The sequence below is a fragment of the Numenius arquata genome, chromosome W, assembly GCF_964106895.1.
Source record: "Numenius arquata chromosome W, bNumArq3.hap1.1, whole genome shotgun sequence".
NCBI lineage: Eukaryota > Metazoa > Chordata > Aves > Charadriiformes > Scolopacidae > Numenius > Numenius arquata.
In genome coordinates, this window is record NC_133615.1 from 2,401,888 (window position 1) to 2,941,554 (window position 539,667).

Sequence of the window (539,667 nt, forward strand, 5' to 3'; positions counted from 1 at the left end):
GTATTCAATGTAACACCGGTCCCCCGTTCCGTACGGCTGTTATGAAACGGGATAGCAGCACGCATCATCTCAAAAAGAGTCCCAAAATAACAGTGGTTTTTTTAAACTCGGGAATAGCGCTGAGAGCTGAGACAGAACAGGAGTCCATAACTCTTCCTGCAGTCCGATCCCAGAGTCTCGTACATACCATTATCCGAATTATGGGGGTGCTCAAACTGCACCTTTCAAGTCAGGAAGACCCGGAGCAAATGAAAGACGACAACTTGGATTTACTTAGGCCCAGAGTCAGCTGAATTAAAATTTGCAGTTGTAGTTGTACATCAGGGATCCCCACTCTCGTCTTACAGGAGTAATCACCAAACAGGGCTGCTAATGAGTAAACTAAAAGGCGTTATCGTTTATCTTTACAGTTACTACCAGAGGAGTGTGACAAAGGGTTACGTTACCCCCTTCCCGCCAAACAGCGTGCTGGAAACAACAGTACAGAGAAGACACACACCTACCGCAGGAAACCCGTTAAACACCGACCTGCACGTGAAGAGTCGCTTCGTTTTTAGGCTCGGAAAACAAACACAACATCTTGAAACATCACTGTTCACAAACATAACCGAGAACTTAGGCGAGGAGTCACGTTTGGGTTTTCAAAATCCATGGGGGACAACATTTTAATTGTCTTCCTCTACATGTCAATTATTGGCACAGGGGCATACGCTTCAGGAACATAAAAACCTTTGTAATATCTTTGACCGAGAACACGCATATTTAATAAAAAAAAGGCTGCGCTCCCTTAGCTACCCCTTCTCCTCCTCTCCTTGCTGCTGAGAGGCTCTATCCTGCTCCTGTCGATTTTAAAGAAGCAAGTCTTGGACCAGTCCCGGAAAAAAAGGAGCTACTGTCCTCAGTGGGAATTTCTGACCCTCTCGGAAGTGTTTTGTATCTCCAGAAGAGTATCCTCACAGAAGAGACATTAAAGACCGGCTTCTATACCATTCGGAGGGCAAAAATCACCAGGGCTGTGTTAAGAGCTACAACACTAGTCATCTTTCAGGTGAGATATATATATGTATATATATTTTTTTTCAATAACAGTATAAGCTTAACTTACACGATGCAGCGTTACAAAACGCATCCTGATGACAACTTTTTTCCCTTTGCGTACCACGTAAGAGAATTTTCTGTAGAAATAAAGATCCGTAAATGCTTTGGAATAAGGCAGCAAATAGAAAAACAAATAAATCAGGTTAAGTAGAATACTAAAAAAGTACACTGTGGTTCCTTACTAAGCGGCAAGATTAGAAGCTGTAATGAATTCAAAGATTAATTAGATCTGAAGAATACATAAAACTGAAGATGAATTTATGTATTTTATTTTAAAAAGATGAAAGGGAGAGGGAAATGCACTTAAAACTGTGTGAGCTGACACGTTACCTGTTACTAATGGAAAATAATGTCCATACATTAAAGGTAAAATTCCATATCATTGCAAGCTATAGATGATCCACAGAACTTGATTAAACAATGTCCACAGGTGCGTAGGCATAGATGAAGTCTAACTGGTACCATTTAGCTGCCGGAACTGGGAGAGGTTAGAGAGACACAGTCAGGCCCTTCTCCACCCGAGAGCTCCGACACATCTGCAGCCCCACCAGGGCAGGGCTGGATTTTAACTGGAGCCTCCAAATTGGTTAAAGACTGGTTTATTCCTCACCCGTGCAGTGGGATTTCCAGAAAAAATTACGCAGGAATATTTTCTCCTTGGGGAAAATCCCAACTCTGGCCAGTTCTGAACTTAATCCCTGCTTAAAGACAGCAGGGAGGGAAACGGGCTCCATCCCTTAGTTTGGCAGCAGCCAATTTTCCTGCGCGGGAGCTCCCTTTGGGAACCCAAATCACGGCTCCTACTGCACGCAGGTAACACTATTTCCCCCAAGCTCCGCCTTTTCCTAAGTACTATCAATTCCCACTGATTACGGACCATAAACTGCACTTCTGGCCTGAAAAAAAAATAAAATTAAAATAAAATAATCAGACTGAAGAGATGGATGCAGATCTTTATTTTTTTTTTGTAAGACAAGAGTTATTTTTCCGGACCGATTGCCCTGCCTCTATGATCATTCTCAGCCGGGACAAAAAATCAGTGCATGGGATATTTGACTTACTCGTCTCCCTAATTAGTACATTAGTACTAATTGGCAGAAGTGAAGAAAGTGTGCGTTCCCGAGATACTCGAATCCAGTGATGCAGAACTCCACTGAGACACAGCGACGGGCTTCAGCTAGAGTTGAATTTCCGCCCTTCCCCTCCTCTCCCCCCCGAAGGTAAAAATAATTTGTATACACTAAATAAATAATTTCTCAGTAAGATCACAAATTTAAATACAATAAAAACCAGGCATAGCAAAAATAGATGAAAAAAAAACATTCTTTGTAAAAACACCGTACGTGCGGGTTGGTCTTTTTTTTGTACATATACTTACACGTTGCAAACCACGTACGTCGCCCGACTTGGCGACGTAGCATTTCGAGCCCCGCCAGACAGCACTTTACCACAGTCTGAATATGGATTTTTATTTTTTTTTTTTCCCCCAAATCCCTATTTTCTGGGTTTATATAATCAGTCTTCTTTCCTCACTTAGGTAAAGCCTTCCCAAAGTTTATTGTTCTTTTTTATCTAAGACGTGAACTTCGTTTGAAAATCAGGGCCCGGGCGGTAAGCGACAGAGATCGTGTCGAAGGGGGTTCAGAAATTATTTTCCCTGCTCTATTTTGGGTCCATCTGTGGAGACTGCATTTTCCAGTATAAATGAGGATATGAGAGAGGTGTTTGCCGCAGGTAAATCCTGAGCAAGCTTTACTTCCTCACCTCTTTGGATTCCGGCTTCAAGTTTGCCGGTATAGCCCTTTTACATCTATCTATCTATTTATTTTTGTCCTTTTTTGCCTCGATGCAGCACACAGTATTTCTTTCTGGTCCTGTCACACCGTTGTTCTTGTTACAGAAACCAGATTTAGAGGAATCACCGACTGTAACAGTCGCTGCGTGTCCTTGCCCGCTATTAAAAATAAATACCGGAGGGCACTCGAACCAGATACGAACAAGACGAAAAGGAATGCGCGTTGTGGTATCAAATGTGCAGTAATATTCACTGCAAGGAAAAAAGAAAAATCAACTCTGCGATATGTTTAGGACTCACAAACTGGCTAAAAGACAAACATCAAAGTCTTTTTCCGATCCCTGAACGCCTTTCCCAGGGATCTGAAAACTTGATTTGGGTTTTTTAACACAAAAAGGCCTGACAAATTAAAGCTGTAAACGGAGCCGAGGAAGGTGAAGCGATCGACTTAAGAGCATCTGAGATCTTTCGAGTCCTGTATTTAAACTGAACTGAACCTACCGGGCCGAGACCACGAGAAACCTTTGGTCGAACTGGAAATGTGGGTGTCAGTAGCTGCCTGTGCCGCTTTCTGGTTCAGCTCCATCAGCTGCGTGCGTGTGGGGGGAGTTTGTTCGAAGTGGCAACCGAGACCGCTTAGGAGTTTTGGAGTCAGCGATGTCATGAAAACACCCCAGACGAGTCTTTTTTTGGGGGAGAAAACAATTTAGCTCAGGAGAAACAGAACCTTGAAAAAAAAAATTAACGGCCGAAACATAAAGCCTTTGGTACCTCACCTTGGAGTCCACTGCAGAAAGTCTTGTAAAAAAAATCTCTAAAAGATTTCCATTGATTATTTCAGATCCTGCCTTTACACGATACAATTTATTAGGCAACGGCGTAGCTTCGTTTTGCAAAGCTCTTAAGTGATTAATTATTAGTTGTCGGGCTTTCCGAGGATAATTTGAACTAGTTCGCGTTTTTCCTGATAACGGATTTCACGCGACGACGCAGAACACGGAATACAGACATCGCTGCCTGCCACGCTGCTCCTCAAAAAACCAGAGCAGCCGATGCCACAAGGAAGCCTGGACACGGGCATCTTTACACATCAGACAAAAGAGAAAGCCCATTAGACTGTTAAATTTGTCTTAAGATGTTGGTTTTCTACCTTTGACAAATGCTCTCCGGTGATGTCACAGATAACGCAGCGTGACAACACTAGGACGAGTAGAAGACTGATTATTAAAAGCAGAAATAAATCGTTCTGGAAGCCAGCAGTGATGAGAGAGCTATAGATCATCATAGCGAAAACATCATTAATGGAATTCTTTAGCGTGGTGCAGGTTCTGAGCAAGAAATGCAATATCGTTATTTAAATTAGTTTTGGAGAGCTCTCTCATTCCTGTGACAGATGCCATTATCCCTACAGTTTATCAGGTATTCGGGAGAGATCTACGCCAAGTGAAAACCAGGATTAACAAGGGAAAAAAAGACAACAAAATGAGCGAAAAATAAATTACAGGACTCAAAGATCATGATTTAAATTGGTCTGGAAAAGGGGATCCCTGCAGAGTAGAAGATACTGCCTGAGGAGCGTGATCTTCTGATGCGTCAGTGAACCTTAGATTCAGGCCAGTCATACACGTCTGGCATGAAGGACTCGTATTCGTAGGTCCAAACCTTTGATCGAATGTAACGGTTCTTGTCTGCAGGCTCGGGGTAATGGAAAGCCATGTTGTTTGCGTACAAAAATTCCATAACCTGGAAAGTTAAATCAGTTCATGCCTTTTACTACGTTCACGTAACATCCACGCCTCCCCTGCGATACGTTTAGGACTCGCAAACTGGATAAAGACAACCACCAAAGTCCTGAATCATAGAACTGTCTAAGTTGGAAGGGACCTTTAAGATCATCTAGTCCAACCATCAACCTAACTCTGATTAAAACCATCACTAAACCATGTCACTAAGCACTATGTCAACCCGTCTTTTAAATATCTCCAGGGATGGTGACTCCACCACTTCCCTGGGCAGCCCATTCCAAGGCTTAATAACCCTTTCCGTGGAAAAATTGTTCCCAATATCCATCCTAAACCTCCCCTGGTGCAACTTGAGGCTGTTTCCTCTTGTCCCATCGCCTGTTCCTTGGGAGAAGAGACCGACCCCCCCGGCACCCTCTTTTCAGGGAGTTGGAGAGAGCGAGAAGGTCTCCCCTCAGCCTCCTTTTCTCCAGGCTGAACACCCCCAGCTCCCTCAGCCTCTCCTCACAAGACTTGCGCTCCAGACCCCTCACCAGCTCTGTTGCCCTTCTCTGGACATGCTCCAGCACCTCAATGGCTTTTTTGTGGTGAGGGGCCCAAAACTGGACACAGCACTCGAGGTGAGGCCTCACCAGTGTCCAGTACAGGGGGACGATCACCCCCTGAGTCCTACTCACCACGCTGTTTCTGATACAGGCCAGGATGCTGGTGGCCTTCTTGTCCACCTGGGCACGCTGCTGGCTCATGTTCAGCTGACATTTGACCAACATCCCCAGGTCCTTTTCTGCCAGGCAGCTCCAGTCACTCTGCCCCAGGCCTGGAGCACTGCATTGGGTTGGTGTGACCCAAGTGCAGGACCCGACACTTGGCCTTGCTGAACCTCATCCCATTGGCCTCGGCCCATCCATCCAGCCTGTCCAGATCCCTCTGCAAAACCTTTCTACCCTCCAGCAGGTCAACACTCCCACCCAACTTGGTATCATCTGTTAACTTACTGAGGGTGCCCTCAATCCCCTCGTCCAGATCATTGATGAAGATGTTGAAGAGAACCGGCCCCAGTACCGAATGCCTTACCAGAGGTGTGAAAACTGGATTTCAGAAACCAAAGGACCGTAATTTTTGGCCCATCATCACTGTGAAACCAAAGCATTCAACAAATCCAAGATTTTTATAAGTGCCTCTTATTAAAGGCACAAAGAACTGGGTATTTTGTGCCCGAGCACCTTGTGTTCAAGGGTCACGCTGTGCAATTCACAGCAACTTAATGTACACTTAAAACACTCTTAGTACAGTCCACGTTTATGCTTCGTACTCACCTTGACAGCGATATAAATAGAAACTTCCCTGATATTAGACAGTGGAGGATAAAGTCTTCCTTGTGCAAGCTCTTCATCGGTCAACTGTTCTGTCAATGCCTGAGTTAGAGAAACAAACAAGTTCTATTTAAGGCATCCCAAATCGGATCAATAACATCCTAAGACACCTCAGAAAAACAACTTGCGGTGTTCTTACTATCCGAGTGCTCCCAAAGCACTAGGATTTTGACAACGCAGTCAAAATCTCCAGATTCTCAAAGACCAAGTCCGCAATGTGTGCCCGTATTGGCAAATTCAGCTCGTAAGCATTTAGCAAAATGAGATCCTGGTTTTTTTTTTTTGGAGGCTGAACTACCCATAACCACGGAATTTAGAAGAGCGCGACGTGCCTGCAGGACTGCCCGTGTTTTTGGCCAGTTAAATTAGTGGTTACTCCGATGCGGTGGGTGCTCCTGCTCCAGAGTGGAAAGGCAGGAGAGGACGGGAGCCTGAGGACCACGTGCATCCCCCCACCACATCACCGGAGCGGGGCGGGAGGAGGAGGAGGAGGCAGATTTGCCACCAGACCTACGAGGCTGGGAGCCAATTTACACACGCACAGATTTCCTATTTGGGATGAAAAATTAAATTTGCAGCGGAGAAGCTGCAATTTTCACAATTTCATTCGATCAAAACCAACAGAAAACGAGAGAGTCTCAGCGAGATTGGAGACATTGCCCATCCACCGTCGTGTCAGAAGCCACAGCCTACTCTGCTTCCACGCTTACCTTAGCAGCTTCTAGGAAAACCTTATCACTAATATGTCGAACACTGCTGAGGATCACAGCGAGAGCCACGCCTACAATAAAATTATTGCCAATTAGGGCCACATCATCTTAAAATCTGCAGCCTGCTGCCGAGAAGCTGCCAGTCATCTCCAATGTTATTTTTAAAAATATTCCCATCCCTTTCTACACACATTTCACGAAACTATTACCGTGTGTGCCAGTCATTTACCTTGGCTTTTGACAAGGGGTTGGAGCTTAGCAGCTCAGGGAGGAAAGGGAGAGAAAGGGGAAAGCAGAGGAAATATCCCAAAGTGCTTCTTTTGCACCCCCACTTGTGCAGATAGAACTTCAAGAGGAACATATTGACACTTATTTTCTCCTCCCCCCCCAAAACAAGCGTAAAACCCGTAACAGCAGCTTTCAAAGTTTTTAATCACACTCTTTTATTCTCTTAGAAATACCCAGTTGTGTGAGCCCACTGTGTGCGTGTCGCGTGTGTAGCTGCACACGCCTAAAATCCATCCTTAACTGGTTTTCTTTCATTCTTCTGATTTGAGTTCTCAGCTTCAAATGCTGGTCACGCATCTTTTGTGCTGCTTCACTAACTGCCTAGCGTAACAAGGGAACTCAAGAAGAGGTGCTAATAGCCTAGTCTTAAAGATTAAAAGATGATAATTGTGTTTATTACCTGGAAAAATATAAGCGTTGTTTCCTTGGCCTGGTTTGAAGGTTCTTCCATCCTTCAGAGTCACCAGGTCAAAGGGACTGCCGCTGGCAAACAAGCAACGGCCCTGTTAAAGAGAGGAAAAATCCCAGTCAGGCAGCTCCTAAAGAGCCAACAGTATGGAACAACCCAGTCGTTAGGGAATTCAGGGACACCAGAATCCTACAGCTCCATCAAGCACATCCTTACATCCCTCGCTGCCTCCCATTTCTACAATCTCAGGATGACAACAACCAAACCCACCCTTTCCAGTAGGGCCTGGAAGAGATACAGGAACCAGTAAGCATCTGCATGTTTCTGTAGCAAACAGCTGGAAAGCAAAAGAGGGAAGCGCACACATTGAACTGCGCAGCTTTCTAAGGAATGAAAGCATCTATTTGTTTTACCCTTCATCGTTCTTTAAGACAGCAAAGACTTAGAGGAACCACTCACACACGAAATAAAGTACTTGTGTGTTAAACGTTATTGCGGTTATGAGAATGTTCAAGGCCAGGTTGGACGGGGCTTTGAGCAACCTGGTCTGGTGGGAGGTGTCCCTCCCCAGGGCAGGGGGGTGGAACTGGATGGTCTTTAAGGTCCCTTCCAACCCAAACCATTCCGTGATGCTATGATTCTAACCATAACCGTGTATCAGGAACCATGGCCACAAGCCAGGACCCACCACCCGTAGGAACCGTACAATCTTGCCTTTGAAAAGGATTTTAATCAGCACCAAATATTAAAACAAATCCAGTTTTTGGAGTGGGAAATATACCCTCCAGACAAATGACCCTTTCCTCAAGCAGTGAAACCCCTGTAAGCAAAAAAACCTTGACTTGCTTTTGAGTAACAGGTTTAATAACATTACTTCAAAATATTTAAGGCTCCTCAGGACCACTACATTTGAGAACGAATTACCAAAAAAAAGCTAAAACTCCTGAATTATATTTCAGCGTTAGGGCATATCCGTGACAACAGCCTTTTTGTGTAGGGAACAAAAACCTATGGATGCATTCGAGGGTGGGACCAAAAGACACTGAAAATGAAAACACAACAAAAGCCCAACGACAGTGACAGGGGGCACTAAAGCATCGTCAGCCTTTTCCAGGTGCCATCTAGTGGAAAAAAAATAATAAGGAATAAAAGGTTAGTGACGATACCTCCGTTCCCTTCCTGACTTCTTAGTTTAGCCCAAGATTTCACACCAGCCAGGATTAGGCCATTCCCCAGCTAATTGCCTGATAAACTTCGTTAGTTAAATGGCAAGGTAAGCAAAGTTGATTTTCTACGTAATTGCTGTATGTTGAAGGGAAAAATATTACACATTTTGAAGGGCAAACTATGGGTAAACTGAGTACGTTTCAGAGAACTAAAAAGCTTCAGGAAAACAAATATTAGGTATGGAGAAAAGTCTAAAGAGCCAGAAACATTACCAAATTTATTAATAAGGACCGGAACAAAATTACACCCATTGATTTACTGAGCAGTAATATTTAATTGTCCAAATAACCCATGTCTATAAATAATAACCTATGGAAAATCAGGAACGAAAGGACATATGGATCCAATACAGGAAAAAAACCCAAATATCCTCTCTCGTCTTGCTTCTGCATCTGATAGCGACAAATACCAACTTCTTGGGACTCGACACACGGCCATGGGGAAAAGTGAGCTTCTTCCCTTAAAACACCTATTGCTCTGTCGATATTCTATTAAAAATGCAAGCAAAAATTAGGCTGATTCTCCCTCTAATAGCGGTGCTGGCCTCCTTCAGCCATCAGAGATGCCAGTAGTTTTGACATATATTTATTCCAGCTAGAAGCCTGGCTGTATAACTAACTTTTCTTTCCTTTCTATCCAAGATATTGGAATTTAATTTTATATACTGAAACACTGCCCTACTTACTATTTTGGCTAATACAAGATATCCCAGAGATATTAAACCATCTTCATTTGAAAGTCTTCTCATTTACTACTAAAAGCTGAAGTCTAGATTTTGTCCAGAGGGTGTTATTCCTGCTCAGGGCTCATTCTGGACCTGCAAATTATGAGTATTAAGGGTTCCCTCTGAACTGATAGGCCCAGTAACACCCAGTAACCAGGAAGAGAACCTGGGTGCTAACCATCTCCATGGGATGGACTTCTCCATCTCGATGGGAAGTCAGAGTTGTGACACTGGAAACTGAGCCACACTACCAGTGGAAGGAATGAGTTCATACTCTGCATCATGAAAGAGGGAAAGATCTCCACCCGCTCATTTTCACTTATGACTCATTTGATTCGGGACTGTATATTTAAAAAAAAAAAAGAAAGAAAAGAAGAAAAATGAAGTCTATTCACAAACCCCACCCCTGAAGTCTGCAGAAGGCCCTGTGGACGGGAGATATCACAGCGAGCTGGAGTCTGGTCTGGATGCGGTGGTGATAGTGTTATTTAACAAACCCAGCCCAAAACCTCAACCTCCAAACCCAAAGCATAATGGCTTTGAGGTAACGGTGCAGAACAAGGTCTGTTCATTCTCTGGTTCACTCATTTTGACGTTTAGTGGTGCCAGTGCACGAGACATGGGTGTCACAAGAGTGGAACATGAGGACAGGTCATTCTCCCCCTCTACCCTGGTGAGGCCCCATCTGGAGTACTGTGTCCAGCTCTGGGCTCCCCAGTTCAAATCACCTCCATTTACTTTTGCCAGAAGACAAGAAAGAACTGTATTACAAGAAAGAAGACAAGGAGGAACTCTCCAACTGGAGAGCTGGGCAGGGAGGAACCTGATGAACTTCAACAAGGGCAAGTGTAGGGTGCTGCACCTGGGGAGGAATAACCCCCTGCACCAGGACAGGTTGGGGGTGACCTGCTGGAGAGCAGCTCTGAGGAAAAAGACCTGGGAGTCCTGGTGGACAATAGGATGACCACAAGCCGGCAAGGTGCCCTTGTGGCCAAGAAGGCCAGTGGCATCCTGAGGGCATCAGGAAGAGTGTGACCAGCAGGTGGAGGGAGGTCATCCTCCCCCTCTGCTCTGCCCTGGGGAGGCCCCAGCTGGAGCACTGGGTCCAGTTCTGGGCTCCCCAGTTCCAGAAGAACAGGCAGCTGCTGGAGAGGGGACAGCAGAGGGCTACAAAGATGCTGAGGGGCCTGGAGCATCTCTCTGATGAGGAAAGGCTGAGGGACTTGGGTCTTTTGAGTCTGGAGAAGAGAAGCCTGAGGGGGGATCTGATCAAGGCCTCTAAATACTTCAAGGGTGGGTGTCAGGAGGATGGGGCCAGTCTTTTTTCAGTGGTGCCCAGGGACAGGACAAGAGGAAATGGGCACAAACTTGAACATGGGTAGTTCCATCTCAACATGAGGAGGAACTTCTTTCCTGTGAGGGTGGCAGAGCCCTGGCAGAGGCTGCCCAGAGAGGTGGTGGAGTCTCCATCTCTGGAGACATTCAAACCCCGCCTGGACTGGTTCCTGTGCAACCTGCTGTGGGTGGACCTGCTTTGGCAGGGGGTTGGACTAGATGATCTCCAGAAGTCACTTCTAACCCCATATCATTCTGTGATTCTCTGACTATTATGTCAATATGTCCAAGTAATAATAAAATAATTTGAGTTCCTGCGATCTCACACTCGGTAAAGAATTCCATCGCTAAGTGCGAATACGTCACCATTTCTCAACGTCACAAACCTCTGTGAGCGTATAGGCTTCCTCCGCTGTGCATTCAGCTTTCACCGTAGGGTTACTTAGTGCAAATATTATGGGTCGCTCGTTGATGGAGGCCATTGCTTTGATCACGTCCTGAGAGAAGAGCCGCCCGGCTCCCGCAACTCCTGAAGGAATGGAAATGCATCGAAATAGAATCAATATTTGACTGCCTCAGGGCAGACGACAGCGACTGTAGATTAAGTTCATGTCGCTCCTGAAGTCTCCTGCTCAGAGCAAAGCATCCAAGGCTTTTCTAGCAGCGGGAGATGGAAACCAGGCTCTGGTGGCTGCTTAAAATTCTCATTTTCACAGGAACGCCTAATTAATCTGCTCCAAAAGCCTATTTTACATGATTTTTTTTGGTATTTATCTGTGTAAAGACCACTTTTCACTGCCCTGGATAAGCCAGTGGGAACTCCAGGCTCTCCACAATGATTCATTCTCGCTGGTTGTTAACTGGGCAATACAAATTCCCGTGACATTGGTATTTCTGGCCGCACCCAAACACATATGTACACCATTTTACGTATTTGTACCTTCGTACACCACCTACAAACTTGGGCCAAAAACCTTTTCTTTTCCAAATAAATCACGTGCAAAGGAAATTGCAGGGTTGTAGCAGGAAATGCCTGTAATCCCATCCGACCTCTGCAGACAGCAGAGAGTTATAAATCAATACCTACATATGGCAGTGACTTAAGGGGTATTGGTGATGTGCAGTATGAAAAAGCTCCTTCAAGTTATACTTCTGGCAGGTCCTGGCCAGAGAAGCTGACTTGGGGAAGGAAGCTTAGAAAAAAATACATTACTCAAGTTAGGGAACTCCTGTAAAGCAGAAAATGGGATGTTTGTGACTGCCCTTTCCCTTGCTGCTGGTGTAGACAATGTGTCTGGGAAAAAAAAAAAAAAAAAAAGTTAAGTTTTTGTCTTCCTGACTCTTATTGCCCTTTCTTACAGTTTCAGTTCATTGTGGCCATGCAGTCCCTGAGAACATGCTCAGGGTTTTCTAAGAAAGGTCCAACACCAGCTGGACAAGGACTACAGGAAGCAGTTAACAAGGACCCAAGAAGAGTACAGCGTCCAGCTCTGGAGTCCTCAGCACAGGAAGGACATGGACCTGTTGGAGCAGGTCCAGAGGAGGCCAAGGAGATGCTCCGAGGGCTGGAGTCCCTCTGCTGTAATGAGAGAGTTGGGGGGGTTCAGCCTGGAGAAGAGGAGGCTCTGGGGAGACCTTAGAGCCCCTTCCAGTCCCTCAAGGGCCTCCAGGAAAGCTGGGGAGGGACTCTTGATCAGGGAGGGGAGCCACAGGATGAGGGGGAAGGGTTTGACGCTGAAAGAGGGGAGATGGAGATGAGATCTGGGGAAGAACTTCTTTGCTGTGAGGGTGGTGAGACCCTGGCCCAGGTTGCCCAGAGAAGCTGTGGCTGCCCCATCCCTGGAGGGGTTCAAGGCCAGGTTGGAGGGGGCTTTGAGCAACGTGGTCTGGTGGGAGGTGTCCCTTCCCAGGGCAAGGGGTTGGAACGAGGTGATCTTTAAGGTCGCTTCCAATCCAAACCATTCTATGATAAGATGCAGAAGGAGCACTGCAGCTACAATGAAGGACGCACTGAGAGCTGACCTGCAGCTCAGTATATTTTCAAGCCGAAAATTTACCTCACATTTTCATCTTATTTAAACCAGCAGAAACACAGATCACTGTCACCAACCTCCTTGGAGCCACGTTAGCAAATTAAATACAGCAAATAACCAAATGATGGAAAAACAGGAACAGAAATAACCTTACTTACCAATGATAGCTGAAGGCCGAAGTACATTCACTGCCTCTACAAATGTCTTTGGTATCTGCTCTGGAGCCTGATGCGTAAATGGTTCTTGATTGGAATCTACCTTTTGTTCTCGACCCTATAGATTAAAAAGTCGATTTTTTTTTTGTGAGAAGGACGCAGAGAGCACTGGCCATCTCTACTGTGGTATTTCAAGGCATGGTGCACCCCTACCTCTACCAGTAAACCGTATTTGTCAAACATCCATATTCTCCTGTAGGCTTCCTCAGCAGAAACACCGCTTTCCATCATGGCCATAACAATGAGGTTTGCGATTCCCAGGGCAGCCTTGTGGGTAAAAAAAAACAACTTTAATTTTTAACAAGTCACAAAAGAAGTATGTCATCACAAACACCCCCCTGTTCAAGATCCCCATGAAAATCATTTAGTAAGTCAGCTCTGCAACACAAGCAATGTTGGCCTAGATGGGGACACACTCCTGGTATCAACAGTGTCACATCTTCAAGGAAAAATGGTGTGGTGAGTAGGACTCGGGGGGTGATCGTCCCCCTGTACTGGGCACTGGTGAGGCCCCACCTCAAGTGCTGTGTCCAGTTTTGGGCCCCTTAGCACAAAAAAGACATTGAGGGGCTGGAGCGGGCCCAGAGAAGGGCAACGGAGCTGGTGAGGGGTCTGGAGCACAAGTCTTGTGAGGGAGCTGGGGGTGTTCAGCCTGAAGAAAAGGAGGCTGAGGGGAGACCTTCTCGCTCTCTCCAACTCCCTGAAATGAGGGTGTAGCCAGGGGAGGTCGGTCTCTTCTCCCAAGGAACAGGCCATAGGACAAGAGGAAACAGCCTCAAGTTGCAGCAGGAGAGGTTTAAGACGGATATTAGAAAAAATTTCTTCATGGAAAGGGTTATCAAACATTGGGGAACAGGCTGCCCAGGGCAGTGGTGGAGTCACTATCCCTGGAGGTATTTAAAAGCCGGGCAAACGTGGTACTGAGGGACACGGGTTAGTGGTGGACTTGGCAGTGCTGGGTTGATGGTTGGACTCGATGATCTGAAGGGTCCTTTCCAACCTGGACAACTCTGTGATTCTATGAAAACAAGAGTGATGGCTCTTTTGGGTACTGTGCCCCCCTGCCTGTACCAGTTCAGCACCCACAATAAACCAGTCCAACCAGACAATAAGAACAAGGAAGTGCTGCAGCTTCCTGTCAAGAAACCACGGCCTGGTGTTTTGTGTCCAATTGCTTTCTGAACCTCTCTCTGCTCCCACTGCCGGAGATACAGGCCTTGCAGACAGAGGGCAGAGAGTGGATGTTGGCAGGTCTTCCCTCCATCTCCCTTTTCCTGGATCGCTGCGCAGGCTGCTAAGCCAGGCAGGAGAAATAAGATAGAGGGAAGCGCGGAGCAGATCTCACCGCTCAGGCAACAACACACCATCGGCCAATTACTGCAATCTGGACTTTCCCCAGCTGGACAAATTTGCAGCTAATTAAGTTATTTTGTCAGCACCTCAGAAGCAATTTTGCTGATAGACTAAGAAGCACGGTACTGGTCCTGATGCTGCGGCCCCAATAACTAAGTAGTGTCTGCTGCAAACAGCCACTTGCAGAGAAAACCTCTGTGTATTCCTCCCCAGTGCTATGAAGATTAACATACTTTTTCCCCCCCTTTCTTACTAAATCGCAGAATCACAGAATGATATGGGGTTGGAAGGGACCTCTGGAGATCATCTAGTCTAACCCCCTGCCAAAGCAGGGCCACCCACAGCAGGTTACACAGGAACCAGGCAGGGTTTGAACATCTCCAGAGATGGAGGCTCCACCACCTCTCTGGGCAGCCTCTTCCAGGGCTCTGACACCCTCACAGGAAAGAAGGTCCTCCTCATGTTGAGATGGAACTTCTTATGTTCAAGTTTGTGCCCATTTCCTCTTGTCCTGTCCCTGGGCACCACTGAAAAAAGACTGGCCCCATCCTCCTGACACCCACCCTTGAAGTATTTATAGGCCTTGATCAGATCCCCCCTCAGCCTTCTCTTCTCCAGACTCAAAAGACCCAAGCCCCTCAGCCTTTCCTCATCAGAGAGATGCTCCAGGCCCCTCAGCATCTTTGTAGCCCTCTGCTGTCCCCTCTCCAGCAGTTCCCTGTCCTTCTAGAACTGGGGAGCCCAGCACTGGACCCAGTGCTCCAGATGGGACCTCCCCAGGGCAGAGCAGAGGGGGAGGATGACCTCCCTCCACCTGCTGGCCACACTCTTCCTGATGCCCCCCAAGATGCCACTGGCCTTCTTGGCCACAAGGGCCCATTGCTGGCTCATGGGCATCCCGTTGTCATCCATAGTTTTACAGTAAATTCCCCTTCAACTACACACAACACCCTGATGCTTTTTTTAAGTCCACGTAAGACAGTGAAAAACTTGAGTCCTTGCAAACGTTAAACAACTTTCAAATAATCCTATTTAAGTAGGTAGTCCCTTCTGTTAATAGGCAGGCTTTATATAAAAAGTTCTGCAATGGAATTCAGAGAATGCGAATCTCCACAAGTCTTAAAAGAACCAGAAAATGCACAGTTAAATCTCTTGTTCTAGAGCCCTTAAGGGAACTCACCTCTCCTGCTCCAAGGAACAGCACCTTCTGCTCTGCAAGTGGTTTCCCGGTGGCTCTCTGCGCTGCCAGCAGTCCTGCCAACGCCACCGAAGCTGTCCCTGTAAAAGCAGTAAAAATCTAAGGACAGCTGGACAGATGTACACAGCAGATAATGGTTTTAGGTAAGGTTTTTGCATATACATTAAGGAACACGAACAAAGGCTATACCTTGAATATCGTCATTGAAGGTACAATATTTCTCTCTGTATTTTCTTAAAAAGCGAAAAGCGTTGTGGTTTCCAAAGTCTTCAAATTGGATAAGCGTGTTCTGGCCATACCTACAGAACATGGCAAATATTCCTATCACTAGATACATAAAGAAATAAAAGAATTTTCAAACTAACCTTGCACATAATCAATTAACTTTGGAAAGATGACGTCCTCAAGCCTTTCACCGCTTAAAACAGTTCCGTCTCTGTTCTGTGTATATTTAACAGGTAACTGCAAGCAGCACGTTCCAGGTCACAGAGGAAAATCACTACAGAGTCATAAAACCAGCCACATCTCTTGACTTCTAGTCCTGTCCTTATTCCTTAAATGACTGTTTCAAGGACAGTGTGTTATGGATTATTTTTAATTTTTTTTTGCCAACAGCTTTGGCCATACTTCCGTGCAGAATATTCAGTGTCGTATACCTGTCTGTAATGGCTTCCATAAATTCATCAATTAGGTCATCGTAGACCTGCGAGCGATCCCTTTTTTGGTACAGGCCCATATAAAACGGATCTTTTAAGAGTGTCTGAAAAAAAGAAAGAAATCCAAGACAGCAGGAGGATGAATCACTTCCTCAATATACACTTCCCAGAGTTCACGGTAAAGCATTTCCCACCAAACATACTGCATTTATAGAGCCGCCGTAACTGCCTCCAGCCTAGATCACTGTTCAGTAATTTCAGCTGGCGCTCAAGGGTGGTGATGGCTGCTTTTAAACTGGAACAAATCGATACCGTGAAGAATAAACTGCTTTAATAAATCTGATTCACATTTCCAGCTTCTTAAAGTCAGGTCAACCTGACTGTCTATTTTACAGTGTTCCAGCATTCAAATCACTTCCAAATGCACCATTTCACTGACAAATTAACTGTTGGTTTTTTTTTTTCAGTCACTGATATGTAACGGTATAGTGAATTCCAAACCATTTACCTTTCCATAAAATATGTGGTTTTATCTTAAATAAAAGCACTCAAATAAAAATCTGCTCTTAGACTACTAAATACTGTTAAATAAAGACTTTTCATAGGGATAACTTATGGCTAAGGTCAGTCATACTCACTGTATTATCAGTTCCAACATCGATGCAGACAGGCAAGCATTTATCTGGATGTATTCCTGCACAGGCTGTATATAAACACAGTTTTCCTACTGGGATTCCCATCCCATACACACCCAGGTCTCCGAGACCCAATATTCTTTCTCCATCAGTGACGACAACAGCCTGAAAACAAAAAGCAGGTGAAATTATATGCGATTCCTGAAATTTATAAATTTTGGCGTGACACCAGTTGTGGTTTTTTCCTGGCAAAAATTCAGGTATGTTTGCACAGAACAGATCACAAGGAATATTTTACTGTTATACTCCTTTTTCTTTGCTGAAATCCACTGCTCAAATCCCGGAAAGCTAAGTATCCTAGAATCATAGAATGGTTTGGGTTGGAAGGGACCTTAAAGATCATCCAGTTCCAACCCCCCTGCCATGGGCAGGGACACCTCCCACCAGACCAGGTTGCTCAAAGCCCCCTCCAGCCTGGCCTTGAACCCCTCCAGGGATGGGGCAGCCACAGCTTCTCTGGGCAACCTGGGCCAGGGTCTCACCACCCTCACAGCAAAGAAGTTCTTCCCCACATCTCATCTCAATCTCCCCTCTTGCAGTGTCAAACCATTCCTCCTCATCCTGTCGCTACACTCCCTGACAAAAAGTCCCTCTCCAGCTCTCCTGGAGCCCCCTTCAGGTACTGGAAGGGGCTCTAAGGTCTCCCCAGATCCTTTTCTTCTCCAGGCTGAACCCCCCCAACTCTCTCAGCCTGTCCTCACAGCAGAGGTGCTCCAGCCCTCTGAGCACCCTTGTGGCCCTCCACTGGACCCGTTCCAACAGGTCCATGTCCTTCCTGTGTTGGGGACTCCAAAGCTGGACACAGTACTCCAGGTGGGGTCTCACAAGCGCAGAGTAGAGGGGTAGAACCACCTCCCGCGACCTGCTCGCCATGCTTCTTTTGATGCAGCCCAGGATGCCGGGGGCCTTCTGGGCTGCCAGCGCACACTGCCGGCTCATGTTGAGCTTCTCATCCACGAGCATTCCGAAGTCCTTCTCCTCAGGGCTGCTCTCCAGCTATTCTCCGCCCAACCTGTATTTGTGCTTGGGATTGCCATGTCCCAGGTGCAGGACCTTGCACTTGGCTTGCTTGAACTTCATGAGGTTTGCACAGGCCCACCTCTCCAACCTGTCCAGGTCCCTCTGGATGGCATCCCTTCCCTCCAGCGTGTCGACCACGCCACACAGCTTGGTGTCATCAGCAAACTTGCTGAGGGTGCAAGTAGGAAGGATCCAAGCTGCCTCGCGGAACTGCAGCTTGTAACATGGGTTTGTCATTTCTTGTAAATCCAGACATCAAAAAAGCTTGGGGAAGTGTCATTCACCTCATCTCCCCTTGTGATTCTCGACCCAACTGGTTCATACAGGTTTTAATGGCAAAAATCTGTGCTCCCAACTACTTCTGTGTCCTCATCTGAGGTACAAGATGTCCTCTCACACTGCTACGTAACACAATAAGTAAGACCCAGAGGGGCATCCCCCAGCACCTCCCCAAAAGGAGGAATAACAAAGTAAAGCAAGAAGTTTGGCAAGTCCAGTTCTCATCGTTACTGTCTACTCAAACCATAAACCTCCTGTTTAGGATAAAGCACTGCTCTTCAAGATACGTATTACCTTCTTTAGCTCTATTTTGCCATCATCGTCAAATTAACTGCCAAGGATGCATTATTTAGCATTTACATTTCCATCAAATACTAACAAATCTTAAGAAGCTCAACTCAGATTAAATAACAACTGGAAAAAAAATGTATAGGGTGGTAGTACCTTAACATCGTTCTCTGGCCAGTTGTTCACGATTGACCTTATGTGGCCTCTGTCTGAGATAGAAATAAATAATCCTCTGAAAGAAAAAAAACCAAACGAACGACATTTTACATGTGGCAATCGGCATTTTCACCTTGCTTTGTAAAACTGAATGTCAAACAGTAAAATTTTCTTAAAATTGACAGCGTTGCAATCACTGACATCAATCTCTACTCCACAAGTCTATTCGGCTACTTTGGCACTCTAAAACAAGAACACAGAGAAAATACTTATCATGAGGCCACCTGGGTTTTACGCTACTACAGATATTCACCTTTAATACTCCTCTAGGGCAAAACACCTCTGGTGTTAGCGTCAGATGGGACAGGATCTACGTTCTCCTGTAAGGACATGAGAAGGGAACGTGATCCTAAGCCTGGCTTTACCTTCGTGAATCCAATGTTCACACCATTACGCAAGATGAGGGGAAGGAAAAGAAAGGAAAGACGGGGATCGAGCATCTTTTCTTCTCCAAGACCAGGAGGAGAAAAGTGCTTCCTGCTGCTGGGTGTTCCTCCACGGGAACGTGGGAGGAGAGGCAAAGGAGCAGGAAGGAGCAGAGGTGAAGAGAAGTGTGTGCATTTCTTCTGAGCTCCTGCCCATGCTGCTGTGTCTTCTACAGACAACTTCTTGAGGGGGACAGTTTTCAAACTCGTCTATAATACATACAGAAAAGTGGAAAAGGAAAAGTAGTATGTGAGAACTAAGAGGACATCTCTCACGTCCCCTTGTCCCAGACAAGGAGCAAAACCATGAGTTTCCTTCTGTCTTTATCACAGCAGCATCACTGCACGTTGGAGTCCTCATGGCAGCGAAGGATCAGCCCTTCCTCCACACAGCACTAAAGCCCTCAAGCGAGAGGGCTCTAGAAATACTCTTGGAATTGCAGTCAAGAGTTTCATGGAAATGAGCTGAAATGACTACCAGTTTGAACTGGTTTCCTCAACACAGAGCTAGTAACCTGAACGGTTGAAATCACGGCTGAACCCAAACCAGATCCCAGCCAAGCGTATTTACTGTGTCAGAGTGACTGAAAGGTGACTCCTGCACTCCCAGCTTTAATACAGGGACCATCAGCACTCAACGGAGTCTGCTGAGCTACCATGACTTCAAGCTTCCCACTTTCTGCTTTGCCAACGTCTCTCCTCACACACTGCTCGCTGGCTTCTGCTCCGGCACCCAAGATGTGACATCGTGCTGCTCTGCAGAGCACAGAATCCTAAAATGGTTTGGGCTAGAAGGGACCTTAGAGGTCATCTCATTCCAACACCCCTGCCATGGGCAGGGACACCTCCCACCAGACCAGGTTGCTCAAAGCCCCCTCCAACCTGGCCTTGAACCCCTCCAGGGATGGGGCAGCCACAGCTTCTCGGGGCAACCTGGGCCAGGGTCTCACCACCCTCACAGCAAAGAAGTTCTTCCCCAGATCTCATCTCAATCTCCCCTCTTTCAGTGTCAAACCCTTCCCCCTCGTCCTAGGGCTCCCCTCCCTCATCAAGAGTCCCTCCCCAGCTTTCCTGGAGGCCCTTGAGGGACTGGAAGGGGCTCTAAGGTCTCCCCGGAGCCTTCTCTTCTCCAGGCTGAACCCCCCCACCTCTCTTAATCCTGTCCTCACAGCAGAGGGGCTCCATCCATGGATCATCTCCGTGTCCTGCTTTGGCCCTGCTCTAACAGGTCCATGTCCTTCTGATATTCTTCTCATGAGAATCTCTCCAGCACTGGGATCCTTTGCCACCAACAGGAAATGATAATAAAAGTAGCAGCAATATATCTATCTATTATTCTTACTTTGGTCTCCTGAAGATGTGTCCATACTGGGAGCAGGCAAGGCCTACTGTTGGTGTGTATACAATTGGCATTAACCGCTCAATATCATCTTGTAATACCCTATAGAATAATTTTTCATTTCTCTCTTGGATTCCCATTATGTAGATATACCTGAAATGGAATAAAAGACAAAAAAATAGTCGCTTATTGTTTCACATTTATGCTTATTTAAAACAATGTGAAAAATGCCAAAGCAAAACCCAAACTTGCTTCATATTATTTCTTCATCAAATTCCTGCTTCCACCCAAGTCGGGCTTTGAGCATTAAACAAAACATGGAAAAGACAGTAGCAGTACTAAAAAGCTGAAGTGAAAATACTGGATATGACACAACACGCACGCTAACAATTTAATGCACAAACATGCAGTGTGATAAAAAGATAAGCCATTTATTTATTACAGGATGCAGCCGGGAGTCTCATTACTGTTAAAAAAACCCAAAAACCAGTGAAAGAATTTTTCATCCGAAAAACGAAGGTCCTGACAGTAAGGTCTCGTTAATCTGAACGTTAACACAGCTGTAAAACAAACTAACTCCTAACAAAAAGTTCCTTTTGAAGGACTTACCATGGTGTGGAAATTAAACCTGCATTTTTGCATGTTTACCTACCGATCTACTGTGTTACCAACTCATGCTCGGTCTCGTTGACCCCACAACATAAAGATAACGAATTAGGGACTTGTCTTAGGCTACAGCACCCGGGCGCTTTGCCAATACAGATGACATGATTCTTTCAGATCAGCCAGTGACACGACGCGGATTTAAAAGTCATCTTTCGGTTTTTGATGAGAACAAAAGAGTTTTGATGTGGTCCAGTAAAGCCTCAAACCCTTCCAATGCTCCTCTTGCCTTTAGGAGACTGTATATTTTTACATGCAGATATACGTAGGCTTATATGAAAACAGTACCAGGATGCTAAAAACATGCTATTTAAAAAAAAATAAATAAATCAAAATATTTCACAATTTTTTCACCAAACCAGTGGGATAAACAAAAAAAAAAAAATATAAAAAAATGACCCATCACGAGACTCAAAATTCTAACCCTCTAATTCCTTTCTAGCAGTAATGTATATGACAAATATGATAAACACTGCTTTTCCTCCCTAATTATCAAACCCTCGATTTACCTTCACTCTCACATATTTTTCTAGCATTTGCTCGCTGCCCTCTTCCCCCTATCTCATATTTCTGTGCCCTAACAACCTGCCACCCAAATCTTACATATTACAGAAATATATATTTCGTATTACAGAAATATATATTACATGTTACAGCAAGGGTTGCAGCTTTTTTACTGATTCGCGCATGTTCTTTTTTGTTACCTTATGACTATAAAAATATAATATAAACGAAAATAAATATAAAAGAAAAGAAAAAAGCTCCCTGACATCATTTAGCCGCACGATGAATGCATGATTGATGAAAGCAGTTTTTTGTGTAAAAGTGAAAATAGCCCCCAACAACTAAATAAACCCACTGGGGGCAGAGAAACCTTGTTTGGTTATCCCCAGGAAATATTTTACAGCAATTTTCAGTTACTTGCATGACAAACCAAGGCCAGGAGAGCGCTTACTTTTCCAAGGGGTCGGTCATTTTTGCCAAATTCTTATGGAAGCGTAAGGCTTGAATGTCTTGTGTCTCTATTTTAGGAGGTAGAAGTCCTTGCAGCCCAAGCATCTGTCGTTCGTGTAAGGTAAAGGCCATACCCTGAAAGCAAGAGAGGTGAGAAATAATTAGCGGTTCTTCCTCTAGTATTTCTATTTATAATGTCTTTCTATTTGCTATTTCAGACTATCCACTGCCTGGTTTTCTCATGGCAGGTGCCAGAGCAGGCAGGGGTTGGATAGATTTCCCTCTGCCAGGGTTCTCCTCATCCTTTGAGGGTAGCCCTTTTGACCACAGTTTTTCCACAGCTCTCACGTCCTCACACCCTTTGCCAGATTTTCATTTCATTGAAACTGGAGAACAACTAAGAGATCCCACTGCAGACAGGATAAGGTTTAAAAGTAAAATAACAGCTGCTTCTTGAATTGTTTTACAGGAACATAAGGCTGACCAAGAACATGTGGGTCACCCAGTTTGGTCCCTACATAACGTTTAGTCCAGAGCCCTCTTTGAATTGTTGTTTACAGAATCACAGAATGATATGGGGTTGGAAGGGACCTCTGGAGATCATCTAGTCCAACCCCCTGCCAAAGCAGGTCCCCCCACAGCAGGTCCCACAGGAACGTGTCCAGGCGGGGTTGGAATGTCTCCAGAGAAGGAGACTCCACCACCTCTCTGGGCAGCCTCTTCCAGGGCTCTGCCACCCTCACAGCAAAGAAGTTTCTCCTCATGTTTAGATGGAACTTCTTATGTTCAAGTTTGTGCCTGTTTCCTCTTGTCCTGTCCCTGGGCACCACTGAAAAAAGACTGGCCCCATCCTCCTGACACCCACCCTTGAAGTATTTAAAGGCCTTGATCAGATCCCCCCTCAGGCTTCTCTTCTCCAGACTCAAAAGACTCAAGCCCCTCAGCCTTTCCTCATCAGAGAGATGCTCCAGGCCCCTCAGCATCTTTGTAGCCCTCTGCTGTCCCCTCTCCAGCAGTTGCCTGTCCTTCTTGAACTGGGGAGCCCAGAACTGGACCCAGTGCTCCAGATGGGGCCTCCCCCCAGGGCAGAGCAGAGGGGGAGGATGACCTCCCTCCACCTGCTGGTCACACTCTTCCTGATGCCCCCCAGGATGCCATTGGCCTTCTTGGCCACAAGGGCACATTGCTGGCTCATGGGCATCCTGTTGGCCACCAGGACTCCCAGGTCTTTCTCCTCAGAGCTGCTCTCCAGCAGGTCACTCCCAACCTGTCCTGGTGCAGGGGGTGATTCCTCCCCAGGTGCAGCACCCTACACTTGCCCTTGTTGAAGTTCATCAGGTTATTTCACAATAACATCTAATAAAACTGGGTTTTCACTTGGGACACATAAGAGCCTGCTGTGAGCTACCTGCGGTGAAGAAATCTTCACGGGGCAGTTAAATCAAGGCATAAATTGAGTTAATTTAACTTAAAGTTAAATGATCCGAGTCCGGATTCACGGCCAACCTGGCCCAAAGCGCTGACCCCATTTCCGACAACTGACCCCGCTTCAAGTTTGCCGCTTCCGAAAGCGCAATGAGAAACTTTCCTTCATCCCGTTTATCCAAGTGGGTCAGTTCAATGAATGATTAAATGAATATTTGCGAACGCAGGAGCCGAAAACCCAGGAAAACCCAGCAATCAGAAAAAATGAGCAGAAAAAAAAGTAGTATTTTCCCCCTTTAGAATAAAAGACATAAATTCAGGTTACAATATATATATATTTCACCTTATGTTTGAATAGATTTCACAGGTATTTGTAGAAAGCATGTCCATTAACCAAACCTCTCTGATTTAGAGTCCATACTCACCACACTTGAATGGTTTGTAACCAATATAACCACTCCTTAAGAAAACACATTATTAAAATAATTCATATTTTTACACATTTTTTTCTCTTTGCTTATTTAAATCACGCTTAGTATCAGTTGTTTTGACTACACGGATTTAAGCAGTCCACCTGCTTTTCTGTACCAATTCTATACCGTATTCTAAAGTAATAAAATATTTGAAGAGTTAAAAAAAGCTACTCCAAGAAAAAAAAAAATTAAAACCTCAGTGTTTGCAAGAAATTGTAAGTTTTTAACTCTAAAATAGACAGATGCACCCTGACAACCTTCCATGTAATAGATTTGATGTAAAACACTGAACTTAATTTCTCCTTTTTCTGTTATGAGTCATTTGCAAACCGCTTTTTCGCAAACCATTGTTATTCTCAAGTATTTTTTCCAGTGTTGCCTCTAAATTAATTTCAGATGACGGCTTATTCCTGAACTTTTTACCCTTGCTGCTGGTCTTTTCGCTGGGTGTAAGAGTCACTTGAGCCACGTGGTAATTTTTCAGAAAACTCATTTGAATAATCATAGAATCACAGAGTGATTAGAGTTGGAAGGGACCTTAGAGATCATCCAGTTCCAACCCCCCTGCCCTGGGCAGGGACACCTCCCACCAGACCACGTTGCTCAAAGCCCCGTCCAACCTGACCTTGAACCCCTCCAGGGATGGGGCAGCCACAGCTTCTCGGGGCAACCTGGGCCAGGGTCTCACCACCCTCACAGCAAAGAAGTTCTTCCCCAGATCTCATCTCAATCTCCCCTCTTTCAGTGTCAAACCCTTCCCCCTCATCCTGTGGCTCCCCTCCTTGATCAGGAGTCCCTCCCCAGCTTTCCTGGAGCCCCTTCAGGGACTGGAAGGGGCTCAAAGGTCTCCCCGGAGCCTCCTCTTCTCCAGGCTGAACCCCCCCAACTGTCTCAGCCTGTCCTCACAGCAGAGGGGCTCCAGCCCTAGGATCATGATCCAAAATTTCCACTGAGAACACAACTAGCAGCACAAGAAAAAAAAAAAAAAACAAACAAAACCCACAAGGAACACATGCAAAATGCCTGGTTTTGGGCTTTTTTTTTTTTAATTATGTTGCAAAGAATCTGCTTCATTTTCACTTCTTCTTACTTCATAAGAAATATTGAAAGACTCTCTGGGAACGTAAACGCATCTTCCAAAGTTGCATGGAAGCTAATCATGCAACCACACATCTCGGCTGCTCTTCCCCTTGTCCTTAATTACCCCCTAAATTCGTTACCGCCAGCAGTTTATGCCTTTCTAAACCAACCCTTTTTAAAGTAACCCTTTTTAAAGCAACTGTCCTTGCAGCGCAAGTGATTTAGGATAGGAAGGCGAGCACAGCTGGTAAACATCTGTAATATTTTGACTGTTACTTTAGGCACTACAAAAACAAGTGACGCCAAAAGATTTACGATATTAAGAAGAATTTTTTAAAAAAAAGAAAAGCATAGTCTCTTTTCAGAAAACACATAAACACTGGCCAGTAAAGTCGCTAATGTCACTAGTTTAAGGCATGTCAAAGGTTAGAATCCCTTCGGTGGCACCGTACCGGTCACGCTGACGTTTTGCTCTAAACCAGCTGAAATATCTCACCAGCAGAACCCACGTCCTCCCCATCAGAAACTCTCAAGTCCCTTAAAAAATAAAGTCTACTTAATTTCTAATTTCCACTATTAGCACGACGCTGGGACATGGCTTTTCTTTCATTTCCCAGTACAGTGAAACCAGTGACCTTAAACCATCTGGGTCCTTGATAACATCAAACGAGCCCTCGGGTTAGTACTAAGCAGAAGAGCTACCCCATCTTTATTCAGTTTATTCATATTTTTTTCCAGTCTATAGGCAACCTGTTTTTTCAGTGTATCTGAAAATGGAGCTACAATAACATTAAACACAGCGAATTCTTTAAGTGCTACTAAGCACTTCCAGCTGTTTATTTACGTGACAATTAGATCTTACCTCATTAAAAGATGCTTTAATTTTTTTGCCCAGGCCTAACTCAGGCATCTGAATACAGAAATTCAATCCTGGTTCCAACTGTAACAGAATGAGTTTAGTCCAGAGCAGCACTATAAAAACCCCAAAGCCCTTCCAACACTTGCTCTATTCCCATTCCTTATCTTCATCCGTGACCATCAGCTGCCTCCTTGGTTTGGATTTGGGATTGCGGCTCGTTCTCAGCACAGCACCTCGCAGGACGGAGATTTTCCTTAAACTGGTGCATTATTACAAATTTCATAGAATCAAAGAATGGTTAGAGTTTGAAGGGAGCTTAAAGATCATCTCATTCCAACCCCCTGCCCTGGGCAGGGACACCTCCCACCAGACCAGGTTGCTCCAAGCCCCCTCCAACCTGGCCTTGAACCCCTCCAGGGATGGGGCAGCCACAGCTTCTCCGGGCAACCTGGGCCAGGGTCTCACCACCCTCACAGCAAAGAAGTTCCTCCTGAGATCTCATCTCAATCTCCCCTCTTCCAGTTTAAAACCATTATCCCTTGTCCTATCGCTACACTCCCTCATAAAGAGTACCCTCCCCTTTCCCAGCCTTTTCCCTCATTTTATAAACCCTGGTGGGGTTCGAAAGAACCAGTGATCCGTTCCCAGTGAATCAGGAGGCACTCAGCAATTTGCAGCACCGGGACCGTCGATCTCAACGGCACTTCAGATCCCAGCACCTACTTACGGGGCCAAATTCCCACTGGTTTCCATTGGGATTAAATACCTGAATACCATAATGATTTGGATACAAGTCAAAGGGATCCCTTTCTGGTTTCCTCTGACCCACAACACTAGGTGTCCTTTCTCCAAGTGTTATCCACCGACTCTTACTTGGATTAGTTTCCTTAATCCTCTTTACAGCTCAGAAAAAACCAGGTGTCCTTTCTCAGATAGTACAGATGAAAACAGGGAGCTCATCTAGGAGAAAAACCAGCACACTTCAAAAGACCACAAACCAATTAATTAATACGCACGGAGACAAATTTGTTGCAATAAACCCAACGTGCTGCCGTGGAGAAAAAAAAAAATAAAAAAATCAAGTGTTGACAGTTGTTTTTTTTTTTAGTTAAGACAAGCTCACATCGAGTCTTTGCGCCTTTAATCCACAAACTCTCTGGGGCTGGGACTCAACAACTGGGCTCTACTACACAAAGCCAGTGGAGCAATAAATATCAGCGTATAAAAATTCTAGTTGCCTACTTTGCAGGAAGGCGACCAGGAGACTTGATTCCTGCAAGTGTGATTTTTATAGCACCACTGAGTAAGAAAAATGGAGAGGTTTCTGAGCAGAGAAGTCAGAGGCCATCCAGAGGCATCTGGACAGGCTGGAGAGGTGGGCCCGTGCAAACCTCATGAAGTTCAACCAAGCCAAGTGCAGGGTCCTGCACCTGGGACGTGGCAATCCCAGGCACAAATACAGGTTGGGCAGAGAATGGCTGGAGAGCAGCCCTGAGGAGAAGGACTTGGGGGTGTTGGTGGATGAGAAGCTCAACATGAGCCGGCAACGTGCAATGGCAGACCAGAAAGCCAACTGCATCCTGGGCTGCATCAAAAGAATTGTGGCCAGCAGGTTGCGGGAGGTGATTCTACCCCTCTACTCTGCGCTCGTGAGACCCCACCTGGAGTTCTGTGTCCAGCTTTGGAGTCCTCAACACAGGAAGGACATGGACCTGCTGGAACGGGTCCAGCGGAGGGCCACGAGGGTGCTCAGAGGGCTGGAGCACCTCTCCTGTGAGGACAGGCTGAGAGAGTTGGGGGGGTTCAGCCCGGAGAAGAAAAGGCTCCAGGGAGACCTCAGAGCAGCCTTCCAGTACCTGAAGGGGGCCTCCAGGAAAGCTGCGGAGGGACACTTGATCAGGGAGGGGAGCCATAGGACGAGGGGGAAGGGGTTTAAATTGAAAGAGGGGAGATTGAGATGAGATCTGGGGAAGAACTTCTTTGCTGTGAGGGTGGTGAGACCCTGGCCCAGGTTGCTCAGAGAAGCTGTGGCTGCCCCATCCCTGGAGGGGTTCAAGGCCAGGTTGGAGGGGGCTTTGAGCAACGTGGTCTGGTGGGAGGTGTCCCTGCCCAGGGCAGGGGTTGGAACTGGATGGTCTTTAAGGTCCCTTCCAACTCTGACCATTCTATGATTCTATAAGTATTAGTGATGATATTTTTTGCCCACCTGCAAAGTCTTGCAGGCTTATATACAGGAGAAGATATTTTTACCTGATACGATAAATACTCTCAAACATTCTAAAAAACCTGTACAGTTTATAAAAAATAAGCCATTCAGTGCCCCTGATAAAGATGTAAATGCAGAATATATCCAAACATGCCACTGTTTGGAAAATGAGGGTTTGCTGACTTCACAGGGAAGATTTAATCAAATGGTTTTCATGTAACTTCTAATGGTTGTTACAACATATTCAGCAGTGTATTGTAGGCTTTGAAGTAGCATCTTAAGCATTTTGAAAATAAAACACTTTTACATCAGATTCTGGGCTGCTTCTCTTAACTCTGCTTCCTTTTGCTAAATCACAAAGTTCACTATTGCACAACACGTCTCCGCTGCAAAATTAATGAAGATTACGCATAGGAATCAAAGGTGTATTTGCTATCTCGGCCACAGATTCAAAGTTTCTCTGTGTTTCTGAGAATCATGTAGAATATGGAAATCTCCTTTGATTTCTTTCCTCCTTCTCTTTTTAAATTCCATTTCCTATCTTTATTCTTGTAGAAACAGCATCGTACATATGCTGGAGGGTACAGCTGACACAGCACAGCCATCTGCTCCCTGCTGACCTGTGAGACAACCCAGACGTTCCCCAGATTATTAAGCCTTTAAAGACCTTCGTCTCTTGCAGGCAAAGATCACAGGGTTGGAAGGGACCTCTGGAGATCACCTAGTCCAACCCCCTGCCAAAGCAGGTCCACCCAGAGCAGGTCCCACAGGAACGTGTCCAGGTGGGGTTGGAATGTCTCCAGAGATGGAGACTCCACCACCTCTCTGGGCAGCCTCTTCCAGGGCTCTGACACCCTCACAGGAAAGAAGTTTCTTCTCATGTTTAGGTGAAACTTCTTATGGTCAAGTTTGTGGCCATTACCTCTTGTCCTGTCCCTGGGCACCACTGAAAAAAGCCTGGCCCCATCCTCCTGACACCCACCCTTGAAGTATTTATAGGCCTTGATCAGATCCCCCCTCAGGCTTCTCTTCTCCAGACTCAAGAGACCCAAGAAGTCCCTCAGCCTTTCCTCATCAGAGAGATGCTCCAGGCCCTTCAGCATCTTTGTAGCCCTCTGCTGTCCCCTCTCCAGCAGTTCCCTGTCCTTCTTCAACTGGGGAGCCCAGCACTGGACCCAGTGCTCCAGATGGGGCCTCCCCAGGGCAGAGCAGAGGGGGAGGATGACCTCCCTCCACCTGCTGGTCACGCTCTTCTTTATGCCCCCCAGGATGCCATTGGCCTTCTTGGCCACAAGGGCACATTGCTGCTCATGCAATGCACCCTTGTTGAGTGGCAAAAGATGCCACCAGTTCTTGTACGTCCTCTGTGAGTGTGGAACCAGATGTAAATCCCTTTGGCTGCTGAACCAGGCTTGGCAAACCCACAGTAGCTCTCCTTTCCTTATGATCTGGCTTCAACTAAAAGCATTCCCCTGTAGAAAACGGGAAAAAATCAGGAAGAGGTTTTTTTTTCCAAGCACCAACCGTTATGGCAAAGCTGTATATTGCAAATCATGTGACTGAAACGGTTCATCTATACCACGTAGCATCACTGAACACAGAGACATTTCATTAAACTGCTATTTTTCATGTCAGCAGATGCCATTGCTTTCGGTCTCATTTAGGGGAATTAATCCTATTAAAAAAAAATAAATAAATTAAGAACTAAGACAGCTTCCTTCCTTCCTCCACCCACCATCCCAGCAGCTCATGAGTCCTGAGCAGAACAGCTGATCTCAGTTAAATGAGGTGCAATATTATCTACCACCTTTGGCACCTCAAACTGGGACAAGCACCTTTTCAGAGAGACAATAAAAGCTGGTTACAGATTAAACGGTTCCATCTTTCCACATTTTATTCCCTTTAAAAGCACACAGATCTCAAGGAAGTTGATAAAACCTGCAGAAACACGGTCATGCAACCTCCATCCAACGATCCCTCCGTCTCCAAACCAGTTGGGCAGGACACAAAGCTTGCGGTGGGACTTCTGGGGGTGTGTGTGCGCACAAGGAAGTATCAGTTTCCTGCCTTCTAGGATCTTTCATCGCGACTGATCAGAAACCGCTGGTTTTATTTCAAACCCTGCACTTCTTGGCAACACGATAATTACCATTTGCAGAACATCCCCACATCCTGTTTATCCTGGTTTCCCCTGGAAGGCAGACAGGCATTGCGTATCCTACACCCCAGCTGCTCAACCCAACTGACACAGTCTAAAAAAAAAAGTATTAAAATAAAAGAAACCAAATGTGTCAAAAAACCAGCATGGTGAGAAAGGGCAATGGAAGGGCAAGGGAGGATCTGCTTTTAGATTTTCCAAGTTCATATAATCTTTCTTCACATTCTCTTGACCTATCCCATTTATTTTGTCCAACTAGCTTTGAGTTTTGGGTGGGTTTTTTTTGGTTGGTTGGTTGGTTTTTATTCTGAATTAGAAACACACTGTTTGGATATTTGCCAGAAGTCAGGAAGATGACGTACATCTTTGTTAAGAGAACTGGTTCTCCACCAAGTTGGGTGGGAGTGTTGATCTGCTGGAGGGTAGAAAGGCTTTGCAGAGGGATCTGGACAGGCTGGATGGATGGGCTGAGGCCAATGGGATGAGGTTCAACAAGGCCCAGTGCCAAGTCCTGCTCTTGGGTCACACCAGCCCCATGGACGCTCCAGGCCTGGGGCAGAGTGGCTGGAGCTGCCCGGTGGAAAAGGACCTGGGGATGTTGGTCAACAGTGGTTGAATATGAGCCAGCAGCATGCCAAGATGGCCAAGAAGTCCACCAGCATCCTGGCCTGTGTCAGGAACAGCGTGGCGAGTAGGACTCGGGGGGTGATCGTCCCCCTGTACTGGGCACTGGTGAGGCCCCACCTCGAGGGCTGGGTCCAGTTTTGGGCCCTCAGGACAAAAAAGACATTGAGGGGCTGGAGCGGGTCCAGAGAAGGGCAACGGAGCTGGTGAGGAGTCTGGAGCACAAGTCTTGTGAGGAGCGGCTGAGGGAGCTGGAGGTGTTCAGCCTGGAGAAAAGGAGGCTGAGGGGAGACCTTCTCGCTCTCTCCAACTCCCTGAAAAGAGGGTGCCAGGGGGGGTCGGTCTCTTCTCCCAAGGACCAGGCGATGGGACAAGAGGAAACGGCCTCAAGTTGCACCAGGGGAGGTTCAGATTGGATATTAGGAACAATTTTTCCACGGAAAGGGTTATTAAGCCTTGGAATGGGCTGCCCAGGTGGAGGCACCATCCCTGAAGATATTTAAAAGACGGGTTGACATAGTGCTTAGTGACATGGTTTAGTGATGTGTTTTTTTTCAGAGTTAGGTTGATGGTTGGACTAGATGATCTTAAAGGTGCCTTCCAACCTAGACAATTCCATGATTCACAGAATCAGATTCTATGATTCTTTAAACAAAGATAATCTATCAGAGTTTCTGAAAGCATTCATTAAGGCACAGATGAAAATAAATTGGGCTGAAAAAGCTGGGAATGAATACAGATGAAACTGTAATTAATGGTCTCGCTAAATACAACATACGAGAAGATGATCACCCGTATGGAAGACAGACACTGGGGCAGTTTTTCAGGAATCTGGGATTAAACTGCCACTTGTGACACTGTCAGTGAATTATTATTTTAATTTTATCATACATTCCCAGGCAGATGTGCCCAGGCATATACATACATCCAAATACGTGTGCGCGTTTAATGCAGCGTCCTAAAGATATTTGCTGAAGGTAAAAATGTGAGAGTCATTGTCAGTAGAGGAGAATGATATTAAAGAATGAAATAATCAAACAATATTGAGGGAGTAATAAAAAAAGGGGTAATGGAACCAACTGGACCAAACACAGTCACGCACGTGGAGAGTAACAAGAAAATCTGATGCCACAAGGTAGGAAAATCACAGAAAGCGTCACAAATTATTCAGAGTCATGAATTTGCCGCAAGTACACAGAAAGCAAGTGTACAAATAATGTTACAGGTCACGTTACTTCTCGTGAAGATAAAGACACGCTGATGCCCTCTACGTGGCAGAATGGACATCGCCACGGTCAGGGATCATCTGTCTACTCATACATCATCTGCTCTGGGCTGGGAGAAGAAATCCGGGCCCTGGAGTGAGAATCCAAAGCATTTCCACAATATAAATAATAATTTAATTGCCAATACTAAACAAATGAGATTGTCCTAACAGAGTTTGAAGCGCCCAACCACCTTAAAACGCTGCTTTGGCACAGCAGGGGATCTCCAGCAGAATAAAAGGCCCTTAAGACAATTAACTGTAATTTGAATCCCGGTCACAGAGGAGAAATCAAACATCATGGAAGATCGTAAATACACAGGGATGCCAACGATGCAGTTACAATATGTTCTGCAATTGTTTGGCTGCAACAGCAAGGGCATTACTGATATAGCTCATGACCTTTTCTGAGCCACCCTGGCCAAAAGACACTTGAAGGCCAGCCTTCGAATGTAAAAAACCCAACCACCTGATGTAGGTGTAGTTCCCACCTGCAGGGGACAGGTAAGGGTGGGAAAGAAAGGTGAAAAAAAAACCCCAAATAGTAAGAGAAAAAACTCCTCCAAGAACAGGAGAAGGCAAATTTGCACAAGGGGAAGGGGTGGTTTTCTGTTAGCGGTGCTGCAGATCTTGCAGCTCTTATTTTAGGGGCTGGGTACATTAGAGGAGACCAAATATTCTGATTTATAGAGTTGATAGGGACTGTAAAAACTAAACATAAGCATCTAAAACACAAGACATAAAAAGACGATCTCAATGACCTGCCAGCAAGAGATAAAGCCCTTTATCTGTGCTTGTATATAATATATATATATGCATAGGAGACACTGTGGGCAAGAAAAGCACAAAGGGTAAAGTACTTGGCATATTTAGTCAATCATTTCTTTCTCTGCTGAACTTCCAAAATGCATTTCTTGACAGATACTGCATCCAATATCAAACAGTGTCACTTAACTTGTTTACAGATCCACCCAAACAGGTGTCAGCCTTAATAACAGACTGATACAAACAGCCGAACAAACGTGGAAAGTTTTTTTCCCCTCTCACAAGTATAATTTCTTGAAGACATTAAAGAATTTAAAAAAAAAAAATCAATTGCTGTTAAGAAGCAACTCTCCGCTCTTCCCTCCTCCTCACAAAAAACCCCATAAAAAATACTGCATTGTGCTCAGTCCACCAGAGATTTCCAGGCTCAAAAAAAAAAAATTAGAAAGATATTACCACTAGAAAAACAATAAGAAACGACCTATTGTTTTTGGTTCTGAACAGGGTTGCATAATCAGCGCTTGGAAAAGCTTACAGGGCTTGAAATAATTTCCACTGGCATGTCAAAGTGTTTAGAGCTCAAAAAAGGCTGGAGATAATCTGATCTGGACAAATCATACAGATCTATTCTTTTCTCCTACCCCAACATGGCAATCCCGATTTTATTTTTGCAGTCAGGCAGTCTCTGACTTCTACACATGTATCACAGAACGGTATGGGGTTGGAAGGGACCTCTGGAGATCATCTAGTCCAACCCCCTGCCAGAGCAGGGCCACCCAGAGCAGGTCCCACAGGAACGTGGCCAGGCGGGGTTGGAATGTCTCCAGAGAAGGAGACTCCACCACCTCTCTGGGCAGCCTCTTCCAGGGCTCTGCCACCCTCACAGGAAACAAGTTCCTCCTCATGTTGAGATGGAACTTCTTATGTTCAAGTTTGTGCCCGTTTCCTCTTGTCCTGTCCCTGGGCACCACTGAAAAAAGACTGGCCCCATCCTCCTGACACCCACCCTTGAAGTATTTATAGGCCTTGATCAGATCCCCCCTCAGTCTTCTCTTCTCCAGACTCAAAAGACCCAAGAAGTCCCTCAGCCTTTCCTCATCAGAGAGATGCTCCAGGCCCCTCAGCATCTTTGTAGCCCTCTGCTGTCTCCTCTCCAGCAGTTCCCCGTGCTTCTTGAACTGGGGAGCCCAGCACTGGACCCAGTGCCCCAGATGGGGCCTCCCCAGGGCAGAGCAGAGGGGGAGGATGACCTCCCTCCACCTGCTGGCCACACTCTTCCTGATGCCCCCCAGGATGCCATTGGCCTTCTTGGCCATAAGGGCACATTGCTGGCTCATGGGCATCCTGTTGTCCACCAGATCTCCCAGGTGTTTTTCCTCAGAGCTGCTCTCCAGCAGGTCACCCCCAATCTGTCCTGGTGCAGGGGGTTATTCCTCCCCAGGTGCAGCACCCTACACACACACACACATATATATATATATGCAATCTGCAGTATCAAGGCATCTGACACTACACTATACTGTACAAGAAATGGTAATAAACATGACTGCAGTTCTGTATTTTGGTTTTTTCCTTTCCTTTGAGGACACCCAGGAGCCATTTTTGCCATTAGACACGTCCCTGGAGTTATTAGTTTGATATCTTCCCCCAGATAATTTGAGCCCACTGGTCAACTTCCAACTCTGACCAACAAAAAAAAAAAAAGAAAAAAAAAAAAGAGAGGGATAAAGAAAAGGAAGGGAAGGAAATACAAAGTGAAGGGGAAATATAAGAATTTGCAGAAAGGAAAAAAAAAAAAAGTCAAATCAGAGAATGGGGAAGAGGAGAAAAGCCAGACATTAAAAACATAGGGTAAAACTATGGAAGTCCAGCTTCCATAGCTCCAGTGCTCAGGGAATACCCTGGGAGAGGCAGATAGGCTTGTCACCTTTTTTGGCCACTTTAGACATCTTGGATCAGCTACCAAAAGCCCTCATCTCATTTCTCACTAGTTTTACTTTACACGTTGTTTCAATATTCCTGAAGGCTGCTGCTACTCCAGGAAAAAAAAACAGAGGCTGGGGATGGAGGTGTGGAAATAGCAAAATTTTTGTGAAGAGAAAAAAAGCAAAGCTAATTTTTTTAGGAGAAGTTCTTCCCGATGCAGAGAATTAACATAATGTCTCTACCTCCCAGTTAGCTCCATTCAAGGCTTATTTTTAGATGCTCTCTGTTCGACTCTCTGCACAAGGATGTTTCTTACTGATATGGCTCGGTTCCAACTCAGAGCCTGGCAGGAAAAAGCCAGGACTGGGACAGAGAGGCTGACACTTTCTATCGCTGGCAAGACTGAAATCAGAATTCACTTTTGTCAGCTATGAAATAAAACTCTTTTATCTGCTAAAGCTTTCCTTCAATACAACCAGCCCAAGGGGAAGAGCTGACAGAAGCAGAGGGTGTTTATTGAAAGTCCTTGTACTGTAGGTGTCCAGGTAATAAACTTGAAACGATCACTTGACTCTTCCATCTCCTGTACCCTTTTTTTGGCTGTGGCCCAGTGCTACACCTCTTGGAGGTGGTTTAACCCTGGAACAAGGTCCGTCGGCCAATTACCGGATGAAGATAAGATATTTGATAACCGCAACAGCACCAACCTTGTTTGTTCGCGGGTTCAACATCAGTGGCTTGCCTTTTTCTTTCGTATGCGCCCCGCGCCGTGCCATCGCGCAGGGAGCGGCAGCTATTCGTAGTCGGGAGAACATGGTGGGGTTCTTTTATCCTGCACCTGGGAAAAGGAAAAGAAAAAACTCCTTCAGACACAGAGGCAGCAGAACTGACATTCATATTTGTCGGCCTTCTGTTGCGGAAGAAATAGGTACATGCTAGATAAGACTCTTTGCTCTAACACCGCGATAGTAACTCAAAATTGCCTTGTGGCAGCCAGGAGGAAAAAAAAGGAAGGTTTTCAAATGGGAACATAAAGGGACACCAGTATAAGCCAGCATTCAGTAGGTATTGTCTCAGAGCTGCACCATAAACCCAGAGCAGAATCGCCATTAGCAAATATTAACCTTCTGTGGTGACCCATGGAACTGGCACCAGCGCAAATACCGGGGAGGACAGAATGACTTGGGCCACTGCAGCAAGAAAAATTTAAGCTGAGTTTCTCCAATAGCTTTCTGACAATGAAATCTTGCGGCCTGGGGAACAGAAAGGAAAGAAATGATGTCTCTTAGCGTATTAAAACTAGATTAGAACAAAACCTAGAATTAAAAGGGTCAAAAAATTCACTAAACTCTGGATTCCATGCTTAGATTTTAAAAATTCCTGTAAAAAAGGTTAAAACCTTAAGGTTTTAAACCTTAAAAAAAGGGTTATTTTCAGGGACAATATATCCTTTTCAATAAAGGGTATGTTTCCTTAATAAAAATTTGTTAGTACCACTCGAAAGCTTAGTTCTTAATCTCAACCAGGTGATAACTGCTCTCAAACCCCTTTTATTCAACTATTAATTGCAAGCTCTCTGGAGCAGAAATTATCATTTATTACATGCTTGTAGAATGCGGTTACCACCCAGGGAATGTGTATTGGACTCATCTCTAAACGTGATTTCACCAACACAGAGACACAACAGCAACGACAGCAAGACCTTACACGGGACCACGGCCTCTGTGAAGACACATGAAGGTGGCAGGACAGACAGACACAGCTTGGATGCAGAATCCCAACATAGGGAGAGGAAAAAAATAGATCCCTTTAGCAACAGGGATCTAAACAGTCAGTGGAAGAAGGCAAAGATCCAGGGTCAACATGGTAGGGAACCCTTGTGGACGGAGCTCCATCATCCCTGGTCGGTACTGGGACCAGTGCTGTTTAATGTGTGTTGGAGACGTGGACAGTGGGATAGAGTGCACTGTCAGCAATTTTACCGATGACACCAAGCTGTGTGGCGCGGTCGACACGCTGGAGGGAAGGGATGCCATCCAGAGGGACCTAGACAGGCTGGAGAGGTGGGCCTGTGCAAACCTCATGAAGTTCAACCAAGCCAAGTGCAAGGTCCTGCACCTGGGACATGGCAATCCCAAGCACAAACACAGGTTGGGCAGAGAATAGCTGGAGAGCAGCCCTGAGGAGAAGGACTTGGGAGAGCTCATGGATGAGAAGCTCAACATGAGCTGGCAACATGCACTGGCAGCCCAGAAGGCCCCCGGCATCCTGGGCTGCATCAAAAGAAGTGTGGCCAGCAGGTCGCGGGAGGTGGTTCTACCCCTCTACTCTGCGCTTGTGAGACCCCACCCTGTGTCCAGCTTTGGAGTCCTCAACACAGGAGGGACATGGACCTGTTGGAACGGGTCCAGCGGAGGGCCACGAAAATGATCAGAGGGCTGGAGCCCCTCTCCCATGAAGACAGGCTGAGAGAGTTGGGGGTGTTCAGCCTGGAGAAGAGAAGGCTCCAGGGAGACCTTATAGCAGCCTTCCAGTACCTGAAGGGGGCTACAGGAGAGCTGGAGATGGACTTTTTGTCAGGAAGTGTAGCGATAGGATGAGGAGGAATGGTTTTACACTGGAAGAGGGGAGATTGAGATGAGATCGGGGGAAGAACTTCTTTGCTGTGAGGGTGGTGAGACCCTGGCCCAGGTTGCCCAGAGAAGCTGTGGCTGCCCCATCCCTGGAGGGGTTCAAGGCCAGGTTGGAGGGGGCTTTGAGCAACCTGGTCTGGTGGGAGGTGTCCCTGCCCAGGGCAGGGGTTGGAACTGGATGGTCTTTAAGGTCCCTTCCAACTCTAACCATTCTATGATTCTATGATCCCCTGGCCCAGCTCTATGTTCTCATCCAAGGACAGCAAAGCAGGTCAGAGACGTTTATAAGGAATGAAATGATGCATGGTTTGGATTTTTAATTTCTTCCAGATGGAAGCCAAAAATCAGATTAAGGAACTAAATTTCATTATCTTAAATATAGCCTGAATACTTTAGAAGACCTTTCTATAATCACATTTACACATAATCAACTTTCACGAAGGCAGACTGATTTTACAAGTTACAATCTGATGATTTTCTTCAAAATCTTTCCAAGCATTAAAAGAACATGCAAACATTTAATGTTTTTCAGCATCATATATATCGGAGTTCCTCTTCTAGCCATTTTAAGGCGTGGAGGAAAGCAGCACTGACATTCAGCAGGATGCCTTTCTCTCCTCCTTTATTTGTTTGTTTAGGCCTTGCGATTAAACAAAGTTCCACTCAAAACCCCATGGGTTTAGTTGTTTCGTGGTCAAAGAACATAAATTTACTGCGTGGAGACAGGGCCAATGGAAGCCTTGCCAGGACTACAAACAAATGTTGCTTTTAACATGATAATTCCTCCCTAAACCAGCTAGCTGCGGGCTCAACGCAGCTGGTCTGCCAGAACCCAGGGCAGCTGAAAAAAAAAAATCAGGAGCAGATAAGCAAAATTCAATTTGTGCTGCAAAACAACCAGCCTTCAGGAACGGCAAATTCAGCCTTAACCTTTTTTAATGCCCACCGCTCGTTTGCCAGCTTTACCCAATTGCGAGCCCATCTCCTCGTGGCACGTGAGGCTAGAAATGATCCGCGGTTACGGAGTCGCAGCAAAACCTCGGCCCGTGTCCCATCAGCAGGGTGTTAGGGTGGATTCAATACGCCATGAGCACATACCTTAAACAAGGAATTAAAAACCAGGCCAAACACCACACCATATCTTCCTCTAATTAAATTTAAATTGCTTCGTTGCTATTAATGAGCATTTAAGAACCAAACAAGATTGTGGCCCAGATTTCTCCTGAATTTGTCAAGTAACTCTCTAATCAACGAGAGACACAGACAGACACAGACTCTTCAGGGCCATGATTCAAATCTCCTTAGTGGCACCTAAAATGATTCTCTTGGTGGAGGCATCTCAGATGCGTAGAGCACGTGGGAGGAATCAATCTTTGTCTTCTAGTCAGTCCCTCTCTTTAGAGCCAAGAGATACGATCCCAGTTAATTTATATCCAGCAGAAAACCTGACTGGTTCCTCAGCCCTGAGCTCTCCTTCCCCTGCTCTTCTAATTGTTGCCTATTTCTGTTTCATCTTGCACATCTCCAATTCCTTTCATCGCAGACTTTTAAACCCTTTTTAGCAAGAATCTGCTTCCAGAATTCAACATAGCTTACCCTGAAAACACAAAGCGAGCGTCCTTCCCATCCCCTATCTGCAGGAGTGCCAAGAGCTCTATGCTTTGCCCGTATGGCCCTCCATGACTCTACCACCCTCTCTCCTCCCGGCTTTGCTGGCCACCAGCCTGGCAAGAACAAGCCATCCACCTACCCAGGTCCTTCTGCTTGAAAAGTCCTAATTCCTCCTCAGGAATACACGCAACAGGATCCTTAACGATTAACAAGCAAAGCTACATCTATACACGCCACTAGTCATTTAATGCTTTTTAAAGCTCCCCAGGTTGCTTCTGAGGCTCAGGAGCCAGATGCAGCACTGAGGTAGCCATAAAAACCAGCCCCCGCCAGGACTTTGGGATTCCAGCCAACAGCTTCCCAGCTGCAAGATCCCACCAGACAATAGAAATACTTTAGATGCAGCACGGTCCAACCGAGAGCAAATAAGCAGCTCTGCTTCTCCTCTGGCCTCGTGGGAAGGGATGAAGGGACGCAAAGGCTCGTATTTGCTCAGCGCTATGGTTTAATGATGTTTTTTATGGGTGTTGGGTCAACGGTTAGACTCAATGATCTGAAAGGTCCCTTCCAAACCTGAGAATTCTATGATGTACCATGAGACGGTGGTACTTTAAGCGTAAGGAAAAGGAGAGCTGATTTTGATAGAGAAGGGGGAAGGATTTCAACTGAAGGAAAGATGAGGGGTTACACTGATGTGAAAACAGACACAGGGAGGACTGAGGTTGTGCAACATCCCGTGAGGAGGAATTAGGAAAAAAGCAGAGGAATTGAAAGAGGAACAGTTCTGGGCTCCCCAGTTCAAGAAGGACAGGGAACTGCTGGAGAGGGGACAGCAGAGGGCTACAAAGATGATGAGGGGCCTGGAGCATCCCTCTGATGAGGAAAGGCTGAGGGACTTCTTGGGTCTTTTGAGTCTGGAGAAGAGAAGCCTGAGGGGGGATCTGATCAAGGCCTATAAACACTTCAAGGGTGGGTGTCAGGAGGATGGGGCCAGTCTTTTTTCAGTGGTGCCCAGGGACAGGACAAGAGGAAATGGGCACAAACTTGAACATAAGAAGTTCCATCTCAACACGAGGAGGAACTTCTTTCCTGTGAGGGTGACAGAGCCCTGGAAGAGGCTGCCCAGAGAGGTGGTAGAGTCTCCTTCTCTGGAGACATTCCAACCCCACCTGGCCACATTCATGTGGGACCTGCTCTGGGTGGACCTGCTCTGGCAGGGGGTTGGACTAGATGATCTCCAGAGGTCCCTTCCAACCCCATACCATTCTGTGATTCTGTGAATAAAATCCCTGCGAAAACATACATCAGCACAAACAGAACAAGGGTTTCTTTCCTTCTTTTGATACTTGACAAAGGTAAGGACCAAACAAGACTGTGGCGCACCACTAGACTTAATCCAATACAACTGGTAATTTTTGATTAATCACCACATACATGTCGTGTCCCAATTTAAAGAGAATTAAATTCTTCAGTGTACCAGATGACAGCTCTCTGCTGGGCCTTATCAGGAGGCATCTGGCCAGGTCAAACTAATTACCAATACTCCACAAGTGGCCTTATCTAGGAGCAAATGTTTTGCTGCCGCGATTATGGATTTGTTAAATTGCAAAAGCTACTTTTAAGGGAAAGTTTCATCATACTTCTTTTAAAAGGTACAATTATATTGCTCAGAGAGTCAGAAAGCTCAGAGTCAATTAAAGCTTCAATTAGTGCACAGGCTGTGGCTGACGCGTGGATTATACCTTAATACTAAGGAGGAGTACCTTTTAGTAGCCAGCAATTTATGCTTGATGACTCTGCAGTCTTTGAAGGATGGCTAAACATATTTCAAGTATTCCTGAAACAGTGTAAAAATGAACAGTTCCAGTCGTTCAGGTACAGAAATTACCTGCCAGAAACTGGCATTATTAATTCATGACCATACAAGCCTCACAGATATTTCCAATCATTCTGGCTTCGGTTGGTTCTGGGTTTGTTTGGTTGGGTTTTTTTTAAGCACTATTGCTCCAGTGCCAACAAACATTTTACTTTACACAGGCACAGCAATCTATCTGGTGAGTCTGCCCTATCCCAAGTCCGGTGTGGATGCACCATTGCACTCTTAATTCTTTTTTTTTTTTTTCTTAGTGTTTTTTTTTTTTTTTTTTTTAAATAGCCAGACAAGCCTTGCCTACCAAAGCGTGACACAAACCAGGCACGCACTAGCTGGCTTCATCACTTCAGTAATGATAAAGCAGTCTAAAATTATTACATTAGGCAAGTACCAGCTAATAAATGCGTCTCCCTGTGAGACTTTCGCTTAAAGAAAGCGAGCTTTCCCTGCACCCGCCACCCTGCAAGGGAGAAGGGGGGCATTTCCACTTCACATCGGGAGCACCCCAGTAAGTGTGCAGAGGAAGGAGCGGAGAGACTCCCCAAACCGACCGGACGCTCTCGAGGGAAGTTAATAGAAATGTTGGTAATAATAGTTCAGGTTCCTTTCAGCAAAATCCTGAGCTGGCGTTTTAAAGGACATTTCTAAGGTACCTTGAGATCTGCAGGTTAAAAGGAACAATCATACGGGGGGGTGTTACTAATAAAACGTTTGTACAGTGGTAAAGCAGGTCATTTTGGAAGTAGATCTTTAACACACCCAAACTACTTTTCTTCCCTCTTATTTTGAGGCAATTAATTCAACAAGGAGAAAAGTTACATGTTTTATATTTAAGTCAGTAAGTTCCCAACTTGAGGCTTGAAAAACGCAGCCCATAAAGCGTGCTTAGGTGAGCTCAAATGAGAACAATTTCAGAACACCTTTGTCAAAAGAGCATATGTTCTCAGATTTAATTTAACTTACAATATAGAAAGTAGGACTAAACTGTTTGGTGTTGGACTCCTGGTTCATAAAAAGTCTGAAGGTCCTTTCCAACCCCGACAATTCTGTGATCGGGTGAAAAGCTCTTACCACACAACATCAGAGAGCTTTTTTTTTTTTATATATATATACACATTAATGGATCTGACCTAAATATTTCACTTAAGCATCAGAAAATCCACAATCTTGTACTATGGAAACCACAGCAGCAGTATTTTTTTGCCTACTCTGAGAAGTTGTATTCACGTTCTTGATTTTATTCTGTTTCTCTTACGAGGAAGGCTCCTGGTAGTAAAGGTAAGCGCATCTGTGTATGTGGGGAAAAAGGCCTTCTCCTGCAGAATCAAGATTGCAGAAGTAAACAGAAAGCCGCTGTTGCTTTATTATGGAGAACTGGTATATTTCTGTATAAGAGCTGTTTTCTTCAGTTCAAAAATACGGATTTTTTTCGGCTGTAAGTTGAGAGAGAAACAAGGACGTTCTCAACCACTGCTGAAACTGAGCTGCTTGCTAATTTAGCGCCGATCGGGTGAAGTATAAGCCTGTCAACCACTTAAAAACCTTGGACTGCACTAGTTAGGACTTTAAAAAAAAAAAACAAACAAATGCTTAAATTACAGAAGAATCGGAAAAGCTATCTGCACGCACTTGGTTACCAGCCCAAGTAACACCCGAGCGTTCCTTCTGTTGCAATAAAGGTGCTGTCACCAGTAGTAAAGAGGAACATTCAGTTAGCACGCGCTCAAGCACAGCACTCTACCACGCATTTTGACAGCTTCTTCCTTCGGTTTGCCCAAGAAACAGCTTCAAATCTTATCTGCGCTCACGCCGCCGACTCAGAGGATTATCAGAGGCGTTGTCCTGGGACTGTAACACACACTTTTTTTTTCTTTTTTTTTTAAAAAAATACACGCTCAGGCTAAATTTCTACAGAGCTGACCACTTCTAATAGAGCCAAGACCACGTTAGACACTGCTGGCTGCACACACACGCGGATTACCTGCAGAGTTTCATATCCTGCCAAGCACTTTGCATAACCCATGTGTTTATAGATATATATATAGATCGTTTCCCTTTGCTGTTCACTACGAACTCTTTGGAATTAAGACCGCAAAGACAGCAAATAATTAATAGCTTGCTTAGCTGCAAGGTTGCCCTTTTTATCAGCCCTTTACCACCATTGCTGGATGTTTTGGGGTTTATTCGAGGAGTTGGGAGATTGGTGCCATGCCACAACACACCGAGATGCTCGCAGACCAGCCCTTCTCTTGGACCATTTAACGTTAAAGCACGGGACCTGCGACGGCGTTTCAAAACAGCCCCTTCTTTTAACAAATAGCCGAGAGGTGAAACCCAAGGACCACAGAGAGTAGCTCTAAAAATACCGGGCGGCCTGACGGCGCTTTCCTCTTCCAGCCGCAGCTCCTGCCACTTCCCAACTTTTACTCTCTGGTTTTTAGGGCCATGCCGTAAAAGTTGACCGCGGGTTGGAAGTCGGCAAGGTGAGGGGGGGACACACCGTCGGCTGAGAAGCTGCTACGCCCTGAATTTGGGGAGGGTTTTTTTTTTTGAAGGGGGGAGCCATCCCCTCAGGAGCCGCTGGCAAGGAGAGACTCGGGGGGGTGTGTGTGTGAGGCTGGTTCTGGGAGGGTGGCGGCTGAATTTATCACCCGTTTTGACAGCTGGTAAACAGGCAGCCCTGGGCCCGGCTTCTTGGTGAAACACGTCCTGTTTCCTCCCCAAGAGAAAGAGCCGCCCCGGGTGTTTTCCACCTACCGCCGGGGCTGAGGGCCGCGGCGGGCGGGCGGGCGGCCTCCGCCACCCCCGGGGCGGGGATGTTGGGGAGGGGGGGGCTGGGGATACCCGGCAACAGGCCGAGCCCCGAGGGCCTCTCCGGAGCCGAACTGCCGCTTTGGTGCGACTTGAGGGACAGGGAACGATGGAGACATGGGGGGTGCCGCCATCCCCTTCCCCGCGGCCGGGCGGGCCTCGTACCCCCTCAGGGCGGGAGGGGCCCGGCCGGCCCCGCCGCTGCCCGCCGCGCAGCTCGGTGGCTCGCCCGGCCGGGGCACGGAGCGAAGGCCCCCTCCTCACCCCGGCAAGACGCCGGGGGAGAGGTTTCAAAGCCGGGGAGGCACTCAAAGGAGGAAAGGCGGCAAGGGTCGAGGCTCTGGAGAAAACGCCCCCAAAGGTAGGGGTTGGTAAAGAGACAGAGGCCTTTCGCACGCCATTGCAATTGTAAAATGGTTACCAGAGCGGTATCTACCTCCTCCTGCGGCTGCTGCCCTCTGAGTGATGCTGGCCGAGGACCTGTTTCTATTGTGCAACAGCAGCGCCCATCCGCCGGAGCTCCGTCCGCCTCGAAACCCGCCACTGAATAGAGCAAACAAGGAGGCACCAGGGAGGGACACCCCGGAGGGCGGGGCGTTCCCATGACTGACAACACGGCGCAGCCAATGACAACTCAACCTCCTCGCCGGCCGACGGCGGCGCTCGGCCAATGAGCTTCCTTCCCCTCGGCTCCCCGCTCTGACAGAGAGGAGACCAGGCCAGGCCAGGCGCGGCCGGGCGCGGCCTGTTATATGTTAATGAGGCCAGGGGCGACGGCGAATCAGCGTGGAGGGGCGGGGCGCAGAGCACCGGCGCCGGGGGGCGGGGCTGCGGGGAAGGGGGCGGGGCTAAGGGTTGTGTGAGGGGACGGGGGAGTGTGAGGGGATGGGACCGTGAGGGGATCGGGGCTGTGAGGGGACAGGGGACCGTGAAGGGACCGGGAGTGTGAGGGGACAGGGGAGTGTAAGGGGATGGGGCCATGAAGGGAGAAGGAGTGTGAGGGAACCGGGGAGCGTGAGGGGACGGAGCTGTGAGGGCGGCCAGGCTGAGAGGGGACAGGGACCATGACATGACTGGGACCATAAGGGTGGCCAGGGCCATGAAGGAACAGGGACCATGAAGATGGCCAGTACTGTCAGGGGACAAGGACCATGAGGGGATGGGGAGTGTGAGGGCAGCTGGGGCCATGAAGAGACAAGGACCGTGAGAGGACGGGGACCGTGAGGGGATGGGGACCGTGAGGGTGGCTGGTTGTCACCTGTGATGGCAGGTGGCCACCTCTCCTGAGGGGTGGCACGCTGGGGAGGAGGGCAAGGCAGGAAGGGCAAAGCAGGAGGAAGGGGGCAGAGAGAGGGTCTCTTGGTGGCCGGGGGACGGGGTCCCCCCTGCGTAGAGTTACTGGAAGCAAGATGGATGTGGCTTCCCAGCGGCCGGGGCCACAGTGCTGGATCCCCTACACGGATTAGCGCTCCTCAAACCCACCAAGTGACACCACTGAGGAGTTCACCTCTGTCTCGTGGATTGCCATACAGAGCCCGAAGGGCTGGAATACCCTTGGATTAAAACAGAAGACTTGGCAGAAGACGGCGAGGCAGCTCACGCTGCAGGTCAGCGCTAAAATTACCAGGCCTGGAGAAGAAACGCAGCCTGAAAAAGCATCACTTTTCATAATAAGGTAGAGCTGTTTGTCCTAACGCTGGTCTCACCTTCTTAATAGAGGTGATGCTCTTCCCCAGCTTCGCTTTCAGAGTGTTTGGAGAGGGAAGGTGCGACGGGATGGAACGGGACCGCTCAGCTCACCCGAGCCTTCATCCACCTCCTCTCCGGCCCAAACGCTGAGGTATTTTCCAGCGTCGCAAATTGTGGGGCTGTTAATTCTCTGCCGGCACTTAATGTGATTTAAATTGTTAGATGTAGGAACGAGCACTGACTGTGTGGTTAAAAGCAGCAGAGTTACTATAGTAACCATAACAATAAATATATAAACCCACTTAATCAAAACCTCCCCTTCTAATCATGGCTTTGAGGCCTGTCATGAAGTGCATATTCTGCTGCATGACTGCCGTGGCTTTGAGATGTTTCTGAAGAACGTGGTGCTGCAACTTTAAACAAAGGAGATCGCTAAAATAACACGCAAGGTCGTGACTTTGTGCCTGGCTAAAAATAGCCCAAATTAAAAGCATTTTAAAATGCCAGACTTCCTACCTGAATAGCACAAATCAGTATCGCTGTAAACCTGTGTCATTTTAGGCTCGTTGAGGATCTTGCCCAACATATCTAATGAGCAGTTAACACCTCGCTGAAATAATACCGCACAACCCTCCCTTGTGAAAGAGTGGCTTAAAAGCTGTGTTGTAATTAGTCCCAGAAGAGAAAAACCTCCACCTCAGGGGATGGGATTTGGCAGGGCTGCCAGGCCTGAAGCTCCCAGCAACGATTTTTGATGTGAGGGAGAGCTTTCCTTTCCAGACAGCTTTCCTTTCCTCCCAGCAGCTCTTTGGTACCAGTTCTGTTCACCTCCCCAAGCCACCAAACCTTTTTTGAGCAACAGGTTGCTGTGGAGAAGAGGTCTGGCTTCATGCCTTGACACAACCCTAGTCTTGTATGGGTGGGCAGCAGCATCTGGGAGTAGCAGCCTGCTGCCTCATAGTCCCAACGTGGCTTCTCCTGAGGCAACAGTGGGACTTTATGTCTCATCGATATGGACAGCAATCCCATATCCCATAGAATCATCCAGGTTGGAAAAGACCTTTCAGATCATCGAGTCCAACCATCAATCTAACGCCGCCAAGTCCACCACTAAACCATGTCCCTCAGCACCATATCTGCCCAGCTTTTAGATACCTCCAGGGATGGTGACTCTACCACTTCCCTGGGCAGCCTGTTCCGACACTTGACAATCCTTTCCATGAAGAAATTTGTCCTAATAATCATCCTAAACCTCCCCTGGTGCAACTCGAGGCTGTTTCTTCTTGTCCTATTGCCTGTTCCTTGGGAGAAGAGACTGACCCCCCCTGGCTACACCCTCCTTTCAGGGAGCTGGAGAGAGCGAGAAGGTCTCCCCCCAGCCTCCTTTTCTCCAGCTGAACACCCCCAGCTCCCGCAGCCTCTCCTCACAAGACTTGTGCTCCAGACCCCTCACCAGCTCCATTGCCCTTCTCTGCACCCGCTCCAGCCCCTCAATGTCTTTCTTGTCGTGAAGGGCCCAAAACTGGACACAGCACTCGAGGTGGGGCCTCACCAGTGCCCGGTACGGGGGGATGGTCACCACCCCAGTCCTGCTGGTCACACTGTTCTTGACACAGGCCAGATGCTGGTGGCCGCCTTGGCCATCTGGGCACGCTGCTGGCTCATATTCAACCACTGTTGACCAACACCCCCAGGTCCTTTTTCACCGGGCAGTTCCAGCCACTCTGCCCCAGGCCTGGAGCATCCATGGGGCTGGTGTGACCCAAGAGCAGGACTTGGCACTGGGCCTTGTTGAACCTCGCACCATTTGCTTCAGCCCATCCATCCAGCCTGGCCAGACCCGTCTGTAGAGGAATCCTACCCTCAAGGAGATCAACACTCCTGCCCAATTTGGTGCCATCTGCGATGAGGGTGCACTTGATTCCCTCATCCAGGTCCCACATAGGGTGGGACCCTGCCTTCTCAAGCCTGTTCTCTCTCCTGCTGCTACACAGCCATTGAGTGACTGTTGCATTTACAGGTGATTCATGCAACCGCCTGTGCTGCAGAACAAGAGAAGCAGCCGCTTCTTCTTCCTCCCGAGGACTTTTATCACCATATTTGGTGCTCCGCACACAAGAGTTTCTTTTGGCGCACACGATGTTGTTGCTTTGCTGTTGCCAAGAGAACAACTGGGAGCCCTTGGCATTCCTCGGCTCTGTAAAGCCAACTGCCCTGGCTCTGCCCTCTCCCTCTTGGCTGTTCGGGACCAGCCTCAGGTGGTGTCACAGCTCGCTTGCTACAGGGCGTGAATTCATTCAGAAATGTTTAATACAACAGGATTTTATTCGATTACCGTAGCAGGCCATGGCGCTTTACTGGGGTTCCCCTTCAGAGGAAGGCAGCGGTTTGTGCTGAAGTAATACACATCTCCCCAAAGCCACCAGGCTGCAGTTTGAAGGTAGACAACAAGGTGGTTTTCTTAAATCACTTCCACGCTCCTAAAACCGTGCTGTATTTCCCATGTGACTTTTCCTCGACATTTGATCGTTTCCTGCTTGTTCTGCTCCCTTTGCTAAATCACTGAGTCAGATACTTCCTCTTGCGTTTTTCTCCTGATAAACCTTACAGATTGTACCGAGTTTGTCTGATAAATCAAACAGAAGACTTCCCCCCCCCCCCCTCCATCCTTGAGATAATTTTATCTCTCCTTTCTGTAACATTTCCAGTTTTTCAAATATCCTATTTAAAGCAACACCACCGGAGCTGTGCTGGGTGTTCTTGATTTTTTTATATCCCTGATTCTTAATGGAAATTTAAAAAATAAAATAAGTTCCTTTCTCTGTTCTACTCCCCTAGATCCAGGGCTCTCGTCCTTCCCTCTGCAGCTGCCTCAACACCTATACTATCACCCACATAAATACACCCGTAACGTAGCTATAGATACACAGCTACTGAATGAATAATTACTTAAGCAGTTGTGTTAGTTTTTCTCTATCACCAATCTCCGAAGTTTTTACCCTACAGACAAGCCATCTCTCAGGAAGGAATTTTCTGCGGCTTGATAAAAACTGGCATCGTCACCTTCTGCTCTTTATGTCTGTTAAAAAGCGCTGAGGGTTAACTATATGGTCAAACTAATTCTCATATAGAGGGATGACCCTACAGACTCTTCTCATTTACATTACGAGACCATAGTGGGAACCAGGCGGTAAAGAGGATGGTTACCTCAAGGCAAGGTTTGGGAAGAAAAATAATATCTTTTATTAGACCAATTCCACTAAGAGACGCTACTTCTCTCCACAAGCCTTACTGCTTTTTACACCTTCAGAGCAGCAACATTGCTAATTACCTTGCCACTGTTTCCATTGTTTTGATTCTTTTTCTGCCTTGTAACTTTGCTCTGTCTTTTAAAGTTACTCTGCTTAAAATTTCTCACGTGTCCGGACTATTCCCTGCCTCTGAGACCAGCTCGCGTGGGAACAGCCCACATCCATGCTATTAAATAAAGTGTTTTACACCCAAACCAACATTCCTACAAGGACTGTATTTTTGGGAATAGCATGCTAATTCCCACACTGTCTCCAGCAATTGTTTGGGAAAATGCTACTTGGCCCAATTCAGAATTATGCCTGGGATTGTGCTAATGATTTAACAGCTGCAACTCCTGGGGACATTTGGTGGCATTGTTAAATTGGTCTTAGGAATTAGGAATGACGTTGTTTAAACATATATCCATATGTAAGTTGTCCCAGTTTGGGAGCTTGGCGTGTATGGATACAAGTCCCTCCCCTCTCTGGTTCTGATGAATTCCTTTACAGGTGGCTCATACAACCGTCGTTGTACGTTAACGGGTCTGGCACTTGCTGCTTTTTAATTTATGTTTTACTTTCTCTGCTTTTGATCTCTTTTTAGGCTGGTGACCCATTTGACCTCAGAGCATCAGTTGCTTCTACCCTGTTGTGCTCCTGAACAACCAGAGACGTGGTGACAAAACCTGAGAAGGTCTAACCAGGTAATATATCATCTTGCTACTCTGGTTCTTTCTCCACTTCCTTCAATTTTCAGTTTCTTCAGTCCACCTTCTGTTAGTGGTATTAGTTTAATTAAAACCAGGTAGATTTATATGTACTGTGCTCACAGCTCTCAGCTCCGGTGCAGACACACAGTGACCTTTTTCTACACCACCCTCATAGCTGGGAGCTTTCTTCCAGAGATCATCTACAGCATCCTACCTTTGCCCTCCTGAATCATCCTCCTTGACACCACGTTTCTTCTGTTTCTTCCCAACTTGCCGAGCTCCTTAATTGTCTTGATGGAAGGACAGAAGGGCACGGGGCACCAAATGAAGCTGGCAATTTAGGCTCAGGAGAGCAACCTTGTGTCTTTAACGTGCCTCCTTTAACCCCCGAAGTAACCGATTAATTTTTCATCATGAGGCTGGAATGGTTTATCGCTCTGTCTCCCTTTTGTGTGATTAGCCAGGAGGGGGCTGAGGACTAACCTAACCCTCGCAGATATTCCATACCTGCAGCTCCGCAGTGAAAACAGCGAGTAAGGTGAAAGAGCAGCTTTGTTGATAGAATCGTGTTGGCGATGGGCCCTACTGCAGCCCCGCGATGTCGTTCAGGGGCTGGATCTATCTCCACATCCCCGACGGGTGTAACCAGATCAGCAGAGGCTGCAGCACCAGCTTGTGGCTTTGAGACTCTTCATTCAAGTGTAAAGTAGAGCAAGTGCAGAGTGGAAGGGCTGCCCTCTTCTGAGCACTCAGTGTATAACAAGTTGGGATTGTCCTGCCTTTATTTGACCAAAGTGGGTACAAAAAGCATCAAAAACTTATCACTAAACTTACTATGAGTTTAAAAGTCCTAAAGACCCACTGACCTCTGTTAAACTGGAAAGAGGTGTCGCTCAGACACCTCGGGGGAGGGTCTAACCCCACCAGTAAGGGTTTGGTGATGTTGCATCTGGGTTTAAGATCTTGAAATCAGCACACAGTGCTTTTCTGTCTCTCGCTTATCTAATACGGTGTGTATGTGTGCTGCGGAGTGGGAACGGACCCCACGGGGGCTGATCAGCGCCAGCGGTGAGACCTGAAAGGAATGAGCTAAAGGATGAGTCCCATCAGCCCTCTTCATACACACACTCGATGGCTCTTCTGCTTCAAACTGATAGATGCCACGCTCTCAACCTGGGACCCCGGGTAATTATGCTGGTGTCTCAGCCCTGAAACATCTCTGGTGAGAACAGTGTGCTTTTGTCTCCATGTGGCAGCGACAGACAAAAATAACAGAGAGACCTGCCAAAAAATATCCATTAACCTTCATAGATCTCCACATTGTACTGGCTTGAGAGGCCAGAGAGTGAACTTTCTGTACTTGTTAGCACAATATCATCATCTCCAGCCTGACTTTTCTGTAAGGCCAGAAAAGAGCGGCATCCTAACCGGTGCAAACCAACTTAGATTCCTCCAAAAGAAGTGAGAAAAGAGCCTATGAGCTGATAAGCAGAGCATCATCTTGGCTCTACAGAGAAATGGCTTTTTGCTTTTGGAGCTACCCCACCTTGAGTCCTGTGTCCAGTTTTGGGCCCTCATGACAAGAAAGACCTTGAGGTGTTGGAGCACATCCAGAGAAGGGCAATGGAGCTGGTGAGGGGTCTGGAGCACAAGTCTTGTGAGGAGCGGCTGAGGAGGGGGTGTTCATCCTGGAGAAAAGGAGGCTGAGGGGAGACCTTCTCGCTCTCTCCAACTCCCTGGAAGGAGGGTGTAGCTGGGGGGGTCAGTGTCTTATCCCAAGGAACAGGCAATGGGACAAGAGGAAATGGCCTCAAGTTGTGCCAGAGGAGGTCTAGGATGGATATTAGGAAAAATTTCTTCACTGAAAGGGTTATTAAGCCTTGGAATGGGCTGCCCAGGGAAGTGGTGGAGTCACCATCCCTGGAGGCATCTAAAAGCTGGGCAGACGTGGTGCTGAGGGACATGGGTTAGTGGTGGCTTTGTCAGTTAGGTTGATGGTTGGACTCGATAATCTGAAAGGTCCCTTCCAATGTAGACGATTCTGTGATTCTGTTTGCCTGCTGAACGTTGCTGAGGGCAAAGCCACCCATGGGACTCGCTAAAGCCCTGTTGTAGCTGCTGACCCACAATGTTACATCTACATCCCTCTACATTTCAAGTCACTCCACATGTGCTCTCACTGGTCACATATTGTCAGCTGAATCATAAAATCTAACTCCTCCTGCAGGAGAAGGTTGCTGTTCAAAACACGATCAAGGAGAAACAATTACTTGATGGGTTTTTTTACAACAAAAGCCGTAAATCCTTTACACCGATTGCGCCTCGTAGCGCTTTGCAGAATGCGCAGACATCCGGATTTGGAAGAGCATCAGACGTCTCAGTTACGAGATATCTGGGCAGAGAGTTACGAGCCGGCTACAAAACCCCCCGCTATAAAGCGAGCTTTGGCACTTATTCAGAAGATCTTCTGTAGTTTAAATTACAGAGAACCTGACTCCATCAAGATTCCATCAGCGCCGCTGTGAAAGGAAGTCTCCCATTCTTGACAACTTTCACAAACAAGGTTTTTCTCTTTCCTGAGAGCAAGGGAACTTGAGTCTCCTGAAAATTCTGCCCTACTGAGCTTAGCAAGGTTTTTTTTTTTTCCCAGTTTCAGCTTTATTTCCAGTTTTATTTTCCTCAACCTGAGGATCGGTGGGCTGAGGCTGAATCAAGTCGCTACCGAAAGGTACTTGAGGATAAAAAGGTGGCATGAGACAGAGCTGCAGAAGCCACAGATCTCACCTCTGCTCTGCTGGCAGCGTGCTGAGAGAAGAAAGCCATCATGCGGCCATCGCAGAAAGCTGTTAGGAACCATTCACCCTTGGTAAATCTCTGTTGCTTGCTCCCGACCACCTTTATCCACTTCAGGTGCTTGGAAACGGCTTCTGGGAAGATTTCCTCCCTTTTCTTGGCAGGACCTGAGCTTTAGGCTGCCTGTTCTGTAGGATTGAGCCCCCTTCTGACCTGAGGGGGGGGTTTGGGGTCCCTTTGCACCCCTGCCATTATTTAATGCCCTCATTTCATGTGCTCCCGGGGCTGTTCCTCCACCGCTCCTGGAGTCAGCTGAAGACAAAAGGCGCTGGCAGCCCCTGATGGGGAAACTGCCAGCAGAAGCTGTTAGACGCTGTCAGAAGCAAAAGCCTCCAGATGCCAACCCTCACCGCAGCCATCCCCTGAGTCCCCAGGGAAAGCCTGTGGCCAGGCCTGGAAGCGGATGCGCGGGGACTGCAGCCAGTGTGTATTTTCCGCATGATTGAGCCCAGGAGAGTCAGTTCATCACTCGCCCTCGCCCGCAGTCGCTCCCCGCAGCTCCCGCAGGCTGCAAATCACAGCCACTGGAGAATGCTCACAGGGATAGCAGCGGAAGGTGTTGCTTTTTGGGTACTTTACTTCCCAGTGGCGCACCCAAAGGCCTGAACAACAAGATATTGTGCTTTTTCAACCACTGACAAAAAGTCGTGTGAATGTGAGCTGGATGTTTTCCCTGTCCCAAACATCTGGGGGGGATGTGCAAAGTTAACGAGCAAACTGGTGGCAGCACCAGGTTACTGTTCAGAAAGATTTGGACTTCTTATTTTATATATATCACCTGTTTCCTCTCCATGAGAGAAAAAGTAGTCTCCGATACAATTTTTTAAATATTGCTACAAAGCGCGAGCCTCTTGTGGTTTTAAAAGCCACCTAATTTAGCAGGTCCACCTATCAGTTCAGTCCCACATGGGAAGAAGTTCCTCCCCGCTTTCTTTGTCAGAGGATGCCGTGAACATACTGTCGAAGCTGAAGATGGGAATTTAGATTTTTTTAGGCACATTCATCCAATCCAGGTGGCCTCAGCACCTGCACAGCGTGGACTCAGGTCATCAGAAACTGCATAGTTTCCTTTTCTGTTCTAACCTCTGCTACTTAAATACCAACCCAGGCGAACAAAGTGCTTAACCACACGCATGCAGGTGACAACACACAAGAGTAATAATCCCCATCGACTTAAACGACTCTGCTGACCTGACGTGCTTAAATACTTCGCTGGAGAAAACCTACCAGATGCAATTCAGCGTCTCCTGGCTTCGCTCACGGGAACAGGGGACACCCACAGCCCTCCAACCCCAGACCTACAATCACTGCTCACACATGTGCTGAATTGGTGTGATCTCACTATTTCTCCCTGCAGAGGGAAAAGCTTGATGGCAAATCACCGACTGCTGGGCTCGCCCTCACCCTGCAGCTCTTCCACACATCACCGTTACTAAAAATAGAAGTCTGCTGGAGGCCGTAAGGTCACAGGAGGGTGACCACCACCATCACCACCCTGGGTTTGATTTCCCTGTGGGGTTGAGCTGTAGGGTTTCATCCAGGCAGTGAAGGAGAAAGGCCAGGAACCCCACTTTTACCAGTTCCCCTGCAGAGGGCGGTCCATCCTCACTTGAGACAGCTCCAAGAGCTGCACAACTCTTGAAGTCAGACAGACTTTTAGCCAGGAAACACAATTCTTCTCACTCGCCCAGTGACTGGGAAAGAGCTGCCCTCCGAAGCGACAGCCCTGTCTTGGGGACATCCATCTCCTGAAGGAGACCTTTGTCCGGCTGCGGTCCTGCACCCCATCCCCACAGCACCCCAGACACTTCAGATGCAAAGAGGCCCCCAGCACCTGGTAAAAGCCCCTAAAGCCACCAGTCAGCTGCACTTCTTCCATCTGCTTGCTCAGCTCCCTACCCCTTGGCTTCCTCTGTCCCACCGTTTCTCCCTCCATCCCTTCTTTCCTCAACTCATCTCCTCAAAGAGCAGATCCTGGCTCTTTTCTGGCTGCTGCTGAGCAGCTGAGCAGGTCCAGCAGGAGCCTTGGCCGGTATCTCAGGCACGTGGGCTTGGTGTCTCCTCATCCCCTGGATGAACTGGTGCAGGAGGTGGGTTCCCTGCAGGCTGCCGCTCAGTCCATTCATGATAAAGTCACTGCCCTGAACTAGATGGGTCCCTCCCAATCCAAGCCATTCTATGATTCTAGAAAACCTTAAGGATTGGAGAAGAAAACCAAAGGATACCCCACTCTTTTCACCAGCTGGTCTCAAAGCATCTTTTTTCATCCTACCATTTTACAGATGAGGTTAAGGACACACAGAGCGGGGCTGATTTTACCCCTGGCCACTCAACAGTGTGCTCCAGCAAGGAGCAGGCTGCAGAGCAAGTCCCAGAGCAACGCTCTGCCTTGCTTCCGACCACCGTGTCGGGAAATAAGGGCTGGATAATGGAAACGGAGTCTTTCAACAGTGACACTCATCTGAAGACGCAGCAGCACAGAGAGACCACACAGCTCCTGGGGGAGCAACTCAAAGTGGCAGGCGAGAGGATGGAAGATCTTAGCATTTACTGGCACCTACTGTGTTTTCAGGTCTGAGGAACATCATTTAGAGCAAAAAAGTACCTGCTGCCGGAAGGGACCCTCGTCTGGTGGAGACACGACAAACGGGTCTTGCCCCTCTCTGGTTTTTAATGAGCCAGTTCAGTCAGTTTGAAATGTCAGTCGGTGTCTCTGGAGACAGAGAAGTCACAGCCAAAAGAAGAAACTAAGGCTTCTGCTGTTCAGCCCCTCTGCAAGTGGCTCTGTGATTAAATATTTCAGTTTGCTGCTCAGCAGCCCAAGAGCTGACATTTTTGCCACCGCTGCTTTCAGTTTCCCAGTTGTTTTTCCATCAGAGACTGAGCAAAGGCACAGCCTGGCTGAGGATTAAGGGGGTGACACAAATAAAATGCCACTGCCAGCTCTCTACAGAGGCACAACTTCCCGTGCCAGGACCATCACTGTTCCCAGCCAAGCCTGTCCCTCTGCTGTGGGGGGGTGTAGAAATTCACCCAGACCAGGCAAAGCCTGTCCAGCTCTGGTGGCACTCGGAAAGTGGTGGGGTGCAGCTCGAGGAGCAGACAGTGGGATGAAATGTACAGCAACTGAGACAGTACGGATCATGCAGAGGTAACATGAGCTGCTAATTTTGGCCAGAAAAGCTAATTTCTCTGCATCCTTTTGTAGGGAGAGAATAATGAAGTCTCTGGGTTGGTGGGACCACAGAGGGGTCCAGCTGCTCAGCACGGTAAATCACCCGCAGAAGCACTCAGATACAAGGCCTTGCTTTGCTACAGTGATGGCCTTTTCAGCCTGCGATGAAGAACCATCGTATACCATCTTCTCTGGAGGGAGAGGCTTCTCTTCCTCCTTCCTTTCACAGCTGACAGTTGCATGGGATTGCGCGAGGAAAATCCGGAGGCCCCTCCAAATCGTTTTTAACCGTTTCCAGGAGGATTTTCTCTTGTTTCTTGACCTCCCTGGAGAATGTTTATCTACACTGGACAGCAGGAGTCTGTGCATCCCTCTTGCCTTGCCTAAGCTTCCTCACACCCAGCTGTGCTAAACAATTGACTCTTTGAGCCTGAGGAGACCTTCTCAATTGAAGGTCTCCTCCTCCCCAGCAGTCACTGCTTTGGGGACTGATGAGTCTTCCTTGGTAGGATGTAAATGCTGTCCATCCACAAACATGGTTAGGCTCATCAAACTTCTAAAAATATGGGAATTGTTGTTGGAATGAGTCCATTGGAGGGCCACAAAGATGCTGCGAGGGCTGGAGCCCCTCTGCTGTGAGGACAGGATGAGACAGTTGGGGGGGTTCAGCCTGGAGAAGAGAAGGACCGGGGAGACCTTAGAGCCCCTTCCAGTCCCCAAAGGGGCTCCAGGAAAGCTGGGGAGGGACTCTTGATCAGGGAGGGGAGCCGTAGGATGAGGGGGAACGGTTTTAATCTGAAAGAGGGGAGATTGAGATGAAATGTGGGGAAGAACTTCTTTGCTGTGAGGGTGGTGAGAGCCTGGCCCAGGTTGCCCAGAGAAGCTGTGGCTGCCCTATCCCTGGAGGGGTTCAAGACCAGGTTGGATGGAGCTTTGAGCAACCTGGTCTGGTGGGAGGTGTCCCTGCCCAGGGCAGGGGGTGGGAACTGGATGGTCTTTAAGGTCCCTTCCAACCCAAACCATTCTGTGATTCTATGATTCTATGAACTCAACTATCGACCACCTCCAGCAGGCTGAAAAAGCAGATGATTTGTATGTGGGCAGCTTGGATCTTCTGTGCATTTGCTTTGTGGTATCCCAGGCTCCCGGTGGTTTTATTCCTACAATGGTGCCAAGAAGCTCTCATCACAGAGAAGGAATTCACATCTCCAGAGGCGAAGGAGGCTGAAGAGATGTGGCTGAGCTTCGTGATGAGAGGGAAAGATGGAACTATAAGGATGGAAACAAACCTTTCCAATCCACAGGCCTGACGCAGAGGCTCTCCCAGGCATTCAGCGTGTGACATACGTGCATTTCAATACGTGTACCTGTGCACAGAAGATCTGCTGTGCCTGGCTGAGCCCAGTTCATGCACAAGGCATGTTTCCTTCCATGTCCCACCTCCTGCAATGTTGTCAAGTGTTTTAGAGGACTTACCTGGATGACTGGTGGCTTCCCAGCACCCAGCCGCTCATGAGCACGGGTCCCTCACAGGACAGAGCAAAAATGCTTCTGGCTGAAACCATTTTCTTCCCTTACTGCATGTTATGGCTCAGGAGGAACATTTCACCGCCATCCCATCTTCCATCGATAGTGTGTTTTCACTGTCCTCTTTCTCACATGGGGAGATGACAAGATGAAACAGCCTCAAGTTGTGCCAGGGGGTGGGTTTAGGATGGGTATGAGGAAAAATTTCTTCACTGAAAGGGTTATTAAGAGTTGGAACAGGCTGCCTAGGGCAGTGGTGGAGTCACCATCCCTGGAGGTATTTATTTAAAAGGCTGGCAGACGTGGTGCTGAGGGACGTGGTTTAGTGGTGGGTTTTATTAGTGTTGGGTTGATGGTTGGACTTGGTGATCTGAAAGGTCCCTTCCAACCCAGACAATTCTATGATTCTATGCAGCACTGAACTTGAGTTGAGCAAGAGGTTTTTTTACTGTGGCTCTGTCCTGGGCACTCCTGCTGGCACCGAAGCAGTTAACAGTGGCCAGCAGGATTTGGGGGCAGACAGCATATATTTTTAAAGGGAATTTTTCTTTATTAAACTGTCATTCCACCACTTCACCCCATCCATCCGACACCGACCCACCCTATTCTTGCTCCAAGAACAGTGGGGTGACTGCACGGAAATGCCTGTCCCATCACCCATCCCCATTCGCAGCCAGACGGTTCCTCATCCTGGAGCTCAACCTCCCTTTAATAACTGGACCTGGCTGGGTTCAAGCCATTCCATCAATCTCCACTTCCCTCCTGAAGTACCAGTGGGACTAACACAAACGCCCCAGGGTTTTAAAATAGTTACCATGATAACCACGGAGAAGAAGCCAGCCCGGCACCGCCTGCTCTGTCCCGGAGGCACGGCATTCCCAAGTTTTTAGCCAAGCTGTGAGGTTCAGGCTGCTCCACTGTGGACTGTTTTTATTAGACTTGGCACTAAAGTTAGGCTGTTCAAACTGGTTTTACAAAGTGGCCTTCTAAGTGCAGAGCTTTATAAAAATAGGATATCATGAGAAATTCCTTATTCTTAAAAAAAACCAAAGCCAAATAAATCACAGTTCTTCCTTCTGCTATCCCTGATCGGAGCCAATCCCCCACACTGGTTATTCTTACTTCCTCCATTCTGCAGCCTGGACTATCCGAGCTTTTGTTTAATTACCCCAGATGTTTATACCCTCCCCCCCCCCCCCAGTATGCCCGAGGTAGGAATTCCCACGGATAGAAGCTGGCACAGCAAGTTATTCCCACGGAGAGAGCTGGCACCCCAGCGCTAACCGGTCGTCACACGTGCCCCGAGTGGTTCTCACCCACAGACACCGAAGCACAGAGAGTAAATAGGAAGTTCAAATCCTACCTCGAAACATCTTTACTTACATCTGTTGCCATTTTCTGGGAGGAATATGATATATTGCTTAAAGTTAAAACAATATACTATCTGTGTGTACACACAAATGCTTCATCCAACATAGCACAGGAATTAATTACATTTTTAGGTATAGTTCGTCCTGCCAAAGATGTACTTGGGTATACTCTCTCCAAAGCTTAATAAAAACTTATACAAAACTTCCTAAAACACCTTATTTTCACTGCAAGACTAATCAAAGCAACTCTTTCGAGATTCTTTTGTTACAATCTATTCTGCTGCAACCCAAGAGCTGATGGAATAAGACCTCGTGAGAAAAGGTCGTCTTTTTAAGGTAGATTCTCTTTTTTTTTTTTTTTTTTTTTGATAAATAAAATCCTACTCTTTGAATTTAGCAACGTGATTGTTATAAACCAGCTCCGACAGCGGCCAGATGGCTGTTCAAAATAGCGTGGTGAGCGCGGTCTGGGAAAGCCAGGATGCACTTTGAGAGGACTATGTTCACCCGACCATTGTGTACCCGACTACTTCAAAAATCAAACTCTGCCTTTGAAAATGTCAAAGGCAACTATTCACGAGCAAACACCATATGGTGTATTTGTCCTCTTCAATTCCTCTTACCATCAATAGGAAAAAAGAAGAACATTTCAGACCTGAAATGACTACGTGCCACGCTGTACAGTGTTCTCACCGCAAGCTCTCCAAAATATTAGATAGCGGCATGAAATGGTTGAAATACGTGGGGTTTTTTTAGATTAAAAAGGAGAGAAATGATCATTAGCAGTCCGGTCTCCAAGAGCTCCATTCGTAACACTCGGTGACACTGGGTTGTGCTTTCACCTGGGGGTCTGGCTGTGGCTTGCATCGGACACACTTCCCGGGATATCCCCTAAAACCGTATTTAAAAGTCAGCTGATTTTTTTCATGATTCTAACGGTAAAACTCTGAAGATCTGGGTACCGCAGCTCTGTGATGGTGTAACACCTGCTGAATCCCAGCACGATTAAAAATAAACTGCAGTAAAAACAGTCACGTATTTGTGACCGGGGAAGAACAATCCCTGGGTCAGCAACTGAGGCATCATTTTGACATTTAAAGGTGTTTTTAAGAGCAGCTGAGCAGGTAGCTGCACCCTCGTCTTCCCGGTGGACTCCCAGTCCCCAGCTCGTGTCTGGTTTAAGTGGAAGGACAGACCCCCTGGAGGGGGGGCTGGAGGCCACCACCAGCAGCTCCCACAAGTTCAGGGACGGGAGATGCATCTTCCTCTGTTCTTCTTCAAATAAAACCATGTAAAAGGCCAACCACAACGGCTGGGACCCACGAGGGCACTTACATACCTGATCACTGGCTTAAACACCAGCCTCTAAACTTGAGGTCCTCCTCAGCTTGGAGACATCTGCATTCCCTCTGCTCTTCTGTCAGTGAAGTCCCCTGCACTGTCATCGCGCTGCCTCTCCATGTCGCCAACAAGGACCACAACGCTCACTCCCGAGCCTCGGAGATCACAATGAGCATCCTCTATCCCTCCTTGCCTCTGCTCAGCACACCCACCCCAGCACATCTCTAAATCATAGAACGGTTTGAGTTGGAAGGGACCTTAAAGATCATCCAGCTCCAACCCCCTGCCATGGGCAGGGACACCTCCCACTAGATCAGGTTGCTCAAAGCCCATGTCCAGCCTGGCCTTGAACACCATAAACCCATGATGTCCACCCATCCCAGCACCACGTGGCCTCGGTGCCCCAACACACCATCTGTATTATTAACAACGGCTCCCTTTTTTCTCTTTTGCAAATAACATCTGCAAATTATTATGGAAACACCTTGCACTGAAATGATTCTTCAAAGAACTGCAAGAAGAAGCAATTTGAGAAGTCACCGTGCTGGTGATGAAGTCTAAATCCCTTCCCCGTGATGTGAAAAGCCACCCAACACCAAATAACCCCGGAAGGCAAATATTCATGCGACGCGTGTGCCAAATGCAGGTCTTGGTGATCATGCTGAAAGGTCTTTTCCAACCTGAATGATTCTGTGATTTGCAGAAGAAACCTAGAGGCGAGCACAGGAATAAACATTTCAACTCTCACAATAAGCAAAATAATTACACGCCACCAAGGAAGGAAGGCTCAAGGCCTTAAATTTTATTGTTGTAGATGAGAAATAAATCTGGCTTGTGAGCGGCTGAGCACACTCAGGTAACAAATTAAAGCCACCCCTCTCGTTCCCCCCACCCCCTTTCCCAGCACGTGTTTTGGAACAACGTTAAATAACAGCTCACGAGCTGAGATGGAAAATCCGGAGCAGCGGCAACGTTTGCTTCTCGTGAAGTTAAATGTTACCCTTTAACTGTGGGCCCTCAAGCTCCCACTCCTCCTTAGAAGACAATATTCAAAAGCAAAACTGTTACTTTCATGGCCGTGATAAATAGTCCTTTACGCTTCTGGTGTGAAGACGTTCAGCCCGATTTTAACAACCCACGGAAAATGGCTTCTGGTTTCAGAGGACGTGGCGACCGATGTCCGCCGAGGAAAACGCTGGCGAGGTTTGATCGCTGCTGATTTCACCTCCGTGTTTAACCCCACGGTAGCAAATAGTCATTGAATCTGTCCAAAGAGAGTTTTAAATGTCAGCTCTCACATTGCTGATCTTATCCTTCAGGTTTAAACTTCGTCAGCTCCCAGATATCTAATTTCCAGTTGATGCCTCCGGCCGCATTCGTTTGTGCATCTCCCATCAGAGGCTGGACTTTATCTGCTCCTCTTCTGGGTGGCACCACGGAGCGATGGGACACAACTGCGGCTGTTGCCACCTCCTCCTCTCTGGGCACACACTTACCCGAGCGCTGGCGATCCCGTTCCCGGCCTTTTTGGCCACTGCCGGGTGCACGGCGAAGCTGAGTGGGACCATGGGTGGTGAGTCGTGGGCTACTGGGGCCGGATTTGGATCCGCTCCGCTGCAGGGGCCGCTTCTTCGGAGCCTGAATTTCTCCCACCGCGAGTAAAAGTGCTGAGCTTTAGTTGAGGTATATCAAATAATCTACAACACACTGGAAACCAACCCTCTGTTTCTCCCTTGTCTCCCCTTTCTAAACTGCCGTGGGGGACATCCAAACACTCGAAGCAAAGACCAGAGCCCAATGGCTTTACCTTCCAGATGCCTTCTCCAATGGCTTTGCCTTCCAGATGCCTTCTCCGCCCCTGCCCCAGGGCTTCCACCCCATCCCATCCATGCAAATCTATGCTGCTAATCAGCTGCGGTAACGGCATTTCAATCAGCCTAAGGAGAGATCTTCACAGTAAGAAGAAGTTTTTGGGTTTGTCAGTGCCTAGCACAAGCTCTCCTACAGCTAAACCTGTACCTGATCCCACCAAGAGCAGAAACCAGGGTTAATACAGTAAATGCTGCTGTTAGTTATCATCCGAGTCTCGCATTGGTTTTCTTCGCACCTCAGAACACTTAGTAGATTGCTTGTTAAAAGGGTAGAAATAATTTGTATAGGAACAATAGTTAAATATGGACTTTAGAGTTACTAATTACAGTAGTTTCTCTTGTACAGATGCAAGTAGCGCCGCTGTGCTGGAGAGCACAGCGACACGATGGCAAGGAAAGCAGAGATTTGGCTTTTATGACACTATTTACAGGTTTTCCATTTCAAAAAAACCGGCGAGTTTGATTAAATATAAGTATAGAACATTTCTTCCATATACAAACTCAGGTTAGCTGATTGATTACTAAGGTGCTCAGAAGTGTGGCTGAAAATGGAAGTTACAGTAGATCAGCTGTGTTTGTCTCTATTTACACCAGCATGTTCCAAAGAAGCCGGAAGCAAAGAGGTGGCCAGTTACGAATCTAACGCCACAGGAACTGTTGTTTTCTTCACAGCATCTTTGTCAGAAGGTAAAATAGTAGTTACTTTCACTCCTTTTTTTATTCGCAAAGGTGGGTGCCCTCGCTGGGTCTGTGCTGCCGGTGGTGCCAGGCAGCATCACACCGTGAGACACCCTGTTTCTACCTCTCGACTCCTGTCCAGCCCTTACCACCAGAACTTGCTGGTCTGCTGGGCAGCTGCCCGAGATAGGACTCGCAGCACCAGGTTGTTAGACTGAAATGCGTCGTACGGGGCCTCCTACGTACTCGGAGATCTACCCCGTGCAACAGAAGGGAGAACTTATGTGTGAGAAATCAAACAAGGAGAACGCACTCAGCAAAAATTTTGTCTTCCAATCAGAGAAAATAAAATCCCAAGTGGCCCATGTTTTTTAGGTCAAATTCCTTCCTCGTTAACGCTCTCAAAGAGTTCTTTTCTGTCTGATGGCCAAACTCTACCTCTAGTTCTGTTCTCTGCTGACTGACGGCTGACCATGTACACCACCTCCATCGCTTCTCTCCGAACCGCCTGTACTCACACGGCTGCCTCAGAGGAGCTCAAAGTTTGGCGTGTTGGGAACCCATCAAACCAGGAGGGGTTATCTGACCATAATGAAAATGCTGATTTTGTCCTCGTCATTTTAAGATGCTATAGAAAAAGAAAGGAAAAGAAGTTGATTTGACTTCTGTTTGCAAACTTACCATGTACTATCATCTTTCCCTCGTACATTTAAGTTTCAAACAGGTCCCAGAGATTGCAAGGCAAGAGTGTTAAGGCAGTATAAGAAACTCAGTATTTCATTCACACCTCTTGATTCCCTTAAAGGTATTTCTAAGGCATCAAAAGGGGCATGTGGTTTGTGCTCGCCTTTTCAGAAAAAGGCATTCGGTATAGTGTAAAAAATGGATGCTCAATGACAGACGGAAGCCACCTCGGCCCCGGGCAATGGCCACACCATCAGAGAGGAACAGGGAGATACAGCGGGGGTTTCCCGGGTGTGGGTTCCTCACCATCGCTCTTTCTGGTACACCTCTGTTTGTACAATCTCACCAGGGTGCTCAGATATGCAGGCCCCATTGATGTCATTGAGCTTGTTGTCTGGAAGATCCTCAGGTTTTGTGCAAAGTTTCAGTGCCCTGGAGATGAAGACGTCCAAGTCAAACTCAGGGTCTGTCTCACTGTTCACCTCCGTGGGTTCTTTGTGGAGATGGTGAGGAGAAGATGGCAGGCTCCGTTCCTGAATCTCTGGAAGAGGACTGGGACACTCCAGACCCACCTGCGTGCTCTTCACCCACTGAGCAATCTCCAGAAAGAGGTTGGATGGTTCTTCTTCCAGCGATAGCTCAGCTGTGGGTGCTATGGTTGCTCTTTTCCAGTGGGATAAATCTAAAATCAGCTTGGGCTCCGAGTAATGATGGGGCTTATTGTCTCTCCACAGCAATTTGTCCAAGTAGGAAGGAGACCCCACTTTGTAATCGCATGATTTCCCACAATCGGCATCAAAAACTCGGTCCATGGATGAGTGGGATAGCTCCAAGAACCTCTCTGAGCTGCTCTGTGAGTATTTCCGCGGATCAACTTGTGCTTCCTCCGCAATGGATTCAGACCCTGCCCGGGGGTCCCGCTGAACCTCATCCATGTCGTGGTATTTATCGTGTCTCCATTCCAAATCGGAGGAGAGGCTGACGTGATACCTGCGGAAGACACGCTCCTATTAGACACGTGGACGAGGGCTTCGTTAGAAGCAGCAGTGCTCAGACTGATAAGCACGGTGCTGCTGCTGCTATTTTTACCTTTTTCTTGCTAATACACCACTTACCTACAGATCTTTACCTTGCTATTAATATTAGAGACCTTTTTCTTGTGTTTTAAAAAAAGCAAGAGGGATGAGTAATTTATCAAGAGTCTGAGATGGGACCAGTAGTAGGAATAGAAGCCCAACAACCAAACCAGCTGGCCCCTTCATTTAGCCCTTCATCACCTTCCCTCCACTTGGGATGAAAACCTCATTAACAATATTAATAATCAAAATGTCCCTCAGCCCACAGAGAAGTACCCGCAGTGTGAGCGCTCCTTGCTTGTTGCCATAAAAGTAAAAAAGGTGAGCTTAAATCCCCCCTGAGACTGGGCATCACCAGTTTACTCCGACGTCGTGGACCAAGAGCATCCCTGAAGGCTGCTTAGCGATAACTCCTCAACCAAGTCGAACTCCCCGGATCGCAATTACCTGACAACACTCATTCTTTTCAAAGTGACATCTAATTTACTGGCTCCTCACTGAGCTGCCTTTAAAAGATGTGTTCTCCCAGGTATTTGGGCTCTATGTCCCAGCAACGAAACGCTCTTCAGGTGTCCCACAACAAACAGGCAAAATAATTTCCCCGTTTCTAAAACACTCGGCTCGTGCGGCAAAATTTACAGCCCTCCAGCAAATGTCCCCAGCTGGGTTGCAGGACCAACAGCCTAGGTCTCAGCTTCTTGTGACACACCAAGAAATATAAAAGCCAAGAGGTAACAGGGTGACAAGGTGACCTCCAGCAGCTGATTTGCTGCTTTGGGGACTATAACTGGCAGGAGCTGTGGCACTGAAGATATCCTGAGAAAAGCTTCCAGCTTTCCTCTTTACCTAATTTACCCGGTTGTCCCCTCCCAGCCTCCATCCTGATACTTGTTCACTCAGGCAAAGAGATTAATAATAGGGATTTAGATTATTTTCTCAATGCTGGTGAAATATAGTGGATTAAGAAGGTGAGGAGATGTAATTGCTGTGCAGAGACGAACAATGCTGCAGACATCCTCAGCCAGCTCACCCCGCTCAGCTGGAAAGAGCTCTATAGGAAAATGAACTTAGTTAATTCTTAGCTGCTTATTTCGTCCCACCTCCTCCAGTACTGGGACTGGCCTGGTAACTGGGATAATCATCTAGGACATGAGAGACCTCAGCTCAAGGCTTTGAGCTGCTCTGAACTTCCTGTGCAACTTTCAGCAAACCATTTAAAACTCAACACTATTAAGGGTGGGTTTTTTTTTTTTAAAGACCCCAGCTCTGTGGCCTCTGGGGCTTATGTGCCTTGAAAAGTGATAAAAATAGTGCTCCAAATCAGGCCTGGTGCCCAAAAGGTGCAAAAACCACCTTATTTTATAACTGGTATTAAGGGACAGAAGACAGAAGGAAGAACAGTAGCATCACTTAAAGAGACATAACTCAAATGAAGACAATTTGGGCTGTTAATAAAACCAAGAGGGGAAAGATACTCGGGAACTAGAAGGTGCAGACTCAACATCTGCTCCCTGTGGAAATCAGCGATGAACATCTCGTTGGCTTCAGCAAGGTGCCAGCTTGGGCTAGAATTACAATATGGCAGAAAGAAGGAAAAAGAGGGTGTTTTTGGTGGGTCTGGAGCACGTGTGACTAAACCCAATCAAAAGCAGGTCAGAGACTCACCAGCCTGAAGAATTTAAGCCAGGATCTGGTCTGTGACCCAGCCCTGGGTACCGTACCTGTCCCAGTTAGACATCTGGCTCTGGTTGGCTTCCATCAGTAAGATATCATCAATCTCATCCTCAATCCGGAACGGATGCTGAGACACCGGTTCATCCTCGGGGCAGGAATACGGACTCATGTAGGGATGCTGCAGACCCATCTCAGCCGTTAATCGATCCATAGGGTTAAACGTCAATATTTTCTCCAGAAAATCAATAGCTGTGGAGCAGAAAGAAACAAGCTCACTAATTCCTCAAAAGCAAAACCAGCTTCCTCTCCAGGACGGGCCGCACCAATCCCCCCATAATGAATCCCCTCGAAATAAGAAAGGAATCAAAGGTCACATCCCTTGTGCGTCTAAACCGGGTGCTTCTGTCCTTGCTGCACCCATCTCTCCCCCCGTGGGAGCTGTGCGCTCGCAGGGGAGCAATCCCGCAGGTGTCACTTCATCTAGCAAGGCAGGAGAAAGGACCGTCATGAGCATCACACCTCCACGGGACAGCACATACACGTGACACCCGCTGCTGCGAGCCCGGGTCAGAATGCTACGCTTGTAACCCCCAAAAAAGACCTCGGGATGATGTCGGGGTTTGATTCCACACTCTCAGATCCATTTGACGAGCACGGTCCATTTCAGACAAGTATTTCACATCCTTATGCACAGCCGAAGCGGGATTAGATTTAAAATGTGATTTTTAAAAGTCCTCAAGACCACGAAATTATTTTGCCCATTAATATTTAAAGGATTCTGAGTGCCTACAATCATTTTAGAAAGACTGCGGAGCATGAACTCCTTCGACGATGATGAAGGAAGAAATTAAGTGCAATTAAAGCGACGAGAATTAAATCCAAACGTGGAGGGTTTGTTGTGATTCCTTTGATGATTCCTTTCACGGAGGTTATGTGAAAAAATCAAATCCTGCCATTAAAGGTGTTGCTTATTCAGTTGCTTCTTGGTGCAGCGAAGAATCTCTTAGAGTTCAGATAAAGCAAACAGGAATATGCCTTTCTTCATTGACAACCTTTTCGCTGTACCTCCAGAAATATCCCCGTTAAAGATGTTAATTGTGTGAACGGGACCCGTTTCTTTAGGGGCAAAATCACTCAGCAGAAAGGAAGGGCCGTACCTATTGCCTCAGTGCTTAAACATTAACCAATATCCGATTGTCTCCCATGGGATTATTTCATTGCTGGGACTAATTAAGTAGGAAGGAATCAATAGCTTCATAAGGTCACCGACTGCGGGCGAGAAGCGTGGCGGAACGATATATTACGAGTTACATATTACGATATATTATGGGTCAGAGAGGCAGGAAAACGTTGATGAATTATTCAAGGGGTGCAGGTGACCTTTCTTCCCGCAGTGACGACGGGGAATAAATCCGTTCCTCCTCGCTGGAGGCTGACGCGGTCCCCGGGTAACCCGGGCATGGCCAAGCCCAAAGAACGGACGTCTTACACCTAAGAGTTATGCCAGCCAACATGGCCTTGACCTCTTCCCAAAAGCAGGTGGCCGGGTCCACCAGCCCGGTTTAAGCCTTGGAAGGAGGTGAGAAGAGCTGACGTGCCCTGGTCCACGTTGCTCAGCTCTGGCTGAGAAAGATCTCGCTGCCTACAAAGCTGCTGAGGCTGAACCCTCACTTTACAGCTCCAGAAGAGGAATGGAAAGGGAGGGGAGGAAGACTGGCATGAAGGGAATGCACCTTGGAAGCGTCTTGGAATCGTCTTGGAAGACCATTTCACCCGTATTTCTGTATGAGCTACCTGTGAGAAAGCTACTGCATCATGAGTGCTGTCCTGCAGCCCATGCCTTCCCTGGTGGGACAGCGAGCAGGACCTGAGGGGACAGTCGTGGGGATGTGTGAGCTCTGGGTGGGACCACACACTGCAAACCCCCAGATATCTGAATCCCGTTCACCAGCGTTCACGCACTTGGCCTTAGGTGACTCCCTGGGGAAATGAGTCTGAAAACATGGCAGCCAGAGGGACATTCCCAAAGCGAGTGGACACTACGGTACCTTCACTGTCCACTTCGGGGAGCAGCTTGCGCAGCGGCTTCCTCACTTCCCAGGTGCTGTTGATGAACGTGGGCATGACTTTGAGCAGCTCCTCCTTGTCTTCCTCGTGGATCACAGGGATCGTCTCCAGAATAAGCTGCATCTGTTCCAGCTCGTGACCCCCTAAACAGGCAGAAAACAGGCAGTGAGATGAGACCCAGGAGTTAAATTGGGGGTGGAGGGGGTGGTATTACTGGCCACCCTCCTGCATGGCCACCCCTTGGAAATCCACGATGATGCATCCCTGAATTAGCCACCTCTCTTTGCTCCAAGGAAAATGTGGTGGGACCCGCAGCCGGGTCACCTCTTTTTCAGGGTGAAAGAGTTAACACAGACAATTTGCCCTCCTGGTGTAATCACCCTGAGGCTGTCTGCGCAGCTTTTCGACTAACTTGGACATCTATTTAAAATGGCCATGAAGCAGAAGCCGTACCTGACTGAAATTGTTGGGCATGGGAGCCCCATTGGTGGGGTCCATCCCATCCTCCCGATGGGAAAGGGGCTTTTCTGACCTGGTCCCACCTGGCTGCTGGGTATCAAGTCAAGGCTCTGATGGTGACTGTCCCCACAACTGCTAGGAGCAATCGTATCTTTTTTAATCCTTTTCCTTCAGGAGATATTTATCCACACATCCCTAAGCCCCACTTCAGGACTGGCTACCAGTCAGTGAGAGGAGAGAAGCGGCAGCGGAGCGGAGCCGACTGCCTCATTAGTGAACGTTAATCCCATTCTTTAGCTTGCTATTGGATGTGACCAAGAGCTCCACGGCTGATTTCCAGCTTCCTACGTGCAGAGAGAAGCAGCCTGGCAGAAGTACCGAGTTGCACTATTGATTTTCTGTCTGCTGGAAATGCCGGTTATAAATACCCTGTCATTAGAGGCAGGACTATCCATTAAGACAGTGAACTGGCCGGGGTGAACAAACCAAGGGGGATTTTTTGGAGACCAAGGCCCTTGCTGTCCCACTGATGGATTTCAGGCTGCTCCACCGGCAACCAGCGCCCGGCTGATCCGCAGCAAGAGGAGTGAACCTCATTTATGGCACAGCACTTGTAATCAGTCTGCAGGGAGAGTGGAGACCTCCATCCAACTTGTAGGGGATGCTGGAGACCGTTGCTGGTGTCAAGCCCTCAAGCAACCCCATCCCTTCGGAGGTCCCTGGCACCTCACAGGGGCTGCCCTTCCCAGCCCAGGGCTCCCCATGGAGCAGGGAGGTTTCCAGACTCAAATCCATGGAGCAATCCCAAACACACACCCCCTGGGCAAGGGAAGGTCCAAACATTGAGGTTGGGAAAGGGTCTCCATGCATCATGGCCTCATCACTCAACAAGGTTCGGTTCAACAGAAGTCTACGAGCCAGGACATGGCAATGAACTTAGAGAACCCCAAAGCAACACTGACATTAGCACAGCCGGTCACCATCACACCACGTGTCTGCTCAGAACAAAGCCTCAGAAGAAGAAAGAGCAAGAGGAAAAGAAAAAAAGACTGAGGGACATCCTCTTAATATCAATCCTGGGCAAATGAATTGACTTTCCAATAGAAAACCTAATTTTAGGTCATCTAGAGGTTAGCAGCACGGCTCCAGGAGAAACTAAAGATGACCACCAGGAAACAAACACCTTGTTAGTCAGGCTAATTCCCAAATTGCCATCAAAAAGACAAGGTATTAAAAGTCACAAAGGCTTCGTGGCTGTTCTCCTCTCAGTGCAGCTCCGACCACTGCTCACTGAAGGCACCTGGCAGCCCAAAGGCACCGTGTTTAGTCACACAAAGAAGCTGCTAATGCAAGACAAGGAAGCATTAAATTATAGCTCTCAAGAACCCAATTCCCCACCATTATCCTCTATTTATGTAATTCCTCAGGACCTTCTGGAGGCATTCATCCCTGAAAAGAAAAAAAATGAACTACAGACGGAATAAACGCAAGGTGCTGTCGTTACCGAGGAGAGCAGGAGGAACTCTGCAGCCAAGCCCTGCTGGTGAATTCCCCAGGAGCCAGCACTGATCCCACGGGAAAAGCCACCGCGCCACCTCCCAGCGCTCAGTCATGAGCACGGCCCCGCTGGTGAACCCCACGGAGATCAGCGAGGACAGGTGGCTTTTCTTTGTCTCCTATTTTTTCTGGCAATGCTTTGGGATACGCTTCGGCAGCAGAGGGTGGAGAAGGCACTGGAGGGAGCTGTAGCCACTCAGTTACGGATGCTCGTCCCCATTTTCCACACTCTCTAAAGGTCTGCAAACCAGGTTTTAGCTGTTGGAGACGTTCTACTCTGCCGCGAGCTTTGGGTTACCCAAATTTCTTGTGCCCTCCTGGGGTTCTGCCAAATCTAAAGCTGCTCCCACCACGGCATCATCCAGGGGAAGGGCAACGGGGCTGGGGGTCCCGCTCTGCCGGGCGCTCGTTAATTTGAGTAGCAGAATGAAAGCGGGGAGTGACATCTATTCCTAATAACCGATCACCTTAATTTAACGGCGTCGCTTAAGCACCCCAGACAGAGTACTGAGTTAATTATATTGACTTATGCTAAGCACCCGATTTAAATTGTGCCGCTGACGCATACTCAAAAAACAATTTATCCAGCGTAAGGCAATTACTGGAGGTTTGAAACTTTCTGGGAACTACGTCGCTGTTATTTCCCACGGGGTGTTTGCCGGTGACCCAGGACTCTCCAAAAGCCTTGTCCCTCAGCCACAGAGCACGGCTGCATCTGGCCAGGAACAAAGTCCTTCTCCCAAGGAAAGAGGAGAAGAGCGAAGCCAGTTTTCGCTGTTCTGAGGTTTGGGATTTTATTCTCCTCCTCTTTGGACACCAGCAGATGAAAGAGGGAGGTGACATGCCCCACTGCCAGGCTCCCACCCCAGCTCTTCTTTACTTACTGGTATAGGAGGAGGCCAGGACAATGAGGCACGGGGCCAGGACCTTCCTGTAATGGCTCCACAGCCTATTTTTAAAGCAACCCAAAAGGAATATGTATTTTGAGCTTTGGTTTTGATCCCCACCCATTATCTCAGTATCCCGCCATCATCTGGGGGCTTATTAAGTGATCGCAGAGGGCTGGAAAGCATAGAAGCAGGGATGCTTGCAGCACTTATCTGGCTGAGTCCAGTCTCTGATCTTCCAAATCCCATCTCCTGAATCCCTAACCTGCTGTGGGCTCTCAGGAACCGACCTGCAAAGTAGATTCCTGTATGGATGCTCTGGGGCATTAGCCAGGACAAGGCTGATCTCACCCATCGCCACGTGCAACACCAGCATGGGCACTTCGGCTTGTTCTCCAGCTGCCCTTTATGAGCAGTAGTGGAAAAATACATATTTCTAAGGCACAATCTCAGCTGAAGGCAGAGAGCTAACAGAGGCCAGAGCAATCACATCCTGGAGCTGCCTTTTCCTGTGTCTTTGACCATGACAGGAGCTTTAAGGACCAGCTTGGACACCTAGATGGTAGATTGCTGGTGTCAGCCAACGCAGCTTCTAACCTAGGGGTCCTCAAACAGCACGAAAACCAAGCTGGGGCTGAAAGAGGGGTCAAGCACGGTTTGGAAAGCCAGGATAAAGATGAGTGCTTGGGTGCTCTGATGGGGTGAGCCAGAGAAGGACCTGGACAAGCCCATCGTATTTTGCTGTTTGACATGAGGAGCAAGTACATGAAAAGAGAGATTGACTTAAGAGTCCAAAAGGGTTTCCCTGGGGCTGCAGCTACGACCAGTTTAACACAAATCAGCGCATTGCTCTGGTCTGGTGCAACTCCCGTAGGACTGGGACCCTGTCATCTGCACTGGGGTTTGCTTCTGCTGCTCTGGTTCACCTGGGGCTAGTTCTGGTCTGCTGCCCTGGACTGCCAGAGCTTTAGCTCTGCCCTGGGAAGACATCCTCCAGTTTGCTTCCAGCCAAAAAGGTCGGAGACCCTTCCATGGTGCAAACCACAGCTCGGCAAGGGCTGGCAGAGCTGTCTCGGGAGCTCACTCACGTGCGGCATCTCCCAGCAAGACCAAAAAATGAGGAACAAGTGGCACATGGAGATGTTCCCGCTCCTGGAATATATGCCAGGGAGGCAGCAGGAGCAGCTAGGTCCCTGGACTCAAAAATTTTTGAGGAGGGAAGACCAAGGACAAGAAAAGGAAGGAAGGAGAGGGAGGCGATTTTACTGTTCTCTTCTGCTTAATTTTCAGCTTTCACAAAAGAAACATGGAATCAGGGAATCACGGAATTGTCAGAGTTGGAAGGGACCTCTAGAGATCATCTGCAATCAAACACTGGCTGCGGAGATCTGCGGTGCACTAAAATATTTGTGAAGAAAGTGTCCTCCTCCATTATTAATGAGTCTAATTATTTATTTACACAACGCTGCAAACAGCTGCTCGTGAAACGCGTTAAACCCTGTCATTCAAAATACCAAGGGGCGACGGCGGAGACAACCGAGGAGCAGCATCGCTGCAGACCCCGGGCAGGGAGGCAGCTTCTTCCATGGGCAGATTCCTGAGCGAACGGCTCCGCGTCCCAGCTCGGGAAGCACAGCTTTGCTCCCAACAGCAGCATTTTCAGAATTGTATTAGATAAAGATTTGCATCTCAAGAACAGCAGCGTTGAGCTTCAAATGCTGCACTGATAATTACGCACTCCTTGATGGAGCTTTTTTTATCTCCTTTTCCTTGCACCGCACCTTTACAATTCCAATACCCGCTTATAGGAAAATCCTGAAAATGGCTGAAAATGTTTTCCCTCAAAGAAAAGAAATACCTTGAAGACACCAACCACAGAGTACAAACCTCTTGGGACAGGGCTACGTTATCTCATGTCCTTATACTCCACCCTATGATATTTTTTTAGCATCCTCCCTCCCAACAAAAAGCTCTTATTTTCTGTTGGAAACTCAGAAACAGAAGAAGGTATTGTTGTTTCACCAGAATTGTTCTTTGTTTGGGGTTTTGCTTTTGGCAGGAGATGGTTCCTGCTGAGCAAGGCTCAGCACGGAGACACCGATGACCCCGGCCAGCCTCGGGAAACCCACCAGTTGGTGGTTTCCCACTGGGTGCCATCACACCGTGTGTCCATCCCAGACAACCGCAATAGGGCAGAGTGAAGATCAAGATGGTAACTCTCCTCCGGCCCCAAGGGCCTGCCTGCACCAGGGAAGTTTGCACCAAACAAGGGACCCTCTAATAGCAGACAGAGGTTGTGCAAGTGGAGTTTGGAGACTGCTCTCATGTCTAATAACCAGCTGTGGGATCCTCGTAGTGATGCTGGCTACAAAGAGAGGGGAATCAGAGAATCACAGAATGGTTTGGGTTGGAAGGGACCTTAAAGATCATCCAGTTCCCACCCCCTGCCCTGGGCAGGGACACCTCCCACCAGACCAGGTTGCTCAAAGCCCCCTCCAGCCTGGCCTTGAACACCTCCAGGGATGGGGCAGCCACAGCTTCTCTGGGCAACCTGGGCCAGGGTCTCACCACCCTCACAGCAAAGAAGTTCTTCCCCAGATCTCATCTCCATCTCCCCTCTTTCAGGGTCAAACCCTTCCCCCTCATCCTATGGCTCCCCTCCCTGATCCAGAGTCCCTCCCCAGCTTTCCTGGAGCCCCTTGAGGGACTGGAAGGGGCTCTAAGGTCTCCCCGGAGCCTTCTCTTCTCCAGGCTGAACCCCCTCAACTCTCTCAGCCTGTCCTCACAGCAGAGGGGCTCCAGCCCTCGCAGCATCTTTGTGGCCTCCTCTGGACTCTCTCCAACAGGTCCATGTCCTTCCCGTGGTGAGGACTCCAAAGCTGGACATAGCCTTTTTTTTTTTGCATTCCCTCTGCCATGCTAGAAGGCCTTTGAATTGGGTAGCAAGGAAGGAGGGAGAGAGGAAAAAAAAATTAAACAACGGGAGCCAGACACCTACCAGCGAAGAGCATCCTTCCTGTCAGCATCTCGGCCAGGATGCAGCCGGCCGCCCACATGTCGATGGCTTTGGTGTAGTTGTTTGGCGAGAGGAGGAGGCGAGGGGAGCGATACCATTTTGTCACTAAGCCTTCGGAAAGGTAACCCTGAAAAAGGAGAGATAGAGACATCAGCATCTTGCAAGAGAGCTCCTCCGCTTTTCCCTGGTCAGCCCTCGCTGCCCGCGGTGGTCCCACCATCGGATCCAGCAGGAAGCAAAGAGGTAAGACATAGACCACTGGAAATAGAGATTCTTTGGTGCTCCAGGAGGCAAAACACTTGCTGCTCCTCAAAAACCTTGTTTGCTCTTTGTCACCGTGCCATTTAAGCACTTTCTGCAAAGGACAGATGGCTTTGATGGCACAGATTTGCAGATCATACCTGCAAAAGTTATTTCAGGTCACTGCTAGAGGACTTCGATGTATTATATAAATCCCAGGGCCACCACCTGAGACGTTTTGGATGTTAAGCACATTATTTAAGCGCCGTGCTGGGTCCCGGCTCTAACCCAGCAGTGCGTGAAGGAAGCCTTTCCCAGCTCAGTACCCCAAGCACAGCGCTTAGATATCCAAACTGGTTACCAGTTTGCAATCTTTTGCTGATTCTGTCTCTAGTTAATCCTATATCTACAGTCCCTCCATAGCCACCTAAACCTCTACTAACAGCAACCTACATCCCGCTGAATTCCCACAGATTCCAACCCCCTACTGAATTCCCATGGATCCAAGTCCCAGCACTGATGCTGAAAATGAGTTTTTAGAGGGCACAAGGGGACACAAGACCGGAGCAGAGGTGGCACTGGGAGCACAAAGGGATCCCAGAAGATGCTCTCAGCAGGATCTGGCCTCGCACAGAAGCCAGGTGAGTTCACTCTGCCTCCATCATCAGGATGCTGCTGTAGTGAACCCCGCTTCGGTTTGGGGCATGTGCTGGGAAGCGCGGATGAAGTCATGCGGCATCTCACCCCTTGGGAAGTGCGGATGAAGTCATGCGGCATCTGACAGGGGTGAGATGTAGGATCTCGTAATAAAGAGGAAAACTAGGGAACGGGCAGAAGAAACAGATTCGTGGAGAAACATCACTACCACGTGGAAGGAAAGCCTCCTGGACCAGCAGATGTCTTAAAGCATCACTGAGTGGGCAACAGCCCCACAAGGGCTTCTAGCCAAGACTCTTGAGTGGGTGACGTGGGGCAGGTCCCCATATCCTCCGTCCTACTTTGCTTACAGTGAGGACGGTCGGTTGGGATGCTTGCCCTGGTTTTAAAGGAGATGTCCCCAGCAGCGCCCCACGGGACAAAGACCGAGCGCTGTCGTCTCCTTGGACCGCAGCCCTCCCGCTTCCGGACTCACCCGGGAGATTCGACACAAGTGCCAAGCGCTCAGCAGCTCTGGCAGAAATCAAGGGGACGCGTTTTCAAGCCTGTCAATAACGCTGGCATCGTAAGGGACATCCCAGCGCCACCGGCTTCGCTCGCCGGCCACGCTCCGGATGCGCGGGCGCCACGCCGGGGTGGGACGTGAATGGATATTTCATCAGGATAATGCTGGAATATTCATAAGCGGCATTTTCTATATTAAATATAACGCACCGACAGAACGAGGCAGATTGAACCGCAGCAGAAAAGAAAATAAAATTAAATGATAAAGTCGAATTGCATTTAAATGCCATGAAGCATTTGGAGAGCATCAAAATGCAATGATGTGGATACGGTTCATGTAAAAACTCTGTTAAAAACCCCACACTAACTGATATAAGTTTCATAAACTGTTTTCAGTCGCGATATAACATCTTGTAGGATGCTCCAGGACACATCTCTCAGCTTCATGCGAGAGCGGTTTCACCGTCACAAAGACCACCAGGTTTGTGACGCTCCTCTTCCCCCAATGCAGGTTTTTCTTCCAATTCACAGAATCGCAGAATCCCAGAATGCTATGGGGTTGGAAGGGACCTCTGGAGATCATCTCCTCCAACCCCCTGCCAAAGCAGGGCCACCCACAGCAGGTCCCACAGGAACGGGTCCAGGCGGGGTTGGAATGTCTCCAGAGAAGGAGACCCCACCACCTCCCTGGGCAGCCTCTTCCAGGGCTCTGACACCCTCACAGGAAACAAGTTGCTCTTCATATTTAGGTGGAACTTCCCATGTTCAAGTTTGTGCCCGTTCCCTCTTGTCCTGTCCCTGGGCACCACTGAAAAAAGACTGGCCCCATCCTCCTGACACCCACCCTTGAAGTATTTATAGGCCTTGATCAGATCCCCCCTCAGGCTTCTCTTCTCCAGACTCAAAAGACCCAAGTCCCTCAGCCTTTCCTCATCAGAGAGATGCTCCAGGCCCCTCATCATCTTTGCAGTCCTCTGCTGTCCCCTCTCCAGCAGTTCCCTGTCCTTCTGGAACTGGGGAGCCCAGAACTGGAGCCAGTGCTCCAGATGGGGCCTCCCCAGGGCAGAGCAGAGGGGGAGGATGACCTCCCTCCTCGACCTGCGGGTCACACTCTTCCTGATGCCCCCCAGGATGCCCTTGGCCTTCTTGGCCACAAGGGCACATTGCTGGCTCATGGTCACCCTGTTGTCCACCAGGACTCCCAGGTCTTTTCCTCAGAGCTGCTCTCCAGCAGGTCACCCCCACCCTGTCCTGGTGCAGGGGGTTATTCCTCCCCAGGTGCAGCACCCTACACTTGCCCTTGTTGAAGTTCATCAGGTTCCTCTCTGCCCAACTCTCCAGCCTGTCCAGGTCTCGCTGTATGGTGGCACATTTTGGAATTCCCAAACGGGCAAGTCGTCAAGCTTTTAATCAGAAAGGGCTCGCTTTTAAAAGCACGTTTTAATTATGGTCTTCTTAAGATAAGTTGTAATGGAGGCTGATTAGCCGAGAACTTTCATTTATTGCTGTTATATTTTTGGCTAATGCTGCTGAATCAGAACCGGCACAAAAGCGTCGCCCAGTTTCAGCTACTGGAATTATTCCCAATGTTGGTATTTATTGGAAGAATCCTAAGAAAAGAAACTTTGGGGATAGTGATCCAGGGCAATTCCTGGCGGGAGCAATTTCTTCCCTTTCCCAGCAAAGGGATGCCACTCTCTTACAGATGTAATGCTCGGTTCACGCGTTTCTCCTCCCTGACGGCAAGACGGATTTGAGTTCTCAGAGTTTACGCAAAACGTATGAGCGATATACTGCAAATTTCTATACGTTGCAACAAGCCAAACCTTTTCTTCCCCGGGTATCTCTCCTGTATGGGAGAAAATTCCCTCACCGACTATTTTTGGATACATCTTCAACCCCTCCCCTGCCGTGTGAGGTTACTGATAATTAATTAGCAGCGCCTCTCATTGCCCTGCCCTCTTCTGTTACCCACCACCGCGTATTCGACTGGAGCCTCCCTCTTTTCATCACCCACCACCAAGCCCAGGAAGGACGTGTGGAGAGGAGCAACCTACAGCTTCTCTCCATCCCACCCACTCCTGGACCATACAGCTGGACCTCCTCTTGCTTCCCGTGGCATTCCGCTGCTGGGCTCCGGGTTATCCCTCCTCTTCCTCAGCGGGAAAATACCGGGAAGGGAGGTTTGAAAATCAAGACTTTTCCAACCCGGCTCCCGGTGGGAGTGGTTGGGGGTGCTCCCCAGCCAGGCAGCACAACACTCCAGTCCTGAGTGGCTTATCCAGCCCCAACATCTACGTCTGCTCTGCCTCCACAGTGGATAAAAACATAGTCTAGATTATTATTTTTATAAAATATATAAGATAAGTTCCTGTCCCAGCACCTGGAGGAAGTAACTACAGTCCTGTGGACTATCAAATCCTATGGAGAAATATCACCACGGCTTTGGGGCAGGCACAGCTGCAGGATGTCTGGGTAAGGACCCACCTAAACCTGGGTTAGATACAGGCTCAACTCTTTCCAAGGCTGAGGGCAGCAGCTGGGCCAGGATGGAGAGCCCAAGCACTTCCAGCCATCGCCTGTGCAAAGCAGGGTCTTCAGCACGAGAATTTCACCATTTATATAGATTCAACCAGACAGAAAGACCGAGAGCAGAAGCACATTAATTACTTCTAATTAAGACGGAGCATACATCTTCACGGCAATATTCTGCGGATTCAGCACAGCCCTTTTTGAACTGAAGAACCACTGGAATCTCTTTAAAAACCAATATAAAGGAGTTAATTTAAAACCAGAAATAGTTTCAAGTCCAGACCTTGCTCTCAAGCCCTCCCACGCTATTTTTTTTTTCTTTTGCAGTTTGCAAAGAAAAATGGATGTTTTTTTCTCTAATCTTTACACAACACGGATTTTTTGCGTTGCTTATAACGCCACAAGGAGAAATTCCGGGCGGATGCAGGTGCTGCTGCATCCTGGTGTCACCGTGGTCACGGCACGCTGGACCCGCCTGCATCCCGAGGGCACCGAGGCAGTACGTGGGGAGCACAGCGAGACCCACCGACGCTCCAGTACAACCGGTGCCCAAACTGGGAGCTCCACCTTGGAGCTGGAGGGACCAAGGGCACGTCTCCTTGGAGGCGGATGCCAAAATTCAGGATCCCACCTACTGCAAACCTAACGCTGCAGCCCAAAGCCTCTCCTAAGTGTATTTCACACCAAAATCCATCTTTCTGTGCTCAAAAAGCTGCACGCAAACTGGAAATCCAGCAGGATCCAGCCACAGCCTGTGTATCCACAGCTCCGTCCACAGCCAGGAATGGGATTTCTGCTGCTCCGCCCATGGGAGCCGGGTCGGCTCCTGCCACCAGTGGCTGCAGTGACAAGGGTGGGGGGACTCAAAATAGCACCAACCCCAAGCTTTTGGAATAATCCTGGTGCAGCAGCGGGTTACTGCCTCTCCACAGTGTGGTTTTTAACTTAATTTTTCAAAAAGCAGGTAGGGCAGTTCTAGGAGAGGCAGGGAAAGAAGCCGGGTTTTCAGGAACGTCACTCCATCCTAAAATAATCAAACGGCCGCTGTGTGTGACTCCAGCAGCGCGACGCGTGTCCTCATCCGTTTGGGATGACAGAGAGCGTTTATTTCAGGTCCGTAGACTATTCCGTGCTCCATCAGAGGAGAGGGAAGGAGGGCGCAGCTGCCCCTGGGGTTGAACGCGGAGGGTGGTCACCTCCGGGATGAGCAACATCCCACATCCTCATCTCCTTTGAAGACCTCCTCATGGCTTTTGAAGACCTCCTCATGATGACCCACCTGGGAACTGTATTGTTTTACTGGACGAGCTGGAAGCTATTATGTTTGCACTGATCAGCAAGTACAAAAACGAAAGGAAGGACTTCAAAGGTTTGAAGATGTTCTGGAAACTATTTAGCACGAGCTCTTCCCCTAAAAGGGCTGTCACACCCTCTTTAGCATGGAATTTCTGCCAATTAATGCTGTAATTAATGTTGCCAAGAGGTAAAGGGAGAGAGGGTCCCCTGGCAGCCCCATGCAGATGCCCCCAAGCGCTTTGGGGCACCCAGCAGAGCCCCCAGAAGAGGTAATCTGACTATCTCGTACAACATGGGCAGGCCAAAGAGTGTCCCACTTTGCTGCCTTATCACCCCAGTAAAGAGTTTCAGCAAGTCTCCATATCCCCATACAGCAGGTATTTCTGTTGTCTTCTCCAGGTAGGACCACCCAACCCAGCGGTCCCTATCTGACCAGCGCAGGGTGACACCCCACATGGGATGCACGGCCATGAGACTGTCCTCTGAAGTATTTATTATTCTTAAGTCTAGACATTCGTTGGTATTTATCCCAATTTTTAATGCTTGACTTTGCCGTCTCCCTGCTCTCCCATCCCTCCTGCCCATCATGAGCTGAGGGTGCTCAAGGGAGGACAGCATCTCATTTTTACACCCCCTGACCCCTCCAAACTTGGGGCAGATCACTTCTGGGCTCTCCTTTGGAGCCAAAGCTATTTATTAGGAATAAATACACACCCAGGCAGCCTCTGAAGAAATGCAGGCAGGGGCTGGACCATGGGGAGAAGGCAGCGAGGTGTGGGGCAAGCAGGACCACGAGGCTGTAGATGGAGAGGACACTGCAGAGCGCTCCGAGGGCGAAGGCGAGACGCTCGCGCTCAATAAGGACGTGGTTTATGGAAAGGGAAATGCTCGGCTTTGACTATTTTGGCATAAGGACCTCATGGAGGCCGAAGCCGGCCCTTATCTTCATCTCCAACGCTCCTCCGGTCACCATTTGGGCACCAAGTCCCACAGCAAAGCGTTCAGACCACAAACAGCAACGACCGAGGAAAAAGGGATTAACGTGGAGATGTTCTAGAGGGATAAACAGCGGGATTAGCTACTCCCGCGGATAAAAAGTAGTAAGAAGGGAGAGAAAGGAGTCTTCACAGCTGGATGGCGAGAGCATTGGGGAAGGCACAGGGCGTCAGAGAGAGGGGGACCCACAGGATCATCTCCTGAGGGTCCTCTTCTGCTAGACCTGATATTCTGAGCCCTAAAGAGATGTTTGCAAGCACCCAGAGAGCTTAGAAGTGGGTTTATCTGAGACAGGGCTAAAATTTAAGCCGTCAGGTCTGAGCAGCCTGTGAAGGTGCAGACCCAGATCTGGACATGACCTTGGCGGTTTGCAATCCATCTTGTTTGCTACTGGGGAGTTTCAAACGAGCAGATGCCCCCGTGCTGCTCTTACCCCACGGAGAGAGGGATTTGAGCGGCAAACACCGGCCAAACAGTGGGAGAAACGCAGGCAGAGCTGCTCCGCTTCAAAGCTGGTGAAGGCCAGGACCCTACTGTGGTCCAGGGCACCTCCCAGAGTAGGGGACCTCTCCCTTTCCCACCAAAATATCCTAATGACACGGTTGCCTGCTGCAAGCCACGTAAACAAGACCCATCGCCAAGTAAGGACTATTATTTAGGTGCTTTATCTGTTTCTAACCCGGGTTTAAAATTCTGCTCACAACCTGCCGCAGTTATTATTTGCCGTTTGAACACCCAGCAGGATGGTTGGGGATTTGAGAAACGGCGGGTCAGAAGAGCTGTGACCTTTCAGACGGGTGACAACACGCAACCCGTGACTTTTTCATGTTAGCAGGCCCCAGCCACCAGATGAAGCTTCTTCCAGACACAAAACATCCTGAGGGGAAAGAAGACGACCCTTCCTCACCGCAAAGGCTGGCAAGAAAACATCACGCTAGAGGTTTGGAGGTTTGGTTAGTTCTCCACCGCCTTCAGAGGTTTGGATCTAGTGGGTCTTTACGGCAATTAATTACGCAGGGAGCAGGATTTTAACTGGGTTTGGGCATCTCTGTGTCAGCACTTGCTGGTAACACCAAAATTCAGGGTGCGAGGATCCCTGTCCTGCTCAACGCTGGTTGGCAGAGGGATGGAGGCTCAGGAGTGGTGATGCTCCGGTCCTCTCCCTCTTGCTGGTGCTTCTGCAAGAGCCCACACCCAGGAGCTTATAAATCTGTACGAGCCCTTGAGGAAGGAGGAGGTTGAAAGAGAAATACGGAAAGGAATTGATTTTTCTGAGTCACCTGAGAAATCAAAGGTCGGGACTGACCCAAGCCCCATCCAAGCCCTCCTGTTGTACCTCTGCCTTTGCAGCGCCCGTCACCTCGGCAAACACAGTCCTCCCCAGAGGACTGAATTTGGGAATAACTGACGTTATTTGCGGTGCCGGATGCTCAGCGCAGCGCTGCTATTTTCGGCTCTGGAGCGGTATCCAGGTCTCTCTGCACAGCGGGGCTCTGCCAGTTTTTCACACTGACGCTCCAACCTCCCACCCCTGGGAGGAATCGGAGGACGCAATGGCATCTTGAAAAGTTACGTCCCAGCACGAAACCGCAGCCCTTGAGAGCTCTTTCCCACTGCGCCGGCGGTTATTAAGGAGACGGAGAATTGCTTAGAAAAACCAATAATTCCGCAGCGGACACGGACAGACGACTCCTACCCTGATCTTGCCGTCTCTGAAAAGATGATGCTCCTTAAATCGGTGACCTTCTGCATTCACGTAGCGCTGCCTTGTTTGCAGGGGTTTTTTCCAGGAGTTACCCTCCCTTGGGAAAAGCCTCATGCTTTTGACTTTTAAAATGCACCTGACTTTAAAAAAAAAAAAAACACCACCAACACGCTCACTTGAAAATCCAGGAGCCTTTTCCTGAGCTGGGTAATAAATAATTGGTGAGGAAGGGAACACAGCGGGGGGGGAGGCAGCAGTGACAAGGACCCCGCGCTCTCTCCCCAGTGTCCCTTACAACCTTCTTCCCTTTCCCCAGGCTCTGTTTTTCCCCAAACCCCAGACTCGAAACCAGAAGGGATCAGGGCTCAGCTTCAGGATCAGGAGATCGTCTTTTCACCACCCTTTTCCCTCTTTCCCTTCCCTGCCTCCCTGCACGAAGCAACAGTGCCCAAATCAGAGCCGCGCTGGGCAGGAACTCAATGGCAAATGCAAAATGTATTTAAATCTCGTCCCAGGCGCAACGGCGGGTCCATGGGGGACACTGAGCTCGTCCACGCAAACATCCAGCTCAGCAAAATAGATTTTTATCTTATCTTAAAATACCAAAGAGCAACTTTAACCAGAAACCCACTGGTGCGGACCACGCGATACTTTGCTTTCTCCTGGGACGCTGTGGACCTGGGAGCTGATGAAGCCTCCGCCGCACTCCTCCACGGCTCCAAACCTCCAGCCTGGATGGCAACCTGCATTAAACATCTGCAACTCCCTCCAAAATCCATTAACGTCAGGATTGTGTGTTTCAGAGATTTCTCACGTGCTTTCCTTGCCTCCCTCCCACACCGCCTGCCCACTGGCACCACCTTGAGCTGCTCCACCAGAGAAGCCACCGTGACCTGCTCCCAGTTCCAACCTCTCTTTCTTGAGGGCGAGAGAAAGCCTGGGGGCAGCCGTGGGATGTCGTCCCTCCGTCCCAAGAGAGAGCAACACATCCAGGGCTATCCCACCGGGAGGCCTTCGCTGCTAGAGGCTGCCGTGCTGAATTAAATTCGTTAGAGGAAAAAATGCAGCTCTTTTAATAGCTGCATTTTTGCCTGAGTATAAACTGGTTTAGTACCTCGAATTCTTTTGCGGGGTTTGGCAGCTGCCTGGGAGTTCGACCCTTTGTGGAGAAGACCACAGCACCCAGCTCGCTAATTGCTTGTTAGAAATCACCGCTTCGGGGGAGTTTCAGGCCTCCTTGGGCAGACGGAGAAAAGCCGGTGATGGATTTCCCCTCCTCGAGGGCAGGTATCTGTTTTCTTGCATTTTGCTTTATTCCTCCTTTCCCTCCTTCTCCATCCCAGCCAGACCGCCGTGAGAAGGTGTGTGTGGACCAGGATGCAGGGGATGCCCAGGCTGGGGGACCCGGAGGGATTCTGGGCATCCCCTGCCCCGAGCAGGGCAGCAGTGGGGTACACGGGGCTGGACACAGCCACTCGCAGTTATTATTGCGTTATAATACGGTATATAACGAGCAAAACATTTCTACGTTATTCCCACCTTGACCTCGGATAAAAGAACATGACCGTATCTCAAAGACCTATCCCTCTTTCCCTATGATTAAATAAGTGGGATTCAGTGTTTTATAACAGCAGCAAAGCAAGAAGTTTAGTCATTTAAGTAAAGTGAGCAAACGCACACCTCCCCACAGCCCGTTGCTGGGATGGAATAAAATATATATTTGATATATATGATATAAAGCATTAAAAGATGGCTGAATGGCACTTGAACCCTTCCTGTGCTTTGCGGCGCTGGAGAGCCCTGGGCACGCTCAGCAGAGCTTAACCCATGGGCTTTGCCTGGGAAACACATCCTGGCTTGGGGAAGGAAGGGCAATTACTACCAGTGACCACCCCAGCAGGGCTTACAGCTGCCCAACCAGGCTCAAGGACCAGTTTCTCCTGAGAAGATCCACCACAGTCGGATTGCTTCACCCTACACGTGTTCAACGCCTCCCCGTGCCGGCCGGCAGCTCACCAAGAGACCACCGGCCTCGGCGATTCGGCATCACCTACCTTGTGCGAGTAATGTTGATCCACGATCCTGGCCAGCCCGAAATCGCCGATCTTCAGCACCAGGTCCTCTGTGCTGATGAAAATATTGGCCGGCTTGAGGTCGCGGTGGAGGACGTTGGCCGAGTGGATGTACTTCAGCCCCCGCAGCAGCTGGTACATGAAGAGCTTTGCGTGCTCCTCGGTGAGCTTCCCCTGCTCCAGCAGCCGCGCCAGGTCCGTCTCCATGTACTCCTGGACGATGTACACCATGTTAAACTTGAAGAAATCCCCGCGCAGGTTGGTCCCCTTCGGCCCCAACACCTCGTACACCTTCACGATGTTATCGTGGTCCAGGCGGCGGATGATTTTGATCTCCCGGAAAGCGTGCTTCATGCTCCGCGCGTCGCCAATGGTGATCTTCTTCACCGCCACTTTGCGGCAGCTCTTGCTGTCGAGGGCCGACAGCACCAGCCCATTAGCCCCAAAGCCCAAGGGGCGAAAATTAACGAAGCGACAGCCCAGGTCGTACCCGTACATGCTGGCGATGCAGTCGCACTTCTCGGCCATCGCGGGCTCCGTCCTCTTTGGGCTTGTTCCTCTTCGTCACTCGAAAAGCTGGGAGAGTCGAAGGGCTTCCCGATCACCAACGGGGTTTGAAAACAAGTGCCTCATTATTACTTAGAGACGCCCATCGTTTCAAGATGACACGCAGATGCGGGGAAAAGAGATGTGAACACACACACGCACCAATAAAGTGTTTTAAACTGGGTGAGAAATCAAGGGGCAGAAGAGATTTCCCGAGCAGCGAAGATAAACGCAGCCCAGAGATCTCTAGGTTATTTTTCTTGGGACTAAAAGCTCAGATCTGCTACATTTTCCAGCCGCTTTCTTGTTTTCCTTCTCCGATATCCCCCAGACGATGCCGAAGTATGGGGTGCAGCTGGATGCCCAGCCCCGCGTCCCCGATGTCTCAGTACCGGGGCAGCCGGCTGGCCCCGCCGTGGGGCAGAGCCCAGAGCAGCCCCATGGCCCCTCCGCTGCCCCAAACCCTCCCCGCCCACGAGTTCTGACAGTGTTTTCCCCACCAGCGAAGCGCATCCAGGCACCGGCCGGACTCCCCGATGGTCAGCAAAGCTTCGCCCGTCTCGTCGCTCCCTTTTGGGTATGGGCAGACCCCATCTTCCACGTCAGCAGATAGAAAACTCGGCGGCAGGAAATATTTTGCGGAGCAAAACTCACTTTATCGGCTGCGTTCAGCGCAGTAAGTTTCCACGCTTGCAGTTCCAGCACCTTCCCCTCGTACGGCTTACGCTGGCGAAGCCAAGGGCCGTCTGATCTTTACAGCTTGCCAGAGGAGCTTCCCGCTATCCCAGAGTTCCTGGTTATCCCTCAGCAGGTCTCAGTCCCGCTCCTGGAAGAAAAGAAGAGATGGATTCATTAGATACTGGCCCTGCCTATGTAATGACTTGCTGAAGATTAACCATGAGCAAAACTGTGACCTTTTGGAGACTCATTAGTTATCCCCTCCAAAGACATGCATCATTAGCAGCATTTTTTCAGATGGTTAATTTTTCCTTTTCCATTTGTAACACACAGAAAACTGTAACTCTTCCTTTCCCCTCTGTTGGGTTTTCTTTTTTAATTTTAATCTGTCTGAAAACATTGTGGAGCCATTTGCAGAAGGCAAAGATAGCACACTGTGTCCCCAACTGCCCATTTAAACCGCATCGCGAGGAAAGGATAGGTTTAGGCTGGACATTAGGAAGAATTTCTTCACAGTAAGAGTGATCAGACACTGGAACAGGCTGCCCAGGGAGGTGGTTGAGTCACCATCCTTGGATGAGTTTAAGAGTCGCTTAGATGTGGTGTTGGGGGATATGGTGTAGGGAAGAACTTTGTAGAGTAGGGTTGATGGTTGGACTCGATGATCCCAAGAGTCTTTTCCAACCTGGATGATTCTATGATTCTATGAAAGGGCGGTAGCAGCCTGCGAGGGTATGACCCCTCCCAGCCCAGCAGCTCGGAGCAGAGAGGGGCACCGAGTTTTTCATCTTATAACGACCAAAATTCCCGGTGTTGCTCATCCTGGAGTGCGCAAGCAGCTAACGACCGGACTTGTTCCTCTTCCGGGGGAAGGAGGAGAGCATCCTCATTAAGATGGACGAGCCGCATCATCGTTAGCTGTGAGGATTCGCCATCCATCAGCAGCGCCCACGACAGCAGCTCAAGAGCCGCTTGGAACAGGCCAACCGTCCTCCTGTTTCTCTGGCAGCTTTGCCGGTGATGGACGCAGGGGTGGGGTGACCCGGTGGGAAAAGAGGAGCTGACTTCATCTCTCACCATGTTCTTTGTCACGACATGTCACAAAACCTCTTCCCCCGTCTGTCCAAGTTTAGCAGCTAGTGCCTTCACGGGAAGGAGCCAGCCTGCAGCCTCTCAGCTCTGCTCTTCTCCTCCAGGAGGTCGTGGTTGCACGGACCCAAGAACTCCTCCACGCAAGCAAGACACATATAGTGTCCTACCATGCTCTTTGAAAGCACAGCTGAATATATAAATATATATAGAGAGATGAATGATATAACATTTAAATTGTGTTTTTTTCACCACCTATTAATATGGAAAGACTTCATGACCCCCTTGGCATCAAGGAGCTGGAATAAATGAACGTGGACCCAACAGCAGCGAGTTGTGGTGTCTCAGGAGCATAAGTCCATATTTCAACGCCTCTCTGTGCCAACTCACGCTCCCCTGAGCGATGGAGGAGTCTCTTATCAAGATGCACCGGCTTTGAAAGAAAAGAAAAGCAGCAGAAGAACCTGCTGACACCACGGCAGATCCCTCACCCAACTGGCTGGCAACAGCGTTAACGGCCAAATACCAGCCTCTGCTGGGGACGAGGATGCAGATTTAACCAGAGGAAGATCCTCCAGCATGGAGGATCTCAATATTTTGGGTATTTTCCTGACAAAACATCATTTTCCAGTGGCGGGTCACCACACAGCGGTGGCCATGGGCAAGCAGATGCTCCAGTTGGGAAAAGATGGTTCAAAGTCCTCAAAGCCTTTCTAGATAAACCGCTGTGACTTTTCACCTGCAATTACTTCATTTAGAAATAGAATTGAACAAAAGGCACGAAGTGTTAGGAAATGGCTGGGCTTTTCTTTTTTCCAGATGATCAGCTCATCAAAGCTCTCAACCTGCAACGTCTTCCTGCAGACATTTATGAATCTCAGAGGAATGAGGACACCCTCTCCTGCCCGGCCTCTGTCCTGCCCCCAAACACGCTCTGACACCTCCTTTTGCTGCACCCTCTCTTTGCCACAAGACCCACGTGCAGACACATGTCCCATGCCACCCGCCGAGGTGACCACCAGGTCCTTCTGAAGCCAGGGAGACCTGCAGGGACCAGCCAGCTGCACGACAAGGGCTGTCACCTTGCACAGGGATGTCCCAGATGACCAACCGGCCCCAGTGCTGCCCAGAGGGGGAAAATAAAATAAAATTACCGTGGATCTGCTCCCGTTGTGTTCTTTGGGCCAGAATAAAGCTTCTTAATCACCAGAGCTGCTCCATGAACCTGGCAGTGGGTTCACAGCCTGGTCCTTCACTCTGCAGCCCCCAAGCATCGGGCATCGCCGGCAGCGCCCTCTTGCTCTCTGGGAGAAGTCACCCAGAGTAACAAGAGGGAAAACATCAAATATTGAGCTTTTTTTTGTTGTCATTTGCAACCATCAATCATTAAAGGTGGAGAGAACCGTAATTACTTCAGGCCAGCGCAAAACAGCGGTTAGAAGTGGGACTCAGTTAATGGTTCAAATAAAGACGTATGGCCCGTACGAGGGCAGGGAGGGAGGCAGGCAGGGCAGCGATACCCTCCGAAGAGCATCTGCCAGCACTTCCCGAGCAGTTTGGCAAACGCCGCTTGCTCCTGGAGTTGGAAGCAAAAATAATTACAGCCTCTCTTCGATTCAGCAATTATCTAATGCTGGCTTTTGCGCGCAAGGGTTGAGCAGAGAAAGCTGTTCTTGCTACTAGGAAGCCGGGGAAAGCCTGGAAGCCACAGGAGGGGGGAAACAAAAGGATGAGAAACAAGGAGTGAAGGAGAAAAGGAAGGTAAATAAATCCCGAGGTTCTGCAAGGACAGGAGGAAAGAGTATCCTGCACGGGGAGGTTGTCCCTGCGTTGTAACCCAGCTGCACGGAAAAGGAACACACGTTGCTGGAACCCCAAGAAGGCAGTTGGGGGTCTGAGAACCACGGGGAAGTTTAAGGACAGGCTGGACCTGAGGAGCAACCAGGGGGCTCCCAGAGATACGTCTGGCTGCAGGAAAACTGGAGGTTTTCCACCTGGGGTGACTACGCTGAGTTTCTTAAGGCTGCGCTGAAGACCTCAGCCTCCGCACGGGTCTCCTGAATGTCTGAGGATAAAAAAACCCCAAGATTTTTTACACCGAAAAGGTTGTCAATCACTGGACCAGGCTGCCCAGGGAAGTGGTGGAGTCACCATCCCCGGAGGTATTTAAAAGCTGGGCAGACGTGGTGCTGAGGGACATGGGTTAGTGGTGGTTTGGGCAGTGTTGGGTCGATGGTTGGACTCCGTGATCTGAAAGGTCCCTTCCAACCTCGATAATTCTATCATTCTATAAAAATTTCCTCCCAGCAAAAGGAACTCTGTGAAATAGCGCTTGGGTCAATACGCTTCAAGAAGGTGCCATGTTGGGTTTGAGATCCACCTCTGAACCTCATCTCTCAGCCCCACCACCTAGAAGCCACCACGTTTCTCGGCTTTTTTTGGCACCAAACTCCACAGGGTTTTTGCTGAGACCAGGTAGGGCTGGATGGGACGCGGTGCTCGCTCCCACGCCGAGCTTCTTGGCTTACTCTAGATGCAATGGAAGGAAACCAAGTTTTGCTTCGTCAGCTTAATTATTAATAATTAGTACAGTTCTAGAAGCACTGAAAGGGAAAATGCGCTGCGTAAGACTAAAAGGGAAGAAAGAGCCCTGTTTCAGCTCACGAGCAAAGCCATGGCCTTCACGGTGCTCCTGGCTCCATCTCAGGCCCCAGCTGAGCGATGACCCTGCAGCACCTTCTGCAATTAGAGGGGCTGGGAAGAATCACCCCTAAAATGATTCACAGAAAGAGTGGTCGGGCATTGGAACAGGCTGCCCAGGGAGGGGGTTGAGTCACCATCCCTGGATGTGTTTAAGAGCCGTTTAGATGTGGTGTTGGGGGATATGATATAGGGGAGAACTTTGTAGTGTAGGGTAGATGGTTGGACTCGATGATCCCAAGGGTCTCTTCCAACCTGGATGATTCTATGATTCTATGATGGCCCTGGAGGATGGGAAGCCGTGCTCCTGTCCTCGTTCTCGTGGCTGGGTCCCTCTCACTGAACCACCCAGGGAAAAGCTGCCGCTGAACCCGGGGAGATGCACCACACGGCCAAGGGACCAGCAGGGAACACGCTCCAACGGGACTGACCGCTGTCTCTGTTTGTCCTTCTTATCTCCGCCTCCTCCAACCGGGAAAACAGCAAACCCCAAAGGATCAGCCATCAGACATCGATTCTGACCCGTTATTTCATTGGAAGCGCTAAAGAAACGAGAGCAGAGAGTGATAAAAGTTGCGGTTACACCAAGACGATGAGCAGGGAGAATAAATCTGACCGGTGGAGTCACCCCGATCTTTTCCTCGTGTGCTCGACGGAGGGTTTTGCCGGGATGTTGGAAGATGGTAAAGCACAAAGGGACAATAGTTTTTAGGGATTTGAGTGCTATTTTCATTCCCATCCCCTTTCTCCCCCGCCCCATCTATCCTACTTTTAAAGCCAGGAAAGCTTTGGGGGACTTTCACAAAGCGTATACCAAAAAAGTTCTCTGTTGGAAAATTCTCCTGGTCTGCAGACCATAAATCCCATCGATTTAATATATATAGATATGAGGTCAAAGTCACCATTCGAACCTGAAGCTCGGCCGGAGGGAAGAGTCAGGAGCTCCCTCGATGCCTGGGCACGGAGGGACAACTAAGGAAGGGATGAGGTTACTTATAAAGAGAATTATACCATCAAATTCCCAAGAAACCTTGTGCACGGAAGAATAACGCGGGATACGTAGCGACACGATCCCTCTTTAGGAACGTATTTGACAGTTTCAATTTGCCTCTCACTCACTTTTTTTCACCGAGGGCAGCGTGGGTTTCTCTGTTTGCCCACCACATCGCGCCTGAGATTTTTTATAATCGGGACCCCTTGTGCCACCCAATCCAAAAACGAGGGGAATTGAGATATTTTCTTTCCTTCTTCCGTTCTTTTTCTCTCTCTCTTCCGTGTAAGGGAAAGCATTTGCCCTCGTGTTGCTGCTGGGATTTGAGCTGACCTTTCTGCTCCCTTCACTCCTTGAAGGCTTGGGGGGCTCTGGGTGCCCTCAGAGGGGGGCTCCAGATGTCCTCGGGGGGGCTCTGGGTGCCCTCGGGGGGGCTCTCCGCTGCCGTCTCCCAGCGAGCTCCCGGCATTTCCCGGCGCAAGACCTGACCACGAAGTCGCGATGAGCTTTTCCTTTTCACCGCACCTGCTCCGAGCGGCGGCGGCGGCGACGATCCCTCTGGCTGGATGAACTCATTAAAGCTCAAGCGTCGTAACAAGATGTCTGTCATTAACAGGGCACCACAGGTGCTAATTAAAGGAGGATAACAGCGATCTCTCGCTTGAACACCTTGTAAAGGGGCCGGATCCCGCAAACCATTACGTTTCAACAGCCTTTTCAACTGGGCTGAAGAAGCTTAGCTTATTGATTCCTCTGTCGTGTAGATCTGGCACCACGAGATTCCTTTTTTCATTCCCTCTCTTCGCCCCAGCATCCTCCCCCCCCCCCCCCCCCCACCGCCAGCAAAAGCCTTTAAACCTCCTTCATCTCTGCCTCGCCGCTCCCCGCGCCGAAGCATCCCCACCGTGCCCCACGGAGGCCATCTCCGACCCGCAGGAGGGACCCCACAGCAAACCGAGACGGGGGAGTTCGGTGCCCGTCGCTCCCCGTGATGGACTTTAGGGAATCTCTCCAAGCTTTAGTCACAGTGACGGAGCTACTGAAGCAGAGGGAAATACTGGCAAGCCTCCTGCAGCTCTTAGCTCCCAGGCCAGCGACTGCTTCAAGGCTGAAACTTAATTAGTCCTTCCCATCAATAAACACGGGCTCCTGGTGCTCGGTTCTGCAGGAACATCCCATGGAGAGCCCCGGGGAGGGTTGTTCTTCAGGGCTGAATGCAGGTAAAGGCAACGCTTCCGCTCTTCCCTTGGCAAACGGCCTCTTCTCTTCTCTCCTGCAGCTCAAGATATAAACTAGAGGATCTGGTTCCCCGCCCTGTAACCTCCTGCACCTCCCAGGAGTATGAGGTTTCCATCACGGAGCTGGAGGGACCCATGTCCTGCCCATCCTGAGACCCTCCACACGCCCCGAGACCGTTTCCCCCAGGAGAAAAAACACATTGGGAGATCAGAACTGGCAGATGGGATCCCAAGGAAATATGAAAACGGGGGGCAAGAACCCACCCCAGCAAAACCAGTCTGATCTCAGCTGTTCCCCAAACCTCATGATGAACACAGCCAAGGACAGGAACGGCTCAGCCTTTGAAGGACGCTGAAGAACAAGCGATGCTCTTGTGCCATGTGTCCCCAGCTGCCTCGGTGGTGGTGGTGGGGTGTCTCCACCAGAGCCACCCCACCCTGGTACCCCAAAAAGCATCACAAGCCTGCGCACAGACACCGCAAGCGCTTTGGCCTGTCTAAAAGCCAGCTGCAAAGTCAGAGGGCGGCTGTCGTGAGCTCCTCTGAGCGAAGCTCTTGGTGATCGCCACCGGCAGAGTCCTCCCCCTCGGGGGCAGAATCAGCCCCTCTTACACCGGAGCTGGTTGGTGATTTACTACAAAAATCTGTCTTTGCTGCCACCACCAAAAGGCACCAAGTAGCATCGACCCAAGGAGAAGGACTTGGGGGTGTTGCTGGATGAGAAGCTCAACATGAGCCGGCAACGTGCGCTGGCAGCCCAGAAAGCCAACCCCATCCTGGGCTGCATCAGGAGAAGTGTGGCCAGCAGGTCACGGGAGGTGACTCTACCCCTCTACTCTGCGCTCATGAGACCCCACCTGGAATACTGTGTCCAGCTTTGGAGTCCTCAACACAGGAAGGACATGGACCTGTTGGAACGGGTCCAGCGGAGGGCCACAAAGATGATCCGAGGGATGGAGCACCTCCCCTATGAAGACAGGCTGAGAGAGCTGGGGTTGTTGAGCCTGGAGAAGAGAAGGCTCCGGGGAGACCTCATAGCAGCCTTCCGATATCTGAAGGGAGCCTACAGGAGAGCCGGAGAGGGACTCTTTGTCAGGAAGTGTAGTGACAGGACAAGGGGTGATGGTTTTAAATTGGAAGAGGGGAGATTTAGATGAGATATTAGGAGGAAATTCTTTGCTGTGAGGGTGGTGAGACCCTGGCCCAGGTTGCCCAGAGAAGCTGTGGCTGCCCCATCCCTGGAGGGGTTCAAGGCCAGGCTGGATGGGACTTTGAGCAACCTGGTGTGGTGGGAGGTGTCCCTGCCCATGGCAGGTGGGTTGGAACTCGATGATCTTTAAGGTCCCTTCCAACTCTAACCATTCTATGATTCTGTGATTCTATGACTCTTCCTTCCCAGGTGAAATCTCCCTGAGCCTGTGGGGGAAAAGCCGGAAGGAGAAGGTAAAACCAAAGGGAAGCAGCAGAAAAACAACCCTAGAGTCCGGGCTCGAACGGTAGTAACACACACACACACACACACACACACACATGATTTTCAGCATCACTTCAGCATCCCCCAAAACCACCTCTGCTGCCTGAAACCTCTCGCAGGAAAATGGGAATTTTCCTCCTTAACGCTTGGGGCACTTGTGGCCAGGACGAACTAAACTGAGGCAAAAAAGAAAAGAAAAGAAAAGAAAAGAAAACAAAAAAATCAGACAACGCTCATTAGTTCACAAAAAGGACAGAAAACAATGAAGAACTTGCTGACACTCGCAGGGATTTTAAGCCATGCGGGAAAGCCACCCGGCTGCTCCCGGCTGGATTTTGGGTAAATCAGCCGTGGCAGGGGGGGCTGAGAGGGGGTGAAAAGGGGGAAAAGTCTCGTTTCCCAGCAGGATGAGCACGTGGAACCGCTCCGGGCTCGGAGTTGGGCGGCCAGACACCAACCAGACAGTGCCTTGAACAAACACGGCTCGGTACACGCTCCCCGCAGCCAACCCACCCTCTCCCTAAATACACTCCTTTGATGCGGTATTAAGCTGGAAAAGCCTCCACGGAGTTATCTGCCCGGATCAAGCCGTCCGCGACGGAAGGACAGACGTCGTAGCCGGCGTGTTTTGCCGCACCTGCAGCCTCCATCCTTCTCCCTCTCCAACCTCGGCGCTGCCAAAAGCCGCGGGGTTTTGTGCCGCACGGGCTGTTAAATGGCTGACAAGGCATCGATTTAAAACCAGCAGAATTATTTCCGTTACCTTAAATAAAGCAATTCCTGGCACGGCTGACTGAGAAGCCTCTCCCCGAGCCATAAATCAGGGGCGGGGAGAGGCGCTACCTCATCGGGGCGAATCGTTTTGCCCTTTCGGTTTGGCACCCGCGGTCTTTTCTTCTAAAAAAAAAATAAAAAATAAAAAAACCATGAAAAAGAGAGGAGAAGATCCGCTCTCGGCCGGCGCTTCGTTGGAGAGCCGAGCCTTCGCTTCCCGGGACGCCGCGGGGTCAGGACTTTGCCTGTGTTATCACTGGAGGGGTTGGATCAAGATAAGCAAAAGCAGGACGGTTATTAAAAAAAAAAAAAATAATTGAAAAAAAAAAAAGAAAAAAATACAGAAACAGCCCTAAAGGGTTGGTTTTTCGGTTTTGGTTTTTGTTTTTGTTTTTTTTTTTAACTGCGACTGAGGAGCCCGCAGCAGGAATTTGCCCCAAAGGAGGTACGTGCAGCACGTGCCGGGAGGGAGAGGGATGGCAGAAAATGTCCTTCCACTCATCCCGAACCCTCCGTGGGCCCCAGGAGGTACCTCTGCGAGCCGAGAGCCCCGCGTCCTCTCGAAACACCCCGCCGGGAACTCGCAAAATTGCTTGCGCTCGCGTCTCTGGGAGCCGGTCCGGGTTAAACCTCTCCCTTAATCCTTCTGCTCACTGACAAATCTCATCCCGTTTGTTTCGGGGGACGGGGCGCTCGCAGATCCGCAGGCTCGGCTTGGGAAAACAAGGAAGACGGGCTTTATAGAAAGAAAAAAAAAAACCAAAAAAACCACTGGACTCGTCTGCAGAAACCACTTCGTCAAAGGTTTCTAACCCCGCTCCTCCCGCTGCAGTCCCGCGGCCACGGCCCCACGCATCCTGGCCCCCTCCTACCCCCCCCAAAACATCCCATCCGCTCCAGGAGCAAGGCAGGTCCTTCCCAAAGGCAGGCACTCGGCATTCCAAACTTCAGCCCTTTCCTCGCTCTCTGACTCCCTAAAAAGCAGGGCCACAAGGTCCCCCACACCCGCAGAGAGACGCCGGAGAGCAGGAATCCCCCAGGAACCGCTTCAGAGGAGCAAAGCTCCCCCTCTCCTACCCTGGGAAAAAAACAAAAAAAACCCTGTTGTTTCAGTCCTTCCCAGCCTCATGATTTTGGGAGACGGTGGGACGCGGTGACGGGATGCCAGTAAAACCAGTGGCAGTGAAAGAAATGTGCCGGCATCGTCAAAAAAAAACAAAAAAACCAACCCAAACAATAACGCGGGAGATTTTCTAGAGATTTCAAGCGGAAAAAAAAAAAATGATGTAAGTCCTGATCCTAAAAGAACCTGAGCCAAAAAAAAAAAAACCCCAACCGCCCTCCCGGTGACTTTTAGCCGTCCGGATAATAGACGGGGAATAAAAAGCTTTGCCGGGCCACCGCTAAAGCTCGTTCTCAGAATAATCACCTACTCCTCTAACGAGATTATGTGGATTAGCTGTATTTGAAGGGAACGTCAATGAACCGGGCGGCCTTTCTAGGCAGGTTTTTAGCGCTACGCGGAATTAATACCGGAAAGACATCAAACCGGGCGGCTATTTTTAGAAAGCCTTCCTCTAAATAACCCAGGTGGGGAGAGAAGGCAAAGCAACGGAGGTGCGTTAAGGCAGGCAGAAGCTGAAGGAATGAGCATCGGTTCTCAATGGATTTAAATCCAGCTGGTGGCCGGTCACGAGTGGTGTGCCTCAGGGCTCAGTGTTAGGACCATTTCTGATTAATGTCTTTATTGACGATCTCAACAAGGACATAGGGTGTATCATCAGCAAGTTCGCAGATGACACCAAGTTAAGCAGGAGTGTTGATTCCCAGGAGGATAGGGAAGCTCTACAGAGAGACCTAGATAGATCGGAGCATTGGGCCAACATCAATGGCATGAGTTTCAACAAGGGCAAGTGCCAGGTTCTGCACTTGGGCCACAACAACCCCATGCATTGCTACAGGCTTGGGGAAGTGTGGCTGGAAAGCTGCCTGGAAGAAAGAGACCTGGGGGTTCTAATGGACAAGCGGCTGAATATGAGCCGGCAGTGTGCCCAGGTGGCCAAGAAAGCCAACGGCATCCTGGCTTGTATTAGACATAGCGTGACCAGCAGAAGTAGGGAGGTGATTGTGCCCCTGTACTCAGCACTGGTGAGGCCACACCTGGAGTATCGTGTCCAGTTTTGGGCACCTGGATCCAAGAGAGATATCGAGGTGCTGGAGCGAGTGCAGAGGAGGGCAACGAAGCTGGTGAAGGGCCTGGAAAACAAATCCTATGAAGAGCAGTTGAAGGAGCTGGGACTGTTTAGTCTGAGGAAGAGGAGGCTGAGGGGAGACCTCATCGCTCTCTACAACTACTTGAAAGGACACTGTAGAGAGGTTGGTGCTGGTCTCTTCTCACAGGTAATTAATGACAGAACGAGAGGGAATGGCTTCAAGCTCCAGCAGGGTAGGTTTAGACTGAACATTAGGAAAGAATTTTTCACAGAAAGAGTGGTCGGGCATTGGAACAGGCTGCCCAGGGAGGGGGTTGAGTCACCATCCCTGGATGTGTTTAAGAGCCGTTTAGATGTGGTGTTGGGGGATATGATATAGGGGAGAACTTTGTAGTGTAGGGTAGATGGTTGGACTCGATGATCCCAAGGGTCTCTTCCAACCTGGATGATTCTATGATTCTAACGTTGCAGAGAAAACCAGATCCATCCCTGGTTTCTCTTGGACGAGCTGGAGGAGAAATTAATTCGGCCGGACGCGAGCTCGCATTCCTCCAATGCCGTGTTGTGAAACGGGCTCAAACGTTGAAGGGAATGAGCAACATGGGACGCATTCTGCAGGAAAGAGAAGGAAACGCGAGGCTTGTCACCAGGGTGAACATGGAGGGGTTGGTTCCTGGTGCCCTAGGGGCACCTGCAACTCCCCCACCTGCAGCCCAACAGAGAGAGAATCATTGAATGGTCAAGGCTGGAAAGGACCCTTCAGATCATCGAGTCCAACCATCAACTCAACACTGACAAAACCATCACTAACCCATGTCCCTCAGCACCACGTCTGCCCGGCTTTTAAATACCTCCAGGGATGGTGACTCCACCACCTCCCTGGGTGACCTCTTCCAAGGCTTGACGACCCTTTCAGGGAAGAAATTTTTCCCAATATCCATCCTAAACCTCCACTGGCACAACTTGAGGCCATTTCCTCTTGTCCCATCGCCTGGTCCTTGGGAGAAGAGACCGACCCCCTCTGGCTACACCCTCCTTTCAGGGAGCTGTAGAGAGCGAGAAGGTCTCCCCTCAGCCTCCTTTTCTCCGGGCTGAACATCCTCAGCTCCCTCAGCCACTCCTCATAAGACTTGTGCTCCAGACCCCTCACCAGCTCCGTTGTCCTTCTCTGGACAGGCTCCGGCACCTCGGTGTCTTTCCTAAAGCCCCAACTCCTCTCCCTGGTTGCAGATAGGGCATGTCCCTGGGAAGGTGTCCCCCAAATGAGCCTGAAATTAGACTTCAACATCTTCACGGCATCCATCGCCATGCGGGATGCAGCAGCCATGTCCCATGCAGAGAGCGGAGGCTGCTGCCCCCCAAGGCGCGGACAGACAGACGTTTGCCCAGGGCTCATAGAATCACAGAATGATTCGGGGTGGAAGGGACCTTAAAGATCATCCAGTTCCAGCCCCCTGCCATGGGCAGGGACACCTCCCACCAAACCAGGTTGCTCAAAGCCCCATCCAGCCTGGCTCAGAGGGATGGGTCTGTTCTATAGTCAGGAAACCCAGCGCTCATGTACTCACTCTTATTTTCTCCTAATTATCCTCAGGATTTAAGAGGAACTCTCAGAGAATTCACTTTTTTCATCCTTTTTTATCCTTGGAGCTTAACTCCTGCAAAATACCCAGCGATTTCAAAATAAGCTGGACCCCGCATTCTCCAAAGTCCTTGGACTCTTCTTTTCCAGGATGGATCCAAGCTGGAGCCTCGGGGAATGAAGCCCCGACGTTTCGCTCTCCGTGTTCCATCCAGCCGCGTCTCTGCACCTTTCCTCTCCTCGTGACTCAGCCGGGGCTCGTGAGTAAAACCCAATTAGGGATTAAACATCTGAGCGACGCAGCAAAAGGATGGCCCCTACCCCAGGCAGCTTCCACCCCGGGTGAAGCGACAAAAATAACCCGTTAAAAAGTCACTTTAATTGCCTTGCCGGTGGTTTGCACAAACTCCAGCTAACGCTTGAGGTTAAAAATGAATTGAGCTTTAAATTCTCTTCTGTTCTTCCCACTTTTCCATTTTCAGGGGGGTCGTGGTGAGGAGGGAAAGGGATCCAGCTGCTCCTCCGGCTCCCGTATCCAGCTCCTCTGCAGCAAGGACCGGTCTCAGCGCTGCGTTTGCTCCACCACAGGCTCCCGTTGCAGGCACCCAATTTATTTTGGAAATCACCACCCAGGCTGCTGCCTAGATATAATCAAGACAGTTATGAAGTCAAGATTCTTCATTCCAGAAGTGGTCTTGACAAGGATGAGAGTATTGAAAAGGTGCGACCGCGCATCACAGAATCACAGAGTGATATGGGGTTGAAAGGAACCTCTGGAGATCATCTAGTCCAACCCCCTGCCAAAGCAGGGCCACCCAGAGCAGGTCCCACAGGAACGTGTCCGGGCGGGGTTGGAATGTCTCCAGAGAAGGAGACTCCACCACCTCTCTGGGCAGCCTCTCCCAGGGCTCTGACACCCTCACAGGAAAGAAGGTCCTCCTCATGGTTAGGTGGAACTTCCCGTGTTCAAGTTTGTGCCCGTTTCCTCTTGTCCTGTCCCTGGGCACCACTGAAAAAAGACTGGCCCCATCCTCCTGACACCCACCCTTGAAGTATTTACAGGCATCAATCAGATCCCCCCTCAGGCTTCTCTTCTCCAGACTCAAAAGACCCAAGTCCCTCAGCCTTTCCTCATCAGAGAGATGCTCCAGGCCCCTCATCATCTTTGTAGCCCTCTGCTGTCCCCTCTCCAGCAGTTCCCTGTCCTTCTTGAACTGGGGAGCCCAAAACTGGACCCAGTGCTCCAGATGGAGCCTCCCCAGGGCAGAGCAGAGGGGGAGGATGACCTCCCTCCACCTGCTGGTCACACTCTTCCTGATACCCCCAAGATGCCATTGGCCTTCTTGGCCACAAGGGCACGTTGCCGGCTTGTGGTCATCCTGTTGTCCACCAGGACTCCCAGGTGGTCCTCCAGAGCCCTGGGAAGATCTGGTCCATATCATGTGGGGCTCGTGCGTCACATTGCTCAGCACTTCATGGCGGAGTATATTGCTACTCTGGAGGAGAAATGTTCCACCACTAAATCATGTCAGCCTCCCCTGTGCTTCATTAAGAGCAAGGCAATTAAAGTTCTCTGCACCAGCTTGAGCTCTAGACCACCAGCGCCCAGCACTGAGCCAAAACACTCCCCCGAAACCTCCCTCCTGCTCTGCGCAGGGGCCGTGAAAGAGCGAGATGGAGCAATTTCACAGCCTTAATCCACCCTCTTGACTTCTGGCTCCAGCGGGCGGCGAGATATCCATTCTGCCAAGGGAATCGTGCCAAGAAAACCTGGCCGAGCACTTCGCCCTGCGAGACTCGAGTCTCACAGACTCTTTTCTTTATGGTTTTTTTTTTTTTCTTTTCCCTCTCCTTCCAATATCTCTCGCTCAAAAACCGCTTATGTTTCTAAAGCATCTTGCAGATCTTTGCCGGGATAAAGGAAAGCTGACAAACATATTACGGCAATAAAGATGATTTTTTTCCGTCGGAGGAGTAGCAGGCGCATGAGATTTATTCAGATAAAAAGAGGGCGCCAACAGGAGATAAGCTTCTATTTCAGGATGTAAATGTAAATCATGGGGAGATTTGGAGACTATACATAAAATCACAGAACGGTTTGGGTTGGAAGGGACCTTAAAGATCATCCAGTTCCAACCCCCCTGCCATGGGATGGACACCTCCCACCAGACCAGGTTGCTCAAAGCCCCATCCAACCTGGCCTTGAACACCTCCAGGGATGGGGCAGCCACAGCTTCTGGGCAAGGGTCTCACCACCCTCACAGCAAAGAAGTTCTTCCCCAGATCTCATCTCAATCTCCCCTCTTTCAGTTTCAGAGATATTTTTGTTTCCTCATCCCTAGACCCATCTTTCTAAGAGACGAGATCGTGGCATTTCTCATGACTTAAGGAGACAAAGCCTGCGAAAGCCCTTCCTGAATGCAGAATCACCTCCACGCTCTCCAAACACACGAGATAATGAGGCCCTTCAAGTTTCATCTGGAGTGTCCAAAGCCAAGAAGGTATTTCAGAAGAGGTCATCTCATTGCTCCCAGAATTTTCGTTTTCTTTTTAAATAAGCAGAATGAGCCCCTGTGCAATAATACGAGCGGGTAAGACTCGGGTGAAGCTGGAATGTGAGACAAGCTGAAAAGTGGCCTCCTGGAGAGCAACTCTGAGGAAAAACACCTGGGAGTCCTGGTGGACAACAGGATGACCATGAGCCAGCAACGTGCCCTTGTGGCCAAGAAGGCCAATGGCATCCTGGGGGGCATCAGGAAGAGGGTGACCAGCAGGTGGAGGGAGGTCATCCTCCCCCTCTGCTCTGCTCTGGGGAGGCCCCAGCTGGAGCACTGGGTCCAGTTCTGGGCTCCCCAGTTCAAGAAGGACAGGCAACTGCTGGAGAGGGGACAGCAGAGGGCTACAAAGATGCTGAGGGGCCTGGAGCATCTCTCTGATGAGGAAAGGCTGAGGGACTTCTTGGGTCTTTTGAGTCTGGGGAAGAGAAGACTGAGGGGGGATCTGATCAAGGCCTGTAAATACTTCAAGGGTGGGTGTCAGGAGGATGGGGCCAGTCTTTTTTCAGTGGTGCCCAGGGACAGGACAAGGGGCAACGGGCACAAACTTGAACATGGGAAGTTCCATCTCAACATGAGGAGGAACTTCTTCACTTTGAGGGTGGCAGAGCCCTGGAAGAGGCTGCCCAGAGAGGTGGTGGAGTCTCCTTCTCTGGAGACATTCAAACCCCACCTGGACACGTTCCTGTGGGACCTGCTCTGGGTGGACCTACTTTGGCAGGGGGTTGGACTAGATGATCTCCAGAGGTCCCTTCCAACCCCATAGCATTCTGGGATTCTATAATATCAACCAGTGATATCATTTGGCAAAGGTAAAGCCCATCAAGATGCCCTTTGAGGTTTCCCTGCCCCTTATTCAAGCGAGAAAGGAGACGACCCAGTGATGACACCGTGCCCACCGCGATCCCTTCACAGCCACCGGTTACGACTTGAGCTTAATTTTCCTAATCCCATTAAATTTTGTATTTCCTTGTTCGCCTCTGCTATCAAAAAACCCAAAACTGACCTCGGGAGTAAAGCAAGCACAGGACATTCCTGACCGTACTCAACCTTGGAGATACGTGGAAGGAAACTAAGGCTGGCCTCCTCATTTCAGGCTCTGAGGAAAGGGTTTTTCTTCAGCTGATACAACTTCCAATTAAACAAAAGCAGGGAGGAAGCAGAATTCCCACAGAGCAAAAGAACAGCAATTCTTAAAAGAAATGATCTGAAATACTCTCTGGGTCAGATCCGTTGCTCGTAGAAGAGCTGGAAACCAGTCCCAGCGTTTCAAGCTGCAAGACTGACAGAAATGCAAAGAAACAACTTTTTTTCTCTCTCTTTTTTTTTTTTTTTTTCCCCCTTTTCTCTTCCCATTCTCCTTGATCTCATTTTAATTGGAACCGGTCCCAGCTGAACGCGATCCCGAGAAGCACAGCACCTACCCTCTGTCCTTGAAGTCATTTTAAGTCGGGGACCTTATTTCCACGTTCAGGTTTCCAGCCCAGGGTTTAATTCACCTTTACCCAAAGGCATTTTCTAATGGTTCCAAACATTCCGTGTTTCGCAGGACGGGGCAGCGGGAATTAATGGAGCACACAGCGAGGGGGCCGGGTACAGCCGGTGCTGGGATGAGATTCCAACCTTGCTCTCAAACGTGATCCTGCGTTTTCTTTTGCCTCCTCTTCTCCCTAAACCCCCAGACTTGGGGCTGGAGATACCACCGGCTCCTTCCGGAGGAACCGGCAGCATCACAGCCGTGAAAATGAGATGGGGAATATCCATCCTGTTGGTGGACACCAGGATGCCCATGAGCCAGCAATGTGCCCTTGTGGCCAAGAAGGCCAAGGGCATCCTGGGGGGCATCAGGAAGAGGGTGACCAGCAGGTGGAGGGAGGTCATCCTCCCACTCTGCTCTGCCCTGGGGAGGCCACAGCTGGAGCACTGGGTCCAGTTCTGGGCTCCCCAGTTCAAGAAGGACAGGGAACTGCTGGAGAGGGGACAGCAGAGGGCTACAAAGATGCTGAGGGGCCTGGAGCATCTCTCTGATGAGGAAAGGCTGAGGGACTTCTTGGGTCTGTTTAGTCTGGAGAAGAGAAGACTGAGGGGGGATCTGATCAAGGCCTATAAATACTTCAAGGGTGGGTGTCAGGAGGATGGGGCCAGGCTTTTTTCAGTGGTGCCCAGGGACAGGACAAGAGGAAATGGCCACAAACTTGACCATAAGAAGTTTCACCTAAACATGAGAAGGAACTTCTTTCCTGTGAGGGTGTCAAAGCCCTGGAAGAGCCTGCCCAGAGAGGTGGTGGAGTCTCCTTCTCTGGAGACATTCCAAACCCCACCTGGACACGTTCCTGTGCAACCTGCTCTGGGTGGCCCTGCTTTGGCAGGGGGTTGGACTAGATGATCTCCAGAGGTTCCTTCCAAATTCCATATCATTCATTCTGTGATTCTGTGGGAAAGGGGAACAACTCTTTCCAGAAAGGCTGATGCCTCCAAAGCCGATACCCTGCCTTCCCCGCTTCACTTACACCTAGGGATAAGTCCGGAGATGGTCTGGAGAGTTTTCTTTAAGAAGGGATCTCAGAAGCAGGGCTTTGGGAGCCTCCAGAGGGAAGCAGCTTGAACTCTGAAACATGAAATTTTATGAGGCTTTTTATCTTAGTTTACACAGCTAATTGTTGCAGGTGTATCAGTAACCGTGTAATTAACACTGTTGTAAAATCAGGTGTAGCCTAGAACTGACTTGTGCAAACACTCCGAGCAGCTGGGACAGATGGACACCGACAGATATTGGTCCCGGGGAGGGTTTGCTCTTCCCTGAATCTGGAGGGATCCTAAAGCTGAGATACAGCCGAGCTGCTCCCCTGGGAAATCACACGGATTTGGGAAGCCTCCCGTCGGCTCAGCCCGGGATCAAGACGACACCTCGGGCAGCGGAGGGTCATTTTTTCATCTAAAACCGAGCATCACTCGACGGACACGCAGGGACCTGGGCACCGCTTCTCACACCATCCAGGGGGATACCCACATCAGCTTTTTCCTCGAGTTCCCAGGCTCCTTCCTTTCCTCCTGGGAAGACCCAGAGGATGAGCCGTGTAGCCCTGGGCTGCTGCAGCGGCGTGGGCTGCCCAGCTTCCTACGGAGATGACTGTTGTGTATAATATAGAAACCGAGCTGCTTGTTCCAAGCACAACCACGCCGGCTGCTTTTTAAAGACAGGCTTAGCTCGGATGCAAGGAAAAAGCGGCGCTAATTCCCCCTTGCAGCCTCCAAGCCAAGGGACGCTGTGGGGAAGGAGATCTGGGAGCTTGTCCCGCTCTTGACCCGGCCCCGGGGACACGGCAGCTCCCGCAAGGTCAACCCGGCTGGGCTGAAATCGGCTCCTGTAAATCCTCGCACGGGATTCTGCCTGGAAAGCCCTTGAAGTAGATCATGGGAAAGGCACACAGCGATTTTCCCGGTGCCGAGGCTGGGACGCACCGGCCGGCATCGCGCCTGCCCGAGGTTCGCAAGGGGCTGCGGTGGGTACAGAAGCGGCAGCACGAAAAGAAGAGATTCGGTGCTTAACCCCGTGAAAACAACCCAAACCATATGAAGTATGTGATTTTCTTCCTCAAAGACCATTTTTGCAGGCCGTAAGCAGGGTATTTCCCCCTCTTTTACCCGTTCAGCAGCAGTAGGACAAGGAGGACAACATCTTCACGGAATCACGGAATGCTATGGGGTTGGAAGGGACCTCTGGAGATCATCTAGTCCAACCCCCTGCCAAAGCAGGGCCACCCAGAGCAGGTCCCACAGGAACGTGTCCAGGTGGGGTTGGAATGTCTCCAGAGAAGGAGACTCCACCACCTCTCTGGGCAGCCTCTTCCAGGGCTCTGTCACCCTCACAGGAAAGAAGTTCCTCCTCATGTTGAGATGGAACTTCCTATGTTCAAGTTTGTGCCCATTTCCTCTTGTCCTGTCCCTGGGCACCACTGAAAAAAGACTGGCCCCATCCTCCTGACACCCACCCTTGAAGTATTTATAGGCCTTGATCAGATCCCCCCTCAGGCTTCTCTTCTCCAGACTCAAAAGACCCAAGGCCCTCAGCCTTTCCTCATCAGAGAGATGCTCCAGGCCCCTCAGCATCTTTGTAGCCCTCTGCTGTCCCCTCTCCAGCAGTTCCCTGTCCTTCTTGAACTGGGGAGCCCAGCACTGGACCCAGTGCTCCAGCTGTGGCCTCCCCAGGGCAGAGCAGAGGGGGAGGATGACCTCCCTCATCTTGTCACTCTTCATCACATACGTACACCCAAAGAGGTAAATAAAAATACCACGAGGCGAACAACAACTGATGAATAATCAATACCAAACCCAAGGAACGCGCCGCTAAGTCCTTTCGGTTGAAAAGCCGCTGCTCTGGCACGCGGAGTAGCTCACGTTTCGGCGTTAATCTCCCCCGGAGCAGCAGATCTACGTGACGAGGAGGAAGCCGAAACGAGCTGCCATGTCTAATGTGAGTCCCCTTCCCCTACAGCTTCCCTCTGTTTCCGCGCCAGGCACAGGAACTACCGAAGCCCAGTTTTACAAAGCCAAAAGCAATCGTTACCGTCACCGAGAGTTCGGGAGCATCTACCAAAGAGCCCAAGAGTTACAAACCCAGAAATGGAGCCAGGAGTTAAATCAAGCTAAAAAAACCGTTCTGGCAAAAACCGAGGTGTGGAAAACGCACGGAAACACGATCTTCCTAAAAGGGCAAAGAAAAGGAAGAAGGAAAAGAAACGGCAGCGAAAAAGAAACGTCCAGGGTCGGTGACTGATGAGGACCCCCTTAACGACAGAGATTTTGGTCTTGCCGAACGGCTGCTGAAATCAAACATTTTAAAATCATGGGATCACACAGAATGATACAGGGTTGGAGGGGACCTCTGGAGATCATCTAGTCCAAGCCCCAACGGACCAGGGACACTCGGTGCAGTCACAATATTCGAAGAAAGGATGAAAGGTGAAAGGCAGGAACGTCAGGGGATCCGGGCTGGGCTCCGGCTAGAACAGCGGGACACAAATTTCGGGTAAATAGAATCATAGAATCGTCCAGGTTGGAAGAGACCCTTGGGATCATCGAGTCCAACCATCTACCCTACACTACAAAGTTCTCCCCTATATCATATCCCCCAACACCACATCTAAACGGCTCTTAAACACATCCAGGGATGGTGACTCAACCCCCTCCCTGGGCAGCCTGTTCCAATGCCCGACCACTCTTTCTCTGAAAAATTCTTTCCTAATGTTCAGTCTAAACCTACCCTGCTGGAGCTTGAAGCCATTCCCTCTCGTTCTGTCATTAGTTACCTGTGCGAAGAGACCAGCACCAACCTCTCTACAGTGTCCTTTCAAGTAGTTGTAGAGAGTGATGAGGTCTCCCCTCAGCCTCCTCTTCCTCAGACTAAACAGTCCCAGCTCCTTCAACCGCTCTTCATATGGTTTGTCTTCCAGGCCCTTCACCAGCTTCGTTGCCCTCCTCTGCACTCGCTCCAGCACCTCCATATCTCTCTTGGATTGAGGTGCCCAAAACTGGACACAATACTCGAGGTGTGGCCTCACCAGTGCTGAGTACAGGGGCACAATCACCTCCCTGCTTCTGCTGGTCACGCTATGTCTAATACAAGCCAGGATGCCGTTGGCTTTCTTGGCCACCTGGGCACACTGCCGGCTCATATTCAGCCGCTTGTCCATTAGAACCCCCAGGTCTCTTTCTTCCAGGCAGCTTTCCAGCCACACTTCCCCAAGCCTGTAGCAATGCATGGGGTTGTTGTGGCCCAAGTGCAGAACCTGGCACTTGCCCTTGTTGAAACTCATGCCATTGATGTTGGCCCAATGCTCCGATCTATCTAGGTCTCTCTGTAGAGCTTCCCTATCCTCCTGGGAATCAACACTCCTGCTTAACTTGGTGTCATCTGCGAACTTGCTGATGATACACCCTATGTCCTTGTCGAGAACTTTAAATTTAAAAGACTTTATTATTTTTTTTTTTATCTGTGACAGCCAAAAGGGCTGCGTGATGCCATCAACTGCCTCGACGCAGCCTTTGCCCGCATTTCTCCAAAGGATGTAATATTTTGAGGGTAAGTCTCGCACTGGGTGTAACGAGCGCCCACTCAGGGATTTTTCTCGCTGCTCAGTCTCATCTGTGATTCCTTCCAAGGGGTTTTTATTAAATTTCAACCTGTAATGCAATAAAAAGCAGTAACTAAGGGGTGGTTGGTTGATGAAAGGTGCATGGAGACCTCAGATGAAGCCACGGTCCAACAGACCGTGTTTTCACGTGGCAAAGTGATACACGAGGCCACAAAAGTGTGGCCTTCAAGAGGCTGAGGGAGTTGGGGGGGAGACCTTAGAGCCGCTTCCAGTCCCTAAAGGGGCTCCAGGAAAGGTGGGGAGGGACTCTGGATCAGGGAGGGGAGCCATAGGACGAGGGGGAAGGGTTTGACCCTGAAAGAGGGGAGATTGAGATGAGATGTGGGGAAGAACTTCTTTGCTGTGAGGGTGGTGAGACCCTGGCCCAGGTTGCCCAGAGAAGCTGTGGCTGCCCCATCCCTGGAGGTGTTCAAGGCCAGGTTGGACGGGGCTTTGAGCAACCTGGTCTGGTGGGAGGTGTCCCTGCCCAGGGCAGAGGGGTTGGAATGAGATGGTTTTTAAGGTTCCTTCCAACCCAAACCATTCTGTGATTCTATGATTCTATGAAAAGGCATCTCTGCCAGAGCCAGAAAAGGATTTGGGACAAGCATGGGGCATCTCTTCTGCGTTTGCCATCAGAGCAAAGCCTGGGCCAAAGCAGATGGTCCTTGAAGGTGCCACCACACGAGAAACATGTCCATAAGAAGCTAGAAAGCCAGCTCACACCAACATGCAGCACTGCCAAGGTCACGGCTGCATCCAGACTGGCACCTGGACGACGCGGTCACACCAGCAAAGTCCCAAGAGCGGCCACAAAAACAGAGGGGGAGCCTTTCAGCGTGAGGCTGGAGCACCTTGAACACCTCAGCCTCCCGAGGAGCAGGGCAAAGAGGTGACCCCACCACTGCAGGCAAGGAGCCGGGAGTAACAAGTCACCTTTGTGACAAGGACATGCCGACATCCCCCCCCCCAACACCACCACCACCTCTCCGCAGGTCAAGGCTAGATAAGTTCAACCTTGAAATGAGATAGCATCTCCCCAGAGCGAGAGCAATTAAATGTTGGCACAAGGTATGGAAGAAGAAGGTGGTGATGATGGGGGAGGAGAAGAAAAAGGAGGAGGGGGGGGGGAGAAGAAGAAAGAGGTGTGTGGGGGGGTCCCCACTGCTCAGAGCCATTAAAATAAAATTAACGGGTTGGTTTTTAACCCAACCTTGGGTGTCTGCGGGAGGATGAGCTGCAAACGCTTCCCTGCCCTTGCGTTTCCGCAACACCTCCCACCTGGGGACGCGGAAAGTTTCGGAAGCGTTATTTATGCCTGGAAAAAAAAAAAAAAAAAAAAGGCTTAGGAGGGGTAGGAGAACAGACAGGGTCGTGCTAAAAAAAAAGGGAAAGATCAAGGCGAAGGGACTGCAAAATAAGGTTTGCAAGCGTCGGGGCGAGATTCATCTCACTTAAATCTAAACCACTTGGATATCCAAGCGGGAACCAGCCCCAGGGGGAAACGAATCCCGTTCGGGAGGTGCCCGTCGCCCCAAGACACTTTTAGATGCCCAAGCGAGGGCAAACGAATGGCATCCCCGAAACCAGCTTCAACTGCAAGCGAGCTGCCTCACGCCTGGAAAATCCAGAGGGAATTTCATCCCGTAATGCCAATTCTGGCCATTTTGCCTTGCTGAGTGGCCCAGCACCCAGGAGGCAGATGCTGGAGGAGAAGCTACTCCAGCTCCTGGAGGCAGATCTTCACGTCTCTCTTCTAGGGGATAAAAAGAGACCATCTGCAGGAAGCCCTCAACCTGCAGAGCTCGAGGTTGGGCGAGATGCTCGCCGTTCGGCATCCTTTCTGAACATTTGACTGGGATTTCAGCCCTTACTGGTCCTCACTGGGCTCAGCTGGAGGAGGGAAAGGGCTGTGGTGAGCCTGACTCTTCCCTGCTTTAGCTCCGAGGCCGGGCAGAAGGTGCCAGTGTGGTTCTCCCAAGCCCAGGAGAATGTGGGTTATCCCATCCCTTTACCTTCTCCTCCTTTACAGGGAGGGGGGACCTGCTGGGTGGGAGATTTGTCCTCAAAATACCACGTGGAACTCCATCCCTGTCCCCTGCGATATCCTCCCTAGGGTCCTGGTCTCCCTTTCCCCGCAATCCCTCGCACACGCGCCTCCACAAAGCTCCTTTGCTACCTTCAACCTTCGGATGGGCGTCTCTCCATCCAAAAGGAGGAAAGCGCTCTGCAAACCCGAGTCTTGATCACGTCCAAGGTGGTGCAAAAGATGTCACCGTTCCCCAGCCCTCGTTCTGCAGGAGGCTGGGCTCCTGCTGCAGACCAGGAGAGGGAAAAGCACTCTATTTCCCAGCAACTTCCCAGCGCCGGGTAGGATTAGACACGGCTAATTAACAGCGAGAAGGAAGCAACACGGACCCAAACCCCTCCCAGCAGCACCCAAGCCTCGTGTCCTCAAAACCAAGCTGCTTTATCGAGAGAAACCCTCCTGAGATCCTTCATAGCCCACCTTCTCCGGCCACGACACCCCGCAAGCGCACAGACACGAGACTGGAAGGAACAGGTAGAGTCACCCAAACACCTCCGACACCACCCAGGGTGAGCTCTGGGTGTCCAACCAGACCCGAGGGGACCTCTGTCCCATAACCCACCCCACACCTTGGCACTGGAGGATGTCACTGAGCAAAGCACTGTGAGGTGACAGCCTGTCAAACATCAAGGCTGGGTTTTTTTCCCCCTCCTCTTTTCTGCTCCTCACGCTACACCAGCCCGGGGATGAACCTTCCCGAGGAATCACAGGCGTCCACCACACACGGAGCACGTCGGATGCCCGCTAAAGCCTGGACCATCCATCGCCACCTGCCATCTCCAAGGATCTCCGAGGGTCTAGTTCAAGCGAGGAGCAAATAAATACAAGGGGGAGCAAACGCAGCCCCCTTGGAGGGAGGGGGGGAAGAGGGAGAGAAGAAGCTTTCCACGCTCCGAGCACGGAAAAGGTGGCCGGGAACCTGCTGGGCACGGTGACACCCGCTGGGTTGTGCGCGGATATAGCTGTGCGAGCCCGTAAGTCAGTATGTGTATATATATATATATATGTATGTATATATAAAGCAGGTATGCACGTATAAAGCACGTATAGAGACATAAAGCATCCACACGAAGCGCCCATACACACATGAAGCCTGTGTAAAACCGGAGGGAAGCGGATACATACGCCTTCTCCCGTCCTCCCGGGCGCCAAACCGGGGCTGCAGGCGCCTGAGGGATTCGAACCCACCCCCCCCCACCACCACCTCCCCGTTCCCAGGCGGGGGTCTCCGGCAGGCCCGGGGGTGGCGGGGCTGAGCCCCGGGGAAGGGCGAGGCGGCACCGGGCAACCACCCCGGGACGGGGGCTCCATCCCCGCGGTGGGCTCCCCGCTTCCCGCCCGCCCCCCCCTGCCCAGGTCCGCTCCGGTTCGGGGACAGGACCGGGCTCCCACCGACCGCTTCCTCCCCCCCCCCCCCGCCCCGAATCCCACCGGCACCGGGGCGGGGGAGGTGGGAGCAGCGCCCGGGGGCGGCGGGGACAAGGTGGAAGAGGGGAGAGGTGGGGGGGGGGGGGGGGAAGGCGGCGGGTCGCCGCGCTTACCGGGACCGCTCCGCACCGCTCGGCTCCGCCATGGCCCGGCCCGGCTCGCGCACCGGCACCGCGCGCCCGCCCCCGCCGCTGACGTCACCCACCGGCCGCCGCCGCCGCGCGGGGGCCACCTGCCGGGGGAGGGGCAGGGGAGGGGGCGATCCGCGGCGAGGAGCCGCCTGAGGGGACCCGCTGTCGCGTTCCCCCCCCCCCCCCCACCGCGGCCAACCCCCTCTGAGGAGCCGCCTGAGGGGATCCGGTCCCCCCGGCCACCCCCGCCGGCCCCGGGAGGAGCCGCCTCGGGGGGTCCGGTGTCGTGTCCCCCCCGCCCCCCCGCCAGCCCCTCTGAGGAGCCGCCTGAGGGGATCCGGTCCCCCCGGCCACCCCCGCCGGCCCCGGGAGGAGCCGCCTCGGGGGGTCCGGTGTCGTGTCCCCCCCGCCCCCGCCAGCCCCTCTGAGGAGCCGCCTGAGGGGGTCCGGTCCCCCCGGCTCCCCCTCACCGTCCCCCGGCCACCCCCGGGAGGAGCCGCCTCAGGGGATCCGGCTCCTCCTCACCGTCCCCGGGAGATGCCCCCTGAGGGAATCGAGCCCCTTCGGCCACCCCCGCCGTCCCCCGGGGGAGTCGCCTGAGGGGGATCGAGCTCCCCCCGGCCACGGGAGGAGCCGCCTCGGGGGGTCCAGCATCCTCGGCTCCCCCTCACCGTCCCCCGGCCACCCCCGGGAGGAGCCGCCTCAGGGGATCCGGCTCCCCCTCACCGTCCCCAGGAGCTGCCCCCTGAGGGGATCGAGCCCCTTCGGCCGCCCCCGCCATCCCCGGTAGCAGCCACCGGAGAGGATCTGCTGTCGTCCCCCCCGGCCACCCTCACGGTCCCCCGGCTACCCGTGCTGTCCCCGGGCAGCCACCTGAGGGGACCCGGTGTCGTACCCCCTTCCCGGTTACCCCTCACCGTCCCTGGGAGGAGCCTCCTGAGGGGACCCGGTGTCGTACCCCCTTCCCGGTTACCCCTCACCGTCCCTGGGAGGAGCCTCCTGAGCGGACCCGGCTCCCCCTCACGGTCCCTGGGAGCAGTCGCCTGAGGGGATGGAGCCCCCCGGCCACCCCTGCCGTGCCCCGGCTCCCCCCCCCCTCCCCCAGCCATGCCCAGTGAAGAGCCCCCTGAAGGGATCCAGCCCCCCCACCATAGTCCCTCCTGGAGCCCACCTCAAGGTGTCCCTCCCAGTAAGGGCGGTGGCAGGTGAACCCCCTCACTCTGAACACCGAGGCAACCCCGGGTGGCCTTTCTACCCCTTTTTTTCACCCCCCTGGAGCCAACGTGTGGGTCTCCAGCTCTGATCCCTGGAGAACGGCGGCGTCCTCGCGTCTGTCCCCTCCTGAGGTCTGTCCCAGCTGAACCTTGGCTTTTCCCGAGGAGAAAGGTGGGATGGATTTGGGGTAGCGCCCCCAACTACAGGTGAGGTCTTTCCACCCTCATGGAATGACACGCCGAACAGCTTTGATGGAAAATAAATACAATAATCCACCGTAGGCTGTATTTACAGCGTGAAAGGACAATTAAAGGAAGCTGCTTCAACTGTCTAAGTGGAGGGAGCGGGATAGTTCAATAGTTATTGATCCCTCCAGAGGAGCGTGGGGCTTTGTCAGAGCTGGAGGAACCGAGCCTCCCTCCTCTTCTGCAGGGGAAACGGTAAGAAAACAAAACAAACCAAAACAAAAAAAAACCCAAAAAAATAAAAGAGAAAAGGGTCCGGTGAATTAAACTCCCAGGGAATGACAACAGGAGGAAAGGAAGGTGTATTTTCGGTGGTACAAGAATCTGCCAAGTTGCCCTGGAATACTCGGGGGAGCCGGGGAGAACGAAGAGCATCTCAGGGAGCTCTTCGGAAGCGCTCGATGGGGGAAAACGGGGCAGTTTGGGCAAAAAAAAAAATCTTCTCAAACGTGACCATTCTCTTCCTTCACGGATTTATTACAGCCGACCCTGCGGCGACAACCCCGGCCCCGACTCGAGGGTCCCGTCCCGGCGTTCAGCGGTGAGGTTTCCACCGCTTCGTCACCGTGAAGCTGCCCAGGGGTGAGGAACGGAAACACCGTATTTCCGGCAGGCGGTGTTGGCGCCGCTCAAGCCGTACCGTCCTAAAGGGCAGGTTTTGGCACCCGCGGTTGTGCGACGGTGCCGTTAACAGGCAACGCAAACACCGTCGGCACGAGGCGGGTGCCAGGGCGCGTGTTTCCAAGACGGGATGATAACACGCTAAAGCGATTTAATTAAAGGCTACGGAGCCTGAATAGATAATCGCGGGCGTTGGCCGCAGCTTCCTGCGCGAGGAATCGCGTCTCTCTTTTTTAAGAGGGGAGAAGCAAAGGTCTCAAAAACCCACCTGAGCGTTTACATCAGTTTCCCGGTGATTGGTGAGGAGGGACCAGGGGCACTTGATGAAAGGAAGCGGCGCTGGTGCCTGAAGCGTGTGCCGATAACGGGAGCTGGAGGAAATCTCTTGGTTTTCACCCTGCCAGAAACGTGGGGTTGAATCCAGGCTCTCTCCCTTCCCTCTCCGAGAGAGGAGAAAGCACAGGTGAGGTATGTGCGGAAAGGCAGAGCATCAATCCTGCTCTCTCCTTGAGAAGTCAGTCCCTCTCTCCTGAAACGTCAGCCCGCCGCCGTCGTTTGCACCTGGGGAGGAATCACCCCCTGCACCAGGACAGGTTGGGGGTGACCTGCTGGAGAGCAGCTCTGAGGAGAAAGACCTGGGAGTCCTGGTGGACAACAGGATGACCATGAGCCAGCAATGTGCCCTTGTGGCCAAGAAGGCCAAGGGCATCCTGGGGGGCATCAGGAAGAGTGTGACCAGCAGGTGGAGGGAGGTCATCCTCCCCCTCTGCTCTGCCCTGGGGAGGCCACAGCTGGAGCACTGGGACCAGTTCTGGGCTCCCCAGTTCAAGAAGGACAGGCAACTGCTGGAGAGGAGACAGCAGAGGGCTACAAAGATGCTGAGGGGCCTGGAGCATCTCTCTGACGAGGAAAGGCTGAGGGACTTGGGGCTGTTTAGCCTGGAGAAGAGAAGCCTGAGGGGGGATCTGATCAAGGCCTATAAATACTTCAAGGGTGGGTGTCAGGAGGATGGGGCCAGTCTTTTTTCAGTGGTGCCCAGGGACAGGACAAGAGGAAATGGGCACAAACTTGAACATGGGAAGTTCCATCTCAACATGAGGAGGAACTTGTTTCCTGTGAGGGTGGCAGAGCCCTGGAAGAAGCTGCCCAGAGAGGTGGTGGAGTCTCCTTCTCTGGAGACATTCAAACCCCACCTGGAGACATTCATGTGGGACCTGCTGTGGGTGGCCCTGCTTTGGCAGGGGGTTGGAGGAGATGATCTCCAGAGGTCCCTTCCAACCCCATAGCATTCTGTGATTCTGTGTGATTCTGTTTCCCGCTGGATCCAGGGAACTGCAGGATAATTTATGTGGGAAGGGACCTCCTAGCCCAGCCCCAAGCCGCTTGGAGAAAGCTTCCTCGCATCAGGTTCCTCCCCGAGTTTTCCAGTTGAGCCTTGGCCATCTCCGAGGACGAATGCCATTGAACAGGATGGGGTTTTGTGCGTGAGGCAGCGAAAATAAAGAGTATTTTCTTGCCTCGGCAGCCTCCTCTCTCCTCTCCAGGCTGCCCACCCCACATGTACACGCCGCTCACCAAATTTTAGCTTTCCTCAGCACTTTGAGCTCGCAGCCCCATTTTCTTCCGTCAGCTGTATTATTAATCAGCAGGCTGCAAATTATGTTGCTATAACCCACGTACTTTTTGTATTTGAAACTGAAAATAAACTAAATTGGCCCAGAGTAAACAAATCCCAACTTCCCGGGAAAAACCGGCAACGGGCGCAGCAGAGCCAGGGGAGCTGCGGATGCTAGGGGGCCAGGATGGCCAACGGAGAAGGACCTCGTCAAGGATGGACACCCTTGTCAGTAGATGGGGATAATTAGTGGAGCGCTCGTCAAGAGGGGCTCTGTATGGATCCTGGGGTGACAAACACACCTGCGAGACCATCTCCCTCCGGATGAACCCAAAACCCTGAGGTTTCAGCCCGGCCAAGAAGCCACTTGTCATGTCCTCAACCCCAAACTGTACAAAGCAAATAGCTCCCTAAACAGAGACCGAAAAAAAGAACAGGAAAATAAAAAAATATTTTAAAAACTCCTTGACTTCCTAACCTTTTGTGCAGAAAAAGGGACGTACAAAAATACCAAAGGAGGAGGGACACAGTCCCTCCCCATCTGGAGCACTGGGTCCAGTTCTGGGCTCCCCAGTTCAAGAAGGACAGGCAACTGCTGGAGAGGGGACAGCAGAGGGCTACAAAGATGATGAGGGGCCTGGAGCATCTCTCTGATGAGGAAAGGCTGAGGGACTTGGGTCTTTTCAGTCTGGAGAAGAGAAGCCTGAGGGGGGATCTGATCAAGGCCTATAAATACTTCAAGGGTGGGTGTCAGGAGGATGGGGCCAGTCTTTTTTCAGTGGTGCCCAGGGACAGGACAAGAGGAAACGGACACAAACTGGAACACAAGAAGTTCCACCTAACCATGAGGAGGAACTTTTTCCCTGTGAGGGTGGCAGAGCCCTGGAAGAGGCTGCCCAGAGAGGTGGTGGAGTCTCCTTCTCTGGAGACATTCAAACCCCACCTGGACACGTTCCTGTGCAACCTGCTCTGGGTGGACCTGCTTTGGGAGGGGGGTTGGAGGAGATGATCTCCAGAGGTGCCTTCCAACCCCATATCATTCTGGGATTCTGTGAGATGCTGACTAATGGTTGGGCCAGAGCTATTCTCCCGTGTCCGTGTTTTCCCATTCCAAAGAAGTTTGCTGTCCTAAAGGTCAGTTTATATTTCTAGCGCCCATTAGTTGGGTTGGGGTGAGGAAAAAAAATAAATACCACATTTAATAATGTATATGCTTTTTTTTCCTGCTGTTGCCAGGAGGGGCATTGCTCAGTCGAGCTCTGGTGGTATAAACACTGGTGTAAGGCTCGGCTCGAGCGCGATCCGGCCACATTAGCCACAGCAGCTCCACTGAAATTACTCTGCCCCGGAGTAGTATTAATGTACAAAAATAAAGTGGAAATTAAAAACAGCAGGACGGGGAAAGTGCTGCGAGTGTCAAACTGGGGAAATTAAACCTCTTTAACTCACCCGCGTGCGCTGTTCGCTCCTCCACGCGCGCTCCGATTTCTCCCCAACGTGTCATAAATCAAGGAGCTCCTTAAACGTCGATGTCTCCGAAGAGTCCTGGCTGGTGGAGGGAAGTGGCCATTGCTGGACACCAGAACATGAGATGAGACACACCGACGACTTGTCCTCTACAGAAACAGCTCCTAACAGTCTGCCTCTTCGAACCGGGAATGCTTGGAGGGAGGAAATGAGAGTACAAGATCCATCAGGCATAAGTGAAGTATCACCCCCAGCCTCTCCAGCGCTCTGTGAGGAATGGAGAATAAAATGAAGGAGGAAGGGTCTGAGATACTTCAGAGCCGCAGTGAATCCAGGGCTGGATAACGCAGCAGAGGACGGCGTGGAGCGGCCGGTTTAAATAATCCGGCGGCTGAGCGGATGCGATGCCCGGACACCGAGCTCCTGGGGGTGAGTCCCTGCAGTGAAAGTGGTGTCAGCATCACGACCCCTTTACTCTCTATTTATTGCAAATAAAGAGGCCGATGCTTTGTTTGCCACCATATGCCCACGGATCCCGTCCCTGCCGCTCCCCTCCCCTGTCCCTACCTCAGGGCCCTCCTCGCACCCTGAAATAACACTGTTTATTCACTTTTTTCCTCCACTTAACGCTGGTGTCAGAGCACCCACCCACCCACCAAATTGGGGCGAGGGATCCCGACCCGCTCCTTCAACCTCACCGGCAACAAAACTAGTCGAGAGCAAAGCTTTTGATTTCCCCAACTGTCACCAATTTGGCATCAACTTCCTTGAAGGCTTCCTTTTTTTCCCCCCCTTCTGTCTTATTAAACTGACCTAAAACTGCCAAAGCAAAGAACAAAAAAGATGAAGTCTCTCACGTCGCAGGCAGCCACCTTTGTAAATCCTCAGGGATGAGCTTGTCACAAGTCCCCAGTACGGGGGGGGATGCCGGTAGAGCCATCATTCTCCCCACACCCACGTTTTCTACCTCCTGCTATTATTTTTCACGTATGCTATAATCAGCTTTTACAGATCCCGAACGTCACACCCGGGAATGGAGGTGCCGACTGGAGCAATGGCAGGAGATCCCTTGAGGAGATGACACGACCCCCAGCCGTGTGTCCTGGGGAACTCCAGGGGTGGCCTCGGGGAGCCCAAATTTTGCCATTCCCGGCTCCTCTCCCACCCCAGAGAGAGTTTGTCGTTAGCAATTAGCGCTGGCACCAGCGCGCCCGGGCAGAAGGAGCTCCCGCATCCCTCGGCGTCACCCCCCTTTCCCTGCCCAGTGTCCTTCCCTGCTTACCATTTATCCTGGCATCTCGCTCATTAATAAAGAAACCAATTAAAAGCACAGTCTCTGCCTGCCCATAACCCCCGATGTCGAGGGTTCAGCTGCGGCTACTGAAGCCACGATGGGATGAGGAGAGCCCAGGCACCGCAGGAAGGGACCACGCAGGGTCCCGTACCAGAAATCCAGCCACAAGACAGAAAACCAACAAAGAGATTTTAAAACTTGTGTTTTTCTTTCTAAAAGCAGATGCTTTTCATTTGCCGTGGCTGTTCCCAGCACGTTGAGGCCGGACAATGCCCAGATTAAACAGCATCACCTCAAAACTGCCGTTTTCCCCACCCTTTGGGGCGAACCCCTCGCAGAACTCGGATCCAAAGGATCCGAGGATCCAAAGGAGTTACCCCAGGAACAACTCACCTACTCGCATGGATTTTATTTACAAGCTCCCAACATTTGCATTCCGGCTCGTTTGCAGGACTGAGCCTGCGGAAAACAAGCCGCCGGGTTATCTTCTGCACGGACCTTCAGAAAACACGGCTCCAAATTACCTAGGAGAAGCACGGAAAGCAGAAGGGAAATGAAAACGGGAGTTAGTCAAGGTCTTCCTATTCACAGATTATTTTATCCACTAATTAAAGCAGAGCAGGCTTGAGAATGGGAACAGCTTCCCCGAGGTCCCAATTAAGCGGGATGGCTTTGCACCAAGCCGCAGCGGTGGGTATCCGAGAGAGCGGGCGAGGACGGAGGGACTAATGGATGATAACGAAGGAGCTGTTTGAACACGTCCAAGTGAAGTTCTCAAATGACCTTAAGCCTCCCGGTTTGGGAAAGCTGCGCTGCCTGCGCCGGGAGATGCCGTCTCCTCTGAGAACAACCCAGCTGAGGCATCATCCAGCCCTTTGTATTTGAGCTCCAGCGTCTGGGGAATAGTTCAACGTCAGAAACAACCAAAGCCAAGTGTGAAGCAAGATAATAACTTTTGGGGGGTTTTTTTGTGTTTTTTTTTTTTTTTTCTCCCCAAGACCAGCCGTTTCCCCGCATCGCCGTTCTAATTGTAAATAGCGGGTTTGTTTTTTTTTTTTTTTAAGCTTAAAAAGGTGGTTTGGAAGCGACGGAAAGCGTCCAACCTGCCAGCCCGCGGGACTGCTAACTGAAGAGGAATGGCTCCCGCTTCGTAACGGCGGTTTCTGGCTCTCAGCCCGGTGCTGGCCGTCGCCGGAGACAGGTCCCTGCGGTGACAGCCATCGACCTGGCTGAAACCTGTAATTCCCATGTCCCTGCTTAAAACCCTCTCAGATGCCACGAGATACCGAAGCCGAGCAGTATTTAGGGGGGCCAATTTGAATTTACAAACTCAATCCCAAACCCTCCAAAGCTGGGAATGCGAAGAGGTGGAGGAGCTGATGCTGAAAACAACCTCCCTGCGGAGAAGTCTCCTGGCTGGGATGTCACACGGGGAGCACATTTGAGATAAACTACCTTGGGCGTTAGGAAACGAGCTTTTAATTAATACCGCTGTACCTTTTCTAGAGGCTCTCAGCTAGAAGTTCAGCAGAGCGAGGTTGGCAGTGATGCTGAGCTGCTCTCTTCCATCCCAAGATGAGAAGATGCAAAGTCCCCTGCATCTGATGAGCTTATGACTTCTCGCTCCCCCTGCTGCCTTTTCCTGGTGGGCTCCAGCCGCTGTTTATTAGCCAGCAAGCCTTGCGTGTCCTCGTTGACCAGGGAATCATCCCGGGAATGCCACTCCTTTGTAGGACATCAGCACTTGCCAGTGGGGACACATGGATTATCTCTCCCATCCTCTCCTTTCTTAGGTGGCCACAGGCAAAGGTTTCACTGCGCCGACGTGGAAAGCAGAGTTTAAGGTTCTACCTCTCATCCTGCAGCTCTCAAGCCCACGTTTTTCCTCTCAGTGTCCTTCAACAAAAGGCAAGGACTATGTGATTTCATTGGGACATCTGTTTCGTGATGCGCACCGTGGTTCATCACCAGAAAATCATAGAATGGTTTGGGTTAGAAGGGACCTTGAAGATCATCCAGTTCCAACCCCCTGCCATGGGCAGGGACACCTCCCACCAGACCAGGTTGCTCAAAGCTCCATCCAACCTGGCCTTGAACGCTGCCACAGATGGAGCATCCACAAGGGTCTGGATCAGCCAAGGCTGCTTTTACGTGAGTCAAAGGAAGCATCAGTCTCTTCTCACGCGGCCATGCAGAGCCCTGAAGGCTTTTCCAGTGCCGGTTTGACTCCCCTGGTCCTCCCAAGCTCGCAAGACAAGAAAGATGTTTCCAGCTGAAAAACAAAACCAGAATAACCAGCTGGGCCACTGGTGCCAAATGGTGCCTTCGGACTGGAGAAGACTCCAGCTGCCAGACAGTTTCTACAGAAGCAAGTCCTTTGATGGCAAGTGGTGCCCAAGCAGGGCGATGGCAGAAGACGATGCTTGACCTCTGCCAGGCTGGAGGAAAAAACCTGCTCGTGGCAGGGTGGTGGCAGCCCCCAGAAGGATTCGTTTGGCTCCCTCGTAGAGTAATTCCCCAACACACGAATGGATGGAGAAAAAAAATCAACATTCTCCTCTATCGGCACTGGGTGAAAAAACAGCAGCATTACTTATTGTAGAAAAGGAGACAATTTTCTAGGGCGACTTCTCTTCCCCGAGGCTTCGTACCTCTGCTCAAGGTCTCATCTCAGGAAGATCAAGATGGCCCCAGTTCCATCCACACATCCAGAGGTGCACCTCAACTCCATCTTCTGCAGCTGCCACCAGCCCCCAAGCAAGGCACGGCCTTTTTTTTTTTTTGCATGGTATAGACTGAAAACTCACATCTGAATGACATTCACCACTGACGTGTCAAGTCAAGCCAGCTCATCTGAACTCCTTCACTCCACCCGAGAGCCAGTTGGTATCATCAAGAAGTTTTCATAGAATCATAGACTGGTTTAGGTTGGAAGGGACCTTAAAGATCATCAAGTTCCAACCCCCTGCCATGGGCAGGGACACCTCCCACCAGACCACGTTGCTCAAAGCCCCGTCCAACCTGGCCTTGAACCCCTCCAGGGATGGGGCAGCCACAGCTTCTCCAGGTATTCTGGAAACCTGCCCTGTTGTGGCACAGACCGGGGCTGGGGAGGGAGGGCAGGACAGTGCAGGGAAAGTGATGCTGAAGGTCATGCTGCAACAGAGGAAAAGAAAAACAAAGGTGGAAACCCCAGCTGAAAAGGCAGGACAACCTGTAAAAGGTGGAGGAGACCTTAAACCTCAGCATCGCTGTTGCTAAAGCCCACCAGTGTCAACGATGAGGCACATGGAGGAGGAGGAAGGTGCTGCAGGATTTCAGAGGAGACCTCCAAGATACGTGCAACAGATAAATCTATAATTTGATGTTTATCTCATCAGCCGAGGAACTCCATGACCTATTTGTACGTTGTCTACATGTCTGGGGGTTGTTTGCTCCCACCCAACAGCTGAGACAAAAGCTTGGCCGCAGCAAAAGAAAATAAAAGCCGTGGAAAAGACGACCTGAACAAGCTGAGGAGCTTTGTGTCCGGGCTCTGTCATTAATCAAGCTAATTCAAATAAGTGAGCCATTCAAGTGATATCAGGCCCAGCAAGAACAGCCGGAGCAAAATAATCAAGGTTTCAGAAGGATGAAGAAATCTCTTGAAAACACAGACCACGTTTCTGATGGCTGCTGTGGGACACGTATGGAGCCAGAAAACCAGAGGGGCTGGAAGCCCAGGACATGCTTTCGAGTCAGAGCACGGAAGATTTGGTGGCCACACCGAGCAAAAAAGACCCTTCAGTGCCTGGGCCTGTGTGAAATTTGGTGCAACGTTGCATCCCATCAGCCCAGTTAAGGAAATGAAATGGTTGGGCTGGAGACTTCTAAGCACCGTCGTTCTGGTCATTGGGGATTCCCTTGGCTGCACCTGAGTTCAGAAAATTATGCAGTAAATTACGATTCACCATCTCTGAAGCACCTTTGCAAGAAACACCCCCTGCAGCCAGTGCCACCACCCCCACCGGTGTCTCCTTCCAGACATTGTCCCCCAGATGTGGGTACAGAGAGGAGCCACCATTTCAGCCCATTCCCTTGCTGGCTTTTGGGGTGAAAAGACGTTTGGTAGCGCTTTTGTATCACCCCACACCGGATATGGATGATAAGAGGTAAAACCAGGAGAAAGCAAAGGATAAGAGGTGCTGCTCAAGCCAAGTTACGGTCCCTCTGTCACCTCCCTCCGTGTTCTTTGTGCCTTGAAGTGATATTTTAAAGAGCTGGAAAAAAATAGGAAATATCTCCCCCAGCCACCAAGGGAAGATCTCCCTGCCCGGGCTCCCCCATCCTTCACGCAAGGCAGCCCGGCTTCTCCCCACGCTGCCAAAAAGCTGGGATCTCAGCTTTGACTGGATGAAAATATCCCAACCAAAAGGCAGATGAAGGGAAATATCAAAACCGGCATCAAAAAAAGCTGTTCCACCATCCCAGCAGTGGCGAGCTGAGCAAAGCCTTCAGAAACCTGCAGCTTTGCATTCCCCACAACCTCCACAAGCTTCCAGCCTTAGACAAAAGGGTATTTTGTTGTGTTTTCTGATGTTTTGTTGAGCGTCTCTCCTACACTCTCCGTTTCCAGGTGAGCTTCCCAACATTCATAAATAATATGGTCACGGGGCTGGAAAAAAAAAAAAACAAGCAAGGGGAGCAAATCTGAAGTGCAGGTGGGAGAATCATAGAATTGTAAAATGGTTAGAGTTGGAAGGGACCTTAAAGACCATCCAGTTCCAAACCCCTGCCATGGGCAGGGACACCTCCCACCAGACCACGTTGATCAAAGCCCCCTCCAACCTGGCCTTGAACACCTCCAGGGATGGGGCAGCCACAGCTTCTCTGGGCAACCTGGGCCAGGCTCTCACCACCCTCACAGCAAAGAAGTTCTTCCCCAGATCTCATCTCAATCTCCCCTCTTTCAGTGTCAAACCCTTCCCCCTCATCCTATGGCTCCCCTCCCTGATCAAGAGTCCCTCCCCAGGGTTTTTATGGAGCCCCTTGAGGGACTGGAAGGGGCTCTAAGGTCTCCCCAGAACCTTCTCTTCTCCAGGCTGAACACCCCCAACTCTCTCAGCCTGTTGAAGAAAGAAACACGGATGCAACATGACTTCACACGGGGAAGGGCTCCTGCAGCATCAGCTGCACGGGATTCGGAGGCGGGGAGCCGCAGAGATGGTGCACTGGAAAAGTGCGATTTCCCATTTCTTCCCTACTTCCGGGCACAGACACCTCAAAGCCCAAGGCAAGCATAACCAGGAGATGCGTCCCGACATGGAGAAAAACCTGGAATCACAGAAAACGCACATCCCACGTGCTCAGATAAGGACCCAAATTAAAAGATGCAAACCATTGCTAACCGAGCGGTGCCACTGGAAGATGCCACTACTTTAACTCTGATGTCCTGAAGGACCACAACAACGTTTGGCCCTACTGATGCTGTCACCAAACCCATGGAGCAAAGGGGGAGGCAGATTCATGGCAGTTTTTGGACACAGTATCCCCAGCAACGGAGATGCCATGACAGGGAAGGAGAGCAGGACCGGCTTAGAGAAGAGGGCAAAGCACGAGGCCAGATCTTGCACCAAGCAGCCCCCAAGGCTGGGCACAAGGACAAGAGGATTTTCTCAGCTGGATTTAAGCTGGATATTGGGAGAGGTTTCTTTGTGTTAAGGCAGACAGATCCGGACTTCCCAAGTTGAAGGGGCAAAGGTGAAGGCGAGTGGGTCTAACATGGAGCTTGGCAAGACAATGAGCAAGAAGCGTCACTCGGAAAGGGATTTGCAAGGCCAGAGCTCGGGGGAGCGTGGGGAGGTGGTGGCCAAGAAGGAAGCCAAATGTTTTGCAGTGCGATCTCCACCTACAGCTCCTGGTGTGGCCTCGGGAAGTACTTTAAGGCCCTGAGGATTCATTTTCCACTCGCACAATAAGGATAATAACACTAATCCATGCTTAGGAACCACTCCAGACATTAAGACGTAATCACAAGAGATCCCCTCCTGGTTTGCATCACAGCACAAAATATTAATAACTTCAAGTCATTTGTGACAATTCGGGGGTGGGAAACACTAAGAATCTCATCCAGGTGCTTGACAGAGAGCTCAGCCCGTCCCAAAGCAGGAGGAAGTCCCACGAGCACGTCGCTGCAGGCGATGGAGCGGCCAAAGTATCTCAAAACCTCTAAACCCCCCTCCAGGAGGGAGGGACAAGTGGCCGCAGTGCCCAGCAGCGATGGAGGAGCCCTGGAGCCAGCCCATCCCCGGGTACCCACCAGCACAGAGACATCCCTTCGATGCTCTTATACTTTATTAATAAACCCCGGGTCCCGCCGCACGGGTTCATCTCACTCTCCGCATCGGAGGCTGTTTAAATTTTAATTAGCGCGTGCATATACATTCATACCCAGCCAGCTCCTGTCGGAGATGTTGCCATGGCATCTCCCAGCCCCAGGCCCAAAGCTCCGGCGTTCGGCTGCCGGATTATTCACACTCAGTGCTGCCGAGCGAGAGAGTGTGGGGGGGGTGTTTATAGCTGGGGTGCACCAGCATGGGGAAAAACGGGCCGGTGTTTACATTCGCAGGGCTTTAAAGAATCAGTGAAATTGCCGCCGTCCTGCCTATTTATCCACTTCATTAGCAACCGGGGAAAAAAACGCCAAAACTCCAGCGATTTCCAAATTTCCCGGTTGCTGGGAGGGGAGAAGCAAAGAGCCTGGAGAGTTCCAGCACCGAGTTCAGGGTGAACCCCCCGATGAGACCCTATACTGTAAGGTCAGCACTTCCCCAGGTGCTCACACATATAAAAAAAAAAAAAAATATATATATATATATATGTAGTCCTATATATTGCATCCTCCCGGGTGCAGCTCACGTGTGTGGTCCTGGGGCTGTTTCCCAGCGGGGAGCAATCCTCAGCCTCTCTCTCCTTAAGCAACCCAGCGACAACCAGAAGAAAAAGCTGCTGCAAAGAATAAACACAGACACACACACACACAAAAAATCAACATATTTCCAGCTTGTAACAGTCAGCACATTATTTAATTAAAAAAAAAAAAAAACAAAACCTATTAAGATCAGTGTGATTTCCCAGAGGGAAAAACATTTTAAAAATTATTCGGTGGCTCATGCTGGCTGAAGTCATCGTAAGGAAGGGAGGGGGCTCTTCCCCAGACACCCACCGCACCCAAAAGCCATGAGAGGAGGAATATTTTTCACGATAATTCCCCGTGCAACCACGTTACGGGGCCACCTTCGCTTTGTCGAGTCTCTCCCGGGAGGCAGCACAGGCTGATAATTTCCAACCAATTTATTCAGACAGGCTTAAACGAGGACTCTTTGCACCCTGTGTAAGGTTTTTTTTTTGGGTGGGTTCTAATAGACTTCTGACTTCTAGGATATTGCAGGAACACATTACTGAGCATTACTAAAGAGCCAGAAAATGTAATTTTCATTTCAGCTCACCTGGAGGCAAATAACTGCATCATCCAGAAAAGCAGTTTTCCTTACAAGGCACCTGGAGCTCCGATCGGGCAGAGGACACCATCCCAAATTACGGATTCATTTGAAGGGAAAGCTAGTTTCTCCACAGCAGGTGGCATCAGAAGATGCGGATCTGGGGGCAAAGCATTATTTAGAAATTAGAAGCTCACGTGGCAACAGCAGGGAATGAAGAGTCCCATTAGTATTTTAATTTATTTTCTTACTTTTTTTTTTTTTTTTTTTTTTTTGGCAAAAGGTGCAGAATCAGGCCCTCAGACCTTCGACCCAGGCTGCCAAGACGACCGACACAACCCTGCTCTTTCCAGATGGAAGCAGACAAGAGACTAGCAATAAACCCGCTCCTAATTAAACATTTGTCTTGCAATTACATACTTCTGAGTAATTACAGCCATCAAGACAAACACCAACTGGATTATGCAGAGAAGAGACAGACGGTAAAGGTTAACGGGTCTTTTTCTCCCTTTACAGTTATTCCTGAGATCTTGCAGAGGGAAGGGCAGGATGTCCCGAGAGCAGTTGCCACTGCAAGGGAGGAACAAGCCCATCTGAGGAAGAATTAGCCTGAACTGGCAGATTTTGAAATTGCAGGACTGAGAGGACGGATCTTTGAGGCTTGATGCAACCCAGACCGTGACCAACAGCCTCCAGTGGTTGTGCATCATCTCTCCGTAGCAACTTCCTGTGTTTTATCATCCTCAAGCTCCATGACGGTAAACTCAAAGCCATGGTTAAGGGCCCATAGCTTCATTTCAAGGTTCTGGGCTCTGCAAATACCAAGGTTGGAAACCCCCAGGGGTGGCTTCAGTTCATTGTACTTGTCCCTCCTTCCACCCCAGACCATCTAGGACAAGAGGAAAGAGTCTCGAGTTGCACCAGGGGAGGTTTAGGATGGATATTGAGAAAAATTTTTACACTGAAAGGGTCGTCAAGCCTTGGAATGGGCTGCCCAGGGAAGTGGTGGAGTCACCATCCCTGGAGGTATTTAAAAGCCGGGCAGATGTGGTGCTGAGGGACATGGGTTAGTGGTGGTTTTTGTCAGTGTTGGGTTGATGGTTGGACTCGATGATCTGAAAGGTCCCTTCCAACCTGGACAATTCTTTGATTCTATGATCTATTCCCACAACAGCCGCTCCAAACACAATTTTGTCTCCCCTTGAACCAGCTCTTTCTACGTTAAGTAACCCAAATTCCTTCGTTTTCCCTTACATCAAACCTTTTTAGACGTCCTCACTTCCATCTTCTCTTCAATTTGTCCTAAGATCCAACCAGGACCTCACAGAGAAAGGGTCCAAGCCAGGTCTCCACCTGTAAATTAGTAGAAATGGAAAGCAGTCAGTCCACCTAACAAAGAGTTCCCATTTGATAAACCCAGTTTAATATATATATTTATTGGCTTACTTTGCAATAGCCACACAAATTGATTCCTGCTTTAATCCGTGCTCCGCTGTGACCATCAGGTCTCCTCCGACATTCCGCTGCTGGCCAGCTCATTCCCAGCCTGCTCCCAGTGGATCACAGAATGCTATGGGGTTGGAAGGGACCTCTGGAGATCATCTAGTCCAACCCCCTGCCAAAGCAGATTCTCCTAGAGCAGGTTGCACAGGAACATGTCCAGTGGATGGATATCTCCGTCTGTCATCACCCCAGGCTGAGGAGAAGGCGAGGCCACCCCAGGCCGAGGAGGTGAGGCACCATTAGACACACGTGCTAGAGAAGCGGAATTACCTGCAAATCAAGATTTTAACAAAATCCATCAACCCAGGGCCTTGAAGTTCTGGTTAATTCATTGCATCCAGCTTTAACTGAGGAGAGAAATGGGTGGCCAGAGACAAAGTCTCCTCAGAGAGAGGTAGGAAAGGAGATACAGGACAGAGATTTAACACCCGTAACGACTATCACACAATCACAGCAACTCTGCAAGTCCCGACATCCCCGTGCTGCTCTGGCACGGCTGAAAGCATCGCATAAAACCTCAGCCTATTAAAAGAAATAGGAAAATCTGGATTCTTAAATATTTGAATAGCTTGAATAAATCTCAGACTCGCACGACAACTGACTTGAAAAGTCCCGCTTACTCCCGGCTGTCTCCCTCCGATGAACCACCCCGCAGCAAGTTACAGGTCTCTTCCCTGCTCTGAACGCGTCATTTTTCTGCTTCGAGAATGAAGGCTGCAGAGAAAAGCAACCTCGGTGCGTTCCCAAAGGTTAATCTGATTTGCTGAGCCGCAGCTGAATGACTAACGATTAGCGCTGCCCCTTTTATTAAGGAACGAGCGTACAGGTAGCAACCCTTACGCCAGCAAATCTCTTCAGCCAGCGCAGCTCACGTCTACGAAGAAGCTCGTCCAACTCCTGGCTCGTTTGGGCCACAGGGAAATTTAATTATTTAGGTTTCTCAGCCGCTGCATAAACATCCAAGATGAAACATTAGATCATAATCGAAACGCTGCTGCTCAGCACACGGCAAGAGAAGCTGCGTCAGCAGGGAGGAGCGAGATGAGTCTGGGGAGCGCAAAGAGATACGTGGGAACAGGGCTGAGCTGCTCCCGTGAGCAAATTCCCCTTGAAATTAAAAATTATTAAAAAAAGGCAAACTTCAGAACAGATCAATCCACGAGGCTTCTACTGAGCACGAAACAGCCTTAAAATATTGCCAGGAGAGTCCAAGCAGCTCCAGCTCACAAAGCGACTTAAAGGCCTGGACTTATCATCCCTTATTAATCTCACAGCAGTTAAATAAGAAGCTCCGCTAAACTGGAATGAAAATAAAAATAAAAAGAAATTAAAGCCATCACATTGCTATTCACCGCTCTGATATCCCATTAGTTTATTTGAGAATCGAGGAAATGGGAAAACCAATTCTCAATACGAGGAAGCGGAGCCTACGACCCGGGACATCAAAGTACAAACACGCTTAATTGGTTTCGATCGCAGCTTTCCAAAATACTCGGTTTTATTCCGCTTTGAGAGCAACATCTATAGGAATAAACTCTTTCCACGTTTTAGTCTATACATATAGAAGGCGTAAGCGGCTCCTGCCTATACATAAATGCCCGCATGTTTAAAGTGGTTTCATTTAAACAAGTTTTTCCGCATTTTAATTGCATCCCAGTTCCCAGGAAATTCCGCGTGACCCAAGTTAGATTAAAAAAAAAAAAAATTAAAACAGTGGAAAACAGTATGACTAATTACAAGGATATTAAGCTTTGTAGGTGCTTAAATACTTATTCTCCTGGTTATCACCCACACGGGTTCCAAGGGGTCAACGTGTCTCAAGGGGTCTCGTCCAGGAAAGATCAAGCACTCAAGGGGAAAAAACCAACCCTATAAACACAAAACCAGATTAAAATCGATGATTTAAATCAAGCTTTCCTGCTTTTCCATGTTGACCCTCAGCGCAGGATTTCCCATGAGCATCATCCTAGAGAAACGTTTTTAAAATTCTTTTAAAATAAGAGAACAATTCAGAGGGTCACTGGATTAAACCGCGCGTGGGAGAGACACCTTTCTCAACTCACGTCCAAGTCCTTGGTATCAATTATATTCTTTATCCAGCAGTTATTTACCGGCTTCGCTGAGAATTAACTCTCTGTAAGCGAAGATCCAGCATGAATGACACCAAACGCTCCTTTTTCTCTTCCTCCTCGTGGGCACGGTGAAAGGGAACATGTGCTCTCGCAGATGGAAATCGCCGCCTCCTGAAATAACAGGCAGCTAAACACCCGAACTAAATACTCGCGGGTAAGAGCGCTTTGAGATAATTATTTCCATCAGTGCCTCTTCAAAAGAGGAGTTAAGGAGAATAAAAAAAAAAAAAAAAGGCATTTTTTTAAACCAACAAACCAGCAAAACAAGAGGAACAAAGAGCATTTTTAAAAGCAGCTTTGCTCTGTCTCAACTTTTTAGGTGCGCGAGTGGGTCCCCGAAAGGCCACAAACCCAGCTCTCCTGGGACCCTTGCACGTCCCTGGCGTTCTTCATAGAATGGTTCGGGTTGGAAGGAACCTTAAAGATCTAGTTCCAGTCCTGTTCCTGCCAGGCTCGTGCAACGTCGCTTTTTTTTTTTTTCCGCTGTCAAACAGCATCTTTCTCCTCCTCCAACCCCCGCCAGCGGGCAATAGGATTCTAGTTTGATTTCTGACCATCACGGCCAAATTCAGCAGATATTTCTTTCCGCCTCTGCCCAAGACATTTCCCGCATCGTATCAGATTGTCGCAAACATGAAGTTTCATATTTTATCCAGATCAGCCCAAGGAGGCAACTTTTCTCATCAAATCCATATTCATCAACTGCTTCTCCTGTTCCTTACGGCTCCCGCTACATCCCGGGGGGAGAGAGAAACGGGTGCGAAGGCAAGTCCTGTCCTGAAAAGAACAGATCAAGGCTGCGGGAAGAAGGCTCCTCTTTCTCGTACATCAGGTAATTAAATTTGTGTTACCCTCAATTTTATTTCCTTGTTTTCAGAAGCTGAAATCTCAGAGAAGAGAAGCTGACGTTGGGAAGAGCGCAAGTTAGCACTGGAAAGCCGCAAGTTAGCTGTATTTTGGAGGAATATTACATTAAATCATCTGGCAGGACTGTTGGAAACACCGATATTTAGGGCTGTTGCCAATTGTAGGGCGATGAAAGATACGGGGAGCACTACCCAGAGAGAGAAATAAGTAAACATCCAGCAGAAGATAGTTATCTTTCGAGGCAACTCCTGGAGACGAACATTTTATCCCCAGAACCCTTTGGAAACACCAAAAAACCATTCGAAAGAGGACACAGGAACTCGCTGAGCACCTGGGACACCAGGGAGTTAAGATTTTCCATTTCAGCATGAACTTTTATTGAGGAGGAAAAGGTGGAAAGGTACAATAAACGACCGCAATCCATGGGGAGATTTCCTTGTGAGAAGGAAAAAGAAAGAAAACATAACGTTAGGACAAGGGATTAAAATAATGAGCGTATTTGTGAGAATTTGCCCGAGGGAAAATAGTTTAGAAAATTAAAAACTCCACAGTAACAGACCGAAAGCTGTTAACCGGCATCTAATTAATCGCAAACTGCAAATCCCCACAACAAAACATTACAAGGAATTACAGGCAGGAAAAAAAAAAAATTTAAATATTCATGCAGCAACCGAGCCTTAACCAGGCCAAAATAAGAAAAAAAAAGTAATAAAAACGCACCACAGTGATGATACCTGAAGAGAAAATGAAACAACTTTTGACAAAACTATCAGATCTTCACTAATAGCCAAAAAACCAAGGTTATGGTATATAATACCAGGTTTTGTTTTTCAATATCCAGCAAGAAGGCAATCTCCAGGATCCCAACCTCGACCTAAGTATAAAAACCCCTGTTGGCAACAAGTAGCCATTGGGCTGTGAACAGTCACCTCGCGTGCTGGCACAAGCGACGCTCGGCTGTTTTGGAAGCCCAGGTTAGTCTCTGGCTACAGTTTGCCGCTACAGCAGCTGTCAAAGGGCAGAATCGCTGCAAATCGTCCGATTTCTGCTGCTCTCGCTCTGTTCCAGCCTCTAAATCTGCTACTGAGGGTTCTGCGCCCGGCCAGAAGGTCCCACAGAGCGGCCGCAGCGGCGCGTTTCTTGCCCCTGGTGCGACACAGGACTTTCACGATCCAAAGTCCTGCCAATTTGAACAGTGAGGAATCGGACATTTTGAGAACAACACCTTTTAAACAATCATTAAGAGTCTCTCATCTTTCTTTGCTTATAATAATAATATTAGATACCTGTCTTAAATCTCATTTGCCCATCAACAGGTTCGTTTTTTATACTTAAACCTCTCCTTACAGCAAAGCGTTCACTTGGACGTGGCTTTTTGGGGTCCGTTTGAGGCTCTTTTTTTGTTTCTTCCCCACACTTATAAACTTAAAACCATATAATGACAGAGTAAACTGCAGAGGGAGAGAAGTCAACGTGCTGGAAATACTGAAATAGCCCCAACATCCAACAGACCAACCTCCCTCGAGGTTCACCGATGCAACGGGATCTACCGGTGCAAGCTGGAGAGCTGAGGAGTCAGATGGTCGGAGGAGAGCAGAAGAAAACAGAATTTAAGGCTGCTGGACTGTCTGGAACAAGTCACCTGGAAATGTTAAAAGCAAACATGAAATAAAAGGCAAAGCAGTTCAAATGAGGAGATTTCTTTTTATTAAATAGAAGGTTTGCGAGGCCTGAATCTTGAAAGTCTCTTCAGAGTACAGCAAGTTGGGCAAAACAAAACCAACCAAAAAAAAAAAGCACCAGCCAAAAAAAAAAAAGCACCAACCAAAAAAAAAACCACCAACCAAAAAAGGACTCGATGCTCCCAAACCTCTACACTTGATTTAATATAAAATAAGCTTTGCAAAAAATCCCAGATGGACTCAACTGACACCTATGGAAATTGATTTTGCACATCCTCCTATGTTGTGTGTTGAAATATATTCTAAAGTGATGCAGAGTAGAGATTTCAGCTCGGATTTCAACATCCCAGAGCAAAACCCCAAGGAAAAAAAACCAAATAAAAACCCAACCACCCCCCAAACGTAAAAAAAAAAAAAAAAGGGAATCTAGGATTATATAGCACTCACCAGGATCTCTTTATTGAGAAAGTTCAAAGTTCATTCAGGGCCTTTTGCTCATTAAATTGTCATTTTAACACCCACAGGGTACAAGAGGAGGTATTTTAGATTAGTTGTTAGGATACAATCAGATACAGGCTCACGGAAGAAAAAGACCACAGCTTTTCTTATCGAAACAGTTTTGATTACTTACAGAGTTGATATTTATCACGATAATTCTACTCTGGAACTTACTACACAAACAACCTTCTATATTCAACCTTCTAGGTCGAAAGCAACCTTCTATAGTAAAACCTGTGACGATTACGACCTGTATTTTCAACGCAAAAGTCAACGTTTTCACTTAAAAACCCCCACCGCTCCCCAGTTTCATTCTAACAGGTTGGTCCGAGGAAAAAAACGGACCGCATGATGAAGTATGAAAACCAGATGGCTAACAGAACCACCCATCATCATCAGTCTGGAAATGTTTAAACCACCTCAGATCTTCCTGTTCAAACGATGCATGAAACTCCAAAACACACAATTAGGATAAGAAGAAAAAAAAAAAAAAAGAAGAAGAAAAGAAAATCTGGAAATTGGTTTGAGGGATTAAAAAAAAAAAAAAGACTCAAATGTTTCCTTTGAGTAGCTCCAGAGTCTTAAACACAGTCTCCAACTCATAAACACAAAAGGAACATTATTAAACATGCTGAGAATTTAACTTTCAAGTGCTGACCCCAAAATGTGATTAAAACCGCCTGTGACCACAGGTGCGCCAATCCCGTTGCCGGTTTGCATTTGGAATTTACCAAAAGACAGTAGCTCCTCTCAAGTTTTCAAAACCAAACTCAAAATACTTCAAGGCCATTTGATATTCCCACTCCTAATTTCGGAGAGACGCCTGAAAAAACACTTCTTGGTCCTCACTACTGCCTTCTAGAAATTAAGAGAGCGGGGTAGGAACGTCCACACGTAGAATCTCTCTGCATCTCAAAATACTTCCAACCTTCCGTATCTTGGGTAAGAAGAACATGGAAAGCTCGTTAGCAGATGACGTAGCGGACAAGTCTTGAGCCACGAATTTCTCTCACTCTCTGGCAGTGGCGCAGGATATTGAGGATACTATGGAAACGCTTATCCACTTTCAGTTGAGTGAACTCTTTGATATCGGCCTCCACAATAAAAAATTGACCTGGAAAACAAACAATGATGTGGCTGTTACGTTGTAGGATACACTTAATATTCCAAAAGTAAAACTACAACCTCTTCGGAACAATCCCACACACTGATGAAAAAAAAATACAAATCACACTGTCTCAGAAATTTGGTTCTATTTCCTAAATTTGTCACCAGAAAGAAGAATTACTGACCTTCCCATGAAGTTCAACCACACTTCATCGTCCACAAGCCCCATTCAGTGAGCTCCAGCTGTTGCCAGCTGTGTCTACTAACATCTCTCACACCGTCCACGCTCCTCTATCAGGGTGTAAGGCCTGTAGGAGTCCAAAACACCACGCAGGAGCCAGATAGGATACAGATAGGATATGGTCCTGCATACATCAATCCACCATGCCCTTGATTGCCATCAGATTTGGAAAAGAATAATTCTTTGTTAATGAAGAAAATGCCAGGAAGATTATCCGCTTGGAACAGCATCCTCCCTGCGTCTCCTTAAGAAAATGGCATAGGAAGATCCTGCATCAGAGCTGGGAGGCCATCACTTCTTGTAGTTGATTAACTACTTCTAAAAGGAAATTCTCATTATCAAGAGCTTGTAAGAAATCAAGGCCTTGACTGGAGTTAACGCATTTAAAACGCCTGCAACAGAAGCCCAAGAGAAAGTCATAGAATCACAGAACTGTCAAGGTTGGAAGGAACCTTTCAGGTCATCTAGTCCAACCATCAACCCAACAATGACAAAACTATCACTAAACCATGTCTCTAAGCACTACGTCAACCTGGCTTTTAAATACCTCCAGGGATGGTGCCTCAACCACTTCCCTGGGCAGCCCATTCCAAGGCTTAATAACCCTTTCAGTGGAAAAATTGTTCCTAATATCCAATCTGAACCTCCCCTGGCGCAACTCGAGGCCATTTTCTCTTGTCCCATTGCCTGTTCCTTGGGAGAAGAGATCGACCCCCCCTGGCTACACCCTCCTTTCAGGGAGCTGTAGAGAGTGAGAAGGTCCCCTCAGCCTCATTTTCTCCAGGCTGAACACCCCCAGCTCCCTCAGCCGCTCCTCACAAGACTTCTGCTCCAGACACCTCACCAGTCACCACAAACAGGTAGACATGAGGAAGGAAGGAGCTATTCTAAGCACTCCGTAGCTATTTTCACTAGCTGTTATTTTATATTCAGCCTTTACACCCTGCTCAGATAGGAGATAATTACAGATCTAGTAAAATGACTGTACATTTAATACTTCCCATGACACGGCAGAAGGTTTTAACCACGTGTTTTCACAAAACCCTATGAATGAAAAGCAACCTGAAACCACGAACATGCTAATTAAGGTGTAAGAAATAACCAATTACCTTTAAGGAGAGTAAGTACAAGGAAATAACATTATTCTTCTGTAGTATCATGCTCCCAAGTCTTATGAGACAGAAATCACGAGGCTGGGAGATAATTCTAGCTTGGAAAAAAGAGGACAGGATTCTCCCTTTGAAGATACTCCCTCTTGAAGTAAGGCAGAGGCAGCATCATCTAAGATGGAGCATCTCTTCTTTCTATTAAATTATTGGAGAGTCCTTCCGGTTTAACCAAGGAGAAAGAGCCGAAGAACAACAGACCATGTTTTCCAACAGACTGGGCCATTTTAAGAGTTGGTGACACAGGTGTCTAATAGGAAGTAGAATCTTCCAGAGACAATAACTGTCAAAAACTGGAGGTTTTCCCCCAGCTGGGAACTATAGCGGAATTTCAGACTTTGCAACAATGCCAAATTCGCATACGGATGAGAAGCAGAAAGTCTGTCTACTAGGAAAAGAAAAAAAACCTGCGTTAACTGCTTAAAAATATACCTACAGTTGGATAGAGCCCATTTGCAATTTCCAGTAATAGGGCAACACCCCTAAATGGTGTTGGGAACCCAGGGATAATCCGTGTACTGGTTTTGCAGCCTGTTATATCTGGGGGAGCATCAGAACGTCCTGAATCCGTGCAGAACACGATTTCTTCTTACATTTGCCCAAAATTCAGGGCAGCAACATTCAGCGTAGCAGGATATCTATCGTTGACGGAAGAAACCAGAGCCGTCTGAAGGGCGGTGGTTTGGTTGGAAAGAGTAATTCCGTGAACTAAATAAGGAGCTGAACTAAGAGAATCACCTTTCTGGCTGGGAAGTTAACCCGATAAACCAGGCAGTGTCTTTTTCTCATCTCGAAATCGGAGGAAGACGTCAGCTGGCAATCAGCCCAGCCTGAGAAACTGTGGGAATCCTGAGAGGAGAGACTCTCGCAGCAGAAATTCGAGCAAACAAATCAATGCACGCACAACCTCATCCCGAAAAACGCAATGGATAAAGACATTTAATCATTTCGAGCCAGCCAGATAAGAACCCTCTGTCAACCTGCCAGACCTTTTTCTCTCGACTTTTTAGATGATTAATCACAACAAACAAAAACAAACCCAACCAAAAAAAAAAATAAAAATCTATCACACACACGCACTCAGATACTGAATGTCCTACTTTCCTAACTGAACTTCCCAGTGTAAGCAAGAAAATAAAGACTGTCTCTCAGGTACTCGAAAAGAAATTAAAAGACTTGATTTTTCAGACTTCAAAAAATAAAAATAAAAATACTACTTTCTGGCAGAAAATTATCTCTGATGACTTGTAGCTTTCTCAAGTTGTTACAGTGACATTCCAGGCCTGAAAGGGCCCTTCTGGTGTTTAGTCTCTCCCTCCTCTATAGCTATGGGCTCCAACTCCTCACTATCATCTTGAGGACAGTAACAGTTAAAGCAAAATGATACTGTAAATTAAAACAGATGAAGCAAGTATTTTAAGAAATCCCAGATTAATATGAGCCATTGTGAGACTGAAGAAAAACTTGTCTGGTAAAAAATGTCCAAGCTCAAATCAGCAGCCAGTCACATGAAGCAGACTAGCTTCATTTTATTGAAGTTCTTTATTATAAAGTCACAGAATCCCAGAATGATATGGGGTTGGAAGGGACCTCTGGAGATCATTGAGTCCAACCCCCTGCCAGAGCAGGTCCACCCACAGCAGGTCCCACAGGAACGTGTCCAGGCTGGGTTTGGAATGTCTCCAGAGAAGGAGACTCCACCACCTCCCTGGGCAGCCTCTTCCAGGGCTCTGCCACCCTCACAGGAAAGAAGTTCCTCCTCATGTTGAGGTGGAACTTCTTGTGTTCAAGTTTGTGCCCATTTCCTCTTGTCCTGTCCCTGGGCACCACTGAAAAAAGACTGGCCCCATCCTCCTGACACCCACCCTTGAAGTATTTATAGGCCTTGATCAGATCCCCCCTCAGGCTTCTCTTCTCCAGACTCAAAAGACCCAAGAAGTCCCTCAGCCTTTCCTCATCAGAGAGATGCTCCAGGCCCCTCAGCATCTTTGTAGCCCTCTGCTGTCCCCTCTCCAGCAGTTCCCTGTCCTTCTTGAACTGGGGAGCCCAGCACTGGACCCAGTGCTCCAGATGGGGCCTCCCCAGGGCAGAGCAGAGGGGGAGGATGACCTCCCTCCTCGACCTGCAGGTCACACTCTTCCTGATGCCCCCCAGGATGCCATTGGTCTTCTTGGCCACAAGGGCACATTGCTGGCTCGTGGTCCACCAGGACTCCCAGGTCTTTTTCCTCAGAGCTGCTCTCCAGCAGGTCACCCCCACCCTGTCCTGGTGCAGGGGGTTACTCCTCTCCAGGTGCAGCACCCTACACTTGCCTTGGTTGAAGTTCATCAGGTTCCTCTCTGCCCAACTCTCCAGCCTGTCCAGGTCTCGCAGTGTGGTGGCACAGCCTTCTGGTGTGTCAACCACCCCTCCCAGTTTTGTGTCATCATCAAAGTCCTTTACAACACTGACTTTCATGACACGTTTATCCTACAGGTCTCAAAATAAAAAGAATGAAAGAATGCCAGGTATGTCCATCACATCAGAATTCCTTCCCTACAGAAGAGATGCATGTAGAATCTAGAAGTTAGCGATGTTATCGCCATACCGTAAATATTGAGCGTCTTGACTGGCAACAAACCTAAAGGAAGGAAGAAAAAGTCCTATATTGTTATAAAGTGACCCTCTCCTTAGGGCAGAACGTCCTTGCATTCTGTCCAGGGGAAATATTCAGAGGCAGGTGCCAAGCTGTTGTCAGAAAAAGAGCTCTCTCTCTGCCAGACAGAAGAGAGTTTGCTCCCCGCTTTATGTCTGCGCTTGGAAACACAAGGGCATTCTAAGGACATCACCAAGCTGGACTACGTGCAGAACACCCCTCCAGGAATAATTACATGCTTGTTCTCAAAAGGAAAGGAATGTCAAAAAGGAGATTTTTTTAATATTAGAGATTTGCTGTGCCACGTATCTTTGAAAAAAAATAACCCGTAAGTACAATTTGCTTTTAAATTGAGAAAATGACATTTTGGTACATTTTCGTTCCCTCTATGCTTTTAAGAGGAGAAACCTTCTTAAGATTATCAGACAGCCCTGTCTCTTCCACAAAACCACTGCAGCATGACCGATTACCCAGATCTCCCAACTCCAGAACAAATTTTTAATGGTTCATGTCCGTTCTAGCTTAAAGAACTGAAAACCGAAATGCATAAATTGCTTTATCAAACTTGGGAGTTTCCAAAACTTGTAGCTATTCCAAATTAAACCTTTGGGCGCCCTATAAGTTTTTGCTACAACATACCATGAAAGCAACACGTTTTCAGTGAAAACATATAAAAAGTAACCAAATGAGTTATGGGAAAACTCTTCAGTCAAAACAATAAGGCTTGTTGTTAAACTATGGGAGTTTATCCAGAGGAGGCGACTGGGTTTTGTACTGACTCCACAGTTTTGTAGAGTAATAAGATCTTTATATTCCTCATGGCCTAGAAGCTGATCTGGAAATTAATCTCTTTTCTCTTCTCCTCCCCTTATGTCAAGAGAGAATCATAGAATTGTCCAGGTTGGAAGGGACCCTTAAAGGTCATCATCGAGTCCAACCATCAAACTAACTCTGATAAAAAACCACCACTAACCCATGTCCCTCAGCACCACGTCTGCCCGGCTTTTAAATACCTCCAGGGATGGTGACTCCACCACTTTCCTGGGCAGCCCGTTCCAAGGCTTGACAACCCTTTCCGTGAATATATTTTTCCTAATATCCATCCTAAACCTCCCCTGGTGCAACTTGAGGCCACTTCTTCTTGTCTCATCACCTGTTCCTTGGGAGAAGAGACCGACCCCCCCTGGCTACACCCTCCTTTCAGGGAGTTGGAGAGAGCGAGAAGGTCTCCCCTCAGCCTCCTTTTCTCCAGGATGAACACCCCCAGCTTCCTCAGCTGCTCCCCACAAGACTTGTGCTCCAGACCCCTCACCAGCTCCGTTGCCCTTCTCTGGACACGCTCCAGCCCCTCAAGGTCTTTTTTGTGGTAAGGCGCCCAAAACTGGACACGGCACTCGAGGTAGGGCCTCACCAGTGCCCAGGACAGGGGGATGATCACCTCCTGAGTCCTACTCAACACACTGTTCCTGACACAGGCCAGCATGCCGGTGGCCTTCTTGGCCACCTGGGCACACTGCTGGCTCATGTTCAGACAACATTTGACCAACACCCCCAGGTCCTTTTCCGCCAGGCACCTCCAGCCACTCTGCCCCAAGCCCGGAGTGTCCATGGGGTTGGTGTGACCCAAGTGCAGGACTCAGCACTTGGCCTTGATGAACCTCATCCCATTGGTCTCGGCCCATCCATCCAGCCTGTCCAGATCCCTCTGCAAAGCCTTTCTACCCTCCAGCAGGTCAACACTCCCACCCAACTTGGTGTTGTCTGCAACCAGAACCAAAGCTTTCATTGCTCCAGGCTGTCGAAGTGTTGTTCACCCTTATTCTGGACAGGAATTCTTTAGGGCCAAATCTGATTTAGGCTGTGGCACCACGTGCTGAGGAGGAAGGGAAAGCCCTGCTAAGTCTACAGATTTAATTTCCCCTGCCTGTTCTCTGTCTGAGAACAAACAACAACAAGTTTTCTAAAATGTTTTCAAGACCGATGGTTTTAAACTCTTCCGCGGGTTAAACCATTCCACCAGAGTGTCTGGACAGACTATTTTCTGACAGTAAGATGCTACAAGTTACACTACAACACGAAAAGCACATGGTAGCATTAATCATTCAGTATTTTGCCCGGTATTTTTATACTTGTGCTGCAATATCCAAATGCTATGAGTTTGGTACTAACAAATATAACAAAATAATACCTTTCGTATCCTTAGTTTCTTCTTCCAGGTACCTGTGGTAGAGATTTCTGACGGCTGCATTCATAGATTTCAAAGGTTGATGCAGGATCTTGTATTTGCCCACCACAGCCTTGTTCATTTCTTGAACAACCGCATTAATCTGATCATACGTTAAACGACCTTTCATATACCTACGGATAAAAATAAAAACCAGTAAGCAGAAAGTCACAAACGAAGTTCCGTGTTTATTTTTCTCTTTCATCGGCCTTAATTGAACACGTTATTCCCAGTTAGAAGCAGTTGCTTCTGCTTTGTGTTAATGAATAAACGCAGGAGTTAATTCTCTTCATTTCCTTGTCTGTTTAATAATGTTGAAGAGGCAGAAAGATGAAACATTAAAAAGCTAAATTAAGAAGTAAAAAATTATCCAGTGCTTAAGCTGTAAGGAGCTTTTCAAAATTGAATAAAGGTTGCTTTTATAGCATACCACTTAAACTACAAACGCAAAAAACCAAGCAACTTTACAGAAAACATAAGCCAAAACTGAAATTAAATATTTCTGTCTAAGAGTGCAATTTATTTTTATATTATAATCCTAAATAACCTGTATTTGATCTTCCAGCCGTTCCTTGGGTTCTTTTTTTTTTTGAAGAAATACCAGTTTTGTGTTGTTTTCTGTATTTTATTGAGCTGTACAGACACAGTTCTGCACTCCCAACATCCCTTTCTGAACTTTCCGAGCGTTTCATAAAACTGGTACTAAAATAATAAGATCTGTTGAGAACAGCCCGGAGGTACAGGAAGCTCAGAAGATAAAAACAAAGCGATGTGGAAATATTAGAACACTGGAATATTTGCAAATAAGGCTATTCAGCATTTACAGACGTAAAGGCACGCGTTCAAGGAAAAAGGAAACGTGCTACAAACTGAGAAACCATTATGTAAAAATGAAATTTGAAACTCATAGGACAAGCATGAAGCTAAATACAAAACAAAACCCCAGAAAACACTGCAGTAAAAGCCAGGGCAACCTTGCAATTTGAAATATCCCGTGATGACTATTCAGTCTCTCCACCAAACCCAAACTTGGCCATTTGCGTTTGGTTCAGTATCAGTTTGGAGATGCGTGGAACTGAGAAAAGCCGTATAATTCATTTTAAGAATGAATGGGGTTCAGGATGGTGAACCATCAGGTGGCTAAAACCTGTAGGACAAGAAGACTGAAAAGATCAAGGAACAGGAAATTCTTCCCTCCTTTTAATCTGAATGAAAAACCTCAATCTTAGGAAAACATACAAAGGATTTAAAGCACAAGCAGCTAATCAATTACAAATTCAATATTCCAAGCCAGAACACTGGCAACTAAAAATAAGGGCTGGCTGTAGAATTTAATCATGGCCAGTCCCTGCCAGGGAGACAGGTCTGCATGGGATGTGTCACAACTCCTGAAATCAAAGCAATTGCTCTCATTTCAGAATGAATTCCTACCAAGTTATTTGTAGCCGGTTTTCAACTTCCTTGATACTTCGATTAATCCAGATTCAAAGCAGGAGGGTGCAGCCATTTTTATAAAAACACTCTACATGGCACAAATCACATCTTTTCAAATAAAAGCAGGTCTATCACCCCTGAAATGCAGTCACGCTCGGCTTATATAGCCCTTACAAGGCACTTACATAGGGCTTAGCCTATATAAATTAACTATTTATTGCTCTATCTGCATCCCTTTGCCTGTTTATAGTCATGGGGGAATGTGCAGAGCTACGAAGGTTAAAGCCAGAGGTATAAAATACCTATATTTAAGTTCCAGTGCTCCCAGTATCAATAGAGATATAGTGGATACACTCAATAAAGCCAAGAGATACCTCAGCAGTGGGGGTACTCAGGGAGCGTTGGGACACCTGTGTCACAGACACATAAATGCAGGAGCCTTAAACTGAAACCACGTTAGCTCAAAAGCAACTGGAATTTTTCTTCTGTGCCCAACTTTAAGGATCATAAAAACTCCAGCTGTTCCACAGTCTTCTCGTGTTTCTATCCAGCCGTGGCCAGCAAACCCATAAATACTGACATTTATTTCAGTCCATACATACACTAATATAAAAATACAAAGTCGAGGCGTTCCACATTCATCTGTTTAATTTAGATTTAAAATAACTTTAAAATCTGCTTCACTATACCAAAAGGAAAAACATTCAAAACTCTTTTTAAAATTAAAAAAAAAAAAAAAAGAGTGACCCAATTTTTTTTTTTTTAATCCACAGAAGACCTTTTCAAAACCTTTTCTTTTCCATAGGTATGAAAACCAAAGCACAGCGCTGTGGCCTTCAAAGAAAATAACAACATCAATATATCGCATATATACCACTGGAAAAAGAGATAAATCTCCTAATGGGCCAACTCTGCTCTCTCAAAAAAGCTTAGGCTAAAAGAAACATACATTCCCCCAGGTTACCATTTTCTGAGACTTTCGAGTTATAACGAATGCGCAGATTCTAAAAATATCTCAAGCGGTAAGAATTTGAGAGACAGAATAAAGCAAGCGTTTCCCTTTGCCTTGAATTCAAAGTTAACCGAGACATCTCCTGCGCCATTTCCTTTTTCTTCCTCCCAAAAGTGTCTTTCTACAAAGCATCTGAAGGCTCAGATAATTTGCAAGCTTCTCACTGCGTGAGAATATTCTATTTGATCGAGGTGCTCCGTATCCACGCCTTAACGAGGCATGTACCTTGGTTAAATACCTGCTGCAAAGCTCTAAAAATCCAAAGTCACCGAGGAATGCGTATCCCTTTTAGTGCCCTAACGATGCACAAAGTGGGTGAAAACCTCCTAGATTTTTTCCAGTTAAAATCTACCACTTCTGTGGTAGGAAGGGAGAGAGGAACGAGACTCTTGGCAGATGGGAACCCCAGGGTAACCCAGCTGGTTTGGGAATTGCACACATATGGGATGCATACGCACGATTGTGCTTTATTAAAGCATAGGCACAGCCCTGGGCGAGCGCAGCCACGCGGCTGCAGGCCCGGAGCTGCATAAAAAACACACCAGCATCCCTTGTTACTGTCACCAGAAGGTATAAAGAGATCCCGCATCAGAACCTGAGAACTGGGATATGATCCTAATTCTCATTCTTCTCAGACAAAATCTTATTCGTGAGAAAATTTGGGTCCCAAACATTTGCTGTTTAGATTTGATTAAATAATATGTGGAACTGCAATCTTAGCTGACTCCCCCCAATCTTGTATTACAACACTGCCAGGCAACAGGAAAAAACACTTATCTAATAGATCTATTTAAATTCATGTAAACCTTCCTCCAAAGAACAAACACGCTTTTTTCCATCTGAATAATTTTTCCATCTGTCTCCATTCTCCCCACCTGCAAACAACAGTGGAAAACCTTCCACTTTCAAGGATAACACTTCCAGAGGTTATCAGGGTAGATCATTTTAACTGGAGGTTAAAATAACATTTGGCTGGAATGGTGTCTACTTCTCTTGTCTTAGCAGAGATAAAGAGCAAAAATTCCCATTTTTGCTCCAGCAAAAAAAAAAAAAAGCGCTCCAGCTTTTACCTTTCTAAAATTTTATCTGGAGAGAAGAACCTAAGGGAGAAAATCCACAAAATAGAGATGATCTACAGAATGAAGATACCAGGTAAAGGCACTTTTAAGAAGTAAGCAAAAAGAGTTCTTTATTATTAGCTCAACATTCAGGCTCCTTCATTTTTTGGATTGAGCAATTTCATGGAAAAAATATGGACATTTGAAAGCCTCAAGTAAAACTCAAAAAAAAAATAATAATATTCTTATTGAAACAAGTGTTGTCAGGAAACACACTGAATCTAGAGTCTAGGTAACAATTTAGCCTCAGGCACCAACATAATTTTCTTGTTTTAGCAGAAATATTTGCCATTTAAGAAAAGTTATTCCTACGTGACAGACTTCAGAGAAGGATATCCATTAATCAGGTCCTGATGGTAGGGGGGAAAAAAACCCACAGCTTTCTATTCTAGAAATTTGGGAGATTTCAGTGGGAGGTGTTTTTGCATTTAACAAGTCTGATTTCTTTTCCCATCTCAAAAACCAGATTGATTATTCAAGACCTAAAGTTTTCAGAAACCAATAGCTAGGTGAAACAAAACCAGCATTTTAAATTATTTTTCTTTTTAAGTGCAACCATACCTTTCGTCTGAGATTATGGCTCTTTTTTCTTTTTTTAAATGTCAGTTCTCGAAACAAGAAGAGAACCCATCTATTAGCTAATATATTTCTGTTCATAAATTAAAGCGACTTTCGAGATAAGAGGTTTGGGGTTTAACTGATTAGTTCTGATCTTCCCGACACATACATAAAAAAGAACCTAATTAGCTCTATTAATTTCATTTTCAGGTTTGCTGGTATTGCATATAAACTATTTGGAGCGATCACCATCATGTCTCTGTCAGTCTCAGTTCTGCAAGAGCTCGCTTTCCCAAACCTCCGTTTGCCACCCAGATTGGCAGGGCAGGGGCTAAGAAAAGCCGTGTTTACTTACGCAGGAACACTTTCAAATTCTTCGGCAGTGATTAAGGGTGCTTCTTTAATAAGTCGTGGCTCTTTTGTAGGTTTCTTCGCACATTCGGGTTCGACAACTTTTGTTTGGTCTTCACGTTTCACAGTTAGCCCAGCGACGCTGTAAAATGAATGAATATTAAGTGTATAAATAGCAGATAAGCAGAGTAAGGAGAATACCATCATATTCTCAAGTCTGCTTGCTCACAGACCTAAGATCCAACCCATCTGTTCAGAAGGCTGGATGAACACAATCCACCCTCTCGCCTGAAAGAAAGAAAAATAAATAAAGCAAGCCCGCTCCGTTTCAAATCGCATACTTTTCGCCGACTTCATTATAGCTCTTCATTTCTCAGGTGAATTGGAAAGGGTCCAAAGGCAGCCCAGAGCAGTTAAGAATTCAACGTACCGTTACCTTTCACAGAACACGAGGGCCTCGCTTTTTAATCAGATGAACCAGAGCACAGAGCTGCAGCCTAACGGGCAGATTTGAAATACTTCACAGCTCTTTGAAACAAGTTCAAATCTTGGGAAGCCTGACTCATCAATTAATCTTTTTCAAGCAAAGAAATTCAACACCATCCTGCAAGCTGGGATTTTTTAATTTTTAATATTTTTTTTTTAGGCAAGATCCCCAAAGCTGAGGAATTTCCTGCTTTGAGTTAGTATCGGAGCGTTATTTTTATATATTAATGCTTCCTTCAAACCCTCAGCTTAGAGCCTCAAACGCCGAGTTACTTGCCGACCACCCACCTAACTGTAGGAGGACAGCAAAGAGGATGGCCAAATTCATTGTCATCTGAATACAAGGACATTATTGGGATGCGCAAGGTAAATAACTAAAGCCGTACGGAGCTGACCCGTCACAAAGAACTGATCCTCTGCTTTGATCAAACCGTTCCACAAGAAGAGATCTTTGCTTGAGGTGGGGCCTTACAGTCAGCGAAGGGCACAGCAGTTGACCCCAAGGCTGGGATTTGATGTGACACCCCTGAACCCAGTGTCTCGCTTCCCAAGGAAGACGACTGCAGTGCGGAGGACAACTAGTGCCACCTGCTGGGCTCCCAAGCTGTCTTAGAAACCTTCTGAATAACAGCTATTGTTTCACAGACTTGTGTCTCGTTCTCTTTTGTGAGCTACTTTATTCTGAACAGCTTCTCGGTGTAGCCCTCTCAAAGGCAGGTGGATGTCATTGCTAGTTAAAATAAACGCCAGGCTGCTGCAGGAAAAAGAAGAATAAAAATACCACCACCATAATTCAAATCCCCACAGAAAGACGATTGGGTTAAAGGATTTTTATTTTTTTTTAAATTATATTTGGAAGGGCAGCGTTGAACTTCAGTTCTAGCGTCCCAGCATTTGGATCACTAACCCACCCTTCAATCCTTAGGAGCTGCAACTCTCAGATCAGTGTGTTTGCGACTCTAAAGCAAGGAATGCTCAGATTTATCCAAAAACTAGCTTTTTACTATAACGTCACACCTGCCACCAGAAGCTGCCATCTGAACAACTCGGTATTTTTATAGGTTTTACCCGAGGGATTTGTTAGGGTGCTAGCACAAGCCTGGTGGCGAATAGTCAAGAGCAAACTCCAAGAATCAATACATTTAACAACCCTGGCACCCAAAATTTCTGTAAAATACAGGAAAAAGAGTGGAACTGTAGAGTGCCAGGAGCAGACCCACACCTCCGTACTCATGTGCCACCTACCAGCTCCGAGTCGGTTTAGGCAGATGAGGAGGAATGTTTTCACGGAGGTGCTGTACTTCGGTTTGGTCTCTCTCCACAGACTTCTGGAGCTCCTGAAAATAACGTTAGACTTCATCAGAAATCTGAAACTTAATGCCAAGCAAGTAAAATCAGTTTGCTGTTAGGTCAATGCTAAAATATTCTTTTAACTTAAGAGGTGTTGTTTGCTCTCTCCCCATCATCTTACCTTTTTACCCTCTAATTTCCCCAAGAGCAACTACCAAGGCTTTGAAAAACAAAGCTAAGAGTGAGAAAACATAACCATGTCTGTCTTTGTCCTCAAAGCATCAGAGAAATTTGAGTGGGCAAGAAATAAATCTGTAACAATATACCCAAGCAGGTTCCGGGTGGTGGTGATGAAGAGATACTACAGGAAACTCATCTACATTCCCCAAACAACACTTTCACAACAGACTTGGCACATAAAAGCACTGCTAACACACACACTAAACCAACAGATAAATATTCCAATTAAATAGGTTTCATAGCTATTGCAAGGACGTAAAAATAGAACTGCTCTTTAGATTGCAGTATCTATTATGATAAAGACATGCTTTGAATGTATAAACGTTGAAAAACAGATATTTTAGTGTTCACTAGGCTGGAGAGCTGCTTAATAAACCGCCAGAAAGCCTGTTGCCAGTCCCAGTTTCACTTGTAAGCACGTGCATCCAAACATATCACTTAGGATCTAGAAAAGAACTACCACGCAGTCATCAAAGATTCCTTTGAATCTTTCAGTATTTTATGAACGGGGTGGGGGGGGAAGATTACCTTCAGCATATTCTTCAGTTTTTCATGCTGTTGAACTTCCACTTCCATTTTATTCAGGAGATCATGCAAGAGAACCATCTCCTGTCCTATTTTAGAGAGCATAGATTTGAGGGATGGTTCTTGACCTGTCAAAGAGAGAACGTTAAGCAAAAAAGCCAAAACACCTCCCACACAAACCCAAAATCCCATTTCTTTCCCCCTCCACAAGCAGTGATTATCTGTCACTCTATGGTCCCCAGCCACCATATCTTCCCAGGAGAAGCAGCAAGTTTTGCTGGTCAAACAGCCAATCTCCTACTCCATAGAGCTAACAGAGTTCAAAGCTGCTGTAGGAATAAAGGTCCCTCTCCAGCACAAGGCTGGAAAGTGCTGAGCTGTACCCACTACCGTTGCAGGAGGAGGACACAGCTTTTAAACGCAGCCTGGCTTCCACAACTCAGCACCATTTTCTAATTCACGATCTCCCTCTGAGTAGGGTTACAGCTCCTCTTCAAACAGGAGGTAAAACCTAGATGACCCCTTCTATCATCCTCTGTAACCTCTATTTGTGCCTAGTAGAAGATAAGACACGAATCTAAAACATTCAGATCAATTTCAGTACCTCATTTTAAATAAATTTGTTACCCACTGCGTGTTTACATCACAGCCAGGAACTCCTGAAATGCTAGGACAAAACACCTGTATAAACCTCCCATCAGTGCCTTTGCACATTTTTGTAATTAGGCTTAACATACTCGTCAAAATATTTTTTCTTCTCCCATATGGAGCTTTCCCCACCAAATATTTAGAATATAGGGTGCATTTAGCCCCCTGTCTCCAAGGCCCTCAGAGGAGCATTCCCTCACTTAGCTCACATTCTCTGCTTGGTACATGGTTCCCTGATAATGGTCTAATTTTGCCATCCCTGCTCCCTTTTGTTTGTTGTTATTCTCTTTGTTTTACTTGATTTCCACTTACGTTCCTTGTCTAATTAAAACACTTCCATTTTCCACAAGGAGGTGCAACCTGAAATTTCTTTTACCTATGTTTCTTAACTGAAGAGTCTTCTTAATAGTTGAAATCTTCAAGTTGATGTGAAAGCTTAAATCTTCCAGGGCTGAGGACGCCATATTCCTCTGTTATCCCACTGAGGGGAAATAAAGAAGAATGCAGTAATTTAAAAAAGACCTAAGTTGTGAACATTAAGCACACAAGCAGAATTTTAAAAAAGACCCTGATCTGTCAAAGGAGCAAAGAGAACATAAATGAATCCCAAAATGCTACGGGGTTGGAAGGGACCTCTGGAGATCATCTCCTCCAACCCCCCTCCCAAAGCAGGTTCACCCAGAGCAGGTCCCACAGGAACATGTCCAGGTGGGGTTTGAATGTCTCCAGAGAAGGAGACTCCACCACCTCCCTGGGCAGCCTCTTCCAGGGCTCTGCCACCCTCACCACAAAGAAGTTCCTCCTCATGGTTAGGTGGAAATTCTTATGTTCAAGTTTGTGCCCATTCCCTCTTGTCCTGTCCCTGGGCACCACTGGAAAAAGACTGGCCCCATCCTCCTGACACCCACCCTTGAAGTATTTATAGACATCAATCAGATCCCCCCCTCAGGCTTCTATTCTCCAGACTAAAAAGACCCAAGTCCCTCAGCCCCTCCTCATCAGAGAGATGTTCTAGTCCCCTCATCATCTTTGTAGCCCTCTGCTGTCCCCTCTCCAGCAGTTGCCTGTCCTTCTTGAACTGGGGAGCCCAGAACTGGACACAGTGCTCCAGATGAAGCAGTAAACGTAGTAAGCACTTTTTATTTCACTAATTGGAAACAGGAGGGGAAGCACAAAGTGACTGACACTAGACAAGACCAAGCAATTTTCCTGAGCTCTGGAGATAAGTGCAGTGTAATATCAGTGTAACGATTTCTTATGAAACCAGATATGTATTATATTAAGGTATTTGCTCCTAAAGGAGTTGGAAATTTACTGCAATAAAACAAGAAATAGCTGATTTATATAAAGCAGCGCTATAAGGTGCTCTCAGGGAGACTGCATCGGATGATCAATAATTAAGAAGGTGGGTTTGGTGCTTTTTTAAAAAGTATTTAAACAAAAGAAAGCACGCACTTGCTTGCTAGCAGAGTATGGAGGCACAAAAAATAGCATTATATACCGGCTACTCTTAATCAAGCGTACTTATTAACTGTATTATAGAAAATAACTGATAAAACGTTGCTAAAGTGCATCTCCCCCAGCCGCTGCGTAACAAACCTCCATTCAACGCTATTGCCCGCCCACCCTTGGGCCTGCAGCGCCCACACGGCTACCTCCCCCCTGAAAACGAAGCTTTTATTTCGCTTTTCGTTTAAAAACACCACGAACCAGCACGCTGGCTGAATCAGTCATTAGAGACGTGCCGGCTTCCACACCTGAGGAGAAACCGTTACAAAACCCCACCCGCCCTCCATTTTACCTCACGTCCTGCTCCAACACCCGCCTTCCTTCCTTCCCTCGACCGTCCCGCTCTCACCGCTGCTACGGAGGCCGCAGACCGGCTCCCCTCGGGGCGCTGAGGAGGAGCAGGGGGTTCCCCGGAGAAGGAGCAGTGGGTCCCCGGCGAGGATCCCGACCGTCCCCGACCGTTCAAACCCGCCGCCCTTTCGCCGAGCGGCGGCGCCGCGCATGCGCGGGAGGCGGCGCTGAGGCGGCGGGCGGGGGAAGGCGGGAAGCGCTGAGGGGACGGGCCCGGCCCCTTCAGGAACCGGGCTTCCACCGAGGGGGAAAAAAAAACGAAACAAACTCAAAAACAAAAGAACAACCCCAGAGCCTTGGTTAATTGGTTACATAAATTAAGTTTATTGCGACGTTCGACAGAAGACAAAGCCCTCGTTAAAAAGTAAGTCGGTTTTCAACATCTACATAGACACGCTGGTATGTCTCCTATAGAACATCATCACCCATTGCTTTCTTTTCTCTGGGGGCAAAAGGGAAAAAGAAAAAAACAAAACAAACCAAAAATAACACCAAACATTTACGCCAAACTCCTTTTCTTCTAATTAGCTACAGATATAAAAGTTTATTGCTAAGGCTAGGACTGCTTATCTCTCTCCAAAGAAAAAATAAGCAAAAACTCTGTTGCTTTATCCCAATTCCCTAACTAAGAATAGCTCATGGTTCCCTCCCCAACTCGAAAAACAACCAAAAAAAAAAAAAAAAACCAACCAAAACCCTAAAGAACTGAAAACCAGATTAACATACAAATGTGTTAAGGAAGGAGCATTTTTAAAGCAATTTCAGTGCAACCCAAGAAGCCACTGCATTCAGCAGACCTTTAAGGGGAAAGGAAAATTAGCAAAGGAGGAGTTGTGTGACACCACCAGACAACAGGTTATGGATGGTTTTATCATTTTTAGGGGTGACAAGAGCCTCAGTGGGGCAGGGAGAGCGGCAGGAACCCCTCCATCGTCCCCCGCCTGCAGAAGCCCACCGAGCCAAGGCCTCCTGCCCCGCCATCTTCCCGCCTGCCTTTGTCCCAGTAACTCCTGAGAACTCGACACTGAACGGACAGACATAGTCTTGCCTTTTAGACAAACCATAGAAACATCAGTAAAAGGAGAGGAAAAAAAAAAAAAATGTCAAAAGCGCTGCTTCATAAGCAATTTTTAATGTTAAATAATAATAACTAAAAAAAAAAGGGGGACAAAAAACCCAAGCCAAAGAGAGCCATCCTGAGCACAAAAGCTCAAAACACACGTCCCCTCCTAACCTGGGATTGTTCACATTTGCTAGCTGCTTCAAAATAACAACCCAAATGTCTGTTCTAGACTTTAAACACGGGGTTGTCTTGCACTAACAACCTCTGCAGTAAACTGAATTACAACATAAGACCATAGGGAGGAGGAAGAAACCCATAGAAACACCATCAGATATAAAGAAAACGTACTCTAACTCCCCATGCTTACGAAGACTATTTGAACCTGGCATTCAAAAGTTCCTTTTGCTGTTTAACCACACTGTGGGAATCATCTGATGTTTGTGCAGACAGCTGAAACCCCTCCTGCGGTCTCAATCGGTTTAGTGATTAAAAATAAGGTTTCTTCTGCATGCTTTAAGGGTAGAGGAAAGAACTCCAGAAGAAAGATTCTTTCTGGAGCACCACCTGGTGGTATCTGAAGTCACAAACCCAAATCTACAATAACCTCACAGAAAGCTGTGGTAGGCAAGATGAGGGTACGTTACTGTAGGGCACTTAATATTGAAATTTCCATTTCAGGTCACCCGCAAGAAACTTTTCCCAAGTCAATACACAAGGTTCTTTTTGTTTCATGTACATAAAACATTTCGCTAGAAGGCCGTAAACTGTCCATTAGCGTTCAACTTATCAAGTCTATTTTATCATCAGGAAGCCAAAGAAAAGCGATCTTTGCATTTTATTAAGCAAACACCCCTGAGTAAAGAGGTTGATATCCGGTGTCTTCTCTCTTGCAAGTAAGCACGCAGACACTCAGCATGCCGAAGAACTGAAAAAGAGCGCAAGAGAATTAGTTTTGCTGTATTTTTTTCAGTCATCAGACTCAACACACCTATATGTTAATTAGACTTCTTCATCACCGCAAGGACATTCCTTTCATATTAAAAAGCACTTAGAAAATACATCTACAGAAAGTAATTTTTTTGCATATCAATTTCCAGTAATAGTTCCAGCTCAGCTTTTTTCCTTCCCGGTTTCTCCCATTAATTTACACATCCACAGTAATTCCTAGTTATCTTACTGTGGGGAAAAATTTCAGTGGAAGCATGGGATTACTCTGGACTTAAAATGGGCTCTGTAAGATACTTAAGTATGTAAAACATGCAAATAAAGATAGTGCAGAGTATGCTGAGACACTCTTTAGGGATGATCAGAGGAGAGATTGCGGTGGGAGGGTTCATCATAAATAGTAACGGGATATGTCATGGGAGTGTAGAACATAGAACTTATCGCTTTTTTTGATGAGCTATTTTTTTAAATTCCAGTTAAATATAGAAAAGCTGGTTAATAAAGAATTCTAGATCTAGGCCTTTTAATCACACCCAGCTTCTTGTATTTCCTACCAAATGACCAAGATGGATTCTCCGTTGACCTACCATCCCAAATCCCCTACTGGAATTTTGGATCCCTCCCCCTTATCATCATGCAGACGAAATGCAGAAATTTGAAAGAAAACAAGTGAGGAACAGAGGACTGGGTCCACTTCAGAGCCAGCAAAAGGCTGTAGGACATGGTAGAAGAAAAAGCCCTGGGATGAAACGGCAAACAGCATTATTTTCCGTGAGGGAAGAGATAAAAATATTTACCTTTACAATGGCAAAGCCCAGGATTACAAGCATGGCATAGCTGATAACGCTCTGCAGCCCAGCCTCCAGTTCCTCTGCACAGCCCTGCCATGAAAGAGATGGGTGAAAACAAGTTAAAAGATGTTAAATTCAGCTGGATTTTTTTTTTTCTGTACTTGTTTTTTTCTCCCCAGCCCTTCAAAGGAAGCAGGACCTCCTAAGGCCTTTCTAACTAGCCACTGCAGACCTGAGGCCTTCCATTCCTGTCTTCCGGACCTGACGGCGTGTCGTTCTCCTCTCGCTCGAGGAGAGGCACTGCCAAAGCACAACTCACTGCCATTTGCTGCTTCTCAATCTCCTCTAGCTCAGGCCACTTGTGCCAAAACTCGGAGCCAGGGAGACCACCAATGGTATCTCTAGAAGTCAACTTATGGGCTTGTGCCCTAGACTGAAGAACCTGGTATTGCAGTTCTCCGGACTCATGGTCAACCCTACAAGAGTCTCTTTCCTTACCCCTGTTTGAACAACTATGTGCCCATAGCTAGTGCTTTGGCCTTGTCACCTTGCTTCTGTAGCATCTTCAGATGGAAGAATTACCAGCAGACAGACAAGACCAAACATCCAGACTGGTGTCCCTCCATCATCTAAGAGCTTTTATAGAATTATATGAGGAAGAAGTTAGCTAGAGGAAAACCACGGGGAGAAAAAGGCTTGGGGGACAAACTGCTGAAAAGAATTGGATGAAGTTATCCCTAAGCCCTGCCTGAAGTGCTTTCCTCATTGGTTTTCCTCATTCTGGCTGGCTGGGAATGCTCACAGCCCAGATGTGGAACCGTGTCCTTTATCCTCACCCGCATATTGAGTTCCTGCGGCTGATCCAGGCGCCCCGTGCAGTTCTTCATATCTTGCCTGCAGCAACTCAGAGGGACGCTGCTGTTACCGGTGGAATTAAACCACACTGTGGTCGTCCAGTCGCTGTAGTTCTTTACCCCGCAACAATGAAGCTGCCAAAGACAGGACAGTTACGGAGTCTTCTCTCATCCTTTTATTACATGGTACAGGATTCTCAGCAGCAGTTAGTCATGTGTACTCATTTGGTCTGATCCAAAAGCTGCTCACGTCAACAAGATTATTCATTTACATGAACTTCATACCAGAAGCCTGAAAAGGCCAACTCTGCAAAGTGGGGAGCACCCTCAATTGCCTGGGAGAATCATCGAATGGTTTGGGTTGAAAGGGACATTTAAAGGTTGTCTAGTCCAACCTCCTGCCATGGGCAGGGACATCTTCAACTAGATCAGGTTGCTCAGAGCCCATCCAACATGACCTTGAATGTTTCCAGGGATGGGGCATCTCCCACTTCTCTGGGCAACCTGTAGAATCGGATGTTAACACTGCTGCCGAGCTGAGATCCTGGATACAACCACACTGTCCCTCTTCCCCTCCCTTCCCAGCCCCAATTCCTTGTTTAGCACCCAACTGTTCTTTTCTAAATAATTCTCAGGACAATTTAAATGTTTTCTTACCTGTTCTTGCAGGTAATCCACAACAGTAGACTCCGGATTTTTCCCATCGTACTTCTCAAAGACTGAGCGCATTGTGCCTTGTACGTCAGTTTTTACCTATTTAGAGAGGGAAAAAAAACCCAATACTCTTTTAAGATGAGAGCTAAGAATTTTATCTAGTGGAAACTGCAAAAGATCTGTATCTAAGGGGAAAAAACTAAAGGGAAAACGGGAAACCAAGGGGAAAAAAAATAAATAAAAATCAAGCGATGTTTTAGATAAAATGCAAGTAGCACTTAACCAGAATTACATTCCTGGATAGAAGCTTGCTTCTCCCGATGGAAAAGCCCTCCTTTGCGAGCATCAGCAACTGTTAATTCCAAATTAGAGTCTGTTGCGATGCCTGCCAGGTACTTTATGTATTCACCACGTTCCCAACAAAGACCAATCCACATTCCGGATGGTGACATCCCCATTCCCGCTTGCCCTGCAGGCTGCGGGATAAGGGATGAAGTGCTAGAAAACTGGATATATTGGAATGCTCTAACAATGCAAGATCTATTCTTTATTTTCAGGTTAGCACAGAGATGCTAATTCTTTGCTTACCTTTTCCCTGTAAACAAATCCCAGGACAAAAGCGGATACTTCTGCAATAAAGATAACCAGGATAATGGCCAAGAACTGAAATGATCAGAGAGAGAGAGACTGTAAGGATGAATTCCACAGCATTTGGATTCAATTGCACATTACCCATCACGTTGATTTATCGTGGTAAGTTATCGTTATCTGTTTTTGCCTCTCCAATCAAACTAGTTTCCAGAATAGAAATAGAATAGGAGATTACTGTGCGAGCCTGGGACTACGTGGCCCCACAGGACGCATGCCCAACGTAGGCAGCCTCCTGAACGCTGCCATGATGTCATCAGTATGAAAAGAACCTATGAAACACTTCACAAGGCGGCTGTCAAACAGGAGACTGCACGGATATTGTGTTAGGTACGTTGGGCACTGCTTATTGAGTTCACATCACCTTCAAAACATCAGCTGGGGGCCCAAGTTACTCAGCTTGAATCTTTTTAGCCTTTTAGAAATTATTCTAGAAGTTGAGGCATACTTTTAGGATTCAGAGAACTAAAGTCAGCAGAACAATACTGTTTGGGTTTTGGTTTGGTTTTTTTTTTGCTTGTTTTGGAAATTCACATCTCCTCCTGTTCCCTCACCATCACACTTCTTCTCAAAACTTGCTACTCTCCATGCTTACCTCCAGCAAGGTAGCTGAGGCAGAGCCGTCAAACTCTCCATGGCTGTGGGTATTTGTCTACACAAAGCCATGCAACGAATAATTTAGCCTCACAGAATCATAGAATGCTATGGGGTTGGAAGGGACCTCTGGAGATCATCTACTCCAACCCCCTGCCAAAGCAGATCCACCCAGAGCAGGTCCCACAGGAACGTGTCCAGGTGGGGTTTGAATGTCTCCAGAGAAGGAGACTCCACCACCTCTCTGGGCAGCCTCTTCCAGGGCTCTGCCACCCTCACAGGAAAGAAGTTCCTCCTCATGTTTAGGTGGAACTTCCCATGTTCAAATTTGTGCCCATTCCCTCTTGTCCTGTCCCTGGGCACCACTGAAAAAAGACTGGCCCCATCCTCCTGACACCCACCCTTGAAGTATTTATAGGCCTTGATCAGATCCCCCCTCAGGCTTCTCTTCTCCAGACTCAAAAGACCTAAGTCCCTCAGAGAGATGCTCCAGGTCCCTCATCATCTTTGTAGCCCTCTGCTGTCCCCTCTCCAGCAGTTCCTTGTCCTTCTTGAACTGGGGAGCCCAGAACTGGACCCAGTGCTCCAGATGGGGCCTCCCCTGGGCAGGGCAGAGCAGAGGGGGAGGATGACCTCCCTCCACCTGCTGGCCACACTCACCATCAATCCATGCCTTACAGCGGTACCTAACTCCCACAAAGGAGGAGTGCTTCAGCAGTATATGTCAGAATAACCTTTTACTTTCCTCTCTGCGTGTCCTGAGAAGGTCTGGTGGAGCACCTCCCACACCACGCAACTGGATGAAGAAGAGGACACCCAAATAACGTGCTCCACTCACCAGCCCTAGGCCAACTCGAGACTCCCGGAAGGTGACACAGCAGCCGATCAACCCGATGATGAACATGACCGTAGCAACGCAAAGAATGATCACGGCTGGCAGCAGAGCATACTTGTCCTGCAGAAAGTTGTCGTAGCTCTTGTAGGTGTTGATGACGTATCCCCCAACATAGCTGAGACCTGCTGCTGCCGCCTGAAAGGCAATAAAGAAAATTATTTTTATTAGCCGTTATTTATGAAGCATCTGCCCAGGAAAGTAAACATGGATCTTTTTGTAATGGCCTAATTAAAATTTAAACTTTGGAAGTAATGAGTACAGTAGGCAAAGATCTAGAAAAAAAATAAAAGCATGGAGCTGAAATTAGCTACTCATCCAAACTTTAACGCAGAGAAGAGAGAATTCACTTCCCGTGAATCACTCCTTGACTAACGAAGGACCACTTTAGCTGAGCTGAGATACGGGAGTCTATCACAGAATGGTTAGAGTTGGAAGCGACCTTAAAGGTCATCGGTTGCCCACGGGAAGTTGTGGCTGCCCTGTCCCTGGAGTGATTCAAGGCCAGGCTGGACGGGGCTTTGAGCAACCTGGTCTGGTGGGAGGTGTCCCTGCCCAGGCCAGGGGGTTGGAACTCGATGATCTTTAAGGTCCCTTCCAACTCTAACCATTCTATGATTCTGTGATCGAGTTCCAACCCCCCTGCCCTGCATCAGCCAGTGTCTCTGCAGAGGGCGAGATTCACACTTCCTACCCAAGATCACCTACCTCCTACCCCACCCTGCATTTGGCGGGATCAGCTTTTAAGATGATCACCACAAGGGTGGGCTGTTGGTTTGGGGCTTTTTTTTGACAAAAACTTATCCTTTCCACACTCACAAAATCATTAACCACCGAGGCGCAAACGTTCTTGATCTCAGCAAAACACAGGCCCTCCTTTTCCTAGAGGAAACAGAATTCCGTGACCTCTAAAATAAATTCTCCTCCAAAAGGGTGTTTTGCTGATTGAGGCCAACATACGGCGCACCAGTGACAGCTGCCCAACTGGTAGCCCTGGAGACAGAAGACTTTTATCCTCAGAACCGGGTACAGCCCTGGAAATAGCACCGACAGGCTCAGCAATGCCCTGCCAATGCCTCACCAGTGGCATAAACAAATTCTCTCCAGAGTTACAACAGCTCATCCACCTTCTAGAATCCTCCAGCACAAGACTACGCCTGTAAAAATGAAGCGCCGTCCGTACTCACGTTCTGGGGAACTCACTTGAGGGGAAAAAAAAAAAATAAAAAATCAGCCTGTTTGTTTTCAATAGGCTACAGCTGGATTTCATCATGCAGCATACAAGCAGTTCATTACTTCCCTCAGTACTTTATGTTTTTAATTAAATCAAACACTCCTCACACTGCAGCTCCTTTACGTTCTTTGCCTCCTTCCCCTCCAGCCAGGTCTGGTGCCTGCCCTTCAATTACCTCCAAGTGCAGGGGACATCCTTCATTTCAGACAGCTCTCATCCTACACTGCTCTTGCATTCCTGGACGCTGCCTGTACCTCAAAATTACGGAATCAGATGCACACCAAGTGATGAAACCAGGATCAAACTAAACCTTGGAGACCTTTAGCACGTGTCACGCAAGGTCCTGCTGTGTTGGGGCTCAGATACAGAAGGACTTCTACAAAGTGACACATGAAATGGAATGCGATCACCAATTCTGAAGAGCTTTTTTTCTTCTCCACATACATTGGGTTTTCAGGTGGCGCTAGGGAAATCTCTTTCCCATTTCCCTGCCTGCCGGCATACAGCGTCCAGGGCTTCTTCCTCCCACCCCATTTTAGGGATGCAGGGAAAGGATGAGAACACTGGAGCTCCAAGGGCACCGATGCTTTTTCCCTTCACCACCGTGAGCAACCTCCCCTCTTCCTCCTCCGACACTAAGCTCTTGTACTGAAAGTGGAACAGGAAAAGTCCCTGGAACATCAGCAATACTAAAGGTGGGGCTGGGGACGCTGCACCTCCGACCTGCCTTGCTTTCCATTGCACAAAAAGAGCAAGGCCTATGACTCAAAAAGGACACCCTATATTTATGGCCTGGGGAGCTGGATGCACGTGCGACTGTCCACCTATTCTCCGTTCTGGAACAGCATCATCTGGGCAAGGGCAGCAACAGAGAAAAAAGTAACACTCCTGGGCTGACCATCCATCATCGTGGAGAAGACACGATGATGGGATTTGCCCAGTATATCCTTTATTTCTAGTATTTTCCAGGACTATCGAGCACAGTGATTGGCCATGTCGGCCCCAAACCCAGTGAAAACAATGCAGATTCAAGACAGGAGATGTGAGGGCTTTTATCAGCCACAGAAATGCTCTGTTCGGCTGGGCCAGCACCAGCTCAGACAAAGGTGGAGCCAGCCACTAGCAGCACGAAGGCTCCTGCACATGGATTTAAATCGAGAGCTCGCATCTGGGCATGGCCACTAACGAGGATGTTTTTGCAGAGGCCATCACAGAATCCCAGAATGCTATGGGGTTGGAAGGGACCTCTGGAGACCATCTAGTCCAACCCCCTGCCAAAGCAGGGCCACCCAGAGCAGGTCCCACAGGAACGTGTCCAGGTGGGGTTTGAATGTCTCCAGAGAAGGAGACTCCCCCACCTCTCTGGGCAACCTCTTCCAGGGCTCTGCCACCCTCACAGGAAAGAAGTTCCTCCTCATGTTGGGATGGAACTTCCCATGTTCAAGTTTGTGCCCGTTCCCTCTTGTCCTGTCCCTGGGCACCACTGAAAAAAGACTGGCCCCATCCTCCTGACACCCACCCTTGAAGTATTTATGGGCGTTGATCAGATCCCCCCTCAGTCTTCTCTTCTCCAGACTCAAAAGACCCAAGTCCCATCAGAATTTGGACCAGCTCAGCACGCAGGCTGGGATGTCCCACCACAGTTGTCATCAACCGCTAAGGGCCCACAGCCCCAGGAGAAAACCAGAAGGACCGTGAGACCCTCAGAAAGGTTTGTGATGGGGGAAGGCAGTCCCTGGGGAAACGGAGCAGGGGTAACGTCACTGCACAGACTGAGCAGCTGGGGTACAAAAAAAGCACAAGCCACATTTTTTTTTGGCAAGTAAATGAGTCACCGGCATTCAGCAGCAATGTCACGTCAAAGCACGCACAACGAAAGAGCCTTGTGACTTAGTTAATGTGTCAAAGTTAATGTGCAAAGTGCCAAGTTAATCATTTGTCACCTTCAGAGGATGTCAAGCCCTGCTCTTCCACGTAACTCCAGTCCCAGCCTTTGCAAGCAGTTCTGTACCTCCAAAGACAGTCTGCTTCATAATTTAATCTTCCTATAGGATGTTTCACAGAAAAGAATCCTCCAACGTTTCTGTGGGAGCTGACCCAGGCAGGAGGCAGGAACAACCGCGAAACCACGGATGAAAGGCAAAGAACAAATTTAATCAGCACACAAGACTAAACAACAATTAGAGCGATAGATGCGCTTTCCAGCGCCCCACGTGCGAGTCGCTTGAGCATATTTACAGTCCTCCTCGCTCATCTCCCGTTACTTTCCCACAGTTTCCATTATCCTTCGGCAAGTGATTTAGACCACAGACACATTCCTCCTATCTCCTCTCTGCGCCCCGTTTTCTACCGATTTTCAGCACGTTCAATGCACAGCACAAAGGAAACGCACAGGAAACGGTAAAAACAGACCAGCTGTGGGGAACGAAGGAAGACCTTGTTGCTAGTAAAGGGCCACCACAAATTCTAAACCACCACTGTGAAGCCCATTCACAGAAGGCCTGAAAAGCCAAGGACTAACAAAGCTCCACGACAATAAGCCAACAGCAGAGGGTCCGGCGTTGAGTTCAAGGAGATCCTTGCCCAAACTTTATCAATACAATTACAGACTGGCACGATCACAGCAGGTTTTAGGGCAAACACAGCAAGTGGTCTATTATAATTTCTGAACTTCTGCTTCCAAGCAGAAAAAAGGAAGTGTAACAAGGTAAAAATAAAAGACTTCGGGTAAAGATCTGACTTCAAGAAGTTCACATTTTTCCCCACAAACTGAGGAACAGCCGTGGCTTCACCCCTGGGTTTTAATTCAAAGTGAAGACTTTGAAGGCTGAAGAGCAGAGGCACTCAGGGAGTGGAAGGCATTTCAGGTAACAATCTGTTCCCTGTTTTACTTCTGTAGATGAATCCCAGACCTAAACTTTGAAAGTGGAGAAGAAAAGCATTTCCGCACATAAATCTCTGAGCTTTTACAGAATGATACAGGGTTGGAAGGGACCTCTGGAGATCATCTAGTCCAACCCCCCGCCAAAGCAGGGCCACCCAGAGCAGGTCCCACAGGAACATGTCCGGGTGGGGTTGGAATGTCTCCAGAGAAGGAGTCTCCACCACCTCTCTGGGCAGCCTCTTCCAGGGCTCTGCCACCCTCACAGGAAAGAAGTTCCTCCTCATGTTGAGATGGAACTTCCCATGTTCAAGTTTGTGCCCATTTCCTCTTGTCCTGTCCCTGGGCACCACTGAGAAAAGACTGGCCCCATCCTCCTGACACCCACCCTTGAAGTATTTATAGGCCTTGATCAGATCCCCCCCTCAGTCTTCTCTTCTCCAGACTAACAAGACCCAAGCTCTCCCACTTATGCCTTTACGGTACTTAAGGCAAGTTCAAAATCTGGTGGAGGGATTTTCCTTCCCTCTGCCCTTTCCTGAATCGACGATGAAACTTCTCTGGGAGAGAAATATGAAAAGAAACGTCCTTTGCACTTCTCAAGACAGACATTAACTCAAGAGTAAAAAGTGTAAAGTACAGCTGATAAAACAAATTTTGTCGGATCTCAAGAAACCCTCTGCCCCCAAAATCTTTCATAAATACACAAGCCAGTTCAAGCCATTATTTTTGGGGAGGAAGAGATTGCTTTTTCATGATTAGTCAAACACTTCCTCAAAGAAAATTATATACCTAGTCTGAAATTATATACCCAGTTGCCAGGATTCTTCTGAGAAATTAATACTAGAAATTGTTGTTGTCCTTCACAATTTTTTTTAGGCTCCTACGTGGAAGTTTTCTTTTGGAAGGGCAAGTGTAGGGTGCTGCACCTGGGGAGGAATAACCCCCTGCACCAGGACAGGTTGGGGGTGACCTGCTGGAGAGCAGCTCTGAGGAAAAAGACCTGGGAGTCCTGGTGGACAACAGGATGACCATGAGCCAGCAATGTGCCCTCGTGGCCAAGAAGGCCAATGGCATCCTGGGGGGCATCAGGAAGAGTGTGACCAGCAGGTGGAGGGAGGTCATCCTCCCCCTCTGCTCTGCCCTGGGGAGGCCACAGCTGGAGCACTGGGTCCAGTTGTGGGCTCCCCAGTTCAAGAAGGACAGGGAACTGCTGGAGAGGGGACAGCAGAGGGCTACAAAGATGCTGAGGGGCCTGGAGCATCTCTCTGATGAGGAAAGGCTGAGGGACTTGGGTCTTTTGAGTCTGGAGAAGAGAAGGCTGAGGGGGGATCTGATCAAGGCCTATAAATACTTCAAGGGTGGGTGTCAGGAGGATGGGGCCAGTCTTTTTTCAGTGGTGCCCAGGGACAGGACAAGAGGAAATGGGCACAAACTTGAACATGGGAAGTTCCATCTCAACATGAGGAGGAACTTCTTTCCTGTGAGGGTGGCAGAGCCCTGGAAGAGGCTGCCCAGAGAGGTGGTGGAGTCTCCTTCTCTGGAGACATTCCAACCCCACCCGGACACTTTCCTGTGGGACCTGCTCTGGGTGGATCTGCTTTGGCAGGGGGTTGGACTAGATGATCTCCAGAGGTCCCTTCCAACCCCATAGCATTCTGGGATTCTGTGAATTCAGGGCAGAACAGGATCACGCGATGCGCCCTGTGCAGCTGGCACAAACCCCAGGGCAGGCAGCCAAGGAGTGATGCAAGGCCGATATGGGACAACCAGTTCATCCGGTTGGTGGGGCAGCATCTGCCAGCTGGGGCAAACAGAACATCCTAACCTTCCCCCTTTCCTCCCCAGACATCCCCGCCTGACTCACTTGGGGCTCCAGGAAACGCTGTTGCTATTTCGTTACAACCTTGATGATACTCATAAGACGAGCTGTGAAGACATGAGGTAAAGGGGAAATTTTGCAAGAAAGTCCCTTTTCACAGCTGAGTGACAAAGCTGCGACCATCTCTTCTCGCATCAAGCAAGAACCACTTGCTTTTGCACGTTCTGCATCTCAGACAAAAGAACCAGAGACCTTAAATCCTTTGAGTGCCAACAATGAACTCCTTGTTGGGCTTGAACGGAAAGAACGCCGCGCCGTAACGATGGGGTTTTCCTAAGCTGGTGTTTGGGGCAGGGTTAGTCACCACGCGGACTTCAGCCACCGCTTCCACGCTCAGCAGGAAGGTCTGTGAGAAGCTGGAACTCTCTCCAGCCACACAATGCGCACGTGAATATTCAGTCTTACCCACGAAACAGAAGGGGACGGGACTGGGTGGCTGAGCTGTCTCACTGACGCAGGACAGAACAGCCGTTGGAAAATAGTAGATGTTATATATATTTCTTTTTTTTTTTTTTTTTCCTAAAAGTACAGCAATTTGTTTTTTACTTTACCACCATCAGAAGGGGAATTTTTTCTCTGCTGATGACCATGAGCCTCTGCCCTTCTCGACAGGCTTCTGGCTATGCAAATATTTTGCAACACTTCAACGTCGCAGCCACACAAGTGCCCCCTTAAACTTCCCTCTATACAACTGCTCTGGAAAAGAAAAAAAAAAAAATATATGTATATATATAAAATTTGCATCTAAGAGTCAGGCGGAACAGATATTTTCACTACTTTCCCTTCTTTGTTTTACCGAGTTGACCTTATGTGATGGCTGGGAACTGAGAATCATAGAATCATAGAATCATCCAGGTTGGAAGAGACCCTTGGGATCATGGAGTCCAACCATCTACCCTACTCTACAAAGCTCTCCCCTATATCATATCCCCCAACACCACATCTAAACGGCTCTTAAACACATCCAGGGATGGTGACTCAACCCCCTCCCTGGGCAGCCTGTTCCAATGCCCGACCACTCTTTCTCTGAAAAATTCTTTCCTAATGTTCAGTCTAAACCTACTCTGCTGGAGCTTGAAGCCATTCCCTCTCGTTCTGTCATTAGTTACCTGTGAGAAGAGACCAGCACCAACCTCTCTACAGTGTCCTTTCAAGTAGTTGTAGAGAGTGATGAGGTCTCCCCTCAGCCTCCTCTTCCTCAGACTAAACAGTCCCAGCTCCTTCAACCGCTCTTCATAGGATTTGTTTTCCAGGCCCTTCACCAGCTTCGTTGCCCTCCTCTGCACTCGCTCCAGCACCTCGATATCTCTCTTGGATCCAGGTGCCCAAAACTGGACACAATACTCCAGGTGTGGCCTCACCAGTGCTGAGTACAGGGGCACAATCACCTCCCTACTTCTGCTGGTCACGCTATTTCTAATACAAGCCAGGATGCCCTTGGCTTTCTTGGCCACCTGGGCACACTGCCGGCTCATATTCAGCCGCTTGTCAATTAGAACCCCCAGGTCTCTTTCTTCCAGGCAGCTTTCCAGCCACACTTCCCCAAGCCTGTAGCAACGCACGGGGTTATTGTGGCCCAAGTGCAGAACCAAACAGAGGTTTGTGTTCATTTGCATTTATCAGCACAGGCTTCTTTGTCCTTCGCCAAACCTAAATAAAACACAGTAAAGGAGCCAAACTACTAGCTCTGAAATTAAAAGTTTGTTGATCTGGAGGGACGTTAAAAGGGAAAGCTGTAAGAACAGGGTAAATGGAAAATTCACCAAACAAATGCGTTCAGCAAGATGCATCCTCTATACAGTAAAAAAAAGGGAGATAATGAGGTTTTAAAAAGCCATTTCTCCCCCATCAGTTTTCAGAGAGGACTTTCCCAGGGCCAGCACTAATACCTAACGCAGCACAAAACTCAGATGGATTCGACTTTGTCCCGTATCATTAATTTTTTATGGGCAAAGAAAGATACGGTAAATAATACTGTTTAATGAGTAATAGCAATTGTTTTCGGCAGCAAACCACTGCAAATACATACTGGAAGAACTAGCAATATCCACACGAGCGCTTTCGGAACCATTCCCTTCTAGTTCATTAAACCATCAGCTCAAGGAGGTGTTTTAATTCATTTTAAGGCTTGAAAACCACTTTTTTTTTCCACCACTACCTTTGCACAGCAGCGATTTAAATCAGGGCATCTCACCCGATACCCAATGCTGATGTTTTGCCTTTACATCCAACCGCTACAATCGCTGGGATGCTATCCCGTTTTCAGCAATTTTAAATTTGCCAGAGGACAGATCAAGATAATATCTTCAATTATTAGTTTGCCAAGTGTTTGCCACTACTGCGCTGTCCCCGTGTCCCCCCCCCCCCCCCCGCCATCTAGAATCAAGGCCCGGCAACACGGGTTCTCAATTACAGCTGCACGCCCCCTGCTTAAAGCAAAAGCCACTCCTTGTATTTGGGGTATTTCGTGTACAAAACCGGGTTTTTGATTTAAACTTGGCAGGTGAATCCTCTGCTCGACAGGGTTTGCACAACATTTCCTCCAGAAAGAAGGGGAGTTACTCTATTTGGCTCCCTCGCTGCTTTCCTGGTACCACAAATTTTATTCTTCCCCTCGGCCACCGGATTTTCAAGACCTCCCCAGCTGCTGCGTTATTCCCTTTCCATGGAGTCAACAGGTTTTCCAGGGGAAAACAAAGGCACTGAGCGCTTCCGAGAAAGCCTTCTTCATTTCACTCTCGCTTTAACAACTTTACAATTCCTGTTTAAAACTCCACTTCGCCCATAAGGACCACGCAGCTCCCCCACACCTGACAGTCTCTCCCTTGCCCCCAGGCAGAGCTTTTCCCCCCCCCCCCCCGCAGCAATTAGGGAATTAGCTCAGCACTTCCCACCCCACTTGAACAGATTCCTCCCCTTTTCCTATCCCAGGTTTAAACTCTGCCAGTCGGGAAGGATCTCCTGCCCTCGGCTACCGGTTCCTACCACGCTTAGGGTATCGATTTCTCTGAATGATAAATCAATGATTGCTGCACTTATGTCACCTGGCTTCATCCAGGACAGCGTGTGACCCTCCTTACAGGCTGTGACATCCATCAGATGGCCACACAGGCAACAACCGCTAAGGAGGGGACGTACTCACCATTTGCTCTAGTTCCCGGCCACACATAGCTCACGGCCACCGCTGGACACGCACCAGTGTGATATGAAGTCACAGAAGGGTTGAGGTGGGTAGGAACCTCTGGAAGTCACCTGGTCCAACCTCCTGCTCAAGCAGGGACACCTAGAGCTGGTTGCCCAGCACCATGTCCAAACAGCTTTTGAATATCTCTAGGGATGGTGACTCCCAACACCTTTCTGGGCAGCCTGTGGCCCTGCTCGGTCACGCTCACAACGAAGAAGTGTTTCGTGATGTTCAGAGGAACCTGAACATCAGGTGTTTGTTTGTGCCCATTGTCCTGTCACTGGGCGCCACTGAGAAGGGCCTGGCTCTGTCCTCTTGGCTCCCTCCCTTCAGGTATTTATATACATTGATAAGACCCCCTGGAGACTTCTCCAGGGTGAGCAGTGCCAGCTCTCTCAGCCTTTCCTCACAGGAGAGGTGCTCCAGTCCCTTCATCATCTTTGTTGTCCAGTATGTCTGTGTCTCTTCTACTGGGGACCCCATCACCAGATCCAGCACTTCCAGACATGGCCTTAGCAGCGCTGAGCAGAGGGGAAGGGCCACTTCCATCCACCTGCTGGCAACATTCCTCCTGATGCAGCCCCAGGGTACCCTCAGCCTTCTCGCAGCAAGGGCACTTTGCCGGATCGTGGTCAGCTTGGTGCCCACCACGACCCCCAGGGCCTCGTCTGCCAAGGATTCTCCTCTGCTTTCCATGGATCTACTCCGCTCCCCACCGTCCTACAGCATTTTCCATTTCTTGGAAGGCCATAGATTCAAGTATTTCCCCACTTTTTTCTGCTGGAAAAGCGATTTTACACTCACTTTCTGTGTCCCCTCAGACTCTCAAGTTGTGAAAACACCGATTTGAAAAATAATAAAAAAAAAAATAAAATACTGAGCTCAGCAAGTTGACTTTGGATTGAGGCATAAAGCACCAAAGCCGTGAGCCCCTCCAAGCTGTCCTCGGTTGCCAGCCCTGCCAACAGCCCCAGGAGAGACCTGCCACTCATCTCGTGCCAGTCATCGGCCACAATTCCAAACCCTTGAAACCACAGTCTCCTGATGTGAAGAACGGAGGTGGGACGCGGCCGAGAAAACTCTACTTATAGAAAGTCACGGGAAACTCTTCAAAGTGCATTATATCTAAATATTCAGCCGCGATGCACGACTACGGGGCGCGTTTCAGCTCGCCTTCGAAACACACCGCGGGGCTGCTAGGCGGGTACGGTGGGAAGCGCTTGTTTTTTCCTTTTTCTTCCTCGAATGAAAACAAAGAGCAGCAGCTGAAAGGTTCTGAAAAACGGTGGTTCTCTTACAATGGGAAAAAAAAAACCAACCCTAAACCCTGGTGAGGCCCCATCTGGAGCACTGGGTCCAGTTGTGGGCTCCCCAGTTCCAGAAGGACAGGGAACTGCTGGAGAGGGGACAGCAGAGGGCTACAAAGATGCTGAGGGGCCTGGAGCATCTCTCTGATGAGGAAAGGCTGAGGGACTTGGGTCTTTTGAGTCTGGAGAAGAGAAGGCTGAGGGGGGATCTGATCAAGGCCTATAAATACTTCAAGGGTGGGTGTCAGGAGGATGGGGCCAGTCTTTTTTCAGTGGTGCCCAGGGACAGGACAAAAGGAAATGGGCACAAACTGGAACATAAGAAGTTCCACCTAAACATGAGGAGGAACTTCTTTGCTGTGATGGTGGCAGAGCCCTGGAAGAGGCTGCCCAGAGAGGTGGTGGAGTCTCCTTCTCTGGAGACATTCCAACCCCACCTGGACCCGTTCCTGTGGGACCTGCTCTGGGTGGCCCTGCTTTGGCAGGGGGTTGGACTAGATGATCTCCAGAGGTCCCTTCCAACCCCATATCATTCTCTGATTCTGTCTAAACCAGTAGCCACTTGCAATCCCACACGCTCAAGTGGGGATTCTGGTTTTCATGGCTTTGTTTTAAAGTTATGTTAAATAAATGCTCTCCTTAGTTGTCCAACCTCGAGCATAACTCCGGGTTTTTGTTTTTTTCTCCCCTAAAAACCAGCATGTATCCTAGAAAGCCTAAGTAAGTGGTGGGATGTCCTCGTGGAGACACTGCACATCAGCACAAACCAAGGAATCCTGCCTCAGATCCTCTCATTTCTAACGTTTAAACCTCTGTCTCGGGGTCACCGCGCTAATCAAAAATCACAGGGCAGCAGCGGGGACAACGGGACCGCTCTTAGGAGAAAGCATCACCACCCCTTTTCACCCTCATTCTCCCCAAATTCAGACCCAGACCTCAGGGCAAGGGCTTGCTGCGAACTTCAAGCTGAGCGTGGATGGATTCATCAGCCGCTGCCAAGCCTTTTCAGATCTGAACGGCCAGTTCAGACACAAAATGCCCTCTAGTTCAATATTTGCCTTCAGAACCACCCCAGCTTCTTAAGAAGCTGTTCCTGGCTCAGCCACCCGATCCCGCGATTAAACCGAATATCCAAGTGCACCTAGAACACAGCGGAGCTAATCCTAAAGCCTGGGAAAAACGTCTGGGAGCTGATGACAGGGCTCTAATCTGCCCTGAAATATTGCTCATCACCCAGTGGAAAGGGAAGGGACACGCGGGTGGCGGGGCCACGTGGGTGTATGTGCACCTATTCCCGTAAGGAAAAGCGCAGGTTGGGATTCTCCTGCCGCAAAGGGACCCTGCGCAGCTCCACGGAAAAGGAAACACAGCCTGGCAGTGCAACGCTTTCGGGGGAAAAACGAAGGAAATGCCCCATTCATACATGAACTACAGGGAAGAGCCGCCTTCTATTCCCCCTGGATAAAGCGTCCTCCAGCTCTGAGCTTCTTGCAGAAGGGTGACAAAATGGGACATCTCGAGCAGCTGTAATTATCAGAGGCGACTTCTACAACATCAGACCTCTGGTTTTGGACACCTGCAAACTGCGAAGAGACCAAAGTGCATTTAGAGCCGGATCCAGAACCCGGCCATCCAACAGGAGCCTTTCTACAGCCTTGGGGACAGCTGGGGACAAGCCAGACTAAGGTTGTTCCCCAGAAGCACACAGGAAAGGGTAAGTTTCTCACATTGTATATCTGCATCACCATCATCTGAACACTTCCCCTTTCCCGACCACACAGCATCAACATCTTGGTTTTATTTTAACCGTGAGGCCCCTACGCGGACGGCAAAGTGCATTTTCCTGAAAGTCAGTTAAATTCTGCTTCCTGATTTTTGGGCAGAGTGGTTTTGAAATAAGGAAGAACTTTGTCCTTTCAAGGCGCGCTCAAGTGGGTCACCCCAAAGTGTCCAAATCCGGTACCGAGCCCTGGCATCACTGTGGCTAACGCCTCTGTTCCCCCCCCACCCCCCTTCCCAGTTCAGCAAGGAGGTCACAGCTGAGCCAGAAACGAACCCACCCTTTTCCTCTTCCCACCCAACGCTCCTCACGCTGGGTCAAGACGTTCCCCAGACCCCTCCATCGCCCCGTGGGTCCCAGGGGACGCCAGCCAGCACCACGGGGCAGAAACAAGAGGGAAACCTGTCCCTGAGCCTTATCAGAAGGGGATGAATCCAGCTTTACTCACTGGATGTACTAAGGATCTTGGTTAAGCAGCTTTTTCCACCACGGAGGGTGAGTCAGACCCATCAGCTGCGTTTCCCTGACCCGGAGCGGGGATGGGAGCTCCCACGGCTCTTCCACCTTCCATCACACACACAGCATTAAAACCAGTCAGAGCTGCCCCCCCCCCCCCCAGCTGTCCCCCCCAGCGGGTGGTCACAGGCAGGATTAAGGATTTGCCTAAGAACAGATGGAGGAAAGGTGAGAAAAGGGTCCCAGGGCTGCTGCCACCCAGACCTTTAACCATTCTTTGGAGAATACAGCCCCCATCCTTAAAAATAACGGTGTTTCTATCGTCCCTTATCTCCAACACAACCTTTGCTATTCGCTACCTTTTCAATTCCATCTAGGGATCCTCCTTCTTGGCGTTTTTAATTTATTTTTCATCCTCCTTCTTGGGGTTTTTAAATTGATTTATTAAGTATCCAGCTGATTTCTCTCTGGCTGAGCGATCGTTCCCAAACCTCCCATCACCGGCACTGTTGAAAATAAGTAGCTTTTCGTCTTGGATGCACCGAGGGCAAAGGAAATAAATGAAACCAGATACTCCAGGATGCCCAAACCAGCCCGAGTATCTCCTCAAAGCAGGGATGACACTAATAACCCCAAACACGATTAATTCACGCTCCTCGGAAACTCCCGGGTCACAAATCCAAAGATATTTGCAAAAATCACCTGATGTAGGGTGGAGAAGGGAGATGGAAGGCAGTGCTGGGACATTCTCCACAGGGACCAGGTGGGAAGGCAAAGCCCCTCTCTATTCTCCAGTCAATGGATGACCCTTGCAGCCATCTGGAGTCCAATCCCAACCCAGAAACCGCAACTCACACCTCTTGTTAACGAAGAAGGTTTTCGGAAGAGTCAGCAAAGCTCCCGAACGACCTGAAATGGGGTCAAACGCACCCAGGCACAGAGGGAACCAGGGATCGGCTGGGGAAATCCAAGTCTCACAGGTAGAGCACACCCTGCTATGGGCCAGTCCCGGGCTTCTCCTCCTCGGGCAGTCCCGTTGCTGTCAAAAGATGGGATTCCACTCTCTCCAATCCGATCTAAAACCACCCTGGAAAATAATTTCTCTTTATCCTTCTCTCTACTGTAGGGCAAGTGGGGTGAGGCTGGGGACGTGCCCACCTCTGAGAGAAAGGGAAAGGGAAATCTGAGCAACCAGGATTTTCACTGCAGCGACATAAAAGGTGGCCTTTTGGTGATGAAGTCCCCAGGAGAACTGCTGGAGAGGCAAACCCTCTCTGGAAGCAGAGGCCTGTCTAGTGACAACGAAGCTGAAAGAGAAGGTGAGCAGGGCCACCGTGCTAATGGCTGGATTCATGAAATCATGGAATGGTTTGGGTTGGAAGGGACCTTCAAGATCATCAAGTTCCAACCCCCTGCCCTGGGCAGGGACACCTCCCACCAGACAAGGTTGCTCCAAGCACTGTCCAACCTGACCTTGAACCCCTCCAGGGATGGGGCAGCCACATTCAGCAGCTTTGGGATTAAAGAAGGGGAGTTAAAAGGAAAACCGACCTGGGGAGGGTGTGTAGATCCCATTATATAGAAATAACAAAGCATGAAACTTCCATCTAGTTTTAAAATTCCAAATGTCTTCCCTCGGACCAGCCAGCGAATCCCAGCGTTTCACCTCTCTCCTTCAAGGAACATCTTCGCATCCCACCCAGCCAAGTCCCCTCACAAGCCATTGCCAAGAACATCAAAGTCTCCTCTGACCCTTCTTCTCCCTCTTTTAGGTTCCATGAAGACCTAGAAGAGGCCGACACCCACTTATCAAAATAACCACCCACTTGGACCTAATTAGTAGGTGCTAAAAAGCAAAATTGGAGGTGGGTGGATCTCCCACAGCTTGAAGCACCACCCTTAGGAACTACGTAGTTAAAACAGCTTCAATCAATGCCTCGTTTGTGGGGGGGTTATGTGCACCTGCAGCCCCCCCCAAATTCACCCCCCCCCATCGCAGGATGACCCACAAATTTGGTCCTGAGCCTGGTGGGTAAGAGAGAAGTTGCTTTTTCATAGAATCATAGAATGGTTAGAGTTGGAAGGGACCTTAAAGATCATCCAGTTCCAACCCCCTGCCATGGGCAGGGACACCTCCCACCAGACCAGGTTGCTCAAAGACCCATCCAGCCTGGCCTTGAACCCCTCCAGGGATGGGGCAGCCACAGCTTCTCTGGGCAACCTGGGCCAGGCTCTCACCACCCTCACAGTAAAGAATTTCCTCCTAATATCTCATCTAAATCTCCCCTCTGCCAATTTAAAACCATCACCCCTTGTCCTGTCACTACACTTCCTGACAAAGAGTCCCTCTCCGGCTCTCCTGCAGGCTCCCTTCAGATATTGGAAGGCTGCTCTGAGGTCTCCCCGGAGCCTTCTCTTCTCCAGGCTGAACAACCCCAGCTCTCTCAGCCTGTCTTCATAGGAGAGGGGCTCCAGCCCTCTGATCATCTTCCTGGCCCTCCGCTGGACCCGTTCCAACAGGTCCATGTCCTTCCTGTGTTGAGGACTCCAAAGCTGGACACAGTGCTCCAGGTGGGGTCTCACGAGAGCAGAGTAGAGGGGTAGAATCACCTCCCGCGACCTGCTGGCCACACTTCTCTTGATGCAGCCCAGAATCCGGTTGGCTTTCTGGGCTGCCAGCACGCACTGCCGGCTCATGTTGAGCTTCTCATCCAGCAACACCCCCAAGTCCTTCTCCTCAGGGCTGCTCTCCAGCCATTCTCCGCCCAACCTGTATTTGTGCCTGGGACTGCCAAGTCCCAGGTGCAGGACCCTGCACTTGGCTTGGTTGAACTTCACGAGGTTTGCACGAGCCCATCAATTTCACCCCGTATAGGAAACCCCTAGAAACCCCTAGAAAAATCTGTCATCGTTCCTGTGCGACGATAACCATCGGAGATCCAAAAGCGGATTTATTGCCTTTTTAGGACAATTTCTAAGCAATAACTTTTATCAAAGCACCGGCTGAATATGCAGGTGGGGAATTATTTTCCATAATAATATCCAAGCTGGACGAGATTTGCAGCCTGAGCACAAATTACTCCTTGGAGGAGAAGTCTAATGGTCTTTGAGAACCTCTTGATAACCATCTGGAGCCTTGTACTTGGGACAGCCCCAACTGTTAGAAACGTTCTGAAAGAGCATAAAAGAGTCTTGTTCTTTCATCCCCACCCTCCTAAAACCTGAATTCCAGGTTCTGCAGTTCGGAGTCGGGAATGCCATTACCACACTAATGGCGGCGGCAGCCTCCAAACGCCACGGCATTTTCGGAGCCGCGTCGCTCTTCCTGGGATATAAAAACCAAACCCAAACCCAAAGGGTTGGTCCGGCTCACCCCAAATTCAGAGCCTAGAGATGGAGAAAAGGATAATTCCCGATTGTTGGGGGATCCGGGTGACTTAAGAGCTTCAATCACAGTTCGAGAATTCCCTTAGAGCCGAAAAAAAAAAAATACCAGGGAGACTTTTGGAGGACGTAAGGTTGATTTTTTTTTCTTTTTCTTTTTCTTTTTAACAGCCAAGCAACGACGCTGATCCGGGGCACACCTGAGCTGAAGCTCGGGGAATTTCCGCGGACAAAGAGCAGGATGTGGTGAGATCGTGTTTTTTTGATAAGTAAAAGGGGCCTGCCCCCGCGCTGTTCTTGTGACAGGGGTGTCACCCGGAACACGGGCAGCGACACCTCCAGCTGAAACCCCCCCCCTTTCAAAAAGTCCTTTACGTTCTCCGTCACTGCTCGGATGGGCGATGGCGGTGGGGGGGGGGGGACACGGGACGGGACGGGGTTGTCGCTGTGCCGAGCCCCAACCCCGACTGTCCCCAGCACGGTGTAAAACACCCTCTGGAAAATACTCACACCCTACAAAGCGGACGTGAACACCCGAACCGCGCTACAGATACACCCTTCTCCGAGAGAAGCAACAAACCCCTGGCTGATGATGATGAGGGGGGGCAGGGGGGGGGGGGGGGTTCAGCAAATTTCCCCACGCAGGGGAAAAGCCCGAGACTGGTTACCAGTATAACCCCCCCCCCCTCGGGACTGGTTACCAGAATAACCATCGTCTCTTCCCAGTGGTCACCTACCCCAAGCCCCGCTGTCACTGTCACCAGCCCGCTGTGCCCCCCCAAACCCGCCGGGGGGTGGGGTGGGGGGGGGTTAGGCTACAAAGTACACGCCCCCACCCTCATGGGTTGGGTTTTGGTGGGTTTTTTTTCCCGACCGCTCGTAACTTAATTATCGAGGAAGTGATTTGCAAAGGCCTAATTGCAACCAAACGTAGTTGGAACAAAGTCTTCGGCCGTTTTGCTCCCCCCAAAATACTCCTCGCCCCAAACTTTTGGGGGGGGGGGGGGAGAAAGGGGAGGGGGAAAAGGGGGGGTAGCCCCCACGTCCTGCCCTCACCCCCTGCGGCCCAACAGCTCCCTCTGTTCCCGATCAATGACACGCTTTAATGACACGCCTTTAAAAACAACTACTAAAAAAAAAAAAAAACCCACCCTACGACATGGAAAACACCCCGAAAAAAATCCCAAACGCCCTTTTTTTTTATATATATTTTTTTTCTCCAAAACTTAAAAACCCCAAATCTTCCCGTTCTTTAAAAAGATCTAAACGTAGGGTTTTCTGTAGAAACGAACGTCGCTTATCGCGCCCCTAAACGAAACACCCCATTGACTCCGGAAACTCCGGCTCACGGCACGTTCCGCAGCACCTTCTCCTTCTTTCCCGAGCCCTTCACCGCTCCCACCGCCCGGGACCTCAACACCATCCCACCCCCCCCACACACACCCCACGGCGGTACCCAGAAGGCGAGGCTCAGCAGCAGCAGCACGGTCTTGGAGGTGATCACGCCGCAGTCCATGGCCCGGAGCGGGACTGGGGAAGGCGAGGAAGGGGAACCCGGCTTTGGGTCCCGCGTGGGGCCGCCCACGGAGCCGCCCCGTAGCCCAGCCCCGTCCCTTCCTTCCCACCCACCAATCGGTGCCACCAATCGGCAGTTTCCCAAACTTCTGGGATTTTTTTTTTTTTTTTTCCCAAGAGAAAGCCGGGAACAAACGTCAAAGCAAATTAACGTTGACTTCGAGGCGGCTTTATTTATTTTATTTTATTTTTTTTAACTCCTGCAACTTTCAAGCTCGGCTTAAACGGAGCTTTTGGGAAAAGCTCTCGCCGCGGCTAAAAGCTTTCCGACAAATCTGCATCTCCCAGGATTCCTAACCCACGGCTGAGCGTCTCCCTTACAGCCAGCCTTTCCGGTTTGGCACCGTCTCACGGCGGTTCTTCCCCATCACACGCGCCACGGATGGTGGGACCGCAACCACAGCGGGGGTTCTGCCGCTCACCCGCATGTCCTCACCACTGAAACGGGCTTTTAAAAGATGGAGATGAGATCTGGGGAAGAACTTCTTTGCTGGGAAGGTGGTGAGACCCTGGCCCAGGTTGCCCAGAGAAGCTGTGGCTGCCCCATCCCTGGAGGTGTTCAAGACCAGGTTGGAGGGGGCTTGGATCAACGTGGTCTGGTGGGAGGTGTCCCTGCCCAGGGCAGGGGGATTGGAACTGGATGATCATCAAGGTCCCTTCCAACCCAAAGCGTTCCAGGATTCCATGAAAAACAAGCCGAAGGTGTGGGGCCGGTTTGTTTTCCAAAGCAGACCTCCGGCAGCCTGAACCGAGCTGAACCCAACCCCCCGCTCGGATACGGGATGCGCCGATAACACGTTTCCCGTCTCTGCCCCCCTTCCCAACAAAAATAGACGTGACCCAATTTCCTTTGGCGGGGGGTGGGATATGGATTTTGGAGGAGTTTTGCTGAAGCAGCTCCGCAGCGGGAAATCACGGAAAGGGAGATCCCAGCCCAAAGCCCATGAATTTAAGCCGCTGCTGCGTCGAAAAGCAGGAGAAGGGTCTGTGCCGGTGGCTGAAATCAAGGAAATTCCCTCACAGAGCACGGGGCGAAGCCCGGCTCCAAAATGAAATTCCTTTAAGAGTAAAGATCTGGGAAAAATCAGACCTCGATGACCACGGGGGGAGCTCCTCCTGCCAACAAACCTGTCTTTGCCCTGGCAATTTCTATTACAGCAACAAATATTAACAGAGTGTCTTAATTGTGGAGTATTTAATTTAAAAAAAAAAAAAAAAAAAAAAATCAGCAGTTTCACTTTTTCTTCCAGCAAGGAAACCGCCCGGAAACTATTCATCTTCGTAATTTTGTGGGAATGACGGGGAATCTGGGGGAAATACTTTAAATTAGAATGAAAGGGCAAATTCCCAAGTTTCATTTTGAAGTTCCACCTAAACGTGAGGAGGAACTTCTTCACTGTGAGGGTGTCAGAGCCCTGGAAGAGGCTGCCCAGGGAGGTGGTGGAGTCTCCTTCTCTGGAGACATTCCAACCCCGCCTGGACACGTTCCTGTGGGACCTGCTCTGGCTGGACCTGCTTTGGGCAGCGGGGGGTTGGACTAGATGATCTCCAGAGGTCCCTTCCAACCCCATAGCATTTTGGGATTATTCCCGCCGGGGGTGGGTGACCCTTTCCTCATCCTTTTTGCACCACATCCCATTTTTCAGCCCTTTCCCCCTCAAAATCCTCAAGCTCCTTTGGAAACTCCCTCTATTCCCCCCCCGCCCCCGGCATCTCAGCCCTCGCCACCCCCCTGTGCTCTCCAGATTTCAATTAACGACTGACTGACCTTAAAGCCCACCTGAGGCGGGTGCAGAAACCCAGGTGACAACAAACCATGGGTGACTGTCCCATCGCCCCCAAGGCCAGGGATGGCTCCCTCGGCGGGGGGGGGGTGAGGTGGGGGGGTGTGTTAAAATCCTTGTCATCTGATATTTATTGTTTCTTTCCCCACAGGGCTCGTTACCCATCACAAGACGAAACGAGATTAAAGGGAAACCGTTTGTCCTCCACAAATCCACCTCGGCTGGTACTCATCTCCGAATGATTTCCCAATTACTTATTCCGCGGTCGCTTTGATGTTGGTTTTTCAGGAGCTGAAGTTAATCGGCTTGTAATTTCCAAGCCCTTTCCCCCTTTTTTTTTTTTTTGGGGAATAACAGGGCCTATATTCCCTCCCTTTCTCAGCTCCCCCCCCCGGAGAACAGCTCTGAGGTGGCTGGAAACGCTTTTTAAAGTCTTCTAGGACTCAAAGAAAGTTCATTTGAGAACCCATCAGTTTATAAACTCTCCAGCGTAACCTCTCCCTTTCCCCACCCTCCCGTCGATTCCGACCCTTTTTCCCCCCGGCTTTCCGCTGTGCCAGCTGCCGACGGCGCCGGATATCCCGGGGACAGAAAATCAGCCTCCCGCCGTTGGCAAGCGAGGACGACGCGGAAAAGCCTTTTGTGGTAGGCGATCTTCTTTCTTGGAACGGTTCGGATCTCTTGGAAAAATACTCACGTTCAAACGACAGGAAGGAAAAGCTGACCATCAGCAGAAAGAGATTTTTAGCTAAAAAAAAAAATAAATAAATAAATCAAAGGAAATAATCTTTTAAAGAGACGGCAAAACTAGCAAAAAGTGAAGTTTGAAAAACTCGAAACTCAAAATACTTTCAGTTCCTTTTGAAAAGGGACGCGAGTTACACGCTCGGTTCTCGTCCCAGTCGTGAAAAAAAAACGTGTTTCACGGGAACAAATATAGAATCATAGAATCATCCAGGTTGGAAGAGACCCTTGGGATCATCGAGTCCAACCATCTACCCTACTCTACAAAGTTCTCCCCTATATCATATCCCCCAACACCACATCTAAACGGCTCTTAAACACATCCAGGGATGGTGACTCAACCCCCTCCCTGGGCAGCCTGTTCCAATGCCCGGCCACTCTTTCTGTGAAACATTCTTTCCTAATGTTCAGTGTAAACCTACCCTGCTGGAGCTTGAAGCCATTCCCTCTCGTTCTGTCATTAGTTACCTGTGAGAAGAGACCAGCACCAACCTCTCTACAGTGTCCTTTCAAGTAGTTGTAGAGAGTGATGAGGTCTCCCCTCAGCCTCCTCTTCCTCAGACTAAACAGTCCCAGCTCCTTCAACCGCTCTTCATAGGATTTGTTCTCCAGGCCCTTCACCAGCTTCGTTGCCCTCCTCTGCACTCGCTCCAGCACCTCCATATCTCTCTTGGATCCAGGTGCCCAACACTGGACACGATACTCCAGGTGTGGCCTCACCAGTGCTGAGTACAGGGGCACAATCACCTCCCTACTTCTGCTGGCCACGCTATTTCTAATACAAGCCAGGATGCCGTTGGCTTTCTTGGCCACCTGGGCACACTGCCGGCTCATATTCAGCCGCTTGTCAATTAGAACCCCCAGGTCTCTTTCTTCCAGGCAGCTTTCCAGCCACACTTCCCCAAGCCTGTAGCAATGCACGGGGTTGTTGTGGCCCAAGTGCAGAACCTGGCACTTGCCCTTGTTGAAACTCATGCCATTGATATTCACACTTGCTCATTTTTACAGGAGGAAAATTGTTCCCACCCGGAGTCTGCTGAGCAGGTTCTAGAGATGCTGCTGCACCGACCCCAAAATCGGTGACTCCGGTGATTTCAAACCTCTCTTCTATCAACCCTGATTTGTTGGGAAGGGAATTTTGACCACGCCACCGGTCTCACCTCACCTGCTGACCGAGGACAGCCAGGTAGGATGTAGGTGATGAAACCCTGAGTAAAAGCAGATGAGGCTTTGGTTGTGTCCAGCACAGGACTGAAACCAGTAGTTCTAGAGGGACAGGAATACTGGTAGCACTGGGAACTGACAAGCACGGGCAGGAGGACAGAGTCTTCTCAGTGAAACCTGGATTATGCAGGGAGGAGGAAGAGGAGAAGTTCTGGGTTCCCCAGTTCAAGGACAGGGAACTGCTGGAGAGGGGACAGCAGAGGGCTGCAAAGATGATGAGGGGCCTGGAGCATCTCTCTGATGAGGAAAGGCTGAGAGACTTCTTGGGTCTCTTGAGTCTGGAGAAGAGAAGCCTGAGGGGGGATCTGATCAAGGTCTATAAATACTTCAAGGGTGGGTGTCCGGAGGATGGGGCCAGTCTTTTCTCAGTGGTGCCCAGGGACAGGACAAGAGGAAAGGGGCACAAACTTGACCATAAGAAGTTCCACCTAAACATGAGGAGGAACTTCTTCACTTTGAGGGTGGCAGAGCCCTGGAAGAGGCTGCCCAGAGAGGTGGTGGAGTCTCCTTCTCTGGAGACATTCAAACCCCACCTGGACCCGTTCCTGTGGGACCTGCTCTGGGTGGCCCTACTTTGGGAGGGGGGTTGGACTAGATGATCTCCAGAGGTCCCTTCCAACCCCATACCATTCTGTGAAGTTTGCTGAGCAGGTCAGCTCTTGGGGCAGGCAGGTAGGGGAAGACCACAGGAAGCTTTTGAGAAATAAGTGCTGTTTTAGCGGCTGGATCCATCAAAGGGCAGCCCTAAAATACTGGCCGTATTTCGTAACGATCTTCTCACGCTGGGATTATTCACCCCTCCTTGACGCTGTGTTCCCTTTTTGTGGTTACTCTTTGCTCTTTCAAGGCTGAGAGAAAGAAAGGAGAATAACATCTCCTCTACTTGCTCTCTACAGGGGAAAGCAGCTGATCTTCTCTCCCGCTCCCTTCCGCTCTGCGGGTCGGGATGGCGCCTGGTTCAGACGCGGGCCGGGGAAGGGCTCTGATCTTCCAGCTTCTACATTTAAACCGCGACGACGCGTGCACGCATCCGATACGGCCAGCCGAGGACCAAACCTAGACCTCTCCCATCAGCTGGGAAGTTCCCGCATCTCTCTTTTCAGCTCCTAATATCTGAAAGCTGATCCGCTCCTCCCGGGCTCCACCTCAACGTTTTCTCAGGGCTCCCAAGAAGCTCAGAGTTGATTAAACGTGAAGAATTATTCAGCCGCGACACCCAGCTGAAGGAAAAGGCTTGATTTTTCATTTCTAGTTTTAACTTCCCTTAAAAAAAAAAAAAATATATATATAAATTCTGAGCTCCGCTACCCACGTCAACAGAGGGATGTTTGTGTGACTCTTCTATCCCCATTCCCGACTCAGCCAGTCACGCGGCTGTGAGCAAACGGCAAATCCTTCAAAAAAAACCAAAACCAACCAACCACAAACAAAAAAAGAATCAAAGTACCCAATAGACATAAAACCCAGGAGTTTTCCCGATTTCCCTAAGCCATTATTTGGAAGATTGCCTGAAGGCGCTGGCAGGAAAGATTAGAAGGGAGCATGACCGGAGGAACCTAAGGATGGTCTGGAGCGTGACCGGTGAGGAAACCCCGGGGGGAATTCAGAACCAGAGAGGAACCGGTGGCTTCTCAGAGCTTCTCCTGGGCCTGGGAAGCCCAGGGCAGCTCTGGGGGCAGAGGGACTTTTGATCCCATGGAAGGAAGGGACCTGGTGGGCCCAAGCGCTGGTTCATGCAGCCACCACAATCTCACACGAAAGGGACAGGCAGCCACTGTAGGATCAAGGTTTTGTCTTTTATGAGGGGTGGGGATGACTTTGGTTCCCTTAAATGGAGTTCGATTTTCTTCTAGAGAAAGAAGTTCAAGGTTTCTTCTCTATAAAGAAAAGGGGGATTTGTTCATCAGCTGATACAAATCAACTTCTTCTACTTCCTCTAAGAGCAGAAAGGCCCTACTGTCCCTGCTGGGTTTTCCCACCCCGGATTTTGATCTTGAAAAACCAGCTCTGGTTGGCCGAGTTGCTCCAACTCATCACACGGTGCTGGCCTTCCCCAAACTCACACCAACGTCGGTGTTTTTCAGCCGAGCCCACGCAGATCGTGCCCGTCATCCCGTTATCTGGGTTCAGCAAGAGCAGCTGTGTCTTCGCCCTGATCCCTCTGAACCGGGAGAGGAAAGAGAGCTGACTCCATCCCGTTACAGAATCACAGAATGATAAGGGGTTGGAAGGGACCTCTGGAGATCATCTCCTCCAACCCCCTGCCAAAGCAGGGCCACCCAGAGCAGGTCCCACAGGAACGGGTCCAGGCGGGGTTTGAATGTCTCCAGAGATGGGAGACTCCACCACCTCTCTGGGCAGCCTCTGCCAGGGCTCTGCCACCCTCAAAGTGAAGAAGTTCCTCCTCATGTTTAGGTGGAACTTCTTATGGTCAAGTTTGTGCCCGTTTCCTCTTGTCCTGTCCCTGGGCACCACTGAGAAAAGACTGGCCCCATCCTCCTGACACCCACCCTTGAAGTATTTATAGGCCTTGATCAGATCCCCCCTCAGGCTTCTCTTCTCCAGACTCAAAAGACCCAAGTCCCTCAGCCTTTCCTCATCAGAGAGATGCTCCAGGCCCCTCAGCATCTTTGTAGCCCTCTGCTGTCCCCTCTCCAGCAGTTGCCTGTCCTTCTGGAACTGGGGAGCCCAGAACTGGTCCCAGTGCTCCAGATGGGGCCTCCCCAGGGCAGAGCAGAGGGGGAGGATGACCTCCCTCCACCTGCTGGTCACCCTCTTCCTGATGCCCCCCAGGATGCCATTGGCCTTCTTGGCCACAAGGGCACATTGCTAGCTCATGGTCATCCTGTTGTCCACCAGGACTCCCAGGTCTTTTTCCTCAGAGCTGCTCTCCAGCAGGTCACCCCCACCCTGTCCTGGTGCAGGGGGTGATTCCTCCCCAGGTGCAGCACCCTACACTTGCCCGTGTTTAATTTCCCAATGAGAGCATTAAGTCTGTACTGAAATAAATGCAAGGGATCCCAGTTCAAGCACTGGAAATGGATCAGTGTCACAACACACGCTCCAACGTGTAAACGCTGGGTGTGACACAGTTGCGTTTGATGGTGCAAGGCTCCCATCACCGATACCTGAAGTAACGGCGCTGCCAATTGCCATGGAACGAGAACGAGCTTCACCCGCAGCTTTCAACATCCACCTTTCTTCCTCTGTATCCTTTTGGCAACTTTGGTATCAGCCAACTCCCCATTACCTGCAAGAAAACAAAGCTCTTGGTGGCATCCATCTTCCTGGGCTTCAAAGCCTCAGCAGCAACTTTTTCCTGCCCTGCCTTTGGGCCTGATGAACTCAAAGCGATCACTGACCCACACCCAATGTTTTATTTCCCCTTTTCCTCCCCCCACGGGGCAGCTCCAGACCCTGTCCCTCGGCAGGACACCTCCCACGGGAGGCCTCTAGCAGGGACACCCCCCCCCCGCCCCGGGGGTCACTCAGCGACCAACACCCCGAGCCCACTCCGCCATTAGATCTTCCTCTTATGTGCTTATTAACTCATTTTCTTTTTATTCCAGCACCCGTGGGGGCCAGCCTCCGCTCCCACTAAGTGTCACGAACTCTCCACAGCGAACCGGAGGAGGGCCCCCTGCGCCCTCACAGCTCCCGCCTAAATCTCCTCACGCCGCCATGACGCCCGCCCCGGCCCTCCCCTCAGCCTCCCGCGCATGCGCACGTTCCCGACGTCATGAGGTCACTTCCGCCGCGGCGCGGTTGCCATAACAACGGGCGGCGGCGCGGCCTGGCCTGGTGGCTACCGCGGTAGCGATGGAAGCCCAGCGGTGGCGGGAGGTGACCGGCCCCTTCCCGCTCTCCTTGGCGGTGGTGAGGGGCTGCGCCGGTCGTGGGTGGAGCTCGTTTTGCTCCCGGGGGTGAGGGGTCTTTGGGGCGGTTACCTCAGTGCGGTGACCGAGAGGAGGCGGGGGTCGGGCCCCGAGCGCTGAGGGCGTTGGTGGGACCCACCACCACCCCCTGTGGGTCCCTGGAGGAGCCTGTACCTGTGCGGGGCGAGGTTGCCCCTTTGGGGGTCTCGAAGTGTGGGACCGTGTGAGGAGATGTTTAGAGTCCTGTGGAGCTCTGACTGAGAGGGAGGCGGCTGGAGGTTACCCGTGGTGAGAACATTTGTGATATGTAAAGCAGACTATAAAGATCCTCTTGAATATATAGGGTAGTATTTAAGCTGTCGTCTGAGGGTACCTGAGACCCTTTCACGCTCTTGAACTGGTGGTGTGCTCTTCAAAGGAAGGCTTGTAGGGATTTACCCTTAATTACCTTGAACTCTCAGCATTTGGTGTTGTCACAGAATCCCAGATCGGAAGGGACCTCAAGGATCATCTGGTCCAACCCTTCTTGGCGTAAGATGGTCCAGCGCCCTGTCCAGCTGAATCTTAAACCTGTCCAATGCTGGGGAATCCACCGCTTCCCTGGGGAGATGATTCCAATGGCTGATTGTTCTCACTGTGAAAAATTTTCCTCTTGTGTCCGATTGGAATCTCGCTTGGAGTAACTGGCACCCATCACCCCTCGTCTTTTCCATATGACTCCTAGTAAAAAGGAAGTTTCCATCTTCTTTATAGTCACGCTTTAAAGGCTGGAACATTGTGATAAGGTTTTCCCTGAGGTTTCTATCCTCGAGGCTGAACAAACCCAATTCTTTCAGTCTTTCCTCACACATCAGGCTTCCCAGTCCTTGGATCATCTTGGTGGCCCTTCTCTGGATCCTCTCCAGCCTCTCCGCATCTGGTTTTTTCATAGAAGTGACCAAAACTGAACCCTGTATTCCAGGTGTGGCCCGACAAGCGCCACAAATACTTATTTGGTCACGAATTCAACTGAAAAACAAAGCCCGGAATAACCAATTATATATTCACCACTGACATATGTTTTCTCTTCCAGAAAGCCAAGCCTCTGAAGGAACAATCCAGCGAGAATTTCGTCTTCATCCGCAGACAGAAAGAAAAGGAGCTCCTTGAACACGTTGATTTGTTAAAGCTCTACAACCAGTTTCGCCACGTCGCCCGGTGGCACGAACGCAACGAAGAGAAATGGCTGCACGGCGCCGTGCGGAGAAAGGTGGATGCCACAATGCGGGAATACCTGGCAGGGACGGATGAGAGGAGAGAGAGGTAGCAAACAAGTAGCTCGTACCAATATTTGCCGTGCTATTTTCAACTTAAACGTATGCTTAGAGGAGTGAATATAGGGAAAACCAGCATCCTACGTTACGCTGTGCGTTGGGGCATGGAATTTGTTAGTTGTCGTAACAGAAAGCGCTTATTCGTGGGCTTATTTGTTGGTCAAACGGCAGCGTAGAGCAAACAGTAGCCATTGGGATCTCGTTACTAATCACTAAGCCAATCCCAGAATGCTATGGGGTTGGAAGGGACCTCTGGAGATCATCTAGTCCAACCGCCACCCAGAGCAGGTCCCACAGGAACGGGTCCAGGTGGGGTTGGAATGTCTCCAGAGATGGAGACTCCACCACCTCTCTGGGCAGCCTCTTCCAGGGCTCTGCCACCCTCAAAGTGAAGAAGTTCCTCCTCATGTTGAGGTGGAACTTCCCATGTTCCAGTTTGTGCCCATTTCCTCTTGTCCTGTCCCTGGGCACCACTGAAAAAAGCCTGGCCCCATCCTCCTGACACCCACCCTTGAAGTATTTACAGGCCTTGATCAGATCCCCCCTCAGGCTTCTCTTCTCCAGACTCAAAAGCCCCAAGTCCCTCAGCCTTTCCTCGTTAAGAGAGATGCTCCAGGAAAGAGATCACTAGAGAACAGAATCACTAGAGATACATATTCAAATAATTAGTACAGTTTAGGTGGCATTTAGAGCCCCGTCTGCCAAATGCGAGGTAAAAGTAACATTATAGCACTTTAATTGCTTCATTTTTAAAGAGAGCGATGAGTACTCTGATAAAAATCTCAGAAGCTCTAATTGTTGGGTGTGAGGGTTTTGTTGAAGCCTCGTTTATGTTAAGGTCCTACAAGTAATACTTAGAAGCCCAAACAGTTGAAAGAAATGAAAATTTGTCAGAAATCTTTAAAAAATAATAAAGGTGAGGCGTATTACTGTCTTGTAAAGAACAGAATTGTGCTCTGCTGATCTTAGAAAAAAACGATATGGTTTAATCTCAGTGACTCTTTCCCGTTAAGTGACTTGGGAACGGTGAAGGTCATCGGTTTGGTCTCTTGACCTGATGTGTCTTTATAGGAATTGTACCTCAGTTGTACAAAATCACTGAGGGGTGGAAGGAACCTCCCGAGATAATCCGGTCCAACCCTCTCCTCAAGCAGTCACCAAGAGCAGGTCGCCCAGGAGCGTCCCTTCGGGTTTTGCTTATCTCCGCACGTGGAGATTCCACCATCTCTGTGAGCAACCTGTTCCAGTATTTAACCACCCTCACAGTAAAAGAAAAAAAAAAAAGGTGTTTTCTTATGTTCAGGTGGAATTTCACATGTTTTAATCTGTGCCCGTTGCCCCTTGTTCTGTAACTGGGCCTTAGTGAGAAGAATCTTTGTCCTTTTATCTACATTCCCTCCCTTCATACGTTGATAAGATCCCCCTGAACCTTCTCTTCTCCAGGCTGAGCAGCCCCAGCAACCTCAGGAGCCTTTTAGGAGATGTTCTCCAGTCCCTCAATCATCTCGGTGGCCCTTTACTGGGCTCGTTCTGCTACATCTGCATCTTCCTTGTACTGGGGAGCCCAGAACTGGACCCAGCGCTCCGGAAGAAGTCCCACCAGTGCCGAGAGGAAGGATCACCTCCTGGCAGTGCTCTTCCTCACGCAGCCCAAGATGCCGTTGCCCTTCTTTGCCACAAGGGTGCATTGACGGATTATAATTCAGTTTGTTGTCTGCCAGGAGCCCCAGGTCCCCTTTTTCTGTAGACCCACTTTCCAGCCAGGGCTTGTTCCTCCCAAGGTGCAGGGATTTTGTTGAACTTTATGGGCTTTTATGAAATTTATGGGATTTAGTTGCTTGAGAGCCCCGTGGAAGGAGACCGGACTCGGTGTGAGGTGAAGAGACCGCGATTCACTTTCCAGAATTAATCCCTCTTTGGCTTTGCTGCTGTAATTCCCGTCAGCAGTTCCAGCTATCGTTCATCCCGCTGCCTAAAAGTGAGAGTGATTTCCCAGAGGCAGCTGTAGCGTTAGGGTTGGAATTAGTGAGTTTGTGGATTCCTTAGCCTCAGCTTTCTTACTGTTGGGATTAATAGGGAAGAAAATAGTAGCGTGTTTAAAAATTGCCAATTTGTCATAATTTTCACACGTCTTTCTTTGAAAGAGTTTAGGGAGTGATGATGCTAAAAATAACAAAAGGTAATTTGAGAGAAGACAGAACTATAGCTACGTAGAAAAGGGCGGTAAATACCCGGGAGGGATTAGGCTGAAGGATAAGGACAGTAAAAGATCAAACGGATATCAACCGGTGACAAATGTAGCCTGGAAACGAGAAGAATTTGTTTAATCGAAATTGTAAAGCAGAATTGGAAATGGGTTTGGAAGATAAGGAGCTTCAATCCTGCCAGGAGAGAATCCCTCCTGTTGCGCTGGAAGATTCGTTCCGTGGGCACAACGGGAATGATCCCGGAGTTAAAAATGAGATGTTCCCTCGGATGTTCCTTTCTTTGGTGTTTGCATGAAGTGGTGAAAGGAGCCCAGCGCCCACTTTGCGCTCATAACAAACTAAAACTTTATCATTCAACCGAAGGATTGTTTTAACTTTTATTTAAATGGTTTCATTCCAGGCTTCGCGAGCTTCTGGAAGCGGAGGAAAGTAGGTACTTGACGGAGATGGAAGCCCTGGAAGAAACGGTACCGGAGAAACAAACAAAGATGAGGAAGCGAGTGAAATTGCTGAGAGAGAAGAGAGAAAAAGAAAGAGAACAACTAGTGGCTGAAAAACGAGAGCAGCAATTCAGGTACGTTAGAAAATAGTAATAGGCTTAAAGTAAAGACAAAGAGGCAATTTAACGTGAAGGCGACAATAATAAACCCAGGGAGGAAAGATAAATGCTATTGAAATTATTAAAAAAAAAAATCCAAGGTGGTTTGGACAGAAGTTTGCCAGAAGTTGAAAGGTTCGAACGGTCTCGTCTCCGTTATTTAAGTGGTGAGATACCATGAAAGCATAATTCCAACTGCAATGCCAGAATCCTCGTCCCGTGTGAGCATCCCCATGTCAGCTGGTTTTGTAATTCCTCGTTCAGGCATATAGTTCTACTCCGGCTTTCTGTTATTGGAGTGAAGAGGGTTCACGGAAGGTTAATTTGGCCTAAATCGTGCTTATTAAGCTAACACAGTGAAGAGCCTTGAAAAGTTAAGATTGTCCACAAAGACGCTGTTTTATTTATTGCGTATTTTTCACAGAATGACAGAATGCTATGGGGTTGGAAGGGACCTCTGGAGATCACCTCCTCCAACCCCCTGCCAAAGCAGGTCCACCCACAGCAGGTCCCACAGGAACGCGTTCAGGTGGGGTTGGAATGTTTCCAGAGAAGGAGACTCCACCACCTCTCTGGGCAGCCTCTTCCAGGGCTCTGACACCCTCACAGCAAAGAAGTTCCTCCTCATGTTTAGGTGGAACTTCTTATGTTCCAGTTTGTGCCCATTCCCTCTTGTCCTGTCCCTGGGCACCACTGAAAAAAGACTGGCCCCATCCTCCTGACACCCACCCTTGAAGTATTTATAGGCCTTGATCAGATCCCCCCTCAGGCTTCTCTTCTCCAGACTCAAGAGACCCAAGTCCCTCAGCCTTTCCTCATCAGAGAGATGCTCCAGGCCCCTCATCATCTTTGTAGCCCTCTGCTGTCCCCTCTCCAGCAGTTCCCTGTCCTTCTGGAACTGGGGAGCCCAGCACTGGACCCAGTGCTCCAGCTGTGGCCTCCCCAGGGCAGAGCAGAGTGGGAGGATGACCTCCCTCCACCTGCTGGTCACACTCTTCCTGATGCCCCCAGGGTGCCATTGGCCTTTTTGGCCACAAGGGCACATTGCTGGCTCATGGTCACCCTGTTGTCCACCAGGACTCCCAGGTCTTTTTCCTCAGAGCTGCTCTCCAGCAGGTCACCCCCACCCTGTCCTGGTGCAGGGGGTGATTCCTCCCCAGGTGCAGCACCCTACACTTGCCTACCCTAGGCTTTTTCAAGAGTAGCAGCTGCAGCGAAGGTTTTAACGCAACCTCAAATTCTGTGCCAAACCTTCTGGATGCTGAGCTGAGCAGCATCTTTTGAAGTCATTAAAACTTGCAGGTGTTTATCAGATCCGGAGGCCTTGGCACGAAATCTGACCCGTTCAATTCTTGGAAATCTGGTTTGTTTTGGTTTTTTGTTTGGTTTTTGTTTTTTGAAGGAAGGGATGAAAATAATGTATGTTAATTGTGATCATTTCAAGAGTCTCTTCCCAGTCTCCTGCAGAGCTACGGAAATCCACCACACCTGCTGCTCGGTGTGCGGAGGCTGGGGATAAAAATCAACACTCGCTTTCACTTGTGCACAAACTCTAATTAACTCATTTCACAGATAAAGGTTGGTTTCTCAGATGTGGGGTGGTTCGTTGATTGAGGCAGGTGTTAAGGCAGCTTCTAAATTCACATCCTGGCTTTAAAATGTGGCCCTCGCAATTTATAATTCCGAGGTTTTTTTCCCAGCCCACGCACAAAGCGGTTGAAATTAACTTTTAAAGTTATTTAGAGGAGACGCTGCTGGAGCGGCTTTTATTTTGTACTTGTAGCTTCTTTGACATGCCAAGGAGAAGGGATTCAGCTCGCGATTTCGACACCTAAAATTAGGTGTCTAAGCGTCGGTATCTTTATTTTCAGTGGGAATTTGAAATCCTGCTCTACTCAGTAGATCTTCGTTGGGATCAGGACGGTTAAAGGAACCTAATCATAGAATCACAGAATGGTTAGAGTTGGAAGGGACCTTAAAGATCATCGAGTTCCAATCCCCCTGCCATGGGCAGGGACACCTCCACTAGAGCAGGTTGCTCAAAGCTCCATCCAGCTTCTAGGGATGGGGCATCATCTTGAGGAGCGACACTTCATGAGGGAGGGGAGCGAGAGGATGAGGGGGAAGGGTTTGACACTGAAAGAGGGGAGATTGAGATGAGATCTCAGGAAGAAGTTCTTTGCTGTGAGGGTGGTGAGACCCTGGCCCAGGTTGCCCAGAGAAGCTGTGGCTGCCCCATCCCTGGAGGGGTTCAAGGCCAGGTTGGAGGGGGCTTTGAGCAACCTGGTCTGGTGGGAGGTGTCCCTGCCCATGGCAGGGGGGTTGGAACTGGATGGTCTTTAAGGTCCCTTCTAACCCAAACCATTCTATGATTCCCTGGGGTACTGTTCTCCAAACCTTTGTGATTGCGCACCCCTATCATTAAAATAAAAAAATTTACATTAAAAATATATTTATTTATAAATCATATACTTGTCTGACTGTACTCGTATATTATGTACATTCTAAAAACACATGCAAAGGTAGAAATTAAGAGGGTGAGGTGAAGATGAAATAAACGCTCTTTTTAATTTATCCTCAGCTGTAACCTGAGGATATAAATTCAACAGCTTCTCAGTGGTGATGTTGGTCAGGAAGGGTCCTTTGTGACAAGGTGACAGAGGGCAGAGTCCTCGGAGCACCACTGGAATTCATTTTCATGAAGGGCTGCGACTCGTAGGAAAAAAGTACTCGGCTCAGTTTTAGCCCGAGGGTTTGTTAATCGTCGGGATCTTTAAAGAAAATTGCAGTGCCTTAAAATTTGCATCAAACACCTATTACATCCTCTTGCTTGCGATAACATCGAGGAGCATCCAGAGCGAGAACGTTGCCATCGCGGCGACTTCGTACTGGCAGCCGTAAAACCGGTAACTGACTGGGGGAAAGGGAATAAACGCGGTTTCTTTGGGAAGCGGTTACGTACAGGCAGAGTTTTCACGTTAAGAAGCTTAGGGAGATAGCGAAGCGAGGAAGAAAAACCAGCCATCTGGGGCAGCAGATGTTTATAGGTTGTTGTAAAAGCTGCTTTGAAGGAATTATTTGGATGAAATCAAGCAATTACAGGGTTATTTGATATTAAAATTCTAACCGTGCTCAACTTTTCTTGAAGTTCTCTTCCCCTCTGAGAATTCAATTAAGTTCAGATTAGTTTATAATCATGGAAAAAAGAATAACTCAGTCTTTATTCCTTGGCTGCTGAAAGAACTTTGCACCGGTTGTGTTAAGGTAATACAGTTATTTCTACTGGTGTAAGATATTTATAAATACTTATAGATAAAGAAATACTTATAAATACTTCAAGGGTGGGTGTCAGGAGGATGGGGCCAGTCTTTTTTCAGTGGTGCCCAGGGACAGGACAAGAGGAAACGGGCACAAACTTGAACATGGAAAGTTCCATCTCAACATGAGGAGGAACTTCTTTGCTGTGAGGGTGTCAGAGCCCTGGAAGAGGCTGCCCAGAGAGGTGGTGGAGTCTCTTTCTCTGGAGACATTCCAACCCCACCTGGACATGTTCCTGTGGGACCTGCTCTGGGTGGCCCTGCTTTGGCAGGAGGTTGGACTAGATGATCTCCAGAGGTCCCTTCCAACCCCATAGCATTCTGTGACTTCACATCTTAATAATGGCATATTTTTCCATGAATACTAATTAGTACTGTACTCTGTAATCACCACTAACTGCTACCCAGAACTTGGAAGGTAGATCCTAGTGTTAAAATGTAAGGAAAGGGGCAAGGAGGTAGTGTGTTTGTTGACCTTCTTGAAGGCAGGGACACATCTTGGAGCGTGTCGTGGCTCATGGGACACGCATCGTGTCCTGCTCTCTGCTTTCGTGGTTGGGATAACCAGTGGTCAGAAGGTTCCTGTCTTGGACAAGAGGTAAAACAGCCATCTGCTCCTTTGTCCCTGTATTTCCTCTTCTGTTGTTGAACTGAGGATGGTTCCTCAATCCAGGAAAGGTTTCTCCTTTGGAGGATACAACCCCAGCTCTCAGGGAAGAACCCAGCCTTTGATTAGAGGATGTGGCATGTCCTAGGATTGGGGCAGAAAAGTGCTGGGAGGTTTTACCTTGTAGAATCATAGAACGGTTTGAGTTTGTAGTGACCTTAAAGACCATCAAGTTCCAACCCCCTGCCCCTGGGCAGGGACACCTCCCACCAGACCAGGTTGCTCCAAGCCCCGTCCAACCTGGCCTTGAACCCCTCCAGTGACGGGGCAGCCACAGTTTCTCCTTGTTACAGAGACTTGGTGTCGATGAAAGGAGACTTGAGGGATTATTGTTATTTATTCTCGGTCAGGAACAGTTTAGAGGTTAGAAATACCTTCTGCAGATCAACGAAAATAAGAATTTTGTTTTCACGGCGCTGCTGTCCCTTTTCTTGTTTGCGTGTGGTGCTCAACACCTTTCACCGCAGGCTCCGTGGCATTTGGTGCTTTGCAGGTAGAGGATGAAGAGATTTCGCTCTGAATTTGCTCTGCTGTTAAGTCTGACTGGTGGGATGGCTCTTACGGTGGCACTGTCACTTTTCGTGCCTGTCAGCAGCTTGTTCAGCCGGTTCTGAACAGGAAGAGGGTTATTTGAGGAAATGTTCTTGGTGGTTTATAAGCCCCGAGTAAATTTTTATTAGGCTGGCTTAGCATGGAGTTTTATTGGTAAAGCTTTGGAAGATCTTGTAAGTCAATGCATAATTATTACAGGCTGGTAGTTGGTTCAACCACGTATTGATGATACCAGGAGCTGGGCTCATTCCACCCTCGTGAGCGGGAGGTGACGAAGGAGCAGCGTCAAAAAAACCCCCAATTATTCTGTAGCATAATCTTGCTAGTTTTAGAGTTGGTAGACGACAGGATGACCATGAGCCAGCAACGTGCCCTTGTGGCCAAGAAGGCCAATGGCATCCTGGGGGCATCAGAAAGAGTGTGACCAGCAGGTGGAGGGAGGTCATCCTCCCCCTCTGCTCTGCCCTGGGGAGGCCCCATCTGGAGCACTGGGACCAGTTCTGGGCTCCCCAGTTCAAGAAGGACAGGCAACTGCTGGAGAGGGGACAGCAGAGGGCTGCAAAGATGATGAGGGGCCTGGAGCATCTCTCTGATGAGGAAAGGCTGAGGGACTTCTTGGGTCTTTTGAGTCTGGAGAAGAGAAACCTGAGGGGGGATCTGATGGATGCCTATAAATACTTCAAGGGTGGGTGTCAGGAGGATGGGGCCAGTCTTTTTTCCACCCAGTGGTGCCCAGGGACAGGACAAGAGGAAAGGGGCATAAACTTGAACACAAGAAGTTCCACCTAAACATGAGGAGGAACCTCTTTCCTTTGAGGGTGGCAGAGCCCTGGCAGAGGCTGCCCAGAGAGGTGGTGGAGTCTCCTTCTCTGGAGACATTCAAACCCCACCTGGACACGTTCCTGTGCAACCTGCTCTGGGTGGCCCTGCTTTGGCAGGGGGTTGGACTAGATGATCTCCAGAGGTCCCTTCCAACCCCGTATCATTCCCTGATTCCATGATCAACAGGTGTGAAGCATCTATAAGCTGTAAGGACACGAGATAGACACACGAATGCTGCAAAGTAAAAAATCATCTCATCATTTCATGCTGAATGAAACCATCTTCTCCAGATTATTGCAATGTTATTTAGAAATTCACAGCGGTTACCGTTGACTGAATCTTGAACCACCGCATGACGGCAGTAGTTACCTCTACAATATAAACACTGTTACTTTATACAATGTTTAGCTGACAATCCTGTGTAGCCAAAATATCCCCCCTCAGCCTTCTCTTCTCCAGGCTAAAAAGCTCCAAGTCCCTCAGCCTTTCCTCGCAAGAGAGATGTTCTTGGAAACATCTTCATTGTCTGCTGGTTTCGCGTTTTGATTTTAGAAAAATCTGTATCCCGGTTATAGAACAGAATTAAATTGCTTGTGCATTGTTCAAATTAAATATAATTTGAGAGCATCTGTTGATCTCAATAGCGCTTTGTTTGCAAAAATAAAGGCAGGATCTCTAAATAGTCGCGTGTTCTTCAACTGAAGATAAATATCTCCTTATTTGCAGCTCAGTCGCAGGGAGTAAATGAAAACTGAAAGCCCCATTTACTTGTTTGACTTTGTGGCTTCTCCGGACTTTTATTGCAACTTTCCTGAATCGTCCCACAAAAGTTCATTAAAAAAAACGGAATACATTTCTAGAGGTTCCTGTTCAACCGCGTGACCTAAATTTCCGCTCTCGGAGTATTTTCTGAATACGAATGAGCTTTCAAGTGACTAATAAACCTATTCTAAGGTTTATTTTGAATAAAGAGCAACCTACGCATTTGAAGAAGCGTAGCGTGCATGTGCTTTATATGTTAAAAAACTTATATATATAAAAACCCGTGCATATTCAACAATGCATATTCCAACTACATATATATGTTATATAAATACACATTATACGTATAAAATATTTATATATTGTGCTTGTGTGTATATATATATATATATTTACAAATGCAAATGTAGGACCTGCTCTTCAACTCATTAATGTCAAAATCTCCATCAATTGGGGCTCTCCGTGATTCCTTGGGCATCCCAGGAGTCAGCGTCTGACCAGACTTCGGCATCCTGAGCTGTATTTCTCCGAGTATTTACGCGTTGGGAGCCTCCCTCCATCACACACCTCCACATTTGCTTATTTTGAGACTCTTTTTTTTTTTTTAACTTCTACATTCTCTTTCAGAGAGCAATGCGAGGAGTTTCGCGTACAGCGGATGAAGAAGCATCAGAAAGAAGTGTGTGAAGATCAGCTGGCCCAGGTAGCTCTGAAGGAGGAACTGAAAAAGCAAGAGGAGGAGGAGGAGCAGATGTTTGCAGAGCTTTGCAAAGAGGAGAGTTTGGCGAGGGAAAAACGAGAGGCCACGGAGATGCAGAAATCAGCAGAACAGAAGAGGGAAATCCTGAAGGTGCTCGGTGCCCAGGTAGCGCTGCTCAGCGCTCACAGAGAGGAGGAGAAGCGGCTGAAGGAAGAAGAAGCTCGATTGCTGGTAATTTCCATCTCATTCTCAATTCAGGCTTCTATACAAAGCCTTCCTAATGATGGGCTTACAAGACATTTAGATTAATCCATCCCTTATGTGTATCTTCACTGATTCCATTAGTACCCGAGACTGTCCTATTATGCTAAGCCTCTTTTCCAGAGCTCTGGCAAATGCATTCCTGTTTACAGAGGGAAATACATCTTAGGAAACTTAGCATTGTAAAGGATTTCGGCGTTCAAAGCCTCTCGGAGCCTTTGTGGGAAACGTAAATGTTTTTAAGCTTTTGCCAGACATCGTTGCAATTTTCTGATTTCTCCTTTTCTAGGTAGAGTGCCTTGTGTCCCAGCTGTGATGTGTAACACCACAAATATAGGAGAGATGCTCAAGAGCCCCTCTGTTGTGAGGACAGGCTGAGAGAGTTGGGGGGGTTCAGCCTGGAGAAGAGAAGGCTCCGGGGAGACCTTAGAGCCCCTTCCAGTCCCTCAAGGGGCTCCAGGAAAGCTGGGGAGGGACTCTTGATCAGGGAGGGGAGCCATAGGATGAGGGGGAATGGTTTTAAACAGAAAGAGGGGAGATTGAGATGAGATGTGGGGAAGAACTTCTTTGCTGTGAGGGTGGTGAGACCCTGGCCCAGGTTGCCCAGAGAAGCTGTGGCTGCCCCGTCCCTGGAGGGGTTCAAGGCCAGGTTGGACGGGTCTTAGAGCATCCTGGTCTGGTGGGAGGTGTCCCGGCCCAGGGCAGGGGGTTGAAACGGGGTGATCTTTAAGGTGCCTTCCAACCTGAACCATTCTATGATTCTGTGATCTCAAATGATACGTAGGTCACGTAGGCACCAAAGGCAAGAGCCTGAGCCCAACTGCAGCTCCCAAACGACTCCTCTTAGCCCTTTCTCCCACCGCTTTTTCCCAGCTCCAAGGCTCAGAGCACAGGCAGCCAAACCCCTGCGGGGAGCTTGCAGAGCCTGTTGGTGCACTCAGGACCCTGACACATACATGATGAGACACATTTATATGAAAAGTCCTAACTGCTTATGCCCCAGATGACTTAATTTCAGAATCTACATCCATTATTTTTATTTTTTTTTAACAAATTAGCAAGCAGTGCCTAAGTGCTGTCACCTCTTAGTGCTGGCTGCTGTTGCGCTTCACATCATGGGAGGCATTTGACTGCCTTGGCCCTACTGTTTCAGAGAATCACAGAATGATTTGGGTTGGAAGGGACCTTAAAGATCACCCAGTTCCAACCCCCTGCCATGGGCAGGGACACCTCCCACCAGACCAGGTTGCTCAAAGACCCTTCCAACCTGGCCTTGAACCCCTCCAGGGATGGGGCAGCCACAGCTTCTCTGGGCAACCTGGGCCAGGCTCTCACCACCCTCACAGCAAAGAAGTTCTTTCCCAGATCTCACCTCAATCTCCCCTCTTTCAGTGTCAAACCCTTCCCCCTCGTCCTGTGGCTCCCCTCCCTGATCCAGAGTCCCTTCCCAGCTTTCCTGGAGCCTCTTTAGGGACTGGAAGGGGCTCTGAGGTCTCCCCGGAGCCTTCTCTTCTCCAGGCTGAACCCCCCCCCAACTCTCTCAGCCTGTCCTCACAGCAGAGGGGCCCCAGCCCTCCCAGCATCTCCGTGGCCTCCTCTGGCCCCGCTCCAACAGGTCCGTGTCCTTCTGCTGTTGGTGGCCCCAGAGCTGGAGGCAGCACTGGAGGGGGTGTCTCCCCAGAGCGGAGCAGAGGGGTAGAATCCCCCCGTCACCCTGCTGGCCACGCTGTTGGGGATGCAGCCCAGGATGCGGGTGGCTTTCTGGGCTGCCAGCGCACATTGCTGGCCACTACCCTCTTTTTTTCCCCCTCTCCCTGGCGCAGGCTCGCTGTAGTTGTGCTGGCTTTAGCGAGACTTGCTCTTTCGCAGTATTCTGCGTTGACTTTGTGAGTTACGGGAGACTATTTAGTTCAGGCTCGGTCATTTTGCAGCTATTTACACCTAGGGATTGAACGATCGCTCAGGGTACTCTTCTAGCCACTAGAAGCTGATGTTGGCAAGGCATATACTCCCCAACTTTTTAAAAATAATGACAGTAATTAATCTTAAGCTCTGAAAATCTTGGCTGTAAAACAGTAGAGTCCTTATTCCTAGCTAGACTGGAATGTTTCACGTATGTAAAAACATGCAAAATGAAATTATTTTCTTGTAACAACTTTTAAGGCACTGCCAAAGCTCCCGGGCAAAGAACCCTTCTATTTAACTGGCCTTTAAAAAAAAAAAACCCAAAAAGCTATTAGAATAGAAGACTTTGTAGCTTCACCTGAAGACATCTGCCTTGGGCTCTGGCAAGGAGATACATTTCTGGTGGTTTAGTCTCTGAGAAAAAGCTTTCTTTAAAGTGTCCATAAAGGAGAGTTTCTGTCTCGAAAATGGGACGTAATCCTTTTTCAGCAGAAGAGGGAGGTGACAGATGGCCTGGTTACAAGAGTTGGTACCTCTAACCATCAGGGGTTTCATCTGGGTGAAGGACACCCCACGGCCAGCAAAGTGTCTCTGTGTAATGGTTTCTTCTGGTCGCTGCAGTGGAAATAGATGCAGATGGACGGTCGGTAACGATTTCTTTGTAGGTTTGCGACGTTGCGTTACCCCATCGTATAAAGTTTCATAGAATAAGCACCGCGGATCCCATCCTTGGCAGCTCTAATACAACTTTACGACGTCAGAATTCAGCCTAAGACACGTGCCAACTTGCCCAGTAGCCTGCTAAATATTTCCACTTTCTCTCTATTTTTACTGTTCATAAGGTTTTTTGGATTATTTATTCTGCGGCTTAAATTAAATACACTGAGTTTCAAAGCTGTTTAACCAGTTTCAGAAAGTGAATTTGACCATTCAGACAGATAACGAAGTCATCTTCAGGTTTGAAAGACCGCAAGAATCAGCGGGTGAACTTACCTCTCTAGAAGATTAGACACGTTGTTTATGGCAAACCTGCTGATGCATGTCAGAATATTTATTCTAACCTTACAATAACATTACACGTTACAAAAAAAGCCATTTAATATAAACGCAGGTTAAGAAAAACTGTACTTTCAAGACCACTGAGACAGCTTCTGAGATCTGTAGACAAGTTAATGAGAGCCACACACTGTTTTACGACTATGAGCACTGTTGTGCTTGTAAACTTATCCAAATACAGGATACCCAGGAATTACTCTAAATAACTTAATTGACGCTATTTTGGGATATTTTTTTTTGGCTAAATAATCTTGAATATACATCCACCTGTTCGATCTTGAATATATATTTGCTATTTTTCATTGTTTCTATCCTAACAGCTCAGCTTTACTGTCAGTTTTTCTGTTCTTTGCAATATAACATGGAAAGGTTTGAAGCCATGGAAATTCACAGAATCCCAGAATGCTATGGGGTTGGAAGGGACCTCTGGAGATCATCTAGTCCAACCCACTGCCAAAGCAGGTCCACCCAGAGCAGGTCCCACAGGAACGTGGCCAGGTGGGGTTGGAATGTCTCCAGAGAAGGAGACTCCACCACCTCCCTGGGCAGCCTCTTCCAGGGCTCTGCCACCCTCACAGGAAAGAAGTTCCTCCTCATGTTGAGATGGAACTTCTTGTGTTCAAGTTTGTGCCCATTTCCTCTTGTCCTGTCCCTGGGCACCACTGAAAAAAGCCTGGCCCCATCCTCCTGACACCCACCCTTGAAGTATTTATAGGCCTTGATCAGATCCCCCCTCAGGCTTCTCTTCTCCAGGCTAAACAGCCCCAAGTCCCTCAGCCTTTCTTCATCAGAGAGATGCTCCAGGCCCCTCATCATCTTTGTAGCCCTCTGCTGTCCCCTCTCCAGCAGTTCCCTGTCCTTCTTGAACTGGGGAGCCAAGAAGTGGACCCAGTGCTCCAGCTGGGGCCTCCCCAGGGCAGAGCAGAGGGGGAGGATGACCTCCCTCCACCTGCTGGTCACACTCTTCCTGATGCCCCCCAGGATGCCCTTGGCCTTCTTGGCCACCAGGGCACATTGCTGGCTCATGGTCATCCTGTTGTCCACCAGGACTCCCAGGTGTTTTTCCTCAGAGCTGCTCTCCAGCAGGTCACCCCCACCCTGTCCTGGTGCAGGGGGTGATTCCTCTCCAGGTGCAGCACCCTACACTTGCCCTTGTTGAACTGAATAAAATTCAGTAACTGCCCATCAGAATATTAGGATCCAATTAATTACTTTGTGCAACGTTACGTCCACTCGAGATGCAGCGCTCTTGTTACGGCTGCAGGTAAAGACTTGGTTATAGATCATATGTACTGAAATGATGTTGATTTCTCTAAAGTGATAACTCTTTCTATCTGCTTGAAATATTTGGAGAACATCAAGCGTTCCGGTGTTTGGGTATTGAAGTGCGTGTGATAATTAAAGAGGAAAAATCCCGAGTTCTAATGAATGATACGTTAAAACGTTCATGCTTTAACAGGTCTACTGGATGTCGCTAATTGTCTCATGTCAGCAAGAAAAGCTTTACATATTTATCTTTGCTTTTCAGTGTTCCAATTAAACTAATTCTAGCCATCGCTTAATTTGACGTGATGTGATGATTTTAAGAGCCGGCTATTTTTACCGTTCGTAGGAAGAACAGCAGCAACAGCTTAAGAAAGAAAACGAGCAACTTCAGATGGAGAAACTACGGAAGCAGAAGGAACGCAGGGATATGTTGCTCGGCGCAGTTCAGGACAAGCAGAAGCGTCTTAACGAAGAAAAACAAGATGAACTCGCTCTGGACATGAAGATCTTGGAAAAATCTCTTCAGGATCCTCAGGAGGACACCGAGGAGAAAAAGAAAAGAAAAGTAAGGGCTAGAGGTGCTAATTGTGAAGTCGTGGGGTAATATCTCATCTAGACTAATTTTCTGGCGCTTAGTAAATGACACAGTATAAATGAGGTCAGACACAAGCCCTTTTCCCTCAACAAGTTGATTCTTTTGAATATCTTTTTGTTTCACGGACCTGATTTATTTAATATTTGTAACTGCAGAGGAGAGGAAATATTTCACTTATTCTAATTAAGACTAAGAACCAGTTTTAAATCTTTAATAGCTGGATCTATAGATGCAAAACCTCACCTTAAATATCTTGGAGATGCCATGAAACATCTGTCTGTCGCTTTTTTTCATCTCATTCACTCACATCTGCAAATGTCTGTGTGTTTGCAGCAAGAGCTGCTGAAGGAGCAACAGACTTACCTGGCACACCTGGCTCAACAGCTGGAGGAGGAGAAACAGCGAGAAAAAGAAGCGGACAAGCTCATCGATGAAGAGGTCGCGAAGGTTTGGGCCAAGAAGGCTGAGCAGATGCGATTAGAAAAGCAGGCTAGAAAGCAGCTGCTGAAAGACGTCCTGGATACGAGACAACTGCAGGTGGAGGAGAAGGGTAAGTAGTAACAGCTCGCTCTCTGTGCATCCAACCCACTGTATGAATGCCAGTCTTGACAAAGGCTGAGGGACATGGGTCTTCTTATTCTGGAGAAGAGAAGCCTGAGGGGGGATCTGATCAAGGCCTATAAATACTTCAAGGGTGGGTGTCAGGAGGATGGGGCCAGGCTTTTTTCAGTGGTGCCCAGGGACAGGACAAGAGGAAACGGGCACAAACTTGACCATAAGAAGTTCCACCTAAACATGAGGAGGAACTTCTTCACTTTGAGGGTGGCAGAGCCCTGGAAGAGGCTGCCCAGAGAGGTGGTGGAGTCTCCTCCTCTGGAGACATTCCAACCCCACCTGGACAAGTTCCTGTGGGACCTGCTTTGGGTGGACCTGCTCTGGCAGGGGGTTGGACTAGATGATCTCCAGAGGTCCCTCCCAACCCCACAGCATTCTGTGATTCATTCTGTGAAAGGTGGAGGGAGCCAACACACTGCATTTGGGATGTTCGTCTGGCCCCACATGCACTGGTGTGGACAACAACGCCACCATCTCTGAACCTGCTTCTCAAACTTCCCTCCTACAGGCATTCCTTACGCTAATTTCCCATTGCTGTCAGCAGAGCGAAGCCTAGTGAAGTAAGGATTGCATCACCAAGCAATCATTATTATTAATTATATTATTATGATGATGAAGTTCTGAACGTGAAATCTTGCCTATTCTGATTGGATGAAAAACAAATAAGCTGAGAATACACTAGCCGTTGTTTTGTGAGTCTCTTCAGACTCACAAACAAGACTCAACTCACAGAACAAAGCTCAGGCTTGCTAATTAGATCACTTGGCTTGAATACAATCCCTTCAAGCTTAGCAGTGCTGTTATCTTCTGAGATGTGTTTTCATAGAATCATAGACTTGTCCAGGTTGGAAGGGACCTTTAAGATCATCTAGTCCAACCATCAACCTAACTGTGATAAAAAAAAACCATCACTAAACCATGTCTCTAAGCGCTACGTCAACCCGGCTTTTAAATACCTCCAGGGATGGTGACTCCACCACTGCCCTGGACAGTCTGGTCCAATGCTTGACAACCCTTTCAGTGAAGAAATTTTTCCTCATATTCATCCTAAACCTCCCCTGGCGCAACCTGAGGCTGGTTTGGTTTGGTTTTGGTTTTTTTTTTTTTTGTTTCAGCGCAGAGAAATGCGAAGGAGCAGGAAGTACTCGCTCAAGAGAGGAAGTTATTAGCTGAAGCAATCACAGAACTCAAGCGCGTAGAAGACGAAAAATATGCGAGGTATTTTTCTTTCATGCCATCGGTTCGTTTCGTATCAATCTTCTAAACTTGTGAGGAGGCCAATTCTCATTTTTAGGTAACTCTTAAGAGCACTGGGTGGGTTGTCTTCCGTTCAGAGCTCCGAACTGCTCGATAGCAGCCCTGTTATACTGCAATGAGTATTAAATCACTAATTCTGATTTCATCATCCAAATAATGGTGTTTCATTATTTTATATATATCTCCTTGTTTTGGTCTTTTTGGACCATCGTGCGACTTCCATCCATCATGTTAATTAAATACATGCTCTGAGCTGTTATTAGGAGTGGTAGAAGTTTGGGGAGGAGAGTTAATGACAGGGTAGTTCGTTATTTATCCGGGAGAATGAGTGCGTTCAGGCTTATTGCTAAACCCCACCCACACGTAGCCCTTAAACAATCATATACTCTGCTGCCGAAATACCAGACCGCACCGGGTTCTCCTTACCTTTCAGTTCCTCAGGGTGAGAACAACTTACATGCAGTAGCCGAAACGTTCCTCTGGGTGTCACGCAAAGCCTTGGGCAAAGGGCCTCCATTTCCCTTTACTCCTGCCCTTTCTCCTCTCTTCTCCGTGGGAGGTAACTCTTTCCAGAGCCGATATCTGTTGTGTTCTCTGCTGGTTTCGTTGGTAACGATCACCCGGCTGCGGGCAGAAATCTCACCCTTTGAAGGAAAGGTGCTGGGCTTCGTTACGGATACGCTTCAGGTAGCAAAGATGACAATTCAGCGGCGTCATTAAGTGTTCGTGGTTTAACTGCGTGGCGTTAGCGCAAAAGTCTTGACTAGACCATCGGCACTTTTGAGTCTCAGTGTGTCTCCTGCTCCAGAAGTGCCCGAACACGCAGGTAGATTTTCACCGCTTCTCCAGAGGGCAGTGAAATTAATAGATGAGTCTCGAGGTAGGATGGAAGAATGATTTCTCCTGGCGGTGTTTCCTAGAATCTCAGTACGATGCTGCGGCAGGAGCCTGTGCCATCAGCGGTAACTTGTTATCTTCGGAATGAGGGAGCGGAGATGGTGGTGAAGGATGGATTCCTGGGGGGCATCAGGAAGAGTGTGGCCAGCAGGTGGAGGGAGGTCATCCTCCCCCTCTGCTCTGCCCTGGGGAGGCCACAGCTGGAGCACTGGGTCCAGTTCTGGGCTCCCCAGTTCAAGAAGGACAGGGAACTGCTGGAGAGGGGAAAGCAAAGGGCTACAAAGATGATGAGGGGCGTGGAGCATCTCTCTGATGAGGAGAAGCTGAGGGACTTGGGTCTTTTGAGTCTGGAGAAGAGAAGCCTGAGGGGGGATCTGATCAAGGCCTATAAATACTTCAAGGGTGGGTGTCAGGAGGATGGGGCCAGTCTTTTTTCAGTGGTGCCCAGGGACAGGACAAGAGGAAATGGGCACAAACTTGACCATAAGAAGTTCCATCTAAACATGAGGAGGAACTTCTTTCCTTTGAGGGTGTCAGAGCCCTAGAAGAGGCTTCCCAGAGAGGTGGTGGAGTCTCCTTCTCTGGAGACATTCCAACCCCACCTGGACACGTTCCTGTGGGACCTGCTCTGGGTGGCCCTGCTTTGGCAGGGGGTTGGACTAGATGATCTCCAGAGTTCCCTTCCAACCCCATAGCATTCTGGGATTCTGTGAAGGCAGCTGCAGCAATCGATCTGAGCTGGGAATGGGCTGAGACCTGACTTTCTCATTCTCCGTCCTCTCACCATCACCTAAAAGGAGTTTTGAACAGTTTTTTAGTCTAAGGTTGAACGCCAACAGGTTAAATAAAAAAAAGCTGTTTATTTTTTTACTGAATTTCATAAGTAAACTATTTCTATGTCATTTCCAGAAAAATAAAAGAAGCCAAAGAATACCAAGAGCAACTCCGGGCTCAAATCGCCTCTCAACAACAGGCCCGTGACGCTGAGGAAGAAGAGAAGCAGCAAGAATACGCATCGGGTCTAGCAGCAGAGCGAGCTTACCAAGAAAGGGTACGGGCCATTCTGTCTCGTGAGAAACCAGCAAAAATCCACCCTTTTAGAAGAGAACTAATGTCTAACTTTCAAGAAGATAATTTACAATGATTTATTTTTTTTTTTAAGCTCGCTTGCTTGCCTTAAAAAAATGTTTTCTAAGGGTGTTTATAACTGACTGGAGTTAGTGGGCTCCTCTCTGCTGTGATGCTCAAAATATTTAACTGGGAAATGTAAGAAACACGGTATTTTTCAAGGTTATTTTTTATCGCTGTTGGATTTTCTGTGACAAAATGACCGATCCAAATCAAAACGTGTGACATTTTAATCCAAGAATACTGTGTGTTCTCTGCAATAAATGTGAAGGATATGTCGGCATTCTTTAAAATCTTTTATTAAAAATGCCTTTGAAACTGGAAATATTTGCAAAACCTTTTTCTTTTTGTATTTCCACAAAAAGTACCAGATGATTCATCTTCATTTTCCTTCTTAAATATAAAACTCCGAATCTATTTTACTATAGGCTTAGATGGTAAAGAGCTGATATTTCTTTGCATGTATTCTGGTTGCTATTGTATGATCTGTGGGATATGAGAGTCCCAAAACAAGACTGAGACCTCTGCTCGGACAGATTTAGTTGTTCAGGCATTTGGAAATGCTTTCCTTTCTTTCTCACATTTTTCCATTTGAGCCTTTGCTCCTTCTTACCTGCAGATGTTTCTCTTTCCTCCTTCAGCTTCTACCATCTTTCCTCCAGCCCCTGCTTTTCCACCCTTTTCTTCTCCAACTTCCATCTCTCCAACCTTCTCCTTTCAGTGTCAACTCCCAAGACTCGTGTGTTTTTGTTGTGTGGGAGCGTGAAGGGTCACGCAGAGAAGCTGGTAAATGGTTGGGATGGGAACCCGGGAGCCCCAGCTCCCAGACCTCTTGGAATGATTCGTGAATAAACCGCCTGCGCAGTCACCTCATCTTCTTGGTTTAAAGCAGACACCAAGTTGTGATTTTAGCAGAGCAAGTTAATTAATTATGGGTGTAAATGGTGGAAGAACTTGGCCCTAAGTTATTGCCTTGCTAAGGAGGACAGCATCGAGCGTGGGTTGGGTTTTTATCCTTGCTTACGGATAAAACTCCTCTGAGAGCAGCTTCCTCAGACAGCAGACGAAAGAGGGACAAATTCACACCATCCAGACAAGCGACCGGACCCAGCACAGCGGAGCCTCTTCACGTCTTGTTCCTTCCATCCCTTGTATCCAAACAGGATCAGTCTCCCAAAGGCATCGAGAAAGGAAATGTTTATAAATGTGAAAACATTGCGAACCAGGAAAGGTGGGTTGTTACTTGGGACGTCAAGCCCTTGCAGTGCTTTTTAGCAGCCACCTCCAAAGCCACACGGAGGATTTCGGAGCCGCTCCTTCTATTTTCCAGGTGGGAAAGGCCATCCTGGAGAGTGGAAATAGTTTCATCAGTCCAGAGAGCTCAGGTAGTCAGAGGTCTCTGCTCTTGCCGCCAATTTGAATGATTAAGAGATTAATTTCCTGGTCTGCCACAGATTCCCGGTGTGGCCCTGCGCGAACAATGTAGATTTTTTTTTTTTTCTTTACTACTGTGACCCCTCTTTGAAAAATGAACGTAACAGCACATTCAGAATTCCAGGATTAATTAAAGTGTGTTATTAAAGGCTGTGACACTGTCATTGGGTGCACCCAATGCGAGAGAGAAAAAGCACTATGTCGGTGAGCTCAGTGATTTTGAGCCACCCAGAACCGTAATAAATCTTTTTTTTTTAATAAAATAATAACTCGGAAGAGGTGGTCATCAAGCATTTATAAAGCGTCCGAGCTCCTGCTCCTGGAGGCAAAATTCCTCTGCAACGAACACGAAGTCTGCACAAAAATAAAAGATGAGACTGGAAGAGGTTTGCCTTCAGCAGAAATAAATATCCCACGGGATAACGGGCAACAAAACTCTTCCGAGAGAAAACTTGTGGTCGATGAACGCGTTGCTGGGGCTGGTCCCTTTGCTGCTGAACGCTTTGGAGACTTCAGGTTGGTCTAGAAGAAGGGATAAGGCTCACAGCAGGCTGAGCGGGCCAGCAGGCTCCTTTACAAGCATCCTTTCCGTTATTTTCTGTCTCAAGACTGAAAAGTATCCCTAATTGTGGTATTTCCTGAGTGTTTGAAGGATCCTGGAGCCAACCGAGAGCGCGGGGACACCGCTGAGAAGCAGAGCGGCCTGGTCCTCGGCCGGGTGACCTCCCCCTGCCTGGAGATAAAACCACTGGGATATAAAAACCAGGCAGATCCAGCCTCTTCATTTATACAGGATACTACAGCTTTGCAAAATATACTTTCCTGTATTATTTTTATTACCTTTCTCACATTGGCAGAGGTGTAGAGCGCGTTGGTGACCTGCCTGTGGCAGAGCTGGTGTGTCCCTATCACATCTTCCCAGACCCGCTCCCAGCTTCGAACCCCCGGCGCTTGTCAAGGCTTTAAGGCTTTTCTGCACCCACCCATCTGCTCGTAAGGGCTTTTAACGCCGACTCCAGGACTTTCCCCGGCAACGCTTTTGGCTGCGCACGAGGCGTTGAGCTGGGGAGCGGTTCCTGGTGGATTGTGGCACGGTGCTGGCTTGGTCCCCACGCCCTGTGGGGGGACTAGGCCTCGGGGGCTGAAGCTACGTCCAACTTTGGGCAGAATCGGTTTTATTTATACGAAATTCCTTCTTTGTTAATTATTCGTTGCTTTAATACAGGTAGGAACACTTGCTGCAGAAACAGCCAGTGTAACCAGGGTACAGTGACACCACAGCCCCGAGGATCGTGGCCAGCCGTAGCACGTGGTGACTTCTGCACGGCCCAGGAGGAGGAAAGTCCAGCTTCGAGGTCCTTGGGACAACTCTGCACGCAAAAAATCAGGACCTGGGATTGTATTTCACATCAACCAACTCTGTCCTGATGGCACCTGAAGTCATCAGAATTAACGCTCCATATTTTTGCAACCTGCCCGCCTTCTCGAGCCCTCCGGAGCCCCTCGCCGCTCTGTGCCATCATCCGTCCGTCTGTCCCCTGGGGTCTCCATGTGGTTTCGCACCACAGGGACAAGGCTGGGACCTGTGAGCATCTGAGGGAGCACAGACATCTCCAACACCCGTCCTGTACTTGCCAGGAAGTTTAAAGGGGAAAAAACCCTGGTATTTGGTTCATTTTCACCTCTAAGTGCCTTCGTTGTGAATGCAAGAGGCGGTACCATAAAATGATATTTAAGAGCCAGCGCTTGTTAAAGATTATGATCAATTCAAATTTTGATTCCCAAATGGAAAGGAGCTTCTGCTTCCCGAACGAGGTAATTTTCAGCAACTCAGCACTTAGGACACACTTCAGGGATTTCGTACGTATTTTGGGGTTTTTAGTTTCTATCTTTAATTAAAGTTTTAGATTAATGGCAAGTCACACACGGCACCAGCTGGTATTTCATGGGAACGGCTGTGGTTTGCCTCTGGGCTATCGCTGCTACCCAGGCTTCGCTGAGACCTTTGCTCCTTGCCAGTACTTCACATTTTCTTTCTACAGTTGATTTAATAAAAGGAGAGGGGCGAGTTTTGTTTGCCCGACAAAGTTATCTCAGAGGTTTAGCAGAGATTATGCTGCCAAATGCGTTACTCGGGCTAATTTCTGGACAGGGTGTAGGTTTTTCTCCCCTTCTTTGTTCCTTCCCAAACTTCCCCCGGAGCCACCTGCAATTTATTTGGATTCATCAAGGCCATCAGAGCTGGAGAAGAGAGATATCTGCGATGCTGGCTGTCCTCCCACTAACTCTGCGCTGCTCTTTGGCAGGCTCGGGGAGAGGAGGGGGGGGGCAAAATGGAAAAGATGCCAAAGGGGGGAGTGGTTTCAGCCCCCAAGGGACAAGATGCCACCAGCATGGCTTTAAAGCAAGGCTGTGGGTGCCCTGTGAGCTGTACAGCCCAAAACCACGGCAGGAGGGATCCCCGCTTACGGAGTAAACAACTGCGGCAGAGAAAAAGCCCCGCTGAGCACATTTTCTGCCTGCTTAGTTAATATGCAAAATACCTTGAGTGATAATGAATAGCAATAGCGATTACTTAGGAATACTTTGGATTTGCATCATCCTTCTCGGGCTCAAAAAAAGTGCCTTGTAAGCAGGAATTCAAACATGGGGTGCTCCCAGGGGGTGGAGGGAGGCAGCATGGCTACAGACTGACAAGCTGAGGGACCATTTTTGGCTGTTTCTGCCCAATTTTGGCCGATTCCTGACCTCTGAGTGACACTCCACCAGTGCCCAGGAACACAGTGGTGGTGGTGGTAACCCAAACCCACCTCCAGGCAGAAGATGGAGAAAATCCCGTCGCTGGTGTGTTCCTTGAATGCGTTTCCAGTGGGCTCATGCGGGCCCGGCTGCTGGTCCCGGGGCCCGGCACAGGCCCCCCGGTGCGGCCATTCCTCATAGCCCCATAGACGTGCGATCCCCAGCGGCGGGTGCAGGGCCTAAAACCACCGCGGGGGATTCGCCTGGGGCTTAACGACTTAATTCCGTGGGAAAGGAAGAAGAATAGAAGAATAAAAGGAAAAAAACCACCCTAAACCCACCAAGAAATAGGGGGCGTTTCGGCGCCTCAAGTGAGGGAAGAGAGGTGGCTCCCTCGCGCTGCAGCTGAGGAGAGCCGAGCGGAGCCGAACCGAGCCGAACCCAGCCGAGCGGAACCGAGTCCGGCCGAACACAAGGGGCCCGAGCTCAACCGAACCGAGCCGAGCCTAGACGAACTGAACGGAACGGAGCCGAGCTCAGCCGAACCGAGCCGAGTCCAGCCGAACGGAACCGAACAGAACGGACCCGAGCTCAGCCGAACCGAGCCGAGTCCAGGCTAACTGAAGCGAACGGACCCGAACTTAGCCGAACGGGACGGAACGGAACGGAACCGAGCTCAGCCGAACCGAGTCGGACGGAACCGAGCTGAGCTGAGCCTAGCCGAACCGCACCGAGCCTAGTCGAACTGAGCCGAGTCTGGCCGAGCCGAGCCGAACTCGGCCGAGCCGTGCCCGGCCGCACCGCCTCATACCTGAGCGGGGCGCGGCGGAGGCGGAGCGGTGTCGCTTCCTTCTCCTCCTCCTCTTTTTGCTCCCGCCCGCTGCGCCGCTCCCTTCTCCTTCCCCGCGCCCCGGCCGGTGGCGGCGGGTGTAAAGGTCGGTCGGTCTGTCTGTCGGTCGGTCCGGCGGCGCCGCTCGCTGCCTGCCGGCCCCATGCCCCGCGCCTAGCGCCGCCCGCCCCGGCCATGTCCACCGCGCAGCTCTACACCAAGGTGAGCGGGGCGTGTGTGTGTGTGTGTGTGTCTGGGGTGGGGGATGTCTTTGTATTTTGGGGAGGTTGTTTCGCAGTCACGGAGAGGACCCGCAACTTTCTCCGCGTCCCCCGGTGCCCGAGGAGCGGAGGGGACCCCCCGCCCGTCCGCCCTGGGAGCCGGGATGGGGCTTCATGAGGGATCTGGTTTCTGTGGGGAAGGGACAGAGGTTTCATGAGGGGACTGGTTTTCTGTGGGGAAGGGACCCCGGGGGTTTCATGAGGGGACTGGTTTCTGTGGGGAAGGGACCCCGGGGGTTTCATGAGGGGTCTGGTTTCTGTGGGGAAGGGACATGGGTTTCGTGAGGGGACTGGTTTTCTGTGGGGAAGGGACCCCGGGGGTTTCGTGAGGGGACTGGTTTCTGTGGGGAAGGGACCCCGGGGGTTTCATGAGGGGTCTGGTTTCTGTGGGGAAGGGACGTGGTTTTCATGAGGGGACTGGTTTCTGTGGGGAAGGGACGTGGTTTTCATGAGGGGACTGGTTTCTGTGGGGAAGGGACGTGGTTTTCATGAGGGGACTGGTTTCTGTGGGGAAGGGACGTGGTTTTCATGAGGGGACTGGTTTCTGTGGGGAAGGGACGTGGTTTTCATGAGGGAACTGGTTTCTGTGGGGAAGGGACGTGGTTTTCATGAGGGGACTGGTTTCTGTGGGGAAGGGACGTGGTTTTCATGAGGGGACTGGTTTCTGTGGGGAAGGGACGTGGTTTTCATGAGGGGACTGGTTTCTGTGGGGAAGGGACGTGGTTTTCATGAGGGGACTGGTTTTCTGTGGGGAAGGGACCCCGGGGGTTTCATGAGGGGTCTGGTTTCTGTGGGGAAGGGACGTGGTTTTCATGAGGGGACTGGTTTCTGTGGGGAAGGGACGTGGTTTTCATGAGGGGTCTGGTTTCTGTGGGGAAGGGACAGAGGTTTCATGAGGGGACTGGTTTTCTGTGGGGAAGGGTGAACTTCGCCCGTGGGTTGGGGTTATGGCAGCCTTGGCCTCGACCTTCGTGGGGTCCATCCCTGGAGCGGGTGAAAACACAGCTAGAACACGCTCAGCTTCCCCAAATCCTTGTAGAATAATTTATTTTTCCTCGTATTCCTAAAACACCAGGGTGGAGGGAGAGGGGGAAAAAACAGTCCTTACAACTGCCGTAACTCACCGAAATGCTTCTGAGGTGCCCGGTTTCCAGAATCCTTTTTTTTTTTTTTTTTTTTTTGTGTTGTTGTTCAGCAACTCCCGAATGTAATCCTTCGGCAGGGGTCCGACCCGTCGCACCCGCTTCCTCATGGCAGCGAGGGAAGGTAACATGGCTGATGGCCTGGCAGGGTGCTGCGCGCCGCCGGGCTGGCACTCCCATGCCAGCGGGATGGCAGCCAGCCGCCCTCCCCGTCCCTTCCCAGAGAGAAACACAGCTTTGCTCCGAAAAAGTGGCCCTTGTGACATCGGGAAGCTCAAATTTTTAAGCAGAACCTGGGATCTAGATGAGATACCGCTGCTTTTTCTTTTATTTTAAAATGATTTTGTGGCTGTGGGGCACTCGGGTAGGGGGCAGGGTGTTCCCGCTCCTTGGCCAAAATGGGCTGGGGATGCACCCCGTGTGGTTTGGGGGTTTCTGCCCGCCCCCCTCCTTCCCCAGCAAAAGGTTTGTGTCTGGAGAGATCTTTGCTGATTGACTTGGCCGGATGAAAGAGCCGCTCGCACGCAGCGGGAGATCTGCCCGGTATGGAGCGATAACTGATAAACAGAGAACACTCTCCCTGCGCTCCGCATCTTCCCGAGGCTGCTGGGGGAGTGCTGCGGGCAGCCGGGATCCAGGGAATGTGCTCTGTAAAAGCCATCAATAACGCCAGGCAGGGGCTCATCGAGAAAAGTGCTTGGCTTCAGAATGGGTTTTGTTGAAAGACTGTGAAGTGCCAGCATCATCTGCTGTAATAATGAGAATTTTAGTGTTTTAAATTCTTCCTGTGACTGTGGTCAGCGTGGAGACGCTGCTGGGCTGGCACCAGCCCTCTCAAGGAGCTGCTTTTTGTCTCCGTGCCAGTCTCCCGGGTTTAATTTTGCTGCAGATTTCTGCGTCTGTAACTCGTTTTGCGAACAGCTTTTGTGTCAAGTTGGGGGTTGCCACTTATTATTTTGGCCGTTGATACCAAACGGCTGCAGGATGGTGTGTGAATCTGGCAGCTCCTCCTTTGAACCTGTCGGGAATTTAAGAAGCCCCTCTGGATTGAGCTGGGCTGGATTGAGCTGGGCTGACCTCCCTCCTTCTCGGGAGTGCTTCAAAAGCGAAGTCTCAGGTTTGGAAAACCCTTTTTTCCCTTTGGAAAATCTAAAGGGGAGCACAAGGAAAAGCCGCGGCTGAACTGCTCCGATGTGCCCACCGCAGCATCTCATCGGATGAGCGCGTGGATGCGATGGGAAGCATCCCAGGGGAGGAGGGAGGCTGGCTGCAAGCGCTGTGTTACCCGTATCTACAGGCTGGTGATAACAACCAGGTTAATTGATTCTTAACTTGATGAACAGGTAATTAACCTGTGGTGTGTTTTTATGCTAACTTGATGAGGGTTATACTCCTGTTCCTCTGCTGAATGGGTGTAAGGTGCCTGCTGGGGCATCGCTCCTGATCCTGTTGCTGTATAAGGACTTTTCGATGAGGCACTTGAGAAGTGATGGGGTTTTGGTGGCAATCTGCGCATGTCATTAATTTATTTTTAATAACAACAAAGATTCTTGATGAGAGCTGGCGTTGCATCGCTGGCACTTCTGCTGGTAGCCGTCTGTCTTGTGGGGACATCTTAGGGACACAGATGGTGTGGTGAGGCCGCTGATGGTGCCTCAAACCCATATGGGTCATCTGTGGGGCAGTTTGCTGGTGTTGCGGTGAAATTTAGGACTGTCCTGCTGGGTTGTCTTCTGAGTGGGGCTTCTGTGCTGGCTCTGGGCCTTGAAGCAGCAGGAAAATGTTTCCTGTGACTTTGAATATATAAGAAAAAGAGCAAAGGTGGCTTTAAAAAAACCCAACAAACAGCCTTAAGATGCTGAGCCTGAGGGCGTGAGCTGCTGATGGAGGTCCCCAAGATGAAGCAGATGTGTTGCTCTGTAGCCTGCTCTTGGAAAGCATTAAGGAGGGTCCAGGTGCTTCTCTGAACATCACCTTTATGTGGATGTGGGCATTTGGCCCTGGGGCCTACACCTCATGGATGGTAGAGGCCTCCAAGAGCGTGGTGAGGGGAAGACAACCTGTTATGGAGCAGTTGGGTGTTGATGAACCCTCTGTGCCCGGATGCTCTTAAGAGTAACTGGGCATGGGGGTGAGTAGAGGAAAGGAGGGGGGAAGAGCAGAAGAGCTTCAGCGGGGTGTTGGGGTTCAGGAGATGACTTTCTAAGCACAGAGATGGGACCTCCTGGATCACCCTGTCTACAGGATGGGGATGAAGCTTTTTGAGGGAAGGCGAACGATCCAGCTTGCTGGAATCAATACAGCTGTCTTGCTAAAAGCCTATTGATCTGATGCGCCGTGTTGCATTAGCACAGCCACAACGGTACCTCCTTTGGAGTCCTTCCTCCTCCTGGTTGAACCAGGATGAGAGAAACTGGTGGGGGGCCACTTTTAAGTGCTCGAGTGGGACTTCTTAGGTCTTCCCACCTCTACTTCCTGCTGGGCTGTAATGGGAGCCGCTGTGTGTTGTGTAGAGAGTCCTTAACTTCCGTTTAATGCTTGCAGAAGATCTCCTGGGACCTTGTAGGACAAGTAGTTCATGCTTGTTAAGCCACGCCAATGACTTCACTGTGTTAGACTCAGTGCTGCCCTGAGGAGGTCTTAAACTGGTGAGGAGCCCATCCTGGAAACACCAGCAGCTGGGAGTTGCTGGTGGAGTCCCTCTCCATGTGAGGTCCCACTTGTGGCCCTTTAAGAGCAGGGATTACTGGTGTTTTAATAGCCCCCATCAAAGAAGCTAATTAACAGCTGTGCCTAATTATGAGCCTGTGAGTAGTTGCAAAACTGCATCAACCTTCAAGCATGTAGGACTCCAGTTGGATAAATAGTTACGGGGAGACCATTATAATACTCTTCTCTCTCCCGTTGCAGTACCTGGGGACTTTGGGATTATCTGGCTGTGGATTTTTATTTTGTTGCAGGAAAAAACATGAGTTTAGTGTGACTTGCACGTTAGCAGAAGAGGACCTGTATGGTAAAGGATGCAGACCAGGTCCTGGAGCCCCTGGCACCAGTGTGTGCAAGGGGAGGAGGCAGCATCGAGGATTCCCGCTTGGAAGAACCTGTTCCAGATGGAGAACTGGTGGAGCTTTGCCTAACCTGTGTATGGCGCAGTTACCCCATGGAAACATCTTTCTAAGAGAAAAGGAGGCTGAGGGGAGGCCTTCTTGCTTTCTACAACTCCCTGAAAGGAGGGTGTAGCCAGGGGGGGTCGGTCTCTTCTCCCAAGGAACAGGCTGTAGGACAAGAGGAAACGGCCTCAAGTTGCGCCGGGGGAGGTTTAGGATGGATATGAGGAAAAATTTCTTCATGAAAAGGGTTCTCAAGCCTTGGAAGAGGCTGCCCAGGGCAGTGGTGGAGTCACCATCCCTGGAGGTGTTTAAAAGCCGGGCAGACGTGGTGCTGAGGGACATGGGTTAGTGGTGGTTTTGTCAATGTCAGGTTGATGGTTGGACTCGATGATCTGAAAGGTCCCTTCCAACCAAGGCAATTCTATGATTCTATTCTATGGTCCTGCTCCTGCCACGTCCCTTGGGTTCCTGCTGGAACATGGCAGTGGTGGGACGCGCTGCTTGCAGATGACAGAGGAGTTTCTCAAACCCTATTTAGCTGAAGCAGGAGGCGAAGGCAGCTCCCTGCAGGCGATGCTCTTTCCTTCCTCTCCCTCCGGAGCCCTCCAAAGAAACCTGTTGCTGATGCAGCTAAACTGAGGTAACTGCAGTCCAATCCCCATAAGCCTGTCCAGATGCCAGCATTACTCTGTAATGAGATAACGGGGACGCTCTGCTCCTCTGAGCTGGGTGCTGGGCAGCACGAAGGGAGGACATCGCCCCTGGAAGATGCCGTCTCCAGCAAGGTTTTGATTTGCAGAGTTGAAGCGGAGATTAGACTTGTTTGCATGGCTAGCCTTCGGTACTGTAAGGTGAAGCTCTTCATATTATTAAAACAAATATAATTGCTTTTACATCTGGATGTTCTGCTCTCTTGAAGGTACTTCTTAAAATATGTTAATTGTTAATTTAAGCGTAGCCTCTGAACCTAATGCAAAATAGTGCTTCTGCCAGGCTAGGCAATAAGCTGTGCCTTTCTGCTCCTGGAGTGTCGTGCAGCTCGAGATGTGCTCTTCCGAAGGTTTGTAAGCTCTGGATGAGTAAGAAACCAGATTATTTATTTCTCCTCCCCCTCCCATTGTGCAAAGTGACTGTTAATTGCCAAGTATTTTTTTATTTTTTTTTTTAATAGACGATAGAACTTAATGCATTTAAAAAAAAAAAATCCTCTTCTAATGGCTAGTGTTGGATGTAGAAAATTCTCTCTGGTTTTCGCTTAAAGTTGTTGTGTTAAATAAAGTAGCTGGAATGAATTGGTGGTTTCGGACCCTGGGGAGAAACTTCTCAAAAGCGAATATTGCCAGCGTGATCGCACGCAGCGTGATGGAGTCAATGAATTGGCAAAAACCTTCGGACATAAAACCTTTCTGAAAATGATTTCTCCTCCAAGGCTTGGGGAGGATTCATCCTTAGCGGGTGCCTGCCTGCTGGTTTGGGGCTGAGGAGCAGCTGGGAAGGAGCAGAGGAGATTTTTTTTTTTTTTATTTGTGTACGGTGTAGACAAAAATCTTGGGAATAAGTGGGGGGGACAGGGAGAGTTTGGGATTCAGTCCCAGGACATCCACGGGAGCTCTGCTGCAGAGCACTTAGGGATGCAGAGCTCCTGAATGCCTGCTGTTAGGAAAAGCAGGTTATACTTAAAGGTTTTGGTGTTTCTTTTTCTTCTTTATTATAGATTATGAGAACATGTCTGTGTTATGCCACGAAGGGCAGGGACATCTTGGAGGCCGTGCTGGGATTTTTATTTAAAGATGGATCCATCGGCATCCCTGGTCTCCTCCTGATCCTGCCTCATTATTAGCTGCAGCCGTGGAGAGAAAAATCATTGAAATGTAAAATATGATGGCTCCAGCCGGCTCTCTGCAGCTGGGGACTGTGCCAAGGGCATGGCCACCTCCGCTGCCGCTCGGGGACCTCCTCGGCTTCCCTGGGGCGGGATGGAGGAGAGAAAAGCAAAGCTAAACTTGGGTATTTAAATACCATTCAGTCCACTGGTTACACGGCCTCGGGTAGGTGCGAGGGAGGAGAGATGGATGCTGGTGGCTTTGTGGGCATTTCCATCTCAGGAGATGTCCAGTGGAGCTCAGGCCAGGAATGGCTCCGGCAGGGCTTAATTAGTCAACTTGTCTTTTTTAAAAATTATTTTTAAGAATTCCTGCCCTGATATCGGTTTAAGGGTGTGAAATTGTTGGGGGGAAATCCCACTGTGCACATCCCGCGTTGCAGTGACTTGCTGGGTTAACTCCAGGGTGCAGGATGGAAACCTGGGGACGGCAGCGGGTCCGGAACCTGAGCCAGCACGTGGCTTGTGCTGGTTTTGTGGGGTGGAATGGGATGGGATGACTTGGTCCTACCTTCTTCTGCCTTGAGGAAGGAGTTTAACCTGAGGGTATTTGTCACAGGCAGCCTGGCTGCTCTGGAGGAATGTATTTACGATGGAGGATTTTTGCTTCGTTATTCTTCTCTGCTGCCAATAACCAGGTCTAGGAAATTACAACCCTGAGCATAAATGCGTGCATCCCCTTTGATGACCAAGAAAGAAGGCTACGTATGTTTGTATCTGTATTTTATATATGTATAGTTTGAAGCTGATCTCAATTTGCCGTACTGCAATGCAGTTCCAGGCATGTTGGACTCGAAATTTATACACGATTAGTTTGTAGCTCTGGTCAAAAAAAGGAGTAGTGTACGCTTACTGCGATAGTTGGCCGGGAAGGAAACCACAGGAATAGCCTAACTTTAGCATGAAGGTGGACTTTGGACCTTCTGAGTTAGTCGGTGGTGTAATAAATAATAAATAGCAGGTAGTGTAGGTGAAGCCCTGAGTTGGGTTGTTTGTTTTTGTTTTTTTTTTTTTTTGTGGTGTTATTGTCTGTTCTTTGACCTGTTCTGCAAACAAGAGGTATTTTGTGGCGGTTAAAGGAATATCAGCATGAACTAGCATCCAGGTCAGGAAAATGACTGCTTTTTGTTGCAGCGAGGCCCCCGAGCTTTGGCAAACACCTGAGATGTTGGCGAAACGTTTTAGGGAGGAATTTGGTATTTAGCAAAACTGGGAAAAAAAAAAAAATCACTGGGAGCTTTCTGTGGCTTCAGTTGGTTGTGTGAAGCAATGGTACTCATACGCCTCTGGCTCGCTGCAAGACACATCTTGTGGGGTTGGGTTGGGTTTTGGCTTAGCCCGGTCCTCCAGAAATGAGCAGAGACTCAGCCAGAGATGGTGGCAGGGCTGAGGAGGACCATGGGCTGGTGGGTGATGGGTTTCACGTGACCTTCCTCATTTGAACGGTCTTTGATGTGATGCCCAGGTCACGGTATACTCATCAGTTTTACTAATGAGGCTGTTAAGGATTTGATATTTGTGCTCTTTGCCTTTCCTGGGGTATCCAGAGGGTTTGGAGAGGAGCATCCCTACAGGGAAGAGCCTGCAGCCTGGAAATGTGACCTTTTCTCCAGGTGTGCATGCCTTTTGTCCGTGTGCAAAGTCTTCTCCAACCGCCTGAAACCAGTGAGTCATGGGAATAGGTTAAATGTGTCAAAGGCTGGCCTATAGGTCTACGAGAACTATAAGCGACAGGTCTATAAACCCTTGCTATAAGAAATATAAGCCCTTAATTGCAGGGTATGGCCCCAAACCCCTGGCTTGGTGGCAGGGTGGTGGGATGGTGGTGCAGCTCCTCCAACAGCGTGTGCTCCCGACCCGCAGTGCCACCAACCTTCACCACTTTTAACCAAATCCCATTTTTTAAAAAAGTTATTTATTTTTTTTCTCCATGAGCAGGTTTTTGTAGTACTGGCTTTGTCTCCTGCGCTTGTCTGTATGAAGCTGATGGTGCCGTTAGGACATTCAGACCTTGCTCTGGCAATTACAGCAGATGACCAACTGTGTAACATGTCTTGTTGCCCTCTCCAACTCTATTTATGGTGCAGGGCAGGTTGTAGGACACCCTGGCCATGTCCTCCTTAATGCATGGCCATTTCTACCTTCTTCAGTCCGTGTTTCCTGTTCCCATATGGGCATTGGTGGTGGTACCAGTGGGGTGGTTTTTTGTATTCTGGGTGCTTGGTGTTGGTATTCTCCAGCTTCTCTAGGTGGCTTGACTCCTCAATAGGAGATGTGTTTTGTGTCCACCTGTCCATCCTGCCTTTTGGATGTTCCCGTTGGCTCTCATCCATCCTTCTGCCCGTGAGTCTCCATTTGTTGCGTGGTTCCAGCTTAGCTCTTCTTTGAAGACATGTCTTCTCCAGGCTTGAGGTTGACCAGCAATTTCAGCTCATGATGGCTTCACGTCCTGCTGAACCACAGGCAGCCGTGTGGGGCTGGTGGGCTCCATGAGGGGATATGTTTCACGTGTTGCCTCCACCGAGGCGTTGGAGCCGGTGCTTAAAGCCGGTTAATCCATACCTTCACCCTTCCCATGAGTCATCGCCCAAGCTCCCTTACGATAGTCCCGCTGAGGTGCTGGTAGGACGTGCTCTTGGAAGCAGGATGTGTTGTGGATGAATCACAGCCGCTACTTATCAAAATGAGACGTTACATCTCGGGGATGTGTCCTGGCGAGTCACCGCTCTTCAAAGACCCTTAAATATATTTAAAGATGGCTTTTAAAAATCGCGGAGGACAGTGATGGGAATGTCCGGTTTCTTGTGAAAGCCACACAGGGACGATTTCAGGTGGCTCAGGCAAACTTCCAGCTGCCAAATTCCCGAGCAGCCAGCCAGGGCTGCTGACATGTGTCTTAGCAAATGAGTGTTGAAAGATGTTTTTTAAAAAAATTAAAAAAATCTGATCCCCGTGCCTGCCGTGAAGCCGGTTACTGGTGCTACGCCCCAAGCGAGCAGAAAGTCGGTGTAAGCATATCTCAGGGCAGTGAGTGGATGCCGAGATACTGAGATGATGGAAGCTATAATTTTCAATCTAATTAAGCTGAGTAACTCCCTCGTGGGATTTATGCTTCTTAATTACTTTGAGCTCTGATAACACGGTTGCTGTGGGTATCGGTTGGTTTCTGGGCAGCAAGTGGGATGTCCGGCTTGGACAGAGGAGCGGTACCCATCTGCTGTCCATGGGGACAGTGTGGGTCGCAGTCAAGGACTTCATCTCCTGGTAGGGTAGAGATGAAGAGCTGGAGGTGGCTTTCATGTGGCAGCACTGGACTACTGTGGTCTTGGATCAGTCCCACATCTCCTAGTAGGACCATAAGTCCTGTTTTAGAGACAAGGTGGAGATGCAGGAGAGGAAAGTCCCGCTTGAGATCCACAGAGACCTCAACGAGAGGTGGATGTGTGAGTACTAGTGTGGTTCCCACCAGCCTGTCCCACGGTCATGGAGTGGCCATTTCTTCCCTGGCTGATGTCTGCTTTCACCACCACGTTGAGTGGTAAGAAATAAAATAAAGGAAATGAAAGACCACGTGCTCCTCATGGATTGTCACCGTGCTGTCACCTGGCTTTCCTGTCCCCACCTGGCCTCGTAACAAGTCACTTCTCTACTGGGATAGATCATCAACTACCATCTGGTAGTTAATGGTACCAACAAAGCATGGTTTTAGCTAAAGAGCTTTAAGACTACTAAAAAGCTCTTCGGAAAGCCATGCTTGCATGAGGTGTGGACATCTCACCCAGGGGCTGGTGGAGAGCTGTCCTCGGGGATGTCTGCAGGGACTTCCCTACTCCCAATATTGGGGTTTTCTCCCCCAGAATCTGGTGTTGCAGAGTTGTAGTTTGCTTTTCCACTCCCATCTGGCCATGCCACCCTTAGGGGCAGCTGAGGACGTGTTGTTTGTGGCTGGATGGCTTTCAGGGGACCGAGGACCCTGCGTGAAGGACTCTGCTTTTGGGCTGAGCCTGCCCTCGGCTCTCCTGCAGCATGTGTTTTATGGCCCTGGGCGTTATAAAGCCCCTGGCCAGAGAGCCAGGAAGGTCATGGTGCCCTCCTCTAGAAATATCAGGTTTGAAATCTCTTGCTTTGCTTCCCTTCTGCAGGAAAAAAAAAAAAAAAAAAAAAAAACAACTTGGGCGCCTTAAGTGTGTAAAGCTGAATTCCAGAAAATATTAATACTCAAGGTTAAATAAAGGACTGGTGCTTTCGGGCGCAACTGGTGGCAGGAGCGGCTGCCCTCCCTGGGGGTGCCACCTGGCCCCCTCGCCTGCTCGCCAGGAGCCTCGTGTGCTCTCGCCGTGCCAAAATAAACTGAGTCGAGGCTGTCGGAGCTAATCTTCATCCTTTCACTCTTCGCCCTCCCTGCCGTTGTTTTTCGGCGAGTGATGGCTGTGCTCACGCTCGCTTATTTTTGGGAAATCCCTCCCCAGCGTGGGAGCGCAGGGACCATCCCTGTGGCACCAGGTGGACACGAGCAGTGCTGCCCAGCTTTGAGAAACCACTTGCTCAACCCTCAAGGTTGGTTCGAATCATCTTTAGGAACAAAACTTGCTTGGATTTGTCTTTCAGCACCTGATGTTCCATCCTGGAGAAGATGGGATGGCTCAGGCTGCGCAACTCCTCGCAGTCCCCAAAGAGCAAGCTTTGTGCAGGCTTTTCCTCCCCGAGTGGTGCCGCGTCGGCATTTGCATCCCAAAGTCCAGCATCAGGCAGAAAATCAGCTGATCTCACCCAAATGCAATCTCCTGGGGCCGCACTTCTTGTCCGAGGAACGGTGTGGTGCAGAAATCCATATTTGACAAAAAAAAAAAGTAAGTCTATTCTGTACTCAGAAATAGAATATTCTATTTGCAAATTCCAAGAAGGCTGTAGGCTCTCCAAGCTTTCACTACTGTCTTTTTTTTTTTTTTAATTATTTTTATTTATATTTAATTTTTTAACTGGAAAAAAGTGCTGTCTCCTGGCAGACTTTGCTCTGGTACAAAGTTTCAGCGCTGGAAGGTCACGTGAAGTAGATCAGCAGAATGCAAACTCTGCTGTTACTTGCTAAACTTTGCCCGGATCTCATCTAATCGCTGACCTGACAAGTACTTTGGAGCTCCAGCTCTTTTCCTTTGAGGAGGGAGCTCAGCTCCGGTCCTGGGGTCAGTGCTCGTCCCGGCTGAGCATCCTCCCAGCATCCTGGTGTCCTCCTGCCCCAAAGGATGGTATTTTTTTTTTAACCCTTTGGATATAAATCCTGCCTGAGCTATTACTTGCTGTTATATCCCAATTTTAAATGATGTTTTCTTTTTTGGGTAGCAGGTTTACTGTTTCTTCTCCTTTTCCTTTTTGGTCTTGGATGACTCTGCTTTAAACAGAGAATGGTACAGGCTTGGAAGGGACCTTTGGAGATCATCTAGTCCAACCCCCTGCCAGAGCAGGTCCACCCAAAGCAGGTCCCACAGGAACGTGTCCAGGTGGGGTTTGAATGTCTCCAGAGAAGGAGGCTCCACCACCTCTCTGGGCAGCCTCTCCCAGGGTTCTGCCACCCTCACAGGAAAGAAGTTCCTCCTCATATTTAGGTGGAACTTCCTATGTTCAAGTTTATGTTCCAGTTTGTGCCCGTTTCCTCTTGTCCTGTCCCTGGGCACCACTGAAAAAAGCCTGGCCCCATCCTCCTGACACCCACCCTTGAAGTATTTATAGGCCTTGATCAGATCCCCCCTCAGGCTTCTTTTCTCCAGACTCCAAAGACCCAAGTCCCTCAGCCTTTCCTCATTAAGAGAGATGCTCCAGGCCCCTCATCATCTTTGTAGCCCTCTGGTGTCCCCTCTCCAGCAGTTCCCTGTCCTTCTTGAACTGGGGAGCCCAGAACTGGTCCCAGTGCTCCAGCTGTGGCCTCCCCAGGGCAGAGCAGAGGGGGAGGATGACCTCCCTCCACCTGCTGGTCACCCTCTTCCTGATGCCCCCCAGGATGCCATTGGCCTTCTTGGCCACAAGGGCACATTGCTGGCTCATGGTCATCCTGTTGTCCACCAGGACTCCCAGGTGTTTTTCCTCAGAGCTGCTCCCCAGCAGGTCAGCCCCCAACGTGTACTGGATTCATTCAGTCATTTGCTGTTGGTTATCTACAGCAGGATGGCTTTTGGTGGCCCTGTGTGAAGAGCAGACTGGATGTTGTGGCTGATAGAAAATCCCCGGGACTTTAGTGCGGAGAAACGTGTTTAACTATCGGACCACGCAGTTCAGAAGTTAGTGAGGCTTCATCATTTTAGCAACTCTGGAGGCAGTTTCTCGTCTCTCCGCATTCGGTTCTAAAGGCTGAACGTTTCTAAAGGAAAAACCTTCCAACAAAACAATTTGATTTTCCTCGGTAGTATTTTGGGGACAATCTGTTGGCGACTCTTTTATCCGGCATGCCATCTCTGGGCTTAGAAACCTTTTTGATGTGGCTCATTCAGGGGAAAAATGGCATTACACACTACCTCAATCACTCAGATGTCAGAGAGGATATCGCCTTTGACTAATCAGGGGAAATTTGGGAAGATTTAGTAATGCCAGGAGACATGACCCACTTTCAGATAAACGCTTTTCAGACAATGGAGGTTGAGCTATAAGGTGGGGGAGGGAGAAACAGTCACAGGGTAAGAAATAATTATTATTTATATATTTTTAATTTTATTTGGTTGTGCTGAACTCTTTCCCAGGCTCAGGATGGGTTTGCTGTCTTTTTCTTTTTAAAAAAAAATAAATAAATTAAAATGCTGGCACTAACTGGGTTTTTAACAAATCTGTGTTATCTAGAGGTGACTGTCCCCAGGCTGTGGATGCCCGTCACCCTTGGGATGCTCCCCCGAGCACAAGGGGTGGCTGCTGGGTGTTGTGATGGAGGGTGATGGGGAGATGTGGTCCAGCGCGATGTGTCTCTGGTCTAGCTGTTGGTGACCAGCGTTGGCTGATTATGGGGATGGGGAACCTGGTGTGGGAGTTTGCCTTGAGCGTCCCAGCTCGGGAAGGTGTCCACCTAATGAAGTTCATCTTAAGTACGTAAGGACAGAAGAATATTAATCCATAAAGCCAGGTTTTTGTGTGTGTTTGTTTTTTTTTTTTCATACCCCAAAACTTACATGTGGTTCATCTCTATTCCTGTGTTACTGGGGGCTTCTGGCCAAAGCAGAAGTTGCAGAGGTGTGGCACTGTGATGTTGTAAAACGGTGAGAAAGCCAAACCTGACGCTTAAATTTGTAGTATATAAACTTTTTCTTCAAAGACAACAAACGAGAGCGTTCTTCAAGTAGCAACTACCTAATTTTCAGCGCTGCAAGTTCTGTCAAGCAACTTGTTGTGGCTGTTCCTTTGTGCAAGGTTTTACCTTGGCAGCCGTGTGAGCTGAGCAAAAACCACTTAGTCTCCTTAAAACTTCTTATAACCCCTTATTAAATACAGCTTTGCAGTCCTTCCAGAGTATCACAATGATGCTTCTCTCTTAATTTCGTATTGGAGCTAAACTCTGCCTGTATCTTGCAATTCGCCGTGCTGGAGTGAACGTCCAACGTGATGGAGCAAGGTCAGAGCTCACTTGAAAAGGGCAAAATGCACTTTGCTGCTTGGGTTGTGTTTGGGGGAGAAAAAGTTCACCCTGAGGATGTGCTGGAACCGCTGCTGGCTTCTGGAAGGGGAGGGTGTCCAAGTTTTCAACCTTTTATTATTATTTTTGAAAATGAACTTTTGAATGATCGTTCAGCTGTTGGTGGTTTTTAAATGCTCTATTTTTGCCTGCAGCCATGGACTTCACTGCTGTGTCTTATACAGGGAGAAAACCCAAACCCAATGCTCTTGTTTTCTAGATAGTTCCCTGAGTTTTGTTCTTTTAAGAGCCATGTTATAAGCCTCGAACATCTTTGCCAAGCAGGTTAACACTTTCCCTAGGTTAAAGTTTTGCTTCTTCACAGAATGCTATGGGATTGGAAGGGACCTCTGGAGATCATCTAGTCCAACCCCCTGCCAAAGCAGGGCCACCCACAGCAGGTCCCACAGGAACGTGGCCAGGTGGGGTTTGAATGTCTCCAGAGAAGGAGACTCCACCACCTCTCTGGGCAGCCTCTTCCAGGGCTCTGCCACCCTCACAGGAAAGAAGTTCCTCCTCATGTTGAGATGGAACTTCTTATGTTCAAGTTTGTGCCCATTTCCTCTTGTCCTGTCCCTGGGCACCACTGAGAAAAGCCTGGCCCCATCCTCCTGACACCCACCCTTGAAGTATTTGTAGGCCTTGATGAGATCCCCCCTCAGGCTTCTCTTCTCCAGACTCAAAAGACCCAAGAAGTCCCTCAGCCTTTCCTCATCAGAGAGATGCTCCAGGCCCCTCATCATCTTTGTAGCCCTCTGCTGTCCCCTCTCCAGCAGTTGCCTGTCCTTCTTGAACTGGGGAGCCCAGAACTGGACCCAGTGCTCCAGATGGGTTCTTCTGCCTTTAACCTTGGAAGCCAGTATACTGATGGTTTTTTTGGTGTATCTCTGTTGGTAAATGCTGTGTTTATGTGCTGCTACAGTGATGGCTGGAAGATACACAGCCCTGGTACTTGTCTAGATAAACCCATTTCCTTCGCACGTGCTTCTGGGTGTTTGGTGAATTGGTCACTGGGGTATTCATGGGGGCTCAGACCCCCTAATTATGGTTGTTTCCCCAAGTGGAATTTCTGAAGCATTAACAGCGGATGTTTGGGTGACTCGGGAGCGATGGTACCCGGTCGGACAGGAAGGTGGTCTTCCTCCTTCTGTAAGCACCGGTGATGCTGATGCCTGTCTGCTCACTCTCACGTGCCTGGGAAGCAGCTGGAAAGTTAGGAAGAGCTAAAATATCTGGGATCTGGACAAACCTGTCCTGCAGCCAGGCTAAACTTCAACATGGTTAATTTGTCTGGGAGGGAAGAGGCCATTTTGGAAGGACTTGGCTCCGTTCCTCCTGTTCACGCAAAACCTGTGTAACTTTACAAGTCAGGACAGAGCTAAATGCAGTGGCCAAAGCCTGAAAGAGCCAGCCCAGCAGCTGGATGTGCTGGAGATGGCTGCAGATCTGAAGCACGGCTCCTAATTTGGAAGCTGAAATAGCTTTTGAAACACCCCAAGAGATGGAAGAGGCCCTGGCTGCATCTGCTTTACCTGTTTCAGCCTTATAAACAGGGCTGACCTCTGTCTCTCACGGGTTTTGTACATAATTTACGTCTGTGATTCAGGCTTGGAGGTGTCTCTTGGGAGTCCATCCAAGGGTTTCATGTTAGATGGCTGAGTTGGCTTGTATTAAATACGTTTAAGGTGGTTTATGGAAGCTGGCCAGTTAAAAATGGAGACTTGGCTTTTTTTCCACCCTTAGTTTCCAGGCAGAGCTTAAGAAAAGCTGAAGCCACCAGAGAAGCACGTGTAGATCTTGTGCTTCGGTAATAAACCTGCAGTGAGGGAAGGAACGGGGCCTCCTTCATCCCATAAACATTTTCTTGATTACACTGAATGTGGGCAGCCAAGGCCGGTGTGAAAAGACGCTGGTGGCCTTCGGCCTCTGAGCCAGCCTTGAGCATTTGTGTGGGTGGAGTGACATGTGACATCTTGATGTGTCTCTTCGGGATCCAAGTGTCCCTTCACTAACCAGATGCTGCTGGTGGCAGTGTCCTACAGCTGCATGCTGGAGCAGTGTCCTTCCCACCAGGCACGAGCCTTGCTGGGGTCTTCTCCCGTCTGTGAGGACGCTGTGAACCTCAGGAATTAGAGATCCCCGAGCTCCCCTGTACGGGGTTAGCGGCTGCTGACTGCATTTCCCTGGAATATGCTCGCAACACTTCCCATTTTGGGGGATTTTAACAGCTGCTGGGGATGTCTCTTGTATTTGATTTCTGCAGATGGAGCGTGTGATGCCGGGGATAAATGTACCGATGGTTCTTTTCAGACGAAGCCCAGCCTGTTGACGGAGGGGAAACCTCTGAGAACAGGCTTAAAATACCCTTTAAACAGGTTGAACTGCTTTTCTATGAAAAGAGCTGTTGTGAAAACCAGTCCCTTGGGGGTTTCTCACTGGGAATCGGCGCTGGCAGCCAAAGTGATCTCGGCGACAGCCCCGTTGTCCCCCGCTCCTGCATTGCTGTGACCATCGGTGCTGTCTTTGCAGACCTTGCAAAGCCTTGGGCAGAGTCTTGGACTGAGCTGGCTTCTCCAAAATGCGTTAGTCTGGAGCTCAGATCCACATTCCCATGGCTGGAAATGCCAGCAACAGAAGGAGCATGGAAATATGGGGACTTCATCATTCCTCTACGAGGTTGGACCGGAAATCCTTGAGGAAGATCAACAAGAGGTGACCAGCAGGTCTCTTGGGCATCGGACCGGGCTGGTTTTGCTCTACAGGGTTCCTTGGCGTGTGGCTTTCCAGCATGGCCCAGTTAATGCTGGGGACACCCTTTAACTTCACATGTGGAAGTGACCTTGTTTTGCAAATACAATACCGGGAGGGCAGGGGAGAGTTGGGGAAAGCAAATATTTGCGTTTCTACTGTTGAGCTCATCTCGCTGATGCTCCGATGGGACCTGCTCCTCTATCATTCGAGTCTCCGCTCTTACTAAAGTATTTCTGAATGTACCAGTGCTGTTCAATGTCTTTCTCGGAGACATGGACAGTGGGGTAGAGTGCACCCTCAGCAAGTTTGCCAACAACACCAAGCTCGGTGGTGCGGACAACATGCTGGAGGGAAGGGATGCCATCCAGAGGGACCTGGACAGGATGGAGAGATGGGCTCATGCAAATCGCATGAAGTTCAACCAGGCCAACTGCAGGGTCCTGCACCTGGGACGTGGCAATCCCAGGCACAAATACAGGTTGGGCGGAGAATGGCTGGAGAGCAGCCCTGAGGAGAAGGGCTTGGGGGTGTTGCTGGATGAGAATCTCAACGTGAGCCAGCAGTGCACGCTGGCAGCCCAGAAAGCCAACCTCATCCTGGGCTGCATCAAGAGAAGTGTGGCCAGCAGGTCGCGGGAGGTGATTCTACCCCTCCACTCTGCTCTCGTGAGACCCCACCTGGAGTTCTGTGTCCAGCTCTGGAGTCCTCAACACAGGAAGGACATGGACCTGCTGGAATGGGTCCAGCAGAGGGCCACGAAGATGATCAGAGGGATGGAGCATCTCTGCTTTGAAGACAGGCTTGAGAGAGCTGGGGTTGTTCAGCCTGGAGAAGAGAAGGCTCCGGGGAGACCTCAGAGCAGCCTTCCAATATCTGAAGGGAGCCTACAGGAGAGCCGGAGAGGGACTCTTTGTCAGGAAGTGTAGTGACAGGACAAGGGGTAATGGTTTTAAATTGGCAGAGGGGAGATTGAGATGAGATATTAGGAGGAAATTCTTTGCTGTGAGAGTGGTGAAGCACTGGAACAGGTTGCCCAGGGAAGCTGTGGCTGCTCCATCCCTGGAAGTGTTTAAGGCCAGGCTGGATGGGGCTTTGAGCAACCTGGTCTGGTGGGAGGTGTCCCTGCCCATGGCAGGGGAGTTGGAACTTGATGATCTTTATGGTCCCTTCCAACTCTAACCATTCTATGATTTATTTACAGCAAGTGGGTCTTATCTCCATTGTACCTGGGAATGAAGAGGCTGTGCTTGCAGTAGCTTTATTAACGCTCTGATAAGGGCTCGCTGCCGTCCTTGCTGGGAGAGCCGGCTTATCGGGGAGCAGCAGGGTGAGGGGTGCCACGGGGAGGAGGAAGAGTGACGTGGTGGCAACGACCGGTTGGTGTTTGGCACCACTGGTTGGCTGTGGGTGGAGGAGGAGGAGGCCACCTCTTCAGGGTGGCCACGGTCTTAAGTTTGGAAAGCACTCGTGTGCTGCTCCTCTCAATATCCTGGGAAGAACAGAGGCAAGGGCATGGCTTCTCTGATCAAAAATAAGTCTCAGTGACTGTTTTATTTATCAAATCAGGGATTTGAGGTTATTTTATCCCTTAAACATCCCATACCTTGAGTTTGCTCTGCCTTATTTTCGTGAATTATATTCCAGTAATTATGGTGACTTGGGACTTGCATCTGATATTCTGAAACTTTTGGGGAAGTAGCTGTTGGTGATACCTTTGTGGCTCCGGGAGAAAGAGGGATTTGACCCTAGTGGAGAAGTTTGGGATGTGATGGAGACCCACTTTCATCTGTTGGCTGATTGGTTTCCTGATGCTGCTTTAGTGAGGCCACCGTCTCCCGTGATTGTCCCCAAGTTCTGCCTGCCCTCCTGAGGTGGTCTGAAAAGCTGGAAGCTTGAATTATGGCTCTTCTGACCTGGTAAACTAATGAAAAATTCACTCTAAATTCCGATTCCTGCTCTTGTGGCTTCATTTTATAAATATATATAAAAAAAAATATAAATAACCTTTTCCTCAGGATTTCTACTTAAGGACTGCCCTGAGTTTGGCTGAAATTCCACGTTAAATACCTATTGCTTGAGTAAAGGCTTATGATTGTGCTCAAAGCACAATAATACATGGATTATTTCCGATGTCACCTAGGAAAGCGTGACTTCGGTGCCATGCAAGCGGTGGAAAAGAAGCGATCCTTATCTCCCAAGACGTACCCAGCCGGGGTGGGGGAACCCTTTTCAGTTCCTCCAGGCGGTTTTGATGTGTGTGGAGAATATGTGAAGTTCAGATCCTGAATTTTGGTTTAATCCCGTGGTCGTGCTTGATGGTAATGAACGGAACGTTGCTTCTCGGTGGTTTGTGAGATTGTGGCGTGGGATGCTTCTGCAGGCGAGAGATGCCTATGGTTGTACGTCTGAAAAACTGGCTTGATTTGGAGAAATAAGTTGGAAAATACCTTTAACTATCCAAGTTGAAGGTTAAAATGCCTCGAAGCTTGGCGGTCGCGGTGTGAAGCAGGGATAAGGTCGCTCCGGGAGTTTTCACTCTGTGTTTCTTAAGCTCTGGGAATTCAGCTCTGTGGGTCACGTTTGGTTTGGGGATAACAGCAGCATCACCTCTTTAAATTACTAATTGACTGTAAATATCCAGAAATGGAGTCGTCATTTATGCTTGGCATACGTGGAAGAGCACAGTCTGCTGGTCCCTCCAAAAAGAACCCATGTGTCATTTATTTACGGCTCTCTCCTGACCACCTTCCCAGTGCTGGCCATGCTGCCAAGACGCTGTGGTCCCTTGTCTGGTGCCATCGTGTGCCTGTGCCCTTGGCTTTTGAAGGAGAGATCCTGCAAGGCCATCTCCTTCCCTGACATTCCCTGCATTTAGGACCAGATATGTGGGGGAACGGAGCTTCAAATTGCTAATTTTAGATGGTTGGAGAAAACTACCAAGAAGTTTATGGTACGAGGAGCCTTCATCCAGCAAATCATTTCATTTCTGGCCAAATCTGGGACATGGCACGCGCTTGGAAGATGCTGGTGGGCATCTCACCAGCAATGGCTTAACAAGAGATGCCTGTGAAAAACAGAATGTTGAGGGGTTTCTCTAAATGTAATGTTGCTGTTGAGGAGGAGGAGGATGAGCGTGAGCTCTTTTCCTGCAGCCTGTGGAGCTGACAGCCGTTTGGCTTGCAGCAGCCTGTTTTCCTGTTAGCTACTGGGAGGGAGCTGGTGTGGAGGCACCAAGCTGTGAAAGGCAAATGGGATTTCAAAGACTAATTGCCGTGGAACTGGAAAAGAGTCCTACTAAGCAGCTATTGTCAAGGCGGGGACGATAAAGATTTTTGGAAACGGTTCCTAAAAATACAAATTTGGACTCATTAAATGCCAGCTATGAGGCAGAGAAGTCTCTGCTGATCTGCACGTGAGGTTTGAGAAGGCTGGAGAGGGAGTTTGGGGGCCATGGTGGTGGGGAGGAGCACACCTTGCCCCCCACGACTGCCTGACTTCCCACTGCGTGCCTATAAATGATGGTCAGATGTTGTGATCCGAACAGGGATTATTTTTGTTTTTCACTAAAAATACCTTTTTGAAAGTTTGCAGCAGACTGTGCTTTCTCCAACCGGCAGCACGACTCTTGCCATCACGTGCAGTGTGGGTCAGAGGAGAAGACCTGCTAGGAGCCCAAGGGGGAGATGCAAGGGCAGGCAGCTGAAAGAGCGAGCAGATTAAAAAGAGCATGGCCAGCAGGTCGAGGGAGGTCATCCTCCCCCTCTACTCTGCCCTGGGGAGGCCCCATCTGGAGCACTGGGTCCAGTTCTGGGCTCCCCAGTTCAAGAAGGACAGGGAACTGCTGGAGAGGGGACAGCAGAGGGCTACAAAGATGATGAGGGGCCTGGAGCATCTCTCTGATGAGGAAAGGCTGAGGGACCTGGGGCTGTTCAACCTGGAGAAGAGAAGACTGAGAGGGGACCTCATCAATGCTGAGCAATAGCTAAAGGGTGGGTGGCAAGAGGATGGGGCCAGGATCTTCTCAGTGGTGCCTGGACAAGGGGCAACGGGCACAAACTGGAACATGGAAAGTTACATCTCAATGTTAGGAGGAACTTCTTTCCTGTGAGGGTGGCAGAGCCCTGGAAGAGGCTGCCCAGAGAGGTGGTGGAGTCTCCTTCTCTGGAGACATTCAAACCCCGCCTGGATGAGTTCCTGTGGGACCTGCTCTGGGTGGACCTTCTTTGGCAGGGGGGTTGGACTAGATGATCTCCAGAGGTCCCTTCCAACCCCATATCATTCTGGGATTCTGTGATATGAAGGGATGTGTGTTTCTTCACCATCTCTCTGCTTTTTGTAGTTCTCATCCCTGTCCAAACTGGGTCCTAAATCACTACTGCATGCATGGATGTGCACGACCACTAATGCCTCTTTTGATGCCTCTGGAGGTCCCACGGGACAAACCCACACCCAGAGCGGTGCCTGTCCCATGACATGCCTGTCACCAAACCGTCCTCCTCCTGGTGTCCAGTTTGCCTGTGGCAGTGGCTGAAGGTAGCGGGAACACCCGGAGTGGGACACTGAGTTCAGGTGTCCGCATCCAGCCACTGGCCCGTGGAGTTTGCAGGACCTCAGGTTTTGGGACTGAAAATTTTGTCAGAAAGGGCAAAAACTTTTGGGCTTTGAGCTGGGAATTGGCGGCACCATTTGCAAAGGCTTTGATTTCAGAGCAAAATGAACTGGGCAATAGCATAATGTTTCTCCGATTTAATTTTTTTTTTTTTTCTTGTTTTATTCATCTATCCGGCAAAGCGTGAAGTCAGTCCCTAGAGGAGAGAAAAAAATCGTAGAGATAATTTGAGTTACGGTTTTACCCGAACTCCAGCGAGCCACACTCCATCTCTCAGGAGCTGTCTTCGTGTACTCTTAAACCACTATGACTTCAGGGTGTATCTTCACTTGTTTTGCTGCTTTCCTAATTAATAATCCCTCTCCCTCCCCCTCCCCCCCCAGTTTGGGTGGTAGGTGTGGATTTAACTAGTTTTGCTTGAAACAGGTTGTAGTTCTTCACCTGCACTGGTGGGACCAGGTGGCTTCAAGACAAGCGACATCGGCTGAAGTATGAGCATAAATGCACGTCCTTTCCGATGGGAAACGCATCCCTTGGATGGGAACTGGGTTTCCCAGTCTTGGAGCAAAACCCCTTGGCCCTGAGCTGGGAATATGTAGTGGGATGGAAATCTTAGCGGGAGTCCCTGGGATGATGCGATGCTGCTGGTGATGATGGGAAGAGCTGGTGCTGAGCCTTGCCTGCGTTGGAACTCTGCACCCGCTGCCTGTATCCCGAGGTAGCGTGAAACTGGTCTGGAAGGATTAAAAAGAGCTCCTGTAACACGGGGAGGGATGTTTAAAGGAGTAAATACGTGTCCTGTTGGGATATAGTTGTGGATGCCCCATCCTTGGAAGTGTTCAAGGCCAGGCTGGATGGGGCTTTGAGCAACCTGCTCTAGTGGAGGTGTCCCTGCCCATGGCAGGGGGGTTGGAACTGGATGATCTTTAAGGTTCCTTCCAACCCAAACCATTCTGTGATTCTATATGGAGGTTGTCCTATACATTGATCCAGGAGACACACAACAGAGCAGCTTTGTTGTGAGGATAGAGATGGAAGAAGCAGCACCCGGTGGCTGCGATAGCATTTTTTTTTTTTTTTCTTTCATTTATTTTTATTTTCTCCTTCTGTTTGGGGTGTGTTGCTTTGAGGACACTTCAGTGTTTCACGAGAGCCGTGTTTGAGCTGCGTGGGAGCGTGTGTTTGTGTGTTGCTGGGGCATCCGCCTTTCCACAAGGAAGAGAGAACCTTGGATTTGCTTAACACAGGGGGGACGTTGCCAAGGCAGGGGAGAAATTCCAACCAGAAGGTGAGGGCTAGAAAAGATACATTTGGTGGTGTGCTTATTTTTATATTTTATTTTATTTTTAGTGGGTGCAATTGCCCTTCTTGCAGCCCTTTCTCCGCTTGGGCGTTTTGATTTCCCTCATTGAGCTCTTCCTGCAGAACACAACAGTATTTTGCTAATGGCATCACCTCCCAAATCTCCTGCGATTCAAAATTCGGAGGTTGATGGAGATGATATTTTCCTTCTTCCTTCGTTATTTAAGCTTTTGTTTCCCCTACATTTAGCGGAGGAAATTGTATATGGGGTTTAGGGGTTGGTTTTCCAGGGAAGCTGCTGTGTGATATAAATAAGAGGCTGCAGGAAGATGTGGAAAGCCCAAATCTCTCTGTGTTTTTGCTGGACAGCTGAAGTTAGAAGGAAATAAAGAGGAAACGGTAGCTGACTGCCCAGTTATATTGTATAAAATATCCATTTTATATATTAAAAAGGAAACAACCTTTTGTTTGAGTTTCCTCAGAGATGCGTTTTCAACCCATTTCAGCTTAGTGATCGCAAAATGTTGCTTATTGTCTTTGTCTCACGGGGGAGAAAAGACAAAATCTATACATTAATTTAGAGTAACGCATCATACAAGTGCGCACCCGAGGCCTGGGAATATGGATGTCCTGGGAGAAGCGGAGCTGGGCACAAATCACATTCCCAAAGACCTGGAAATTACCGCAATGAAATGAAAACGCAAGAGCGGTCCTTCCCTCCAGGAGACCCTTTCTTTGCCCCCTTCATTCCTAAGCAAGTGAGAGTGTATGAATATTTGTTCAGCACTTGAAAGATTTTAATTAAAACTTATTTATTCCGGCTTTACGTCTTGACACCTGGTGGCCGTTCTCCAGGCGTCGTGTCTCCTTGCTAACAAAACCTCATGGCTGGAATTTTTTTAATTATAACCAGGAAAACATTGCTTACTTAAATCCTGGGTAATCAATTTGTTTTTCTTCAGTTGCTTAGCAATGGAAAAAGATGCTGAGGTGGCCTGGGGTTCCGTCAGACCTCTCTGCTTAGAAAGAGCTGAAGAAACTCCCTATAAATACAACTACGGGTCAAAACCCCTTTGAATTAAGCACGTACGAAGTGGTGCTCCAAGAGGATTTTTAACACGAGAGTTGTGGAGAGGTGAGGGATAACTCTACAGTTTGATTAATCCAATTACTTCTTTTTAATAAGGTTGAAAATCCAGTTTGGTGGAGACTGGTAGGTCGTGTGTTACTGCAGTTACAGCCCAGAAGCGGCCGCTGGTTTTAACTTTTCCAGCTGAAATTCCTGATGTCTCTGGCTGCATCCTGTGGCCGCCCTGTGCTGCTGAGCCCGGCTCTTCCCGGGATCGTTTTAATAAAAAATCATTTAATCACTGCACTGGGGAAGGAACACGCTTAGGAATTTTCCTAAAGCATCATGAGGCTGCGTTATAGACAGAGAACTGTGAAAACCTGGGGTGAAAGGCCGTTTTAAACTACTTCATTAAAACCTAAAGGCCATTTTTTTTGCCTGCTTTGTTAAAAATCAAATGTATATGATGGATATTAAGCATTTTTCAGAGCCAGCCTGTGTTCATCAAGGTGCTTAATTGGAGTTCAGGTGGGGAAGGGGACTGTGAAGACAAGATTACGCCGCCGCGCTGCCCAAGGGTTTGATTAATCGAGAATTAGATGAGAGAAAGGTAATTAATGCCAATCGACAGGGATTTGCAGAAAGTAGCTGGGAAGGGTTTAACTTTTGCAATATGACAAGCTGTTTGGTAAAACTCACGCTATGGAGACACTTGACCCTTCCATGAGGGTTTTTTAATTAAAAAAAGCAAAAAACTAAGTCTGTGAAAGCCCAGTAACCTTTACTGGAATAAGAAACCTGGCCACACATGGCTGAGTTAAGACCGTGGTAGACAAGGTCTCATCCTGGTTCCCCTTAGACATCGGGTCAAGGATTTTTTTCCTTGGTCCTGTGCAATTTTGGAATTTATTAATCAATGACTTGAAGAGGTAACGAGCACCCAGAGGAGCTGGGTTGGGTGGGTGGTGGCCGTGAGCATCCCATGGGTGCTGGACCCAGGGGTGATGCTTGGGAAAGGGGTGCTGAGCCCCCTGCTCCAAGCTGCTGCTGGCCTGGTGCCCGCAGCTCTTCCAGGAGGAGCTTCATGCCAAGCACATGATTATCTGGATTGGCTTTAGCACCAGAGTTTTTGGGGTTCCTCAGGGACTCTGCAGTGATCTTGGCGGGGGGTTGCAGAGCATCCCTCTTTTTGGCAGCATGGCAGAAACTGGATGGTGCTGGTAAGTGTCTTGTAGAGCAACTGCTGAACATCTCATAGAGCTGAGCCAGGCCTGGTGGAAGAGAACTCCAGTGCTTGCTGTCATTGGGATGGTGATACGTGGGATGGGACAGGACCTGCAGAAAGGTCTCCCACCCAGCAGACCAGTGGCTGGCGTGTCTTGGTGCACCTCTAATGGTGGTGAATATTGAATTTTGGAGGGGGTTTGCTAGGGTTTGTGGCTGGTTCTCCAGTGGAGCACATGCGTTAAATCCAGGCTTAGACATTCAGAGGGACAGCCCTGCCTTCTACCCTGGGATTTCATTAGGCTCCTAGTTGTGTCCTTACTTGTCCCACTGGTGGCAGAGCCTTTGAAGAGGCTGCCCAGAGAGGTGGTGGAGTCTCCGTCTCTGGAGACATTCCAACCCCAGCTGGACATGTTCCTGTGCAACCTGCTCTGGGTGGCCCTGCTTTGGCAGGGGTTTGGACTAGATGATCTCCAGAGGTCCCTTCCAACCCCATAGCATTCTGTGATTCTGTGATCTTTCAGCCTTCACAGCAACCCAAAGGCAAAGGGCTCCCTGATGTGATGCTGAAAGGCCCTGCTGCAGAAGGAGATAGGCCCTGAGACCCCAGGTGCTGCCAGTTCCAATTAAACAGGCACAACTCTCTTCCTGTAACATCTTGGTCAGCCGTGAGGTGGTTCGTTAGCGGCAATGTAGGCAATAATCATAGAATCATGGAATGGTTTGGGTTGGAAGGGACCTTAAAGATCATCCAGTTCCCACCCCCCGCCATGGTCAGGGACACCTCCCACCAGACCACGTTGATCCAAGCCCCCTCCAGCCTGGCCTTGAACCCCTCCAGGGATGGGGCAGCCACAGCTTCTCTGGGCAACCTGGGCCAGGGTCTCACCACCCTCACAGCAAAGAACTTCTTTCCCAGATCTCATCTCAATCTCCCCTCTTTCAGTGTCAAACCCTTCCTCCTTGTCCTATGGCTCCCCTCCCTGATCACGAGTCCCTCCCCAGCTTTCCTGGAGCCCCTTGAGGGACTGGAAGGGGCTCTAAGGTCTCCCCGGAGCCTTCTCTTCTCCAGGGTGAACACCCCAACTCTCTCAGCCTGTCCTCACAGCAGAGGGGCTCCAGCCCTCGCAGCATCTTCGTGGCCCTCCGCTGGGCTTGTTCCAACAGGTCCATGTCCTTCCTGTGCCGAGGACTCCAGAGCTGGATGCAGTGCTCCAGGTGGGGTCTCACGAGAGCAGAGTAAGGCAGAATCACCTCCCTGGAATGCACATTCCCTCTGGGTGAAGTCTTGTTGACCCTGGCGGAGAGGTTTGGTTTTCTTGTTTTTTTTGAAAGAGTTCAGAACAAATCTTGGCCTCGCAGCCTACGAGGGGATCGCTCCCCAGCCCAGGAGGGACTGTTTCCCACCACCCACCCCCCCCCCACTTCCAAAATTAAGACAAAATTAACTGTATTTGCCCTGTCCCAAAGCACCTGGGGCACTGCCTGCTTTTCCAGCATCTCATGCCTTATTTCAGGAGGGATTTTGCGTTTCAGCCCATTGCTGCAGCGAGAGCGGGGTGGCGTGCGCACCCGAGACCTTGCCGCTGAACCCGTCAGTCTTAATTAAGCCTGTGGTAACGAGCAGCGCTGAGATGCTGCGGAAGAAACGGTAGGGGGAGAGGACGGGAAGGCACGAGTCGGCTGTCAGTTACGTGGGAGACTATCGATTAGTCCTGGAAATCACGTTTAATTAAAGTAAAGCCGTTAAGATGGAAGTATGGGGGGGGATGCTTGGTGTGGGGGTTCACCTGCACCCCCGCTTTGCTCGGTGCCGGTTTTACCTCTGCCGTTGGTGGCATGAAGCTGTTGCAAAGATGAACCGAAGCCTTTTAAACCCGCCTCCCCCCCCCCTACCCCCCTTCGTTAGAAATGCTGCTAACGAGCCGGTGGAGAAATGCTGGAGATGCCGCTTGTCCAAGCTGAGCCGAGTACCGCTCAGCTGCTGTGACGCTTTATGCAAATCATCATCTGAGTTAATTTGAGCAGGGGAATCAAAGTCAGCAAAGAGAAACACAGCAGATTTAGCACCGGCGGGAGACGTGGAGCCCATCCATCAGCGTGACAGCTCTTTTTTGGGGGGGGGGGTGGGGGGTGAGGAAGAAAAATATCCCCTCTCTGGGAGGCACCAGCTTTGCTGGCTCAAATCCAGGGTCTCCTGCCGGCGCTTCGGGATGTGCAGGGATGCTTCCTAAAATTTAGGAGCCCCCTCTTTGACAGGGGCACTGGGTGTTTGTGTGCTTTCCCTGGGTCCGCCTCTGCGCTGATAGCAGGAGGATGAGGAGGATGGGGAATATGAGGCCACGGGGTAGATTAGGCTCCTCTGCTTTGGGCTGTTTGGGTTTGTGTGTCTTTTATCAGCTCTGGGAAACACATAAATTGCTCGTTCTCATGTTGACTAATTAGAGATGCTTCTGCAATGTGCCACTCTATCTCCCTTTGCATTTAACGCTCTCGGCAAGTTTACATTTGCATTCTGTAGCTCAAAATGATGGTTTTTGGTTTTTTTTTTTTTTTTTTTTAACAAGGAAAACACAATACTACTCTTTTTTTTCTTTTTGCCGTATCCCTCGAGCATGATGCTGGGGTTGTGTGTCCCCCTCGCTGTGTGTCAAAATGGTGATTTGCCAGTCGTGACCTCTCTTTTCAGCCTTTTTTGGGGATTTTATGGTGAAGAAGAAGTGGGTCTTTTCCTATTAGAGCTCCTTGCTGTGGGTGGATGCCCACTGGGCTTGTGCTGGGGATGCTGGGCATCCCAGCATCGGGTACCCGCACTGCAGAAATTGGGTGATGGAGGTGTGTGGAGCACCAGAGCATCCTTGCCCGCTCTATACCAAGCAGTGAAACCCTTTGCCATCCCCTCTTGACTCTTGTTGAGGGTTTTTGGCCACTGATACCCGGCAGCAAAAAGAAAAGCCAATTTGGGGTGAGATGCAGGGGGTCACTGGGTCCTGGAGTCACGGCACAGCTTGGGGAGCTCTGACCTAAATATGGGCTTTGCCTGTCTGTCGGGCAGGGGAGAAATCACTCCCAGGATGAGAAAAATCTCGTTTAGAGGATGGGAAAAGGGAGGATTGTGGTTTGCCATCTGCCTCAATGTTCAATATTGTAAATAATAATTATGAAGTTAATGATCCACAAGTCCCGTAACAGGGACGTTTTTGCCCTGCTGCCGAAGCACCTCTTCTGTACTTTGCTGTGTCACGGGTGAAGCAGTTTTTTTATCTCCTGAGTCACTGCCAAGTGGGGCAGAAGATATTTTTAAGGCCGTAGGAGCCCAGGAAAACCCAGGAGCCGGTGCTTTTCCATGCTCTCCTGCTGACAGCACCCACCCGGCGGCTCTTCCCGGCACCGAGATGCGCGATGGGTTTGCACAAGCACATTTAGGGCAGCTAAATAACTCCATAAATAACCACCTGTTAATCACGGGGACGTGGGATCCTGCTGTGGTTGGGATGATGCCAAGGGATGGGCAAAAAATACAGCGGGGACCCCAGTTCAGCCCAGTGCAAATTAACGAAGAGAAGTTCGTTTGCTTTAAATGCAGAGCTGGAAAGGGGATGCCGTCAGCATCAACGCACCGTGGCTGCTTCTGGGTTTTTTTTGCTTGAAGGGGCTTTGACCACCAATCTCCACCTCCTTCTCAGTTGATATATGTTCACCTTTGATTTTTTTTTTTCCTAAGTTTTCCTTAACCTGTGTGGAAAAACCTTGGTGGTGAGATAGTATATCTTAATCTTTGTTACTGAATTCCTAATTGCGAGGCGGTCGGTGCTATTGTCTCGCCAGTGCTGTTGGTTTTCTGGCGTGCCCTCCCCTCTGGGCTTGCAGTCCTCTTGGAAAGATGCCCCTGGAAAAGCGCCCTTTATCCAGGAGCAATGAAAACTTCCCAGGGTCGGCTGTGAGTATTGCCATTCCTGAAATAACTCAGGGGATTAAAAAAAACAATAATAATAAGGAGGGATTTGCTGATTTCCAGCTTGCTACGAACTTGTAGCAACCACCCAACAGCCCAGGCTAAACTGAGATAGCTAATTTTGAAGCATTTTTTTTCCCTTAATATAATGGAAAATTATACTGTTTTCTTTATTTAATGGAAGTTTATGCTCTGTCCGCACCATTGGTTTAGTTCCTTCTGTGTGTCCTTTCCTGCTGCGCTGGAGCATCCACCGACCACATCTCCCGGAGTTTGCTGGGAATGCCCTTTGGCCAGCACTGGGGCTTTCAAATGGCACCTACCTCTTCTAATTTCATAGAATCATAGAATGGTTAGAGTTGGAAGGGACCATACAGATCATCAAGTTCCAACCCCCCTGCCCTGGGCAGGGACACCTCCCACCAGACCAGGTTGCTCAAAGGCGCCTCCAGCCTGGCCTTGAACTCCTCCAGGGATGGGGCAGCCACAGCTTCTCTGGGCAACCTGGGCCAGGCTCTCACCACCCTCACAGCAAAGAATTTCCTCCTAATATCTCATCTCAATCTCCCCTCTGCCAATTTAAAACCATCACCCCTTGTCCTGTCACTACATCTCCTGACAAAGAGTCCCTCTCCGGCTCTCCTGTAGGCTCCCTTCAGATATTGGAAGGCTGTTATGAGGTCTCCCCGGAGCCTTCTCTTCTCCAGGCTGAACAACCCTAGCTCTCTCAGCCTGTCTTCATAGGGGAGGTGCTCCATCCCTCGGATCATCTTTGTGGCCCTCCGCTGGACCCGTTCCAACAGGTCCATGTCCTTCCTGTGTTGAGGACTCCAAAGCTGGACACAGTGTTCCAGGTGGGGTCTCACAAGTGCAGAGTAGAGGGGTAGAATCACCTCCCGCGACCTGCTGGCCACACTTCTCTTGATGCAGCCCAGGATGCGGTTGGCTTTCTGGGCTGCCAGCGTGCACTGCTGGCTCACGTTGAGCTTCTCATCCACCAACACCCCCAAGTCCTTCTCCTCAGGGCTGCTCTCCAGCCATTCTCCGCCCAACCTGTATTTGTGCCTGGGATTGCCACGTCCCAGGTGCAGGACCCTGCACTTGGCCTGGTTGAACTTCATGTGATTTGCATGAGCCCATCTCTCCATCCTGTCCAGGTCCCTCTGGATGGCACCCCTTCCCTCCAGCGTGTTGACCATGCTGACGACACCAAGCTCGGTGGCAAACTTGCTGAGGGCGCACTCTATCCCACTGTCCATGTCTCTGACAAAGATGTTAAATAGTACTGGTTCCAGTACCGACCCCTGAGGAACACCATTCGTCACTGGCCGCCACTTGGATGTTGAACCATTGAGCACAACCCTTTGAGTGCGGCCATTCAGCCAGTTCCTTATCCACCGAGTGGTCCATCTATTGAACCCAGGACTTTCCAGTTTTGAGACCCGAATGTCTTGCGGAACAGTGTCAAATGCTTTGCAGAAGTCCAGGTAGATGACGTTTTTTTTAATCTGCGTCCGCAGCGGCATTTTGGCCTGCTAAAATTGAAATCAAATCGGGAGGTGGGGATTGAATTTATTAAGCTTCTGCTTAATCTGGGTGGAATAATGCCAGAGGCTCTGAGAGCACCGGATCGCTTTGGTTTTATTGGGAATCTGGTTTAAAAAAAAAAAAAGAAACAAACATAAAACCAAATAGATTGTTTTATGTTTTTCTTGACAAGCTGAGCATATGGAGCTATTTCTGATTAACGCTAACGCCTCCTTCAAAAGCGTCCTCGAGGATTAAAGAAATGCTTTTCCTTCTGCCCTTCTCGATGGTGACGTGGCAGTGTTGGGAGGTTAAATGACTTCCCCAGGGTTGTATCTCCCGAGCCTGAAGTCAGGCTAATCCTCGGCTCCCAGTGCTTTGAGACAGACCCTCTTGCCCTTTCCTTTCGTAACAAGGTTTTTCCGAAACATCAAGAGGCCGTTAAAGTTAACGAAGCTGGGACGTGGCATATAAAATGCAATAATTACGCTAGAGGTGAGATTATGGAAGTAGAGGCTCGCAGAGATGCTCTCCTCCTGCCTGGGTGGGTACCTGCTTGGGGACGTGGTCTTGGTGACCCGGTGGCTCTCATTTATATTAATTTAATTGGCAAACGGCATGTGAAGCTGCTTTGGAGGGGGCTGGTTGCAGAAGTGGGAGGCGGGGAAGGTGGGCGATGTGAGCGTGGGGCTCCAGCGTGCCCCCACCACGGGCCGCCCCCGAGCCTCGGCAAGGTTTTAATTAAAGCTCGCCTCATAAAGATCTAAGAATGACAAAGTGCTTTTATTTCAGCGCTGCAGGGTTTGACGTTCTCGGGATTTATAGGTCGAAAGGGAAGGGGTGGACGTGGGTTTGCGGAGCAGCTTGCCCTGCCTGGGGGGCTTTGCATCTCTGCTGGAGCCCGGCGAGGAGGGGAGGATGGTGAAAATGCTGAATAGAAAAAAAAAAAAATCGATCGTGGTCCCTTCTTTGGACGTGTGCGTGCACGCACGAGAGGACAGCATTATAGATGCTTGGGGAAGTACATTCATAATGGCCTATTCTAACAGCCAACAGCTATTTAGCAGGATGGGAAGCGCTCGGTGCTTGTGCTGGAGCAGTCATCCCATTCGGAATCTCCCAGGTGGGGAACAAGTTACCCCCAGGGCTCCTTGAGACCTTGCAACCACCCATGTCTTTCCACCTTCTGTACTGCCTGATCCCTTGCACGTGTGCATATACAAAGAGTCTTGGAGAATCAGTTTTATTATTAAAATGCAGTAATTTTGGGGTTGGGATGGCCGATGGGCTGTGAAATCTTCCACTCCCATGTTTTAAGTCCATCCCTGGGTGGTGGATGCTGGGAGCTGCTAAGTTCCACCAGTGGTTCCCACATCTCACCTGGGTGTCGGATGGCTTCTGGCCATGGTCATTGATGACTTGCCGAGAGGGACCGACATGATCTCTTACTGCTGCTGCAGGTGGACCCACCAAAGCACCAGAAAAACACCACCTGGGTTTTCGGGTTCCTTTGTTGTCAACGTTGCCCCTCTCTGCATCCATCTGTCCAGGCAGGTCTGTGGCCCAGCCCAGCTCCGTGTGCAGGTGGAGAATTTGCAGGACTCCAGCCAAGCCCAGCAACGACTTGTTTCTGAGGCTGCCTTGAGCCAAGTACATCCTGATCCCCGGCTATTCTGGGCATTTCTAGAGCGTGTTTGATCTCTCTTCTGCCAGGAGGGAGCTGGCACCGGATGAAACCACGGCGGTGGGGATGAAAAGGCAGGCAAAGCGCTTTGCGGGAGGGTTGAGAGCTGCAGCAATGGTCCATAAAGTCCTTCCCATAGTGGCGGAGCCTGGAGAAACTGGGGCAAGGAGCAGCGGGTGAGGAAAACCAAGTGATGAAGGAAGAAACTCCTTGGTTCGTGGTCCCACCAAAGATGGGGCTCCTGGTCGTGCTGCAGGGATGTTACATCCCTTGTGTGGTGATGGAGGGGGACAGGTGAGATTGGGGTGAGGGTCCCAAAAGGGAAAGCAAAGAAGGCTTGGGGGGTGCTAGAGGTGATATGCTGAGAAAAGTGTATTTATTTATTTTATTTCCTCCCCCCGCCCCGATAAAACTGCTGCTCTGGCAATATATTTGTTTAGCTCCATTAACATCCAAGGGTTCCCGCTGCTGTAGCTATTGAACAACTCTAAAAATAATTACACACAATACATCGGAAAATCTATTGCTCTTCAGCTGCAGAACAGACTGTTGCCTCTTTAACTCTTGGTTTTTCCCGGCATTATTTGGCCGTTTTTTGCTGGGGGTTTGGTTTAAAGATGAGGGACAAAGCCATCTTTGGTGCTATGGTGCTGGTGTCGCTTGGATTTGCTGTGGTTTCCCTCAACGCCTTGTGTCTTGTGTAAGAATGACTTTAGATAGATATTATTTCAATCAACAGGAAGAGGTGGGGGGGGAATATGCCCCTCAAAATGCCATTAAATCGATGATTGTTGAAGGGGTTTGTGTTGACTCTGTGTTGGCTGGCTGAGTCCAGCATCAGACTGGCTTTACGGGACTGTTCCCAGCAAAAAAAAAAGCCTGACTCAAGGTGACCTCTAGCAAGGATGGAGCAATTTTGGGTTCCTTGGCCTCAGGACGGTGCCCTGGCAGCCCTATGAGCAGGGCAACTGGTACCTGAACTGGTCAAAAGAAAGGTGGATGCAGAGGGTGAGGGACGCCCATACGACGAGGTTGTGGCGTTACTGCTGGGTCTACAATGCGTTTGTCCTAGCTCCTGAGAGAGGTCTCAGCAGAGCAACAGTGACTTGCTTGGCACGAGGATGTGCTTTTACCCAGCCTGGGCAGAGTATTTCTCTCCGCATCATAAAATCAAATTAAATCTCATTAGCAGGAGATGTTGCGGCTCCAAATAAAGCCATAATCTCGTTATACTTGAGCAGTGGCTGCTCCCTCTTGGATTTTGTCCCTTTGTGGACACTTTGGCTGGGCTGTAGGGGTCCACCTTTAGGGTTTCCTCGTGGAGGCCCAAACTTTGGAGATGCTAAAAAGGTTAAATATTGTCTGTAAAAGTTTTTTCTGGAGCTTTGAAGCCTGTTTGTAGGTTCGCCTCCGTCTGAAGAAGTTGGATTTGGTGTCTTCTACTGCCTCCTTAGCTCCGCGGTGGTGGGTTTGGGTTAGGACTTGCTCTGTGGGGAGCACCCCATCGTTTTGTGTAAAAGAAACACACGTTGGTGTACAATCTGCTGGAGGAAAAAATGCGTTATTTTATAAAACCTTCTAGAAGTCTGGTGTCTTGGGTTGGTGTTTTTTTTTTTTTTTTCCAGGGAAATATTAAAATATTTTTGGGGGGACTAAAATAAATGGTTTGGCTGCACCGACTTCATAATGAGTGTGGGATTGTATCCGTGGTGAATTAATTAATTAATGATTTAATTTCCTGAGGTTTCCTTGTCTTTAAGCTTTTTCTTTCTTTCCCCCCTCTCCAGTACACCAGGGTTTGGATTCCTGACCCTGATGAAGTTTGGAGATCGGCCGAAATTATCAAGGATTACAAAGAGGGAGATAAAAGCCTCCATCTGAAACTGGAAGATGAAACTGTAAGCTTTTGAACGTCGTTATCCTTTTCAGTTAATTTGAAAGCTTCGAATTAAATGCGTGAAGAAGCCCGAGCCATCTCGTAATTTTTTTTTTTTTTTTTTTTTTTAGGAAGCATTTTAAAATGTGTTTTATTGCTTTAGCGCTTCCAGCTTTTTCCCTCCCCAGATACTTGTGTTTAAAGTAGGTTGCGAGGAAGCCCTTGACCTCTCTCATCTCTTTCCATCCCCCTGGCAAAGCTGTAATAGTCTGTGATATCAGAATGAGGGTTTGGTGTTGTTTTTTTATTTCTTTCTTTATTTCACAGAATCATAGAATGGTTAGAGTTGGAAGGGACCTTAAAGATCATCGAGTTCCAACTCCCCTGCCCTGGGCAGGGACACCTCCCACTAGAGCAGGTTGCTCAAAGCCCCATCCAGCCTGGCCTTAAACACTTCCAGGGATGGGGCAGCCACAACTTCCCTGGGCAACCTGTTCCGGCGCTTCACCACCCTCACAGCAAAGAATTTCCTCCTAATATCTAATCTAAATCTCCCCTCTGCCGATTTAAAACCATCACCCCTTGTCCTGTCACTCCATCTCCTGACAAAGAGTCCCTCTCCGGCTCTCCTGTAGGCTCCCTTCAGATATTGGAAGGCTGCTGTGAGATCTCCCCAGAGCCTTCTCTTCTCCAGGCTGAACAACCCCAGCTCTCTCAGCCTGTCTTCATAGGAGAGGGGCTCCATCCCTCTGATCATCTTCATGGCTCTCCGCTGGACCCCTTCCAAGAGGTCCATGTCCTTCCTGTGTTGAGGACTCCAAAGCTGGACACAGCTGGACAGTATTTATTTCATATAACAGCAGGATTTTAGTAATATCAATTTATGCTTTTTTGGTGCTGAACAAATTAGATGCTGGTGGCATCTACTCAAACTTGGGGACCGATGGGGGGAAAAAAAAAATCACACAGAGTGCAGAAGCGACTGCTCCGCAACAACTTTCTTCACGCCTTAGTTTTTCTCTTTAAGTATAATCTTATGTAAACCCCTTTTTTTTTCTCTCCATTTTTTTTTTTAAATAAAAAAAGCTCTAGAAGACAAAAATTAAAAACTCATTTAAATGTAGATGTCTTTTAGCAAGTGCTGCTTTCAAATGCATGAACAGCCCGGCCTCACGGCGTGTGTGCGGCCGGTGATAAATCATTCCCGAAGCAGAATGGGGGGAAAAAGCAACTGATTTCTGTCCCCCACAAAAAGCTGATGGGTGGGACGTCAGGTGACAGCTTGGGGGTGTGTGTGTGATAAATCTGGATGAGGAGATGCACAGATGCCACCTCACTGTCCCTTGGAAGCACCAGGCATGTTCTTGTAGGACCATGAGTTGCTGTCCCTTGCTTCTTGGTGGGCTCCCTGCCCAATAGCCCTGTGGTAGAGCTCTTCCAGTATCGGTTAGCTTTCTGAGGAGGGAAAGGATGGATGATACTCCTCTTCAAGATGCTGTTTTTCCCTCCATGGTGATAAATCTGGATGAGGAGAAGCACAGATGCCACCTCACTGTCCCTTGGAAGCACCCTTGAAAGCACTTCCCCAGTTTGCTCTTCCAGTACAGGGCAGCTTTCTGATGAGGGTAAAGGATGGATGATGCTCCTCTTGGAGAAGTTTTTTCTTCCTCCATGGTGATAAATGTGGATGAGGAGATGTGCAGATGCCACCTCACTGTCCGTTGGAAGCACCCTTGAAAGCACTTCCCCAGTTTGCTCTTCCAGTACAGGGCAGCTTTCTGAGGAGGTTAAAGGATGGATGATGCTCCTCTTCGAGATGCCTTTTTCCCCTTTGTGGTGATAACTATGGATGAGGAGATGCACCTTATGGTCCCTTAGAAGCACCAGGCATCAGATGCCACAAGGATGACCTTCGTGGCAAGTTTTTCACATGCTTTTTCTCTTGCTCCTGAGGCCAGAAGATAGAAACCTTGGAGAAACCAAGCAGCAATGCTCAAACCTTTGCAGGAAACTGGTGACGGGTGTGAAAAGCACTACAGGCTTCATCTCCAGGGCAGGTTTCATGAGCAGCACTAACGGGTGCCCTTTTTAGTGTGCCTGGGTGCAGGTGGGCGCCCATCTCATCCACAGCAGCTCCTTCTTACCGCTTGTGGTGCGCAGGCCGCCAAAGGATGTCTGAACGTCTTCCTGAGCGCTGCAGCCTCCATCCTTCTTCTCTGGTTGAGAACTTCAACAGTTTTAGTACTTGGTGGGTGAGGAAATTATTTTTTTTGCTCTTTAAGCTGGATATTTCCCTGGAAACCAAAGCGACTCAGAAGTCCTAGCCTTTCTGCACAACCGATTTCAGGGTCAGCAACATTAAATTACAAGGAGATTAAAGGATTGCTAGGTGTTACTGGCATGTCACTGTCACGGAGAACCCCAGGAATTTCTCATTTTGGGCTTGTGCTCAGTCTGGTTGCTCCCAGAGACCCTTTTTTGATGCTCTTCCGTATGAAACCCTGCCTGGAACCAAGTCGCGTTGGGCTGAAAAGCTTTAGTGAAGAAGGGGAACAGCCCATCAGATGGAGACACCGAGCGTATGTATCTTCAGGGGATTCGAAGCTGTTGAAAGCCTTTTGTTCCTGAACAGCCAACATGCATTATCCAACTGTTTAGTGCTTCTCTTTTATCCTTGTTCTTTTAAGTGTATTTTCATGGATTTTGTGGTTTCTGGCCGCTCTCTGTGTGCGAGAGCGCTCCTTGTGAATCAAGAGCTGATTTTTTTTAAATATCGCAGGGGCTCCCTGGTGCGTTTGCCGTTAAGACGCGAGACCGAGTGCAAACTCTTGAAAATTGGCTTTGACGCCGCGGAATTGGGGTATATAAAAACCAGCCCGAGGTTGTCAGATGGTGCTGCGTGACCCTGTCCTTGCCCGCTTGGGTCGGCTTTTCCCGGGCTCTTGGCACGGGCAGCCATCCGGCGCCGATGCAATGGTAGTGGTGCCCTTCTGCTTGCAAACTGGGATTCCTCCCTTTCGCTGGGAGCTGAGCAACGGGACCCCGTCCTGAGACACCCCATGGGAAGCCACATCGCAGGCAATTAATTATTTTTTTTTTAGTCCCCTACTGTAAAGGGAAAAAATACACTTTTTTTTTTTTTTTTTTTTTTTTAGTTAGCATATGGACCACCAGCAACATAACCTGGCTCTTCAGATAACGAAGCAGCGGGGACTCCTTGCTTCTCCATGTCCTTCTCCACTTGAAGGGGTGGAAAGTTTTGAGTATAAAAGTAACATGAATTGAAAATGAGTTGAGAGATCACTCGGATGGGAAAAATATGGTCTAGTTTGAAATGAGGCTGCTTTTCGAAGAGCATGGAGATGCTTGGATCAGGTGAAACTGTGGTTTTCTGTGTGGTACCTGTTACTACTCAGAGCTGGCCAGAGGCTGTTGGTCGCAATGGTGGCCTGAAAACAACTCAGGTCTGCTCAGATTGGTGCTTGATGACCATCAGTGTCCACCAGGACCAGCTCAAAGCCATTTACCAAGGGGATGAGCTGTCACTGGTTGTGTATCATCCAGGTCCCTATAACGTTTAGCATAAAGGGGCTTTTATTTCATTTAGAGCAGGATGTGTAAGTATTTTACAGTATCTGGATGGAGTTATGCTTGGATAAGTTATAGGTTGGGGAGGCACTGGCCCAGGTTGCCCAGAGAAGCTGTGGCTGCCCCATCCCTGGAGGTGTTCAAGGCCAGGCTGGACAGGGCTTTGAGCAACCTGGTCTGGTGGGAGGTGTCCCTGCCCATGGCAGGGGGTTGGAAGTGGATGGTCTTTAAAGTCCCTTCCAACCCAAACCATTCTATGATTCTATGACATTAAAGGAGCTGTTGTTTTTTGTGTTCTCATGTTCCTCATGTGTGTCTCTTCAGCTCTACGAATATCCTATTGACCTCCAAGGAAATGAGCTGCCTTTCCTGCGCAATCCGGATATTCTGGTGGGAGAGAATGACCTGACGGCCCTGAGCTACCTGCATGAGCCCGCGGTCCTCCACAATCTCAAAGTCAGGTTCCTCGAGTCCAACCACATCTATACGTACTGTGGTGAGTGTCCAGACCACGCGTTTAGCTCCTGGAAAGCGGTGGGTTAGAACATGGCCTCAGGAGGTTTCTACATGGACACAAGCCAGAGGCTGTGGCATGAGGAAGGTCCAGGGTGCTGTGATTTGGGGCGGGTGGGAAACACAAATGTGTGCCAACAAGCTTTAGGTCGCATAACCAGAGGTGGTTTTTGAGGGTTGGTGCACTGTGAACTTCCTGAGCTCATGGTCCATGTACGTAACTCTTGGCGGAAACGTCTTGTCAGATGAGTTTGAGGCCAACTTTGCGAGTGCTTGGCAGTCCGTGGGGAAAAAAGTAGGACGTAGCAAACCAGTGGAGAACACCAGTGTGTCAGAAAGATGTGATCCAACTGAGAAATGTCCGTAGTGGGTTTTTCCTCCTGAAAGACTGGGGAAAAAAACCCTTTCTGAACTGCTGTTTTCTACATTTTCTTGATGAATTTGGGGGTTATTCAACTCTTAAATTCAAAGCAGAAGGAGGGAAGGTGTGAACTTGGGTTTCTCATTCCCGGGAAGGGTGGCCTGAAAACCATTCAAGGAAGCAGTTACCTGTGAACGGATAGCCACAAACCACAACCTAAAAACAAAGGAAGAAGGCAATTTGGCCATTTTTAATTCAGTTACGTTGGTGAATATTGAATTTTGAACCATCTTGCTGGCGCCCAGGGTGACCTCGCTGGCAGTGATACAGGCTAACGATTCCGGAAGTGACGAGTTGCTAGATTTCAGCGAAATGCATGGGACTATTTGTGTGACAGGGTTAAGGTTGGTTCCTCCAAGCTATGATTAAGCGTTGCGACTTTTGCCGAGGAAATCCTCGGCGGGAGGAGACTCTTCTTTAGAGTAACCCCCTTGAAATACGTGGCCTTAGCAGCTGGTGGTGCTAAGTGGTGACTTTCCTTTAAATTTGCATGTCTGCTTTCATCCGAAATCAGGGAGGTTTCGTTAGTGGAGCTTCTCGGGAAGCTTTATGATACTCTTGAGCGTGACACCTCCTTAATTAAGATGCGTAGGTTCAGGCTTAGCCCATTTGGGCTTAGCAAGTGCGGGTCTAGCTACAAAGCACCGTGGGAGTGTAGAGCGTCTTGTGCTCTGGTTATAAAGTAGTTGAGAAAGGGAGAAAAGAGCTTATTTTTTGGTGACTGAGAAAGAGAATGCGTGGCCCTAGAAGAACCAAGAAGAGGAGTAGGGCACGGTGAGGTGAAGCTGTTGGATTAATATCCCACGGAGGCAGGTAACGTGATTTAGCTGCTCTTTACCTTTCCACGCGGCTTTAAGTTCACGTATCGTGGTGTTTGTTGGGGGATGAGATTTCCTGGGCTTTGCTGTGATTTGAGCCTGGAGCACGACACCCGCTCCCACCTTCCTTAAAATAACAATTTAAACTGGCAAAACCCGAAGGCACTTCGGAGGTGGTGGAACTTGTGAGTGCTCCAGTTCTTCAGGGTGCAGACCAGCTCCCTCGAGCCCTTGGTAGCACCACGCGTGGCTTTGCCTCTCATTAATTCCTGGGCTCGCCGCCTCCTCCGGGCTGGTGAGGAAAGAGACTTTAAAGCTTTAATGCAGGCTCTGGCATTCCTTTCCTGTGATTTATGCATTTCATTTTGATTTGAGTACATTCTTTGTTATGAGCTATTTTACTCGGAATTTAAGCCAGGGGGGAAAATCTGGGATATTTGTTTGGGTCTAGCAGAGCTTTGGTTGCATAGGAATTGCTTTTTCTGAAGCGATGGCTCAGGCACCGTTTAGCCCCTTCTTCTCTCTCTTTTTGCAAAGTCTGGCTTCACACAATGAAGATTATTATATATTTGCTTTTCTCACCAGTTCCGTAGCCTCTGTAGCTGTACTGGAGCTTATATCCTTGCTATCAAAGCATAGCACTTGGAAGGAGATGCTGAGATAAGAATTAGGAGTCCTTCCCCATTCCTTTCTCATCCTTTTTTTTTTTTTTTTTTTTTTATTCTCCAAGCCTCATATTTAAAAAAAAAAAAATGATTAAAAAAAACTAACTCAAGCCCTGAAAAGCCTGAAGTAACGTATCTGTCTATTTATCTGTTCTAAGGTATTGTACTTGTTGCCATCAATCCGTACGAGCAGCTGCCAATCTACGAACAAGATGTCATCTACGCCTACAGCGGCCAAAACATGGGGGATATGGACCCCCACATCTTTGCGGTGGCGGAGGAAGCCTATAAGCAGATGGCCCGGTGAGTGGGCGCTCGGTCGACGGGGTTGGATGAAAAGCGGGCAAATATCCAATTAAATATTGTAAATAAGCAATTAAAGTGAAGATATGGGAAAGACGGTGGAAAATTCCAGATTTTCATCTCTGCTGAGAATAACGGGGGCTTCTATCATGCCTTTATATCCCTGAGTTGGTATGGTATCTCCCCGTGGTCTTCACCCATGGGTGCTGTAGCTTTGTCCTTCTTCTGCAAGATGCAACACTTGGTTCCTGTGTCAGCCGCCCTTCAAGCTGAAATCTCTTTGAGATCAAGTGTTTCTAATTAATTCTAATTACCAACTTGACGCCGTTATCAGCCGGTGAGACTGCCGGGTAGGTTGGGCTGATGGAGATCTTTGTGGTCCTCAGGAACTGACGGGTTGAGTGCCACTGTGATTCAGATGGGGATCCTTCTCCTCCTGCTGCTGCTTGGATTAGTTTCCTGGAAGAAATTCAAACCGCTCTGCAAATGTCATGTTTAATAGCTTGGAGGAAACCTCATTTCAGATAATTTGGTGAGATAATCAGGCTAAACCCAGCAGCTAATGTCGGTCCTCCTTATGGAGACACTGTGAATTTTGAGTTAGGACGTGACTGGCAGATATTTGGAGATATTTATGGGTCCTGCAAAGCTGGTGTCTTCACCAGAAGAACGTGGTTTGAGTTTTACTTTATTTATTTCTCCGTGTTGCTGAGGACAGATGCAGGATTTTGTTCTTACCAGGTAAGCCATGATGTAAAAGAGAATTTGAGAGGAAGCTGAAAGTTCTTGCACCGGGGATCATTTTGTTGTAGTTGTCTGGATTCGCACGGTGTGTTAAGGTTTATTTGTGGATTAGCTGTGATTTTTATACAGCCCTGGCTCTTAATAGCAAGAGTAAGCACTGAACCGTTTACTGAAGGTTTCAGCCTGTTTTCTGCCATGCCTTGGCCGTAAGCGGTGCATTAGGATGCGTTTCTACTCAAAGATGAGCCAGAGTTCAATCCCAAAATGCAGCTGGAGGAGCACTGCCATGGGCGGAGATCGGATGGATCGTACAGGAAGGACATGGACCTGTTGGAGCGAGTCCAGAGGAGGCCACAAAGATGCTGCGAGGGCTGGAGCCCCTCTGCTGTGAGGACAGGCTGAGAGAGTTGGGGGGGTTCAGCCTGGAGAAGAGAAGGCTCCGGGGAGACCTTAGAGCCCTTTCCAGTCCCTCAAGGGGCTACAGGAGAGATGGGGAGGGACTCTTGATCAGGGAGGGGAGCCATAGGACGAGGGGGAAGGGTTTTAAACTGAAAGAAGGGAGATTGAGATGAGATACAACAGTTGGTGTTTTCCTCCGTATTTTTTGGAGACAGTGGGCTAACTGGTAGCTTTAGCCAGCGATGCTCAACTCTGTGCTCCCATCCTTAGAGTAAATCTGCTTTTTTTGACAGCCACACAACTAATTCATAACTGTGGGAGTGCTCTGTTTGCAAGGGGACGGGGAAATAACCACCTTTGAAGCCCTGAAACAAGACGCTCTCTCTTCAGCACTGCACTGTCTCGGGCTGGTAGTACGGTAATTGCAGGCTTGGGTACAAAAGAGGGATTCAAATGGGGCTGAGGAGAGACTGTAAAGTGGATTACAGGAATCTGCTGGGTTGTTTGAAATGTGCCTTGAAGTGTAGCACTCTATATTTTGAAATCTGAAAGCTTCTGGGTGGACGTTGTGTTCTCCGCAGTTTGATCCGGGCTTTTCCCTCCGTAAGGAGAGCAGTGGAGCTGCTTGAGATGGATGCGTCTTGCGCGTAGATGCTGTGTCGCGTGGGTGATGGATGCAGTGCATTGGACAGGATATATTTTTCACAGAATCACAAAATGGTATGGGGTTGGAAGGGACCTCTGGAGACCATCTAGTCCAACCCCCTGCCAAAGCAGGTCCACCCAGAGCAGGTTGCACAGGAACGCGTCCAGGTGGGGTTGGAATGTCTCCAGAGAAGGAGACTCCACCACCTCCCTGGGCAGCCTCTTCCAGGGCTCTGCCACCCTCACAGGAAAGAAGTTCCTCCTCATGTTTAGATGGACCTTTTTATGTTCAAGTTTGTGCCCATTTCCTCTTGTCCTGTCCCTGGGCACCACTGAAAAAAGCCTGGCCCCATCCTCCTGACACCCACCCTTGAAGTATTTGTAGACCTTGATCAGATCCCCCCTCAGGCTTCTCTTCTCCAGACTCAAAGGTTCCAAGTCCCTCAGAGGGATGCTCCAGGCCCCTCATCATCTTTGTAGCCCTCTGCTGTCCCCTCTCCAGCAGTTCCCTGTCCTTCTTGAACTGGGGAGCCCAGAATTGGACCCAGTGCTCCAGCTGTGGCCTCCCTAGGGCAGAGAAGAGGGGCAGGATAATCTGCCTGGACCTGCTGGCCATGCTCTTCCTGATGCCCCCCAGGATGCCATTGGCCTTCTTGGCCACAAGGGCACATTGCTGGCTCAATTTTTGCTTTTTTGAAGTGAATTACTGACTCTGCGAGATGCCTCCTGTCTGTAGCTCTGCTTTAGGCAACGGGGACACACGTGAGCATGGTGGGACACGGGTACTTGGGCAGTTGAGCCATGAGGATGGAGCTCTGTGAGCGTGTTAAACCTAAACCCGTGCCAAACCATCACTCGTTTTGGGATGTTTTCGCTTTTAAATGATTGCGTTATGTCTGATGCATCCTATAGACTTACACATTAAAAAAAATGGAATTATTCATTCTAAAACCAAATTAAATGCAAATCACATCATGAAAAAGTGAGAAGAATAATGCAGATGTGCGTTTCACTTGAATTTCTCTGGTTTTCTTTCAACGAGAATGTTCTCCCTGTAAGAAAATCAAACAGGTAAAACAAGCTGTCTCCGTGGAAAGATTTCCTGGAAAAAGCTGATGTTATTTCTGAGAAAAAAGGTGCTGAGTAAGCAATTTTCTGCAGCCACAGAGCAGTCGTTGCCGTGTGAGCTTGTCCGGTCTTTGGTGGTGTGTCAGCTTCGAGTTTTGCAAGAAGCGGCTTCATTTTCATGCTTTTATACGTGTCCGTGGGATAATATTCATGCAGTTTGTGTGGCAGAGCAGAACTTCATTAACTGACTCTCGTTAAACTGTTTCCTTGAGGTCAGACGCTGCACTGGGGTAATAAACCCTGCAAAAAAATAAGCCCTGAGACTTTTTGGGGGGGGCAACAGGCAAATAGTGCAAAGTTGGAAGGGAGTGTGTGAGCTGGGTGATGGTGCCAGCTTCTCCCTTGCTGCCAGGTTTCAAGTTGCAGCGGTTCTCCGAGGGCAAGCTTGTCACCCTTTTCATGGAGACCTGGATAAGGAAGGATAAGGAAGGTGTTTATGGGACAAACAGAGCAAGAACGTAATAAGGAAACATGAAGTCACCTTGAATAGCTCTTCTCCAGAGCAGAAGGCAAGGTCATAGGATCATAGAATGGTTAGAGTTGGAAGGGACCCTAAAGACCATCCAGTTCCAACCCCCTGCCCTGGGTGGGGACACCTCCCACCAGACCAGGTTGCTCAAAGCCCCCTCCAACCTGGCCTTGAGCCCCTCCTGGGATGGGGCAGCCACAGCGTCCCCTGGGCAACCTGGGCCAGGCTCTCACCACCCTCATATATATATGTATATAATAAATATATATATGTATAGTTTAGCCTTATTAGTGGCCCAGGGCACGCTGGGCAGACGCAGTGGAGGTTGCTGAATGGGCTTGAGTTGGATGGCAAGAAAAATGTGAGATTCTCAGATAAGTGAGAAAAGTTGAAGGCAATTAGATTTTTAATTCTCTGGCCTTCTAATACACCATTGCGGCGTAGAGACAGGGTGCCAGGGAAGAACTTAAGACCTTTGCTGGTCTACAAGCATTAATTAAGTTGTCCTGGGTTTTCTTGCTTGTGGTGTCCATCAGATGGGACTGGAGGCATCTTCACAGGTGGCTTTACAACTGCACTGGCTCCCGTGTCTAGTGTTGTCCCATCATCATAAAATGTCTTTTTAAATTAGAAAAAAAGCTGTGGGTGGGCTGGGCAAGGGGCTGCAGAGGGCGTATAACAATATCTGATCCCTTTTTTTTGGGACAAAATAGCTCCCAAAGCATCTGAACGCTTATTATGATTAGGACGCGTGTTAAAACTGCCCTTTAAATGGAAGCTTCTCCCAAAAAGGACGCTTTGCAGCGCGTTGCTTTGCAAGGACTTGCATGTAAAACAGCTTCAGGAAAAAAAAAAAAAGGCAAGTGATTAAAATTCATATGTGACAGCCTTTAATTTTTCCGGTGCCCAGCTCTTTAGAAGCTCCCCGCGTACCCAGCGTGAGACTAAGCGCCCTGGGTTCCTCCAAACAATATTGTTTGAGGCCAAATACACAGCGTGGAATTAATTTGCTCCAAGTGCTGCTACCGGAGGCGATGGAGTCAAGCGTTGGGGTGGTGGAAGGGATGGATGGTTTGATGATTACTAAATAGCTGAGGCTGTGGGGTTCGAAGCAATTTGTGCTTTGGGACAGGGAAATGCAACCATCTCCTCCTCTGGCCTTGCTCTCCATCCTCTTGATGTTCCCTGACGAGGTGCATTGGGTGTCGGTGCCTTTCACGCCTTTGGGTGCTGCAGAAGGCATTTGCCCTACTGAAAGCGGACTAAAAGCTCTGGGAGAACATCCAGAATCTCTCAGAGAGACAGTGCGGCCCTGGCTGATTGCTTCTTGCTTTTCTTAGAGGAACAAAAGATCCCTTGTGTGCCCAAATCCCGGCGGTGGCTCGGATTTCCTTGTGTGTCATCACTCTGGGCAGAAGCCTTGGTGTCTAGCGAAAATTCCCCTTGAAACTTGATTTCTGCTGAAATCAACCCAACCAGCAGCTTTCCACGCAGGAGCGGGGATTTTTTTTTTTTTTTCCTCGCTTCTAACCCTGAGCCACGTTTCTCTCGATGAATATGTCCCCATCAGTCGCTGCCAGCTCCATGGAGGTGACCGAAGTTTGCACGGTGACAGTGCGACGCCGGCTTCTCACTCCCAGCCTTTGGGAGCTTCAGTTAAAGGTTAGACGTTCCCCTTTGTGTCTGCAGCCCCATTTTTCTTCTCTAGTAGTGGCTTTTCTGGTTTTGGCCCCTGTCTCTTCCTTTAGTACCAGTTAGGTCCACTCTGGGCACAGGCCAGGACTTGGTAGCCCAAGGAGGGTTTCTTAATGCCTTTATGTTTTGCCTTTTAATCATACATTATGCTTAATAAAGTGCAAAATTGAAGAGCGGTAGGTGATAGGGGTATGTGGTGTGAATGGCATTGCTGTGGGTGATGGGGCAGGAGAATGGGCCCTCCAAAGGCTGTCAAACATCCAAAAATGTTGACAGGCCAACTGACCAGGATGGGGAAGTTGATGAGGCCTTTTCCCCATCTGGAGCACTGTGTCTAGTTCTGGGCTCCCCAGTTCAAGAAGGACAGGGAACTGCTGGAGAGGGGACAGCAGAGGGCTACAAAGCTGCTGAGGGGCCTGGAGCATCTCTCTGATGAGGAAAGGCTGAGGGACTTGGGTCTTTTGAGTCTGGAGAAGAGAAGCCTGAGGGGGGATCTGATCAAGGCCTATAAATACTTCAAGGGTGGGTGTCAGGAGGATGGGGCCAGTCTTTTTTCAGTGGTGCCCAGGGACAGGACAAGAGGTAATGGGCACAAACTGGAACATAGAAAGTTCCACCTAAACTTGAGGAGGAACTTCTTTGCTGTGAGGGTGGCAGATCCCTGGAAGAGGCTGCCCAGAGAGGTGGTGGAGTCTCTTTCTCTGGAGACATTCAAACCCCACCTGGACACGTTCCTGTGGGACCTGCTCTGGGTGGCCCTGCTTTAGCAGGGGGTTGGACTAGATGATCTCCAGAGGTCCCTTCCAACCCCATATCGTTCTGGGATTCTGTGAGGCTAAATTGTTCATTGCATGGCCTTGTACAGACAAATACCCACAGCCATGGAGAGTTTGATGGCTCCGCCTCAACTACCTTGCTGGACATAAGCGTGGAGAGTAGCAAGTTTGGCAGCGGGTCGGACTAGATGATCTCCAGAGGTCCCTTCCAACCCCATAGCATTCTGTGTAAAATGGGGAGCAGGGAGTGAGACGGTCTTTGCTTGAGTCGTAAATTTAACGGCGAAAGCGTCGTAAACCCCTTGCTGTATATTCTGTGTGTTTTCTGATTAGCACATAGAATCATAGAATGGTTAGAGTTGGAAGGGACCTTAAAGATCATCTAGTTCCAACCTCCCTGCCCTGGGCAGGGACGCCTCCATCTGGATCTTGCCACGATAGCGACGTTATATCACACATGTGGACCTTTTAATTAGCATTACATGGCAGCAGTCTCTGTCAGATAAACAAAAAATAAGTGGAATGTTCAAATCTTTCAGTGAAAAAGATCTCAGGCAATAAAGGACTTGCAAAAGCCACCTAAGAAGCGTGTGGGCTGGGTGACAAAGTAAATATCATGCTTTTTATTTAGTTGGGCATCCGTTGGGCTGCTGCTTTAAGAGATGCACGATGTCTGCAAAGCTGCTGCATGTGGTCAGACAAAAATATCTCGATCTCATCCATGCATAACTCCGCTAAACTGGAAATGCAGAATGTTTAATTGTTCTCTTGCCAAGAGCATGAAAGGGCTCTGCGGACCTTAACTGACCCTTGCAACCTCGGTGGGGAAGCAAGTGTTCTGGTAACATGTTGGTTAGACTGGAGTTTCCTCCTTCCCAGCATGAGGATCTCCTCGCAGTGGTATCGACAGAATGGTAGAATTGTCCAGGTTGGAAGGGACCTTTCAAATCATCGAGTCCAACCATCAACCCAACAATTGACAAAACCATCACTAACCCATGTCCCTCAGCACCACGTCTGCCCGGCTTTTAAATACCTCCAGGGATGGTGACTCCACCACTGCCCTGGGCAGCCTCTTCCAAGGATTAATAACCCTTTCCATGGAGAAATTTTTGCTAATATCCACCCTAAACCTCCCCTGGTGCAACTTGAGGCCGTTTCCTCTTGTCCTACAGCCTGTTCCTTGGGAGAAGAGACCGACCCCCCCTGGCTACACCTTCCTTTCAGGGAGTTGGAGAGAGCAAGAAGGTCTCCCCTCAGCCTCCTTTTGTCCAGGCTGAACACCTCCAGCTCCCTCAGCCGCTCCTCACAAGACTTGTGCTCCAGACCCCTCACCAGCTCCGTTGCCCTTCGTTGCCTTTGTTCTTGAAGAAGGAATAAATTAAGACGTGCAAGAGTGGTTTTCTGGATCAGTTCAGCTTCTGTGTATCTGTGCCACAGATCTCATCTGTGGCTCAGTCAATCCTGGATAAATCTCAGTGTTTGTGATTCAACCCAGGATCAGCATCTACTTTGTGATTCCTAATTTCGAAGTTATATGGAAGTAGCATGTCTTCCCTTTCCAGCCCTGCTGTGCTGGCATGAAATGCTCGAACACCTGGACTGCAGATGGGTAACTCAAGTAGTGGCTTTCCATTTTTGTTGGACGTTCGTGCACCCACGTCTAAAAAACAAAAAAAATTACTGCTTGCCTACACCAACAGCAACAAGGATGATCTGTGTCTTGCAGAGATACAGATGCTGGTGGGGCTGTGCATGGCCATGACTGGAGAAGAGAAGGCTCCGGGGAGATCTTATAGTGGCCTTCCAGTATCTGAAGGGGATCTACGAGAAAGCTGGAGAGGGACTTTTTACAGAGGTGTGTAGTGTTAGGATGTAGGGTAATGGCTTCAAACTGAAAGAGGGGAGATGAAGATGAGATATTGGGAAGAACTTCTTTGCTGTGAGGGTGGTGAGAGCCTGGCCCAGGTTGCCCAGAGAAGCTGTGGCTGCCCCATCCCTGGAGGGGTTCAAGGCCAGGTTGGATGGAGCTTTGAGCAACGTGGTCTGGTGGGAGGTGTCCCTGTCCAGGGCAGTGGGGTGGGACTGCGTGGTGTTTAAGGTCCCTTTCAACCCAAACGGTTCCATGATTGCTCTCTTTTCTGCTGTGGGCTGTAATGCTGCAGCTGGAAAAGAGCAGAAATTGCAGCATCGACCCTGCTCATAAGCTAACAGAGGCAGGGAAGAGTATGGGCACGGTGGGGGATGTCCTTTGATAGCACTTCAAATTTCAAGCTTTACAAGAGGATTTAAAAGCATACAATGAGAGAGCGGGTAGGAGTTAAAAGAGAGATTAACCCCCGACAGAGATGCAGGAGGAATCAGGCTGGCACAATAAATAAGGCTTAATGCTGGGTTATCTTAAAGGCAGGGAAGGGTTTAGGGCTTCTGATGAATAAGGTTGCGTCGGGGGGTTGCTCAGCTGGGCTTTGCAGGAGGTTCCGTCTCACAACTAAAGCTCTGGTCTAAAAAAAGGGTCAGAAGGAAAAAAACCAAAACATTCGATAGCCTTGAATTTGGGAAGGGGAGAAACCAAGGGGGTTCTCTTCTTTAAAGTGGGATAGGGAAGAGGGGAGAAGGTTTTGGAAGAGCCCATAAACATTTTGGTGCTGGTGTTAGATCTCGGGCTTTGCAGAAGGAGCTGGACACAACTTGGAGCTCTGAGGTGTGAAAGTTGCAACACTAAATATCGTTAAACGTTCAAAACGGTGTTTACGAGCCTCGTAATTACCTCAGAGCCCAAAGACTTGCTGTTGCCCTTGCCCACCTCCCCGTTGCTGCTCGCAGTCCCACGTTGTTCTCAGGGAAGCTCTGGAGACCTCAGGGTGGAGAACCCAGAGCGCGCACCCGAAAGTCAACTATCCAGTTGATTTCTGAAAATCTCTTTCTGGGCTTTTCCTAATGTATATCAGCTGTGATTAATTAGATGGTAATGTAGGAGTTTTACAAGCATCAGTGGCTGATGATGAAGGTGATGAAGGAAGGACCTTCTTTCTGAAACTGCCATGGGGTTGGAAGAACAAGTGACTTTGTCCTCCTGGTCCCCACAGAGCTGAACTGCTGGGGGTAGCATCATCTGAGCTTGGGGAGCAGAAAGCCAGCGTGATTCTTGCCCTGGTGTGGTCCTTATTGGAAGGATGTGAAGCCTCCTCCATCTTCAGGGCTGCAGTGCTCCACAGGGGCCACCTTCTGCGTGTTGGGTGGTTTGGGTTGGACCCAGGGTGCGATCCCAGCGCAGAAAAAGAGCATCAGGGTGCCAGAGAGCTAATAAAATTGGCCGGGCGCGTGTTTTGCTCTTGTTAGAAACAGCACACAAAAGAATCGCTGACCTCGTTTTAGTGTGGCCGAGGAGCTTGTGTTCTTCCCCAACAGGGTGTGCAAAGCATAAATCCTGGGAGAAGGTCATCCATCCGTCCTTCCCGCCCTCGGGAATTGGTGGAAAGACGGGAGCCAGCTCAGCGTTTTGCAGAAACTTTTGAGTCCGCAGGATTTTTCTTTGCTATTGAAGGGGCATTTCCAGCCGGCTGCACAAAGCAGTCCCGGGAGAAAGTAACCTTAATGAGCTGGGACTAGTGGGACTCCCACCGCCCTCACAGGAGGAGTAACTGGTTTGCTGGAGCATCGTATAAAAGCGTTCCGACCTCTGCAAAGACGTCTTAATTGCACCGCGGTGTTTGATCCCGGTGTTAGAAATGACAGATTGATCGGTGGGTTAAATAGGGTTTTACAGAGGGAAGGTAGCGCTTCGTGCTGCTGCAGAAGAGAAGGTTAATTCTCTCGTTACCTGTGCTGCGTCCTCATCCTTTCCCATTCAGGGCCAAACTGGTTCTTTTAGGCTTTTTCCCAGCAACTGAGAGCTTCAAGCCCGTATTTTTTCTTTGGCTTCTTGCTAAAACTCAGGGGTGCGTGAGCAGATTGGCTCCGAAGCTGCAAAGGATGGACTCCGTGGGGTGCATCGTATCCGATGCATCTTCTTAAGTGAGACCGTGGATGGGTTGTGGATGATCTAACGTCCTTTGGGCACACCTGCAACAGCCGAGTGATGTTACACCAGGCTTTGGCATTGCTGAAATCATAGAATGGTTTGGGTTGGAAGGGACCTTAAAGATCATCCAGTTCCAACCCCCCTGCCATGGGCAGGGACACCTCCCACCAGACCACGTTGCTCCAAGCCCCCTCCAACCTGGCCTTGAACACTTCCAGGGATGGGGCAGCCACAGCTTCTCTGGGCAACCTGGGCCAAGGTCTCACCACCCTCAGAGTCAAGAATGTATTCCTAATACCTCATCTAAATCTCCCCTCTTTCAGTTTAAAACCATTACCCCTTGGATATTCCTGTTTTCTTTCTCTGGTTTGTTGCATTAAGGTGCAAACTTATCTTGACCAGTTGTGTCTATCACTATCAGTTGTGATGGTGCCGGGGTGGGGAAGGGCTACAGCAGCTTTTGGGGCGGTTCTGGCCAAAATGTATTTTGGAGCTGTGGTGTGACCCATGTAGGTTTTTGGTGAAAAAACTCAGTATAAGCCACTGTATAAAAATAATTACCTACCTCCAAAAAACAATAATGTAAGGAAAAGAAGAAGTTGCATAGGGTGATGGATGCTATTTATGAAAGATGCTGTAGAAAAAAAACCCTAGATGAATATTTAGTAGCAGATGTTTGATAATGCAAACAGAAAGCGTGTCCTTAAACGCTTTTTTTTGACTAGACATGAAATAATATCTTCTTGATTTTCTTCAGAGGGAAAAGTCTGACTACCCCAAAGTTGTGTTTTCGTATTTGCGTTGACCGACGATGCCGGATATTCTAAAAATCCGAATTAAAACCAACATATAAAACAAACTGCCGCCTCTCCGAGCAGCAGCGTTGCTCCAAATTTTAGTTATCCCACAGAAATGGGAATGATCCCTGGCTTCGGAGGCTATTTCAGAGGCAACGCTGAGTTTTATCTTTGTGATGTATGGCTTCTGTTTATTCACTTGAAGGCAGAGTCAGACCGTCTCCGTTTTCCATCGCTGTCGTTAGCACTTGGGGGGGATGCAATCCAACGGTCATTAAATGATTGTATTTTTATATAAAAATACAATGTAATAACCACACTGGGTTTTAGCAGTCGATGTCAAAGTGTATTAGAGCCCGTTGTGCATCGAGGCTTTATGGGTGTTCTCGTCGTGGTCAGAATAAATTCAAACTACCCTACTTAAAGCATTTTTAATCTTCAGATTGCTTTACGAACGCTAATCCTCCCAGCATCCTGAAAGAAGTAGGTTAAATATGATTTCCACGGTGGGAGAGGCTCATTGACTCGTTCCACGACGTGGAGAATTAATGTCGGATCCGGGATTAGAGCTGGAGTGACCCCTGACAATTATTCACAGGGTCTGGCTCTGCCCCCGTTTGCTTTGGATGTTTTTCCCTCTCGGAGGAACGGTGTTTTTAGTGGTTTTGCTCTCGCTGCTGAGATCAAGATGAAGTTGTGCAGTGATTTGCCTAAAGCTGCTGGGGCCGGTGATGAAGAGCTGACTATAAAAGCAAGTTCTATAAGCTCGAGGTCCCTTCTCGTGGCTTTATATTTACTGCTCTAAAGAAAGCTGACATTGGAAAAATTCTGACTGTGATTTAGGTCTGGAGAACATTGGGAGTTCAAATACTCCTGCTTTCAAACAGTGTCGGTGAAGGCTGAGGGTCTTGGATGGATGGATGTGCTTTGAGATGTCCCCTATCTCCTCTTGATGGTGGGTGGGAACTGGTGGTGGGAACCATCGCTGTCCTTGGGTTCGACGCAAGGGCTTGACCCATCCCCTTTCTTGCAGTGAGGAGTTTCCAGGGATGTTCAGCCCTGACTTAACCAGGTAAACAGATGGAAAAATCGTACATCACGATGACTAGTGACATTCCCAGGCTGAGAACTGCGTATGGAAATGCTCAGCGGTGTCTCACCTCTTGATTGCCCTGATGCAACCAAAACGAGCGCAGCTCTTAGTCCAGTTGGAGACCTGTGTCCACCTGGGCGGGCTTGAAGGTTGAACATTTCTACACACCTTTCCCAGGCTGTTTGGAGGCACCTCCCAGGGTAGTGGTGTTCTCTGCTCTGGGTGAAATACTAATTCCTTAAACAAGCAGGGAAATCTGTTTCCTTGATGGAAAGGTAATTAGCAGCTAGTCCTAATCATCACAGGTACCTGTTTGAAGTGTCCTTTCTCTGCATAGCCAACTGACTTTTTATTTTCGCCTCGGGCAGCACCTTGAGATGTTGCCCGAAAAAAAAAACAAACAAACCAACAACCTGATGTTTTTCACACATTGTGAAAACTTATTTGTTTTGCCTTATTGGTTTTGCTGGGCTGGATGCCTCACCCATCTCTCGCTCTGTGTGTGGCCAAGGGTGAGAGTCCTGATGGGTGTTGCTTGTAACATGACAAATCTCAGTGAAAAAAAAGAGGTGTTACCTGCGTAGCAGCTCATGAACAGGTATTAATTACTTGAAGAGGGCTCATTGAAGTAGGAAAGTGAAGCAAAACATTAAATTGCGCAGACAGGCATGGTTCCATAGGCTGTATCAGATGCCACCAGCACTTGGAGACCCCAACTTTGGAGGTGCTGCTGCCCCTTGTGTTGAAGAAATTCTGGTGGACTTTGTTCTGGTTGGACTTCTGTGCCTTGATGGTTTTGTAAATGTCTCTGATGGATGGAGGCTGTAGCTCAGATCATGGTTTTAGTTTTCGAGAAAGATTCCATGTAGAATCATAAAATGCTTTGGGTTGGAAGGGACCTTAAAGACCATCCAATTCCAACCCCCTGCCATAGGCAGGGACGCCTCCCACCAGACCACGTTGCTCCAAGCCCCGTCCAACCTGGCCTTGAACCCTTCCAGGGATGGGGCAGCCACAGCTTCTCTGGGCAACCTGGGCCAGGGTCTCACCACCCTCACAGCAAAGAAGTTCTTCCCCAGATCTCATCTCAATCTCCCCTCTTTCAGTGTCAAACCCTTCCCCCTCGTCCTGTGGTTCCCCTTCCAGATCTAGAGTCCCTCCCCAGCTTTTCTGGAGCCCCTTGAGGGACTGGAAGGGGCTCTAAGGTCTCCCTGGAGCCTTCTCGTCTCCAGGCTGAGTCATCTTAGAAAGCTGTTCTAAGTGGAGAAACAAAAGTCCTGCAGACCCATAGGGGTGAGGGTGCGAGAGTTGCATCTTTAAGTCCCTCATACCTGGTTTTGAGCTGTAGGCATATGGTGGGAACAGCATCTTTGGGTACTGTTGAAGCCTAATTCCTGTTGCACGCCCTGCGTTGCTGGACAAGCGCGAGCATGTTGTGTGCCACCATGTGTGCATAAATTGAGCTGTTTACCCCGGGGAGAAGAGCACTGGTGCACATCATAACCACCACAACAAGCCACAGTGGCAGCCCTGAGGCGCACAGGAGCCACATAAGCCCCAGGAGGAGATGTGACAGCATTGCCAAGCTGCAGCAGAGCCGGTATTCACCCATAACACTTCTATTTTTTCCAGGCTTTATTTCCATAATAATTTTCTTCTGTGCTGATGCTGCCAAAACTGACTGTATTTCAAGCAGTTTTGTTGCGTGCGGCACCTGCACAGTGGCTAAACAATTCTGGATTTTTTTATTTCACGATGAATACAAACAAATCCTGCCTGTTTTTAACCATTTCTGCTCCCTCAGCAGCCTGTTTGCTCCCAACTTCTCCTTGGGATTCATCCATCTTTCCCTGCTGGCACCAGCAGCTGGAACAGAGGAGAAGGGAAAGTCTCTGTAGCCTTTATTTCTGAAGGCTTTTATTCCTGAAGTTGGAGAAGAATCACAGAATCCCAGAACAATATGGGGTTGGAAGGGACCTCTGGAGATCATCTAGTCCAACCCACTGCCAAAGCAGGTCCACCCAGAGCAGGTCCCACAGGAACGTGTCCAGGTGGGGTTTGAATGTCTCCAGAGAAGGAGACTCCACCACCTCCCTGGGCAGCCTCTTCCAGGGCTCTGCCACCCTCAAAGTGAAGAAGTTCCTCCTCATGCTGAGATGGAACTTCTTACCTTCAAGTTTGTGCCTGTTCCGTCTTGTCCTGTCCCTGGGCACCACTGAAAAAAGCCTGGCCCCATCCTCCTGACACCCACCCTTGAAGTATTTATAGGCCTTGATCAGATCCCCCTCAGGCTTCTCTTCTCCAGACTCAAAAGACCCAAGAAGTCCCTCAGCCTTTCCTCATCAGAGGGATGCTCCAGGCCCCTCATCATCTTTGTAGCCCTCTGGTGTCCCCTCTCCAGCAGTTCCCTGTCCTTCTTGAACTGGGGAGCCCAGAACTGGACCCAGTGCTCCAGCTGTGGCCTCCGTAGGGCTGAGAAGAGGGGCAGGATAATGTGCCTGGACCTGCTGGCCATGCTCTTCCTGATGCCCCCCAGAATGCCCTTGGCCTTCTTGGCCACAAGGGCCCATTGTTGGCTCATGGTCATCCTGTTGTCCATCAGGACTCCCAGGTCTTTCTCCTCAGAGCTGCTCTCCAGCAGGTCACCCCCACCCTGTCCTGGTGCAGGGGGTTATTTCTCCCCAGGTGCAGCACCCTACTTCAGCCTTTGTTGAAGTTCATCAAGTTCCTAAGAAATGTCTGAACATCCTTTTTTTCCACCAAAAAAACAACAGAAGAGACAGGTTACTGCAAACACAGGATCTTGAGTGGTCTGGCTTGGAAGCCAGCAGCTTTTTATTTTATTTTATTGATATAATACAACTCCAGAAGGTTTCTTGTGCCATGGAGAACCCGCCTGGCCCATTTCATGTAGCAGCAGATCAGCCGTTAGGGCAAATCCTAGAGAAATTCTGGAAAAACGTGACCTGGCAGAGCAGCTGTAATAGCAGTCAATTATATTGGCCGTGTATTTTATCACTAGATTCGGTGTCTTCTGGAAAATGATGGTAAAAAACAAGCCAGAGGGAGGAATAAACGACTCGGGATGCAACATATAAGGCAGTTTGTGACAGGTCTTGAAGGTCATGGAGACTGCGGGTCTGGAAAGCTCCTCGGATGGGGCTCCCTGGTGGGTTGGTCTCTGGCCTCCTCCAGCCAGGCACACCCTCACGTGGAGAAGTTATGAAAGAGGTCAAAATCAATAACGAGAGGTCTTCATTATGAATCTTAGATAGGAAAAAAAAAAAAAAAACCAGGTTATAAAATATTACCTTGTAGCAGTGCTGACTGGATGCCAAGTCATGCATAATTCCTGGGTTTTGAGCTTCATTGGCTTCGTTCAACTGAAATCTCTCCCGGACCGATGCAGTTTTTCGTCTTCTGCCTTAAAGATAAAAAAAGGTAGGGAAATGTTTCCTGAAATGTGCCGCTTGAGCAGGACCTGTCCTGCTGAGAAGAGTGAGAAGCAATAATTCTCAAGTAACTTTTATGCAAGTGCAGCTCTAAGCTAAGCCACCTTTGCGTTTGTAGGGCTCCTTTTGCAGGGCCAGCCCTTCCTGGCAGAGATCTCGGTTGTCACCTGCTGGAACCAGGACATTCCTCTTTCTTCTGCTTCTCCCTCACCTCTGATGAGGGATACTCTGTTCCTCCGTGCTCGCAGCCCATGCCAAAATCTTTGTCTGCCCCTTTGTAGTTGACATGAATTTTATGTGTTGCATCCTACTGATGGCCGACGTTGGACGTTTGCTGCTGGAGCTCAACAGGTGGTTGTCCGTGAAGATGACCAAAGCAGACGTGAAACTTCTCACCAGCTTAAACTGGAGATAAACAGCGATAAATCACTGCCCTCAACCTGTCCCGGGAACCGCTGCTATGGGTTTATCCAGCATCCTTCTATTTTTGGTGCTTGGTCTTCCTTCCTCACTTTGGAGCTGGCACTGGTTTTTCTCCGTTGGGTTCGTGTGTCGGGTGGCTTGTGCTACAGAAAGAGCTTTGTCACACACCTGTGGAGGTCTAAAGGTGCAAGATTGGAGCGTTGGCAGCCCCGTGCCCACATCCTGCCAGCTGGCTGCCTGCAGGAGAGTCACAGTAGCTTTGCCAAGATGTGTGGAGGGCATGCAGCCGTGACGTAGTGAGTCCTGAGTGACATGTGCAGGCTGTCCCCACCGGGGCTGAGTCACCAGGAAGGAGAGCTCTGGGTTTTTGGTTGCCTGGGTGAGGTTGTGTTCGGTTCACGGACGGTATTTCTGCATTAACTGCCTGGTAGCTGGAGTGATTGGAATCATGGAATCGTAGAATCATAGAATGGTTTGGGTTGGAAGGGACCTTAAAGATCATCCAGTCCCAACCCCCTGCCCTGGGCAGGGACACCTCCCACCAGACCACGTTGCTCAAAGCCCCCTCCAACCTGGCCTTGAACCCCTCCAGGGATGGGGCAGCCACAGCTTCTGTGGGCAACCTGGGCCAGGGTCTCACCACCCTCACAGCAAAGTTCTTCCCCAGATCTCATCTCAGTCTCCCCTCTTTCAGTGTCAAACCCTTCCCCCTCGTCCTATGGCTCCCCTTCCTGATCAAGAGTCCCTCCCCATCTCTCCTGGAGCCCCTTTAGGGACTGGAAGGGGCTCTAAGGTCTCCCCGGAGCCTTCTCTTCTCCAGGCTGAACCCCCCCAACTCTCTCAGCCTGTCCTCCCAGCAGAGGGGCTCCAGCCCTCGCAGCACCTCCGTGGCCTCCTCTGGCCCTGCTCCAACAGGCCCATGTCCTTCTGCTGTTGGTGGCCCCAGAGCTGGAGGCAGCATTGCAGGGGGGTCTCCCCAGAGCAGAGGGACAGAATTCCCCTCTGGCCCTGCTGGCCACGCTGCTGGAGATGCAGCCCAGGATGCGGTTGGCTTTCTGGGCTGCCAGCGCACGTTGCCGGCTCATGTTGAGCTTCTCATCCACCAACAACTCGAAGCCCTTCTCCTCAGGGCTGCTCTCCAGCCATTTTCCGCCCAACCTCTATTTGTGCCTGGGATTGGAGGTTCTTCTTGCCTTCCAGCTGGTGGATGCCCAGAAGAGCCATGGAGCTGGCCAGGGGATGGATTAAGATGTACTTCATGAATCGATCCCTGGAAAATATAAACGCGGCTGGAAATTCCTCACCTCTGGAAGTGTTGGAAAGTTGTGGTTGGCACCGAAGTGCTACATGTTTGATTTGACTGAGGTTTTTCTCCAAACCGAGTATCTTGAGCCTAGAAGGAATTAAGATGTCGAAACCTCACAGTGGAGGAAAGTAACGGCGTGGGGTTGAGCACGTTTGTATTTTTGAGAGCGTAAGAGTCGTTTATGGCAAATCATTTAACCTCGGTTCTCATCTCTCGCTGGTATAAACCTAAACTGAGTCTCTTAAATTGAAAAGCATTTTTATGGTATTTCCTGATGTCAGGAGAACTGCAAGGCATAAATTTACTCTTTCATTCCTATATAGGATTTTGCGTGGCTGCATTCGGCTGTGATTCGTGAAGTCCGAGCAGAGTTTGGGAAGTTTTAAGTTGATCTTATTTAAAAAAACACGCTCAATTACATACTTCCAGCTTACCCCAATGGCTCTGATATTTTTTGGGAGCTTATATGAAACCCTGCAGTGAAAACTCTCTCTATCCCAAAGTCCCAAAAGCCAAATTGCAGCGGTGCCGGGTTTGCTACGTGACGGTGATGCCCTGGGGAGCGGATCCCAGTGCAGATTTTTGCCTGGAGGGATGTAGTTCTCCTGAAAAAAAAAGTCCTTTTATTGCCTTAGCTCTCCTCTGCCACAGCTCAAGCGCGTTAAACTGATTATTTATTGGGATGTATCTAGTGGTGGGATCATCCGTGGTGGGAAGGACTGGGTATTTCAATATAGCCACGATGACTGGTGCAAGTTTTTTGTGTGAATAATGAATTTTGCAAGTAGAAAAAGGCATTTGGATGAGTCTTGTGCTCCGTGCAAGGCTGAAAAGCTACATCAGGAGATGCACCCTCAACTTTCCCATGCAAAGTCTTGTGGTCTGTGCTAGTTCTGGTGACATCAGAGCTGCTCCTGGTGACCCAGCACCAACCTGGGCATGGAGCATCAGAGGCTGCTCCCACCACGGCTGGAGAAGGGTTTGTGGCAGCCCCTCGGTGCAAGAATTCCCCGTCCTGCAAAATATTTTCATACGTGCAGATAAAAAGGTTGGGTGTGTATTTGCTTGAATTTTGTTATCTTGGTGCTGAAACACCTGTATCCTTTTATAAGCAAATTTAACAGTGCTTGGAGAGGTTAAGGTTGCCTGAACCTTCTGTTATTGCACGAATCCTTCTTGAAAACTATTTGTTTTGCAAAGCTCCGGGAGCTGAACAAATTTTACTTGGTGATGTCCACCAGGAATTGCTTTTAAACTCTTTATCCTCTTTTGCTTACCCCTTGGTCCCAGAAATACCCCAGGATTTGGGGGTGATTAGATGGTGCGAATCTGATGTCAGAGACGTGCTTTGTATTATTGTTGTCAAAGAATTAGCCAGATATTCATATAATTGCATAGGGAATTAAGTCACAGAATTGTAGGGGTTGGAAGGGACCTCTGGAGACCATCTAGTCCAACCCCCGTTCCCAACACTGGGCTGCGTGCTCCAGGGGTGAAGAAAGCAGCAGGGTTCATGCGGGGGTTCATCTCCCGCTGTCTCTGCGAGCCCTTGGAGATGTTCTGGAGATGTTTATAGTGTCCTTTACGTTTTAGCTGAGATGTATCACAATTGTGTGTTATTTACCATTAATTTGGTAGCATCCAGAATAAATCCAGCATCCATAATGTAGGCGGTAACAAGGTGAGGAAGATGGAGACATATGAAGACGGAGGATCGTTGTGTGATGAGAACAAACTGGATTAACTTACAAAAGCTTTTCTTCTGTTCTGTAACAGGGATGAGAAGAACCAGTCCATCATCGTGAGTGGGGAGTCTGGTGCTGGAAAGACGGTCTCTGCTAAATACGCCATGCGCTTCTTTGCAACCGTGGGTGGTTCCGCCAGCGAGACCAACATTGAAGCCAAAGTCCTCGCGTCGAGCCCAATCATGGAGGTAAAAACTGCATAATTTCCTTCGTCCTGCTTAAAGTCATCACTTCCTCTCTCCAGAAGCCACAAAAACAGTGGGAGCCGTAGGGACTTGTGAGCCAGACTGGATTTGCAGCCACACAGCAGCCCCGAGGTGGTCTGAAAATAGAGAAATATGGTGATAACCTCCATTTACCCACCCCAGTTGCTCCTCTGTTTGATGGTTTTGAAGCTGAGTCCGTGCATCCCCACCAGGGCTCCAAGAACTGGGCTTTGATGGGGCTCAAGAGTGGAGACCCTGAGCGGTGCTCTGAAGGAAAAGAATTCCTTTACCGGATGGTGAAAATAAAGGTTTGAGTACCTAAATCCCATTTTCCAAATAGATTCTGGAGTCGGAGTGCCTTCATTTGCAAAACGAAGACCAGGATTTGGGCTTTTCCAAAGTGGGTTCAGAACTTTTGTGGGACTTTTCTTTTAAAGGCAGGAGCTCCCAGGGATCTGTGACACTCGATGATCTGTCACAGTGTGAGCATCATGGTGTTTTGTTTTTTTTTTCCTCCTTCTCCTGTGCCTCTGTGATATGTAGCTGCAATACCTGGGAACACTTAAAAGCATCCCGGGAAAAATCATAGCGCGTGCTATTCTTTTATATGACCCCATAATTTTTTTGCTCTAATTTGCTTGCCCGTGGTTCAGTTCCGCATATAATTTCTCAGTGCTGGGGCCGGGGAACCTGTCTGTCGTTACTGGAAATAGAGGAGGACGTTGCCCACGCAAAAAACCGTAAAAGAGAACTGCCTGGTTTGCAAAAACCCCAAAGTTGAAATGTGATGATGGAGCAGAGGGATGCGTGTGTCATGAAATAGCCCTTAGCAATGAGATGCTCCGTGTTTGATGGATGGGGTGTATATCCCTGGGGCAGGTATGTCTACGTTATAGACAAGGAATTGACGATAAGGTGATGACGGTAATTCTGGATTGTAAAATATCAAGTTGTAGTGTTTGGTGTAGCAGTTTGGGAACGTTTTATTTCCCTAGAGGAGGGGTGTCTCTAGTCTGGAGAAGAGAAGACTGAGGGGGGATCTGATCAAGGCCTATAAATACTTCAAGGGTGGGTGTCAGGAGGATGGGGCCAGTCTTTTTTCAGTGGTGCCCAGGGACAGGACAAGAGGGAACGGGCACAAACTTGAATATAGAAAGTTCCACCTAAACGTGAGGAGGAACTTGTTTCCTGTGAGGGTGGCAGAGCCCTAGAAGAGGCTGCCCAGAGAGGTGGTGGAGTCTCCTTCTCTGGAGACATTCAAACCCCACCTGGACACGTTCCTGTGCAACCTGCTCTGGGTGGCCCTGCTTTGGCAGGGGGTTGGACTAGATGATCTCCAGAGGTCCCTTCCAACCCCATAGCATTCTGTGATTCTGTGTTGGGCTCTGGGCAGAAATGGAGAGTGTGTGCTCTGCCTCTGGCATGTGGATTGGAGGTGAGAAGTGGGGGCTGTGGGTCTGGGAGCACTGTCAGCGATGGGGAAGGGTGTGCTACAGGAGTAGAGGGGTCTGGAGCACAAGTCTTGTGAGGAGCGGCTGAGGGAGCTGGGGCTCAGCCTGGAGAAAAGGAGGCTGCGGGGAGACCTTCTTGCTCTCTCCAACTTCCTGAAAGGAGGGTGTAGCCAGGGGAGGTCGGTCTCTTCTCCCAAGTCACAGGTGATAGATCAAGAGGAAACAGCCTCAAGTTGTGCCAGGGAAGGTTTAGGGTGGATATTAGGAAAAAAAATTATACCAAAAGGGTTATTAAGTGTTGGAAGAGGCTGCCCGGGGCAGTGGTGGAGTCACCATCCCTGGAGGTATTTAAAAGCCGGGCAGACGTGGTGCTGAGGGACATGGGTTAGTGGTGGCTTTGTCAGTGTTAGGTTGACGGTTGGACTCGATGATCTGAAAGGTCCCTTCCAACCTGGACAATTCTATCATTCTAAATAAATGGGCTTTGGTGGAAGGAGGAGCATTTGTTAGCAGGGGGGTTGGGTTGGTGGTGGATGGATGGAGCAAGGAGCAGTCAGGACTTGCTGAGGTTGCCTGCACCCTTCGAGAGGTTCACAAAGGCTCATTCCCTTCCATTGTTTCTCCTGTGCTTGCTTGAGGCTCCTCATCTCAGGGCAGGAGAATGGTGGTCGAAAATAAGGTTGGTGTAGCCATGAATAAGAATATTGCCTTTCTCCAGCCTTCTTCCATCACCACCAGTTCTTCTTTGGTTGCTTGATGGATTCCCATGTTTGCACCCTTGATGTTTGCACATGGGCTGGATTCTCTCCTCGGCAAGGAGGTGACAGGCAGGCACTGGAGAGGCACAGAGGGGCTTTGGCTATGTCACCGAATCCATGGACCAAAGCCCAACCATCTGGAGATGGATTGCAGCCAGGTCCCTCCTTCTCCCAGGGCTTCTTCGCCCATGTCTCCTCCAGGAAAGCTGCCAATGTTGACTGTTTGTGAACAAAGGTGGGGACATCCTGCAAGACAAAGCTGGAGTGCTATGCCTGTTGGGATGTAGATGATCTAATTACTGTATAAATACTCATTTCTGTTTATATGCATTTTTTTTTTCCATAAAAATTCGGGAGACATCACATTTTCAACGAAGAGTCTTCCCCAAAGTCGCGTTGTTGCTCTGCCTTCTGCATCTGGGAGGGGGTTTTCCTCAACTCCTCCCATGGCTGTTTATCTGATTACAAATTTGAATGTTTAAAAAATTTTAAAAACTAAGGTAAAAATTAATGTTGAATTTTCTTGTACACAGGCAATTGGAAACGCTAAAACAACAAGGAATGACAACAGCAGTCGCTTCGGGAAGTACATTCAGATCGGCTTTGATAAAAGATACCACATCATTGGTGCCAACATGAGGACGTATCTGTTGGAAAAATCACGAGTCGTGTTCCAGGTGAGGAGCTGTGCTTTTTTTTTTTTTTTTTCTTCTTTTCTTTCTTTTAGGTGCTATACTCCCGGAATTTAATAGTCTGGATCTTTTCTTTGGATTAAAAAAATTACTTTAAAAGTAGCTTTCCTGGTGGACACGGCTTCCAGATGTGTCTTTCAGGATCAGTCTTTTGCAGTTGTTCTTGATAATCCCAACCTGGTCACCTCATTCTGGAGGAATATGTACCTGTGAGAGTCATTGATTGGCCCTTGATTGTCCCCTCCATGCCTGAAATTGGAGCCCCGAGGAGAGACCGCTGCTCCTGGCCTGGCTGCTGGGCAGGGATGGAAAGCATTTCTCTGGGCAGCTGCTGAAATTTTTACTAACTCTTATAAAAACCAGGAAGAATAAAGTGCAGGCAGCAGTCTTTTGTTTTGAAGATTATAGAATCATAGAATTGTCCAGGTTGGAAGGGACCTTTCAGATCATCGAGTCCAACCGTCAACCCAACACTGACAAAACCCATCACTAACCCATGTTTCTCATCACTATGTCTGCCCAGCTTTTAAATACCTCCAGGTGACTCCACCACTTCAATGGTGACTCAACCACTTGTCCAGTGCTTGATCATTTAATGGTTAGAGTTGGAAGGGACCATAAAGATGATTGAGTTCCAACCCCCTGCCCTGGGCAGGGACACCTCCCACCAGACCAGGTTGCTCCAAGCCCCGTCCAGCCTGGCCTTGAACCCCTCCAGGGATGGAGCAGCCACAGCTTCTTTGGGCAACCTGGGCCAGGGTCTCACCACCCTCACGGCAAAGAAGTTCTTCCCCACATCTCATCTCCATCTCCCCTCTTTCAGTGTCAAACCCTTCCCCCTCGTCCTATGGCTCCCCTCCTGATCAAGAGTCCCTCCCCAGCTTTCCTGGAGCCCGTTTAGGGACTGGAAGGGGCTCTAAGGTCTCCCAGGAGCCTTCTCTTCTCCAGGCTGAACCCCCCTAACTCTCTCATCCTGTCCTTACAGCAGAGCGACTCCAGCCTTCTTGGTGGCACAGAGGAGATCTTGATGATGGGAAACTGGAGAGGAGTTCAGGGTGGATTCAGGCTGAGGGTGCGAGCACTGGTGTAACCTCTTCCTGCCTTTATTAACTTGCCATTTTCCCTTGTAGGCAGAGGACGAACGCAATTACCACATCTTCTATCAGCTTTGTGCCTCGGCGAGTCTTCCAGAATTCAAAGAACTTGGACTAAGTAAGTACTTTCACCTCCTTGCTTGCTGGTCATGGCTGCCTGAGTGCGATGGCAACAGGAGAATGTGGTGGGATTAGAAATGCAGGTCATCGATCAGGTTGCGTGTTCCTGTTCAGTGGAGATGAGCTTGAAGTGCTTCCTCCCCGCAGTGGAGAAGGTTTGCTCGTGCCATCTCCAGGGATGTGGCACCTTCGAGTCCGTTATCTTCTTAGATTGGCCGTCGGTGGTTAACTCCACATATGCATTACAAGTTGGAAAGAAGTTCCTCCTGTTGTTTAGATGGAACTTCTTGTGTTCCAGTTTGTGCCTGTTCCCTCTTGTCCTGTCCCTGGGCACCACTGAAAAAAGCCTGGCCCCATCCTCCTGACACCCACCCTTGAAGTATTTATAGGCCTTGATCAGATCCCCCCTCTGTCTTCTCTTCTCCAGACTCAAAAGACCCAAGTCCCTCAGCCTTTCCTCATCAGAGAGATGCTCCAGGCCCCTCATCATCTTTGTAGCCCTCTGCTGTCCCCTCTCCAGCAGTTCCCTGTCCTTCTTGATCTGGGGAGCCCAGAACTGGTCCCAGTGCTCCAGATGGGGCCTCCCCAGGGCAGAGCAGAGGGGGAGGATGACCTCCCTCCACCTGCTGGTCACACTCTTCCTGATGCCCCCCAGGATGCCATTGGTCTTCTTGGCAACAAGGGCACATTGCTGGCTCATGGTCATCCTGTTGTCCACCAGGACTCCCAGGTGTTTTTTCTCAGAGCTGCTCTCCAGCAGGTCACCTGGTGCAGGGGGTTATTCCTCCCCAGTTGCAGGACCGTACCCTTGCCCTTGTTGAATTTCACCAGGTTCCCCTCTGCCCAACTCTCCACTTATTTCTCTTTCTTTCGAGGGGTTTTTTCATTACCAGCTCTGCGTCAGATTTACTAGCCCGTATCTCAAGATGACTAGCCAAAACTCACTTCTTTCCTCGTGTGAGATGCACCTTATCTGCCTGTCAACCTTTCCTTCCCAAGGCTCATACAAAACAAGGAGTATCCTGATGTAAAAATCCATTTTTTATTAGACAGAGAGCAGGATGTATATTTTTCCATATCAAAAGCCGGAGCTGTTGCTTTTCCTTTGGGTCTTGCACGTGCAAAGAATCGTTGTTACTTTCTTCTATATCGCAAAAAGCTGGAAAGCAAAGAGTCTCTCAACTGACGTGAGCCCAAACGGAGCAAACCAGTAAGTGCTGGTTTTTCAGGGAGAGCAATCCTAAAGGTTTGCTTTTTAAAGTAGAAAGTAAATTGCGGTGAATCAAAGGGTTTCTGTGCTATTAAAATCATTTTATACCTTGAAATATAAATATTGGAATCGGTTATAACAGAGAAGACTTGAGGCAGAAGCAGATCCCAATGGGGATGGTTAAAATTGGAGGCTGATGTCCCCGTCCTATCAACCCCTGACAGCCCTGGCTGTGTCTTGCCGGGTGACATGTGACAATATCAAGCCGTTAATGCCATGTGCTCCATCCGGTTGTGCTGGGTGGGGGGACCGGGATGGACATCATCTCTCTGACCCCAAACAGTGGTTTCTGCCCCTTATTCCTGCTGCTCCGGCAACAAGCAGTGTTACCGAAACCTCCCGCTCCCAGGCTTTTGTAGGACGTAAAGAATTAAATGTTTTTTTTACAGCCTGGAAGTACAGCTAATGCAAAAGCCCGTGGGAGGGCTGGGAAGGGCTGGGGACCTTCTGGTGGCAATGTGAGTCAAAAAAGAAGTGCAGATTGCAGTGATTTTAAAGGTTACCAGCAGGGTGACGGGGAACGCGCAGTAGGCTGCTTTTCTCATTATTTTCACGATACATCAGGAAATATGTGAGCGTTTAATGATCTTTCTGAGCTTTTCTTGGCGAGTCCCTCCTTCCCGGTTTGAAATGAGTTGAAGCTGAGAAGAGATTCTGGGTGGGATGGGGAGGCCATCCACCTCCTGGGCTCCTCCAGCCCTCCCCAGGGCCAAGCCTGCTCCCTTATTTCCAGGACTGAGGAGGAACTTCTTTCCTGTGAGGGTGGCAGAGCCCTGGAAGAGGCTGCCCAGAGAGGTGGTGGAGTCTCCTTCTCTGGAGACATTCAAAACCCACCTGGATGGGTTCCTGTCCAACTGCTCTGGGTGACTGCTCTGCTTTGGCAGGGGGGTTGGACTAGATGATCTCCAGAGGTCCCTTCTAACCCCATATCATTCTGTGACTCAGGTTTTGGCCTCAAATAAGCCCTTGTTTTAAGGAAGGGTGATTGCACGTGAAGCTTTTTTAAAGCAGATCTAAATCCCGCGGTCTCTTCTTGTTGTATCTGCATTTAAAACGCCTCGCCATAGGATTTAGCTTTGCGTCATCCTGAAAGAATTTTGCTAAAGCACAGGTGCTGAAATGGTGTCATGCTGGCACTGCGGGCGTTTCTCCATTCCCTTTGCTCCTCAGGTTTAGGGAAAGGTGTTAGAGTGTCTGAACGGGTCCTGGGTAAAACAGGATTTAAAAAAAATCAAAGTTGTAACCTCAGTATTTGAAGTAATACGTTGTGTCCAGCTCTGGAGTCCTCAGCACAGGAAGGACTGTTGGAACGGGGCCAGAGGAGGCCATGGAGATGCTCCAAGGGCTGGAGCCTATCTGCTGTGAGGACAGGCTGAGAGAGTTGGGGGCAGTTCAGCCTGGAGAAGAGAAGGCTCCGGGGAGATCTTAGAGCCCCTTCCATAGAATCATAGAATGGTTAGAGTTGGAAGGGACCTTAAAGATCATCCAGTTCCAACCCCCCTGCCATGAGCAGGGACACTTCCACTAGAGCAGGTTGCTCAAAGCCCCATCCAGCCTGGCCTTAAACACTTCCAGGGATGGGGCATCCACAACTTCCGTGGGCAACCTGTTCCAGTGCCTCACCACCCTCACAGTAAAGAATTTCTTCCCAATATCTAATCTAAATCTCCCCTCTGCCAATTTAAAACCATCACCCCTTGTCCTGTCACTACACTTCCTGACAAAGAGTCCCTCTCCGGCTCTCCTGTAGGCTCCCTTCAGATATTGGAAGGCTGCTCTGAGGTCTCGCCGGAGCCTTCTCTGAACAACCCCAGCTCTCTCAGCTTTTTTTCATAGGGGAGGTGCTCAATCCCTCTGATCATCTTTGTGGCCCTCCGCTGGACCCGTTCCAACAGGTCCATTCTGTTCCAGTCCCTCAAGGGCCTCCAGGAAAGCTGGGGAGGGACTCTTGATCAGGGAGGGGAGCCATAGGACGAGGGGGAAGGGTTTGACACTGGAAGAGGGGAGATTGAGATGAGATCTGGGGAAGAACTTCTTTGCTGTGAGGGTGGTGAGACCCTGGCCCAGGTTGCCCTGAGAAGATGTGTCTGCCCCATCCCTGGAGGTGTTCAAGGCCAGGTTGGATGGGGCTTGGAGCAACCTGGTCTGGTGGGAGGTGTCCCTGCCCAGGGCAGGGGGTTGGAACTGGATGGTCTTTAAGTTCCCTCCCAACCTGAACCATTCTGTGATTCTATGCACCTGTGCGATAGAGCAGTTATTCGAAGCCCAAACATACCACAGCTCTGCTCTGTTTGAACTTGGTTTGCACGAGGAAGGGGCTTCATCACTGCAAGAATTAGTTGCACTGATTTATCAAGGTTGTACTTCATCCATTTCTGAGGAAACCATAGTTAAAAGGAGGCGGGTGCGCTTCGGGGACGGACAGGATGGGGGACAGGGAGCATCCCAGTACACGATATGGAAAGCTACTGGTTGCTGATGCCATTCTTGTGTTTCTTCTCTTCTAGCATGTGCCGAAGACTTTTTCTACACTTCTCAGGGTGGTGACACGTCTATTGACGGCGTGGACGATGCTGATGACTTCGAGAAAACCAGGCACGCCTTCACCCTGCTTGGTAAGGGCTTGCTCTTCTCGGAGGCTTCCCAACCAGAAGTCTTTTGCAAATGTGGGTTTTTTTTAAGTATTTTGCCTGAATTATATGACTCTCCTTTAACACTAAGAGGTATAAATCCATCTTCCTGTGACCTAGTTGGCTTTGCCTTGTTCTTTAGTATGAGCTTCAGAAGGGGTTTCTTACAGCTCCCTGCGAAGCAGCAGTGAAATGGAAAAGGACATTGAATTTAAGAGAAGAGGACACTGAATTTAAGAGAAACCAAAATAAACCATCCGGGAGTCAAAGCTCTGCTGCAGCTTCCACTTGCTATTTTCTTCCCCTATTTCCAAGCAGGAAAAGAGCTATTACTCTACAGTTCAATCTGTATTTGGGTTGAGGTTGATGTCACTTCTCGGACCGTCACAGTATTGTACCGAGTAGCTAATTACTGGGGATAATTAGCTGAGTACCTCCCTGCAGTGCCGAGCCGGCATTTGCATCGCCAGCTGCAAAAATCTACCGCTGCAACAACCACGCTCTGGTTACGCGGCGCCGTATCCTGCCCGCGGCAGAGACTATTTGATAGGAAAACCGATTTTTTGCAGGGGAAAACTTTTCCCAGAGTTTATTAATATTTATCTGAAGCCGAGTTTTGAAACCCTCTTAAGTCTCGGTGCTTTTCCGGTGCGGTTCATCTCTTGGGAGAGGAGCTCGTGATGTTTGCAGCCAGCTGTGAAATCCCCCCGAGCAGCTGTAGCGCAGCCGCTGCGCTGGCAGCGAGCTTGAGGACTCATTTCAAACCTTATAACTGCGAGTTATTTCCCCCAAATTTGTCCTTTTTGTGTTTTAAATGGGCTCCATCTCTTTTTCTTTTCGGGGTGACAGCGGGATCTTGGTTTTACCCCCCTCTTGTCCAGCTGTTGTGACTTCTAGCTGTTAACTGCTCCAAAAAATATGATGCCTCTGGTTGCTTTAAGGTTGCCCACGGGACTGTAATCCCCAGAGGACCCTCTTCCACCTGCGGTCTCACTTTGGTCCTCCTCTCTGTATCCCCAAAGGGACCCGTGTGTCCTTGATGGTCCCTGTGAAGCACTGCACGAGCATTTTCCTCCGCTGCCAATTTTTCCTGCTCTTCCCATTCTTCTTCTAGCTCGGCCTTTCCTCATTTTCCTTCGGTGTTTCTCGGCTCTCTCTGCTTCTCTTCAGGGCCTGGTGAAATTGCTGCTACGCTTTCTAGTCTTGCCTTTTTTTTACGTGTAACCAAGGAGAAGTCAGATTTATCTGCAAATCCCCGCCCTGGCCGGGCTTAACTCCAATTAAGAGTGCCAAGTAACAGCAGAGCGTTGCTCCTTTTAGTAACCTTGAAACGCTTCTCACTGCGCTGATAACAGAAAAGTCCCGAGAGGGGGAGAGAGAGAGAGAGAGAGAGAAAGGGAAGCTCTTGGTAATTCAAAAACCAGCAGGTGATGTCTCAGACCTTGGGTAGATAATTAGGACACCGGCACTGAACACAAAAGGGGAACAGAAAGCCCGGTTGGGATGTAAAAAATGCAAGATGTGGCAAGAAAGCTGTGTGAGAGCTTGCTGCTGAGCCAAGCTCCTGCTGGGAATGCCGGCAAAAGCCTGCCGGAAAAATACATAAAGCAATAATACCACAGAATCACAGAATATTCTTGGTTGGAAGGGACCTTTGAGATCATTGAGTCCAACCAACAAAAAAAAACCACCAAAAAAACCCCCAAAACCAAAAAAACCCCACAACCACCCAGAACACCAAACACCAAAACAAAACAAACACCCACAACCACACACCACACACACCGCCAAACAGACACAACCCAACCATCTCGGGCACTAGAGCATGCCCTGAAGTGCCACGTCTACACGTTTCTTCAATACCTCCAGGGATGGCGACTCCACCACCTCCCTGGGCAGGCTGTTCCAGTGCCTGACCACCCTCTCAGGAAAGTCATTCTTCCTAATATCTAATCTAAACCTCCCCTGCCCCAACTTCAGACCATTTCCTCTGCTCCTGTCATTATTCCCTTGGGAGAAGAGGCCAACACCCACCTCTCTACAACCTCCTTTCAGGTAGCTGTAGAGGGCAATGAGGTCTCCCCTCAGCCTCCTCTTCTCCAAACTAAACATGCCCAGTTCCCTCAGCCTCTCCTCATATGACTTGTTCTCCAGACCCCTCACCAGCTTGGTGGCTCTCCTCTGGACACGCTCCAGCAGCTCCATGTCCTTCCTGTAGTGAGGGGCCCAGAACTGAACACAGCACTCGAGGTGGGGCCTCACCAGTGCCCAGTCCAGAGGCACCATCACTTCCCTGCTCCTGCTGGCCACGCTGTTCCTGATACAAGCCAGGATGCTGTTGGCCTTCTTGGCCACCTGGGCACACCGCTGGCTCATGTTAAGCCGGCTGTCCACCAAATCTTACAACCCCCAGCGAATACCCACAACACGTAGCTCCTGTTGAGATACCGGGGACAGCAATGCAGAGCTTCGTGTCACCTCCCTGGTGACTGGCTGTAGCACCAGTCTGGAGGCGTCGTGCCTCTACGTCACGTCCACGGCTTTTAATTTTCTCTTCTGGTTGTGGGACGCCGGCAAGAAGTTGTCATTTCTGTGTTTCGGTTGTCAGTGAGATCTCGTTGTCCCTACGGTGGCAGAGAAGCACCTCTTTGTTTCTATAAAAGCTGCAGAGCCCCCTATAGCTCTGATCCCCTTTGATCATGAGGGAGTAGCATCCTTGATGAGTTTATTGGGAGAGGTCGGATAATTTTGAAAACCAACAGCCCCGGGATGGAAATCAAATGCCGCCAGCGTTTTCCAACAAACTGTGAATTGCAATTGGTTTTCTGTTGCGAAAAATCAGCTGTCAATTGTTCCCGTAGGAGTGAAGGAATCTCATCAGATGGCCATTTTTAGGATAATTGCTGCCATTCTGCACCTGGGGAACTTGGAAATCCAAGGGGAACGTGACGGCGATGCCTGTAGCGTATCGGTAGGTCGCGCGTGGGACACGGAGGGGGGGACCTTTTTACGCTCATAAATCGGGTCACATTGGGTGGGTTGAGCTTCGCAGCAGCATCCTTTGGTAGAAAGCCCTTTTCCTCCTGGTTTTCTTTGATTTGTTTTTAAAACACCTCCTAATTTCCTGGTTGTTGTCTTTTTCCTGGAAGAAAAAATTATTTATCCTCTCTAACCAGCCCGTAAGCGAGACGATTCAAAGGTCCTTTTTCCACCTTAAGTCCCAACCCATCTTTAACTCTTCTGCTTTCTTAAAAGACTCGGTGCACAGATTGTTGGGGAAACGGTGACTCCCACCAGCAGAAGGTGTGATGCTTCTACAACCGCTTTGCTACAGGCAAAGCCATGAAGCTGCTGCCTGTAATGTGGCCATCCCGTATCCAAACGAGCACCCCGCCGTTAATTAACAAGAATAAATAAGACTAAAGGTGCCTTAGGGGTGTTTTTTCTCTTCCTGTGTTAGTTCGGGGGGGGAAAAAAAGTGATTATATGGAAAATAATGTCCTGTCAATTATCACTGTATCCCAGACCGGGTCGTTTGTTCCTAATTAAAATATTAAAATGGGTTCTGCACACACTTTCAGTGGTACCCTTGAGATAACGCGATGTGCAATTAGTTGGATGCTGGGGGTAATTTGCTTGGTATTTGGCGACACGGATAGGTAAAAGTGGTCTGCTCCGACGACATTGAGCTCCGTAACGGAGTTCGTGTTTTTTAATTACCTTCAGATCTAATTGCATGGTATTCAGTTAATCCTGTTCCGACTTCGAATCCATGGGCAAAAAGGTATCGGAGCAAAAAAACATCCCAGAGGGCTTTTAAAATGTGTTTTTCTCTCCCTCCCCAAACCCATCCGGCTTCTATATAAGCACGTATTTAACTGGAAATAAATTATTTCCTTTAGATACGTATTATTACACAGAGGAAAGGAAAATTGATTTCTTGTTCTCCAAAATAAGTGCCCGCTGTCTTAGCGTAATAGAGACCCACAGCTCCCTTGCCTTAGTTTGAGGAGGAAAAAATAACGATGCCCTCGAGGAAACGAAGTTCCCCTTTCGTTTTATTGATTATGCAAAACACAAGCCCTTCTGGTAATGCCCATTTTTCCAATTTTTGTTGCGCAAAACGGAGTTAGTTTGTAAAAGGTGTATCCTAAGCTTTAACTTGAGGCTTAATCAAGGTTGTACTGAAGGAGCGTGAAGTTGCAGCTCGAGGAGGAGTTAAAGCGCAGAGGGGCTCTTTCCTCTTGGTGGTTCACCATGGAAATCTGCTCTTTATCGAGTCTAAGACCTTAAGGATAGTCAGAGCAGAGGACAACCGTAGGGTGTACCGCCATTTAGAGCTCCCTTTCATCCATGTCCATGAAGATTAGAGCAACTGGATGAGTGCTCGTCGCTCCTCTATTTCCTCTCAACCACAGAGATACACAGTATTTCCCTAGATGGGCATGAAATGCTGCTCGTTTCTTGTTAAAACTCTTTAATTTTGGAGTGTCACCGACCTGCTGACTTTGCTTCTTGTCCTGTCCCCCCCCCCACAGAGCGAGGACGAGCACTTGAACAACTTCTGCGGCTTGCTGGGCGTGGAGCACAGCCAAATGCAGCACTGGCTTTGCCATCGCAAGCTCATCACCACGGCCGAGACCTACGTGAAGAACATGTCCGTGCAGCAAGTGGTGAACGCCAGGAACGCCCTGGCCAAGCACATCTACGCCCAGCTCTTCAACTGGATCGTGCAGCACATCAACAAGGCCCTGCACACCACCGTCAAGCAGCACTCCTTCATCGGCGTGCTCGATATCTACGGGTAGGCACGCTTTCTGCTTTTGAGGGTGTTTAATTAGTCCTTTCTGATTTGTCTCGCCCTTGCGGCCGTGAACGCTTGACCTTGGCTTGTGGCAGGGGATGGGAATAATAGAAAAGGTTGCAAAAGAGTCCTCAGCACAGGAAGGACATGGCCCTGTTGGAGCAGTTCCAGAGGATGCCACGAAGACACTCCAAGGGCTGGAGCCTCCCTGCTGTGAGGACAGGCTGAGAGAGTTAGGGTTGTTCAGCCTGGAGAAGACTCCCGGGAGACCTTAGAGCCCCTTCCAGTCCCTCAAGGGGCTCCAGGAAAGCTGGGGAGGGACTCTTGATCAGGGAGTGGAGCCGTAGGACGAGGGGGAAGGGTTTTAAACCGAAAGAGGGGAGACTGAGATGAGATGTGGGGAAGAACTTCTTTGCTGTGAGGGTGGTGAGAGCCTGGCCCAGGTTGCCCAGAGAAGCTGTGGCTGCCCCATCCCTGGAGGGGTTCAAGGCCAGTTTGGAGGGGGCTTGGAGCAACCTGGTGTGGTGGGAGGTGTCCCTGCCCAGGGCAGGGGGTTGGAACTGGATGATCTTTAAGGTTCCTTCCAACCCAAACCATTCTATGATTCTATGATTGTATTCATGCTGGTCTATTGGCTTAGTGCTGCCACACTTTAGCTACCAAAATTACCATCACCATAAATGCGCAGCCTCAGGAGGGATTAATTTGAGAAGATGTATTTTTTGATCTTGAGATCTCATGTTTACGAACTCTCCCAGGCAAAAGAACAAGAATCTGTCAGATCTAAGTGAACCTGAAGTTCAGAACGATATCCTGCCCAAGCGGTTCTGGGTCAGCTGCAGAAAGCTTTTATGGTTATAATACCTGCACGGTTACTGGGATCTTAAATCATCAGCTTGGATTGGCACAGTCTGGTTGGGAGACTGTATGAGATGGAAAAGCTGTTTCCCATCGGCATCCCTAGAAATAGAGATTTCTACGGGCTGGAATATGATAAATAAAGCTTCGGGGTGGAGCTTTGGGGGCGATAGCGGGTCAGCGCAGGAAGCTGGACCGCCCGAGTTACAAAATCAGATGCCTTTTTTTCAGCAGTCTGAATCAAAAGAGACTTGAGGATAACGCTCATGAAAGATTAAGCTGGGCTTGAAAACCTGTTAGTGTGGAAGAAAAACCTGCCTTGGCCTCAGGTCTCCTGTGCGTCACGTCCAGCGCGTGGGACAGCTGATGCTTTTACAGCTCTGGTGTCACCGCAGGGTGTTGTTTTGTTTTTTTTTTTTTCACTGGGGACCTGCAGGTCCTATCGAAAAAGGCGGATTTGCAGGGGAAGGGTGCGCACACTCTGGGCCATGACACTCGTGTGAGAGTCCCATCTTCTTTCAGAAGGGAATATTTTTGTCTAAATCCCGAGTAATTAACAACACAGGGGCTTTGGGTGCTGGCAGCCGGAAAAAAAAGTGATTGAAAGCCTTGAAAGTGATTTAGTTTCCCAAACTCAGGTTATTTGGGAGTTTTAACACGTTCTACCAAATACTGGAATTGTTTTTTTCCCTAAATGTCTGTTGTTTTTCCTTTCCCTCTAGGAGGGGGATTAAGGTCCCAAGGCAGGGAGCCTGCTCTCAGCCTCCACCGCGCATCCCTGACATCCCGAGGGCACCTCTGTCCCCACCCTCCTCGAGGAGGAATGTCCCCAGGGGTGGGATTTTCTAGGGACGGGATCCAAACTGAGGGTGCAGAGGCTGTGGGTCTCCTAATTCTCCAATGCTTGACCCCACATCTTTTATTTTCCATTAATATTGGGGTGAGAGGGTGCAGGATTAAAAGCCTTCATGTATTTATTGAAGATGCCTCGATTGCTGTAGTGGCAATACCGCAGTCCATCCCAGGAGTTGATTCCTGTGGCGTTCCTGGACTTGGAAATGGCTTGTTTTTCCTCCGTTTGCCATATGAAGGGAAGTGTGGACACCCAGGCGGCCAGCTGTACGCTGGACTTATTTATGAACTTTAAATATTTTAGTAGTAACCCTGGTGCTGCAGCGGATTTAGGAGATCCCAGTCGTACAGCAGAAGAGCCAGGACCTCCTGGCGAGGACACGTGCGGAGCCGGTGCCCAAACTGCTCTGTAAATTAGCAAATCACGCTGGCAGAGTCTCTTAATTAGTGACTTGGTGAAATCTCCCTTGGAGTTGATGTGGTACAGCTGCTTTGCCCTCGGATTGCACTTGCTGAGGGGGTTCATAAATCACAGCTGGTGTCTCTGAAGCAGAAAAAGAGTCTCCACTCCGATATCTTTTCCTCTCGTACCCCTGCTCTCGTTGTGGTTTTCCACCCAGCTCACCGTGCCTCTCCATCACCGTTTTAATTAAATCTTTTCTTGCCCCGTTGCTCCTATCGCGAACCTGCAGGAGTTGGTGTTTCCAAGGAGGAGACCCTTCAGGTGCAAGAGCTGAAGGCCCTGATCTGCTTGGTGTGATGGCCACGCAACCAAGATCAAGCACATCAGGAGCTCTTCCAGGACACGTTCATCACTGAGGCTCTGGCCGCGTGTTTAATATAAACATTCTTTTGTCCCAGATGCCGGATTTTGTTGAACTAAAGATTGCAAAGCTGAATTCCTGAGACGAGGAGGGATTGAGCATCATCTGCTCGGCGTGGGCTGCACCGGCTTTGGGACAATGCCAGCCCGGGGACAGGCAGAGAGGGAGCTGGTCCTGGGTTTCCTCGAGGGCTGTGGGACCGATAAAAGCACAAAAGTGGCTCCTTTTCCCCATTTTTCATTTTCCTGTTCCTTAGGGCTGAGGCATTTTCTGTGGTGAGGGGATTACCACCTGGCAATACCTGGGGAATAGCCGCATCACGTGGAAAACAGCCAGGGGAGTCCTCAGAAAACACTAGAAATACTGATTTTGTGGAGGAAATGCAAAAAAGGCTTCATTTGTTTAGTGCTTAAAGACTCTTCTGTCAGCTCCTACGGCACCCATTACCCGAGCAATTATTTCGCCGCTCATTTATCGTTACGGCAGCTTATTCGTTAAGCACAGGGAGCTTTGCCACTTCTTCCCTTAGTTTTAATCTTTACAGTCGTGTGTCAAAGACTTTTTTTTTTTTTTTTTTTCCTCTCTCCTCCAAATGTGCCATAAAAATAGAAATAGAAATAACATAATTTCCCGTGGTAGCTGAAAAATGTCCATTTTTAAGAGCAAACCCAGGTCCCTCTACCTGTCTCCGGGCTCTGAGTCCTTCAGCCCCGACCGCCCTGGGGGCTCTGCTGGCTTTCTGCTGCTTGACGGTAGTTTGTGTTATTAAAACTAGGTATTTTTTCTTTTCTAACTGTGATTAGGAAGCCAGTTTTTTTTTTTTTTTTTTGGAGTTGGCCGGTGGCCCGTGGAGGAGGTAGGGTGATGTTTGGGCGAGGGGACCTTTGGTCAGGAGGGGGATCGCCAAGACCAACACCAAACTCCCTCTAAGAAATCATAGAATGGGTTGGGTTGGAAGGGACCTTAAAGATCATTGAGTTCCAACCCCCCTACCCTGGGCAGGGACACCTTCCACTAGAGCAGGTTGCTCAAAGCCTTGTCCAACCTGGTCTTGAAAGTGATGGAATTGGAGTTGAAAGCACCGTTTCTCCCTCTGCCTTCCCAGAAATCGCTTGCTCACGTGCATCTAATTTTTGCGCTATCAGGGATGCAATACAGAGGCTGTAATTACGAATTTAACACCACCTTTTTCTGCTCTATTGAATTACATTAAAAATACCACCTTGGCTCTTTTAAGACAGAAGCTACCGTTTCTCCCTCACCTTTGCAGTGAATATATTTGGACTTAATATTTCATAATATTTTTTTTCCCCCCCCCCCAAGAGAGGCTGTTACATTTCTCGGCTCAGGCAGAGCTTCTGCCTGATGGGCAGGAAGCTACGGTCGTACTGAATATCTCATTCACGCGTAGCAGAAGAGACTCTCGAATCCCTTGAGTCGTTGCAAGGAAAGATAGACGTTTTGGGGAAGGAAAGAATAAAGCGTAGACCTGGGATAGGAGGAATGCGAAGAGACGGTTGAATAACCGGTATCTCCCGTCACGCAGACGATGCTGTTGCAGGCAAAAAAAAAAAAAAAAAAAAAAAAAAAAGTAGATTTTGAGAAGCACCACTGCTTAATGCTGATTTATTCATTGCTTTGCAGGTTTGAAACTTTTGAAGTGAATAGCTTTGAACAGTTTTGTATCAACTACGCCAACGAAAAACTCCAGCAGCAGTTCAACTCGGTAAGGTCAGCTTGGAAGCCTTCCATGTGACTGAGCAGAAAACGTATAAAAGCTGGATTATTTTATGTCTGGCTTCTGCATCCTTTGGCCAGCATCAACGTAGTCCTTGGGGTACCATCACTCCCGCGCGATGATTGTGCCTTGGAATCGCGTTAAATATTCGTATCAAGTTGAAAACGGTGCTTGGTCGATTGATGAGCATGATACTGGAAGCGGGTTTGCAAATGGTTTATGCAAGGGTTCGCTGGTGGGTTTGAATAAGGAGATAGTTTGTCGCTTTTCTTCTGTGTGTTTTCAATCCTCGTGGCTGCCCCATCCCTGGAAGTGTTTAAGGCCAGGCTGGATGGGGCTTTGAGCAACCTGCTCTAGTGGAGGTGTCCCTGCCCATGGCAGGGGGGTTGGAACTGGATGATCTTTAAGGTCCCTTCCAACTCTAACCATTCTGTGATTCTATGAATCCTAACCCAAAACCTGGATGGAGTGCAGTGGTGAGGCCCCATCTGGAGCACTGGGTCCAATTCTTGGCTCCCCAGTTCAAGAAGGACAGGGAACTGCTGGAGGGGGGACAGCAGAGGGCTACAAAGATGCTGAGGGGCCTGGAGCATCTCTCTGATGAGGAAAGGCTGAGGGACTTGGGTCTTTTGAGTCTGGAGAAGAGAAGGCTGAGGGGGGATCTGATCAAGGCCTATAAATACGTCAAGGGTGGGTGTCAGGAGGATGGGGCCAGTCTTTTTTCAGTGGTGCCCAGGGACAGGACAAGAGGGAACGGGCACAAACTTGAACATAAGAAGTTCCATCTCAACATGAGGAGGAGCTTCTTTGCTGTGAGGGTGTCAGAGCCCTGGAAGAGGCTGCCCAGAGAGGTGGTGGAGTCTCCTTCTCTGGAGACATTCAAACCCCGCCTGGACACGTTCCTGTGGGACCTGCTCTGGGTGGACCTGCTTTGGCAGTGGGTTGGACTAGATGATCTCCAGAGGTCCCTTCCAACCCCATATCATTCCGTGATTCTGTGGTGTTGTGCAGAGTCCTGGTTTCCAGTTCAAGACAAAACATGGATGGAAACCTCCCCATTAAGTGTGGCTTAAACCTCTGCAGAAAAACTCTCTATTAAGTAGCAGAATTAGACACACTCCTTGTTTTTCACTTGGCCACGCTTCACAAAAACCTGGAATTCCTCTATTTTATTAGATACAACCACTTAACGTTCACTGGAAATGAAACCAGTAAGGGGTCTTCTTGTGCTTTTTTTGTAAGCGGGGAAAATATTAGTATCAGTTTCAAGATACGAGGGCGGGGGGGAAAAACAACCTGGTTATATCTGAGCAGCTCTAAGCACTGCGGAGAAGTTCGGCACTTTGAAACCGTATCATCAGCAGTGACAAGTGGTGTTCCTCAAGGGTCCGTCCTGGGACCAGTACTGTTTAACATTTTTATCAAAGACATAGACAGAGGGATTGAGAGCACCATCAGCAAGTTTGCAGATGACACCAAGCTGTGTGGTGCTGTCGATACACCAGAGGGATGGGATGTCATTCAGAGGGACCTGGGCAGGCTGGAGAGGTGGGCCCAGTTGAACCTCATGAGGTTCAACAAAAGCAAGTGCAGGATTCTGCACCTGGGAAGAAACAATCCTCAGTATAAATACAGGCTGGGGGATGAGGTGTTAGAAAGCAGCCCTGAGGAAAGGGACTTGGGGGTGCTGATGGACGAGAAGCTGGACATGAGCAGGCAATGGGCTCTCGCAGCCCAGAAGGCCAATCACATCCTGGGCTGCATCAAAAGAAGTGTTGCCAGCAGATCCAGAGAGGTGATTCTGCCACTTTACTCTGCTCTGGTGAGACCTCACCTGGAGTGCTGTGTGCAGGTCTGGAGCCCTCAATATAGAAAGGACATGGACCTGATGGAGCGGGTCCAGAGGAGGGCCACCAAAATGATCAGGGGGCTGGAGCACCTCTCCTATGAGGACAGGCTGAGGGAGCTGGGGTTGTTCAGCTTGGAGAAGAGGAGGCTCCAGGGAGACCTCATAGCGGCCTTCCAGTACCTGAGGGGGGCTACAGGAAGGCTGGGGAGGGTCTGTTTACAAAGGCCTGCAGCGACAGGACGAGGGGCAATGGTTTTAAGTTGGAGAAGGGGAGATTTAGGTTGGATATTAGGAAAAAGTTCTTTACCGTGAGGGTGGTGGAACACTGGAACAGGTTGCCCAGGGAGGTGGTTGAGGCCCCTTCCCTTGAGATATTCAAGGTGAAGCTCGACGAGGCCCTGGGCAACCTGGTCTAGTTGGGGGTGTCCCTGCTGACTGCGGGGAGGTCGGACTAGATGACCTTTGGAGGTCCCTTCCGGCCTGGACCAATCTATGAATCATACACGTGGACATGAGCATTTGCGGTGTAGCTTAACGCATCAGATCGCTGCTGCTAAAAACGAAAAGGAAACGATGGGTTGTATTTTGCCCTCTTCATCTCTGGCTTTAATAAGTCCGACTATCACTTCTGAAGCTTAGAAATTCAAATTCGGAGATGACGTGGTTGAAGAGATTTTAAAAAGCTATCTTTGAAGAAAAAAGTCCCATTTGAAAAGTCATTTTTTAATACGCTTAGAGTATCTCAGAAATAACCAATTTATCTGCTTGGCCAGAGGTCTGAGATATATTAAGCCATACAGAGATTTTTTTTTTATATATATATATTTTTTTTTTATTTTTTTTTAAATCAGAAACTACAAGAAATGTTTCTGAGTCTTAGATACTGCTGCTGATATCCCATCTAGGTCGATGGGTGGCTCCCTGTGAAGCTCTGCTCACAGATGGGGACCCAGGCGCTCAGCCCTGGCTGTGGTCCCAGTTTGGGAACCTGCTGCGGGTCACTGGTTTAATCGGCAGAACGCGGAAGGAGAGAGGAATTTTTCTCAGCCCGAGAGATATGTGTGTCGTTGTCATTTCAATATATGGCTCCCACCTAAATGTAGTGACAGCTTCAGTCATTTTCTAGTGAAAGTCATTTAAAGCCTTGTTCCCGCCCCCCCCCCCCCCCCCCCGCCCCCACTGCCCCATGGTTTCCGAGTGAGTGAACGGGGAAGGGGCTGGCGCGGTGCTGGTTGGGGTCACAATCCGTAATTCTACTGTTTTTCCACTCTCAGCACGTGTTTAAGCTGGAACAAGAGGAGTACATGAAGGAGGGAATCCCTTGGACTCTCATAGACTTCTACGATAACCAGCCCTGCATAGACCTCATAGAGGCGAAGCTCGGTATCTTGGACCTACTGGATGAAGAGTGCAAGGTAAAGACGACCACCTACCCTTTTGCTGGCATTTTTATTTTTGTAAAAGGTTAAAAAACGGACTTTAATCTGTAGTAGCTTGCAAGAGGGTAAACATCTCCTTACACGTGCATTGCTAGGGTAGGCTGGTGGCATTTGCTTTGCTTTAGGACCATCAGAAACTCCTTGGCAGATGTTTGCTACCAACCTGGGTATCTGGTCTCACCATGTAATGCCAGAGCTCATGTTTCTGGCCTCGCTGTGCACAGGGACAGTCGTTGCTTATGACTTTTTTCTTCAGTGAAGGAAACTGCTGGAGAGGGGACAGCAGAGGGCTACAAAGATGATGAGGGGCCTGGAGCATCTCTCTGAGGGACTTGGGTCTTTTGAGTCTGGAGAAGAGAAGCCTGAGGGGGGATCTGATCAAGGCCTATAAATACTTCAAGGGTGGGTGTCAGGAGGATGGGGCCAGGCTTTTTTCAGTGGTGCCCAGGGACAGGACAAGAGGTAACGGGCACAAACTTGAACCTAAGAAGTTCCACCTCAACATGAGGAGGAACTTCTTTGCTGTGAGGGTGTCAGAGCCCTGGAAGAGGCTGCCCAGAGAGGTGGTGGAGTCTCCTTCTCTGGAGACATTCAAACCCCACCTGGACCCGTTCCTGTGCAACCTGCTCTGGGTAGACCTGCTTTGGCTGGACTAGATGATCTCCAGAGATTCATTCCAAGCCCATGTCATTCCGTGATTCTGTGATTCATTGTCATCCAGGAGCTGGAGTTTGTCCCTGTCTCAAGCCTTATTTTGTCCCAAGGGAAACCTGAGTCCTCTTGTGATAGTTATTTGGGGTAAAGGCTATCACATTTTGTGTGCAGGCTTCAGATGCTGGAATTTTTGCTTCAGTGGCACATGGCATAGAGAAAAAAAACATGTCTGGCGGGGTCTCCTGTTTGGTTAACTTTGTGGCATTGAGGGACATCAGCCACATAATGAGGGTTTGCCGAAGTTGATGCCAGGCTCTGGCTGACTTCTTCCAAGTAACAGGTGATAGGGCAAGAGGAAATGACCTCAAGAGTCACCAGGGGAGGGTTGGGATGGATATTGGGAAAAATTTCTTCACCCAAAACGGTTATCAAGCCTTGGAACAGGCTGCCTAGGGAACTGGTGGAGTCACCATCCCTGGGGATATTTAAAAGCTGGGCCGACATGGTTCTGAAGGACATGGGTTAGTGGTGGTTTTTGTCAGTGTTGGGTTGCTGGTTGGACTTGAGGATCTGAAAGGTCCCTTCCATCTTAGAAAATTCTATGATTCTACGGATTTCCACACAAGTTTTGCAAAAGACTGAAATTGCATGTCCCTTCTGCTCCTTTGAGATAGAGAAGCAGGAGCCAGGGATGACCTCTAGAAGTCTTTTCAATTGTGTAGGCTTCTTGTTTAGCCATTCCTTCAGCGTTCTTCTGTTGGGGTTTGGAATTGTGTCTTCCCTCAGCTTTTCTGAGTTTTGGGTTTGTGGTTGGTTCAGTTGGTTTGTGTTTTTTTTTTTTTTCTTTTTTGTAGTTTGTTACCTTTTATCATCTGTGTCTCATAACAGCTTAAATTAAATCTTTCTTAAAAGTTGAGTAGAAATACCAGAATGGCAACCCTTTATGAGAATCCATAAGAAAGGTTGGGCTCCTTGGTCACTCCTTGTTCAGCCATGAATGATCAAATATCTCTAGGAACGAGAAATTTAAGATGGGAGATCTCGGGAAGTTGGGATGCTTGTTTTGAAGGTCTTTGGGTTGAAGAATAGGTGGAAAGTCCAGAGTCTTGAGGTATTATCATCTCAACAGGAGAGGTCAGCGTTATGCTGTGATGAAAAGGGCTCCTGCACTGGGAAGAGCAACTGGTATCTCTTCCAGTTCTGGTGTCTGCATAGTGATGATGATGATGAAATACTGGAGAGAGTGTTATCAGGGCTATAAAGCATTGTGATACGGTGGAGCCTGACTGGTTTTGCTGTGGTGTGATCAACAAGTTGTCTTTGGGAAGAGTTTCTGTTGAGACTTGGATCTATTCTGTGCCAGAAAATGTCTTACTGATTCTGGAAGGGCTTTGAGGGTCTTTGAACGAGGGCAGGGAAGGGTGGTGGGAGAGCTGAAGCAAGGAATGGGTCCTCACCGGGTTGGCCAAGGTGATGAGAAGGACACAACGAATTCTTGTTGGCTCTGTGGGATCCATGGGTATGGGACAGATTCCGTGGCTTGAGGGCAGGAGTGTCATTTTGCATCAGAGGGAAAGATTTTGGATCCATTATTTAGAAGAGCATCCCTGTTGGGATTTAAGGAGATGTAGGACTTGTCTGGAAGCGAGGTGATCTGTCAAGTGGCTGCTCTTCTCCAAGTGACAGTGCTGCCTTCCCAGGCATGATGAGGCTGTTCCAACCTGCACGTCCCACGAGCTCAGTCCTCGTCTGGGGTACAAACACTCTGTCTCTCTTTGCGATCAGCCCGAGTTGGGGCTTTGCCCTTTTCAAATCCAGTCTCTGGAAGACTCCTTAAAAAAAAAGAGAACAAATTAAACTTAATTTGATGCCCTTAAAAGAGCATCTGAAGCCGGCGCCGGCTCAGAAGGAGGTTAGATTATTCGCTTGATATTCAGCATCATTTCATTTGCTCTCTGCGCTGTTAAGCCTTTTAAATTCTTCAGGCTCAAACCGGCTCCTGGGTGTTTTGAGGACCGTAGGGGAAGTTTCCCTCGTTCCGTGTTGGCTGCTAACAGGCTGCCCAGGGAGGTGGTAGAGTCTCCTTCTCTGGAGACATTCCAAACCCTCACCTGGAGACACGTTCCTGTGCGACCTGCTCTGGGTGGACCTGCTTTGGCAGGGGGGTTGGACTGGATGATCTCCAGAGGTCCCTTCCAACCCCATATCGTTCTGGGATTCTGTGATAACAGCCTTTGCTCCTCTCGGAAGCATCTGGGACTGGTTGTCGCTGGTGACATTGCGCTACATGGAGCAATTCCTATGCAACAGCAAGAATATGGCCGACTTTGCTGTACATCTTCCTGGTGTTACTTTTTTCATCCATGCTTTTTTGAACAAAAAGAAACCCCAAAATGCAACGTCTCTTCCCCCCCCCCCCCAACATCAAATGCCAATTATCTGGGTATTTACCTGTCAGTGGGGAACGCTGTCGTTAGTCACAGGCCCTTATTATGGACCCTCTAATTGACTCTTTTATAATAACCTCTAAGTGTCTCCGGCTTTATGAAAATTTCCGCAATGCCTGTCAAGCACCGGTTTATGGATGAAAACCTTCACCCCCGCATCACCGGCAGCAGTTTTTCACCTCTCGGAGCGAGTCGGCCGCGGTGGGCGCGGGACCACAATGGGGTAATTACAAGTCATCTCGTTAGCAAGTACGACGGCGGATAAATATACTCTGGGACATGGAATGGCATCGAGGGGGTCCTGGCAACATAATGAAACGTTAGCGCAAATGCGGGGGGGGTTTGTCGCTAACGTTCTTGCTTCACAGTATGGATTTTTTTTAAAAAAAAAACTTTAATGTGAGGTTGAGGAGGGGGCGGTTGGGTACGTGCTGAAGCAGTTCAGCTAACGAAGGTCATAGACCTTTGGTGCTTAATGAGTCTTGTCACCGTTTAGAGAGGAAGGGGACCAGACAGGGTTGAGATGGGAATGGGAAATGAAAAAGAGGGCTCTCAAATTGAAATTGGAATTTGAAGGACTAAACCAGTCTCATGAAAGCGGATGATAAAACCCCTTGCTCTGAAAAAAAGAGGATTTTAGGATGTGTTTAGTTTTTGGGGTATTTTTAAACAGCGTTGAGGTCTTATGAGTTGGAAGCTGTTGTAGAATTATTAAGGTTGGAGGGGGCTTCTGGAGGTCATTTTATCCAACCTCTAGTTACGTCCCTGATCTGCCCAGGAAGCCATGGAATTGTAGAATCATAGAATGGTTAGAGTTGGAAGGGACCTTAAAGATCATCAAGTTCCAACCCCCCTGCCACGGGCAGGGACACCTCCCACCAGACCAGGTTGCTCAAAGCCCCATCCAGCCTGGCCTTGAACCCCTCCAGGGATGGGGCAGCCACAGCTTCTCTGGGCAACCTGTTCCAGTGCCTCACCACCCTCACAGCAAAGAATTTCCTCCTAATATCTAATCTAAGTCTCCCATCTGCCAATTTAAAACCATCACCCCTTGTCCTTTCACTACATCTCCTGACAAAGAGTCCCTCTCCGGCTCTCCTGTAGGCTCCCTTCAGATATTGGAAGGCTGTTATGAGGTCTCCCCGGAGCCTTCTCTTCTCCAGGCTGAACAACCCCAGCTCTCTCAGCCTGTCTTCATAGGGGAGGTGCTCCATCCCTCTGATCATTTTCCTGGCCCTCCGCTGGACCCGTTCCAATAGGTCCATGTCCTTCCTGTGCTGAGGACTCCAAAGCTGGACACAGTACTCCAGGTGGGGTCTCACGAGCGCAGAGTAGAGGGGTAGAATCACCTCCTGTGACCTGCTGGCCACACTTCTCTTGATGCAGCCCAGGATGGGGTTGGCTTTCCGGGCTGCCAGCACGCACTGCCGGCTCATGTTGAGCTTCTCATCCACCAACACCCCCAAGTCCTTCTCCTCAGGGCTGCTCTCCAGCCATTCTCCGCCCAACCTGTATTTGTGCCTGGGATTGCCACGTCCCAGGTGCAGGACCCTGCACTTGGCCTGGTTGAACTTCATGTGGTTTACACGGGCCCATCTCTCCATCCTGTCGAGGTCCCTCTGGATGGCATCCCTTCCCTCCAGCGTGTCGATCATGCCACCGAGCTTGGTGTCATCGGCAAACTTGCTGAGGGTGCGCTCTATCCCACTGTCCATGTCTCCGACATGTCCATAATCTCCATGCGACTGTGACCTTGGAGTCCTCAAAGTGCCTTTTCCCCTTTTCCTACCCTGGAGTGTCACCTGCCTGGATCTGGACCTTTTAGGACCTCTTGGTTTTGCTTTGGCCTAAAAAGATGCCAGAGGAACAGGAAGAGTTCATGTCTCATGCACAGAGGTGACTTTGGCCAGAAACCAAGACCACTACCATGGGCACAAGGTTGAAGTGCTCTAGCAACAAATCAGTGAGCCTGAAGATGAGGGAAGAGGGAGAAGGGCATCCAAGAGAACCTCCTTTCTGGTGAGCTGTGAAGTGTGGATGGAGTCCCCATGGGGCCAACGGTGGTGGGAAATAATTTGGGATAAGAGCAGAGTCCTCAAGGAGAGCAAGGAGAGTGATGTAGGACCCGTCAGGAGAGACTGGTATTAAGGAGGGAAGTTGTCTTCTAAAAATCCAGTCGTGGGAAGTTGGGAGGGCGTGTGGGGGATCGCTTTGTTGCCTGGGATGGCTTTAGGGTATGGTTGGCCTTATTGTGAAGGGAATGACTTCGGTGGAGTGGACAGCAGGCTTCCTAGGATGACTTTGAAGGCTTTGAGGTTTGAGGAAACACATGAAGAGCAACTTCAGTGCTCTGGAAAGGAGGAGCCAATCGGGGTTGATTTTTCAAGAGACTTAAATTATCTTTGGAGGAAATGGAAAACTCTTTTAAGAAATGGAGTCAAGTCTTTGTCAAAGTCAAAGCTGGATGAGATGTCCTGCCTTTCAGGCTGAAACTGCTTACTCTGTGGGAGTGCTACATGTCTTCCATACTCTCCTCAGGTGTCTTTCTGAAGTTGGTGTGGAGATCCAGGTTTCTCCCTAAAGTGTCCTGCTGCCTGGCTGTTTTCTTGCTTTTGCCTGTGCTGGGATCAGAGGGGGAATGGAAAAAAATCCAAAAAAAATGTTCCGTTCGCATGAAGTGCATCTAAAAGGGTTTGATCAAGAACGGGCTTGGCTGGAAGGGTTGATGTGTCAATCGCAGCATCGTTGTCCGAGGTTTTTTTTATGGATCTTGGTGGAATTCTTTCCTCTGAGGAGCAATGTGACCCTGAGGCTGCTGAAGGGGGATGTGTCTAACCAAACCCACGAGCTCCATCATGTTCTCAAACTCTCTGGTGGCTCCCTTTTGTGTTTTATGGCACGTTGCCATCGCGTTACGCTGTTAACGTGCCAAATGCATTTTTCGAAGGCTGTTCAAAAGATGCTCTTTAACCTTTCCCGTGTCCTTCTGTCAAGTGCCAGAAAGACCGAGGTCTGCTTCTAGCAAACCGGTTTTCAATCCCGCTTGTCTCTCCGCATCGCTGTGAACTTGGGTATCTGAGCAAATGTTATTTTCCTTGTCTGGACTTGTTAGTTTTTGGAACGTCAGAAATCAGCACGTCGCCTTCCTGTGCCGCGCGGTCCTGTCCGGGGGGATTTCTGCTCCACGAGCAGATAGACGGGGGTTGGACCTCTGGGCTTTCCTTTGGGGCGGACCGTTTAATCCAACGGTGGAATAACCTCTCCTACGTCACGCTGTCATCTTTTATGACTTTACAGTCAGGAACATCACTTGCGGTGGAACGTGTCTCTGGAGCGAGGAGGAAGCTGAGGTTCTTTTCAGGCTTTAATATGTATTGGAGTGTTAAGGAGAAAAGAAATAAAATGTAAATGGCTCCTGCTGTGTTTTCAGAGGGTTGGCTTTTAGATCATCAGGTTTGAACGGCCCTTTGTTACTTTTATCCTGTTAATTGTCCTTCTGTTGGAGGTGATGGTGGAGGGAACCTCACCCTTTAGTCCAAACGACTCTAAAAATCTCCTCGGCTGTCTGGTGGACTTGGTGGGTTCTTGACTCTTGGATGCTTCTGGTCCAAAAGCTCTGGACTTGAGGTGACTCTGGCCCTGCTGGGAGGGCTTAATCTCCTCGGCTCTCTGATGGTCATGGTAGGTTCTTAGCCCTAGGATGCTTCTGATCCAAAAGCAGTGGACTTGAGGTGACCCTGGTCCTGCTGGGAAGATTTGGTCTCCTCGGCTGTCTGGTGGTCACAGTGGGTTCTTGACCCTGGGATGCTTCTGATCCAAAAGCAGTGGACTTGAGGTGACCCTGGCCCTGCTGGGAAGGTTTGGTTTTGGTTGCAGTAGCTCTTGGCAGCTCAGAGGCCAGTGTATGGAGATGGGAGGTGACCCTGGCCAGGATTATGATTTTATGTAGAGTGATGGCTGGCGGGACAGTGAGAACAGAGGAGCAGAAGCACAAGAAACCTTGTGAAATTGCTGGTCTAAGTCTTTTCCTGTTTAGAGATTTCCATCCAACCAGCAGCCTGGTCTAGTAGGAGGTGTCCCTGCCCATGGCAGGTGGGTTGGAACTTGATGATCTTTGATGTCCCTTCCAACCTGAGCCATTCTGTGATTCTATGACACTTGCAAGGTTTTTCTTCTTCCCCGTCCCCTAAAAAAGTCTCTCACTGATGAGATAAATAACTTTCTCACTAGCTTTAAAGGCTTTAAACTACCAAGCCAGGACCAAAAGCTGTTAGAATAGAGATAATGCCCCTGTTAATTTTTATCTCCAGGACTTGGTCCCTATCAGGTGTTTCTCAGGCAGCTAAAAATACCCGGGCTGCACAATGGTGAGCAGAGAGCGGTACAGGAACCCTCTTTCTGGGAGGCAGGAGCGACGCCTTTGAAGTTCAGCTCTGAGATAAGCAGTTTTTTCAGCGAAGTGGATGGTCTAAAAGAAGAGCTGGCGCGGGATAAATCTTTTCTCTGCAGCATCGGGAGGCCACCATGTCCCTGCTTTGCACCCGTGGCCCGGTCCCAAAGAGGAGATACCTAGTGATCGCTCCAAAGAGGGTGTATTCATCAGTTATATTTCATATTTATACGTAAAAAAGCAACCCATCTGCATTTACATAGCTCCATAGTTTAAATATGCATGTCTACCTTGCATAAATAAAATATGTATACAATTGCATAAAGAAATGCCTTTTAATATTTATATGTAAGCTGTATTATTTCTTCCCCGTGTCCAGAACCCTTCTGGCGTGGTTTGACTTGCTGCCGTGAAATCAAAGGCTGTTTCAGAGCGGCGTGAAGAAATATTCCTCACCTCTCTCGAGTTTTCCTTCTTATCGTTTGCGGCCCCTATTTCCTCCGTCGCTTTTCATAGAAAAGTCTATCTAAAGACCTGAGGGATGATCCCGAGCTTTCCCTGACGCTGCACAATTGTTTTGTGCTTTGTAGGCTCGGTCCCATCGAATTTTAAATATCGCCTAATGCTTTTTCTTCTGACCCTTCTCTTTTTCTAACCTAAATAATCCGGTCAGCTATTTTTTTTATTAAAAATTATATGTGTGTATAGAAGTGCAACCACTGTTGTGCTGTTGGAAGTGATGGAGGGTCCACCAGACCCGTGCTCTTCCGATCCCTGCTGAGCAGGCAAGAGGGACGGGGACAAACCCCACCAGCTATGGTCCCCAGCCTTCAAATTTTACAACTTAACTCCTTGTTTCCTTTGCTTTTCAAAAATTTTGTTTTGTGGCAAACTTGTTGCTCTGGAAAAGTACAAAAATAAGAGCTATTTACAGCCACGGGGCTTTCCTGGTACACGCTTACGTCTTTTCATAGAATCATAGAATGGTTTGGGTTGGAAGGGACCTTAAAGATCAGCCAGGTCCAGCTCCCTGCCATGGGCAGGGACACCTCCCACCAGACCAGGTTGCTCCAAGCCCCATCCAACCTGGCCTTGAACACCTCCATGGATGGGGCAGCCACAGCTTCTCTGGGCAACCTGGGCCAGGGTCTCACCACCCTCACAGCAAAGAAGTTCTTCCCCACATCTCATCTCAGTCTCCCCTCTTTCAGTGTCAAACCCTTCCCCCTTGTCCTGTGGCTCCCTCCCTGATCAAGAGTCCCTCCCCAGCTTTCCTGGAGCCCCTTGAGGGACTGGAAGGGGCTCTAAGGTCTCCCTGGAGCCTTCTCTTCTCCAGGCTGAACCCCTCCAACACTCTCATCCTGTCCTCACAGCAGAGAGCCTCCAGCCCTCTGAACATCCAGGATGTCAAGGTTCCTTTCAAGGACAGGTCCACGTAGGACTTACACCCTGATTTCAGTGTGAATAGGATGCAGAAGGAAGGTTTGGCATCCAGGAGATTCCTGGCACGAGGGGCTGGATATGTGGGATGGGGAGACAGGAATCATTTGGCTGCTGTAGGACAGATAGGTGGGTCTGAAGTCCCAGCCCTGGTGCAACTGGGATTAATGCATCCTGTGTTTGGGATCCAAGTGACCCCACCCCAAGCCTGCTGAGAGGCAGAGGTTTCTTAAGAATCATAATTTTATTATTATTTTAATGTTGAAATTTTCATAGAATCATATAATTGTCCAGGTTGGAAGGGACCTTTCAGATCATCGAGTGCAACCATCAACCCAACACTGACAAAAACCATCACTAAACCATGTCCCTCAGGTTTTCCTCAGGTGTCCCCACCACGTCTGCCTGGCTTTTAAATACCTCCAGGGATGGTGACTCCACCACTGCCCTGGGCAGCCTGTTCCGAGGCTTGACAACCCTCTCGGTGAAGACATTTTTCCTAATATCCACCCTAAACCTCCCCTGGTGCAACTTGAGGCCATTTCCTCTTGTCCCATCACCTGTTCCTTGGGAGAAGAGACCGACCCCCCATGGCTACACCCTCCTTTCAGGGAGTTGTAGAGAGCGAGAAGGTCTCCCCTCAGCCTCCTTTTCTCCAGGCTGAACACCCCCAGCTCCCTCAGCCGCTCCTCACAAGAATCGTGCTCCGGACCCCTCACCAGCTCCGTTGCCCTTCTCTGGACACGCTCCAGCCCCTCAATGTCTTTTTTTTTTCTGCAAGCTAAACCAGCATTTGGGTGTTTTTCACTATAAATGAAATTTTATTGTGTTTGTCAAGAATATATATGAAAATAAAATAACACACGTTCCTAGAACTGGTGGATGGACTGTCAAATATTCCTGTAGCTGATGCGGACTACAGGAAGCTCACAAGGAGGGTTCCTCCAAAATCTCCCCATGTGCCTGACCATGACTTTTTTGTTCCATTTTCTCCCCGTCCAGGTTCCCAAAGGCACCGACCAGAACTGGGCGCAGAAGCTGTATGACCGACACGCCAGCAGCCAACACTTCCAGAAGCCCCGTATGTCCAACACCTCCTTCATCGTCCTGCACTTTGCCGATAAGGTAACTGGGCGCCTGTTGGTTGAGTGTGCTGGGGTTTGGACGCAGAAATGGCAAACACATGGATTCTGCGAGGGCTGGAGCCCCTCTGCTGCGAGGACAGGCTGAGAGAGTTGGGGGGTTCAGCCTGGAGAAGAGAAAGCTCCGGGGAGACCTTAGAGCCCCTTCCAGTCCCTCAAGGGGCTCCAGGAAAGCTGGGGAGGGACTCTTGATCAGGGAGGGGAGCCATAGGAGGAGGGGGAAGGGTTTGACACTGAAAGAGAGGAGATTGAGATGAGATGTGGGGAAGAACTTCTTTGCTGTGAGGGTGGTTGAGACCCTGGCCCAGGTTGCCCAGAGAAGCTGTGGCTTCCCCGTCCCTGGAGGTGTTCAAGGCCAGGTTGGATGGGGCTTTGAGCAACCTGGTCTAGTGGGAGGTGTCCTTGCCTATTGGAACTGGGTTGGACCTGCATGATCTTTAAGGTCCCTTCCAACCCAAACCATTCTATGATTCTATGAAAAAAGAACTGCCTGAAGGAAAATTAAGTTTATAGTACCAACGAGCTGCTTTTTGGTGATAGGGATGGCCTGTTCGGCAGTAATGTCAGTTGGGTGCTCAGATCTAGATCAGGTTGGAGAGGACTTCAGTCTCCAAATGACTGCGCTGAGCTTTAACTAGTTGTGCTTTTGAGAATAGAGAAAAATCCTCTTTCTCAAAGCTGCGGTGAAATGAATTTCTGTAAGGGCAGCTTGACGGAAAATGTATTGGAAAAGGGAATTATTTTTGAAGAGTGTCAGCCAGGCATCGTGGGGAGGAGCGTGTGAGAGGTGACCTTGGGCTGGTCCCGCCCTTCAGAGGGAGCAGATGCCAAGTGTAAGCCTCTCTCATTGTCTGGTGCTGCATGTTCTCATCATGGGCTCCAGTTTCATTGACACCCTGAGGTGACAGGCATCACTCACAGCAAATAGGAATCTTAAAAGTTTGTAGTTGTCCAATACACGTTTGTTAGAAAGGAAAACTTAAGGTCAACTCAAACTCAAGGTGGGGAGGTGTCCGAGGAGCCGGATGACGGTTGGGTGCTGTGATCCCGTACAGGTGCCTCTTCTAACCAGGCTTGTCCTGGATGCAAGGGGCACTTTTCACAGCAAAGATTGATGGTTGTCAAGGGAGGATGTCAAGAGGATGCGGCTGGTCTTTTTTCAGTGGTGCCCAGGGACAGGACAAGAGGAAATGGACACAAACTTGAACGTAAGAAGTTCCATCTAAACCTGAGGAGGAACTTCTTTCCTTTGAGGGTGGCAGAGCCCTGGAAGAGGCTGCCCAGGGAGGTGGTGGAGTCTCCTTCTCTCTGGAGACATTCAAACCCCGCCTGGACCTGTTCCTGTGGGACCTGCTCTGGGTGGACCTGCTTTGGCAGGGGGTTGGACTAGATGATCTCCAGAGGTCCCTTCCAACCCCATATCCTTCTGTGATTCTGTGATGGTTGATACTCACTTTTCCTTACGCGTGTGATTTTGCACATTTATCCTTCACAAATGCTGTTTCTTTGCAAGTTTTCCTCCCTTTTTTTCTTTTGTGGTCCCATTATTTCAGCCAACCTCAAATGCGAAAAATAGAATAAAATTCTCTTCTGTCCTCTCTAAATGCTTTTTTTGCATCCCAACCCTCTGCAGTTTCAAAAACAAGAGACCTTCAAGGGACGTAGCCAGGGCATCTTTGGAGGTTTATCGATTTGCTTACAAGGAGTTCAGGAGCGAACAAAAGAGTGCGTGGAGGGACTGATGATCTTTGCATTTTTCCCCCTGGTTTCCATGGAAGTGCGGTTGGGTCCCACACAGAGCACTTTAATGATTAAGAAACATTGTAGGTTTCTGTTAAGGCTTTTGCTTTCATTCAGATTCACTTTCTTTGCTTAAAAGTGACCTTTAAATTCCAGTTGTTTCCTCCCCCCTTTCGCCCTCTCCAGTTTTTCAGGTGAGCTCCAACGGTAGGGATGTGGTGGGACACAGCACCTCGTCCCTGTGTGGTTGGATTTTTACCCTCTGGGCTTCTTCCTTTGTCTCCTTCTAGGTGGAATACCAAAGTGAGGGATTTCTGGAGAAGAACAGGGACACCGTGTACGAGGAACAGATCAACATCCTGAAAGCCAGCAAGGTAAAAGCTGAGAATCGGGAGATAATAATAATGGGGAGAGAGGAGGGACTGGGCTGCGGGGGCCCTATGGTTGCACCCAGATGTGGATGTCCATTGTCTTCTACTCTCCTCCCCCCTGGTGTTGGTGTCCTCTGGAGGTGCATCAGAAAAATCTTTTCCAAACCTGCTGATCTTCTTCTTTTTTTTTTGATCACTGAGAGCAAAAATCAGGAAGAGCCAGTTATGGGGCAGTGTAAATCCCGCTTAACTGTTGCTCGGAGCTCCCCACCCATCACCTGGCACTCAAGATGTTCTTAAGAGCACGTAGAGCCACAGATGATCCTGGGATTAAAAGCCACGGTCAGCAGCGTAGCTTGTATATTGTGGGCAGTGTTGCTGACCCCACCATCCTTCTGTACGAAAATGGCTGTTCCCCTTAACTGTAGCCCATCATACTTGGCCTTGTGACTTTTAATTACTTCAATAATTAGTATGTAAAAAATAGGGTTCATATACAATGCTGGAAATCTGATGCGAACTCTGAGACGTTCTAGCTGCTCTAGAGCTATTTTACGTTGTTTCTAATATGTGACATTAACAAATTAACACATAATGATGATCACTTCTGGATGACAAGATTTTGTGCCAGGTAATACCTTTTCCTCTCCCGAGGAAACTTCTCCTACAAGAAGGACGTCGAGGTGCTGGAGCGGGTCCAGAGAAGGGCAATGGAGCTGGTGAGGGGTCTGGAGCACAAGTCTTCTGAGGAGCAGCCGAAGGACCTGGGGGTGTTCAGCCTGGAGAAAAGGAGGCTGAGGGGAGACCTTCTCGCTCTCTCCAACTCCCTGAAAGGAAAGTGTAGCCATGGGGGGTCGGTCTCTTCTCCCAAGGAATGGCCTCAGGTTTCGCCAGGGGAGGTTTAGGATAGATATTAGGAAAAATGTCTTCACTGAGAGGGTTATTAAGCCTTGGAAGAGGCTGCTCAGGGCAGTGGTGGAGTCACCATCCCTGGAGGTATTTAGAAGCCAGGCAGACGTGGTGCTGAGGGACATAGGTTAGTGGTGGTTTTTGTCAGTGCTGGGTTGATGGTTGCACTCGATGATCTTAAAGGTCCCTTCCAACCCCAACAATTCTATGATTCTACTCTGACTGTTCTTCTCCACGAGCATGCATCTGGGTAGGTTGGGTTAAAAGTGTCCATGATGCAGACTTTGAGGGCATTTCAAGTTCTTGTTGGTTAAAACCAGACCAAAAATTCCCCCTGTAACCTTGAGTCTTTAATTGTTAATTAACCAGGTGAGACTTTAAATGACTTTAACCCTTCCAGGGCAGCCCTTTTAAGAAGTTAGGATGAAAATCCAGCCCTGCGAGGTCCAACACACCATCCAGGAGACAAAACCGGGACCGTGCGACTCATGTCACGTATCCCGATTGCTCCTCTTTGTGCCACCCTCCCTTGGGTTTACAGCTGGGTGTGACCTCCCAAATGCCACACTGAATAAGGGTCATGATGAGGGGAGATGGAGGAAGTATTATTTTTAGGAGCATTTTAAGCAGGAGTTGGTTCTTGTCAAAGTAAGAGATGAGAATGGGAAATTAATTGAGCTCATCCTGCGTCTCGGCAATGAATTTCATAGAATCACAGAATCATAGAATGGTTAGAGTTGGAAGGGACCTTAAAGATCATCGAGTTCCAACCCCCCTGCCACGGGCAGGGACACCTCCCACCAGACCAGGTTGCTCAAAGCCCCATCCAACCTGGCCTTAAACACTTCCAGGGATGGGGCAGCCACAGCTTCCCTGGGCAACCTGTTCCAGTGCCTCACCACCCTCACAGCAAAGAATTTCCTCCTAATATCTAATCTAAATCTCCCCTCTTCCAATTTAAAACCATCACCCCTTGTCCTGTCACTACACTTCCTGACCAAGAGTCCCTCTCCGGCTCTCCTGTAGGCTCCCTTCAGATATTGGAAGGCTGCTCTGAGGTCTCCCCGGAGCCTTCTCTTCTCCAGGCTGAACAACCCCAGCTCTCTCAGCCTGTCTTCATAGGAGAGGGGCTCCATCCCCCTGATCATCTTCGTGGCCCTCCGCTGGACCCGTTCCAAGAGGTCCATGTCCTTCCTGTGTTGAGGTCCTTTGGCAGTGTCACCGGGCTGGAGCCCAGCTCAGCTTGATGATAAGTGAAATTCCACCTGGTGACGGTGGTTTTTTTTTTTTCCTTCAATTTAAGAATTATCTGAATGTAAACGGGGAACCTGTGTAGGTGCACGGCTGGGGTCGAGATGTGAAAATTTAACAGCCCTGCTAAACAGCCTGGATTTATTGTGACTGACTTAGCGTCCAAATTCCCCAGCCTCATGCCAATTTGAAGATCCTGCCCCTTAAAGAAAATAGCACAAACCGCATTTGCCAGCTCACCCTTTTCTGCCGTTTCTGAAGCAGAAATGTTGCTGCTGGCTTGCCGGAAACCCCAGACTTCAGGGATCTGAGGAGCTAAATGTGGTGCTTTTAGGGCTGCAGGATGGCGGTCCTGCTTGTTCGCTCTGAAATGCAGGTAATTAGGGAGGAAGCGCTGGTGTCGCTTAATTTTTCGGAAGAGCTATGGCGGGAGTTGGGCTGCTCCCTGTCCTCACGTGGAGACCCCGTTCCTGGGGGATACGTTGGAAGGACACCATCCTTGCTGCCATCAGTAGGTCGAAACGAAGCCTGGGAGCAAGAGTCACTTCACGTTCAGGAGGCTTTGTGCCTTGGACATCCTCTTTTTTTCACTTGTTTGATTTAACGTGTGCATTTCAAGGTTTGAGGAACTACAAAACGGAACGGCCGATGCTCCTGCTGCTGTGGTTTATGTAGGCAACGCTTCTTGCTTTGACTTTATTGCCCTTTTTTCCCTTCCTGGTTTAAGATGGGTAAAAAAATGGCGGGAGCGATGAGATTTGGGTGGGTTCATTCAGCACAGAGGTGCTCAGGCCTTGTCTTTCGTTTTAGTATCAAATGGTGGCAGACTTGTTCCAAGATGAGAAGGATGCTGGACCCGCCGCTTCCGTGGGGAAGGGGACATCCAAAATCAGCATCCGTTCTGCCAGACCAGCCATCAAAGCTGCCAACAAGGAGCACAAGAAAACGGTGGGCCACCAGGTAATGTATGATACCAGCGGGTTCGTCGACGGTGGGGGAATCCAGATACGTATTTACAGTTGAGATCATGTTTCTTCAGTCTGAAGCAGAGATAAATAAAAAGCTGTTGGTGGGGGGAAGCGAGGAGACCTTCCTGTGAGCTGTGTTGATGGCTGGTGCATTTTGGATGCCTTCTAGCGGCATCTCAGAAGAGCAGGCTTGAGTAGTCTTGACTGGAAGGAGTTGAGACATGGTCTAAGGAGGGTGGAGGCCACTCTGGGAATCATTAAATTGTATCCCAATGTACTACAGTGCTCATAAATTGAAAGAACTTGAGAAAAAGAGCATTTTTTGCCCCTGGGTGGACAGTCGAGTAGTGCTATAGGAGCCCAGAGAGGTGGTGCTGTCTCCACCCTTGGAGACGTTCACACCTTAACTGGGTAAAGCCCTGAGCAAACGCTTGTTGCTGTTCTGTAACGTTGAGCTGGAAGCCCTGAACCCACCAGTGTCACCTCCGAATTGCTACTGCGTGTGTGGGGTTGATGGGGAGGTTCACGCTGTGTCACATCCCGAGGCTGGCACCGCAGGTGGCTTCTTGCAGCGCCTGCCAACTTGGGTGAGGTGCTACAACGCCTTCATCCCTCCTCAAAATCGAGTGGTTTTGTCTTTCAGTTCCGCAACTCGCTGCATTTGCTCATGGAGACTCTGAACGCCACCACCCCGCACTACGTGCGCTGCATCAAGCCCAACGACGAGAAGCTCCCCTTTAAGTAAGTAGCCTTTCAGATGAGAAAATACATTCAGAATTACGGCCCCAGGGGTGGGCTTTGGGCTTTTCCTCTTCTTAAAGAGATTGCCCCCCTTGCGATGGTGTTCTCGTAGCTGGAAGGTCCCCGTAGTTTGCTGGAGTCACTTCTCTTGGGCTTTTGTGCCCTTGAAATGAAGATTAATGCAGGTCCTGGTAATTAATTTGACTGAATTTTTCACTGAATTTTTTAGAGTTGGAAGGGACCATAAAGATCATCTAGTCCAACTCCCCTGCCGAAGCAGGATTGCCCAGAGCATGTCAGAGCATGTTACTCAGGACTGCATCCAGGCGGGGCTTGAAAATCTCCAGAGAAGGGGACTCCACACCCTCCCTGGGCAGCCTGTTCCAGGGCTCTGGCACCCTCACCGGAAAGAAGTTTCTTCTCATATTCGAGTGGAACCTCCTATGTTCCAGCTTGTGCCCGTTGCCCCTCGTCCTGTCAGTGGGAACCACTGAAAAGAATCTGGCTCCCTCCTCCTTCAACCCACCCTTCAGATACTTATAAGCATTGATAAGGTCTCCCCTCAGCCTTCTCTTCTCCAGGCTAAAGAGTCCCAGCTCTCTCAGCCTTTCTTCATAAGGGAGATGCTCCAATCCGTGAATCATCCTCGTTGCCCTTCGCTGGACTCTTTCCAGTAGTTCCCTGTCTCTCTTGAATTGGGGAGCCCAGAACTGGACGCAGTATTCCAGTTGTGGCCTCATCAGTGCAGAGTAGAGGGGGAGAATGACTTCCCTCAACCTACTGGCCACACTCTTCCCTACGCAGCCCAGGATCCCATTGGCCCTCTTGGCAACAAGGGCACGTTGCTGGCTCATGGAAAGTTTGCTATCCACCAGGACTCCATCCAGCCCAGGATTCCATTGGCCTTCCTGGCCACAAGAGCACACTGCTTGCTCATTGGCATTTTGCTGTCTACCAGGACCCCCAGATCTTTCTCTTCAGAACTTGACTCCAGCAGGTCCACACCTAACCTGTATTGGTGCCTGACATTCTTCTTCCCCAGGTGCAGCACCCTACACTTTTCCCTGTTGAACCTCATGAGGTTCTTCCTTGCCCAGCTCTCCAGCCTGTCCAGGTCTCACTGGATGGCAGCACGGCCCTCCGGGGTGTCAGCCACCCCTCCCAGTTTGGTATCATCAGCAAACTTGCTGAGGATACACTCGGTCCCCTCATCCAGGTCCATTTATTTAATGGAAATAATCCATTTATTTAATGGAAATAATCTGCCAATACTGAGCATCCTCGCTTTGCCATAATAGGGTCTTTGGACAATTCCATCTCGGAATGGCTTTGATTTAAATCATTATAATACTAAACGGTGAAACATAGCAGAGAAAGGAATGAAAAAAGTGGAGAGATAAGTGGTGTGCTTGGCAAAATGGCTTGTACCATGGACACAAACGCCTTGGTGCTTCCAAAAAAAAGGTGGAAAAAGTGAAGAGGTGACTTGTATCAACTTGGGGCGGGTTTCCAGGTGAGTGAACAGCTGAAGTAAAAAGCCAGTCTTGATGTTCCTCTGCGGTTCAGAGGTGTTATCAGGAGCTGCGAACGTTGCGAGCGAATAGCTGTTAGCCTTGTTTGACCTCTTAAATAATGTATTTATGCCCAGTTTTGTTCCCTGGAAATCCAAAAGAGCTCAGCCATTAATATGCAGAGACCTCATAGATCTTATAGTGATGGCTTCTGAAGGCCCTGGCAGAAGCTGCGGGTGGTGACATTTAAGAAAGCAGAGTTATAATTGGAATCCAAAAGCAGGGAGGCATTGCCCTCCAGCTGATCCGATGCAGTCCGACTGCTCCCACTGAGGATGGTGCCACCTCGGAGCGCAGAGACGGCTCTGACATTATCCTGCAAAGGAGGAGGAAGCATCCATGAATAGGCTCACCCTTGGTCGTGGTATCCTGGTGGATATGGATCCATCAGGAAGCTTCCCTAACTTAAGTGTGAAGGTGGTGAGACCCTGGCCTAGGTTGCCCAGAGAAGCTGTGGCTGCCCCATCCCTGGACCTTTCAGATCATCGAGTCCAACCATCAACACCGACAAAACCCACCACTAACCCATGTCCCTCAGCACCACGTCTGCCTGGCTTTTAAATACCTCCAGGGATGGTGACTCCACCACTGCCCTGGGCAGCCTCTTCCAAGGCTTGGCAACCCTCTCAGTGTAGAATTTTCTCCTAATATCCATCCTAAACCTCCCCTGGTGTTGCTCTGGGTTAGCATTGAAGTGGTATCTTGCAGGATGGAGAACACTTGATGTTATGTTCATTGTTCAGGGAAAAACCACAGACCTTTTTCTCTTCCTAAAACATGAAATTTTTCGACTCACAAGAACAGGACATTTTTCAACTCACAAGAACACTACATTTTTCCTAAAATGAGATGTTTAGGCCCAAGAAAGGACCTAGCCTCCCAGTGCTTACAGGAGCTTTCCAAGAGGACGAAACCAGGGTCTTCACAGTGATGTGTGGTGGGAGGACGGGAGTCAGTGGCCACAAATTGAAGCGAGAGGTTCAGGCTGGAGATAAGGAAACGTTTTTGTTCTCCATGAGAAGAGTGGAGCAGGTGCCTAGAGAGGTGGTGAAACCTCCATCGTTGGAAGTTTTCAACCCTTGACTTGATAAAACCCTGAGGAACCTGGTCTTGCCCCTATAGCTGCCTCGGCTTTTGAGCGTAGGAGGTTGGACTAGAGACCTCCTAAGGCCTTTTGCACTCTGTATTATTCTCATTCCTACTTTATATCACGGTGCAAATGTAGGATTTGTTTCTTAGCGAGGTGAGGGGCATCAGACTTCCAGCCTGGATGAAGTGTTGGCACCACGCGGTGATATTTGCGGCATCTGACTTCAGGCTGCGTCTGAGGTTGATCCCTCATGGAGAAGACTTCAAAGAGAGAGGTGCAAGGGGAGCGCCTGACTTCAGCTTGTACCTTTGACAATTCTCCTTCCAAATTCTGTTTCAAGGCAGGGTTTGTGATCTCTTACTTGGGTTTCCGGGCCGAGAGAAACCTGCTGGGTGCTTCTGCCAGCTACAGCAAGGAAAAGGAGTTCATAATAATGTCTATTGTCCCGCTTTTAAGCTCTTTATTTCAACCTTAACCCCTACGTGGAGTTGTATCTAGAGAGGATCCTGGCTTTCCGTGCTGATAAATCACTGCAGCCGCTCCGGTTGCTGCATTTCATCCTCGCTGAGCAGGGCTTGGCCGCGTTACAGAAAGTTCCCCTCGTGCACAAGGATAGATTGCCCTGGGATCTTCCAGGATTGAAGCTTCCCCGTCCGTCTACCTCTCCCTGTTTATTATTTATTGTTATGGAAATTGTACCCTTGGGGAATTCTTCCTTGAAGCGAGTGACAGCCAAGACTGATTTTTCCACCCCGCACCGTGTTGACGGCGTTGTAGTGAATAACTTACTGTAGACTTGACAGCTCTGGGGAATTTAAAAATGCACCAAGTAGCTGGGGCCTATTTTTTATGCTGCTTTTGCACAGCAGAGACCAAGCAGAATTATTCATGGAATCTTGACCCATGGGAGTAAATACTTTGGGTTTTCTGGATGGGACAAGCAGGTACCTGAGAAGCTTTTGCTCCTCACCCTTGTTGTGGAAACCTAAGATGTCTGTGGGCATCGACATCTATGGGCATCTACATCTTAAGAGTCCAAGCTTGATCCAACAACCTCTTCCAGGGTCCAACATCTTGAGCTGGAGAGCAGGGACCTCTCTGCGCGTTCGGTGGCAGGGGTGGAAGGAGGGAGATGTGATGGGGGATGCTGGTACCCGTGCTCTGTACAAAAATGGACGGATCTGAAAGTGGGTTCATGCCAGGAACCAGGGAGAGCACAGCCCAAGGATTCAGCTGGAAGTTGGCACCAAGGTTTTTCGGCACAAATTGCTGATGGAAATGAGATGCCAGTGGTAAGGGGTCAGCTAAAAAGAGGGCAGACAGCTGAGAGGAGAAATACCTTCAATTTCCACGTGACACCTACCAAAGCTCTTTGTTTGGAACATGAACACTACTCTTGTTGATAAACTTAATGGTCCGCAAACCCGTGGAACCTATTAATTGCTCGGTTTTGGTATGGAATTTAATATATCAGATTTATTTTGCTGTGGAATTGGTTTCCTTTCTGGAAATATGTTGTCCTTCTCGCTGTGTTAATCTCTGTCTTAAATATAACCGCAGGTTTGATCCGAAGAGAGCGGTGCAGCAGCTGAGAGCTTGCGGAGTGCTGGAGACCATCCGTATCAGCGCGGCTGGATTCCCATCCAGGTACCGTCCTGGGAATTTGACGTGGTGATGTGCTGCTGGTGTGCTTTACTCAGCAACTTCATTAACTGGGGCGAGGGAGGGAGAAGAAAACACTGGTGTTTTCAGGACAAACAGGGTTTATTTAGGTTGGTTTCTATCCAGGGTAGATTTTCCCCTTTTTATATTTTTTTTTCATTTTGCAAAACCACCGTTAGCTCCTGGGTTCCTCAAATCTGAGGTTCGTTATCAAGCAGTGAGCTCTGTCGTGGGGCTGCCAGTGAGTGTGTCGTGTCGTGTCCAGTGTTTCAGCTGGTGCTTTCTGTTTGGTCCTAAGAAGTAATTTGCTGTGGTGGAATCTCTGGAAAAAGCTGCTTTGTGGCAGATAAAAGAGTCCAGCTTTGATCCCTTTCGGAGATGGACAGAAAGTAGCGAAATAATGGCTCTGTATCATAGAATGGTTTAGGTTGGAAGGGACCTTAAAGATCATCCAGTTCCATCCTCCCTGCCCTGGGCAGGGACACCTCCCACCTCCCAGGTTGCTCAAAGGCCCCTCCAACCTGGCCTTGAACCCCTCCAGGGATGGGGCAGCCACAGCTTCTCTGGGCAACCTGGGCCAGGGTCTCAGCACCCTCACAGCAAAGAAGTTCTTCCCCAGATCTCATCTCAATCTCCCCTCTTGCAGTGTCAAACCCTTCCCCCTCGTCCTACGGCTCCCTTCCCTGATCACGAGTCCCTCCCCAGCTTTCCTGGAGCCCCTTTAGGGACTGGAAGGGGCTGTAAGGTCTCCCCGGAGCCTTCTCTTCTCCAAGCTGAACTCCTCCAACTCTCTCAGCCTGTCCTCACAGCAGAGGGGCTCCAGCCCTCGCAGCATCTCCGTGGCCTCCTCTGGCCCCGCTCCAACAGGTCCATGTCCTTCTTCTGCTGTGAACTCCAGAGCTGGACGCAGTGCTCCAGGTGGGGTCTCACGAGAGCAGAGTAGAAACAAGCGTTGCCCTAAAGGACTCCTTCCCTGCTTGCCTGAAGCTCCTCATTCAAAAGGTTCCTTGCACTGTACGGTTTGCTTTCCCTTTTTTTTCCCTGGCTTCAGCCGCCTGCTGCAATAGTCATTTCAGCCAAAAAATTTGTGATTATACTTGCAGAGAAAGAAAATAAGGATTGTAAGTCATTATTGCAGACTTTTCAACCCGCACATCCAAAGCAGGGTTAAACTCTCCAAACCCTTGCGTCTTAAAAAGGAAAGGTTGTGGGTGGTGTGGCTCTTGCTGATTGCGATACAAAATTCAGAAGAGGTTTTTAGGGCCTAATAAATCAGAAAACATAAACTATAAATAAGCCCTGAAGATGACAAGGGTAAATAATTCTAAAAATGCATCAATTGCGTTTTAGTGCCAAGCAGCTTTGTGTTAATGTCAGCAGAGCCATCAGCCTTTATATATGGAACAAAGGAGTTATAAATACGCTCAGTAAAGAGCCGGCTGAGCGTGATGCTGAACACCGTGAGAAATTCCCCATACTGGTTTTTGGGGAGGAGCGTCCTGCCCTTCCCAGTTGCTTTCATCTCCTGCAAAGCTGCAAAGAGCCTCTGAGGATTCATGGCAGCTTCCGTGCGCTGACGTGAGATGGTTCTGCTGCACTTAACCCGTGTAAAACCTCTGTTGGCCAGTGACTGTGTCTAGTTGTGGGTCCCCCAGTTCAAGAAGGACAGGAAACTACTAGAGAGAGTCCAGTGGAGGCTACAAAGATGATGAAGGGACTGGAGCATCTCTCTGCTGAGGAGAGGCTGAGAGACCTGGGGTTGTTCAATCTGGAGAAGAGCAGACTGAGAGGGGACTTCAGACTTCATCAATGCTGAGAAATATCTAAAGGGTGGGTGTCAAGTGGATGGGGTCAGGTTCTTGTCAGTGGTGCCCAGTAACAGGACAAGGGGCAACGGGCACAAATTGGAACATGGGAAATTCTATCTCATCATGAGGAGGAACTTCTTTCCTTTGAGGGTGGCAGAGCCCTGGAAGAGGCTGCCCAGAGAGGTGGTGGAGTCTCCTTCTCTGGAGACATTCCAACCCCACCTGGACCCATTCCTGTGGGACCTGCTTTGGGTGGCCCTGCTTTGGCAGGGGGTTGGACTAGATGATCTCCAGAGGTCCCTTCCAATCCCATGTGATTCTGTGATTCTTTAACTGAGGAGGGGAGAAACCGCCGCGACACCTGGAGACCAGCCAAGACCTATTTATGGTAAATAATTCACCGGTGCAAAGACCGCTCCATCCTGAAAAACTCATAAGGGGATGCTTTTGGCTCTGCTCGTGTGCTTTTGGTTCTGAGATTGATTTATTTTTTTTTCCCCAGGACACTAAAAATACAAAACTCTTCCATCACTTCAACTTGTCAACTTTTGCTCTTCCTCCAGGGGGGCAAAAAAATAAAAAAAGAAGGGTGTAAATACCTATTTCAGCCTTTTAGAGTGACCTTCTCCAGTGTTTGGGACGCTTCAAAGACAGATTTGTGTTTATTTGAATGTTTCTAGAATGATAATTATACCTAGCAAGGACTTTTGAATAAAATAAGACGCTGACTCTGGGTTCTGGTAGTAAAAATGGTCATAAAATTCCAGCCTTGAAAATCCGGACCCGGGAGCTGGGCGACATCATTGAAAACCTGTGAATAATCTATATATTTGAATTGACTTTATAAGCCAGTTTGGCAAAAGCTGCTTCCACAGGATCTTATTTTGTGGGAAACCTAATGAACGTTTCACTTCTTTCCCCGTTTTTACATCCGTGCCGCCTGTCTCGGTTTCCATCACGGTGAGCGTTGATTACTCCTCTCTATTTCCATATGTTTTGAGACGAGTTGGACTAGAATGGGTGATCAAGGATAAAACCCGAAAGGAGTTTAAATTTAACCCCCCCCTGTGAAGGATCTAAATTTAAACCTCTGAAAATAATAACGGAAAACTTGATCTTTGGTTGGGTTTTGCTTCACTTGGGGTGTAAGGAATTTACTTTTAGAGCAACGGGGGATTTTCAAAATGTTTTATCTCCAGGGAAGTTTTATTACAGAAACAGGAGAAAATGTTTATTTTCATTTTTTGGTATTTCCACCTGAATATTTTCCCAGCAGATCGTCGCGAGAGTAACTTGTGAGAGTGATGTGGCTTTGGGTCAGAGATCCCTGGGTAAAGCCACCTTCTGCTCTCATTTCCCATTTCTCCCTCACAATTAGTTTTTATGTTGAAGAATTGAATGTTTTGAGGATTCCATCGATGGTTTTACCTGGTTCCTTTAAGAAAAAAAAAAAAGAAAAAGTTTTAATAGAGTTTTTAGTGTTGTATCGTGGAAGACACGATTGCTTTCCCGCTGATAGATGAAGCCTCGCGCTCCCCGTTTCGGGTACGTCTGGCTTTATTTGATCCTTTCCGTGCTCCGCTGCGCTCTGCAGCTCTCTCAAGTAAATTGAAAAATCTCTCGTTTGGTTTGAAACGTTACGCGGCGGTTAGGAAATGTATTTATAATGTACATAAATGACTGTGATGAATGGACTGTCTGAGATGGGTAGATAATAAATCTATCACCAACCTCTGTGGGTAAAGCACGGAAAACATCTCTGTGCTGTAAAACCGTTCATCATCTCTGTAGAAACCGGCTACCTAAAGAGAAAATTAATTGGGGCAGATCTTCATTAATAACAAAATACTCTTTAAAACAAGTTTTTTCACTTGCATTTCGTCAAAACTCTACATTTTTCTTCTTGCTGGTTCTGGTGGTTTCCAGGCAGTGGTCTCCCAGTCACTCTGAGTATCGTTGTCGTTGCTGGCTCTTCGAAATACTCTTATTATAAGAGTTGTTATGGATGAAATTAATTTTTTTTTTTGAAGGGCTTTTTGGCATCTGTCTGCTGCCCCTGGTTGCTGGATGCCGACTGTCAGATGCAGCGCCCTTCTGTCAATTAGGGATGAAATCTCAGCTGCTCAACTCTATAAACATTTAACATTCATCATTGAAGCGTATCATGGGCATCCGGGGATATAAAATCTTTCTTTTTTTATTTTTTCTATAATGTGCCTTTAGCTGTCTTGCAGTCGTTTCAGGGAAACAAAACCTATACATGCCTTTGGCTACCCGAAATTCCGTTTGCCCGCTCCCAGAATCACAGAATCACGTGGGGTTGGAAGGGACCTCTGGAGATCATCTCCTCCAACCCCTTGCCAAAGCAGGTCCACCCAGAGCAGGTTGCACAGGAACATGTCCAGGTGGGGTTGGAATGTCTCCAGAGAGATGGACACTCCACCACCTCTCTGGGCAGCCTCTTCCAGGGCTCTGACACCCTCAAAGTGAAGAAGTTCCTCCTCATGTTTAGGTGGAACTTCTTATGTTCAAGTTTGTGCCCGTTTCCTCTTGTCCTGTCCCTGGGCACCACTGAAAAAAGACTGGCCCCATCCTCCTGACACCCACCCTTGAAGTATTTATAGGCCTTGATCAGATCCCCCCTCAGTCTTCTCTTCTCCAGACTCAAAAGCCCCAAGTCCCTCAGCCTTTCCTCATCAGAGAGATGCTCCAGGCCCCTCAGCATCTTTGTAGCCCTCTGCTGTCCCCTCTCCAGCAGTTGCCTGTCCTTCTTGAACTGGGGAGCCCAGAACTGGTCCCAGTGCTCCAGATGGGGCCTCCCCAGGGCAGAGCAGAGGGGGAGGATGACCTCCCTCCACCCCGCCTTCTGGTCGCATTCTTCCTGATGCCCCCCAGGATGCCATTGGCCTTCTTGGCCACCAGGGCACATTGTTGGCTCATGGGTGTCCTGTTGTCCACCAGGACTCCCAGGTCTTTCTCCTCAGAGCTGCTCTCCAACAAAGGTAATATGTAAATAGAAGGATTTCCTGCCTCGTTCTGCTCTCTGAACATATTCCAGAGAATTTCAAGCCATTCCAGCCTGCGTGTTTTTGAGCTAATTGAAAGGCAAATCTCTTCTGCTGCAACAAACAAGGCGAGAGAAATTTTTTGCTTCGGCTCCTATAGAAAGATGAATATAGTCCAGCTCCTTCCTGCTGGAAATATTGATCCCTTCGGAGGGGTGGTACCATGCGGCGCCGGCGGGATTTCTTCCCTGAAGCCGGGCTTGCTCCGCAGCTGGGAGCTGCGTCACTGGGAGAGTCTTGGGTGATGAATTTCTTTACCCTTGATGGAAAGATTTTGTATTCCATAATTTTAAGCCACCAAAATTAACCGGTTTATGGTTAAGTCATAAAATCATCAAGCTCTTATTACGCTCCTCCTTTCAGCTCTTCATTGAGTGGTCTCAAAATTGGAAAGTTCGATGGATGGACCACTCACTGGATAAGGAACTGGGTGAATGGCCGCACTCAAAGGGTTGTGGTCAATGGTTCAATGTCTAATTGGCGGCCAGTGATGCATGGAGTTCCTCAGGGGTCGGTACTGGGACCAGTGCTGTTCAACATCTTTGTCGGAGACGTGGACAGTGGGATAGAGTGCGCCCTCAGCAAGTTTGCCGACGACACCAAGCTCTGTGGCATGGTTGACATGCTGGAGGGAAGGGATGCCATCCAGAGGGACCTGGACAGGATGGAGAGGTGGGCTCATACAAACTGCATGAAGTTCAACCAAGCCAAGTGCAGGGTCCTGCACCTGGGATGTGGCAATCCGAGGCACAAATACAGGTTGGGCGGAGAATGGCTGGAGAGCAGCCCTGAGGAGAAGGACTGAGGAGAAGGTTGGTGGATGAGAAGCTCAACATGAGCCGGCAGTGCGTGCTGGCAGCCCGGAAAGCCAACCCCATCCTGGGCTGCATCAAGAGAAGTGTGGCCAGCAGGTCGCGGGAGATGATTCTACCCCTCTACTATGCGCTCGTGAGACCCCGCCTGGAATACTGTGTCCAGCTTTGGAGTCCTCAACACAGGAAGGACATGGAGCTGTTGGAAGGGGTCCAGCGGAGGGCCAGGAAGATGATCAGAGGACTGGAGCACCTCCCCTATGAAGACAGGCTGAGAGAGGTGGGGTTGTTGAGCCTGGAGAAGAGAAGGCTCCGGGGAGACCTCATAGCAGCCTTCCAATATCTGAAGGGAGCCTCCAGGAGAGCCGGAGAGGGACTCTTTGTCAGGAAGTGTAGTGACAGGACAAGGGGTGATGGTTTTAAATCGGCAGAGGGGAGATTTAGATACCAGAAAGAAATTCTTTGCTGTGAGGGTGGTGAGACCCTGGCCCAGGTTGCCCAGGGAAGCTGTGGCTGCCCCATCCCTGGAGGGGTTCAAGGCCAGGCTGGATGGGGCTTTGAGCAACCTGCTCTCGTGGAGGTGTCCCTGCCCAGGGCAGGGGGGTTGGAACTGGATGATCTTTAAGGTCCCTTCCAACTCTAACCATTCTATGAGTGCTGCTGAAATGCCCTAAAATGATAGGTTGGGGATATTTTGGGCAGTTGCTGAGGGCTCGGAGAGATGCTTTTCAGAGGCTTCCTCAGGAGTCAGAATTTCAAACTCCCCTCCTCCCCCCCCGGCTTCTTACCCGAACCCTCCCTTTAATTGCAAGGTTGTAATTATTCCAGCTGGGTTCGTAGCCCCGCGATTTCGGGGGGGGGCATCCCCTTTGCTTTGCATCCGGCTATAGTTTTTTGTAAAGCATCCAAATCTTGGGGTTTTTTTAAACCACAGATGCAAAGCTTAACTTGTGGCCTTCGTTATGGCTTATTCCCTCCGTCTAATTCCTGTAGATGACACAGAAATTCCTGGGGTGGCCAAGTCTTCTTCTCCTGGCCAAGCCCTCGAGCGTCCTCCTTCTCGCTCAAGCCCAAGGAGGTTTTTTTCCACAGGCATTTTATTTTCCGTGTGTCCTTCCATTCTTTTTATTGCCTCTTCCCTTTAGTGACCTGTGCTGGTTTCAAAGCGAAATTTTGCCGTTAGAGGTTGCTTTTGTTTTCTCTCAACCCCGAGATTATTTTTATTTCTTCTCGGGAAAGGTTTTAGGAGCATCTCTGCAGTCTTTCCTGCCTCCTTCAGTTGGGCAGGTATCAAAATCCTCTTTACAGATCGTAAAACTTAATAATTACAAGGAATTGTGTTTATTTAGCGGCCCTTGGTGGTTTCCACCTCCTAAAAACGAAGCGCCGGTCGGCATCCGGAAAACCCGGGGTCTCTTTTTAATTTAATACTTATCAACAAGTCGAACCGAGCTATAACCTTCCCGTAACCTGTCCTGACCTGCTGAAATGTGGAGTGACGTGGACACGGCTGGGAATCTCTTTGTGGGCTGGCAGGAGGGACGTTAAATTTTCCCATATTTTTTTTTTTGCCTTTTCTCTGCTGAAGATGCAGATATTGAACCTAAAAAAAAAATAAAATAATGACATATATAGGCAGAAGAATAAAAACAAGCGTGTGTGCACCAAAGCATTGAGCTTCAGTATTTCTGCACCAGAGAGATCTCTCTTGTAGGGTTGGAGCATCGTGGTTGTTCCTCTCGAAGGACCCAGTTTTAAGGTAATTTTATACCGCTCTCAACCTGAAGCGGTTGAACCAGACATGTCACATTCAACGCCAGCGCTTTAATTGTTCCTTTCTCCCGGGGGGAGGTCCTCTTAACGGCACCTCTGAACCCCTGCAGCTTTATTTTCCGTGTGAACTGGGACTGAAAATATTCCCGGTGGAGCCAGCGGAGCCCAGGCGTGGCAGAGTTTTTGTCTCGATATTCCGTGGGCGATAAGGCGAGCAGCGTGATCTCGGGAGTGTCACCTCCTGTTAAATCGGCGAGGGTGACGAGAGCTGCCTCGTTACGGCAAGGGCCAAGCGACGTTGGGCCGTGGAGGTTCAACATTTTGGGCTGTGAACCCCTGGGAGATATGGATAAAGGTGAGGTAGAGGATTACGGATGCCACCAGCGCAGCAAAACACCCCGACATCCATCAGTGAGCGTATTCCTTGCCACTTCCCATAATTTCATATGAAGCTTAATCATAAAGAGTGAATTTTTTATGTTAAAAATGGGCTCAAGTGGAAACAATGTGGAAAATCAGATTTTATCCCCCCCCCCCAAAGAGCAACAGGCTCTGAAGACAGATCCTTTACGCAGTGATTTACGATCTGTTTTTAAGGGATTTTTGTAGGTATCTGACTCTTGATCTGTGGGATCTCCGTCTCTGTCCCAGTGCGGGAAGGTGATGGATTTTGCTGCTTTCTGCCCAGTTTGGACCCGTGCCTTCGTTATGCGTGTGGCTTCTTTGCAGGAGGAAGCCTGGGTGACGACTGCAGGAGGATTTCTCCCTCCAAATAGCAGCAGTTCATAATATCAGCCCCTAAACTGACTCTGGCAGGTTAACGGGGAGGGATATTCCTTCATTCCCTCCTTTTCTTTTCTCCCTCCCCAAGCTCTCCCGAGCGTGAGCGGTACCTGAGCCGGGCAGGAGGTCTCCAGCCTCGGGCACTGCCTTCTCCGCTTTTCCTATCGGCTTTGATTTGGAGCTGCTTAAAGCCTCGGAGGTGCTTAAAATGAAAACGGGTTTTATTTGCCCAGAGCGAAAGGATTAAGGTACAAAATAGGAAACGGAATTATAAAACGGAGGAATTTGGGAAGCAAAAAGAAAGCGAGTTTATGCTTAAACCCTGCGTGTCACGAGCCCGTGGTCTTGCGTGGTTTTTGAGTTCAGTTTTGTCGTACCTCACCCCACAGAGAGCTCCCCGTAGTAGATATTTGGGGTTGGTTTTTTTTCAGTGAAAATCCAGTACTTTTGGTTATTTGAAGGGTGGGTAGTCTTGGCTGTACTATATTTCTGGTGTGATTATCTCACCAAATAGCCCAGCTTCCAGCCATCAAGATGGTTCATTAGAGATTCTGTCAACAGTTGGACACACCGCATACTGGCCAAGCGTGAGGACCCGTCACAAGCATCGCTCTGACCCTTTGCAATTTATTTTGCCTTTCTTCCCCCCTCCTTAATATCTGGAAGTGAAAAAATAGGAAGAATTAGAATCATAGAATCATGGAATGGTTTGAGTTGGAAGGGACCTTAAAGATCATCCAGTTCCAACCCCCCTGCCCTGGGCAGGGACACCTCCCACCAGACCAGGTTGCTCCAAGCCCCCTCCAACCTGGCCTTGAACCCCTCCAGGGATGGGGCAGCCACAGCTTCTCTGGGCAACCTGGGCCAGGGTCTCAGCACCCTCACAGCAAAGAATTTCTTCCCCAGATCTCATCTCAATCTCCCCTCTTTCAGTTTGAAGCCATTATCCCCCGTCCTGTGGCTCCCTTCCCTGATCAAGAGTCCCTCCCCAGCTCTCCTGACTAGATGATCTCTAGAGGTCCCTTTCAACTCTGACAATTCCACGATTACGTGACTCACTGCAGGTACTGGAAGGCTGCCATAAGGTCTCCCTGGAGCTTTCTCTTCTCCAGGCTGAATGCCCCCAACTGTCTCAGCCTGTCTTCATAGGAGAGGTGCTCCAGCCCTCTGATCATCTTCCTGGCCCTCCGCTGGACCCCTTCCAACAGGTCCATGTCCTTCCTGTGTTGAGGACTCCAAAGCTGGACACAGTATTCCAGGTGGAGTCTCACAAGTGCAGAGTAGAGGGGTAGAATCACCTCCCGCGACCTGCTGGCCACGCTCCTTTTGATACATCCCAGGGTGCTGGGGGCTTTCTGGGCTGCCAGCGCACGTTCCCAGCTCATGTTGAGCTTCTCATCCACCAACACCCCCAAGTCCTTCTCCTCAGGACTGCTCTCCTGCCGTTCTCCTCCTAGTCCGGATTTGTGCCTCGGATTGCCCCGTCCCAGGTGCAGGACCCTGCACTTGGCTTGGTTGAACTTCGTGAGGTTTACATGAGCCCACCTCTCGAGCCTGTCCAGGTCCCTCTGGATGGCATCACTTCCCTCCAGCGTGTCGACTGTGCCACCGAGCTTGGTGTCGTCGGCAAACTTGCTGAGGGCGCACTCTATCCCACTTTCCATGTCTCCAACAAAGATGTTGAACAGCACTGGTCCTAGTACCAACCCCTGAGGAACACCACTCAAAATATATAGGGGCACATGGGGTGCGGGATGGAGGAGATGTTTCTGGACGGCTGGGATGAGGATCGGGCTCACAGATGGTTTCGTTGAGCGAGGGCAGAAATCAGAATCTCTGCAATTCTCTCCCACCTTCCTTTGACGTTTGTTCTGCCTATTTTTTTGAAATATCGATGGCCTTTCTTGACAGCACTGGAAACGCCTGGTGTTTTAATTAAAAGCTTGGATTTTGAGGGGTCCATAACTCACTGTGTTAATTTGGGGAAGGCTAAAACTTGGCAGATGCTGAACCGATTGCAGGATCCAGTCTGCAGCGGCGGCAGGAGATGATCTTTCCCAGCAGTAAGATACAGGGCTCTCGATTCCTTCGATTAGTGTTGCGTGTTTGGAAACTTCACTCCTTGGTGACATCCATAGATATTAGATATTAGGAGGAAATCCTTTCCTGTGAGGGTGGTGAAGCACTGGAACAGGTTGCCCAGGGAAGTTGTGGATGCCCCATCCCTGGAGGGGTTCCAAGACCAAGCTGGATGGGGCTTTGAGCAACCTGGTCTGGTGGGAGGTGTCCCTGCCCGTGGCAGGGGGGTCGGAACTCGATGATCTTTAAGGTCCCTTCCAACTCTAACCATTCTATGATTCTATGATCCAAGTGGCTGCTCTGTCCTTTCAGAATCCAAAGATTCTGTGGGGTTTTTTTAAAGGTCTTGGCCGCAGAGGTCAGTGAATGAATCGATTCAAATCTACATTCAACAGAGTTTGGAAAAGCGTAATAAGGAAGAGTTTCAATTTGATGAATTCTTTATCATACCAAGATTGCTTTTTCTTTTTTTTTTTTTTTTTTTGGCCAAAGCAAGGGATCTGTGATCTCTTCAAAATTGGTAGATTATTTCAAAAGGCAATGGTGGTGTTGCATGTGACTGGTAAAATGCAGCAGCTTGGGAAGCCCGTCGGGAGGAATCAAAACGTGATGATCCGTGGCCTTCCAGTTCCAGGCTAGAAATGCGCTGATAAGGACCTTCAGCGGCAGGAGAGGGCTGAGGCTGGGTGGGGGGGTCAGGTTTGGGGTTACCAAGCTCCTTCTGGGTGGCTTCAATCCACGATGAGAGATCCCTTAGTGTATGAGTTTCATATTTTGACTCATCTATGACTCCAAATGCTTTATTTTAAGGAAATAATGCCCGACGTGGAGACTGATCCTGTGCGTTCTTTGCTTTCAGATGGTCCTACCACGACTTTTTCAACAGATACCGCGTTCTCATGAAAAAGAGGGACCTCTCCAAGAATGACAAGAAGCAGATCTGTCAGACCCTGTTGGAAGACCTCATTAAGGTGAGCTGGGACCGTATTTTTGGCAGTGACTTTTTTACAGCACGGAAGCTCGTGGCTTCGATGTGGTTTGAATTACTCTCCTTGCTCCTACTTCACCTGTGTAGGGCATCGTGAACCTTAGTCAAAGACGGTTCTGTCGCCCCGTCATTAAATGTCTCTTTGCAGAAATGAGTAAGAGAAAAATGCAACAATGGTTCTATCTTGATGTGTGGGAGACTTTTCTTGGCCGCTAATATGTGGAAAAAGCATCCCACAGATTGGGACTTTTTTCCCTTTAAGCAAATAAGGAGTCTTTGCCTCCTCTCCTCACCAAAATCTTACTACTCAGATTCGTGTGTGTTATTTTTAGCTCACAACTGGGCAACGCAAAAGATTCTTCCTGTTTTCTTGCTGTTGAGCAGCCCAGAACGAACACAGCGTTTTAGCCAGGTTTTAAAGTTCGATCCTTTGTTTTCCTGGTGGGGTTTTGAGGAATTTACTCCATGGGGTTCCTCTCTCTGCAAAAGCCCGTTCTCCTTACGCACCAAGCGTGTGTCTTGGCTGCAGAGCCGCTTGCAGCATGTGTAGGACTTTGCAGATGTAAGCGTTGATCTTTCGAAGCAAGAAATCTTTTCTTGAAGTCCTCTGGCGTTGCTTTGCTGTATTTAACTTTGAAAACCAACCAACCAACTGAAAAAAAACCCCAAAACATTAAAAAGTTGTATAAATATATGAAACTTAAGACCGAATCCTAGTGCTGCCTTCCTCAATGGGTATATAAAAGCTCAAGTAGTTTGGAGTCTAATAATATCTCCGTCACCCAATTAATAAAAGATGTAGAGCTGAGCTGATAAATTTGATTTGAAGCGGGTTTTTTAATCTGTATGTACTGAGCAACATAGACTGAAAATAAAATAAATAAATAAATGTTTGCCTTAATTAAATTTAGTTTCCTTTATGCTTTTGAAAAGGATCCAGACAAGTTCCAGTTTGGACGTACCAAGATCTTTTTCCGTGCAGGCCAGGTGGCATATCTGGAGAAACTGCGAGCAGATAAGTTCAGAGCTGCCACCATCATGATACAGAAGACGGTGCGGGGCTGGCTGCAGAGGCTCAAGTACAAAAGGCTGAGACGAGCTGCCATCGTCGTCCAGCGTTACACGCGTGGGCACCTGGCGCGGAGGTGGGTGCTGGGAAGCCCTCCCAGGAAGGGCTAACTGGGAGGTCAAGTGGGAAACCACTTCTGGGTGCTCCTATTCTCAATCTGTTCCATCCTGTAGACCTTAAACTTGGGGGTTTCGTAGGAGAAACAGTGAAAATGCTCTGGGTGGGGTGTTAGCTTTCACCCCGGTGAAAACAAGACCCATATTGTGCACGTGGGTACCGCTACGGTGAAAGTTTCTGTGCTGAAGTCAGGACTTTCTCTCAGGCATCTCTTCTCCCAAGGAACAGGCGATGGGACAAGAGGAAATGGCCTCAAGTTGCACCAGGGGAGGTTTAGGATGGATATTAGGAAAAATTTCTTCATGGAAACGTTTATCAAGCATTGGAAGAGGCTGCCCAGGGAAGTGGTGGAGTTCACCATCCCTGGAGGTATTTCAAAGCTGGGCAGATGTGGTGCTGAGGTTCAGTGGTGGTTTTTGTCAGTGTTAGGTTGATGTTTGGACTTGATTATCTAAAAAGCCCCTACCAACCAAAACGATTCTATGATTCTACTTATTCCTGGCCCCTCTCCCCACCTTTATTTCGGGGGCAAGAGATCAAAACTCTTCGCCTCAAACTGATGTCGTATCTATATTGATTTAATTTCTAGGTGCTGATTCAGGGCTATAACACAGGCAGCTCGGCTGTAATCGGATGACTAAAATACTCTGAGATATTTAGCTGAAAGTGTTTCACGGAACTAATATTTTTTCCGGGACTACCTCTGGCCAAGGGAGTTTGGATCGGCCAGTGAGGGCTTTGCTGGTTGGTGTGTTCCCCTCTTCGTCAGGGGCCAGCTTTGTGTCTCCTTGGTATCCAAGGGGAAGTTCTCAGAGTTGATTTACTGGCTCCTTTGTGATGAGAAAAAATCACTGCAAATCACTGGCAGTGGGGCTATTTACAGAATGACAGAGCTCAGCGTTTAACACTCTGTGTGCGGGAACCTCAAGCTTCCTCGTGTCGGTGACTCGCTGGGCTTTCTGTGGATAACTGGAGAGCAAGAAGCTGGTAGCAGAAGTGGGGTGGGTGTGAGGGACCAGTAAAGCGATTTTATAACATCCCAACACTTTGCACCTCGTGCCCCTTATTCATCTGAAAACGCTGCCATTCTCCTGCATCCTGGCCTTCCGGTCCCTAAAGGGGCTCCAGGAAAGCTGAGGAGGGACTCTTGATCGAGGAGGGGAGCCATAGGGCGAAGGGGTCATGGTTTTAAATTAAGAGAGGGGAGATTGAGATGAGATGTGGGGAAGAACTTCTTTGCTGTGAGGGTGGTGAGACCCTGGCCCAGGTTGCCCAGCGAAGCTGTGGCTTCCCCATCCCTAGAGGTGTTTGAGGCCAGGTTGGAGGGGGCTCTGAGCATCCTGGTCTAGCGGGAGGTGTCCTTGCCTATTGGAACTGGGTTGGAACTGGATGATCTTTAAGGTCCCTTCCAACCCAAACCATTCTATGATTCTATGAAAAAAGAACTGCCTGAAGGAAAATTAAGTTTATAGCACCAACGAGCTGCTTTTTGGTGATAGGGATGGCCTGTTTAGCAGTAATGTCAGTTGGGTGCTCAGATCTAGATCAGCTTGGAGAGGACTTCAGTCTCCAAATGACTGCGCTGAGCTTTAACTAGTTGTGCTTTTGAGAATAAAGAAAAATCCTCTTTCTCAAAGCTGCGGTGAAATGAATTTCTGTAAGGGCAGCTTGACGGAAGATGTATTGGAAAAGGGAATTATTTTTGAAGAGTGTCAGCCAGGCATCGTGGGGAGGAGCGTGTGAGAGGTGACCTTGGGCTGGTCCCGCCCTTCAGAGGGAGCAGATGCCAAGTGTAAGACTCTCTCATTGTCTGGTGCTGCATGTTCTCATCATGGGCTCCAGTTTCATTGACACCCTGAGGTGACAGGCATCACTCACAGCAAATAGGAATCTTAAAATCTTGTAGTTGTCCAAAACACGTTTGTTAGAGGTGTTCAAGGCCAGGTTGGATGGGGCTTTGAGCAACCTGCTCTGGTGGGAGGTGTCCTTGCCTACTGGAACTGGGTTGGAACTGGATGGTCTTTAAGGTCCCTTCCAACCCAAACCATTCTAGGATTCTATGATCTGGCCAAGCTGGCTTCAGGCACTTTGCAGATAGGAATAAAGAGTAGATTTGGGTCCTTTCAGCTTTGTTTCCCTTCTTGTTCTCTTAGAGAAGCTGTGGTGGGTTTGCTCTGTTGTTGGGTTTGGAGCAGCAGTGTTCTCTCTGACTCTACGTTAGGATCTGCCCATCAGAAGTGCTGCTCCCTAATCTGCAGCCCAATTAACTCTGCTTGCCCTTGGGCAACGTGAGATGCTGCCTGTGTACTACAGGGCTCCTGAGCAGTCACCACGTCTCTCCGGAATGCTGGAAGAATGTTGGTTTCTATCAATTATTGGAGTAACAGAAGGTGAAGAACTTCCATATTCCTTCCAAGGATTTCCTCTAAATCATACTGTATTTTGGAAGAACGTGAGATGCTAACTGAATTTGTGGCATTATTTGTGTTTGGTGGAAGGGATTGGCATCGTGGAGAATCCAGGGATGAGAAGGTCTCAAATGAGCAAAGCTGGGGAGTTTGGTGACTTTATTTAAAACTGAGCACAGATTTCTCTTGTCCTCAGAGGTTCATGTCCTTCTCTTGGCTCATGGCTACAGGTAGCTCTCAACAATCTCACAGCTTAATTGGAGACAAGGTAAATGAGACCTAAGCAACAAGAGGAATCACAGAATCATAGGGGTTGGAAGGGACCTCTGGAGATCATCTAGTCCAACCCCCTGCCAAAGCAGGGTCGCCCAGAGCAGGTTGCACAGGAATGTGTCCAGGTGGGGTTTTGAATGTCTCTAGAGAAGGAGACTCCACCACCTCTCTGGGCAGCCTCTTCCAGAGCTCTGCCCCCATCACAGCAAAAAGTTCCTCCTCATGTTTAGATGGAACTTCCTATGTTCCAGTTTGTGCCCGTTGTCCTGTCACCGGGTACCACTGAGAAGAGTCTGACCCCATCCTCTTGCCACCCGCCCTTTAGCTATTGCTCAGCATTGATGATGTCCCTTCTGTCCCTTCTCAGTCTTCTCTTCTCCAGGCTGAACAGCCCCAGGTCTCTCAGCCTTTCCTCATCAGAGAGATGCTTCAGTCCCTTGATCATCTTTGTAGCCTCCACTGGACCCTCTCCAGCAGTTCCCTGTCCTTCTTGAACTGGGAGGCCCAGAACTGGACACAGTAGATTAAGAAAAAGGGGGAGTCTTTGATTAATTTTAGCCTCTCTGGTGGGCTCTCCATGCACGTCTACAGCCTTGGAGTCTGTATTTGACTTTGCATCAGCCAAACATCCCTCTGAGGAGGGGAGGAGGAAGCCCTGGTGACGTCCAAGTGACGGGGTATGAGCTAAAAAAGGGGCTGGAGGCAGGAGAAACCACCTGCTGTAGCGTTTCTGCAACGTGATTTTCCAGTTCACCTCCTTGTGCTGGTTTCCTAGGGATGGATGTCACCTGAACAACTCTTTCCTCTTTGGAAACGGGCCGTCCCTTGTCCCCTTTAATAAGCTCTGGTTCAGTGGGTCCTAATGAGAAACCGCTGGCCTTGATGAAGAGAATATATAAGCCAATCTGATGTGGCTCTTTGAGTTTTGATGTGCTTTTCACAAAATAAAGAAGTGGATCAACTATGCTGCACAATGCTTCATGCCGAGAGCAAGAAACGAATCGTAAATATGGCAAAACGAGCTAATTATCAAATTAAATGGGGGGTTTATGGGTGTTTATTAACCCGCGTAACAGCAAATTGAACAAGAGTTCAGCTGGAGAAGGGGAGCAACGTGGCAGGGAGTCGATGGCATCCCTCGTTATTTCATTCTCCGTGAGTTGCCCGGGGCTCTGCTCATGAATGTTGCCAAACCAGTGCACGCCGGTTTAAATGTCAAATCGATTCGCTGCCTTTTTCCCCCGAGTCGGGAGATACCCCGTGCCACGCTTTGCTTTTTATAGTTAAGGAAGCGATGGAGCCAACCTCGGGCGTTGCTTGGCTCAACTACGGAAGGTGATGAGTTCAAACCAAGAAAAAAGCTGGGAAATATTTGGTTTTAATGCCATTTAGGAATAACGAGATGGGTCGATTACTGGTTCCAGTGCTCCTGGGTGCTATGGACGCTGATTGCATTTGTCTTCCCATTATTTTAACGGAGACGTGCTTTTTTTCTTAGCCCTACTGTTGGGGTGGTCCTTCTTGAAGGCCATCAAACTACCTTTGGACAAAAGTTTTTTCTCTTGGTCCGGTTTAAAACTTATTATGACATAAAAAAGAGGGATTGAGTTTTACTGCTCACCTTTTTCCTGTGCTTTGCAGGCTTGCCGAGCACCTGAGGAGGACGAGAGCTGCTATCGTCTTCCAAAAGCAGTACCGGATGGTACGGATCCTCCGAGCTTTCCAGAGGGTCCGCAACGCAACCGTCACCATCCAGGCTTTTGCTCGGGGCATGTTTGTCAGGAGGATTTATCGCAAGGTATGAGTCCACGCAGCATCTTCGCATTAGAAAAGAGTAGGAAGAGCCTTTCTATTTATTATCTGTATTTATTGTGGCCGGTTTGGATGTTTTACGGAGCCAAGCAGTGGTGCCCAGGGATAGGACAAGAGGAAATGGGCACAAACTGGAACATAAGAACTTCCACCTTAACGTGAGGAGGAACTTCTTTCCTGTGAGGGTGTCAGAGCCCTGAAAGAGGCTGCCCAGAGAGGTGGTGGAGTCTCCTTCTCTGGAGACATTCCAAACCCGCCTGGACCCGTTCCTGTGGGACCTACTCTGGGTGGACCTGCTTTGGCAGGGGGTTGGACTAGATGATCTCCAGAGGTCCCTTCCAACTCCATATCGTTCTGTGATTCTGTGACCACCTCTGGTGTTTCTGGAGAGCACTCGTTGACGGCGAGCGTTGCCGTTTAAAGCTGTGCAAGCAGAAAATGAATTTTGGCAGCAGCACCTCAGTGGAGCAGCTAAATCAAGTTAGTCATTCGGAGGCTGGGAGGCATCGTGGAAATCTGGAAATGTTATTTGATCTAACCCACGCTCTGCAAACCCTCCCTGGCAAAGTGAATTTGTGTCTGAGCCCTGCTGCGGGTGCCGTTTCCAGTACGGCAGGAAGACTGGTGGGGTCTGTCGGGGAAGGCATCGGGTCATTTGTTGATATAAATCCCTCTTTAATTAGTTTCTCTCCATTAGCTTTCTGTGTTAAACCGGGAGCTGAAAGCGAGGACGTAAAGGTTTGATGACAGCAAGTGATACAATGAGAAATCCCATGGCGGGGGGTTTGGAACTCGATGATCTTTAAGGTCCCCTTCAACCCAAACCATTCTATGATTCTATGAAATTGTCTGTCAGGAAACTGAGACCAGTTTGGGGGGATCTTCTGTCCACTCCTCAGATATTGCCTTACTTTGGTAGTCACCTAAATTTATTCCTAATTGTTGTCACCGGGGGTATTCGAACAAGTCAGAGGCATGATGAGCCTGCTCCTGGAGATGATGGAGGTTACCTCGACGCCTGGTGACCCACCAGAGAGACCAGGGATGTCCTTCAAAACAGAGCAGCTGGATGCTGGTGATCAGGAATTTGTGCTGCTGCTGCTTTTTCAGTATCTATTATTTTAAAATCAGAAGCCTCTGCAAGGGAGGCAGCTGATTTGGCGTTTAAACTCTCTGAGATTCAAGACAACCCAACATCTTAAGAGGGTGTAGAAGTTCAGGCCTCATCCTTAATCTCTGGAGCACCTTGATAAAGGCGTTGGGTGGAGTTGTCGGTTCAAGTGCAGGCTCAGCAACAGATGCAGAGCTGTAGGTGATGCTCCGTGGGGTCAGGACACGCCGAGTGTCCACCAGGACTTTGCTGTAAGGCTGGAACAGGTCCCCAGAGTGATGCAGTAGGGTTTCTTCTAGCTCTTTGAGCGCCCTCAGCTTTCTCCACCCATAAGAGTGCCAAGATTGGAGACGTACAAAGCTCATTTCAGAGTAACTCCTGCTGTGTCCTAAGTTCACACAATCCCTTTCCTCTCAATTAAAATTTGCAAGTGCAAAGAAAGCCTTAGGGTGAAACAAAAGATGTGTAAGAGAAGCTGATACGGTACCTTTTCCTCCTTGGAGGAGAAGCCCTTTTGAAGGCAGGTTGGGAAGTGTTGGGTGTTGCAACAAAATCAAGGCTTCTGCCACTTTTACAGGTGACTTTTCTCCCTTGATTGTCACGTTTCTGCCCGTGTTTTACAGATCCTTGCGGAGCACAAAGCCACCATCCTCCAGAAGTATGCCCGTGGCTGGCTGGCCCGCACTCGCTTCCGCCGGGTCAGAGGTGCCACCATCGTTCTGCAGTGCTACTACCGGCGCATGAAGGCCAGGCAGGAGCTGAAGGCGCTGAAGATTGAGGCCCGCTCAGCCCAGCACCTGAAGAAGCTCAACATTGGCATGGAGAACAAGGTGGTCCAGCTTCAAAGGAAGATCGATGAGCAGGTACGTCCTGAGTTGTGATGGGACAAGTGTGGTCCTGCTTCTGCTTTGCCTCTCTTGTGCTGTCCTTGCTGGGAAGGCTTTTGTCTTCCCATGATGGCTGGGAAGGACCAGGCTGGATGGGGCTTTGAGCCACCTGGTCTAGTGGGAGGTGTCCCTGCCCATGGCAGGGGGGTTGGAATTGGATGATCTTTAAGGTCCCTTCCAACTCTAACCATTCTATGATTCTATGATGATGTGGTGGTGGTAGCCTTTTACTGCTGACCAGACACTTGTAAGGGTGGGACACCACCATGGAAGTGCAGATGCACTTGGATCTTGGGTCTCCACTGAAGAGCTTCCTCAGTAAGCTCCAAAAACTGTGTTGTAATTGTGAGAACTGCCCAGAAGGATGAGGAGGAGGAAGATAAAATGGGATGATTTTGAAAGCTCTTGCTTGAAAATCCGACCCAGCTCTATGTGAGATCCCGATGTCAAACAGACTTTGGCCATTACTGAACCATACATCCTGTGAGTCACATCACCTGGAAAGTAAAGGGTAAATTGGGTAAATATTCACTTTGCAAAGTAGTTTGAGCACATTTGTGGTATTAGAGGTAACCACTGCTCAGAAGGAGGAGCCACGATGAGGGGTGAGATGGCGCCATGTAAGCGATGGATGGCTTGATGGTCTTAGTGTGACACCTTGATCACAGAAGGGCCTTCGTCAAATGCCACTTGTCATTGATGAGCTGCAGAATAATTGTTTGATTACACACTTAGGAGGGTTTTCCCACCTACCAACCTGAGACTTTGCAAATTGATCCGATAAATACCCTCTGTGTTGCTTCCTAGGGCTCTCCAAGGTCTTCAAGGATAAGGAATGCTGAGTAGGGCCTGACTGTATCCGCTAATATTAATTGAGAAATTCATATCCACCTATATCCTTAAAAAGCCCCTTTATGGGCAGGATAAACGTTCTCTGTAATTGATGATACCTTTTTATTTATAGTACCATTGATTAATTATTGCAGTTTATCATTGCATTTCGGCTGTTGTCCCTTACACATCACCCGTGGTTTCCTCGTCACCTTAAATCTCTCCCGTCCCTGTAGGACACCGGAGGTTCCTGCCGTGAAGATGATGAGAAATGACTCCGTGTTGGCTCAGACGCTGCGGAGTCGAGACACCCGGGGATTTGCGTTACCCCTGGCCGCTTTCGCTTTTTAATTGGCTGCAAAGCGTGCATCGCGGCGGAGTCTGACTCCTAAATCCCGATGTTTAATTTGAAAATTAAACTTGCATAGATTTTACAGATAAACTGTACCTTAGGAGGGGAAAACTGTAGGCATAAGGTGCTTTATCAGTATGTCAGAAACCTGTTTGATACGACTGCCCCTCATCTGGAGGGTATTTAGTGAAATTAATAGGAGGAGTCGTTTCAGGTCCGTGTACGTAGGCTGGATTCGTGCAAGGAGCATGAACGTCTGCATCACAGAATCACAGAATGATACAGGGTTGGAAGGGACCTCTGGAGATCATCTAGTCCAACCCCCTGCCAGAGCAGGTCCACCCACAGCAGGTCCCACAGGAATATGTTCAGGTGGGGTTGGAATGTCTCCAGAGAAGGAGACTCCACCACCTCCCTAGGCAGCCTCTCCCAGGGCTCTGCCACCCTCAAAGAAGTTCCTCCTCATGTTTAGATGGAACTTCTTATGTTCGAGTTTGTGCCCGTTTCCTCTTGTCCTGTCCCTGGGCACCACTGAAAAAAGACTGGCCCCATCCTCCTGACACCCACCCTTGAAGTATTTATAGGCCTTGATCAGATCCCCCCTCAGGCTTCTCTTCTCCAGACTCAAAAGACCCAAGTCCCTCAGCCTCTCCTCGTAAGGGAGATGCTCCAGGCCCCTCATCATCTTTGTAGCCCTCTGCTGTCCCCTCTCCAGCAGTTCCCTGTCCTTCTTGAACTGGGGAGCCCAGCACTGGTCCCAGTGCTCCAGCTGTGGCCTCCCCAGGGCAGAGCAGAGGGGGAGGAAAACCTCTCTCGACCTGCTGGTTACCCTCTTCCTGATGCACCCCAGGATGCCCTTGGCCTTCTTGGCCACAAAAGGACATTGTTGGCTCATGGTCATCCTGTTGTCCACCAGGACTCCCAGGTCTTTCTCCTCAGAGCTGCTCTCCAGCAGGTCACCCCCACCCTGTCCTGGTGCAGGGGGTTATTTCTCCCCAGGTGCAGCACCCTGCACTTGCCTTATTGAAGTTCATTAGGTTCCTCTCTGCCCACCTTTTCAGCCTGTCCAGGTCTCGCTGTGTGGCAGCACAGCCCTCCATCGAGTCAATGACCCCTCCCAGTTTGGTATTGTCAGCGAACTTGCTGAGGGTACACTCCATCCCCTCATCCAGGTAACTGATGAATATATTGAAGAGGACTGGACCCAGTACTGACCCCTGGGGGGACTCCACTTGTTACAGGCCTCCAACTAGATTCTGTGTCACTGATCACAACCCTCTGAGCTCTCTCCTTCAGCCAGTTCTCGGTCCACCTCACTGTCCATTCCTCTAATCCGCACTTCCTAAGATCACCTATGAGGATGCTGTGGGAGACTGTGTCAAAAGCCTTGCTGAAGTTAGGGTAGACAACATCCACCACTCTCCCCTCGTCTGTCCAACCAGTCATGCCATGATAGAAGGCTATCAGGTTAGTCAGACATGGCTTCCCCTTGGTGAATCCGTGTTGACTACTTCTGATAACTAGTCCACTGGATTATGATATTTTTTTTCTGGCGGCAGTGAGTTTGTTGCATCCTATTTTCCCTGAAGTAGCTTCATTTCAGTCCTTGCTGATCTCTAACCGTGACCTTTCAGAATGCCAATTAACTTCAGAATTAAAAAAAACAAAGAAATAAATGGGCAGGTAACCCGGAGAGCTGCGGTTGTATCATTTTCTGTCTTGCCGTGGAAGAAAATGTTTCTGTACCTGCTCCTTTTAGCTCATGCGTGAATAGGAAGCTGCAATACTCTCCCTGTGCCCCCGAGGAAGAGGAGATCTTTGAAGACATTAAAACCTGTTACCGTATTTCAGGCTCAGCTCACAGGCTGTAGCATCCGTAACTGGCCCTATTTAATTCAGTTTGTAAATCAGGCGAGGGATTTGGTTTTTTGCGCGCGCGAGAAAGCTTTACAAAGGGCAAATCGTGCCTGACAAATTTGGTGGCCTTTTACGACACTGCCACAGACTTGGTGGACAAGGGCAGAGCAACAGACGTCATCTACCTGGACTTAGGCAAAGCGTTTGGCACTGTCCTGCACGACATCCTGGTCTCAAAATCGGAAAGTCCTGGGTTCGATGGATGGACCACTTGGTGGATAAGGAACTGGCTGAATGGCCGAACTCAAAGGGTTGTGGCCAATGGTTCGATGTCCAATTGGCGGCCAGTGACGAGTGGTGTTCCTCAGGGGTCGGTACTGGGACCAGTGCTGTTCAACATCTTTGTTGGAGACATGGACATTGGGATAGAGTGCACCCTCAGCAAGTTTGCCGACGACACCAAGCTGTGTGGCATGGTTGACACGCTGGAGGGAAGGGGTGCCATCCAGAGGGACCTGGACAGGATGGAGAGATGGGCCCGTGCAAACTGCATGAAGTTCAACCAAGCCAAGTGCAGGGTCCTGCACCTGGGACGTGGCAATCCCAAGCACAAATACAGGTTGGGCGGAGAATGGCTGGAGAGCAGCCCTGAGGAGAAGGACTTTGGAGTGCTCGTGGATGAGAAGCTCAACATGAGCTGGGAACGTGCGCTGGCAGCCCAGAAAGCCAACCGGATTCTGGGCTGCATCAAGAGAAGCGTGGCCAGCAGGTCATGGGAGGTGATTCTACCTCTCTACTCTGCTCTTGTGAGACTCCACCTGGAGCACTGTGTCCAGCTTTGGAGTCCTCAACACAGGAAGGACATGGACCTGTTGGAACGGGTCCAGCAGAGGGCCACAAAGATGATCAGAGGGCTGGAGCCCCTCCCCTATGAAGACAGGCTGAGAGAGCTGGGGTTGTTGAGCCTGGAGAAGAGAAGGCTCTGGGGAGACCTCATAGCGGCCTTCCAATATCTGAAGGGAGCCTACAGGAGAGCCGGAGAGGGACTCTTTGTCAGGGAGTGTAGTGACAGGACAAGGGGTGATGGTTTTAAATTGGAAGAGGGGAGATTGAGATGAGATATTAGGAGGAAATTCTTTGCTGTGAGGGTGGTGAGACCCTGGCCCAGGTTGCCCAGGGAAGTTGTGGCTGCCCCATCCCTGGAAGTGTTTAAGGCCAGGCTGGATGGGGCTTTGAGCAACCTGCTCTAGTGGAGGTGTCCCTGCCCATGGCAGGGGGGTTGGAACTCGATCTTTAAGGTCCCTTCCAACTCTAACCATTCTATGATTCTATGATCTGGTTTGCTGCAAAATATCCACGATGGACCACTTTCTTCTGTCCGCATCGGACCGTTTTCTTCTTTTTATTGGTTTGGGGTTTTTTTTCCAGTTCATTTTTTTTTAAAAAATGTGTATTTTGTAGCTTCCCGAGATGCTTTTAAGACTTGTATATGTTCACGCGGCCGATATTTAGACTCGCAGTGAGGTCCCTACGCTGTCTCTGAAAGCGGCACTATCTCTGTGAGCATTTCTTGTGAATGAAACTAGTTTGGGATGAAGCTCTTGTCTCTGCAGCTGTCAGCAAAATAAACTTCAGGTTGGTTCAAAGAGGTTGAAAGCGGGACGGTCACGGCTCTGCTGGGCTGGATAATGATTTAAATTGAAGCAAGATTGAGTTTAACGAGGGACGTTGAGCCGTCTCCGAGTGCGGTGGGGGACCAGCTGTTTCCCTACAAGACAGTAGATGCCCCCCACCTAGAGAGGGCCCAAAAGGATTCATAGATTGGTCCAGGCCGGAAGGGACCTCCAAAGGTCATCTAGTCCGACCTCCTCGCAGTCAGCAGGGACACCCCCAACTAGACCAGGTTGCCCAGGGCCTCATCGAGCTTCACCTTGAATATCTCAAGGGAAGGGGCCTCAACCACCTCCCTGGGCAACCTGTTCCAGTGTACCACCACCCTCATGGTAAAGAACTTTTTCCTAATATCCAACCTAAATTTCCCCTTCTCCAACTTAAAACCATTGCCCCTCGTCCTGTCACTGCAGGCCCTTGTAAAGAGACTCTCCCCAGCCTTCCTGTAGGCCCCCCTCAGGTACTGGAAGGCCGCTATGAGGTCTCCCCGGAGCCTCTTTTTCTCCAAGCTGAACAACCCCAGCTCCCTCAGTCTGTCCTCATAGGAGAGGTGCTCCAACCCCCTGATCATTTTTGTGGCCCTCCTCTGGACCCGCTTCATCAGGTCAATGATCAGATGATCAGAGCAATGGTGGAAGACACGATCCTACGAGCCACATTTAGGATTAAGTTCTTCTAGATCCCCGATTTGGGTGGAGGGGTTCGGTATCCACCACGTCCCCATGCATTTATACTAGGGTGTGTCTGGTCTGGAAGAACCTGTGTAGACCTAGAAGATGAAATTCTCTTCTTCCATGGGTTGTTTTTTCCTTTTCCAGACTGTAAAGTTCTTTGAAAACTCCGTTGTACAGGAGCTAACGGGAGCCTTTGACTCTTACAGAGATTGATCAGACGTTTTTTGCATTGAATTCTTTTTTTTCTTGCTTACTTGACCCTGGTGAACATCTCAGGGGAAGAAGTTGCAGCTCAGGATCTGTGACTTTGCACCTTTACTGCTTATCTCGATGAGTCAAAAATTGTATATCAGGATTTCCCAAGTCCATGGACTTTTTTAAATGACACATGCGTATCTTTTAAGACTTTTGCCTTCTGGCTTCTTCACCTCAAGCTTTTCTTGGCCTCCACATGAACTAAAACCACTTCTGGATGGAAGGAGCAGTTTCTCCTGAGCTGCTGTGACTCCGTTGATGACTAAAGCTCTGAGAAACACCAAAAGGCCAAATTGCAGATTACCGGGACGTTCATCTGCTCTGGACAACAATCTCTTAGCAAATATTTTCCAGCAAGACCAGGAAAGATCAAAACTGATCATTTCTGATGCTCCAGTGAAATATCCACCAAAATCCCGTTTAAGAAAGGAAAGTTTCCGGGTCTGTTTTACAGGGAGCGATACGGAGCCCAGATCTTTATAGCTGTACTGAAAGCTTTCAAAAATCGAAACTTTAAAAACCAGACTGCATTTTAAATTTAAAAATGGTTCTTTTGCTCTCGTGGTCATCTGTTAGCGGAGCTGCTGAGTTGGCTCTTTCCTGGAGCTCTTGGTCTGTTGTGAATTCATCGTTGTTTCTGGGGTTGGCTAATAATGATGACATTTTATTGGTTACAAGGTAGTTCCCTTTGATTTTGATGGAAGCTGCTGAATTTTCAGGTCTCGAAACTTGGGAGAAAATCATTGCTAAGTGCTTTAAAAGAGGAAATCTGAGCGAATAAAAAGACTGTTGAGCTGGCGCATGGCTTGAAGCTGGGATTTAGGGAGCTTTTTGGGCTCAAGGCTGCCATTGTACTGCGGTCATTGTCATAGAATCATAGAGTTGTCTAGGTTGGAAGGGACATTTAAGATCATCTAGTCCAACCATCAACCTAACTCTGATAAAAAAAAAAACAATGAAAAAAACCCCACATCACTAAACCATGTCTCTGAGCACTATGTCAACCCGTCTTTTGAATACCTCCAGGGATGGTGCCTCAACCACCTCCCTGGGCAGCCCATTCCAAGGCTTAATAACCCTTTCCGTGTAAAAGTTTTTCCTAATATCCAATCTGAACCTCCCCTGGTGCAACTTGAGGCCGTTTCCTCTCGTCCCATCGCCTGTTCCTTGGGAGAAGAGACCGACCCCCCCCGGCTACACCTTCCTTTCAGGGAGTTGGAGAGAGCGAGAAGGTCTCCCCTCAGCCTCCTTTTCTCCAGGCTGAACACCCCCAGCTCCCTCAGCCGCTCCTCACAAGACTTCACCAGACCCCTCACCAGCTCCGTTGCCCTTCTCTGGACATGCTCCAGCCCCTCAATGTCTTTTTTGTGGTGAGGGGCCCAAAACTGGACCCAGCCCTCGAGGTGGGGCCTCACCAGTGCTGAGTACAGGGGGCCATCACCTCCTGAGTCCTACTCACCATGCTGTTCTTGACACAGGCCAGGATGCTGGTGGCCTTCTTGGCCACCTGGCCATACTGCTGGCTCATGTTCAGCCGACAGTCGACCAACACCCCCAGCTCCTTTCCCACTGCTTTCCCAGCTCCAACCACTCTGCCCCAAGCCTGGAGCGCTGCATGGGGTTGGTGTGACCGAAGGGCAGGACTGGCACTTGGCTTTGTTGAACCTCATCCCATTGGCCTCGGCCCATCCATCCAGCCTGCCCAGATCCCTCTGCAAAGCCTTCCTACCCTCCAGCAGGTCAATACTCCCACCCAACTTGGTGTCATCCCAGGTTCCTGCGGGCACAGGAGTCAGGCATAAAAGGATAAACTGCAAACCCAATATTGCAAACTTAAAAATAAAATTGCGTTAAGCGACATTGTTTGGAAGCTGTAATAAAAGGGTTAGATTTTTTTGGTTTGGTTGCCAGGGCTTGCTTTGCTTCAACTGTAACATCAATTTAACGGATGCTTGTAGAATCGTTACCAAAATATTATTGAGCTTTTGAAACTGGTTTTAGCTTGAGGAGCTTTATTAGTATATGCATGGAAGTGTTTGTTATCCGAATTTTGTTACCGCTCAAGGATTTTTGATGGTTACTTTTGTAGTGCGTTGCTTTTTGCTTATGGTCTTGTTTTCTTCTTTTTGGGATGTTGGCTGCAGAACAAGGAATACAAACTCCTGAACGAGCAGCTCTCTACGCTCGCGTCAGCCCACTCCTCCGAGGTGGAAAAGCTGAAGAAGGAACTGGTTCAATACCAGCAGAGCCACCGGGGCGACGGCAACCAGCTAGTCAGCATGCAAGAAGAGATGGAGCATCTCCGGCTGGAGCTTGAGAAAGCTCATGGTGAGAGGAAGGTTGTAGAAGACAGCTACGTCAAGGAGAAAGACCTACTGAGGAAGGTAGGTGTATTTGTCACATCTCCTGTTGTCTAGGTGCTCATACTGGTGAAAGCTCACTCTTCATAGAATGATTCGGGTTGGAAGGGACTTTAAAGACCATCCAGTTCCAACCCCCTGCCCTGGGCAGGGACACCTCCCACCAGACCACGTTGCTCAAAGCCCCATCCAGCCTGGCCTTGAACCCCTCCAGGGATGGGGCAGCCACAGCTTCTCTGGGCAACCTGGGCCAGGGTCTCACCACCCTCACAGCAAAGAAGTTCTTCCCCAGATCTCATCTCAATCTCCCCTCTTCCAGTTAAAAACCATTACCCTTTGTCTTATCGCCCCACTCCCTGACTCTTCACAAGTCTGAAGGGGAAAGACTTAATTTCTATTCTTTAATTATGATTATTTTTAAATTGTTTTTATCAGTGAATGCCCCTAGAATTTGCCTTTTAACCAGCTCATGGGGCAACAAGGGCAGGTGGATGTCTCTATAGGAGCGTCAACTGCCTCATGGCAGGAGGATGCCCCATCTTGATGCCTTTTGAGCTGCCAACCATCAAGAAACTCCCCAAACCCCAACCCCTCTGAAATAAGGGCACTTAATAACCGTGGATATTCCAGAGCTTCGTGTATATACAGTGATTCCTCGTGGCGTGTAATGCAAAATCCTGGAGAAGGCTTTTAGAAATGCTGTAAATATTAGGAAGATGTTCTTCCTCAGCCCAGCCTGGCATGGGACATGAGGGCCACTGCTCCAACACCAGCTGGGCTGGTTTTTACAAGCTTTTATAGGAATTGGAGCTGTGATGTGGACTAAACTTCTTTATTTTCTTCCCTTCTTCCGTGCAAACTCCTAAGCTTTCTGGATCTCTTGAGGTGAAGGTGGCCCAAAGCTGCCACCATTGCACGAGAAAGCTTTCCAGTGGGAGAAACAGACTTTGGAATGTGAGGGGTTTTTTTGCAAATGTTAAAAATGGACCTTTTAATCTGAATTTCTTCGCTAGTCAGGTTCATTCGAAATAACTTTCACACCCATTCTCATAACCTAAGGCACTAAGGTATGGGTTCGGTTTCCTGCTGCCAATGTTTGTGACTGCTCAGATAAAATCCGGGATCTTTTTTCTTCTGCGCCGGGGGTTGAAGTGGTTTCTTTCGTCCTGCTGTTGGAAAGAACTTAGGGCTTTTCTGCTCAATGCACAGGAAAAGCTGTTTTGCAGCTGTTCCTCTAGAAAAGTACTTTTTTGTGTGACGACGTGAAGTTGAGTGGCTTTTGGAGATGGAAAAAAAAAGGTCTGGAATTAGCTGTGTTTTAATTACGGTGGAAGAATGCCCAGATGGGGCTCTTCTAAGGACCTTCACTCAGCAGCACTTGCCCTGGGCAACCTCCCTTTGTGGGTAAGCCCTGTTGGTGGGTTTGGGTGAGTAGATACGGGGACCCTGTGGTCAGGATAACTTCATCTGAACATCTGAAATGTGTTTTGGGGGGTGTTTCTCAAAAGATCATTCGACCCGTACGTGTGTTGTCCCTTGGCTGGACCACGAGCTGTTGGAAAAGCAGTTACTCCGCTCTTTGCACGTATATTGTACCCACGCAGAGACGTATGGAATCGGTGATTTTCTTTCCTCCAACACCAAACGAGAAGATCCTTTTTGGCACAGGGCTGGGCTCCTTTGCTGGTTGCAGCACAGGCTTTTAGAGCCTGAAACGATGCTTTATTTTGAAGGTGATGCGGCTGGGGAAAAACTGCTTCTCTTTGTTCTTGATTGCAAATCCCCTTCCAGCGCTCGGAAGAAAGCTTTATTTAATGACTTTCATGCTTTCAAAAAAGTATGAAAACAAAGCCCTTGTTGTAGAAGTGCCTGCAGCAGAGCAAATACCGTGCGCTTTACCGGGACGATAAATGGTTTAATTATAAAACATTTCTACTCAGCAGTGCGGGCTCCCCTTTCTGACCTCAGCTTTCAATTGCTCCCTTCGATTCCTCGTCTTTGGGAAGATGGGAGAAGACCCGTTTCCTCCCTGGAAACAAAACCCGAAAATTGCTTTCCAAGCAAATTTAGGAGAGAGATTTTTGAGTAGTTCTAATAACTACCAAAAGCGTGGGGAGCGTCGTGAAACTGAATTCAGGCGTGAGAAGCGCTTTTCACCTCCAACAGCAAGATTGCACCATGGTGGTGGGATGCGCTCCCTCCGGAGATGGTACCCCAAGTCCTCAGACACTTCGGAGTGACACTGAGGTGACGGCCTTAATTTTATCGACTTGAGCTGGGGCGGCAGCTTCTGCAAATCCATATTAGTTAGGATTTTGTTACGGATAAAATGGCCTTTAATCTCTTCCTTACAGCTTTTCTCTCCGACTCCTTAATTTTAGAATAGCCCTTCTTATTCCATTTTGTGATAAAGTTCAAACCATCAGATCTGTGTGAGTACCAACAGCTATTCCTAGATTTGGTAGCACCTAATCATCTCAGTTGATGAGCTGGGATCATTCTCTGCATCAAGAAGAGCGTGGCCAGCAGGTCAAGGGAGGTCGTCCTCCCGCTGTACTCCACCTCAACTGGATCACTGGGGTCCAGTTCTGGGCCCCCCAGTTCAAGAAGGACAGGGAACTGCTGGAGAGGGGACAGCAGAGGGCTACAAAGATGATGAGGGGCCTGGAGCATCTCTCTGATGAGGAAAGGCTGAGGAGGAGCTTGGGTCTTTTTACTCTGGAAAAGTCTGAGAGGGGACCTCATCAATGTTTATCAATATCTAAAGGGCAGGTATCAAGAGGATGGGGCCAGTGTTTTTTCAGTGGTGCCCAGGGACAGGACAAGAGGGAACGGGCACAAACTTGAACATGGGAAATTCAATCTAAACATGAGGAGGAACTTCTTTCCTGTGAGGGTGGCAGAGCCCTGGAAGAGGCTGCCCAGAGAGGTGGTGGAGTTTCCATCCTTGGAGACATTGAAACCCCACCTGGACACGTTCCTGTGGGACCTGCTCTGGGTGGCCCTGCTTTGGCAGTGGGTTGGACTAGATGATCTCCAGAGGTCCCTTCCAACCCCTATGGTTCTGGATGATTGAGGATGCTTGTGGGGAAGACTGAAGTCTTTGCTGGGAATTCATGCCAGCTGGGCTTCCTATAAATTCTACATAGTGGTGACAGCAAAATTATTGTTCTCAGACACTGGAAATTTGTATTATGGTGTGTACAGTGTTATCTTTGGTGTCTTGAGCTCCTTCTCTGTGTGTAGCCAGTTTCTAAGCCGTGGTTCGAGGATGCGACGGAGCAGACAATCGGAATGATGTTGCACTGGGATGATGCGTTCTCCTGCCTGACAGCAGCAGAATCACCCTCCTTTAACCATAGCAGGGTATTTTGCTTGATCACAGAATCCCAGAATGCTATGGGGTTGGAAGGGACCTCTGGAGATCATCTAGTCCAACCCCCTGCCAAAGCAGGGCCACCCAGAGCAGGTTGCACAGGAACGTGTCCAGGTGGGGTTTGAATGTCTCCAGAGAAGGAGACTCCACCACCTCTCTGGGCAGCCTCTTCCAGGGCTCTGCCACCCTCAAAGTGAAAAAGTTCCTCCTCCTGTTGAGATGGAACTTTTTATGTTCAAGTTTGTGCCCGTTTCCTCTTGTCCTGTCCCTGGGCACCACTGAAAAAAGACTGGCCCCATCCTCCTGACACCCACCCTTGAAGTATTTATAGGCCTTGATCAGATCCCCCCTCAGTCTTCTCTTCTCCAGACTCAAAAGACCCAAGTCCCTCAGCCTTTCCTCATCAGGGAGATGCTCCAGGGTCCTCGTCATCATTGATAATGGGATGTTTTTGTGTTTTTATGTTTTGACGTATCTCTGTCGGAGGCATCGAAATTCCTGAGGATGAACAAAATTACAGGATGGGTTGGTCAGTGTCAGTCCAGCTTGTTGTTGTGACAAGTAGACTCGCTCCCTTTTATTTTTCATGAAGGAGGAGTTAAAAAAACCAACCAACCTATTTTGTAGGATTTAGTTTCCGTTGCCATTAATTTTTGCAAGCGATATTTGGTTTTAATTTGCTATATATGCTCCTGTTGTGTTACCAAAGGCCCTGGTACACCCTGTGCATCACTAGAGGTTCTGCGGTAGAGTTGAAGCATTAAAGTGACTATAACCTTAATTCGTGACAATAAACATGAAATTAAAAAAGCCTGAATTATTTAATATTCATTTTCCGTGGTGCTCAAATTAACTTGGTCTACCTTAACTGCTTAAATACCACCCAACAGTCAGTGCTGAGTTGAAGATAGGAAGGAAACCCCCTTGAAATGGGGAAATAAACCTCTGTTGTTGGGGAAATGAACCTCTCCGATCACTTGTGGGAGTTTCTCTCCTGCAGATCGTGGTGGCCAAGTCCAGCTGCTCGGTATTTCGTAAGATTCTGCTAAAAATCTGAATTTAAGGGAGAAATGAGTTGGGGAAAAGCAAAGTTAAGTCTCAGTTGTAGAGCGGTTCATCCTGCGCTTCAGCTCCTGATGTACAAAGGATAACTTGGCAAAACACGAGGGAAAAGATCTTTTAAACGGCAAAGAAAAGCCCGAACAAAGCTCCCTGTCTCCGGCCAGGTGAAATGTAATCCCTCCGCAGCAAGCAGTAATTCTTTCCCTTGTTTCGCAGCGCATAGCCGACTTGGAAGAAGAAAACGCTCTCCTGAAGCAGGAGAAAGAGGAGCTCAACAGCAGGATCCGCTGTCAATCTGAAGGTAAGAAAAAATCCTTACGGCGTTATAATTCCTCCGCTAAACGAGGAGCTTCACCTCTTCTCCCCTCTCAAACTTGTTTTTCCTGCGTGTTTTTCCTACCTTGAAAAGTGCAAAGCTTTTTACCCCCCCCACCCCACTTTTCCGGGTGTTTTTTTGTTGTGGGGAGAGTTGTCTTCGCGCTGTCCTGCTGGTGGACGGCAAGACAGAGGCTGGTTTAACTGGTGAAATGTGGAATAAAATACCTAAAAGGGCTTTTTAATTCAGTTACGTGGCAGCGTTTACCGCAGGTGATGTGAGAGGCAACGAGACTGGGAAGGATGGAGGGGAGGGAGTGACAACATCCCGAGATGGATGAATAAAGGATCCGAGGAACGGCGGAGTTAACGATATTAAGCTGTGACGAAGGCTTTCTCTAACGTGACAGGAGTCTGTGCGTGTTTTTTAAAGCAGAGACTCAGACGGCGAGACGTCCAGAGAGGAAAACAATCTGGGGAAAATCCCAAGCCACAAAAGAAACTCTCATGTGTGTTTTGAGCTTTTTTTATTATTATTATTATTATTTTTTACCATCCTTTTCAGCTTTGATTTTGTTGCAGGATTTACAAAGCATCACGCGTCATTCTGTGGATGCCTCTAGCGCTGCTCTGTGGTACACGTGAAGTACCTCTTGCTCTCAGCCTCCTGTAAAAAAATACAGGCGTGAAAATTACACGTTCAAAAGAAACCGGCTGCAAATATTTCTTCATCTCTTACGGGATGCTTTCGGGGCATCGAAGCTTGAGGGAAGCGGGTGGAGGGGTTTGGCTTGGTGTCCACCCATTTAAAAAGGCACATGGATTATATTTACCCAGTTTCTCGAAAGAGGAGGGACGAGATTTGCTTCCAAAAGGGAAAAAAGAATTTATTTGGGTATTTATTTGAAACTCTGCAATCTTACCGTGGTAAATGGTTGATGATGACGTGAGAAAGTGATGCTGCGGTTGACTTGCTCCTGTGCCAAATCTGGTGGTGGGAAGCGGGCAGAGAAGTCTTCAAATGCACTTAATCGTGAATATTTTTCCATCCTGTGCTGGTCTTCTCTGAACTGGGTTCATGGCTGGCCCAGTTGAGTTAAACATAATTAATAGATCTGATGGTTTGTAGGTGCTGGAGGTTTTGCTTTAACTGGGATGGCAGAGGACTGTGGTCTCTGAGCAGGAGAGCTCAAGCTGTTCCAAATGGCAAGGAGACAGATCCAGATTATAATAGTCTCTAAATATTAGAGAATGCTTATTTGTATTTTAGAGCTTCTTGGCAGAGAGCATTTTGTTAATTAGTCATCGTTATTGCATATGGTTAGAAGAAACTAATTTCAGAGATGAAGATTGTAATTTCTTTTCTTTTTTTTTTTTCCCCCTTATTTTAAAGATGAATTTGCACGAAACACAGTTGAGGAAAATATCCAGATGAAGAAAGAGCTGGAAGAAGAGAGGTCTCGTTACCAGAACCTGGTAAAAGAGTACTCGAGGCTGGAGCAGAGATACGACAACTTGCGGGATGAAATGACTATTATAAAGGTAAGGAAACTGCAGTTATCCCCCTTCTGTTGTGTCCTGGACGTGACGTTGGTGGCTGGATGATGTGGCCGACTCAACCCCAGAACGTTTAATAGAACTGATATTATCGGGCTTGATAGTTCTAAGACTGAACTTTGACGTTGAAGCCAAACCTTATTTGTGCCTTGAGAAAAGAGCTTCATCTTTCACGCTTTTCTTTTAATTACCTAGAGATATCTGTGAATCTCAGCAAAAGCTGGTTCATGCTTCTTGTTTTGCTTTTTATTTGTTTCACACGGAATCACAGAATGATATGAGGTTGGAAGGCACCTCTGGAGATCATCTAGTCCAACCCCCTGCCAGAGCAGGTCCACTCAGACCAGGAACGTGGCCGGGGGGCTTTGAATGTCTCCAGAGAAGGAGACTCCACCACCTCCTTGGGCAGCCTCTTCCAGGGCTCTGCCACCCTCACAGGAAAGAAGTTCCTCCTCATGTTTAGGTGGAACTTCTTATGTTCGAGTTTGTGCCCGTTCCCTCTTGTCCTGTCCCTGGGCACCACTGAAAAAAGCCTGGCCCCATCCTCCTGACACCCACCCTTGAAGTATTTATAGGCCTTGATCAGATCCCCCCTCAGGCTTCTCTTCTCCAGACTCAAAAGCCCCAAGTCCCTCAGCCTTTCCTCATCAGAGAGATGCTCCAGGCCCCTCATCATCTTTGTAGACCTGATCATTTCAGTGATGTTCCTGCAGAGGCATTGGCTTAAAAAAACGACAAAAAAAACAAACCCCAACAACGTGACTTCAGAATTTCAAAAGCCAAAGTTTTTAGGTTCAGCTTTGCTAAAGCGTTAGAAGAACTGCTGGATTAGGTGGAAGGTTGAGCATTTAAAGGGAGCCCCGGAGGGTGCCGTGAACAGCATCATCTTGAGCTCAGATTTGCATGTTGGCACTTAAAAGGCACCTGGCCTCATGAAAAGCCTTTAAACTGAGCTTCTATATCGCTTCACATAGAACTAGAAAATGGAATTCTCTAGAAGTCCACAGTCAAGCCTTTAGCAAAGGTAAACTTCACATATAGACATGTGTTTGTTCTAAGAAACAATGTTTTGTGGGGAATCCTTCCTTAAACGCTGAATACATCGTGTATCTGCACATCTCTTTGGCAGCAAGCACCGGGACACAGGAGAAACCCATCCAACCAGAGCAGTTTGGAGTCCGATTCCAATTATCCATCCATCTCAACCTCTGAGATTGGAGACACCGAGGATGTGATTCAACAAGTGGAGGTAGAGGAAATGGGGTGGGCTCGAGGGGGGAGAGGAGGGATGGTTGATGTGGGTATGGGGGGGTAGAGGTTGGACTACAAGGTGGGAGGGATGAAATTAATTTCCCCCTCCAGAAACACAGCGTTGAATTGTGTGAGAGGGATTGCAGGGTTGTGGTGCTGTGTCAAGTGCTTACTCATCTGGGATCTGGACAGGCTGGAGAGGTGGGCCCGTGCAAACCTCCTCAAGTTCAACCAGGCCAAGTGCAAGGTCCTGCACATGGGTCAGGGCAATCCCAAGCACAAATCCGGGCTGGGCGGAGAATGGCTGGAGAGCAGCCCTGAGGAGAAGGACTTGGGGGTGTTGGCGGATGAGAAGCTCAACATGAGCTGGGAACGTGCGCTGGCAGCCCAGAAAGCCAACCGCATCCTGGGCTGCATCCCCAGCAGCGTGGCCAGCAGGGCCAGAGGGGGGGATTCTGCCCCTCTGCTCTACTCTGGGGAGACGCCCCCAGTGCTGCCTCCAGCTCTGGGGCCACCAACAGCAGAAGGACATGGACCTGTTGGAGGGGGCCAGAGGAGGCCACGGAGATGCTGCGAGGGCTGGAGCCCCTCTGCTGTGAGGACAGGCTGAGAGAGTTGGGGGGGTTCAGCCTGGAGAAGAGAAGGCTCCGGGGAGATCTTAGAGCCCCTTCCAGTCCCTCAAGGGGCTCCAGGAAAGCTGGGGAGGGACTCTTGATCAGGGAGGGGAGCCATAGGATGAGGGGGAAGGGTTTGACACTGAAAGAGGGGAGATTGAGATGAGATGTGGGGAAGAAGTTCTTTGCTGTGAGGGTGGTGAGAGCCTGGCCCAGGTTGCCCAGAGAAGCTGTGGCTGCCCCATCCCTGAAGGTGTTCAAGGCCAGGTTGGAGAGGGGGCTTTGAGCAACCTGGTCTGGTGGGAGGTGTTGGAGGAGGTTTGGAACTGGGTGATCTTTAAGGTCCCTTCCAACTCAAGCCGTTCTATGATTCTCTAAACCAACTAATAAATAATTGGCTAGAAGGGACTTGGTAGGGCATTTTTAATGTTCTTAGCTGTGGCCCCAATCAGCCACTTACATTCACGTTGGGCTGTTAAACGCTCAATGATTTATTAAGATGAGTCAACTGACGTTAAAAATAGGTGCTTGAAATGGGGGTTTGGTCTTTGAAAGTACGTGCCTTCCTCGGGATGCTCCTGTAACCAGGCTCGGTGCTGATGTATAGTCAGGGTCTGTCACTCTGTGTGATTTCAAAACTTGACTGAGCTCTTCTCCATTTTCTACTCCCCTGTTCTTCTCCAGGAGGTCGGGATGGAGAAAGCCGCCATGGACATGACCCTCTTCCTAAAGCTACAGAAGCGAGTGAGGGAGCTCGAGCAGGAGAGGAAGAAGCTGCAGACCCAGCTGGAGAAAAAGGAGCAAGAGAGCAAGAAATCCCAGGTGAGAGATGTCTTTTCATTGATACTGATATTTCATGTTGGGAACTGGCTTCCCTTGCTTGCTGGAGGACACGGGATATAGGAATTGAGGTTTGAGAGTGATAGGTTCAAGTTAAGAGGCGGCAAATCCAGCTGGGAAATGGAGAAAAACTAAGGACAATTGGACGATACTGATTTTTTTTTTATTTTTTTTAATTTTTATTTTCTCTTATAAGCTGGTTATAACAGATTTTAGGACAGAATCTTAAGAATCTTGAAAGCAATGAGGTGTAGGATCAACTTTGGAGCATTTTATTCTGCCTGCACCGATGAAGCCGTGAAGAGAAAGGCCCCGGTACCCCACATCTCCACGTTTCTTTTGGTTGAGTTGGGTTATTCAAGCGCTTCTTTGCAACCACCTCCTTGTCAATCAGTCTTGTGTCCTTGGTTTGGTGTTAGAATCTATATGTGTTTCTTTTTTTTTTTTAATCCTTAGTAATGATCATATAGGAATATAGCATAAAAAACGGTATAATAAACTAGAAATACGAAGATAACTGTTAGTAGGAGGCGTTCTTTCTTTTCTCTGTATTGCAGGGCAGGGATATTCCTTCGACATATTCTTTCTTCCCTGTGAAAAAAGATCTTCTTCCAGTTTAAGTGTTTTCCTTCTAAGTAACTTAAAAATAAAGATATCCGTTCCTGGCAGCCCAGTGATAACTTAGGAGTCGGTCCTGCCTTGCAACTGGAATCTGGAAATACAGCGCTCTCCAACTGCCAGTGAGCTGCTGTTTGCCATAGGGGGCTTTTAATAGAATGACAGAGTGATATGGTGTTGGAAGGGACCTCTGGAGATCATCTAGTCCAACCCCCTGCCAAAGCAGGTCCACCCAGAGCAGGTTGGACAGGAATGTGTCCAGGTGGGTTTTGAATGTCTCCAGAGAAGGAGACTCCACCACCTCTCTGGGCAGCCTCTTCCAGGGCTCTGCCACCCTCAAAGTGAAGAAGTTCCTCCTCGTGTTGAGATGGAACTTCTTATGTTCAAGTTTGTGCCCATTTCCTCTTGTCCTGTCCCTGGGCACCACTGAAAAAAGACTGGCCCCATCCTCCTGACACCCACCCTTGAAGTATTTATAGGCCTTGATCAGATCCCCCCCTCAGGCTTCTCTTCTCCAGACTCAAAAGCCCCAAGTCCCTCAGCCTCTCCTCATCAGAGAGATGCTCCAGGCCCCTCATCATCTTTGAAGCCCTCTGCTGTCCCCTCTCCAGCAGTTCCCTGTCCTTCTTGAACTGGGGAGCCCAGAACTGGACCCAGTGCTCCAGCTGTGGCCTCCCCAGGGCAGAGCAGAGTGGGAGGATGACCTCCCTCCACCTGCTGGTCACACTCTTTCTGATCCTGATTTCTTGTGTATTTTTTACCCTGCCCTCTGTAACTGAGGCTTTGCGGCTCATCGAGAGGCACCGAGTGTGGGAGACGACGCACGCCGTGAAACAGCAACGCTGTGTGCGTGTGGTCACGAAGCAGTAAAGATGCTCTTACATGAAACACTGAGCAAGTGCCATCACTTCTGATTTCATAATTGAAATTTCTGGGGCTTTTTGTTGCTTTGTTTGGCAATTATTTTGTTTATTATTCTCCAGCGTGAGATCTATGTATCTTTTAGCAAACACAGCGAGAGACTCAACAAAATCCTCAACGGTAATTAGTTACTTGCTTCAGCAGATGTTTTTACTGATCACCTCGAGCAATTTGCAGTCAACACTTGACACGGGAAGCTTCCCCAGCCTCCCGTCTCGTTGTCAAGGTGTTAATGAGAGATTAAACCATTTTCTCCTGAAGCTTCCCCGCTATGTGTTGCTGGAACTCCGTCTGACGGCAATTAACGACATCGTTATGGTTGAGGTGGCCGGCAGCGATGCGGCAGGGCTGGCTGTTGATGGAGACGTGTCTAACCATCCTGTGCCGTGTTTTTAAATATAAATTTATCTCTTTAATCCATGCAGGTAATTGAAACGAAGAACCAAGTGACTTCGGACCATGAAGATCTCGCATACAACAGTCTGAAGGTGAGCGAGGTGCTCCTAATTAGCGCTGAAACCTATTGCTTGGCTCCAACAGCCTGAACAAATTGTCTGAACGTGGTAATAACCCAAAACCTTCTCTAATCGGTTCTATCAGAGACAACATTTTGATATCTGTAGCTCTCCGTCAGGTCCTGGGCCTGGGGTGATGGCTTTTGCTTTTTTGGTAGTGCAGACCTGGATTTCGGATCATAGAATCATAGAATGGTTTGGGTTGGAAGGGGCCTTAAAGACCATTTCATTCCAACCCCCTGCCCTGGGCAGGGGCACCTCCCACTAGAGCAGGTTTCAGAATCACAGAATGCTATGGGGTTGGAAGGGACCTCTGGAGATCATCTAGTCCAACCCCCTGCCAAAGCAGGTCCACCCAGAGCAGGTTGGACAGGAACGTGTCCAGGTGGGGTTTGAATGTCTCCAGAGAAGGAGACTCCACCACCTCCCTGGGCAGCCTCTTCCAGGGCTCTGCCACCCTCCCAGGAAAGAAGTTCCTCCTCATGTTTAGATGGAATTTCTTGTGTTCAAGTTTGTGCCCGTTTCCTCTTGTCCTGTCCCTGGGCACCACTGAAAAAAGCCTGGCCCCATCCTCCTGACACCCACCCTTGAAGTATTTATAGGCCTTGATCAGATCCGCCCTCAGGCTTCTCTTCTCCGGACTCAAAGGACCCAAGTCCCTCAGCCTTTCCTCCTAAGAGGAGGCCTCCAGGCCCCTCAGCATCTTTGTAGCCCTCTGCTGTCCCCTCTCCAGCAGTTGCCTGTCCTTCTTGAACTGGGGAGCCCAGAACTGGACCCAGTACATCCTTAAGTGGAACTCGCACTTGTCCCAAGGCGTACAGCATTACAGAGGTGTAAAAGAGGTCCCCAAGCTCTAGCGGCGATGGCAACAGCCTCACTCCTTAGGAAGGGGCTCATACAGGGAAGTATGAGCCTGTGTAAATCAGAGGATAGCACCACCATGCCAGGAATTTGCCCTCTCTTCTGTTCCTACTACTCGATAGGAAAAGGAAATAAAACCATCTAGAAGCTCATTTTGTGATGAGTTTCCAAGACATTCAAACCCCACCTGGACACGTTCCTGTGGGACCTGCTCTGGGTGGACCTGCTTTGGCAGGGGGTTGGACTAGATGATCTCCGGAGGTCCCTTCCAACCCCATAGCATTCTGGGATTGTGACTGTGTAACTTGTCAAATAAATCAGTGCTATTGCACTACGGAGAGGAAAGAGCATTTCTCGCAGCGCAAAGAGCGATCTCCCTTTCCACGTTTTATTTTATCTCCTGTTCTGCCATCACTGATACAGGTGAAAAAAGGGGGTGTGAGCAGGGGACAATAGGCGTCTCCCCCATGTTTGTAGATATTTTAACGTTGCTCCATGAAATCCAGCAAGAAAAGAGCAGGAAATGAATTTAGAGGTAAAGTCTGAAAGGAATCCGTGCTAATGGGGTTTTGGAGCTGGGCTTTCTTCCCTCATCTTCCTGGCTTGGTTTCTAACCAGAGCACGGCTTGATACGGCCCGTCCGTGGAGTCAGGAGAGTGGCTGAGTCATTTGAAAAAGAAAAATAATAGAGGAAGGGGAAGGGAATGGAAGGGAAAATGGAAGGGAAAATGGAAGGGAAAATGGAAGGGAAGGGAAAAGGGAAGGGAAAAAGAAAGAAGATGAAGGAAAGGGAAAAGGAAGGGGAAAGGGGAAGGGAAAGGAAGTGAAGGGAAGGAAAAGGGAAGGGAAGGGAAAAGCAAGAGGAGGAGGAAGGAAAGGAAAGGGGAAAGGAAAAAGCAAGAGGAGGAGAAAGGAAAGGAAAGGGGAAAGGGAAGGAAAAAGCAAGAGGAGGAGGAAGGAAAGGAAAGGAGAAAGGAAAGGAAAGGGGAAAGGGAAGGAAAAAGCAAGAGGAGGAGGAAGGAAAGGAAAGGGGAAAGGAAAGGAAAGGGGAAAGGGAAGGAAAAAGCAAGAGGAGGAGGAAGGAAAGGAAAGGGGAAAGGGAAGGAAAAAGCAAGAGGAGGAGGAAGGAAAGGAAAGGAGAAAGGAAAGGAAAGGGGAAAGGGAAGGAAAAAGCAAGAGGAGGAGGAAGGAAAGGAAAGGAGAAAGGAAAGATTAAAGGGGAGGAAAAAGGAGAGGAGAGGGAAGGGAAGGCAAGGGAAGGCAAAGCAGGGAAAAAGCAAGAGGAGGAGGAAGGTGACACGCGGAAACAAACCCTACAACTCGAATAGAGTTATAAAGCAGGTATGTTTATTGCGGCGCCGGGTGCAAGGGGGATTTCTCCTCCAAACTTGCACACCGGCTCGTAAAGCAAGCATCTATTTATGTTAAAAAGCATACATATTCATTAATGTGGGCTGGGTTATTATAATTAATTCTAAGAAAAGGCATTACTATTCTAATTATTTCTAGGAACTCATTATCATAAGTCTCCTCCCCTTGCCGCATGCCTACTGTCGCCCGGTGGTCGTGGGCCGGGGTCTTCTGGAGGAAGGCTCATAGTCTTCTTCACCGTGTACTTTTACCTTTGGCTTAGAACGCTGGGCTGGCTGGACCCCAAACCGCGGGACTGGTCCCGACCAGATGGACACTGCACCCAGACAATTGGGTTCCTCCTTAGCGTGCAGGCTGTTCCCGCTATCTTATACACAAGGCCAGTTCCTTATCTTGGAATGCTGGGCTCCTGGGCTCCGAGCTCTGTTCTTTGCCAAGCTGTACTAAATCTACACTAACGACCTTTAACCATTCATTCTCCGAATCAAAGGAAAGGAAAGTGGAAAGGAAAAGGAAGGGAAGGGGAAGGAAAAGGGAAGGGAAGGAAAAGGGAAAGTAAGGGAAAAAGAAAGAGGAGGAAGGGAAGGTAAAAGGGGAAAGGAAAGATGAAAGGGAAGGAAAAAGCAAGAGGAGGAGAAAGGAGAGGGAAGGGAAGGGAAAAAGAAAGAGGAGGAAGGGAAGGTAAAAGGGGAAAGGAAAGATGAAAGGGAAGGAAAAAGCAAGAGGAGGAGAAAGGAGAGGGAAGGGAAGGGAAAAAGAAAGAGGAGAAAGGGAAGGTAAAAGGGGAAAGGAAAGATGAAAGGGAAGGAAAAAGCAAGAGGAGGAGAAAGGAGAGGGAAGGGAAGGGAAAAAGAAAGAGGAGAAAGGGAAGGTAAAAGGGGAAAGGAAAGATGAAAGGGAAGGAAAAAGCAAGAGGAGGAGAAAGGAGAGGGAAGGGAAAAAGAAAGAGGAGAAAGGAAGGGAAAGGAAAAAGGAGGAGAAGGAAAGAGGAGGAGGACAAAGGGAAGGAAAAAGGAGGAGAAAGGGAAGGAAAAGGAAGGAGAAAAGCAGGGGTCTTATCCAGCAAATAACAAAACTCGGAGAACAGCCGTTTGCGTAGAGAAGCAGTCAGTCAATCGCTTTCTTTTCACCGTTCTGTCCCTGAGCGCGATGAGAAAAGAGGGGGAGCGGGTCGGTGCTTTTGCCGCATAACGAGACCGGGATCGGTATCCATTTCCCACCCCGCACACACTTTTCGAACTCGTGTTTTCAAAACCAGTTCTCGAAAAAGGGAACGTCTCAAGAGCTCGCCTCTGCCGAGCTGCGGTTAATGCGGATGCGGAGGAATTGCTGGATCGCGTTGCATTTCCGATTTCATTATTTATTTATTATTTTTTAACGACAGACGGTATAAAGTACCTGACTCTGCTCTGTTACCGATGGGGTTTGTTCAGCTCGGAGTCTGCCCAGATGCCAGATGGGCTATTCTGGTCACACCTCTGCTGTGATAAGGCACGCTATTTATAATTTGTAAGGATTTATAATTATAACACCCGTTTCCTATGGAAACGAGATTTACACAGCTGTGCTGGCTACACACTGTATAAATTGGATAAATTCCCCCCTTCCCTCCCAGCCATTTTTGGATTCGTTAGCTCGCCTCAGCCAAAGCTGATAATGAGGCAGATATCCCAAAGATAAGAGGGATCGTGCAAGAAAGCTGTGGAAAGGGTCAAAAGGGAGAGGGAAGCACCTGGATCTGGGGGGGGGGGGGGGGGGGGGGCGGCGTGAAGAGCTTGTGCTGTTGTAGACACTAGGGAATCCACATGGGGGTTGCTCGGTCCCTAGGAAAGAGCTGACCCCAAGCTGGTCAGACACCAGGCTTTGTCACCTCGCTTGCAGGCATCCCTGGTTTTTCCATGTCATAGTTGGATGATGTTCCTTTTGGGTTTGGGCATTGTCCCCTGGGTGCGTGGGGACAGGAGGGAGCAGTCCTGGGTGCCACCATGAAGCAGCTGGTGATGGAGCATCTGGTGCAAAGAGAAAGGTGGACTGTTGGGATTTGGGCCATGAGCAGGACCCTGGGGGTCTGGCTCTGCTCCCCAGCTGCGACCCATAGCAAGGACCTGGACAGGCTGGAGAGTTGGGTGGAGAGGAACCTAATGAAGTTCAACAAGAGCAGGTGTAGGGTCCTACGCCTGGGGAGGAATAATCCCCAACAGTGTTACAGGTTGGGGGTTGACCTGCTGGAAAGCAGCTCTGCAGAGATGCACCTGGGAGTCCTGGTGGACAACAAGTTGCCCATGAGCCAGCAATGTGCCCTTGTGGCCAAGAAGGCCAATGGTCTCCTGGGGGGCATCAAGAAGAGCGTGGCCAGGAGGTGGAGGGAGGCCATCCTCCCCCTCTGCTCTGCCCTGGTGAGGCCACAGCTGGAGCGCTGGGTCCAGTGCTGGGCCTCCCAGTTCAAGGACAGGGAACTGCTAGAGAGAGTCCAGTGTAGGCTACAGAGATGATGAAGGGACTGGAGCATCTCTCTGCTGAGGAAAGGCTGAGAGACCTGGGGCTGTTCAGCCTGGAGAAGAGCAGACTGAGAGGGGACCTCATCAATGCTGAGCAATATCTAAAGGGCGGGTGGCAAGAGGATGGGCCCAGACTCTTCCTAGTGGTGCCCGGTGACAGAACAAGGGGCAACGGGCACAAACTGGAACAGGGGAAATTCTATCTGAACATGCGGAAAAATTTCTTTCCTGTGAGGGTGGCAGAGCCCTGGAAGAGGCTGCCCAGAGAGGGTGTGGAGGCTTCTTCTCTGGAGATATTCCATACCCACCTGGACACGTTCGTGTCCAACCTGCTCTGGGTGGACCTGTTCTGGCAGGGGGTTGGACTAGATGATCTCCAGAGGTCCCTTCCAACCCCTGTGGTTCTGTGACTGCCCCGTCCGCAGGAGCAAAGCTGCTCTTGATCCAGCTGGATGCCCCAGGTTGGTTTTGGGTGCCGGTGAAGACCTGCCAGATGTGGTGTTACCACCCGCAAACAAAGCTTCATGGTGAAATACTGAAATGAAGGCTGTCTTAGCTGCCAGAGTTTTATTCCTCTGTCTTCTACTGCCATGCAAAAGCAAATAAGCCCTTCAGTTGACTCTGCAAACACGCCGATGCTCGTGCATCGTTATTCAGGAGCAGGAGTTGGCGTCAAAGATGTACAATATTGCCCTCGCCTGTCAAATGCCGGCAGCCGACGAGACGTCAGGGCGAGAAAATCCTCCAGCTGCAAACATCTCCCTTGGGTTGGGGGAGAAATTACACAATGTACGAGAAAAGAAGCCCTAGCGGGAATTCCGCCAGCCGTAGCTCACCTTTACGGGATGCCTGTCAATGGTGGAAATCGGCGTCTTCCACCTTATTTAGTGAATATTAAGGAGGAGTTAAACAATGTGAGGTTTGTGGTGATTCCGTGATTGAGTGGAGAAGAAACAAACGCGTTTGGTATCTCTAATGGGTTGCTTTTTTGTTTAAAAATAATGTCAACGAGGAAAATCTCCCTTCTGTCACCCTGTAGTGTTGTTATTAAATAGCGAGAGGTTACTAATTACAGTAAAAATAGTTTTTTCCGAACCACCCGTGGCCGAACTGGCAGCGGAATCCAGATCCTGGCCTGAATCCATCATCGGTGATTGAGTTACCTCAAAGGCGTCTCGGAAAAGGACGAGGCGCTGCAAGAGGGTTCATCTAAACTGGTTTACGGCTTGGTATTTTCCAGAGGCAAGAGCTGGAGTCGGAGAACAAGAAGCTGAAAAATGAACTCAACGAGCTGAGGAAGGCGATCGCGGACCGAGCCACCCAGAACAACTCGTCCAACGATATTCAGGAGAGTTATAACCTCCTCCTGAACCAGCTGAAATCGGCCAACGAGGAGCTGGAGGTGCGGAAGGAAGAGGTGCTCATCCTCAGGACGCAGATCATGAAGGCAGCCCAGCAAAAAGAGACGGGCAAAAACATGGTAATTGCGAGGGTAATGGATTTTCTTCTCATTTTTCTATTCCGTCGCTGGAAATTCACTGCTTTCCTGAGGGATGCGATGTCTGCTTTGGTAGGCTCTGGGTGGCACGATGGTGCGGGGACGGTCTAGAAGGTTCTGCAGGGTTATAGGAGGTTCTGCCTGTGGGTAAGATATAGTTCGTGACATCATTTCAGGCAGCCCAGGACTATATGTCCTGTGGTGGTCTGTACTGTTCGAAGGTGCTTGACCTAAGACCTGATGAGGCCTGGCCAGCCCACACCAAGGAGCAACTTCTCCAGCCCTGCACCACGGTGTGGTGGTCTGAGATGGTTCCCGGTGGTGTTTTTGTGACAGCTGGTTTATTCTGCAAGGAAATGTGATGGGGGAAAAGAGTTGTTGGACCAGGTTCTGCTCATTTCATGCTGGTGCAGCTGTAATGCGTTTCTACTGGTGTGTAGGCAAGAAGAGGGCCTGTCCCATCACGGTTGTTTGAGGGCTTTTTGTTTAGAGCCTCTTCTGATGGAAGAGCATGTTGTCTGAGAACTCTCGCTTGGGCTTTTTAATTCACTGCCTTATCATTCCTCGAGGATTTGGTATGATTTGTATTTCAGACCCCGCACACCCCTTACCTCCCTCCCAGCTTCATGCATCCTCCTTCCATCTCCAGATCTCTGCTCCTCTCTGTTGCATGAGTATGAATTCGTAGAATTTATTTGATGGAGCTAGTTTGATAGAGGCCCCGAGGAAGCTCTCTTAAGGATGGTTGGGAGTTTCTCGGTCTCAGGAACTTTGAAAGGCAAGAGGAGATGTTGCAGGATGTCAAGCTGCTATGTTTTGCCTGTTGAATTTAGGAAAACGTCACCACCAACGCCAGCTGGCCCAACAGTGACAAGCACATCGATCAGGAGGACGCCATAGAAGCCTACCAGGGGATGTGCGAGACGAACCGGTAAGTGTGGCCCAAATTCTTTCCACCAGCAGCAAGGGCTGGAAACTGTGAGAGATGAGACCCAGCCCCAAATTAACAACATGTTTTAGAGAGTTACCAGCTTCTGTGTTGTCTTCTGGACCTTGGGTCAAGGGAGGACCATAAAGGTGAGACCAAAGGTGCAGGTCTTGTAATGGGTGAGGAGCTCTCGTCGCTGGGGCAACATGTCCCCAAGGGAAGGAGATACTGGGCAGGTAGAAAAGCCAACATGGAAGTGATAAAATTGGGTTTTGACTTTGCTTCTGGTACATAAATAGGATCCAGACTAGGATTTGGGATGTGTTTAAGAGTTACTTATTTCATGCTGTGCTGGGAACGCAGCACGGTTCCCCTCTCGTTTTCCCAGAAGCAAAAGCTCGTGTTGACGAACTGAGTTAACGAACACGCGCTGTAGTCTCTGGAGACACCCACATTATCGGTTTTCTTGCATCTAGAAGATAGTCAGAAGACCTAACGGTCGTGGATTAATTAATAACACAGTGTGCTTTGCCGCTTTGTAAACTGGTTGCGGGAGGTTGTTAGCGGTCCAGGCTGGGAAAGACCGTGACTTAATTAGGATTCGATTCATACCTGTATGAATATAAGCCAAGGAACACCGTCTTGGAAAGCAATATGGAAAATTGTGATGCTTTCAGAGCTGGGTGGCCAAGAAGGTGCGATGGGAAATCCACGTGCCCGGATTGATGTGCAAAAATTCAACGTATGTGTGTGGTCAACTTTGGTCATCATGTCTGTGCTGTGTGTCCCTCAAATTCCTGCCACGGTACGGGCTGGATTTTCTGACTTGGCATCGGTTTTCCTTCTTGGGAAAGCCCTAGGAGAACCTGTGGAGATCTCCCGGTGTGTGAGTACGGAGATGGGCTTGCTGGAAGGGCTGGGTTCCACATCATTGCATTTAAATATAGCTTAAACCCCTGCTGACTGCCCATACTGTCACCTTTAACTTCAGCCCGTGGACCTGGAGGAGTCCAGAGGGGAGATTGTCGGGGTCCAGGACTCTCGTGACACTGGTTTCTCACCTGGGCATCGTGTCTGGCTGGATGAGGACCAGCGTTTCTTCTTTTCAATTAGTTGCCATTGAATATTTGCTTTCCTGAAGTCAACTTGCTGATGAAATTTCTGCCCCTCCTGCAGCGGAGAGGTGATGAGATCGATTTAAACATCACCTTTTTGTCAATAAATCAGTGGAGCTCCGTGTGTTTCCTCCTGCAACGTAGGGGGTTTGGTCACTTAATGAATTCTGCGGCTTTTCTCCAATTTCCTTCCGACTTTCTCCTGGAGCCGTGGGCACTCGTACGGGATGCGAAATCCCCTTGTAAGGCGCAGAGTTAATTATTCCCTAATCTGCATTTTCCGGTATGCACTTGCGGTGATGGTTCAGGTGTTGAGGTGTTGGTGAAGGACTTGGAATCAAAATAAAAGTTGATGCTTTCTTAGGGGCACGTGTCCCACCGGTTGGGTTGTATCACTGGTCCCCAACTTTGGCCATCCTGGGCTGCCTGTTGCCTCCTCTCGCTCATCCAACTGGAAGACTCCGGTCCTTCTTCCACTGCTCTGGTTTCCAGACTTAACAACTGGTTCTGGATGGAACCACCCACAGAAATCATCAAAAAAAACCCCGTAATGATCTAATTTTCCACAGCGTGTAAATCTTTTTGATTTTGAGGTGAGTCCATGTGATCAGGCCTTGGTGGGTTTTTGGCCTCTTGAGTTTCGGGAGGGGAAATCTGCAGTCTCCAGGCTCGGTTTTTTATTATCCCTCTCATCTACCTCTGATACGAAGCTTGGCTGAAGCTTGGCTCTTGTGCTACAGTAGCTCTCCGTCCCATCACCCTCGTTTTCTGCAGTGATTTCTCCAGGAGCTCGTTAATCACCTCCAGCTTCCCCCGTTATAGGGTTCCCAGCGCGTTTGTTTGGATAGTGGGTTGGTTTATAAGCTGTAGGCTGGAGTCGAGGGTAATAAAACAGATGAAAAGGAACGCTCGGGGAGCGTGGGTTGTTGTATTTGTCAATAGAAATTAACGTTCCCTCCCCCCAGCACCTCAGAGCAGCCTTCCAATATCTGAAGGGAGCCTACAGGAGAGCCGGAGAGGGACTCTTTGTCAGGAGATGTAGCGACAGGACAAGGGGTGATGGTTTTAAATTGGCAGAGGGGAGATTGAGATTAGATATTAGGAGGAACTTCTTTGCTGTGAGGGTGGTGAGAGCCTGGCCCAGGTTGCCCAGAGAAGCTGTGGCTGCCCCATCCCTGGAGGGGTTCAAGGCCAGGCTGGATGGGGCTTTGAGCAACCTGGTCTGGTGGGAGGTGTCCCTGCCCATGGCAGGGGGGTTGGAACTGGATGATCTTTAAGGTCCCTTCCAACTCTAACCATTCTATGATTCTGTGATTTGCATTCGTACTTAATGCAGCTCTACACCCGAGCGTGTCGGCCTGAGAAATAAAACTGCTTTCTCTTTCTAATCGCGATCAATAAATATTTTAATGGGAAGCCGGTCCGGTGGGATTGAAGTTCTGGAGTGGGATTAATAAGCAAGAGCTGCTTTTTCTCCCATTTCGCTTTACCTCTCATCCCGTGGGCGGTTTCTAACGGAGGTATCTGACCGATGGGGTAAAACCACGCTCCACCCATGGGTCACTCTTGGCTTGGAGTCATCATGTCTTAGCTATTTAGGCTGGGGATGGAGCGTGGCTTTATTTTGCTGGGAGGGTAGACTTTTTATTCGCTCCGTATAATCCAGGATTTTTAAATACAGCAGGAGGAAAGCAGGAAAATCTTCCGGGTGCTGCTAACCCTGCCCACGTAGGGATTCTCTTTCTCCGTGGCCGCTCTCGGGTGGGGGAAAGCCCTTTGATGCCAGGTCAAGGGGAAGTTTGAATTAAAAACAGCCTCTTATAAATGCAGCGAACTCAGCTTTTTTTTCTTTTTTTATTTTTTTTTTTTTCTGCTGACTTTCAACTGCTAAAGGGAGAAGCATCGAGTTGGTTTGCAGCTAATTTTCTGCTTCGATAACTGAATGTAAAGCTAAGTAGGGGGGGTTGTGTTTTTTTTTTTTTTTTTGTTCCCTCTTTCTATTCTTGGGATCTTTCTTTCGAGCCTGTTTGATCTCGGCGGAAACCTCGAGCCAACGAAAGAGCCAGGTGATGATGTTCTGTTCGAGGTAATAACCTGGCAGCTCAAAGCAGATGGGGCTTAGTCTTTGAAATTAACTTCTGTGATAACTTCCAAGTGATTCCTGTAGAGCGCGTGGCTCTTTTTGGTTTTTTTCTTTTCTGCTGGGTAATTCCCACCTGCAGCCCAAGGGCTGAGGCTTATGAGGATGCTTTTGAGGCTGGAAGAGGTCAGCGCATGGAAAAGGTTCGTATCTCTGCTCGCCACCCTCCAGCTCTTATCGCTGCTTCCCATTCGGTCTTGTATCTAATCTGTGACTGTGCAGTATTTTCCCATTTAATTAAAGACAAAAAAATTAAAAAAAAAAAAGAAGCAAGGCATCTCTGTGTTTGAAAATGAAATACCCCTTCTTCTTCATTAAGAGGTGATAATCATCTGAAGATGCTAAAATTAACCTCTTTGGGGTTTGGTGCACGTGCACCTCCTTTAAGCTGCTTGGAGGAAGGGAGGGGGGAGGCGTTTGGGCAGGGATTTCTCTCCCTTTCCTGGAGGCGTTTGTCCAACCGCAGGTCCCCAGTTGCTCCCCCAGATCAGGATTAATGGAGAAACGAGGCCGTGAATCATGTCCTTTCAACTCATTTCAACCTGATTCGAGAGAAGGATTTACCCAGCATTTTAGGAAATTCTTTGGGCACGTGCTAATTAATCTAATTAGCTAGAAAGAGCCCTATTGACTCCTAACGTCTTGGTCAATGTGAACTTCTGGGAGAAGGGAATCTCGATTTCCGAGTGGTGGTGAACACGGACGGAGCGCTTATTTCCCAGGGCAGTTTTCTCGCGGTGTAATGGCACCCCCTTGAGCTCCCTTCCTCATTTACCACAATGAGTATGGTAAAAAAAAAAAGGAAGAAAAACTACTTTTCAAAGGAGGTTATACAGGAAAACGCATCTTAAAAATGCTGCTGGTCCTTTGAGATTTCCCAGGTTAACGTAATAAAAAGTGAGGATCCTTCCTGGATTTTTCCTTTGGTTTCAGTGCCTAAATACTTGTTCTGTTAAGACTATCTAGAATGGCTGGAGAGCAGCCCTGAGGAGAAGGACTTGGGAGTGCTCGTGGATGAGAAGCTCAACATGAGCTGGGAACGTGTGCTGGCAGCCCAGAAAGCCAACCGCATCCTGGGCTGCATCAAGAGAAGCGTGGCCAGCAGGTCGCGGGAGGTGACTCTACCCCTCTACTCTGCGCTCGTGAGACCCCACCTGGAGCACTGTGTCCAGCTTTGGAGTCCTCAACACAGGAAGGACATGGACCTGTTGGAACGGGTCCAGCAGAGGGCCACGCAGATGATCAGAGGGCTGGAGCCCCTCCCCTATGAAGACAGGCTGAGAGAGCTGGGGTTGTTCAGCCTGGAGAAGAGAAGGCTCCGGGGAGACCTCAGAGCAGCCTTCCAATATCTGAAGGGAGCCTACAGGAGAGCCGGAGAGGGACTCCTTGTCAGGGAGTGTAGCGACAGGACAAGGGGTGATGGTTTTAAATTGGCAGAGGGGAGATTTAGATTAGATATTAGGAAGAACTTCTTTGCTGTGAGGGTGGTGAGACCCTGGCCCAGGTTGCCCAGAGAAGCTGTGGCTGCCCCATCCCTGGAGGGGTTCAAGGCCAGGTTGGAGGGGGCTTTGAGCAACCTGGTCTGGTGGGAGGTGTCCCTGCCCAGGGCAGGGGGGTTGGAACTGGATGATCTTTAAGGTCCCTTCCAACTCTAACCATTCTATGATTCTATCTGAACCAAAAAAAATACCTTACTAACAAATTGACCCAAATCAGAGCAATAAACCTTTCCCCTGTATCTCTCAGTGGACAGATCCTTTTGGAAACCTGCCACGTGTGGATAAAAATAAGGATTTAATCTACATTTGCACATATGGCTTTAACAGATGAGTTTTCCTAATGTTAATGCCAAATGTTTGCCGCTTTTTGAGAAGTACCGGGCTCGTACACCAGGACGGAGGGGATGGATGAGCTGTCAGACACCTCTTGAGTCCTTTCGTGGCCCCCCCCCAGTTCTCGGTCCTTTCCTCGTGAAAATTGGCTGCAGAAAGTTTGCGTATTTTGCTTTTCCACTTAAATATGCAGAGTTTTCCTTGCCAGGGAACGGCATCTGCTGCTCTTCTTTTCAAAAAAGGGAGATGCGTATTGGCTCGGTTCTTCTCTATGTCTGAAAGTTTCATGATACATTAAGTGATTTTTTTTTTCTTGTTGTTTTGTTTGGGTTTTGATTATTATTTCCCGAAAGAAAAACTGCATTCGAACTCGCATCGAAGCCGAGTGAAATCTCACTGCGGCAAGTGTTTCTGATCAGGTCAACCAGCTCCCATCACTCAAATGTGTTCAACACCTCATTAAAGAAGATAAATGAGTTTCCTGCCTTTTATAGCTTAAAAAAGACACCCCCAACTGTTGAAACTTTTTAGCGTTAAAGTGAGACGAGACTTTTCCCGGATGGTTACGGAGGAGATTTGATCTCATGTTGGGGGTGTGGAACAAACATCCGAGGGGTGTTTGGACTGAAGGTTGCTTTGAGGAAAGGTTGATGGTTTTGACTTTTGATGATTGAGGAGACCCTCGACTGAAGGGTGGCCCCCCGGAGGGCCGTGCTGCCATCCAGCGAGACCTGGACAGGCTGGAGAGCTGGGCAAGGAAGAACCTCATGAGGTTCAACAGGGAAAAGTGTAGGGTCCTGCACCTGGGGAAGAAGAATGTCAGGCACCAATACAGGTTAGGTGTGGACCTGCTGGAGTCAAGTTCTGAAAAGAAAAATCTGGGGGTCCTGGTAGACAGCAAAATGACAACGAGCAAGCAGTGTGCTCTTGTGGCCAGGAAGGCCAATGGAATCCTGGGCTGCATAGGGAAGAGTGTGGCTAGTAGGTCGAGGGAAGTCATTCTCCCCCTCTACTCTGCACTGGTGAGGCCACAACTGGAATACTGCGTCCAGTTCTGGGCTCCCCAATTCAAGAGGGATAGGGAACTACTGGAAAGAGTCCAGCGAAGGGCAACGAGGATGATTCAAGGATTGGAGCATCTCCCTTATGAAGAAAGGCTGAGAGAGCTGGGACTCTTTAGCCTGGAGAAGAGAAGGCTGAGGGGAGACCTTATCAATGCTTATAAGTATCTGAAGGGTGGGTTGAAGGAGGAGGGAGCCAGATTCTTTTCAGTGGTTGCCAGTGAGAGGACGAGGGGCAACGGGCACAAGCTGGAACGTAGGAGGTTCCACTCAAATATGAGAAGAAACTTCTTTCCGGTGAGGGTGCCAGAGCCCTGGAACAGGCTGCCCAGGGAGGGTGTGGAGTCCCCTTCTTTGGAGATTTTCAAGACCCACCTGGATGCAGTCCTGAGTAACGTGCTCTGACATGCTCTGGGCAATCCTGCTTCGGCAGGGGAGTTGGACTAGATGATCTTTATGGTCCCTTCCAACTCTAAAAAATTAAGTGAAAAATTCAGTGAAGTAGAAAGAAGAGAATTTATTTTAGACCGGTGGAAGTTGATGCAGAAGGAAGGAAATGGAGAAAATTGTTTTTAAAATGTTTTAATAGTGAGATGTGCCAGAGCGCAGAAGGTTTGGAAGAGGAGCGAGCTGTTCCGAGCCGTCCGTAGGCAATAAACAGTGGGGTCGGGTTATGTTTGCATGGGGTTGGAAGTCCTTGTGGGCTGTTCCAGCTCAAAAATAGTTAATTTTTTGGGGGCTAGGGAAGCAAGGAAGCCTGTCGGGAGCTCCTAAGGATCACTCTCTGCTTTTCGTTTCTCCCCTCTCTGTGTTCAGACACCTCTTCCTTACCCTTTGTGGTGACTTCTCTCTCATTTATCCCTCTTGGTCCTTATTTCTCTTCCCTGGTTTCTAAGCATAAGGTCTTAATGAGAATTTCAGCTAATCGGTGTGGTGTGGGCTTGCCATCAAATGGGAAAGAGTTTAGCCATAAAGAAATGAAAACTTGGGTCTGACCTCCAGAAGTTAGGCTTTTTGGTAAACAGTAACATCTCAGGAACGATGGTGACCTGCCAGGAGGTTGGACTGGGCGATCTCCGGTGGTCCCTTCGGACCTGGAGGATGTTGGGTTCCCGTGTCAACTGCGGTGGGTTGGGGAGGAAAGGGCCGCACCAGGCGGAAAAAGGAAATACAACCTAATGAAAGTGTGCTTTAAATAAATAAAAAAAATTAATAAATTATTAAGGGTTCTTCACCTTTTCCCCTTCTATTGCAATTGACCTTTTGTCTTTCTCTGTCCTCTTGTTTCCTTTTGCTGTCCTTTATTTCTAGCAAGACTGAGGACTGGGGGTATCTCAATGAAGATGGAGAGCTCGGCTTGGCTTATCAAGGTTTAAAGCAAGTTGCCAGGTCAACCACTTTCTCTATTTTTTTTGCCCCCACTGCTGCTTCTCCCCTTCTCTCCCTTTCGGTTGCCTTTTTGTTCCTTTCTCTTCCTCTGCTCTTGTCCTTTTCTCTATAGGACCTGTTGTCCTCTCTGGGAGAAGCTGGAGGTGGGACATCCGAACGGGAGGAATTCTGACCCTCCTCTAATTTTCAGAGGGGTCGTTAGGATTCTAATTGGGGATTGCTGATGGTGGCTGTTGTCACTAATGCTTGAGCAGTGATTCAGTGAGAATTACGTTACGTTAACGGGAAATTGTGTGATAAAGGTGTTGGGAAGGCGTAATGTCCAGGAAGCCCAAAAGAACCCATTTTAGATGTTTTTTCCTGAATTGCACTCGGATGTAGCACCTCCCTGAAGTGTTTTCTCCCACTCCCTGGCTTTCGGAAGCGGAGTCCCTGTGCTCGTATTGCCTGCTTTGCATGCTCCCGGGGATTGTGCGCTCCCATCCATGCTTTGCCTATAGGTAAGAGGAGGAAGTTGCGTGGTGGTGCCATCCTTCCAGAGATGTCCCCATGTCCTGGTCTGGTGGGCAAAAATCCTCCCAGCGGGACACACCGGGGCAGTACTTACGACCTCTGTATCTCCTGGGGATGCCGGTGATTCTGTAAGGATCTTATCTCCAAGATGATGAACTTCTAGAGACACAAATGGAGATCAAAGCAAGGCGGAAGGACTCCTGGATTCTTCTCCTGGTTCAACTTGGCGCTTGAAAGAGCTGATAATTAGTTGTTAATCACTTGGTGGTTACGAGGCAACTTAGGAATCCAAGTTTGGAGGAGGAGTGTGTTTTTTCTGAGGGTGGCTCACGGTTAATCCCAACCCACGTGAAGAAGTAAAATGAAAACGAAGTACTTAATATTTATTTCATGGTAGGCCTGTATTTTCCAAGCCTATTAAGAATATAAATCCTGAGAAGACGATGACGAGGCTGAGCGCGTTCTTGCTGGCGTTTCTATAGCTGGAAAATATCCTCTTCTGTCTTTTGCTGGAAAATGGGAGTAGAGATTGGGTTGTTCAGATCTAAAAACCATCAAAAAACCAAACTGGAGAATGATTAATACTTTTCACCCAGAAATCGTTCGTAGAAAGCATGTGGTTTTTTATACAATCCTTAAAAAAACCAACCCTGAAACAACCAAAAAAACCAACCCATGCTTAATTGTTCCTGTAGGGAAACACTTCACAGACATGAATCTCCATGATTTTCCCAGTACTTGTAGCTTTTTCCCCACTGGCCCAGCTCCGTGTCTGTGCATGTCCTGAGTAAATGCTAAGCTATGGACACCAGAGTCTTCCTCATCTTTGCAGCCAGTGCCAGAGGAGCCAAAGCCCCCGAGCTGGGCGTGTGGCTGTCCTTGGCTCTGTCCCGGAGAGCATCCATGAGCAAGGCTCGTGGGGCTTGGTTATCTCCCTGGGCTGTTCTTTCTCTTTCCTACCATCGCCCTGTGTAGTCTGGAACTAATACTTTGCAGTTTCTGGCTTGATGTCCCTTCTTTCAGAGTCCTCATCCCTTCTGGAGTCATAGAATCATAGAATGGTTTGGGTTGGAAGGACCTTAAAGGCCATCTAGTCGAACCCAACCTGCCTTGAGTAGGGACATCTTCAACCAGACCAGGTTGCTCCAAGCCCCCTCCAGCCTGGCCTTGAACCCCTCCAGGGATGGGGCAGCCACAGCTTCTCTGGGCAACCTGGGCCAGGCTCTCACCACCCTCACAGCAAAGAAGTTCTTCCCCAGATCTCATCTCAATCTCCCCTCTTTCAGTGTCAAACCCTTCCCCCTTGTCCTATGGCTCCCCTCCCCGATCCAGAGTCCCTCCCCAGCTTTCCTGGAGCCCCTTGAGGGACTGGAAAGGGCTCTAAGGTCTCCCCAGAGCCTTCTCTTCTCCAGGCTGAACCCCCTCAACTCTCTCAGCCTGTCCTCACAGCAGAGGGACTCCAGCCCTTGGAGCATCTCCGTGGCCTCCTCTGGCCCTGCTCCAACAGGTCCGTGTCCTTCTGGTGGCCCCAGAGCTGGACACAGCACTTATTGCAGTCTTTTTGAGAGAAAGCTGGTGGACTAACAGGTAGATTTCCATTTACAAGAGGGCAGGTTGGAGACAGGGGCAGTTAACATCTGGATGATGTTTTTCCACTGGAAGGCATTCTCGTTTAGTAAATGGCTGGATAATACACTAAATAAATGCCTTGCCCTTTAAGTCAAAGTTTCCCCCAGGGAAGTCAGGCTCAGGGCAAGGCTGGAAGGAGACCTGGTGTGTAGGGGAGAATCACAGAATGCTATGGGGTTGGGAGGGACCTCTGGAGATCATCTAATCCAACCCCCTGCCAAAGCAGGTCCACCCAGAGCAGGTTGCACAGGAAGGTGTCCAGGTGGGGTTGGAATGTCTCCAGAGAAGGAGACTCCACCACCTCTCTGGGCAGCCTCTTCCAGGGCTCTGCCACCCTCAAAGAAGAGAAGTTCCTTCCTCATGTTTAGGTAGAACTTCTTATCTAAAGAAGAGGGTAGGAGAGGGTGGCAGGAGAAATTTTTAGAGGAAAAAGTTGGGTACCCACCTAAAAGTGGGAGAAGGGCTGGCTTTGGTGACTTCTGTCCTCTGCGTGACATGGCATTACTATTTGTATGTCATGGAGAACAAGGAAACAAGTCTTTTTTCTTCTCCTGAAGAGTCCTGGTGGAGTCAGCAGCAATGATAAAAGCAGGAACTGATCGAGATGACAGAAAATTGCCCTGTGCGTAGTTTTCTGCAGGTAGTTTATGAATGAAAATTGAGATATAAGTAAATATACTTCTTTTTAAGCAAAGGCAAATAACAGCTAGAAGGAACGAAGGGTTTCAGCTTCTGCCTTTCTTGAAGCTCCCAGCAGTAGCAAACGAAGCTTGTGACGGTCCAACTGAACGGAGCCGTTTGCAAGGCATACTAGTTCAGTTTTCAAGAGTGAGAACTGATGTTAGAAAGGAGGTGAGCACCAGAACGAGTGTTCTTCAAGCTCAACCTTTTGAAAATCCCGCAGGATCTGCGTTGCTTTCTTGCCACGCGTTTGCTTTTTGTTAATGGGAAGAGTGAAGAAACCCAAATTTGGAAAAAAAAGGAGCTCTTGAATATATTTTTCCCCATCCCTTTTAAATAAAAGAAAAACCAAATTTTTCATCTCATGTCTCTAATTTCAAAAGTATTTAACCTGCAATACGGCAAATGACAGACTAACGTGGCAATAACAGTTGTAGCACCCCCTGGCGTGATGTTGGGGACATTGACTGGGAACATCTCCCAGGTTGGCTGACTTGGAAGGATCGAAACTCAAACGGTGGTTACTGCTGCGATGCCAAAATCACAGGCTGATCCTGATCACAGATATGGTCCTTTTCTCAGGTTGCTGGAAGCCCAGCTCCAGGAGCAGAGAAGAGAGCACGAGGAGGAGGTAGAAGCTCTGAAGAACGAGGTGGACGCGATGAAAGAAGAGATGGAGAAACAACAGCAGGCTTTCCTGCAGACCCTGCAGCTGTCTCCAGAGGCTCAGGTGGAGTTTGGGCTTCAGCAAGAAATTACACGTCTCACCAATGAAAATCTGGTAAGAAACTGTCCTGAAAACCCACCCCAGGGAAGAGGAAAAGAAACCCAGGTTGGGAGAAAGGAGATAGGAAATGTTGAAAGGGAGGAGAAGGCGCTTGGGTCTCTTCTACCCCTCCTAAACTCTCTGCAAGATCATAGAATCATAGAATGTTTTGGGTTGGAAGGGACCTTAAAGACCATCCAGTTCCACCCCCGGACACCTCCCACCAGACCAGGTTGCTCCAAGCCCCCTCCAACCTGGCCTTGAACCCCTCCAGGGATGGGGCAGCCACAGCTTCTCTGGGCAACCTGGGCCAGGGTCTCACCACCCTCACAGCAAAGAAGTTCTTCCCCAGATCTCTTCTCAATCTCCCCTCTTTCAGTTCAAAACCATTCCCACTCCTCCTATCGCTCCTTCAGTATCTCCCACTGGTGCGTTTGGGAGCGTTGGTACTTGGCCTTGAACCGTTGTTCAGTGGCTTTATGACCCTTGTGACTCTCTAGGTATTTTATTTTTTTAATTGTTATTATTTTTAAGCCTACCTACTTTGTGGCAGTGCCTATGAAATGAGATCGCTGAAGTTGCTGGGTACCCCATACTCCATAATTATGCACAAAGACAACACAATTTTTTTTAGCTGCATTTTTGGGGAATTCGGGGGGCAGTTCCCACTCCAAAAAGTTGTCCTGGCCGATCATCAATTTTCCCCTTTTCACCTCCTACGTCGGTGTTGCAAGGTCTGGAGTGAACACTGGTCCCTCCTTAAGTACAGGTGAGGTCTCCTTGCCTTTCTCAGCAGCTTTAGCATCTAAATAATATGATTATTATGAAATATGATTATGAAATGTGATTAACAGCCGGCACTGCTTTAGGGGGTGTGTTGTGAGTATTGCCTGCTTCTGGAAAAAGCAGGGACACAACATCCACACTCTTTGCAGTGATGGATGTTGGCTCTTCTCGTACCAAGATGCTCACACCCTGCAGTGGTGGTACATTAGACCAGGCTACCGAGTGACTCCGACCTCAAACTCACCCCAAATCAGTTGGTTTTGGGTTGTTTTATGGTTGGTTTGTTGTTTGTTTGTTTGTTTGTTTGTTTGTTTTTAACCCGATGCATCTTGTTTTTCAGGATCTTAAAGAACTGCTGGAGAAGTTGGAAAAGAATGAAAAGAAGCTGAAGAAGCAGCTGAAGATTTACATGAAGAAGGTCCAAGATTTTGAAGGTGACTTGGCTGTTGGTGGGGTGGGGGAAAGGCCCTCTGGTTTCTCTTCTTTGGCCAGTCTTGGAGAATTGCAGGTTTTTCTCTTTTTCTTTCTATTAAAGTAAGACTTTGCTCATTCTGGCACTGAACTAGCGCTGAGCTCATCGTTGGCGTGACAACAGGGTATGGGAAGTCCAAACGAAGCTCCTTGGGTCATGCTTAGGCTGCCAGGGAGCGAGTACAGCTGTGCTGCTGTGGCTTTAGTTTGTTAACGTGGTAAATCTGGAAGAGGGTCGCCGAAGAGAGGATGGAGGGTGAGGGCTTGCTGGAGGCGTTGGTCTGACGCTGGGTTCGGAGGGTATTTAAGAAACCTTGTTGTTTTCATTGCTGTCAGTGCCGTGACCCAAGCAGAGATATTGAGGGACCAGTGGCTGGCAGAATCAAGAGGGATTAAACCATTTAGGATTAAAATATATTTGTATCATGGAATGGTTCAGGTTGGAAGGGACCTTAAAGATCATTGAGTTCCATCCTCCCTGCCCTGGGCAGGGACACCTCCCACCAGACCAGGTTGCTCAAAGCCCCGTCCAACCTGGCCTTGAACCCCTCCAGGGATGGGGCAGCCACAGCTTCTCTGGGCAACCTGGGCCAGGGTCTCACCACCCTCACAGCAAAGAAGTTCTTCCCCACATCTCATCTCAGTCTCCCCTCTTTCAGTGTCAAACCCTTCTCCCCTCGTCCTATCGCTACGTGATCAGAAAACCCCTCAGCCGTGACCTCTGCGTTGGATAGAGGGAGCTTCTCCGTTCTCTGGAGATGCCGTGATTAATCACACAACCTTGTTCTCGTGAGCTGATTTCTGACGACTAAGCATTAAGTGAAATTAAGCTCAAATAACTGGAGGGTTTCCGCAGCTGGCACAGCTGGTCCCTGTCAGTGGAATCTACACGCAGCAGGGCTGCCGTTCACTGCGGTACTTCTGGTCTCTCCCGTTTTATTAAACTTTTACGGAAGCACAACGCTCCATGATGTGCCACCGCAAGTTCTTCAGCTTTACAGCCAGCCGCAAGGTGTGACGCTTAGGTTTTTTTTTCATTGCCCGGCTATTTTTTTTTGTTTCCCCCCCTCTGTGAAAATGATACACTAAAAAGCTTCCCGTAGGTTTATTACTTTCTAGCCTGCGGCTCCTTGGAAAGTAGAAAATGACTTCATCTAGTCCTCCTTAGGTCCAACTTTGGCACTCGCATCTTTCATTGAGAGTCAGAACTACTCCCGGCTGGTAATTCAAGACCTGGTTCTTTATATTTTTCCAAGTCCGTCGAAGCTGATAACATTATCGGAAATTTAATATATAACGCTTCGACCTGGTGTCTGCTCTAAGGCCAATGGAGGACGTGAAGAGTTCTCCAGCACCAGGTACCACCTTTCACGCTCTTTTCTCTTCACAGCGTCCCAGGCCACGGTACCGGCGGAGAGGAGTCGGCACGAGCGGAACATGCAAGTTGCTGTCCAGAGGAAGGAGAAAGATTTTCAGGGCATGTTGGAATATTATAAAGAAGACGAGCCACTCCTCATCCGAAACCTCATTACAGGTGAGGAACTTGCTCTGGGCCCGGCTCCTTCTTCTTTTGCCTGGGAGAGTTTGTAAACGTGAGATCTCAAGATAGACAAATAGATCTTCTCAAATACATCCCTCCTGGGGCTGCACGTTTATGGTGACAGCAATTTTGGTAGGTAAAGCTGAAAGACCAGCATGAGTATAATCATAGAATCACAGAGTGGTTTGGGTTGGAATAGACCTTGAAGACCATCCAGTTCCAACCCCCTGCCATGGGTAGGGACACCTCCCACCAGACCAGGTTGATCAAAGCCCCATCCAACCTGGCCTTGAACCCCTCCAGGGATGGGACAGCCACAGCTTCTCTGGGCAACCTGGTCCAGGGTCTCAGCACCCTCACAGCAAAGAAGTTCTTCCCCAGATCTCATCTCAATCTCCCCTCTTTCAGTGTCAAACCCTTCCCCCTCGTCCTATGGCTCCCCTCCCTGATCCAGAGTCCCTCCCCAGCTTTCCTGGAGCCCCTTGAGGGACTGGAAGGGGCTCAAAGGTCTCCAGGCTGAACCCCCCCAACTCTCTCAGCCTTTCCTCACAGCAGAGGGGCTTCAGCCCTCAGAGCATCTTCGTGGCCCTCCCTGAATTCTATCCCTTCCCTTAGGGACGGCAAAAAATGGAAGACGCAAAGAAGAGGCTGCAGTTTTTAGAGCAGGCAGTAACTCGCTGAGCTTCGTACGATGTGGTAATAGATGGGGAGGGGAGAGCAGAGGACAGACCCCGGGGATTTTGAGCAGCAATGGAGCAAAGGTAGTTTGGTTTATGAGACATTCGGTGGTAACTTCAACGGATAATAAACTTTTGAGTTCTTTTACAACGGGTGATCCGATGAGAATTGCTGCCAGCATCCCCTTATTCAACACTCTTGGAGAAGTCGTGCTTCTCTTAAGTGTCAGTATTTACCATCACTCTCTAACCCCAGCAGAGGCCGGTGAGGATCTAAAAAAGTGCTCCAAGAGAAGTGATAGCCCATTCCTGTGGTCTTTGAAGCTCCTCTGTTCAGAGGGGCTCTTCCTTTAGAGGCTGGAAATTCCTACAGCTGCCATTAGGATTCACTATCTTGAGGGAAAGAGTCATTTATTACATCGTGAATTTAGAGCAGGGGGGTTTGTAACCTGCGGGAGATATTCCTGAAAGCTTCAGGCAGCTTTTCTAAGGTTATTTGTGTGCTGCTTGGGTAGACTTGTTCGCGGTAAAGAAGATCTAGTGCCACCTGTGTGCGTTTGTGCGTCCCTGAAGTGTAATGTCACAGCGTCACAAGCTTCAGTGCGGAATCCCAAGCCCTGGTGCTGCGGCTCTTCTGCTTTGGCCAGTGCCAGGAGGTCCGTCTGTCCTCTGGTTGGACCTCTGGTCCTGTGTCCACGCTGCAGCGAGGGATGCGAGTTACAGAGCCGAAATCTCAGCTTCTCCGGGGCTGGGAGAAGAGAGGGGTTTGCCTGGGTCTCCAGCTCTGCTGTTGCCTTCTTCACCTGGCAGTTGGTGTATTTCAAGAGGATTTTTTTGGTAAAAAACCACAATCCCAAACCTTCTAGATCTCAAGCCTCAAGCAGTGTCTGCTACTGTTCCCTGTCTTCCCGCCTACATCCTCTACATGTGCATCAGGCACGCGGATTACATCAACGATGACCAGAAAGTGCACTCCTTGCTCACCTCCACCATCAACGGCATTAAGAAAGTGCTGAAGGTAGGTCTCCGTTTTTCTCGTCTTGGGGTTGAGATGGTGTAGGGTGGTCAAAAATGTGTGATATTCAGCTCTCGCAGTGATTGCCAAGCCAGCTCACTCCCGTAGCTTCCCTTTGTAGAAGAACAAGGAGAATTATGATCATAGCAATAAAATTGTTTGCATTTATAGATGAAAACCAAAAAAGTTTGTAGGGAACAAATAGCTAGTAGTTGCCATCTGCAGAGCGAGAGCTTCCTGATTCACAGAATCGCAGAATCCTCACGGTTGGAAGGGACCTTTGAGATCGAGTCCAACCACAAAAAAAAAAAACAAACCCAACTGAAACCCACACAAACAAACCACAAACAGACACAACCCAACAATCTCGGGCACTAGAGCATGCCCTGAAGTGCCACGTCTACACGTTTCTTCAATACCTCCAGGGATGGCGACTCCACCACCTCCCTGGGCAGGCTGTTCCAGGGCCTGACCACCCTCTCAGGAAAGTCATTCTTCCTAATATCTAATCTAAACCTCCCCTGCCCCAACTTCAGACCATTTCCTCTGGTCCTGTCATTATTCCCTTGGGAGAAGAGGCCAACACCCACCTCTCTACACCCTCCTTTCAGGGAGTTGTAGAGGGCAATGAGGTCCCCCCTAAGCCTCCTCTTCTCCAAACTAAACATGCCCAGTTCTCTCAGCCTCTCCTCATATGACTTGTTCTCCAGACCCCTCACCAGCTTGGTGGCTCTCCTCTGGACACGCTCCAGCAGCTCCATGTCCTTCCTGTAGTGAGGGGCCCAGAACTGAACACAGCACTCGAGGTGAGGCCTCACCAGTGCCCAGTCCAGAGGCACCATCACTGCCCTGCTCCTGCTGGCCACGCTGTTCCTGACACAGGCCAGGATGCTGTTGGCCTTCTTGGCCACCTGGGCACACCGCTGGCTCATGTTAAGCCGCCTGTCCACCAACACCCCCAGGTCCTTTTCTGCCGGGCAGATCTTCAGCCACTCTTCCCCGAGCCTGTAGCGTTGCCTGGGGTTGTTGTGACCGAAATGCAGGACCCGGCACTTGGCCTGATTGAACCTCATCCCATTGGCCTTGGCCCATCGATCCAACCTGTCCAGATCCCTCTGTAGAGCCTTCCGACCCTCAAGCAGATCAACACTCCCACCTAGCTTGGTGTCCTCTACAAACTTACTGAGGGTGCACTCAATCCCCTCATCCAGATCATCAATAAAGATATTAAACAAGACCGGCCCCAAAACTGAGCCCTGAGGGACACCACTGGTGACCGGCCGCCAACTGGATTTCACCCCATTAATCACAACTCTCTGGGCACGGCCATCCAGCCAGTTTTTTACCCAGTGAAGAGTACACTTGTCTATGCCATGATTCGCCAGCTTCTCCAGAACGCTGTGGGGGACGGTGTCAAAGACCTTAACCGAAGTCCAGGTAGACAACGTCCACAGCCTTCTCCGCATCGAGAAGGTGGGTCACATGGTCGTAGAAGGAGATCAAGCTGGTTAAGCAGGACCTCCCTGCCCACAGCTTTTCTAACAACGGCCTTTGACCGGGTAGCAACCATGGCTGGATCTCTACAAGCAACTGACACCTTGCGACTCGAGGGGCAGTTGGGATGAGCCCCCTAGTCCCCCGGGCCACTTAGAGGCACTGAACTGACCTCGTACACTGGTAGAGGCTCAGCACCCTACCGTACAAACTGCAGCCGGCTGAGGCACCCGCCGGGGCACACACACAAGCACTGGGTGCTCACTCTGTGCTCAGTGGCCAGGGACTAGTCACGGAATCACGGAATTGTCAGAGTTGGAAGGGACCTCTAGAGATCATCTAGTCCAATTCCCCTGCTGAAGCAGGGTTGCCCAGAGCACATCACTCAGGACTGCATCAAGACGGGTCTTGAAAATCTCCAGAGAAGGGGACTCCATGACCTCCCTGGGCAGCCTGTTCCAGGGCTCTGGCACCCTCACCGGAAAGAAGTTTCTCCTCCTATTTAAATGGAACTTCCCATGTTCCAGCTTGTGGCCGTTGCCCCTCGTCCTATCGCTGGGAACCACTGAAAAAAGTCCAGCTCCATCATCCTTCAGCCCATCCTTTAGGTACTTGTAAACACAGATAAGGTCTCCCTTCAGCCTTCTCTTCTCCAGGCTAAAGAGCCCCAGCTCTCTCAGCCTTTCCTCATCAGGGAGATGCTCCAATCCCTTAATCATCTTATTGCCCTACGTTGGACTCTCTCCAGTAGTTCCCTGTCTCTCTTGAACTGGGGAGCCCAGAACTGGACGCAGTGCTCCAGTTGTGACCTCCCCAGTGCAGAGCAGAGGGGAAGAATGACCTCCCTCGACCTGCTGGCCACACTCTTCCCTACGCAGCCCAGGATCCCATTGGCCTTCTTGGCAACAAGGGCACATTGCTGGCTCATGGAAAGTTTGCTATCCACCAGGACTCCCAGATCCTTCTCCTCAGTAGTGCTTTCCAGAAGATCCATCCCTAACCTATATTGGTGCCTGGGGTTCTTCCTCCCCAGGTGCAGGACCCTACATTTGCCCTTGTTGAACCTCATTAGGTTCTTCTCTGCCCAGCTCTCCAGCCTGTTCAGGTCACGCTGGATGGCGGCACAGCCCTCTGGAAGTCTGCCTGCCCTCCTTGAGGCTTCTTATAACCCAGTGGCTTGATCAACCAGGGGTGGTGGTGGCTCCACCCAGGTTCACTCAGCAGCACCACCCACCAGCTGACAGCCCCCAGTACAAGCAGAGGGCTTTTCCCACCTTCAAAAAGCCCCCAAAAGAGCTTCTCGTCGGCCCTTTTCGCTGCAGATCCCTTCTCTAGCGCAGTCCTACCTGCCCTGAAGCTGGTCTCCGCAGCAATGACCGTTTGGCACGTTAATAGGTCGTTTAAATCTACCGGGGGTGGTGCTGGCTAGATGATCTAGATGGGGCCACTCAAAATCCCCCACCGAAGTTGGGGGGTCTCACATGTTTTCGTTCTGCTCCTCCAGAAACACAACGATGATTTTGAGATGACGTCGTTTTGGCTGGCGAATACGTGTCGCCTCCTGCACTGTTTAAAGCAGTACAGCGGAGACGCGGTAAGGAAGTCATTGCCGATACTGAGTATTTAGGTGTTCCTCCAGGAAGGGTCTTCAGGTCTCCTTGGGTCTCATCGCTTCCCTCCGGCTACAATATGGGGTCATCTCTGGTTTTCCTCCTCTGTTAATTTGGATATAACATGAGGCAGCTCCTAGAATCATAGAATGGTTTGGGTTGGAAGGGACTTTTAAAGGCCGTCTAGTCCAACCCTGCCATGAGTAGGGACATCTTCAACTAGACCAGGTTGCTCAAAGCCCTGTCCAACCTGGCCTTGAACTCCTCCAGGGATGGGGCAGCCACAGCTTCTCTGGGCAACCTGGGCCAGGGTCTCACCACCCTCATCGTAAAAATATCTTCCTTATCTCTAGTCTGACCTAGACCAGAGGTTCATGGGGTGGTGCACCAAGAGAAGACATTTGAGAGTTGAAACCAGGACCTTTGCAACACAACACACAACAGAATATTTTGAATTTCACAGCCAACCACACACTTTGAGTTGTCTGAACAGGGGATTTCCTTCTCGTAGGCTGTTCAGGCAGCTGTTCCCCCCGGTTTTAGTAGGTCCCACTTTTAGTAGATCCCACAGCTTTTCATTAACCAAGATTTTTAGACAGGAGAAACTTGGTCCAAATCTTGCAATTTTATTCTGAACGTTTCTACTGATTAATTTTTTCCTGTCCTGTTCAACTAGTTCAAAGTAACTGCACTTTGAGAGAACCAAAATGCATAATCGTAACGTAAGATTTGGGAAAGAAATCCTCTCGTTTTTTGCCACGTCAGTAATATTTCAGAAGTCGAAATAGGTTTTATTAAAGCCGATCCCTTCCGATAAAATCAGATCATCACAGTCCTCTGAAGTACGTTGCACGCTGCCATCCCCAGAGCCGTATGTTCTGGGTATTAAAATTTTCAGGGGAGGCAAATGATGTCGTTTCTCATTTATCATAGAATCACAGAATGGTTTGGGTTGGAAGGGACCTTAAAGATCATCGAGTTCCAACCCCCCTGCCCTGGGCAGGGACACCTCCCACCAGACCAGGTTGCTCAAAGCCCCATCCAGCCTGGTCTTGGATGCTTCCAGGGATGGGGCAGCCACAGCTTCTCTGGGCAGTCTTGATTTGCGTTAGATATATCGAGCGATCAATCTTTAAAAATAAAGAAAAAAAAAAAGAACTTACATGGAATCAAATTAACTCTTCAGGTCATTCACAAGATAACGACCGGTGTGTAAAACCTCAGCGCTGGACTTTTCAAGATTTAAATTAAAAAGAAAAAGAATTTAGATAATATTTACTAATAATTATGCTCCTTTTTGCCCTCTTCTGCCTGGATAACAACATTAAAGAAAATCCTCCCCAGAAAACCAGCAGGATAAGAAAAAAACCCTCCAAACTTAAATTTTACATTCTTTGCCATGATTTATTGTGTTAAATGAAGCAGCTGTTTTCAAATTCCGATGATAATTTGGTGCAAAAAAAAAAAAAGAACCAGAGGGGGGAAAAAAATCATTCTGAGCAGCTTCCAAAATACTGTTTTCTGTAGTTTGAAAATCAAGCTATTTTTAAGAAAGTGGGTATAAAATTAAATCCTAAATTAAATGCAATCTTGCGGCACAAGGAGCATGAGACTCTTTCAGTAGTTGGGAAAAAATGACAAATTCTGAAGTCAACTCAAATTGTACATTTTGTGGCTTTTGCGTTTTGCTGGTCAGCAAACACCAAAAAAAAAAAATAAAATGTGCTAGTCCTCATTTTGACAGCAACTTGATAAGCCCATATGAAGAGGCAATTAAAGCGGCTGTGTTAATTACAAAATTAAGTAAGATCACTTCCAGCAAACTCAGGGCTTAGAGCATCCATTTTGCAGGATCAGAGACCAGCTGCTCCTTCAGCAAAAGGCAGGGAATAAATTCAGTTCCTTGGAGAGATTTCCGAACTCCAGATCTGTTTGAAATTGTGTAAAGAATTAATAATAATTAAAAAAATAATTAGCGTGTGGTTATCATTTTTTTTTTTCATTTTCTAATATTTTAATCTCAAAATATTTGGTTTCCCATAAATAACTGCAACTCACCGGGATAAACAAATAGCTAAAAAAAAGTATCTCAGGGGCTGAAATGTTATTTTCTAGTTCATATATATATATATATATATATATATATATATTTATATATTGCAATTAGGACAAATGTTGCTCCTTGCTAAAGCTAAAATGAAAAACCTTGTTGCTTAATGATGCTTTTCTTCAAAAAGCAGCCCCTGGTAATAATTTATGAGCAAACGGCCGAGTAAATCAAAAGGTGATTTATGAATCTTGTTCTTTTTCCATAATAGAGTCTAAAAATGTACTTTGGTAACCCCTGGATATATTGTACTCTATTTTTATTTTTTTTTTTTTAATACAGCGATTTTACCTGACTATAAAGAGGCGGAATAACGAAACCGGGTGTTTTTATCTTCTCCCGTGCAGGGTTTCATGACGCAAAACACGCCGAAGCAGAACGAGCACTGTCTGAAGAACTTTGACCTGACCGAGTACCGCCAGGTGCTGAGCCACCTCTCCATCCAGATCTACCAGCAGCTCATTAAGATAGCAGAGGGCATACTCCAACCCATGATCGGTAAGTTCACAGCACATTAGCTTTTAGGAGGGTTTCTTTGTTTGCCTTTTTTGTCTATTTAGCTACTCTTGAGTGTTTTTTCCAGACCTTTGTACAGATCTAAGCGTAACTTCTCCCCAAAAGAAAAGCCTGCAGTCGGTAGAAAGGCATATTTTGCCAAAAACCTCTTGGTTTGGAGCAGGTCACAGAATCACAGAATGGCAAGGGTTGGAAGGGACCTCTGGAGGTCATCTCGTCCAACCCCCTGCCAAAGCAGGGCCACCCAGAGCAGGCTGCACAAGAAAGTGTCCAGGCGGGTTTGGAATGTCTCCAGAGAAGGAGACTCCACCACCTCTCTGGGCAGCCTCTTCCAGGGCTCTGACACCCTCACAGCAAAGAAGTTCCTCCTCATGTTGAGATGGAATTTCCCATGTTCCAGTTTGTGCCCGTTGCCCCTTGTCCTGTCCCTGGGCACCACTGAGAAGAGCCTGACCCTGTCCTCTTGCCACCCGCCCTTTAGATATTGCTCAGCATTGATGAGATCCCCTCTCAGTCTTCTTCTCTTCTCCAGGCTGAACAGCCCCGGGTCTCTCAGTCTTTCCTCATCAGAGAGATGCCCCAGGCCCCTCATCATCTTTGTAGCCCTCTGCTGTCCCCTCTCCAGCAGTTCCCTGTCCTTCTTGAACTGGGGAGCCCAGCACTGGACCCAGTGCTCCAGATGGGGCCTCCCCAGGGCGGAGTAGAGGGGGAGGATGACTTCCCCCATGATAGAAAATATCTCCTTCCTTTCTGTTGAAGGGACAGAGGTGCTGGTGGGTCCATAGAACAGCGTTCCCCTCCAGCCCAGGTTCATGGTTAAGCTTTTTATTGCTGAAAATGCACATTACGAGGGAGGAGAGAATTGGGAAGTGGAAAAAGAGATTAATAAAGACCTTGTTTTGCAAGGGTGAGTCAGTATGAGAAGAGTTACCTCCTCAGCTAAATCTGTCCTTCTCCCTAAGCTAATTGAGGGGCTCAGAGCTTAATTTTCTCAGAGCTTTCTATTTTTTAGCTGCTGGTATTTTCCTTGAGCTCCCAGCCTGGGTTCCTCTATCTCTGGGACTCTTTTTCTTTGCCCTCCAAATGTCATTGCACAAATTCTGGCTGTATCCAACGGCGTCACTTCCTACCACCGCTGCAGGTACCTCCTGCTCTTTGCAGAAGGTTGTCCTGTTCCTCTGTCAGTTAGTCAGGCTGTAAGAATTTTATTACTTTTAATCTATCTTCATTTCTCCCCATCCTTCGAGCCAATTAATCACTTTAACTGCAGAATCTAAGGCTCTGCGGTGGGCATAGAGGGAGAATTGATTACAGCTTAAAGGAGAGGTGTTCCCAGTTTCTGCAGGATGGCAAGTGATTTCTGTGTAGTGACAACGAGTGGGGAAAAAAGTGTGATCTCACACATCAACTATTTCATATTATCACAATAAACCAGCAATTCATGGATCTGTCCTCCTTTTCAGACCTTCCAACATCCATCACGTCGCATCACTTTGACACTGCTGCAATTTTTGACGGCCCATAAAGGAGCATTTCTTACCTCCCGTCACCAACAGGTGGATTCAAGCTTTTTTTAGCTCATTTTTCTTCCTTTTTCAGTGTCTGCAGTGTTGGAAAATGAGAGTATCCAAGGTCTTTCTGGTGTCAAACCAATGGGCTACAGGAATCGCTCCTCCAGCATGGCAGATGGCGACAGCTCCTACAGCTTAGAGGCAATCATTCGCCAGCTGAACACGTTCCACAGCATCATGTGTGACCAGGGCCTGGACCCGGAGATCATACAGCAGGTCTTCAAGCAGCTCTTCTACGTGATCAATGCGGTGGCCCTGAACAACCTCCTGCTGAGGAAGGATGTCTGCTCGTGGAGCACGGGGATGCAGCTGAGGTGGGACATGGGCTTGGGGAAGTGATGTACCTGCCATAGAATCACGGAATGGTTTGAGTTGGAAGGAACCTTAAAGATCATTGAGTTCCAACCCCCTGCCCTGGGCAGAGACACCTCCCACCAGACCAGGTTGCTCAAAGCCCCCTCCAACCTGGTCTTGAATGGGATGGGGCAGCCACAGCTTCTCTGGGCAACCTGGGCCAGGGTCTCACCACCCTCAGCGTAAAATATTTCTTCCTTATGTCTGTTCCCATCGCTGTCTTAGCACAGTGTTGTAATAAGGACTGAAATTAGAAAGGTCACCTAGTGCAAACCTGCCAGAAAGGGGTCGTGAATATTTCTCAGCCCCGGCATAAAAATCTATCAACTTACTTCTCGGTGTAAATGATTTAAACCTTCTTTTACTACCCTCTCCTCTTCCCATGGTGGATCCTTTGTCTGTTCCCCTTGAGCCTGGGAGCGGGCACAGGCAAAGGCATTTCTTGGGTAGGTATTTTCAAAGGTAGTTGGGTACCTTGCAGGGTTTCGTTAGCATTTAAAAGCTTAATTTTAATTGACTTTTGAAACTTGAACGTAGCTGAGTGCTGTAGAAAAGCACACCCCTTGTGCTGTTCAGCTCTTAACGTGGCTCATCTATTTCTAAGGTACATCGAGTACAAGTTTTGCTTTGGGTTGTTGAGTGTTAAGCTTTGGTCTGGTTGTCTCTTGCCGTGCGTATCACGAAAAGCCTCACATAGAAGCACTGCAACATTTGAGTCTCCTTAGAGGGTTTTTGAGATGCTACGTCTTATCTCTCGGCTCCCGGCTCACGTCTTATCTCGCCTGCTTGCCCAGGTTCAACATAAGCCAGCTGGAGGAGTGGCTGCGTGGGAAGAACCTGCAGCAGAGCGGAGCAGCGCAAACCTTGGAGCCCTTGATCCAGGCGGCGCAGCTTCTGCAGCTGAAGAAGAAAACCTCGGAAGACGCCGAAGCCATCTGCTCCTTGTGCACGTCCCTCACCACGCAGCAGGTGGGGAGCAGGGCAGAGATTTACACCAGAGGGTACTGGTAATTAAAGGAGTGGGAAAGAAACGTTCCAAGATGAAACCCAGCCCTGAGGAGTTCATGGAATAAGTCAGACACTTGGGATTTTAAACCCACTGATTGTCTTTTGCCAGGGTAGGTCTGCAGGATGCCCAGCAAGGACTCAGATTTGGTGCAGGAGGTTGAGAATTGCCCATCCAGGCTGGCGGGATCCAACCTTAAACTTTGAGACTCCGTTCCAGAAGGAGTGGAGTTCACCTTCTTTGCTGCTGGATTGCCTGGCCTTAGTTTGATAATGTGGTAGGAAGGAAGAAGCGAGAGGTGTGAGTGATCTCCAGTGATTCTCGGGGATCCTTTCTGCTGTATCTCCATTTAGAACGTGTTCTTGAAGGGGCGATAGGGGAGGAGCAGGAGTTGAGGTAGCATGAGAAGTGTTGTAGAGGTGACATCAGAAGTACTGGGAAGTGGTCGCCCATGTGCCAACCGAGTGGAATCCCTGTATAAATCTGTTCAATTCTCTTCCCATTTTACAAACGTTTGCCGTAAGAAGTGACTTTGACAGGTCCCTAGAGGCCTTACCATCCCTTTCAGCAGGCAAAGGAACGCCGGGATGATACTTGGGCTACTTCTGCTTCTCCGTAGTGTCACGGGAGACTTGTTAGGGCCGCGTCAAGATGAACTGTTAGTGGTGCTTTGTATTCTGGAAAAGTTTGGCTTCTCTTGACTGTCTGATCCTATTTTGTTTTTCAACAGATTGTAAAGATACTCAATCTCTACACTCCTGTGAATGAGTTTGAAGAGCGTGTGACAGTAGCTTTCATACGAGACATCCAGGTAAATGAAAGGGCTGGAAAGCGGAGGAGATAGTTATTGATTTTTGCAATATCTCTAAAATTGTCTGCATTCTTAACCCTTTGATGATGTTAAACGTGACGAAAGCAAAGAAAAGGCAACAACCGATACTAAATGTGTTTTCTTCTCCCGCCCCTCTCACAGACGCACTTGCAGGAGCGGAACGACCCTCCGCAGCTGCTGTTAGACTTCAAGCACATGTTCCCTGTTTTGTTCCCCTTCAACCCATCCTCCATAACCATGGATTCGATTCATCTCCCCGCTTCTCTCAACTTGGAATTTCTCAATAAAGTCTGAAGAAAGCGTAATTAAGCCCACCCTCTCCTACCCAGAGACCTCTGGCGAAGAAAGAAAAATCATGAAAGGCACTTAAGGAGCTCTTCAAATATGGACCAAACAGGTTGATGGAAGAACCGATACACAGTAATAAATGGATGCTAAAATGTACAGTAAAAAAGAGACTGATCTGTATGTGATTATTATTTTTTTTTTTTTTTGGTAATTTGCAGCTGAGAATAAGGATACTTGAAATGTAGATTTATTTTTTACTGCTTGATTTTATGTTGATGTAGTTCAAAGCCCACAATCATCTCCAAAAGCCACTACGAAAAAAAGAACGGTGAGTGGGAGACAACTTCCTTTGATCTTCATAAAGTGTCTATGAAGAAATGACAGTTACATCGAAAACAAAATCTGAGACACTTACGCTGCCTTGAAGGACGTGTGGTTTGTCTAATAGGCGGGTGGGTTTGTGTGTATTAATAACGGGACGTACAATTCTGCCTCTTGTTCTTGATAGTGAGCTGAGAAGGTAAATTGCAGAAGGTGCCAAGCACGTATTTATCACACCGGTTAAGGTAACGGGCTCGGATGCTGCTTGTTTTCCACCCATGTGGAATTTGTCGCTAATTCTGTTGTTTGAGAAATGCCGTTGCTCCTCCTCACTACATCCAGCGCATCCACTTCATGGGAATTCAAATAAATCGGCGGTTTGGACTTTTCTTCCGTTCCCAAATTGGCATTAGTGACTTGCGAAGGTTTTGTCTTAATGAAATCATCTCGAGACAAGGGACTGCCTCGGGCCTCCCGCTTCTAGTACAGACGAGCATCGTCCTCAACCCTCCTCTTGGCTTGCCCTGTGCTTTTAAAAGGCTAAAAACTCTCATGCAGTGGCTATCGAGGTTCTCAGACCCCTCAACGTGGCCTCTATCGGAATCTCAGACGTAGGTAAGATGTGTTAAGGCAACCCAGTTTAATCACCGCGTCCCCAGTCCTACTTGCGTTCAGCCATAGCGATCCATCGAAAAATTCTTATTCGGTTCAACAGCCACCCAAAATTTTACCGGTCGTGTAAATACAGGGCTTAGATAAACGAAGAATACTTAAATAATAATAATAATAATTTAAAACAAAAGGGAACGGATAAGCAATGGGATGTTTTAACACAAAAAAATTTGTAAGACGGTGTGTCAGTAACATAAGCCAAGAGTGAACGCAAACTCTTTGTCTACAACAACCTGAAACGAATAATTGCAATCAATTCAAGTTCCGTTAGGATTTTTTTTCTTACCTAATTTATAGATTAAAACAAACCAAGCCTCTGACCTCACCAGGTAGATGCAGTCATTGATTTTCTTCTTGGTACTTAGCGGGATAGGTTGAATTCTGAGTTCCTGCGGAGCCGCTCTCCTCTCTGAGCAGGGGACAAGGTGGGTTCCCGAGGCTGAGGGATGCTCTACGATGATCCTGATGGCAACGGGTTCCCAACGGTGATGCTTCTGCCCCAAACCAGCAAATTTAGGACCAGGCCCCCTGTCTGCTCAGAGGATCAAAATAGAAAATTTAATAGAAAATTAAAGTGCGAAGTCTCTTAAATTAAGATACTCTAAAATTAAGATACTCTAAAATTAAGATACTCTAAGATACTCTAAACCCCGCCATGCCGCAGTCACCTTTTTCGATAAGGAGCATGTTTTGACCCAAACATCATGTATATAATCTATGTATATACAAACTGTAATAGTCCTGTATGTACTATATATGTATATTACTATCCAAAAGCACATTTTTAAAGAAAAAAAATGGAGTGCTACGATTTATACAGGTCTGTGCCGGTGGGTGAATCCCTTGTTTCAAACGGACTGTGGTTTATTAGGGCTGTTCCCAGTGAAGGACAGACTGAAGGCCATTCCCTAGGGAGAAGTTGTCTTTTCCTCTTAACCGTCACCCGACTAATTATAGCAGAAAATTTATGGCTCGTATAGTACCAGCACTACCTCCAAACCACAGTCCTGCGGCGTTTGCATCTACTGCGTGTATTCAGTAGTGCCTTCACGTCCCCTTCACGTACCATAAGGACAAGGCCACCCTTTTGCTGTCCCTGCCCAACAAGCCCACGCTTTTCTGTCACTTGCTCAGCTACGGTCTTTTTATTTATGGTACCTACCTCTTTTTGTCACGTTTGCAAATGAATGGGGGTTTTTTTTGCCGTACTCCGAATTAAATTTTTAAAAATTATATCTTATCCCCATTTCCCACCCTACAGTAGTCATCACGGTTTAAAAAAACAATTCAAAGCAGAATGTTGGTGGTTTTAACATAGTGCTATTTCTCAGAATTCACCTTAAGCCAGAATTTTCCTCTCAGGCTCTTCCGGTCTCTACCTCTCTCCGATGTGAATTATTCAGAGTACAAATTCCCAAAGCTTATGGTTCAGGCTAAATGACAGGTTGCTGCAGAATCCTCTTTCCGCGACGATTTTTGTCGCTGATGGTAATTATAAAACGCGGTTAATGCTCTTCTTCTAGGGGACAACGGTCTTTTCACTGGCATTTTCAGGACCGTAATTTATACCTACAACAAAGAGACTTTCTTAAAAACTCTTGGTACCTATAGACAGGAACTGGGACGTCTTGATCTGTCATAATGTAATTTATCCATTAACATCCATCTGGAAGAGGACTCTGTATGAAATATCTTTAACATACGTTGTTTTTTTTCTGTTAGCAATTTTAAAAATTTGGTTTTAAATGTTAATTTTTCTTAAATTGCTATGCTCAAACACGCCTTTCTTTCCTCCGATTGACACTTCTTTGTTTGAAAAGCAAATCTAGCACAAAGCACGGCTTTGAGAAAGCTGGATGTTTTCCAGCTCTCTCTTTTATTTTTAAATATTGATTATTAAGTTGAGTGTTTTCCCACTGTGTGCCTTTCGCTGTTACTAAGGTAACGGACTTCTCAACCACTGTTTCTCTGAAACGAACGTTAAAATGTGGGAATATTTTTATTGTTCTGTCACCAAAAAAAGTTGCTGTGGATTTATAAAACTGCTTATAAAATCTCACTCCGAGGAAGTCTGCAAAAAAACTTTGGAGCTCCTAGGAAACTAGGACCCATACTGATTTTTGCGTGTATAATGTTATCTCAGAAAAGCACTATTGGGAATAATAATAATAATAAAAAAAATAATTAAAAAAGAACCCCCCCCAAAAAACCTAAATCACGCAAACAACCAGCACTATGAAACCAACACTTCAAAGGCGAGTTCAGGCATGGGCTATCTGAGCTATTAAAAGCTTCCATAACAACGTGCACCCTTCATTTTCACTAAAAAATTGCTTTTTTTTTGTCTTCTTTTTTTCTTTTATTGGCATTTTGTAGCTGCGGTTGCTCATCTTTTGGCTGGGAAAGCTGTTGTGTAGTAGTTGACTGTCGAATTAGACCTCAAGACTGAATTTATGCAATCTTACAGCATAAATGTTTTTTGCTCATACAATTTGTTCCACTCTATCTAAAAGGATTTGTTTTATGGGTGAAACAGCAACAAAAGGTGGGCATGTTGCAGATTTTAAGCATTATGGAGTGGTTATCTCTCCTTAAACACTGAAATCACGCCACCACCTAAAGTCTTTGCAATATTATGACCCTCCACATACCTGATTTGCAAAAGATGCAAGTGAAAAAGCTGCACTTGAAACGTTTCCTCCATTTTCAACAGTAAATGAACAAAACCTGTTCAAACTTAGTATTTCAGACCATATTTAACTGAAAAATTAACATTCTGCTCTTGCATATAAATGCAACCTAATTAAAATGAATTGCATGACCTACCTTTTCCCTCCGACTTTATTGATTCAGATAAATATTGCAGTCATAAATGGATATATTATTTTTTTCCTGAAATAAATTCTAGCAAGGTAGAAAGTATGTTAAGTAAAACAATCCAGAGGACGTATTCCCCAGTGACTATACAATTTATTTCAAAATGTAAATGCCAGTGGCCAAAGACTTTCAAATTGAGTTGAAATTAGAAGAAAAACCCACACTGAATTATCAAAAAAAAAAAAAAAAAGTGCTGCTACAGTGCAATGTTCGTTTTGTTTCTTTGTTTGGGGGCTTTGGGGGGGGGGGAATTGGGAAGTCTCATTACCTTAACAAGCAGAAGGTATAGCTGCTCTCGAAGAAGTTGAATGATATACAGGAGTGAATACTGTAGATGAAATACTACTGCTTATAAAATATTTTTCCATTTTGAACAAATCTGTAAACTACACCTTTGTTTATAGAAAAAAAAAATATGCTTGTAATAGTCACTGTAATATTCAGCTGTGGATAAAGAAATTTGTGAAATAAACACTTTTGAAGAAATTGTGACTTTTGGTCAAAACTGGGAATGTAAAAATACACCTTTCAACGCTTCTGTATATTGGAAACATTTCTATTTAAAAATTACAACGTATTTTACAAACACAAACAGTCTGAAAGCTTTCACTTAGGGCTTTTGAAAGCTTCAGAAGTTATAACTTAATGCCAGAGGTGCTTAAATATCGTGAGCTAATTAGAAACCAATTAGAGTGGGGAGTTTTACGGCCTCGAAGACCATTGCGAATGGAGAAGAGGAGATGCAGCGTCAACCCCTGTGCAAGTCAATGGCAGGGAGAGAAAATATAGTAAATCTATATATAATATATATCTAAAAATATAGTAAAACCCTCTGCTTTTTTTAAAGACAAAGTTGCATGAGGCTGAACCTAAGTCATGGGAATTATGTAGGGAAAGCAGTCGAAAGATTTGAATCAAAAATGAGATGGTTCACAGGGAAACGTTTTTTTCTTCTGGAAAATTTATACAAATTAAAATTGCATCAGTGAAGACATACGACGACTTTAATTTGTACGTGAAATAAAGATTTTATACCGATTTCTGTATTGATCCTCCCATCTCCTGCCAGACAGTCTGAATGGTTCCACTAAAGGTTTTACATGCAGAAATTGTACCTCAACATGCATTTTTAACCAGCAGAGCTTTGAAAGGTGGTTTTTGTGGATCCCCTCTGCAGAGCCGGGGAGATTGCAATGGACAGGGGACATGGCAAGGCCATCCAAGTCTTCTGTCTTCTCCATCCAAGTCCAGAAAGGTTGGAAAGCTGGAAAATGGGGGCAGTGCTGGGCCAGGCATGGGCTGTGAAGAAGATCAGGGTACAAACTTCCATTAAAACACCAGATGAGGAGTTGAGGGGGGGTGACCGCCCCAGGATTGAGGGGAGATGCCCTCAGAGGGTGACTTTGCCCCGGGAAGGAGGGGAGATGCCTTCAGGGGGTCACTTTGCCCCAGGAATGAGGGGAGATGCCCTCAGGGGGGTGGCTTCACCCCAAGAGGGCGGGGAGCTTCCCTCAGGGGGTAACTGCCCCGGGAGTGAAGGGAGATGCCTTCAGGGGGTCACTTTGCCTCAGGAAGGAGGGGAGCTGCCCTCAGGGTGGTCACTTTGCCTTGGAGAGGAAGGGAGCAGCCCTCAGGGGGGTGACTTTGCCCTGGGAGTGAGGGGAGCTGCCCTCAGGGTGGTCACTTCGCTCCAGGGAGGAGGGCAGCGGCCCTCAGGGCTCCCGGGACCGCCCCTGCAGTTCGTCAGCGGGTCTCAGGTGCCTTCCCCGGTTCCTCACCGGTCCCGCCGAACTCGGTCAACGCCGTGGCTGCTCGCCCCGGTCCCGGCCGCCGCTCGGGCCTCCCGCCGCCAAGGCCGCCGTTGCCTTGGCAACGCCGCGGGGGCCGCGCCGCCATCTTTTCCTCTGCCGCCGATTCGCCACAGCCCGCGCCGCCCAGTCCAGGTGCGAGGCAGGTGGGCGAGGAAGGAGAAATCGAACGAAGTAGAAGTGAAATAATAATAATTTTAAAATTATGAAGTTTTAAATAAATGAAAACGTGCCTCCCGCGCCTCGCTCCCTCCCCCCCCCCCCCGCCCGGCGAATGTGCGGCGAGCGAGGCGCGGGCGAGGGGGCGGCAGACGGCGGCCATGGCGCTCCTGAGGGGTGAGCTCCTGTCAGCCGGCGGGGGGAGAGAGAGCGGGTCCATGGCTCCCTGAGCGGGAGAGAGAGCGGGTCTATGGCTCCCTGAAGGGAGGAGAGAGAGCGGGTCCATGTGTCTCTAAGGGGGAGAGCGAGCGGGTCCGTGGCTCCTGAGGGGAGCAGAGGGAGAGCGGGTCCGTGGCTCCCTGAGGGAGAGAGCGGGTCCGTGGCTCCCTGAGGGGGAGAGCGGGTCCATGGCTCCTGAGGGGAGCAGAGGGAGAGCGGGTCCGTGGCTCCCTGAGGGGGAGAGCGGGTCCATGGCTCCTGAGGGGAGCAGAGGGAGAGCGGGTCCGTGGCTCCCTGAGGGGGAGAGCGGGTCCGTGGCTCCTGAGGGGAGCAGAGGGAGAGCGGGTCCGTGGCTCCTGAGGGGAGCAGAGGGAGAGCGGGTCCGTGGCTCCTGAGGGGAGCAGAGGGAGAGCGGGTCCGTGGCTCCCTGAGGAGGAGAGCGGGTCCGTGGCTCCTGAGGGGAGCAGAGGGAGAGCGGGTCCGTGGCTCCCTGAGGGGGAGAGCGGGTCCATGGCTCCTGAGGGGAGCAGAGGGAGAGCGGGTCCGTGGCTCCCTGAGGGCGAGTGGGGCCCGGGCCGGCTCCCTGAGGGTGGGCCGGGGCTGAGGCGTAGGCGATCGGTGGCGGCCTTGCCCGGCTTGGGCCTGGCCGGGACAGCCCGGGCTGTCGGGACCCGGGGCTCAGACAATGTTCGTCAGAAAATCCACCATGGAGCTTCTGAAGCCGTTCCTGTCCCTCCCGGGGGGGATTTTCCTCCCTGCTGTCCTGTCTGTGCCCTGTCGCCATCCGTGCGATGGACGGGATGGGCGCAGAGGGTGGGGAAGGGGACACAGTGTTGGTCTGTATTGAGCACGATTTGAATTTATATTGAATATACTGTGGTCGACTTCCTGCAGTGCTTAAAGCGGTCGTGGTACAAGCAAACCTGTAGCAAAGGGCGCATGTATATAATAACTGGTTAGGTCTATGTACAGAGACTAGAAGTGACACTTGAGGTGACACTTGAGGTACCAGTGACTGAAAGTTTCTTTTGTTGTATCAAACCCCTGCCTGTATTAGTGATAACGGTGCAGGATAACCTCTGTGAGCACCACCGATTCCTAAAAGTGTTTTGTGTACAGAACTGCTTTATTCTCTATATGCTTTAAAGTTTGTGCCTTTTAAAAAAAATTATAGAATCATAGAATGGTTCAGGTTGGAAGGGACCTTAAAGATCATCTTGTTCCAACCTCCTCTGCCCTGGGCAGGGACCCCTCTGCCCATGGGGTGTCAAAAGATAAATAAGGCATAAGATGAATATGCCCTTTAATACATCATCTTGTTTAAAAGCAAAGTTGAAGTCTTTCGAAATAGGGCTTTCTACCCATTTGACAGTGCTTTGCTGCTTGGCAGAATGTACCTAAATAATAACCTATGTGTAAGTCACGGTTTGAGGTTTCAGGGCTGAAAGGCGGTCGTGTCGGTGTTGCAGGAATTCCATGTTGCTCTGCTGAGCTGGATAACACAGAGCAGCTTTGCCTGTACTTGTTTGCTGTTTGTTTTCTGTGCCTGTTTCAGGATCTTCTCTCATCTCTCGGCACCATATTTTTCATATGCTGTTCTCGCTCCTTAATTATTTTTTTTGAGGTTAATGATTGGTTTTTAGGCCTTCAAAATAGGATCTGATGAAGAAATATTTTCATACCAAGTGCATTTGAGAAATGCTAGAGGGTTAGAGAATGTTTCAGACCTGCGATAGCAGATCCCCATTTGGCAGCAGGTGGTTAAAAAAACAGATTAAAAGATGTCTTGAATTGAGTGTTCGATAAGGATTCAGAGTGACCTTAGCTTTCTAACCCCAAAAGCTTCCAGATCTGTATGCGGTCAGTAGTGTTCTGCTCTCACCCAATGTTTATCACCTTGGAAAATTGCGGAGACTCTGGAAGTCTTGCCATGCTAATATAGGACGGTACTAATTAATGGAGACTCAGGAAGAGCTGTCAAAGGGCGTAGAGTCCTTTCGCACTCAGGACTTCAGCCACCCCTTGTTGCCCCTCCTGAAAGTTTGTGGAGGGATCAGCGTTTGTAGACGTCTCTCCAATCAAGCAAAATTAGGCAGGCTTTGGAATAACATACCCTTAGGGGAACAGCTCTGTGATCAGTTTAATTCAGCATAACTCAAACACAGGTCATGATGCTGCTGCTTCTTCCCTTGCTGGTTCAGTCCAGCCTTCGAATTAGTGTTTTATTGAGCAGCCGGAGGGTGAACTCGGGCGCAGAACTGCTCCAAATGAAAATTAGCCCTTCATTTTTCGTCGACTCTGGGTTTGTCTTCAGCTCCCGCAGTTAGTTTTAGCGTGATCTGCTCTGGTTTAGGCTTTGGCCTCGTGGTGCTGCGGTGAAGAAGCGGCGGCAGCGACCTCGGTGAAAGAGAGATGTTATTATTGTGAAAGAAAAGTTTTAAGGGCAAAGTTCCATCCTCGCCCCAGACTGTTTGTTTGTAAGGCAACGGGGTGTATGTGAATTAGCAAATAACCTGGATAACCAACAACCTGGCCAAAGGGGAGGGGAACAAGTTCTTTGAGCTTGGTCAGGTCCCTGATATGCTCCACAGCAAAACCTTGTCATTGGCTATTGCTGACACAATTTTGGAGGAGGCAGAGGGACAGGAATCTGTGGGCGAGTGGTGGCAAGACGAGTGTCCAGGCCTGCTTTGCTGCAGGGAAGATAAGCTTAGGAACATGAGCTAATCCTTAAAAGAGCTAAGAGTCTTTTTTTTAACAAGTGTTGTTAACATTTAGTGAAGGCTCAAACTTAACATTCAATAAACTATTGTTAGTACAATACGTTTTGGGTAGTTAAATGAAAATTACTGGTCTAAATTTAAACCTGCCACCTGAATACTTAGAGTCCAGGGACTAATTCTACAGTGACTGTATTGAACACACCTGTTTTCTGTAAAAGTAAATCAGTTAAAGCATCCTCACCTTTGTTAAAAAACCTTGTAGGGGTTCACATGTTGTGCCTGTTAGTAGTTTTCAGCTTTTTTTGAAAAAAAAATATGTACTAAGTAAGAAGTTTTCGGTCAATGAATTAAGAACTGTTCCGAATTAAATTGAATTACTGGCTGGTATCAATTGGATGATGATTAAATGAAGAGTGAAAACCGGTGATGGATATAGCACACGCAGTGTGGATACAAGGGGCCAGTTCCGAGCCTGGGTACGGGACCTTCCCCGCTGCACCAGCTTTGGCACTTTTCAGACCTCTGAATATACAGAAACCTCTTGAGATACATATTTTTAGTGACTGTGGTGTTCCTTCTACACTTGAAAACCTGAAGAGTGTTTTCTCTCATTCCGGATGTATCATACTTAGCAGCTATTTATCCCTTTGAGGAAATAAGTTCCATGTCAGCACTACGTTTTAAGGGAGCAGCAGTGGTGTACTTAGCAAAGATTATTTTTCAAGGTCTTCTGGGTACCCCAGAGAGAAACTGGTGGGCAGCATCAGGGTGCGAGGGTGTTACTATGTTTTACCATCTTTATGGCTTTGAAAACCATGTTGTTTTTATCATAGATTCATAGATTGGTCCAGGCCGGAAGGGACCTCCAAAGGTCATCTAGTCCGACCTCCCCGCAGTCAGCAGGGACACCCCCAACTAGACCAGGTTGCCCAGGGCCTCGTCGAGCTTCACCTTGAATATCTCAAGGGAAGGGGCCTCAACCACCTCCCTGGGCAACCTGTTCCAGTGTTCCACCACCCTCATGGTAAAGAACTTGTTCCTAATATCCAATCTAAATCTCCCTTATCATTTGTCCCTATCCTTAAGATGCAGTTCTTGCTTAGTCGACTTCAGGCTGTTTGCCATCTTCTGAGCGTGTTTGTTGCCTGTTTGAGATCCCAACGTTGCATTCGAGTCCTTGTCAGTGGAGCAGGCTTGACCTTCACCAGTTTGCAAAGTCCTTTTCTGTAAATCGTGTAGTCTGGGATCCAAATACGTGGGGGACAGAGGAACACCCCCGGCCCCCCCCCAGCAAACCAGCCAAACGGTATGGATCACCCGGCTTCTAACAGAGGGGCTGAAAACAGCGTTCATGAGCAGCTTCATGAGGGGGCATTTTCATGTGCCTTCATTCTTTTATCCGTAGATATCCTTCTAGCGTTACTTAAAATAGCTGTGGCACGCTGTAGGAAAGGGGAGGTGAGCTCTGTTCTTTAACTGGGGGAAAGTTCACAGGCTGCTTCCCGCTTGGTTCTGCCCACAGCAGCAGAGAGCTGCTGTGCCCGGTAGTCACCAGACGTTAGGTTTGGGTCAGAAGCAGCTTCTCCCAAGCTGAAATTCATATAGATTCCTTCTGGCCAAAGCATTTGTACAAACGATGCCTGTTGAAAACTGGATTTTTTTCTCAGAAACTTGGAAGACTGATGCTAATCCAGTTTACATGATCTCTGTATCATTCTGGAAATAGCATGAAGTTTTTGATTAGGTATTTTGTCCTCTTAAGTTAAACGAATCAAAATGCATATAAATCAGGTTTTTGGTTTGCTTGCTTTTTTTTTTTTTAATTATTCTTTGTGAAAAATTTCAGAGTATAAACGAAAAATCTGCTTTTTTTTTTCTAGGTTGAGGGAATGGCCTCTTTGTTTCTTAAAAGAACTGTTCCTCCTCTGCTTATTTCACAGATGTCCACTGTGGAATTTCATGGGTGTTACTTTCACGCTTTTAGTAAACTAGCACTGATGCCTGATGTGGTGTAGCAACCTTTTTTCTCTGCCCAGTATCCAAACTACCTGTCTTTTTCAAACCTCTTTGCGGAAAAGAGTTATTTCTGAAATCTTCCCAGCTTTTCTTACTACCCATTAATTCAGCGTATCTTCCCAGTCTAAAGTATTGCTATATCCTTATTTATCTTGGGCTGCGTGGCTTCACATGTCTATGCCATTGGCCAAGAAGGCCAATGGCATCCTGGGGGGCATCAGGAAGAGTGTGACCAGCAGGTGGAGGGAGGTCATCCTCCCCCTCTGCTCTGCTCTGCCCTGGGGAGGCCCCATCTGGAGCATTGGGTCCAGTTCTGGGCTCCCCAGTTCAAGAAGGACAGGGAACTGCTGGAGAGGGGACAGCAGAGGGCTACAAAGATGATGAGGGGCCTGGAGCATCTCTCTGATGAGGAAGGGCTGAGGGACTTCTTGGGTCTTTTGAGTCTGGAGAAGAGAAGCCTGAGGGGGGATCTGATCAAGGCCTAAAAATACTTCAAGGGTGGGTGTCAGGAGGATGGGGCCAGTCTTTTTTCAGTGGTGCCCAGGGACAGGACAAGAGGGAACGGGCACAAACTTGAACATAAGAAGTTCCATCTAAACATGAGGAGGACCTTCTTTCCTGTGAGGGTGTCAGAGCCCTGGAAGAGGCTGCCCAGAGAGGTGGTGGAGTCTCCTTCTCTGGAGACATTCCAACCCCGCCTGGACACGTTCCTGTGGGACCTGCTCTGGGTGGCCCTGCTTTGGCAGGGGGTTGGACTAGACGATCTCCAGAGGTCCCTTCCAACCCCATATCATTCTGTGATTCTATGGTATTTATTTGTGAATTTAGGAAGTAGTCCAGTTGAGGCTGTCTTTGATGATTTTCTGTTTGTCAGACTCTTCATGTCTGGATAACTCTTTCTTCTTTTGCAGGTGTATTCATTGTTGCAGCGAAGAGAACTCCTTTTGGGACCTATGGAGGTTTGCTGAAGGACTTCACGGCCACCGATCTGACAGAACATGCTGCTCGAGCCGCACTGGCTGCTGGCAAGGTCTCTCCGGAGATGATCGACAGCGTCGTCGTCGGCAGTGTCATGCAGGTCAGTAGCATGGAAAATTTTCTGGTGGGTGATTATTTCCATCGTCTCCTTCGGTGGGGTCCTATTGATAGTTACCTCTGCTCTGCAGCCAAGAATAAACCAAAGGGGTGGAGATGGAACGAGTAAGTAGCGTTAATCATGTAGTGTTTCCTGTTCATGTTTAAGGGACGTACCCTGCGTGATTTGTGATATTATTGGGAGCAAGACTGAGCTTTCTATTTTTAGTACCAAAGGTGGCTTAAACTAGGACAAGCTGATCTAAAAAATGTGGATTCATGAAACGATTAATTGCTAGTCCCTGGTACATTTTTTTCTATGATTCTATGAAAATAGGATGGTTTGGATTGGAAGGGACCATACAGACCATCCAGTGCCACCCCCTGCCCTGGGCAGGGACACCTCCCACCAGACCAGGTTGCTCAAAGCCCCATCCAACCTGGCCTTGAACCCCTCCAGGGATGGGGCAGCCACAGCTTCTCTGGGCAACCTGGGCCAGGGTCTCAGCACCCTCACAGCAAAGAATTTCTTCTTAATGGCTTGAGCTTCGTAGCTCGATGACCAGTGAACTTTCACTGGATTGAATAAAACCCTTTCTTTCTGGAGACTGTAACTGATGTGAGTCCTTAGAGTTTCCTATGGAATTTTTTTGAGTGAATATAGGTTTACTTTGAGCTGGAGGGATACATGCCTTGATTGGCAGAGATACTTGGACAATCGTATCTTTTCCAAAGACCTTGTGATGTAGATGCTGTTGTGTGCAGGGCACCGGCATTGCAAAACCGCAATTATCCACATGTCTAGATGCGGGTCTTTCTTTTAGGCAAGACAGGAAAGAGCATTTTCTATTTTTGTTCTGTTTTGTATTCTGACTTCACCATTATTAAGGGTAGGCAGTCTTATTTTGCACTGAGGGTTTCAAGGGTGCAGAAGAAACAAAACCCTGAGAACTTTCATGGTAAGTGAACAGACGTGCAGCATTCCTTAAGGATTTTCAGCCAAAAGAGTAGCTTTTGATTCTCCTGTCTCCTACAACTGCCAGCTCAGCTTCTTGGATTTGACTTTTTTAGGTTTTGTAAGAAGTGTTTGTGGCCTAGAGAAAAAATATTGCAGCATCCAAATCTCTTGTAATGCTTTCACATAAAAAATAGCGTTCTCCTAATAAAAAAAAAAAAAAAAGTCTTTTCATGTTGAAATATTTATTTTCCTTTGCATCATACTTCCCCATCCCGACAGATTTTCTTTTTTTAGCCGTGGATTCCTTTCAAGTATTTTACGGTGGTGTTTAAATAACTATGAATGTACCACCATTTTAAACTCCCCTTTTTCAGCAGCAGTGGCTTGAGTAAATTATTTTCTTTTCTGAATTTGCATTGGCAAGAAGACAGAACTTTGTATTTATAATACATATTTGTCCCGGTTTGAAGTAAAACCAAACCAATTTTCTGTTCTGTAACTTTACATCCTAGCTAGGCCTCCTCTAACTCTCTGAAATTAACGGCATATTGTGGAGAAAACTGCTCGTTCTCAGAATGATAAGCCCAATGTTTGTGCTCCATGCCAAGGAACGATATGCAGGGAGGTCCTTGCTTATACTTATTGCTATAACAACCAAGGTCGGCCAATTTCGTTATTTGCCCCCTTAGAGGGTCGGAAACGGAAAAAACGTAGAGGGGTCACATCGGTGGGGAGGAGCGGACAGGACAGGTGACCCAAACCTGACCAACTGGGGTATTCCATCCCATCTGCCCCATGCTCAGTATAGAAGCTGAGGGATCAAAGGGTCAGCCCCCTTCCTGCGATGGCCGACGTCCAGAGAGGACTCTGTCTGTTCATCTGCCTTTGATCCCGATCCGTGTGTTCCTGACTCCAGAGCTGGAATCCAGTTCCCATTCGTCACTGAGTCCAGTCTGGGACTTCCCCAGTGCCTGCCGGTGACGTGACTGTCATCCTGGGAGCTTGATACGGTTTTGTATATATTGTATCTGTTTCATTATTTTCTTCTTTATTTTTATTTTAATATTAATTCTTCATTAAAGTAGTTTAGTTCATTCTAAACTTCTGAATCTCCTTATCTCTTTCTCCTCCTCTCTCCTCTTTTAGAGGGGGGGAAGGGCCATCTGCCGGTCCGGTTTTGGTAAATTCAGTCGAAACCACGACAATATTAGCTTAGGGCATGATCCCCAACAGCGTAAGTGTTCTCTCTGTTTGGAAAAGATCCATTACAAGCCTATAGCAGTGCTGTTATAATTTTTTTTTTTTTTTTTATTCTGTGCCTGTGCTCGCCATCATCTGCTGACTCGGTAGTTGAAATGCAGAAGCCTATTTGGTTTCGTTTCATCTCACGTTGGAGCCTGGTTTATTCAAGTAGTGGGTTCTGAAGGAAACCGCTCCGTGTGGGGTACTTTGCTTGCTGACTTCAGTCTTAACATCTGTAGTCCCGTTTTTGGCCTGATGTCTAGTCTTTACAACACAGTGTTTCTTTAAAATGCATATTAAGACATTGGCCCTTTTTGATCGTAAAGGATGGTGTCTTTTTGAAGTGAATCGAAGCGCTTCTTAAGACTAGTAGGGTTTCTCTTGAACATAAACTATCTTTTATCAGTGATACAATTACACCGTTCCGTGTTTTCATCAAGACTTTTACTTTCTGAAGAAATTAGAGCGTAACAAGACCTCCTGTTTGTGCTGTCCGCAGAGCGCCGCAGATGCGATTTATATCGCGAGACATGTTGGTTTACGCGTGGGAGTTCCTGTCCCAGTTCCAGCCCTCACTGTCAACAGACTCTGCGGCTCTGGTTTCCAGTCCATTGCCAGTGGATGTCAGGTACAAAGTTCTGTTTTCTTCTGTATTAGTTGTAACCTTTATCAGACTGTTAACACGAGAGAAGAGACGTGTGTAGAAACGTGTACTTCATGTTTGGGATGGGTCTTATCATGGATTTTTAGGTACTACTGGTAGAGACTTTTTATTGTCCTGCACGGTTTTGTGCAAGAGTTCAGCCTCCACAGTGCCATATATTGTGGTTGGTTTAAAAAATCATCACTGTAGCTATTTTTGAATTTAATATAAGGAATACAACAAGTGAAATGGAGTTCAGCTGTGCAATAGTTGCATCCTGTGACCTTGTTTGTGTGAAATTAGGGGCCTGGAGCATCTCTCTGATGAGGAAAGGCTGAGGGACTTGGGTCTTTTGAGTCTGGAGAAGAGAAGACAGAGGGGATCTGATCAACACTATAAATACTTGAAGGGTGGGTATCAGGAGGATGGGGCCAGTCTTTTTTTTCAGTGGTGCCCAGGGACAGGACAAGAGGTAACAGGCACAAACTTGAACATAGGAAGTTCCATCTCAACATGAGGAGGGACTTGTTTCCTGTGAGGGTGTCAGAGCCCTGGCAGAGGCTGCCCAGAGAGGTGGTGGAGTCTCCTTCTCTGGAGACGTTCAAAACCCGCCTGGACAAGTTCCTGTGCAACCTGCTCTGGGTGGACCTGCTTTGGCAGGGGGATGGACTAGATGATCTCCAGAGGTCCCTTCCAACCCCATATTCTGTGATTCTGTGAAAGCCAACCACATCCTGGGCTGCATCAAAAAAAGTGTGGCCAGCAGGTCACGGGAGATGATTCTACCCCTCTACTCTGCTCTTGTCAGACCTCACCTGGAGTTCTGTGTCCAGCTCTGGAGTCCTCAGCACAGGAAGGACACGGACCTGTTGGAACGGGTCCAGCAGAGGGTCACGCAAATGATCCCAGGGCTGGAGCCCCTCTGCTGTGAGGACAGGCTGAGAGAGTTGGGGTTGTTCAGCCTGGAGAAGAGAAGGCTCCGGGGAGACCTCATAGCAGCCTTCCAGTATCTGAAGGGAGCCTACAGGAGAGCCGGAGAGGGACTCTTTGTCAGGGAGTGTTACAACAGGACAAGGGGTGATGGTTTTAAGTTGAAAGAAGGGAGATTTAGATGAGATACTAGAAAGAAATTCTTTGCTGTGAGGGTGGTGAGAGCCTGGCCCAGGTTGCCCAGAGAAGCTGTGGCTGCCCCATCCCTGGAGGGGTTCAAGGCCAGGTTGGAGGGGGCTTGGAGCAACCTGGTCTGGTGGGAGGTGTCCCTGCCCATGGCAGGGGGTTGGAACTGGATGACCTTTAAGGTCCCTTCCAACCTTAACCATTCTATGATTTTATGAACTGGAGTTACTGGGCGTCAGAACCACAACCGGAGGCTTTCATCTTTTCATCATTGTTTATATTCTCATCTAGCCATGTAAGAAGCAACCCGTGCTTTTTAAATGTCTTTTTATTCAAAGATCCAGACCCTCTCATTGATCAGCTAATTTATGATGTCACTCCTTCTGAAACAGGGTTTTTTTTTTAAAAAAAAAAGTTCCCATCGGCGGGCGAATTATTTTAGATCTTATCCTCTAAAGGAAAACTTGTGGAAGCCAATGTAGAGTTAAGGTTACGTGTTTACGATAAGATCCATCTGGCTTTTTTTTTTTTTTTCTAGTGATTTCTGCAAAAAGTATACACGTTAAGTCTACACCAAAAAAAACTCTGTTGGGGAATTTGACCATTATATCGAAAGTATGGTTGGGAGCTCTCTTCCAAAGACGGCGTTTCATCAGTGCAGCTAACGTTTCTTTATTTCTCTGGCAAACAACAAAGCCGCAGCTTCTATTCCGAGCTGCTTAAACGCGCGCGCGGAGTTTTTGGTAATTATAAGGAAGCGTCTCAGCACGTATTACTACAAATCAGTCACGTTAATTATTAACTAGTCATCTTAAATGAACATCAAGAGAATTTCATCTGCTTCCATTCTGGTACACAAATAACCTTAACTGTCCAACTGAGCGAGTCGTTTTAAGAAAGCAGAATTTTTGAGTGGTCTGATGGTGCTTTTAGGAATTAGGTCTTCTAGGTTCTGTGCGCTTTGCCAAAGATGAATTAGTGCATTTTAGGGGTTTCTTTTGGCAGCTTACCTGGCTAATGTTTTCTAAAATGATTTCCCCCTTTTTTTTTTTTTTTTAGAATCACAGGGCTTTGAGGTTTAATTTGGGTTCCTTTTGAGAATATTGGGAGCTCAAAAAAATAAAGCGCTCGACCGTCCCTGAACCTAACCACACAGGCATGCAGATGTTTAATGGCTTTGCTCATCAATCCTGTCGTATGTCTGCATCCATATTCTCCTTTCCCTCATTGCTATAATCATTCCTGGCTGAAAGGAGGAAGAAGGAACACGTAACGAAAGATGACAGACCCCCAATTTTAATAAAAAGGGTAAACCCTTCATAAATAAGACACACGGCTAAGCATGAACACGTTCTCTGTGTGTGGCTTTGTAGGTGATGAGGGCTTTTTCTAAAACAGTTGTTAGTGTCTGACAAAAGCGGCAAACTAAATCCTAGATCTGTTTTGTTTTTCTGTTAACAGGAAATTTGCCTTAACGAGTCAGAAATCGTTCTGTGCGGTGGAGCTGAAAACATGAGCCAGGCTCCTTATGCAGTTCGCAACATTCGATTTGGAACCAGATTAGGAGCAGAACTCAAGGTCTAGTACTTTTGGTGGTGGTTTTTTTTTTTACTTTTTCTTTTTTTTCCTCTGAATAAAGTCACGTTTACAGAGTAATGTAGAGTATTTGGCCCACAGACAGTCTATCCTTTCAAATGGAATTATTAGAGATCAGATCCCGATTTAGTTGTTCAGCGCATTTGTTCAGTATTCAGACGTTATCAAAACAGTGGGTTCAGTTTTGTAGCTTTTTCAAAACTGTTAAATTAAATCCATTGACAGATTAGTTATTTTTAAATTTACTTCTAAAGAGAAATCCTTAGTGAATCCTGTGGGGAAATTTGCAGCGGGACCCGCTTCTGCTCTGATAATTACTGTTTACTCAGTGGGTCGTGATCGACATCAAAAAAAATTGGGATATTTCAGCATTTCAGCCCTTTTCTATGCTGTTTTTCCGTTATGATGATGGTGAATATGAATGATGCTCGACTCTGCTCTGTGAATTTTGTGTGACACCGTGACAAAACCTCAGTTCCTACAGAGAACACTTTCCCCAGGTTGCTGATGACAATGAGTCTCCGTAGGTGCCGCTGGGTTCTTATCGTTTAGATAATTGAATTATACAGTTGCTGGTGAATGAGTGATTTATCTTGCAGAACTTTACTGGTGACAGAGAGGTGACAAACCCCACCTGAGCTGACTGGGGTGGCCTTTAACAGGTTAAATGAAGTTAGACTTGGGTGTTTTCTCCCCTGAGATGTTTTAACCAGGAAGACAGGTGTGTTTTCTCATAAGTCTCTAATAAATAATTCATGCAGCAGTGAAATACACTGAAATGCTAAGAGTCATAGGCTTTTCCCAAACCTTTCGGGGCCACATATGAGTGGAAAAAAAACCACACAAAAGCACAATGTAGGTTAATTAAAATAACACACAAGAACTTGCACTGTGTTTGTTCTAATTTAAGTCAAGTATCTGTAGGTAACCTGAGTTAATTTTACAAGGAGACATTAGTTTCTAAGAGGCTGCTGAATAATTAGAAGCTGTCAATAATAAATGTTAATACTGCTGTGCTTTATAATTTTCTTTTCATAATGTTTCATGCAGTTGGAAGACACATTGTGGGCGGCTCTGACAGACACGCACGTTAAAATACCGATGGCAATCACAGCTGAAAATCTGGCTGCAAAATACAACATCACGCGAGAGGACTGTGACCGATACGCCTTCAAAACGCAACAGAGATGCAAAGCTGGTTAGTAAATTTAGGAATGGAAGTGTTTACATGATACTAGTTTCAAATGTAGTCGGTTTTTAACGTCGATTCAAAGTATCTTTTAAGTTTTGTGTAGCTCGTGGATCTGGGTGTAATTTGTTTTTTGATTTGCAGATACTCTAATTCGTGGGGTTTTTTTGCCTTGGGGTACAAACTCCTTGGGGGTTTGACTTTGAATATACGGAGTCAGGTGTTGTGGCTATCAGCAGATTAAGTAACGAGCCCCTTTCCACTGGCTTGCTGCATCTTCCTAGTGGACACTCAATAGCCGTTTAGGCAGCAAATGCCATTGACCTGTCACGTGTCACCTCCTGCCTGAGCAGAATTCATGTTCAGGAATGTGGCTTGTTGGTGCCCCTTTGGTGGGATGCCCCGCAACAGAGCAGCATTGTCCCAGGCATAGGACATGACTCCTTTCTTTCTACTTCACTGCAGAACAGTCATCTCCCACAGTGAACCACATCTGTCCTGCGTGCCAGCGTGTCCTGTAATTGATCTAAATCCTTTTTTTATTTCTTTTTCAAGTCATATGCTATTCTACAACCCTTGAACAGTTAGAGCAGATGGAATCTGAAGAGGGGATAGTTGTTGAAACTGTTCTTTGGGTGGTTTACGTGGCCAAAGCCATAATTCAAAGATATTGGGTTACTTTTACATTCTAATGATGGTGCTTTTTAACAGCTGCTACTCTTGGAGGAAGATTTTGTATTTTTTTCAGTGGGTGTAGCAGTGCTTGCTCAATTATGTGTTACCTTCCCTGCTGATCGTGTTAGTTAACTCCTGTCATTCCTGGAGCCTTTGCTAGAAACTGTACCCCTGAAGAGGCTTTTGCTTCTTTCTTGTTTTCTAGGATTTTGCCTGGCTGTTTTTATTTCTGCTTGTTATGACCAGTTCATGTTATTCCACGCTAAAGAGAGAGTCCTGTGGCTAATCAGGAAAGAAGAAGATTTTGTAGGATTTATTGAGAAAGTTCAGAGGTAGCTAAAAAACATCAGATACGGCAATTTCGGATAAAAACATCAGATACGTCCCAGTGACAGGACAAGAGGAAATGGGCACAAACTTGAACCTAAGAAGTTCCACCTAAACATGAGGAGGAACTTCTTTCTTGTGAGGGTGGCAGAGCCCTGGAAGAGGCTGCCCAGAGAGGTGGTGGAGTCTTCATCTCTGGAGCCATTCAAACCCCACCTGGGCATGTTCCTGTGGGACCTGCTCTGGGTGGACCTGCTCTGGCAGGGGGATGGACTAGATGATCTCCAGAGGTCCCTTCCAATCCCTTATCATTCTTTGATTCTGTGATTGGGGACACAAAAGGTAGCATTTAGTTGCCTGAATATTGGTGTCTAATGACATCTTAGGTGACGTGGCCAGATGCTTGGATACCTACGATGTCTTGAATTGCTTGAATCCCATTCTAAAATCATGACTTGACTGTGAGATCCTGTGGAGGAGCAGCTTGGACAGGATTTTGATTGATAGACAATAGCTTATGCTGGTCATCAACAGAGAAAATGGGGCTCAGGATATTTTTCCACGTTCCTCTCTGAGCGAGATTTGCAGCTTCTTGGCCCTCTGATAAGTGACAGAGCTATAGAATAAAGCAAAAACATAGGGATATGATGTACCAAAAAATAAATCTAGTGGTTAAAAAAAAAAAAAAAGAAAAAAAAAAAAAAGACATATTTGTTATTTAAAGCTGAAATAACACTTCAATATTTGAGCCTTTCATTGGAGAATTTTGAGAATGTATTTGCAGAGTTTTTGCCCAGTTTCTAAAATAACAAACAAACAATAAAACTCCAACCAGCCTGTTTAAACAAAATAAAGCATAAACAATACTGTCCCTGAACTCTTGGTGAAAATAGAGCAAAAGTTGTGTGCACATGAAAATGGGATTATTGGTCACGCTGCGCAACCGTCTCCATATTTTTATCGGAGTCCCTTTTATTTTCCTTTTTGTGGTTGCAGCTCAGGACGCTGGTTACTTTAATGCTGAGATGGCACCAATTGAAGTGAAAACGAAAAAGGGGAAGGAAAATATGCAAAAGGACGAGCACCCAAAACCCCAAACCACTCTGGAACAACTGGCAAAGCTCCCATCGATCTTTAAAAAGGATGGAACGGTGACTGCTGGGAATGCTTCAGTGAGTACGTCAAAGCCTTGGGCTGTGACAGTGTCACCTCTAAGCTTCTCCAAATTTATTGTCACTGTATTTATGTCTCACTGAGCCACCTTTGGCCGTCAGTGGTGTCTCCTGATGAAAGCGAGTTCTAATTCTGCAGTTGAACGCCCCTGGTTGACTCTTCCAGCCCCAAGCTGGCAGGGGATCCTTCAGGCTGCTCATGTGTCCTAAAATTTGGTTCTGTGGATTGTCGTTGTTCTTTTAGGGAGACATTGACACTTCCTCCTCAGCCTTGAGTTATGCACTGCAGTGGATATTTAGAATTAACCGTTCTACTTTCAATAATTACTGAACTTTTGCGTTGCAAATCATGCATTATATTAGTGGCCGCGCTGCTGCTGCTCTTCTTTGTACCACAATTTGTATCCTCCAGACCACATTGTGCCCTTCCCCAGAGCAGACTGGCTGCTTAGCAGCGTGTCATTACAGACTGTTCCTCTTACAGTCATTATCTTAATCAATTGATTAATGTTCTTTGGGCCAGAAGGACCTCTGCGATCATACAAGCTGAATTCCTGCCTAAAATAGATCACAGCCACACTAAGTATGGGTGTCTGCAAAGTATCTTTTATAATTAATAGTACATAACATTATCCAATATTAATAGTGTCCTTACAAGTCTACAGAATGGTGTTTCCAGTGTAAGGGAGACTATAAGTGGCAAAAATGTATTTTCCTTTTCTAAAACATTGAAATTAATGAAACCTCTATATTTAACTTTCTTTACTAGTCCACAGAATAGTGGAAGATTGTGGTTTGTTGGTTTGAATAAACACTAACGCAATTGCCTGTTAAATGTTAACAGTAGCGTCTTGGATTCGAGCTGATTTTGAGGGGTATATTTAGTTTAAAGTGCGTGTTGCGGGGGGGGTTGTTTGTTTTATTTTCTCCGCTAAGAATGCTTGTCTCTCTTATTGCAAGGGGGTGTGCGACGGAGCTGGCGCGGTCATCATTGCCAGTGAATCGGCACTTAAAAAACACAGTCTTACTCCTCTGGCAAGAATCGTGGCCTATCACTCGTCTGGCTGTGACCCTTCCATAATGGGCATCGGTAAGTTGCGATAAAGCGGGTTATTTTAGAGCGTGAAGCGGTATTAAAATATCCTCATGTTGGGCACTTTAAAGGAAAGAAAGGGAGGCTGTAGCGTGCTCAGGCTGGTAGCTCTGAAGATGTTTGTGGTGCTTCTACAGAGAGACTGTCCGTTCTGCTGCATCAGTCCATCCCTCTTACGCAGAGAGACTGATTTACTGAACGGTAGTCCCCCAGGCACCTTAAATTCTCCCTTTTTTACTCTCTCTGTTAATAACTGAAGAAAATAGGCACTCTCTCAATCTTTTTAGAAACGCTTTTCTCCTGCAATTCAATTTAGTTCCCTGTAAGCTTTAAATGCCGTTATTAAAAGTGCAACTATGAGTTGTCTTCCTCACCTCTTGCCGAAGGAGTGTTGCCTACGTGTACACCTTTCAGCAGTTACTCAGTTTCTCAATCTAAGATTGGATTCCGGGATACGCATCTGTTCAGGGATTATTTTGGCAAACCCGCTACTTCTCTTTTTTTTTATTACAAACATATTTTATGCTTCCTAATCAAGTAGCTGTTAAAGCAAACAAACCCGCAAAGCCGATCCAGACACACCCCGGGATTTTTCCTTTCTGTTTAGTTTGTAGACAGTGGTTGTATCCCAGCATCCCTTTTCCTTTCTGCCTTTCTCTTCAGTCTGTGGACTGGTTCCATGTGGCAGTAGAAATGCAAATGAAGCATTGTCAGATTTGTTTTCTTCATGGGACACTATCTGACTAACACAACCTTCAAAGCAAATGTGGAGGGAGGGTTTCTTTCATGGCATCATTGTGCTTTCTAAATCAGCCCGTGCTTTCTAAACCAGCCCGTTCTTTCTAGGTCAGGCGACTCTTTGAGCTTGTTTAAAAACTTCATAAATTATACGGAGAAACGGTTAGTATCGTAACTCCTTAACGCTGCGGCCTGTCCCCAGCAACTCAAAAAGACCAGATGAGATTCATCGACGTGACAGCAACAGATCTGAGAACAGGAGCTCAGTCTGAGCAACTGCCCTTTCACATTCGGAGAGTGATAGGGAGTCCTGCTTCACAATGTCTAGTGGAGAGAATTCATTATTTTAAAAAAAGAAAAAGAGACAGAAAGGGGGGGGAAAAGTCTACTTGGCTGTCATTAATGGTCTTTGTATTGTCCACATGAGACCTTCCCGTTACTCTCACGCGTAACAGGCATACTAAAATCTGTCCGTAATGAGATGCGTTTAGAGTCTAGTATTAAACCGCCTGAGGCTTTCTAATAATCCACTGAGCTTTGAACTGGGCCCTTTCTTCTTTTAATTTTTCTATCTCTTTGGTCATTTTCTCATTTTTATGCTTTTTATTCTTTGAGCTTTGAGTTTTTGACACCATTTTTTCGGTAGTGAGATAGCATTTAGGATTGTTAACAGTTTAGGACTGGGTTTTTTTGTCTGATGATCACCTACCATGTAACATCTCGATATCTTTGTCCTACAAGCACATATCTAATTATCCCTTTCAAATTCTCTTTGAGTGTTTCTTTCCTTAGGTAGCTGTGCTTTGGGATTAATCTCCCCTAGTGGATTATACTATGTTGTAGATGTCAGCTTTCTTCCAGGGAACAGTTTTATTGCCAAACTCTGTAATACTCTCTCAAAAAAAAAATATCTTACTGTCTTCAGTTGGCCGGGACCTGGATCCAAGGGAATATTTTATTGTTAGTTTTTTTGACTAGAAGATTTTCAGATAAATTATATTAAGGGCATAAAAACAACAATACCCTTAACGAAACACATAATTAGCAAACTCGAGAACAGCCTGCCCTTTTCTTTTTTTGTATACCTGGAGGCTGCAAGTTGTGAGGGAAGAATAAGCTGAACCAAGTGTCCTGGGAAGGAGAACGCCTCAAAACTGTCATGAAGTTCTTTTCTTTGGCTGGGGACTGTCGGTTCTCTTGACTTGAAAGCTATGCGGGTGTTTACCAACATAACTGTGTAGCAGTAGTGACACTCCTGACTTTCCCTGGCAGCGTGTTGGGAGAGCTGCCAAATAGTTTTGAGATTTAGGAGTTCTCTTCCCAGCTAATAAAGCAGGTGAGTGGCATATCCAGAATTCATTGGCTACACAGAGGCTCATGGGAGGGGATCTGATGAGGCTTCATGAAGCTATCCTATGTATAACATGTTTATAAGCCTTTATGTTTTATTTATTTCACTAACTGTGCATGCAATTTCCACGTAGGCCCTGTACCTGCAATTACTGAGGTTCTGAAGAAAGCGGGCTTGACCTTGAAGGACATGGATTTGGTAGAGGTAAGGAGTTTTAACGTGAACAGTGAGGCAACTCCTGATCTTTTTAGTGGAAACATTCTACTCGTACATGTAGCTCGTTATCACAAGGTGGGTGTTTCTGCATGTCTGGAGCTCACCTGTCATAGCTTGTCGGCCTGACCTCTGTCCGTCTACTTTCTACCACACAGTTGTACAGTCATTGCAAAAATCTCAGGCACGTGGAAGTTAAAAATGGCATGATAGCATTCCATGGAACGAAAAATAGCCTCATGTGACATGAGGTTTTACCCTGTTGGCTGGACTATTAATGTTTTCACAGAATCACAGAATGGTAGGGGTTGGAAGGGACCTCTGGAGATCATCTAGTCCAACCCTCTGCCAAAGCAGGTCCACCCAGAGCAGTTTGCACAGGAACCTGTGCCCCCTCTGCTCTGCCCTGGTGAGGCCCCATCTGGAGCACTGGGTCCAGTTCTGGGCTCCCCAGTTCAAGAAGGACAGGCAACTGCTGGAGAGGGGACAGCAGAGGGCTACAAAGATGTTGAGGGGCCTGGAGCATCAATCTGATGAGGAAAGGCTGAGGGACTTAGGTCTTTTGAGTCTGGAGAGGAGAAGACTGAGGGGGGATCTGATCAAGGCCTATAAATACTTCAAGGGTGGGTGTCAGGAGGATGGGGCCAGTCTTTTTTGAGTGGTGCCCAGGGACAGGACAAGAGGAAATGGGCACAAAAATGAACATAAGAATTTCCACCTAACCATGAGGAGGAACTTCTTTCCTGTGAGGGTGTCAGAGCCCTGGAAGAGGCTGCCCGGAGAGGTGGTGGAGTCTCCTTCTCTGGAGACATTCAAACCCCACCTGGAGACGTTCCTGGGCAACCTGCTCTGGGTGGCCCTACTTTGGCAGGGGGTTGGACTAGATGATCTCCAGAGGTCCCTTCCAACCCCATATAATTCTGTGATTCTTTGTCTGGGTGGGGTTTGAATATCTCCAGAGAAGGAAGACTCCACAGTCTCCCTGGGCAGCCTCTTCCAGGGCTCTGCCACCCTCAAAGGAAAGAAGTTTTTCCGCATGTTGAGATGGAATTTCCCATGTTGCAGTTTGTGTCGTCCGTTGTCCCTTGTCCTGTCACTGGGCACCACTGAGAAGAGCCTGACCCCCATCCTCTTGACACCCGCCCTTTAGATATTTATGAGCGTTGATAAGATCCCTAATTTCTCCCCAGTTACTTTTAAGTTAGTCACACTTCTCCCTTCCTGAACAAAGCCTTTTTTTTGTGTCAGAGAAACAAGCTCTTCACGAACACATTAAATCAGAATATACCGTGCCACTTTTTAAATAAAATATACTGCATACTTACTTTGTATCACATGTGCCGGAAGGATTTGATTTTGTATTGCGTCCGACAATTTGTATTTTATCTGAGTACGCTTTTATAAACACAGACTTGAATGTTTTTCTCAGAAGAGTTCTGTTGTTTCTCTGGTGTTTTAGGTGAATGAAGCTTTTGCACCTCAGTATCTCGCTGTCGAAAAAGTTTTGGGCCTTGACCCTGAAAAAACCAATGTCAACGGAGGTGCCATCGCTATCGGCCATCCTTTGGGTGCTTCAGGATCCCGGATCACGGCTCATCTGGTGCATGAATTAAGGTACGGACGTAACCGATAGCTGCTGCTGGCGACTACAGTTCTGATGTACTTACGCCTGCAAAAGATTTTTAGCGTGGATACTGTGTGACTAAAATCTTCCAGTCCACTGGCTTTAAACTTTCCACGCTAAAGTGTACTGGTTTCTTTTTTTTTCTTTTTTTTTTTTTTCCTCAGGGCAGAGATCACTATATCTTTTTTATTCCTACTTGCAACACTATATTAGCGTTCAACCACAAAACCTCAGTTAATTTGCACCTTGCAGAAAACTGTTTCTTGGAGTGCGGCTGTAGAAAACTTAGCTTTTTAAAAACTAGCTTGGCAATAAAATGATATATTACTTATGCCATTTTTATTATGTGTTGAAACCACGAGTAGCCCGTAATGTCGTTCTTTGCCATCTTGTATTCCTAAGAACAACATAACATTGCTGCACCTGGTGAGGAATAACCCCCTGCACCAGTACAGGTTGGGGGTTGACCTGCTGGAGAGCAGCTCTGAGGAAAAGGATGTGGGAGTCCTGGTGGACAACAGGGTGACCATGAGCCAGCAACGTGGCCTTATGGCCAAGAAGGCCAAGGGCATCCTGGGGTGCATCAGGAAGAGGGTGACCAGCAGGTCGAGAGAGGTCATCCTCCCCCTCTGCTCTGCCCTGGGGAGGCCACAGCTGGAGCACTGGGTCCACTTCTTGGCTCCCCAGTTCAAGAAGGACAGGGAACTGCTGGAGAAGGGTACAGCAGAGGGCTACAAAGATGCTGAGGGGCCTGGAGCATCTCTCTGGTGAGGAAAGGCTGAGGGACTTGGGTCTTTTGAGTCTGGAGAAGAGAACACTGAGGGGGGATCTGATCAACGCCTTAAATACTTAAATAAATACTTAAATAAATACTTCAAGGGTGGGTGTCAGGAGGATGGGGCCAGTCTTTTTTCAGTGGTGCCCAGGGACAGGACAAGAGGGAACGGGCACAAACTTGAACATAAGAAGTTCCATCTCAACATGAGGAGGAACTTCTTTCCTTTGAGGGTGGCAGAGCCCTGCAATGGGCTGCCCAGACAGATGGTGGAGTCAACTTTAGTAGTGCCTATTTGTTAGCTAATTTCTTTTCATAAAATGAGGACAACATCTACTATGGTTTTATAAATAGAAATAATTTTCACTGTTACTTTGTCCATCCAGGCGTCGTGGTGGGAAATACGCGGTTGGCTCAGCTTGCATTGGCGGTGGACAAGGTATCGCTGTTATCATCGAGAACACGGCCTGAGAGATTCTGGAGACCGCAGCGTTCCCCAAATTACTAAATTCCTGAGAAACTTCTGCCTTTTGTGCCAATAAAGCATCACTACCCGCCTTCCTTTTGTGCCATTCCTGCAAGGTAAAGGAATAGCTGAGAAGTCTGAGTTCTGAACAAAACGATTAATGTCTTTCTAAGTAAAGGAAGTGTAACATCAATATAATATCACACTGATGAAGTATTTTCTAAAAGCCTCTTTTCAATCAAAGCTAATATATTTCTGTAGGCAAAATTCTTTTCATTTCCTGAGGAAATTGCCTGTCGAACTTTCACCAAACCTGCCTTAAAATAGCAGTCAGTGGAGCCTTTTAAGCAAGTATGGCTTAAACTGTTCCTATATCTACTGTCTGGCACACGTGCCTCTCTTATCATAAGGAAATGTGAAAATTTAATTGGCGACCTTCTGAAGTCTATACTGATTGTAGATTGATGGCTGTAACCTGGACCCTGCTGTTTTGCAAGGGAAAAGAAAACCAGCGAAAGCTGAAATTTCCACTGTGCCTCCCAAAAGAACAATAAACAAACATAACAGAAAAAAAAAAAAAAAAAAAAAGGGCTTGGTGTTCCTTTGTTTGTTTGTTTATTTTAAAAGTAAATCGCTGTGAGATTTGTTACTTTTGGTAAGTCAGTGTTGGGTTTTGGAGAGACTGGTTTTCCTGGCTGAGGAACGATTGGTGTTTATTAGGTAGTTTCTAGAGAATTCTAGCAGATCTGCCAGCTCAGAGAAGTGGGGGGAGTTGCATCTAACTGTGGAAACTGCAACTCCTTGTTTCCTCAGACAGTATCGTCTGCATCTCTTGGGCTTGCGCTGTGCCGCGTAGACTTATATAGTAGCAAAGACTTCAGCCTTTACTCTTCCTCATCCTTTGCCAAAATATTGCTCGTCTCCGGCTGCTTCTTGCCACTCCGCTGGCACGAGCTGTGAGGGTTGTGAAAGATGGGAGGTTGTTCAAAACCTGACTGTCCGGCCTGGCAAGAAATTCAGGTCGAGGCAAGTGCTGTTACAACTGATGGGTAACAGTTGATCACCGTTCCTGGGGCTTTTATGGATTCAGTGTCTTTAATGACTGTAGAAATATTTAGCGCTGTTTATATGGATTTAAAAAAAAAAAAACCCAGCTGCTGTAAGGCAACAAACCAGGTGTTCGTCTAACCCAGTATCTGCTTTCCTCTTTCTAATGTATCTTACTTAGGGATACCGGGGTCTCGCTGTTCAAGATACAGTTGCCACGTTGATTTTATAAAGCAGGATGTTTTCTATTCTTATTTCCTTCCATAATAACCTATCACTAACTCCCTCTTCCTTCTGTGACTGTGGATAATCACTGAACTCTTATTTTCAGAGAACTGGCCACAGTTTTTCCAAGATCTCATCTCCATGTAGTAACTGTTCTTTCAGAGCTCGTCACTGTGTAGGGTACAGTAAAGAATAATCCCCTTCACGCACTTTATTTTGCACGTAATGTTTCATTTCCTCCGTTTATCACTCAGCTTTTTGAGATCCGTGTGTGATTGTAGTTTTGAGAGTTGAATTTGGTCAGCGTGAATAATTGTGTATGTTCTGCAAAATGCATCACGATGTCCACCTCATTTTCCAGATAACTTACGAATGTGTTGTCAGCGCAGATGATTGTACGTCCTGCTTGTAGCCTTCCTTTGCTGTGTGAGCCAGCCGTATCATTCCATTTTTATCCTGTTCATTTCCTGCAAAAGCCTCCGATGAGGGGCTTTGTCATGCTGTGAAACGGTAAAATCTTTTCCCATGAAGTTACTGGGACTTCATGTATTGCGCTTCTGGTAGATGCAACTTCTTCCACAGCTTCCAGGTATTAACGTTCAGTGTCTGCTTTTTCATTAAGGGAAAACGCTCTTGTTTTGGGAGTAAACTTAATTGCTTTCTTTTTGCCTTTCTGTGGTCTCAGGCTGCAGTGCCTGGTGGTATAAACACAGAATCACAGAATGATATGGGATTGGAAGGGACCTCTGGAGATCATCTAGTCCAACCCCCTGCCGAAGTAGGTCCACCCAAGAGCAGGTTGCACAGGAACGTCTCCAGGTGGGGTTTGAATGTCTCCAGAGAAGGAGACTCCACCACCTCCCTGGGCAGCCTCTTCCAGGGCTCTGCCACCCTCACAGCAAAGAAGTTCCTCCTCCTGTTTAGATGGAACTTCTTAGGTTCAAGTTTGTGCCCATTTCCTCTTGTCCTGTCCCTGGGCACCACTGAAAAAAGACTGGCCCCATCCTCCTGACACCCACCCTTGAAGTATTTATAGGCCTTGATCAGATCCCCCCTCAGGCTTCTCTTCTCCAAACTCAAAAGACCCAAGTCCCTCAGCCTTTCCTCATCACAGAGATGCTCCAGGCCCCTCATCATCTTTGTGGTCCTAACAGTCCCTCTAAAGTTTGTTTAGGAAGAATGCAATCCCTTTTTTAGGTTTAAAACCAACCTGGGTGTTCAAGTTAAGAGCGAGTTACGTGTGGATTTTCCAAACATGAGCTTCTGCTTTCCATTGCCTGTGTGAAATGTGGCTGCTTTTTTAGAGTGCTCCCAAAAAGGGATATTTTGTGTGAATTAAACCATTGAAGGGTTGAGACCCATCAGCGGTCGATTGCTCTGCGGAGGCTACCAGTCATCCAGTGAGTTACCACTGACTTTGTCTCCAGGTAGAAGTCTTTCTTCAGAATATTAACTTTTTCTTACCGAAGATGAACACAAGCCTTGACGTTTGATTCCCAAGCCAGTCTTCCACAACATACAGGGATGGCCAGCCTTGAGGATTTGCCCCGAGCCTGTGCTTACCAGCAAGTCCAATCATTTATTACAGAATCACAGCAGTAATATCTGATCCTTGTACATCATTCCAAAGCGTGTTCTCCAGTTTCCCGGATATAACGATGGTAAAAACTATGTTTCTGCTTTTGGGAAATGAAGGAATCTCTGCTGGGAGCAACCGGGATTGGGGTGATTTAATAATGTCCTGGAAAAAGCAAAGGATACAGATGAAATGTTGTAGGTTTTAGAGGGATAATTACATACATTGATTATCCCAAGTGCAAACTGTTTGTTTTGGTTTGGTTTTTCTTTTTAGGCTCAGAAGTATTCTTTATTTTTGCGTGAGCTAACAGACAGTATAATGAAAATGTTGATTTCTTTTTCTTTCTTGAAATGTGTGAGAAAAGAAAGCAGTTGTGGGAATTATTCATTGCCCCCCTAAAGCTGTGCGGTATTTACTCATAAATGTCGATGTAGCTTTCTACCACTGGGTGGTGCGTTCTAAACGCCCTCCAGACCTCGCTGTGTTACAAAAGCACTCGTCCTCCGTACAGTAGCGCGGCTTTTCTCCCAAGTGCAGGTTAAATTAACCTTGAAACTAAATCACCTGGAATTTCGGGTCTCGTTTCTCCTTTTTTGGGTCATAAACAAGCAGGTGCCACGATGCCAACACCTCTTTGCCACTGTACGCCCCGAAGTCTTCGGTGCAGCTTGATTTTTCAAGCGATTTAGAAAGTATTTATTGTTTTACAGAGTGAGTTCCAACTGCAATTTGAGAGGACTTGTTCAACAAGCTGATGGCTGAGGTACTATGTCTGGCAGAAGATGAAGAAGAGAATATTAAACCTTAATCCTAAGCGACTGTGTGTGAGAGAGAGGGAGAAGGTACAGAGACCCTATAGAGATAGATTTACCTGTTGCACTCCTTTCTGGATTATTTCTGTTACTCTGCTAATGGGGCTCCAATAATTAAGATGGGATATTGTGCAGCATTCTATATTAAAAAAAAAAAAAAATTAAATATCAAAGCTGCTAAGGTGCACAATTTCAGGCAAATCTCACCTCACTGTGAGACTATTTCTAATAAGCTTCTCCTCCATCTGTAAATCCAGACGTTTTCCATCTGGCGCGATGCTGTTAAGCTGGGCAGGGCTCCGTCTCGCCTCTCCACCTGGCAGAGTCCCTGTCTGGCTGGGTCAGCCGGATGCTGCACTGGGGTGCTGGGAGTGGAGGGGGGGGATCAGAGGGGAAATTAATCCTTCAGAGAGTTCACAGACTAAGGGTTTAATAATGGGGGTGCAGTTTCCCCCCCTTCTACAGCTACAAGGAACCTGTGCTAGTGATGTCTTTGCTGACTTAGATACATTTATATCAAAAATTAAATTGAATGGGTAGATTGGAACATGATTGTTGGTTTTAGTTTTATATTTCTTCATGGAGGGTGAGTTGAGATAAAAGGGTTACGTTTTGAAGTTCTTTAAGGCTGCTGTTTGATAACAAATCCAGCTGTAGGGCTAGTAATGCCAGGTCCAAATGCTGGAGCCACAGGAATTGCAGGGCAGATCAGGTGTAAACTCAGGCTGCTAATCCACAGCTATTCGAAATTGTCAGCGTGATAAATTCATCCTGGCAGGTATTAAGCCAGAGCAGCTATTGTTTTTCCACTGATGGTCAGGCTCTTGTTCTGATTCAGCAGGAGCAGGGCTGTACGTTCACAGCCTACCTGGGCTGAATCTCTTTTCTGAGAGATCAGGAATTGCCCAAATGTGGCGTTAATGATTGTGAAACCGCAGCTTTCATCTTTTCGAAAATCAGCGAGATGGCGAACTGTTGCGCAGAAGCTTAAGACGGCAAACTCGGGACAGCAAAGGTGCCAATCCATGGAGAGATTGTGGTGCCTGACCTAGACACAACAGCAGACAGACCGAATTCCTGCCCGTGGTGGTGGAGAAGGGCAGAGCCTGGCCGCTACCGTCAGGCCGGATGGTTCATTGCTGTCCCAAACACAGGTGTCACAGCAGGTCCTCTGCATTACCTCTAGGCCACTTAGAGACTTCTGATTTTATATTTTTTTTTGCTTCTGTGACGCAAAACCTATGAACTATGGGGGTGGAAGGAGCAGGAAGAGGGAAAAGGTTTTGGGCTTTTATTTCTGTGTTGCTGCCTGATAACCTCTATGAAACATTTATCCTTCCTATTACTAACTAATCAGTTAATGAAGCTCAGAAACACCATCTGACTATATCTCAAAGGAAAACTCACCCGAGTTTTACTTTGAGAGCTCTTAACCCTGGCGGCAAACTGGAGCTCAGAATTTTTCCGGTAGATCCTTCTGCAAGTTCCTCACAGTACTGTATCCAAACGTGTTTCTTCAGCGTTGAGCAAATGTCTTCTATTTCACATATTTTTCTCTAGCAGTGTATTTATTCTGGCTGTTTCCAAGGAGAAAAAAAAATTAAATATCTTAATTCCTCTTTATAAACATTTAGCTCTAGTATAAGATACACATGGTAAAATCATCGGGCTTTTTGTTTTGCTTGTAAGAATATTTTACACCGCAATGTTTTTCCCCTCTGCTGTGGTTGTTTATAAATAGAGATTTTTGAGGTCTTGAAAGGGGATTTGAAAAATCTAGAAAGAGTGTGAAGCAGAAGATAACATGATTTAAACACAGAAAGGAGAACTTCAGAGATGACAGAGCACTGAGAAGTTTACTGGATCTCTAATCATTGAATTGATCATTAAACAACTCATTTTCGGGAGTTTTTTTTCCTCACGCTCACAAGGCTAAAGTTTCTCACCTGCACAAAACTAAAGTTACACTCTTTAAGAAAAAAAAAAATTCTCCTCAGACTCCAGAAACTTCTATATCGTATTTTAAGAGTAATAATAAAACTGTGACATTTAGCAAATCTACTGTTGGTAGAGTGGTAAAAATTTGACTCATTTGGAGAAAAGCATGTAAGGTTGTGGCGAACAAAAAGCAGAACTCGGCCTTTTTGACTGCCGCTCCAAGTGTCAGTCTTGAAATACTTAAGGTTCAGAGGAAGGTAATATGGATGATCTCCAGAGGTCCCTTCCAACCCCATATCATTCTGTGATTCTGTGAGGTAGAGTATGGAGTGGGTGGAAGTTGAGGGAAAGAGCAAACGTGGACATAACCAAGACCTCACTGGGGCAGGTGTTGGACACAGAACAAAACTACCCTACACAGCCACTAGTATTTATTCATTATTAGGGCTACAAAGATGATGAGGGGCCTAGAACATCTCTCTGATGAGGAAAGGCCGAGCGACTGGGGGCTTTTGAGTCTAGAGAAGAGAAGCCTGAGGGGGGATCTGATCAAGGCCTATAAATACTTCAAGGGTGGGTGTCAGGAGGATGGGGCCAGTCTTTTATCAGTGGTGCCCAGGGACAGGACAAGAGGAAATGGGCACAAACTTGAACCTAAGAAGTTCCATCTCAACATGTGGAGGAACTTCTTTCCTGTGAGGGTGGCAGAGCCCTGGAAGAGGCTGCCCAGAGAGGTGGTGGAGTCTCCATCTCTGGAGACATTCAAAACCAACCCGGATATATTCCTGTGCAACTTGCTTTGGGTGGACCCGCTTTGTCAGGGGGGTTGGATGATCTCCAGAGGTCCCTTCCAACCCCATATCATACTGTGTTTATTTCTATTTCTAAAAAAAGGGTGTGATTCATGTGCTGTACACAAGGAGCAGGAATGTCACCTCGGTTCCTTCTCCCTTACCAGCACACGGAGCGTGAGTTCCTCTAGGAACTTCTTCCTACGGTTGCAGTAATGTGGTGACCATGCACTAAAGCTCTCGGTAGTCAGGTTCTCAAGAACTTCATATTGCTCAATGCTTTGTGTTGCATGAGCTGATGCTTTCTTAAAACGGCTTCCAGGTATTGCGGTGGTACAGCTATGACTCTTATACTTCAAAGCAGGTCTTTTCCTTGCTCAATTCTGTTTATGTTTCCTATGCTGGAGGGTCGGTCTTTGTCTTCAGCCACCAGTGGCTGCCTTTTCCTGCTCTGCCCAGTACGGGGGTAGGAGGCAGAGTTATTGAGTGCCACAGAAAAATGCAATTGCAGGCCTAAAAATAGATTCTCTGAGAATCATTGTAGAGCAAATCAAACCCAAAGAATTTGTGGTATGTTGCTACCACCTGTGTGATTCCAAAGTCATTGGCTTCTGAGATGGGAAGGATTTCACTGTGACTCTACTGGGAAGTGTCAGTGGCTCCCACCAGCGCATGTGTGATGGAGGAGACTTAGCCTGGGGCTCTTCCCATATAGTCACCATCTCTATTTCTTTTCTTTCTTCATTTACATCCCTGTTCTCCCCTTGTTCACAGTTCCTGTTGCTCAGACACTTGTGAAATTAAGTGGTACAACTTCTGGAGATGGTTAGGTAGCCAGAGCGATATCTAGATGTGCCACTGCTGGAATGGCCCTCTCCATGAGATTGCTACAGGTGTGGTGAACTTCATCTCACACCTCAACCTGCTTCTCAAGGACTGCCAGCAGAAGCAAGATTTTTGTGTGTCAGGAGATTCTGGGTTTGATGTTGCAGGGTGGCTCCTGTCATTCTTTCCTGTCTCCCATCCATGGATCTGAAGAACATATTGTATAAGAAAAATAAGGACAAATGACATTTATAAGCAAGATGCTGAAAGAAAGTAGATTTAGATGAAATATTAGGAAGAAATTCTTTGCTGTGAAGGTGGTGAGACCCTGGCCCAGGTTGCCCAGAGAAGCTGTGGCTGCCCCATCCCTGGAGGGGTTCAAGGCCAGGTTGGAGGGGGCTTGGAGCAACATGGTCTGGTGGGATGTGTCCCAGATGGTGTTTAAGGTCCCTTCCAACCCAAACCATTCTATGATTCTATACCCTTGATAGTGCTAGGATAGATGCCTGGAGCTCATTGCATAAAATGGATGTCAGAAGCCAGCATATTTTCAATAGTTAGTCAAAACCTGACTTTCAAATTCATGGCCCCGCTCTCATTTTCCATTCCAACCCTTAAGCTTCTCCTGGCTGCAGGCTTCCTGGCTGGCTGTTTCCTAACGAGGACCTGCTGTTGACATTGGCCAAGAACAGGTTGCAGGTGGGGATCTCAGTGGCGTGATTCAACACCTGACATTCAAATCAGTCACATGAAGCATCACCAGCTGATGCAGCTTTCGATCTGCTTGTGATAAAGGGTTCCAGCCCACCAAAGGAGGATCCTCAGCTCCTAAAAGTGGGGATGTGGCGATGGCAATGCAGATTTAGGAATGCGTGGGGGTTCTCCTTACTGTTTTGTGCAACTGCTTGATTCACCCTGACCTGGCGGTTGAGCACTACTGTCCTCCTTTGTTTGGCACAACCACGTAGTCTGAATCCCAGCGGAGGTAAGATGAGGTTATGCTGGTGTGCGCCGCATTCACAACGTCTGATTAAGAAATGAGTGTTCTCAGCGGTTGCTGAACAAACGCATTTGTGCAGTCTCTTGTTTGTCCCCGGGGAAGTTTTATTTCTTACGTAAATTTATGATCTGTGAGCCCCGTTGAGGCCGGTACAGGGGTCAGTTTGGAGTGTTTTGAAGTGACCATTGGCTGTTTAAAGCATGTATTTGGTAGAAATAAAATCCTTTAGGTCCAAAACCACCATAAATATGCTGAACTTTATCAAGGTACTTGTTTAAACTGCTAAAAAACTTGCAGATGGAGCTCCCCCTGCTCCTTTCTAGCCACGAGAGTTTGGGATTGAAAAACAAAGGGGAGGCTCTTCCCGAGGAAAACAATATTCTGGTGATGGCGACTGTATTTCTGAAAATGTTTTATGTGATTTCCAGAGCTGCTTCTTGCGTGTGTGTATATGATGCTGGTAGTTTGATGGTCACGCAACCCGTGAGCTGAGGCTTCTGCAGGCTTTTTGGCAGCGTTCTCCAAGCTCTCCTTGTGCTGCGAAGGAGTAAAGGAGATCCTTCTCCTCCCATTTCAGGTCTCGTCGCCTGGATGATAGAAGCGCAATTATGCACATGTATGAACGTAGCTGCTAAACATGGTGAGACTCATCCAGTCTCAACCCTAAGGTTACACGGTAGGAGTGCAGCTTAGTGCTAGAATAAGGAAAACTATGGATTATTTTGGAGGATAGTTGGTCAACAGCTGAGGAACCTTCTTCCTTGCACTCCAGGAAGATGTCCTGCTTGCAGCGTGCCTTAGGATGCAAGCCCTTTCAGCCCAGTCCCTTATGGGCTGGTGTTAAATCTGCTCAGCTTCCCCTGGGACAGCCAAAAAGCTACTTGTACCCTTCCTGAGGAATGGGGAAAGAAAAGCTTACTTCTGTCTTTCCTGTGAGACCCAGAATTACACCAGAGCTGGATTTCTGGTGGTCCCCTCTCACCTCTGTATGAAAACTAAAGACAATTGGAGCAACTATGGAGGACTTGGGATAAGTCTGCGCTATAAAGCATGGCCTTTCTACTGGGTTTTGACCTCTTTATTTCCATTTTGTAGGCGTACTTAAAACCTTTGAGTGTGCACCCTTCAAAATGGCCTGTCAGGATGGCGTTACTCTGCCATAAAGCACTTGAGGTTTCAACAGCGTGACCTGGACAAACTGTTCCTCAGAGAAGTGGATTCTCCCGTTGTTTGTTTTGGACCGCGTCTGGGTTTGGGCTTTGGTCTCGCTCAGCGGCAGGTTCTCTGGCAGGTGGTGCACACTGGTTATACCTGCTCCGTCGCCACCTACAGCTCCTGTGCTTGGCAGCTGGAGTGAGGTCTTCCGCAGGCTGGGTGGCTGCGGGATGTTCATCAGACCGAGTGTTCTGGGGCTGATGCCTTCAGCCAAGCAGAGCATCAAGGGGAGATGAAGATGTGCTGTAGTATTTTCACAGCCGGCAGAGGTTCTTTGGGGTGATCAGGAAGGGCGGGAGCACGTTTTTATCCCTCAAGATGCTGTGAATTACAGGGTTGCTATTACAGGGTTGTTCGTGTGGGCCACTGAGGCCAGACTGTTCATAGCCACCATTTATCCACATCAGCACTCTCAAAACTGCCTTTGAAAAGGCCCAGCTGGTGTTTGCAGAGGAGACGAGTATCTCAGGTGTACTTTATGCTCAGGAACGGGCCATATCTTGCATGACAGGACTTTCAGTACCTAAAGGGGGCCTATAGGAGGATGGGGAGGGACTCTTGATCAGGGAGGGGAGCCATAGGATGAGGGGGAAGGGTTTTAAACTGAAGGAGGGGAGATTGAGATGAGATCTGGGGAAGAACTACTTTGCTGTGAGGGTGGTGAGACCCTGGCCCAGGTTGCCCAGAGAAGCTGTGGCTGCCCCATCCCTGGAGGGGTTCAAGGCCAGGCTGGATGGGGCTTTGAGCAACCTGGTCTGGTGGGAGGTGTCCCTGCCCATGGCAGGGGTTTGGAACTGGATGGTCTTTAATGTCCCTTCCAACCCAAACCGTTCTATGATTCTGTGACTGTAGCAACATGCAGCACCCATGAAACCTGTGTGTCCCTGCAGTCACATCATGTGGCTGATGACAAACAGACACCGTGGCCTGAGATGCCACTTAGGAGAGTTCCAGCATCTCCTCCTACAAGGAGATGGGATCGGTGGTGGGCTGAGCTTTGCCCGAGGTCTTGCTGATGCCTGTCACTGGGCTGGCAGAGAGCAACGGGGCTCTGCTTTGGGACAGAAGGCCAGCCACCACCTGAAGGCAAGGGATGGAGATACCTGGCAAATACAGTTTACGAACCGTGGCTTTGCGGTGTCCAACAGTGTTTGTGGTCTGGAGTTAATGGAACTGGGGTCAGGGTCCCTTTTTGGATGAGTGAATGCCTTTTGGGACTTCAGGGTTCGTGGAGGCTTGTTGTCACCCAAGAGGTGTGTTTACGTTCATGCTCAACTTCTTTTGCACGAGTTGTGCAACCGATTCTGCAAATTTCATTTCTACTCATCGGAATTCTCGAGAAATGGAAGTGAGGGTGACAAGCGGGTCTTTAGTGACAGCTGGGAGACCGTGGCAGTGTTGCAAGCAACAGCCTTTTTGGGGGGGGGGGGTTGGTGGAAAATGAGGTGATGAAGGATTTTTACTCATTGAAAAACTGGGTTGTACAAATCTGTTTTAAATTTTGTCTCCAGAAGGATTGTAATACTCAAATCGGGAACAGGTGATACTTTTAACAACCCTTATAATGGCACTTATTTTATTATTTGTGTTATTTATGCTGCAATTCCCCTGCGTTAGTCCTTGCTCGGAGCAGAATCTCAGGGTTGGGAGGAGGAGGAAACATGTGGATGTGACGACGATAGAGAAACGTAAAGCTTAAAGGATTTTAGACATCTTTAAGTACGATTCAGCAGAGAAGCTTTGTGGTACTGAGAAGTTTTTGGCATCAAAGGAAAACGCGCTACAGCCAGCTCCTTCCAGCTGGCTCCCCGTGCTTGGGCAGTGACACATCCACCCAGAGTTGGGATTTTTTTTGTGTGGGTTACACCTCTCAAAAAACTCAGCTGCGGTATTGGTGTCTGGCTGGGATTTTCTCCATCCAGGGAAGACACGTCGGAGTTGTGGATTCGGGCTGGGGCTCCTTGCAACACCCAGCCGGCTCTCGGCGAGCTTGGGATGATTTCAATTTAACCGGGTTTCTTCTCAAACATGGGCTGACAGCAAGGATTTCCCTTTATGCCGCTGGTTATATTGCACCAAGCTCGACCTGGGTTGGGAAATTCGATGCTGGTCTTGTAAAACAGCTTCCACTTGCCTCCGATTACAACAGAAGATAAACTGCGCTGCAAGAGGAAGCACAAAACTCTCCGAACTGGGTGAAGAAAAGCGAGAAGTACAAGAATTGGGGGGGGGGGGGGGGGGAACCAAAAAAGAGGAATTTGCAGCTGAGCAGCATCCCCAGAAGGTGGTGGAGGAGGACGGGGCAGCGGTGCAGCTGAGGTCAGGCTTGCTGGAGCTGGGCTTACCCAGTCCGGCAGCTTGTTCAGTCACTTGGGATGTGCTCGTCCCTCGTCTCCCGCCTCCCTTCGGCATCATCTCCAGCCTCCGACCCAGATTGGCTGCTGCCGAGTCAGCCCATATCTCACTAGAGGGAAACTTGAGACCCACCAAGCCCAAATGTCAAGTGCTGCTTAGTCAGATGAATCGCAGCAGTCACCAAGCCCGGCCTCTTTCCACATTTCATCAGGGGCCAGCGTTTTGTGTCTGAGCTTTGTTTTTCAACGTAACGTGTATGAAAAAAAAAGCAAAGCACTGGTTTGTGTGGAGCTGGCAGCGTGCGTGGAAAACCAGCATCCGCTGTGTAAATAAAAAAATAGCGTGGATGAGCTTCTTCCCCTCCCTGCTCCCGCTCTGCTCCCTGCGCACCTTTCCCTGACAGCTGGATGCTAAAAATGCGACGGATAAAGGGTAAAACCCTCTCTTGCAAGCGTTATATGAAGTTTTTGCAGTGCAAAGCTCTAGCAGTAAAAAAAAGGGGGGCTCCTTTCCAGGACTTCTCCTTCCCAAGGAAACCCCCCCCACCCCGCCGTAGGTCTCTAAATGTCTCCCGGTCATTCTCGCTCATCCTGGAGGGCTTTTTCTGGCAGCTGGGGGCTCGTAGTGCTGCTCGCCCGCTCCCCGCAGCACCCTGCACACACCTCCGCCGCCGTGCCTTTGGCTAGCGGGACATCCTTTGCCTCGGTGGATTAATCGTGGGGGTTAAATTAAACTCAATTAAGACGTGGGGATCGAGCAGGGTGCTGCTGTCAGGAGGAGAAGCTGGTTTGGCCAAGCTCCGTTCTCTTCTGGCTTTGTGCACACACGCACGCGTTTGCTTGTGTATTACAGTGCAATTAAAAACTCTCTCAGGCTGGAGGTCGCAGACAAATTTAAACTCTTTTTTCTTTATTTTTTTTTTCCTTTTTTTTTTTTTTTTTTCCCCATGGGACCTTTTTCTGGATTTGCCTAGAGCCTTTGAACGTCCGAGGTGCCCGTTGGAATGCTTTCAGAGCGTGCCTTTGCAGAGCAGTGCTGCTCTTGTAGGGGTCAGCAGTATCTACCAGTAAAAAATATTTCAATTAATCTCAGCGGAGCGGTGGAGAGTGCAAGCTCCTTGCTCGCTTCCGTGTCTCCCTTTCCTTTTGAACCAAAGCAAACGGATACTGGTGGATCTCCTGGAGGATGCTGGGTGCCTTGTGTCGTTCCGCTTGGCTGCCGCATCACCTCCGAGTCAACCTGACCTCTCCAAACCTCTGGGAAGCAGCGGCAGAGGACTAAAACACCCTTCCAGAATTACATCCATGATTTTTTTTCCAAGGACTCCAGCACTCTTTGGATGCGGGCCACGCATTCAGGAGTTGTGCCGAGGGTGGGATGCCTCTGATTTAATTTCAGCCCCCTATTTAAGTTTGACGCTTGAGTGCTTTATACAACCTCTGGGGAGAGAGAAAGGGAGACCTGCACATAGGAGCTATTTTAATCTGTGTTAAAAAAGAAGCCAAGATGACTATCAGCCATTTAATTTTTAGACGGTTTATGTTAGGGGAAATTAATCCCTTCCTTTGCAACTGTCACTTGCAGAATATAGATGCTAGTGTCTGCTGAATACCTTCAGCTCCTCCTGTCTCCTTGCAGGGGTGGGAATGCAGGGTGAGCTGTACCCTTGTGGCCAAGAAGGCCAGTGGCATCCTGGAGTGCGTCAGGATGAGCGTGGCCAGCAGGTGGAGGGAGGTCATCCTCCCCCTCTACTCTGCCCTGGGGAGGCCCCATCTGGAGCACTGGGACCAGTTCAGGAAGGACAGGGAACTGCTGGAGAGGGGACAGCAGAGGGCTACAAAGATGATGAGGGGCCTGGAGCATCTCTCTGATGAGGAGAGGCTGAGGGACTTCTTGGGTCTTTTGAGTCTGGAGAAGAGAAGCCTGAGGGGGGATCTGATCGAGGCCTATAAATACTTCAAGGGTGGGTGTCAGGAGGATGGGGCCAGTCTTTTTTCAGTGGTGCCCAGGGACAGGACAAGAGGGAATGGGCACAAACTTGAACATGGGAAGTTCCATCTCAACATGAGGAGGAACTTCTTTCCTGTGAGGGTGGCAGAGCCCTGGAAGAGGCTGCCCAGAGAGGTGGTGGAGTCTCTTTCTCTGGAGGCATTCAACCCCGCCTGGACACGTTCCTGTGCGACCTGCTCTGGGTGGCCCTGCTTTGGCAGTGGGTTGGACTAGATGATCTCTAGAGGTCCCTTCTAACCGTGTATCATTCTGTGATATGGTGGTTTTGGAAACGTGAAATTCTAAAGTTAAAATGAGCTTGCTGGAGGTTTTTCTGGTATCTTGTCTTGTTTCTGCAGAGTTGTACATTCCAGGATATTATTCTGATGGGGTTAGATTAATGCGAGGTCTTGTTTTGTTTCTAAACCCTTGTAAATGTGAAATATCAACTCTTAATTTGGCAACCACGTGGCGTCTACTATTTAATAATGTCTGGCTTGTTTAAAGAAAAACCAACGTGGATGTTTGCTGACTCCAGTAAGCCTTTCCAGGGATAACTGTGGCCTCCCGTGAGAAAGCAATTGGGAAGGGGTAGATGTTTGAGCAGAGCCAATACCTGCTCCGATGAGGGCAGTGATGGGCACCCAAGGATGTGCTCTTAAGTAGGAGCAGATGGCAATATGCGATCTGTGTATTTGAGTATTTAATCATTGGCATCATTCGATTGTTACCACTCACTTTTCCTATTATTTCTTAACGTTTGGCCAATTTTTTCTGTCCAACCATTTCCTTGGAGAATCCCCAAAGACGTTCACAGGGCAGGAATAACATCAGCGAGCAGCTCATTTTCTGTAACTTGAGGGCTGATCAACATACTCCCTTGGAAAAGATCATATTAAAAGACAGAGATATTTTATGCATCAACCCTATCACTGGGAAGCTGAAATTTTAGGGCTGCATCACGAAATTCCAGCAAGTTTATCAACTGAAGCCAGCAGTGAGCAGGGTATCGCTATTTATCCTCCAGCTTGAAGAGCAGCTGGGGTATTTGCACTGTAGCTGGACTGGAACGGGTCCAGCGGAGGGCCAGGAAGATGATCAGAGGGCTGGAGCACCTCCCCTATGAAGACAGGCTGAGAGAGCTGGGGTTGTTCAGCCTGGAGAAGAGAAGGCTCCGGGGAGACCTCAGAGCAGCCTTCCAATATCTGAAGGGAGCCTGCAGGAGAGCCGGAGAGGGATTCTTTGTCAGGAAATGGAGCGATAGGACAAGGGGTGATGGTTTTAAATTGGAAGAGGGGAGATTTAGATTAGATATTGGGAAGAAATTCTTTGCTGTGAGGGTGGTGAAGCACTGGAACAGGTTGCCCAGGGAAGTTGTGGCTGCCCCATCCCTGGAAGTGTTTAAGGCCAGGCTGGATGGGGCTTTGAGCAACCTGGTCTGGTGAAGGTGTCCCTGCCCACGGCAGGGGGGTTGGAACTGGATGATCTTTAAGGTCCCTTCCAACTCATTCTACAATTCTATTTTCCTGCCCTGCACTGTTCTTGCCTTCAGCAACTGTTTATTCAAAATGGGGGGGGGGGGGGGGGGGAAGGCAATGATTGGTGAAATCTAAGGGAGCTTTTACACAGAAAAATGTGTTGCAACTGGCAATGTAAATAACACGCCGTGTTTCTGGAAATTCAAGTACAAACTGCTGGCATCGAGCTGCCAAATGATGCATGAAGTCGCCTTGTTTCAAGAAACCAAGAGGGAATAAAAATCTCTCTGGTTGATTGGAAGAAAAAAAAATAAAATTAAGATGTGATAGCGAAAGGCTGCAAAAAACCATCCAGCTCTATCATCTTTAAAAACGAGGTATTTTATATGTGTTAAATATTTACATGAAGTTGCATTCCCAACTTTTTTTAATATAACGATACCTTCTTCATCTCTTCATGGAAGTGACAGATCTGTTGACAGGAACACAGTGACCTTATCAGCAGGTTCAGAAACGCGGACCGAGCTTTTCAAAACAGATCACAACCTTCCCCAAAAAAGCTTTTAAGTTCTTAAGAAGATATTTTTTTTTTAATGGACTCGGGAGCTCTGATAAATACTGCATTTATACTGCACGGCGATTTTTGAACTAATTTATATACAAGTACTTAGAAAGGTGTGTGGCCTGTGATAGGTCGTAGATGTGACTTCGTGGGTGTGATGGGATTCCTTTACTCCTGGCAACGTTTTTCAAATAGTTCCTGAAATCTTATTATTTCTGTTGATGGCAAAACAAGTGGTCTTCCAGAAATTCTGAAATCATTTAAAGACTGGTTTTTTTCATTTTTAAAATACTGTTCTTGAACTCGCTTCTTGGACGATGGGGGGAATTATTTTCGATTAAAATAGTACAAATACAACTTATTTGATTCAATGATCCCAGGAAACATCCAGGAACAACCCTGAAGGCAAAAGTCATGTGTCTTTTGAATGAGGGTTTTGCATACAGCAAATGTAGCTTCTGCTGAGACAGGAAACACCGGGGCGTGTTCTGTGTGAGTAAATGGGAACGCACGAAGGAAAAATAAGTCGTTCCTTTTCCATAGGTGCTCCAGCAGGAAATCTGCAAGTTTCTTGGCATGGCTGCCATCCAGCGCTTGTCCCTGTGGTTTGGCTCCCTCTGATGTCTCCGCTACCAGGAGGTGTGGAGCGTGATGCTGATGGGAAAGGGAGAAACTTGGGTGGATTTGGATGGTGCTGGTGGGGGGGGGAAGAGTGATAGTGATAAGCCTGATAGTATTAAGAAATTAGATTTTTAAATTCGGAGGGACGATAGAGGAAAATTGAGCTCTGGTTGCCATCACCTGTGGAAGTCTGAGTTGTACCTAAGAGGAAGAAGCCAAGTAACTGGGCTTGTGGCATTCATAGAATCATAGAATGGTTTGGGTTGGAAGGGACCTTAAAGATCATCCAGTTCCAACCCCCTGCCATGGGCAGGGACACCTCCCACCAGACCGGGTTGCTCCAAGTCCCCTCCAACCTGGCCTTGAACCCCTCCAGGGATGGGGCAGCCACAGCTTCTCTGGGCAACCTGGGCCAGGCTCTCACCACCCTCACAGCAAAGAAGTTCTTCCCCACATCTCATCTCAATCTCCCCTCTTTCAGTGTCAAACCCTTCCCCTTTGTCCTATGGCTCCCCTCCCTGATCAAGAGTTCCTCCCCAGCTTTCCTGGAGCCCCTTCAGTGACTGGAAGGGGCTCTAAGGTCTTCCTGGAGCCTTCTCTTCTCCAGGCTGAACCCCCCCCAACTCTCTCAGCCTGTCCTCATAGGAGAGGTGCTCTTGAGTATGAGCTCTTGGAGGTGAAGGAGACAGTGATGACTAAAGAGGAAGGAAGGAAAACATCTCAAATAGTTAGAAGCAAAGTGAAGAAGCAGTGTCTGCGTTTCGGTTTTGACTCCCCTTGCTCGGAGCATCGCAACTGTCGGTCTCCAAAGGAAAAAAACCTCCACCAGCCCATTGAACGAGGGGGAGAGGAGCTGGGAGATGCTGAATGGGTAACCTTTCATTTACATATTGCAGAGGTGCGGTATACGAGAAAAAAAAGCTTAAGTCAGCAACTTTATCGCAGATGCTTTCATAACACTGCTGTGGAGAAGAGTCTTGCAATAGAGTCTAGAATAAGTACAAAAAGGCTGAGCTGATCCCTTGTGCTTGGGGATGTGTCACCAGAGCTGTATTTTTGCTTGAAGGGAAGGATTAGAGAGCTACAGCCAGAGGGAAATGATATAATGACCCATAGGAGAGTTCTGCTTCTTACCCTGCTCTGGTCTCACCAGGATGTGTGCGTGCTCTAACAGTGGCAATTAAGGAACTGAGATAAAAGCTGAGCCTAAACGAGGTTTCCCAGCAAAACCATATTCGCATCACAGGTAAATAGGTGGTTATTTTGAGTGCCAATCCCTGAAACTCGGTCTGGAAACCGAGAGTCATTTTGCGCTCTTTCCCGTTTGCTCATTAACAAGAATAATCCCACGGATGGGTCTTCATCGCTGCCTCTGGCGAGGTGTGAACCGCAGAGGGAAACGAGCCGGTGAATAATACAGGAATGAAAATTAGCACCTATTCCTCCCCGCTTGATACAGTTACACGTTGCAGTTGTATCTCTGAAGTAAGAAGTTGCTGCTTGTACCGAGACACCTTCTTTTTCTAACCCTATCCAGATTTTTTGGCACGTGGCTTTGCTCCAACGTTGGGTCGGAGCTGAACCTTGTCATTAGTTGCAGAAAGTGCTTTGAGGCAACCAAAGCCAGGGCTCCAATAACGGCGCGGTTACAGCTTTTTTTCATTTTGGATTAGGATCTAAACTGTTTAATTCCTGCTGTTTCTAACCCACCACATAAAGTGCCCGTCAGGTTCTTGGAAACGGGCTCTATTCGTGCGGGAAAGTAGGGAGTAAGTATATAAATATGTATGCGATGTAGGAAATATTATGTGAAAATACCTAAATTGGGAGAACCTCATGGCTAACTGAGACCAGCCCCTACCTGTGATGGGCTGTCATCTCATATACCTTCATTTATGGACCTATCCTACCAGTAAGTTATGGGCTAACTCTTTTTGGATCTACTAGTCACTCTTAAGATATGTTAGGTCTTGCCAAAGTCTTTTTAGGGCTTGATGGTATCATGGGATGGCAGGGTATGTGAAATCAGCCCGGGCATGGGCTACGACTTGCACCCATCATAGCTTACACCAGTTGAACCTGCTTGTGCAGCCCTCCTCCCCGCCCGGGGCCAGTCGGGGACCGGCGGAGGCATATTCCCACATAAGGCAACGGGGATTGCTGGAGCGTTGTTATTGCGATGGAGGAACTCCAGGTTACGTCAGGGATCCTCCTCTTCGGTGGCTGAAAATACCGAGGTTACTCTCTTGATGACAGCTGATTTCCTAGTTTAAATTTAGGGATTGAGATCACTGTGGGCAACGGCTGGATTATTTTTATTATTTTTTTTTTTAATGCAGCTGTGGGGAAAAAGGCTGTGCTCTGCGCTTTCCCTAGAGAACTTCACTTTGCAGAGATGTTTGGGGTTTTATTCTGGACTCCGCCGAAACTATTAGTCCTCCTGGTGTTAATAAGCGTTGAGAAGATGAGGAACCTCAAGAGAGAGATCGGTCAGCGCTCCCCGGCTCTGAAATTTCTGTGATTCATTTGTCATCGATCGATACCTTCCTGTTCATGAGCTTTGCAACTTATGGATCCGGGAAGAACCTCTGCCCAGAGAGGTTGTACGGCCTCCATCCTTGGAAACTTTTGTGACTCAGATGGATAAAGCCCTGAGCAACCTGGTGACCTCAAAGCAGACTTTGCTTTGAGCAGGGGCTTGGGTTGGAGACCTCCTGAGGTCCGTTCCAAGCTGATTCATCCTGGGAGCCTAATTTTGAGGTTCCTAGATGAGCTTGGTAATTAGCTCTGAGTCTTTCCTTGGTGAACAGCTGCTCATTTCAAATTTGTATGGTTTGGAAACTAGCTTTTTATTTCTTGTATGTCGTCCAAAAGAGAGGAAAACCCCCGCGTTCCTATGAGCGTTGCAACTAGGAGGCCCCATTTCCTACGGTTTTGTGTCTTGAAGTTGATTGACTTTGGCATTTTAAGAAAGTTTGAACTCTGATTGAAAGCTTTCTGGTGGACAAGTCTCCCTGGTGTGTGTTTCTCCAGTATTTAATAGGATATTACTTAGAGCGGATACACTTAAAGGGTCTCTTTTTTTCTCTCTCTGGTCTCCCCAACACAAACTTTCAGAAATCTTGTAGAAAAACTAATTCTTTGAGATCACTCCTTTGTCCAAGTTGCTTAAAAACTTGCCGACGTGAGGCGTGGTGGAGGGGTTCTAAACTCATCATCTACGTTCACACGGAAAGCAGAGCTGCAGGCAAACCCCAGAGCTTTTGAGCCCTCTCATGTCCTCGGTTTAGGATATAATAAAACACCGACCTCTTTGAAAATGTGACCCTTATTCAGGTTGGTATGTGAGAGCCGATATCTGCAAATATCTGGGGTTGTATTTCTTTTGGTCGAAAAAACGAGTCATAATACGGCCTGTGACTGTACAAAAAGTGGGATGGACCTTCTTGATCAAGGACAAGATCAAAAAGAAAGCGAAGTGCTTTGTACCAGGCTCTGGGTGCCCTTTAGCCTCTGATCCTCCTCCCCCTCTGTCTCCTCCTCTTCTTTTTTTCTTTGCTTTCTTTGTTGCCTTTTAACCTTAGCGTTTGCTGCTAAAAGCAAAAAAAAATAGCGTTGTGCAGTTCAACAGGGGCCGTGTAGAACAAAATCCCACCCTACTTTTCTTCTCGGTGGCTCAACTCAACTGCTTTCTGCCATGGGATAGTGGTGCAATGGGCTCTTAGTCGCTAAAACACCGCGGCATGAAAACCTGTGGTGTGTCTTGGAGCTCCTTTCCTGCCTGGATGAAAGATTTGTGTGTCCCTCAGTCAAACCTTGATTTTTGCGTTTAGGTTGACCAAAACATGGGGAAAGTCCTGGGAATGGGTGTCCAAATTCCCTGCTCCTGATCCATGAAGCCCCAGCATGATAGTAGCAATCAGTGTCTGAAAAGAGTATTTTGCCACTGAGGGGAAAGATACGGTGAGTGAGGCTTCTCTGACCCTTTTCTCCCATCTCAGGCACCAGGAGGTATCTAAACATCAGCTCAGTGCCCCAAAGCATGATGAGATAACGAAGTCCCGTGAGCAGCGCTGCCTTCTTGTGAAGGCTTCCAGTGGCAACTACTGTCACCCCACTGTGTAAAGTTTGAAGGACAAGGGAACGTAAGGAAAATAAGGAGAAGGAGCAAGAAGAGTTGTTAGGGCCTGGAGGCACTGCCAGCTTGCACTGTGGGACATTGTGCCACGTTCAGGACGCCTAAAGCAGCTGAGTGACAGTAACCTGGCAGCAAGAAGAGGTGGCATGAAACCCCTCTGCCTCCTGGGAAGGGTAAAGGACATTCTTGCCCTGCAAGGTATCACGTTTGATTGTTTCATTTTAGGTGGTCAGGTTTCTCTGCTGGGAAGGCCGGGATGGAGGAATGCAGCTTGTGTTTCACACAGAAACGTGGGCTTGGTTACGCTCCGGCTTCTGCCGCTCAAGGAAGGTCCGTACCTGCTGATGGGTATAAGCGTTTGAACAGTAACCTGCCCCATTTACATATATTAAAATAAGTATTTTAACAAAGAATGCTGTGTTCTGGCTAATTCGCCATTCAGTGCCCTGGTCAGCTCTGGAATGCCATCAAGGAGAAGACTGGCCTTGCCAGGGAGAGGTCACGACTACAAAGAAGTGGAGGGAAGGGAGAAGGAGCAAGCGCGACGGGATTTTTCGGAGTGCTGTATATCAATGGGTTGGTCCCTCTGTGCTTCCCACGCTCTTTGTATTGCATTCCCGACGGAAATATGGTGCGGGAGGGCGGTGCGAATCGAACGATGTGGCCCTGAAACGGCGGTGGCGTGAGCAGGACTCACGCGGTTGTGCTCCACCTCCTGCAAACCAGCAGAGAAAGCTCTCGGCGGAGAAGAAAAAAAAAACACATTTAATAAGGCAAATTGTTATAATTACATCGCAAGGATCCCCAGGTCTCACATGTGGGGTTAGTTTCACTTGAGGGACTTCAAAGCACTGCTAGGTATGTGCTGCTGGGCTCCTGTACTAGGTAGGGAAACTGAGGCACGCAGCTTTGGTCCTCACTGGAGGTGGGGAAATGGCTCGGTGCTAGAGATGGAAGCAGATTTTTTGCTGTTCTCATCCTGGTTAGCTCTTGGGAGCAGGCAGTGAGAGAGCCAAAGCAGTTGTCCCGCTCGGGAGTGTGACCCACCACAAAGCTCAGGTGCCCAAGATGGAATTTAAGTAGAGTTCAGACCTGAACTTTAAAAATTTTAAAACCCCTGACCTGCAGCTTAGTGTTGGCTTCTGGGTCCTTGCCATCCAACCCACCTCTCTCCAGGCAGGATCCCTGCTCAAGTGCCTGGAGATTCCTGGAGCCCCTTCAGAGATATTTTAAATCCAGGCCGTGACAAAGCCTCTGTCTCCAGCCTGGCTTTGCAGGAAGCTTTTTGTGCCTGGCGACGAGCCCAGGGTAAGATCTGAGTTGCCTCCGAGCTAAACCCAGTGTAACTCCGGCTTCTTCCTGGGCTGAACTTGCACTCCAGCTGGATTTTTTTCCCTTGGTTTTATGGGCTTGCTCGAATTTTATTGCCGGCGTAATGACTGGAAAACGGCAGTCGCCAAGGTCTCTTGGAGCACGTGGTGGCTCTCCAAAGAGGCCAGGAGTCAGCCCCACCTGCAGAGCAAATAAACATACGGGTGGCAGAACAAGGGTGCAGGTGATGGGGGAGATAAAAGGCCCCATCCGGCATCTCCTACATGGAATGGGTTTGGCTTTTCCAGCCTGAATCCCATCAGAGGTTTTTTGGTTTGGTTTTTTTTTTTTTGGAGGTTTTTCCTAGGAAAATGGATGACCGGTCTGAGTCAACAGGGAGACCCGAGGCCAGACGGCACGGATCCCGAGCCTCTGAGCTGGAAGATCTATACCTGCTGCTGTCCTGACAAAGAAACCATCTGTCCGTCTCGCTCCTTGCTCGATCGCGGCTTCTAAATTTGATCCTGGCGCACGGAAAAACTTGTCATCTAATAAAGCAGCCGGCGGGAGAAGCTAGTTGGCAGGCTGCGGCGGGGAGCGCGGTGTCCAGGGTGCATCATGTTTTGGCATGTCCATCTCTCTTTCTAGCCACCTTGGAAGATTTCCCAAGATATTAGCTCTTTATGAAAAAAAAAAAACAACAAAACCAAAACCCAAAACCAACCAGCAACCCCAACCCAATGGCTCCTCGATTGTAGTCCATCACTCCATAAACATCTCCCTGCAGTTAACTGGGTGGGGGGGGGCACGGAGCAGGCAAACAGCTGTAGCTCGCTCTGGATTTCATCCAGCGATGATTATCCCTCTCTGTCTTTTACGAACATCCCTTAAATAGAGATGATCTGACAACAAAATTACCGGAGAGCGGGCTTCTGGGAAAGCCTGGCGTGCGCGCTGCCCTGGGGAGCCCCAGAGCCTTACTGGGCAGGCATCCTCGAGCGCTGGGAAGCCTGACCTCAACCGAGATACCGATGTTTAAAAAGCAAATAGCGATATATTTTTCTACCTTGTAGCTGCCGCGGCTCGTTGAACAATTCGTCTCACGGGGTGCATTACAGCAAATCAAAGCCATGACAAGTGAGCTTGCCAGCCCAGAAGGCCAATTATATCCTGGGCTGTATCCCCAGCAGCGTGGCCAGCAGAGCGAGGGAGGGGATTCAGCCCCTCTGCTCTGCTCTGCTGAGACCCCCCCCTGCAGTGCTGCCTCCAGCTCTGGAGTCCTTAGCACAAGAAGGACATGGACCTTGTTGGAGAGGGTCCAGAAGAGGCCATGGAGATGCTGCGAGGGCTGGAGCCCCTCTGCTGTGAGGACAGGCTGAGAGAGTTGGGGTTGCTCAGCCTGGAGAAAAGAAGGCTCCAGGGAGACCTTATAAACCCTTCCATTCCCTCAAGGGGCTCCAGGAAAGCTGGGGAGGGACTCTTGATCAGGGAGGGGAGCCATAGGACAAGGGGGAACGGTTTTAAACAGAAAGAGGGGAGATTGAGATGAGATGTGGGGAAGAACTTCTTTGCTGTGAGGGTGGTGAGAGCCTGGCCCAGGTTGCCCAGAGAAGCTGTGGCTGCCCCATCCCTGGAGGGGTTCAAGGCCAGGTTGGAGGGGGCTTGGAGCAACCTGGTCTGGTGGGAGGTGTCCCTGCCCATGGCAGTGGGATGGAATGAGATGATCTTTAAAGGTCCCTTCCAACCCGAACCATTCTATGCTTCAGTGAATCCAGATGTTAGTGCTGGCAATCATTGATGAAGTCTGGGGTTTTTTGAGGCTTGTGTGGCAGCTGGAGGCTGGGCACTTACTTTATTGTTAGGTTGGCTTTGAGCTCCTTTTCCTCCTGTACCAGCTCCTACGAAAGCAGTTAGACAGTGAGTTTCAGGAGCTGCATCTCCTGCTGAGCATGGGATGACGGCAATTGGGGGATGTTGGCTGGGGTTCAAGGCTTGGGAACGTGTGATGGATCCAGCACAGCAATGTCTCCCAGCGTTGCCCAACCGCTAACCACACACAGATGGCTGCAATCACAACAATTTGTGGCCGTGTTTGCCTTCTGTGAGGTTGGATGACAAAGAGCTTGACAGGACAGGACTGACCTTAGTGTCTCGACGACCAAATAAGCACGTTTGTTTCTATTTAAGGCTGGGTTTTTTTTTTTTAGTCTTTTAACAGATGAGGTTTGCTAATCTGTGGTAATTAAGGATTTTCTCCAGTTCGTGAGTACATTGGGAAAATATCCATGTGCGTATTATTTAGCTCTGCTGACATCTCAAATAACTGAATGTATTTTTTAATACCGTTTGTTGAATGAAGCGGGTGTTTGCAAAAGATGTCAACCTTGGATTGGAGTTTGCCAACGTTGACGTGGTCACAGCTCACTGGGAAGTCGAATATATTGTGTAAATACAGGATGGAGAAATGGGTGATGTGAGTGACCTTTCCTATGTGATAGGAGGTCTGTAACATATTGTGAGTGGGTTATCGCATGCAAAATGGACAGCTAGAGGAGAGACATCCTTACATTCTCCATCCATCCTTAGGACTTTCCACTCTTCTTTAACCCCTGGTACCAACTTCCTTGCAGAGAAGGGAGGAAAAATACTCAGTGAAGGTGTCTTCTCTGGGAAAAAATGTATTGGTCACTTGGGTAATCAGCATGATACACCAGGATACTGAAGGCTTTTGAGAAGCATGTAAAACAAACATTACTTTTTTAGATTCAGGAAGGACATGGACCTGTTGGAACGAGTCCAGTGGAGGGCCACAAAGATGCTCCGAGGGCTGGAGCCCCTCTCCTGTGAGGACAGGCTGAGAGAGTTGGGGGGGTTCAGCCTGGAGAAGAGAAGGCTCCAGGGAGACCTTAGAGCCCCTTCCAGTCCCTAAAGGAGCTCCAGAAAAGCTGGGGAGGGACTCTGGATCAGGGAGGGGAGCCACAGGATGAGGGGGAAGGGTTTGACACTGAAAGAGGGGAGATGGAGATGACATCTGGGGAAGAACTTCTTTGCTGTGAGGGTGGTGAGAGCCTGGCCCAGGTTGCCCAGAGAAGCTGTGGCTGCCCCATCCCTGGAGGGGTTCAAGGCCAGGTTGGATGGGGCTTGGAGCAGCCTGGTCCGGTTGGAGGTGTCCTTGCCCATGGCAGGGGGATGGAACTGGATGGTCTTTAATGTCTCTTCCAACCCGAACCATTCTATGATTCTATGAAATTAAGATTTTAGTGGGCTTCAGGGTTCAACAGTGCTTTTTATTCAGCCTTCTAGTGTGCCTGGAATAAATTGCGGGGCAAACAAGTGACTATCAGAAAAAAAAGGAGAGTTACCTAGTACAATCTAGAGTAGTTTTATCTAGGGAACGCGCCGGAGATGTGTAATTGGAAGGTAAAATAGCCGTGTATATAACGTTATGGTAGGCTGTCAGCAAGTACAAGCCGTACAAGATGTTTTCTTTAATGTAAGAGCCAACACTCGTGCCTTGGAGAAGCAATTTCTGAATGCATTTACTTCTTGCACGTCTGCTTTGCTCTGCGTTTTCTAATAAGGTGGTTTAACTGGTGTAAATGGTGTTACTGAAATGAGCTGGTCCGGATTTGGGGGCTGTTTTCTTTCCCGGGAGGTTACCTGAAGAGCAGCCCTGGTCGTGGTGGGAGATGCTCCACATACGAACGCAGATGTATAAATAAACACGTACAAAGGAGACACCCCTCTAGGCTCATGTATGTGAGGAACTTGAAAACCAGATGCTTGTTAAGGAGGTCAAATCTATACGTCTCTATATGCCCCCCCTGTGAATAGTTCCCTCTTTAGCAGCTGAGCCCATCAGCTGTGTTCAGGGTCTGAGTGTGACACCTCTGCCAAGTTTGACAGTTCTTGGCTCTTTGTAAGCAGGAAATGTCTCTTTTCTGGTTTTCTGGGCTCGGAGAGAGACGGGATGATATTGATGAGCCTCTAATCCCCTCTGTGGCTTGTGTGTGCAAAACACCGCCCGTGAGCCTGATCTGGGATCCTCCGTCCATCCGCAGCTCTGGGAGAGGCAGGAGAACAGGAACTGGAGAGATCTTTGTACAATGCAGCCATTCAAGCAGTCTTAATATTTCAGAAACCTGGGTTCACCTGAAATTACCAGCGCTGAACTGTACAGCATCCATATGTATCAGCTTTCCTTTTTATGAATCACTTGCAAAGCCCGTATTTGACTCTAGAAATGTTTCTAAAATTCATTCCTCTTTACCTGTACTGCATTTATCTCCAGGTCAGACACCAGCTCCTAAGTGGGATCTGATGCTGATTCAAAACAGATTGAGTCTTTTCATCAAAATCCTTTCTTTTAAAGGATTAAAGATCTAGATGTTTAATACGTTGGAGGAGAGGAGAAAAATAACTTTTTTTTTTTTTTTTTTTTTTTCAGCCTTGCAGATTGTCTTACTCTCAAACACATTGGCTGCAAAAATAGGAAACGTGTCTGTACAAAGGGGAATTTCTGCGAGGGTTTTCTGCTGAGGAGACCGGTGTTCATTGTCAGGCTGGAGGATGAATGAAGGAGTGTAAAACCGTGTGATACCAGTATCTGGGGTTACTTCGAGTCAGTGAACTTCATTTGCAGTATAGGTAACACCTCAGGCCCTCTCTTCCAATAGGAAAAGGACTTTTACAGGGCGAAATCAGGAGAGCTTGTCGACCAATGAACGTTTTGCTCTGGGAGTGAGTCACATTCATAAAGAGTTTCAAGTTTGTGGTCTGGCAGATCCTGAGAGATGATTAAACCCACATAAAAGACCATTATTAATACAGTTTCTGTAGTTCTGCACCCGCGCTCGTTGGTGCAGGGGAAGATGTAGAAAGGGGTAAAAAAAAAAAAAAAAATATTACTTAACCAGGCTGGAAGCATGAGTCACATCTACCCTGGGTGAAATACAATCCTGTAAATGCTCTGTGAGCTCCGCATACCTGCTGGCACTCTTATCGCCGAATTCCTATCTGGGACAAAGAAACTTTGGGGAGGATTTTTAGCTGGGGCGTTTATCCCAGGCTGTTTGGAAGCAGCTTTTCACCTCCTGCTCCGGGCTGCTCCCCGGTGTCTTGCCCACTGCCTCCAGCGGGATGGTCACCCTGGGACCCCATGGCTATTCGGCACTGGGGTAAAATGGACAGGACTGGTCAGCCCCCAGCGGCTCAGCCAGGGTTTTCCTGGAGCGGTACCCACCTCTGCGCGGCCTCCTGACAAGATACTTGTTGTCTCCCCCTTTCCACCACCGGGACAAATTCATGGATTTATGTAATCCTTGTCTCAGGTTGGAATAATTTGTCTTGATTTGCAAAATTAAGGTGATTTCTTAATGTTCCTGTCCCTGGAAGCCTTCTGTTAGAGAAAATGTTTCTCATTATCGGCTACGAGGTTGGCAGGTCTAGGAAATACTTCTGGTTTGTATTACTCCCTCTGTTCCTCTTGGTGTGTGTGAGCCATCCCAGAACCAAAGATGATGAGATCCCTGTTTTATCCGTAGGAAAAAGATGTCACAGGGGGCTGCAAATCCATCTGTGGTACGCCCACCAAAATGCCATAGTCCTGGCTGTGCCGTCAGATTTTCATCCCCCTTGGACAGCAAGCGTGGGGATGCCTTGGGATGCCTGTCCCTGCACCCTCCTCACCTACATACCTTGTTGCAGGAGGGAAATAGGTGCAATTCTGGCACACCTGCCAGGGAAAGTGCCAGAATAATGATGGGGAGGGTGGGAAGAGGGGCAAATTCCGCAGTGGGAACCTCCTCACATGGGATCAGAAGTGGCTTAATGGAAAAGAAAATGAGAGAGGGATCCATACAGTGACTACAGGGGTGGGAGCTGCCTCCCTGGATGACTTGTCTTGGGAAAACTGCTTGAGATAATTTCCCAACAGAATTTCATGAAACCTTTGTCAGGTAGGGAAACATACAGCAAGGCTCGGCTCGGTCCCTCTGTGTGTTTAGGGGGCTGCGACACAGGTCTGATCAACAGCTGCTGGTTGGACCTTCAGATGGACTTTTCTTCACCTAATGCACCCAAAGACAGGAGATGCCCATGATCCTAACACGCTCCTCTTAAAGAGCTGTGAGTAGGACAGTGATTTTTCTCTTCTGTAGCCTTTAACTTTCTAACAACACTTGCCTTTGCCTAAAATAGGTGTTTTTTCCCCGAATCCTCCATGACTCTACCACCCATCCCAGAGCCTGGGGGCTCTGCAAGGAGATGCAGTAGCTTTCACGTTGCATCCTTCTCCAGGGCCGGAGGGAAAAGGATTTCTTTATCATCTGGCCCCACGGGCTGCTCTGCCAGGCCGGTTGTTTGGCCGGTGACCGGATCAGATCCTGGCTGAGGTCACGCTATTCCTACCTGATTACGCCCTGCCATTTTCTGCCTAGGTAAATAATCCCACACCAGCTTCAGGAAGGGCAGTCCCAGACTGAACTAAATATTTCTACAAGCAAATACTGTTTTAGTATTTTTGGAATGAGACTTAAAAAAGATAAAATATATATATATATATGAAATTTGCTGTTCCTCAGGACCTAAAACACCCCTTCCATCTCTCTTCTGCTGCTGTGCCAGGCTGGATGTTATCCTGAGTTTTACCAGCACTGAACTAAGTCGTTTCCCATCAAATATATGTGTTGGGAAAGCTGTTCTCATGCCTTTGGTTTCCTGCTGAAGAAACAAAGTGCAGCTGGTCTTAGCTGTACCAACTGGTTCCTTCACATTTTTAGGGCTTTTCATATGGAAAGGAGCTAGAAGATAATTTTCTCAGATCTGCCTTGAAGGGAGAGCTGGCAGCAATGACTGTTCATGGCTCTGCTCCAAAGAACGGTATAATCCTGCTTGTCCCACATCCAAGAGGAGCTCTGAGGTGCTACCCTTCAAGGTACCTAATCTCTTCCATGGGTTGAGGGTCTCCTGGCCAAATAGCTCCTTGGACAGGGCCAAATTGGTTGATGTAACTTAGCCTCAAAGTGAATGGTGCAGTCACCCTTCACCTTATGGGTGGAGAAAGCCCTCTCTAATTATAGTTTGTGAATAATAAGAGTAAGATTTGGGCCAAGGAGAAATGGGAGTCAACTCCTGATACTTTCCCTGGGTGGCTGGGGGAGCCGGGAGCACTTATCTGGACGTGGTTCAGCCAGCAGATTTAGCTAATGTCCCCATTGTTACCTTTTCCCATTATTTATCACCTTCTTGCTGTTGCATGTGTTTCACATAAACTGGTAAATCCTTGGGGCAAGGGCTCAAAGTACTTGGTTGTAAATGCAACCAGGGATGTCACCATCAGGATCTCTCTGATGAAAGCCTTATCCTATGGTCCACGGACAAATAACTCCCCGTGGCCAAAAATCACCATGTGGGTGTGCTGCCCATCTTCAAGTGAAGAAACAGATTGCCCAGAGACATGGTAGATGCCCCATCCCTGAAGACATCCAAGGTCAGTTTGGATGGGGCTCTGAGCAACCTGATCTAGTTGAAAGTGTCCCTGCTCACGACAGGGGAGTTGGACTAGGCGGTCTTTAAAGATCCCTTCCAACTCAACCCCTTCTATGATTCATTCTATGAGTCTATAAACAAGGGTGGCCGTTGAGGGACCTCGCCATGCACTGTGGGGTGGGAACGGTCCCAGCGAAGACCATTGCGCTTCTTGAGAGCCAGGAACTGCCCGTCCCCGAGCCGGGCTGAGCCGTGTTTTACCCGACAGGTTGTTGGTGTTTGCATAAGGTGGGTGTTACGGGAACGTACCAGCCTGTAAAAGCACTAGGTGCCATTCAAGCATCCCGATCTGCAAGCTGGGAAGGGTTGATTGGGTCCCCGCTTCCTCTCCAGCCTTTTGACTGGAGAAGGGAAAGCCTATCATTGCACAAGTATTTAAAAGAAAACCCAACTATGAAGGCTTTCCCTAAGTAAGTTCTGCAAAACTGTATTTTAATTTTTTTTTTCCCGGCAAATTTACGCTTCTGACAGACAGAAATTTCTCACTGCGGAGAAATTTGCGGGGTTTCATCTTCTGAGAAAGTTTCGAAGCGCTTACTCGAGAGGGGGATTTTTGCAGAATTAATTCAAGCGGATACGCTCATGCGACCCAGTGACAGAAGAAGCTTTCAACACGGGCTGAGGCGCTTCTCATTTCCTTGAAATGTTAGCTGGGGAATTTGGGTTGCTGCCATCAACTGCTGCCGCTCAAAGAAAACTCCCAGCGCAACCTCGTATCAGTAAAACATAACAAAAATCTCGGCCGTGCCCTAGTCCCATGTTGGGACCGCGTGTTCTGAGCCTGGGAGGTAGGACTTTGGGGAGAATCAAATAAATCAGCATGCATAAAACTCATTTTTTAAAACCTTTTAATGAATGTCAGGGAATCACAGAATGCTATGGGGTTGGAAGGGACCTCTGGAGATCATCTAGTCCAACCCACTGCCAAAGCAGGGCCACCCAGAGCAGGTCCCACAGGAACGTGTCCAGGCGGGGTTTGAATGTCTCCAAAGAAGGAGACTCCACCACCTCTCTGGGCAGCCTCTTCCAGGGCTCTGCCACCCTCACAGCAAAGAAGTTCCTCCTCATGTTGAGATGGAACTTCTTAGGTTCAAGTTTGTGCCCATTCCCTCTTGTCCTGTCCCTGGGCACCACTGAAAAAAGACTGGCCCCATCCTCCTGACACCCACCCTTGAAGTATTTATAGGCGTTGATCAGATCCCCCCTCAGGCTTCTCTTCTCCAGACTCAAAAGACCCAAGTCCCTCAGCCTTTCCTCATCAGAGAGATGCTCCAGGTCCCTCATCATCTTTGTAGCCCTCTGCTGTTCCCTCTCCAGCAGTTCCCTGTCCTTCTTGAACTGGGGAGCCCAGAACTGGACCCAGTGCTCCAGCTGGGGCCTCCCCAGGGCAGAGCAGAGGGGGAGGATGACCTCCCTCCACCTGCTGGCCACACTCTTCCTGATGCCCCCCAGGATGCCGTTGGCCTTCTTGGCCACAAGGGCCCATTGCTGGCTCATGGGCATCCTGGTGTCCAGAATTTCAGAATATTGAAAAGGTTAACATGTAAAATCACTTTTTACCTGGTCAAGGAATAATTTTATTTTCTTACAACTCACTAATCCATGTAGCCTCAACCCAACTGTTGAAAAAGGAGACAGCAAGGGATGAAGATATGTGACAGGAGGTGGCTTATTGCTGATGAAGCTCTGTGGAACGTGGAGCAATTTTATTGACCTCTTAGCATTTTCAGCCCTATTTTGGGCTCTTGAACCTAGTTGGTAAATAGTAATTATGAGGGGTAGGTTGCTGCCTTGAGCTGTAGTCATTGAAGATTAAGCGGTGCCTCTGGGCAGGGAATGAGGAACAGAATCAGTGGGTGACTTCCTAAGAACATTTAAAAATGTAATGGGTTTTAACTGTATAATAAATTAGGGCTTTATGCGCCAAGTTGTGTGTTGTGGCTCGGTGGAGCCGAAAAGGCCTTCTGTGTGGTAGGTGGCTCACGTCGAGACAGATGGCAGCGGGGGAGCTTAAACAAAAATAGCATTTAAAAGCTGAAGAACGCTTCTGAGCAGCATCAGCTGGTGTCACACGATGTAGGGCCATCGTTAGACTGAGACACAACCGTTTCGGTAAGGTACCTTGGCCACGGAGCGTGTAAAGGAGTAGGGGAGCGATGATGATGATGTTCCTCCTGAGTAACATGTAGATTTAGGGGGAAAACACTGCACATTTCTTAGGGACCGTGGTTTCATGCACACCTTCAGCGATCTTGCTGCAGGTCAGAGACCTTTCTTGAGGTTTTTTGGTCACTGGAGACACTTTTTTCCCCCTCCCACACCCCATCAGCAGCAGCTCGTGACTCAAGTAGTGTCTGATGCGAAGCAGACCTCAATGCCCATCAAAGCAGAGCTTTGGGGAGGTAGCACTGGTCTAGCGGGAGGTCCCTGCTCATGGCAGAGGGGTTGGAACTGGATGTTCTTTAAGGTCCCTTCCAAACTGAACCATTCTATGATTCTATGATCACGTCCCTTTATCCCAGTTTGAAGAGTCACCACCCCTAGGGGAGGAGAATACCTTGTTGTGTCTCAGCTCACCCTCACCCAGCTGTACCACTAGACAAGACAGACAGATGAAAGAGCACATGAGGCTAAAACCATAGATTTGGAGTAAAAGAGCAAAGATAAAAGAAGATAAACCAAGAAAATACCTTCTTAAGGTTTTGCTTAATTACAGAGATGGTGCTTAGCTGGCTCAGGGCTTTGCCTGGCACATGCTGCTCTTTCTCCTGGAAAGAAGCAGCTGGAATCACCCTCTCTTTCCTCCGGTAACTAAGACAGATCCTGGATCTTTGTTTCCTCTCCTCTGGAAGGGGAAACAGTCCAGGGTAAAATCTGTGACCCTTCCAGGCTCAAATGCCCCTAGTTGTGTGTGTGTCTGCCTTGTTCTCTGTGACTGGGGCGCTGGGACAGCACGTGGACTTGGGAGAGGTGAAGTTCTGTCCTCCTGAAGCCTTCCGTGAGCCTTTGCATCTTAGTTAGCACTTCATTGTCCTCTGGCTGCTTTCCCTCTTCAGCAATAACAATAAAACTCTTTATATCTTGACAATATCCTGATTTCACTACCTGAGTTCGTAACTTTTTTTTTTTGTTTCCCTTGAAGTACTGTATGACAAAGTCCACGGATACTTTTACTGGGGGTTTGTGCAAGGGAGCCAAGAAAAAAGAAACGGGCTGGCAATAGGTGTTCCCGTACAGGAGGCCAACCCTTTTGTGGGAAAAAGTCAGAGGCCCAGGAAATAATAAGAGCGGAGAATGCTGGCCGTAGGGTTCAGACCCATTACGTTAAAAATTAACAGGGACACATGAAAACCTCGACCCACGTCTGTGGTTCCTAAGTGAAGGTTTACAGTTGAACAAACTAGGGCTGAAGTCTATCGACTCGTCGAATTCGCTGAACTTCTGGTAGGTTTTTTAAAGGTTACGCTTTGCTTTTTCCCCACGTTATGTGAGATCGAGTAGCGACATCAGCGCTCTGTGGAAATCCAGTCTTGTCCTCTCTTGACATCTTCCCGGCTTGCAAAATTCACGGTGCAGCCAGCCAGGGAGCTAAGGCATGCGCTCCGAGTGTAAACTCTTTTTATTAAAGAGTAATGAGGTTTAAGATGGAAAATAAGCGCTGGTTATGCGGGTAAACACCAGTACCGAAATAGAAGTTCCTGGGATAGCCTCCTGCTCATTACCGTGGGCATCTTCTTGTGTTTACTTTGCATCCAAAAGCAAAGGAGGACTTGGCGGCTGCGTGCTAAACACCGTGTATTCCCCGGAGATGGCCACTCAGCTGTCAGGTGGAGAGGCTGGGAAAAAATATGAGCTTGTTTATAAGGCCTCTTAGGAAGGTTTGGCAGCGGAGTCAATGAAGACAGGATGTCCTCAGAAGTCTTGACCAAGGGCTGTGCCTTTGGGATGGCTGAACCGAAGAGCCCAGTCTTAAAACAGACAGAGTTGGGGCTGACTTGGGGATGACTGTGGCACTAGAACTGCATTTTATATATATTTTTTTTTTCCCAGATGAGAGGGAGCGTTACACCCTTCCAACTTTTCGGTTGTTAAAAGGAACTTGTTTGTAGCACCTGAATTTCTAGGGAATTCCCAAAAGAATTTCTGTTTGCTGGAATCCGCTCAGCACCCAGAGCCGTTCTCATGTCGTCCTAGCTTCATTCTTTCCTCCTGCCATCCATTATCCCGTACGTGCCTAGCTGCCTTCACGCTTTGCCTCCCGACATCATTTACATAAGAGTAAAATTAGAAGCTTGAGTAATTATGAATAAGTCACATTAGACAAAGAAGCCTTTAGGCTGAATGCAGGAAGCCAAAATGTCTGGCATCTCAAACTTTCAACGCACCGAACGACAGGGAAAGGATCCTTTTTCTTTCTTTCAGAGTTTCCCAGGAATTCCAAGGGGTTTAGGAACCCAAATCCCATTGGTGCTTAGCGGGAGGTTGGTGTGGACACGGGGGATTCTTGGTGTGCAACTGTTCAAGGCACCCAAGCTGTGCTCTTTGGTCTCGCTCAGCTTTGTAGACCTCATCTCTGTAAGTTGACCATGTCCAGTTCCCAGCCCTGACCACCACTACCCATCTGCATCTCTCGAGGTTCTTCTGCTGCCGACGTGATGCTGTGGTGCCGAACATCACCGAGGTGTTATGGTCTGGCCCAGCTTTGTAGACCTCATCTCCATAGGTTGACCATGTCCAGTTCCCAGCCCTGACCACCACTACCCATCTGCATCTCTCGAGGTTCTTCTGCTGCCGACGTGATGCTGCGGTGCCGAACATCACCGAGGTGTTATGGTCTGGCCCAGCTTTGTAGACCTCATCTCCATAGGTTGACCATGTCCAGTTCCCAGCCCTGACCACCACTACCCATCTGCATCTCTCGAGGTTCTTCTGCTGCCGACGTGATGCTGTGGTGCCGAACATCACCGAGGTGTTATGGTCTGGCCCAGCTTTGTAGACCTCATCTCCATAGGTTGACCATGTCCAGTTCCCAGCCCTGACCACCACTACCCATCTGCATCTCTCGAGGTTCTTCTGCTGCCGACGTGATGCTGCGGTGCCGAACATCACCGAGGTGTTATGGTCTGGCCCAGCTTTGTAGACCTCATCTCCATAGGTTGACCATGTCCAGTTCCCAGCCCTGACCACCACTACCCATCTGCATCTCTCGAGGTTCTTCTGCTGCCGACGTGATGCTGCGGTGCCGAACATCACCGAGGTGTTATGGTCTGGCCCAGCTTTGTAGACCTCATCTCCATAGGTTGACCATGTCCAGTTCCCAGCCCTGACCACCGCTACCCATCTGCATCTCTTGAGGTTCTTCTGCTGCCAACGTGGTGCAGAACATCACCGAGGTGTTACTGAGAACAAGGAGCCGGACTCAGGCTCTGCTCACCCCTTGTCAAGGGCGAGGCAAGCAAAACTGCACCTGATTTAAAAGAAAAAAGAAAAATGATGGGATTTTGAGTTGGTGTTTTGCAGGTTGAAGGGTTTCCCAGCCACGTCTAATGAGGAGAGCGGGTGCTGCTGAGCCGAGTCCAGGACAACAGCTGTTGCTAGTAAAAATAATGATTGGTTTTACTAGGAAAAACCTACTCACTGACAGCAGAAAAAGAGTTTTACTTGAGTAGAAACTGCAGGGCCTGTGTCCTCGTAGCTATCTATAAAAAAATCTTAAGAGGACAGCCTGTAAAGAGGTAGCGTGTTGTCTCCGGGGCCTGATGAAAATGAAGGAGTCTATTTCAATTTGTGCATATATTTGCACGCTTGCATAAAAAGCAGCTTGCTTTTCTTTAAAAATATTTTAAATAGATGTAAAAAACATGAGGCTCATGGCCAGGTTTCCAAAGGGTACCACCACAATCCCCTCGGGAGTAACCATACCTGCGCCGGGGCAAACTTCTGTGCTGAATCCCTCCTCAATTAACGGAGCTAATCTGGTTTTAATTTTTGAGTTAAGCACCAGAGGTTCACTCGTGAAAGGCAAAACCCAGAGATCACACCAGGACACGAGCGCTGGCCTGCACAGAGTCGTCATCAGGAGTCCCAGTAGGGCCAGGCTGATCCGAGCGTGTGTCTCGTGGCCAGATTTTAATTGCGGCCAAAGATAGTTTCATTTTTCGGTGGGTTTTTTTGTTGGTTTGTTTTTTTTTTTTCCTTTTGCCATAAAAAGAACGAAATGCTTCTCCCGTCGTTTATACATGGAAAAGGTCTGGTTCTGAAATCGTGCCCTTCCCACTTGGAAATGGGATGACTGGTTTACAGCTTGCTGGTTTTCGGTATTACTCCCCCCAAACGTGTCATGAGATGACACATTTCGAGAGCGTGATTTTTTTTTTTTTCACAAGCACTATTTGCATTTCATTTTTTCAATTCCGGCCTCTGATCATTTAAGATCGTTAAAGAAATAAAGTTTCTTTATTTTTTTATTTTTTTTCTCTTACCATTTTGTATCTTTTTGATATATTTGCTCTGCCAGGATTTCTGTTTTATTCCAGCTGTTACATTTCTTCGGGATTTCGCTCAGCCTGGCCGGCTGCAACATGTAGAGGGCCAGAATTAAAGCTTTGTTTGGCAGAGGTGTTGAATAGCTTCTTGGCGAGCACAGTTTACTGTACACAAAGACATCAGGGAGGGGAAATTTCCTTCTGTCTTGCTCTTTTTTTTCTAATTTGGCCTCTTCTTCCTTTAGATCTGGTACCCCAGAGCTGCCGCTTGATGTGAATTTGCTTAAAGATTCATTTTACCATCTCTAATCCGCTGATTCTTCCAACCTTTCATGGGTTTGCTTCCTAACAAAAGGGGGTTTGAAACTCCTTTTTTCTTCTCTGTGGTTTTTTTTATTGTTGCTAAGAAAGTGAAGGGGGTGTGTGTGTGTTACAGTCTTTCATCCCTTTTGCTTCAATTTAATGGCTGATTGAAGATGATATCACAAGGCAGGGAGTTCCCCAGGTACGCTCCACGGTGCATGGCATCCTGGGGGACATCAGGAAGAGTGTGACCAGCAGGTGGAGGGGGGTCATCCTCCCACTCTACTCTGCTCTGGGGAGGCCACAGCTGGAGCACTGGGACCAGTTCTGGGCTCCCGAGTTCAAGAAGGACAGGGAACTGCTGGAGAGGGGACAGCAGAGGGCTACAAAGATGATGAGGGGCCTGGAGCATCTCTCTGATGAGGAAAGGCTGAAGGACTTGGGTCTTTTGAGTCTGGAGAAGAGAAGCCTGAGGGGGGATCTGATCCATGCCTATAAATACTTCATGGGTGGGTGTCAGGAGGATGGGGCCAGTCTTTTTTCAGTGGTGCCCAGGAATAGGACAAGAGGGAACGGGCACAAACTTGAATATAGGAAGTTCCACCTAACCATCAGGAGGAACTTCTTTGCTGTAAGGGTGTCAGAGCCCTGGAATGGGCTGCCCAGAGAGGTGGTGGAGTCTCCTTCTTTGGAGACATTCAAACCCCGCCTGGACCCGTTCCTGTGGGACCTGCTCTGGGTGGCCCTGCTTTGGCAGGGGGTTGGACTAGATGATCTCCAGAGGTCCCTTCCAACCCCATATCCTTCTGTGATTCTGTGTATGAAATCTCGGCTGAACCCTTTGACTCCCTTTTAGTTTCCTCTTCGATATTCCCACTCGATCACTGTGAATTTCACTCGCTTCGTAAAGGCATCAAAAAAATCTCTTCTTATAATATTTTGGCTTCTTAACAAGTAGTTGTTTGTCTGCTGGAAACCCTTTGGTATATTTTACATTGTTTTCCCTGCAAAGATAATTTTAAGGAAAGTTGCCGTCTTGCAGATACTGAAAGGTCATGGGAACCTCTTGCTAAGATTAGGCCAACTTCTTCCTATCAATAGCCGTAAGTGGCGTTAGCATTTTAAAAGGAGTACTGTGTGAGCATTAAAAGACATTTTTTTTTTCCCCCAAGTACACATTGAAAAGCACTTTTATCCCATGTCTAGGGCTGGGCGCTAACTGGAGCTCTATCACTATGGGCTGATGTTTTCTATTCAGGGGCTGACAGAGAATGCATTGTTCGAAGGGGAGCCGAGCTGCAAAGGTTGGAACAATTTCATAAGCATCAACTTATTGCAAGGTGTCTATGAGGAGCCTTCGGATGGCAGGGAAACCCTACGATGCAGTCTATTAAACAAATGAGCTTTACGCTGTACAACTCTAAAAAATGGAAGAAATTCAGGAAAAAAACCCCAAAGTTAGCGCTTCCCTTCATTTTGCTCAGTTTGTCGTTAGCAGGAGCTGGAGAGAAAACTTTGTGTTGTACACAGAGCAAATCCATCATCCTGAATTTCTCCAAGGATTTACTGACAAGCAAACACCTTCCAGCACGGAGCATCCCTCTCCGGTGTGGCGGCCGTTAGCATCTGGCCATGGTGGTGACGCTGTAAGGACATGGACACATGTTCTCCTAAACCCTGAGAGATACCACTCTAATTTAAGCCCCTTAACCAAGCGGATTTAATTTCTTAAATGGCTTGTTCTCTCTTTTCTTCATAGAATCATAGAATGGTTCAGGTTGGAAGGGACGTTAAAGACCATCCAGTTCCATCCCCCTGCTATGAGTAGGGACATCTTCAACTAGACTAGGTTGCTCAAAGTCCCGTCCAACCTGGCCTTGAACCCCTCCAGGGATGGGGCAGCCACAGCTTCTCTGGGCAACCTGGGCCAGGGTCTCACCACCCTCACAGCAAAGAAGTTCTTCCCCAGATCCCATCTCCATCTCCCCTCTTTCAGTGTCAAACCCTTCCCCCTCGTCCTATGGCTCCCCTCCCTGATCCAGAGTCCCTCCCCAGCTTTCCTGGAGCCCCTTGAGGGACTGGAAGGGGCTCTAAGGTCTCCCCGGAGCCTCCTTTTCTCCAGGCTGAACCCCCCCAACTCTCTCAGCCTGTCCTCATGGAAGGGGTGCTCCAGTCCTCTGATCATCTTTGTGGCCCGTGGCATCTGGAGTCTTTACAGAGGGAGGGTTGTAGGCTGGGATCCCTCATCTCTGTGGGCTGCACCCCTCGTTTTGAGGAGTGGCTGGAGGCCACCTTAGAAATGCCATGGGTTGTGCTTGGCACAGAGACTCCCTGCTGATCAACCTGAGCCCTGCCGAGCAAATTGTTCCAGTTAAGTGCATTTCTACTGATTTTGAGGGCTAAGTGTATTATTCGGTGGCTTTTCTGCTCCCCCTAAGGCTGCTCTCATGCTTGCTCAACCTTTAGCAAGAGGAGGAGAAATCAACTTGGAAGGACACCGACTTCTGCAGGGAACGGATTAAAACATCAGCCAATTACTGAAAACTCTCCTGTGCAGTGACGACAAATATCCTGACGCAACTGGAGAAAGACAAAGCCGTCCCCTGAGGAAGATCAGGGTTTGCTGGCACAGCGGGAAGGACAAGATGGGATTTTAGAGGTTTTTCACTCTCTGAAAAGGACAGACCATGCTTCAGAGAATCCTTCTTGTATTGCTTACGAAGTTGTGCTTCCCACTGAAAGGCTGATTCACGGTACCAAAGGCTTCTTCAGCGAAGGAAAATTATCCCGTTCCTCCTTGTTTTCCCCTCATTATTCACAATAACTTGTATTTGGCTAAAGCACACTTGAGAAAGGCGCTGTCTGGAGCCGAAGATACCAAGAAATGTAGATCTATCTTCTCCCATGACAGTTGTCCCACGTGGTTAATCAAGCACTCTGCAAAAAGGCGCTTTATTCTTAATTTGCCGTTGTCTGGCTTCAGCTGCTGGATATTCATTAGTACCCATTTCTTTCCCAATCCAGGCTCTTGTATGCAGTGATCGAGACACTCTTCAACCTTCCTTTTGCTAAACCAAAGAGGAGGGTGCCTTTGGACCCCAAGATGGTTGGAGTCTGCTAGGAGACCGTCCAGTGGGCAAAGATCTCAGCCTGCAAATGCCCATAGCTCAGTGCAACAGCCAAAAATCTTACCAGCTCCATTTAATAACCCCTTTCCTTAGCTAACTGGTTAGCCTAGAGCAAACCAGTTAGCTTAGAGCAAACCAGTTAGCTTAGAGGGTGCGCATAGCTATCTTGCTTCAACTCGGAGCGGTCCTGACCAGGAGCAGCTCAGGAGAGACCTTCAACCTGCTCTCCTCAAGTGGCATGTCTGGGGTGACAGTTGTAGGGACAATTTGGGTCGGTGCCTGCGTGTTTTTGGCAAGGAGTCTCCTGTGCTTCAGTGCCCATGGCTCACCCTGCCATGCTTGAGATCCAGGGTGGTGAGACACTGGCCCAGGTTGCCCGGAGAAGCTGTGGCTGCCCCATCCCTGGAGGGGTTGAAGGCCAGGTTGGAGGGGGCTTTGAGCAACGTGGTCTGGTGGGAGGTGTCCCTGCCCAGGGCAGGGGGATGGGGCTAGATGGTTTTTAAGGTCCCTTCTAACCCAAACCATTCTACGTCCCAGCTCTTCTACTGTGGGGACAATGCAGCCCCAGCCAGAGCTGTGAATCCCCACCAAGGTGGATGAATACGCAGCAGCACTTGCGGTTTTGTCCTTCCTTTTGGCACAGAGACCTGAAAATATTTCTATCACCTTCAAATAATTTGTCTAATCCTTTTTTTTCCCATCAATACCAGCTTTTTCAGTATCACTGCAGATGCATCTGCAACACATCAGCAATGCAGTATCGTTGCATCTGCATCTTTTCCAGCCGAAACCTTCCAGGCCGCATTTTCCCACCGTGGAGATAACGACTCCAACTGCAGCTTTCCGTACAGCTCAGGGAAAGCGGGATTTGTCTGAATAGGTTTGGCTGACTGAAGGATCCCCGTCATCCAGTGCAACTGCCCTGCCCTCGGTGATAGCTGCCAACCCGGCAATGCTAATATTACCCTGCAGATTTTATCGGCAGTGTCGTGTAGGCGTATTTCAGGCTCATTGATTAAAACGGTCAATTAGCATCGCAATATTTCCCACCTTAAAAAAAAAAACAAACAAAAAAAAACAGAACAAAAAAAAAATCAGAGTTGATTCCAAATTCTTCAGATTCCAAAGCCGCGAGAGTCTTTCTTTAAAAGGAGTGGAGAGATGATGCTGCGTCAAGGAAATTGCTTCTGGAACGGGAAATTTATTTATCATTTCTGCCCGCCCTGAATATACCCACGGGTATATTCTCTCCCATCACAGTACCTGTGGGGCAGACGTAGCTGGGGATGAGGGTGTTTCGGTTGCGGTGTTTCTTTTCTGTAGGATTTTTGGGTTGTTTTTTCTGGGAAAAACCAGGTCAGCCTCTGTAAGCGCTCCTCAGCGGCAGTTCAATGGCCTTGTTGGTTTTGAGAGCGTGTCAAAGGGCAAGAACAGACAAACTCATGTCAGAACACAAATACGAAAACTCTGGGAAATTCAAGGGTGGGTAGATCTGAGGTGCTGCCCAGGCTCCATCCCAAAATTGAAACAGTCTATCCAACGGCAAAGCCACTGCTTCTCTTTGGAAACCATAGAATAATAGAAGGGTTAGAGTTGGAAGGGATGTTAAAGATAATCCAGTGCCACCCCCTCCCATGAGCAGGGACACCTCCCACCACACCAGGTTGCTCAAAGCCCCCTCCAACCTGGCCTTGAACCCCTCCAGGGATGGGGCAGCCACAGCTTCTCTGGGCAACCTGGGCCAGGGTCTCACCACCCTCACAGCAAAGAAGTTCTTCCCCAGATCTCATCTCAATCTCCCCTCTATCAGTTTAAATCTGTTTCCCCTTATCCTATCGCTCCGCTCCCTGGTCAAGAATCCCTCTCCACCTTCTCTGTAGGCCCTCTTTAAGTAGTTAGTCCCGACGAGTGTGGCAAAGCAAAGTAGACATCAATGTTTCAGGCTTTGGTGTAGCCAAGGGATGAGAAATGGTCCTCACCAAACAAAAAAGTCAACTAGCAGAGAGTTTGGCTCTTAACATCTCCCGAATCCATCCTATTATTTCACTGCCATGCAGATCTTTCAATTGAAATATTACGTGGTTGAATACTTTGAGGACTCCCAGGGTGCAAGGAGGCCAGGTTGGATGGGGCTTTGAGCAACCTGGTCTGGTGGGAGGTGTCCCTGCCCATGGCAGGGGGTTGGAACTGGATGATCTTTAAGGTCCCTTCCAACCCAAACCATTCTATGATTCTATGCAGAGTCTGGGGCCATGTTTGCAAGGTTAGAGCACTTCTTCAGTGCACCTTCCGGTTGGGTTTGAGCTGGTTTGCGCACCCAGAGCCAGTTCCCTTCTGGGAGCCAAACCAAGGGAGTGGGGACCTTTCAGAGATTGACCCCAAAAGCACATTTCTGAGCCAAAATGAAGCTCTGAGGTGGACCAAGGGCCAAGATCTGATTTATGGGTGCAGATCAAACGTGGGTGCTCTGGTTGCCCCCCAGGTACTCGTTCCCCCCCCGCCTCCCCCCCCTTGCCCAGGATCCCCATCTCTGCTGTACGGGTGGTTAAGCTCCTGTGAAGCAGCTGCCCAACAGCTGCAGGTTACACTTCACATATGAAAGAAACCCCAAATCTGTGTGAAATTTCCAGTGGTTTCACAGCTGTTGCTTGAGCCAGGCTGTCTGTGTCACGTATTTGGGGACACCGGAGGGGAAAGAAGCAGGACAGACAGCTGGGAGCTGTCATTTCTCTAACCGCTTAGTTTTAATCTGCTTTTGCTCATGTCAGAGCCTTTTTGAAGGAAAATTTGAGAATGGAGAAGCCTTTGGATTTATTTTCTTCCCTTTTCTCACCCTCTACCCCACGATTGCAGCGAGTCCGGTGCGAGGCAAACTCTGTCATTAAGGGATTTATTTCGAGGGAGGTTTTTTTGGTGGAATTCATCGCAACTTCTTTTAAATATCTGAGCACATCAAACACTTGTTCTGCTGAATGGAGAGGAGCAGCATCCAGGAATTCAGCTGAATTAATCATTGGTTTTAGGGAAAGGCAATTTGCTTTCTGAAGACACGACTCCTCCCTGACACTAAAGTTCCCTTTTTTTTTTGGCTGCGGAACTGGTGATAAATTCCAGATCTTCTGGGAAGGGGAAGGTGTTCTGGAAAGACAAGAAATTTTTTAAAGGAGAAGTGGCACTAAAAGTCAGGAGATTAGTTGTGTACTTTGAAGAAAACCACGCAGAGCAATTTGCTGAAGGATCTGGAGGGTGTTTAAAATATCTACATATTAATAGGCTGTGGTGTGACCAACTGACAAACCCTGTTTGCCTGTGGAGAGGGAGGTTTTTACGCCCAGGACATAGCAGGGAAAAGGCTGGGTCACCAGAAGGGCCTCGTTGACCTCAGTCAACAGTAAAAGTGCAGGATAAAATCTGTGGTATTGCTGGGATTTATTCTAAAAACACCTGGTACAAACACTTATTTTTATTTCCCAATATTTTGCATGCTCTCTGCATTTATGAAAACAAAACGACCTGTTAATTTGTAATCAAAACCAGGTCTTAATTTTATTTTTTAACTGAAATTGTATTTACGCCAGGAATCGCTTATTTGCTTTTAAATGTAAATTTGGGTTAACCCAAAATTGATGTGATTTTTTCAACTGTGGGAAGTCCTGCTGTGGGGAAACTGCAAAGCTAAAGCCCAATTAGCACACGCTGATGAGCTTGTGTCTTCCCAACGCTGCTCGGCTGGATTTTGGCCGGTGTTTCCCTGCGTCGTTGCCTTCCAGATGTGTCTTCTGTAACGTGACATCAGTCTCTGTTGAGATAATACCTACATCAAAGGTCACATCTTGATGGAAGAGGGTCTCCTACAAGGAGGTGCTTGATAGGTCTTGGTTGCTCTGGTTGAAATTGTAATTTGAGGTGTGGTTTGAGAACAAGATCTAAATGGTTTGGGTCTTAGTGTCCCAAAAAACCTCGGTCCCTGTGTCCCAATCCTCCCTGTGTGTCTAATGGCTCCACAGGGATGGGACATCAGGAAGGGACAGAGATGGAGAGGCAGAGGGGAGACCTTGAGCTGGATATGTTATGCTGAGAGGGAGGTCCTGCGTCTCCTGTAGCTTCTCCAGCATCTTGAACAGAGCTTTAGTAACCCCCAAATGCTCCATGAGCAGCACAGAGTGGAGTTTTCTGTTGGTGGCTGTGGACCTCGAGTTGTGGGGCTCCTGCCCAAGGGTGGCTGGAGGGAGTCAGGACAACTGGAGGCCCCCAAACTGGGATGGGATGAGACCATGGACACATTTCCCATGGAAGAGAGAGCAGAAAACAGGGCTGGTCCTGCCAGGTTGGGGACAGAGCTGGGAGGGCTCTTGATTTTCCCTTCCCCAGCCCCTGCAAGGGCTTTAGCACCCCAAAAACCAGAACAAAATGGGGAAAAAAAAAAAGTTCCGTTGATTTCTTGCCCAGTTATTTCCTGGGGAAGTAACCGTTGGATGGTAGAGTTCAAAAGAGAAACTGAAAATTTTCTTACCCAATAGATCCTTCTGTTCTTACGTGATTATATTATGGAAAAATACAGTAGAAAATAAGTGCCCCGTGTTGTCCCCTCCTCCCATGGCACCGTCACCCTCGCTGTCCCACGAGGGGAGCTCTCCAGGGATGCCCCATCTCTGAGATGGGACACGGGGGTGTGACGCCACCGGGGATGGCGGGGGACGAGGCGAGGTGGTGGCGCGGCGGTGTTTATCCCTGCCTTGGCGCAGAGGCTGGACACCTCCAGAGAATTCAAAGCAGAAAATGCCAGGGCTGGACGGGCGATGGTTTGGGGGTTTTTGTTGTCTTGTTTTAAACAGCCCCTGTGAACAACTGTTGTGAGCGAGGGGCGGGAAGGGGGGGTTGCCATGGCAAAATGGGATTTGCTGGGAATGAATAGCTTTCTTTTTCTCCCCTGAAATGAATGGGTTGCTAAGACCTCCCTGCATATGAAGATTGTAGGTGCTACGCTTGGTGGAAGAGACGGCGAACAATATCCCCCCCCACCAGCCTCCACCTCCCAGCTTTACATTATCCACAGGCCTCTTAATACAACTCAATCTTATTACACGCACAAAAAAAAATGTGATCTCAAGTGTAGATTGAGAGAGACAAAATGTTCCCAGTGGGATCTATCCGTGTCTCTTCCCCGGTCCCCTCCAACGACAGGGATTAGGGGCAATGTTTGCACTGACTGTAACTAGGACATAAAGACCATGGTTCATTTCTTCCCATTCAGCTAATTCTTTACATTGCAGACACTACAGGATCCATTTATGGTTTGGTTTTTTGTTGGTTTTTTTTTTTTTTCCCCTTTTGTGAAAGTAGGTTGGGGTAGGAGGGGGGATTGAAGGGGGAAGAAATCTGCTGAGGAAACTGTTGGCATCTCCGAAGAAAAGTATCTTTTCAAACCTCAGCCTGCAGCCCCCAGCCCTCCTCTGCCAGGGGTGAAAGAACCTTGGTCCACATCGGATGCGATGGCATTCACCGGCATCGTCGCTTTTAGGTGAAAGCTGTGATATATTCGCCAAGAATGGCAACTTCTAAGAACTAAAGTGATTTAAACCAGCGGATTTGATTTCCCGTGTGGAGCTCTGGGGCTTTTTTTCCCAGCAGATGGGAGTGCTCTCGCTCTCAGGCATCTCTCATTCCTGACACGTACCCACCTCTAAAGCAAACTCCAGCACCAGCTTTAGGTATGTTTTATTCTGGGAGAGCTTCGGGAGGCAGGACGTGACCACGTGGGAAGGGTTTGGCCAGGACCCCAGGGTAAATATTTTTGCCAGCGATCCCTAATAGGCGCCAATTGACAATGTTTTTCTCCCAGTTGGAAGAAAATTTCTCCCACGGTGGCGGGACGCAGGATTTGCGCGAAGGGATTGGAAGATGCTCTTGGTTTTGTGCAGCGCGGTCGCGCCGTGACCTCAGCCTGTCTGGGGAAGGGTCAGCGAGGCAACCGCATCTGGAGCATCTTCCTGCGGGTCCTGAACTCGCTCTCTCCTTCTTCTGGGATGTGGGGATGAGAGAAGAGATGGTTAATATCGCCCAAATGCCTTTTGGCTGACCTAGGAACATGCTTTATCTGCTCCAAAGCCGTGCATCAATCTTGCCTTAACAGACAAGTCCTGCTGACTCATAGCGGGTTCAGGGGAGGTTACGGGACGAAAATGAAGGATTATGAGATGAAAGAGGAACTCATAAATCTTTCCGAGGTGGAGGGCAGGCAGGGCCGTGTGTCACAGTACGAGGACACGGTGACCCATCTCTGCCTCGTGGTCTCTCATTCCTCACCGCTGGAGGCAAATACTGTAGAGATAAAAGCCACAGAGCAGATTTCGGAGCTTCAAAATATTGATTGCGGTGCTTTATTTCCTTATTTAATTGCAAACTTCTGAGCTCGGAGAGGAAAAGCGCACAGTGTGGACACACCTCTTGTCTAAAATTTGGCCATCGCAGTTACAGGCCATAACCCACATGAGGATTAACCTGGATTTGTGCACAGACAAGAGAGAGGAAAAATGACCTAAACTTGCACTCGTGCATCTCGGGTGACCCGAGCTAATGTGCCCCAAAGGTGGGTGATGATGTATCTACTACCTCTCACCTCCGTTCCTGGCACTCGGAGAGACAGCAGATGAATCTGAGCTGTCCTTTGGGGGAGCACAGGCTTGCCAAGGACTTCAGCATGTGCTTTGGAGAACGATGTTCCAGGTGCTCGAAGTGGAGGATGATGCCTGAGTACCTTTTTCTGCAGCACTAAGAAAGAGCCTAGGAATGGGCAAGTGCTGATAGACGTTACGTGTTCCTTTGTTCCAGCAAAGGGAGACCTCAGAGAAAGTCACCTTCCTGCCATCTCGGCTCTTCTCGCAAGGGGTGTCTTTTGGTCCGGACCTCCCAGGCTGTTGGTGTTGAGACCCATAGATGACGTGTGCTCCCTGTTGGTTTGTAGGGCAAAAAATAATAGGGCTTTCACCTGAAAAACGCTTTTCACCTTCAAGTGTGCCAAACTGAAAGAGGAGAGGGTACCAATGGAAGGCAGAAAACAGCTGAGGATAAGATGAGAGAAGTTTGGGGGAGGCTGAGAAGGCAGGACTTCCCATGGTGGTCCATGATCCAGCACCCTGGTGAGGAGTTCCATCCTGGGAAGTTACTAAGAAGGACACAGTGGGTGGGATTCAGGTCCAGACTGTCAGTCTAAGTGTAGATATGCACTGGTGTCTCCATGTGTGGTCAGTGTTGAAGTTCTCATCAGCTGGCATATGAGGTTTAATCTGTGTGATCAAGCGTCTGGAGGATGACCCATGGCTGATTTGGGGTGAACAAAATGCTCTCCAGCCTTCATCACCTGTGTCAATCAGACCTCAGATGCCTGTGGTGGGAGCTCAGGCGTTTCGCACACACACAGACACCTCAGGTCAGGTGTCTCTCATCTTGGCCTGAATCTTGGTGCTACTCATGCTGTCACCTTGGTTTTTGCTGACCATTATTCACCAAAAATACACAGGATGCTTGATCTGCTCATCCCAGGAACAGTTACGGGGACCGCTCACCAAAGCTGCGTGACGTTGATATAGTTAATATATTTTCCTAGCAGGGAAAACATGGTTTTGGTAGGTCAAAGGATGCTATTTTTCAAAATAAAAGGATATTGGAGATTCTGAAGAACTCGTGTTCGTACTGACATATTCATCTGATGTTAATTAATGAGGACAAGGGAAATATGTTGTCAAATTCAGAGCTGTGTGTTAGCTCACCCCCGGATGAATGATTTATGTCTTTAAACCTAAAGAATTTGGGAAGAGAGTTGCATTTTCTTCCCATGGGATTACCACCGACTCCACTTGTTCCAGCTTTTTTTAAAGGCTGAAACAAAGATGGTTTTAGTTTATTATTGTCAAAAGTGAATGATGCTCCGATCTTGCAAAAATGCGACATTCTTCTAAAATTAGTGTCATCCTGTTTCACCTTCTTCCCAGTCACTTTGTGCAAGCAAAGAGATCAAAATTTTGGGCTTCTCCAGAACAGAAATCGTTCCTTTTTGAATGAATTTAAAGTGAGATCAGTGCGTATCGACACTTACACTGTAAGCGTGGACTGATTTGTGTTTAAAAATCAGGTGGGAAGAAGAGCCTACATTGATATTAGGGAATGTTCTGAACTTCCAAGTGGTCTTCAAAGATGCGTTGGAGATCGAAAACCTCATAGATTTTCTGTTGCAAAAGCAGTGGACGTTACACCACGCTGCTTGAGGGAGAAAGTTAAATATGCAGGAGGTAAGGAAACCTTTTTACTCATTTCGGTCAGCATGAGACTGTCTGGGGCAGAGCTGAAGCGTGGCTTTATGTACTACCTGTTCTGGTTTTAGGCGGAGGGATGGACTCAAAACATCCATCCTACCCCATTTTTAATTTTTTTAATGGCAGTTCTATATTTTTTTTGGATGAAAAACACCTAATAACCACAGGAAGCCAGCTAACAGTTAGTTCCAGGTGGATTACTTCAGTTACCAATTAACTCAGAGGTGTGAGTCAGAGTTTTCACTTTCACCTGGAAGCTAAATCTCCTTATCATCCAATTTACACAATGACAAAGCTGCTGTGAGTGCCTGCAAGAACTTGGAGCGATTAATTACCCCTGTATTTCCTCCTGTGGCAGGAGGAGCACCAGTTGCTGGAACTCTCTTAACTAACACAAACCTGGACAGTCTCAGCCCATAAATCACTGCTGGTTCCCCCATCAGAGCTATGCAGCCAAGAAATTCAGTCTTATCTCGGTGTGAAGTATCTCTCCTCTCCCTTCAGCTCACTCTGCAGGTGTCTTCTGTCACTGAGAAGGTCTTCAGAATTAGCACCAGAAGATGAAACTCACCTGTAAGGAGAAACACTGGTGGGTTGTTTCTGAACACATCTACAATTAATACGCAAGATGAGTGTGGCCAGCAAGTCAAGGGAGGTCATTTTCACCCTCTACTCTGCAAAAGTGAGGCTACAGTTGGAGCACTGGGTCCAGTTCTGGGCTCCCCAGTTCAAGAAGGACAGGGAACTGCTGGAGAGGGGACAGCAAAGGGCTATAAAGATGATGAGGGGCCTGGAGCATCTCTCTGATGAGGAAAGGCTGAAGGACTTGGATCTTCTTAGTCTGGAGAAGAGAAGCCTGAGGGGGGATCTGATCAAGGCCTATAAATACTTCAAGGGTGGGTGTCAGGAGGATGGGGACAGTTTTTTGTCAGTGGTGCCTGGGGACAGGACAAGAGGAAATGGGCACAAGCTTGAACATAAGAAGTTCCACCTAAACGTGAGGAGGAACTTCTTCCCTTTGAGAGTGGCAGAGCCCTGGAATGGGCTGCCCAGAGAGGTGGTGGAGTCTCCTTCTCTGGAGACATTCCAACCCCACCTGGACACGTTCCTGTGCAACCTGCTCTAGGTGACTCTGCTCTGGCAGAGGTTTGGACTAGATGATCTCCAGAGGTCCCTTCCAACCTCTACCATTCTGTGATTCTGTAATTACCAAAGAGTCTGCCAAGCGAGGAGTGTGTCTCTCTCTGTCAGCAGGGGATGTGCAGCTTTGTTTCAGAAATTCAAAAAGCTTGGGGAAAAAAGCCTCACTGGAGATGTGGCGCATCCACCCCATCACACACACCTGCAGACAGGAATGTCAATGAGCTCACCAAGCTCAGAGTGATGTGTTTTCATCCAGGGTTCAGGTACACGCGTGGAAAATGGGAGGTCAAGAGAATCCTGTAGCGAAATCTCCACCCAATTTCAACAAATCTGCATGGGTTTCTGTGCAGATGGTTTCTCAGGAGGCCTCGGCCACAAAGACACATGTTCTCGCTGCTGGCAGAGTCCAATCACCCCTGCTGCTAATTAGCCCATCAGCTGGGAGGGGTAATAAGTTAGGTTGGCCTCCCCTTGATAATTTTGCATAGAGCTGGGTAGTAAGGTTGGAGCAGGAGAAGGATGGGTGGTGGAGCAGTAGTGTCTTCTCAACCAAACAATGGTTTAGAGGATGGACCATTGCTTTTATTTCCAGCTGAGACATTCACTTCAAAGAAAGGTAAATGGTTTATTTCTATTGATTTTCTTCATGAGCGTTGCTGGGGGTGGTTATTTTGGAAGGGAGGAGGACACGGTGGTGGGGATGGACGTGCAACCAGCTGTGTGGATGTTAGCTGTGGTGAGGTGGTGTTCTCTTTCAAGATCAGGTTGGATGGGGCTTTGAGCAACCTGGTCTAGTGGGAGGTGTCCCTGCCTGTGGTAGGGGTCATTGGAACTGGGTAGTCTTTAAGGTCCCTTCCAACCCAAACCGTTCTGTAATCGCTTTGTACAAGCGTGGTGTTGAATATTAGCTTTGTGTAATTAAGGATGGAGTATCCCTAGCTTGTTAATTAGGCTCTTTTGCATTTCATCTCTTTCTGACAGGCTGTGGCCACAAATTAGCGAACAAAGATATTGCTGGGTTTTTTTACCTGACTTTTTAGGGACTTTGGAGTGTTTTACATTGACAAACGACCCAGGGGATTTTTCTTCTTGGAGACAATTTTCTACTCAGTTACTGGAGTTATTTGAGAAATGTTTCCTGGCTAAAGGTCCGGTATAACTGTTGGAAGGATAACGGAGATGGAAAGTATAATGGTTGGAAAAAAAGTTTACCCTGAATTATTCATATCCTGGCTTTCTTATTTTTATTGTTTACCTATTCTAGTAGAGTAGTAGCATTTTTATTTTATGCATCTACATGTTGTTACTCTCAGAGGATACGGTGTGATTGGTTTTCCTATATGGAGGAACTACTTGGAGAAGTAAGGGACGGTTCTTAATTTTAAATAAACTTTGGGGAAAAAATGATTTCCCAAAATAATAATAAAAAATAAAATAATTTTGAATATCTTCTTCTGTGGAGACATTCAAACCCTACCTGGACGCGTTTCTGTGCAACCTGCTCTGGGTGGCCCTGCTTTGGCAAAGGGTTGGACTAAACGATCTCCAGAGGTCCCTTCCAACCTAGACAATTCTATGATTCTATTTTCAGTTTTGAAATCAGTTCTTGAAATGTTGTATGTGTACCGTTAAAGTTAACATTCATTTGAAGCTCATTTTTAATAGAATTACAATTTGATGAATTTCTCCACCTAAATATATTTGCAAAAGCAGGATTTTCTTCTCACTGGGGTAGGGAATGAAGACAACAAGTTCCAGCAGTTTTACAGAAGTGAAGAGCTGGGATTTTTTTGAAGATAAAAAGATGAGGTCATTTCCTCCTTCGGGGTCCCAGAAGCGCCGTATGTTACCGAGTCTCTCGACGTGCAGGGTTCCGCGTACGGATAATCCATCCCGGGGTGTTTGGGGAGTTAAGGCACACCCTCGCGTGAAATCCTTTGCGTGTTTTTCCTGTTTCGCAGCGTTGTGTTATTGGATACAAATTCTATTTACAATAAAATAATCTTTGATCTCTTGTTCCCTATTGTGAAGGTGAGCTGTGTCTTACCATCTCACTTGGCTGCTGGAGGAGGAGAATTAGTCATCCCACCTTTCTCAGCAGTTGCTGGAGAGAGACAACTTCAGGAAGTAATCAGCCCGACTGTGCTGGGTTTTTTTGGTGTTTCCTTGTTTTTTTGTTGTTTTTTTTTTTTTTTATGCTGGGACATGACTTCTCAAAGTCTTTTGTCCATTTATCTTCTTATGCGTTGCTTTTCATGTTGGGATCATCCCTCTTCTAGAAATGCTCCTCTCCTACTGGCTGTAGATGAGATGCTTCCTATGGCAATGGTTGGAGTGAGATGAAACACTGCTTTCCATCAGTGTCCTCTCCAGACCATGTTGTCAACACCTAGAGCTCCACACATGGAGCTGATGTGACTTTTTGACTGGATGTCCCCGTCTTGTGTTTTCCCTGAGGAAGGCAGGGCGAGAGGAGGTGGTGATGAGGAAGTTGCTGGTCAAGGAGCGGGATGTGGGTCAAGTGCAAGGATTTCCATGGGGAGGGAGAAGGTTATGTGACCTGTGATGTGACCTGAGTGACATGAGGAGAAAGGAAGCAGGACAGACACCTCCTGAAGCCCAGTGATTTTCCCTTTTGGGTTATATCTGATGATTGATGTTCTGTCTCAGCTCCCATCTCTGTTTTTTGGGCAGAAGCAGGAAATTGCTACTTCTGGCTCCTCCTTTTGGCATTTGGAAAGTCCCTCTTGGCAGACTTCCTGTGCTGGGGAGGGGATATTAGATTGTTTCTTGGTTTTATATCCCAACATGAAATCAAACTTTCTTACACAAGAATATTTTCCCTTACCGTTTTCCTTCATGGGCATGTGACTGGTAGACCACAGGGAGGAAGGAAGGATGGACGTGGAGGACCACGGGTGGGATGGGAGCAATGCAGTCTCTTCATTGGTGGACGGGTGTTGACTTTTTAGGGGCACCAGGGGGACTTCAGAGCTCCCAGGCTGCCTCCTGGAGGGATGGGAGACTGAGACTCCAACTGAGAGAGTTGGGGGTGTTCAGCCTGGAGAAGAGAAGGCTCCAGGGAGACCTTATAGTGGCCTTCAAATATCTGAAGGTGGTCTAACAGGAGAGATGGGAAGGGACTCTTGATCAGGGAGGGGAGCCATATGATGAGGGGGAAGGGTTTGACACTGAAAGAGGGGAGATTGAGATGAGATCTGGGGAAGAACTTCTTTGCTGTGAGGGCGGTGAGAGCCTGGCCCAGGTTGCCCAGAGAAGCTGTGGCTGCCCCATCCCTGGAGGGGTTCAAGGCCAGGTTGGAGGGGGCTTGGAGCAACATGGTCTGGTGGGAGGTGTCCCTGCCCAGGGCAGGGGGTTGGAACCAGATGATCTTTAAGGTCTCCTCCAACCTGAACCATTCTACGAGTCCAAATCCCCTTGGGATGAAGATCCTCAAGAAGTTCCTCCTCTCCTGTGTCTTAGCAAGACTGCTTGGAGGGAGGTTTGGCTGCAGGGTAGGGTTTCCAATAACAGTGAAATGAGAACTCTTCTTCACCGTGGGCAAAATTACTACCTAGGTACTGATATGGTGATGCTCTGAAGAGCAAGGTGGTATCTTAGGGCATGGTGGGAGACAGAAAATGGTGAGAATGAGAGGTTACTCAGGATAGCCTGTCTCAGAAAATGCAGCTTGGTATGTTTTGGGGTTGTTCGGTTGGGTTTTCTTTTTTTTTTAACAGCTTAACTTACTGTGGGTGAAACCCCTTGTGGTTTCCTGTTTGCATTGAATATGAATGGCAAAGAATATGGCAAAGGAGAGGGTAAAGAAAACCGGTGATGGGCTCGTTTTGACTGAGTCAAGTATAAAATCTGGCTGCGTGTCTCCTTTTGTTGTTGATAGCCCGAGCTCCCTCGCTGGAGACCGTCGCCGATTTTTATAATGCCGCAAAAAGCCCTGAGAACTGGAGCAGACAAAACAGGAAGCAAAAGAGCTTTACAAATACACCAAGTACTAGGAAATTGCTAAGTGCTGAAGCGTCTTACAGAAGGATGGTGCTTTCCCCGTGAGTCTGGGGCGGGGGGAGAAGGGGGAATATCTATATTTGTTTTTTTAAAAAAGGGCATGCACCAGGCCACCTCTTTGGTTGCTTTTCCCGGAGACATAAATCAATCCTGTGGTTTTTCCCCCAATCCCGAGTTATACCCAGTACTGATACAACCATGCAAAATAGGATGCAATATCTGCGTCTACGCTTGTTTGTGTTTCAGACTGCTGAGATTTCCTAGAATCGGCGGTTTATCTGCCAGTCCGAGTGCACGAGGGAGAGGGTGGTGTTCTTCATGGACCATCTGTACGAACTTTGAAGGAGCCGAGAGGAGAAGAACAAGTTCTGGTGCGCTTTTGGCCCCAGGGTTGGTTTAGCGGCGGCGTTATCCGCGTCCAGGATTTAAGAAGAATGTGATCGTGGGAAAAGAAAGGCAAAAAGTGTTGCTGCGCCTGGAGAAGAGCCTCTGCTCCTCCAGCTGGTGCTGCTGGGCTGAAAATATGGGTGGTTAATGATGTCTTACAAATGGAGTAATATCTGTTCCTGCTCCGTTGGGTTCAGTAGGAGTTTTAACGCTGGATCCTTAGAGCTTGCAAAGGCCGGGAAGGACGTGAATGTGCTGGTCTCCTGCTCGCTTCCCCCCCCTCCCATCTGTCAAACTCTTCCCAAAACACCTTCTCTCATTGCAGTGACATCACGATGTGCTGAAAGTGAACCTTCTTTCCTAAACATCTAGAGATAAACTCAGTTTTCTAGTTCCTTTCATTAATGGGGAAAGCTCCTTTTTCTGGGCTCTGTGACTAAACCCGGGAGGTCAGTACCGATGAGTGGATATTTGTCACGTTTCCTGGAAAGTTTCTTAATTTATAGCCCGAGATTTCTTTCAGGAAAGACAAAAATATTCATGTCGTATAAACCTCGGGGAAGCACCGCTTGCTGTAAGTGCTGATAGAGCCGCGTTACACCAGTTTACGTTCTGCAGATGGCTGATTTATGGGGGTGGCAAGTTGGAGGGGGGTTTCTTTTCCCCCTTTTTTTAGATGCGAGGTAATTTCCTGAGCGAGCCTGAGGTTGCGTATCTGTCCCGCGTATCCTGCAAGAAACGCTTTTGTTTAAAGATATCTCCCGAAATGAGAGAATTGAGTGCCCTGTCTGTAATCACTTGGTACCAAATCATGTTTGGAGTGAGCAGAAACTCTCCCTGGGCTGCGGGTGAGATGAAGATGCCGAGGAGACAGGGTGGCTCCCTCCCGGTTCCTCCCGGGGAAAGGACCGGTCTCACAGGAGCACTTCACCAAAAAATGGTGGACTTGATAATTAAGGGCCTAAAACGATGATTTTGCTCCTACCAAAAAGCTGCTCCTGGGGAAGCAGAGGTGTGCAAGCAGCGTTGGGTGAGGAAAAAACATCGATATTTGATGTTTAAAGGTTTTATGAACAACTGGAGGAGTTCCCTGCAGCAGTATGCAGCTGAACGCACTAGAGAATACTTCTATTTATCTATTCTACTGCTCGGCAACAGTAAACACTGCCTCTTCTTCACTAAAAAATGCTCATCCGTGTTTATATCCATAATAACATATCCATTTCTGGCACAAAAATGGAAATCTCATCTGCTTGAACTGCCACAGCGGGATGAGAACGGTTTGGGGATGCATCTGAAGGCTCCTTCAAAACATCAGACCTCTCCGGGTGAGGGAATGAGGGTCTGCGTGGTGGGAGCTCCAGGTGTCCCAATTTGTTGGGGTCACCCATGTCATTTTGCAAGTGGCCTCCAAGTTTTGATGCCACCCAAAATCAAGCGGAAAAAACCTAATGGAAACAGCTCATCTTTTCTTATAGGGGAGTCACTAAACGGAGCTTTTCTGTGCTCTTTTGTGGCTTCTTTCTCTGCTCCTGCTTCCCTTCTTTCTATGTGCATCGTTAGGTGGATTATCTGGATTTAGTTGTCCACCTGGCTGAGATCGTTAATAATTAGTCGGTGGCACTTCCTGGCTGTGCACACGTGGCTGCACGTCTCTGAGCAGAAGCTCTATAGGTATTTTCAGCTTTTCTAAGAAACCGAGATGTAAAAGGCTCTTTGTCACCGTCAGCAAATGACAACACCTGAGAGATAGGAAGGAGAAAGGAAAACGCGTTTTTTTTTGTTTCACAGAAAGATAAATTCGGGGAAACGGAAGAACAACAACAAAAAAAAACCTGACTGTAAATTAAAAACTCCAAATAACTTCCTGGAACATGCTCTTGTAAGATTCTCTCTGTCTCCCCCTTCAAAACGTGGCTTTAAATGATAAAACCGACACATCTCTTCTAGGGGCAGGGAGAATATTCCCTGCCAGCTCTGCCCACCAGCTTTCTTGTAATACGTGTTATTTTGGCTTCTCTTAGGTACGAGCTGCAGCCTACAGATTACAGGGATGACCGTCTGCAAACAGTTGATGTTGGGACTAAAGGTAGTTCAAAAATTGGAAGCGTGCCTGGTCTGCGGCTTCGGAGCTGTAGTACTGCGGATATACCCTGCTGGAAAAACGCAGGGAGAACCCCAAGTTCTCCACCTTTACTGAAAAAAAAAAAAAAAAAAAAACCAAAAAAATCCCACCCTCAAACCACCACCACCACAAAAAACAAAACAAGAAAACCCTTCAGTGTGTGCAGCTGGTGATGCTTCAGGTGGTTGCATGATGCTCAAAGACCAGTGATGTGACCAGGATAAGAACTGCACTGAAAATTGTTTCAGGAATCTCCTGGAAAATAAGTGCCCTGAGAAGACTAAATTCATAGAATGGTTTGGGTTGGAAGGGAGCTTAAGGGTCATCCAGTGCCACCCCCTGCCCTGGGCAGGGACACCCCCCACCAGACCAGGTTGCTCCAAGCCCCCTCCAACCTGTCCTTGAACCCCTCCAAGGATGGAGCAGCCACAGCTTCTCTGGGCAACCTGGGCCAGGCTCTCACCACCCTCACAGCAAAGAAGTTCTTCCCCAGATCTCATCTCAATCTCCCCTCTTTCAGGTTAAAATCCTTCCCCCTCGTCCTATGGCTCCCCTCCCTGATCAAGAGTCCCTCCCCATCTCTCCTGTAGCCCCTTGAGGGACTGGAAGAGGCTCTAAGATCTCCCTGGAGCCTTCTCTTCTCCAGGCTGAACCCCCCCAATTCTCTCAGCCTGTCCTCCCAGCAGAGGGGCTCCAGCCCTCCCAGCATCTTTGTGGCCTCCTCTGGCCCTGCTCCAACAGCTCCATGTCCTTCCTGTGCTGAGGGCTCCAGAGCTGGATGCTGTACTCCAACATTGCTGACATTGAGCAGGGAAATAAAGGAGGCTATGAAAAATGCAAACATCAATGTAGATAAGAGTGACTCCTTGGAGAAGACACATCTAGAAACAGAGTGGCTTCATGGTGAAGTCCCCTCATGTGGTTATGGAGAAATTCTCTGCCAGCGGCAGAGCCAGAGGGGCTTGGCTGGAGCGTCCAAGGGATAAACATGAGATAAATTGTCTTCTGAAGTGCCCGTTGTCTCCACTGACTGTAAGAAACCTCTTGCTGAGAGTTAAATGTCAACCTTTTAGCAGCCTGAGATTAAGTGAGGTGACTCCGACTTGGTGACCTGGGAAATATTTCATTTTAGCTCTTTTGTGGTGGACCACAGTGGTGTCTCCATCCTGGTGCGTCAGCCCTCGTCCTGCCGAGGAGGCTGGGACCCTTGTCACAGCAGCGTCACCCAGCCCCCTGCCGTGATGGGTTTTTGTGACATCCCAGGGGTTTCTTTCCCAAAGGTCCCACGTGCTGGATTTCAGGAAGGGTGTTGAGATGGTTAGGTTTAAAATGATGTCTGCTCCTCACTGTAATAGGGGGAATTCTGCGTGAAGCAACAGTGCCCCGGGCATTTAAATGTCACAACGGAAGCATTTCTAATTTTGTGATGTTTTAGAAGGCCCGTGACTCATCCTTTCTGAATGTTTGGGATAAGCTGAGTCCCTTCTCTGTTCAGTTAAGGGTGGTTTTTTTCCTTCGTTTATTCAACTTTGAATGTTGGCACCGCGTATGCAACGGCACAGAAACATCTAGACGGTCAAGGACGTTCAGAGCTGCTTCTTAAATCGTGTCCTTCGCAGGAGCCTTGTGTGCCCGAGCTGGGTGCTCCAGCTGCCCCTTCCCTCTCTGTGCTCCTCTAGGTCTATGGAGATGTCTTCATCCTCCTTCTTTTGGTTGCACGTGAGGAAGGTGGGTGAAGGCAGATCCTTCTCCTTTAACAGGCTCTGCCGGGGGAGCCTTTGCTGCCTGGATACTTTGGTGCCTCAGATTCCAAGCCTTTTGTCTGCTCCCAATCAAATTGTTCCCTTATTCGCTCCCTCTCCCTCCGAAGAGACATCCTCCTCAGGTTTCCGCAGCGCATCTTGTGAGCATCCTGACTTGCTTGGGTCTTTTTTTTTTTTTTTTTCTTTTTTCCTGCGTTGGTTTAACTCCTGCGGCAGCGTTCGGCCAGTTGGAGCCGGGTGACGTGGGCTCCGCGTGCTTTATGGATGATCCCATGAGTGATATATGGCGTCAGATCTATAGGTTAAGAGTAATGGAAGTCCGTGAATTACTGTGGCGGGTTGGGAAGTCGGGAAGGGCAGAGGTCAGTTTAATTTTACTCTGCGAATTACGAGTTATTTTGTAATCATCCTGCCACGGCTAGAAACTGAAGCTGGATAAAGCCTATTAATTCCGAATTTGCAAGCGTGGGAAGAGCAGGTCCCTGAATGCCTTCCAAGCCCTTTATCCTGAGCAAATAATTCCATTTATCCTGAGTAGTCTCCAGCTCCTCTTCCCTCGGAAGACCTTTCCGTGATGTTTTACAGGAGAAACTGAACGTCATCTCCTGCTTCACGCTGAGATGTGCTCAAAGGTCTCCTCCGCAAGGAGGAACCTTGACTTGCTTAGTCGCGTGGCCGATCTTTGTATCATCTCTTTCTCTTCCAGACACCATAATTATGTTAATTACTGGTCAGGCTCAACGCTGGTCCCCTGGAGTCCTGGCAGAAGACGGTCGTGCTGGTTGTGCGCTTGGGGTGGGAGCAGAGGACACTTCTCTCTGACTCAGCCGTGGTCAGGAAGTTGCGGGGACACTTTCATGGTGGAATTTCTTTTGAAGCGCGATAGTAACCCATAATCTACCTTACGTGGCCAACTGAATAATTCAGTTAAATAGTCCAGAAGTTCCTCCTGCTGTTTTGGCTGGAATATGGGATCTTCCTGCCCCGATTTTCCTCCACACACACCCCCCCCCTTCTTTAAACAGGTGCTTTGTATCATCTGGAAATAGCTGCGTTTCAACACGGGGATCAAGTGGATTTTACGGAGAGGCAGAGAATTGCTTTCAAGCTTGGCTCGTGTGACGTGAAAAGCCGCCTCGACGTGTAATAAGCGCTGATATTATTAAAGCACGTTTCAGGGTGGGCGCTCGGACAGAAAAATACCACTTTATCACAAACGCAAAAGAGAAAGGTGTGTGTTTGGGGGGGTGTGTGTGTGTGTGTGTTTTGGGGGGGGGCATTTTGTTATTGTTCCAAACCGTGGTGCGTTTGGCCTAACCCCCTGTAATTAAAAAATAGATCATCTCGTGGATGGAGCAGGCGGGTAAGCTCATATAAGGGCTCTTTGCTGATAAGAGAGAACAAACACCCATTGCAGCTCGGCGCGTTGGAGGAAGGAGCTGTGTTCCCTCCCTCGGGATCAAGTCAAAGCAGGAATCTTGGCTGTGCGTGTGAAAATGGGATTTTTTTGTTTTGTTTTTGGTGTTTTTTTTTTTTAAGTCGTTTTATGACTCTACCTGCAAAATATTCACAAATTGACATCTATTTTTTTTCCAGCCTTGTCCTGATACGGTGAAATAGGATCATGATTCCCCAAAAAGCAGGAGGGTGTGACGTGTTCTCCCTCTCTCTTTCTCTCGTTTCCCCTTTTGTTTGTGAAAAAGAGGGAGAAAAGCAAAAGCCTGTTTGGGATGAAGACAGTTTCTTATGGCGTGAGCATCCTCTGTGGTGCCAGAAAAAAGGATCTTAAATGACAAGACACTTAATTCCTCCGTTTAGCTCTTATTATTTTCTTTCCTGTGCATCGGCGGAATCCCTTGAAGCCTCTGGGAGCGCGCTGGGTGAATGCACAATGAGGGGAACGCGTCGTTCCCGGCGTTACGTGGGTTCGTGGCACGTCCCTCTCCGCATCACGCAATAAGGGCAACAAATCCTTCATCTCCTGCGTATGACACCAGCGCCTTCAAAGGATTTAATTAACTATGAAGGGAGTCAATTTTTTGTGGAAATCAGTTTGAAGGCACTTTGAGGTACTTTTGTCTGGCGCTGCAGTTTCCCAAACACACCTTCCCATGTTTTGTAATCGTGGGCTTTGAAAGATCCCCGGAGACTACAGAAACTGGGCACACGTGCAAAACCAATGGAAGCGGGGAATTCTCGGGGAGCGTAGCGATAGGACGAGAGGGAAGGGTTTTAATCTGAAAGAGAGGAGACTGAGGTGAGATCTCAGGAAGAAACTCTTCGCTGTGAGGGTGGTGAGACCCTGGCCTAGGTTGCCCAGAGAAGCTGTGGCTGCCCCATCCCTGGAGGGGTTCAAGGCCAGGTTGGATGGGGCTTGGAGCAACCTGGTCTGGTGGGGGGTGTCCCTGCCCAGGGCAGGGGGTTGGAACTTGATGATTTTTAAGGTCCCTTCCAACCCAAAGCATTCTATGATTCTAAAAGTCTTTTATAAGTGAACCTCTACAGATCCCTCTGCTTTCTATTATTTTGACCCCTTTAGATTTTCATGACTCAAGCAATAGATTTAAACCGATTTGCTCTGGAGATACTTTATGCTGTAAGAGATGCTGTTGCTACGATATCTGTAGGGATGAAATGAGTGTGCAAACAGCTGTGTAATGAGGCATCCGAGTGTGGAGGCTTGCTAGGAAAATCCACTATAAATTAAGGGGCCAAATGCATCGAGGGACTTGGGGAAGGGAGGATCAGGGAGCCATCTCCTTTCTGCTCTGCACGTGGGGAGGGCTGGACCCCCAGGAGAGAGCTCTGGGGGTCAGAGGAACAAGGACCTGCTGGAGCGTCCTCCCGAGTGTGGCTGGGGTTTGGCCCTTCTGAGATAAAGAAGCTTTTTTCTTCGTTTTTGGAGGCAAAACTAAGGCAGGGTGGTAAGAGAGGATTTTTGAATGAAAACTGAGCAAAGCAGGGCCTGTCTCAGATTTAGTAGTCCAACGGAGAGACCGCTAACCTGAGATTCATAGATTGGTCCAAGCCGGAAGGGGCCTCCAAAGGTCATCTAGTCCGACCTCCCCGCAGTCAGCAGGGACACCCCCAACTAGACCAGGTTGCCCAGGGCCTCGTCGAGCTTCACCTTGAATATCTCAAGGGAAGGGGCCTCAACCACCTCCCTGGGCAACCTGTTCCAGTGTTCCACCAATATATATTATTATGATATCGAGGAATGTTGGGCTGCAATCTCTTCTTCAAGCTATACATAATTATTTATATAAATGAGAGCTGCCTCAGCAGGAGATGAGGGCAGAGGAACCCTAAGTTCAAATCTTAAGCAAGGAAGACTTGAGCCTGGTCCTCCTTCACCCTGCTCCAAGAGTTGTGTTGTCTGAATCAAAAGGGATATCCCTTCTCTGGCTGGAACATGGTGTGGAGTATCCTCCTTATGATGCCCAAATCGTGTTTGGGGTCGTGTTAGCTCAGGGGGAGGGGAAAAAAGAATTGGTAATAAATATGCCAACAATTCAGTAGTGCTGATACGGTCAGCTCAATGCTTGAACTTATTCCCTGGCTGGTTTTTTTTGTTTAAGACTATATAGATGCAGCCCTTGTGGCCTTTGTTTCGCAGTGCCCAGGTAAGAGGGCACCATCTATATACCAGGACACAGGGGACCGTGGAGCCAGGGCTCCTGAATGCAGAGCCCACATCACCTCCCTAGTAGGGACAGGCAGGCAAAGTGTCACTTCTGGGGGTAGGAAGGGGGACACGGGTACCCCACACATCTCAAAGGCCCTTTCTTCATCATTTTTTGAGTTCTTTAGTCCCAGCAGGTTTATTTTCCTGCAAAGGCTCTATTCTTTCTCTTTAAAATGAATATTTTCTTCCATTAAAATCCCTTCCCGGCTGCAAATGCTGGTTTTGCTCCACTTGGGATGCTGCGCTCGGCATCTAAACGGAATGAAAAGTCGGTCCTCCCAAATTCTGGGGGAAGGAAGGTTTTTCTCGCAGTTAAACTAATTGCTGTCTCCGTCATTGTGTGCAACAGGAGCAGGGTTGTTTTTGTTTCCCAAAACAGAGAGTTTGCACTTAGACAAAACAACCTGACGGGAGATATCGGCTCGGCGGTTTAGGCTCACCGGGATTTCAGAGGGATGGCAGCTGCGGGATAAGATCCAAGGTCAGTTTAAATCACATATTCAGTATTCAGATAGCTGTCATGAAAAAGCAGTTGCTACCACTGATATTTTTTTGGAGCTGAGATAAAACTCACCAAAATTTTGCTTACCCCTTGGGACCCGACTCCTCTCTCCGGTGGGCAAAAAAAAAAAAAAAAAGCGATTAACATATTTTATTGTTCCAATTTCCCTCCTTTGCTGGTCTTCCCAGCCTCCATCAGGGAGAGCGTTCGAAAGGAGACGTGTTCCCACTGAAAAGGCCTTTTTAAGTCTCCGCTTTGGCACTTTTACGTAGGATTTCCACCCGTATAAACAGCGAGGCAGCAGCTGTGAACAGCGGGGAAGGTGGCTGGAAGGGGAAGGCGATCAGCCAACAGCTGGGATTTATGTTGTCTCCCCCCCCACCAGTTTGCAGCTCCTGCATTTAATAAGCCCAGCGGTTGTGTTATCGGTGCAAATGGATGTGCTCAGACACAGCAGATGTTCCAGGAAAGTATAAAAAAGGATGAGGCCATGGGAGTATTTTCTGCAGATATTCCCTCCTGGGGTCTGCACCGTTGGGACTTCTTGAGCTAGGGATGGTATCTATCCACCTTGGATAGACTTTGCTGTGGTGGGACCACAGCTGGAGCGCTGGGTCCAATTCTGGGCCCCACAGTTCAAGAAGGACAAGGAACTGCTGGAAAGAGTCCAGCGGAGGCTACAAAGATGATCGAGGGACTGAAGCATCTCTCTGATGAGGAAAGGCTGAGAGACCTGGGGCTGTTCAGCCTGGAGAAGAGCAGACTGAGAGGGGACCTCATCAATGCTGAGCAATATCTAAAGGGTGGGTGGCAAGAAGATGGGGCCAGACTCTTCTCAGTGGTGCCTGGTGACAGGTGCCTCCTTACAGTCAAGATGGCCAAGGGCAGGTCCCCCAGAACCTCTTGAGTGTCACACACTCAAGCTCTGTAAGGACCTGGCTTTGCAGAAGGAAAAGTGATGTTTCTAGAAGATAACTAATAATATTGCAAAGGGCATGGTTCAGTCAACCTCAACCCATTTGTAGTTCCAAGTCATCCGTTTATATTCTCTAATTTCAGGAAGTCTGTATACCAGTTAAATGCAGGGAAAATACTTAATTTTGGGAACTTCTTGGCCATGAACTCCTCAACTGCTAATTCAATGCTAAGCTACTGTGTTTAATTCCTCTGGATTTTTATGGGGTGAGGTTGAAAGCCAAAAAGGATGGTATTTAGGAGTTCTGCTGCACAACTAGTTGGCTTTGTGTTGGATCTCTAGTTGGTTCTCCAGTAGAGTATTTCTTAGCACATGTGTTTTCTGAAGCTCTGATTTCTTAAATCCCAAAATTCCTGTCTATCATTGTAGTGTTGCCAGGTCATGGGTTTCTTTCATAAGTCTTGCAATTTGCTGTGAAGCTTTTCTCAAGCTCAATTTCTTGTGTTTGTGAGAAACTCAGCTTTCATTAAATAAACAAACAAACTCTTGGCCATTTTGAAGGAGAAAAAAACAAACAAAACAAATCTTGAAAAACATGACCGGAGCATAACCCGATGGTGTGGGTGGATCCTCTGGCCCAGGAAGGACACGTCATCCCCAGGTTTTCAGAGACGTTGTGCGTTACTGGAAGGGGGAGCTGGATCTGTTTTTCAGATTTGGGGGTTTTCTGGATCACCTTAAGGTACAACAGATCCCAGAGGAGAGAGGGCTCTTCTGTAGCCTTCCCTGGCAAAGGTATCCATAGGGATTGAGGAAGGTATGGCTCAGTTGACAGCCATGGCAGCATGTAGGATCTACCCACAGACCATAGAGGGATAAGCTACTGGCTTGGTAATCTCCTTTCTGGTGTCTATGTGGCAGCTGATAGGCAGAAGACATTCATAGGCAGTTGGACCAGATGATCATTGTAGGTCCCTTCCAACTGAAAATATTCTATTCTATTCAATGCATTGAAACATTGACACCTTAGAGCCAAAACTGCCTTTTTTTACCTCTGTTGGTAGCTGCGAGGATGTAATGGAGATGTAGGAAGGGCAAAAAGATCAAGACTCACGCGTTGTTTCATCACAGTGTCCACGTTTAAGGAAATCTCATTTCATGTGAAGACTGGTAACCCCTTAGGAACTCGGAGGGACCTGGAGCTATTCCTTACCCAATCCTTTTATCTTCAAGTGTTGGTATCGTTAATTCACAAAATACATGGGAAATCTGGTGTTACTCATAGCTAGAGCATGACGGCTCCTGCAGTCCTGCCAAACGTAGGTGTCTGCAGCCTGGCGATGAATCTCTGTGGTACAAAAAGGAATGTGCAAGATTTTCCAGGTAACATTTGGGGAGGCATTAGACAGGAAGTTTGGCTGACGTTGAGACACCTGAAGTCCCGTTGCATCTTTTCAGAGTGAGTCATTCCAATCTCCCGGCCTCGGAGAAGCGTTTCTCCAAATTTCTTCTCCAGCTGAACTCGCCCACCCCCTACAGTGAGCCTCTTATTGTGGATAAATGGGAAGCGAATCTCCATATTAAGTCTGAATTTTGAAATGGAAAAAAAGAAAAGTACTGACTCATTTCTTGTCTGACTACCTTGGCATTTCTACTCGAAAATATTTCTGGACTTCTTGATTAAGTTTTGTCTTGTATTGAATAAGAAAACTACTGTGCTTTAACATAATGAATACTTATTTTTGGTATCTTTTTGGTCTGGAGGCCGTGCCAGAATTGGAGATTTATTGTACTTGATGCTGTGCAAACTCAGGGGAAAACGTCGTCTTTATCTTTGAAGAACTGATTTAGAGATCCAGATTTGGCACAAATGGCACCCCAGAGGTGACTAAAGTGGCCTGATGATCCTCGGGGAGATGCCTATGTACAGTGAATGGATGAACGCATCCATCACACACCTGTTGACTGGGGTGTTCCACTGCTGTGGTGGAAATGGGACCCTCCAGCTTAGCATGGGCCATCGTGTCCTCCTGGAGGACACCTGCCAAATGCACAAATACCCATTCTGGCTGATTTGGAAGACTGAAGCTTGAAGAAGCGTTTTTAAGAAGTTTTAGACCTTGAAGTGATTAAAACCAACAAATAATCTCTATGTTTCTGTTGGCATGGAACTGGTACCGTGTTGGGGCTGAAGAAGATCAACAATCCAGCGGCGATTCTCCATTTCTTCTCTCTTTGATCCAAGCCTTAATGCGTTTCTGAAGGTTACGCTTTGGGCAACTGTAAGGTTTTGGCCCCGGTACAAGGTTGACTTGATGGATGGAGCCTTCCAGAGCAGCCTCCAGACTGTGTGCAGTTCAGCCTCGTGTTTGGATGTCATCCGCTGTAGAAGTAAGAGCCACCCACGGAGATCTGATCTAATTTTAAACTTTCCAGGAGCGTTCAGAGGATTTGATGGAGATTCTCAGTTGCAGGGGGTGGGGGGGTTGAAGTAGAGGGATAGTATATACACGTGGGCTCCGTGGCCAGATAAATACCATCCTAGCAGGGAAGGCCCATCGTGATATAAACACATATGTTCTTTCACAGATATTCACCGGGGCTATTTGTGTGTCTAATCATTTACACTGAAAAAGCAGAGGCTGTGAAGCGGGGTAAAGCGGAGATTCCTGCTTAACCTGGCTCAAAATTCCTAGAAAGTTGAGGAGAAGTTGGCGAGTGCCCATTGGAAAGAAGCTTTGGGGAGGACCACGTGGCGGAGGCTGGATGGAGAAAGGTCTATTGCTGTTACTCCGGTGCAGTGAGTTTCTGTAGATGTCCCATAAACAGAAGTTAGTGTTCTGTGAGTATGTATTCCATGTCTATGCTTTAAATCCATAACTCATCCCAAATTATATTTTTGGCAGGGAAGAATGAGTGTCTTGACTCTTTCTAGATTGTCCAAACCCAGTTCTTCAAGGTTGAGCTGTCTTAATTGTTGTTACTGCCTGTAGAAGACACAAAGCTCAGAGTCCCCCTGGACCAAGTGCCCCTTACACCAGAAAGAGAGTCTCTATCCCAAAGGACTCGCGGTCTGAATACAAGAAAAAGAAAACAGACAGATTGGGAGTGCCAAAAAATGAAGATAAACCTTTAGGTGCAGCAACAACGAGCAATCCACGTCTGCCGACTGCTGAGTTCCCCTTAAGAAAGGTTTCGGCTCAGCGGTTGTATCTACGACGTTTTTATTAATCCAGACTATTCTTTCCCCCTTCCTCTCATGCAATCATTATGATTCTATCTGTATTTTTCCCCTCAATTTTGCCTCCCGCTGTTTCAATGTTTAGTATTCTAGTATTTAGTATTACCCCACCTGGAGTACTGTGTCCAGCTTTGGAGTCCTCAACACAGGAGGGACATGGACCTGTTGGAACGGGTCCAGCGGAGGGCCAGGAAGATGATCAGAGGGCTGGAGCACCTCCCCTATGAAGACAGGCTGAGAGAGCTGGGGTTGTTCAGCCTGGAGAAGAGAAGGCTCCGGGGAGACCTCATAGCAGCCTTCCAATATCTGAAGGGGGCTCCAGGAGAGATGGGGAGGGACTCTTGATCAGGGAGGGGAGCCATAGGACAAGAGGGAATGGTTTTAAATTGACAGAGGAGAGATTTAAATACTAGAAAGAAATTGTTTGCTGTGAGGGTGGTGAGAACCTGGCCCAGGTTGCCCAGAGAAGCTGTGGCTGCCCCATCCCTGGAGGGGTTCAAGGCCAGGTTGGAGGGGGCTTTGAGCAACCTGGTCTGGTGGGAGGTGTCCCTGCCTGTGGCAGGGGGTTGGAACTGGATGATCTTTAAGGTCCCTTCCAACCCAAACCATTCTATGATTCTGTTTTGACTGTTCCCCCTTGTTTTTGCAGCCCATTTTATTCTATTTTTTCCCGAGACTTTCCCAAATCCCATCTGCTTATGTGACAGAGGTGGCCAGATGAAAAGGCAGCCCCCACCACTAATTCCCCAGAGTCTGGTGTAACCGGAGTCCCCAGCACAGATTTTTGGATAACAAACTCTTTGGGGTGATGCTGTTGGACTCGTGCAGATCCTTGTTCAGCTTAGCGAGCCCTTTAGCTGAGCTGTAATTACTGGCAGCCCACGCACTGGATAATAATTACATTAATAAATGAGATATGAATATCCCAGCTAGTGTTTAATAAACCCCTGAAATTGTACCGAGGCTGTATTTTCCAGGATGGGCCCATTCCAAGCAAAATGGGAGAACACCAGTGATACAGGGAGTGAGGTTCTTGCCCAGTTTTGCAGGTTCGTGACGTTTGGAGCTTTCGAGCTTTTTTGGGTGCCGATCCAACCCTTACGATGCTCTCACTCTGGGATGTATTTTCAGGCAACGTTTTTCAGATGCTGAGGATACACAATGAGGGCCAGACTCGGGGGAAAAAGCTCACATTGCAACTAATATGTCAGATAAATTTAAGTAGCTCCTTTTAGGAGGTACCAGTTGCAGAACTGGGTGCTCCGCCATATGAGAAGGGTATTGGTTTCACCAGGGTTATGGCTCCTGATATATTGTCCCAACCAGTGCAGGGCTGACCTGAAAAAAGCACCTAGACGTGGGAAACCTGTCTCTCTAGGCCAGAAAGAACAGATGGATATGAAACAACTTGACTCCTCCAAATGTATGTAATCGATAATATTCCAAATTAATGTTCCAGGTAGAAAGTCCACAAGCAAACGGCATTTTATTCATATTTTTTTTTAAGCTCAGGAGAGTGGTCTCTCTGCATCAGCGTGCTCCTGGCCAGGCTCCGGGACTGGATGTATCAGGTTTCTGCCTGTGTTATTTGCACATGCTTTCAGATTTGGGAGGAAAAGCCCTTCCTCCCGCGACACAGCCCCAGCCCGTGCTGGATTTTCCCAAGTGCTTCAAATTGGGATGGATTTTAAGAAGTGTAAGTCCCATTTGGAGTGCTAAGGAAAGCCAACTTGAAGTTTGATCCTTGCAGCCAGTTTTTATGCACCCCTTTTGTATTCCCTTCAAAAATAGACCTTTCTTTGGTGTCTAAATAACTTTCTTTGCAGCTGAATTTGATATCAGTGGTCTCTTTTCCGTTTGCCTGGGTGTCTCATGGATCAATGACTCTTCATCCCCGGTATCTATCTCTTATTTCAGTCGTTTGTCATGTGAAACAACAGCTTTATATTTCCACGTATTGAGTGTTCATCCTGTTGAACTGACCTCCTCAGCTGTTTGACTGCGCTTGACTTGTTTCCATCACGCGGGAGGCTGGTGCGAGGAAACGTCTGAGTCAGCATAAATATATTTAGGAAGGCGATAAAGCTTTATTTTGAAACCCTCTCCCTCTCCCTTGTTGCATTCCCTGTTATTGTTGAGGTTTTTCATGCGTGTCGACCACATCCAGCTTCCACCCTTGTCCTCGATCAACCTCTCGTTCCTCTCGTAACCTCTGGGCCGTGTCTCCCCGGGACCGTTTGGTTGCCCTATTTCATCATTTTCTCTCCGCTGGGCTCCCGCCGGCTGAGGCTGGTGGTATTTCTGAGCCAAGACTCAAAACACCCTGGTTCCTACCACGTGCTTGTTTCCTACTGCATTTAGCTTTTTGACACATCTCTCCCAGCCTTTCTGGGTTTTCTTTTTTGGCAGAGGGTTTAACCCTCTTTTTTAGAGGCTGCCACTTTGCCTCTTCTGCTCCACCTCGGCTTCTTCAAGCCTCGCTCTTCCTTATCTTCACCAAGCGAATGAGGCCACCAGTCCCAGCTCAACAGGTTCAGCTCAGGTCAGTCCCAACTTCTCAGATTCAAATTAAGTTGGGGTTTTTTTTTTTTTTTCTCCTTTTTGGCTGAGGCCTGACATGTTTTAGTGCAGTGTGGTTGCCACAAACAGTATTACCTTTGAAAATGAACTAAACATCCCTGGAGGTATTTAAAGGACGTGTAGACGTGGTGCTGAGGGGACATGGTTTAGTGGTGGACTTGGCAATGTTAAGTTTACGGTTGGACTCTGTGATCTTAAGAGTCTCTTCCAATCTCGACGATGCTATGGTTAAAGGAGCTTGGACCGTTTCTGTAGGTGCCTTCTAAATGGGGAACCAAAATTCTCCATCGTTACCCAGGTGATGCTGGCCGAGCAGTCGTGTGGTGGTGGGAGGTGTTGGTCAAAAACTGAACTGCCACCTCCCTGCGAGGGGAAGACGTTTAACCACAATCTTCTCTAAGTGCAAAATTTCAGCAGGAAGCCTGTACTTTGCAAATACAGAAATTACAAGCCTAGAAATACAAGGTTAGAGTCATCTCCCGTTCCCAGCTGCTTTTCAGTTGCCGTTCATGCTTTTCCGCTGAACTCTGATGGTTTCTTTCTCGGATCTCCGAAACTGAATCATTAGTAGCTGGTTCTTTTACTGGAGCTGGTGGTTATTTTTTGGTTGTTGGGTTTGTGGGTTGGGTTTTTCTTTTTTTGGTGGATTTTTTTTTGTTGTGTGGTTTTTTTAAGATAGGGGATTTTGTAAAACCTTTCAGGAAGAAAGCTGGTGACCTCGGCAATACCCAGTAGATCTGCAAGTGGTTTGGTGACAATCTTTCACACACACACACAAATTCTTGGTAAACTTTTTGTCCTATTTTCACCAGCTTTTTGGGTCTTGTGTGGACAAATACGGTGACTAGGAAATTGGGCATGCAAGTTGCTGAGATACTGAAGGTGATACTCTTCTGCCCGCAAAAATTAAGTAGCACTGAGTATAGTTAAAATATCTTCAGAGAGGGCACTTGGTGCTACATGTGTGCTGTACCAGCAGAACAAGGATATCGTGATGGCCACCCTCGCATAGATTGCATCTAAGATTGGAAGCCTAAGGACAGTGATCTTCCCAATACCTGTTCCAGCTTTCAAAACTGGTTCATGTAAAAAGGATTTTACAGTTGTTTCTGGAGTAGAATCACAGAATTGTCTAGGTTGGAAGGGACCTTTCAGATCATCTAGTCCAACCATCAACCTAACTCTTATAAAAAGCCATCACTAAACCATGTTTCTAAGCACTATGTCAACCCGTCTTCTGAATATCTCCAGGGATGGTGCCTCAACCACTTCCCTGGGCAGCCCATTCCAAGGCTTGACAACCCTTTCAGGGAAGAAATGTTTCCTAATATCCATCCTAAACCTCCCCGGCACAACTTGAGGCCATTTCCTCTTGTCCCATCACCTGTTCCTTGGGAGAAGAGACGGACCTCTGCCTCTCTACACCCTCCTTTCGGTTAGTTGTAGAGCGAGAAGGTCTCCCCTCAGCCTCCTTTTCTCCAGGCTGAACACCCCCAGCTCCCTCAGCCGCTCCTCACAAGACTTGTGCTCCAGACCCCTCACCAGCTCTGTTGCCCTTCTCTGGACCTGCTCTAGCACCTCAATGTCTTTTTTGTGGTGAGGGGCCCAAAACTGGACACAGCCCTTGAGGTGGGGCCTCCCCAGTGCCCAGTACAGGGGGATGGTCACCTTCTGAGTCCTGCTCACCGTGCTATTCCCGATACAGGCCAGGACTAGGAGCTCTGTGGTGCAGGGACTTGACTTCTTAATTTTGTGAAAGAGCTCACTCCCTAATAGGTGAAGAGAGAAGTGAGTACAAGGCCCACCTAGGTTGCTCTTTGGTCAATGTGACCTTGTTGTAGAATAAGTATAAGGAATTCTTTACTTTTGTAGGCATGTCACATGCTTTTTTGGCTTAATTGTGCTTGGAGTAACAACAAGGAAACTGAGAAGCTGGGACTCGTGTGTTTTGGACAACATAGCCTTAGCTAATGCTAAAAGCTCAAGGTTAGATCTGAGATCTTAGTGCTGACTGAGAAGCAACTGATTCTCCAGTGCTGTGTAGCACAACCTTCCTCTTCCAGGAGAACAAAAGCCAGAAGGATTCACACTCAGCTGCCTGTAAAGATGAGGAAGTTCCTCTATAAATACTATATTCACTTTTGACAGAGTGGTATCTTAAAAAATGATTAGGGAGTACCACAACATCACTTCTACCCGGAATGTCAAAACTGCTCAGGAAAGTCTTCAGCTCTTCAGAGTATCATAGAATGGTTAGGGTTGGAAGGGACCTTAAAGACCATCCAGTCCCTTGCCCTGGGCAGGGACACCTCCCACCGGACCAGGTTGCTCCAAACCCCCTCCAACCTGGCCTTGAACCCCTCTAGGGATGGGGCAGCCACAGCTTCTCTGGGCAACCTGGGCCAGTGTCTCACCACCCTTACATCAGTTATAGAAAAGATGACCACGCTCAGGAGGTGCGAAGTCCTAAGGAGCCAACCATCCCGAGCGAACCTTCAGCCACCGTCTTCCTATGTGGTCCCTGAAAATGAGAGGCAGCTCGCAGCGCTGATGTCCTCAGAGCTGCTGGTGAACGTGGAGCTGCCAGCGTGTGCCAAGTCCGGCGGTAAATAAAACCCAACTGCTCCTCTGCTAAGCCATGCATCAAGTAAACCCCCTGGGAATGGGATCAGTGACTCGCTTCAAATGCAAATCGCTCTTCATCCCCGGCGGAGGCACGGATTCTCGTGCACGCACCACCATTCTCCCAGCCCTGAAAGCCAGACAAGACTTAAACGAGTAATAAAGTACCTAATTGGACTTTGACCTCCGGCTGCAATGGGCCCCGTGTGTGAGCGTGGCTGTGTACGTGTGTGTGTGTGTGTTTTTTGCCCTCCTTGGCTGGATTCTTCCCCGAAGAGCTGCTGCTGTTGTCTAAATGGTGTGTGTGGGTCTGTTGGTCACGGTCTGCTGCCTCTTGGCCGGGTTCCACCTGGCAGCCTGTCGGCTAAGCCCTTCAAACAAAATAGTCCCAGTCTGTAGGGTCTGTCTCGCTTTCTCCGGGAGCTGGGAGCCGCCAGAGAGGACCCCAGGACCACGGTGCTATGGAAGCAGGGAGACTGGGAGAGGTTTGCACCATCACCCACCTTGTGTCATGAGAACGGGTCTATCTCATTCCAGTTCTCTGCCCCCGATGCAGTCCTTGTTGTGAGAAAAAGGCATTTGAGGCTTTCATGGGTCCCAGAGGGGATTTTTTGGAGAAGAAATTCTGTGACTTGTCTAAGGAGAGGAAGAAGTTGGGTTAGGGAAGGTGCCAATGTTGGGTTGTGTGTTGGTTTGGTTTTTGTTTGTGTTCTTTGTTGGTTTTTTAGGGTAAGAATCCCTGAGCATGTCCAATCTCTGTATTTCATCTAAAACCCACAGAGAATCACAAAATGGTGGGGGTTGGAAGGGACCTCTGGAGACCATCTAGTGCAACCCCCTGCCAAAGCAGGGTCACCCACAGCAGGTTGGGCAGGAACCCGTCCAGGTGGGTTTGATTGTCTCCAGAGAAGGAGACTCCACCACCTCCCTGGGCAGCCTCTTCCAGGGCTCTGACACCCTCAAAGGAAAGAAGTTCCTCCTCATGTTCAGACGGAACATTTCCCGTGTTCCAGTTTGTGCCTGTTGTCCCTTGTCCTGTCACCGGGCACCACTGAGAAGAGCCTGACCCTGTCCTCTTGGCACCTGCCCTTTAGATATTAACTCAGCATTGATGAGGTCCCCTCTCGGTCTTCTCCAGGCTGAACAGCCCCAGGTCTCTCAGCCTTTCCTCAGCAGAGAGATGCTCCAGTCCCATCATCATCTTTGTAGCTTCCGCTGGACTCTCCCCAGTACTCCTGGCAAAGGAGTTCCTCCTGGTATCCATCAGTAGATGCACTGGCGAGATCTCCGATCTCTTCATGGATGGACCTCAAGCCTGGAGGGTGCGGGAGGGAGAATGTGCTTCCCTGGGGAGATAATTTAACCCGTGCTTGTGTGCGCAGGTGTTTAGTAGGTACCGCAGGGGACTGGGAGCTGTTGATGGGGTTTGTGACCTGGCTGGTTCACCTCGCTTTTTCTATACCTTAATTTCCTTTCTCACGCTTGATGTTGCTGCTTTATCCAATTTATCCTGGGGGAGTGACTCTTTATTTAGTAGGTGACTGTACAGCACCTGGAAAAATGGGATTTCCATCTGTTTTGAGGCCTCCAAGATCTACTGTCTTTCCCACACCAATTAAATCCCCGGGAAGAAATCCCGCTTTATTATGCGAGGTGATCTACAGCTTTCTCTTGATCTTCCCTTTACGCCGAGCAGCAGGAATAGCCAGGAATAAAGAAAAAAACAGAGGGAAAACAAATAGGCCCTGCCGGAGCCAAACGGGCTTCATATGGAGTTAATTCTTGTTTTGCTGTTGCACACGCTGCAGTGATTTGGGATTTGGTTTGGTTTTTTTTTTTGCCCTCCTTTAATTCATCTCTTTCCCAACCAGCACGGGCTTGCACAGACGCAGCTGAAAGTGGGAAGGAGGCCCGCGGTCCGTAAACGCTTCAGCCGAGATTAAAGGTACTCCATAAATGCGGAGTATGTTGTTGTTGTTGTTAAGGTGTTTCCAGATGAGAGGAAAATGGATTATCCTTCAACTCGGTCGAGAAAAATAGCATCTTGCAGAGAACCGGGCTCTGGAAACCTGGTTTGAGACAAAACTAAACCTGGTTTATGAGAGACAAAGGAAAATATACGTTATCTTGTTCTCCTTGGTAACAAATAGGGTTCAGATGCTACGGTGTATGACATGATTTCTTCAAGATTTCTTTATTTTTACTCCATAGCAGCTATGATTTTACTAGCGAATTCCTTCCCTTGTTTTAAATACGGAAAACCAGCGGTTTTGCTCCCGCTCCCAGTCTTGGGTGACAAATAAAATGGGCAAACTGACTAAGTAAAGAGGAAAATGTTATTTTTATTTTTTTTATCTGGGGGGATGCTGAAACAGGCTCAATCACGACCGAGCCTTTGGGGAAGAAGTTTCTTGTGTTAAATGGCAGAGCGAGGATTTGGCAAAGCGAGGTTTTTGTCCCAACAACTCTATTTATTCCTTTAAGGAGATTCTGGATTTGGTAGATAAAAGGCAATATATTGATGTAAGACGCTGACTTTGGAATTTGATAAAGTTTTCGGTGCTGTTCCCGGTGTCCATAAAGAAGATTTAAAATGGGCTATAGTTTTGGGTGCGATGGAGGAGCTTTGATTAACTTCCAAAAAAGCCAACGATTACATCCTCAGGTTAGGTGTTTAATTTGGATCTAAAATTTCACCTTAGGCATTCAAGTTGGATCTAAAATTTTGCTGTTGTTAAGAACTGAAGAGTTGACTGATTTAATCTTTTTGTTTTATTTTTTTAAGGAAAAAGGGATGAAGACCTCAATATAGAAATTGCAGAGGAGTTATGAAGGTAATTTGTTTTTTATCGTTGTGTGTGGTGATAGTTAGATGGATATTTCAGTTCCACAGACCACACTCCATGGGATGTTAATAATTTAGATGAGACCTTTCCCCTTTCTACTGTGCTGGGGGCTGAGCACCCATGGCCTATGAAGCCACATGCTCCAAAACTCACCCCAAATTGTGCTCCTGTTCCTTTTTTATTCTTCCAACCCGGTTTCCATACCTGTCACTGAGGTCTGAGGGCAAAAAAATTGAGAACGTATGCTTCTTGGAGTAGTTGTTGGTTGTTTGGGGAGCTCCCTCAGGTTTTTATGCTCTCTCCCAGATGCAGAGAGCCCTGGCCAAGGGCAGGACCTCTTCATGGTGGGAGGATGGCAAGATGTGGTAGAAGTAACTTCCCACCTTGTGAGGCTCTTGGAACTCAAAGCACCTTTTTAATAACCTGAACTTGCCGATTTTCCTACCAAAAGCAGAGCTTACAGAAGTTTGAGATCTGCTCCAGTGTCTTCTCACTTTACTTGGGCTTGTTTCTCCAGGAGGTATGAGAAAGGTCAGGGGAGGGTTGACATAATGTCCAGGTCCTGTGCAACAGGTGAGCATAGACTTAAGGGGAGGATTTATCTACAGATCAAGAAATCTGAGGTGCTTCAAGACCAAAATTCCTGTGTGTGTAGAAACTCCTGGGCAAAACCTGTGTTTCTTGTCTCTTGATAAGTGAAAGCATCAAGCATAAAGTCCATAAAAGGCCAAGTCCTGGCAGGAGCCCTTGCAAATATGCTGGAGAACTGGTCTGGGGCCTCGGGTTTAGGTATGGTATGGTCTCCTCTGCTGGAGGAAAGGGCTTTTTTGCAGGGAATGTTACCATCTTATAGAATCATAGAATGGTTCAGGTTGGAAGGGACCTTAAAGATCATCCAGTTCCAACCCCCCTGCAATGGGCAGGGACACCTCCCACCAGACCACGTTGCTCCAAGCCCCCTCCAACCTGGCCTTGAACACCTCCAGGGATGGGGCAGCCACAGCTTCTCTGGGCAACCTGGGCCAGGGTCTCACCACCCTCACAGCAAAGAATTTCTTCCCGATATCTTATCTCAATCTCCCCTCTTTTAGTTTAAAACCATTCCGGCTCATCCTATGGCTCCCCTCCCTGATCAAGAGTCCCTCCTCAGCTTTCCTGGAGCCCCTTGAGGGACTGGAGGGGACTCTAAGGACTTACTGCATAGATTCTTCTTTCAGGCTCTTTTGGTCTTTGTCCTCTTTGGACTTTTGGTGTGATTAAAAAGTGTTTGAGCTGGAAAAAGATTGAAATCCATTTTCCTAACTGTTCCTCACCTATTTTGCAATGCCAGCTGTCCTCAGATGGTGGTCTGAAAATGCCAATGGTCTGCAGAAAGTTACTCCCTTCCTAGTCACAGTCTGTCACCTCTTTGGCTTTCAATCTGACAGCAAGTGCTCCCTCCAGTTTGGTGCCCCCCAGCCTGAACACCCCCAAACCGGAGGTGCTTGGGGAATGCATCCCTCGGCTGTTACCCAAGATATCTGGTCATGGATGAGTGGAGAAAGTTGGTTTTTCTCCAGTAAAGAAGTGGGAGGTTGCCCTGCAGTTTTATGGGATGAACGGGGACCTCAGCAGCAACGTTGTCTCTCTGTGATCCCTTGAGGGTACGAGTAACACGCTGGGGACCAGATGGTACCCAGAAGGTGAGAATTCAAAGCTACCACTTGGTTGACGCAACATCAGGGACTATTTCTTCTGCAGACTTCAATGCGGTGGGACCTCTGATAACATTCTTCTACTATTGAAAAAGGCTGGGGTTGCCAAAATAAGCATGTCCTTTGTTTTCACCCTTGGCCAACGCTGGCCCCTGACGTCACACGTGGGGTTGAGAGGGACTGTGTCTTTCTGCTTCGTCTAACCTGTGCTTACACACAGCTGTGTGCAGGATTGCCACACGGGTAGCTGGGGTCACGCTTGGCACATCGTACGACGTCCCTTGGTGGTCTTCGCACGCTCTGCGACATCGTCCCGCGTTTGCTGTGGATCTGCAACGTAATTGTCCGATGCCATCAGACTTTCAGCTCAAAGAAAGAAAACCACAAGCTCAGGATGGAGCCAGCATAAATGTTTGTCTTTAAATAGATTTCACCCTTGACAGTCACCTTCAGCCAAGCTGGTTTGCTGGTGACATCCTTCCCCCACCTCCCAAGCTTCAACAAGCAGCTCATGTCCAGACCTGAAGCGGTTTCACCTCTAATTGTGGACAGATGGTGCAGCGAGAACAGCAAGTTATGGGCACGCTCTTGAGGAATTTCTGGTCTCGAGACCCTGAATACCTGAGGAGGCTTCGAGCGTCCTGCAGGAACAGAGACCGGCAACCTCAGAGTCTGGCTTTGGCAGTTTTCCGAGGGTTTTATAGCATATTTGCTATGTCTGGGCTAGTCTGTGACCTTAAGGTTGTCCGACCAACCTTGGATCTACTTTGCTGGTTTGTGCTATAACCGGAGACCCTTTCTGTGGTCCGCCAGTCAAAATATTATAGCTGCGATTGCTTCAGCGTCATCTCCAGAGACTCTGGATGGTCAACAAGAGTCCAGTAGCCAGGAGGGAGATGTTTGGGGGGCGTTTTGCAATAGGTCAGCTCTAATTGCTACGGGTACAGAGACCATCTGCAGTCCAACAGGCACTGTGAAGGCTTTTTGTTGGCTCCTGTGACCTTCCCACCATGGGGTAGGAGATCCATTCGGAGCAAAATTCAAGTTAACAGCTCCTAAAACCTGCAGCCTCCTGGGCCCCGACTGCTCCGTGTTAATAATTATAATTATAATTTTTTTAACCCCAAAGCAGGATGAAAAGGCTACATCAGTACGTGCCCGAGCCCGGCTTTGGTCCTTTTCTTTGTTTCTTGAGCTCAGTCACGTTTAAAGCTCTGGGATGGGATGTTCTGGGCAGAACAGTCTGGGTAAACTGGTACAAACAGCCTCCTGCCTCGTTGGAGCAACAAAATGCTGTTGAAGCTGCATAAGGAGGTAGCTCGGTGGGATTAGAAAAACAGATTTGGCTGCTTTCTTAAATGAAAAGCTTTCTGATGGAAGTTAAAAGCTGATTCAGCAAAACTGGGGGAAAACAACCCAGCAGGAACTTAAAAAAACAGTTTCTGTTTGTCAGCCGCGGGGCGGGACAATGTGCATCTTTGTTCAAAGCCCAGATTATGCAGGAATAAAATAATAAATAAAAGGGCTGCTGAACGGGGCTGACAATAGTGTGCCTTCTGAAGGCTACTGAATTAATAAGAGGAATAAATCACCCTTGGTTTACAAACAAACATGCTTACGTGTCCCAAGGTGTAAATCAGCCCCCGCTCGCCCCTGACAGGGAGCAGCTGCTTCGGTTCTCCAGGCTGGTGGAAAGCGGGTGCTGCAGGTGGCTTTATCCTAATTAAAAAAGTCAAATTAACAGAGAGAGCAGAGAGGTCCAACCACCACGGATCTCCCTGAGCATGGCAAGGAGCCTGGCTGGGGGAGGGACACAATCCTTCACTGCGAGTTCCCCAACTGGCCGCAAATAAAGCTGATGATAGCTTGGAAGCACACAGGAGGAGAGGTCTTCTCCCTCATGTCCTTCCCAAGTTGCTGATAGGACAGCAGAGCACAGGAGCCAGTGTTGCAACCCCAGCTTATCTCAGGGACTTCCCAGGAAAGGTTGCTCTTGCTGTGAGTAGTAGCTTTTCCTTCTGGACACTCAAGCCAAGATCCGTAAAGATATCGAGGAGGGAGCCCTATAAATGCCTTTGACGTTTGGGATGTGCTGGTTGGCTCCTTTAGCATCTTCCAGCGAGAGGGAGCTGATACTTGGCAAACGGGCTTGACCTTTGGTGGCCTCCACCGTGGCTGGGTGCACTGTGCCTGCTGCTGTTGTCACAGCTCCCGGTGGCTGCTTCCACACCGCCTGGAAGGTATTTATTGCATTGGCTTTACAAGGTGGCCACCACTGCCAGTAGTAGCGTGACCCAGCCAAGAGGGACAGGGCCCAAAAATCCATGTGTGCCTTCCACCTCTCTGTGGAAGCTTAGCAGAGAGGTTTGCCTTCAGAAGATGCAGGTGAGGAGGGGATCCTAACTGTACTTCTCCTGAGAAGTCCTAGGAGAGGATGGAGATTGAGAAGACCAAGCTCCAAGTGCCTCCGCACAAGCAGAGTTAAGGGCTGCATCTCCTCCAGCCTTGCCAGCACCCAAAGGGTTATGCCAGGGAGCAGGTGGTGGCCTGACTGGAGCAAGTTCTCCTCCATCGCTGTTTATGGACAAACACTTCCTTGATCTCACAACTGCTTTGGTGCGTGGCTCTGGAGAAGCAGGGACATGGGAACCCTTAGAATAATAGGATGGTTTGGGTTGGAAGGGACCTTGAAGACCATCTAGTTCCACTCCCTGCCATGCACAGGGACACCTCCCACTAGACCAGGTTGCTCAAAGTCCCGTCCAGCCTGGCCTTGAACACTTCCAGGGATGGGACATGTACACGCTGTCCACTCACTAAAGCCTGTCTCATCCTGGGTGTTACTGGGACCATGAGTGAGGTTTCTGCTTCATGGTGGGAGCAACTCATCCTCAGGTACTTCAAGGCTTGTCCTGGATTCTCTTCTATAGCTGGCCGTTCTTCACCTAAGGAAGGGGAGAGGGCTCAAAGTTTTCTACATCTTGGGGGCTGAGCACACGGGAAGAAGATGAGGAGGAGCTCAGGATGTTGGCTGAGCTTTGGAGTGAGCTGAAATGTACGTTGTCCTCGGTCAAGCTCTGTTCTATGAGGTGATGGCAACGGTGGTGGGAAGAACCTCCTGGGTAATGACATGTCGGTGGATGGGTTGGGAGCGGTGAGGTTGAACCGGGTGGATGGAGCATATCTTCATGATGGAGAGGAGTTAATAGTGTGTGAGTAACAGGAAACAGAGAAGGTGGAAGGAAAAGAGTGAGAAAGAGCTGGAGTCAGAGGGCGAGTTGTCCCCAGGGGTGACCCCAGCTGCGGCACTGCCGGTGGGTTTGCACTGGCACCCACTGGGGGTTTTAATTCTCCAGCCGGGTGCAGATATCGAGCCTCTGGAGGATAAGGGTGGGTTCACCGTTTCTCCAAACGTAGGCAGGGGTGGAAGGGACCGATTCTTCTAAAGCTTGGTAGAAAAAGCAACGAGGAATATGGATATGGATCTACTGGGGAGAGGGTGGGAGCCAACCCCAGGATGTGGGGGCAGAAACAGTGGGGCAGGTTGAGTGTCACAAGCTTCAAGGTGAGAGGAGCTGTGATTATGCAGAATTAACTAAAAAAGTTGTCTTCTACGTGATTTTTGGAAACTAATGATGAACAGCAGACCTTGGCTTTGATTCCAGTGGCCTGTGCAGGATGTGATTTGAATTAACGTGGTCATCAAAATGCTGGGTTTTTTTTTTTTTTTTACACACAATTTTGGTATAAGTAGAAGAGGGGAAAATTTTCTGGTTATTTTCTCCTGTCCCAGTTATTTCTAGTCTTAGTGATTATTATCTTAAGGAGATAGTATCTATTTAAATATCGTTAAGTCTATTTGATTTTTGTCCTTGCTTCCTCCCGCTACTTAGTAATAGGACTAGAAGAAAAGGAAACACAGATGCTTTTTTTTTTTTAACCCTTTGTGGTTTTTTTTTTAGTTCCTTGCTCATTTGACAGCATTTCATTTCTACAATCGGGTTTGTCGCTTCTCCCACGTAGTTGGCAGGTTTCCTCCACTTATTTCTCCTGGTCTTCCCTCCCAGGGAAGGGGAAATGAGTTAAAAGAACACCAACATCTCATTAAAGAGCAGCAGAAGTTAATTGAGGATCTTTGGATCGAACTGAAAAACCGGAGCTTCATTTGGCTCGGTTCTGTAAAGATGCACTAAGATAGAAAGTTCATCGTGTCCCGGTAAGTAGCTGTTGGCCAGGACGCAGGATGGGTCTAGGTCAGGGCTTTGATGTTGTTACTGGAGCTGGCTTGGAGGCAGCGTGTGGCTTGGACTTCAGACAGGAATTTAGGCCAGTAACTGAGGATGCCGGGAAGAAGAAACAGGAAAAAAAAAAAAAAAATGGGGATGAAGTTTAATTTTTCTAAATTTACGCCTTTTGTAACCAGTCTTGCAAAGCTCAGAACGTCCTTCTCACTTTGGCGTTGCAGCAACGGGTCGGCTTCTGCCACCTTCCTGGACCAGCATCTCTCCCTGGGTTCAAACCCACCAAACCTCTGCTGAAACCTGAGGAAAAACTCCTACGGATTTCAAAGAAAACCCAGCTGGAAGACTCACGCACGTGCTTCACTGCGCTCGTTGTGTGTGTCCTACTGAGCGGTGCCCCGGCGGGTGAACCTGAACTTTTGGGAGAGAGGGGCTGGTCAGAGCTCTTGAGATGAGGACGCTGGAGCCATCGCCTTCTCGGCCGGGAGGAAGCTTTGCAGACACAACTTGGAGAGGAGCTAATTTGTCCGGCTTTGCTTACAGAGATCACTAAGACAAATATGTACAATGTGTAAATGCGCTGCTTCTTTTGGGGAGGGACTCTTGATCAGGGAGGGGAGCCATAGGACGAGGGGGAAGGGTTTTAAACTGCAAGAAGGGAGATTGAGATGAGATCTGGGGAAGAAATTCTTTGCTGTGAGGGTGGTGAGAGCCTGGCCCAGGTTGCCCAGAGAAGCTGTGGCTGCCCCATCCCTGGAGGTGTTCAAGGCCAGGTTGGATGGGGCTTTGATCAATGTGGTCTAGTGGGAGGTGTCCCTGCCCATGGCAGGTGGTTGGAACTGGATGGTCTTTAATGTCCCTTCCACCCAAACCATTCTATGATTCTTTCCTGAGAATAGATGTTCTACCATAACAGCCATTAGGAGCGTCCTTTTTTCCCTTTTAATTTTCAGTTTCCTTCACCTTCTGACATATTTTATGGGGATGGGGGTGTAGACCATCTTAGATCAGGCTGAATAAGTAGAAGACCAAGTTGGATGGGGCTTTGAGCAACCTGGTCTGGTGGGAGGTGTCCTTGCCTATGGCAGGGGGGGTTGGAACTGCATGATCTTTAAGGTCCTTTCCAACGTAAACCAATTTACAATTTTTTTGAAGCTCTTCAGCTGTTTTTCTGTACATGAAAACTGCTCGGAAGAGAAGACCAGGCGTGGTGTGCGTGCTGAGCAGTTATCCAAGGTCAAGGCATCTGGGGTTTGTCTCTGTCGCTGGCTTGGGGAGTGCTCTTAAGGCGAAGCTGTTCGTCTTGTTGTGCTCTCGGTTGGTTGGGTTGTGTTTGACTTTAGTTATTTGGACGTTAAGGCAATCGGGGAGCGATTGCCAGGTCACGGGGAGGAGAGTCGTGCTGCTCTCGCTCCCAGGCTGCCGTGGTTTGCGCTCTGATGATCACAGCGGGGCAGGTTAGTGATGACTATCACGTGGATTCGTGTTCCTCGACGATAAAGTCAACGCTAATGAACCCTTTGTAGAGCGAGCGGCGTGTTTTCTGAATAACCTTAATCATCCGGAAACCAGCCAAATCCACCCTTCTGAAGTTTAAAGAGAAATTCCAAGCTTTATTATCCAACTGATGTATTTTGAGATCTGTCATTGGAAGTTCCCTCCGTGGCAGGGCACGAATGATACAAAATCCGGCTTTTCCATGGGTATTTCTGTAATGGGGTATTCAAAGAACCGCCGGATTTGGCCGTTTCACAGAAATCTGCAGAGCCGAGGGTCTTCTTCTCATCGACATCTGCAGATTTTATGGCAGGGGAGTAAGATTTGTTTCAGCGTCCTCGCTTAGCTCCAGCGAAGCTGAATGCGGCCTTTCTCTTCACGATTTGGGAGGATACATCTGTTTTCAGCCAAAACCGGGATACGGGAAGCCATATGGAAAGGAGGAAAAAGATCAACCCGATCTGCCTTAAGGTTTGGTCCAAGTCTTGTGTCATCTCTTGCTTTGTCTGAGCTGCTGCTTTGCCTGTTGGCAGTAATTAGGACAGCTGGCTGGGAGAGGTGGCCTGGAAAGCCTTATTTTATTGGTTTCTTTTCCTCCTTTTTCAATCTTATTTCGAGTCACGTCAGAAGAAGAGGATTCTGAAGGTTTGTGGTTGGACTCGATGATCTCAAAGGTCCCTTCCAACCATGAAGATTCTGTCATTCTGTTTGCACTTTGTGGCTTCTTTATAGGCTTTGCCGAAAACATCCGAAAACTTTATGAAACAGCTGCAAAACAAGCGAGAACATAAAGGGCAGAGCCCGTAATCGAGCAATAAAAATGATCTGGTTTTTGTTTGAAACTCGGGTCGGCGCCAGGTCGAGCTGCTTTACCCATCCCTTTGGGCGGCACGAGGGCTCCTGGTGCTTCGGCGGCGCGGATTCCTGTTCGCTGCTGGGGGGCTGGATGGGATTCCCAGGGAGGCAACGAGCTGTTTAATTTATGTCAGAATGTCGGCATCGCAAGGGGCGTGAAATTACAACTCCTCAGCGCGGTCCGAGGAGCGGGATCTTGGGTTTCTTGGACGGTGGCGGTCGATCTCTCGGTGAGGCTGCTTTCGGGGGAACGGCTGGAAAGCTTTACCTGGTGGAGCGGGGCTGCCTCGTTATTTCGGGATGGGAAGCCCACAAAGACTTGTCCTTGTCCCTGAAAGGTCTGGCTGGTCTTTCTCTTCCTGAACACAGCCGTTGTCTCGAATTTATTCCGCCCAGAATTTTGTATTTTGAGAGGTTTTGTAATTTTTGAAGAGTTTTTTGGAAACTATCTGCACGAGACAGCCAACGCCTCCCGCGTCAGGGACTTCTGCTGACCCACCTCACAGCCGGAGGGGTGATGTGACGCGATGAAACGGGGGGAGAAGCAAGCTCCAAACAGACTTTGAGGTCAGCTTACCTTCAAAAAACAGGGATGCTGGGGTGGACTCGGTGAAACCGCCCGATAGCTGGAGACGGTGCTGGGGGCGGGGGGGGTGAGGAGGGCTGTAAAAGCATTCCCCGTGCGGGGTGTATTGTTCCTCCGGAGACACGGCCTGACCTTTGGTGGGGGCTGAATGGAGTGGCTGTGAAAAAGCCATCCTTGAATGCATCTGGAGGGGGAAGGGAGAAGGATGCCGGGTGGCTGGGAGCACAGGGGGCAGCCCCACGGCAAGGTCCAGCCTCAGCCCTGCCTGGCACAGATTTGGGGGGCGCCGGCGGTGTAGGGGACCCGAAATTTTGACCCTAAATTCATCAGAGCCTTCAGAAAAACGGTCCCTTCTCTTTGTTTTTTCACTTCCCTGATGCACAACCGGACTCACAACTAGGGGAGATGTGCACGGGGGTGCGTGTTGATGTGCCAGGAGGTGTGATGTTGGCCAGGAGATGTGCAGCAGACACTGGAAGGGGCTGCCCAGGGAGGTGGTTGAGTCACCATCCTTGGATGAGTTTAAGAGTCGTTTAGATGTGGCGTTGGGGGATATGGTGTAGGGAAAAACTTTGTAGAGTAGGGGAGATGGTTGGACTCGATGATCCCAAGGGTCTTTTCCAAACTGAATGATTCTATGATTCTATGCATTAACGCATCTGGGAGCCGGCATTTGCTGTGCGAAGGGCCAGACGCCTGGAGGGGGATGTCTGTCCGTGGATGTGTGTCCTGGGGTTTTCCCTACACAGGTTCCCAGTGCCTGCTGGTTGACGTGATCCTCGTCCCGGGAGCTCGATATTGGGTTTATATATATTGTATATATTTCATTATTTTCTTATTAATATTATAATTTTTTTCTCCTTATTATTTTATTATTAATATTGTATTGAAGTAGTTTAGTTACTTTTCAACACGTCTCTCTCTTATTCTCTCTCTTCTCTGAAGGGAGAGAGGTTAAAGAGAGCATCTGTCATGTCATAGCAGCATAGAACTGGCCAAATTGGAAGGGACCTTTCAGATCATCGAGTCCAACCATCAACCCAACACTGCCAAGGCCACCACTAACCCATGTCCCTCAGCACCACGTCTGCCCGGCTTTTAAATCCCTCCAGGGATGGTGACTCCACCACTGCCCTGGGCAGCCCGGTCCAAGGCTTGATGACCCTTTCAGGGAAGAAATTTTTCCCAATATCCATCCTAAACCTCTCCTGGTGCAACTTGAGGCTGTTTCCTCTTGTCCTATGGCCTGTTCCTTGGGAGAAGAGACCGACCCCCTCCGGCTACACCCTCCTTTCAGGGAGTAGAAGAGAGCGAGAAGGTCTCCCCTCAGCCTCCTTTTCTCCAGGCTGAACATCCCCAGCTCCCTCAGCCTCTCCTCACAAGACTTGTGCTCCAGACCCCTCACCAGCTCCGTTGCCCTTCTCTGGACCCGCTCCAGCCCCTCAATGTCTTTTTTGTGGTGAGGGGCCCAAAACTGGACCCAGCCCTCGAGGTAGGGCCTCCCCAGAGCCCACTACAGGGGGACCATCACTGCCCCAATCCTGCTGGCCACACTGTTCCTGATAGTGGCCATCCCAAACCATGACAATGTGAAAGAGCTGCAGCCTGTTCCTCTTTTCCTGTGAGCTTTCCTTCCAGTCCAGCCACTGCTGGGCTTTTTGTAGGAAAAGGTTAAGGAAGTAATTTCATGTAAATCTTTCAGAGCGTGGAGGTATTTACTTTCTTTGCAAAGTCCTTCTGCTGCTGTTGGACTTGTGCCACCGTTTTGCGTCGGGGACAGGCAAAGCACGGAGAGAGAGTTTCTTCAAACCTCGATGGCGTGGCTGCTGGGAAAACTCAGCGAGTGATCGGATTTGGGTAAGTTTTTTTTTTTTAAAAGTATTCACCAACTGGTGAACTATTGAAGTCAGGCAAAGGTGAAGCACTTCAGGAAGAAATAAATTAATGCAAGAAGTCAACAGAGAAGAAGGAGTTTGGCCTAACTTGTCCTGGCCAGCCTGGCACAGCAGCAGTGGTCTTCCTGGAGTCCGCTGTGGTCACCGCAAGAGCCACGGAGAGCAAGGAATGCAAAATCTTGCTTTTCCCCAGCAAAAAGCACTAGTGGTGTTGCTGCAGCAGAAGGAAAAGTTAATGTTTTCGGTTGTCTCCCCTGAAAACAGGGTGAGAAGGTGGGTTTCCCCTCCTTGAGTATGTCTCATGGCCATCGTGGGGAAGGAGCAGATAGAAAACCCCTCTACTGCTGCCCACACGTGGATTTTTGTAATATTTGCTCTGCCAAAAAAAAGAGGTGATCCCTTGGGCGCCGTCGAAATCTAAAGCTAGAAGGAAACCCATAGCGTTATTACGATGGGTATTTTGGGAGCTGCCACACGTGAGGTGGCTTTGGTCCATTCTTGAAGACGCTTGGTGGTGCGTGGCTGGAGGGAACAAGCCTACCTTGGGCAACAGAGCCCGGAGAAGACACGGAAGGAGGGTGCCGGATAAGGGCACCCACTTTCCCAGCACCTCCCTGGCTGCTGCTCTGCTTTCCCCTCCTCTTTCTGCTGGTCTCGGTGACCTGCAGGACAGGGACACGATGGCCGTAGGCTGTTCCGGCAACACTCGTTGGTAGATCAATCACAAGACTTCAAATGATTTTTACAAAGCCCTTTATTATTATTATTTTTTATTTTTTCTTTTGTCTTCAGGCTTATAAAAACTGTTACTCAAAACCAAAACGTTTAAAACTTTACATATGTACAAGATGAGAAATAAATTATGTTTTAAGTCATACAAAAACCACAATATACAAATAGGGCTTTGAAACCGCTCTTAAGTATGGCACGGTGACAAGTCACAGATACCCAAGGCTTCAGTTATTGAAGCCTTTGAAAACAAAAAAACACAACCAAAAAAAACCCATGGCAAAAAAAAAAAATATATATATAATTATATATATATATAATAAATCTCCAAATGTGCTTGCTTTGGTTGGATCGAAGCTCTACAAGAACCCGGAGAACTGCAGGGCCTCAGAAGGACTTGCGAAGTCTTCAGAGCTCAGTGCGCCGTCTGGCCACACCATTTTTTGAGCTTGCCTTTCTGCCTGCCCAAAGTTCAAGAGTCGTTACACCGAGTCTCCTTCCAAAAAAAAGGCGGGGGAAACCCCCCCGCCCCCCAAAATATCTAGTTCACCTCTGACAAGGTCCACTCTGCTGCAAACAGGACGGCCGTAGGGAGTCTGTTCAACTTGGACCAAGCCAAGTTCATCTGGCACCAGGGAATCCGACCAGGACATTGCGGTAACGAGGATTTTTGGCTCAGTTAAATACTTTGCGTGAAAATAAGGTTTTAATTACGCACCGGGACTACGACAGCATCTGAACAGAGGAAAACGCATTCTCAGTAGTTCAAAAGGCTGGTGCAAAGCTCTCCGGACACCACACAGTTCATACCTTTCTCCTCCCCGAAGCCTGGGGAGTGAGGAGGACACCATCACCTGCACCGTGTTCTGCCCTAGGGCCAGGGAGGACGGAGCACTACCTTCTTCTAAGGTAAAACATGGAGATTTCGGTATCAGTCAGACACAGAACGGATTATTTAAGGCAAGCAAAGGACAACTTGAAGTGAAGTGACACTGTGCTTCTTCCCACCCCTCCCCTGAACAACCCCCCACACTTGACCCGTGCTGGTCTTGTCTTCCCACAGCGCTACTGGACCCACGGTAACTCCTACGCTAGAGGCTAATTTGATCTTAGCAGCTCCAGCACCAAGAGTCTGGTGGGCAAGTTGGCACGGTTATCTTCTCAACTCCACTGGCAGGAGGACCAGAAGATCATTGCTGAGGTCTAGATCTGTGAAGATCTCATCTGTAGTCCTGGTTAATGGAGGCCGGGCAGGAAACGTAGCGTTTAACAGGTCAAGGTAAGGTTAAATGCACAAACCAGGCTCCTTGGGGAAGGGAGAACGTTGCATTTAGTTATTCTACGTCTAGGACCACAGTCCATCAATCGCTCCTCGGTTTCTTCCATCTGATCCGAGATGTTTGGTCCTGAGGAGCCGGTTGCTTTAAGTGCTACCAAGCCAGGTTTTTTTTGCCAGAGCATCTTGCCACCTTGCGTGGTCTTTGTGCATCTAGGTTTGCTCAGTTGTGTGTCTTTGGAGAAGTCTTCAGAGCAAATTTGAGACAGGTCTGGAAAAAACAAGAGAGGAAAAAAAAAAATAGTTAAATGCAGAAGTTAAGAGGAGTAATAAAGAATTTTTAAAGAACTCTGGGACGCAAAGAACAGGTTTAGACAGTGCAGGTTGGTGTTTTATTCTGTCAAAGCAGCACTTTGCCCAGTAGCTACTCCAGGAGAGCCTGCAGCAGATATTATGCACACAAGTAAGAAGTTCCATCTAAACATGAGGAACTTCTTTGCTGTGAGGGTGGCAGAGCCCTGGAAGAGGCTGCCCAGGGAGGTGGTGGAGTCTCCTCCTCTGGAGACATTCAAACCCCACCTGGACACGTTCCTGTGGGACCTGCTCTGGGTGGACCTGCTTTGGCAGGGGGTTGGACTAGATGATCTCCAGAGGTCCCTTCCAACCCCATAGCATTCTGTGATTCTGTCTCCGTGTCGGAGATTGATCTTCCGGCGACTTGGCAGGAGCTGAGAGCTGAAGAGCAAGTCATTGCTCGTGATCTCTGGGAGGATGGAGCATTTCCTAGAAACCATAACGCTTCGGAGCTCAGATCTGCTCCTCCGCCTCCTGCGAAAGCCGCACTCCACGAGGGAAGAGGAAGGGCCCGTCTGCCAGCAATTCTGTTTTATGGAGGTCACCGAGCACATCAAACCCGCCTTTTATTGTACCTGCAGGAAGTATTTACTTGATCTTTCAAGGTCTGTGGCAGAGCAAACAAGTTTTTGGACTGGTTTTTCATTCACAGAATTGTTCAATGCTCCGTGTAGCACGGCTTGGTGGTTTCTGCCAACTCTGGAACGGAACCAGCTCGTGTTCCTCAGCTGAGGAAGGTCGTGCAAAGCACGGCTTCCACGGGGCTTTGCTGGCCCTAACAGGCTTTTCGTCTCCGGCTGAGAAGCAGCAAAGCTCTAAGTTTACAAATTGAAATTTAAGAGAGGCCAAAAGGCTGGGCTTCATCTCAAGGAGACCATCGTTTAGTCCAATGAGCAGGAATTAATTCAAAACATGAACTAGAGGCGGTCTGAAGCAATCAAGCTGTCGCTGCTGGGACCAGACTGACTGGAAGTCACGCTCTGAGGACTGATGCTAAGTGTCTGGAAAGTCCTGCAGAGGTTCAGCAGGGCTGAGATCCTCCGGCAACGGCTGAGTTTGCGCTCTCCTGAGCCAGAGGAGACGAGCACAGCCGGAGATGAAGCAGTAGGAGTCACTACTGTAACGCTGTGGCAAGTCCTCAGCTGTGTCTTGCTTGTGTAGTTGAGCCCAAACTCGATCAAGAGATTTTTTTGGCATCTCAAGACCTTCCTTGGCATCTCAAGACCTTCTCCCAGGCCAAAACGACCTTTGAGGCAATCCCCTGCACTCCCAGCTTTCTTCAGTTTTACAGGGCAATTAAGAGGTGCCTCTAATTAGCTCTGCACTATTGCATGGATCCTTGGGTTTTGGTAACCCCTCATTTTTAGCATCTACCACGATAGCAAGCAGGTCCTCTAGACCCAAGGATTGTGTTATAGCAGCTTGGCAGTGAAGGGACAAGGTGACAAACCAAGATCAGAAGCGAGGATAATATCATCGTTAAGGCATACAGGAAAACTAAGTCTAATAGCTGGGAATCTTGGGCTAGAATTTATTCATTTTTAATAAGAAAAAGAGGTTCTAGGAGTCTAAACAAAAAAAAAAAACCCACAACACACCACCACCTGGTTCCACCCATCCCAGCGCAGCCGCGTGCGTCAGGCGGGATTTCTCTTAGCTGATTTTTCCCTACCTTTTTTGCCATTCCTCCGTGCACTTCACGAACCAGAGCTCTTTGCCAGGCGTTATACTGGTCAGCTGGGAATCCTCCACGCAGAAAGCAAACCTGGGAGGAGGAATCGAAAGTCAAGAGAAGGTACCTGCGGTCTCCGTGATTCACAAATACCGCGTAATAGGGGTTGCGGCTAATTCGAGGCCAAGTCGGTTGATTTGACATCCTTCCTGTGGAGCATCTCGATGCCAGGATGAAACTAGGATGCAGAACACCTTAACAGATGACGGGAGATGCTTATTTAAAGCTCGGAGAAATGCGGGAAGTTGTCAATATCAACCTCCTGTTCTTTGACGGATCTGGGTTACCTTCAGAACAACGTTACCACAAGATTCGGGAGCGTGGTGCGACACGCTGGGCAGCTTTACTTCTCCTTGGTCGCTCAGGTGGCTTTCCAGCCACAGAGACCTCAGAAGGAGCAATGTAGCGCTTAAGGAGTTGGTGTCACCATGTTACCAGTTGGAGTTTTAGGTCCACCTTGTGCCAAATCAGCACGTTACGCCAGTAAATAATAGCCGTGCCCATCTGTGCTTCGCTATTTTTGACACTATTGGTACTTTAAACCTTCAAGTATGATCTAAACCATCTGGAAGTAGCTAATTTAGTCCCTGAGGGCAGGCGAGACGGTGTCACAGCATCTAAATAAAGCGAAAGAACATCTCGGATCTGATCTGCGATGACTAATTCTGCTTAAAGCCTGGTTTGTAACCTCATGCTGGCAAGTAACCCCCTCTCCTACACCGCGAGGGAGCGTTCGTGGGTGACGCTAAAAACTCAAGAGAGTTGAGGATACCAACTAAGATCAAAACCCCTGAATTTTCTTGCTATATTCTGAATATTTCTCCTTTTGATTGAAGTTTCGAGTCAGCTCACGTGCAGTTATTACCTCTGTTGCGTTTCTCCAGATTTCACGCGTATGCGTCTGATGTGCAGCTCCTGGGAGGACTTCGCCGGCCGGTACCAGTAGCTCTTCAGCTCTTTCCACAGATCGTACCACGACTGAGATGTTCCCTCCCAGGTGAGCTTTATTTTTAGAAGTTCACCCATGTCCTCTTCCGTGTAGACCAGGAAGGTGTTGGTAGCGTTTAGGCCAATTTGATCAAGCCTGAAAGACAAGCAGGAGACTCAATGTTTCTTCCTGATGGAACCGTGCCAGATGCTCATTCATTCCAGGCAAGAAGCTAAAGAGCCCTTTGCAGCTTATCAGGTGCTCCGCGTTCAACTGTCACCAGCTAATTACTGATTACGCTAATGAAAGTGAGCTTGGATAGCTGGTTCAATGCAATATGCATTTGGCTCAGCCAGCCTTCCATAGCTTAAAGGGGAATTTTCATGCCTTGGGTTTCTTCTGGGAGAGGGTAAAGGAGGTCAGCGATGCCTCCAGAGATGCAGGTGCTTTCAGACTGTATCCAAATGGTAGAGGGGAAAAGCAAAACCAAGTACCTCAACAATGAGCCATGAAGGCTAATGTAGAGGACAGGGCACATCAAATTGCTTTCTCAGCAATAAATTATAATTAAATTACTAGATGAAAAGTGGTTTTGAATGGGGATGAAGCCAGGCTGCTAGGCTCAGGTGTGACGCTAGCGTCACCAGAGGGGAAAAAGGGTAATGTCACCTTGTCTAGGCCTGGTGGCCTTCTTAGGGACAACCATCCAGCTTGCTTACATTTCTAAGGAGAGAGGTTCAGAGTCTCCGTTGGTGCCGTGAAGGGTGACGGAGAAAGTGGGATCAACCTCTCCCAGGCTCTTGTAGCTGAAGACGTGCATTTTCATCTGATAATGGTAGACTGTAGAGAAACAAGAAGAGCATTGATGGGACCAACTTGGTTGAGAGACAACACTGCATCTGGTGGTGGAGTCTCTGTCTCTGAAGACATTCAAAAAACACCTGGACAAGTTCCTGTGCAACTTCTGGACGTGTGGATCACATTCCTGTGATCCTTTTCCCACCCTTACTGATTACAAAGCTGACTTTTACACAAAACCAGCAGCAGGTCCACTCTGGGAAGGGCTCCCCAGACCTCCCGCTGCTCTCAGGTTGGGGTGGTCTTGCAAGTAGGACATCTGTAAGCTGTAGGCCCGCTCAAAAGGCAGAGTCCTCTTGATTTTATACAGAGGACAGAGCACAATAATGTCACAGGATGGCAATGCAGGAGGGTAACAGCAAAAAACTAATGCCTGGTGCAACGCTGCTTTGAGGTGACGGTGCTCTTCCACTTCTACATCTTTTACCACATTGACTTTGAGAACCTGCTTTTAGAGATCATAGAATCATAGAATGGTTTGGGTTGGAAGGGACCTTAAAGACCATCCAGTTCCAACCCCCTGCCATGGGCAGGGACACTTCCCACCAGACCAGGTTGCTCAAAGCCCCCTCCAAACTGGCCTTGAACCCCTCCAGGGATGGGGCAGCCACAGCTTCTCTGGGCAACCTGGGCCAGGGTCTCACCACCCTCACAGCAAAGAATTTCTTTCCCAGATCTCATCTCAATCTCCCCTCTTTCAGTGTCAAACCCTTCCCCCTCATCCTATGGCTCCCCTCCTTGATCAAGAGTCCCTCCCCATCTCTCCTGGAGCCCCTTTAGGGACTGGAAGGCCGTTATAAGGTCTCCCTGGAGCCTTTTCTTCTCCAGGCTGAACAATCCCAACTCTCTCAGCCTGTCCTCACAGCAGAGGGGCTCCAGCCCTCGGATCATTTTCGTGGCCCTCCGCTGGTCTTGTTCCAACAGGTCCATGTCCTTCCTGTGTTGAGGACTCCAGAGCTGGACACAGTACTCCAGGTGGGGTGACCTGAAAGTGACTGTGCTCTTTCTAAGAGGGATATCGTACCTTTGAATGGCATGTCGGCTCTTGTTTTTAAGTACATCTTGCTGTTGCGTTTGTTCCGCGTTTTCCTGGCGTTGTAGCCAATGCCGTTGCAGCGGTTCTTCCGGCAGCTCAGGCAGATGCCCTTCTTGAAGCGACTGGAATCGGTGCATTGAAACGCGAAGCTCTGTTTGTCTTGGTTCACGAGGGAGTCCACGAAGAGGTGCACAGACCGCTCGTGTTCGCATTTAACAACTTCACCAATGGCTAGAGGAGCAGAGTTGCAAGGGATACATTTTATTTAAGCATTTATCACCCCAGAGCTGATAAGATATAGAATCATAGAATGGTTTGGGTTGGAAGGGACCTTAAAGATCATCTAATTCCAACCCCCTGCCCTGGGCAGGGTCACCTCCCACCAGACCAGGTTGCTCAAAGCCCCATCCAGCCTGGCCTTGAACCCCTCCAGGGATGGGGCAGCCACAGCTTCTTTGTAGCCCAACGTAAGTTGAGTGTGGCCAAACTTAAGACGTTTTCCGAACAGTAGCAATTCAAGAGGTTAGTAGAAGACACTTGAAGAGGACCGTTCACTTAGTCTCCACCATAAGAGAGCTTTAAAGAGGATTCTAGACCCAGCATAAGACCATAGCTTAGGATCAGGTTGTTAGAGTGAGAATGTTCTACTTCAGAATTAAAAGCAGGTCTAGTTTCTAGCAACTATCTCCAGTTGTAGACCCACTTTAGGAGGAAAAAACAGTTTTTTCTGCTCTTGTAAATCAGATCATTCCCCAGCATCAACCCAAGTCTATTTGTGAGGACGCCACCCTGACCAGAGGCAAAATGAGTAACGAGAACTTACTCCCATAGGCAATTGCTCCCAAGACATCGCTTAAGCCGCAGCCAGGCTGGAAGTCTCCCCCGTTGGGGTAGATGTCCACGTGGCCTACGGGCATCTGGATCCCAATGCTAACACCTAACGTTTCCCTCGTGTAGGTGTGAAGGACGTCCACAAAGTTAGCGTCGTCGGGGGAGAGGCGCTTGCTAGGGTCCACTCCTTCAAACATTGGGCCGGCCGGATCCAAGCCTGGTGTTGGAGAGAGTACGCAAGATGCCAGGTAAGAAATCGGGTTATCTCCTACAAAATAGAGCCAGGATTCTGCTGCCGGGAGCCCTCCCACCCAGATTCTACATGGACAGTCCCTGCTTCATCACAGATACTGTCCCCCAAGCTCTCTTCACCATGCGCTCACTGAGGGAACAGATGAAGGTGTCCTATACCACTTTTGGTGCCCAGTAGTAGCACCGGTTTGCTCTACAGGGATGGCTTCAGATTGCCTGTTGGACACAATGAGTCCTTGCTAGGTCATGGTGGAGAGATACTTCAAGAGGTGGCAGATGCCTGAACACCAGAAGAGGTCTGGCACCCCACAGAGACTGTTGGTAGCCAAAGTGGCCCTGGCTACGCTTAGTCTGTTTTCAGATGGGCCATATGGAGGGACTACTACAAGGTAATCCCTGCATCCGAGATCCCATGGTGGGTTTGGGACTTTCTGTGAACCTCTGAGCCTCACCTCCAACCCCAAGCTGTGCCCTTGAGCCATTCCCTGACTTGATTATTAGGTGATTTTTCCCACTTAACCAAATACGGATATTTATTGGGAGGCTCTGAGGAATTCCTACTGCCAGTGTCACATCTAAATGCTTAATGCAACCCCTTCTACCGTGCCCCAAGTTCTCGCGTGATGAAATCGGCTTCCATCAGGAGTTAGAAACGCTCTCTTCAAGATACTCTCAGAATGAGGGGCTGGGTTTGGGGTTTTTTTTTTGACCGTGGATCAAACTGCACCCAATAACTTTCACTGGCATTAATTTATGAGCTATAATTACAGAAACAATATCACTCAGAGGTTTAATATCTGGATAATAAGCCGGATTTGTTTTGAACCCACATCTAACTTCAAAAATACTCAAGAGCGGGTTGTCCTCTGAAAGGTTTTTTCATTGAACCTCCCCTACACTTGGGGTTCAAAATGAAGATACCTCCTCCTGCGAAGAGCCCCGGGCTCCCCGCGGCCGCCACAGGTAGAAAACTCCTCGTTTCTGACTGAGCGAGCCCAAAACAACATCGTAGCACCGCAGAGGAACCGAACCTCTTCGGGGAAACCCTCTGCTGCTGAGGGAAGGTGAGAGACTGCTTAAAAAAAGCCACTTGCCTGTGATTCTGCCTATTGTCCCGTGGACGTGGTTGCCAGCAAAGCCGGCGACGTGGGCGCCCAGGCTGTACCCGATGAGGTGGACATTCTCAAGCTGGAAGAGCGGGTTCTCCTACAAGGAGAAAAAAAACCAGAGATATAATTTGCCCCCCCTAACTTTCCCCCCCCCGCCCCATCCCGACTTTTAGGGCATCTGGCACCTCTCCTATCGCAGGACTCAAGTCCAGTTCTAAGAAGAGGCTGGAGGGAGGGGGCAGACAAATGTGCTTCGTTCTTTGTTTTCTCAAGACGAGTTGAAGGCTTTGGAGGGCACCTGTGGTTTGTCCCCCAACCACGGTACCCAGCTTCCAACCCCAGTTAACGATGCTCTTTGTTTAAGCAGCATCTGGAGCAGCCTTTCCCCAGGGTGCCCAGCAGACCTCAGTACCGGCCATAGACTCAAGTGGAGCCCCCTGGGCCTTTTCCTTCTCCTTTTCCACCTTCTTGACTTAGAAAGCCCAGCTCCTAAATTCACGTTGCTCAGGCAGGAGGAAGGACTCCTAAATTTGATGTCCGACGTCACAGCTCCCAGCATGCTTGCCAAGCAGCATCTCCCAGGAGAGCACCAGGGCTGAGCGCAGCACCTTCTTTTCTCTGAGCCATCGCCCCACCGAGCCTCGGGGTTTGGGTTACACCAGCGCCTTCCCCGCTGGCCGGCGCTGGAGCTGGTGAACGCTCCCCTTGTGCAACCCCATCCCTCGCGGAGCGTTACGACAGAGCCCGTTCGGAACCCGAGTTACCTGTAACCAGTCGAGCAGCCTCGCTATGCTTTTTCCGACGATCTGGGTGTTGTTGACGGCGTCGGTGTAGAGCTGGTGGGCAAGAGAAAGCCAATCCACCACCACCACGTTGGCGTCCTTCTCCCTTTCCTGAAGAGCGGCCACCAGGCTGCCCAGCCAGGTTTCGAACATACCACTCATCTAGAAAGAGATTCAGGTGGTAGTTCCCAGCTCTGAAGGACCAAGATCACCCCTTCGGAGTTAAGTTATTTGCATAGCATTTACATATTATCCTCCAGCTGTGTGCTTGCTCCTCTCCAAGCCCCACAACTTCTCAGCCCTGCGCTAATGGTGTAAGAAAAACAGGTTTCGAGAGATTTGAGTAATTAACCACCTTGCTTTTTAAGGCAGGAGGGGGAGGCGTTCGTTACTTGCCACCTTATCGCTCGTTTTCGCAAAGAGCTTCAGAAATTTTGATGGGTGGCAAAATTGTTTTCCAGACCTGGCACCGCTCTTTGCGTAAGCCCTGGCAGAGCTGATAAGTCCCCGGGTGCCACACGTTTGGCCACATCAAAGGTGGGAGAAGGCGGCTCGATAAAGCCTGTCTGCCCTCTGTTTTCTTTATCGAGGAGACCACGGGGCAGAAGCGAAGACTGCGGACACGCAACCACGATTACGGGAAGTCTACATACGTGTGTCAAGCCAAGGGCCACCTTCACAGTGGTGGGTTAGTTGGGTTTTAGGGAAATTCAAGGTCCCTTTCCCACGTCTGTGTTGTACGGACATAGAATCGTTTATGGTGGAAAAGACCCTTAAGATCATCCAGTCCGACCAACGTGGACATGAAGCGATCTTGGGCAGGTGCGAATGAGTCGGGTGATTTCACAACCCGATTGCACCGCGCCAGGGACCTCAGGTGCAGCTGCCGAGAGGCTGCAGTACTCAAACCATAGAATTACAGAATCATAGAATCGTCTGGGTTAGAAGGGACCTTTCAGATCATCGAGTCCAACCATCAACCTGACATTGACAAAACCACTACTAACCCGTGTCCCTCAGCACCACGTCTGCCCGGCTTTTAAATACCTCCAGGGATGGTGACTCCACCACTGCCCTGGGCAGCCTCTTCCAAGGCTTGACAACCCCTTCCGTGAAGAAATTTTTCCCAATATCCATCCTAAACCTCCCCTGGTGCTACCTGAGGCCGTTTCCTCTTGTCCCATCGCTTGTTATTCAGGAGAAGAGACCGATCCCCCCCCCCCCCCGCCTCCTTTCAGGGAGTTGTAGAGCGATAAGGTCTCCCCTCAGCCTCCTTTTCTCCCAGCCCCTCCTGCTGCCCTCGGAGCCATCCCCCTCCCCACACCCCTCCTCTCCCACCACCCCACAGGGAAGGGCTTCTCCTTCTATCACCGAATTGTCCCAAATCCCACACGTTCTGGAGCTATAGATCGTTTCCAGGGCGGGTTGGGGGCTCTAAGGAGACAGACAGAACGCTAAGCATCTCCCGCAGGCAGGCTCCTTCCACACTTACTGTCCAGCCGTGAATGATGAAGAAGGTTTTGGCCGTCACGTTGAACTTGCACTCCTCCAAACGCTTGTGGTGGCCGATGGCGAGCGGGCAACCGTCCTCTTCGGTATCCGGCCAGGAGCGGAGGTTGAACTTCACCTGTGACTTCGGTGCCGGGACACGCTCCTGCCTGTCCTCCAGCAGCTCGGGGACGGTGGCATCTGCCATGTGGAGAGGAGGAAGGGTCGGCAAAGCGCCCGTGGACCTTCAGCCTCACCTGGGAGAGGGGAACCCGCTCCGCGCACCCCGACCGCGTCCCGCGTGGGACCGCGCTCGCTCACCCACCTCCTCCTCCTCTTTCTCCCAGCAGCGCAGCCTCCGCCACCCGCGGAGCGCCTCCCGCCGCGATGCAACAGGTCACGCCGGTGCACAGCAGGAGGACGAGCCTCCTCATCGCTCGGTAGGACGGACGGACGGATGGACGACGAGACGGGGCGGGCAGCGGCGGCGGGGCCCGGCGGGCGGCGGGGCGCTTTAAGGGGCCCCGCGGGGGCGGGGCTTCGTGGCCCGATGGGGCGGGCCCTCGCGGAGCCGGCCCGCGGCGCCGCTCCCATTGGTCACGCCCTCCCTGACGTCACGGAGATATGAATGGGAAGGGGGGCGGCCCGTGGGAACGCGCCGCGTGGGGAGCCCCGCGGTGCGCGGGGTGGGGGGGGGGTGACCCGGGGCCGTGTGGGTGGGTTACGGAAGAGGGGGGGTGTCCCCAGCGCTGTCACCCCGAGGGGCAGCGGAGACCCCCGCCTGGGTAAAGGGCTGGGGGGGGGGGGGCGGCAGCGCTTCCCCGGTGCGCCCCACCGAGCCCGGCGCCCCCGTGGGGTTGCGGGTCTCGGCTCCACGCGTGGGAAACCCCGGCTCTTTGCCGCTCGGGGGGGGGGGGGGGGCACGAGATGCTTCCCGAGGGGCATCAGGGAAAAAGGGACTTTTTATTCCTACTTTTTTTTTTTTTTTTGCCGGGATTTTATTCATAGAATGGGCTGGGTTGGAAAGGGCCTTAAAGATCATCCAGCCCCCCCCCCCCCCCCCGCGTCCTGGGATGCATCCCCCAGCAGGGCGAGGGGTGGGGGGGGATTCTGCCCCTCTGCTCCGCTCTGGGGAGACCCCCCCCCAGTGCTGCCTCCAGCTCTGGGGCCACCGACAGCAGAAGGACATGGAGCTGTTGGAGTGGGGCCAGAGGAGGCCACGGAGATGCTGTGAGGGCTGGAGCCCCTCTGCTGTGAGGACAGGCTGAGAGAGTTGGGGGGGTTCAGCCTGGAGAAGAGAAGGCTCCGGGGAGACCTTAGAGCCCCTTCCAGTCCCTCAAGGGACTCCAGGAAAGCTGGGGAGGGACTCTGGATCAGGGAGGGGAGGAGGGGGAAGGGTTTTAAACTGGAAGAGGGGAGATTGAGATGAGATCTGGGGAAGATGAGATCTTTGCTGTGAGGGTGGTGAGAGCCTGGCCCAGGTTGCCCAGAGAAGCTGTGGCTGCCCCATCCCTGGAGGGGTTCAAGGCCAGGTTGGATGAGGCTTTGATCAACCTGGTCTGGTGGGAGGTGTCCCTGCCTAGGGCAGGGGGTTGGAACTGGATGATCTTACGGTCCCTTCCAACCTGAACCATTTTATGGTTCTATGATCTAGTTCTAAGTTCCGTTCCATTCCATTCCATTCCATTCTCTTTTCTGATGGCTGTCCCACACGCAGCAGGTTGCGGCTGGGGACTGCTGCTCTTCTCTTGAGGATCGTTCCCAGCCCCTCTTCCTTTCCGGCTCTGCAGAATGAGTACATGTTCTGGGAGTTGTTCGAGCAGCTCCTGTTTCAGGAGGCTGAAGATGTGACGTTCACTGCTTCTCCCCAGGGAGCGTGGGTATGAGTGGGGTGTCCTGAAGACGCAGCTTCTCTTGCAGATGTGTGGTCCCTCTCGAGGAGCAGTGGCCCAAAAAAGAAAGGGCAGGGGTTTCTCAGCCGCTGGTCCACGGGACCACGGACTTGCTCCTGTGGGAAACGAATCAGTTAAACCTCATCACCGAACGCTTCATCCTTTTCCAAAATTCCGGGTGCCAACAAACCCCTGCCAGACCGTCGGTCACTGCGGCGTCTTCTCATTCTTCCTCCCGTGTTTTTGCATTCAGCCCTTGCCTCTTGCCATTGTAAAGCTGCGCCGGGTGGGGACGTGTGTCCCCCCCCCGGCCCTTTTGTCTGCGCCACGCCAGGCTCCAGGGGGGTGGAGTGTCCTGCTTTTCCTCTCCGGCTTCCAAGAAGGACAGTAGCAGCGAGAACAGCTTAGCAACGGCAAGGGAAAAACGCATCAAAAAGAATCCCTGGCTGCTTCGGCCGAAAGGTGACGATCACGGAATCACAGGATGGTTTGGGTTTGAAGGGACCTTAATGACCATCTTGTTCCAACCCCCCCTGTCACGGGCATCATCCGGGGACATCCTCAGGACCTGTTGTGGTGGGCGTCGTATGGATGGTGGGATCGTAGCTCGGCACTAACCTCTCTGTAACCCCGATGGCCTGGGGCGGGGGGGGAGAGAAGAAGGCTCCCACCCAAGAGCTGCTTGGAAAATAACAGTTCGTTAAGCCTAAGAAATTTAAAGAGAAATTCCTAGTTTTGATTAGTTTTTCACTGGGAAAGAGTTCATGGCTCCCAGGTGGAATTTCTGGATATTGTAATCGCAGGGTAAAATGGAGAATAATCCACCTTAAAAGAGCTGGAAGCTGGGGCTTTGAGCAACCTGGTCTGGTGGGAGGTGTCCCTGCCCATGGCAGGGGGGTTGGAACTGGATGATCTTTAAGGTCCCTTCCAACCCAAACCATTCTATGATTCCATGAAGCTCGATATTTACAGCAGTTTTAGGGATGTTGGGAGTCTTCATCCCAGCAGCTGCTTGTGAGCGGGGCAATTCCCGGGGAGATACTGGCTCTTCTTGGAGGCATCTTTCCACCTCTTTTATTCTCTCCATCCCCGCAGTGATTTCCTAAAAATCTCAGTTCAGCCCCACGGCAGAACAGGAACGGTTTTGAGATCATGAGCTTTTTTTATAGGAAATAGAAAAAATGTCCCACTCGATTGTAACCACAAGTTCTGTGCACCAGGTGGGTGCTTGGGTGGTTGAAGCCAAGGTGGTTTTTTCTTCGGCACCAGACACGGTGAGACGGAGCAGAGCCATGAGGAGCGGAGGCAGAAAGGACGCGAGGGGAGCGAAGCTTCTTTCTTAGGAGCAAAAAGCTCAAATCAGCAGGATGTGTAAATGAATAAGCCAAAAAAAAAAAAGAGGTTTGGAGTCTGCCGGTGATCTCGGGGAGGGATCAGATGGATTCTTCATGAGAAGCATTTAATTTGAGAGGTTTCCGTGTCTGTGCACCCAACGAGTCCCTTTCAGTGCTTGTTTCCACAGGAGCAGAACATCTCAGACCCGGGTGACGGCGTTTTCTGCGGGAGCTCGACACGAGGAAAATGAAGTCAGGAGCCTTTTGCAAAACCACTTCGTTTAATGCTTTTATTTCCTTGTCCTTAAAAACACCATCCTGACACCTCCTTTCCTTGCAGCAAGAATGAACGAACCCCACCATCGAAGAGCTGAGCGTTGAGGGAAAAGGGAAAGTCCTTCAGCATCTCAAGACCTCGTTAAAGACCTGCAGAGGTAGAAGAATTCCGGCGTGAGCGGCTCTCGGATATCGCAAGGGAAATAAATTGCATCCCACGTTCTCCTAGGGATGACCCGCCGCGGGAATAGAAGCAGAGGGAGGATTTTGCTGCCCAGGCCGGGGTACCACCGACTCGGTGAGTGGCTGCAGGAGGGATCCGGGCATTAAAAAGCCTTTTACCCCGTGGCTGAGATGGCATCCCCTCGCTGGGAAGGCAGGAGGGGAGCCCTTGGCTGGAGCGAAGCCTCCTGATGGGGGGAAAAAGGGTGATTTTTGGGTTCGCGGGGCGCTTATTACTGACAGCAACGGCGCAAGAGTCAAAGATGCTCCCATTAAGGATTGCTCGTTTGCACCAAGCCAAAGATGGAGTTTGTTGCTTTAGGTCAGCCATTGGGTGGCTGGGAGCGATTAGTGCTATTCTGCAAATTTTTAATTCCACGTATAGAAACTTGAGAGTGTTTTACACACCCTCCATTCTTCCCGCCTGGATTTTCTCTATTTTCATTGCTTTTCTCCAGTGAAAGATGGAGTAGGATTTGCAGGAGAGGAGGAGGAGGGGAGAGAGAGGAATTGTTCTCTTTTTCTTCTTTTTTTTTTTTTTTTCCCCAGTTATAAAACAGTTTTTCTTTTCAATTATAAAACACAGCCCAGGCGGTAGAATTTAATGGGATTGGTGTTAGTTTCCCTCTTGGCTCCCTTCTGCTTAATTTGTTTCTGAGATGATGGGGGAGGAGAGGTAGGGATGGGGCGGGAGAACAAACCAGGAGCAGGAAAGGCTGCACGGATGCTGCACCGAACTGGGATGAAGGCCACAGGAGGACCCCCATATTGGATGGGTGAGCAGAGCTGACTGCACCCCAAAGGGTCTGCGGTCCTGAGGAGGCACCTCTGTGGGGAAATAACACCCCAGGTTAATCCTTGCATCACGGAATGACAGAATGTTACGGGGTTGGAAGGCACCTCTGGAGATCATCTAGTCCAACTCCCTGCCAGAGCAGGGCCACCCAGAGCAGGTCCCACAGGAACGTGTCCAGGTGGGGTTTGAATGTCTTCAGAGAAGGAGACTCCACCACCTCTCTGGGCAGCCCATTCCAGGGCTCTGCCACCCTCACAGGAAAGAAGTTCCTCCTCATGTTGAGGTGGAACTTCTTATGTTCCAGTTTGTGCCCGTTCCCTCTTGTCCTGTCCCTGGGCACCACTGAAAAAAGCCTGGCCCCATCCTCCTGACACCCACCCTTGAAGTATTTAGAGGCCTTGATCAGATCCCCCCTCAGGCTTCTCTTCTCCAGACTCAAAAGACCCAAGGCCCTCAGAGAGATGCTCCAGGCCCCTCATCATCTTTGTAGCCCTCTGCTGTCCCCTCTCCAGCAGTTCCCTGTCCTCCTTGAACTGGGGAGCCCAGAACTGGACCCAGTGCTCCAGATGGGGCCTCCCCAGGGCAGAGCAGAGGGGGAGGATGACCTCCCTCCACCTGCTGGCCACACTCTTCCTGATGCCCCCCAGGATGCCATTTGCCTTCTTGGCCACAAGGGCACATTGCTGGCTCATGGGCATCCTGGTGTCCACCAGGACTCCCAGGTCTTTTTCCACAGAGCTGCTCTCCAGCAGGTCACCCCCACCCTGTCCTGGTGCAGGGGGTTATTCCTGGGACCACCCTGCACCTCCTCAGCCCAGGACCTCTTGGTTTGTTACCATCTCATCACACCGTCAATTATTTCATACTTTACGCTTAACTGCAGAAGGGGAAAATATTCCTTTTATGGCACAGCTTCCTCTCTGGATATTTTTGGTCCGTGAGCATCAAACTGGGTGAAAGCAGGTCTCGACGTCTTTGTTTCGCCGCCGTTCCTTACCCCACGTAGTCTCTCCTCCCCTCCTCAGCCTTTCAAATCCAACCCTCCTCTCTACAAATATGCTTTTTAGGGCCAATACTTCACATCCCTCGATAGGTTTGGTTGCTTCCAGAAGAGGCTAATCTCCGCCAGGGTTATGAAATCAGCTCACATGCTTCAGCGGCATTACCCGCTATTGAGAGCGCCCTTCGATCCCCGTTGAGCTCTCTTTGTTGGAGGTAACCCCTTCTCCTGCTTCTTCTAAACTGATTTCTTATGCCGCATCACTCAAGTCCCACGTCCCCGGGTTATTTAGATGTAGTAAAAATGACCTGGGGGGGGGGTAGAGGAGGGGGAATAAATGGCAGCCAGCGGGCTAACGAAACTGTCTGACTATTAATGGTCCTGTTAGTTGCAAATTTACTTTACCACAAAGCCCCCAGCGTGTAATCCTTCGATGAATGCCTTTGATTGTGAAGGAATATTTACAGCTGACCCTGCCAGCAGCCTGCAAACCTGCAACGGGCCTCCTGTCCCACATTAAATCCGCTGGCATCTGTTCCCGGGTTCTTATCAAGCACATGCTCTGGTGGGGCAGCGTTTGGAGCCGTAGGAGCTCGCGGATGCGGTGGGGCCTTGGAAGAATAAATCCCCGCATTCCTGCGAAATGCTAATTCTTGTGGAGGTCGTCGCAGAGGGAGGAACGTTACGGTTTGTACCCGTCTCCGGGCATCGCCATCCGCAGGGAGGTTTCCAGATGGCTTTGATCCCCAACCGGCCGCCCCCTCCCCGTGGCAGGTCCTGCCGTTGGACCACCCTTCACCAGGGACAATCTTCTTCTTGGCCGCTCTTTGTTGTGCCATTTTCCCAGACATGCCTGAGTGACATGAAGTGATTTTTATGATGATTTTTATCTCAATCCATCCCCGCCCATGGCTTGCATTTGTCCCCAGGTTGCTCTGATTGAGCATGTTGTCTTTGGAGAGACCCGCAGGTGATCACAGGGAAATGCTGGAGAGGGGACAGCAGAGGGCTACAAAGACCATGAGGGGACTGGAACATCTCTCTGATGAGGAAAGACTGAAGGACTTGAGTCTTTTGAGTCCGGAGAAGAGAAGCCTGAGGGGGGATCTGATCAACGCCCATAAATACTTCAAGGGTGGGTGTCAAGAGGATGGGGCCAGTCTTTTTTCAGTGGTGCCCAGGGACAGGAGAAGAGGAAACGGGCACAAACTTGAACATAAGAAGTTCCACCTAACCATGAGGAGGAACTTCTTTCCTGTGAGGGTAGCAGAGCCCTGGCAGAGGCTGCCCAGAGAGGTGGTGGAGTCTCCATCTCTGGAGACATTCAAACCCCGCCTGGACACGTTCCTGTGCAACCTGCTCTGGGTGGCCCTGCTTTGGCAGGGGGGTTGGCCTAGATGATCTCCAGAGGTTCCTTCCAACCCCATATGATTCTGTGATCTTACCCCATCTCTCGCCACTGAGGAGCTGAAAAGCACAGGCTGTAAGCCAGGGAGAGCTCAGTGTGTCCTGACGCCTGTTCCCTGTGTCCAAGCAGACAAACCTAATTCAGCAGCTTGTCATTCCCAGCACATCCCATGGTACGTGAGGTGGATCCAGGCCACTTGGCTGCTTTGTGTGGGACAGAAGACCCAGTGGTGGGTGGTGGGCCTGCTCCATCCACTCTGCAGACGAGGATCTTTAAGTCTGTGCTGAGGAATGACGTATATTTGCTCTCTTCTTATGCCTTTTACCCAAAGCCCATGCTTTTCCATCCAAGCTGGATGAATGCTGAGCATGTTTGGGCTTGAACATGGATTTGGAGCCGATCCCGTTGGCAGGGCAGAGGTGCCGTGGGTGGCCAGGGGGATGTTTGCTTCTGCTCCTCTCTGAGGTCCTATTTTGGTGAGGGATCGGAAAAACGTCCGAGAAGTTCGTGATAACTTCACCTTTCGGATGCTGAGCCCCAAGTGGCGCTTCTGCCTCAGGTCTCCGGCATCCAGCAAAGAGAAAACACTAAAAAAATTAATAAATTACTAACACTCCCCTGCCTTTTTCTAAGTGGATCCTGGAGCTCCACTCCAGAGAGGAGTTTGGGGGGCAGTTGTTTGATTTAGGGATTGGTTTAGAGCATGTATCCTTATCCACATGCTTTTTTCTTCAAATTTGCAGGAATATTTGGCCCGAGTGTGGAGTGGATGTTGAAGCACCGTCGGTGAGAGGAGACTGTAAGAACCGGCAGGGCGGGCAGCAGCTCTCCTGCCTGCTTAGAGGGGTCTGTCTTTGGGCTCATTTCTGGGCATTAGCAGCTAAGGAAGGACAGGAAGGACACGGACCTGTTGGAGCGGGGCCGGAGGAGGCCACGGAGATGCTGCGAGGGCTGGAGCCCCTCTGCTGTGAGGACAGGCTGAGAGAGTTGGGGGGGTTCAGCCTGGAGAAGAGAAGGCTCCGGGGAGACCTTAGAGCCCCTTCCAGTCCCTCAAGGGGCTCCAGGAAAGCTGGGGAGGGACTCGTGATCAAGGAGGGGAGCCATAGGACGAGGGGGAAGGGTTTGACACTGGAAGAGGGGAGATTGAGATGAGATCTGGGGAAGAACTTCTTTGCTGTGAGGGTGGTGAGACCCTGGCCCAGGTTGCCCAGAGAAGCTGTGGCTGCCCCATTCCCTGGAGGTGTTCAAGGCCAGGTTGGAGGGGGCTTTGAGCAACGTGGTCTAGTGGGAGGTGTCCCTGCCCAGGGCAGGGGGTTGGAACTGGATGGCCTTGAAGGTCCCTTTCAACCTGAACCATTCTATGATTCTAAAAGATCTTGAAAGTTGGCATTTTGGCAAAATAATTAGAAAGCTCTCCTCTTTTTCCCAAAACTTCCCAGACTAAAGCCCAAACCAGTCAGCCAGAGCTTGATTTTCAACACTCCTAAATCCACTTTAAATTTATCTCAGTGGGACTCGGGCTTTCAAACATGATCCTCTCAATCTGGATGGACACCAAACCGAGGAAACTCTGCGCACGGCACTCGACTTCCCAGCGCCTACAGGAAAGGAGTTATTTTTTAAAACCATTTAATGTATTACTTCCTTTAGCAAAACCCTATAAAAATATATAACGTTAATTCTCTACCATTATTGATAATTTGCACCCAAGCTTTACGGTTGCAAATCTCAGATAATTCTTTATTCCTGGACTGTGTTGGGTCAGTCGTGCAGGTTCATCCTGTCTTTGTGGTCCTGAGCGCTGGTTTGGCTGGTGTTTAGGAGACCCCCTGGTGGTGTTTTCCTGTGTTTCACATTAAAGGGAGAGTGGTATTTTAAATCACAAACATAGACTTTAGGCGGTATCTTCTCTTTTTTCAGGGGAAGAAAAAGTGTGACAGTCTGGGGGAGAGAAAGCAGCATGGGATGGTGGTGTGTATCATCAAGGTCGGTATCATTTGGACTAGATCATCTCCAGAGGTCCCTTCCAACCCCATATCATTCTGTGATTCTCTAGCACCCTGGTTTTTTTTATTTGCCCTCTCCTTTGAACCTTTTGCTTTCTCAAATCTCAGCAGGGCGTAATGTCGGGATCTGCCTGAGACAGGGGAAAGCCTCGAGCTGTCGTTGGAGGTACATGGAGCCTCCTGCTCTCCTCAGATGTCGGCTTTACTTGTACTGACGATATTATTCATTTCATTTTCACCAGCTTGTACATTTTCCTGTGAGAACCCATCAGTTATCCCATCCCTGAATCCAATCTCAATGAAAAGGAGATCTATCACGTGGATTTGGAGCATGTTCCCCATCCCTGGAGGTCTCCAAGGCCAGGCTGGATGAGGCTTTGAACAACCTGGTCTGGTGGGAGGTGTCCCTGCCCATGGCAGGGGGTTGGAGCTGGATGATCTTTAAGGTTCCTTCCAACCCAAACCATTCTGTGATTCTATGAAGATGAAAAAGAATGAGATGTCCCTGAGGATATTGGTCCCCCAGGCCCTGCTTCACCCTCTGGCCATTTATTCCTAATTGCCCAACTTCTCCCATTTATTGTGTCTATTGAGTGTGTGGATCTTATTACAAAGAGTCGGTGGCTCTGTAATTAATTAAGAAAAGCTCGGGGCATTTCCTAGTACTTTGTACTCGTGTTCCTGCCTGTAATGTACAGACATTGCTGATATTCATCCCAGGAACTCCAAGTCCAAGGACAGACAGACAGACAGACAGACAGACTAAGGTCAGGGCAGAGGAAAAACAAGAGGGTTTTTCTGCACAGGTCGGTTTTACGCTTTGCAGAGCGAGGGTGATATTTTCCAAGCAGAGCACGATGTGGGAGGTGCGAGCAGAGACCCGCAGGACAGGGGAGAAGCGGAGCCTGGTCTGGGATAGGGGTGGAGGATCCCATTAACCACCTCCCCGCGCCTAACGCTCCTTCTTTCCGTTTGAAAAGCAATTCCATGGCCCCTGCCACCCGCCCTCGTGGCCACATGGCCCCGCGCGCTGCGGGTCCAGCACCTGACCGAGTCACGGGATGGCCCGTGGCTGTGGGATGGGGTGGGAACTGGAGGTGGGCTACCTACCGGAGCCCTGCGTTCGGCAAACGCCTGCCGCAGCCTTGCCCGGAGGTCCCTACCCATCATATGACCTTCCCGAGCACCGGCATGTGACTGGGCCCTGCACGCTGGAAAAGAGCATGCAGAGAGGAGAGGAGAGGGTGGAGAGGGGGAGGGCGGCTCGATTAGAGAGGATTAGAAAGCGTGGACAGAGAGGGAGAGCTTTAAAAGGGGGAGCTTGTGTCAGAGCGAGTGCGATAGCCAAGGGGGAGGTAGCTGGACGATTGGAAAAGGGAGGGAAGGGAGCGAGCCAGGAGGGAGGGATGACCGCAGAGGTGACATTTGGGATCAAAGCGAGGAAGACTGCACTTGTCAGAGCAGGAGAGGGCAGAAACTTGGGGAAAATCTCTGGGAATAAGGATAGGAAGGGATGAACACAGAAACCACGCGCTGGGATGGTAAATGCAAATGCTGGAAGGGTCACTTACGGACATTAATTTTGGAAGAGAGGAGATGTTCAGGGCTCATGGTGTTCACCACGCCATGAACAGAAAACCCTGGCTGGAGCTTTTGCACAGATTGTGTTAATAGGCATCATCCATCCTCATTTCCCAGGATCTGAGCAGATCTCTCTCTCTTCACAACAGAGAAGGGCTGCAGAGGTGACAAAGCCGGGTCCTACCTGCGAGGACGGTTCCTGCCTCGGGTCCCTCCGTGCGGCATCTGTCAGCGGGGAGGTGGAGATGCAGGAACTCCTGGAAGAGAAGAACAGGTTTGATTGTGATTTATCAGCTGATCTAGAGGGACTCTTCATGAGCCACAGAAAGATAAAGCAGGTAATAACGGAGGAGAATTCCTTGATCCATTTTGGTTAGGAGACACAATGCAACAAATTCAACAGTCGGCTTTTTTAATACTTCCAAGGATGGAGACTCCACAACCTCCACCTGTTCCTGGGTTTCAACCATCCTCAAAAAAAAAAAGGTTTAAACAGAATTCCCCGTCTTTTAAGTTGCGGATGCAAACCGTGGGCAATATCCCTTGATTCCAGGCATATTTTTGGTTTCTTTAACCAAAAGCATGTTTAAAGCCGTATTTCTTGGTTCGGAGCCAGACGGGTCAGGCTTAACTTATCCCGAACAGTGTTTATGATCAGGCACTTACACGCTGTCTTTATTTACTGCTTTACTCATCAAGGCGATTGGCTGGTGGCAATTAAAGCCAGGACCGAGCAGTCAGAGACCCGCACAACCTGCGTAAATGGTTTGCTGGCAAGAAATCCCCTGAATAAACACAAACTTCGGCTACAAGGTTATTTAATCACACGGGAGGTTTATTTTACGGGTGATTCCCTCCTAACTGGGCGTGCAAGGGGGTGGATGAACCCGTAGCTCTGGGACAACGTGCCAAAAAATGTTTGAGTATTAAGACAATCTCACCGATTGCTGTGGGGTGGCCGGTCCTGCGCCTGCTGCGTCACGCTTCAGCAGCGGTGACGGTAAAGGACAGACACCCGGCTGTCGTGACGCTGAGTTCCCGTGGCTGTTTGCTCACCCCTGGAAGAGGAAAAGCCCTGTTTTCCTTATCCCTGGACAAAAGAACTGAATACACTGCGTAGCTAATCTCTGCTTGTAAAGAATTGTCTGTGTTTTGGGACAAGGAATCAAAAGAATTCCAGGGATATATAACATAATTGAGCTCTTTAAGTGACAGAGACAGAATTACTGATGCAGAGCAAATCTCCCGTAGTGTCTTGTCCTGATGATGATGGTCAGTCCTAAAATCATAGAAAGGTTTGGGTTGGAAGGACCTTAAAGATCATCCAGTTCCAATCCCCCTGCCCTGGGCAGGGACACCTCCCACCAGACCAGGTTGCTCAGAGCCCCATCCAGCCTGGCCTTGAACCCCTCCAGGGATGGGGCAGCCACAGCTTCTCTGGGACACCTGGGCCAGGCTCTCACCACCCTCACAGCAAAGAAGTTCTTCCCCACATCTCATCTCAATCTCCCCTCTTCCAGTGTCAAACCCTTCCCCCTCGTCCTATGGCTCCCCTCCCTGATCCAGAGTCCCTCCCCAGCTTTCCTGGAGCCCCTTGAGGGACTGGAAGGGGCTCTAAGGTCTCCCTGGAGCCTTCTCTTCTCCAGGCTGAACCCCCCCAACTCTCTCAGCCTGTCCTCGCAGCAGAGGGGCTCCAGCCCTCGCAGCATCTCCGTGGCCTCCTCCGGCCCCGCTCCAACAGGTCCACGTCCTTCCTGTGCTGAGGACTCCAGAGCTGGATGCAGTACTCCAGGTTGGGTCTCTCGGTGCAGCGGCTCTCTGAAGGCTGGAGAGCTTTCAGCGTTTCCAGCTCCAGCATTCAAGCTGGTTTCAATTTAAAATGAATATTGGGCGCCTTTGTCTTTGAGTTTTTCTGCTGAACCATTAGGAACAAGCAACCCATTCGTATGCAATTTTGGGAATGACAGTTAATATCCCCACATAACCCTTGGGCTGGAAAAATCGGGTCTGTGAGATAAATGCCAAGAAATCTACAAAAAAAATTGAGGATTTGGCTTCGGTTCCTGTGCAAAGAGCAGGTCAAGTCCCCTCCTATAGCACAGTGGATGTACGGTATTAGGGCTACGAAGATGATGAGGGGCCTGGAGCATCTCTCTGATGAGGAAAGGCTGAGGGACTTGGGGCTTTTGAGTCTGGAGAAGAGAAGCCTGAGGGGGGATCTGATCAAGGCCTATAAATACTTCAAGGGTGGGTGTCAGGAGGATGGGGCCAGTCTTTTTTCAGTGGTGCCCAGGGACAGGACAAGAGGAAACGGGCACAAACTTGAACGTAAGAAGTTCCATCTCAACATGAGAAGGAACTTCCTTCCTGTGAGGGTGGCAGAGCCCTGGAATGGGCTGCCCAGAGAGGTGGTGGAGACTCCTTCTCTGGAGACATTCAAAACCTACCTGGACATGTTCCTGTGCAACCTGCTCTGGGTGGACCTGCTTTGGCAGTGGGTTGGACTAGATGATCTCCAGAGGTCCCTTCCAACCCCATATCATTCTGGGATTCTATGTCTTTTAATGAGCCTGAGTTAAGCTTGGCCAGTCAGCTCCCCTGAACCTACCTTTCATGGGGATTTTGGCAGGGACACCCCTGTTGCTCTACCTGCCCCTCTGTTAGAAATTCCTGTCCCCAAGCCGGGTGGCAGGGGCAGGTGAGTGCCTGAGCTGACAGTCAGGCCCTCGAGCTGCAACAGAGCACGGGCTGAACGGAACACCTTGGCCTCGGCCTCGGAACCAGCCGGCTGGGGACAGGGACAGGTTCACTTCTGTCACATCTGCTGTGGCAGGGGTTGAGCTCCAGAGCTGCTGGATGCCCTACGGCTGGAAGGGAGCTCTCTTTTTTGTTCCAAACCTGCTGTGATAACACAGCGCTGACCAGTCTCTGCAGCTCCCCTCTCCCTCTGGCCAGGAGGGATGGTGGCTATCAAGGGCGTTGACCGATTGCCACTTAGGATGACATTTGGCTTGGCAATTCCAGTAGGACTGATAAGGCCACTTGTTTATTCCCAGCTAAATCCATAAAAGGACTTATGTGATACAACATTCCTGCACCCGTACGCACCCCACTGCCTGCCGGGCTCTTCCAGGGTGGGATAACGGGAGCAACGCCCTTCCAGCCTCAGGAGCAGGTCCAGAGGAGAGGTGTGAAACCACCTCATTGCAGGCTGCTTGGCTGAAAACCTCTAGCTGCATCACAGGAGAAGGTAGAAATCATTGCTGTCCTTGTGTCACACAAGGACGAGAGCAAAGTAGAGGAACGGTTCAGGTCTGACCACATTTGGATCTTTGCTTTCAATGCCTCCTGAGAGTGTGAGGTCTTCCTGGGGCTGTTTAGGTTGGAGAAAATGAGACTGAGAGGGGGGCTCATCAGTGCTGAGCAATATCTAAAGGGTGGGTGCCAAGAGGATGGGGTCAGGCTCTTCTCAGTGGTGCCCGGTGACAGGACAAGGGGCAACGGGCACAAACTGGAACATGGGAAATTCCATCTCAACATGAGGAGGAACTTGTTTCCTGTGAGGGTGGCAGAGCCCTGGAAGAGGCTGCCCAGAGAGGTGGTGGAGTCTCCTTCTCTGGAGACATTCCAACCCCGCCTGGACACGTTCCTGTGGGACCTGCTCTGGGTGGCCCTGCTTTGGCAGTGGGTTGGACTAGATGATCTCCAGAGGTCCCTTCCAACCCCATAGCATTCTGTGATTCTGTGATTCCTGGGCATGCACAGCACAATCACCAGGGCTGGGTGGTATGGACAGGGGAGCTGAGAGGGCTGGCGCCGGAGAACTTTAAAGTAAAGTCCTACGGAGTTGAGATTCCGGTAGGGTTAGGATGCAGCTGCCTCCTACACAGGAGCTTTCAGGACCATGATTTTGGACTTCCGTGCCAACATTTCCTGCCTAGGACCCGAAAACTCTATTTGAGTTAGCTCACGCCAGCTAAATATCCAAGGCAGCTGGTGCACCGGGGGAATATTCTGGGTAAACCTCAACAAGGGCACATGCTCAGCTGCCTCAGCCCTCATCTCAGCACCAGAGAGGGGCCAGGCTGCCGCTGAGAGCAGTTGTTAACTTCCCAACAAAGAGGAAAACATGCTTCTCATTTCCTGACACCATCCACGGCGGCTCTACCTACCTCTGCACTTCCATCGCTGCAAGCCCTCGGCGGCTGATCACAAACAGTTCCACGTGTCGGGGAAACAGAAAACGTAAGTAACAGAAAACGTGCCCTGTTTGTTTTGGATTCGATCGATGAACGCGACGACCATGTGATAATTCCAACCATGTGTCAACGACTTACGTTTCACATCCCTCTCTCCCAGCTTTCGCCGAATGTCTTGTTGCTTCTGCGCTCTGCTGCGGGTAAAGGTGCTTCCCATGGAATGCTGGATTCCTCCCCACCATCTCTGGTTTCCCACGTGGAGACGGATGTGGAGGAGAGGGCAGAAATGATGAAGGAGTGAAGTTGGATTCACGTGGGCTGCAAGAGGAGATCCCCACAGCGTGGCGGGGAAGGCCATGGGAGTGCTTGAGGACCTCAGCTTTTGCAAGTTGTAATTTATTGCATCTGGCATCATAGTGCTCTTGGAAACCGTTCTCGTTCCATAGGAAGGAGAACTGAAACACTGTGAGAGTGTTGGGAGTCATCGCTGAGATCTCTTTTTGCATACTTGTTGTTTCCTCGAAGCCATGAGACCCCAGAGGGTCATGCTGAAAAAACATCTCGAGTCTCTCAAAATAAGCATCCGCGACCGAAAGCTACTGTGTGTTCTTTTAAAGTGTGGGCTGCTAAGTCTTTTTTTTCATGGGAACATTGTATATAAAAAGAAGAATTAATATTTGCCCGCATCCCAGCAGGTTTCCCGGCTTTGAGATCGGCGCTTAGAAGTTCCGTGGAGGCTTCGCAGAAAGCTCCTCCTTGAAAGCAAAGTAAAAAGGCACCTTTTAAGGCAGGTAAATGGAGAGCTGCAGAGTCAGAATTAGAGCTCTACAGTTTCCAGGCATGTAAATATTTGTGATAGTTCAAATATTTTCCTCTTCCCATCAGGGTGAAATCCTAGCTTCAAAGCTTTGGGGTTTTTAAGTGCTAAACAAGAGGTCCATAAATAGCCTCGTGGTCGGAGCATTTACATGGGCCGTAAGTTCTTGCTCTTCTTTCTAAAGGCAGAGTCGAACCCGGAGTCTCTGGTGCCCGGGAGGTGCCTCCACACCAGGCTGCCGGCCCCTCGGGAAGATTCTTTCTCTTTTTTTCCACTCTGTCAAACTTTTCTCCACGAGCCTTTTGCTGGAGCCGGGGGACCACTTTCAGGAAACGTTTCGCTTTTATTGAACCGCTGCTTCATCAACTTTCCCAAGAAGTTCCGGTTGCAAACACAGCCTAAAATGAAAAAAAAAAAAAAAATATATATATATAATATTTTATTTTAACCACTAAGTCTTTGATTTATTTATATATATATATATTTTTTTTTATAATGGTGCTGTTGCATTTTATAACCATGAATCTCTGGTCCGATCTCTTGGAGGCCTCCATTAAGCAATGTGCTCCTCTCTATTCTCATCCTGAGCTGCCATCTAGCTGCAGCCCTTGGGTTTGCTCCTCGGTTGAGTCCCAACTGATTCCTGGGCTGCAAACCACACTCGGCCTGGAGCTGAGGGTTAATAAAAGCGTGTGCCGGCTCCAGTGTCAGTCTTTCCTGATTGAAACAGGTCTCTCCCCTCCACGGCAAGGGGCTGACCCCTCAGGGCGCCATTTTGCGGGGAGAGGCCATGGGCTGTGGGGAGCCCTGTGAAGGTGCGTGTTTCTGTTTTACCTCAAAACCGGGGCAGTGTCTGCACCCGCAGTTATAGAATTAGGTTGGAAGAGACTTTTAAGATCATTGAGTCCAACCATCAACCCAACAATGACAAAAAACACCACTAACCCATGTCCCTCAGCACCACGTCTGCCCGGCTTCTAAATACCTCCAGGGATGGTGACTCCACCACTGCCGAAGAGGCTTGACAACCCTTTCAGGGAAGAAATTTTTCCCAATATCCATCCTAAACCTCCCCTGGTGCAACTTGAGGCCGTTTCCTCTTGTCCCATTTCCTGGTCCTTGGGAGAAGAGACCGACCACCCCTGGCTACACCCTCCTTTCAGGGAGCTGGAGAGAGCGAGAAGGTCTCCCCTCAGCCTCCTTTTCTCCAGGCTGAACACCCCCAGCTCCCTCAGCCGCTCCTCACAAGAATCGTGCTCCAGACCCCTCACCAGCTCCGTTGCCCTTCTCTGGACCCGCTCCAGCCCCTCAGTGTCCTTCTTGTGGTAAGGGGCCTGAAAACTGGACCCAGCCCTCGAAATGGGGCCTCACCAGTGCCCAGGACAGGGGGACCATCACCTCCCGAGTCCTACTCACCACGCTGTTCCTGACACAGGCCAGGATGCTGGTGGCCTTCTTGGCCACCTGGGCACACTGCTGGCTCACGTTCAGCCAACAGTCGACCAACACTGCCAGGTCCTTTTCCACCGGGCAGCTCCAGCCACTCTGCCCCAGGCCTGGAGCGTCCATGGGGTTGGTGTGACCCAAGCACAGGACCCATCGCTGGGCCTCGTTGCACCTCAGACCAACCAGCCTGTCCCAATCTCTCTGTGGAGCCTTCCTGCCCTCAAGGAGATCACCACTCCCGCCCAACGTGGTGTTGTTCTGCGACTGAGGGGGGGTGCCCTCGACGCCCTCCCCGGTCGTTGATAAAGATATTAAAGAGAACAGGCCCCACCGCCTGTCGGAGGTCCGAGACTTTATCGACGGTCCCTCCGGCGCCCTTCGCCCCACGCTCTGCGCGGCACCTCGGCGACGCTCCCTGGCGGAAATCTCGCGAGAGCTGGCGGCTCTCCCCGCTCCCGGCATGCCCCGCTCTTCCTCTTCCCCGCCGCCGCCCTGAGGTGAGGGAGCTATGGCGGGCCGGGACCTTCCACATCCCTTCCCCATCCCCTCCCATCCCGCTCCGGGAGCCCCGCGAAGGCGGCGGAGGGGCGAGGGTTGGGTCCGCCTCACCGGACGCCCTCGGTATTTGCGGGGGAGGAGGGGATGGGGCCGGGGATGGAGGTTGGGGGGGGGGGGGGGGGAAGTGGGAACAGGCTCTGGGCAGAGGCCATGGCTGCGGTGATGACTTTCTTAGGACACCTTTGGATTTAATTATGAAAACAAAGCGTAATTTCTGAGCGGCTCCTTAGTAAGGCGAACAATCCCCGCTCTACCTATCTTAAAAGCTTCATTTATGGGGTTTTTAATCGATTTTTTTTTTTTTTTTTTGGCAGTTAAGATCCCAAAATGGTGCGTTACTCCCTGGATCCGGAGAACCCCACGAAATGTGAGTTTTGTTGTGGTGGTTTTTTTTTTTTTTTTTTTTTGTTTTGTTTGTTTTTGCCGCGGAATTTCGGGTCTGATTTCACCGGCAGCTTTGGAGGTTTTAATTCCTAAAGTTGGTTTTTTCTCTCCGCAGCGTGCAAGTCGCGGGGATCCAACCTGCGAGTGCATTTCAAGGTACGCCCTCTGCGCAGCGAGAAAAGCAAAATTCATTCGTTTTGGAGGGGGGGGTGGTGGTGGTGGTGGTTTTTTTTTTTTTTTGTGGCTGTTTTTTGATGGAAGGTCCTTTTTTTTTAATTTCCCCGTGTCGTTACACGGTCGCTCGAGGGTCTTCGTGCAGGTTACGGCCTGCGTTTCCTTTGAGCTGCTCTTGATGGTTTACGTCCCCAGGAGGAATAATTAAGATGGCGGGTCCTAAAGAGCTTCCCTGTCTAATATGGATAATAAAATAGAACAGGAATTGGAATACGGATAATAACGAAAATAATAATAAAAATGAAACAGGAATATGGATAATAAAATACAACAGTTGCGGGAGGAATTGGGCTGGTGTTAGATGAGAGATTTGTTTCTTTTACCTTAACCCTGTATTTTTTCACTTTGTTTTGCTCTTTGATCGGGATCCGGTGGGATTTTCCTACTGATTTTCCTACTTAGTGTATTGTCTTAAACACTGATACTTTATTCTCGATTTTTCTTTCTGAGCCTTTTCCTCTCCCCTTTATAATCCCCTTACAGAGATAATTATATTTTTTTATAGCTTATATATGTATTTTTTATTTTGTCAGCGCTTCCTCTGAGGTGCCGTATTTGACATGTTGGTAGGAATTCATCCTTCAGGCTCCTCCTTTTTTTTTGGGGGGGGGGGGGGGGGTAGTGGCCAAAGAGGAGTTACGAAAAGTATAAATACTCCAATTTTAATTTTGCTGGTTGGAAAGATCTAGCTATTAGATAAAAAAAAAAAAAAGGAAAAATAATAAAGATATGCCAGGGCCAAAAATTCAGGAATGGAAGTCATACCAAGGGTTAGAACAGTAGGTAAGAAAATAAAATCAAGTGTTTTAAATTATTTTTTGCTTCTTAATAAATTTTTGTGTCTGTGCGAGGGCTGCTTTTATAATTAGTTTGTAGCAAAAAGAATAGGATCCAGGAAAGGAAGAGAAATGTTTTTTTTCTGTCCATTGTAACATGGAAAGATGATGGAACTCTGCTTTGCGTCCCTAGAACACTCGTGAGACCGCCCAGGCCATCAAGGGCATGCACATCCGCAAGGCCACCAAGTACCTGAAGGATGTCACCCTGAAGAAACAGTGCGTCCCCTTCCGCCGCTACAACGGGGGGGTCGGGAGGTGCGCCCAGGTGAGGTCCCGGGTGGAAAAGTGGGAAGGAAGTTTTGGGTGGAGAGAGAAAATACGGTGTTGAGACAACATGGAGAATAAGACTGTTGTTATTGATGATAATTTCATATATAAAATTAAGAGGAGGGGAAAGAAATCACAGAATTGCAGAATGATACGGGGTTGGAAGGGACCTTGGAGATCATCTCCTCCAACCCCCCTCCCAAAGCAGGTCCCACAGGAACGTGTCCAGGTGGGGTTTGAATGTCTCCAGAGAAGGAGACTCTACCACCTCCCTGGGCAGCCTCTTCCAGGGCTCTGCCACCCTCACAGGAAAGAAGGTCCTTCTCATGTTTAGGTGGAACTTCCTATGTTCAAGTTTGTGCCCATTTCCTCTTGTCCTGTCCCTGGGCACCACTGAAAAAAGACTGGCCCCATCCTCCTGACACCACCCTTGAAGTATTTAGAGGCATCAATCAGATCCCCCCTCAGGCTTCTCTTCTCCAGACTCAAAAGAGCCAAGAAGTCCCTCAGCCTTTCCTCATCAGAGAGATGCTCCAGGCCCCTCATCATCTTTGTAGCCCTCTGCTGTCCCCTCTCCAGCAGTTCCCTGTCCTTCTTGAACTGGGGAGCCCAGAACTGGACCCAGTGCTCCAGATGGGGCCTCCCCAGGGCAGAGCAGAGGGGGAGGATGACCTCCCTCCACCTGCTGGTCACACTCTTCCTGATGCCCCCCAGGATGCCACTGGCCTTGTTGGCCACAAGGGCACATTGCTGGCTCATGGTCATCCTGGTGTCCACCAGGACTCCCAGGTGTTTTTCCTCAGAGCTGCTCTCCAGCAGGTCACCCCCAACCTGTCCTGGTGCAGGGGGTTATTTCTCCCCAGGTGCAGCACCCTGCACTTGCCCTTGTTGAAGTTCATCAGGTTCCTCTGCCCGACTCTCCAGCCTGTCCAGGTCTCGCTGGATGGTGGCACAGCCTTCTGGTGTGTCAACCACCCCTCCCAGTTTTGCATCGTCAGCGAACTTGCTGAGGTTACACTCCATCCCCTCATCCAGGTCATTGATGAATGTACTGAAGAGGTCTGGACCCAGTACTGACCCCTGGGGAGTCGTTAGGGACCTCCAACTAGATTCCCTGCCACTGATCACAACCCTCTGAGCTCTGTCCTTCAGCCAGTTCTCAGTCCACCTCAATTGTCCATTCTTCTAACCCACACTTCCTAAGCTGACCCATGAGGATGTTGTGGGAGACTGAAGGCCTAAATTCCACTACAACAAGCATTGCATCTATTCCCGGTGTCAATTAATTGATTTAATTTAACTATTTCCCTATGCAACCTTAATTAAAAGGCTTATAAGCAATTCATGGGCGGGTAAAGGGGCGGTTAATGTTGTACCGGGATAAAAACCCGGGATTATCCTCTCCTCTCCTTCCAGGCCAAGCAGTGGGGCTGGACGCAGGGACGCTGGCCCAAGAAAAGCGCGGAATTCTTGCTCCACATGCTCAAAAACGCGGAGAGCAACGCTGAGCTCAAGGTAGGTGTCACCGTGCGCCCCCTCGTCGTGTCACACTGTGTCACCCTGAACCCCGGGGCGGGATAAGGCCTTTGTTTTCGAGGTGAAACCGAGTTGGACCGTTGGCATGGTGGTCCTTTGAATAAGACCGTGGGCGGGGTTTGGTTTTTTTGGGGGGGTTAAAATCTGAATAATTTATTATTTTTTTCTCGAATGTGAAATAAGGTGAGCGATAATTTTTGGCGTGCGGGGTTATGGAATCCGCTTAGAATAAGCGAGGTTTAAATCTCTTAAAACCTATGAACCCGAGCAAAATCCGTGAGCTCCTGGGCAATTTGTAGCTTTGGAAACGTGCTCGGCGCTTAATTCGGTCGCTTTGATGGCAGTGATGACTATCTTAGGACACCTTTGGAATAACCATGAAAAAAAAAAAAAATACTCTTTTTTCTGAGCCATCGGCGGTGTTTTCAGTTAATTGGGACGTGCCGAAGGGTGGTGGGTGGTTTCTCTGGCTCCAGCTGGAGCCGCCTCGGAAAATACTCTGTTCTGTGATGCTGCCGAGTTCGGTTGCTTTATGCTTTATTTGGTGAAGTCACACAGAATCAGAATGATAAGGGGTTGGAAGGGACCTCTGGAGATCATCTAGTCCAACCCCCTGCCAAAGCAGGGCCACCCAGAGCAGGTTGCAGAGGAACCCGTCCAGGTAGGGTTTGAATGTCTCCAAAGAAGGAGACTCCACCACCTCTCTGGGCAGCCTCTTCAAGGGCTCTGCCACCCTCACAGGAAAGAAGTTCCTCCTCATGGTTAGGTGGAATGTCTTGTGTTCAAGTTTGTGCCCGTTTCCTCTTGTCCTGTCCCTGGGCACCACTGAAAAAAGCCTGGCCCCATCCTCCTGACACCCACCCTTGAAGTATTTATAGGCCTTGATCAGATCCCTCCTCAGCCTTCTCTTCTCCAGACTCAAAAGACCCAAGAAGTCCCTCAGCCTTTCCTCATCAGAGAGATGCTCCAGGCCCCTCATCATCTTTGCAGCCCTCTGCTGTCCCCTCTCCAGCAGTTCCCTGTCCTTCTGGAACTGGGGAGCCCAGAACTGGACCCAGTGCTCCAGCTGGGGCCTCCCCAGGGCAGAGCAGAGGGGGAGGATGACCTCCCTCCACCTGCTGGTCACACTCTTCCTGATGCCCCCCAGGATGCTATTGGCCTTCTTGGCCACAAGGGCACATTGTTGGCTCATGGTCATCCTGTTGTCCACCAGGACTCCCAGGTCTTTCTCCTCAGAGGTGTTCTCCAGCAGGTCACCCCCACCCTATCCTGGTGCAGGGGGTTATTCCTGGCACCACCCTGCACCTCCTCTGCCCAGGACCTCTTGGTTTGTCACCATCTCATCACACCGCCAATTATTTCATACTTTGCACTTAATACTTCTCTTCTCCAGACTCAAAAGACCTAAGTCCCTCAGCCTTTCCTCATCAGGGAGATGCTCCAGGCCCCTCATCATCTTTGTAGGCCTAATTACTCGGAGATAATTTATTTTAGGAGAAAACTCACAAGTTTTCTCTTCCCTTTCCCCTCCCAGGGCCTGGACGTGGATTCTCTGGTGATCGAGCACATCCAGGTCAACAAAGCTCCCAAAATGCGCCGTCGAACTTACCGGGCACACGGTCGCATCAACCCTTACATGAGCTCCCCGTGTCACATCGAGATGATCCTCACGGAGAAGGAGCAGATCGTCCCCAAGCCTGAGGAGGAGGTGGCTCAGAAGAAAAAGGTAGGGAGGGACTCAGCCCCGGGGCGGCGGGGGGTGGCCCCTTCATTATCCTCTTGGAGCGCGTCGCCGTCGGGAAACGGCGCTCCGCAGACGGAGGGGTTGCGGTGATGACCATCTTAGGACACCTTTGGAACATCCATGAAAAAAAAATCTAAGTTCTTTCTGAGCAACCTCGATATTTCTTTGTAAAGTTGGGAACTCGGGGTCGGTTTCTCCTCCTTTTCCTCGTGGATCCCGGGCAGGGTGGTGGATTTGGGGCGTTCCTTTGGGTTACGGTGCGTTTGGATAAAATTGAAATCCAGTTGACGGGCTGTAGACGGTCTTTTAAGGACGCTTAATTAGGTGCGGGTGTAATTAGCGGAATTACTTTGTAAAGGGGGTGAAGAAAATTCCCAGGAAACCTCAGTCGGAGGGAGGAGCCTCACGTTAGGAAGTTGCAGCCCGTGGCCGTTTCCTCACTTCTCTCTTTTCTTTCCCAGATTTCCCAGAAGAAGCTGAAGAAGCAGAAGCTGATGGCTCGGGAGTAAATCTGAGGCCACAGATGTACAGAAATAAAATGAAAAAAAAAAAAAAACTAATTAAGATTTGGGTGGGGTTTTTTGGGGGGAGGGGAGGGAGGAGGAACCTTCCCTTCATCTTTCGAGGCTGTACCCGGTTTGTTCCCCCCCCCCGCATTATTCGGGCCCTGGGCGCCGGCCAGCAGTAGCCCTGTGTCCCCAGAGCCCGCTCGGCGACATAAAACCTGATTCTTTTAGTTTAAAACGGGCTTTTTTTGCGCCTATTTGTGGTGTTTTAAAGGTAACCGGGGGGAGGGGGGGGGTGGGGAGCAGGGATGGACTTCGTGGGGAGGGACTTAGGCCACGTGACCCGCTTCTCGCCGCCTCCCATTGGCTGCGAGTCGGCGGCGCGCGTCAACCGGAAGCGGGGGCTGCGCTTCCGGTGCCGGTGAGAGGGAGAAGGAGGCGGTGGCGGCCGGGAACGGCGCTGAGTGGGTGCCCGGTGAGGTGAGTGCGGGGCCGGGAGGGAGTGGCAGGGCCGGGGCGGATCCCCCCGCTGTTCCTTTCGCTCTGTACCCGGTTCCCCGGTTTGGCCGCTCTCTCCCTTCTCCGCCGGTTCCGTTAACCGAGGGAGATTCCCGGAACGCGGCAGCTCAGGCCGCGCTGTGGAGCTATTCCTTTTCCGCTCGTGTCTGAGGGAAAAATTTACCGATTCGGAAGGTTTTCGCTCTCTAACCTTGATGTGGGTACCGAAGGAAGTGGGAGGGGGGGGATGCCGCCGGTCACCGGGAGAGGCCGGTTGGGGAGCGCTCGGTCCTAACGTCGCCCTGCAAGACAAAAAACACAGGGTGTTTCTTGGGGGGTGTGTGTGTGTGTGTGTTTGTAAAACAAAAGCTTTTATCACGAAGTAATAAGTTCGCTGTTAAAATTTTGGGCCGTTTTGCTTTATTTTCTTTCTTTGTGGGGTTTTTGTGTCGTTTTATCGGTTGGTTGGTTGGTTGGGTTGGTTTTTTTCCAATTAATTAATTGCCTCCTTATCAGCAGCCGGCGCATCCCCAAAACCACGGAAGAAAGTCCCGAAGGATATTTAAATATATATATATATATTAATATATTACGCTCCCTCCGACTGGTTTTCATCCCTGGTGGAGGCACCACATGGTTTTGGGGGGGGTCGGAACCTTGATATCGGCCGTCACCTCCTCCAGCGAGGCCGGGGTGGGGTGTTCCCTCCCCCCTCCCAAATCCACAAATTCTTCCCTCCCTCCCCCCAAAAAAATCCAGTTCTGGCGGAGAAAATACAGGAATTAGCTTTTTGAAGGGTTTTAACGAATTTCCTCCTTAACGTCGTCTTCATTTAAGATGCTTCTCCGGCTTCAGATCCCGCAGTAGCCGAATAGTCACCCTGGAATTGATATTGTGGTTCCGTAGGGCCTAAAAATCCTTAGGATTGTTAAAAAAAAAAACAACAAAAAAAGTGAAATTCTCATCTCAAGCGAAGCATCCGCGTCCGCCTCTTCCTTCTCCAGCCAGGAAAGCTTTTGTTTCCCTTCTTTTAGTGGGAATTTGGATGTCGGCAGCCTGGGAAAGGAGGAAAGTGAAGGGCAAAGCTGAGCCCTGCAATGGAATGTCTAATATATTGCTCAGCTCAAATCCTAATTAACTGGATCGTAATTAACTCCTTCCTCTCCCGGTTGTACCGTTGTGCCCCTGCGCTTTGGCTTTCTGCTATTTTCAGGGCAGGCTGCTGGTTTTGAAGATGGTTTTTTCCTGTTTTTTGGGGAGAGAGGGAAGGATTAATTTGTGGCCAAGAAAGCCAATGGCATCCTGGGGGGCATCAGGAAGAGGGTGACCAGCAGGTGGAGGGAGGTCATCCTCCCCCTCTGCTCTGCCCTGGGGAGGCCCCAGCTGGAGCACTGGGTCCAGTTCTGGGCTCCCCAGTTCAAGAAGGACAGGGAACTGCTGGAGAGGGGACAGCAGAGGGCTACAAAGATGCTGAGGGGCCTGGAGCATCTCTCTGATGAGGAAAGGCTGAGGGACTTGGGTCTTCTGAGTCTGGAGAAGAGAAGCCTGAGGGGGGATCTGATCAAGGCCTATAAATACTTCAAGGGTGGGTGTCAGGAGGATGGGGCCAGTCTTTTTTCAGTGGTGCCCAGGGACAGGACAAGAGGGAACGGGCACAAACTTGAAGATGGGAAGTTCCATCTCAACATGAGGAGGACCTTCTTTGCTGTGAGGGTGGCAGAGCCCTGGAAGAGGCTGCCCAGAGAGGTGGTGGAGTCTCCTTCTCTGGAGACATTCACACCCCGCCTGGACACGTTCCTGTGGGACCTGCTCTGGGTGGCCCTGCTTTGGCAGGGGGTTGGAGTAGATGATCTCCAGAGGTCCCTTCCAACCCCATAGCATTCTGGGATTCTGTGAATAGTTTGGCCAATTGTATGGGGTTGGTGCGGGATGAAGCGATTCCTCCTGTGCGGGAGGAAGGAAATATCCGATATTCTCCTTTTTTCAGATCCAGACGGATTTTCCTTCCCCCCTCACACCGACCTGCCCTTCAAGTGGTAGCAAATCACCAGATGGATTGGGATCCTGCCCTTTAATTTCACCTTAATTAAAAAGGGGACGTTATAACATGGGAACATACAGCGTTTTGGAAACTTTAGAAGAATCTTTTACTTTTGAATTATCAACTACGCTCCTTATTAATTATTTAAGCCATTTCTTAGTTCATGCCACACGGTCATTGTCATCTTAAGTTGTTTTTTCTCCCCTCTCCAGCTTTGTCCAAGAGCAGGAGGAAACCATGGTGTGCATTCCATGTATCGTCATTCCGGTTCTTCTCTGGGTCTACAAGAAATTCCTGGAACCTTACATCTACCCCGTTATCGCGCCCTTCGTTAAGCGCGTCTGGCCCAAGAAAGCGGTGGAAGAAACGACGGCCGTGAATCAAGGTCAAGGAGGCAGCGCTGGATATCCCCGGGCACCTTCACGCGCCAAGAGAGATCAGGAGGATGAGTTTGGAATATATAAAGTAAGATTAACGCGTTTAATTAACGAGGGAAACTCGGATAAAGCACCCAGGAATACATCAGGGTGGGGATCACAAAGGAGTATTTTTACAGCCGTTTTTGTGGCTATTTTCCAGTTTTCAGTTAGTTCTGCCGTTCGTAATGAGGGAAAAATTGAGAGGGGTGGTTGACACACCAGAAAGCTGTGGTGCCACACAGCGAGACCTGGACAGGCTGGAGAGTTGGGCAGAGAGGAACCTGATGAACTTCAACCAAGGCAAGTGTAGGGTGCTGCACCTGAGGAGGAATAACCCCCTGCACCAGGACAGGTTGGGGGTGACCTGCTGGAGAACAGCTCTGAGGAGAAAGACCTGGGAGTCCTGGTGGACACCAGGATGACAATGAGCCAGCAATGTGCCCTTGTGGCCAAGAAGGCCAGTGGCATCTTGGGGTTCATCAGGAAGAGTGTGACCAGCAGGTGGAGGGAGGTCATCCTCCCCCTCTGCTCTGCCCTGGGGAGGCCCCATCTGGAGCACTGGGTCCAGTTCTGGGCTCCCCAGTTCAAGAAGGACAGGGAACTGCTGGAGAGGGAACAGCAGAGGGCTACAAAGATACTGAGGGGCCTGGAGCATCTCTCTGATGAGGAAAGGCTGAGGGATTTGGGTCTTTTGTGTCTGGAGAAGAGAACACTGAGGGGGGATCTGATCAACGCCCATAAATACTTCAAGGGTGGGTGTCAGGAGGATGGGGCCAGTCTTTTTTCAGTGGTGCCCAGGGACAGGACAAAAGGAAATGGGCACAAACTTGAATGTAAGAAGTTCCACCTAACCATGAGGAGGAACTTTTTTCCTGTGAGGGTGGCAGAGCCCTGGAAGAGGCTGCCCAGAGAGGTGGTGGAGTCTCCTTCTCTGGAGACATTCAAACCCCACCTGGACACGTTCCTGTGCAACCTGCTCTGGGTGGCCCTGCTTTGGCAGGGGGTTGGACTAGATGATCTCCAGAGGTCCCTTCCAACGCCATAGCATTCTGTGATTCTGTGAAAACCTTATTATTTATCTCTTTTAAAAAAATGCAAAGATTGGATTTGTTGTCTCAGCCCTTATTTCCTCCCCAACGAGCAATAATTATGTGCAATTCTAACGAGACACGACCCCTTTGGTTCTTGCTGCAGATTTCTTCGTAGATCTTCACTGGCCTTGCTTCGAAAAGCCATTTTCATCAGGGACTGTTCTTGTTTTGGGTGTGGAGCCCTTTATTTTCTTGATATCCCGTTAACGATGTTGTCTTTTCTTTCCAGTTTGAAAGCAACGGGGTTGCAAATGGAATCGCCGCCAAGGGATCCACAGAAGTTTCCGACAAGAAAATGGATTAAAGGAATTCATTCCTGAGGATTTTATTCCCTTGTGTCCGATATGAACTGGTGATATTTCTCTCACTTCGAGACTTTTTTTGTGGTTTTCTTTGCACGTTTAAGCTGAATTATAACCCTTATCGCTTAGAGAAGATGGGTCTCTTTTGCCACTAAAATGGCAGCCGGCACGGTTCTTAATTTAAAATGTTTGAAACCTGATGTTCTTTATTTTCCTTGCCGGAACTACTTTTCACCCGTAATCTCTTTGGTGCGATTAGAGTTTAGTGTTTAAATAAGTTATAAATAAATCAATCGAAAGGTAAATTTATCGTAGGTTTAACTTAGTTTCGCTCACCGCGAATGCAATACCGCAGGCTTTCACCTCAAAAAAGCCCTAGCTGGTTATTGACCTTGCTAAAGAATGATGAGTTGTACGTTGTTGGCAACACGAGCATCTTGGTTAAATTACGAAGAGTTTCGATTTTTCATGTCAAAGCTGGGGATGAGCTAAAATAGTTCTGCTGTCTGTAAAATTTCCTCAGCTTACTAAAAGCAGAAAGTATTGAGTTGGTAATTAATTATTTCCCTCGAAAGATTGTGCCTTTTCCATCCCGAAGAGGAGCAGCCAGGGGCACGATGTGAGAGAATTGTTGCTTTATATTTTGTTGCGGTGGTTTAAAATGCTGACGTCTTTAAAAAAAAAAAAACAAACAAAAAAAACCAACCAACCAAACAAAAAAATCCAACTAAAATCTCTTTAACGTGCTTGTGTAATTTGAATTATAATAAACCAGGATTTTATTTAAAAATAGATTACTTCATACAATTTGTTCTTAGGCTTCAGAGCTGTAAGTATCTGAAGTGGTGACAAAATCGTGGAAAAATCTGTAAACGGGCCCCAGGAAAAACAAGGGGATAAAATTTCATTATAAAGTGAGTTTGGCAAGAAGAGAAAGTGGTCCTGGGAAGATGAGTTCTGGTACAAACTTACATCCCAATGGGGTAGTGCAGTTGTGAAGCATTTAGTAAGGAATTCAACACGGGCAAGTGTAGGGTGCTGCACCTGGGGAGGAATAACCCCCTGCACCAGGACAGGGTGGGGGTGATCTGCTGGAGAGCAGCTCTGAGGAGAAAGACTTGCGAGTCCTGGTGGACAACAGGATGCCCATGAGCCAGCAATGTGCCCTTGTGGCCAAGAAGGCCAGTGGCATCCTGGGGGGCATCAGGAAGAGTGTGGCCAGCAGGTGGAGGGAGGTCATCCTCCCCCTCTGCTCTGCCCTGGGGAGGCCCCATCTGGAGCACTGGGTCCAGTTCTGGGCTCCCCAGTTCAAGAAGGACAGGGAACTGCTGGAGAGGGGACAGCAGAGGGCTACAAAGATGATGAGGGGCCTGGAGCATCTCTCTGATGAGGAAAGGCTGAGGGACTTCTTGGGTCTTTTGAGTCTGGAGAAGAGAAGCCTGAGGGGGGATCTGATCAAGGCCTATAAATACTTCAAGGGTGGGTGTCAGGAGGATGGGGCCAGTCTTTTTTCAGTGGTGCCCAGGGACAGGACAAGAGGGAACAGGCACAAACTTGAACATAAGAAGTTCCACCTAAACATGAGGAGGACCTTCTTTGCTGTGAGGGTGTCAGAGCCCTGGAGGAGGCTGCCCAGAGAGGTGGTGGAGTCTCCTTCTCTGGAGACATTCACACCCCACCTGGAGATGTTCCTGTGGGACCTGCTCTGGGTGGCCCTGCTTTGGCAGGGGGTTGGACTAGATGATCTCCAGAGGTCACTTCCAACCCCATAGCATTCTGGGATTCACCTCCAACAGCCCTGAACAGGACAAAAAGTAGCGAAAGAGCTGTACTGGGGCTCTTTTAATTTGTAAATGTATGCAGTCAATTTATAAAGTGTACCTAATGAATTATTTTCAATTATTGAAGATATTATTATACAGGGAAGTGCATGAAAGAATAATATGAAAAAGAAACTGTATAGTAAATTAGGCTCCAGGCAGAACTAGGCTTCTAGTATTTAAACACCAGGCCTATGAAAAGACTGCAAAAAGCAAAATATGCAGATAATGCAAGTGAAATTATACCTTTTTTTTTTCTTTCTGGAATGCCGTTTAAGTTTTTTTAGTAGCTGCAGTTAAATAGTAACGTGAGAAAAAGCTGCATCACAAAACCTTCCTGAATGGGGGACTTCATTGGATGAAGTCCTGGCAGGAGGTTTGTGAAAAGAATAGGTCAATAATCCCATTGTGTCGTGAATTGTAAAAAAAAAAATCAGGTGAAATAGTAAAATAGGTGAAAGCCTGAGGCTAGGCAGGGGTAGAGATCATCTGCTCGGATGCAAAGAAGCACAAAAAGCCGGTTAAAAAAAATACGTAGACAGAAATTAAGGAAATCTTCGTGTGAGAGGACAATATATATCAAGTGAATTTAATTTATCGGAGAAAACTTTCATATTTTTATTACGAGATTTACAAAAGGGTTTAGGTACCTGATGACGGCAGGTGGGCATCTACCGGAATTTACTACAGCAATTAGCAGCTTCACTTATACTGAGAACTTGTAGAAAATTGCAGAGGAGGCATCGTTAGGGACTGAAGTACTTCTGCAAATCTAGTCCTCAGATCTTCAGTGTTAAAGCTCTCTGGTTTTATTTCGGTAGTTTTGAGGAAGAATCAAGAAAACGACCGATGTTTGGAAATAATTGAAAAAAGATTCAAATGAACTTATTTAAAATACTTTTCCGAAGGTCTAAACGTGACATAGTACCTTCCGTGTGCTGGTTTGCAGAGGTAGCTGGGTGCCAAGGACTTTAAATGAACTTAATTGAAATACACCTTTAAAAGGCTGCAAGTATGTGCAAAAAAATTCTTAAATAAAAGGTTTTATGTTGGCAATTGTTTTGATGGGCCTGCTTCTGCAAGCAAAGGAAATTCTGGCAGGTTAAACTGAACACGATCAGCCTCTAAGGATGTCTAAAGCAATGAATTCTGTGCAAAATGATCTTTATTTAGATGCGTTCAGAGAACACGGTTAAATTCTATCCACAAAACTGAGCTAAAGACAGTAATACAATACGCTGTTGTTACCCAAATGTAGCAATCACGCTCCAGCCTTCTGGGAGTTGTTGGGGCTGTTGTTAAGGTTCAATCCTTGGAGTCGCTCCTTCTTGATTTCTGTACAATGCAGAACATTATTGCTTAAAGACCAGTCTTTTCAGAGGCTGCAGGTAAAGGAAATGAAGAGGAATTTAATTTACACTTAGATTAACTAAATCTTCCTTCAACGAGAACTAATTCCGTTTCATTAAACCGACTAATACATGAAAGGAGGGATTATCTTCCTTGAGCGCTTTTCTGATCGTTAGAATGTGCTCGATGAACCAAATCACATTTTGGGTTTTAGAGACCGTCATTATTTTTGTAGTGAACTTGACTGCAGTAGTCGAATTGAAACGGTCCGGAGAGCACGCTCGCCACAGCTCCTGCTTGAGAAAGGTTTTTAGATCCTAGCGTTGTATCTTTCTTTCGTCGTTGTATTTGAAACATGAATGATTTGAAACACGAATGATTTGAAACGTCGTGAATAGATGGATTTATAGGTGGATAGGTGTAGCAATAATTGGATTTCGCATGAGGATTGAATTTCAGTTCCTTTTTGTGTGCACACGGCGCTACCTCTTTCATAGCCACTCTTAACTGTTGACCCTGCACCGTATTTATTGCTGCAGCGGGTCCCATCAAACGCTGCGGGAACGTAAAGGGACCAAACCCTAAGCCAAGGTTTTTGCTTTTACGGGGCAATGTATATGAAGTGGTTAGAGCTCCCCTTTGTATCGCTTGCGTTCGCCCTACTTGCTCCCGCTGTTTACAGATCCGTTTAAAAGACGGGCTGCATACTTAGCGTCACATGCTGCGGTAATGAGATTATGCTCAGGATTAATTATATTGGGAAGGGTTTCCCTTTTGAAGGAACCATTGGTACTTATAGAATCAGCTACTGATGGCACAAAAAACATCTCAGAGATGGGGACAGGAGGTGAGCAGAGGCATTCAAGGAGTTAGAATCATAGAATTGTCCAGGTTGGAAGGGACCTTTCAGATCATTGAGTCCAACCATCAACACAACACTGACAAAAAACACCACTAACCCATGTCCCTCAGCACCACGTCTGCCCGGCTTCTAAATACGTCCAGGGATGGTGACTCCACCACTGCCCTGGGCAGCCTGTTCCAAGGCTTGACAACCCTTTTGGTGTAAAAATTTTTCCCAATATCCATCCTAAACCTCCCCTGGTGCAGCTTGAGGCCGTCTCCTCTTGTCCCATCGCCTGTTCCTTGGGAGAAGAGACCGACCACCCCCTGGCTACACCCTCCTTTCAGGGAGTTGTAGAGAGCGAGAAGGTCTCCCCTCAGCCTCCGTTTCTCCAGGATGAACACCCCCAGCTCCCTCAGTCTTTCCTCACAAGACTTGTGCTCCAGACCCCTCACCAGCTCCGTTGCCCTTCTTTGGACCTGCTCCAGCACCTCAAATGTCTTTTTTGTGGTGAGGGGCCCAAAACTGGACCCAGCCCTCGAAATGGGGCCTCAGCACTGCCCGGTACGGGGGGACGGTCTCTGCCCGAGTCCCAGTTAAAGCAGCGTGAGGGTAAATCCCTGCTCCCTCACCTCCCGCTTGCACGAGTTACCTCAGCTCCCGCTGACTGAAAAGGCGGGCCGGGGAGGCCGCGGACAGTGATGCTGTGGCCCCGACCACCCCGCTGGTTACCGAGAGAAGCCTCTTGCCGTTGGAAGGTCTCTCCGGGGGGGATGACAGCCCGTTGATCGCCGAGGCGCAGATGGCCGCCGGCCCTCCCTCCCTCCCTCCCTCCCTCCCTCCCTCCCTCCCGCCACCGGACTACACTTCCCGGCGTGCACCGCGGCGCAGCCCGCCTCAGCCACTGCCGGTCCCTGCGCATGCGCAGCGGGCGCCGTTGGCGACGTGGACGGCGGGCGCGCGCGCTTGCGCCGGCCTGGGGGGCGGCGGCGGTGGCGGCCGGTGAGGGGAGCGGGGCCGGGCCCGGGACCGCCGCGGTACCGAGGCGGCGGTGCCGGCCGCCTCTTGCCGTGCGGCCTGGAGGTGCGAGCGGACGGGAGCCGCTGACGAGGTAAGCGAGGCCTGGGGCCGTACGTATCTGCGGGCCCGAGCCGGTGCGACGGCCGGTGGCGGGTGGACACGGCGGCTCTGCCCCGTCCCAGCGGGCTGGGGAGGCGGGGGGCCTGTGGTGCCCCTCCGGGCCCTCCCTGTGAGGGGCTGCGGATGTCCCTCAGGCACGGAGTGAGGGGTGCCGGCTCCGTCAGGGGGGAAGGAGGGAGGCTCGTACCTGTATTTCTTGCGTCGCGCTCTTAATGGCATTTCTTATTGACGAAAAAGCTGGAAAATGGCATATTTTTCCGGGCTGTTGGTGAGAACCGGAGGGTTTTTTGCGGTGCCCAGGGCTTGTTTCTGCAGTGTAACGGGTCTGCTGGGGCTCCCTCAGCCTCCTCCCCACTTCCCCCACTTTTGTTCCCATACTTCTGAAGGACGCCGTTTAGCCAGAGCGGAAAATATTTGTGTTTAAAAGAAGATTTGTGTCTTGCCTTAACGGCCATCAGGTTTCCTCTTGTTTTGCTTTCATCGCCAAGCACTGCTTATTTTTTCTATTTTATTTTATTTATTTTATTTTAATCTGTAGTGCTGAGCGTAGTGAGTTTGTGGGCCGTAATCTGATTTCTTTCGCCGCGTGTGCCGAGGGATAACGTGCCGGGCTGACGTTGTAATCATCTGAGGCATCTGTAGAAGCAAGTAAATTAAGAATATTTTCTGCGTTGAGTACTTTTTTTTTTTTTTTTTTAAGTGCAGGGGAGTGGGAAGAAGCTCCCGGGTGGTTGGGTCCGGTTTCCTAACGCAGGCCGTTGGGTTGTGTAATCCCTCATTTTGGCAATTCCCAAGGTAAAAACGTTGAAGTTGCTCTACTTGGGGGTGACATAAAAATAATACTTTCTCCTCTAGATTGCCGGGAGCTCAGGCAGGTCTCGTTCTGCGCTCTCCCTGGGCTGTTTTCTCTTTTCACCTTGCTGCAGCATCAGGAGAAGCCCTGGGGACGTTGGCCCCTGCTCATCGCTTTCACCTGGATGAAAACAACCATCAGCTGCCTTCTCTCCATCTCCTACGCTGATATTTTACTAGTATTTTGTGCCAAATAAATGCGGTAGAAAAGTATTTCTAACCGATTAATACTAAACTTCGATGATTGTGGTACTCCCGGTGATTTTGTGAGATGAATCGGAAGATCCCAGGGTGGTTTTAACATCGGAAAGTGTTAAAAGTAGGAACTCCTCTTTGGTGGCTGATGAACCGTTGTCGAAGTGGATGGTGAAAGATGATATTTCTTCAAAGTGTATTCTCTAGAGTGGAAAACCCGTTGCACCTTGTAGTAATTGCTCTTTTTGGCAAGTAGAATTTCATTTGCAGCAGACCCACGTTGGGGATAGGCGATATAAATCGTGACGTGTAGTGTGATGTAAAATTAGGTGTATATACAAAACAGATTTGGCCTTCGGTACAACATGCATTTTTTATGCTGTGGATGGATTTACAGCTGTGGGAAGCATTTAAAGCAGATAAAAATAGCTCTGTTGTAAAAATATGCGTAATGCCCCATTATGGAAAGAGTACAGATGCTGAAATAATAGTATAACCTTTGAAATACGGCAAAATATACCAATATTAAAAAATGCAAAGGTTTTAATGAGCATCTAAGCATCTTTCTGAAGCCTATAAGGTAGTTGAATTTTTTTTTGAAACATCACTTTGGTCATTAGGCAAGTTTTATTGATATCTGTGAGGGAAATAGGGAGAAAATCTTAAATACTTGTAACAGTAATCACAGAATCACAGGATGATATGGGGTTGGAAGGGACCTCTGGAGATCATCTAGTCCAACCCCCTGCCAGAGCAGGTCCACCCAGAGCAGGTCCCACAGGAACGTGTCCAGGTGGGGTTTGAATGTGTCGTGGTTTCGGCTGAATTTACCAAAACCGGACCGGCAGATGGCCCTTCCCCCCCCTAAAAGAGGAGAGAGGAGGAGAAAGAGATAAGGAGATTCAGAAGTTTAGAATGAACTAAACTACTTTAATGAAGAATTAATATTAAAATAAAAATAAAGAAGAAAAATAATGAAATAGATACAATATATACAAAACCGTATCAAGCTCCCAGGATGACAGTCACGTCACCAGCAGGCACTGGGGAAGTCCCAGACTGGACTCAGTGACAAATGGGAACTGGATTCCAGCTCTGGAGTCAGGAACACACGGATCGGGATCAAAGGCAGATGAACAGACAGAGTCCTCTCTGGACATCGGCCATCGCAGGAAGGGGGCTGACCCTTTGATCCCTCAGCCTTTATACTGAGCATGGGGCAGATGGGATGGAATACCCCAGTTGGTCAGGTTTGGGTCACCTGTCCTGTCCACTCCTCCCCACCGATGTGACCCCTCTACATTTTTTCCGTTTCCGACCCTCTAAGGGGGCAAATAACGAAATTGGCTGCCCTTGGTTGTTATGGCAATAAGTATAAGCAAGGGCCTCCCTGCACACCATTCCTTGGCATGGAGCACAAACATTGGGCTTATCACTCTGAGAACGAGCAGTTTTCTCCACAATATGCCGTTAATTTCAGAGAGTTAGAGGAGGCCTAGCTAGGATGTAAAGTTACAGAACAGAAAATTGGTTCAGTTCTACCTCAAACCGGGACAGAATGTCTCCAGAGAAGGAGACTCCACCACCTCTCTGGGCAGCCTCTTCCAGGGCTCTGCCACCCTCACAGGAAAGAAGTTCCTCCTCATGTTGAGATGGAACTTCTTATGTTCAAGTTTGTGCCTGTTTCCTCTTGTTCTGTCGCTGGGCACCACTGAAAAAAGACTGGCCCCATCCTCCTGACACCCACCCTTTAGATATTGCTCAGCATTGATGAGGTTCCCTCTCAGTCTTCTCTTCTCCAGGCTGAACAGCCCCAGGTCCCTCAGCCTTTCCTAATCAGAGAGATGCTCCAGGCCCCTCATCATCTTTGCAGCCCTCTGCTGTCCCCTCTCCAGCAGTTCCCTGTCCTTCTTGAACTGGGGAGCCCAGAACTGGACCCAGTGCTCCAGCTGTGGCCTCCCCAGGGCAGAGCAGAGGGGGAGGATGACCTCCCTCCACCTGCTGGTCACACTCTTCCTGATGCCCCCCAGGATGCCATTGGCCTTCTTGGCCACAAGGGCACATTGCTTAATCTTATCATCCCTTCCATAAAGAGGTAGCTATACCAAGTTATTAGCTACTTAAATTATTAAATTGTGTTAGGTTTAGCACGACTCGTTTTATGCAACCCAGTTGCCCATTTAAATTGTGATAGTAACTGAATGAATTACTATTAATTGATTTTTAGGTAGTATAGTGAGTGTAAAAAAAAAAGAAAAAAAAAAAGGACAAATTAATCAATACTCATAAAATATTTTTATATTGAATAAAATTTCCAACACTATAATCCGTCATATATTATCAGGGAGTTTGTGTAAAATTGTACGTTTGAGAGCCATTGCTGCTTTCCATTGGCTCTTTTCGACCACTGGGGGAAGAAATGGTCAAACCAGTAATACTGGTACTGATAGGTAGTATATTCTTAAGCTGTAAAGCTATGTCTCAGTATGGGTTGGGTATATATTTGATTAGTTGCCTTTTTTTAAGCTCCGTATTCTGTTGATATTCTCGTTTAAAGTTCAGTTTGTTCTTCTCATTTTACAGTTCCAGTACAGCTGTCCCGCAAGCAGCAGGAATCTCACTGGGGAGGGCAAACAAAAGCTTTAAAGAAACATCTTCCCACTGCAAAGAGAATTAGCCTTTAAATTTTCATTCCTTGAAAAACTTTGGAAAAATACGTTATATACCCGTAGGAGTTAATTAACAGGTGGAGAGAAGTCGAGCCTTTGACACAGAAATATAAGGTGTGCTTGACCCAGCCTTTCTCCTTCCTAATGGTGGTTTGCTAATCAGATTAAAGCAATTATTTCTGCATTTGTTTTGGAAAACACTGGCTGTGTTTGAGTTCTGACTTTAACCTGGGATGTAGGAATGGAAGAGTAAGGATAGAGATAATTTTCCTTTTTGATTGTCCCCACACCGCCTCTCCTTCCCTCTATAACTGGATGTATTTCTAAAACGAATGTTGTCATTCTACCCTCCAATTGGTGCAGTAATTAGTCAATAAAATATGAGGACTGGAATTGGGTTAGGAGGTCAGGAAAATGATCTTTACGCTTTTTGCAGCTTTCAATTTTGTTAATTCGGGACAAATGTTAGAGGCTTTTTCACCTTCAGGGAGGTTTGGCCACAAATACTGTGTTTTAGTGGGGGAGTGTGACTGGCAGCATTAAAAATGGACAAAATTAAGGAGTGCTTAATACATCTTGTGGAATTTTATATTAATGAAAGGGAGACACGTTTTGTTGCATGTGTGTAAATGAGACAAGGAGGTACTTAAATGCTGCAAATGCTTATTTACCTGTAAAAGTGAAAGGAAATCTCTCCGAAGTGACATCAACTTCTTAAGAGAAAGGTGTTTGTGGGACTTGAGTCCCGTCAGCGAAAGCTCCTTTGAGAGGCGTAATATTCACCTGCTCTTTTGCCTCTGGAAAAAAAAAAAAAATGTGACTGAGGGGAGAGAGGACAAAGAAGCTTAATATTAATTAGTCGTGTCACTTAACGGGCGTGTGCTAATGTAAGGGCAGATACGCGGTGGATGGAAATATGATAGTTTTGGGGTTTAGGTCAGTTTGGAACGGTAAGAAGGAACGGCATTTTTACATCGAGCTTTTTTGGATCTTGTATAACTTTAGAGAAAGGCGGTTTGAGCAAGGGGGGTGGTTTGTTTTTGTTTTTTTTTATGCCTATGAGTCAGTAGTTCCAGTTCAGGACAAGGGTGTGAAGGTGACTAGTAGTTCATCTGAAATAAGCTATTTTGAGACTAGTAAACAGGGTAGCGATCGAAATTAGTAGATTCGATCACCACAACGCTGACCCGTTGGTTAGTGATTGTAAAGAATGAAATAAAATATGTGTTAGGTTCCTGAGTTGGTACTGAGAAAAATACGTAAGCTGTGCATCTCGGTCTCATTTATAGAATTTAGGGTTTGATTTTTCTCACCTCCTTTTCAGAACGTTTTATTAACAGTCGGCAAACTGTGGGATTACCGTAGGGTGAATCTCTCGTCGAGCAGATTGGTCAATGACCACGGTGCCTGGACTCGTTTACATCCGATTTCCGCTGCTTGAAACCGAGAAGGGCTTGAAAAATCCCTTTCTGTGAGCGGAACAACTGTCCTGTAGGTGGGATGTGAAATAAGCAGATTTTGCTCTTCAAAATTAGGCTTTTATTGACAACTGACTCCTACGTAAAATGCGTGTGGAAAAGGAGCTGGAACAGAAAACACAGTATTAACGTTGCTGTTTTTTTTTTTCCAGCTGCTGTTTGCCTTCCCTATGAGGGACCTTCTTTGCCTGTAGTAAATCTATCGAGATTAATCACTTCTGCTACATGTGAGACCCTTTAGGCTTCAGTGGAGCCCAGTAAGGACTGTATTAACGTCACTGAGTTGTTCAGGCTCTTGCTACAGAAGAGGAAGCCACTAGAGCAAGTTACTGGCCAGGTGGACCAAAAAAGATGCTGTGTTTCCTCATCCAGGGGAGTAAACAGTGGAAAAATCAGATGAAATTATCTTGAGGGCTACCTAAAGACTTTAAGATGTAGTTTTCTTTATTTTTCTTAAACTTAAGTGTTGCGTGGACCACTTAATAATTGTGTTTAGTTTTTTATTGCAGTCTAAAAGTACATCTGTCTTGAGGGCTCGAGCTTTAAGGAACCAAACTTTGGTACCCGGTGAATGTTTAGTGTGAGAAAATATATTATAGGACTGTAGATACAGTGGAGACTTTCATGACCTCAGATGATAGCCATCAAACTTGGTAGAGTCCAAAAAATAGCGGACAGAGGAGAAATGGAGAATTTAACCAATATTTAGAAAGGTGTGAAAGATGGTATTTGCCCCTTGAGGGCAAAGGTAAACCCCCTTGTGGTCAACCAGGTTCTCCAAAAGAGTGTAGAATCATAGAATTGTCCAGGTTGGAAGGGACCTTTCAGATCATCTAGTCCAACCATCAACCTAACTCTGATAAAAACCATCACTAAACCATGTCTCTAAGCACTATGTCAACCCGTCTTTTAAATACCTCCAGGGATGGTGCCTCAACCACTGCCCTGGGCAGCCCATTCCAAGGCTTAATAACCCTTTCCGTGTAAAAATTTTTCCTAATATCCAATCTGAACCTCTCCTGGTGCAACTTGAGGCCGTTTCCTCTTGTCCCATTGCCTGTGACTTGGGAGAAGAGACCGACCCCCCTCGGCTACACCCTCCTTTCAGGGAGTTGTAGAAAGCGAGAAGGTCTCCCCTCTGCCTCCTTTTCTCCAGGCTGAACACCCCCAGCTCCCTCATAAGGCTTGTGCTCCAGACCCCTCACCAGCTCTGTTGCCCTTCCCTGGATCCGTTCCAGCCCCTCAATGTCTTTTTTGTGGCGAGGGGCCCAAAACTGGACACAGCCCTCGAGGTGGGGCCTCACCAGTGCCCAGGACAGGGGGACCATCACCTCTTGAGTCCTACTCACCACGCTGTTCCTGATACAGGCCAGGACGCTGGTGGCCTTCTTGGCCACCTGGGCACACTGCTGGCTCATGTTCAGCCAACAGTTGAACAACACCCCCAGCTCCTTTCCCACTCCTTTCCCAGCTCCAGCTGCTCTGCCCCAGGCCTGTAGTGTCCATGGGGTTGGTGTGACCCAAGTGCAGGACCCGGCACTGGGTCTTGTTGAACCTCATCCCATTGGCCTCGGCCCATCCATCCAGCCTGCCCAGATCCCTCTGCAAAGCCTTTCTACCCTCCAGCAGAGCAACACTCCCACCCTATTTGGTGTCGTCTGCAAACTTATTGAGGGTGCCCTCAATCCCCTCGTCCAGATCATTGATAAAGATGTTAAAGAGAACTGGCCCCAATACTGAGCCCTGGGGGACGGTTCTATTTTTCATAAAAAACAGCTTTTCTGTCTCCTCCTATTTTGCACAAAATCTTTTTTTTATTGATTTTTTTTTTTTTTTTAAGCAATGGGTCCAGTTCTGGGCTCCCCAGTTCAAGAAGGACAGGGAACTGCTGGAGAGGGGACAGCAGAGGGCTACAAAGATGATGAGGGGCCTGGAGCATCTCTCTGATGAGGAAAGGCTGAGGGACTTGGGTCTTTTGAGTCTGGAGAAGAGAAGCCTGAGGGGGGATCTGATCAACGCCTATAAATACTTCAAGGGTGGGTGTCAGGAGGATGGGGCCAGGCTTTTTTCAGTGGTGCCCAGGGACAGGACAAGAGGAAATGGGCGCAAACCTGAACATAAGAAGTTCCACCTAAACATGAGGAGGACTTCTTTCCTGTGAGGGTGGCAGAGCCCTGGAGGAGGCTGCCCAGAGAGGTGGTGGAGTCGTCTCCTCTGGAGACATTCAAAACCTACCTGGACGGGTTCCTGTGGGACCTGCTCTGGGTGGCCCTGCTTTGGCAGGGGGTTAGACTAGATGATCTCCAGTGTTCCCTTCCAACCCCATATCATTCTGTGATTCTGTGTAATCTGGTTTAATCTGTTACCTTTGTTAGAACACCAGGAAATTAAATGTTGACTATTTATTTTTAATTATTTTTAGACGTTATCCTGTAGGATATTTACCAACTTGGAAGGAAAGACTTCTTTCCTCCATCACCTGCTGGCTGTAGTTGCTTAGTAATGTCTTATTTAAAGTTGGGTTTAGGGCCCTTCAGGTTGTAGGAGCTGAAGGTGCTCGGGCGTCATCGTAAAGGCATCACAGAGAACTTTAGCGAGTTTTGAGATAACATAAATTCCTGAGTGGAAGGAGTTAGTTTTGTTACACCCCTTGTATGTTGGGGTATGTTGTTTCTCAGTATGGTCATCGACAGTAAGTATCAGTAGAACTTGCTGAGTTTTTTTTTTTCTTTAGAGGAATATATTGAATATGATGTTTTTAGAGGAACAAAACCTCCTGGAGAAAAATCTGTTTATTTTATTACTCTAAGAGTAGAAGGAGTAGACGGAAAAGCTCTTAAATTCCACAGATCTACTGCCTACTTTTCCAAGCGTTTAGGTAGCAGTTGGATTCTTTTGGCAGATCTCAATGGCTTGACATTTATTTCATTTAGAGAAAAAAAGAAAAGAATTAGTGCCTTATTTTTCAGTTACTCGGCGTACGCTGAGTCTTGGGCTTTTTTCTTTAATGCGGCAAAATTTGTATTCAAGTAAGATGCATTCATTTCTGTTCTAAGTAAACATTCAACCAAAGTTCTGGAAATCCTCTTAAACTAATTAAGATGATCAGAGGGCTGGAGCACCTCCCCTATGAAGACAGGCTGAGAGAGCTGGGGTTGTTCAGCCTGGAGAAGAGAAGGCTCTGGGGAGACCTCAGAGCAGCCTTCCAATATCTGAAGGGAGCCTACAGGAGAGCCGGAGAGGGACTCTTTGTCAGGAGATGTAGTGACAGGACAAGGGGTAATGGTTTTAAATTGGAAGAGGGGAGATTTAGATGAGATATTAGGAGGAAATTCTTTGCTGTGAGGGTGGTGAGGCACTGGAACAGGTTGCCCAGAGAAGCTGTGGCTGCCCCATCCCTGGAGGTGTTCAAGGCCAGGTTGGAGGGGGCTTGGAGCAACGTGGTCTGGTGGGAGGTGTCCCTGCCCATTGCAGGGGGGTTGGAACTGGATGATCTTTAAGGTCCCTTCCAACTCTAACTATTCTATGAGTCTATGAATTACATTCTATAATCCTTTAATGCTTCTCCAAGGAATTCCCTGGCACAAACTTCCGTGTTCACTCCTGGACCACTTTTCGATTTCTCTTCTTCCAGGTAGTCCCCGTGACAAAAATGCCTTCTGCAAATGCTGTGTCTTCAGAGCTTTTTGTTAAATGAGACATAGAAAGGTCTATAGGGTTATTATATCCCATATTTTACTCTCCATATATGCTGGCATTTAATTTCTGAAATATTTGGGTCCTGTGCATTCGCTCTAAATCTCGAATATAAGTTCCTCTTGTAGCCTCCATGATGGCTGCAAAGATCACAGCTTTTCCTTGCATCTCCTTAATTTCTTTTAAATAAGTTTTCCTTGGTTTTATACTGTTCTTTATTAATATTAACCGCTACTGGAATGGGCTTTTCTTGGAAGTAACTGCTTCCGCAAAGAGGTTGAGTCTTGAGAATCACTCCAGTAGCGATTCTCTTAAACAGATCCTATATCTTTGAGACAAGGGGAGAAGTTCCTCCTGGGTAGGATCTTGCATCTTCTAATAAAGCCGTCCCTGTTCTTATGTCTTATGCCAGCTCAGGAATGAATATTTAGGTTATGCAGTAATACATTGCACAGCGTTTTTATATTGATGGGGATGCTTTTTTTTTTTTTAAAATATAAACTTTTGAAGCTATTCGTCACATTTATTTCTTCTCAAAAGACAGAAAATTATGGAAGTTGGTGTCCTGGAAAGGTGTGAGATGCTTAGGAGCATCCCTGGCACTGAGTTAATAGCGTCATGGTGGTTTTTTCTTTAATGAAATTGTTTATAAAGGTGAGAAGTGCTGATAAGCAGCATGGAGAACTGAAATGTCAACACAGCTAGCAATGAAAAGAGGTTTTGGAGTGTGTCTCTGCCAACTTCTGTGGTGGTGTTTCAAAACATATGAGGTTCAACAAGGCCAAGTGTCGGGTCCTGCACTTGGGTCACACCAACCCCATGCAGTGCTCCAGGCCTGGGGCAGAGTGGCTGGAGCTCCCCGGTGGAAAAGGACCTGAGGGTGTTGGTCAACTGTCGGTGTGTCGAGTGTGATCGAGTGCACCCTCAGTAAGTTTGCAGATGACACCAAGTTGGGTGGGAATGTTGATCTGCTGGAGGGTAGAAAGGCTTTGCAGAGGGATCTGGACAGGCTGGCTGGATGGGCCGAGGCCAATGGGATGAGGTTCATCAAGGCCAAGTGTCGGGTCCTGCACTTGGGTCACACCAACCCCATGGACACTACAGGCCTGGGGCAGAGTGGCTGGAGCTGGGAAAGGAGCAGGAAAGGAGCTGGGGGTGTTGGTTGACTGTTGGCTGAACATGAGCCAGCAGTGTGCCCAGGTGGCCAAGAAGGTCACCAGCGTCCTGGCCTGTGTCAGGAACAGCGTGGTGAGTAGGACTCAGGAGGTGATGGTCCCCCTTTACTGGGCAATGGTGAGGCCCCACCTCGAGTGCCATGTCCAGTTTTTGGGCCCCTCACCACAAAAAAGACATTTGAGGTGCTGGAGCGTGTCCAGAGAAGGGCAGCGGAGCTGGTGAGGGGTCTGGAGCACAAGTCCTGTGAGGAGCGGCTGAGGGAGC

General features: G+C 48.6%; 10 protein-coding genes and 3 non-coding genes across 14 annotated transcripts; 8 read left to right on the plus strand and 5 right to left on the minus strand.

The window, feature by feature from the left end:
• Positions 1–2,032: 2,032 nt before the first annotated feature.
• On the minus strand, positions 2,033–44,292 carry LOC141476566 (NAD-dependent malic enzyme, mitochondrial-like). Its single transcript, XM_074165260.1, has 16 exons — positions 44,180–44,292; positions 35,523–35,653; positions 22,037–22,170; positions 20,422–20,571; positions 18,595–18,670; positions 16,795–16,956; positions 16,157–16,260; positions 15,690–15,799; positions 15,483–15,580; positions 13,103–13,216; positions 12,893–13,007; positions 11,088–11,230; positions 7,407–7,509; positions 6,719–6,789; positions 5,952–6,050; positions 2,033–4,636 (listed from the first exon to the last, which is right to left on the minus strand). The coding sequence occupies exons 2-16, from the start codon at positions 35,628–35,630 to the stop codon at positions 4,487–4,489; spliced, it is 1,737 nt and encodes a 578-aa protein (XP_074021361.1). The 5' UTR covers positions 35,631–35,653; positions 44,180–44,292; the 3' UTR covers positions 2,033–4,486.
• An 18,941-nt stretch (positions 44,293–63,233) lies between these two features.
• On the minus strand, positions 63,234–84,197 carry LOC141476653 (mitogen-activated protein kinase 4-like). Its single transcript, XM_074165446.1, has 5 exons — positions 83,652–84,197; positions 73,650–73,794; positions 67,730–67,891; positions 65,729–65,930; positions 63,234–63,921 (listed from the first exon to the last, which is right to left on the minus strand). The coding sequence occupies exons 1-5, from the start codon at positions 84,195–84,197 to the stop codon at positions 63,234–63,236; spliced, it is 1,743 nt and encodes a 580-aa protein (XP_074021547.1).
• A 46,676-nt stretch (positions 84,198–130,873) lies between these two features.
• LOC141476686 (SKA complex subunit 1-like) lies at positions 130,874–145,407 on the minus strand. Its single transcript, XM_074165494.1, has 6 exons — positions 145,320–145,407; positions 144,299–144,423; positions 143,486–143,577; positions 141,759–141,896; positions 137,246–137,415; positions 130,874–131,022 (listed from the first exon to the last, which is right to left on the minus strand). Exons 1-6 carry the CDS (start codon positions 145,405–145,407, stop codon positions 130,874–130,876), a joined length of 762 nt encoding a protein of 253 aa, XP_074021595.1.
• Positions 145,408–148,704: 3,297 nt separating this feature from the next.
• Positions 148,705–170,868, minus strand: LOC141476737 (tetraspanin-36-like). Its single transcript, XM_074165545.1, has 7 exons — positions 170,809–170,868; positions 153,191–153,388; positions 151,699–151,773; positions 151,114–151,209; positions 150,439–150,591; positions 149,609–149,692; positions 148,705–148,791 (listed from the first exon to the last, which is right to left on the minus strand). The coding sequence occupies exons 1-7, from the start codon at positions 170,866–170,868 to the stop codon at positions 148,705–148,707; spliced, it is 753 nt and encodes a 250-aa protein (XP_074021646.1).
• A 7,572-nt stretch (positions 170,869–178,440) lies between these two features.
• LOC141476689 (cilia- and flagella-associated protein 53-like) lies at positions 178,441–198,794 on the plus strand. The gene is made up of 8 exons (XM_074165496.1): positions 178,441–178,555; positions 179,627–179,856; positions 182,475–182,648; positions 189,420–189,723; positions 194,327–194,545; positions 194,909–195,125; positions 196,306–196,408; positions 198,254–198,794. Exons 1-8 carry the CDS (start codon positions 178,499–178,501, stop codon positions 198,486–198,488), a joined length of 1,539 nt encoding a protein of 512 aa, XP_074021597.1. The 5' UTR covers positions 178,441–178,498; the 3' UTR covers positions 198,489–198,794.
• A 4,875-nt stretch (positions 198,795–203,669) lies between these two features.
• Positions 203,670–374,108, plus strand: LOC141476738 (unconventional myosin-Vb-like). Its single transcript, XM_074165546.1, has 40 exons — positions 203,670–203,696; positions 237,419–237,556; positions 241,447–241,618; positions 243,698–243,842; positions 262,570–262,726; positions 265,487–265,630; positions 266,776–266,857; positions 270,637–270,744; positions 273,621–273,730; positions 275,298–275,563; positions 279,742–279,823; positions 282,959–283,099; positions 293,057–293,179; positions 295,227–295,310; positions 298,278–298,427; positions 299,079–299,176; positions 303,398–303,484; positions 314,679–314,790; positions 315,741–315,952; positions 320,316–320,472; positions 322,221–322,460; positions 330,269–330,508; positions 335,139–335,223; positions 336,631–336,779; positions 337,924–338,043; positions 339,344–339,481; positions 341,464–341,526; positions 347,524–347,763; positions 348,615–348,712; positions 356,169–356,246; positions 359,652–359,850; positions 360,962–361,055; positions 362,483–362,626; positions 364,176–364,327; positions 367,323–367,412; positions 369,883–370,033; positions 371,651–371,936; positions 372,771–372,945; positions 373,713–373,793; positions 373,956–374,108. The coding sequence occupies exons 1-40, from the start codon at positions 203,670–203,672 to the stop codon at positions 374,106–374,108; spliced, it is 5,571 nt and encodes a 1,856-aa protein (XP_074021647.1).
• Positions 374,109–380,073: 5,965 nt separating this feature from the next.
• On the plus strand, positions 380,074–401,690 carry LOC141476602 (3-ketoacyl-CoA thiolase, mitochondrial-like). Of its 2 annotated transcripts, XM_074165361.1 has the most exons (10): positions 380,074–380,116; positions 385,809–385,975; positions 388,671–388,799; positions 391,392–391,508; positions 392,577–392,724; positions 394,714–394,889; positions 395,850–395,979; positions 398,205–398,275; positions 399,744–399,898; positions 401,070–401,690. In XM_074165361.1, exons 1-10 carry the CDS (start codon positions 380,101–380,103, stop codon positions 401,152–401,154), a joined length of 1,194 nt encoding a protein of 397 aa, XP_074021462.1. In that variant the 5' UTR covers positions 380,074–380,100; the 3' UTR covers positions 401,155–401,690. The 2 variants fall into 2 exon arrangements, with proteins under 2 accessions (XP_074021462.1, XP_074021461.1); XM_074165360.1 differs by lacking the exon at positions 391,392–391,508 and having other exon boundaries at positions 380,096–380,116.
• An 85,604-nt stretch (positions 401,691–487,294) lies between these two features.
• On the minus strand, positions 487,295–497,221 carry LOC141476739 (endothelial lipase-like). Its single transcript, XM_074165547.1, has 10 exons — positions 497,113–497,221; positions 496,792–496,988; positions 495,282–495,461; positions 494,503–494,614; positions 493,149–493,373; positions 492,314–492,556; positions 491,151–491,271; positions 490,369–490,587; positions 489,444–489,536; positions 487,295–487,373 (listed from the first exon to the last, which is right to left on the minus strand). The coding sequence occupies exons 1-10, from the start codon at positions 497,219–497,221 to the stop codon at positions 487,295–487,297; spliced, it is 1,578 nt and encodes a 525-aa protein (XP_074021648.1).
• A 17,255-nt stretch (positions 497,222–514,476) lies between these two features.
• Positions 514,477–514,545, plus strand: LOC141476839 (small nucleolar RNA SNORD58). Its single transcript, XR_012463697.1, has one exon. It is a non-coding gene; the product is annotated as a small nucleolar RNA SNORD58 (small nucleolar RNA).
• Positions 514,546–514,640: 95 nt separating this feature from the next.
• Positions 514,641–520,066, plus strand: LOC141476582 (large ribosomal subunit protein uL22). The gene is made up of 6 exons (XM_074165343.1): positions 514,641–514,689; positions 514,822–514,862; positions 515,910–516,044; positions 517,463–517,561; positions 519,117–519,308; positions 519,788–520,066. Exons 1-6 carry the CDS (start codon positions 514,650–514,652, stop codon positions 519,833–519,835), a joined length of 555 nt encoding a protein of 184 aa, XP_074021444.1. The 5' UTR covers positions 514,641–514,649; the 3' UTR covers positions 519,836–520,066.
• On the plus strand, positions 517,921–517,996 carry LOC141476837 (small nucleolar RNA SNORD58). Its single transcript, XR_012463695.1, has one exon. It is a non-coding gene; the product is annotated as a small nucleolar RNA SNORD58 (small nucleolar RNA).
• LOC141476838 (small nucleolar RNA SNORD58) lies at positions 519,408–519,479 on the plus strand. Its single transcript, XR_012463696.1, has one exon. It is a non-coding gene; the product is annotated as a small nucleolar RNA SNORD58 (small nucleolar RNA).
• A 180-nt stretch (positions 520,067–520,246) lies between the features above and the next one.
• LOC141476583 (UPF0729 protein C18orf32 homolog) lies at positions 520,247–524,968 on the plus strand. Its single transcript, XM_074165344.1, has 3 exons — positions 520,247–520,312; positions 522,584–522,836; positions 524,111–524,968. The coding sequence occupies exons 2-3, from the start codon at positions 522,609–522,611 to the stop codon at positions 524,183–524,185; spliced, it is 303 nt and encodes a 100-aa protein (XP_074021445.1). The 5' UTR covers positions 520,247–520,312; positions 522,584–522,608; the 3' UTR covers positions 524,186–524,968.
• The last annotated feature ends 14,699 nt before the right edge of the window (positions 524,969–539,667 follow it).

Excerpts from the sequence above, each read along its gene's own strand:
- LOC141476686 (XM_074165494.1), bottom strand. The coding sequence starts at position 145,407 with ATGGCGTCCTCAGCCCTGGAAGATTTAAGCTTTCACATCAACTTGAAG. Across the intron at positions 137,416-141,758 it reads GAATTTGAAAGTGTTCCTGC|GTATATGAAAGGTCGTTTAA; the intron begins GTAAGTAAACAC and ends TTTTATCCGTAG. Across the intron at positions 131,023-137,245 it reads AGAAACTAAGGATACGAAAG|GTCAATTTTTTATTGTGGAG; the intron begins GTATTATTTTGT and ends TTTGTTTTCCAG.
- LOC141476582 (XM_074165343.1), top strand. The coding sequence starts at position 514,650 with ATGGTGCGTTACTCCCTGGATCCGGAGAACCCCACGAAAT. Across the intron at positions 517,562-519,116 it reads AGAGCAACGCTGAGCTCAAG|GGCCTGGACGTGGATTCTCT; the intron begins GTAGGTGTCACC and ends TTCCCCTCCCAG. Across the intron at positions 519,309-519,787 it reads AGGTGGCTCAGAAGAAAAAG|ATTTCCCAGAAGAAGCTGAA; the intron begins GTAGGGAGGGAC and ends TTTCTTTCCCAG.
- LOC141476737 (XM_074165545.1), bottom strand. The coding sequence starts at position 170,868 with ATGGACTGCGGCGTGATCACCTCCAAGACCGTGCTGCTGCTGCTGAGC. Across the intron at positions 153,389-170,808 it reads TGCTGAGCCTCGCCTTCTGG|TTTCAGGCGGCAGCAGCAGG; the intron begins GTACCGCCGTGG and ends TTCTTTATTGCC. Across the intron at positions 150,592-151,113 it reads TGGATTACCTGCAAGAACAG|CTTCATTGTTGCGGGGTAAA; the intron begins GTAAGAAAACAT and ends TGTCTTTGGCAG.
- LOC141476566 (XM_074165260.1), bottom strand. The coding sequence starts at position 35,630 with ATGTTCTCCCGACTACGAATAGCTGCCGCTCCCTGCGCGATGGCACGG. Across the intron at positions 11,231-12,892 it reads TCGGCCTTCAGCTATCATTG|GAGTTGCGGGAGCCGGGCGG; the intron begins GTAAGTAAGGTT and ends CCATTCCTTCAG. Across the intron at positions 4,637-5,951 it reads CTATTTATATCGCTGTCAAG|GTTATGGAATTTTTGTACGC; the intron begins GTGAGTACGAAG and ends TTAACTTTCCAG.
- LOC141476653 (XM_074165446.1), bottom strand. The coding sequence starts at position 84,197 with ATGGCCGAGAAGTGCGACTGCATCGCCAGCATGTACGGGTACGACCTG. Across the intron at positions 65,931-67,729 it reads CCCCGAAGTGGACAGTGAAG|CTATTGATTTTCTGGAGAAA; the intron begins GTACCGTAGTGT and ends TCTGCTCCACAG. Across the intron at positions 63,922-65,728 it reads CAGATGTCTAACTGGGACAG|GTATCACGTCAGCCTCTCCT; the intron begins GTACGGTACCCA and ends TGTCTTCCGCAG.
- LOC141476583 (XM_074165344.1), top strand. The coding sequence starts at position 522,609 with ATGGTGTGCATTCCATGTATCGTCATTCCGGTTCTTCTCTGGGTCTAC. Across the intron at positions 522,837-524,110 it reads ATGAGTTTGGAATATATAAA|TTTGAAAGCAACGGGGTTGC; the intron begins GTAAGATTAACG and ends TTTTCTTTCCAG.
- LOC141476689 (XM_074165496.1), top strand. The coding sequence starts at position 178,499 with ATGGAAGCCCAGCGGTGGCGGGAGGTGACCGGCCCCTTCCCGCTCTCC. Across the intron at positions 179,857-182,474 it reads ACGGATGAGAGGAGAGAGAG|GCTTCGCGAGCTTCTGGAAG; the intron begins GTAGCAAACAAG and ends GTTTCATTCCAG. Across the intron at positions 189,724-194,326 it reads AAGAAGAAGCTCGATTGCTG|GAAGAACAGCAGCAACAGCT; the intron begins GTAATTTCCATC and ends TACCGTTCGTAG.
- LOC141476739 (XM_074165547.1), bottom strand. The coding sequence starts at position 497,221 with ATGAGGAGGCTCGTCCTCCTGCTGTGCACCGGCGTGACCTGTTGCATC. Across the intron at positions 496,989-497,112 it reads GGGAGAAAGAGGAGGAGGAG|ATGCCACCGTCCCCGAGCTG; the intron begins GTGGGTGAGCGA and ends TCCACATGGCAG. Across the intron at positions 491,272-492,313 it reads AGCCGACATGCCATTCAAAG|TCTACCATTATCAGATGAAA; the intron begins GTACGATATCCC and ends GTTTCTCTACAG.
- LOC141476602 (XM_074165361.1), top strand. Across the intron at positions 391,509-392,576 it reads GATTAGGAGCAGAACTCAAG|TTGGAAGACACATTGTGGGC; the intron begins GTCTAGTACTTT and ends TGTTTCATGCAG. Across the intron at positions 394,890-395,849 it reads TGACTGCTGGGAATGCTTCA|GGGGTGTGCGACGGAGCTGG; the intron begins GTGAGTACGTCA and ends TCTTATTGCAAG.
- LOC141476738 (XM_074165546.1), top strand. The coding sequence starts at position 203,670 with ATGTCCACCGCGCAGCTCTACACCAAG. Across the intron at positions 273,731-275,297 it reads GCGATGCCTGTAGCGTATCG|AGCGAGGACGAGCACTTGAA; the intron begins GTAGGTCGCGCG and ends CCCCCCCCACAG. Across the intron at positions 359,851-360,961 it reads GTCTCACCAATGAAAATCTG|GATCTTAAAGAACTGCTGGA; the intron begins GTAAGAAACTGT and ends CTTGTTTTTCAG.